Source organism: Lepisosteus platostomus, chromosome 4 (assembly GCF_059453375.1).
Source record: "Lepisosteus platostomus isolate fLepPlt1 chromosome 4, fLepPlt1.hap1, whole genome shotgun sequence".
NCBI classification, from domain to species: Eukaryota; Metazoa; Chordata; class Actinopteri; order Semionotiformes; family Lepisosteidae; genus Lepisosteus; species Lepisosteus platostomus.
In genome coordinates, this window is record NC_142614.1 from 73802521 (window position 1) to 74332256 (window position 529736).

At 41.0% G+C, this 529736-nt stretch overlaps 7 protein-coding genes, 3 long non-coding RNA genes, 1 other non-coding gene and 1 pseudogene across 17 annotated transcripts in view; 4 read left to right on the forward strand and 8 right to left on the reverse strand.

Moving 5' to 3' along the window:
* Nucleotides 1–169413: 169413 nt before the first annotated feature.
* On the reverse strand, nucleotides 169414–178803 carry LOC148673807 (uncharacterized). 2 transcript variants are annotated; one of them, XR_015936124.1, is made up of 5 exons: nucleotides 178517–178803; nucleotides 177068–177178; nucleotides 172949–175096; nucleotides 171223–171414; nucleotides 169414–170587 (listed from the first exon to the last, which is right to left on the reverse strand). It is a non-coding gene; the product is annotated as an uncharacterized LOC148673807 (long non-coding RNA). The 2 variants fall into 2 exon arrangements; XR_015936123.1 differs by having other exon boundaries at nucleotides 171223–175096.
* A 49708-nt stretch (nucleotides 178804–228511) lies between these two features.
* cetn3 (centrin 3) lies at nucleotides 228512–235461 on the reverse strand. The gene is made up of 5 exons (XM_088630669.1): nucleotides 235317–235461; nucleotides 234251–234386; nucleotides 233579–233693; nucleotides 232997–233188; nucleotides 228512–229497 (listed from the first exon to the last, which is right to left on the reverse strand). Exons 1-5 carry the CDS (start codon nucleotides 235331–235333, stop codon nucleotides 229454–229456), a joined length of 504 nt encoding a protein of 167 aa, XP_088486795.1. The 5' UTR covers nucleotides 235334–235461; the 3' UTR covers nucleotides 228512–229453.
* Nucleotides 235462–237073: 1612 nt separating this feature from the next.
* On the reverse strand, nucleotides 237074–237146 carry trnav-aac (transfer RNA valine (anticodon AAC)). Its single transcript has one exon. It is a non-coding gene; the product is annotated as a tRNA-Val (tRNA).
* Nucleotides 237147–238359: 1213 nt separating this feature from the next.
* Nucleotides 238360–247685, reverse strand: mblac2 (metallo-beta-lactamase domain containing 2). Its single transcript, XM_088630673.1, has 2 exons — nucleotides 247069–247685; nucleotides 238360–243807 (listed from the first exon to the last, which is right to left on the reverse strand). Exons 1-2 carry the CDS (start codon nucleotides 247508–247510, stop codon nucleotides 243422–243424), a joined length of 828 nt encoding a protein of 275 aa, XP_088486799.1. The 5' UTR covers nucleotides 247511–247685; the 3' UTR covers nucleotides 238360–243421.
* polr3g (polymerase (RNA) III (DNA directed) polypeptide G) lies at nucleotides 246226–257816 on the forward strand. 2 transcript variants are annotated; one of them, XM_088630675.1, is made up of 8 exons: nucleotides 246226–246952; nucleotides 252096–252222; nucleotides 253562–253691; nucleotides 254194–254250; nucleotides 254979–255035; nucleotides 256096–256160; nucleotides 256254–256376; nucleotides 257057–257816. In XM_088630675.1, exons 2-8 carry the CDS (start codon nucleotides 252103–252105, stop codon nucleotides 257141–257143), a joined length of 639 nt encoding a protein of 212 aa, XP_088486801.1. In that variant the 5' UTR covers nucleotides 246226–246952; nucleotides 252096–252102; the 3' UTR covers nucleotides 257144–257816. The 2 variants fall into 2 exon arrangements, with proteins under 2 accessions (XP_088486801.1, XP_088486800.1); XM_088630674.1 differs by lacking the exon at nucleotides 246226–246952 and adding an exon at nucleotides 247893–250142.
* Nucleotides 257817–259298: 1482 nt separating this feature from the next.
* Nucleotides 259299–264095, reverse strand: lysmd3 (LysM, putative peptidoglycan-binding, domain containing 3). Of its 2 annotated transcripts, none has more exons than XM_088630672.1 (3): nucleotides 263973–264095; nucleotides 262002–262261; nucleotides 259299–260589 (listed from the first exon to the last, which is right to left on the reverse strand). In XM_088630672.1, the coding sequence occupies exons 2-3, from the start codon at nucleotides 262251–262253 to the stop codon at nucleotides 259933–259935; spliced, it is 909 nt and encodes a 302-aa protein (XP_088486798.1). In that variant the 5' UTR covers nucleotides 262254–262261; nucleotides 263973–264095; the 3' UTR covers nucleotides 259299–259932. The 2 variants fall into 2 exon arrangements, with proteins under 2 accessions (XP_088486798.1, XP_088486796.1); XM_088630670.1 differs by lacking the exon at nucleotides 263973–264095 and adding an exon at nucleotides 263681–263966.
* A 5862-nt stretch (nucleotides 264096–269957) lies between these two features.
* Nucleotides 269958–473631, forward strand: adgrv1 (adhesion G protein-coupled receptor V1). 3 transcript variants are annotated; one of them, XM_088630676.1, is made up of 91 exons: nucleotides 269958–270559; nucleotides 292492–292676; nucleotides 297085–297234; nucleotides 301383–301478; nucleotides 303184–303288; nucleotides 304200–304313; nucleotides 305108–305673; nucleotides 305857–306127; nucleotides 308091–308420; nucleotides 311192–311368; nucleotides 312099–312322; nucleotides 314656–314782; nucleotides 314989–315174; nucleotides 315835–316015; nucleotides 316593–316756; nucleotides 317403–317526; nucleotides 318256–318519; nucleotides 319294–319420; nucleotides 320479–320696; nucleotides 322355–323098; nucleotides 323971–324344; nucleotides 325591–325767; nucleotides 327791–327971; nucleotides 328411–328613; nucleotides 328810–328939; nucleotides 329520–329600; nucleotides 331268–331407; nucleotides 332016–332625; nucleotides 332943–333158; nucleotides 333470–333685; nucleotides 335067–335311; nucleotides 335398–335579; nucleotides 336279–337090; nucleotides 338006–338215; nucleotides 341797–341927; nucleotides 342200–342299; nucleotides 343040–343219; nucleotides 343813–343976; nucleotides 344794–344881; nucleotides 346509–346532; nucleotides 347112–347190; nucleotides 347499–347637; nucleotides 348582–348723; nucleotides 348963–349228; nucleotides 349728–349903; nucleotides 350505–350629; nucleotides 351326–351507; nucleotides 352227–352373; nucleotides 352783–352863; nucleotides 353948–354206; nucleotides 354320–354442; nucleotides 354900–355122; nucleotides 356168–356372; nucleotides 356456–356602; nucleotides 357088–357343; nucleotides 357687–357889; nucleotides 358559–358735; nucleotides 359735–359917; nucleotides 360333–360512; nucleotides 361198–361362; nucleotides 361935–362055; nucleotides 362146–362269; nucleotides 362357–362495; nucleotides 362849–363034; nucleotides 363748–363983; nucleotides 364589–364737; nucleotides 365020–365221; nucleotides 366709–366928; nucleotides 367311–367550; nucleotides 368015–368164; nucleotides 369148–369621; nucleotides 370153–370296; nucleotides 371744–371915; nucleotides 373748–373883; nucleotides 374601–375448; nucleotides 376319–376436; nucleotides 376729–376900; nucleotides 378933–379175; nucleotides 384007–384414; nucleotides 387902–388086; nucleotides 390232–390484; nucleotides 391305–391444; nucleotides 391725–391885; nucleotides 392350–392450; nucleotides 429970–430086; nucleotides 433878–434056; nucleotides 440947–441104; nucleotides 457969–458090; nucleotides 466305–466490; nucleotides 470828–471005; nucleotides 473209–473631. In XM_088630676.1, exons 2-91 carry the CDS (start codon nucleotides 292494–292496, stop codon nucleotides 473325–473327), a joined length of 18654 nt encoding a protein of 6217 aa, XP_088486802.1. In that variant the 5' UTR covers nucleotides 269958–270559; nucleotides 292492–292493; the 3' UTR covers nucleotides 473328–473631. The 3 variants fall into 3 exon arrangements, with proteins under 3 accessions (XP_088486802.1, XP_088486803.1, XP_088486804.1); XM_088630677.1 differs by lacking the exon at nucleotides 346509–346532; XM_088630678.1 differs by lacking the exon at nucleotides 329520–329600.
* LOC148673814 (U6 spliceosomal RNA) lies at nucleotides 414113–414213 on the forward strand (annotated as a pseudogene).
* A 19421-nt stretch (nucleotides 473632–493052) lies between the features above and the next one.
* On the forward strand, nucleotides 493053–496496 carry LOC148673815 (uncharacterized). 2 transcript variants are annotated; one of them, XR_015936128.1, is made up of 3 exons: nucleotides 493053–493414; nucleotides 494236–494316; nucleotides 494973–496496. It is a non-coding gene; the product is annotated as an uncharacterized LOC148673815 (long non-coding RNA). The 2 variants fall into 2 exon arrangements; XR_015936127.1 differs by having other exon boundaries at nucleotides 493055–493414; nucleotides 496020–496496.
* A 2306-nt stretch (nucleotides 496497–498802) lies between these two features.
* On the reverse strand, nucleotides 498803–505441 carry LOC148673816 (uncharacterized). The gene is made up of 4 exons (XR_015936126.1): nucleotides 505231–505441; nucleotides 503315–503412; nucleotides 500223–500347; nucleotides 498803–499961 (listed from the first exon to the last, which is right to left on the reverse strand). It is a non-coding gene; the product is annotated as an uncharacterized LOC148673816 (long non-coding RNA).
* Nucleotides 505442–505690: 249 nt separating this feature from the next.
* LOC148673817 (arrestin domain-containing protein 3) lies at nucleotides 505691–517484 on the reverse strand. The gene is made up of 8 exons (XM_088630679.1): nucleotides 517139–517484; nucleotides 513800–513881; nucleotides 512532–512679; nucleotides 511573–511675; nucleotides 509915–510171; nucleotides 509176–509338; nucleotides 508521–508675; nucleotides 505691–508183 (listed from the first exon to the last, which is right to left on the reverse strand). Exons 1-8 carry the CDS (start codon nucleotides 517416–517418, stop codon nucleotides 508115–508117), a joined length of 1257 nt encoding a protein of 418 aa, XP_088486805.1. The 5' UTR covers nucleotides 517419–517484; the 3' UTR covers nucleotides 505691–508114.
* A 6427-nt stretch (nucleotides 517485–523911) lies between these two features.
* The window catches only part of LOC148673818 (arrestin domain-containing protein 3-like), a 9088-nt gene continuing 3263 nt past the window's right edge, over nucleotides 523912–529736 (reverse strand). Inside the window, exons 2-6 of the mRNA XM_088630681.1 lie at nucleotides 529382–529442; nucleotides 528418–528565; nucleotides 527160–527262; nucleotides 525493–525752; nucleotides 523912–525007 (exon numbers count right to left, since the gene is read on the reverse strand). Coding sequence (XP_088486807.1) covers nucleotides 524918–525007; nucleotides 525493–525752; nucleotides 527160–527262; nucleotides 528418–528565; nucleotides 529382–529442 — 662 coding nt within the window. The 3' untranslated portion in view covers nucleotides 523912–524917. The remainder of the gene's footprint in view (nucleotides 525008–525492; nucleotides 525753–527159; nucleotides 527263–528417; nucleotides 528566–529381; nucleotides 529443–529736) is intronic.

Sequence of the window (529736 nt, forward strand, 5' to 3'; positions counted from 1 at the left end):
AAACGTGCCAGGTGATTACAGACCAATAATCACAGCTGAAGAACAAGAGACATTTTTTGCACAAATGTTTGTGGGAGTCTAGAAAAATATACCCAACTGTGCTGTTGAAGCTTTTTTTCAAGAAATGGCTAGATGAGATCCTCAAACCAATTAAATTGGAGATGTGGCTTATTAACCGTCTTGCATAATGACAATTTTGTAAGATACCTGGCTAATGATATTGAGCACAGGAGTGGAAAGTGAGACACACAAAAAGCAGAGGTGTGAAGTTCAGGTGTTGAGAATGCTGACAGTCACTAACCAGGTTATCTCAGGGGACTCATTCACCATCAGCAATGACACAACATGATGGAGACAAGAGGGGAAATTACAGGTCGTAACATTCAAGTCAGAAAACAGGAGATAGCCTCATAGAGGGGATAAAGTCATGTGGCTGCAGATGACTACATTGGATCCTCTAAAAAAGGAGTTAATCATAAATCTACCAGCAGCAAAACAAGCAAGCTCTAGCAGCTTCGTTGTGTCTTATCCTTTCTTAAAAGATACGTCTCTTCCACCCATCAATCATTTTGACATTTAAATAAATAAAACCTTACACTAACTGTACTGTATATAGCTGTTTTCTGGACACTCCTTTCAAAGCACTTTACAGATAATGGGGACTCCCCTCCAGCACCACCAATATGTAGGACCCACCTGGATGATGTGATAGCAGCCAAAGTGCACCAGTACACTTCCCACGGATCAGCTCTTAGTGGGGAGGAGAGCAGAGCAATGAAACCAATTCATAGATGGGGATTATTAGGGATTATGATTGGTAAAATCCAGGAAATATGGCCAGGACACACATACTCTTTTCAAGAAAACGTCCTGGGATTTTTAATGACCATGGAGAGTTAGGACCTTGGTTTCACGTCTTATCTGAGGAACAGCTCCTTTTTTACTGTATAGTGTCTTTATCACTATACTGGGTCATTGGGACTAACACAGACCGCAGGGAGAGTACCTATTACTAGTCCCACTAACACCACTTCCAGCAGCAAACGTCTTGCTTCTGGCTACCTTATTGACCACCATTGATAGTTTAAGCAGACAAGCCAAAAGTTGACAAGTGTGCAAACTGATACTCATACAGTATGCAATATGCAATGCAAAGAAAAAAATATAGTTATTAGAGTAACAAATACATATGGTATATATAGTATGTATACACATTTTCTCACAACTATGAAGTAAATAAATTTAGAAAGAACAAAATAAATGTAAGATGCTTTGTGATGCATGAATTTCTTTGTGATTAAGACACAAAGGTGATTTTAGATACACAGGTGATGTGGATGTGTAGTGGGACTGTGGGGTCATGTAGACAGGTACACCCCTGTCTGGAGCAGTCCACTGAATGGAGGAAATTTGAACAAACTACTGGTTAATACAACTATGTCATTGTCAGTTTAAATGAAGGAGTAACTTATTCCTTATCTATGCCTGGTTATGCCGTTGTACCAGGATGCTGTGTGCATTATACAGAATAATGCAAAAAAGTACAGTTACTCCTAGCTGTTTAAATTCAAGGATCAGATGACTGATAAAAGTAAATTGCCTGGAGACTTGCAGTTCAGAGTGGCTGTTATCAAACCCTTTAATTACAGCAATATATGGCTGATAAGCAGCTCTAATGGCCCCTTCATATCAGCATAGTAACTTAGCCATGTCCCATGTATGGCTGCAAGATTGATAGCTCTAATGCCTCAATCTGATAGTTGGGTTCCTGTTAAATGATACATTGCAGAACTCATTCTCAATACCTTATCATTTTTTCACAAAGAACTCATGATGATAAATGGAACCTCTAACCTTTCGCATTCAGCTATAAGTGATTTCCACCGTCAATTAAACATCTAACTTGTTTCATATGTGTAGGAATGCTCGATGCCCCAATACAAGAAATGCAGTCAAGTTCTTCCATTTGTGTTAATTTATCCTTTTGGGATATATTTTCTCTGCCCTAGCTGCTCAGAGTTAAAGTATTTAATAAGCAGACTGTTACTGGAGGTAGTAAGTTGATGAGGTAGGTGCACCCTGCCTTCTACCCTTTGTCTAAAACGTAAACTACAATATAAGATGGGAAACATTGAATTTGGGAACAAATATACTACTTATATAAATAAGTATATATTATTAAATGTATTGGAACCAGAGAACCACAGAAGATCAACCTGACACTTTCCCAGATTCAAAGTCCAACACTCACAGACAAACAGAATCCATGGGCTTGGCACAGTCAACCCTATCGTTCTTCAGAATTAAGAGTGAAACACAGACCAAAGCACACAAATAGATCCTAAGAGGAAGTGCTGGAGACACAGTTTAAAAGACGCCCTTACACAAAAGCTTTGGGGACAAGCTTTCCACCCTTGCTCCTGAAGCAGGATGAGATCTTCAGATCAATTAGTTACTAGCAGTCCAAGATGTTGAATAGTCTTCTTTCTTTCGCATATGTTCTTGTTCTTATACAACAAGATCTTATACAAAATGTAGCTCTTATTGTTTGTTCAAAAGTAGAATATTGTAGACATTTATGAAATAGGCAGTCCATGGTATATGGAACTAAAAGTGACCTAATTCCTGGGAAATCCAGTCTTCCCCCACTGAAGCTATGGAAAGATCCTCCACAAAGGTGATTCATTTAAAGAATTTAATTCAAATTAAATTCCAAGTTCGTTTTTAGAATTACTGTTACAGATTTAGGCAGCACAAATTAACTGAACTTAAAGCAACGCATCATCTATTATTATTACTATTTGTACTGTTTTCACAATATTCCAAACCATGTCAGTATGAAACATGATGCCAGCAAAAATCCTACACATATAATTATTGTTATCATTATCAAAAACAGCAACAACAATAATGATGATGATGATGATGATGATGATGATGAAAAGCTGTAAATACTTCTTAGGCTCTAAGGATATTTTCTTTTTCAACATTGATTCTCCAGTCCCACAGAGTCTGATATTTAGCTCAATAAACACCTTCCACCCACTCAAAGAATACATCTTATTTTTCACTTGCAGCAATTATCAGCAGCTAATAGATTTGCAATGTGGCCAACACAACATGCTGATCCAGTTACAGGATCAGAATTAGTAATTAACTTCTTGCTAAAAATAACAACAATAATGCTTATTACACATATTAATTCACAGATAATCAGTACATTCTTTCAGGCAGCACATAATTATGACAGTACTTATTAAGTATGTGTTTAGAAAGAGGAATAATATATTGGATTGGTTTATACAAGGAAGTAAAAACATATTATTTCATGGACAGATATACTTGTATTAATGTTATTTAGAGTTTTGCATAAATTAGTAAATTTTAAAGAAAACTTTAAAGAAAATGAAACAGAGGTAGTGCACTTCTGTCACATTACCCAATACCCATCTCATGATTCTCTCCACTTTTTTTTAACAATCACGGATGCCCACACACGAGATATTCAGCTCCACATGTTCAGCGCTGTCACCTCCGCTGATGTCCGTTCAACTCGGTCACCTCCCAGATCTAACTAGTGCTGGCTACGTGCATATCCTTCACCCTCGTGTCATGCTACAGCATTGAAGTAAGATTAAGGTCAGGGGACTTTCTCCATTCCATTTTCTGCCCAGGCTTCTTTTACTATAAAGTATCTGCACCACAATCATTTGTTCTGTATCTATTGACTATGATCTGCATTCCGTGGTGCAAATAATTAATATTGTCGAAGCCACAGAGATCCAAGGAACTCATCCAGCCATTTCTTGAAAGAATTCCTTGACTCAAACGGATACTAACTACCAAATGGGCTAGATAGGCTGAATGATTTACTCTTATTTGCAGTATTCCTCTTATTCTGAACATTTCTTGTAATTCCTCTCATGGAATAACTTTCCTTTTGAAAGGTACTTATGGATACTTCCTTATCATTCTTAACTCCATAGTGAGTACAAAGCAAGTGCCTCTTCTTCTTAGCGAGACTACAGTACTTCAGTCATCTTACACTGTGCAAAGTGTAACATATATTTGTTACGACACTTTACGACATTTGTTAATGCTCTAAGGACACAATCAAATAAAATTAAATTAGAAAACAGCAGGTCATTTTATTGCCTTTTAAATGTTAATGGATGTACCTGACAGACTACCACAGACTCTACCATGAATATTCCCCAATAAAACATATGGACAAAATGAATAGCAATATACTGTAACATGTGTGTGCTATTCCTGTTGATAACACATGAAAGGTTTATAAAGATGTGAAATGTTTGTAGCAAAATCCATGCATACTGTATATTAATGTAAAATACAAGCTGTTAAGTTTTCTGTTATTGGTAAACTAGTCAATTTTATAATTGTGAAGGCTGGTTGATAAGTAAAATGGTGGAAGCAAGGTTATTAGAGGGATTCAGCACAGTTGCGGACCTCTTTATTTATTTTAGGTCTGCCTTAGAGCTGGTCAGGAGCAGGCAGTAAATGTTGACTGTCCAGGAAAGGCCTTGAGGGTGTGGTTGTAAAAAGAAACCGCTGGCCTCACACCTTGCTATCAGCAGAGAGCAGTCATTCAGATGTCAAAGTGCAAATGCAATTGCATGTCAAACAGCATTTCAGTAATGGGCAACAGGTGCTGGGAGTGACAGCGCTGACCTTGCTTCCTCAGGAAACTGATGGGTATCTTGTTGTAAACAGAGTGATGAGCTCCACATACTGGGAAGATCTGGAGCTGCTGCATTTCCCCTTTCACAGATACCAGGAGCACTTGTGTGAGACTTGGAGTCCCCCAGTGCCCCCCCCTCCAAAAAAGCTTTCAGAAAACTGCCTTTTTTCATCTAGAAATCTGGAGGGCTGTTTTGCTTTGGGGGGAATTAGAGGTACTGCATCAGTTTGGCTGTGATTGTTAACTCATGGTGATGGTTAAGGAAATAGGGTTAGGTTTTGTCACTTAATTAGATATTACATCAACTTTGTAAGTGCCTCAGATACTTTATGGGCATGTTTCTCAACCTTAAATCATCTGTTAACTGGAGAACAAGAGACTCTTGACCTGTTCTCCTTCTCCTGTGTTCCAAGGAGCTTTATAACATCAGCACTGCTTCAAAACACTCTATTAAGTCATCTGCCTACATGAAAAACACATTACAGCTTGGTATCATTTTCAAAATCTCTCGGTGCCAATCTCAGCTTGATAGAAATAGTTTGCAATAATAAGCATATTTAAAAAGTGTTTTTGTTAAATGAATCTGTACAAAACTGGCTTATATCTGTCACATAGGCTTTTCAACTGAATTGAAGACTAAAAATAACAGTCTGAGCAGATGAGTATGTTCTGCCAGTTGCAATCAAGGCCACAACTCATTTGACAATTTAGCTTTTTTGGCCATATATGAACAACCAATCATCACTGACAGGTAGCCAACATCTACAGAAGTGACAGGGTCTTCTCTTTTTTTCATGTATAGCCATGTGAGACCCATTTATAGCCATGTTTCTGTCTTCAGAAAACAAAAATCCCCCAATTACACCTAAGAGCAAAAAGAAAGTTTTACTGTGACACAACATTTCGACATTTGTAGTCTTTAAACCCTGACACTATACTGTCAATAAAGTACATATTTTACTCCTTTGGTTAATGTAAATTACTTCATTGTGAACAGCAGTTACATTCTCTAATTCAGTAATGAAAAAAACTCAAATTCCATGAGATGATATAAAATAATGAGTTTATATAAAATACTATCGATCACGACCTTTGCTTTCTTAATACCAGTAATTTTTTTATTATAAGGCTTTGATTTTTAATGAAGAATAATTCTAAAAATGGTTACTCTATAATGTCTTCTGATTACATACATGTATGCCTAAAGTGTGCTAGAATCCTCCATATGGCCAATATATCTCACTTTGGCGGAAGTACAATTGGCATTTAGAGGGCTCCTACAACTCCTTTCGTACTTCCTGGAAATATACTGTGTGCCTGCTCTGGATTTTCTTCTCAATACAATTACACTTAATGCACAGTTACATCTAAAGCATGAGGAACATTAGGTTTTTAACTTGATGTTTTTGTATTCTTTAATTCCCATCACAGCCTAACAAGCTTTTAATGCTAGTGGTGGTGAGGGTGCTCGATTGGGTTTTATTACAAGTCTGATTGAAGCAGATGACATTATTGACAAACTCGCTCAAATTGATGACTCTTAGCAGTTATGTGGCGACCATGAGGAATAACATATGACACACAAGAGAATTTCTCTAATGCTTTCCAGTAACTTCAATTACTTTTGCTGGTTGTTTTAATTGATTTTACTACTAGATTTGATAGAAAAAAGAAAGGAGCTACCATATGTATAGCTGCAAAACATCTACACTTTGGCAGTATTAACATTTTACTAAAAAGGAGAAAGTCATAATTTAATCATTGTTCCATGTTTTAAGTCCCTGCTTTTTTCTCTTACTGTTCTTGATTTAAAATCAGTCTGGCTTAAGACCTTTGCACTTCTACAGATCTGTGCTGGTTTGAAAATAAGATCTTTGAGGTGAGACAGCTCACAATACTGTACATATCTCTCCCATAAATGGCTGCTTAGATATAATACAGAGATAGATTTCCTTTCCTGTCTGAGTAGTTGCTGCTAGTTGTGTCTCTTCACTGTACCCATCACCACCTTTGCAACTTTTCTTACTCCTGGCCAGAAGACTACCTTCAAATCATTTGTTTTGTGTTGGAGAAAGTTATTAAATGAAGATATTCCAAAACCTGTTTACAATGATGACATTTTTGAAGGTGGCTGTCATGAACTGTAGTACAGCAGCTTTCTCTGAAACAAAGTTACGAAAAATCAAATGAAGAATTTTTAAGATGAGCACTTGTGGTAAACAGTAAAAGCATAATCACAAACCTAAGAGATGTTAAGTTCCTCTGAGGTTAATGATAACATATTAAGTGAATATCCCAAGTGTTCCAAATATTTGCAATAATGCATTTTAAAAACATACAGGCCCCTGTATTCAAAACACTTAAGCACTTAGAATCCAATAGGAAGCAAAGGGGTTTAAGTGCTTAAGTGTTTTGAACATCAAGCCCACTGTATTTAACAAATAGGTTTTAACAGAATGGGTACTTGACTAAGATAAATGTGAGTAGCAGAACAGGCTATTGCTCTAGTAATGTTACATTAAATTCTACTTTAAGTAGCATAATGCAGAATGCAATCCAAGCTTTAAGATAAATTTCTGCTAACATGCCAATAGTTATTTATTTACACTTATATGTTTCTAATTTTTATACTTAATTTGATGCATAGAAAATAATTGAGGGGTTTCTTGATACTGGTATCATTTGGCATGCTTAATTGGCTTACATTAATCATTGAGTATGAGAAAACTCTGGATTTGGTTGTTAAAAACAATTGAAGCATTTTTAAAAAAAACTTGAGTTCAATTGTTTGGAAAACTAAAAAATGTTTACAAAAAAAAATGTTGTTATTAAAGCTCATGTTTTCTTTGTTCATTTCTATAATATACAGCCTTTTAGGAAAATCTTAATGAAATTTAGCAGTTGTCATGTAGTGACATGTAGCTCCTATTTGTCCCAACTACTTATGCTCCACATCTTTGACTTTGTTGTTGTTGTTCTGTTTTGTGTCCCTCAGAAAACTAGAACGCCTTTTCATGCTTTTCTTTCTCAAATTAAATTCAGATAAGTTTTGAATTTACAGGAATGTATCAATTCAGAATGCATTCGTTGTTATTTGTCCACCCTTTATAGAATATGTTTGTCCCATCTTGTGTCACTAAATTTTCCTTTCTTTATTGCTCACACTACTTTCAGCTGTGTTTTGTGATAATTGAATAATAATCTGCTGTGGCAACTGATGTTGTACCCTTGGGCAAGAAAGAACATAAACAATCAAGACAACATTAGGTTATTCAGACCAACTTGGCCATTTAGAAGCTACATGGATTAATCGACAACTAAATTGAGATTCTTGACTGAAGTTTCAGAGGGATAAAGACAAAACAAGCTAATTTCATGTGAGATTTGAAATCTCCATTACTGGCCAGACTGTCATTAACTGTACATACTTAATATAAACATTTAATAAACATTTCCAAAGTGATTCATTGATGCCTCTATTCCCCATTAACAACCAAGCAAGCTAGATGAGCCACCTTTCTCATGTTCTTAATATATTCATTTTATTTATCTGACAATTCCATCTATGTTGTCCTATTAATACAGCTGGGTATTAATACTGAAAATTAGAAAAGAAATACAAATATCCTGTAATCTTAGAGTAAGGGGTAAGAGATTTAATTTTCCAGAAATGTAGATGCATCAAATGATACACTAAATGGGTGTGATTGGGGTTTTTTTCAGTTGGTTCTGTGACTCCCTGTGGTTCTGACAGCAGGCAACAAAGTAAACGTATTTTATCATTTTTTTAAATTATGTTGGAATGTTTGTTGTGGCAATTAGATTGCAGTACTGTATTCACTTTGTATACAGCCAATTACAACTCAGCATATGTGTTAAACCACAACAGTTTATTTTTATAAAGAACAACCATCAAAGTTACCACAAAAATTAAAGGAATTTACCAGTCTTGGGTTTACTGCAATTCATATAATTTTGGTTTTGGCTTGCAAACAATTTGCAGCGTTTATTTCAAATGAAAATACTACATGCAAATACTGTACGTTTTGTGTTCTGGGCAGCTCTTTTAAATAATATAGGAAACTTGATATAAATGTGCCATAATCATATATTTCTATACTGTAATTGCAAAAGTGACTTACATAGTCCCTAGTCTGGTCCCTAGACTGGTCTCTAGTCTGAAAATAACAAGCATGTTTCCTTATCTGGAACTTCGGTTTACTAAATACCTTTACAGTACATAATGGAACTGCCATTATTTACTACTACACTACAGAAATTGAAGTAGCCATCTGAAAGCTTACTTTGCCCTTGTTTTTCTAAAGATATTGTAGCTCTATGGGTGTATGTACTTGACTTTTTAAATCAGTTTGATGCTAGGAAGGTGTGTCTCTCTTGATGTGTGAGTTTCGAGCTGTGTGTGTGTGTGTCTCTCTGGATAAGTGAGTTTAGAGCTGGGGGAGTGTGTGTGTCTGGATAAGTGAGGTGAAAGATGGGGGTGTGTGTGTCTCTCTGGATAAGTGAGTTTAGAGCTGTGTGTGTGTGTCTCTCTGGATAAGTGAGTTTAGAGCTGGGGAAGTGTGTGTCTCTCTGGATAAGTGAGGTGAGAGCTGGGGGAGTGTGTGTCTCTCTTGATAAGTGAGGTGAGAGCTGTGTGTGTGTCTCTCTGGTTAAGTGAAGTGAGAGCTGTGTGTGTGTCTCTCTGGATAAGTGAGTTTAGAGCTGTGTGTGTGTGTGTCTCTCTGGTTAAGTGAGGTGAGAGCTGGGGGAGTGTGTGTCTCTCTTGATAAGTGATGTTAGAGCTGGGAAAGGTGTGTTTCACTGCATTGTCATTATTCTAGACGTGCTGAAGCAATCGTTCCGACTTGCTGTACATCCTATGTTAATGATTTCCCAAAAAAATGTTGACCAAGGACATTGACCATCATTGAGCACAACTGGACTTTTAATAATGCCGATATTCAAATCCTATGTTTTGGAACAGTTGAGAAGCTCCTGGTTTTAAAGCTTATGTCATTAAACGATGGGTTTCATGCATTGGCCAATAACACAGTACATGCATTCCACATACAGTACATTCCAGTAAGTGGTTTGTCACTTGACTGTCAGACTGCAACATTGTCATTGATTGTGCATATTCTGCCCCCAGTGTGACTCACCAAGGTAGTATTACCTGTTTGTGAAACATCCCATATACACTGTACTGCAAACCTGCCTCAGATGAAGAAATGAAGAAGAGCAGTGAAGACAGAGGGCAGAGACATTCTGATGGTTTATCAGCGTGTATCAGACTGCACCAGTGTACCAGAATTATATTGAAATCTTCCTTTCTCAACAGATGAATCCCTCCTTTATCTTGGCTTTGCAGATCCTGAATGTAGGTTAGAGAGAAAAAGAAAATGTCTTGCCAAAGCCAGTCTGGGGTGGGGTTATTGGAGCCGGTATGCGGCCATCAGTGAAACAACATGAGACAATCACATTCCAGCATGGCAAGGTTAGGCCACACACTGAGCACATAACTCGGCAGCTGTTGCCCAGAGAGAACATCAATGGCCTGCCTTATCCACTTACTGTAGGTCCCCTGATCTCTCACCAGCTGAAGAGCAATAACAAACCCATGCACTACATCAGTCACTTGAGGCTGCAAAACAAGGGAGAAGAAGTTCCTCCGGGAAGTATTTACTGATCAGAAGCATGTCTGCCTGCTTCAGTGGAAAGGATCAGCCACCATATTGCTGGTTTTAGTTTTCAGGTCCCATCTCAAAATATATTTATTGGAACCGGCCTTTTCACTTTTCTTAAGTGCTTTAGACATGGTTTCTTCCTAAAGGCACAAATCAATTCTGTATTGCACTGCCCGAACATACACACTTTCATTTTGATGACCGTGTCCCTTAAGCTCATCAAGAAGCCTGCTGTGGAACACTACAGCCACAAAGCTTGTATTTCTGTAACGTATTTAGATGAGAATATACACTGTATCATTTTGTTAGTATCTTAATTTTAACAAAAATAATATCTTCTCATAACCAGTGGTGCTGATGTTTTTAAAGACATTTTTACTTTAGCAATTTATTGAATAGTACGTAGAATACTTAGCCTTCTATATTCCTAAAATGTTTGGTTTCTACTGTTTCACATTTCTTCATTGGCTCTTTACTCTTAAGGTAAATGTACTGTATGTTACAATTGTGAAATGTAACACAAAATATTTATGTTTTTAATATATTTTTAATAAATCAAAATAAAAGTGTCAGAATGTATTAGCAGAGTTTAAGAGGCAAATTCCCTCATGTTTTAAACATCGTTGGTAACACTCAGATCACATATTGTATGTAGTAGTGAATTTATTTCCACTCGATCATAATTAAGGTGCAATACTCTCCTTCATTAAGCTCAACCCACAGGATTGAGGCAGGCAGCATGGAGAGAATCTACGAGGAAAGTGTTTTAGAAAACTGTCTGCAAGTTAAAATATCACACACTTCCTGTATAGCTCAAATGCAGAAACATTCTGACTGAAGCACCCCATGTTATTTATCATTTAATCCTTCGGGCGAAATAACAGTCAAAACTTGAGTATATGATTTTTAAATTTAGAATCGCTAATGATCTTTGTTATACCCACCCGGTTTGGAATAGCGAGCTGTGGGTTTTTCGCATCTCAGCTCATGGCTACCAGCCCTGTTCCCGCACACAGGGGAGAAAGAGGAAGTGTAGACAAGACTCCTGTGGCACGCCCACCTTCCACCAGCTTTTACTCAACTGGTTCCATTCTTTACTCCTCTGTTCCTACTTTACTTAGTACCACCATCCACGGTCACCTCTGTGTATTGTAACTGTGTTTTATCTTGTGTATACTTTCTATTTATTGTTGTTGTCATTCTGTAAAGTGCTTTGAAAAGCTGCCTTAAAAGGCGCTATACTGTATAAATAAAGTTTTTTTTATTATTATTATTTGAACACCTCACAGGCAGCACAGCTCTGTACTGGAGATGGGCCACCGGTCGGGGGGGAACGGTGAGAATGTGTCCTTTATTGACAGCATCATCTTTGAGCTCAATCTTTGCTTAATTAAATGCCTTTACTCTTTGAGCGACTTGGGAGGCCCTATTTGTTTTTAAGTGCAAGAAGCTTCATTTTATGAAAATATACCAGCACTTGATTTTCTGTCGGCTAAACCTATCTTCCACTCCGGTCTTCCTGAATGGCATTAAAGAATAGTTTATGATCACATTTACTGTACAGTAAGTTGTAATTGAAATCTGTGTGAAAGCTTCGTAACTACTGTACAGTATACGAAGAGTTAATGTTCTGTGAGTTTAATATCACCAGTAGATCTAGCAAATGTCATGAAAAAAGGGCTGCACCATCCTTGTCTGACCACATGAATTTCGGCTCCCAAGTCTTGTTTCTCATGTGGTTACCAGCAAACTGTCTGCATTCCAAAGCTCGCAAACATGTTGACCAAGCAGGACTCATCAATCCCAAATATTCCCTTTCCCTGCTGTTTCAATCCTAATGTTTTCACCTGCTGCCTCTATCCACCTGCCTGCTGGATTAACAGACAAACTCTTGGTCATTTAGAAAAGTTTTCCAGCTAGGGAGCAGACAGTACCAGTTAGGATCCACAGTAAATCCATTGAAGAACACAGTTTCCACCACAAAATAACTTTGTACACAGTTAATTCAGTGGGAATGCTTGACAGTCCCATATTATATTAAAGTCCCTCATTTTATTGTTAAACAAAATGCTCTCAAGGTTTTGCGTTTTCAGTCATGTTTCTGAATTGTTACCCTTTCTTGATATTTTGATATCCTGATACTTGCTATTGGACTTGATATTTTGGATATTTAATAGTACAGTACCCATTATTGGGGAAAAAAGGGGCAATTCTAATCTCTGAGGGCTGCTTGTTTCATACTGTAAGTGTTTTTCAATTAGCAACTCATTAAGACCTAAGGAAAAACAGATAGTTTGACATTTTTAACAAACAGTTGAATTAAGTTATTAAGATGAGAGGTGGAAATAAAAACAGAGATCTGTAACTCTGACTTTGCCTGTCCTACATATAAAGTTGGCATGCATTTAATGTCAGAATTGACTTTGTGTCAGGGTACAGATAGGGTTACGGATCAGGACAGAACACGTAAGTATTCTCCAGTATCTGGGTACAGTTAATATGTCACAATATAAGACTTCATCAAAGGAAATAAAATTGAAATGCTGCAGCTACACTGAAAAAACATTGCGATAAGTAAAACTGTATAATATTGTATTTAATATTTACCGTATATGCATTGTAATAACATATATTTGTAAGAACCTAAATTAACTATAAGTCAAAGCAAATCAAAGAATTACTTATTATAATGTATTACTTTAACCACATTATAAAAAAAATAATAAAAGGTTACAGACACGACAGTCTCATATTGTTTTGGTCCTGTTATAGAAACCTTGACTATTGGTAGGTCATGTTCTGAGCTGAGATATAATAACGTGAAACCATTAATCAAATTGTTGATCCTGCTTGCAGCAAAACAGATATATAAAACATTTTAGGTTTAATAAAAAAATAATGCTTCTTATCATGAGATTTTTTTAGGTTGAGATGACATGGTGTGTTCTGTAATACCTGATCAAATATGATCAAAATTATAATAATAATTAAAATACATACTGTACATTGATGTGGATAATAATATATTTATGAAATAATTATTTGCAGGCCATTTAATTTTGACATCTGATGTGTAAGGTGTATGCCTTCATCGTCACTCCTAAAGTTCCATAAAACAACTAATTTAATCTGACAATAATTTTCACATGTTTCTCATTCTGTGTCTGCAAAGCCATAAGCAATATCAGTGTGATAATGGTTGCCATGACAGCACGAACATTGCTAATGATCCTGATGGCAGTTGGTAGATGGCAATGCTTTGAGACTGTGTTCTCTTTCCTCTTTTTCTGACCAAAGCTTTAAATTAGAAAATTGGTCACTTCCTCTGTAAATATATTTCCATAGTGTATAAGGTATGGTATCTCTTCTGGTGAAAAAGAGTGAGTTTAAGTTGCCCTGAAAATCAAGTCAAAGGTTAAAAGCCAAAGGTTTTCAGATATTACAGTGTTTTATTATTAAAATTTCTATTTTAAATTTAATTTACCATCTTTGGCAACAAAAAAGGAGAAGTAAGCTTTGGAAATCACACATCTGCATGATTTGAAGCTTAAGAGCATTTAACAGATTTGTTGTAATTTTCCAGCAAGTCAAAAACTAAACAAGAGCAGGCTCTCCAACTTTACCATTGCAGCTAGTATCTGATTTCTGAATTTAGCACCCAAGTCCCATAAATCTATCGTGCATAAGGAATATTTAACTCCATCTGTCACCTATTTTTTCAACAAAGGCACTCCAGGACATGCAGTATCCCCATGAGAATACCCTGTACACGGTAGACAGGAAACACACAGAGAAAGTTCAGGACAAGACATTGTTCATTGTAGAGATCGTCTATCTCATTTTCAAGCACGAGCAATAGCGTTCTGAACTAGGAATGATATGGAACAGTTCCTCATAATTTTACACACAAAGCTGCTGTCGAAAATACGGAGGAATATTTAGAAGCATTCGTTTAATTCAGCATATGAAATTCATGCTAACGTCAGACATTGAAACACTTAGGTTTTTAACACTTCTCTTTCACCCCTTATCCTTAATGGAATATTTAATACCATGAGCACAAAGAAAATAATTCTGTGAAATTACAAAATAAATCACAATATTTAAATTCATGTTGGATTTAAGGTGGCGATAATTTTACTGTTAAGAGCAGTTTAGGACAATTTCATGTTAAAAGAGGGTTAAAAAGGGTTTCATACAACACATTTTTAAAAACTGGTTTTCCCATATTACAACTATAAATTATTTTGAGAGGTTTGAGTGAGGAGATGTGTCAGCGTGCAGACTGCAAAGGAACAAGCAGAGGCTATTTCCACAATCATGCCTCTAGCTCAGCTCAACACCTGAGACGTTATGGTTCGTCTTTCTACTTTCCAGTGTGAGATTAACCTCCACTTGTTCCTTCAAAATGATTGCACTCTATCTGTTGCTATCATTACTAGTATTATTGGACACCTATACATTTAACTGCCTCTGTGTCGGGTGCTGAGGTAGTTAAAAACACCCCAGCTGTTGTGTAGAAATTCCTTGTTTGGTCAAGCCTGTGTGGTAAAGCACTATTTAACAGATTCCTCAATCTTTTCCATATGGCCCTTTAGCCCAGGAGGTCGAGCAATGCTAGAGGCAGTTTTCTCTCTGCCCTCAGTAAACAAGGGAGATGTTGAGCCCAATGTCACGTCTGAGTGACTAAGACTTTCATCACCATTTGCCAACCACATTTTCAAGGGCCAGTCTGCTGAGGGCGCGCATCTGGTGTGTCTGTGCACTTGTGCATTGATGCCCTGACTCAAACCGAGTCATTTCCCAGTCGAAGTTCAAAACGCTTTAATGAAGAATTCCACCCCATAAATCAATTCAGAGATTACAGCCTTTCATAGAGAGAGCTCACCACTACTTTCAGTTAGCAGAAAATACATATTACAATAAAACAGCTGTGACCTATTTCTTTGATTACTAAAACATTGGTGAAAGTTACATGGTCATTGATGATTTGCATTGTACTTCACCTATAGCGGAAAGTAGGGCATCTTTTCAACAAATAGACATATTCAAGTAGATAGAGATCATGCCTTCCAACAGGTTATGCGTTTCAAAGTTTCATTCAACATTCATTGCAGTATAATGAGGATTTATGGACATACAGTATTTAAGCTTTTATCGTCTTGTCTTGAATATGGCCATGTGGAGGTGTTCATACTGCAGGAACTCCCTCTCCCCAGAGAGGTGGCAATGCATTATGTGAAAGGATACTAAAAAAAGTAAATCTAGTAAATCTAAACTCCCATATTTATACATTGTGAGAGCAGGTCGCTGGCATGATTTGGGTTATTTTCCACCAAAACCTTTTTTACAGTATGAGGTCAAAACATCAGCAGGCCTGAATTCAAAATGTTTCAGTAAGGAATCAGTGTTTGTCTCATGTTTAAATATGTTTCAGTTAAACACATATTTAACTTGGGTAATAAGAGGCCCAACTCACAGAAACAGTTTTTAAAATAGCAGTTTTATTCAAAAAAAGTGGCGTAAGAAACTAAAACCCTCCAGAAATTCTGATAAAGACTTAAACAAAGATTGGCTTGGTACAGTTTTCTGTATAACCCTTTCTAAAGTCAAGATGTTTAATTTTTTTGAAAGAGAAGGGTATTCCTGGTAGACGTGACCAGGCTGTTTGATTAGAAAAACACACAATACCAGCCTGAAGGGGGTGAGAACAGCTGCCGTTCAATGGGGAATAAGCCATTTCTAATCAAGCTGTGTTTGGTGTAATGCTGTATGTACGCTTAAGTCATCCTGGTTTGTGATATTGAATCAGATACATGAATATATGCATGCATATAAAAAATAAACTTTTATACTTTTTGTCCACAATGTAAAGGACATTCTGATGTGATCCCTTTGAAGGGGAAAGCAAAACTACTGTATACTTATTTCAGAATTCCCCCCAAAAAATTTGTACATTTCTCCTGCACTAATTGTGTGTGTAATTGAATGCAGGCAGTTTTGTTTTTAGAAATTACTTTTCTGGTTTCTAACAAAAAAGGAAATAAATGACAAGAGGCAGCTGTCATGTCTTCTGCATAGTTCAAGACGCCTGTCCTATAGAGGCTTACCAGTTTATGCTTCTAGGTAAGACCCTACAGCATGCTTTGACTTGATAAGTCACTGGTGCCGGCAGTTATACTTGCAAGATATGGGAACTGAAAGTTAGCCTCTTAACCATCACGGAGCTGCTGAAGTGCCCAAACCAGACTCCCTCTTCTTCTGAAACATTAACCACAAAGCAGATATGTGGGTTTGTCTGTTCTGCATTGATCTGCACTGGGGGTGGGGGGGTAATGCTTACACCATGTGCCTGTACACACTCTCCAAGGTCATGAAACATGAGGTTACATTCAGCATTCAAGGTTTTTCATGAGCATTATTTGATTTTAATTTTACACCTTTTAGCAATATCTAAATTGATCACTATAGAGCTCTTCCAGCATGCTGGCAGAAGCATCACTTTTGAACATGAACAGAGATATACAGTACAGTATTGACAGATGCCAGTTTTATACAATGAAAATAAATTGGATACCTACACCACACATTTTATTTTCTAGTGCAGCAGCACCTTCAAGAACACTGGGAATTATTAAATCTGTTTTAATATAAAAACATGAATGAATGTTTTTGTTAAAGTGGCATTTTAACTCACAAGGTCATTTTTGTTACATGTTTTATCTGAACTTCTTTTTTGTCTTTAAATTCTATCAAGAATGCAGGGAATCAATACGGGGAACCAAAAGACAAATAACATGTACTGATGGACGATGAAATACTTGAAAAAATACTTCGTTAGAGACATCCATTTTAAATATTGAGCGTTGATTCTTGGTATAAGAAATTACTTAGCTTAAGTTTTTGATTTTCAAAATGCTCAGTGTTTTGTACTTGAGTTGAGTTAAGTAAAACAGTTGAAAGTACTTGATTTTGAATCTACAACCACGTATACAAAAATATGAGCAACCCATGAGAGCAATTAGGACAGCCTGGTTGTTATCGGCATGATTTAATATACTCTGTCTGTGAGAGTAAAAGGGACAGGTCATGTCCTGTAAGGCAGAGGCCTAGGAGATAGACTTTCATCTGTGATTTCAAGCTGCAGCAGCTACAGTTACACAAACCTCACGAAAAAAAAACAAATGTCCTCGTGAAAAACATTGTGCGTGCTCATAGGCAGCTCAAGGATAACATATTGACAGCTGAGGCATGCAAATGCCTTCTTTTGCGGCCTTTGTCATGATACAGTAGAAGGCTTCATTCACCTATGAAGACCATTTTGGCTTTCAAAGACAAAAAATGTGGAGATGTCAAAATGAGCATGTGTGATAACATGGACAGTAAACCTTTGACAAAAGGGAATCCTTTGGTGTACATGGAGAGCACACCTGGGGACTTCCTCCTTTCTTGAAAACACATCCAGAAATATACATTTTCTGTCAGGATAACGCAAGACCACACAGTACTAGGATTAACAGAGCTCGATTTTAAGAAAGCTGTATTAGAGACCTACTATGCCCAGGTCTCTTGCCTGACCTAAATCCCCCAAAATATCTATAGGATCTGATGGCCAATGCCATCAACAGAAGAAAACCAAGACCATACCACTGGGTACATCTTTACAGGAAGAGTGGTGGAACATCCCACAGCAGTCTGTCCAGAGGTAGATCAGGTCTGTGCATCACCATCGCCAGAATACAGTCAGTGCTAAGGGAAGCCACTCAAGACAGTTGAGCTTTCTTTCTGACAGTGTTTCATATTTCACCCTGAAAATGTAAATTACCTTGCAAGTGTATTCACTCCTTTTCAATGATCTCCTTTTATTTTTAATCAAAACATGAATGCACACATGTGCTACTTTTATGGGTGCAAGATGTAAAAAAAGTAAATAATTCAAAACTAAAATCTGTTTTACCAAATCCATTGAACTATAGCTGTATTTGTGCCCATTATCATCTGTCACATTGCCCTTTTCTTACTTGTATTAAAAAAAATAATTTTTTCAACTGGTTTCATTTGTAATGACTCTTTGGCCATTAGGGCTCTTATAATCTGCTCTGCACAATGATAGGTTAGACAGGATTTGTTTAACAGGGGGATTATTTTGGTATGGGCCTGGTGTTAATATAAATTCAGACATTTTAGTGCGCACTGCAGTTTTTGCTGGAAAGGAGTTCTAAACCTGCAGTTTTGCACAGTGTTCCATATAAAAAAATAATCACAAACCTCCACTTCTGCATAATAAATGAACCATCTAAAGTTATTAATACTGATAACTGCCTTCAATAGGAGATCAATAAAGAGACTGTAAATGGTGAAAATGAGTGGAATATACAATATGAAGGACAATAAACATATACATCTGTAATGATGCAATACATATACTGTAAAAGACATATTGGAGTGGAGCGCTGCATCAGTGTGTGTTTTGGCTGCAAAGGAATGAATAAAGGTTAGTTCCACACTGAGAAATGGGAAGGATAAACATAGATTTCAGCTGCTGAGCTGTCTTCGGGCTGTATAAAATGTATGTATTGTAAGTTATAGACTCATGGTGCTGTTAGGGAGGGGTTCCCCTTACCCACTTCACAGTGTTTCTCTGCCTGTAACTAGTTAACAGAAGGTGGGCCGATCGTAGGGGTCTGCCTGCATTTCCTCTCGGAGTTTGTTTTAAACATGCAGTTGGATATTCTACATCAAGGGGGTTAACAGAAAATAATCAGCGGTTCTAAATGATAAGAACATAATGTTTTATGCATCTGCTTGGGATGCACTACATTTCCTTGATTCTTTCATGTTAAAAATGAGCCTCCCAACATTCGAAAATTATTGTGTTGCCATCTTGACAGGCAATTATCTGGTTATGGAATGCTGACCTGCATCCAGATCCGTCACGTGGAGAAACGCAAACTTGAAATTTCATGTAATAACATGTTAAAGGCAGCATATATAATTATAAACCCTCTTGGCCAACTTTTGAAAAAAATGCTGTGGCCGACCATTTTTATGTCAAAGAATATCATTAGATGCACAGCAACGTTGTAGCAGCACCTTCCAGATTGGGGAGTATTATTTGATGTCCTGCAGAAATATATTCTTCTTTTGCAAAACCCAGTTAATTACCTCTTATTAAGAGCCTCATGGAATCTTTAATGGTTAAGATAAGTATTGGCACCTCCTACAGCACAGTGTCGGTCAATAAAATGAGGCGGTGGTTTGGAAGCTCAGGTTTAGAGGAAAGAGCACCACCTACCAGCCCACCAGCACCACTTACAGCAGAAGAATTGTCTTCCTTAGAAGTCTCTCATCCTAGTACTGATAAGGCCCAATCTGACACTATTGTTATTCCTCCAGTCGCTGTAGTGCATCTAGAGCTATTCTACTCAGTACTGTTTCATTACAACAGACTTAATTGAGCTTATCTTCACTTGAAAAATAATTGTGAAAAAATATAAAACTAAATAAACCTGAATCGGTGAGAAAGGACACAAGGACACACACTGCAAAGTAGACATGTACTGTACAGCACATGGACTGTTCATTTTGTTTTTCATGTTAAAATTGTGAAGATTGTTTTCATAAACACATATGTGCAGAGTGTGTAGGATAAGACAAATTAGACAAAAACAAGCAAATAGCCAAACACATCACTCACTGTTAAATAAGAACATTATAAAGGTTACAAAAAAGAGGAGACCATTTGGCCATTGTAGTGTGTTTGGTCATTAGCAGCTAATTTATCTAATCCAATCTGGCCATTTCTGGAAGAAACGAGGGTATTGAATAACAAGATGAACAAGTATTGAACAAGATGGCTGGACTGCTTGTCCCATACTCCCACATTCCTTTGGGTTAACAAGTGTCCGCTGTTCCTTGTTTTCAAAATCACTTCCATGTCGTTTCCACACTTGTGCCCTCTGGTTCCACATTTCACAGTTAAGTCTGAAGAATTCTGGGGGGCTGACTCCGAGGATTCTGGATATCTGTATCAGGTCCCTTCATAATCTTCTCTGTTCAAGACAAAAAAGGTTAAGTTTCTTCAGCCTCCCGGGGTAGAACATTCCCTTAAGCTTCGGCATGTATCTGTTGCTCAACTCTGGACTGATTCCAGAGCAGCAGTATCGTTTCAATAATGTGGTAACAAATATTTGACACAGTGTTCTAAATGAATCCTTACTAGAGCTTTATAGAATTTTATCATCTCTTGATTTAAGTTCTGCTATTTTACTATACTGTTATTTTTTTTTAAACTGCTTCCCTACATTGTCTAGAAGATAAGATAAAAAAGTGTCAATTTAAACACCTTTTTAATAAGTAGCATCTTCTAATTTTCCCAGTTTTCCCAGTCCTCTTTTTATTTAGATTCTTGTTTTAGTACCTGTATACAAAACCTTTCACTTGTCTAAATTAAATGGCATCTGCCAGGTTTTTGACCAGTCATGAATTAAATTAAATTTGTGTTTAATAAATGTATTTAATAAAAAATATTAAATTAAAATATTTAATAAAAAACTGTACATTTTATTATCTAAATTTACTAATTTGGTATCATCTGTAAACTTGACTGGTTTACAAGTTACACCAGAATCTAAATTTTTTCTGGTTAATTTGTTAATGAACAGCTGTATAATACAAAGTGCTTCAAATGATTAAAACACAAATACCCATTCTAGGCTCTATACAACATGTGAATCAAGGATAAAATTACACAAGAAACACCATACTGTATGTCCATTACCTTTTAAAAAGACAATATTACAGGACTCTGTGTTTAAGAATGACAAAATGCTTAATGCTGGGGGTTGGAATTCTAGTCAAATACTTCACTTTATCTGAAATTAGCTGGGAAAAACCACCGACCAGATGCCCATTTACAACTGTAGAATGTACAATATTGCATTATACTCAAAGACACTGGAAGAAAGCAAGGACAATACATTAAGGCGGCCTAAAAAATATCTAAAATTGGCATTTATTTTATATTATTTGAGGAGAAAATGAAAAAAAGATGCTGATCACATGTACTTGAAATGTACAAAGCTGTTAGCTTAGTAATAACCCCCAAATCTCCAGGAGTCGGTTGACAGATTTCATCAGTACTAAAGCTCTTTGATATACTGAATCCCGACACATTAAGGTTAACGGAAGGTACAGTAAATCAACCTAGCCTGTCTTCTTCTTCTCTAATGGAACTTTAAGCTTGGGGGCATTCCAGTCTACGGATCTGATTTGTAATTATAGAAAAAATTAATGAGCAAAGTCAAATAGATCATATGTTTTCATCTATCATAAATACGTTTTTTTTTTACAAAAAAAGCGCCACATACTGTAGACATGGGTCTTGAGCCAAAATATTATTTTCCCAGACAATACAAGAGAAATAAATCAGATGCATTTTCTTTTCACTAAATTAACCACTATATATACCCATACTTCCTGTTGAATATGAAAAAGTCTAGGACTGATTCAAAAAGGAGGAATTGGCAATTTCATTACTATACAGGAGTAACTGAAAATTAATATTTTTATCATGGTCAGGTGCACTTTTTATGATACACACTTGACTATTGGCATCAATGATACAAATTAAACATTTCTGAATTATATATCACAGATGTAGCCTGTTATGAACTGAGCCTGTAACACAGTTTCACTTAACTACAGTGTTCATTGCATTTGATCAGACCATGCACAATGCAAGCCTTGTATGAGTGAAGATGAACACTCAGGAGCCCCAGAGACCAGACCAAAACTTTTCTGACCTCTCCGAAAGACCAACTGAGACTACCTGACTCGTGTTTTTTTTAAAAATAGAAACAACTGTTCTAAAGATAAAGCAAGAGATGGGAAATTTAATGTTCGCTTAGTGTCAGGGTATTTTTGTCTCAGTCTCTGTATGACAACACAGGCACATTTTTTGCTGATATTCTCAATGAAGAGGAAATGTGTTGACAGTGTTGAAAACAAGTTTAGTCTACTATGCTAATCTGCATTTTAGGGGCCATTGTTAAGCAAGCAGAACAGAGCTGGCAATACAGATACATGCAAAAAACTGCCTTAACTTTCTCCAAGGCACAATCAAAATATTTTTAAGGAAGTCGAGCAGGAAACAGCAGTTCGCAGTGCAGGGGTGGTGCTACTCAGTGAGTGGGCAGTGAGCTCTTCCTGCTCTCTCCAGTTTCACAATCTGCTTTTGGAAAAGTCCCATGCATCATCTCTGAGTCCCCGTCCCCTCCTCCCTGGTACATTTTTACCGTTTGCACATTTTGCTCGTTCTTTCAAAATCTCGGACAATGGAGGAAATGCAACATTTCAAAATACAGTCTTAAATGCAGCTGGGGTGTCAGTTTAACTATTACTACCACAACTGGGGGTTTCCACTCTTAACCCTGTGACTGTGTGCACTGGATCAATACAGTGCATTGTGAAGCACTTCAAGATATTTGTTATGGAAACGATGATTGAGGGATGATTGAGAAATAAAGGCTTGAATTGCAATTAAACTGCTCTTGAACGTTTTTTTTTTGACTGCTCTCAAAAGATTTATCCTGAGCTTGTGCCCAAGAATAAAGAATACATTTTGATTTTAACTTTGTCTTTACCTTCTCTTTAGAAATTTCTGCTGGACGTGAAAATGTAACAAGCGCTTGCTTTCAGCTACAGCAGTAGTATCAGATTTGCTATATTAAACAGGTAATGGCAAGAAGCAGCAGAACTTTCGTGGCAACATTAGTTAGTCTCCTTATTAATGTTTATTTGCTCTTTTCCTATGCAGAGTAACAGAGTTATTATTTAATGGCAAATGCACAATTAATATGTTCACCTCCACATATTTCAGCTTCTAAATATGTTGTCCTGGACCATGGGCTACAGGATCTTGTCTCTAACATGCTAAAATGGATAAGTACACATGTCAATAAAGTGAAAGTGCACATTATTAAATATGTGAGCTTAATAAAAATTATGGGGTTAAGAACTAAATTAATTTTATACACTGTTCAACAGCTTGTCCACATAGACCTTCTGGACAAGGACAATAAAAGAACATGAGGAGGAATGAACACAAACAGAAAAATACTGTAAGGTTTAAATGAAAGCCCTGTAAAGCAAAGCTGAGCATTTGAGACATCAACTTGTTCAAATAAATAAGCAAAGGACTCATCTCACAAGCAGCTTGTTAGTAAAAACTTACAAGTATTTTTACTTGTAAGTAAAAATACCATTTCCGATATATTTCAGCCTGATCAGGGGAATATCTTGTTCAGGGTCAGCAGTGACAGTTAGGAGACACATAAATACAGACGATAAAACTGTTTACATTTACAACAGTGTGTAATAAACAGACTTCTTTAGGTCTTTCAAATAATATAGTATCATCAAATAATCGGGAGAAAACCATAGGTTTCTTATTAATTGCAGCCTTGCACAGAGATGTTTTAGAATAGGGACACAAGTATAATATATATACTATATAAGGAGGGAAATGGAAAGGAAAGGGCAAGAATTTGTTTAAATTCTAAAGCAGAGTTTTGGAAAACTTTACTGGTTATTGGAAGATAAGAGAATCAAACTGCAAAAGAGAGATACGGTATACTTATTAAGCTGTATTTAGATTTGGACGTTAGAGAAATAGCTTTATTTTAACGCGGTTTATGTCTGATTTTCATTGAGGGAACGTATTATTGAAGCCACTGGGGAATCAGAATTACAGGAAAGATTGCTGTTTCCAGGAAGGTGAGAAGAACTAATGATTTTTCTAGGCTTTACGTTCACTGCCGCACCTAATGCAATGAGTGGTGATCACTTTCTCTCCTTCATTACCGCTATAAAAGGATGAGAGAACAAAGGATGTAAAACTCTGAACAAGTCAGAACGGCAAACACAGACATCTGCAGCAAGTCAATCTTCATCTTTCTTAGGCTGCTACTTGAAATAAAAAAGGCTCAATGGCCAAGCAAAATTCCAAGTTCAGAAACAGCTTACATTTAGACATGTGGTGTTGAGAGCAGCTTAAGACACCTGAAAGAATTCCAGCCATAATCATTTAAACAAGATTATTTTTCACCTAGGAGCCTTCAAAGATTGTCCTGCTTCAAATGGGACTGATCCTTCTTTCAAAATTTTCACATTCAATATTTATCTATTAAATAACACACTCTTTGCAATTTCATGCTGATCAGTCAGTCAAGTAGGATTCTTCCAGCGGCAGGAAATACATTAATAACATCACAAGTAAAAACCGTTAGAAACTTAATACGGTTAAATGATGCTTCTGCTGGAACAGGAATCATGTTTTCTTTATTACATTAGCGTCGGACACTTTTGCTTTTACGTAGATCTGCAAATAACATTGATGGTTACTTCTTCATGTTTTTTGAAGAAGCAAATAAATTAAAGTATGATTGATTGATTGATTGATTGAATGAATGAAAAGCCTGTCTCATTTTAACTGCCACCTGTCGGACTTTAAAGTTGTTAACGGGAAAAATCTCAGTGATATGAAAACCAGAAAAAGTAGCACTCATATAAATCCCAGAGAGGAAACCCTCCAATGTGATACTTTAGTATTATTTTCCTATTTAATTTTTACTACCTGAATTTTTCGCACTGCTTGAAGAACTAAATCTACTCACCTCCACCCTGTTCCACTTACTGTAAATGTTCCTACTGGAGCCAGTGAATGTCATCCAGACTGCACAAACCTCGATGGAATAGGACCGTTTAAGAAGACTCATGGGGGAAAATCATTAACTATATACAGTATGCAACAGAGTAAAATCATTAAATGGAAGATTACATTGAAGATAGGGTTGTAATTTTTAACAATGACTTTGAGCAATTTTAAAGGCTCTGGACTCTAACTGGAAGGCCGGGGGTATAAATCTCATGAGAGATACTGTTGTTGTATGCGTAAGCAAAGTACAGTACTTCACTCAAATTACTCCAGTAAAATATCTAGCTCAATAGATGGGTGCAAATGTAAATTACATAGGACAGACAATGTCAGTCGAATTGATTAGTCGTAATAGTTTATTTCTAAAAAAGATAAGTAATTGTCATAAAATTACCTCTAAGTCACAAATGATTGTGCAGAAAATCATTCTTGGGTGTTTAAGCCGAACGCCTAGACATCAGGTCTCAGTTTCTCCTTGGTTATGTAATAATATATGTGAAAGGTCATCTACAGTAGCTCTTATGATTGTGTGTTCTATGACAGCAGTGTGAGATTTAATTTATTCCCAACATAAAGACAGTCATTTCCATTCTTTGCGGGCTCAATCAGTTAGCTATTAAAAACTTTACAGATGATACTCCTCAGCCTCTCTTATATCTAAAGAAAGAAAATTCAAACATGCACCTACACTTTTCCGCATGCATTTTGAAAATGAGCTGTACAGTTTAGACAACTCATACAGTATGGCAATAACTTTTGAGTGTAAAATTACTAAAATGGGGATATTTAACAGTATTGCAAGTATACGTGTGGCACCCAAAAGGTGGTATAGTTTTCCATTTAAAAAGAAATCTACTGATCACAGAGAGAGTGGACAGCTCTTTCTGGATACTTAATACTGTTACTGTATATAAAAATGACAGAAAATAGTAAAGGGAACAATTCCTCTTTATCATCTTTTTATTATATTTGTACTACATAAGAAAAATATATGGGTTTCCATTTCTGAGAGTGGTGGACTGGGGTTGGTGGACATTACTGCTGGAAAATGTAATAGCTGGCTATTTATGGATGAAACTGTATTAAATAGTTTTGACAATTGTTTTACACGCGATTCGTAGGAATTTGCGTCACATGCCATGCAGGTGCTTTCATATGGCTGAAGCAGTCGTGGGCTAAATGAAAACCCCACATTTTGTGTGTGATGTATTGATCTTTTGGTGGTGAGGTCTCATGTTATGCAAATGCTGGAATGTGGTGGGGTGGTCATTTTGCGGAATGAAACAAGGCTGTTTGTTAATCAAAGAGTAGCTGCTGTAATACCTGCTGCAAAAGAAGGAGGGGGTAAAGATAAAAATGAATGTAAGCAGTGGGTAAGAAATAGAGAAGCTAGAGGTGTAGTTCAGACATTTTAGTACTGGAAGGAGACCTACTGTACTTTAAAGAGGAGACATTGCTATTTCAAATGACCTCCTTTCTTGCCAAAGACTGTTCACTGTTCTCAGATCTGAAAAGAGTGCATCTTTTTTCTAGAGCTCTTTCTCTAATTCGCCATTTATTCAAGAAATTGTAATAGGGTTAATAAAGTGATGTTATTATTATTATTATTATTATTATTATTATTATTATTATTATTATATAGAAACACAGGCACATTTAAGAAAGATCTTGCAAAATCTGTAAGAACAAAAGCAAAATAAATTTTGGTACTCTACAAGCAAAGGTAAGGCCTAGGAATTGTGTTAAATTAAAATGCAAACATACTGTCAAATAAACTGTCAAATATATGTCTCCTGTAGCTTCTGTATTCTGACAGTACACCAACCATGTGACCATGTGGTCATGCTGCTTTCAGTACAAAGACACTGAAGTACCATTACAACAAGTGCTTGCAAGACACACTTTTTCCATTTCTTATATGAACTGTTCAGAACTCATACAAGCTCACTCTAAAAAAATATAGTGTTGTACAATACCCTGGCATGAAAATCTCTGAAACCCATGGAACTAAACAATGTTCACCTAAAAACATTTACATCTTTCAAGTCGGCAAATTAAAGCCCTTGCCTAAATGAATACTACAAGCTGAGCTGCATATTCATTTAATTATGTCTAATAAACCTTCAGTGAAGTTGCCCTCTGGGAGAAAAGCTTTCTGTGCTGCGTTTCAAGGCCTTGAATGGTACTTCATTGTTTTACCTTGATATATAAATGAGCATATTACTTTATTTTTCACTAAAGTGGACATTTCAAAGCAAAATGTCTTTGTATCTTGTTTTGTTTACTTGCACATAGCTCAAGGCATTACAGTTTTAAGCCAGGGCTTATAAATACAAATTAATTTGTTGTTTATATGCTCTTCAAATATAATTACATCATTTTCTGTCTCTCAAGCAAAAGTATTTTTAAGTACATGCTTATTTTCACGTTGTTTTGTTGTCATAGTGTTATCTTTGTTTTGAGTCTGCCATGCTTTAACCATTTAATGCTCTACAGTACCATCACTATGGAAAAAATGTACTCTTGTAAACTGCAAAAGCCCAGACTTTGTAAAATACTAATAAAGTCATAAAATAAAACTAGAACATACTTTTTATACTTGTCAGCTTCTGTATTGAGTACTATACTACACATTATTTTACTTATCATGTACTGTTTCTTAGGACAAAATGGTAGATCAAAATACTGAGCCTAAGGCAAACTTGTTTTTTCCTTCATAGTTTATTAATTTCCCTTGTATTAAATTTGGAAATATCTTCGTTGACATGATTAATCTTATCTACAATTCATGGTGTTTGTTTAAACAAAAGTGTGTGTGTGTGTGTGTGGGGGGGTGTCAAATTCTAATTTTGCACTTCTGTGTCCTTACACATAAAAGCCCCATAAATGCAAACAGCTCTGCACACATCTTTTCTAGAACTTGGTATTTCTCCTCATCATCTCATACTTGGCATTGCTGGAATCTTAGCTCAATCATGTTCATCTCCTACAAGCCAGGGCTGAAATCACTTTCTCCCTCCCTCACCCTCAACTCCACACTGAAAACGGGTGTCTCTGCTGCTGCCATGCTGTCAGTGCCTTTTCTTTCAGTTCTCCTGATGTCGTCAAGCCTTTCGGACACTCCAAGCAACTGCAGCAGTTTTGTCCCCCACTTCCCTTCTCTGTCTTCCTCACTCTGCTCATTCTTCTCTCCCTGTTTTCCCCTTTTTTCTCTTAATTTTTGGTCGAATCTCCAACCCACTGCACATATTGCCCCAGTCTATACAGTATATTGCAGCGCCCTCATCAGGCAGTGGCAAGGGTCGAAAGAGTTTTTAAATTATTTTGTAACAAGCTTAGAGAACTAGTTTTAACAAACCTGTTGTGTGAACAATAAATCCAAATGAGATATTAAATAGCAAAATCTATTACTGTACATTAGAATGGGGAGCTGGATCAAAGTATGAGCAATGAACAAAGAAGAAGAGATTAATTCCACACTGAAAAGAAAAACACATTTTTTAGTCGTGGAGCGATCTTTAAATGTGTATGGGAGATAGCAGGAGAGCTGGCGAGCAGAAGACCAAAATGACAATATTGTGAAACAAAGGTAAGAGTTTGAAGATAATGGGTTGTAATCCCAGTTAAAACACAAACCATAGCTCTTGAGCGAGATACATCACCTGAATTGTTTGAGTAAAATATCCAGCTGTATAAATGAGTACAAATGAACAGTAAGTTGCCTTGGATAATGCATCAGCCATATAATTTATTAAGTGAGTAAGCAATGAGTATGCTAACTTACTCACTAAGTAAATCTGTACGGGACCAAGAAAAGAGATCATAGGCTGCTGATACAATCCAAGGCTGTGTCATTAACTGGTGGTCAACATTGTTCTGTTTTCTAATATAATTCCAGAGCCCACATTGCTGTGCTCACACAAGCAGTAAATGTGCCAGCGGTTCCAGCTGAAAGTCACCCTGCTATACATTGTTTGTAGTCGCTGAACTGAGGAAATTGACGTGAAAATTCCCCCATACAGTACTTACACCATTTGTTCTTTGTCCTCTTGTAGACAAAGCTGTTGCACTTGACTTAGATTATGAAACATTACGTCCCAACATTAAAACTAAGTTCTGTTTGAGAAAGGGGTTCCGAAAAGAGGCTGGTGACACCATTTATCTGTTTCTATGTATTATTTATGTGTTATAGGACATTCGTTTTACATTATGTAACAGTGTCTGAATTGTACTGTATTTTGGGTATGTATCTCAAGCTACTTACTGTACCTTACTCCTTATAGATATTAATCTTTCTAAGCTATTTTGATAAAAGGTTTTATTTATAACATAACTTGGACTTACAACAGGAGCCTCTCTATGGTTTTTGGTTAGCTAGAAGTGAAAAACACACTGCACTGTAGCTTACAGTCTCTAACCTGACCTTTTCATTAATTTTTATGGGAAAAGAGTTGAATTTGAAGTTGCATGGACAAATCTTATGCTCTTACAGCCACAAACCCTCCCTTTATACTGTACATTGATCATGTGGGGAAAAATTCCCCTATAAATGTCATGTTCCTTAATGCTGTGACTTTGTGGTCCCTAACCTCAATATCAACCTGTATATCAGGGACCGCCTGTATGTTAGACTAGAAAGGATGCATTAGTAATATAATAGCTAAATGATTTTTTTTACATAGAGAGATTACAGATAAGGTAGATTGATTATGCAAAAATTGATTCAAGACTACGTTTTCAATAGTCAGGTAGTTAGAGCAATCATAATATTTACGATGATATCTATTCAGTGTGACTACCTTTGATTATAATCCCAAGAATTTTCAGATTGTAAGTGGCTACAGATTCTGTATGTAAAATGTAACATAAACAAGCTAATTGACTAATGTACTGTATTAGGCTGATGCTTTTAGCCAAATCATCTTAAACTGGTGTTTCTATTTATACAGCTGAGCATTTACTGATACAAGCCACATGACATAGTTTCCTAGAGGACATGACAGCAGTACCCCACCTGGGATCTGCACCCACAGCGTTCCAGTTGTGAGTCCAGAGCCCCTGACCACTTGTCCACACCTATGATTAGAAATAAGCACAGACTAGTAGAAAAAAAAACAAGTGAAATATAGCTGCATAAATTCAAACTGTTTATGAGCTGGATGTATTTTTAAGCCTCTGACCACTAAATGGTACTGTACATGGTTATTTTAATTATCAACACTAAGAAATTATTAATAAAACTAATGGAAACCACTGAGATGATATCTAAAATGCAAGAGCTGCAGATATATATGTATATGCAGGTATGCAGATTGTGTGGGTTTTGAGGTGAGTTACTCATGCTATTTTCTTTTTTATTTTGCGCAGGCTACAAAGAAGAAATATATATTTTGGAGCATCTAGCGGAGCTCCTTAACTAGTTGACTTTCTGTAGTATAAAAACTGAATTTGTTACCTTTACATTATCTTATGTTTGCATCATCATTCTTTGTTAATACATTCTTAGTCTTGTTCAGATGTTGTTCAGTTTCTTTCAATTCAGTTGCTAATACTGTATTACCTTTACTTCTTTGAAAATGTGGCGAACACAAGCTAGAATGTTTCTACATTGTAATGCTATTTAAGGATGAGTGATAAAAGGGTGAATTGCTCAGAAATTAGTCATTTATCATTTGTTTCACAGAATTTTGAAAATGAAGTCAAATTTTCACACAGAGTGTGCACAAAATGCATGCTCCAGTCATTAGATCGTGTAAACTACACCTGTTTTTTTCAGCTGTAGAGTCAAATAGCTCAGTGCACCTTATCGCATCTGGACAGTCATAAGCTCTGACTGTGCAGTGTTCATAATGATGACGTTTGTCCAAATAGTTTACTTTCAGCACTGAGGAATCAACACTCCCATTTCCAAACGTCATTGTTTGCCGAAGTGAACATGGATCAAATTCGCTTGTCACCATTACATCCCTGAAGTAACTACAGTAGTGCACATCATTATCAGATTATATCAGATTGTGTTTTATTGCATGTGCTATAGTTCCCTCTTAAAATGTAAAAGCTTTGCTAGATATGAGAGGAATCCTATACACTATCATTAACTTGGCGTAATTTGATTTTATTAAAGGTTTAATGTCAGAATAGGTTAAGGGGTAGCCTTTCCGCTTAATTTAAGAAGTTCAATAGTGCATTTTAATATGGTTGGCATCTAGGGGGCAGCAGTCATCACCTGGTCTTCATTGCAAGTGCGAGCATCATTAAAAGTTACCTGGAGGCTGCTGAGTTTGTGAGACAGCAACAAACCCCTGTGCTACTGTAGCCCTATTCTTATTCACACTAAGCACAGGCTAATGTACAGATGCTGATGCCCTTAAAGTATTTTGTAATGAACCTGCAGTATTTATTAGTGACTTATTATGTTAGCATTAAGATTATTTGTGGAGTAATTTCAATAGAATATCATCCCATGCATTTTAGATAAAATGATCTCTGTACATCTGGCATTTCCTGTGTCGCATATACAGTATACTGTATATTTTTATATTTAATGTGGAAGCTTGAACTCAGTCAAAAGAAATTCAGGTCATTCTTTTTTTCTTTGTTTTATATACTGTATGATGGATTCCAGAGGATTATTCTATTTAAAAAAAACAAACTGAAATGACTTTATAGTGATTGTGTTATAGCACAATGTATATGTACAGTATGTTTGGACATGACCCCTTTCCTCACAGAGTACAAACAAGCACAATGACACATCTCTGGTAACAAATTTGAACGTGCAATTGACTTCACAAGCAGTAGTATACACAACTAGGTTTCAAGTGTTCGTGAAATCACTTTTTGAGCCACGTTAAAAAATTTATTTGGTTATTTTATTATTATTTGTTTAAGCTGTTTTTGTATATGTGTATGATTTAAGATGACTTTATTAAAATATTCATTGTACCATTAAATAATGAACTTTAATTTCACGAAAACAGTGCCGCAGTTAAAGAAAGCTTCGTGTTAAATAAGAAATCTATGATTGAATCTATGAACAAAACATAGTGTTAAAACAATGTCATTCTAAATCAGGGGGGGTTCCCACACAATGTCATTCACTTTAAACTTAATTCATGTTATGTTTGTCCTCTTCAGAATGTCTTGGCAGACAAAAAGCATTGCCTTACAATACTATGGCTCATCAAACCACACAGTGATACAAATTGAGTCATCCGCCATGTTTCATTGTGCTGTCTCAGTGCTGATACCCGGTGTGGGGACACTGACTGGGGGGGGAAGGAGAAGGGAGCCTCTGTGATTCAGTTTCCTTCGGTTAGGCGGCAGAAAACCATTGAGAAACCTGCACGCCGGGGGCGCTGTGCTCAGCCCACTGTTTTTCTGGCTTGTGTGTTTTGTGACTTGCAGGCCAACGTGGATTCCGAGCACCGACACCTCCATGATTTGAACTGAGGGGCGTTCCTGGACCATTAGACCAAGAGGGCAAGATTTGAACAAGAATGGGCTGGATTAGCAATAATTCTGTAAAAGGGGCTTGATCTGCACATGGCTTTAGTCTCTGGTTATCATTGTACTGTACTGTACCTCTCTTTTCTGTACTAAATAAAAGCGAAGTCCTGTCATTATATTGCAAAATAACCATGTCCCTTGCCTCACTTTTCATGCTCTGTGTGTCCACTGCCTCTGCCAGAGTTCAAGCAAGTCTAATGCACAGCAAGCAGTTACACTTCACCGCCCAACCAAGAATGCAACCATACTTGAATAATGTAACTTATGGACTGAGATACAATTCCCTGTGGTCTCTGGCTAATAAAATATTCACCAAGTGTCCTTTTTTTTATTTTTATCATGTAATTTCACCAGATTTTCCACTCTGAGCACTCTGTCATTTATGTTTTGTGCTTATATGAAGCAGGATCAAATGGATTCAGTATATTTCTGAGAGTGTAAGGGATAAACAACAACAGGCAGAACTATAGAAATGGTTCACTGTTTTCAAGTGGCATTGTACACGAGAAATTGGATTTCTTCTCACAGTTAAGCCTTTATGTTGTTTATGCCTCACATTTCTTGTGAACGGCTTTACAGTGCGTTTCATCAAAAAAGATTTCCCCATTTAAATAGTGCTCTGCTTCTAATAAGGAGTCTGATTGACTCTGATCCACTGCCAGAGGAAGAATAGGATGTAATCTTTTTGCATTTACTTTCTTTTTCTATGGAATGGAATAGAGAATTAAAAGACAAGTCAGTCACAGTTACCTATCTATCAAACATCTAGCCTTCTTCAGAATACAGCAAATAATGAATACATGTAAATTCCATTAAAAATCAGTCACCTCAGAATGAACAGATCATGCATACTGTGAGTGGAATATTGTCTAGTCATATTATTCCTCAGTACATGTTTTAATACATAATGAAGGTTGTGTAGATATGACTCAGATTTTACATTGCAAAAGTCTGATTTCCAAAGATGCACACTTAAAATATTTCTACATCGTATATGCTTCATCACTGTTTTTCATTAAAAAAAATGAATTTGAACAATCTATCTAGTAATGAGGTCCAGTCCTTCAAATAAATCTGGACTAACAAACAGTTAGTGGACTAACACATGCGGTACATTATAACATGGCTTTCAATGTTCCAGTAGGCGGCATTTACACAAAGAGCAGTTGTGTGGAGCAAGCTGCCCAACCATGTTTTGAAGCCAGTTCTTTGAGGAAACATTTTGAAGAGTTCCCTGGATCAATTATCTACTATAATAATACAAACAAGTTAGCTGGGCCAAGTGTCCTCCTCTTGCTTGGAACTTCTTGCTTATGTTTTCCAAATACTCAAGGAGTATTTATAGAATAAAGTATACAGTATATTGAGACACGGCTCCAAAGACTAGAATTGTATTTCAGATCCCTTGAGAGAGTTTGTTTTCTGAAGTTCTGTTTCTACCCTCAACAGCAACATGTATTTGGTAGCTCTTTGGTTGTTAATGGAATTACATAAAATTGCCATGAAAAATCAGTCATGGTGAACATAGAGTGGCATGTTTACTAATGTTATCATTGGATAGACAGCCATTTCAGAAGGATAGTTGGCAATAGGTATTCCAAAGTTATTTTTGTATTGCAGGGCTATAGAATTCGCTTGTCAACAGACTGTCAAACATACTGTAGACCTGTTTAACCTTAAACAGGAGATAGAGCAAACTAACAAAATGTTAAGCATGTTTTCTATTATTAAATATGTCTTGATAAACAGAGCAGTTTAAACAGTTTATTCTTGAATCTATCAGATACACTGCTAATACTTTAAGGCATGCCAAAAAAGGATACGATTATTTCATTTGTTCACGTGGTGGTAATATGCTGTCAGCTCAAATGGTATAAGTATCATTTAATATCACACATTTAAGGAGAAAATAATTTGTTTTGCTTTTAGTACTCATCTGTAAAGTAGGTTTTCCAAAAACATAAATTAATATTAATGTAGGTGTCAAATTAATTTCTTCAAAATAAATTAATTTATAAACACTGTAAACATATGGATTATTGCAGCTTACATTGAAGTGCAAAAAGCATTTGATTAATTCATCAAAAGTACTCATCCGTGTTGTTATTATTTGCAGTGCTGTTGCCTAACAGAAGAGTTCCCACTATAGTCTGATCTCATTAGATCATTAGATGGGCCTGACCAGAACTAGGACAGCAGACCTTTGTGGTGGGACCAGTAGGAGGCTCTCCTCCCTCTATACAAGAATTTTCAACGCCCCAGTATGGTAAGACAGGACGTGGTCCTGTAGGAGGAGCAATCCTTTGGGTGGAATATTACACTAAGGTCTAAAGCACTTGGTCTTCAAAGATCCCAGGCCTCTATCCATACGGTTAGAAGCTTTAACGCTGGTGTTTTGACCAAGTTCCATATTGGGTTCTTCAGAATATGTCCTCCTTAAAGCTCCCTTGTAATTCAGTTCATGAAGCAATTTCTCTCCTCTCTGCTGTACCTCCACTGCTGTATAGTGGGGTTACCAATACATAATAGCACTTACTGTATGATGCTACTGATGGTGGGTGCCAAGTTTCAGTGGTGGAACACTATGTGAAGCAGTTTGAGATCTTTAATCATTATTATCATTATATACAGTAATTACAAAAAATATAAAGGCTCCTATTTCCCATCTTTAGAGGCAGATTGTCACGCCCTCTGCAGCCAGGGGGCACTCCTTCTCTGTCCTGTCCCTAGTTTCCGGTCTGCTGTCCTTCCTGTCCCTCTCTTTCCCTTGGGCTATATATTTCCGGGTCTTGCACTCTGTCCTCGCTCAGCATTGATGTTCGGATGTCCTGAGACCCGCCTAGCACCAGGGTGCCCCACGTCCGCTCCCTGAGGGCATAGGTTTCTATACGGCATTCCTGAACTCTTTGCACTATGAGCCCGGGCCTTTTTCCCGTCTCGCCGCTACGCATATGGGTCTTTTTCCACTCTCCTGCTCCCCATGGTTAGTCCCTTTGGACGTCTGTGACACAGATAGCACTCATATGCAGCATTTAATTCTCATAGAGCCCATTGTAACAGTAATTCATATGAACAGATCTGAACAGCCTTTTGCCTTCTTTTATAGTACACACAGACAGCACACCACTTCTACTGTGTGACTGCCTTTAGAGATGTGCAGTAGGAGTGTGGCTGCATCAATAAATACTTTTCTGCAATTCAACATAATTAAACATTTTACAGAGTGGATGGGAGCACTATCTTAAAACAAAAACGTCTGCATTTCATCCCAAATGGTTATACAAACAAAAACAACTGGATTTACAACATGGGGATTCGGCAGGTCCACCCACGTCCTTCACTACAAACTGTGGTAATTACTCTGTTGTCTTGAATTTCACAAAGACCACCATCCAAGGTGTCTTTTTCGATTACTGTAACACATAGTAGTTACATCTGTAGTTCAGTGCAAATTCTGATGCACCACAGGCGCAAAATGAAATAATAAGCTCTCTGTTGGGCTGCAATCAAAAACAGAATGATAGGAAAAGAACGGAGCACAAGTTGCCAGTCAATTTAGACTTTCCAGGTCATGTTTAATTCCCATTCCATTGCATCATTTAACTCCATGGATAACTATTGTGTTTCATTACTAATAGGAGGCCTATAAATACTCACATGCAGTATAGGTGAACTCAGTAGCTGTTTTTAGTCAAGGTTACTCCATGCTGGGTATTTGTGCAGTGACAGTCACTATGTCTAGACAGGGACTGTATTTATACAAAGAATCATTTAGCATATATACCCTTAGGAGTTCTGTAACCTAATGCTTGTGTGTGTTTCATTGTTTCAGCCAAGTCTAGCACATGCAGTTGTGTGACAGGTCCAGCTCTTACATAATAGAGTAGGAGTCACATGTTCACCACTGCCTACACAATAAGAAAACACCAGTTTTGAGGAAATGAATGGAGACTATAGTCTCTACTCAGTGTTTCATTGTGCCAACTTATGTTAGCAGCCTCCAATTATATAAACAACCCCCAGATCCTCAGGGCTTGTTCAAAGTTGTTTTCTATAGTTTGTTAACTTTCTTTTCTCTGTGAAGAAAATAAGTTACTTTGGAATGAATATGTACTGCATTCAGGACATGAAATATGCTTTTATCACTTTTCTGATACAATGCAATACATCAATACTCCTTCTTTAATCCTTTTAGAATAGTATTTTTATTATTATGTTTACCTATTGTAATTCAGTGGATAAAGTACCTCCGGAGATATCGTTGTAGATACCATTGATAGTCCCTTGAAAACAATTCAGCTAAATCCACCTAGAATCCTTACTCTGCTACTCTAGGATGATGGATTATTTAGTAAATTTTGGAAATATACTATTAATGAAAATATTATGAGGGTTTTAATACCTGCAAATGGAGATAACTGACTATGTCATGGTGTAATAATTAAGCAAAGAGGAAATGATAGTTTAAACAAAATTATATCCCTTTGATACTCCCAGTCCACTCCACTCGCACATTAGTTTTATTTTGAGGATATTTTATTGCACCTTTTATTGCTACAGTTTCTCTGCTCCTAGAGGCACTGGTCTCCAAACCTCAGAGAGTAATAATATACCAGATTTTGCTGCGTCAATTCCTCTAACTAAAACGTTGCTCCACCCCAAATTTAAGATGAATACCAAGAATACATTGTAATGTACTGTAATTCTCACACAATACTCTGAAATGGCTTCCTCCTTTCTTATGGGCCAAGAATATAATCATCTTGGTACTTCTGAACTAGTCGCCCATCTATGAGAGAAAATCAAAAGCACAACAACAAGTACTTTGTAGCAATTAATAATGCCACTTCCTACTCACTTTGAGCCAAAATGCATATTTAAATGTTACCTCACTTGCCATTGGAACACAATGGTACATTTTGCTCTTGTTAGGCCACACTCAATCACCCTGTTCCTGATTTAAAAGACAGAGTGTAAAAATTATCATTTGAATTAAAAATGGTGCTTTGAGTATGTCTTTCTTTCAGCAGCTGTTTAGATCACATTGTGGTCACATAGCATTTCAGATTGTATGGTATGCGACTCAGCACCAAGCACAGACCAGAGAGGCACAAACACAGCATAATCCCAAAGCATGCCCTTGTGCCTCACGCCAGACACGGGTCACGCACTTATGGAGATCCTGCAGGTGCACAGTTGTTGCAGAAAGTCTTCACAACCCCTCAGTGTTTCTGGGAGAGACAATTAAAACTCCTAGGCCCATGATATTGATGCATTGATTGATTGAATGATTCTAAATTTCCAATTACTGTACAGTATATCTTCTTTTTACACCTTACCAGCTGAGAAACCCCAATTTGGGATTAGCTCAATCACCGTGACTCCTGCTGAAGCACAATGGGAGATAGGAGATCTGGATATTCTCCAACATGTCCACTGTCGATCTGCTCACCATTAACTTCAAATTTCTCACTGACGCTGGCACTGCAAGCTCACAGGACACTCTGGCCTGCCCAAGCCCACCTTTTCCCTAGCGTACTCGGCCATTTCTTCGCTTGGAGGACTGTTCATAGATGGCTGATGGTATAGTCCAGGCTCAAACCTGTGCTGTCTAGACTGGAGGCAAACAACTCCAGTCCTGAAGGGCCAAAAGAATACTGATTTTCTTATCACTCAAGCTCTTAATTTTCTAATTGAACTCGTTATTTACTTTATTGCACAAATGGAAATCCTTCCATATTATTAAGAATCTGGAGGTTTACAAAAGACCTACTGTATGACGTCTGCTGAACAGGAGTTGGACACCTCTGATCTAGAATATAGGGATCCAATCAGCAATTTTTACAATTTTCTTCTCTCCAGTGAGATCAATAAAATTCTCCTCAAAGGGAGACCTGAGTTTGATTTCAAGACAAATCTGGCTAAGACAAGTTTAACACTATCTACCAATTTTCACAAACCAGGAAATTGAAATAAAAAAACAGGAACACACAAAAACAACAGCCAACACACCAAACAGTGCTATTTATCGCTAGCTATTAGGGGCCATAGAGTCTTTTGGTTTAAATCTCACTTAGGCACTTAATTGCCCAATTGCATTTATCAATTGGGTAACAGAACTAATTTATTGGTTCTCCAAGTATCCTACTCAATGACTATTCAAATCTGAGGTAAACACGAGTATTCATTGTATAAATGGCTAAAATAAACATTTTAGAGTGTTTCTTTTTACTAATTGATTCTCCATAGAATTGTCCACCTCGTCAGAAACTGCAAGGAATTTTATTTTTAGCACAATTTACATTCAAAACTGTATATTGCATAGGCTTCTTTCTGTAGGTCTCCAGGAATCATGTGTCAGGCGATCAACTCTTGTTCTTGTCAAAACTTTAATTGAGTTTTAGGTGCTAATTCTACCCTAAGTACTCTTTACCCATTTTAAAAAATATTATGGTTGGGACATTTAGAAAATCGTTAACAATGAATTCACACATACAGCATTTCAAGTAATTTCAAAAGCACTGCAATGCCCTCTTATCCCAGAATGAATGTCTTTGTAAGTGAAGGCACAGCTGATTGTGACTGTAAATTTCACACTGTAAAATGTAAAGTGAAATAAACATAAAAAACATTTCAATTAGAAAGAAAAGAATTCAGAACTTTGGTGGTGGCCTCCATTTCCCATACAAACCCACGGTCTGCTGTGCCTTGTTCTGTATCTAGTACTTCAGAGTCAAGGGTATGGGGAACATTCACTCATACTGCTGTGTGCTTCTTGGACAATACTGAATTCCAATGCCTTCTATTGCCTGAGGAGCTGACCTCCAATGCTGAAGGGACCAAAGCAAATTGTAAAAATGGATTGCCATGCATCTGGGAGCCTTCAAACACAAATATTGTCCTGTAAATAACATATTATCTCCTTTATACAGTAAGTGTGCCTTCTCAAGTTTCCAAAGCCCTGATCAGTTTTCATCCAAAAGTCCATAAATGTTTAACAAAATTTACAAAACTTTTCTTAAGAGCTTCAGTACTACAGTTACAGTACAAAGGATTTTTTGCTCTGTAACATCCGGATTGACCACAGCATTGTGTGGATAACAAAACATACAGTATGTAAGAAGCTCTGCTTTAAGCTATCATACCCCTCATAACAACGCCAATGATAAACACAGATCTTCCAAAATGCCCTCAGACCTCACTTCCACAGAATGCACTTACTTGAAAAAGTCTGCTTATGCAGACTGTACAAGCTTAAAAAGCTGAGGTCCACAATTCTGCTATTTTAGTGGTTTGCCTTTACAGTTATACCATTTTAAAACACACTGCATGCATATTATATTGTACTACTGAACTCTTATTATTAATGTACTCTGTTCATTACAGGAGACTTTTCTCATATCTAGCAGTGGGCATACTACTGTATGTTTTGTGATGTACTTTTTATGGTGTGGTATGGTGGAGCCACAGTACAGGACAGAAAAGCCATACAGAGGGTTGTGAGGTCCGCGCAGAAAATCACTGGGACTGAGCTACCCGCTGCCATGACCAGGCTCGAGCTATACTTCGGGACCCGATCTGCTTTCACCCCTGGGTTCTGGTAGGAAGTATCGCAGTACCAGAACACTGACCAATAGATTCAAAAACAGTTTCTTCCCCCAAGCACTCCATATCATAAACAGCTCAAATTAGCACCTGGACAAATTAGCGCCTGCACTTAAAGGTACTCCACTGTTTAGGCTGTATTACTATATAATGTCGATGGTCTAAATTTATTGTCCATGTCTGTTTGTCATTTGTTTCTACTTTCTCCACTGTTACTGGGTACAGCTGAACTGGTAAGCATTCCAATACACTTGTTGTATATGGAAAATAAAAACAATCTTAAATCTTGAATCTTTATAACAATACCTCCTATTGCACTACTTGTACCATATCATAATTTTAATTTTTTTTACATTTTAGTGCCTGTAAGGCTTGTAAATCCTCTAGACGAAAAGTTAGACAAGCGTTTAAATAAAAGACCAATACTTTTAACACATTTTTGCCATTTGCATGTAGAACATTAGGACCAAATAATACAATGTACTATTGTTCTTGAAATGTAGTGTAGTGGATTAAATTGTGAAGGTTAAGTTAACTAATATTACTTTAATAGAGGTTACTGGGAATGGCCATTTTAATATGCAACTTTTCCTGTCTTAACTGGGATTACTAAATTCACACCCACAGTGGCTAGCATCTAAATTTTTAGTTTACAGACATCAAAGTCACACCAGCTTTTGAAGGGTCAATTGTTCTTGAATGTAATTATTTTATTGGGCATTATTAAAAAAGACACAGTGATGGGCATGATTGGTATATAGCTTAACTACTACTCATTCCTTATTCTAATAGGTCACCTGGGATTCCTATTTTGTGATGAAGCATTCAAAATATCACATACCACCAAAATACACTTCAGGCCCAAACAGAAAATAATACAAGTCAGTGCTTTGTTAACCAAGTCGTTAATACAGGCACAAATTAAAGAGAACTAAGGACGGTATGTGAATAAAAGTCTGTTTATTGTATTTCCCTGTAATTGCATGCCTGGGGTTCTCTTAAAGATAGAGTTTTGAACAGCATTATAAGTTACTAGCATGTTTCAAGTGTATAAATAAATTATCTGAAAAATGTAGTTTTGAATAATTTAAATAGAAATTTGTACTCAAACGTTTTTGACTGAAATGTAACACAGTTATACAGGGAAGCGATAGTTTTAAGAAATGGTTATTAAAAAGAAAACAGAGGATGCAGATTAGGGTGAACACTCATATCGTGGTAATTACTGGAGTACCACAGGGATCAGTACTATGACCAATACTCTTCCTAATTTATACTTATGTCCATGGTGTAGATTCTGGAATTAGTGTCAGTGAACTAGTCAAGTTTGCAGGTGATACGAAACTAGGAGAATCAGCATACACTGTAAAAAATACACTGCAAATGAAATTAAAATTTAGATAAAATTCATAACTTTGGAAACACATGGCAGATGATGTTTAATGTAGAGATGTGATGGGTATTGCATACAGATAGTTAAATCATAAATTCAAAATACAAATAACTGATCTAGGAGAGTCTATTTATGAAAATAAATTAGGTGTTTTTTCCATTATTTACTGTTCATTCTGTGGTATATAAAGTTAAAAGTATAGAATTAAAATTCAGGAATGTTATGATAAAACTGTATACTGTACAAGTAAGCCCTCATTTAAAAATTCAGAAAAATTAATTCTAGATTAGTTAGTTCTGGAATACTCAATTCTTCAGAAAAAACAGTGAAACTCAAACCAGAGGACAGAAACCGGAAACTGTGAAGAGGTGCATTTAAAACTAAGAACGTCTTAACCCAAGAGTGAATAATGAGTGACACTGGCATCTTTGGTACAAATTAATACTGGTAAAAAAAAATACCATGTAATTGCAGGTAAAAAAATGCTTGAGTCTGATCTCTTCTGGTTGCCAAATATTGAATAATGGCTGTTATGAATCACTCACTTGAATGAAGACATTGTCATACAGTAATAATGAATTGACTAAATTTCTGCATCCCAAAATACTTTTCTGTGGTACTCAACACTATGATCTTATCTATGTCAGATACCCATGCCAGTTTCTACAGATTTGTACAAGATTTGTTCCAGATGCAGTTTTAAATTAAATTGAACAGAATTAACTGTGTATTAGGTCCACTCGATGGGACACAGTCAATAGATTCATACATATAATTCTACTGTATTAACCTGGCAACTGTATAAATCTGGTTGGTTTGTTTTTTCTAGAGCATGCCCAGCTGCCCATGGTTACTTTATTAGACATTAAACTTGTCAGAAAAGTTTTAATTATACTGAACAGTCATTGTATTGAGGTTCTTATCAGTACGTACAGCTAGGCAGAATGCTATTAATGGCAGCCACCAAGGTTGCTGGTTCAAATCCTGCAGCTGGCAGAGGACTACTCTGTTGGGCCCCTAAACAAGGCCCTTAACCCCAACTGCTCTAGGGGTGCTGTATAAAAAGCTGACCCTGTGCTCTGACCCCAAGTTTCTCTCCCTGTCTTTGTCTCATGGAGAGCAAGCTAGGATATGTGGAAAGACAAATTCCTAATGCAAGCAACTGTATATACAGTAGCTAATAAAGTGATCTTATCTACTCATTATATTGTATTATTTTTACTTATATACCAATACTACCCCCCCCCCCCCCCACTGTGTTCTTTAGTGTTGTACTATGACACTATGCTGACTGTTCTAGTGTGCGGTGCACCTCGGCCCAGGTTCTCTCTTGAATATTTGTATCAGTGCAGAATGACAATAAAGTGAAAGAACTCACTTACAGTAATTGCAACCTTTGCCGGCAGCCATATCACCCTGCAACTCACAACTGGCAACCCACTGAAGCTAAGCAGGTGTGAGCCTGGTCAGTACCTGGATGGGAGACCTCCTGGGAAAAACTAAGGTTGCTGCTGGAAGAGGTGTTAGTAGGGCCAGCAGGGGGCGCTCACCCTGCAGACCGTGTGGGTCCTAATGCCCCAGTATAGTGACGGGGACACTATACTGTAAATAAGTGCCGACGTAAAACCAAGGTCCTGACTCTCTGTGGTCATTAAACATCCCAGGGTGTTTCTCGAAAAGAGTAGGGGTGTAACCCCGGCGTCCTGGCCAAATTTCCCATGCCTCCTAATAATCCCCCTTATTAGATACATTACTTTGTTCTCCTCCCCCCCCCCCACCCCCACTCCGATGGCAGGCTTGGAGTATTTCTCGGTCGCAGTTAATGGCAATGTCAGCTCAAAAATTTGTTTCAAGCCACCAAATGGATTCTGGTGTGCCAACAAGCGGACCCTGTTGATGCGGGATTAACGCTAGGAAAGAGAGACAGTAATTGCAACCTTTGATACTGGCAGTCATGGCTGTCTACTAAGACACTGATACTTCCTGATATGGCTCCTATGTCCCTACCGGGGACCAATTTGTACGTTTTAGATCTGTTTCAATATATTTTATATTACATCTTTTACCCAGGGTGTACCACAAGGGTCTGTTCTGGGACCTTTATTTTTAGGAATGACAGGCTTTCTCTTGGTCAGATTATTCTTCATCATGGACCTGGATTGGTTGCAACCCAAATTACAACCAATTTGGATTTATTTGTAGACCACATCAGACACCTCTGGTGCAGTTAATGCATTTAACAGGACAGCCTGCTATAAATATGCTCTCTCTTAAACTAAACTGTGATAAGGCAGTTTATTCTCATAGGCCCCAGTATCAATGTGGCTTTGCAATGTTGACCATGACAGTGTTGCTGTTGACAGTATTGAAATTAATCCCTGGATGGAAACTAAAACACTGGTGTTATTTTTGACCCTGTGTTGTCATTTGAAGTGCATGTTACAGTAGGAACACATAACTGATATCTAAGCTACTGCAGCCCATGTGCTTACTGCATAGGAACTATTCACCATAAGCACATCATTTCTGTCTTCTGTAAATTGCACTGGTGAGCTAAAAAAATTGGAGTATATTTTATAGTGCTACTGGTCATGTATAAAACATAACAGTACATGTTCTAGCTCCAGGTTATCTTGAGGACATATTGAATGAATGTTATCTAGATCTGAGATTAGCTGATTCAGGCTTTCTTACTCTGGTGAAGATCAGGCATATCGCAGAGGGGTTATTGAGTTTTCTTTCATGTGCTGCACTGATTGTTGAGCTCAATGCCCAATCCCTTTAGAAACTCTTAGACTGTCAACATTTTCAAAACTTACAATACCATATTTTTCACATTTTCATTCCATCTTTTATATATACATTTTCCATCCTTTCCACCTTCTTGGTTTTGTGTGGTACTGTACATCAATTTGAGTTTCTTGAAAAATGGTAACAAATATGAATGTGTTGTTCGTATTTTTACATTCCCTTTTTTACATTGCTTTAATTTGTTAGACTCACAGACCACACTCAATTTTAATTAATTATAATTCTTTTGAATGCAGAACAGAAAAGGATTCTGAAAGGAGGGATGCTTCACATGAATGACAAATTACAACCCAAGGCTGTAGGCTAGAGTTTCTGTTTCAGAATCATTAGTTCTTTCAGACTGTAAATTAATAGAAAGTATTTAAACGAGAAGGTATGAGAGTGCACACACTGAACAGGTCTCATATTATGCAGAACGCAAGTACTGTATAAAACAAAGAAGGAAAACTGTAGTCTACAGAACGCAAATAACAATATTTAAGACAAATGTAGTCGGTGAGATATCACTATTATTGAGTGACTTAAATGTTAAGCATTAAGCCTTTGAACTACTGGCCAGAGGCTGTCAAATGGATACATGAAGCGAGCAACTGTCAGTCAAGGCAATGACTAAGTCTCCGATCAAATGGCCTTGAAACTGTTCCATTCACTTTTCTACAATGAATCAACATAAGAACCTTCATAAGAGCATCTTCATCCCACTGAAGGCTTTTTAACAAGCTCTTCCTGCCTTACATCAACACAGAAAAAGTGTTTGGAGGCCACTGGAGAGTGTGGAAGACTGGAATTCCCAATTACAGCTGCAGAACACTTGGAAGTAGACTCCTAAAAGGGTTCTTATGGGATCGATTGCAATGCATCTCAACCCATGACATTGACTTTTCACACTGTTGTTCAGGTAAAGTGATCCCTGTGGATATGCATGGTCAAATGCTAAATTTATATTATTTATTCTAATTAAAAAATAATGCATTTTTTAATGCCTTGATCCCCGTTGAGACATGATCACATTTTCACAAAATCAGCATGATTAAAATACAAATGAAGTTCACCTCAGATGTAAACAAGGTAATATATGTTATATCTTTAAGACTAGTTTCTTTTATATACAAGACATAGTCATAAACTGTAAAACATGGAAAAACAATTATAGATTGGGAACAGGAACTAGTCTTTCTTTGAGTGATTTATTTTTACTGCAGTAATAAAAAAGAAACAAAAATTAACCTAGAAGTCCAACAATTGCAAATTTGAATTCACTTGCTGTGTCAGATATTTAGAAAAGGATAATATTGAGTTTCGGGTACTGCAAATGCCAAATAAAATTAAACAAGGCACACCTTTTCAATTTGGTTTGTGATGACAAAAAATCTCACAGTCTCACAAAAAATCTCACGGGAACAAGCACAACAATAACACAACAACAATAACCCTAATACTACTACTACAAAAACTAATATTAAGAAAACTTTGTGTTCTTCAACCATCCATTTTCAGAAAGTTTTTTTACTCATTCCTGGTAAGGGTTACAGTAATCCATAGGCTCTCCCACGAGGATGAGGGACCTACACACATGTACATGAAAACATGCAAGAACACAGAGACAATTTAGAGATCCCAATCAAAGCACACAGTATGTCTGTGAAGGATGAGGGGTAATTGGGGCTCCAAGTGCAATTCCCACTGGAATGTGCACTGGTGAATCACGACCCAAGAGCAGTGTGGCTGCAGTGCTCTCTGCACACATGTGCCATCCTCTTTTACGCTTTTTACAAAAGTCAGTTCCGAAGAAAAGCGCTCCTTTATAAAATAAATAATTTTTATTAATATCATTTTGGTGGAATATGGCACAGCACACTAATATCGAAAAAAGCATGTACTGTGTATGGTACTGTATGTTTCTCCAACTTTCTCATGAGACTGTGACGTTACCAGTAGCTAAAAATTATTTTTTAATTTCATTATGTAACAGGAAAGGTGGAATGTGCTTTCATTAAAACTTAGAACATTTCCTATAAAACAGTTTCCAGTGTCAAAGTTAAAATTGTACTGATACCACCCCAACTTCTATTAATAAGAGTTCACACAGTGGTGCAACTTTCTTTGTGGTTTAACAGTTGGTTAATTAAGCACCTGGGAAAACTTTTTTGTGCTGACAGTAAAAGCTCAACAAAAAGTTCTCAATAAAATTGCGCTTTACACTCACTCATGAAATAAGAGGAAATAAGGAGAGTAGGTGTGTCGTTCAGTTGGAATTGTTGCCAAAATAGTTCCCCTTCCTTTGCTCAAAATAGAAAAATGTGATGAACTTGCACTGAGAAATAAAAGCTGAGTTGTACGTGTGTCAACAACTGAAACGTGGTTAAATAAAAAAATAATGTCTTGCTTCAAGAACTTGTTACCTCTCATAATCTATTGAGTATTGACTGAAAGGTGATCTTTATTTCTCATTTTTGTTTAATCTCATATTAATCATGGTGTTTTATTTCAGACAATCAAGATCAAGAAATGAAGATATCTCATTTTAAAAAGGAGACATATTATTACTGTATTTGTCATTCAGCAGTTTAACACAAATCAATTCCTAACATTTGTAAAAAAAAGTTATTTAATATTGTTACAAAATCATATTTTTCACTCTTCTTAATATGTTCAGTTATGTTATCTTTCCTTATCAGTTGCACTGTTTATGACCTACGGTACAATTGCTTGTAAAATAAATTCAGGCCATTCTTATGGTTACACATTTGTGAATGTATTAAATACTGCATACACATTTGTTTTAATTATTACTTAATTCAAAACAGCTGAATGCGAAAACTAAAGACTTCTAAGGGGAAGATGAATTACAGTAAATGTCAGAAAAAATAGAATGTGTTGCATACAGTAAGTATTCAGACCAAACTCAGTATTTGGTAAAAGTACCTTTGGCAGCAATTGTAATCGCACATACTGTAAGTCTCCACCAATTTTGCGCACCAGCTTGGTGCAATATTTAATAATAATAATAATAATAATTGCTTACACTTATATAGCGCTTTTCTGGACACTCCACTCAAAGCGCTTTACAGGTAATGGGGACTCCCCTCCACCACCACCAATGTGCAGCATCCACCTGGATGATGCGACGGCAGCCATAGTGCGCCAGAACGCTCACCACACATCAGCTATCAGTGGGGAGGAGAGCAGAGTAATGTAGCCAATTCATAGAGGGGGATTATTAGAAGGCCATGATCAGTAAGGGCCAATTGGAAATTTGGCCAGGACACCGGGGTTACACCCCTACTCTTTTCGAGAAGCGCCCTGGGGTTTTTAATGACCACAGAGAGTCAGGACCTCGGTTTTACGTCTCATCCGAAGGACGGCGCCTGTTTTTTACAGTATAGTGTCCCCGTCACTATACTGGGGCATTAGGACCCACATGGACCGCAGGGTGAGCGCCCCCCGCTGGCCCCACAACACCTCTTCCAGCAGCAACCTTAGTTTTTCCCAGGAGGTCTCCCATCCAGGTACTGACCAGGCTCACACCTGCTTAGCTTCAGTGGGTTGCCAGTTGTGAGTTGCAGGGTGATATGACTATTTGTCCATTTTTCTTGGCAGATTTCCCCAAACTCTCACACGTATAGTAGCTTGGACAACTGTTTTCACAGATTCAAATCAGGGTTTGAATAATGATTTAACCTTTTCTTGAAATTCACTACCTGAGTGAGAGTTTTGAATGTGTAGAGTAGGTTGTATTATGCCATTATGAATGAACGTACAGCATGTATGAATAATAATTGTGGCTTTAAAGTGTATGACAAGTGACTCCTATTGCAAAGCACTACATGCACATGTTGAGAAAGAAATGGAAAGGTATTATAAGTTTGCCTAATTCTGAGGAATAAATCAAACTTATCTCTGTAATTACTCTCAATATGTAATTTAATCTCCAGTCTCTAATTCTTATAAACTCTCCACACGCCTTCTGAGGAGCAGGGGTAAGACCTGCATAGAGAACTAACCTATACAGTAATCCAGCAAAAGACAATCAAAGCAAATAACCTAGTAGATATACAGTATAATTGGGATACATGTAATCATTAACCTTGGCACCAACTGGGAAAAAGTTAATGAATCAAATCAATACCTCTCTCCTCTGATCCATAATTATTTGAAAGAAATGAAAAATTAAACAGCCACAGCCTATGAGGTTATCATACGATGCAATTAGCCAGCCTCAGGGAGATTATGTTACCTAGATACCAATGGAGAAGTGTAATTTCTCTTTCCGTGAGTTATAATGAAGAATGCAAATTATTTAAATGGCTCAGCTGAAGACACATACTGTGGCTCTTAGGCTATCTGTTTATAAGCTCTTCAAAAAGCTGTTTCTTAAAGGAATTTAACCCCCTCCCCTCATATTTCTTCTGCAATTACCTGTTGACTGAAATAACTACAGTAATTAGATTTTCAAACCATCTAATTCCAGTCCAGTTTAAGTGTAACCATGAACACATTATATATCACCATCAATTCCTCTAAAGACAAAAATTTAAAGCAACACATGAGCTATATAACAACTTTCACTATATTGCAATGGTTAGACTAAATATGTAGACTTTAATGAGAAAATACTTTGTATCTATTATATAATGTATAAACCTTTTATCATGTTTAAAAAAGACGTTTTCTAATTTTCAAATGTGTCACTATTGCTATTTCAGGACTTCAAAAACAGTAACAAGAATAAAATGTGACGCAATTAATTTTTGTTGTGAAGAAAAATTCTCTGTTGTAAAAATTTGTTTACATCAATGTGAATTTTCACCACCGGTGAACACAGTGTTCAGTATTTGAAGCAATTTAAAATGACTATAGATGTCTCCAAAGTGAGCCCAAATAATGTACTATAAATGGCGTGCAGGCCATAGTAAATCATGAATTTACAAACTTCTTTTTTATGACTTAAGACTTTCATTGACAACTGGGGTAGGAAAGAATGAAGTGACTTAACACTGATAGTGATGTCCAACAGTAATTTCACAGATTTCATATTATTGCTTTAAGTGTTAAAATTGCTAGTTGATTGATTGGGAGCCAACCAGTGCGGTACAGAAGTGCTTAAGACATGTCATCCAGGTGTTTAAAGAAGCCATGGTATTGGTTTCAACAAATCAACACATCGGGTTAACTTCCTTCAGAGTCCAATATCCCTTTGGTTTCTCAATTAAAATCCACTTCCACATAATATCCACTTACTGTATGTTCTCTGGTACTGTACATGTTTAACAGTTGATTCAGGAATCAGATCCCCTTGTAGACTTTTCTGATCAAGGCTAAAAAATATCCTTTCAGTATACAACATTTCTCTGCCGGTCGGGAATTTATCAGGTCACTCTTCTATGGACTGATTCTTGAGCATGACGTTATCCATGAGAACTATGTATATGGAAGAAAACAGCAATATCACTGTTAATGGCTCATGGGGTGGAAAGCAATCGACAAGCACTTGACAAGACAAAGCCAAATGCTCTTGATGGGCTGAAAGGCCTCCACTGTCCCCGTTGTCTTGACATTCCTGAGATGTGTGTTCTGACCTCTTCCAGACTAACAAGGGGATCGTTTCAGTGAGTTGGGTCAAAAAACAATAAAGTGCTCCAATCTGTTGGTAATTAGAGGGCAACATGAATTAATATCCTGTTGTCAAGAAATACAACAGGTCTTCTTTTTAATTGCATCACCTTGTTAATGCCTTTGGCTGAGTAAATTATCATTTGCAAAGTGATGCTTTATTTTCGTTGTTGCTGGTATGAGATAAGAGAAAATCTGTACATTCTTTTTCTGATATAAAAAACAAAGTGCGTTGCACCCTCTCTTTTTCTGTTTTAAATTTAATTGTATCAACTTTAAATCAGACATGATGTTTTAAAAAGAAATGAAATAAAGTACTGCTATTCCTTGAGAAGAAATGTATTTATTAATACACTCAACTTCATAAGATAGTAAAGCCTATCCCTAAAATTAGCCATTCCATTTTATTTTGGAGAAAAAAAAAACATTGTATAAGAAATGCAGGATTGTTGTGTTTCAAACTTAATAAAAATGTCAACGTATTATCAGTCATCTAATAATCAGAGAGGCTTTAAAGGCAAGTCTCGTGTCCTGTTTAAATGGGACATTGATCAGCATATGTAACTCACTGTAATTGTATAGATTCAAATGTATCCCTTTGGTCAGAAGCCTAAAAATTAGTGTATGTGATGGTTTTAAAATCCCATCAGTCCTGTTTCCTGCATCTTTCCCTCCAATGGAAAAAGAGATTGTATTTAAATCCATGTAAAACATTTGCACACCAAAAGAAACACATTAGAGGAAGTAATAAGTGACAGAAACAAAGCAGAAAATATTATACAGTACATACAAATCTACAAATATTTCACATTTTCATACAGTAATTAAAATCTCTCATCAATCAATGTCAAAACAGTTTCAATGATGTTTTGATAAATAGAATTGCCATTTTATAGATTTTGTTCAATGCCTTTCACCCTACAAATATTAGACAGTAATTAAGAAAAACAAATTGAGCTGTTGCTCAACAGGATTTGAATCAGAGTTAAGTCCCATAACAGTCAAGAAGACTTTTACAAATTAGTTAATTGACTAAGATGACAGCATTATTCAGGGACTGTGATTTGTAGTATTATTTGGAGATGCTTACATTAGACTTGTAGCAGACTTACAGTAGTGTGCATTATTGCTTCCTTCTGTGATCTGCTTAGTGATTTTCAAAATAAGATAAATGTCAGTGAAACCTCTGGGGAATCAAGGATATGTTGAAAACCATCTTTGGAAGTAGTTATAGAAAAGAATGATTATACAGAGGGCCTCATGTTTTTCTTAACAATGAACAGGTTGAGGAGGGAAATTAGATCATCTTGTGCCCACATTAAATTTTCAGAGTGGGATTTTCTTAGTACTGGAAAAATGTTTCTTAAATAGTTTAGTATAATAATAGTTTGTTAATGAATGCTTTCCAAGACACTCAAAGCTCTGTGCAACCCATTAAACATGAGGCAGATAAGTCATAAAAGAAAACGAAAAAAAGCTCAGCAAATTGGCACAGTAAAGCCAAGAGAAAAACTGAATTGTACACTAAAAGGCTTAATGAAATAGTAAGTCTGAAAGCAAATTTTAAAATATTCTAACAGATTTGGACACTTTTGTAAAAAAACAAATCTGAACACATCATATTTCAATGTTATAAAATAACAAATGCATTCTTTTAGAAGTCATCTGTTTTATTTTACGCATAAAATTGAAAAGAGAGAAAAATAAAATAGGAGATGGGTGGAAATTTGTTGAGAAACTTCCATTCTCAGACTGAATCTCACTAGAGAAGAATAAAAATGATCTGCTGCCGTTATAATGCTCTGCAATTGGATTTCCTACCATGAAATCATACAGTTGTTTATATTTTAGTATTAAATAATGTTTAGCATCACACACTATTAGAATTATGTTATACGGTCTTGTTATGTCAGATCCCATACCAACTAAAGCACAAGACATTTTACCTGACTGTATCTTTGGGATATAGCCTTGCTTACAACACTGCAATATTTCATGGAGTGTCTACAGTATTTTGAGAGATTCTTGGTGCAAACACCAGCCTTGTTTTTTTTTCAGCCAGGACAGATTAAAAGAATAACATGCAAACCGGATCATTACTCATCTCAGGCTGAATAAGGTTGAGTTGACACAAAACAAACACACCAGAAACAAGAGATTTTCTTTGCTCATAAAGCTTAGAAATGCAGATAATGAAAGACTGATACTGAGTGAGCAGAGAGTTGAGGGCTACATCGGTATACCATTTCTCATTTTACTTGTCTTTATCTCTTTGTGTCTTTTCACAGGGATTCAAAGACTCAGAAACCAACACGATACCAAAGAATCAAAGTAATTAAAATTACTCATTAAGAACTCATTTCTCCCTTCATTTACATACTACTGCTCCTGCACTTTCCCTGGAGTTTGCTGTCCACATCCCTGTCTGACTACCTTTTCAAATTTACTCTCTACTCATTCTCACTTACTCTTTCTTTTGTTCTCCTCAACCATCCTGAAGTCAAAACGTTGTGTTTTTCCTTCTTTACTTTTACTTTGTAGTGCAAAATAAACCTCTACTTACTCCCAGAGAGACAGACATACTGTGGGTACAGTTTCCACTTACTATTATCAATTTTGGGACCAATGGCAAAAACGTACTGTAGTTACACGAGTTTGAGGAGAACTGAAGATTAACCCCATGAGGATTTTTAATGCCGTCCATCCATTCATCCGTTTTCTACCTGCTGTATCCAACACAGGATCGTGGGGGAGCTGGAACCTAACCCAGCAGTGGGCAGATACAGCAGGATATGCCTGGACGAGGCTTCAGTCCATCACAGTTCAGACACTCCAGGGCCATTTTCCCCAAAAGCCAATTAAGCTGCCAGTATAGTTCTGGACTGTGGGAGGAAACTGGAACACCAGTCAAAAAAATACGCAGACATTTGAATATACAAATTTAATGCAGGCAGCGCCCCAGGAATTGAACCCTGGGCTTTGCACCGTGTGGCAGCAATGATAACTACTGTGCCCCCGTGACACCATGCCTCCCTTTCAGTACTATACTCGTTATATCTATAATGTGTGCTCTCTCTCCTCTTCTCTGCCATTGTGCCCTCCCACCAACAATGTAACCAGAGAAAGGCACAAGAGTGAAGGATTTTCTCCGTGAGTGGTGAGTCTGAAGGCCACTCTGAGTTGTGCAGATAAGGTATCTAGTGATCTGCAGATCCAGCCACAGCCTGCAGCTGGCCAGTGAACAGACAAAGATGTCGTAACCCAAAGCAGGTCAGCAGCGCTTGTACTGTACGCACCATAGGGTGACAGCCTTGCTACCGTGCCCTCACACCACTCAAAAGCTACTGTAAGGCCTTCATCGTAATACAGCTCACAATAAACAGTTATTTAAAGATAATTGGAGGAGGTGAACTCCTCAGTAATATTTTATTAAAAGGTTAGAATAAGAATTCCTAATTAAACATCAAATGCATATGCTCGTGTTATTTCTTAGCTTAGTGTTAAACGTGTCTGTGTATATCTGTTGGAGTATTGGAGGCACTCACGGCGAATTGTGGACAACTGCTCAGCCGAAATTTTCATTTGAGCTATTTCTGCAGATTCCACTCCACATGATTCAATTGGATTCAGGCAAGCAAACCAGGCGTGCCTAGTGCCAAAAAGTGTCAGATAGGCCCCGTTAAATGTACGAATTGCTTAATTGAACATGTTTTATTATTTCTTATAGTCTTCTTATAATCAAACTTGACTTGATTTTCCATGTCAATAGAACCGAACTGTAATGTAATGTACACATGCAGACCTTCTGTACATATTGTGTTGACCTAAACCAAATGTTTACTTGTTATTGCTGCTACTGGATGGAACTACTGTACAGTACATAGAACCACAAACAAATCTATTGGCTTTATTTGCTCACTTTGGGCTACTACTAAGCAATGTGTTTTTAGGTAGCATCTGTGCAACCAGTGATTGAATTTATTGACAAGCAGTTCAGGTGGGCAGCTGCGTCAGCAGGCATAGGCTGCAAAGGAACAAGTAATAGGTTTATTCCATGCTGAAAAGAGAAGAAAGAAAACATAACATTTTGGCCGTGGAGCCTTTACATGTTCCTTTATTGACAAGTAATGACTGAACTACAATGAATACTATGATAAAATAGAATAAAGAAGAATTGTGTGCCCAATTTCATTCTTTGAATATTCACGTTTAAGCACATTTATAGTGAAAAATCTAAATATGTTCACGTCATTAGTGATTGATAACAGTTTTACAATGTCCAAGGATTGTCACAAAGTCATTGAAGAGCTGTCTATGAGTAAATCAGGGAAGAAAAGATGCTTTAAAAGTGGGTTATTTTGCAGTAAATGTGTGATTTAATTCAGTATGTGTATTAAGATTTATTTCCTCATTAATACTACTGCAAATTCAGTTTCGGTAACCTCTATACCATTGCTTGAGTACTGCTCTGACTATTATTCTCAAGTTGGAGTGCAAAAGGTGTTAAAAGGCACATGTGTTGCATTACTATTTCATTAACAGTGTGTGATAACTTAGTAAAACTGGGAATTTGAAAATGTTTTTAGCTTGCAGAGTGTTCACATGGGTGTTTTAACATATAGATTTCTATGAAAGTATGGTAGAGGGTTTGCCCAGGGCCTACAAATGGATTAATCCATCTTAAACAACATCAGCAATTAGGCAAACTAGATCCTTCCTCTGTTACGTCATCTATTTTTCTATTCCTGGTTAATTGATCCAGGAATCTCATCCACCTGTGTCTCAGAAAACATCAGGTTATCGACTTCAAGAAGTTGGCTGGTTAGTCTGTTCCATACATCCACAACCCTTTAGGTAAAGAAATCCTTCCTATAATATTCCTGTATACAGTATAAGGAAGCACTGTTCACAGATTTACAGTAAATGCACTTCCAGGTTACACTTCTGGGTTGACGTTTTCATTGCTTTTGAGGATTGCGAGTACTTAAATCAGGTCCCCTTGTATTGTTCTCGGTTCAAGACTAAAGACATTCATTTATTTTTTAGCCTGTCAGTGTAGGACATTCCTTTGATCCAGGAATGTACAGTATTCCTAGTCTGGGATAGATGTCATTGCCACAGTAGCTTTGTTTTGTAACGTGGTGACCACAATTGTACACAGCATTCTAAATGAGGCCTGACTAGTACATTGTGCATTTTGCTTCAATCAAGCCAGAGTCCTCCTACTGTAGGGTTTGGCACAAGAACCCTCTGACCTCTTGGCCATCCGCAAACTGCACTACAATGGTAGTGCAGTACCATTAGTGAGAGCTGTGCCACTCCTCCAGCTAGAGCCAGCTTGAGTGTGAGGAAGCTCGCAGGGTGTCCAAAAGATGAATGACTTTGACAGGCGGGCACTTCAGAGGGGAGCGTGGCCACAGATTCTCATTGTCTCTGCTTGGTATAGCTGACAATCCCAAAGTAGGCGATTGCAAAATAAAGTTAAAAAACGGACTGTTGCAGTTTACAAAGTCATTTCTGCTTACCAGTAATGTTGCTTCTGTAAAGATTTCTTCCTTTCCCATATCGGAGATTAGTTTTAAATCCTGAAGATGGGTAAAGTTCTTGTTCTTGCTGTTGTTATTGGTTTGCTGTATTTTGTTCTGTGGCGCTCATGTGTTAGATCACAGGAAGAGTTTTAAAACCAGAGGAAGCCATTTGCCCCATTTCGCCTTTGAGTAAGTTATTGCTCTGAGGATCTGTTACAGCCATGTCTTGAAACAAAGCAGAGTATTTGCTTTAACAACATGGCTGGGAAGGTTGTCTCATTCTCCCACATGTCCTTGCCTATTGAAGTGCCTCCTGGTTTGGGTTTTCAGTCTCCATTCCCATGGTTTCAACTGGCGTCCTCTGGTTCATATTCCACAGCTGAATCCACTGCGTGGACTTTGTCAGCACCTTTGAAGTTTTCAAATATTTGGATTAGCCTCAGATATTTTTTCAAATACTTGGATTGGCCACTTGAGGGTGGAGTGGTGGCACTGTGGCTGGAAGGTTGCTGGTTCCAATCCAGCAGCCAGCAGATGAATCCTACTCTGTTGGGCTCCTGAGCAAGGCCCTTAACCCCAGCTGCTCCAGGGGCGCCGTATAAATGGCTGACCCTGCGCTCTGACCCCAGGCTTCTCTCTCCCTGCCTGTGTGTCTCATGTAGAGCAAGCTGGGGTATGCGAGAAGACAAATTCCTAATACAAGTAATTGCATGTGGCCAATTAAGTGATCTCTTATCTTGGATCACTTTTTGTTGCAGGTTTATCTCTGAGAAAAGAATGGGAAATGTGGAAAGCAAAGAAAAAGGACAAAGCCGTCTTGAGGCTGGAGAGTTAAAGTTGTGTGCTCCAGTTTGCTTTATCAGAAGGAGTGCGCTAATGAGCTGTCAGGGTGAACAAGGAGCAGAATACAGAGGCAGTACACCTGCTTCCTGAGGCATCCGCGGTCACACAGGTGGACGGAGAGGACACTCACTGCCCAAGCCAATTGCAGAAAATACCATCAAAACTCACTGACTGCATTCTCATCTCTGCTTTTCAAAACCAATGTACCGCATACCGCTACATTATTAGCTTATTAGGTTTCTGTTACCATTGGTGTTTAATTTTACGGCAGTTTGATTTAATTTAGAACAGTTTGTCTGAATAAAATTAATTGTAGTAGTTTCCATTTGTTCTCATTGCTTGCAAGCTTTTCATCACACAAATCTGTCTTCAGAATAAAAAAAAGTCTTAAATTTTACTTTAATATAAGACTTTCAAACAAGACTTTGTGCATCACTTACAATACTACAGTAGGTTTAAAAAATTCAGCTTATTTGTGAAATATGTTTTTTTTTTTAATTTGGGCTGCAAAATCATTATTGTAACGCATACGGCCACCATTGCAGGTTGTTCGAGCCGGCTTACCGGCGCGGTGACGTCACGGCCCTCCGCTGTGAACAGCAGGGGCCACAGCCGCTGGGCTGACGGGAGATCTCTTAGCTCAAGTGGCTGGGTCCCTGTTGAGTGATGCCGGAGGCCCGGGTTCGAGTCCCCAACGGTGGAGGGCTGACCTGAAGTGGCAGAGGTGAGGGTGCGTACCCATGTGAACCTGAGTGATGCTACATAATTTTTAGATATGCACATGTACATCCTGTATAAACAACTTCTGCTTAAATCTGCAGAATAAATACCCTATAATATTTTTAATGGTTGGATACATTTCAAAGAACTTCAAGTGGCATAATTTGTAGAGCAGTTGGAATCATCTTTATGAACAGGACTCGGTGCTTTGTTTAATGAAAGGTAATTGATGCACTAAGAGGAGCAATGTTAATTGGGTTATATTAAAAAATTATGAAGCATTCATATAATAAACTTGTGTATACAACTTAATTTAATAATTAGGTCTAGCGACAGTACATGCTGTGTAAATCAATGTCACTTACGTCCATTTCTACTGTACTTAAATACAGTGCAGGAAAGGTAATACACCTAACATCAATATCTGCAAAACAGTGAATACTTTCTTTTCTTTTTCCTCCATGAGGTTCATTCCTCAGTGTGAGAATATCTGGTTTATCTGATATCTGATTAACAGCAAACAGGTTTGACAAAATCTGTAGTGACTTTACTGTCCCTAAGTGCAGCTGTCTCTCTGTTATAAAACAGCGCTGTGCTCATCAGTTCTTTCTGAATTTCTGAATAAGAGATTAAACAGATGATTTTGTTAAACTTGCAAAAGTGTGAACATTTCATTTTTTTCACAAGAGGAATGGTGAAGAGGATTAAGAATGCACAAAAAGCCATGGGTATTCGATTTAATACTCCTCTTATTTCGTCTGCATTTAAATTATTCATCAGAATCATCCTAATTTTCAAGATCAGTGCTCCATTTGCATGTTACCTCTTTTTACTCCTTGCAACCACCGTCCGCAGGTTATAAAGCATGTACATTTTAGCACTGTGTTAACCGGAATGCAAAGATGATGGATTTGCCTGTGTGAACACTTTCTAGTCACTCTCAATTCTCCAAATGAAAAAGCAAAAAAGGAGTTTGGAAATTTAAATTAATGAAAATTCCATTTATTGCTTATTGTTAATTGATGAAATGGAGTCTTTCATAAAAGCAGGACCAGGAGAAACCCTTTGCTTTCAACAACTGAATGTAAGATAATCTAGTGCTGCGCAGTATAAATTTGGAAGTGCTGTGCTTTGGCTAGGATTGTAGCTAAATTAGGCATCACAAGTTAGATGTGTGTAACAAATACTGCAAACTATGGTGTTCAAGCTGACAAACATTTGGCTTTCACTTAAGCAGGGTGTCACCTTGTACTATGTCAGCCACTACCCCATAGACAAACTGTTGTGGCTCATGATAGCTGAGACACTTTTTCTAGCTTCACTGAGCTGGCCAGCTGGCATATGCTTTTTCACTCAGATCGACTTCCTGTTCCTGGACATGCGGGTAAAATCTTCAGTCACTCTACTGAACATTTTACAGCCCCCTTCAGTTGTATCTGCTTTCTCTCATTCCCTTATCTTTGGAAAACTGAGCATTTGTGATGTGCAGAAATTGATCACCAACATCGCCCTAAGTTGGTTGCTTTTTTTATTTTTCACTGGGACGAGTTAAGATTAACTCACTGAAAAGAAGCAGGAACATCAGATTTGATGCTGAGCCCTCTTCAGGTGTGAATGAACCTTTACTTGTTCCTTGCAGACAGTGCACGCTTACGCAGCTCCCAGATCACACTGTTTTATTATTCCTACAAGCTGAAATCGACTTGCATGTCTTGGCAGAAACTGGTTCTAGCCCATGCTTTCTTCAAGATGACCTCAATTCAAGTTTATCCCTTTTAGCTGGTGTGTACTGTACTGTGTATAGGGTGGTTGTAAACTAAACATACACTACTGAAAAAATTGATTGTCTTCAAACGAAAGCCAGAGCAGATCGGGACAAATTCAGGACAAGACAAATCCAATATGTCAAAGCATTCAGGGGAGTGACAGTTCCTTAACTGTGTGTGATGCGTATCAGTTGGTTTTATGCTTTATTACACCAAAGGTTTATATGATTTAGATTACTATTCTAAGAATTCTAGAATATCAATGCAACAAATTGACTACAATTGCCATTTACTTGAGAATCGATGTTGTAGGTTGGTAGTAGATCACGATTATGTCAAGTAGACAGGCACCACTTACTAGTGCCTACTGTATGTTAAAGTAACAGGGCTCAAAGGCACAGAGACAGTTACAGAAGGTGATGCCAGCTCCTTGAAACTAGACAGTGACATAGTTCCCAATCAGCCCCCAATCAACTGTGATTGAGTCCTGTCAGGGGCAGAGCATAGCTACACACATCATACTAACTAGAACTTAATGTGACCTGCAAAGGGGCACAGGTGAACAGAATGGATACTGAGATGGACGGGGACAACATGATGACATGCCAGCGGCACTGTTGCCTCGCTGTTCTTGAATCTTGGGAGATTCAAGAACTGAGACTGGAATACCTTCTCTATGAAGTTTGTGTGTTCTCCCTGTGTTTCTCCCCTCCTTCCAATGACACACTGGCTAGGATAACTGGAGTCTCTAAACTGTGCTTGTGTATAAGTGTGTGATCTCTGCAATTGACTGGTTTTCATTTGCAGTCCAGTACCTCCTGCTATCTAAGTGTCCCCACCTTTCCGGAAATAGTTGACCTTCCAATGAGGGATGGCTGGATATGTGCAACAGCTTTCCAGCTGTAGCAGTTTATCCGTGGAAAGACTATTCGTGACTGTGATCCTGCCGAGAGTAGCCACCAAAGACAGAATATGGCCTCAAAGTGATTTGAATAATAGTTGTTGACAGTGACACACTCACTTATTTCACTAATTGGTTTGTTGGCTGCTGGTTTAGGAAACACATTCTCACATGGCTGTAATTAGGGTGTCTACCTGAGTATAAAAGGGTGTCTCACGGATTGTTCCTGGGAGCAGTGCTGTAGAAGTTTAGTTTTTAATTAAAGTTTCAGTTGTTGAGGAGGAACTATTATTAAGAGCTGTAGATTCTTTTAGAGTCTGTTCTAAACCCTTTAACAAAAATCTCCTGGATCTCGAAACAGTGGTCTTGGGTTTTGTGTGCACAATACCCTGGGCCACGCCACCTAAAGTTAGACTGGTGTCACAAAGTTCACCACCTCTATCAATTCTCTAACTGCTCTATCCAGTAGAGGGTCGCGGGGGAACTGGAGCCTGTCCCGGCAAGCAATGGACATAAGGCAGGATACACTCTGGATGGGAAGCCAGTTCATCATAAGGCACACAAAGACACAAACTCAAACACACACACTCAAACTCACACCAGGACCAGTTTTTCCCGAAACCAGTTAAGCTACCAGTATGTATTGAGCACCAGAGCACCAGGAGGAAACCCAGTGAAACACTCAGAGCTGAATCCAGGTCTCTAGCGCTGCAGGGCAGCAATGCCAACATGTTTGATACTTTTCTTTTTCCTTTCCGGCCGATAAAGGAAACATGCCTTATGTCATAAACTGCAACGGAAAACAGAGCTGAGGTATTTCCCTCAGGCATTATCTTGCTCATATCATTATTGTTAAGAAATGAACAAAGAATACATGACCTTCAGACCAAAGTTTAAATGGGGATGCTGAAATAATTATCATTGCTGCTAATACGTGATAATCGACATTCTAAACACTTGCTAAAACTTGGAAGGGGCTTTTTAGGTCTGATTAGTCCCATGTAATCAAGTTAGAGTATACAGTCAAATAATCCATAACTGTTTAGTTGCTTAACTTCTTTTCACTGCAGAACAGCACATACAGTAATAAGACATTTTTTTTTCTTTTAACATGAAAGGAAAAGTAAACCGTCTCTTTTTTTTCTTCGTAGTGTCAAATGTACAGTGTACATGTCAACAGGAAAAGACATTATTGTTGGGAGCTTGTCTGCTAGTGTATTTCAGAAGGTATAAAAGACAATTAAATTGAAGCCAGAGAAAATGGATCAACAGAATTTAGACATACAACGATGTGTTATTGGATTCTAATCCCTTCTCACATTTCTGTGAATTGTGTTTAATAATTTGTCTGAGGTTCTACACGTTAAAGTGAAAAAGACAACGTTTGGAACTAAGGAGTAAACAAATTAAGAGATGTGTCGGTCCTGGCAGTAGTAGATTCCACTGTCTTCAAAATTAAATCATTCAGACTCACATAAGACAAGTGAACTGGTAGAATAATGGAAAGGTATTTATATCGAGTTAACCGCCAGCAGGTAGTTGAGAGTATTTTGTGTATGAAGCCGCGCCACTGAAATCCTCCTGTAACACACAATATTTCAGTTTCACTTTCTCTCTTTGTGATTCTGTTCTGGGGAGTGTGCCTTCTGTCTCATGGGCTGCAATCAAACCCACGGTTGGAGGCAATCAGTGGTCAAATGTGCCAAAGACCTCTCACCATAATGAGGAAAGTCCTAAGAGCACAGGAGAACACAGTCTCTTTCAGGAGAAGCAGTGCACAAAGCTGGTACAGTTCAGCCTCATTTATGAAACACATTTTAATTTAACTACTAGTTCAGCAGTAACTAAGAATTACCGCTTGATCTTTTTCATTTTACAACAGAGCTCATCATTTTTCTTTTTTTTGTTGTTGTTGTTGTTGTTGTTGTTTTTAATATACTTTGACCAGTGTAACAAGACAGATGTTTTCATCCATTTATTCTTGTCTATTTTCTTTTCAATTTATTCTCCAGGATTAAGGGCCATGTGTTTATTTTGTCTTTCTTTAAAAATCACCGATCTGTGTACACTCATAGAAAGATTTCATTTTATTAACCTGCAACAGTCCAGCCCCTTATTCTGAGTCCCAAAAAGTGTACTGTATATGTTATTTGATGTACAGTATATGTAAAGTGTACTGTATATGTTATTTGATATACAGTATATATATATAACTTGTACTGTATGTGCCCAAATTAGAACATTTGGATTTACACTACTGTCAAATTTGTAGTTTTCAAATGTTCATGTAGAACAAATTATGTAGCTTGATTTCTCTTTAAACTAATCTTATGTCTGCGATATGTCTGTCTTTGCAGCTAAGCAGACAGCGCAGCAGCTTTCGAACCAGGACTCCAAAACTGCCTTCTTCAATAACTGAAGGACATTAATGAACCCTTACAGCTGTTCCTCCCAGCCCCCTGGACTGCTTCTGCCACGCTGGGGCTGGGTGACCTCTGGATTAAAGGGAAGAGTGCCCCCTGCTGAGAAACAGCATTACTGCCCACAGCATTTTGTTTTCCTCTGTGGTCCTGTTTTCCACAGAATTGACCCAGCCCAGCGCTGGCTAGATTTCGAGATGTGACTAGGTCGGTCTCCAAGGTAGAATAGCTACAGGCAGTTTCTGAAAAGAGCTTATTATTGTAGATCAAAAGCACCATTCAAGGAACAGGATGGCCTTGAAAAGACAACACATTAAAGCATTACAGAACACACAGTGACTTTTATAACATTTTTGCTTGCATGGGTGTGAAGCTTCATGTTGACTACTGTATTATATTAGATTCTTTTCAAACTTATCTACAGTACATCACATATCACTCTGGGATTTTTAACATTACTTGGACCTAAGAAATGTTTACAACATATTGATTTTTCTGAAATCTATGCAGCAGCGTAGAGAAGCTCCAGATTCTGTTTTCCTTCCACTGCTTTTAGTAATTTCATAATGTTAGCAGGTATTTTAAATGAAACAACTGTTGTATTGCTGCCTTTACAGATGTACAAGAGCTTAATAATAACTGCAGAACAGTAATAATAATGTCATATGCATCCAGGTTGATTTTAACATTTTAGTATGGTCATATCTTTAAGAATTCAATATTTACAGGCAGCATTTGGACTTGAATTTTCATTTTCTTCTTCCTTTTTTTTTCTTTTCTGTGTAGGAGGTTTGTTATGCAGATCGCAAGGTGGCTTTCTTTTTTGAAGTTGACAGTTTGCAAAATGCAGCCTACTTCTTTGGCATCCAGAGACAGGCTCTCAGCTCCACAAACATTTCCAGTAGGTGGTGGTTGGAGATGATATATCATTATAAGGTGTGTTAGTGTGGTGGCGAATGTAAACTTGGCTTGTTGTCTATTGAGCCGACTCCTGTCCCTGTTAGCTCAGCGATTTCAAAGTGGTCAGCCTGTCTTGCCACAATCACACACTGGCGCCACAATCGTGTAGCCTAACTGTACTCTTTGCTTCATAATGAATACATACCAAAATACACTTAAAACCACTCAAGCCCCACGGCAGTCGGGTCCTGAGACTGAGCCATTTTGTGAACTGGACCGCAGGATTCTTACCTGCTGCCTGGCAGACTTTGTAGTGGTGCAAAGTAGCCCCTGCAAAAAACTGTTGCCATACCTGTGAGTCAGATGTCCAAAACGCCCATAAGGTGCTCAGTATCCGATGAATACCCTTCTGTGGAGGGCGTTAAAAAAGACACAATCTCATAACACATGTGGCCAATATTAGTAAATGTGGATTGCTTAAAAGACAGAGTTATAGGATGAACGGGCTGTATTTGTTCACTTTTTTTAAAAGATTTGTTATCTCATGTAACTCACAGTGCTTGTCAATAATTTGCTGTGTGTTGGAATTTTCAGCATCTCTAAATGCACAATGACAAAATCAGAATAACGACCCCACACAACTCCCCGCAATTACAAATAATTCCGAAGCAAAAAAAATCATGAGTCCGTTTAACTCTTTACAGTCATCTTGGAGTTTAAAATGTTACTTTATGTATAGTGAAATGTATTATTAAATGCATTGTGTTCTGGACAAAGGCATCAGCCGTACATATTGCTATTATTCTGCTAGACTTGCCAAAAACGGGAAAACGGGAGGTTATTCTAACCATTTCATGATAGAATGAAATAGTCCCATAGCCTACAGTTGTCTGTACATCGTTAAGGGGTTCCTTGGTGCTTTGTCTTTAAGTGAATAATATATTCAGAAATATAGTGTTTCTTTTTCATTTCTTATTATATTCAAATCACGTTAAGACTTTTGTTATAGGATATTATGTGCTGTACTGTAACTTTTTCAAAAATGTACATTTCTAAACAAAATATATAAGCTTGTATATATATAAATTCATTAAAGAAGCATTCAACATTACAGTATGTTGCTTTCTGTGATTCACACATTGCATGTACGAAAACACATTTTCGAAACACAGTTTTCAAATAAATCTTTTTCAAACAAAACCTAGAGGAAAGCTTTCAGGAATGGCATGTTACAAATTCTTAGAATGGTATGTGAAAAGTGATTCAAATTATTTACTGTAACATGCACAGCCACTATGCAGCATTTAAGAAAGAACATCAAGCACAAATAAATTCAGACAAAGACAGTCCCCCCCTCCATGCATAGCAGTAACATGGTCACTCAATGATAAGCACAATCATTGGCTTGATTGGCTTTCTTCAAACTGACACTTCCCCCAAGAACATGTTTTGAAAACTACTTCACTTAAACATCATGAGAGAAGCCACAACATCAATCGTAGTATCAAGGGTTGGGCATGCACAGATCATTCACGTGCTCTGACAGGACAGAAGGAATGTGATACACCAATGTAACTTTTGTCTTTGTGAGGTTCCAAAGTCCTGCTTCCATCAATATACAAGGTGGTCATACAAGGTACTGTCTCTGTGACCTGCAAATACTCCCTGTGTCTGATGTTCTGGAAAGCCAAGACATAGAATATAAAGACTGGGATGACTGAGGTTTGTGCAGTGTTTTGGAAATGCTTTGTTCATTGTTGATTTAATCATTGAGCTGCATATGTTATATCTCAGCCACTCTTTCTTGGGTCAGTATGTACTGTTTGTTTGAAATACTGTATAATGTGATTTTGGCATACCTAATTTGTGGACACCCTTCAGAAGACTTTAATTATTAAAGATAAATATAGAAAACAGCATGGAATCTAGTTCTACAAGTGAAACATTTCCAGTGCAAATGAGCTTTGTTCCAAAGCAAATGAGTTCTGTTTCTATGGCATTCATCTGGATCTTATCTGAACCGAATCACAAAACAGTGAAATTCAGGGTGGCAAATTTATACTGTATAACTTGGATCTGAACCTTATTAGAAAAGGATGACAGATTTTGAGTTAACGCTGATCTGGATTGATCAATTAATATAATCTGTTGACTACAAACTGAACAAATACTTTACATCTTATGGAGTGAAAGACGTTTTTATATATTTTTTCCTTTATATAAAAGTTATAGAACCCAGATGTAAATTCAGATTTTTCTTATGTGGGTGTGTCAGATTTGGAAGTTCTGAATGTGCCTTAATTTCCTTTGACACTGTGTAGTCAGGGTCAAGGGTCAAGGATCAAGGGTCAACTCCAGAGTTTTGAGTGGTAGACTACTGGTCACTCTAATTGTAGCACATAGCTTATTCAGAAAAGAAAGGTGAATACAACTGCAAGCTGCAGAAGAATGCACAAAGATTAAGAAGTAATGTCTGACTTCTGTTTGAAATGCCCTTATACTCCCAAAGTCTTAGAGAGACAAGATCAACTTAGAGAGGCCTGAGTTGAACACTGTATGTTTCTGGACATACAATCAATGTTAATGTCACTTCTGTCCTGTAAGATACTATAAAGTACTGATTTTGAGTGAGAGAAAAGAAAAATAATCATGAAAAGCAAGTTACAGGTACAGCTGTAGAATCACAATTTGGTTTTAAACAAGACACAAAATTATCAAAATATCTTCTCTTCAGTTTAATTTGCAACATCTTGTCGTCTTTTTACTCCCCTTCACAAAACACGTCCAGATATTTTTTTTGGTCCTAATACAATTGTTGGACTGAGTCTTCTTCACAGGAGATGCCAGCTGGAACTCCGACGATGGGTTGGCAAGGGCCAGTACAGCATTACTTACACACTTCCCGATTCACTCCTTCTACAAGGAGTCAGCATGAGATTCAAGCGGACCAGGTGTCTTCAAGTCAAACAAAAACAGGTTGTGGATCAGGGGAAACTGGGAACGCATCTGAAGGAAGAATCTCTGTATTTGAAACCAAAGCAGACTAATGTCTCTGTGACAGCTGAGACTTTGCACAAGCAGTACAAAATTCCAGCAGAGTGGAAACGTTGACGAGAGGAGAAACAACCAAATAAACAGAGAGACAACCAGATCTACTCGTTTTGGGGTATTTATAGATGGAACTGGCAACACTTGAAGGACATTCTAAGATTTTAATTGAATGTTGCTATTGTAGGATCAGCAGCCTTCCCCACTAGATACACAATTCCATCTTTTTTTCCCTCAGTTTTTAGATTTAAAATTCCCTAAAATATATATTTTTTTATTTTAAAATATACTTGAACTAGAATAAAACACAAAGTCTGTTGTTGTGGTACAATTTGGAACGTTTGCCTAGCATGTCCAACACCTAATTCCGTGCCTAGAAAAGTTTTTTTTTTTAAAACAAGCTAAGATACCATAGAATTAAATTAATAATAGAAAAAAAAGAAAATACCATTGAAGCCAATATTTTCTTTTAAAATGAGCATATTTAAATATTTCACTAATATGAAAAGCGAAATATGCATGGTTTTGATTTGGGTAGTCCTGGAAGGCTTGGAAGTTGGAAGATATTTTCCTAAAAATTAAAAAGAACTGCCTTTTATTCCTGATCCCACTAGGCAATTTGTTTACTGTTTTGCATCATTCCAGTAGTGTTTAAACTGGTTTGGACCATCTTTCGTTCAGATTAAATCCAAACCAAAATCAAGCAGCTAAATGTTTGAATGTCTCTCAATGTCACAATTGAGGGCTGACAGCAGACAGTCTGGTTTCGGCCTTCAGGTTGTTTTATTTCGATTAATGAAAAGGCGCATTGAATAACGATAAAAACATAACAAAATGAGAGAGAGAAAGAAAAAAAAACTGAGATGTAGTTCATGCAGAAATCTTCATACAGAAATCTTGACAAAATACAAATGTTGGAAAATACTTTAGAGTTCATTTGTATTCTGTGAATAGGACGTGAATGTATAAAGTCTAGATAAAGGTATTTAGTTTTTCGGTTGGGGTGGTTATAAAATAAAGATTGTTGTATATCAATTAGCTACCAATTATCCCTGCAAGATATGTTTTTCCATGTGAAGCTATATTAATAATAATAATAATAATAATAATAATAATAAACTTTATTTTATATAGTGCCTTTAAAGGTGGCTTCTCGAGGGGTTTACAGAATGACAACAACAATAAATAAGAAGAATACACAAGATAAAACACAATTACAATATACAGAGGAGACCGTGGATGGTGATACTAAGAAAAGCAGAGGGGTGAAGAATGGAACCAGTTAAGTAAAGGCTTTTCTAAAGAAGAAGGTTTTGAGTCTGGATTTGAAGGAGTTTAGAGAAGGTGACTCTCTGATATCCTTGAGCAGAGAGTTCCAGAGCTTGGGGGCATAACAGGAGAAGGCCCTGTCACCCATACAATATAGACAGGCTTGGGGGACAGTTAGGAGAGCAGAATTAGAAGAGCGAAGGTTGCGAGGTGGGGAGTAGGGCGATAATAGTTCAGACAGGTACTGAGGTGCCAAGCCAAGCAGATCCTTGTAGGTGAGCATGAGTCCACACGGAATTTGACAGGAAACCAGTGCAAGGACTCCAGGATAGGAGTAATGTGATCATTTGCACTAGACCTGGTCAGGATTCTGGCTGCTGAATTTTGGACATTATTAAAGGGTTGAGAGTTACAGTATGTAGCCTATGGTATACAGAATAAAAACCTAAAAAAGTAATGTGCTAGAACAGTCTGAAGTCTTCACATGGGCTTTAGTCAGCCTCGAGGTACCACACATCAGGCAGCAGCAATACCTGAATGAATCCACAGCTACTGCCACCTGTGCTGCAGCGCTCTGCAGCACTTGCATTGTGCGGTAGAACTGACACAACGTCGAGCTCCCATGCTGGTATAGGGACTGTAACTGTGTGACCAGGTGATGTTCAATATGCAATTCCTGTAGGAGAGGATATAAAAAATGGCAATTTGCATTCTTTACTAAAGAAGGGTTTTTCTGCTTTACATGGGCTTTTTTGAAGATTAAGAAATGCAATAATAGTGCCTGGTCTTTTCAATGATATTCTTTGGGGGTTGACGGCTTTTCCTGATAATAAGGGCCTAATTTGTGCACACCACTGACATAATTAAAAGGTGATAACATTGAATGACTGTTTGTGTTCAAAGGTGTAGCTTTAATTATACTCTTTATCATGAAAGTTTGAAACAGTGAAAATATCACAGTTTTATCTAATTCAATTATATCATCATTTAACCTGAATAATAAGCAGCACTGGGACTCATATTGTGTTACCTTCTTGCTTTCTGTGTTTTTGGTTTCTTTATTTGGGATCTTTTACCTCTAAAATACAGATTAAAAGTAAGTTATTTAAAAACTAAGCATGAATTAATAACTAAATGGCCTTCTTCAGTAATAAATAAACAAATGGAAGAAGATGATCAGTCTGGAAAGAATACCTAGAATCTTCTATAACTGAGAAATAAAAAGTCAATGGTACAGTACATATGCAAAGTAGGACATACTTTTGGCATCAAATAATGTACATGTGAGACAGACGGCTTCAAACATGTTTTTCATGGTTCACCCCTTATTAGTGAGGCACGACAAGGACACACAAGCAATTCTTCCTTGGGCCTTGTAGAAATACATTTCACTATAGACAATGCAGAATAATCAGCACTTTGATAACATTTGCCAGTGAAACATCACAGTAGCTGCTCCTGCGATACGCTATGGGATTTGTCAATTATTTCCCCTGATGCACAGAGTCCTTCGGGCCTTTCTAGTTTGTGGAAACACCTAAGATTTTGAGTACTCATTCGAGTCAGAGGCACTGTGCACATTCGCATTCACGCTTCAGTTCAGATCTAGTAGACATGACAAGATCTTTTGTGGGATTTTGCAAAAACGACACTTCTCAAAGGGGTATCGTCTGGAAACAGCGGCCTTACAATGCTTTGAATTAAACAATTTATCATTTCTGCTCTGTTTCTTTTTTTTAACCATGAGTGTTCCCAAATGGGTGCTTAAAATTGCAAACAACAAAAGCCAAACATTATATCTTCAAAAGGTGTAGAATCTACTAGAAATGAATGTTAAGAAATGCTTGCATGCTTTTTTTGTGTCAAAATGCAATTTAAGGTAATTTTGCAGATATTAATTTTGCTTTCCCTGTATTTACACCATGACCCTGACTGCATCCATAAGCAGTTTTTAATTATATGCATCAACATGCCCAAAAACGAAAAGGAGGAGAAACTCTTTTACAGGCAGAGTAATGCACAGTCACACTGAGACTGAAGAGAGCTGTGAATGCACAGGTATCCGAAGTGCATAGCAGATAGCATGAGGTTGCCCAGTCGGTCAGTATATTACAGTAGCTTGGGAAAAGGGTGCAATCTTTCTGTGCCCTCCCAAAGTATTTTGACAGCAAAATCTAAACTGCTATTTTTGTTGTACATTTAAACGGTTCATATTTATAATCATGATATTAATATGAATCCTGATTGATCATACTGAAACAAAACTTTCTTTGTGTTCAAGCCAGTGATTTCAAGAGACCGTAAGTGTTGAGGCATGGTATCCTGTTGTGGCAATAATTGTATGAAGTCTGCACTAAACTATTAAATCATTTGAGATGCTTTGTCAAGCCTTCATTGCAACTTCTCTGTGTTCTCGCATAGTCGCGGTGTTTTCTGATGTCTGATTTTTCTTCAGCATGTAATATGCATGCTCAGGTGGATCCGAATGTCCTGACGAGAGCCCTGGTTGCATTGGCCTTATGTTTTGGGTCATGGTCACGCTGCACGGTGAAGCTCCTCCTTGTAAGTATGGGGGCACATTCTTCTTCACGAGCAGACAAATTGTTGCTGTAAACTTCAGAGTTAACTCTGCTGCTGCCATCATTAGTCACATCAGTAAAGATGAATGATCCAGCTGCAGAGGTGTTTATGCATGCCCAGGTCATGACATCACCCCCACCTGGCTTCAGAAATGAGGTTGTGTTCTGTGGAGCACCTGCAGTTCCATTCTTTCTGTACACTATAACCCTTATGTAGACATTTGTAACAATTTCAGAAGCACGGGGATAAGTCATGCCATTGTCTGGAAATGGACGAGAGACTCGGAAACTAACATTTTTTATTTTGTTTTCTCTGAATTGATTTGTATATTACCCAGCATTTTTTTTCCTTTTTAGATTTCTTGAATAATTGCCATGAACCCACAATAATAAATAGTAATTACCGAGCAGTGTTATTGTCTTGTAGCCAGCTCTTGACCAAATAAGAAGCTTTTATCATTAATTATTCTTATTCTTATTCTTATTCTTATTCTTATTCTTATTCTTATTCTTATTCTTATTCTTATTCTTATTCTTATTCTTATTCTTATTCTTATTCTTATTAAGTGCATAGTACAGAATGCTAGAAGTTTTAGTTGACTCTAAATTTAACCTGGCCTTTGCATCTAATTCGATTCTTGTATTGTCAGATCCCACTCATGTCTACTTAAATTAAAAAAAAATATATATATATAATAAATTCTCTGAACAAATGGCACCTTTTTAGCCTGGGGTGATAAAGGACTGCGCTCCAGATCTCTCTTTGCTGCAATGCCTCATTGAGCTAACTAATAAAGATGACACTTGACAGCTAACAAGGCTTATAGAAAGACTCTTGATTTGCTTAAGTGACGGCCCAGTGCACATTTTCATCAAAACCGTCTGCCTGCTGAATGAAATCATCCTTGCTGACTTCGCCTGGGCCTTGGAAGTTGCAAAGGGCTTGTTTTCTGGATTACTGCCCCCTTGACCATATAACCACTCGGTCCGCTCTCAAAGGGGAGAAGTCTGACGGAATTGACAGCTGTCACACAGCGCTTGTTTACAGGCCAGGGCTGCCAGGCGGTGTCAGATTTTCCATTGGCAATGAGAGGGGAGGCCTCTGGGGCTCAGCCAGACAGAAACCAGCCAGAGCCTCCGGAAGGGTGTACGATTGTTTACAATCAGCACTGTGGGCAAACAGTAAATACACAAAAGCAGAGGGGTGCCAGCAGCTCCCCTCCAACTTACCATTTTTAAACCCCCTTTCCCCCTCTCCCCCCCCCACCAACCCCAGCAGGCAGCCACATCATGTACCCACAGTGCCCCTCCAAGAAACCACATAAGGGTGTGGTTCCGGCTGTAACTGTGCAAGAACAGGGAAGCTATTTATTTCTGGTGCATCTCTACTGAGTGAGTCATATGTTGACTGGAAAATTGGCCCAGGCTTGAACAGCTGAGCGTGAGCCAGTTTGATGGCATATCACTCTGCAAACCCCCACCCCATCCCCCCCCCCACACACACACCTCCCTTTTCTCTCTATTCTCTCCTTAATTCTCAGACATATGTTTTAATAATCGCCATTGTTAGATGTTAACCTTGAGCGCATGTGAGAGAGGACAGCTAAGGTCGTTGAGCGTCTCTGTGTGTGTGTGTCTAGGAGCCAGAGCATGTGCTATAATGAGGGGCTGGTGTTGCAGCAGGTGGAGAAAGCTTTTGGGAACTGTGCGGATTGAGAAATCAGAGGCTCCAGCAGATGTTAAGAACTGAATGATGTATTACAGCTCCTTAGTGGGATTCACAGCACAGACGAGTGGAAAAAAGAAAGTGGAGCAGAGAGACGACTTTACATTGTGCATTAAACAAAGCCTAAAAAGTGATTTGTTGTTTTGTGCTTTTCTTTGTGATCAGGTTTTGGGTGTGTGTGCGTGTGCCCTTTGAGGTGCTAGTGTCCTGTCCAGGGTTCTGGGATGGACTTTGGTTTGCTGCATCGTGCACCAGAAATAATGGATGGGTGGAATAATTATTTGGAACCACAGTGGTGAATACAGTTTGTATCTTTATAAGTTCATAAGCTTTCAGGTATATTAGAATACCAGAATAATTTAAAAATGTAATAAAGGGCAGTGTCTCTTCAGCATTCAGTCCTCAGTGATAACATTCATTCTGTTAATTAAACCCGCTTCTGTTCAGTCCTTACCCATACCAGTGTGTTATTAATGAATAGCAAGAGCAGTCGTGGAGCTTTTTGGAGTTCACAGAGCAGACTGATTCGTAATTAAACATTAGGTAGCCCTCAAAACAATTAAATTATTAAAATTAATTTATGCATAAATTAAGCACAGTTGGGAAATGTTATTACTTATTCAGAAAACAAAAATAAATGGTTAATAAGCTCTGAATTACACTGCTTTCCATACAGTATACCAGATCAAACCTGCATGTGCGATATGCTTTGACAAGTTTAAAACTTCAGAAATGTTATCTTCTATTGAGGTTGATGAAAGTAATAATCCTTAATAATACAGTAGGTCTACAATATGAGCATTTGATTGCTGAGACAGTAAGAGGCACCTTTTTATTCCTTTGTGTTCTTTGACAGATAAAATCAACTTGTTTCTTGTTGTGGATGCATGGTACAACATATACAGTTTGCTTGTGGACTCTATTTGTCAGTCCTGCTCACTGTGACCTACTCACCAACCACAAATGAGTGAGTACAGAAGGTACATGAAGTCTTTGGCAAATTAAAAGTCACCATCAAGTTCTGGGTTTGTAATTTGCAATTGGAAAGCAGGCTGAAGTTTTGATTTGATCCAGACCTAGGAAAAGTTAAAGGCCTCAGTAGAATCATGCTGGGTTTTAAACATGAAGGGACCTATTTTGTTGTTTAGATGGTGTTTGTCCATTATAAACTAATTAGCTATTTCCCACTGCCATTATGCTAAATAGACATTATACTTCAAATACTTTTGAATACCTCAAAATGTATTGATGCAAACTGAGGCTAAAGCCCAGTCAGGTGTCAAACATATGCACGCCATAAAAAATTCTGCCACGACTGGTTTCATTTCTGAAAATGAATTCACTTCAAACATTTTGAAAAAAATCACCTTTAAGCATCAAACGCATTAAACAATGTCGTCAATATGCAATAATCATTTTGAACATAAAAACTGTCATGACTGTTATGCGTGTATATTATAAATGCAGTATATTCAGCAAACATACACTTACATTTGTTCATTCTACATAAAGAGCATGAAACCAGGGATTTCACAAAAAGGAGTTTGCTGTATGAAAAACCCTAGTTTTGCATTTATATCGTAACACACAAACATTGAGAATGTATTGGTGATGGAAGGATTCAAGTATTAAATAAATATTGTCTTCCGACCTAAAATGGGATTCATCCCCATTGTCCAGCTACAGCTGTCTGTGTGTTCTGCTAAGAAGAGAATTAGAAAAGGAACATGACAGCTGTTAGCCTTCAGTATTTCTGCTGCACACATTTTGATACAGAATTCTGTATTGAAATTTGTTTAGTTTATTCCTTTACCTAACAAGTATCATAGCTCATGCAACAGCAAGCTCTCATAATATAAAACAATTAGTACATGATAGTACATTGGACATTAAATACTCTGTGTCACATATTTAAATAATATTATTTTTTTTAATTGAAGTGCTTAGTTTGCATAACTAGCAGTTTCTGTTATTTCGCAGTTCGTGTTTCTTATGACTGGGGAATATTGCAGCACTCAGTCCCCATGTGCCAAGTCCTCAGTCCCCATGTCCTACTATGGTCCGTTATTGCTGTTACACAGATACTCGTGTCACACCTCCATACACACTGTAAGCAGAACTTACAGAATTTTTACTCTGATAGCAGCAGCAACTGACCTGCACAGAATATTGATGGACATATATTAATTATGAGATGAACTTTAACCATACCTTAACCATACAAAAAATACCAGTCAAACTTACATTTGCACAACTAGAAATATAATTGTTTTCATGTCAGGGAAGCTAGAGAATTTCACCTTAAGTACATATTTGGACATCGATGTCTGGACTAAATTTTTTTTTTAAAGCAAGAAAAACACAGTCATGATTTTGAATACATAAAAATGTCCAATAAATAATCCGAACACATTCCTAGATTGAAGTGCATGTTACATTCGCATGTTCGATTTTCAGTATATCACTGACTGTTCGTGAGACAAATGAGTAAAAAACTGTAATACATGAAGTTTTATTAAAGCTTTTTTAAATTGTTTACATTACTGTTATAATTATCACTACATACACGGACAAAGGCTAGTATCAGACATTAAAGTTCCCAGCAAGACTTTTCCATAAAGTAAAATATGATGACCTATAAGAATTCTTCAGGTATAAAATTCGCCAGCACAAAATAAGAAAACGTGTAACAAGGCTATCTTTTACTGCATAGAGGCTGTTTTAACTATATCAGCTTTAAGTTTGCGCTTCCCGAATATAAATCTAATGGAAGATGCAGAGAAAGACCCATTTCATGGGTCACGGCCAGTTGTTTACTTTATAACTGTAGCAACCTGTTGCATAGGGTAATATAGCAGTTGAAGGATTTATTGTGATTGAATAGCTGTATTAATTTCTTATTAATACTCTTAATTCTGCTTTGCATTTGTTAATGGTATTTAACACAGCAATTTAGTGCTGGTCATACTGCATCCTACAGTACCTACATAACCAGTCCAGATAATGAATATCTAATAAATCTGAAGTTCCTTTTTATTTTTTAAAATGCTACTACTTTTGTTCTGTAACACCTTATTTTCCTTAACTTGTTATTCTCTGATTAGAGTAATGTTTTCAGATATTTATAGTTCCATTTATGCATTACTGCTGCTATTTTCATGTTAATGTATTTTATTGTTACTGCAATAGACATTTTGTGTTAGTCGATCTGCGAAACACATTCACATTGTATTGCAAAGTCTAATTTTTTCTACTGTTGACTGGGTTTAATTGATCTGTTTCCTACCCTGCTAATACTGTACATTTGTCACTCCTGAAAAAAAAACACAAAAGAAGTATATACATCTTAAAAATTAAATATGTTTACCAAAGTAAAGATTACACTGTTCTTAGGGGGTGTTTATAATGTGTATTAGTATTTTCAAAATACTAAAATATCCTGAAAGTGTAAATTGAAAAGATAATATGAGAGCAATAATAATTTCTGCAAAAAGGGTCTTTATCAATTTATTAATCATAAAATAAAATACAATTTATTTTCCAAATTGATTTTAACAGGATGGGTAAAATAAATATGTTTATATTTTATAAATAGTATGAATATGTTCTTTATTTGTCAAATATTTAGACGTGATATAAACCTTTACCAATAAATCACAGACCTTCCTTATCATTGCTCAACCAAGGGGCTCATCCTCACTTCAGGAAAAAATGGCTTCTCCTTTGCTTCGTCACACTCACATTCCTAAAACCCAGACTGGTGGAGAATGTGCCAATTAGTGGTGATTGGAGCAAGAGGGGATTGTGGATCTGGGCTGGGACCTCAGAACCCATAAGGCAATTAAAGGGAAAAGTTTCTCAGTCTCCTCAACGGAAGCTGGAATTGAGCGACTCTGTAATGCGAAATGGGAAGTTCTCTTATCAGGCAGCCACCTCACAGCACCACCCAGCCTCCAGGGGAAAGACAAATGAACTCCACAAGTAGAGAACAATGATTCTATATTGGTATGCTCAGGATTTCTAGTGCCACCCACTCCGGGTGGAAACCAAAAGCACGAATGTAAATGAGAGGCTTGCGGGACAGTGTCTCGCTGGCACCCTGATTATATTTCAACCTCTTGACATTCATCACACAAATCAGCGTTCTTGACAGCGTTCAGGACACTGTGACTCGGCCATATCTGTTTGGCGTCCTGGCCTGGCAGAGGAATAAAAACAATTTTGTGGCTGTTGCTTGTGCTCTATGCAATTTTCTTGGGTTCGGCCTCAGCGTTTACAGACAGTTTTTCCAGTCAGCCCTTTTGTTAACACAGCCTCCAACACCCATTCTGAGGTGATCTGACATCAGTCTAACACGGTTCATCTCAGTCCTCATCATGTCAAATGCCCAGTTTGAGTTGGTGTCAAGAAAACAAACTTCACATGAGATCTGTAGAGCTTCACTAAGTTGGTGACTTCAGGGTTGTTGTTAAAAAACAGAAATACAACCTTTGATGGAAATGTGAAAACTTGGTTTTACTTTTGACTCTTTGTATTTACTTTTTTGTAAAGCACAATAGGTCATCTTTCTTCCATTTACATACTCTGCTCAGTTAAGACCCTTGCTCTACATCTTTGATATACAAGACACTGTATTTGGCTTTATTTAATCAATATTAGACTACTGTAATGATCAGTGCAATGCTTTACTTACTTACAAAGGTATCTATTAAAGGTACAAAATGTTTTGATGCATATCCAAAATTCTGTTGCCTGTACGGTAATTTAAACTGTCCAATATTAGCACCTAACTGTCCTCTGTAAATTGACCTTAAGGTTTTCCTGCTTACACATGTATGGTGCTGAAGGACCAAGATCCATATTATTGAGTAGAGTACAGCTCTAAATCCAGGCTCTGCTGACTCGGGCCTTCTTACTCTGATGAAGAGCAGTTACAGTACCACACGAGGTGCTGAAGGGTCGTCTTGTGTGTGCTGCACCACAAAGGTGGAGCTCAGTGCACAAATCTATTAGAGGTTTTGAGAATGTTATCATTTTCAAACTTGCTCAAAAGAGGGATCGTCTTTACACTAAAGATTTTAATGTATAGTTTAATTTTACTCTTGTTTTCAAGATTCACTAGACTTTCTCTTTCACTTGATTTTGCTTCCATTATGTGTTATGTGCTTTGTGGTATTTTTCTAAAGTTTGTATTGTAATACAATTGTAGAGTGTGCTGGGCACCAGGAATCACGTAGTCACTTCAGTAAGAGCCACATCACTTTCCTGTAAATGATCAGGGTTGTTGAGGATATTGTGCCTTGGTCTTCTTACTGTACCTTATCTCAACTAGTGGCATCAGATTGTGACGTTTTCACTGGTGGGAACTTTCTTAAGCTGTCACCATTTTCCTCAGTAGTTTCCTCAATTCCAAAACAGTCCTTACATTTTCAGGGATAGAGAATATACTGAAATGGATTCAACACTTCGAGGGGTTAAATAAAATCTGTAATGTGATCATAACTTCAAATCAATACGCCAATGATTCCAAATGGCAGCTGACAAAAGCTTTCTTCAAGCAGAAATAAATAGACGCGATCATAATTGTCCCTTAAATTTTCCTTATGATCTGTTTTGAAAAGAAAAAGAAAAATAATCCCAATAAACCCACCTTCTGCAATCAATATGTCCTTTCTTAGAGATTATTTTGAGGAATGTAAATTAATCAGATCTCTGAGCCTACAGTATATGTGTCAGATAAAGAAGGTGTTGATAATAAAATACACACGCAAGAGATTTGCCCAAAAATTGTTTTGAACTCTCCCAAAGAATTGAGTGATTTGAAAATGGTAAGGTATTATAAAATATCTTATTATAAAAACAAAATTATAAAAGATATTATAAAACCAATTACTGCATATGCAAGTCCTGTGCAAGATTTTGAGGTAAGGAACATTTTATTATTCTTTAATTCCACTTAGCCGTCCTGCAATTTTCTTTCATTTACAAACCCGTAATTCATGGCACACTCTGTGAATTTAATGGAAGAGCTATAATGCCTGAGGTGCCTACCAGTTTAACACCCAGTTTAAGATTTGTCTTAAGCAATGTAACAAGATGTATTGGTCTCTGAGCCCAAACAAGAAGCCAAGATTGTTTAACCTAAAAAAATAATAAAAAGAAACATCCATAAGGACAAGTAGTCCCCTACTAGTTTATCAGATTTACATAACCTTTATTAAACCACAGATGTGATGAGCTTTTTTCTTAACAGGCTGACAGTATCGTCCTCTTAAGTGTCTTTTAAAGCCAATCTGACACTGCATCCTCAGGCTGCATTTTGAGGCTATGAGGTCATTTTAATGATGGCACTGCAATCACCTCAAGCCAGAATGACTCCCAGCAACAATGTGACTCAAAAGCATTTGGAGCTGAGACATTCATTAACAGAGCTGAGACGACACCGCCAGCATCAGGGGTTTCAGGGTGCCCAGAGAGGACGTGGCGCTGTCTGAAACCAGCAACTCTCATCACCAGCAGTTAGCGCTTATTTGTGAAAATTGCACAGAGAGGAGGCAGGAGGGCTCTACACATTTACACACCCTGACACATCTGGACTAAAGGCTGGTACGCCGTGTTGCTAGGGACAACACATCTCAACCAGGCTAGCATTCAGCTTGAGTTTAAAACCACTCTGACAGACTTGACAAGCCATTTCACTGGGCTTCATGTAGGTATTCGCCATCATATGCCCACAATACCAGGTATCTTTCAAGACAGTAATAGAAAAAGTGGCAGTAAGAGGAGACAATTCACTCCCTCAAGCTCATGCTGGGATGTTATTGATCTAAGAACCTTCTCAAGGAACGTCAAGGAAGATCACAGTGAATCTAACACTTGTTCCAAACTTGTTCCTTGCACTGGGTTGCTTTATATTTATATTTTGAGTTGAATAGAAGCAGTGAGCTTCAAAAAGTAATAATCAGGTTCTTTACATCACTCTGTCATGACGTAGTGTAATCTTTCACGCAGCATTCACATGTATTTCAAACACCTGGATTATAATTTGGACACATGCACAATCCAAATGTTGAAAACAGAAGCAGCGTCACAAATGAGAAGAATCCATTTGGCATATCTGGCTCATTTTCAGGAGATAATTGATCCAAGGCTGTCATCCAGCCATTCCTTAAAAGAAACCAGGGTATCAGCTCCAACAACAAGGCTGAATAGCTTGTTATATACTCCCATAACCTTTCTGGTTAAGAAGTGCCTCCTGTTCTCAGTTTTAACAGCACTTCAGCATAGTTTCCACTTGTGCCATCTGGTTTGTGTTTCACTGTTCATCCTGAAGAATTCCAAGGGGCTGATTTTGTCAGTGCCTTCAAGGATTTTAAATACTCGAATCTGGTCCCCTCACAGCCTTCTCTGATCAGTATTAAAAAGGTTTAGTTCCCAAAGCCTTTCAGTGTAAGAACCCAATAGTGTACTGTTGCTCTGTTCTGAGCTGATGGCAGAGAATCAACATCTTTTTTTACAAAACCAAATGTATCACCTTTTTAGTTTAAAAGCTAGTGGAATGTAAGTACTGTATGTATATTTTCTTAAAAATTGCACAAATAGGTTTTTACTCCTTAATTTGAGAATGATATCACCATCTAAGTAGGCAGAAAGGTAAGGGCCATTTTAAAAACTCTGGGGAAACTGTAACGTGGGTGTGCTTGTGCACAGGGCTGCCTGGATATATTCACTGGATGTAAAAGTTGTGTAACAGTTGTAGCTGGTGTTGCACACAAATTTGGATTAAGTATTACATTGAAAATAGCACAGAAGCTGGAAAAACATGGAGTTCTAGACCAATCACTTTGTATCCCACTCATACTGAAATTGTGCAATTCACATTGCCTAAACATCACTGTTGTCATTATTGTAGTCCCTCCCCCTTAAGGGCGCTCCAGTTCTTTCACTTCGGACTTGAGTTTGTGCACCTGCCCCCTATTTCAGCCTGTTCCCAGCCCACCTTAAAAGCCAGACGCTCACTCAGTTCGGGGCTCTGCACTGATTCCCGTATCGTTCGAGCCCGGGACCTGGAATCGCCTGGCTCCATTATGGTTTTAAGTTCCTGTTCCTGTTCCTGTTCCCGTTCCCCCTGCCGGTTCCCGTTTTTAACCGCCGGTCTCGGATGGACCGCCCGGCTTTCTACCTTTTGCTTTCGTCCTGGATCTCGTATCGGACTCTGTTCTGGATCGTTTGCCTCGGCCACACCTCCCCCGACCACCAGTACTTCATGGACACGCCCCCCTGTTTCCATCCCCGCTTCCCGCATGCCTCTTTTCCCTCGTGTATTCTCACTCGACCCCGGATTGTGTCGTCCGCTCAGGGTCCGGAAAGAACACTTTCGTTACAACTGTTTAGATGTCAGGTTATGTGTTTTGAGTAAAGTTCTCCTGCAAACATGTTTTAAATGTATATTAAACTTAATATAAAAAATCTAAAGTCAGAATGTTTAAAGGTAAAAATGCATTGATCAAGCAAGAAATGTTTTCTTTTCACATGCATTTCGCAGGTATTATTTATTTGTGCAGTCATTTAACATCTACATATGGTGCAACATTTTGTTGGGACACTCAAGTACACATAGTACTTTAGTACTCAATTGTAATGTTTGATTATACAGTATGTAGTAGAGTATGTGACTTAGTTTGTGTCGAGTAATGGCATTTAAAATATATTTTCTAAGTCATGCAAATGCTATATACAAAGTAAAATGCTCCACCTGCAGCACAGATAGTTTTTAATGTGCTGTGACATTAATAAAATGGATATTTCCATGTATGCAAAGTATTCCCTAATGTTCAGTTTGTGCAGTTCTTTTGTTTGTGCAATTGTCCCTCTGTTGCTTTACAGCTGACCCATTAAGTCTGTATTAAAGCAAATCCAAAGTAAAATGGAAAAATAATCTATTAAGCCTTACATTTTTGAATAATAACAATGGTAATGTTTTAGGAGTAGCACATTTTGTAAGGTTACAGAACATTAAAAAAAAGCTAATGGGCTTCTGAGTTGACATACTGTAATAGCTTAATTGTATCCCAAAGCAGATATTGAACACCTTGTGAAAGGTCAATTTATAAGTCATATGGTTTAGTATTCATTAATAAAATAATTTACAACTGTTTCAGCTTCCACACAAGGAAATGTGTAGAGTGTAACGTTTCAGTTGCATCTTATGCAGAATTCACTTTCATTTTTAAATTTACTGTAAATGATGATAGAATAGTGTCCTGTATTCTGCTATATTATTTCACTGAAAATGAGGTGAGAAAGGTGGGAGAGATAAGATATATTATAACGTATAAACCCGGAAGGCAATTATACTCATTAATAACTATGCCACATGGTACAGATCTGCATGAAATCTATCCTCTATTATCAGAGACATCAGTCACCTTCTGGAGCAATTTCAAATACTATGTTACTATAGATTTATATATAGTAATAGATACTGCAGAAGTATGTTACTTTTAATTATTTGTGAGATATTAAAGCATGGTTAAACACACTTAAAACAAAATATTACCCTAACTCATGGCTGTGCCAGTACTGTAAAGACATGATTTTCCACTGGTATGAGCTACATGCAGAGTTTTATTCTAAGAAAATCTAAAACAGATGGTGTTGATGAGGCAGCAACTAAATTGCATATAAGATAAAACAATCGACAGAATGTGATTTGTTTTACATATGGCCTTTGACTGTATGGGAGGTTACTTCTTATGATCAAATGCATAAGGACTAAGAAAAATGAAGAATGTGCTAATTCATAGAGCTGTAGCATGATTTGGTCAAATTGGCCATCCATTCGTTTTCTAACCACTTCCTCCCGTTTAGGGGTACATCCTGGACAGGACACCGGTCCATCACAAGGCAGACAGATACACAAACACAGACACACTCGTACCAGGGCCAGTTTTCTTAGAACTCACTCAACCTACCATTATGCTTTCGAGTAAACCAAAGTGTCTGAAGGAAACCCACAAACTACATGCAGGTAGCACCCCGGATCAAGAATTGAACCCAGGGCCCCAGTGCTGGAGCAATGCCAAGTAACAATGGTAACAACTCAGGCCACCCTGCCACTCATTCTGGTAATATTATACCTTACCTATTTCTAAATGCCTTCAATGACTTACATTATGTCACACACACCAATAAGAGATAGAATTTTACAAGTTCACAAAGTGCCTGCTATCAACAGGGAAACAGCACATTCAATGGTACTCAGAAAATGTGTTCTTTTATGATAGTGTTCAAAGTCTGGCAGCTGAAGATTATTCACTTCTGTCACTGATTGCAAAGAACAAGAGTCGGACCTGACAAACCATCGCTTTGTCACAAATTTTTCTTCATCAAGATCAATTGCGTCATGATCTTAACTCCATTCCCTCATCCTGAAGTGTGGATCAATGCCAAACTTTGGGCTGTTCTTCAGGTACCACAAAAGCTCAGGAATAGGAGCCCGTCTTATGTCATATGACAAAATACCTGTCGTGTTCCATTACCTATCCTTTCACAAACACTCCAACAAGACAAAAATAAATCAGAACTAATATATCAATATTAGTGATATTATTACCTGTGACAAAATATAACAAGCTTTTCTTTGACAAAGGTACAGTATACAGTATAGTGTAAAGGGAAATAACTTCTTAGAATCTACGGATCCAGTACTAATCAACCACAGCAATTTGGGTGGAAATAAGGTAAAAGAAAAATAACAGGCCGCAATCTGGAAGAAAGTCCATTTTACATGATGATCCAGCCCTGATGATGCCTCATATGAGAATGTGAAAGCAGAGCTTAGGTAAAAGAAAGATATAATCGGAAAAAAACTGATCAATTTTACTAGACTGGTTGCAATTACCTACCCATCTGTCACCAGACAGTAACAAAATTTTATCTGAGCTTTGAAGTCATATTCCTTTCACACTCGTGAAGCAGAACACTGTTTTAAATGCGGACATGAACACATGGAGGACTTTTTGTAAGAGCGTGTGCGTACCAACTAGGTGTAATCTTAATGAAAGTGTTTTTGCTTGATGAGGATAAACAGACTTTCTTGGAAACGTGGTCTTTTATTACATACCTGATTCTTCCACTTCAGTGATCTTGCAGTTTACAAAAGTACGTCAGAAAAAAAAAAGATAAAAAATGTGTGTTTGTGCATGCTGTCATTACACAGAGAATAGAGGGTGTTCGAGAGGGGAACTATGAAAACTGGGTCTGGAATTGTAGAAAGCTTCGTTCGTAATCCTGGGCGTCAGTGGCTCATCAGTATCAGTATTGTTGTAACAGAAGAAACAAGGTTCTTGATCCCGAGATGAAGTGAAACAGATGAGTTTATTGCATGCAAGGAACAATAAAGCCGAAGTCTTGTTTCTCGCAAGAAACAACAAAACCGAAGTATTGTTCGCCGTATTGTTACAAACTTTTGGGTTATATACAGTTTTCTTCTCCGTTTCTGACGTCACTCGGTCTGATGGTAAAGAGGGGGGTTCATGGTATTTGGCCAGTTTATGATGTTCTGGGCAAATGGTCAGTTTAACATTACACCCAGGGGGGTTCCTAGCTGGCATCTGCACTCCTTATCAGTTAACCCCCTTTCCTGCCATAAACCCCTGCTTGTGACTTGGAAGTCTAAACCCCCTACAGAAAAGATTAAATACAAACCCCCGTCTTCACATCTTTCTTCATTCCCCCCTTATAAAATATGGCATACGTCAGTGTAGCCTATTTTTATACATACAATGTCAGGGCAGATCTTTCCTTTCTTGGCGAACAGGTATGTATTGCCATGACATTGTTCGTTCCACGGTTATGGCAAGATGTGATACATGTTTTTGTGCACGTGATGATTACAATTACACATATAAACAATACTATTCCTACAAATAAACACTGTAAAAAAGTTCCGCCCCAGGCCCCAAACACAGACTTTACCCAAGATCCAATTCCCCAATTTTCAGTATAATAGTCCTGATATTTCTGTCCCTCATTGTAAATGTGTTGGGCCAGATCTGAGATGTGCTCAGAATTATCAGGGATATATGTGCAGCATTCAGTGCCAATTACTGCACAAGTTCCTCCTTGGGCCGCCAGTACATAATCTAAAGCTAGTCGGTTCTGCATGGCCACTGTTCTGAGGGCTACCATCTCATCATTAACAGCCTTCAGACTAGATGAGGTAGAATTTGCTAATTCTTCTAAAGTCGAAGCCATTTGAATTAACTCTCGACTCAGAAAGTTCATGCCGGCTTGTGGAAATATTATACCTAAATAATATTCCCAATCAGCCAATTTTCTTTGTGGTCTGTGGTTAGGTCCGAAGGGGGTGTGGGTTTGAACACGGATATGAGGAACCACATATCCTAAATAACATGAGCCAGACCACTGGGCTGGCAACCATGGGTAGGCTCGTTTTCCACAAATGAAATATGTTCCGTTTGGCGCTCCCCATGCCTCTGAAAATAAGAAACTTATACCGAATTGTGGGGTGTGCCGATCCCATCCTGGAATTTGGAAGGTAGAGGTGGATATATTTGCAGCGATGGTAAGGTTGCAACGACTCCATCCAACCAAGTGCAGACCATTAGTGTGCTGAAAGCATATGTTTCCCTCACGTTCCTTATTTAGAGTCAGGTATGGTGGTGTATGGCTTCTGTTATATTTAGGAGCGTAAGAGCCTGTGAAACTCGTGGGCTCTAAGCCTCGCTCCTGTAGATACTGTAATGTTGTGCAGGTTAAAGTCGTGTTATGGCAACCCCCATAGTTTGTCATATTAAAATCTCCTAAATTATCCCTCCAAATGATCATGCCTATGACTTCCTCGAGACGCCAAGGAATGGCCCCCATAGGAAGTCCTCCCTGTACATATTTGGGTAATGCGGCACACACCCAGCAGGCACTTTGGTTGGTTTTCTTAGCTGTCAGATAGGAGAGGCCTAAAAAGGAATTAATTCCATGTTCTCCTTTGTGGGAGAGATGATCATTAATCCCTGCGGAACATAGTTCTACAGCAACAATTATCATTATTGACAGAAATGATTTCATTCTGGGTCCGGGGATGAGGCTCGTCGGCAGTGTGACGCGTGGATCCAGCGATCTTTTCCTTCCACTCGAACCGCAGACTCGGTTGTCAACAGGATCTGGTAGGGTCCGTCCCACCTGGGCTGGAGAACCTGTGAAGGAAATTTCCTGATCCACACCCACTCTCCTGGGATGAGGTCGTGCCCTCCTTCAGGTGGTGGTCCCCACGCCTCCAGGACCTGCTCACGGGCTCCTTGGGTGGCCTCTGTCAGCAACTTGCAATACTGTAACAGAGAATCAGTTAGTATACTCAAGCCTACTCTGTCATGTCCTGGAGAGTCACTCAGTCTCATGGGACGCCCCGTGATCACCTCAAACGGGCTCAGCCCCACTATTCGATTTGTCCCAGCCCGGATGCTGCACAGTACGGCGGGCAATGCATCCACCCAGGGGATCCCTCCCAAGTGGTACTTTGTCAATTTAGCTTTCAAAGTCCGGTTCACCCGTTCCACCATGCCGGAGGACTGCGGGTGATGAGGGCAATGCAAGTCCCATTTGATCCCTAGTAGGTCTGCCACCACCTGACACACTTTTCCAGTAAAATGTGTGCCCTGGTCTGAGTCTATGCGACACGGGAGTCCCCATCGGGGAATTACTTCTGTCACGAGATATTTGGCAGTTGTCTGCGCAGTCTCTCGTTTGACAGGGACAGCCTCCACCCATCTAGAAAACTGGTCCACCATCACTAGGAGGCCTGTTTTCCCTTTACAGGGTGGCAGTGAACAATAGTCTATTTGCCAGTGTCTAAAGGGCCCCTCGGGTGCAGGACGTCGAAGATTAGGAGCCCGAACCGGCGGTGCTCCAGAGGCTTTTTGGCATTCTCCACAGCGTTGTACCACATCAGCTGCGAAGGGTGTGAAGCCTGTGCCCACCCAGCTCTGAGCAAAGCGTCGAGTCATTTGGCTAACGCCTGGGTGCCCTGTGGAGTGTATTTGTTGTGCCAGGTAGGGCATTAGTTGCTTGGGACAGGCGGGTCTGCCCGTACGCTGGCACCTCCAGGTCCCATCCTTCTGCAGCCCCACATTGCGTTCCATCCAGGTCCATTTCTCAATCCTTGGAGCCTGGGCCTGGAGCTCGCTGAGCTGTTCCGTCCGGAGTGCCTGTATGTTCACTGTGCAAACTGAAATAATCTGAAGAGGTTTTTCTATAGCCCACTCCTCCCATTGCCCCAGGGCAGCTTGACGTGCTGTCCAGTCTGCTAGCTTATTGCCCCTGGCCTCGGGAGTGTCCTCTCTGCTGTGGCCCTTACATTTGACTACAGCTACCTGCTTTGGGAGTTGGAGAGCCGCAAGCAGCTCAGACACCAGATCTGCATTCTTTACCGGAGTGCCAGCAGAGGTTAAAAAATCCCTATTACTCCATAACCTTCCAAAATCATGGCATACTCCAAATGCGTATCGTGAGTCTGTGTATATTGTGGTGGTCTTGCCTTTTGCTAATTTACAGGCTTCCACCAAAGCTTTCAGTTCAGCTCGCTGTGCTGACGTGGGTACCTCAAATCTTCCCCCACATTGGATATCATGTTCTGTAGTCACAGCCCAACCCGCTTTCCTCTCCCCACTAGAATTTATGAATGAAGTTCCATCAGTGAAAAGGATGAGGTCTTCATTCCTTAGTGGTTGCTCGGCTATTTTGATGCCCTCATCTTCTCCCATTGCCCAAACATCACAGCTGTGTTCTAACATGTAGGCTTCTGATGGGTCAGGTAACAATGTGGCTGGATTTAGAGCTCCTTCACGTTCAATGGTAATATTTGGAGCCTCTAACAAGACCTGCCACTTGCTCCATCGTATCGCATTAACCTGACTGACCCGATTCAGGGACATGAGGGTGTGTACCGCATGTGGGCATCGAACAATCAGTTGTTGATCTAGCACTATGTTATTGACTGCCTGTACTGCTAGACAGACGGCCTGAACGGCTCGTAGACATGGTCCCCAGCCCCTGGCTACCTCGTCCAAGGATCCAGAGTAATACCCTACCGGGCGGTACCTACCCCCATGTTCCTGTGTTAGTACAGCTGTCCAAAATCCATTCTTTTCACTTACGTAGAGGTAGAATGGTTGGTCTGTCTGAGGAAACCCCAATGCAGGAGCCTGTAACAGAGCTTGTTTTAAATCATTAAAAGCATGTTCAGCTTCAGGACTCCAAGCAATAGGATCAAGGGACCTCCCTCCCCCCTTTAATAGGTCTGTAAGTGGTTTGGCCCTTTCAGAAAAAGCATCAACCCAATTTCTATTGAAATTGCACAGACCCAGAAATGATCGGAGCTCTCTCACCGTATTGGGACTAGGGTGTGTTCGGATTGCCTGGGCCCGATCTTCTGTCAATTCCCTTTTTCCCTGACTAATCTTTTGTCCCAAGTAAATTACGGTGTCTAGGCATAACTGTGCTTTGCTATAACTAGCCTTGTGTCCTTTTTTAACCAAATGGTCGAGAATAATTTGGAGGTCCTTCTTGTGGGTTTCCTCGTCAGGAGACGCGATTAAAATATCATCCACATATTGGATAACGACGGAGGACACTTGAGGCAGCTCCCGGAGATGCCTCCGAAGTGCCATGTGATACACGGTGGGGCTGTTATGAAACCCCTGTGGTAACCTGGTCCAAGTATATTGTTCTCCATCTACAACAAAGGCGAACCAATCTTGTACCTCTGGGTGTAGAGGAACAGACCAGAACCCATTAGCCATGTCAATTACTGAAAACACCTGGTGCTCAGGGGTCAGTAGTTGAAAAATAGCAGAGGGGTCTGCTACTAAGGGGGTGAGACGGTTGATGTGTTGATTAGCTTTTGAGTAATCAACTGTGAATCGCCATGCTCCGCTGGCTTTCTTTACGGGCCATATTGGACTGTTGCTTGTACTATGTGTTTTTCGTACAATGCCTTGAGTCAATAGTTTTTGTATTACTGGTCGAACCCCTTCCTCCGCCTCTTTGTTGATTTTATATGGCTTTGTGTATGGCGGGGATTTCCCAGTAAATGTGGCGGGTTCCATATCCAGAAGCCCGCATTCGTCCTTATCCATAGTCCAAATTGGATGCCCTTTTAGTTCGTCTTTTTGGAGGGACCAGATGTTTACCTCCACCCTCTCTTCATGTACGGTTAATGTAACCCCTTGTAGGTATTTCAGAGCATCCCATCCCAACAGATCTGGGGTAGATCCTACCCACATGACAGCATTAAATGTTACCTCCCCATCTCCTAGTCTAATCTTGAGTTCTTGAGTTTCTCTGAGTGTTATTCTATTACCCCCTACACCAGTGGCCTCCAGCTCCTTCCCTGTGAACATGACACCACACCGTTTGGCTGACTGTTCAGATAAACACGATAATTGAGCCCCAGTGTCCCATAAAAGTGACATTTGAATCCCATTAATCGTGCATTGTAATTTGAGCTCTTTTTCACTCAGTTCCTGAGATAGGCGTAGGGAGGCCACTAGGGGGAGTCCTAGTTTAAAAGCTCCCTGATAGCGCGTTTGTCTGCTTCGCTCAGATCCTGTAATTGTGACAACAGGTTTGTTTGCCCCTCTCGATTCGAGGGATTGAAAGGGGGATCTCGGTATCTTCCAAACCTGCCCTCACTGGCTAATCGCTTTTTGCAATTCTTTTGCCAATGTCCGAAATTTTTACAATAATGGCACCGAGTTGTAATTTCGCTTTTTGGATTTAGTCGGGTGTCAGGGCCAGCTCCACCCTTCAGTATGGGGGGTGTCCACCCTGTTTGTATTGCCCGCACCTTAGCATACATATTTCTCTCGATTTGCCGTGCCATTTTAACTATTTCCTCAAATTGTTTAGTCGTATCCTGCCCTATTTCGGGCTCTTTTAACTGAAGGGCTTTGGCTATATCAGGCTTAAGACCGCCCAAATAAATTTGTTTAATTACAGCAGAGGCGTCGCTATTCACATCCTCTTCGTCACTCAGTCCTGAGCATTCCAGCCAGAGTGTGACGAAGCGGTCAGTGAAGTCAGCCACATCCTCGCTTTCTTTTTGCTGACACGCAGATATCTTTTTCCAATCTGTCTTTGGTGGATAATTTTGTTTAAGCCATCGCCAAACCCATTCCCATCGCCCTCCCCTGCCGTTATCCTCACACAATTGTTTAAGTTCTCCGACACGCTTTTCCCCTGTCCTTCTGAGGATCATAGCGGCAGTCAGGGGGGAGATACCATAAGTATCTTTTAATTCCTGAAGCGCACTCCAGGTTCGCTGCATCCCTAATTTTGGGTGCGGTACTTCTCTAGCCCACCGGTCAATATCCTCCGGTTTTGGATTTGATCGTATTGGGGGTTCAGGGAAGGTAGGTGCGAGAACTGACCCCCTCGGAGGGGTGCGAGACGGAGTTAGAGTGGCGCTGTCATCAACGGCACCAGCCCCTGCTACATCAAGTCCTTTCCCACTTCGAGTGAGAGTACAGACCTGCGGGCGCCCTCCCTCTAACAGGGGAGACCCTGATCCGTCTTTATCACACTCATACCAAGTGTTATCCCAATCAGACCCCCCTTCTCCATATGGCCACTGAGGGAATTGATCCCAATTATTTTCGTTTCCTGCCTGTTTGTTCCCCTGTGGGAGAGCAGGATATAACTTAGTCGCCGGCTGTAGCACATTAACCAGTGCAGCGTGACCAGGAGTTAATTCCTTTTTTAATTTCTCATTCTCCTGTACTGCCCCTTTTAGTTTTTTTTCTAGTACCTCTTTTGCCGCGAATAAATTATCTTTCCTCTCATTTAACGCTTTTATTTTTTCTGTGAACTCCTTCTCTTTTCTATCCCATTCTGATTTCTCCTTCATGCTAATCTGCCACCTCAGGTGTCGGCCGATCACCAGGGCTGCAGCTAAATCTTTGTTTTTGTTCCAATGTTCGTACGCTTTTTTACAGGCATCTTCGCCCCAAACTCCCTCTGACAAACTCAGCTTTTTCCATATTTTTCTCCTTCTTTTCCGTCAACTTACACTTTTCCGATATTTAAACGGACCCTTCCACCACTTTCTCAAACCATCAGTTAGCGCACATGTTCGGTCTCTTTAAGATTTACTTTTGTCGTGTGTGAGGTAACAGCTCATTCAGTAGGGGGATGCTTTCACTTGAAAAACCTGTGCATTCCTGCACTCATTCAGCCAAGGGCGTCTGTTACCTCAGGATCTAAATGCCTCTCCGAGACTTTAGAGAGGACTTACACCGCACTGTTCACAGGTAAGAAACGAGACCTCGAAAACCCCCTTTCTTGATCAGTAATTCACCATCCCCAGAACGCCAGCATCGCTGCTTTTGCCCCGGGGTGGATTTACGCACTGAGCTCAATCAGGGCGATTCTCGGGTCCCCCAAATCCTGCCACTTAATGCCCCGCTCCCCACTATGAGGTGCGCCCATGCCAGTGTCGCGCGTGTGTATATGTATTTCACAAACAAGGAAAACACCAAAAACATACATACATATATCTCCTCCACTCCTGCTTCCTTTAAAACAAAAAAAAACCACGCCACGCCAATCTGTGCACGATCAAGGCGTAGCTAATCTCAGGACCCCGGGCGTAATTAAAGCCCACACCAATCCTGGATTATACGTGCATTTAATGCACCACTCAGCTCCAGAACCCCGGGCGCAATTAAGGCCCACACCGATCCCGAGCCACAGAACTCCGGGTGCAATTAAGACCCACACCAGTTCTGACCTTCAGAACTCCGGGTGCAACTAAGACCCACACCAGTCCTGAACTACGTGCATTTAATGCACCACTTGCTCTAGAACCCCGGGCGCAATTAAGGCCCACACCGATTCAGAGCCTCAGAACTCCGGGTGCAATTAAGACCCAAACCAGTTCTGAGCTTCAGAACTCCGGGTGCAATTAAGACCCACACCAGTCCTGACTTCACGGTAAGGGTCCAAAACCCGTTCAAAACTCCACGCGCAATTAAGGCATACACCAGCTTCGAACGCCTGTACACAATACCGCGGAACCCCTGCCAGACCAAATTCTGGGCTTACAGCAAACAACCCATTACATACACCGGTGCCTTCCCCGGGCCAGAGGAATTCAGAAACTCACGTTTACTCCGTCATCTCGGGCGATTCTCGCAGGGAGCAGAGATTTCCCAATCGGTCAGAGAGAGTCGGGACTTTTAAATAAAAGAGGAGTCCTTACCTCTTAGTTATGTGCGCGCTGACCGTCTCTCCTGCCGATGGGAAGTTCTGCGCCTTCTGGAGCATCCTGCCGACTACGCCAAATTTGTTGTAACAGAAGAAACAAGGTTCTTGATCCCGAGATGAAGTGAAACAGATGAGTTTATTGCATGCAAGGAACAATAAAGCCGAAGTCTTGTTTCTCGCAAGAAACAACAAAACCGAAGTATTGTTCGCCGTATTGTTACAAACTTTTGGGTTATATACAGTTTTCTTCTCCGTTTCTGACGTCACTCGGTCTGATGGTAAAGAGGGGGGTTCATGGTATTTGGCCAGTTTATGATGTTCTGGGCAAATGGTCAGTTTAACATTACACCCAGGGGGGTTCCTAGCTGGCATCTGCACTCCTTATCAGTTAACCCCCTTTCCTGCCATAAACCCCTGCTTGTGACTTGGAAGTCTAAACCCCCTACAGAAAAGATTAAATACAAACCCCCGTCTTCACATCTTTCTTCAGTATCTACTGTATAGGCACAATGTATTTATGAAACATAAAAACATAGAATATTGATTTGTGCTGCGTTTGGTTTTCTGAGATGATTCAGTTTTGTTAATGTCTACATCTATCAGCCTCACCATGGAATGATGGTAACAGCAGATCAGAATTGGATACAGTGGTGCTTTAGCTCAGGAGTTCAAGATCTGAAACACAGAAAAGCTGTATATTTGTTTTCTGTGCTTAAATAAGGAGTAAAAATAGAAGGTAAATTTAAGAAGTGCTGCACTCCTGTTTCAAATTACTACGCTAAAAATATTTAGATGTCTCAAACCACACATTTAATTCTCAATCATCTTTGAAAATGTTCTGTTTTTCGTTACTATTGTGATTCTAATTTTTATGTAATGGTGCTCAAGCACAGCATACAACATTTCTGAACTCAACCACATTGAGTGAAGATATAGCTGATTTTTTTCAGTAATATTATTATTTGCACCAGTTTTCTTGTGTTTGTTTTGCTTCTGTTATTTTAAAATCAGCTTCTATGTGCAACTAAAATTAAATACTAAATACAAAGCAAATGAATTTATAAATTAATCATCTTTTTTTCAGATTACAAATATTGTTCATCCTGGCTACCTGGTATTTAAGCAACATATCTTTTATTAGATTAGATGTCATTTCAAATTCATCATTCTTAATCAGCTCACCCTGGTGATTTTTAATTAGTGCTGAAATAAAGAGAAGAACATATTTTACTTGTTTATTTGAAATTTAAGTGTTGACTAATCTGTCGTGAGTGAATCAGATCCCACATGCTGTACGGTATACTGTATCTCTCCTCAGGGCTTGAGAACAGATCCTTATACTACTCCTGAGACACAGGTCCCTGTACCCATTTCAACATTGAGTATTAGAATTTAAGAACAAAAGCAAGATAAACAGCTTTTTACATTGAGGTATCGAGTTTTGTCATTACTACCTAAGATTTTCACAAGACTCAGCTCTTTTTTTTTCCTTCGGAGTTATCATATACGGCATTTAAGGCCGTATTAAGGCAACTTTGGTGGTTGCTAAAACAAGCCATGGAGTGTAACAGCATATAAACTATAGTCCAGAACAACATGAGCGAACATTGCAGTAGTACAGTGCAGTATGGCACAGTCAGGGGGAAGCCTGCAACAAGACAAAGGGCAGATTCCCTGATCCTGAATTCCTCTGGCGGAACTTCACAGGGGTCTGACATGTCCAGCAAGACGTCCACGGCCCACCAGCCCTGTCCTGCGCCCCCGCAACTTCCTCTTCCGATTCCCTCTCGCGTTCCTGCAGGTGGCGCGGGACGTCCTTCAGGCTGGGGCCCAGGTCCTCTTTTAATTATCGCTGTCTGCCAGCGTGCCCGAGGGCAGGAGGAGACGAGGCGAGAGCCATGCCGAAATGTAGGCCACGCCATGTTTTTTTGAATGCCTTTACCTTGAATTCTTATCTGGCGTATGTTCCCTAGGACCATGGGGAAGGACAAGTCCTGGCTGTCCTGCCTCTTGACAGAGGAAATAAATCACACTGCACACCGGAGGATACCCTTCCAGGCTGCACGCTGGGAACTTCATTATACCAGGCCTGCCACATATTACTATGCATATTGCCACTGATTGGGCAGAGTTCCACTTCCACAGCCTATTTCTGTCAACGTCTGAGGCGGGAGAAATCAGTCTTAGGCTCCAGACAGATAGAGGCTGGGAAAAGTATGACTTTGAACAGCTAGGATACACTTACGGTGCTGGAAAAATATTCCCCAGTGACAGAGCTAAAAAGCAAAAATACTCAAACCACCTTTCCAGCAAACTCTACCTAATAGGTTTCCTCGGTTTTGTCTTTCAAAAATAACAGCAAGCTTGTTCATTTCACAACATCCAGTGCTGTGATTTTTGGGAGAGGACCAGGATGATCAAAAATGTTTCTGTTTTTCTGTGTTCTAATCAAAGCTAAGGATCCTAAGGACCTACAGTATGAATAAAATATATTCAAGCACAAGAAAGGGACTGTTTTTACACATAAAGCTTTGTGTAAAAATGTCTGTGCTCTTAAAATATGGCATTCCTTTACCAAGAGCTGTGCTGCCTGTGACTGAAGATGCCTCTCTTGCTCTCTCCTGTAGTGAAACTTATCTCAGCCCCAACATGGCTCTCTGAAAACCCCAATTCAGCTCCTTTCCCCCGGCTTGCCCTGTACAGGAGACTCCTGTCTACTGTGCTGAGTTTGTAAGAATGTGTAAAAATCGCAGAATCACAACTACTCACACAGAAACAAAATCTCTAGCTGCTAAAAATACTTTTTCATCCTTGTGACCTAAACCAATCGATGCTGAATAGCATAGCTATCTATTTTTAAGATTCATATTTTTCTAGAATTCATTAATATACATTACTCTGTGCTGTAGGTGTAATTAAAATGTGAAAGAATGCTATTCAGATTGCCCACTAAACATGTCAGCTCTTAAAAAGTAAAACAGGTTTGTGATGTCATTCTTCTGAAATTGATGCAATGCTCTGCATATGCCAAGTGCCAGTCTTCCGTCATCATGCAGAGTGATTAATCACACTGAAGGCTTTAGCTGATATCTACACATGCAAATTACTTAAGTAGAAAAATGTTGAAACTTTATCCAGTTACTAACTTGGAAACTGAGCAATTCAGTTTGCACATTTCAGACTGTCTCCCCTGCTCTTTGGTAATCTTTTTCCGTTATGTTTGTGTTGATGATGTCAGGAGAGTAAAATGCAAACACACACAATCTTGGTTAAATTATTGACAAACATACTGTAAGGACATAAATCTACCAAAAAGCATTCTGCATATCTGGCTCACATGATTATTAAATGATTCAAGAATACCGTCCAGCTTTAGTATGTCTTCAATATTTCAATATTTTTGACAAATATGGCTGGGTAGATTGTTCCAGATTCCCACATGCCTTTGAGCCTCATGTTCTCAGTGTTAAACACAGTACATTTTCCTGTAGTTTTTATTTGTATCCTCTGGTTCATGATGTATTGTTGATTCAAGATTCTGAATAACTCCTGTGGAAGTCTTCACTGTTTAGCATTCATTTGAGCCCTGAAATGTGCTGTATCTGAATGCTGTTCCCTGGACTGATTCCACAACATATCTTGTTGTATCAGATTGATGAAAATACTCAATTTTGATCCTTTGATTTAAATTCCCCAGCTTGTAATAAATACATGTATTCTAATATTCTGTTTGACTTTTTATTTCTTCTGCACATTGTATGGAAGATGAAAACAATGAGTTAAAATAAACAGCTCCAGTAGGTTTTCTTTATGTAGCTCCTTCAAGCTTTGTTTCTCATTTTGTACAGTTTAAGTTTTTCCTGCTTGCATTTAACACTCATTGGTCTACATTTAACATAATCTACTAGGTGTTTGCCCGGTCATGAATTTTATCTTTAATCTAAATTTACAGTTCTTGTAGATGTTTGGTAATGGTTTAGGAGGATTCTTTCCTGGCAAAACCTCTGATTAGATCAACGTGACATTTGATGTCAATCGATTCTCAGGTATAAATGCTGCAATTTGAGACTGGAAGTATAATGTCAACTTAGCCCATACTCCAGCATTAGTACCATTATGTAGCTTTTAAACAAAGGCATCCTTCCAAACAGTGTAACATAATTTATTTGTGCCTGCTTTCCTACAGTCAATATTGACTGGAACCTGTTTTTATACAGTATTCTGTTCGCTTTAGAGAATTATCATTTTTGTTTGTATCTGTAAGATATTTTTACTAGCTGCATACTAAGCATTTAAAGGAAAAGGAAACAGCATTTTGGACAGTATAAAACTGTCACTTGAGAATGTCTGTTAAAGTCTCAACCATCTTTCAACTTTCAACTGATGTCTACCATCTAATCTAATTAATCTTTGATGCAAGCATGCGTAAAATAAATATTATTTTAGGTGTACAGTATATGCAGCAAAATTACACTTTGCTCTTTATAGAGTAGGTAGTCACATTGAACATGAACATTAGATTTCTTGCTCAGGGGTTGTGAAGTGCTTTATAGCTTCTTATAGAATTTCCTTCTATTTTTTCAGATGGACCTTTAAATGTAATATTCTCTCAGAAAATTTAAATTGCGAACAAATGGTTAAATTAATTCAATAAGAGTCCAAAGATACTCTTAAACGCAACATGAAATTGTTTGGTATGGATGTGATTGGTGAACATCTCATAATCAGAAATAAACTGACAGCATGTCACCCTGTAAACTCAATTAATCAATCAATCAGTTTTTCAATCAATCACTGCACCAGTGCAGAAGAGTTTTATTTAACACACATGTTCTCCTTCAAATATTTTCATTATAAATTTCCAAATCTAGCCAGCTCTGACACTGTGATGTAATGTTGACTGAACACTTTCCAACTGGGTCCTTCCACAATGTCAAAAACATTTATAATCTCTGACAGGGGTACAGGAGAGCACCTGTACAGACACGATTATCAGCATCAAACTGGAAGAAAGACATGAGGTGCACAGACACCTCCATCTTAATTCTTGACACACTCGCTTTTTTTGATTTTTGAACTCTTTGGTATGAAAAATTAAAATAAAAAATGTCCAGCCCAGTGTGAGAAAGGGAGGGGAGAGGTGAATTTAAGAAAAAAAATTCAAGGACAGTCACCTGTTTGTCTTTCTCTTTTAAAGTTTTGAAGTGGCTACATCAGTGCACTGTGACAATATGTGAAGTCAGCGTCACTTTTACAATAACAAGTCAAAATGTGGATCTTTTACATGTTTTGGATCTTGAGCTCATGTTTGGCTTCCACATACAGTAGGAACCAAGAGGATATCAATAGGGAAATTTACTCCAACATGGCTTGCTCAGGCCAGGGTCTTACACATTGTTAATGTTACTATGTAAAACAGCAAAAAATGCTCACTACTCTTAAAACCAAATTTTAATTGAGTTATTTGAAATTTCAGTTAGGATATCTTGATTACACGTGCCTCTCTGTGTCACAAAATCCCATAATGATAATATTATAACATGCTTTGGTATTTAATTTTCATTGCGGTGACACAGTGAATTATTTTTCAATCTTATTTTATTTCTTTTTACAGCACTTACTGTAAATATTTGGATTTTGTGTTATGTACAAAAATGAAAAGGAATGATCTCCTGAAAGGAACAGCAATAATATATACAGTAACTTTTCTTTGAAAGTGACAAAACTCATAGTAAATTGCAGGGACAGTACAGCCCAGTCATGTATACTCCCAGACATTACTAAGACTTCAGAATAATTAATCAGCAGTTGAATCTGAACACAAAATATGCTACAGCTTTATTTCTAAATAGGAGGTACATAAACTTGTGTCATATAAGAAATAAATACATTTACAGTATGAATCAGATTTACAACAGGAGCATTCTTTTAAGGTGAAATAAGCGTATTTTCTACTGGATTTCAATATTTTCTGCTGTTTTATGTATTATATATTGGTTCCAACATCATTCATTCATACCTTATTAATAACTTCTCTTTATTGCTTGTTCTACAACTTATTTTCAGTGTATTTCCATAAGGACTGTGTAACTAAAAAAATATATATATTGTTTCCTTCCCAAAATTAAATCATGCTGCTGCCAGTTGAAGATGCATGTATATTGTTTAATATTAACATTTTTGGTCTGCACAGACTTCAGTACTCCAAAGATTATAAACACAATTAAAATGGGCAGATTTGCAAGAAGGGATTGGAGCTGTAGAGCACAGCAGTGCCTATATGTGCGCTGGACAATAGAGAGATCTGAGTGAAAAACAAATTTGTTTTGCCCTTTTGAGCCAAAGACAATAATAATACGGCAAGACAAAATTGCTTTTTGGCTTAAATATTGATTCTGATATGAAGAAATTCCCTGTTGCAAAATGAGCACAATATATCTACTGTATCTTCCTAGTGGTTTTCCTTGGCAGACACATTTTTAAATGAAAACTGAAGAAACTGGAAAAATTGATGTCTCCGAAGCAAACTTCATTTTTTACAAGACAATGAAACTGGAATGGGTAAAAAGGTGTCCAAGTACTTAATGTAATTTTTATGCATGAAAATGTTGATGTGGAGAGCGTGTTTTGTGTTAAATGGCCAAAGAAAACTTTGAACGCAGGACCCTGTCATAATGTACTGATATTTATATTGACAACAATAAATATTGAGAACAGTGGTTCTGATGCATCTGTATTTACAGTCATTTTTTCTGAAGTGTTCTTTACAGACATCAGAAGGTACAGTATATGCTGTTATATTAATCTGTCACAGTTGTTGGGTAGGGTTTTAGTGCTGTGCATTAGCAAAAACACATGTCTCTATGTTAGACTTTTAATATGTGAGGTGTAACAGATTTTGTTTTTGGAAATGACAGTCTTCTTTCATTTAGCCCATTTAAAGACCTGACAAGTGATTGATAAATGATAGGGTATGAGATTTCCCTGAAAGGTAACCTTATCTTTAGCATCAATTAAAATGAACTGTTGTGCTGGTGCACCTGGTGATGGTGTTACATAAAGGCTTATGAATAACCAAGAAGGAAAAACATTTATTTCAATATACTCTGGCATTTAATGAGCTAGCTAGAGTATTATGCTTAGATTTATTTTAAATCTACATCGTTGCAAACATTTATCCAAACATTAAAATTGCCACTCCTCTAGAACTGCACATTGTTTTAATCTGTTCATTCATGTGCATTAAAGACCGTTTCATTCAGCACTTCCAAAATGGAATTTGGGAGGTACGATGGTGTGGCACTTAGCATTGGGTCCTGAGTGTGATTTCGGCTTGGGGGTCTAGACTGTGTGGCGCTTGCATGGTCTTCTCATGACTAAACAGATTTTTCTGTGGTTGTCCCTGATTTCCACAGTTCCAAGTTTCCCAACATTCCCAAGTTGTCTAATTGGTGTATCTAAATTGTCCCCTTTGTGTGTTTGTGCCCTGTGATGGAGTAGTGTCCAGCACAAGAAGAGACAATCCTGACTTGCTCCCATTGTGTGCCAGGGGCTCCAGCTCACTGTGACCCTGCACTGGACTGAGAGGACACTGATTATGAATGGCTGGAAGAAGGGAACTGATATATTTTGAACTGAACCTATTTTGGTAGGTTTTACTTAATTGATCCAAGGAACTCATCCAGCTGGGTTTTGAAAGAAACCAGGGTATGTGCTTCCAAAACATGGCTGGGTAGCTGATATCATTCTCCCATAACCCTGTGTGTGAAGAAGTGCCTCCCGTTCTTGGTGGTTAAATGTATTCCATGCAGGTTCCACTTGTGTCTCTTGGTTGAAAGGTTTTTACGTGATATGATTTCTGAACCAAGTGTATCAAATATCATTCCTCAAAACACAACAAGTGATTTCGGACAGAGAAAACCCTGGCAATCTACAGGGGAAACGTATTTTTAAGGTTCTGCTCTGCACAGAAAAAGTGCATAGTCCGATTATTCAGTAAGATAATTCTAGGAAGCCATTCTTAACTGGAATACAAAACAGTGAAGCCCTTCCATTAGCTGTCTGTCTGAATTAATATCTCTGAGGCTTTGGTACAATCTCGCAACTTACCTACTGTAAGTATTCACTTGGTCAAGTTATCAGCCTGCTAAAATCTGTGTAAGGTTAAAGCAGATAAGAGTGATCAGTGACCTTGCTGATCTCAAAGGGACATCCTTCGGATTATTGCTGTTCCTAAATGGTGATGAAACCAGGTCAAAATGTAAAGTGAGAATACTAATACCTCTAATGGTCTACGTTTTGAGCTACTGTACTTTTTGAAGTGTGCAATGCATGCATTAGAAGCTGTCAGAGATAGCTCTTGTTGTTCTATTAAATTCGCACACTCCAGTAACATTTCGTGAGTTTTACCTTCTGATCAGTGCAACGAAAGACAAGGAGAACTTCATTTGTTTTCTCACCAAGAGCCAAAGACATTCATATTTCAATAGTTCCCCCTGCTACATCTTTCAAAACAAAGCATACATATTAAATATAATCTAATTACCAATAATGCATTTCAGCACCTTATTCCTAGTAGCATTATTCCTAAATTATGTTCAGAAATGTATTTGTTTAAACAGGGATTAATAATGTGCTTTAATCTCTTGTTTACCTTGTAATATGTAATGTTCATCATAACTGATTTACTAATCAAATCAGTGAAAAGATTCAGTATGTCTGAGAAAACTTGTGTGATCAGAGTAAAGTCCATTGATACAACAATGACTAGCTGCATATAATGTCCTACAAAAACAGATATCGCTATATTGCAAAAACTGTGTTGCTGAACACAAAGAATGCGCCCAGCCATGATTACAAACATAGGAAGACATTTTAAGAAATGTATAAGAATTTTATTTCGATGCATTTACCCTAGAGACAGTGTGTACAGTTTCATATGAATCAATGACATTATCTTCAGTATTTTTTTTTAGTTTTAAGGTATGTCAGTAAACCTGCCCAGTTATCCCCTGTAACTCTGACCTTCAGAGTGTGTGCCTGTGCTGTTTGTTCAAATTTCCATGTGAATTTCTCCAGTTAAGTTGTAAAACTTTTTAATAGAAACTTTGACTTTTGAAAGCAGATACTTTTGAAAAAAATATATGGAAGTTGGATTGTCAAAAACCTGAAGCGATGTTTGATGTGGCTCATGAAAGTAGACTGTACTCCTATAAGAGGCAAGTTCCCACTGTCAGGTATTACACAGGCAGTCCCCAAGGTATGTCTGGGGCTAATTAGGGCGAGCTGTGCGGTAAGGAACACAGGTGTTAGCTAGACTTGAGCACAACGCAGAGCAACGACTGTTCTTCACAACCACAGTGATTTGTTGCTACAATTTGCAAACATACATCTCTGTGCTCCAGTTCTATTTTGTTTATTTATTACCTCCATAAATATTAATGTTATTAGTGAAAAGAAAATGACTTTGCCACCCTTATTAAAGCTGCATGCAGTCCAGACGTTGTCTCATGGAATGTTTGGTTAAGAACCCAAATAGTTGTTGAGTTGTTTGTTTTGTTTTGCTGTATTTTGTGTACAGTATGTGTAAATGCTGAGCTTGTTCGGATCATATGGGGAGTAAAACTGGACGTACTGTACCACTCAGCTTTACATTACTTTAACTAAAGAATCCTGAACCCTGTTTACTAAAGGAGCAAAAGGATTCCCCCCCCCCCCCCCCCCCCCGAGATGGTCAAACCTGAGACTTCAGCTTCTACATTTGTATAAATTATCCATCCATCCATTTTCCAACTGCTTCTTCCAATTCAGGACTGCAGGGGCCAGAGACTTTCCCTGGAAAAAATATGTATTTCCAAGGATTAAAAGATACAGAAAAATGTCTTTATCATTAAGTGAACATTAGATGTTTTGCTGAATGTACACAATAATGCAGCACAGATTTAAGCAGAGTATGTATAATGGAACTCATTTTTCAGTTATAAATATAAAGCACCGTCAACAGCATTCCATAATTTAAGAGCACAGGTGTTGCTAATGTAGGTTACTTTGACAAAATGGTTCCTGTTTTGCGCAAATAGTTTAATCAATGAATCATTTGCGGTTTCACCTCACACAAAGCTCCAGGACTTTCAAGTTAGGCACCAACTATTCCAATACCCACACAGATCAGTGTTGCACACTCAGGAGGTGAAAAGGATTTCCTTATGAAAATGTGGGGAAAGAGCAAGCCTTCAGTTCCCACCAATCACTGGCTACAGGGATGTCAAACGTGGTCCATTGGCTGGGTTTGGCCCACCGAGCCTGTGTCAACAGCAGTTAAAACCTGCAGACAGGATTGAATTCATGCCCTGCCTGGGGTCCAGACAGGAAGCTGGTGCACTTGGTGATCATACTGTATCAGTCTCACAAGCATAGAATGTGGTTCTCTTCCTCCAACCAATCACAGTGCTCCCCTTAGATTATGTCACTTTGGGGACGTCACCTGTCTGTTCCGACAGGGGTGTGTCTTCCCAACAATAAGTGTGTTCACACTTCCTCTAAACTCCTCCTCCAAATACTGGCGCATGTTCAATAACTGTAATACTATTGGTTTTACTGAAACTGTACATTGTACATTGTTTATGATCTGAAAAATATATTTTAAAACATAGTGTAGAAAGGCGTAATTATGTTAGCAAAGAAAAAAAAGGTGAGCTTAAAGACAAGCAGAAATTTGTCGGAGGCATTGATGGGGGTAAATTGTGAAGTGTTAGTGTTGGTCTATACAAGAATAAACAATGAGCTAGAAAACTAGAAGTTAGCATCTACAGTATATGCAGTAAACTACATGATATAGACCACCTATTACAGACATGGGCACAAGCGCTTTAATGTATGATGAGATCAGGAAGGTACTGTAGGTGAATAAGGTGATAGTAATGGGAGAACTCAATTTTCCACACATACAATGGTATAATATGAAGAGGAATACAGCAGCTGAAATTAACATAGTTGGAGTCTATGGTTTTTATAGTCTTTAAAACTCTATGATTTGTGTCTAAATAAGGTGAATATTTAATTTAGTAAATTAACACTATGTGGGAATAAGGCAGAATTTAAAACTGTTCTACAGGGTGGTAAGTGGCTCAAATTTAATCACTCACTGAGATCTGATCGTAATTTTTTGGTTGTACTCAAACAAGAGATACTCTTTGTAGACCTTAACTAGGATATGGAAACTCACACTTAGAATAAGAGTAGTACCCAAAGAGTGGACAACTGAAAATGAAAAAGCAATCCATTAAAGAGAGAGGAAACTGAACTATAGACATTTTAGACCAGGTAGAGAAGTGACCGGTTGGAGCTTGCGTGAACTTACACAGAACTTAACCACCCTGCTAGAATCTTCTGGGGCCCTTATGAAAAGTTGATTCTCAAAATAAAGATATAGGAGTCCAAGATAATGTCTGTACTTGGATCAAGAAATAGCTAAGGAACAGGAAACTGCATTCTATGTACTGTAGCACAGCATCTAACTGGATAGATGGAAGCAGTGGTGTATCGCAAGGATCCATTTTAGGCTATTACTTTTCCAGATTTATATAACTGATTTTGATCATGTTGTAGCAGAATAAGAAACAATCTTGTATTTATACAATGCTTTTTATCCCAGAAGTTCTTCAGAGTTAACATGCCTGTTCTTACTACAAGAGCAATGAAATCCAAGCAAACCTTGTCTTAATTTCTCACCTGAAGAACATTACCTTACAGTCTTTAGTCACCATACTGGGATACTGGTTTGGAAACTCTGGTCCAGAGAAATAAGTGTCACCTGCCAGTCACACTACTTACAACACCAGCATGATTTTCTTTAGAGGTCTCTCATTCCAATACTGACCAGAACCAGCCTTGCTAAGCTTTTGATCTGATGGTGGTAATACCGCTGTACATCTATAACTTCTGCATGATGTGCTCCACAATATTCTCCCATTAATGTCTGTCTTCAGCTATCCTCATCCAACTGGCTCCTGCAAGCTTAGAGATTTCATCACATATTTCATACATAGCCATTAGGCACTATTTAAAAATTCCAGCGTGGACATTCATTTTCACCACAATTGGACTCCTCCACTATTCCAAATTCAAAAAATGCAAGTGGAAGTTTCTCCTCCAAAAGGAGATCTGTCTTTTCACCCTCTCACTCTGTGAACGTCACAGTCCTTCTCCTCACCTACTGTACTAGCCAGTCAACCTAAAGATCCAGACTAGTTTGTTTCCCCCAATGCTCACTTTTCTCTAGAGACTCAGGGCTACCCAAGGACTTGTAGGTCTTCCACCTTCAGGCTGGTTCTCTGTACATCCATTAAGTTTAATGTTAGTAATATAACATGTTACAGTATGTTATTCTGCACTTACCATTTATACAGTATACTGTATACTGTATATGGTAATACAGTATATGGACACATGGATTGTTAGTTAATTTGGCTTGCAGCTGCAACCCAGGGTAGATTTGGACTATGGCCATGCATCTCCTGACATATGCAGTATCTTTATTTGCCTGAGTCTCACATCTTGAACTCCCAGTGCAAACAGTAGGTTTAGTGTGTGGTAGCAGGCTGAGACCCCACTATGCTATAAGGCAAGGAGACTGTGATTGACTTTGGAACTACAGAAATCCTGCTGTGCCTGGCCAGTTGTGCGTTACCACTTATGGGAATCGAAGTCACAGTCTGCTTAATAAATATCATGTGGACTAAAGAGCTCATGCTGTGCCCCAGGAGGAGGTCTTTTCCTGGGGAGGCATATAGGAGAATTTCCAATTAGCAGGGTTATTTTTTTGTAAGTGCTTGAAAGGGCAAAATCATTGACAGTTCACATGTCTGGAAGTATTTATATTTTCATCAGTACAAGAACAGTGTTGTGTACAGAAATACCACACCTGCCTCTGACTACCCAATCAGCTCGCTGAAAGATTTCAGCTATGTGTCCTCTTACTGATCATTAGAAGAATGGCATAAACATACCACATCCATGCTGTAGTACGGATTGATCACAAGTTTACCAATTAATTCAGGTGACTTACACTGACATTGTTTTTTTCTCTTATTGCTTCCCAGGTACTTTTAACCAGTTTTTAAGTGTAGAATGACAATGTATGGTAACAGAACAGAAGAATTTGTTTAGCGTCCAGCATAGAGATAGAAAAGTAGTTTTCATGAAAGAGGCCAACATCCATAATATTTTTATATAGGTCTTACAATTAAAAATGAAAGGGGGTTCATAAATTAAGAACTGTTTTAGTTCAACAATGTTTTCTAACATTGGCAGAAAATAAACTGGTTTTCTTGGGGAGCAATGTAATTATATTTAGCATCCAAGACCTTCTACATAAATTAATCATATAGAGGACTGATGACCACTAAGGAATATATAGAGATATTTTACTATTTTCTTTTTTTGCATTTGGAAACAACACACCCCATTTTGCCTTGTGATATACCCTTGTTAGATGTCTGTTCCCCGTGATGTACTATAACTCAACTACAGGAACACCAGTCAGGAGTTATAAAGAATGGGTGAATGACTCCGAATCCCAAATGATGTTATCTGTAGAGACTGCAGCAGAATCCAAGAAAACACCAAACCAATTAATTTCATTGCTGTGTCCCAAAAAAGGAAATGGTATAAAAGCAGAAACACTGGAGATAGATGTTCGCTATTTACTCCTGAAGGTTTAATAATGAATGGTAATCCCCATTAAATATTGATGCTGGCAAATAGACAGAGTGGGCATGGAGTTCTACCACAAAGTGCATAAGTGGCATTATGCCACTGAGGTAGAATAAGAAGTCATCAAAGTGCACTTTCCGAATCATGTCTCTGACTAACCATCGGTAGACTTGTTGATAAGGAAACCTCTTGGAGTTCACCGGTGAGTCTGTGGGATAAAAACAAAAGTTTTGTTTTTACTCTAAAAAAATAAGAACATTTTTTGTCTTAGCATGTTTACTATATGATCAGAAATACAGTAGATGTGACTAAAACATAAGAAAACAACAAAAAGCAGACACAATGTCTTCAAATTTACAAACATAATAAGGGACCATTACTAGGTTAACTGCATGACCCACGTTTATCAAAAATCAAAAACTCAGTAAAACAATATGGATTTATATACTGTAGGAGCTATAGGCCGGAACAGTCCTCAAAACTATAGAAAATCAAATGACAGAAATAATGAGCTGGAAACTAGAAATAGACAGATCCAGACTATCTGGTATAACTGGGAAGAGAACTCTTAAAGCAAGGAACCCCCCCCCCCCCCCCCCCCAAATAAAAATGACTTGATATGTTATTGTCTCCAAATCTGGTTAGTGTGAGTTAGGAGTAATAGTGGAGTATGTAGTATTAGCCACTCATTGACACAGAATGGGACTATACCATGCTTTATATGTTAAAAAAAACATAAAATCAATAAAAAAGGAAGATGGGATGAGAAACTCATTTAAGGATTAGAGTAATATCATCCAAATCCTTGTTAATATACCTGCTGCTGAGATCTGAGACTAGTAATCTAACAGGACAACAGGCAAAGAATTGCAGCTGTAAATGCACAAGAGACCAAGAAGCAAAACCGATGCTGACTTATGAGCTATCATTTATCAGTTTAGCAGTATTCCTAAGAAAAGAAACATGCCTTACAAATAGCACTCATATTTGGTCAAATTCTAGTTCTCAGTCCAAACAAAATCTCAGAATTCTAACAGCCACTTTAAATCAGAGACAAAGATATTAACTTCCCAGACAATCAGAACAGTTCCAAATGAGAGAAGGTAATCTGATGCATCTGGCCCATTTGGTGTTTCAGTAGCTAATTGATCCATGATCTCATCCAAGTCTTTCTTTAAAGATGCAGGTGTGCCAGCTTCAGCAGCATGGCTGGGTAGCTTGGCCCATAGTCCTACCACCCTGTTATTAAGAAAGGATCCTTGGTTTCAATTTTGAATACACTCCACATGGCTTCCATTTGTGTCTCTAGTTTGTGTTCCAGTGCTGATTCTGAAAAAGGGTTGACTTTGTCAAGGTCCTTGAGGATTTTCAGTGCCTGATTCAGGACCCCTTTAATCTATTTAGCAATTATTTTAGATTACAGACATTCATGTAGAGATGCATTAACGTACATTAGGGAGTACTGTGATATTGATTCAGATCTATGTGTTACTAATTAAGATATAATAAAACACATGTTTTAAACATCAGATGTAACCTTGGATGAAGGCTGGTGCTAAACGTAAAATGATACTAATCAATAGCAAAAATAATGTCTAATTTATTAAACTAACAAAAAAATAATTTACAGGCCACGGGTTGCTATCACATTAGAACTTAAGTAAGAAAATCTGAAATGGCTGTTCAGCTGATCTATCTCATTTGTTTTTTTCAGTAGTTCATTGATCCCAGGATCTCATCAAGCTGTTTCCTGACAGAAGCCAGGGCAACAGCTGGTTGGTCAGCTTATTCTAGACACGTGGAACTTTCTTAATACACTGTATAAACTCGAAATAGGTTTAAGAAAGAATATGCCATTTTCCAGATAATATTATATCTGCCTTATTAAAAAAAATCTACGTACATGCCCTAATTACAGCTAGTGTATAATATAGAAAGCCTTTTGTTTGGCTAGCAAACAGAGGACACTGGCTACCCTGAGCAACACTTATTAAAATAGTCTGATACCTATATTTTTGGACACTACAATATACAAATCCAAGAAACATTCGGAACCCCACTGATTTTAGAATAGCCTCCTAGCATAGCACACCTTGACGAACTGCAACTCAAAATTGTTTTAGCCTGAAAATGCCAGTGTAAACATTTCAACATTTACAGTATGAACTGAAAATGAAACTCCCTGTGAACATTCAACCCATTGAAGTAACTTAGTGCTAAATCATTCACTAAATGCCTAATCCTTCTTGAGGATGTCATACTGAAGAAAAGACACTGTAAATATGTCGGGGAAAAAAACTGGAAACGTAGTCTCCTACTTAATCATCCGGTAGTTTTACAAAGTCTCCTGACATTTTCAGAAGCTTCTGGAACACACCTTGAGCGTCATTGGGAGTTAAAGAAGGACGAACTCTGACACAGAAACAAAACACTTAGTACTGTAGCACCTTCATCAGGCAGTAATAAGGCTCCAAGCAGAGAAGCAGTGGGGCTGGTGATGTCAGCCCCAGGAGACGATGCTGGGATAGGTGGGAACTATCAGGGACATTGCTAACTCCTGGAACCTGGGGGGAAGGACAGGGGTTTGTTATGTGGCATGCGATTGTACACATGTGGCTGTCTCATGTTTCCCTGTCTGGGTCTGTGACCTCAGGCTCTCACCCTGAGCTGCCTGCCTTCTTCGCTCCTTCGCTGGGTGTTGCGATGGCTATCTTGCTGGTTGGTGAGCACAGTTTTTTAAAGGATAAAGAAGAGAGGTCGTTACCACTCTGTTGTTCATTGCCCCTATTCCGCACTGTGAGCACCTTTGGGAGTTACAGGAGGACGAACCCAGATACAGAAACAAAACACTTCGTACTACTGTACCTCATTGGGAAGCTGGAGAAGTGTCTGAAGATAAAAGACAACCTGAGTAACAGTTGTAAAAAGACCCATAAGACAGCCCAGATTTGACTGTGATTGGCTTCCAGATCAAATGGAATCACATGATGTGTTTGGATGAAACATAAATTGAGATTTTCAAGAGGCTCACCAGGAGAGCCTGAAAGTTAAAGCCTGTGTAAAAAAATAGTCACTCATTGTGATATATACTGCAATGTGCACAACTGACAGTTTTTGAGCCTAATTCACCTTTTCCACTCTTTCGTGTTAAAACTCTTCCACTATATTTTATGTAATTGTCTTATCTCTTTTCTCTAGGCAAAAAGGTTTTGTCCACATGTATATGTTCCTTCACCTAACAATTGTTCAAACCAGGACCAACTCATACACAACTAAAGAGGTATGAAAGAGAACACGAAAATATTATTCACGAATGCACTTTCAGGAAGTTAAATCCATAGCCAAAGCACTGTACAACTGTGTATTATATTTTGCCAGTGGGAACCACATTCAGGTTTTATCGAAATTTGGGAGTTCAGAAAGTTAACTTTCTTCGCTTATTTTTTTGTTAAAAATAAGAATTTTAGGGAACTTACTCCAGAGTCAAAAGACAAACGGAGATGTGCTCATATCCTAATCTGGGAAAACTATTTTCACACTTCTGTGGATGGGGGTACATCAGGGAATTTATGTACAAAGATCTTTGCTGGTGTTTTAGGTAATCTGAAGAAAAAAAAACTGTTGTGTCGTTTTTAGGGACAGCTCTAGGTGCCGAAAATTGTTATCTCTTCCTTGGATCAAAATTAACACATCATAATAAGACACACCTATTCCCTCTCCTAACATAACACATTTAATTAATATGTACCAGTAGTGTCAGAGGCAACAGCAGGCAATTCAAGTGGCACCTCTCACAGAGGGTGAACGAGAGGATAAATTCTATTTGCAGTCAACTGGATTAAAACTCTAGTGCTAACACCTCGACATTACTCTCTGTTGAATACAGGTACTTTTGTAGGAACATACAGAGTGTAAGATATGGCACGGTATAATTACATTTTCAGAAGGCTTGTGATGAAATTTGACATAAAAGTTCAGCTCTTAACTCTTAAGTTCTGATGCAGTTAGTATCTGTTTATATTACAGGATTGCAAGGAGTCACAGCGCAGTCCAGTGAAAGTTTGAGATGGGTTTAATTGTAATGAAAATGGCCACTTCCAGAGAATGCTGAAGGAGACACACATGAGGTGTTTTTCCCACAGAGCCCTGAATTACAACATGTGTTACAGACGGTTTTATAGTCCGAGTCCAGCCTTGTTATTGCTATGAATGAGGGTTTAAGAGTGACCATTCCCCTTATGGTCCAGTGACTATTCCTGATTATGTTATCCCACCATCGTGAGATGTCACGTACTGTACAACAGCAGTTGTCTGCTTAAGATTCTCTCAAGCCAGGTTAGGAGTAATGACCCCAGGCCAGTGTCAGATTTTTAAACATACACTGTTTTTGGAATGATAATTGGTTAATGGATAGAAAACAGGGAATAAATTAGGGATAAATTCTCATGCGATGTTATAAGTGAAGCACAACAGGGATCTCTATGAGGACCAATGATTAATTCATAACTATGATATAGATTCTGGTGTGCTGGTGTTGTTTGATGATGCCAAAACAGAGGATTAGCAAATACTGCAGATGTAATCCTCAAGGGCGTTACTGAAGTAATGATATTGGACTTCTTCAGTCTACAGAGTCAACATAGACAGCTTTTTACATGAATGGCTAAATCAGGAACAAACACCTCAGCCATGTAGTTGAAGATGAAGCCCTGGATTCTTTCAAGATGACAATATGAAAGAATGGTCTGAGTTCTGGACTCTAGACTCATTGTTGGAAAATAGTGATAGAACAGAAATAAGGTTACAAATGAGATGAAGCCATCCAGTCCATTTAGCCTTTTTGGTAGTTCGGATTCAAGGAAATCTTGAAACAGTGTATCTGCTTCAGCAATATAGCCAAGTTGCTTGTTCCACCATACTGAATACTGTTCCAGACTACCACAGACCTTTGGATAAAGAAGCACTGTACCTCCTGATCTGAGTTTTAAATGTACATCTAAGAAGGTCCCCCTCGTGTTCTCTGGTTTGTTTTTCACTGTTCATTCTAAAGACATCTACTGCGTTGACTTTCTCAATGCCTTTGAGGTTTTTGAATTTTAATCAGGTCCCCTCATAGTCTTTTCTGTTCAAGATTAACGTTTCCTATATTGTTAGTATCGGCACCGAACTTATTTTTAATTCCAGAAAACTAACATATGCTGTAAAGTATGTTCCTATAAATACCAAATTCTAAAGTCAAAATCGGAATATAGAATGTTAAGAAATAACATTTGAAATCTGCATTGTAATTCCTTTAACGGAAGCAAGGAACTACAAGCTCAAGAAACATAACAACGTGTGAAAAATCATAGATTCTCAACACTTTAGACATTGTTTTAGTGACTTTCCTTAACTTGGGAGCTATTAGAAATAAATTATTATAAACAATATCTAACTTCCCCTCCATTATTTTCTTTGTCAATCAGGCTTTATTTTCAGTCTCAAGACTCATTAATTGAAGCTGTGTGTGTTAATTAGCCAAGATTTATAATAATGCATTAGTAATAACAGATATTCTCATTTCAATAGCTAATTGAGGCTTGGAATTAAACAAGGAAAATGTTTTACTTGATTAAACTTAGGGCTTAGTTAAGACACATAAATGAAGTAAAGCTGTATTCTGGGAGACTGGATTACTTAAAATTGGTAGTCTCAGCTCCTGGTCCTCATGACACCAGTTTCTGACTGGACTTGGAACATCAGTTAAATCATTTTCTGCTCCTAAAGAGCTGAAGCGTTCAAGTGTCTTATGAATGTATGTTGTCAAATTAAAATTTGCAAACAAGTCTGCATAGTTTTCCACCAAATACAAATATAGGCCTGCAACTTTATTCCACACAACTGTGAAGCTCCTAAAACCCAGTTCAATTATTTTTCACTGCCATAAAAAATCAAACTTGTGCAAGTCATGCAGATGTTTTTAGCTGCTGTTTCATCTTCTTCTGGACTTACCATTGTCAGAGAAGTTAGACTTTATGATACTGAGAAAGCACCTTCTAAACTTCTCCCTACTCCCTACTACTTACCCCTGATGTCTTAAAAATATATTGCAATATACAGTATGGTGTTAATCCCGATGTCCTGGCTAAAATTTCCCCCTGGCCTTTAGCAGTTAAGGCCTCCTTATAAACCTCTTCTTTGAATTTGGTTCATCAATCTGCTCTACTCCCCACTGATAGCTGATTTGTTGTGAGCCTACTATCACACTTTCACTGCTGTCGCGTCATCCAAGGATACGTTATAAAACGGTATGGAATTAATTTATTTGTATAATGTATTATGGTAAATGCCACTGGGTCCTTTAAATTTGAAGGGGACTGGAGTAAAACCATATTATTAAAACAAAATCAAATCATTTTCACTTCCTTCTTAATATTGTTCTCGTTATAGCACTGACGCTGCTTTGGTTTGAATTTGTCATGATAATTTCTTAGCAACAGACACGATAACAATCTTAGGTCTCATTAAAATGTCTCGTGAACCTGTATGGGAAGGTTTCAGGAGGTTTCTTATCTAGAGTATGTCTTGATTTCAGTATGTCTCATTAGACAGAGATTATTCAGCACTGAGAACTGTTAAGTTTTCTGTTTCCTTGGGTTCTGTTTTAAGACCCTTGCTGCATAGTAAGTACATCAGGAAGAACCTACTAATTATCATCAGGAAGAATAAACTAGGCTTTTGTTTCAATGCTAATAATACACAAATCTGTGAGTCATTTCCTGACAGATTTACTATGGCAGTGTATTCCAGTTGGTTGAAACTGACCCAATATAAAACTGAGACGCATTCGATTGGTTCTAAATCGAAATTCAACCTATCTAGATAAGTTTGGACTCTGGAATTTTGATTGGCCTATATATGGAATTTGTGGTCAGAGCTGCTTTCCAATAATTCGGACATCAGTGCTGAAGTCAAAACCTGGCTGAATAAAAAGGATTGCTCAGTTGCTGAGATGCCTCAAGATGTTTTCATCTTGATAATCGTAAGGCCTTATGTGCTGCTATGACACAGAGGAAACAGATTGCTGAACTGCAGATTGCTGACCTGTGGCTGTCTCCCTGATCACATCTCTCCAGAGATCTCCTTGGTGGGCTGAGAAGGTATAGAAATTACTTAATGGGTCAGGACCACCTACTTCCGTACCTCGTTTGTTACTGCACATTGGCTGTCAAGATAGGAGAATACAGACTGGTTGTACCCAGGTGCTATTTAAAAATCATTGGGGCACAGCACCCTCCCAACTCAAATGAAAAAGAAAAATGCAATTCCTGTTGGACTTATTTTATTTCTGTAAAGGTGCTCTTGGATGCATGAAGGTTCATACCACTGCTCATACCTGTGTGAGATTGGTGATGAGAACTTTGGAAGCAAGGGAGACAATACACAGTCCAAAAGAAAATTCCAGGAACATAGTCCAAGCACCAGCCATGTTCACAGCCAGGAAAACACATGAACAAAGAACAGGGGGAATCCATGAGGTGAACACGACACATGGTCAGAGTACAGGAGCAGAAATGGAAGTTAGGAATGCCAAAATCAAACTTCAAACTTGATCACACAACTCCAGGACTGAGCTCCAGAGTGACATAAAGGGTGACCTTAAATAGCTAGCTCCCAATGAGCAGCTGTGATAATTAACTTCACACAGGGTTATCGCATCTTCGAGTAGTTACAGACACTGGCTGACTGGAAGCTTTAGTTGAGACTCTACTGATTGCTGTGGAGATTCTAATGCAATCTTTATCGTTCGGACAGGAGCAAGTAGGACATGTTCCATACAAAAATGCATCTAACAGAGAAACTGCACAGATTCACACCTGGTCTTGTGCTTCATCCATCCATTTTCTAACTGTTTTATCCAGTACAGGTTGCAGTGGATTCAGTGCAGTGGAAGGCAGGATACATCCTGAATAGGATGCCAGCCCATCACAGAGGTCTGTAAAAATATAAATGCACTGTAACTACATTGATCCTTTGAATTATGTACAGCTTTGGTTTAACATACTGTATAACATCTTCTACTGTTTTCAAACTTTTCAAACCTCCTCAATGCTGTTGGCTGGCATAAAACAATCTAACTTATTTTTAGCTGCTTTTCTATAGTGTTAAAACAGTTTGGATTCTACATTTATGCGGTGCATTTACATCACTGTCCACCAAATCTCAATTTTGTTACGTCAGCTAGTGAGAGAACAGCCCATTTAATGGCTTTCCTCCTGCAATTCTTATAATATTGAAAAAGACGATTGATTGAACCTTAAATTAGAGCTTCTAAATTCACTTATTGAATACGATATTAGCAAAAATGTTTTAATTTACTCTCTTCATGTACAAAACCAAGCAACATATAATTCTGCTGCCCTCTTTTGCATTTTAAATCAGACCTTGCATCTTCTACTTGAACTTCGGTGGGCTATAGTGATTTAAAAAAAAATCTTAATAAAGGCACGGTAGCTCCTAGTAACATATCACCAGAGGCAAAGCTTCTTGGAGAAGTGAGAATTGATATTGTGATATATGAAAGGAAGTCTGTGAACCTGTCTAGAGGAATCTGTCATCAGTCATCTTAGTTTTTGCATGCTTTTAAATAAATAACAAGATATGTCTTCTTATGACATTCTTAAACCTGAAGTAGGAGAAAACCTGAAAATGGTTCAGATAAATCATCAGCAGATGTTTAGCTATGGTGGCATTATTTATTAGGCAACTCATATTGTAGTACAATCAATAGGAAGAGACAGATTTACAGTATGTGGAATTAGTTCAAGGGAAATAATGACTCATTCATTCTTAATAGACCATGCATACTGAAGTCTCCAATAACCTGATTTAAAAATGAGCAAGCTGCTTATGCAGCAGCAAGCGAACTGAAACAAAAACAAGTAATTCAAAACAGGATTCATGTTTTGAAAAGTATACAGGCTCTGGGCTATACTGACCCCTCAAGTTAGTGTCTGGCTTATGTTTCTCAGACACCAGATTCTGTCTGAGGAATACATTTTATCTTGTGATTTTCCTCTCATTCCAGGGGAAACTAACATTATAAACAAAATAGTTGTTACTAATCTTTATTAAAGTACTTACAATGAACCAATACTAAAATTTAAGTGACTGCTTTACTATAGTCAAGTCTTGAAAACGAATAAAAGTGTGCATTTGATTACCAAATACAAAATGTTTGACATAAATCTACTTTAACATATAACTACCACCACCATATCATTATATAGTTCAGAATAATCAAAAAAGCTTGGAATTTGAAAGGTTGTTTAAAATTAACATATACACTTTACAATATAAAATGCACGTGTGACTTGCGACATTCTGTCTGAATGAAAGCCCATAAGAAGGAATAATAATAGATCTGGAGAGCTCACACATGTTCAAAAGCCTTCTAAAAATTCCATACTTGTTACAGCTGTTGTTACACCTTATAGCTGGCCCAGCTTCATGCTGATACTGGGATTGCTATGTGAAACAAAACAGCCACTAAGCACTTTATATCCCCTCGTCCACACCATACAGTATGTGCAAGCTGTAGATCATACCTCTTCAAGCACTACTGTACACACACCTTACCACGCCCAGAAATGGCTTTAAATTATCATTATGATTGTTGCAGTTGTAGCACTGCATCACTGCTTTAAGGGTTCAGCCGTATTCTGGAGATAGATCACTACATAAGTAGTGATTCCTTACCACCCTAACACCCTTTTATTCCCAGGACCATCAACAACGTTACCATCTTACAGGATGACCTTTCCATCTGTACCCTCTTTCCTGACTGTCCCATCACCTCATATCGCCAACCACCTAAGATGCACAACCTTCTTGCTCACAGCTCACTTAACTGCCAACAGCAACCATCCACACCAGGCACTCTCCCCTGCAACAGAACTCACTCCATCACCTGTAAATACAGTACATATCCAATACCACAGACATTCAAGACCCCTATGGACAATTCGTGTCACCCTGATGACATCATGTATGTCCATCAACCCCATTTACTGTATGTCACGCAGAAAATGCCCAGCCACTTACATTGGTTAGACAGGAAGATGACTAGCAGATAAAATCAAGGAATGTGTCAGAGCTGTAAGGATCAAAGATATCTCCAAACCTTTAGTTCCTCTCCAACTGCTTCCTCACATTTTGGATAATGGATAATTATATTATGGATAATTATCTAGACGATGTTAATGCATTTCTTCAAACCTGCATGTCTGATGCACAGCTTTTTCATGTTTACCTATGTCATCACTTGTTCATTTTCTGTATTCTTTTAATTGTAAATAATTGCAGATATCTTTCCATAAAGGATGCTATAAAATTATTAGTGTTGTTGTTGTTGTTGATGATGATGTTGAAATTACAGTACTTACAATACTACTGGAAGATTTGTTTCAAATTGTCTTTTATTGTGTGTGTCATGACATTTTCTACCAACTATACCATCTTCCAGCTCTATAAAATAAATTGCCTACTTAAGGCATTGTAACATCTTTGTTGAATATTCTTCTTTCATTATTGTAAGAGGAGGTATGCAAATTAAAAGTAATATACCTTATGTGATGCAGCAGGACAAATTTCATTATCATGCAATACATTTATTTTAAATTAAATGTATCTCAGGATTCATGTTGTATATGGTATATAAATTAATTCATCTCTCACTCCATATTAATGTTGGTCTTTTCATTATCTCAATATAATACTTTAGTGCTCTTGATCAAATTTTAATATAAAAAGTTCTAAAGTGAAGTAGCTGGTAAAGAAACTTAATAAGAAAAAGATGTCAAATGAAATGAATTGTTTGCAGAAAAGTTGAAAAGTAAAACATAAAATAGTATATTTATGTGTCTCAAAATAATCTGATATACCAAACACACCAAATCAGTTAATACGGGCGGAGCAGTGGCTCTGTGGCTAAGGATCTGTGCCTATGGCTAGAAGGTTGCCAGTTAAAATCCCGTGGCTGCCAAAGGAATCCTACTCCATTGGGCTCCTGAGCAAGGCCCTTAACCCCCTCAGGGGTCATGTTTGAAGTCGGAACACAGGAACCCCGAGCCCTTTGCATGTGGGACCCCAGGCAGTGTCTCAGCACCTCTTGCAGGCTAAACTAGTCGTTGCTTGTATCCCTAGCCCCTCACTCACAGACTCATGCATCAGCGTGCAAATAGCTGTCTCACCCCTGGGTCATTGGACCTAATACAGATACCTGCAGTACTCCACTAATTCCCTCACACCAGTGTGAGCCTATTAAGTTGTTCTCAATCCAAAGAGATGCAAACCCATTATAATAAGTATAATAAGCGTGCTGCATCGAGTGATGTTTTATTTTAATATCTAATAACAAATAATGTCTAATAATGGGATTTAAAAATACAGTTTATAATATGATATAATAATTTTGTAGTAAGAGTGGTTTTCTATAAAATAGACATGCCATGGATTATCCATTATAGGTCAAAGACAGCAGAAGCACATTATAAAATGTAGATTGTTTTACACTGATAACCTTATTAGATATTTATTATTGTTGTTAGCAAATTATTATATTTTTTAGTCATGACAAACAGTTGATCTTGTTGATCCCTAACTATAACATATTTCTGTGTCTGTAGAGTACTGTATATTTCAGTGTCCATATTACATTTTAATCTGGAACATTTTTACTACTGTGTCTAACAAAATTTTCAGTAAAATGGACACCAGGTTTCTATTGTATTTGTTCAGTGAGTTTCAGTGTGCCCGTTGCTGAGAAGGCACAGAGTAGGTATCCTCTGGATACAGAGGAGGGGAAAGAGATTTAGAATGGCTCTGTAACGAACAGTTCTTTCCGGACCCTATGCGGACGACACAATCCGACGAAGTGGGGAAACACTGGGGAAACGTCATGCAGGAATATGGGGCAGAAGACAGGGGGGCGTGTCCAAGGTGCGCTGGTGCACGGGGGAGGCGTGGCCGAGGCGAACAATCCCAAAGAGTAATCCTTAGAGTATCCAAAAACACATGAGTAAGTCCAAAACCAGGAGATCCATCAAAACAAGGGAATTAAAACCACGAAGGCCGGGTCGGAACCGGCAGACAAGGAACAGGAACAAGGGTTAAAACCTTAACGGGACCAGGCGCTTCCAGGTCCCGGACTCGCACGATATGGAAATCAGATGCAGAGCCCGGATGAGCGTCAGCGCCTGGCTTTTAAGGTGGGCTGGGAAAAAGGAACAGGTGCAGAGAATAAAGTCTTAAGTGAAAGGGCTGGAGCACCCTTAAGGAGGGGGAACTAATATCGTGACAGGCTCCCCATTTTTTAAGGGGAAAAGGTGGGAAGGGGTGAACTTGGGGTAAAAAGGGAAACAGTCCAACACCAGGTGGGAGCAGATGGCTACAATATGCATTTGTAACAATTGTGGCATTGTTTTAAACGTTATAAAACGTACAGTAAGGTAAATAAAAAGATATAACCTGCTTAGCTTTACCTGAATGAGACTTTATAGACTTTTTCACAACTTCAAATGAGGTAACCAAAGTGAGAAAAAAAAATTAATGGTGACAATCGTGTAAGTAACACATGTCACTATAATCTGTGAGGCATTGCACTCTGTATGTCAGATTCTCAACAAGCTATTTGACCTGCTAATTAAAACATTAGTTCAATGCAACCTGTGGTGTGCCAAAGGAAAAGAAAATGATGCACATATTCTGTTTCCATAGGGATGGCAATGAAATTCTTTTTTGCTTTGCACTGTTTTACAGTTGAACATAGTCAGAAAAAGAAAGAAAAGGAAAAGACTGTTCTGAAACATCTGTTCTGAAAACCACTCAAAACCAACCCACAAGAACATTAGAAGGGTTACAAATGAGGATCATAAATCCCAAATTCATCCCACCTATAGCATTTAGTAGTTAGAAGATAATTGACACAAGAATCTCATCCAGATGTTTTTTGATAAAAGCTGGGATTAAAGCATCGTTACATACTCTCTCAACTCTTTGCATTGCTCAACGTGCTTCTTGTTCTTGATTGTAAATGCACTTCCACTTAGTCTCAACTAGTTTGGCTGTAGAAGTTAAAGGCAAAGTCTTTGCTACCTACATGCAATCTATGCTATTGTGTTCTGTCCCAAGCCCTCCAAGAGAGGGCCTGGGTCTCATCGTCATTGGTGAGCATTGACATTCTGTTACTTGATTCGTTTCAGAAATAAAATAAATCTGCATATTCTGGAAGACTATTAAGACTAACTAAACAACATAAATTACAGCAGACTGATAACTGTGTGTACCATTAATACCTACAATGTGTGCACCCGTAGTTGATAAAGGAGAAGAGGGGTATTTACATTTGTAATAGAAAGAGAACATAAGACATCAACCACTCCATCGCCCCTTCACTCCTCGTTCTGCATCCAAGGTTTATGCTAAAGATTTTGCTAAAGTCTTTTATCCTTACTGTTATTGTTTTTTTTTTTCAAATGTTGGGGAACAGATTTTGTTTGCAAAAGGTATCTCAGTTCCTGCAGGTAGCACATTTGCAGCGCATAAGTGATGAAGGCAGCTCGGCTCCCTGCTGGGATTCAATTATGAGCAGCTGAATGAGACAGCGGTGTATTCCAAAACACACTGACAAGGATGGATCGCCCGCAGGGGGACAACTCTGTGCTGCCTAGGTTACAAGAGGGTAGCATCACCTTCTGTGACAGGCTTAGTGTCACTGTTATGTTCTCACCATCTATATCTCCTCTATATCTCTCTTCTTCTGTACAGGAACCTCAGAGCCTGAAAGACATCGGGTTCTGTATCTCAAGCCCCAGCACCATGTTTCCAGTTCAGCTGTTGCCCCCGCAGGGATTCGATCGCAACCACGCTAGGGCACCTGAGGCTTCAGAGACACCTGTGTCCGTGCAGTCCTACTCATTAGAGAATTCAGGCACCCCAGGTAAGTTCTCTTTTGGGAGAGGTGAGAGGACTCTGCTCTATGCAGATTCCAAGTGATTAGTGTCACCCAAAGCCCTGTCACACATGAAAATCATCTTATGTTCCTAAATCATCAAAGCACAGAAACAGTCCGAATGTAGTCAAAAAGGAAATACAGTGAGAATTGTTGTGTCAGCTCAGAGGTCAAGATCAATACGTCGGCAATAGCATGCTTCACTTTTCTCTCCGGAAGAAATGATGACATCACACACACATTTTGCCTGAATTCACGCCATCAAGCCACTTTTCCTTCTCACAACCCGTAATTTAAAATAATAGCAGGGCTTTTATGTCAGGCAGGGAACAGACACATCTTACACTAATGACTCCCAAGACCCACACCATCTTGGCCACAGCTCTTACTGTTGGGACAGTCTACACCTGAAACACTTGCTCTCCAAGTTACGTGAGTCACCTGGAGAAAATATACCAGGTAAAGATCGCGAAAAAACATGATGCTCATATCAAGCTGTTTTTATAGCATCAAATGCGCCATATTCCTAAAACAACAATTGAAGCACCAAGCAAATTTGATGTTCTAGTATTTTCAGAAATGCATTTCATAATAGCCTTTAATAACATCCCCCACATTGCTCCATTACCAGAATTAGGCAAAGTAAAGGCCCTGAATGATTAAGGCCCTGAACCTTTCATTCAGAATAATATGCAACAGCACCTCTTCAAAGCCACTTTCTATTATCAGCTCAGTAGTGCCTGCCATAAAGTAAGAAAATCACCATGTTAAGAGCTATATAAGAACAAGTGTGGTAGTTAACATGTGTCAGCACTCAAGTGGAGATGTTTTAACTCTTTACAACCTAGCAATGAAAAACAGCACTAGAGAGACAAACCAAGCTTTGTAATATAGGATGCAATGTAAGGACTCAAAATAGTTCCGCTTGCTGTGGAAACAATGTTCTACTTCTTTGTTTGCAGTGCAGTTTGTGATGGAGGGAAGCTGTGAGTCTCTCAGAGGGTGATCCCAGTTGGTTTGATAATTTGTTTCTGTACGTTCTGTATGGATAAGCAGCTGGAATTTAATGGATTTTAAATGAGAGCTAAACATAAAGCAGAGGCTGCTCATATGATTCATAAATACATCAGCAATCCTAGACCACTTACTCTTATCATATATCAGTTTCTATAAATGGTCATCTATACACAGATGGTTCTGACCATAAAATTATTAATACATCAGGCAAAACAAAACTTTTGTTACTCAGCCCCCTCCCAGAATGTTACATGTACGTTCTGCTAGTTTAGGATATAGTCCCAGAATCAGTTGTGTAAACAAATACATTCATGCACAATTACTGATCTCCAAATGCCTTAGTTTTAAAAACAGAAAAGGAAAAATTTTCAGTAACAGATCTGGAACTTCAATAGCAAAGTTGCATGATTCATTGCATTGTGTGACCTCAGATTGTGCAAAAGAACTGTAGACATCTGTCTTTCCCAATTCAGAACCTTGAAATAATGTCACTTTTTGTAGTCTGCAGCATTGCCAAAGCAGAAACCTAGGGAGATACGATTTCTGTTCCTTTCAGAAGAGGGCTCTCCACTGATACTGTCAGAAATGAACTTGTAAGGAAAAGGATCAGAAGAACACTTAACATTAAATTAAGTGGGAGAGAGACGTTTGATTCCTAGCATTTTGTGTAACACAGCGATTGAGGTGGCAATCTTGATGCTTCACCAGTTGAATTAAGGAGGAACAGGGATATTTTACTCTATTCCATCTTCAAAGAATTTAAAAGTTGATCGGCTCTAGGAAATATTCACACTGATCCAAAAGGGGGAATATTGAGTTATTTATCCACATATTCCAGATGTAGTGTTTGGATAGCCTTATGTATTTTGGGGGTCAAATAGAATTAATTGTGTTTTTATTTGTTTTGAAGACAAGCTCTCCTGTATGTTTTCTGATAGTAATCCAGATTCAGGAAATATGTTATGCGTGGTTCTTTGATATATAGGTTTCTGTTTAAGATCTGTAACAATGATTTTATCTGCCGCTGCTCAACTTGAAACTCAACAAAATATGGAGTCAAAACGTTTTCCCCAAAGTGCCTGCAATGTTTATCACACCCCTGTGCTGAAATTACTTTGACCTTTTTGTTTTATATTCAGTGCTCCTCAGTTTCCACATGATTTTTTACAGACGACATAGTTTCAGCAATGATATCATGTGGAAGAGAATATGTACCACTCTTTCCTGACTTCACATGTGCTTCTTTTTCATCCATGCTTCAATATACCTCTATTGGTGTAACTCAATTATTTTTTTAGATCCATTTAATGTAGCTTTTCTAGAAATATTTAACTGTAAAGTGAAACACCATGAAAATACTGACCTGTTATATTCTGAAATAGTGTCTGCTTAACAATCCCCATCTATGAATTGGCTTTAATTCACTAATAGCTGGAGTGGTTACTGATTCACTGATAGTGATGAGTGAACTGGTGCACTCTGGCTGCTGTCACACTGTCAAGTTTGGGCTACACACTGCTGGTGGTGGAGGGGAGTCCCCATTACCTGTAAAGCGTTTTCTGTGGTATGATATATAAGCATAAGATTATTTATTATTTACTTAGCATAATCAGTAAATCATTACTATTCCCAAAATATTTTTACAATGATCTGCAGCTTGATCTCTTTCAATAAAAGCTGCAGACTGCTTCTCCATTTCCACTAGAGGATTTCCTGGTTCTAGATAGACCATGTCTTTTCATTAAATTGGGTAGATTGACTGGAAACAAAGTACTTCTTGTATGGATAATTCCATACCAAAAATAAGAAAATGGTTTGATGAAAAAATAAATACACACCAATAAACACAAATGGGATAAAGATACTGTATAATTTGCCTCTTAACCACTAATTATTCACACTGACCAAATCCGCTTTGTAATGATCTTCCAACAATGAATGAAAGTCATGCACCACACAAGTGGCTCCTGCTCTTTAGTGAGGAATGGAGTGACTCCGGTCCAATTAGTAAAGTTCTTCAGGACCAAAAAAAAGAACTTCACAAAGAAACAAAAAATTTAAAAAAACATCTGAGACTGAGCTAGCTAAGAAAGAATTTTTATCAATTTTGCGTGGAAAGGAAAATTTATTTAAATTCATTGCACCCCTGGAGAAACAAAACAAAACATGGAAATCTGATACCTGCAGATCTGTTCGCCACATGAATCAGCTCCTTAAAATCTCTTCAGGAATATCGGTCTTTCCTCCTCCTTGTTTTTATTGATAAATTAATCCCTTTGGATCTTTGGTTTTGCCAAACAAAATCCTGTTTGAATTCCCAGAATATGAATGCCCAATAAGTGAAACCCCCCAGAGTTTTCCTCTCACTGTGGGATTGTTCTTTAGCAGCTGAGGGTTTTATTATCGTTCTTGTGGCAAGGAACTGTGCCCACAGAGGTCCATGTTTGGAAACAAGAGATGACCTTTTCCATCTCACTACCCATCAACAACTTCACTGAAAAAAAACACTTTTAAAGAAAATGTCCTTTTACAATTATTTGTTAAATTCATAACACATTATGTGAGCTTTCTGCTCTCTTAAGATGACAATTCTGTCAACACTACAATAATTATTGTAAGAAATCAAGCTTTCAAAGCTTTTATTTTTACCACAAAGTGTGGTTTACAACCCTTTACATACACAAAAAACCTAAATAAATGGGGATTTAAATTAATTTTAAAAAATCCTATTCAAATGTTTTTTAAAGCCCAAAATGGTTGTTAGTTATTTTGCAGTATTAATCCATTTTGTTTTCTCTAATGGAGCCTTGATTTCACTGTAATATCAGAGGCCAGATTCTGCTGTTAGTTTTTGTTATAGTTTAGTTTTAAAAATCAAAATCATACGTTATTATCAGCTTGGGTGATACTTGTGTAAGGAATGAAACTTCAGACTGAGAATTAGTGTATTAAATATTTAGAAGAGAGAAAATCAAGATTTATCACTGTGGTATTGTGTATTGACTGTGGTAGTTTATTCTCTCTATAAGCCTCCTCAGTTTCATGCTGCACTGGTTTCACTGATATCCTTTAGATCATAGACGTACAGTATTTAAAATGTTTTGGTTGCTTTGAGAGTACAGCCTTGTGAGTGCTTCATTGCTGTAGTGAATTAACAAGGTCCAGTATTTTGTGGGATATTTACAAAACCTAGACCTTCCTCCTAAAACAGAAGCATATGGTTCTAAATGAGTTAGATCTGTAAGTGAGCTGCAGTTCCTGCACAGTGTGTGTAAATACTTTGTAATCCCCTCTTCTCTGCAGAACTGCCCAGGATTGTCAAATACAATGGGAAAAGAAAAGCAGCTAGAGACTTATTGAATCTTTCATGTTAAAAATTGAATCAGCACTGATTCAATGAACTATGAACAGCAATGAATGTGATGTGGTGCTGCCTTAGAAAGAGTGCAAAGAAGAGCATCCAGCAGTAATATTGGGAACAAAAGGAGAATCACACAGACAGTAACTGAATATATTCAGTCCTCAGCCAAGGAAATTATCAGCCAAGGGAACAAGGGCACTAAACACTGAAATGTCTTGATAAAGTCAACACAACAGCAATAGTGCAGAGCTCATTGTTCATGATACTTCCTCCACTTAACTGGGCCATACAGATTCAATTTCAGCACTATGGATTGGCCCGTAGGATGGCTTTTCAGTTTGCTCTGTCGGTAACAGTTCAGCTGTTTAGCTGATTTTGTGACATACTTGGACAGCTGGATATTAGAGTATGCATTCTTTTGGTACTTACTCCATTTATGCTCTCTTCTCTTACATGCTGAGGCTAAATATATGTCTGTCTTTGTCTTAGTCTTTACTTTTATAGCAACACAAGAGATTGCCCAGGTCTTACCTAGACTGAAAAAAGTCCTTGAAAATGATTATATTTAGAGAGTTTTGTATTGCAGTGCTCTCTGGAAGGGCCTTCCCATAAATAAACTCCTTTTAAACCCTAACTGAAGTGTGCTGTGACTTCTTGCATCCCTACTGTGCATCCCACAAACTGAAAATGTTCTTAAATACTGGAAAGAATGAAGCACAAAATCGGGTGGACGTAGTTAGGGCAGCCACTTGGTGTGCTAACAGTGACCTACAACTTAATACATCCAAAACCTTTGAGGTCATTGTGGACTTCAGGTACTCAGAAGATCTCAAATCCCCCATCTGTCACGTTCGTCATCCCTAGAGGGCGCTACGACCCTTTTGTATTTGTTTCATTATTACGTTCACCTGTCCCTTCTTCCCCTTTATTATTTCAACCCCGTGCCCCCGAAGCTCAGGGCCCTACGTCGGCGGCTTGAGGGCACAGGCTTCTGAACGGCATCCTGACCAGCTGAGTCCGGGGCTCAGAGTGCCTGACCTCGTCACTCTGTTTTTAACTTCCTTGTTTCTGTTCCTGTCCCTGATCCTGTTTGTCTTGGATGGATCTCCTGGCACCTGGACCCTGGACTGAGCCCTAGTTTCCCATTTGGACTTCCCTCAATTGGACGTGTTCGCCTGCGTTCCCCCCATGTACCTGGATCACCGTCAGCACTAACCCCTGTTTTTCATCCCGTCGATTCCTCATCGAGTTTTCCCTGTAGCGCTACTCCAGTCACTTCCAGATTGTACCGTCTTCATAGGGTCCTAAACTACGCACTTCACAGGAGTCAGGACCGGCTCCCATTACACCATCTCTATCAATGGTCAACAAAAAGCCATAAACGACTCATTTAAATTCCTGGGCACCTACTGTATATCTGTAGCTCTTTAAAATGGCACATCAACACAGACCATCTCATCATGAAGGCACATCCGAGATTGTACTTCCTCAGACAATTAAGGAAGTTTGGAGTCAGTCAACACCTCCTTTTCCGATTCTACACAGCCATTATAGAGAGCATTCTGACGTCTTCTTGTGTGGTACGGAAGCACAGACATCCTAACAAGGAATAGACTTCAACGTATTGTTATGAAGGCCTCAAAGATTACTGGCACTGCTGTCCCTTCAGTTGAATCTTTGTACACTCAATGTACCACTGTACACGCTAACAAGATTATTGCGGATCCACCTCACCCCGCGTGCGACTTATTTCAGCTGCTCCCCTCTGTTAGACGTTTCAGGTCACGGACATCCAAAACTTCTTGTTTCAAAAACAGCTTCGTCCCGACTGCTGTTAGGCTGCTTAACAAATAATGTGCCCCAATCATCAAAAATTTAGTACTGTGCTTTATGACCTGTATCACATTTAAATTGCACTGATTTATCTTTGTTTGTATTGCAGAGCATCCGTTCAGCATGTATTTTGTTTTGTTTTTTGTATATGGTGTATTCAGATCCTGTATTTATATTCTGTACAGTATGTTATTGTCACAGTCATATGTCTGTAGCAAAGCTGTACCAACAACAATTTCCACCAGCCACGGCCATGTGGCAATAAAGATTCTATTCTATTCTAAGTACTGCACATGTGAATTCAGCTCCATACACGTAATTGATAGCAGACATAAATTGGGTTTTGGTGAATTTGGTTTTGCCCTGTAGAATTTAACCCAATAAGCCTCATTTACTTCAATGCCCATAACTACTCAGCATTCAACGCTTTGTACAGTAGCTTAAAATTTGTGTTAAATATTTGTTTCAGGGCAGCACAGTGGCACAGGGGTTAGAATGCTGCCCTGCAGTGCTGTGGCCCTGGGCCCAGTTCCTGGGTTGCTACTGCGTCTCCGTACACTGGGTTATGTTTTCCCCATGTCCCTCCAGGCACTCCAGTTTCCTCCTCCAAATACATACTGATAGGAAAACTAGCTTCTGGGAAAATTTCATTTCACGGGCTGCCGAGAGGCAGAGCGTGGCTTGAATGCCCAAGCCCAGACACCGATAGCTAGAACTGGGGTACTAGGAGACAAATACAGGAGCTCTGCAGAGGTGCACAGCTGTAGGTTTCACTCTCTCCCTAGCACATAATGTATGAGTCTCTGACAGGGAGCTGAATCTTCAGAAAACCAAACAAAATAATTAACTATACAGTTTTAATATATATATATATTAATTCACAAAAAATGGTGATTTTACTCACTAAGCAACAGCTAAAAAAACATTTTTGGAATGCTGTTACTGTGCTTGTGATACTCTGAGCAGACTTCTTTCCTACAGCTTGAGCCTGACTGGACTCTAGTCAGTATCACACAGAACACAGAACAAGGACCTGACCCTTGGAGAGACTACAAATGCTGATATTTCTCTGCTTCTCTGCAAGCATACATGCTTTCAGGCACTGACATGCCCAGCTGCATTTCCCTTGTCAAAGTCTTGCCAAATATCATCCTTCAATCAGGTTTGATTTTAGAACACATTTTCATATTGAATTCTGACACTTAGCACTTTACAATCATGTTACAACAGTGAAAAGAAAAAGGAAAAAGAAAGGGTTACATGTACAGTTATCCTAAAAGTACTGTTACATTGACGTTTTAGGGTCTAAAGGACTGGAGGTAATTTCCACTAAACAGACATGAGATTTTGATGTAAATTAAAACACTTCACAAAAAAAATGTGAAATGAAAAAGAAAAAAAAGTCTTCTGTGCTTTACAGTCTGAGATTCTGACACATTGGTTTTTCAAAAACTGAGACACAGAGCTTGATCAAAAGAGCCTTGGAGAAAACAGGCAAAATTTACTTTTGAAACATTGTTTGAATAGTTCTGTTCTAACAATAAACAGTACAGAGAAGAAAGAGAGATCAGATATTTTGCCTTCAATGCCAAGTCGGCAGTAGCTTTGTCAGACTTCTCTGATCTCAGAATCTCTGCAAGGCTGGGCCTGGTCAGTACTGGGATGGACGACCTCCAGGGAAAACCAGGTCGCTGTTGTAGGTGGTAACGGGTGATTTTCCCAGTTAAATTCGCAGTATGGTCACAGAGGACACTGTAGGAGGGGTCATCCTTTGGATGAGATGTTAAACTGAGGTCCTGAATAGTGTGTCATGTCATTTAAGGTTATAAGCCACTGTTTTCTCTGTTTCACGAAGAGAAAGGGTATCAACCTTGTTGTTTTGGTTAAATACCACCATGGGCTAGCACATTCTGGCTTCCCTGAATTGCCTCTTGATTCAAACGGCAAAGCATTTTCTCACTCTTCAATCTGTGTAGTGGGGGAGCTGTTGGCACACAATGGCTGTTGTGTCACTCAGGTGGGTGTTTCATTTCAGTACTGCAATTGGTCCCTCTCCTATATGTAAACTGTCTTTTTGAAATGAGTCTACTGTAAATGAGAGGGACTATGTCTTGTTTGGCTTTTGTGCTGCCGCTATGCTTCTGGCACACTGTCATATGCATACAATGCATACACTAGAGCTACATACAGTACAATACAGTGCACAGCAGAGTGGACAAGCGATTGAAGTTCTGGACTCTCTCATAGAGGACTGTGGGCTGGGATCCTGGGTGGGACACCGCAGTTGCCCCATCGAGCAAGGTACTGCGCCTCATTCACATCTCTCTAGTGAATCTCTCGCTTAAAAGTCACTGTGTGAGATGGCAAGTGAGAACACGTGCTTTGTAACATTCATCACACATACTGGATAGGGATCGAGCCACAACAGGGAAAGTTCAAGTTCCTCCTTGAGCAGGAAACAATAACTTAGCAGAGGGAAGGAGGGAGGTTCCTGTCCAGTGTCAGTGAGTCCAATGAGCACTGAAAGCAATGCATTGTAAAACTGCCTGTACTGTATATGACTCTAAGTTTTATTTTTAATTGTTATCGTTAGTTTACAGTGGCATATTCTTCATATGTTATATTTGTATAGGATATTTTCTTTACCATTAGAGGGTGAATTTTCAAAGGCAGCAACAATCATGAGCCTCCTAAACCTGTTACTTTTTTCTTATTTCTTCTGCTGTAACCCACTGTATAACCATATTTTTTAAAATATTCTGCATATTGCAACTTTTATTTTTCTCTTATGGGCTACATATATAAATCGTCTCTATAATAAGATTTTGTGAAAAATCAGTGCACTAAAAATGTGTGCTCCTGAGCTCAGCTGGTTGAAAAAGATTTACTTAGGTTGCCATCAGCAGTGGTTGTCTAGACATCCATGGGGAATTTTATGTGAGATGTTGGAGTCCTATGAAGCTGATTTCTCAACCTAAGAATCTACCTCAAACTCTACTATTTTTTATTTTCTGCATTCTTTGAAAGTATATCCTTTTTTGGAGTTTTCTAGATGGTTGTTGCTTATCTAATCTGTGGGAACATCTTCTCTGATAAGCAGACAAATACAGATTAAATGGCAACATTCCAACTGAAGGGGAACTTGCATTTTCCTCTTAACCTCTGAAAAGCTACAGTAGACCTCTGGCTGTCAGCACTTTAAGTACAGTTATACTCATTATATAAATTGAATACAACATGCATCACGACAAAGAAAATCATGTTTGTATGCATAACACTCATCCACTCATACAGTATATAACAAGCCTAAAGCACAAACAAGCAATTCAGATTTATTTTGGGAATATTAGCTTGTTTAAGGACTTTAGCATAAAGCCTAGCGAGTCAATGCAGGAGATGATTCAGTTCCAATCTCAGAGCTAAGAGAACGAAGGAGGAATTTGGAAACTGGAGGTGAATATGATACAGTATTAAGCAGACTCAGTAAAAACTTACACTGGCCCTTGTATTAGTGGGGTGTGTGAAGATTTCATTTTGCTATTTATTTCTGCTAGCTGTATTGATTCAACTTTAAAACAATTCTCAGTTTTTTCATCAAATTATAATGATGAAGCACTGGATATGCCTGTTATAAGAGGAATGTATAATTTTGTCTGTTTTAAAGATTCAATAAAGCATCCATCATTATGTCTTCAGCTGTGAATGAAAATATTCCCATATAGTGTGATGCTACAGTATGTGGCAATTTTTTATTTCATTCCACTCTTAAAGATTTACCCGCCACCCTTGCTTAGATGTGCTCAGAAATAAGAATTTAAAAATGTGCATATTACTTTTATTTTTTTATTAATTTGTAATTTATTTTGTCTTAACATTTGTTTATGAATAAAAGAAATAAAAAAATATTTCCATGTACTTCGGCAATATTTTTACTTATCATTTAAGGTTCGCTGTATAAACAATTTTGAGTGCATTAACAGACTAAATTTTAGACAAGTTTTATGCGGTCTAAATCTGCAATAGAGGAATTCTAAAAATATAGAGCAATATTTTGTTTTTCAAACCCGATACAAGATTAATGTAGGGTCCAAGCAAACATTACTGTGTAAATTTAATTTAAATAAGGTGTTCCTAGCAACAATATGTGATGCAGAAGAATATGTATTGATGTACCATTGCAGATTAAATAAAAGTAGATTACAAGTGAATCAGACTTTCCCGTAATATTTTTTAATACTGGTTTTAGAAAGGCTAAGATTTGTAAGTATCAACAGAAACTGAAAGGGTTTGCCAAAGAAGAGTTTATTTTAGATCTGAGAATGATGCAACACATATGTGGATGGTGAGCATCCTTTTCGCCGATATCAGCAGGATCCGATCTCTCAGGCATGTCTGAGTACCTGAAACGGAAGAGTAGAAAGGTGAGCATACTGAGCCAAAGACCTGTCTTGTGACTCAGCAGGTGTGCAAAGCCTTTCAAGTTCCACAGTGTTATGCACCCACAGCAGATCCATGCCACATGTGCCTTGTTAGACAAGCCTGCTGGAAAAGGGAACACTATTTTACAATTTAATTACCGATTAACACATGGCTGTTTGTTTTTTTTGTTAATAAAACAGCTATTTTATGGTCCATTATTTGAATACATTATTTAGCAACTATCACACTTTCTCACAAATATTTATTTTCTTAATCATTTTACCACTTTGGTAAAACATACAGTCTTTATCACCAAATAATGCACAATACAGAGAGCCTTATAAATTAGTCTGGTTACATCTGTCTGGTAAAGCCCTCTGGATATTGCCTTGCACTGTCTTTACATTTTAATTGTCCACAAATAGATTAAGCACAAACGCTAATCTCCATATGAATTATAGGCTCAGCAAAGACACGACTGTTATGTTCTAGGACATAATCAAGGAAACTGCAAAAATAACTTGTAAATTGCTGACGCCTTAATAGCTGAAATTTTCCTTTTTTACTGCCGTTGTTTATGTGCATTTCTCTTTAGTTCCTTGTCTTTCCAACAAAAGGCTGTCATGATCAATTTAGAGTTCTGAGGTCCTCACCATTCAGGGAAATTAGGAAGAAATTTCAAAAACTGGTTAGCATTTAACAGGAAACAAAAAGTGAGTGCCGTGTACAGTAGTTTGTTTTTCATTTACAAGAAGCTTCTTTCCTGAATTTGTTGTTCGAAATAAAATGATTTTAAGAAACGTAACTTTTTACAAACAGCCACGTGTCTAAGAAAACTGAAAACAGGCATTGTTCCTGTTAAGACGTTAAGCGAAATTCAAGTGATTTTCTGTACTCTGGTTTGTTGAAAATTCCAAAGTAATGTTCCAAAACGAAAAAAAAAACATTTAATTTTCCATCCATCCACCCATCCATTTTCTGACCAATGTATCCAATGCAGGATCACAGAGGAGCCAAAGTCTGTCCCAGCAAGCAGCAGGTTCAAGACACGCTACAGCCTGGATGGGATACACGTCCATCGCATGGGAACACTTTGACAAAAACACGCACACTTTCACACCAGGGCCTGTCTTCCCAGAAGCCAGTTAGCCTTTGAACCCTGGACAGTGCAAGACTCTCCTACACAGCAGCAGGAGATGCAGTCTTTTCGTGCTGCTAAGTAGCAGAATGGCCCAGAGTGCAAGAGAGGCCACGATCCAATTCCGGCAGGGCAGAACTGCATGAACCTCAAGCATAAAAACTAAAAGTCAAGCAATCACATGTCACATATATAAATACAGCTATCACATATAATAAGCCTACCCCATTCACAATACATTTCACAATACAGAGGAAAGTTCTGAACAGAGCGAAGCCTTTTCCTTTCAGAACGATTGCGATGCAAAAAACACAAATGCAGATTACCGGCTGAAACGAGCAGTGGTCCAAAAGACAGCTATTTGAGGGAGACTATTAAGGTGGCCGGCTAACATAAAAGCCAGGCAGAACAGGAAAGTTTTCACATGAATATTGAACACAGCTGTTCTGCTGCGGTTGTTCCAGACCCGCAGTGTAATAAAATCTAAATGAAACAGGGTGATCAGGAGATGTTACAGTCCATTTCCAATGGCTTAGAAAGTCAGCCTTTCCCGTCAGGCTCATCAGGCTCATTACATTATATTGCCGACTGGAGGACAGCCGCTAAGAATCACGGCCTCCCTGCAAGAAAGAGTTTTGGGAACTCAACATCCGCACGCGGTAACACCAGAAACTGTCAGCGGTTTGTCTTTATTGTTATTACAGAAACTCGCTGCCCTTGCTGTGGGAGTGCTGTGGCTCCTGCGCACATCACCACCTCAGGTCCAGAGGAGTCCCCAGGAGCCTGAAATCCTCCCTCGTTCTGTGGTCATGATTAAAACAAGGCCAATCCAGCTTTTCCACTGGATTCATCTGAGACAAGTTAATCTGCTAACAATCGGACACAGCTGTCATTGCAACCTCAAGGGCACTCGTGTAGAAATTCATAACTCATCAGCGATAATATGTTGCTTTGATACGAACAGGAAAACCATGTATGTTTGGGCCTTTTTAAACAATTCATGAAACTGAATTTCATGGACACATGAAGCTGGACCCATGCTATAATAGTTAACCTACTTGTCTCCTTCACACTACACACCCACCAAACAGTTTACGCAAACACATCCTAATCTGCATAGCTCCTTTTCCCATCTCTTTTTAAAGTGATGGAGACAGAAAAGAAAAGAAAAAGTCTCGAAGGCACTGTCTTTGAACGGCCGGGGCTCGTATCTTCTTTCCCATTCCTTGCAGACATCTTAATTTCTCAGAGCTCCAGTACAGGTTCCCTGTGTCTAGCTGTCTCTTCCACATGCAAAGCTTGCCATTTTTTCGGATCTAACGGAACCTGTTGATAAGTGGGTGGCGGTTTGTCATTACGTACCATTCCACTGATATGCAGACCCACTAGTGTCACCTCCCCAAGTGCCCCAAAGCAAGCCTGAAGTTCATGGGAATGGCCAGTGCTAACAATCCCTGAACCACTTCCCACAGCCAAGTGACAGCTGTACTCCTTTAACCCCCCCAGCTCCTTCTCACAGAGCAGATACAGCACAGAATTTATGGCACTTCCTCTGCAGTGTCCTACATTGGCTCAGCACATTCATCACTAAAGCCCTCAATGGAAAGAAGCAGCCCCGCTCGTCATCTAGCCTGGGTCCCACCGCGCCAGGGTGGCACAGGGAAAATAAAATAAAAAAAAAACAACAACACTTGGGCCGACATATTGATCCGATCCTGGGGGCAAGGCCTTCATTTTCTTCATTTTTATAAATGTAATCTTTTTAGGAGTGTTTTAATTGTACTCTTCTCTCAGCTCCACCATCCACAAATTCATGAACATATCGTAAAATTCACGATATGTGAACTGTCAGACTGGGGTTCACATTTCATCACATTTATTTAAGGACTCAAACTTTATTCCTTTCTTTTCTCTCCCATTCCTTGGTCTCTAATGTTGGAGAGAAATACAATACTGTATATGACCTTTAAACTACAGAGAGTTTAACCTTTGAAAGCAGGTTGCAGTATTTTAGGGGAATCACAGATCAGAAGAACCCCTCAGGGTGAGCTGTGCATAGTGGGCAAAGGACTTGAGTCCCCAGTTTCATGTACATTTTTTTATGAGAGCTGATACATCATCATCATCAATAATATCTTTATTTTACACACTCATTTTGTGGCATGCTCTTAAGAAATTTCACAAATGAAACAAAGCAAAAGCATTAGAAACATGCTAATACAATAAAGAGAGAATGTATTTTTTAAAGCTGTGCGAGAATTTTTTAAACTATGATTAAAAGCTTGCTGAGCCATAAGTCTAACCTGCTGTTATTGCAATATGCTGCAAGTTTCCAAGTCAGTCACTGAAAAGTGCTCTGATTATTCTAGGACACCGAGTTCCTTAATGGTAATGAAACAAGGGGCCCACATTCAAGAGCTTAAGAACTTTTAAATTTTCTGGCAATATAAACATTCGCATCAGCAGAACAAAGATCCCTGATGGGATTTACACTGAGCTTGATAAATATGTTTGTGCTTCAACTTTAAAAGCTTTAAAAAGTAGTTTGCATGTAAATAAATCTGACTGGCTTGAAATCTAATTTTCAGCAGAGTGAGAGGTAATAGGATTAGTCTTTTCACCTCCCAGACACAAGACGTGCTGAAACAGTGAGGAGTAATTGTAAAGGTGGGAGAGAGGAGTACTGAACACCAACGAGCCTGACATTACCGTAATGTGTTCTTGTTAACGTGAGGCATGCACAATCCCAGAAGCTCTGCTTTCAGTTGCAAAGGAGCAAATCCGTGCAGCGCTGCTCAGGTGGTAATAAGGCTCCTCGCATGAATCTTTTAAGCGAAGTGAGCTTTGTAAAACGGGAACAAGCTCCCCTGCGGAGGCCCCCGGCCGCAGTGAGATGATTAAAGGAAATCGTTTTTGAACACTGTGGGTGCTGCTGTCTGCTACCCGCATAAAGGAAGCCATTTATACTCAAACATCGGCAATGTCCTGCGTAATAAAACATTGCGTTGCCCTATTTGTACATTTGAAAGATTGATTTTTGGAATACCAAGTGTAATGGTGTTAGATAGATAGATACTTTATTGATCCTGTGAGGGAAATTGCAGTGCAACAGCAGCTTAACACAGTCAACCCAGAACAGTGTGACGAAATGATACAATAATACAACAATACAGTACATGTACAATACAATCAGTACATACAAGTTAGTTATCTATATTAAAGATATAAGTAGGGAGGAGCTTGAAGGGCTCTTTTTAAATAATGCCAATCAGATTGTGAAGGTTTGGCCCATGTCAGGGTTGTCACATCATAGCAATATTCTATCCTGGGAAGATGCCACTAATAGACTTAATTCAAAAAGCTCAATTTCTTATACCAATACCTTGTTTCCCTGATAGGATTCCTGTCAGGAATGGCAAGCCTGTTTTTCAATTGCTTTACCTTCTCCGCACTTTCAGAAACTTGAATCTTTCTTTTACATCATTACTGAATGAAAGAGCCGTCAAGATGCTGTCCCACCTACATACTCACCTACCTTACATCTCACATTCTATGCCCTGCACAGTACCATCTGAATCATGGCTGAGCAGTACTGGCACGTAGCCTCATGACTCAGGCTGAGGTAGGTGGTGTGAGCCTTAGTGGGTGGATGAATATGGTAGCAATTTCTAATAGCATTCGTGTCCAAGTCAGGAATGATCTCAGTATCTAGCTAGAGCAGATACTTGAAGTTCTGGCCATACAGACTGCATTGAAAGTTTCAGTTTTCAAATGTATTTTCGGTTATTGGTACTGTTCCTGTTACTGTTGTCTGCTTTCAGTGATTTATTTATCAGATTAGGTTAATTCACTTCAACCTGTGTCTGTAAGCATGTCTCTGTGCATTAGACAGTCACAGTTAATGATCTGCTTCCAATTCATTTATTTTACTTGTCGATTCCTTTTCAAATTTCAATCTCACAACCCAGCAACCACCCGAGGTTAATAGCTGAGGATTTCCACAGCTCTAAAATAAAAATTAATTGATTCAGAGTTTAATTGCTTCAGCCAGTTGTAATCAGCCATACTACATTCTAAATCTATGTATTGTGTGGTTCTGTCTCATAAGAGAAAATAGCATGTTTCATCAGAAAATACCTCCATCAGCTGCTATCAGCTGTGATTATTTGTCTTTGTGGGTTTAAACAGTTTAATCACCACTTGTGCTCACAATGTACCTCATTCTAAAATAGAGATGGGTATTTTAATATGCATGAGCTCAGTATGCAAGGTTTCCAAATACAATGGAGTTGCTTAAGAAGTTCTTTCAATGAACAATTCCTTCCATTTCCAACAGGATTGATTGCCAATCTCTAAGGCCAACAGCCTCTTAGCCACTCTGAACAGACCAGAACAAATAGTTTAGGTGAAAAATAGATTTAATGATCTAACACTTTCTCGGTATTATCTACATAACTTTACTTATTCTTACTTACAATGTACTTAAAGGCTTTTTAGGTACTGTACATTTAGCAGCCAAATAATTAGGCTGATTAATAATTCTGTATTCTGGATCCTGTAAAGTAATTTTCTGCAATAAATTCTTTTCAAACTAAACATCACCTGATAATTTGGAGAATACTAAATCTGCATAAAAGACATTTGTAGTTCGGCTACGATACAGAGTACCTAGTACAGAGCTTAACAGTACTGTACATTCTTGAAAGTCTCTGCTTTGTTGAGAAATTCAGGTGACATTTTATGACTGCAGTACTGCACCTTAATCAATGTAACAGCAGATTTGCTGACCTTCCATTACATTACACGCTAGTGAAAAAACTAAGGTTAGGCGCGATGTTCCCCTAAGTGGTAAATCTGAATTCTTACAGAAAAGAAACATAATTACGCCTCATGGCCTGAAGTGAATAAATAACATTATGTGCCATAAGAATTTCTCACTAATCTTTGGGCAGGATTTTTATTGTATAATTTGGTTGTCCATAGAAAGGAATGATTCACCATCTTTAGTCAGGATAACCGTAGGCTGTTTTTTGTCTATTTAAAACATAAGAGAAAAAAGTACTGTGCATGTTAAGGTTGTTTGTTTGTTTGTTTGTTTGTTTGTTTGTTTGTTTTTGTTTTTGGCTTTGCGCAGCTCTATGATAAGAGCTAAGAATTTATTTTTTGCAGGATAACCTTTCAGACATGAGAAAGTAAAATCCCCATAATATAATACAGCATACTCCATCTCTCCATTTTCAGTCCCAGCTTGTCCTGGTGTGCCTCCCAGCTAATACCTTTTGAGTCCTGTCAGAATTAAACATCAGATACTATGGAAACTTAACAGAATAGCACACATCAACACTGATAACATAAAACATTGACATTTTTTAATTTTCCTGCGTACAGCGTCTAGCTCTTTCATTAAACAGTTGCAGATCAGTGCAGTTCAGGAGGAGGTCAAAACCAAATTCCGCCCACCTTCTCCTACCTACGTATAAATATCACGCATCTTGCTTACTCATTTGTGAGTTTTGTTTTTTGCGCTCCTCCCCCTACCCTATCTTCACACTTGCAACAGATTCCTGGCTTATCATTCATTTGGCCAGTCGACTAAATGATAGTATAGCGCTCTCAGGTTCACGTGGGTATGCGCCCTCGCCACTACCAACTCAGGTCAGCCCCCCACCACTGGGGACTCAAACCCGGGCCTCCGCCATTGCTCAACTGGGACCCAGCCAGCTGAGCTAAAGGGAGAACTCCCGTCAGCCCGGCGGCTGAGGTCCCTGCTATTCACAGGGAAGGACACTGACGTCACCGCACTGGTAAGCCGGCTCTCACAACCTCTATTGTCGGCCGTATGCGTTACAATAGTTCGAGGCAGAAGTTTCGTCAGTACTCCATCAGGCCGGCCACTTAAAGTGAAGTCACTGAACATCACACATGAGGCAGTTGAAGGTTTGCATCCCCTAGGCACAATCAGCATATTTGTATGTTTGTTTATATTTGTATGTGAACAAGTAATAGGTTTATTCCATGCTGAAAAAAAGAAGAAAGAAAACGCAACGTTCCGGCCGTGGAACCTTCTTCAGGTGTGAGGCTTAGGTGTGAGGCTCACACCTCACACCTGAAGAAGGCTCCACGGCCGAAACGTTGTGTTTTCTTTCTTCTCTTTTCAGCACGATATAAACCTATTACTTGTTCCTTTGCAGCCTACACATGCTGACGCAATTATCCACCTGAGCTATATTTGTTTGTTATAAGCAGCCAAGCCCAGCGTTTCAGCTATTGGTGAAAAGTTTGTTCTCAATACAGGGAAGAATGTGTGAGGAGAAACCTCGGTTTTCATTAAGTATACAGGTTTTTAATTCATACTGCTCAGGATCTTAAAAAATCTGAGTAGCTATCACAAAGCCCTGGAGTAGCTCATCCATCACATTTGTTCGTTCTCAGGTGTTCTTCTCCACATGCACAAAAATTTGAAAGGTGATGAAAAAATGTGAAAAAGGTCAACCGTGCAAAATATCTAAAACTTTTGCACACTGATGTACAGTATTTCAGGTGACACCATCTTCTTGCACTAACAGTTTAATACAGAACAATAGATAAATTAAACAATGAAGTTTCTTTGAAGGACCAGAATGTATAAACTTGAATTAAAGCTTCCCTACATACAGTACTGTTCGGTATACAGTATGCTGTATATGAGTTATGTTAGTTCTTTCTTTGTCAGTGTGCTCAAATTAGATGTTTTCCTTGGGTATCTCAGAACCTGAATGTGAAAGGCGTAGGACTGATCCATTCCAGGGTTCTGACCCACCCAATGAAATTAAAATTGATTGATTGATTGGTTGGTTAGTTGGTTGGTTGGTAGATTGATTAATAAACAGTTGTTGGTGCAACTAAAGAGCTTGTCAAAACAAATACCTGCCATAGAGTGGATTACTGTATATGGTCTGGATGGTCTGTATTTGACTAATACTTTAATAGAACACATACACATGGATTTGAAGGAGGTTAGAAAGGTGACTCTCTGACACCCTTGGGGAGAGAGTTACAGAGCTGTGGGGTGCAGCAGGAGAAGGCCCTGTCACCCATAGTGTAGACGGGCTTGGGGGACAGACAAGAGACCAGAGTTAGAAGAGCGAAGGTTGCTCTTTAAGGTGAGCATGAGGAATTTGAAGGTGACACGAAACTTGATAGGAAGACAGTGCAAGGACACAAAAATGTATACTGTATGTACCTCCTGCTACATCGTTCATCCCCTACTATAAGACTAAAACAGCCATACGTGAACAGTGTGAGGCCTACTATTTCTCATGTTATCCCCTGTTTGACCTTTCTTTTGCTGTTCATTAATCTTTATTCCTATTGTTTAATGTGGGTGTGTGAATTTTCTTCTGGAATGACGTTCGGGTACTTCCAATTTAAATGTTATTAAAGTTCCATTTGTATCGACTATTGTGCTCCACTCTGTGTGATTGTTGATAGTAAATTGTCTTTTTAAAATGTTATACATTTTTTAAAATATATTAACCCTCTATTTTTTTTCCATATTCTGTTTATTAGAATGCTAATGTTTTTCCATATATAGAAATATATTATACGTATAGAATGATCAAGGAACCCTGGGCTCTGTGACAGGCAAAAGTTTGAAAGTGAAACACGAACTGCATTTTCTTAGTTAGCCACCTCTTTCTCTATGGCTGGGCAGCTTCTGAACTTTTGACTCTTGAACTTTTACGTGGGAAAATGCCATTCTTATGAGCACACGACGAGAGTGCTACCTCTGAGAACGACCCTGTACCCTCTGGAAAAAAAAATAAAAAGAAAACATCTGAGTCTGTAGGAGAAATGCTGCAGTACTGTGAGAATGTGTATAAAAACAAACAGTGGAATATTTCAAGGCGGTTCCCTTGAGAATTGGATGCTGACTTGTTCAGAGCTGCAAGGCCTAATCTCTGAGACAAGTGAAATTAACAACTGGTGCCAGCTTCTGTCCAATTACAAGGCATGAGATCCGTAGAAAGCATGAGTAAAAGCCATCCTATCAGGGTTACACAAATAGCTAGCTCCCAGTTAAATGGATAAGACCGCAGGAGCTGTACTGCAAACGTGTTTGGCGCAAGGGACAAATTCAAATCTTTGAAATCAACAAAGGAACCATCATTATACGTGGGTGCTAATTTTTATTACATCAGCAATCACCCTGAGGCATCACTGAAAAAGTATTGAATCCAGAAACGCTGAAGTCATTCTCTTTTTTCAGAGTTATTTGAAAAACTCAAGTCATCAAAACTAATATAATTCAGATTTAGCTTGATGATGATGCTGCTGATGATTATTGCATATTATTATTGTATTTTGGTGAACAGACACTGAAATGCGAAGTGACTTATGTGATACAGTGTCTGTTTTTCTGAAGTACGGATTCTCTTTATTAAGGTAGGAAGCACCTGGCTGACATCCCAGTATCCAAGCAGGATGGCACTTGTGAAAATAAAACAGAACAGATGTCACTTCCAAGGAGCTTTAAAACTTTAATTTTATTTTTTTTACAGACATTCGGTCTTGTATTATTGTGTCACCTTACATACTAAAACATACTGCATGCTGGCAACAGAAATGAAAATTAAAATGGGGGTACTGGAGAAGTAATGTACTGAGATGAGAGGCCTCCAAAAACAAGACTGCTGCTTTAAGGATTGTTGGTGGACCAGGAGGTGGTGATTTTTTCCCTGGTCCAGAATTTCCCATTCATTGCCCTAGTCTGGTGACCAGGGGCACTGTGCTGTCGAAGGTACTGTCCTTCAGAGGATAAGGAGTCCTGAATATTTAATATTTGAAAGACCCTCGACACCATAACAACAATTTAACAATTCAACTCCATAAATTCTGTAAAACATTTTGCTTTTTTGTTTCCTGCAGTTAACATTTCAGCTTCATGCTAATGACCATTTAACCCTAAAAATGTTAATTACAGTACCTGAAACAAAAAGACTGTGTGAAGCTTTATAAAAGACATTTCTAAATCAATATTCACAACTGAAAAGCATTTTGGACAGGAATGACAATGCTACTGTTCCCTAACTGTGAATGGTGTAGCAATACAAAATATATGGAACAAATAAGATGTCAGCATTACTGACATCAGGCAGCTTGAGTGAGGCTGTTACTGTATTGGCGTATTGTCAGAAATAGTTACTACATTGTTGGCGATCACTGACTGTGACGAATTCTGCTGCCTAGGATAAAACCAGTAGGTTTGAAAACTGCAGCTGCAGCTGCGGCCCTCTCCAGTACAGAACTCACTTGAAAGTAACCTGGGACAGCGCACGGACGGGCCAGTGTGCAGTTAAGTGAGAGGCAGGAAATAGTATGGAACTCGGTGGGGGTTGTGTGGAAAATGACAGAACACAACAGGTCGACACAGCTGCGGGTCCTAGGTTCGAATCTGGCCTCAGGTGTCTGTTTGGAGTTTGAACATCCCCCTGAACTCACAGATGCTCTTGTGTCTTCCCACCTGCTACAGACACTCTCCTGGGCGTGATTAGACATGCGTCCCTCGTTCTGTGATCCTGCCCATGTGTGGCCTCAGCCCCACCTCGAGTCTCACCTCTCCTGGACAGACTCTAGCTTCACACCAGCGTCTTCAGGAGATAAGAACATCAGAAAGGCTACAAATGACTGGAGCTCTTTTGGTCCATCTCGCCTGTACAGCACTCAATCCAATAATAAACGTAAGAGAGGATAATGATGGGCTTGGTGACAGGGCAGGGACTGCTCTTCTTTTAGGTTTGGAGTGGAAACACCCATTTATGCTTTTATATAACTGGTTTGTAACTGGAGCATATCACACTCATAGATGTTGTTTGCTTATTGCCTTATGGGTCTGTTAATAAGAAAAATAAATTTGTTTTCCCTTGTCTTGTATCAAGGGACACTTAAAACCCACGGGAAACTGTAATGAGTTTTTCACACCATTCATTTTGCTGGAGATGAGCCTGTTCAGCAGGACGCATAAAGAGCACCAAACACAAATGAGGTAGGCTGCTGCTCACACTACATCATAATTAATGTAACTACAGCACATAAACAGGGATCTGTACTCCATCCAAAATAATCAAGGGCTGACTATCATAAGAGCTTTGCCTGTGTCGTCTAATAATTTACAGTACTCACCTACCTTCATCTTGTACGTCCCTCAAGTACCTCAGTTTGATACACCCCGATGTGAGTGCACAGATTAATCCTTGGCCTTTTTGATTCCATCTCAGAAAAATGTTTATTAGGGGAAATCCAACAACGGCAACATCGTCTATGAAACCACTTTGGGGTCATAGTAATGTAGATAACTGTCTTTTATTTTGAGCTTATTGTAACTGGAGTGATGAACACCTCAGTGAAAGACAGCCTTTACTATACACTCAGCAACCTGAAAGATAGCTCATCAGTTATTACAAAACGTATGCGGGTTAATTATTCATAATCAATCAATAAATTAAATTTATACGAACATAAATAGATAACCAGTGCAAGAATCAACAGCACTTGCAGGCTCCTAAAGCCATCTGCTTTAGCTATGAAGGCGCGGTGATGAGTATACACACAGTGGTAATTGGGCATAAAATTCACTTAATAATGATTGTTATGCCTAATATACCACGTCAAGTAAGCAGAATAGCATAACGTCCTTAAGCAGTGGAAAGGGATTTCAAAAACAATAAGCGTTTGTTCATTATACAAACTTTCATGGTTCAGCTTGAATGGATCATTCGCAGTCTTTTGATACAGCAGGTCCTCCAGACAAAATGAAAAGCAGTGAGGAGAAAAAGGCAAATTACTGTTACTATTTCCAATAACGCATGATTTGTGCATCAGAAAGCATGGAGTCTTTTGCCATACGCAGGAAAGAAAGAAAATAATAATCCTACTGGAGCCATCATACTGTGGATGTGTTCATTCCAGGGCTGGATCTGAAGAAACACATTTATAAAAGCCAGCCAGGCAAAGCAATTGTTTCTCATTTGTCCTTGTCCTCATGCATCTGCTATGACGAAAATCTGTGTTGATCATTTGAAATTTGTATTGTACAAGCTTCAGTGAGTGAAAACAAAGAGATAGACAATGTAGTGGACTTTGCAATGTTAAGGCCAGTCAGCAGTGTTACTTTAGCTCAGGTACGGTTCTGTAGTTTATGTAACCTAAAAGACTTGTGTAGAAAGATTGTGTGAGTTTGTGTTTAAATGATTTTGTATCCCATCCCCAGGTACGAGCATCAGTTTATGTCCCGACTCTATAATTCACCTCACTATTGCTTTGCTCAGTCATTGAACATACTGTACATTGAAATACTAACTAAAAATTCATTACAGGTTAAGAGCTTAAGCACTCATTTCACATTTTACCTCGGCAAAATTAGTTAGAAACAGTACAATAGATCATGCATTCATTTTTAAACTTTGGGGAAGTGACTTGTTTTAATTAACATTTTCAAGCAGTTTCCACCTAATTATTTTTCTTTTGAGGCTTCAAAATGAAACCGGGAGAGAAATTGCTTTAAAATGTCATCCAGAACCAGCAGATTCATAAGTTTGTTAGCTCAAGAAAATCAAGCTTTTTTTTTAACTTTGATCCATAATTGTGACTTTTTAAAAAACAAAGAAAAGTATATAAATGAGGAATGAAAAACTGATTGGATTTTCATATAGATTTAGCATGCATGTCAATTTTATAAGTTCAAGTATTTTAATTAAGAAATAAGCCCACAATGAAAAACAATATTATACTATTACAGTACAACTGGGGCAGCAACCCTGCCAGCATTACACTACGCATTACAGAAACTGAAGCTTGTCACTGTGAACTCCATTTCTACAACAAAGACACAGAGAAGTCCAGTCCAGGGATTTTATCTGATATGTTTTTGGTCTGGGGGAGGAATCCAATGCAAACCAGGAGAGAAGACTCAAACTTGACAGAGACAGCACTCCAGGGCCCCAGCACTCAGAGACAGTAATGCTGACCACTGCACCACTGTGCCACCCTCAGTCCAGTCTAAATATTTAAAATTATTGTGTGCATTGTGTCAATAGCTGTTTAGAATTAGCTCTTTTGCATTATTATTATTTACTCCTCAGGATGTTTAATGTCAATGCTTATTAGAAAACCATCTTGAATGTCAAACATTTGTTTCAGGAAAAGAAGAAACATTTACAAATCCAAACAGTAAGATGGCTCAATTGCACTCATCTTGGTGTTTGCCCCTACAGTATGAGGAACCTGCAGCTACTACACATGCCAAAAGAGACAGATAATTTCAATGAGCACAATTGTTTTGAATTTCTGTAATGTTCAGTTATAACAAGAAGATGTTCCAAGTTGAAATTGATTCTAAAAAAATGTAATGAAACATATTAATTCCCCATTCTGTAATGATCCTAGAATTTTCACTGAAAACAAAAAAAAAACGAGTCTGATGGATTTCACACCAGAGACATCAACAGGGTGTAATGAGCATGTTTTAAACACTTCACAGCATTCCACAGCACTCTTCAGAAGGGGGGGGGGGACAATTACATGTCACAGCTTGGCAGAAGACAAAGAGAGAGATTATGAGGTTAGCAGGGGGCACTGTGGAGAACTGGCTCAATACCATCTCGTAACTTTCCCCGCTGTGTGAGTTTGCGAGTCAGCGAACAAACCGTCACCCACAGCTGTCGAGACCCGCAGGGTGACAGAATGGCGTGCTGGATTATATGCTTTTGCACAACCAGGTTGTCACATGCCAAGTCTTTCCCTGTTAAAGACTATGTTTAATCGGCTTCTCCTGGGCTTGTATTAATTGAAAATTGTTCTGATTTTTGTGCTCTTTCTGGAAGTCTCTTGTAGGACAAGGAAAGTCGGGGATCTGCTAGGCTGAAATTTCCTGTGTTTAACATGAAATCTGCAAAATTTCTACATACAGTTTATTTACAATACCTACATTGTCACGCCCTCTGCAGCCAGAGGGTGCTCCTACTCTGTCCTGTCCCTAGTTTCCTGTGCTTTGCTGTCCTTCCGGTGTCTCTCAGTCTGGGGCTATATATTTCCGGGTCTCTGATTCACCTTCGCTCAGCATTGGCGTCCGGATGTCCTGAGACCCGCCGAGCACCAGGCCGCCGCTCCGCCCGTGGCCTGAAGGCATTGGTTTCTTTATGGCATTCCTGAACAACTGACCCCATCCCGCCGCTACGCACAGGGTCTTTTTCCGCTCTCCTGCCATTCCACGGTTCGTCCCTTCTGACATCTGTGGCACATACATACCATACAGTAAGTCCCTCCAAAAGTATTGGTACAGCTAAGTCAAAACTGTTTTTTGCTTTACACCCCATTAAAAAAGCAGGAGGAAAATAAAGTGGAAAATATTAGACTGGCCAAGTCAGTCTCCAGATTAAATTCCAGCTGAGCATGCATTTTATTGAATTCAGAAGACGAATTCTACCAAGAATAGGCAAGAGCTCAAAGTGGCTGCAGCAAAGACTTGGCAAAGCATCTCAGATGATTAGACAAAGAGTTTGTGAGCTCAGTGGGTCACAGACTTCATGAAGTTATTGGTTCGAAGGTATATGCAACCAAATACTGACTTTTACACTCTGCAATGTACACAAATTATTTACAGTGAACATGTCTCAAGACTTATGGTCACTTGAAATCAGCAGATCTAACAGAAAGTATGTTTTGCTCAGTTCTGTCCATCTATTTTGTAACCACTTCATCCAATTCAGGGTCATGGGGGAACAGGAGCCTGTCCTGGCAAGCAGCAGGCCAAGACACACCCTGGACAGGACGCCATTTCATCGCATGGCAAATTGTGATCACATGTACTGTGTGCATGAAACAACCCAAAAATATGTGTGTATTGTAATCATCATTCATTTTAATCTCACGATCACAAAACTTGATGATAAAAATAGTAAAAAATAGCAGTTTTGGGACTTTGCTGTCCTAATATTTTGGAAGGTTTAATGTGTAACTACTGTAAATATTTGTAAATGTGTGCACCTTTACTTAGAATAACGGAAATGTGGGGCATTAAGAGTTTCCACTGGTAAAGGCATCTGTTCAGAGTGCAGGCCGGAATTTAATACAGTCTTGAAACTCAAGGTTCAGATATGTGCCATGTTATTAACAGGGTCTGCTCACAACTGTGCAGAATTAGCTGAGTGCTGCTGGAGCTGGATGTTTTTTTAAGATGATGTAATAATAATCTTTATATAGTCCTTTCCTGGACACTCCACTCAAAGCGCTTTACAGGTAATGTGGATCCCCTCCACCACCACCAGTGTGCAGCCCCACCTGGATGATGCAATGGCAGCCACAGTGCACCAGTACGCTCACCGCAAACCAGCTCTCAATGGGGAGGAGAACAGAGTGATGAAGCCAGTTCAGAGATAGGGACTATTAGAAGGCTATGATTAGTTAAGGTCAGAGGGAAATTTGGACAGGACACCAGGGTAACGCCCATACTCTTTATGAGAAACTAGCTGATCCCACTAACATCTCTCCAGGCAGCAACCCAGAAGGTCTCCCATCCAGGTACTGGCCAAGCTCACACCTTCTGAGCTTCATTGGGTTTTCAGTTGTGAGTTTCTGGACAACGTACTGTAGCTAAAATGTTGTTCCACTTTATTGAACAATCATTAAAAGTGCAACTGACATTGGTGTGAGGTAGAACCATACATCTTTCGACTTCAACATGAATGGCCTACCAGTAACTATTTAAGAAGGTGGGACAAGACGTTAAACAGTAGCTTCGATGCTCCTGGGTGCTACAAGCCCCTCCTGAAAAAAGTGGAGATGTCACTGTTTATGAGAAAAAACATAACCAAGTAAATCAATGAATACATAAGTGGAAAGCATATGGCTGAATGCTGTCATAAAAACAGGTTTTTAACTTGTATAAACATATTAGACTGCAATCCAACATCTTTGGAGAAGCAAACTTCACAACTACTAGTTGTGTACCAAACTGTTTCCTGAGTAAACTTGGTTTCCATTTGTCTTCTTTTAGTGTCACCATGAATACAGATTTAGAAACACCTATTTTTTGCCAACGGTACACAGATATGTGTTATTCACAGGAAGCCAGGAACAACAATGTTGTGATTGTCACACCCACTGTAGCCAGAGGGCGCTCCTTCTCTGTCCTGTCCCTAGTTTCCGGTCTGCTGTCCTTCCGGTCCCTCTCTTTCCCTTGGGCTATATATTTCGGGGTCTTGCACTCTGTCATGGCTCAGCATTGACGTTCGGATGTCCTGAGACCTGCCTAGCACCACCTAGGACGTGGTCGCCCCACGTCCGCTACCTGAGGGCATAGGTTTATATACGGCATTCCTGAACTCTTTGCACTACGAGCCCGGGCCTTTTTCCCGTCTCGCCACTACGCATATGGGTCTTTTTCCGCTCTCCTGCCTCTCCATGGTAAGTCCCTTTGGACGTCCGTGACAGTGATGACTGGCAGAGAATCTTTCATGAGCAAATAACAAGATATGGGGAGATGGGTGTGTTTTAATTTCAATATACACTATGGTCCTTTAAATTTGCTGGTAATGCTGTGGGCGTGCAGTGTGCCAATGAAGCAGAATAATGAACATTTCTAAGGCCGCACATGGCTTATCACCCCTTTATGAGCACTAATCATTTAACACAGGGCAATTCTATAAATAAAAAAGAAAAATAAAACGAAGTTGGTGATTGCAGTTATTTAAAACATAAGTGGTTCTCCTTTTTCGCATATTAGAGTTTATTACTGTCTCACTTACTGAATTGGTATCACAAGAAAATCCTTTCCTGTTTATTGCACTTCCATTCCTGTTGTGATTTACAGTATGTCACTGCTTTTTCTTTGCCCCTTAGTGCTTACCATAATCAACGATTCACTGAGCTTGGGTTTGGAGCTGGCAGCTTCTTAAACTGCTGCACTGATTACGAAAGGATCAGAGCACCCTAATGAGGAGGGATGACGATCGTGACAGACTGGCTTTCCATCTAAGTGGTATTGCCAGGCTGTGTCCTGCGCTGCCTGTATCGGTAGGGGAGACACTAGTTCATTAGTTATATAACATGTCCTGGTGTGTTCAGAACCTGGTGGCTAGATTTCTGATTAGGCCACATGGAAGTGCATACGTCACTTCTGTCTTGGAGTCCATGTACTGGCATCCCGGCAGGAGGTGAGCTGGTTTTAAAATCTCTCTGCTTACGTCCAAGCTCAGTACAGTGTGGATCCTCTGTATCTAGCTAATAGGCTATGTGTTTATGTTAGACCTATGCAGGTTCCAAGGTCACAAAGAGCCAAAACAGTGAATCAGGGTAATCCAAGGCCGGGGGTCGAAAGGCGAATGAGGAGTCCAGGGCCAGAAGGAGAAATCAAGAATCAAGGTGCAGGAACAAGTCCAACAAGTCAGAGTCGAGGGACAGGCCAAAATCCAAACACCAGATCAGCAGTCCAGGAGGAAACAAAAGATCAAGATCGTGACTGAAAACACCAAATTGAAGAAAACCAAACCAGAAAGCTACAAACAGACAAAACTCGGGAACACAGGAAAGGTGAACAAAGAGCAGAGGGGTAGAAAGGAGTAGGAGACAAAAACAGGAACCAGGGAAAAATAAAGCAAAGTCTCTTACTAGCACTCAGAGTAGTGGCAACAATACTGAGCACTGTTTGAACCATGAGCAGGGTTTAAGTCGGCTGGAGGAGGTAAGGCATGGTGAGCTACTGTAAGGACACTATGCGAGTAATGACTGGCTACAGACGTCTGCACCTCGGCTGCGCAGTCGGAGCAGGCGATAGAGGTTAGGGTGCCCTACGGTGGCCGGATGGCTGAACCGTAACAGTTTACTGCTGACCTTCACTCTGCTGATGCTGGTTGGTTATGTGTCCCCAGTTTTCATCTACACCAGGACTGTACTAGACTGGTTCTGGAGAGCCGGTGTGTCTGGAGGTTTTCATTCCAGCTGATCTTGAAGTAACCTCCACCAGCCCATCAGTGGCATGACTGGACCACGCTAACAATCTCAAGTGCTGGGAATGGAGAGCTAGTGTGATGAACACAGGTCTCCCCACCCCAGCCAGGACTCATGGGCTCAGAGCACATTCTGTGTGGCTCCCTGGGCTGCAGATAATTCCCCCATGTCAAGACCAGGCCCACCACCACAGGAGAATTCTACACAACACCAGTGATGAGTGCGCCCCCCACTCTGCCCCTGCTAGGATCCAGTCATGGTCACTAGTGGAACCAGAGCCACACAGAGCCACTCTCCAGCCTGCAGAGAATACCTCAGCACCACAAAGCCAGGTCCTCTCACACTATCTTGATTTTCTAGGGGGGGGGATTTTATCAGTACCTGGCTGGTTGCATGAGTCCTGTTACAATAGCAATCCTGCTGACACACCAGGCCTGCAGAACCAGGCTTGGCCTGTCTTATGTTGTTATGCCTAACCATGGTCTTGGCGTTCCAGGTTCTTGCAGTTGTTAGAGGTCCCGGAAGTCATGAAGGTCTGAATTGACATGAAAACCAGAAACAAAGTGGGCACTTAAGCTAAGTATAAGCTACTGTATACTGCAGGCACCAGAGCCCTGGAGCACTATCCCAACAAAAATCAGGGATTCAGCCACATTGTGTGCCTTAAAATCTAGCCTGAAAAATGGCTTGGAAGCACTTTTTGTAATTGATTCATCCTCTGTATCTCCTTTGTTTTCTTGGTGTTGTAATTTTATCATGACAGTAGTGCCTCACAGTAACCACGACTACACACTAACACTACTCCATTACTCCACACTAACCACTACTCTACACTAACCACTAATCCACACTAACACTACTCCACAGTAACCACTAATCCACACTAACACTATTCCACTACTCCACACTAACACTACTCCACATTAACCACTAATCCAGACTAACACTACTCCATTACTCCACACTTACCACTACTCTACACTAACCACTACCCCACACTAACCACTAATCCACACTAACACTACTCCACATTAACCACTAATCCACACTAACACTACTCCATTACTCCACACTAACCACTACTCTACACTAACCACTACCCCACACTAACCTCTACTCCCCAATAATGACTAATCCACATTACCACTAATCCAGATTAACACTACTCCATTACTCCACACTAACCACTACTTTACACTATTGACTAATCCACACAAACACTACTCCACATTAACCACTACTCCACACTAACACTACTCCACACTAACACTTCTCCGCACTAACACGGCTCCACACTAAAGACGAATCCATACTAACACTACTCCACATTAACCACTACTCCGCACTAACACTACTCCACATTAACATTACTGCACACTAACCACTAATACAGTAAGCACTACTCCAGACTAACCACTGCTCCACACCTACAGCTACTCCCCACTAACACTACTCCAGACTAACCATTAATGCACACTAGCCACTGCTTCACACAGGCTACATGTTTAAACCTGTACTAGATCATTTGATGCTTACATTCTGAAACAAACATTCTGTAGGTCTTTCAAAACTGGAAGCCCTAATAAATTGTGCCTTGTAGCTCTAAATGGTACTCTTGGGACAAACCCTGTGTAGAGCAAGGTAATGTATCATATAAACGTTTAAAGATGAGGAATTTTCCATCCATTTTGCATCAGCGATAGAAAGAAATTAAAGTTGTGTTTAGCAGATGCCGATGGGATTTGAGTTTCTAAGCAGATGGTCCTCGTAAACAGGTATTTACTAGTGGGAAATTAGATCCCTCAAGACGTTTTTCTCATTTTTTCACCTTTCGATGCTCATTGCCTTCATTGTCTTGTTATAAGCCATAACCTCTCCAGAACCTTTAGTACAGTCAGTTCTAGAACCAGGGGTGTATGCTGCAATATGTGTTACTTTAAATACATGTATGTAGACTTCATTTAATCAGCATAATTTTTACATAAGCATGCATGCTATATACAAAAGCAATTGGGATTTTAGCCAGAAATGTGTTTGTTATAGTTGTCTTTCTAGTTTCAAAACAAACTCTGCTGCAAATAGGGTTAAAGACAAGCCATTGCTGTGGTTAAAAGTTTAGCACTCACCTCTTTTTTAAAGCAATCAACAGAGAGCAAACATTTTTTTTGATAAAATAAGATTTCCCAGATCATAAGCCTGAAGAACATTCAGATTCCTTGGATACTCTGGCCATTCTATATAAATTATGAAAGCAAGTACTCCAATACAGTCATTGAGGACTTACAATTTATTCAACTCAATTTGTCATTTAACAGAAACCATTAAAAACATCAACAGAGCCTTAACAGTATTGGTTTGGGCAGAAACTGAAAAATTAAGGGTTGTTAGGCACAGTACAAGACATGAGTCTAGTTGTAAGGATGACAGAAGATCTCTGCAGAAGCTGCTGAATAGATAATTGTATCATATCCATGTCTAAAAAAGATGTTTAAAAATGAATTTTATTCTACATCAGCAAGTATGACAGAACAGGGGTTATCAAATCTTCTTTCTCCAGATTCCAGCAGGGTATTTCTCAAGTATGAAAAAATGGAAAGGACATTGACTCAATTTTCATAATTCTTTATCACCCGGACACGACATGACAAATTAATAATGAGCATTTGGAGACCGATAAACCATGACAAATTCTTTGCCTTCTGAAGAAATGGTTTCTTTTCCTTGCTTGTAAATTGGAGAAATTTGCATGCTTGTTACAAGACGATAAATTTAATTTTTAAGGCATTTAATTTTAAAGGGCAGTAGCAAGGGAAATCCATTATTAATACATATTACTGACTTTGAATCAAATATCGCAATTTAGATCTTTACAGGATCAAACGAGTCATTAAAATATAAGCCACAGCAATTCTAATAGAATTTGACAATATTTTGCACAAATGTTGGCCATGTGAATTCGGCGTGTGACTAAGAATTGAGAAATCTTAAAACAGATGTTTCTGCCTCTTCTGAAAACTTGTGTTTAGAACAGTTGCACAGCTCAGTTGGATTTTTCCAAAGACTCCAGCAAAGAGAACCTGCATTGTGTGTGATTTATGTTTTCCAAAGAAGTCTCTTCTAAAGAAGAGCTTGCTCAGAGACAAATAAAACAGAAAAATGTATGAAAGATTGCATTGGGAGGAACCTGTTTGGACCATCGAACTCTCTTGGCTGTTAGTCAGTAATTAGGTGAGAATTCTTCACCAGCCATTTCTTGAAAGAAGCCAGGATAGCAGAATCAACGAGACGGCTTGCTTATTCTAGACTCCCACAGCCTTTTGTGTACAAAACTGCCTGAAGTACCCGGTTTTAAAGGCATATCCCATCTTGCATTACACAGGTCCTTGGGGTTTTCTTTGTTGGTTCCTTCGAGAATTGTGAACACTTAATACTTTAATAAATAAAAATATTTAGTTCTTTTGCTTGTTAGTGTAGGACATTTCTTTAATCTGGGAATGTATCTGGTCTCTCCTGTCTGGGTAGACTCCTAAACAGCAATATAATGTAACGTGGTGACCAAAATACTGTAGACAGTATTCTAAAAGAGTGCTTACTATTGCATTGTAAAAGATGTATTGTTTGTCAGGGCGCAGTACTAAGAAACAGCTTTTTTCCGTCAAATGTTTATTGTCTTCCAATGACAGTAAGTCATTAATTATGTCATTCTCCATCAGAATTCAATTAAGGCCCCTACTTAAAACATTGATATATATTTAATCATTTATGCTTGCGTTGGCCACTCATCCCCATACTGATTTTAATTCTTAACAGAAAAGCCTGTTTATCTGCAAACATGTATTTATTCATCTCTTAAATTATTTCAAGCCAAAACAGTCTGTTGGGATATAAAAGTAATTTGAACAGGGCAGTTTCAGGAACTGAACCAGTAGTATAATTAGTCTGCTTGCTGCATCTTCAAAAAGCACCTGCATTTATCATGTTGATACATGTGTTCCCTAGAACTGCTTTTACAAGAGTGAAAAGAGGAAGCCTTACAGAGCAACTGCAGATGGGGCACATACCTTACTATGTAAGTACAGTACATGAAAGTTTTATTCTGTTATTATTTTGGATTAAACAGCCATATGTTGGACATGATGACTGTCTGGTCAGATTATTCAGTTCATTCCATCTGCAATTTTGCATGATTTGGCAATACATTTAATATGTATTTACTGTATAGTGTATATAGATTTTCAGAAGTCTTTTGCTGAAGGTCCTCGTACAAGATTAATTCTCAAATTGCAGGATATAGGCATTAAAGGTTGTGCATTGCTTACATTAAGAATTATTTTCTGACAATAAACAGAGGATATAGTTGAGGAGTCTAAATTGGGGTGATGTGGTTAGTGGAGTACAGCAGGGATCTGAATTAGAGCCACTGGTCTTCCAATTTTATATCAAAGATCTACTGTAGATTCTAGTATAGTTAGTAAATTAGTCTGGTTTGCAGATGATTCTAAACTTTGATTATTAGTCATCACTGTAGAGGCTACAACAGAAATGTAAGAGGATATAGACTGATTTCGTGACTGGACAAGCAGCCTGAAGATGATAAGTAATGTTAGAAAGTGCTGTGGGTTGCATACTACCCATTACTGTTGTTGTTTGTTCAAAGACCAAGTTGTAAGCTGTGTAGCCAAGACCTGCTGTTTCTAAATCAATGCTGACTATTGTCTAGGATTTAATTGCCATACAGATGATCTTCTAGTTTGGTTTTAATTATCATTTCCACGTGAACATTTAGGTTTCTACTGCTCCCAGAAGCGCGCATAAAGCACACCTCCTCTCCGGCACTCTTCTGCGTCTAATCACTAGTTCCATCAATCAAACAATCACCTTAACCTACTTACTGAATTAGCTGTTGTTCAAGTTTCAGTCATTTCTTCTGTACATCGAGTACTCTGTATGGTATCATAAATGGATTTTCAGAAGAAAATGTAAGAGTGGAAAAGCCATTTAAAGGGGTTATTTTTAGATTTAGAAATAGAAAACACACTGCAAGGCACCAATGTTTAACACTAACAATTCCCCCAAAAGTTACAGAAAGAATCACTTGCATAACATAAGTGATGAACATGGTAGAAATACAATCTTAACAGTCTAACAGTGACTCCTGGATGACAATGGTAAGAAAGAAGTAAATAGATAATTAATAAAGAAGAAAAATGGAAAAATCATGATTGTTTAAGTATTCAAACACCCTGTTGTGACACACCTAAATAGATTTAGGTGCACAAAATTCCCTTAACAAGCCACACAATTAGTTGAGTGGCCTTTATGTGTAATAACCGTGGTTCAAACGATTTCAGATAAACACATCTGTCTCTGTAATGTCCCTCACTCAGGAAGTGAACGTCAAGCAAAGATTCAACCATGAAGACTAAGAAGCTTCCAGAACAACTCAGGTATAAAGATATCGAAGAACGCAGACAAAAAGATAGGTATAAAAAAACTTTCAAAGATGCTGAATATCACTTTGAATACAGTGAAGCCAATCATTAAATTAGGAATTAGAATTCATACTACATTGCCAAACCTAGTTAGGTAATTAGGTTTCAAAACAGTGATTTTGAAACAGCTACAGAAGTCAATGCCCGAGTCTGGAAAAAATGTCCACAAGTCAAAGCTGGACTGTATCGTAGAGTTCTTAGACATCACTAAGAAAAAATAAAATATTTCAATTTGCAACAAAGCATTTAAGTGATGCTGCAAATTTGTGGTCAAATTTGTTTTGTTGTCAGAAAAGACAAATGGGGTCTATCCATTGTCCAACCACTTCATCCAAATCAGGGAGTAGGGCCCTGTTGAGAATCTTTGGAAAGACTTAAAAACTTCTATCTCTTAGTGATACCCAACCAGGTTCAGAGAGCTTGACCACAAAGGTTGGGCAAAATTTGCACCAAGCTTGTGAGCAAAGTTTGAAGAGACTCTATTTGCTGTCAAAAGCCCATCCACTGATATGGAGTTCAGGCTGCCTCATGGAATCGCCACAGTTTCATTTTCCTCTTTACTGTTTGCTGACATTGAGTGTAACTTAATGTTCTTATCTTTAGAAGTCTTCAATTTGAGCGTTAAGGCTTGAATTACATGGTACGTTTGTATATAAATACCATTTTATAGTTTCACAAAATGTGATACCATAGAAAGATTCTGAATACGTAAGCAGTGCACTGTAAATGGAGGTTAAACAACCCTTCCATTTCCTGTGTGAAAAAGTCTGAGAGGACATGACAGAAGCGGTGTTGTGCTGTACCATTGCCTTTCTTAACACTCTTAATTAAGACTGAACACGAAAGTTTTTTTTTTAAATCACATTAAATTTTTTACAAGCTATGATATTGTCACGATCGCTACTCCCCCTCTTAAGGGCGCTCCAGCCCTTCCTCGTTTTCCCCCATTCTTTACACCTGTTCCTTTGCCCAGCCCCTCTTTAGTTCCACCTTTAAAGCCAGACGCAGGCGTTTGCCCGACGCTTCTCATTGAATCCCGTTTCTTGAGAGCCCGGGGTCCTGCCGCGTCTGGCTCCATCATGGTTTTAGTTTCCTGTTCCTGATTCCCTGCCCCGCCGGTCCCGACCCGGTTCTTGTTTTTAATTACTTTGGATGGATTCCCTGGTCTTGGACTCTGCCTCCCGTATTGGATCCCCCCTTTGGATATACCCTTGGATTGTTCGCCTTGGATTCACTCCCCCTGGACACCTGCACTCCTCGGACACGCCCCCCGTCTCCAGACCCTTCTCCTGCTTGACTATTTTCCCTATTGTATCCTCACAATTCCGGATCGTGTCGTCCGCATAGGGCCCGGAAAGGACTGATCGTGACAGATATCTCTGATCATCTTAGGTGCCCGATTCACATGCTGTCTTCAAGCCAATACAAGCATGAAATAGATAATCTAGCTTTGTTTGTTTTTTTTTACTGTAATTCAGGCGTGACAAAAACAACTTTAAATTTGCATTGGGGTGAGCACATAACAAGGGTAAAATTAATATTTCATGCATTTTATTATTCTATTTGTTTTTAGGGGTTGTAATAACAACAGTGGAAATGTTGCTTCTAAAGTACAGCTCTCCAATGGTGGCCACCTGTGAATGCACATACTGAAAGTTATTTGCATTTTTCGAGAGGTGCATTAAACTAACAAGTAATAAGAAAGGCTTACCCTAAAAGTAGAACGAGTTTCAGAATTTTTAACAGAACATTATTGCTCTCAACAGCTCTAGGTAATGCATTGTAAAGCACTTTTATATGATTGCTTTAAAGGCACTTTGTGCAAATAAAGTTTATTATTATTTTTTAGTGCTCACTCCTCAAAGAAGGTAGAGAAAAATAAAAAGGAGAAAAATATCTCACCCCTGCTTTATGAAAGTATTGAAATGTCTCTGTGTTTGAGCAATACCAGAATGTCATTTTCTGTGAGGTTTCCTTGGTAACTCTGTGTACTGTTAAGCCCAGTTTCTAATCTTTAATCACTCTAATCACCTTAAATTGGCAAGACAATTAAATCAACATTATAAACATTTATGTAAGCAATTTAGAATTTCGCTGTTGCATGTGAGTTTGCGTGACTAAGCTGTCTTTAAGTGCCATGTTCCTGAAATGGAAAACGTGAATGACCATCAGCACAGGGCTACAATATTAAGTAACTACTTATGCATTTAGTTTCATTAATAAGTCTTTTCACTGGAGATGTGCCTTAATGGAAACCAGTGTTCTTTAAAGTATCACACTTGTTACTAACTTGGTAGCCAAACAAGTATATACAGTACATGCAACCACAAAAGTTTCTCTTTGGAATTACTCTAGGTGTTTATACAGTACCTTCTTATCATGCCTGGCTTTACTGAATCTCTCCTGATTTTACATTCAAAAACATTCACATTTTTAAGAAAATATTACAGGGTTTTACTAGATCATAATTCAGTCATTTTTTGCATAGTGATTACAGTTTTAAGGTGAAAACAATTAGATGACACCTTACGGTTATGTATATTGTATTCATGTGAAGACATTATTGACCATTCAGGGAATTTAATATAAAGCAATTCTGCATGGCAAATGTGTTATTTCTTAATATTCCCTTATGGTAAAAATGATTAAGGAGCATAATTAAGCATGTCTTTGAGTATTATTTGATCTGGTATGTTGAAGATCCTGCAAGATAAGATTACAAAGAAACATTTTTTAATAAAACACTCATGATTTTAATTCCAATTTGAATCAAAGGGTTAAAAAATGACTGTGGTAGACCGCAAATACAGTTCTCTATATTAATTACTGTGTTTGGTTAAAATCTACTGTGGAGCCTTAGAGGTTTGTGCAAAGCAAAGATGTCATTTTGTCATATTACCAACATGATAAACAGATACTTCACAGATAAAAAGCTTGGGAAATAAGCTTTACATCTGAAGCCACTGCAGCGCAAACAGTATTTTCCACAAACACTGGTGAAATAATTCTTTGCCATCTGTCAAAAAATCTCCAAACTTTATTTCCCAACTGAATAATCATAGATATAATAACTAAATAGCCTCACTCTGCAGTCTAAGGGAGGTAGTGTTCATAAATAACTGACCAATCATCTGATACATAGAGGTGAGAAAATAGCCAGTAGAGACCTCTGTGCAATTAGACCTAATGCTGTTTTTTATCTAACAAATGATGGTCTGTGGGCAGATCAAGTACATTACCTACTTAATCTCTACCCCAGTCTCTCGTTACATGTTTTTAAAACAATTATATCCTACAGAAGTAGAGATTCAAGCCTGAGAAAAGATATATTATACAGTAAAGAACAAAGAGATATAGGTCTTGACACCCATGAACAGTGCACTTATCACGATGAGCAGACAGACAATATAACAGAGACTACTGTACATAGGATTGGTCATTTTTAACTAAGGCTGTGAGACAGTGTTTGACAAATCTATTTTTATTTCTTCAAGACTAACTCCGCATGGTAGGTGCACCTTCCTTCAGAAAAATAAAAGTTTTTTTTATGTGCGTTTACACTACTGTGATAATTGCAGTTCTTGGGCCCACGCACTAGGTGTTATTTTGTCGGAAAAGTATTTTCAGCTATTTCAGACATTTAAGGTAATGTCCATACCAGCACTCAGCCTGGTTTCTGTACCGTTAAGCAGACCTGAAAGCATATGATTCCCCTCCTGGACATGACACTGGTCTACCACAAAGATTCCCAGCTGCAACAATGCTGGTCCCTGTTAAGACAGCTGGGAGAACTGGAGAAGCTGGTGTAAAGTACCTCCCTCAATGGCACGACAGCAGTGTCTGCAACAGAAACCTGACCCCACAACCTCTCAATCATGTGCTCCAAGGCTTACTAACAATGCTATGCCACCATTTTACAAGTATAAATCTGCCGAAATTAAAGTCATAGAAGAACACAAAGCCCTCACAGCCTGCATAAAAAATGAGCTAAAATATGGTAGCAGTTGTTTTCAGTCAGTATTTCTTCTGATCAAGTATGTTGAGTCTTGTTGTTAAACTTTTGTATTTATCCTTCAGCTCAGACATAATGCTTGGGTAGAGCATATTTTGTTTTCAGTCTAAACCATTTCTGTTGACTGGATATCTGCTGACATCAAAAACAGTTCCAAGCACTTATTGTTTATTTCTTCTAGAATTCAGGAGTTGCTCTCTCTTTACATGCGGCTAGATAGAAGATAAGATCACTTTATTGGCCATATACAGTTTCTTGCATTAGGAATTTGTCTTTTCGAATACCCCAGCTTGCTGTCCATGAGACACACAGACAGGGAGAGTAGCTTGGGGTCATAGCGCAGGGTCAACCATTTATATAGCGCCTCTGGAGCACCTGGGGTTAAGGGCCTTGCTCAGGGGCCCAACAGAGTAGGATTCCTCTGCCGGCGGCGAGCAACCTTCCAGCCACAGGCACAGATCCTTAGCCACAGAGCCACCGCACCGCACTGAAGTTAGATCTCTGGTCAAGTAGCTTTTGAGCCAATTACACTGCCTATTTGTACAGTAAAATGTTTGACATATGACGGTATCTGTCCGCTTTTTAATCACATGGATCATGACATCCCTTGTCTTGATCAAACGCCTTCCAGTATTTACTGCTTGATCCAAGGTGTTCTTTACTGAAAGTTTTCTCTAACTTGTTGTCCTTTCATTTGAAACAAATACATGATGGGCAGAATCATTTGAAATAAAGTTGTAGGCTTATGGTTCTAACTTGCATTCAGCATGGAAAAGTCTGCAGCCTCGTACGCACATTTTATTTTGACTATTGTATATAATTTCATGAGAGGTCAGCACAATGGCACAGTACTGAGTGCCATGTTGTGACAGCGGTTAAGATTGCTGCCTTATAGAACTGGGGCTCTGGGTTCAGTTCCTAGGGTGCTCTTTGTGTGGAAATTGTTTACCCCATTTTCTGCAAGCGGCTTTGCTCAAGGTGCTCTGGTTTCCTCCTACGGTACAAAGACGTACTGATAGGTTAGCTGGCTTCTGTAAAAACTCACCCTGGTGTGAGTGCGTGTCTTTCCGTCTGTATGCTCTGCGATGGACCATCCAGGGTGTATCCCACCCTGTGTCTGTTGCTTACCAGGTAAGGATCTGGAATACCCCACGACGCCGTACTGGATAAGCAGGTTTAGAAAATGGGTGGATGAACACATTGAACTTGTCTGATCAGAGTTTGTGAAAAGAGTTCATGGAAGTATTTATTTAAAAACTCTATTCAAAATTGAAGGTAGAAGAACACCTTAGTGAATCCGTTTGTCAACTGTCCCTCACTCCACCATCTGTTAATGCTCACCATTGCATATTGTTCTGTGCTGATGACATACTGTTTCTCAATACCTTCCTCATCTGTTAATTATTTGTGATGATTTCAATGCATTGTCTGGGTGTGGAAACAATGGGTACAAAACTATTGTGAACATATCCAAAAGAAAAAAAGATGTATTGATCATGGTGCTGGTGAACCACTTCAAAAACCTCATATTTCATATATTCTCTGTTCTCTTCAGGCTTAGCTTCCCATAATAAAAATAAAAATAAAAGTGAATGTGCCTGCTAGCTTGGAATACGTTCTATAATCTCTTTCACTGCCTTTCCCGCCATGGTACAGATTGTGTAACAGAACTGCTAAATTTCTATGGAAAAGAAAGCGACTGAGGAATTCTGGAGTATGAAACATCTGCTGGTGGCCTAGCCCTGTCCAATTTTAAATTTCATTTCTGCTCCTTTGATTTGCAATTACTGGGTGTTTGGTTTAATGCTGACAGCCAGTTTGGTTTTAATTTTGAAAAGATCCTGTGTTTTGGCACCTACTTGAGGAAAATCGGTTCTCTCTGTATAGACATCAAGAATTATTTTATACTGATGTTCTGCTTAGGCAATTGCATTTTGGTCCTATAATCACAACATGGCATTTCTTAGAAAGAATCATGAAATTGCAGGAGACATCTCATTTCCATTCTTTTTTTTACCAGAACTATAAACTTTTTAGATGTAATATTCCACTCTTTTTTAATGTTAATAATAATTGCTTCCACTTATATAGTGTTTTTCTGGACACTCCACTCAAAGCGCTTTACAGGTAATGGGGACTCCCCTCCACCACCACCAATGTGCAGCATCCACCTGGATGATGCGACGGCAGCTATAGTGCGTCAGAATGCTCCCCACACATCAGCTATTAATGGGGAGGAGAACAGAGTAATGAAGCCAATTCATAGACATGGGGATTATTAGAAGGCCATGATTGGTAAGGGCCAATGGGAAGTTTGGCCAGGACACCAAGGTTACACCCCTACTCTTTTCAAGAAACGCCCACAGATTTTTAATGTCCACAGAGAGTCAGGACCTCAGTTTTACGACAGCACCTTTTTACAGTCTAGAGTCCCCATCACTATTCTGGGGCATTAGGACCCACACAGAGCGCAGGGTGAACACCCCACTGCTGGCCCCACTAACACCTCTTCCAGCAGCAACCTTAGTTTTTCCCAGGAAGTCTCCCATCCAGGTACTGACCAGGCTCACACCTGCTGAGCTTCAGTGGGCTGCCAGCTGTGAGTTGCAGGGTGATATGACTGCTGGGGTGGGTTGGGTGTACCAAATGGAACACATTCTAGCAGACGTTTAATGAGGATAACACTTGTTCATATCAGGACATCACAATGTCAATACAAATGACCAATTTTACAGGCTCTACTTTCTTTTTTGTTTACCTCTCTGTTCCACAATGCATGTTCCTGGACAACTGAGCAGTGACTGAGGAGGGAAGCTGGCTTAAATAGCCACCTTAACCAGCAGGGTGTTGGTGCCAGAAAATCCATGACCAGGGTTCAAAATCCAACCCCTGTTGTCTGACCTACATCATGCAATTGAAGACCCATGATCTTTGGCAGTGTCAAATTTGAAAAGGCAGAGTTATCTCCTACCGTAAATGGTCACACGTGTAGCTACATAATTTGTGAATCTGAATGAAAACATTACCTAAAGGAATGTTTAAGGACACATTAAAGTGAAAGTTCCCATGATTGATAAAGGTGATAGGTGATAATGCCTTTGCAATGTACTACTGACCCGACTCACCTGAGACGAATCCTCCTCCTTGAAAATTTGTCGTTCATGCCAGCTCATTCTTAAAGTTGCAATCACAGGCGTTACATGCTCTGTCAAAGAAGCATCAGTAGATAAATAAACTTTCACCTCCATAACACGGGAATTTCATGTGCGACGCTAACACTTGTTTTGCACAACTTGCTTTTTGAACATTTGTTGTTTTTTTTCCCCCAAAGTTGCTCATCCATTGATGTGCTGAAGTGTTGAAATCAGGGTGTACATCCAGGCTGCAGTGAGAACACCTGGGCATGAGAAATACTTCACATCATGGCTCCAGGGTGCTATGCTTGTGTAAAATATGGCAGACTGTTGTTCAGAAGTTGTTCAGATGCCTGGAGAGCCCCAAGATTCGAACTGTAATTATGATATCCCTAGGAAACCTTGACAAGCCAAATAAGGAATAAGCAATATTTTCAGAAGGGAAATTACTTTAAGTTCTAAAAGCATTCGTGTTGTTGTAAACATGGAAAAAACATTTTCCTGCCTGGCACATAATTTGTTCTGACATTAACCAAATGCCAGATGCAATTATACAATAATGCAGATTACACAAGAGTTTATCGCACAAGATTTAAACTAATTATTCCAACTCCACAGTATATTAAGCACAAATCATTGGATTCGTATGCCCCTAAAGCACTTAATGGCATGATAATTATAACTGTAGAATAAAGCTATAGGTAAGGATTTATAATGTATAATATACTGCACTTTACAATTTACTGTATACAGTAAAAAGATTTTGCAAAATTCACTCAGGGAATGACATGACATGATTGATCTGCAACTCTCCTCAGGATGTCAATGTGTTGATCAAGTTTATCTAAGTTATTGTTCATAAAGAATAATCTATAAATTAACTATGATGACCATTCAACAGAGGATCCAAAGAAAGACATAACCTGACAAGAAGTTAATGACAACATCTGTCATTAAAAGCAACTCTTGTAATGAATAGGTGACAGAGCAAATCTCATGTGCTGTATAATATGTTTGAAAACATTTTTATTGCAAAGCATTAAATATATTAACCCTTAATTTTAATGAAACATAATATTCTGGCTACATTTTATTTATGGTTGGATATTTTAATTTTTTAGGAAGATGCTGAAGCTTTGAGTTGAAACTGATCAGTTGTTAGAAGGGATTTATTCCCCTTGATAATTAAAGGGATATTTTGAAGTTACCCAGTAGATGATGTTTTGATTACCTAATGATCCAAAAGATCCAATTTCATTGGAGTTGTTTAATCAGCCTCTTGAGGCGTGGGATTTTAATGAAACGCAGGTTTGTTGGGTCATTCTAATTCTCCTGTCAACTATGTAGGTCATTGTTTTCATGTCCTGGTAAGGACTTAGTGAAATAAATGTGAAACACTGTATATACTGTACAACATGAAATAAAAATATTTATTAACTTGATTGTATCTCAGGTAAGTTATATGTAAAATCTTAAGTTTTATCCCTCACTTATGAGACTGCCTTCGAACCTGTACAAAACAGGATGCAATAAACTATTGATTTTCATGGCATACCAGTTAATGGGATTGTTTGTAGCCCAGGCTGTTCCTGTAGCCCTGTTCAGGTGCATCATAAAGTGTGAAGAGCTCAATACGATATTCCCTGAAGCCAGATTTTGAAAGATTGGGACACAGAAATTTCCTTTTTACAAGCTTGCACAGCACAGCTTATGGATTAATTGGAATTACAGCCTGATAAAAGTTAAACTTTAAAGAAAATCCAAGGCTTTGTTCTCACAAGGTTATTTATGTCTTGATGTTTAACCCTGTTTAACAGTCATGATTTATTCATATACACAGAGACGGAAAAGCCCAGTTCAATGATACTTAACTGAAGAGCAGCTGAGATTCACCTACACATATTTTATTGAAACAGATAAGACCTTTACAGTTTTGAACCATAGTGTTTGGTGCTCCCAATCAAACTGTCACAGCTGGGTTCACAGAAAATGTATTGCAAGGCATCGTCAAACAAAGATAACAATAGATCCATCATGTTAACCTTAGCCACCCAAGCATCTTATTCACTATGGGGAAGAAGGTAAGCATTCCAGCTATTGTTTCAAACACAGACATTCTATGAGTGTCAGTGGAATGTAGGGCACTCCCAGGCAACTAATGCCAAGGCCAGGGTAATTTAAAAGAGAAGAGGAAAGAGATCCCCCATCTTATCAGAGTCAGCACTCAGGAAAAGTGAAGTATTTGTTTTAGAAGTAGCTTCCCATCATATATTAATGCAAAAGAGTAATTTTTCATTATCAAACAGGAACCACATTTATATCTTTATTCACATTTTTAAGAGCATAAAAACAGTTACGAACAAGAGGTGGACCTTCAGCCCGTCTAGGCCATGGGGTAGTCAGTAGCTAATTGGGCATCTTATCCAGCTGTTTCTTGGGGGAAGCCTGGCTATTGGGTTCAACTGCAGTACATGGCTGTGTAGCCTTTGTTAAAAGTGCCTCCAGTTTTCCATTTTAAATGCATGTATCCTCTGGTTCATGTTTCACTCTTGGTTATGTGGAAAAGTGAAAGACTTCTTTGCGAAAACACTTTTATTGAACCTTTCAGGGGAAGAAGTGTTTCACTTTCCTACTGTCCCCAGTGCATTCCCATGCTTCAAACCCTATTCCCAACCTACTGGATGCCCTAGTAATACAATAATGTTGGCTGATCCCCTTGGACATTTCTGCACTGACAGCTGGACCATGTTGTCAACCCTGAAGTACTGACCTTCACCACATGGTCTGTACCCTGAGCAATAAGGCAAAGGGCAACATGTCAACAAGTACACGCTGCCGACTTCAATGCTCTACATGCAGGCACAAGGTCTTGAGCTGCTAGCCCACCCACTCTAATGGGTGTCCCGCAGGGAGGTTTTTACCTGTCTGGCTGGGGAAAGGTAGCTGTCTGAAGTTGGAGCTCACGGAGGTCTTACACAAACACTGCAGCTGATCACATGGATTAATGTTCATATGGATGTGAAAGTGGAAGAGATACCACTGACAAATTGATATTTGGAACACAAAATCTCATCTTCCATAGTCATATTGGTACAAACTTTATTGGATTATTCTTGGCAACATTTTCCAGACCTACCAAGACAAACTGTAACTTATGGTTCAGCCTATTAGGGCAAATGGATCTGGTTACTTGAAAAAAAGTCACTTTGTGTTGTGGATGATGACTGAGATGTGCTGTAGTCAAGACAAACTGTAAGAACGGTTATCCCCACAGTGAGGGATATCAAGCACTACTAAACTAGCTTAATAAAATGTATTTCAGGTAATGAGGTAATGATAATGATGCTTGAGTGATAAATGTGCTGGAAGGTGACTTTAAAAGTGAACAGGGTGGTCCTCCAGAGCCTTGCAAGCAAAATCAGAAGATAAAGGATTTTGGTCTCGCAAGTTGTAGGTTTTTTAGCAGCTGATTGCAACTGCTGGCAAAGTACCATCCACAGGGACTGTGGTGGCTGCCAAGGCAGGAGCAACGCTCCAGCAGCTGTCCAGTACAAGCTAATCATCCATGGAGGCATGATTCACTGGAAAAGGGTGATGGCTGGCTGGGCCGACTTTCAGGCATCTTCTGCTTCTTATTGCAGCCCCAGCTGGCCACCCAATGCTCACCCTTTTATGTGGTTGAATTCGGTGATCGAAGGCAGAAAAGTTTCCTGCCATCTCACTGCCCAGAATAATCGTCTTCGCACTTCCCATAGGAGAGTTACTAATTATCAAGCTCGGGAGGGTGGGGCTCAGAATCACAGGACTCTCCCTGGTCTGGTTTCTCTCAGACTCTGCAGGTTCTGCAGCAGGATGAGCCAAATCAGGCTCAAATGATGTTTCTTCCCTTGTGCCTACAGGTGGCAAGGAAACCAGTTTTGCTTTACAGATCCTCAGCCAAGACTGGTAAATCTGCAATTTCCTGAGCTGTGACTTGTCTTTCGAATCTTGCAATGCACTGCTACATTTCTCCTGTTCAAACAGATTGAGATCTGAGGACTGTGTTTGCCAAGGAAGACACCTTACTGCTCCTACGTGTTTCCTAAATCAGTTGTGCACAACTTTGGCACACTGGGCAGATGTGTTCATAGATATGACAGTCATGTGAAGCTTCACCTCGCTGGATTACTGTTGGCAGGTCTGTCAGGCTGTCAAAAATATGGCAGCAGCTCAGGGGACAAAAAGGGTTTTACATTACAGGTATTACCAATAAAATATCTCTTACATTTACCTGACAATGTGTCACAAAAACAAAGACAAAGGGTATGATTTTTTATATAGGTAATGATATATCCCTGACATACAAGTGCAATAAGCTCACAATGGTGTGAACATGACTGCCACGTGTTTGCAACCTATGCAAGCATTTTGGCAACAAACCAATTATTTAATATGACAATTATGACCAGGAGAACACTTCCAACTCATGCGTGGGAAGGGAGCCAGAGCTACTTCTTTAATGATTTGTAACTGATTACAATAAATTCTAACAATATACCAAGATTCAAAAGAATCATCACCTTGTGTTTATCTTTGTGTACAATATATAGATTTTGAATATTGATTCAATGTTTTTGTCATTGTTTTGATTAACAGATCACTCAACTGACCGTGATACACTTGAGTGACTGTTACATAAACCTTACATTACCTCATTAGTGACAGAGGAATGATTTAACCTGTTGACTGACTTACCTGGTGTAAATCAAGGGATTAACTATTGATTGTCATCCTAGCACCTGGATAAAAACTTTACACATTTTTACACATATTCTTAAAAAGACAGAATGACTGTTAGAGAATTGCATTTCTAGAGTATATTGTTGAGATTTCAGGTAGTTCAGCAGTGTGACAATATTGTACTTGGCTCTTACTTCAGCTTTATTTGTCTACTCTTGTTTATCAAACAACAAGCAGAAAAACATTACACACTGTGTCTCCATTTCCATGCACAAAATGCTCATTTGTTTGGCTGAGGACAATCACTAATGTTGGACCAGTGACATTTTAGTGGTCAACATATGTATGCAGCAATACAAATAGATCCATTAAATTACATAGAAAAACAAGAGTTATTTTTTGTGATATTCAGTTACACTTCATAAGTAAAATTGATTTGTGGTCATAATATAAAAGGGCTACCTTTAGACCGGTTTATTATAACATTATTTTGTTCATTTATGAGATAAAATAGCATCCTCCGCCATTATGACATCACACACACAGTTTGGCAGCAGTTCCTCACTCATATCTTCTGCATGGTTCATTATCTTGAAATCCAGACAAGAGGATTGATTGAGGAAATCATACACCCAAACTATATCCATGTCAACCACTCAGGATTACATTAGAAACCAATAAGTGGAGACACTACTGAATTCTGGCGTTGTTAATGTCATGGAGTGCATCACTTTTTTTCTTTTAACCAGTTTCATAAAGATTTAAACCCATCAAAAAGTATTTAAAAAAACAAAACAATGAACAGGCTCACAGAGTGACATTGACTTGTAACACTGTTTCCAAAAACAGGGATTTTCCACAAACTCCATCAGGGAATTGGAAGTCAGTGGGTAGAGGGATGGGAAATTAAGAACAAAAGCTTTGATATAGGATACTGTGGTTGTCATTGGGGTTTTTTTAACAATTTTGGAGGAAGTGAAAGGAAAACTGGCAAAATTCAGATCCAGTTAAACCCACCTCTAATTTTGGAAATAATTCAAGGGGGCCTCTCAGTGCCTTTTATAAGCCAACTGAGGAAAACTCAAAAAAGTAGAGAGTGAGGGATGATTTAGTCAACTCTATGTGGATTTTCAGAGCAGTATCTGGCAGTGCTGCATTGGGCAATAAAGATGTCATTCACCAATGTAATGAGACAGTCCTGCTACAGCTTAAGAATGCCAGGCACATTAAAGTTTTGTAGGGGCTTCTGCAAAACTTTAACCAGGCTACAGTAATGATGGTTTTTCATTCAGCAAGGGACAGAGAAAGCACTAAAGGAAATGCATCATTGATGATATGTAATTCTTAAATGATATATTTTCAAAGGCACCTTCTGAATTACAAGAGGAGACCACAGGCCTGTAGTGCATCCTATTATTTTTTGAAAAGGCAACGTACATGTAAGCAATAAAGGGCAAAATGTGTAAAGGAAATCAAAGGCATTAAGAAGCCAAAACCACCAGCTAGAGCTTCAGCCTCTTAAATAATGAATTAGCTGCTGATATCCTGTGACGGGACTTGGAGAAAGCACTTCCTTTTGGGGAGAAGTAGAGCTTGAATGCCCATGAATTATTCATGGAGGAGTGTGCCTGTTAAAATGACTCGATACTGGAAGTCAAGTGCAAGATTATCTTTCCACTGTCAGAAAATATTGCCGCCTTTGTAACAGTATATTGAAGAAATCGAAATACAAAGGCAATATGAAGAATACGGGATTACAATTTTTTTTATTTTGCTAGGGTTAACTTCTTTATTATTCTAGATCATAGGCCATATTTTTTTTCAGTTTTCGTTCTATTTTTTGGGATGAAACACTCCCAGATTGTACATTTGGAGAATGTAAAAAATTCCACCTCTCTGCTGGTATTAATGGCAAATTTCAAAACTTGTCAGACATCTGAAAGCATTCATATACTGTAGATACGCATGTGTCTCAGTGAATACATACAGAGAGAGAAGGAGACAGGGAAAGACATTCCAGAAGTTGATGATGGCTTTGTAGTCTGGTAACTTATCTCAGCTACACAGTCACTCATCCGAAGAAGTCATGATATGAAGCATCCTGAAAGAAAATTTACTCCCAACAAACCCTGGAGGAAAGATTAAATGAAAAAAAAACTAAGGAACTCCCTTGCAACATGTACAGTATATACAAATACAGTATATTTGATTTATTTTAATTTTCAGGAATCTGTTTTGTTTGCTCTGTTCTTTTTCAAAAATCCAATAAAAATGTCACAAAAATCAGCCAACATTCATGGAAATAATTCTGGTCCACAAAACTATAACTACTGGCAAAAGAACTTTCCTTTGTTAATGTAAATCCTTCTGACTCCAGATATTCTGGACTGAGAAGATTTTAAGGGATGTTGCAGTGGGAGGTGGGCAGTGTGCAGCTTTATTTATATGTGTTTATTTGGATGGCAACTTAATGTGGGGTCTGGGAAAACATTGTATTGTGTTAACAAAATAAATCGCATTGTAGAAATACTGTTTGTGCTATGTTTACCCAAGTGTGAAGGGCAAAACTTTAAATCTATGTCCAATCTTAAATGGAAATTCAAATTCCATATGAAGATGCCCATGAACTCATATGCATATGACTTTCTTAACAAAACTTTTAAGAGTCATAAGGGGGTAGGCGAATTACTATTCAAATTGTCTTTTGACTCTACTTTTGATACATAGGCCCAAGGATTTGTTGAATGTGAAATCCTGAAGGGTAGAACTATAACTAGAAAATAACTAGAATTTCACAGATTTCAAATGTTCCTAGCAGTACTAGTACAACGTATCCACCACTATACTTGAACTTTGTGCACAAAGTGAAAAAACACAAAAATTATATTACTCAACCAGCCAAATCACCAAACAAATCAAAACTTTATCATAACTGCTAAACATCTTCTTAATATTTGTGGGATTCATATTGATAGCTGGCTTCCACATAAGGATGTCTAAATATTTTCTATACAAGGCAATTTCTGAATGTAGGGATGTGTAACTTCTGGGTTGATTTGTAAAAAGGATCGAAACTGCTAATTGTATTTATGACCAGATGGATCTATTTATTTATTACCCTTCCAAAAAAGGGTTTTGGCTTACTTTCCTGTGGAACTCCTAGAGATATCTTGTTTATAAAATTGTTCTGTCTAGCCAAAGATCTTTGCCCTGACAGGCAGAGCAGAAAAGGCGGTAGTGTAGGGACATATATCAAAAATAATCTGTAAGGTTAACAACTGAAGCAAGATGGTACAGTATGAGCACATTAGAATATGGTTGTTCTAAACTGGAAAAGAGAAATTCAAAGGGTTTATCATTAGGTATATGTCGAAGACTGTCTAACACAGATTTGGGTGCAACAATTTACTGTATAATGAAAATAGGAAGGTATTTAGCAAGACAATCTTCTACTGCTAGGAGATCTTAACTTGCCATACTTAAATTAGGATATCGTGATGGGAAATACAGAAGCTGAATTGGCTGAACTGGTTAATGATCGCTTCTTTAAACATTTCATAAAAACGCCAACTTGGCTATATGTTCTTATTGACTCTTCTTAAACAACCAGGATATAATTAAGGGAACAGACGTGACAGAGCCACTGGGAAACTGTGACCATAATATGGCATCATTTGATGTACTGTATACATTAAAACTCAAAAATGTGATTCTAAAATTAGGGTTTATAATTATAGAAAAACAGACGATGAAGGAATGAGGCAGAGCCTACAAGCAGTGAGCTGGGATTGGATAGACAGAGTCAGAGGAGAAGGATGGTTATACTTCAAAAACATAATGTTAATGGCTCATAGGGATTCACTCTTAAAACACTGAAGTCTAAGACCAGAAAAATATGGTCTAAATGGTGTAATGGCAATATTAATTAATAAAATAAGATGGAAAAGAGCACTTGACACACTGGGTAAAATGGTCCATGGCTCAGAAACGGAGAAAGAGCATGTACTGTATAGCTATAGGTGTAGCTGAAAAAAGATATTACAATTGCCAAGAGGGGGATAGAAAATAATATTGCAATAAAGGCAAATAAATCATGCAAACACCTTTGCTGGTACTGAAAGAGTAAAAAAAAACAGTAAAAGTGGGACGTAATAGGGGAACTAATAGAGGATGCAATAATAGGGAATAATAGTGGATTAATAATTGAGGACACAGTTAACATAAATCAGTCTATAATCTAGATTCTGGTTTACATACAGTACTAGCCACATTTGCTGCTGACACTAAAATAAGGGGATTGACAGAGCTCAGAAACAGCAGAAAGGGAGTTACAAAGAATTTAGATAAAATAATGGATTGGGATGACACTTGGCAAAGGAAATTCAACAAAATAATTTGTGGACTCCAGGGACTGACTTATACAGACAGGTCAAGGGAGCTAAATCTTTTCAGTCTTGGACAGAACAGATTTAGAGGAGATTTTAGGGAAACACATTCCTACGAGGTACAGATAGGTTCAACTCGGGGGTCTGCTTCACATTCAGTAGTATAACAAGGACACAGAGCCACAGATGAAAACCTTGTTTATTTAGGACAGAGAGAAGGAAACGCTTTCTCAAAGAGTGGTGGGTGTCTGGAACAGGCTTTCCAGCAGGGTGGCTGAATCATCACAAACTTTGGGCACCTTCAAGAAACAGCTGGAAGAAATTTTAGATTCACTCAGCGACAGTACTAAACTACCAAACGAACAAGGCAAGCCGAATGGCCCCCCTCTCTTGTGCACGCTGTTCTAAAAAACGCTATTCCATTGCAAGTATGGATTTGACATCTAATCCAAAGAAAAAACACTTGAATAACAGTCACCCTGCTCCACAATTAAGGATTCTGTTTCCATATTTTGGGGGTTTTCCTTCACTCCCCTTCTTCGCCCTCAATCAAACGCTATTCTCCGGACATCTTGTCGTCACGAATGATCAGCACACCAATCGGGAGAATGGACCCAGCGCAATACCTCAGGTGGTCAGGAGATAAAGGGGAATGACACAGTAGCTTCCAATGCAAGAGAGGGCACAGAGAAGGCTTCCGATCCAGGAGAGGCCTAGGCGAGAAACGAGATCAAGGGCGATTTCCGTAGTTCGTATCTGAAAAGCGCAGAGAAGGCTTCCGATCCAGGAGAGGCCTAGGCGAGAGACGAGATCAAGGGCGATTTCAGTAGTTTGTATCCAAAAGGGCTCAGAAGACTAAAAATAGAAAGCGAGGTAGGAGCTCCGAAGGGGCAACCAAAACCAGGCAAAGAATCAAGGGTATCAGAGGGTTTAAATATTGTGAGATGTCGTGGTGTCATTTGGAAAAAGTGTTCGGGGGTAGAGTGTAATTAGAGCAATGCGCTTCCGTGTGGGAATCTGGTTGGATGAGGGCGTGACACATGTCCCAAGCCTCTTCTCTGCTTGGGCTGATTTGGACAAGCCATGAAGCTTCCTCCTAATCTCTCTAAATGAAGAATTCTGCATCAGTTTTACTGGGTTCCTTCCATCTCTTTTGAGGGTCCAGTCAGCCCCCACCTCACAGACAAGCTGCTTTCCCTCAGCTAGGTGAGTTTTTACATTTCTTCTCTGAGAAGAAAACAATGAGGAGGATTTGACCAAACTCCTGAAATGTGCCTTCTGAATTGTAATGATATTTGCCTTGTGCACAAACTGAAATTCAGCTTGTATTTTCTGTAGGAAATCGGCTTTTCCCTTCGGATCAAACTGTGCCATCCCCTAGGCAAGAAAAAAAAAACACTTGTTAAAAGGGAAAAAAAAACAGAATTAATGTAATAAGATAAAAGTAAAGACAGGAAAATTGCATCCAATTTCAGGAGAGAGTGGTCAGAAAGATTTTGACAGCAAAGATAGAGGTTAGAGAGAGAGCGTTTTCATGGCCGTGTGATTGAAGGGTGCTTTCACCTCTCATTTAAACAAAATCATTTTCTGGAGCTTACCAGCTGTTCCTGTAGTAACTCCAGAACAATAGACGTACACATTTTATTTGAATCCAGGTACTGCACTGATTTTATTTCTATGTCTAAAATTCCATCAGAGCTGTGGATCTGCATGAAATGACAGATCACCTTCATTTACATCAATGCCACCCTCTAGAGAACTTAGAACTCTTCTTTTTCTTATTAAGTGACAGGCACATTAGTTTGTTTTTGTTTTAAACAGCATTAAAAGGAACACGCCCTGCTTTGTCCATTTGAAAGCCTCCCTTCAGAAAGGCACGTTCCTCATGAAAACGTCTAATAAATGCTGAGGCATGTGTCCAGCAAATGAGAAATATGTCATATACAGTACTACTACCCATATATTTACAAGCAAAACAAATTATAGATGTTTTTTTTTTCACATTTACCTACCATCAAACAGTTGAGCAGCCAGTCCTGCATTAGTCACTCAAGTCTTTCTTTTAGGCAAAGTCAGCCCATACAGTTCAAACCCACATCTTCGCTTTGCCATGGCTCCAGTGCTGACCACAAATCCATGTGTTTGATACATTAGCAGCCAGACTGGGTGTAGTGCCGACATGCTGCACACACTGTGTAATAGTTCTGTAATCCAGAAGATTATATTGGAGTCCCAAGGATTTATTTAATTTTGTTTAATTAAGCCTGTGTCAGGGCAAACTATGAAACTTTAAGTCTGATCAAACAAAACGGATTATCTGACGGTAGAATACAGTACGTTCACTTTTAGCTTCGCTGGAAAGGAGAGACCTTATGTTTGAGGCATAAGCGCTATAAAACACATAAAGCACTGATATTCTTGTGGCTGTCCACCCAAAATGCATTGATTATGAGCATTCAAATACATTACATCTGCTCCAATAACTGTATTAAATACGAAGTTGATAAAAAAAAGGTTAGCAGTGCCCTTGATGGTTTTCCTGCTAATGAAAAGCCTTTTTTCATAAATATTACTTCCAAATTGTTAAATAATAGACATAAAAATGCCTCTCCTTCCATCGAACACCCTGGACCCTCTGAGCATCACATATACCAAAATTACCAATAAAAGTCAATCTTTGTGTCACAGAAATAAAAAGATGTGTAGTTTAAAGCCTACTTCTAAGTAGCAGAAATATAGAGTTTAGAGCCCTTTTGATATAGATAAAAAAAGAAATAATTTATAATCGTCAAGTTACAATTGTCAGGAATTTAAAGGAGTTCTTTCCGGACCCTATGCAGACGGCATGATCCAGGGAAAAGTGAAGAAAACACGGGGAAAAGTCGTGCAGGATACGGGAATGAAAACAGGGGGGCGTGTCCATGGGGTGCTGGTGGTCGGGGGAGGTGAGGCCGAGGCAAACAATCCGGGGATGAGTCAAGAGGGAAATCCAAAGACAGGGCAAAAGTTCAAAGCCAGGCGATCCATCCGGGACTGACGATTAAAAACCAGAGCCGGGTCGGGACCGGCAGGGGAAACAGGAACGGGAACAGAAACAGAAACTTAAAACCATAACGGAGACAGGCGCACCCAGGTCCCGGGCTTGCATGATGCAGGAATCAATGCAGAGCCGGGATTAGCGTCACCGTCTGGGTTTTAAGGGGGAACTGAAAAGGGGCTGGAACAGGGAACAAGTGCGGGGAGATGAAGCAAACAAGGAAGGGCTGGAGCGCCCTTAAGAGGAGGGGTTTGTGATCGTGACAACTATGAATTGCTCATTTATTTACAATGAATATTTGCATATATGGCTGGGTATCTCACTGGAACCATTTGGGTGAAGTACTTTGCTCAAGGGTACAACAACAGTATCTCACCTGGGAGTTGAACCCACAGCCTTCCAGTTACAAGCCCAGAACCCCAACCACTGCTACCCCATACTGAATGGCTGTAATGAACACGTGCACCAGTAGGACTAGCAGGATGTGAAGCTCAAGGTCAGTGGCTGTGAACAGGCAGATAGGTGCTCAGTGAGGGGACAGCAATGAAACAGCAGCCATGTGTGTACAAGGAAGAGCTCATGTGAGAGAAAGAGGAAAAACTGATTTAAAAAAAGGTCAGGTTCGTCAAAAGAATAAGAATCAGAGGTGGAGAACTGCTACAGTATGTGAGCAAACGATCTGAAATGTAGAGAAGACATACCTGTAGGGCTTCAAACAGTAAACAGTCACTTGGCAACCACTGGCACAACGCCATGCAGTCGACTCTCTGGATAGGAAAGAAAAGGGAAAACAAGGCAGAGCGGAAGGACTAGATGGAAATAGATCTCTAACAAATTACAGATCCTTTATTCTCCCATGATGTCTGCATACCTGTCATAAGAACATAAGAAAGGTGACAAACGAAAGGAGGCCGTTTGTTCCATCTGGCCAGTTTGGTAATTAGTAGCTAATTGGTACAAGGATCTCATCCAACCTTTCCATGAAAGAAACCAGGGTACTGGCTTCAACAACATGAGTGAGCAGCTTGTTCCAGACTCATGTAGCCCTTTACACAAAGTTTTACTCCTGTTATATATGTGATAATGTATATTCCAGCTCTTACTAATATATTGAGATAGAATGGTTTGTTCATTTCTTACAACAGGTTAACAGACTGGTTATCAGAAATCTGCTAGAAAATTGATTCATAAATACCCATAAACAGCTAACAAATGTTTAATCAACATCTATAAAGTTGATTAAAGACTCATAATTTAAGAACCACCAGTCCTATTTATTGTTAATTTCTCAATGACAAATTGACTTACCATAGTGGCTTTTGATATACTGTACGTACATACTGTAAATACCTAAAGTTTGAGTTTGAGAGCTTACACTTTTAGAAAAGCAGACTGGGATGGAATGAGGTAGAGCTTGAAAGCAGCGAAGTGGGAACAGATGGATTCAGAGGCAATCCGTGAGCCAGTCAGACAAGGATGATTCTTCAAATACATAATGTTAAAGAATCAAAACAAATTCATCCCTAAAATAAATACGTCCAAGTGTATGAACCTAAATGTTTTAATGAGGAAGAATAAAAAGAGACTCTACACAGTCAGTGTTCAATGGCCCAAGATCCAGAGACCATAACAGAGTATACTGCACCAAGCTACAGACACAGCTGGAAAAAGATATTAGAATTGCCAAGAGAGACTGGGAAAAGAACATTGCAGCAGAGGCAAAAAGAATGCATAGCTTTTTTTAGTACCGCGACATTAAAAGAACTGTAACAGCTGATGTAAATAGTTTACAGGATAATAGGGGATTAATAATAGAAGATGAAGAAGAAACATGTGCTAAATGAATATTTCACACAGGGCTTTACAATGGAAGCCATCAATAACTTGACCCCTGTTATAGGAGGAGATTCATCAATATTGGGTAATTTTAGCATAACTGACACTGAGGTTCTCCTGCTTAATACTAATAAATCATCAGGGTCTGATAGCATTTTCCCAGTAGTACGTAACGAAATGAGAGATATTATTTGTGGACCCTAGCTAAAATATTTTAACTCTCATTTAGGATGGGAGCTGTTCCCACAGATTATGAGAGCAGAACATTGCAGATGTAACATCTATTCATACAAAAATGGGTACAACTGCACAAAGCAAAACATCTCTTATAGTGGTTTGTTCTTTTGCTATTGGTAAGGTTTTGGAAATGAGTGATCTACAAGACAGCTGAAAGACAATGGCTGCTTGCCTGTTAGACAACAAGGCTTTAGAAAAGGAAGATTTTATGTTGCTTACTGGGAATTCATTGAACAAGCACAGTTGATAACATCAAAGCCTAAAACAATTTACGATACAGTATCTGGATTTCCAGAGAGGGTTTGGTTAGGTCCCTTATGACAGGTTAATGCTCAAATCAAAAATAATTTGAGAATGAACAGGAAACCGAGGGGCACATCTTTAGGGGCACAACCACAAATTTGTGATACATCTTGGGCCTGACACCCTTCTCAATGTATACTATGATTTAGATAGTTAGCAAACTCATGGATTGGGCAGATACATAGAAAATTAAGTTTAACAATTGTAAGTTCAGGGCGGTACAGTGGCACAGTGGTTAGCTGGGGCCCTGGGTTTGATTCCTTGGGCACCTATCTGCTTGTACAGTATATTCTCGCATGGGTTTCTTCAGGGTGCTGGAGTTTCCTCACTCAGTCAAAAAACATACTGGCGGGTTAACTTGTGTGTGTTTCTGTGTGTATGCATCTGTCCTGTGATGGACTGGCGTCCCATCCTGGGTGTATCCTGCCTTGCACCCATTGCTTGCCGGGATAGGTTCCAGCTCTCCAGCAACCCTGAATTGGAAGAACGAGTTAGAAAATAAGTTCATACCGATCTACTCAAGAAACAGGCAAACAATGTCCTCCCCAAGACAATGTACAGAAACAATAAAAAAGCAAACAGATTGCTTCGGTACAATTTAAATCAAGGGAAGTTAAGTTTTACAATGCATTAAAAAGGCCTCGTGCTGATTTCTGTCACAACTGGAATTTAAAAGAGAATTAATTAGTTGAAAGAAACTGAAGAATTCCTTTTCACAGAGAGTTGTGGGTAACTGCAGCAGCTACCTTCTGTACCTAGGTGCTTCAAACTCTGTTTTCCTAAAAGAAAGATTTATGTATATGGAAAATAATTTATTGTATATCACATTTTTATTCCTAGTAGCTTTAACTGCTCACACATGCACAATAATGTATGCTTTTCTTCTTCTATATATATATAAATTCGCCAGCTGAGATTATTCAAACTCCAAGAGTCATGTGGCAGAAAATGATATTACATGCCCTAAGACAAATATTTATCTTCCCAATGAAAAAGTCATTTTTAAAGCTTCAGACCTACTGTAGCTGTGTCTTACTGGTGACAATGAATTTGGTTTTCATTATAAGTTTATTGAGGAGGAAATAAGACAGTGATCTCAAGTTGCTGAACATAATGCTAAGGTAAAGCAAATTTCAAAGTAGTTTTAATTACAAATTTATTTTAAAAAATCTAGGATTCCTCAAGAAAATCTAAAGTTTGGGGTGCATTGTTTTAAAATAAGGAAAGGAAACACAAATGTTTCAGGTCTGCTTTTCTTCCATGTTATTTTGTTATCGACTGTACAAATAAGTGTAGCAAACCTGTTTTCAGGCACTCCTATTGGGTTTTTAATGTACAGTATAAATATGTTCTAGGAGCATAATACAGAAAATTAAGGCTGTGCAGCAACTGCTATTAATACAATCAGGAGGAAACTAATTCAAAGGCTCATTACTGAAATGTACAAAAATAATTTAATAAAATGAGGAAGGTAAAGAGAACTGTTAACAACATCTTTATGTTTATTATTATCCAATCTTTGTGAAAAAGTGTTGCATTCAGTAATGCCCATTCAGAAAACTAAACGGATGATTTGTGAATATAAAGAGTTTATGACTGAGATTTAAGCCAAAGATGATCTAGCAACCATTGCTTCTACTTACAGTGGTATGACAGCTGCCAAAGTTCAAATTAAATTGACCACTAAGAATGATTTTTATTAACTGAATTGGCAACATAATTAAAAAAGCAAATACGGAAATCCTGCTCGTAAATACAGTATATCAATTTCGAGAACATCAACTCAGCAGAACTCTATATTTAGATAAACCCTGCTTATAATGAAAAAGAAGACTTATAAACAAAAAATAAAAGTTGTTCTTGGTTGATACACTGGCACTTGAACCATTCGCTCTTCTCAGGCAGTTGTCACACAGTGATCTGACGCTGATGTTTACCTTACTTAAGCAACAGGAACCCATTCAGCTCAACTAGCCTGTTTGGTAGTTAGTTGTTAATTGAGCTAAGGATCTCTTTGGCTTCAACAGCATGGTTGGGGAGCTTGTTCCAGTCTCTCACAACCCTTTGGTTGTTACATATACTGTAGTTAAAAACTACATTTCGGTTTCACTTATGTCCTTTGTTAACTATAAAATAATGAACATAGGTTACAAATAAGAATAGGCCATTCAGCCTGCCTAGCCCTTTTTAGTTAGTAGCTAACTGATCTGAGGATCGCATACAGACATTTCTTGAAAGAAACCAGGTCTTATTGTTATTATGTTAGCATAGATAAGAAGTGAGAACAGCAACGACACAAAAATCTAACTTTAACTCTGCTTAAAACTGTGAGTTTTGCTGGATATATAAGATCAGGGCATATACTGGCATTCAATTCATTACCAATACAGCAACTTATACACACTAAATAAATACATAATAATGTTACATTAAATTCAACTCACTTCTCATCTTTGATGGCATTGTTCTACCTGTCCATGAATACAGGGATCCTTTAACCAAATAAAACAGCAAGGAATAGTTCTTCACAAAGACTACCTGGCCAACAGGCTCCACTGTTACAAAGAAGACAGATCAGTCAAGGAATCATTTTTATTTTTCTGAATAAGAACATGAGGGACACAAAGATTCAAATGTAATGAGAAACACAAAAATACTCTCATGGTCCTCTTTTAACAACTGGAAAGGAGTGATACAATCACACTGTCATTTAGAAAGTCAACACTGACATTACAGAATTTCCTAGCACCAATAATTATTTCATTTATAGGTTACTTGGTCGAAGAAAAAAATGTGCAGAATTCGAAACATACTGTGCTGTAGAACCTTAGGGTGGACTTTGATCTACAATACAGAGCCACCACAGAATAAAGACTGTTTAATGGAAGTGACTATATACAGTAGCTCAGATCAAGGGTCAGGTGTATTTGGGATCTGAACTAACCACTTGACTGTCTAGGATAGTTATGTCCTGTGCTGTAAGAGTGAAAGAAATTGCATTGCAACTGATCTTGCAGATTCCTAGATTAAGATAACTTGTATTCTGTATGAACTTGTTGAGGTGTAATATTCGGCCCTGTGGAGTGAATAAAGACCAGTTACTTGTATGCCATATGTTTCTGTTGAGTTTTGTTTAGATTGTCATTGTCATTGCTCATAAATATTTGTTTAACCCAGTGTGCCTGTTTTTTTACTCTTTTCACCAAAGCCATGCCAGAGAACAAAGAACTCAAGTGCCTCTAATTATACCAACCCCTATCAATATAATAATGGCATCATTATTACAATTTGGGGGTTTGGATGATTTAATTTACATATTAATTAGTCCTCTTGGTCTACTTCTGTATCCCTCTATAATTTTAGTAACCCCTATTTGTATCAATTTCATTCTAACCATGGCCGATTATTGTTGACGGTGTAATGCTGAAGAGGTGGTTTAAAGTAAGACAGTATACTCATGAAATTTTCAACAGCAGCAGCTTTCTCTGGAGGACTTAGAAAAGGGGGCATGTGGCACAGAGTAGATGTATGCATGGGGTTACGTTACAGCACGTGTGCCCTTCTAAAAGTGAGCCAGAGATGGAAATTTCCAAACTTCAACCTGTATTTTAGGACCCTAGGAGGAGGGGGGGGGGGGGCGTTTTTTTCCAGTGAGAGCCGCAGTTCTCGCTGTGCTGTCTGCTGCTGGGAACAATAGCTGCCTGTCTGTCGTGGGGATTGGTGGGACACTTGTGGGCTGACATAGCCACAGGCTAGCAGGAGCATGGAGAGGGACGGGAAGGGGAAGGAGAGGGTGCCAGGACTCGGTCGCCCAGCAGGTTAACAGCAGCGCCATTGTGACAATGTCCCAGCTCATGAGCAGAGAATGGAGTAATCTTATTAAAAGGACTGACCTTTCTGATTTTCTCCCAGCTCCAGACATTTGGCTTCGTTGACAGCTGGGGAACAAAAAGGCCATTCTGTCTGACGTGAGGCGCAATGCATAAATCAAGCAAACTTCAGCCTGGCCTTGAAGTTCTTGTCTTCTCCCATGTCCTTCTTTATTTCAATCCCAATCATATTCTAAATGAATTGTACATATTGTATGTTTTTACCTTTTACAGTAAGTACCTAACTTTTATTTGTTTTCTCTGCATGTTCTAGCAAGCACATCATGATATATGAATCCTGTGAAAATAGGGACCTGCAGTGAAAGAGGGAAGAAAAGCTGTGCTGTCTAAGCATTTATTAAATCAACAAGACATTTCATCTGAATAGATATTTATTTCATTCTTTTGAAGAGCCGTGCATCACTAATAACAGTGCTGCAGATGACTTTGGCTGCTGGCTGCTTTGATGAGTCATCAAATGTTTAAACCTTCAATAAAATGTTTGAATAGTTGGCTGTAGCAGGGCTCAGTATTTTAAACACTGTATCTTGCTACTGTATGCTCGTTTTCATAATCACTTCTCTAGAAATTGTGGAAAAGTAAAATCATTTGCACAAAGTCTAAACAAAAAATGTTGTCAGGGAAGTAGAACTTTTACACATTCTGAGAACAGCACAGAGCAGGAGTGGTTTTTGCTCAGTAATATAAAAATAATATTAATTCAAAATGTATTAAATATTTGATGTGATGATTAAGTTAGTGAAAATCACATTTGACAGAATCCAAAAATATGTTTAAAGTCAACAGATAGAGAATGCTATCTGTGTGTACTTGAATTAAACGTTTTTTTTTATTTTAAAAAAGATGGAAAGCCAGCAAGAGATCAACTGCTTAATCTAAATCTGTTAAACACCACTTTTAAAGACACCATAGAAAGGGAAAAAAGAAAAACTTTCAAGACAGTGGAACAATGATGAAGAGTTCTGATAGACGGAAAAGGCTGATGACAGCGCTTGTCATATGATTGGCACTGAAGGTGAAGGACAAATATGGTCCCATTACAAAGATTAAAACCTCTGAAGAACAAAAGCATGTGATTCCTGTGAGTGGCAGAAAGAGACTCCAACAGGTAGGTAATCATGGTGCTGGGAGAAGGAGTCTATTTAGCAATAATCCCTATGGGTGAGGTGTTCTGTCCTCATAGACTGAGGTTTGATTTTTCTGTTTTAGAGTAAAACGGTTCAATCTTCTCCAAAAGAGGAGAATCAGAGGATTTGAAGAGCCATCCCCTTCAAATGTCCTTTGTGTGTCATGTTGACTGGACTGAACACTGAACTTTTAGATAATGTCTTACTGGAGCATTGTAAGCCCTGAGTATCAGTCCCCTTGGTTTAAATTCCACACTCTGTAATCTAATCTACGCCAGCAGTCTGTCTGTGTTTTTATTGCTTTTGCACATTGTTGAAATCAGTGATGTGGACAAAGACAAATCTATATGCAGTAAATACCCAGATTTCTTTCTGTGGAGCTTCCTTTTGCTCAGAATCACCCATATGATGAATACTGTGCATGTTTCTACAGCCTGTCAAAACATTTTATTGCACTAATAATTATATCCAATAAATGCGTAAAAATGCTGAAAAACAGTATTTCAACTTGGTACCAGACCACAGCATCTCTGCTCCCCTGGCCAGATTTTTGTGTTTAAAAGAGAAATGTTTTCTTTACCCATTGTTTTGTTAATTTAATTTTCTCACAACAGCTCACAAAGTGATACATGTTTTCAATTTTATTTTGTGGCACTATTATTTAAAGAGCTGTTATGCGTATGTGTGATAAAATGAACTCCTGTTGTTTTGTTAGGCAAGTCAAATTGCAAAAGCAATTATTAATGTGTTTTATTTTCTTCTCCAGAATCATTAAAAGCTATCACATTTGAGAGAAACTGTAACAGCATGGCCAAAGGCTACCACCCTGCATTGTGAAGACAACACTTTAATGATAAAATTGTCTTGGTTTCAAACATGACTTTTTTTCAAAACATTGCAAGACTAAAACATATAAAACAACTTCACAGATTCCACACAAGTGAATGATTCATGACAATGGCATCATTGAGAAGCAGAGAAAAAGGAATGGAACAAACATCACATCACATACTGTATGTACAGTATGCATGCCTTGCCTAGCAAACTTTCCACATTTAGTTGCTAGCTGAGCTTGCGATCATGATACTTTCAGTTAGGATCTACACAATTCACTCCAAGCTACACAATGTTAAAAATACTGATATTACTTTATGTACTGCAAATAAATAAAATGTTTCACCGACTGTACATGATTTTCAATTGTTTTGCGAGTATTCAAATCTAAATCGGTTGAGGTGCACAATAACAGTCTGAAAGGTCACAAAATTAGTGAAAGTGGTTCAACTTGACAGGGTAAATGCATCTATTTCTGTGTCTTCAGTACAGACAGTCATTCAATAGATATTGAATTTTAGGACACAACTTTCATTTTTATCTGATAACTTGATTATGAAGATTAAGTAGCTTTTTAAAACAAATTACAGATAGAGTGACAGAGAAGAGCAGATCAGGAGAACTTTACAAATCCATTTAAGTACAATAAAGTCCACATTAGAAACAGGAAAGTGCATTGTATTACCCAAATACCACCTAGATCAAGCCACATTTCTGAACAGAGCAGATGAGGAAGCAGTTAAACTGTTATGTATTACACAATTTTTAAGTCTAACTGCAAAAGTGTTTTTGTCTGGTTCAAGCCCAACACAGTCAGGACCGTACATGCTGTTAAGTATCATGTTTTGCGGATGCTTTTCATCGACATGGGCCGGGAAGCTAGTCAGAACTGAGGAGAAATTGAACGGAGCAAAGTACATATGGATCCTACAGGAAAAACTGATTGAGTCGCCCAAGAACCTAAAACTGGGTCGAAAATTCACATTTTAGCAGGACAATGACCTGAAGCACAAGGCAGATTCTACTCTGAAATGGCCTGTCAAGAAAAAAAAATGTCCTTAAGCAGCCCTGTCAAAGTAGTGACATGAATCCAATGAAAAGTTGTGACAGGGCTTGATAACTGCAGTCCATCACCTCCGCCCAACAAACTTGTCAGAAGTGGAGTAATTTTGCCAGGAAGAATGGACCAAATTACACCACTCCAATGTCCAACATCAGGAGAGACATATCCAGAAATACTGAAAGATGTCATTTCTGCCAAAACTGCTTCTACCAAGTAATGACTTAGAGCCCTGAATGATTCTTCAATCAGTAAATTTCACTTTTTGTGTCATCTTTTCAGGTTGTTCTGACATTCAGCCAGAATACATTTTTCACATATATCAGTCTCCAGCTTGCTCATTACAAAGTTTTACCTGTTTAATCTAAATGTAATATTATTCGTAGGGGAGAACACTTTCTCAAGGCACTGCGTACAAAAAAGGTTCGGGCCTCCATGGCAGTTTGGTTTTCATTTTGTCATCACTTTTTTTTGGTCATGTTATGTAAACGTGATGTCATAAAAGCATCTTTGTGCAGGTAAAAAATATGACAGCCCATCTTCGTATTTACCCTGAACAGATTATAAATAACTAATGGCTCTGGACACACAGTGGTTAGCAGTAGTTGAAGCACGTCTGTGCATCGGCCCCACCTCTGTTTGCTTTGTGCATATTTTATAAGGAGAGGAATAAAAAGAGTTCATAGAGGGGCTCAGGCAGTTCACTATCTTGTTTATGCTGCTATTAGCAATATGAAGTGCACTGCTGATGTCTCTGCGAAATGTATAGAAGAACTCTTTTCAAATGTGCTTTTTTTATCAGAATGATTCTAATCTTTGTTGAAAGTTTTTCACTTCATTCTCAACTATGGGAGCTTTTAACACAAATTGTTAAATGTATGGCATTATTTCCTACTTTCAACATTTCGTACCTGTCAAAAAGTGAAATATTTCCTTTTTTTAGCTCTTTATCAGGTTTATAAAGTGCAGTAACTGTAAAAAAAAGCAACCCCAAAAAAGTGTTTGCATAGGTTTTCTGTCTTTGAGGCTATCAAATAATTAATTAACTCATGAAAGTCTTATTGGCAGTGTTATTGGAAATAGTGTACTTGTTGTTTGTAACATAACACGTCTAATTTTTACTTAATCTCATTACTTTCTCACTTCAGTGAACAACCCAATTTTTTACGAGTCAAAACCAGCACATACATAAAGGGCTCAGTGAAGAGTTTACAAACCATGCAGGAGTGCCACAATACAGTGGACTGAGAGCCCAGCCCTGATCTCAGGCATTAAAAAGCACACAGAGAAAACCAGGATACATCTAATTAATTGTGAAATTAATTCTATTCATCAGAATATTTCATTGTTGCTAACACAATATGATCTAGGTTGCATATACGCTAAGTTCTTTCTTCACAGGATGCTTGGCCAAATACTGCCATTGTCATAAAATCAAATTATTTTTCCTAATTAAACTGAGTATTTATTATTACTCCTGCTTCCTCCACTACTGTATATTCCAGCTGTGTGCAAATACTAATAGATTGATCCCTGGTATCACAAGTCACGGAGAACATACAAAATAACCTCTTACCTTGCAGGACTCAAGAGAATCAGCCAGTCTTATGTTTTCCAAAGAAAAACGTAAGCATGGAAAGACATCACGATGGCAACAACAAAACAATAATGCGTTTGTGTTAGTTGCCGCCTCTATAAATAGGCTCAGAACCCAATTCTATTTGTGCTGTTAACCACCAAAGTGCATCAACAGGCAACAGCCACATGTAAGCGGTCAACAACCGCATGCAAAACAGTCGATGGTCGTAAACATCTGACAGTCTCCCACATGTCTGGGAAGGATGTGTGGGACGACGAAAGCCCCGAGAACAAGTGCTGCATTATGCTGTAAATACCACCTTTGCGACGGGTACAATTTGCTCAAGTGAAAACCAAATAAAACTCTCCTGTCCTTAAATGCCCATGAGATTAGCTGCATGAGGAACTCTTAACTGAACAAAACCGTGGGATGGGTTCATGTGAGCTCCAGCCCCAGGCAGGCTTGTTTCTGATCCGGGCGGTGAGGAAGACGGAGAGCAGAACAGGCCGGGGGAGTGTGCCAGCTGACCACAGTGGCCTGAGCCCGAAGCCAGGCTCCTTCAGTGCGGAGACACAGGACTGGCTCAGGCATGCCTGGTCCCACCACAGCCATCCATCTCACCAAACAGAGGTATTGATGAAATCATAAGACGCAGAAAATCTGTCAGGAGCCCTGGCCTTGTGGATTTAGCTTGCGAGGAATTTGCAGACACGCAATGCTTCTCACAAGTGGCTCTGGGGGGAGAAGGTTTGGAGGCCTGTTAAAATATTTTGAGTTTCGCAACAGATCAAGTAGCATCAGATGTGGAGCTTGTTGGCTCAACACTTCATAAAAAAATGATAAACAATTTAATGCAAAGAGAACTATACACCAGCTTTGATGAATGTTGGTTTGGTGAAAAACACACACCAGAGTCTGTCAGAATTCAGTCACTGTATTTTTTCACAGTTAAAGCAGATATTCTGTTATGTGTGTACTATTAACCTGTGTTTTTTTCTGATGCCTGTGCCCTAATCCCCCATTTCAAGTAAAGAAACATTTTTCTGCATTTAGACCAGGTGAAGCTCGTGACGACTGTGGTCAAAACTGAGGAAACAAACACACGTCTCCAATTGTAGCAAGCAGAGAAGGTGAAATACATACTGTTGATTTATCCCTCCAAATGTTAATCCCTCCTTTTCCAAAGAACATACAATGGCCGTTATGTTCTAATTGCATCTCCTTACCCAAACCCACTGAAAAAAGTCTTCCAGGTGCTAATTGCACCAGACAAGTTACCATAATTAACAATGAAAAACAGCCCAAAAATAGAAAACAGATCATTGCGCTGAAAACATAATATGACCCACAATATGAATCAGATTAAGGAAAACTCAGGTGATATAGGAAACTCTTCTGGCTCGATTTTAGTGCCACAGAGGCTTATATTCATAAGGCATTTTCTACTTAAGTCACCACATTTTAATTACTTAGAACAGTTTTTGAGAGGAAACAGCTTGTAATGTTAAAGCATGGTGGGATTAAAAAAGTATAATTAAAAGGATTATTAACAAGGTTGTGGGTTGTAGGAATAGGGAAAAAGCTATCCTGTCATGTTATGCTGTGGAAATCAATACCTTGGTTCTTTCAAGGAGTGGCAAGATGAGATTCTCTGATTAATTAGCTGCTAGCAACCAGAGCAAAGAGACTGAATACAAGCAAAATATTAAAAGTTCATTTGTAGCCTCATCTCAACAAACGTGTCTGTAGAACTCTGTTATATATAAAGCATACCAGACAAACCAACCATTTCTACACTTCACTCAGTTAGGTCACAACAACCTGCTTTCTGAGGGCTTTAATGACTGCATACAACTATAGGATTAGAATGGTTTGCCCAATCTCTTCTAATGCCATTCATCCCACAGTTTCATCCACTATTTTCTGTTATCAGAATTATTGCAACATGCTTGTCAAGTTGTACAACACTCCTATGCTGTATAGGTCAGAGCCTATTACATAAAATAGCCATTTAAGTGACCCACAGAGACAGCAGTGTCCTGAGCAAAGAGCAGTGAAGCCTGTGAATTACTATCAACCAGGAAAATGATGTGTACATTTAGTCAGTTGTCACTGCAGTGCAGCTAGGGGTTTGTGAGTTAAAAAATGAGCTCAGAAGGCCTGGAAACTATAATCCCATTCAAAGCTTCATCAGATTAAGTAAAACAATGCCTCAGATTATGTGTTAGGTCTTCTGTTAAACAACACGGATTAATGATTGATGCCATTGCAGTTGCAATACAGGTATGGTGGAATTAATTCAAATGCCAGCAGCCATATCACTGTGCAACTCACAACTGGCAGCTCAGCAGGTGTGAGCCTGGCCAGTACCTGGATGGAAGATTCCTGGGAAAAACTGAGGTTGCTTCTGGAAGTGGTGTTAGTGGGGTCAATAGGGGGCGCTCACACTGCGGTTTACCCCAATATAGTGATGGGGACTCTATACTAAAAAAGGCGCAAAACCGAGTTCCTAACTCTCTGCAGTCATTCAAAATCCCAGGGTGCTTCTAGAAAAGATTAGGAGAGTTAAACTGGTTGTCCTGGCCAAATTTCCCCCTGGCCTTTACCAGTCATGGCCTCCTAATAATCCCCATCTGTGATCTGGCTACATCGCTCTGCTCTCCTCCCCACTGAGAGCTGATGTGTGGTGAGAGTACTGGTGCACTATGGCTGCCGTCGCATCATCCAGGTGGGGCTGCACATTGGTGGTGGTGGAGGGGAGTCCCCATTACCTGTAAAGCGCTTTGAGTGGAGTGTCCAGAAAAGTGCTATATAATTGTAAAGATTATTATAATTATTGTTGTTGTTGTTGTTGTTGTTCTTGTTGTTTTTGTGTGGACTGAAGCACAATAAGACATTTTAGCTGGTCCTTCAAAACCTGCTTAAGCAAAAATATATCTTCCTGTGAGTTTTTTTTTTAGTTTGGAGGTAGAATGTCGACTTCCAAAATGTAATGCTGGGATTTTCTTCAGCTAACCAGCAGAGTGTTCAAAAACGGTGTTTCAGCACAGGGAGATAACTGCAGCAGTTGGACTGATTATTCAGATGGAACATGTTTAATGCTGTTTATTACATACTGTGTATGTGAATTTCCATTCACCTGGTACCTCTTCCACATCTCACTTGTACACTTTCCTGCTAATCAGATGATGATAGGATGATATTGCCAACGTTATATTTTTCCTATATTACTTTCTCGAGAAACTATATTTCAATATATTAAACATCTTTCAATGAACTGAAGACATCTTTTTTATATTTTCAAGGTATATTGGTTTAAAAGGTGAGCTTGATATCAGGAAATTATTAATAATTCACAGTTATATCCAGATGTGTTTTCAGATGCGTTTCCCTAATTATTTAAATACTGTATATACTTGAGCTCTTCAAAATATCTTTGAATTGAGGGTATAATTAAATATTTTTGGATATCTCCAATTTAAAATGATCTCTAAATGTCACATTTGTTTCTCAGTCAATTCTGATAAATACATACAATAACATACAGTGCTTTTCACATTGACTTTCACTAATGTAAAATGAAACTATTTCCGTGTAATTACTTCAGAAATATTGATAATTATACCATACAAGCTAAATTATATTAGGAAAACCAACTTAGTGATTTAATGCATCAGGTAAGGCAGAGAGCATTAAATGGTAAATAGATGGGAAACTAAAACAAGAGCAATAAATTAATAATGCCAGTTAATATTGCAATAGATGGCATGGGGATGAAGAAAATATGAAACAGTAAATTAACTGAATAATATGAAATAAACTAGAGCGATAGCAAAGTAAAAATCTATTAAGATTTAATCACTTAAGTACAGTTTTCTCTTCCTGTTGCTCCTCTTGATTGCATTTTTCAAAATAGAATTTTAGGAACAATAAAACCATTTATTTCCTTTCTTTTTAAAATTAGCTTCTAACTGGCACTGTGTTCTGATTCCTTGAAACAATGGAGTGTCTTTCTGAAGGACAAGACTCTGTGCCGTGCATTGTCAAAATACATCCACACAATACCTGCCTGAGGCCAGTCTCCTATATGCTAAATCAAGTAACAGAGGGCTTACACTACATATTCATATAATGAGCACAATGAGAGCTCAGCCATTGCTGGTCAAAGCACAGAACTAGATTTAGGAATTCCAGCAGAGGTCTTACACTGTTCCTTCATCACTTGTCATTAACTCTTTTCCTTCCAGTCATTACAGAGAATTTCAGGAAACACAGCTTCTTGGATGGCAAAAGTAGTTCAAGTAGGGAGCTGCGTCAGCATGCGTAGGCTGCAAAGGAGCAAGTAAACGTTTATTCCATGCTTGAAAAGAGAAGAAAGGAAACACAACGTTTCAGCTGTAGAGCCTTCTTCGGGTGATGCACAGAAGAAGGCTCCACAGCCGAAATGTTGTGTTTGCTTTCTTTTCTTTTCTTCTTGGCTGGCAGTCCTGTTGTCATGAGGACTGACTTCTCCAAACCTGTTTATACGGATAGAAATGTTGCATTTTTCTAAAGTTGCTTTTTTGAGAAAAGGACAAAGGATCTTTCATCTCCCTCGCGCTGTTGTCTTAGGAGATATAACTAATACTGGCATATAATGACTAATCACTTCCCTGGAAAGACAAGCCAGTCTTCAATTCAATTTTCGTATCGCACTCGCTTAGATTTCTGTTGTTTAGGTGTTTCTTTAAAGGAAAGGACAATCCTTCAGTTGAATTCGAAACCAATGACTAAGTGGACTCTAAAATTCCTGTGCGTTGTCTTGGGGGTGGCATGGTGACACAATGGTTAGCACTGTTGCCTTGCAATGCTGAGGCCTTTGGTTCGATTCTGCTCCTGGTCTGTGTGGACTTTGTGTGTTCACATAGGTTTCTCCTGAGTGTTCCGGTTTCCATCCACAGATAGATATTTTATTATTAACAAATCAAACTTTATCTTACAATATACATCTCACAATGAGTACACACTGTAACAGACTATACAATCTCTACTACACCATCAAAACGTTCTTAACAGGGTGATTGTTCTTTCTCAATCCATGCAAGTGGATGCTGGGGTCGCATTCGCTCAATAAAGAATCCCTCCACCTCCTACCACTTGCTGTCCAGTCCTAGATCTGGAGGACCACTGTGTTGGTTTTTAATCCAGCTCAGAGTTTGATGACCTAAATCATCTTGTAATTGACTTCATTGTACTGGTTTTAAGATGCTGTAATGAAACTAACAAAACATACAGACAACATTCCACTTTCAGGCATTTTATCATAATATGTGATAACATCAGATTTAACATCAGTGGAAACATCAGATTTTAAGAAATAATATTAATAGTTTCTTAGACTACTTTGGCAAATACGTCCACATTATTAACACCACTCCAGTCATAATACATAATACAGTCATAATTATATTCTTCAAATCAAATTCATGCCATACAAGATTTTGAAAGCAAACAATTTGCAAACTCTGTATTGTTCAATGATTACTCTCTTATGTAGAACATTAGCATTACTTTATGCTTTTTTCTTTTTTACACCTATTCAAAAAGCTCAAGTTCAAAGTGTCACATTTGGTAGTAAATCCTTTCACCTTCTTAATGTGTTTGGCACCTTCTCTTTAACGCAATGACAAAACCACTTGCGAAAAATCACAGAAAGCACTGGCTCGGCTTGATTTAGGTGTTATGTCCTGATATTCAAAGCTTGCATCTTGTATTTAAAAGAAAAAGTGCAATATGAAAAATACAAGTATTCAAAATCAACTGGAGGAGCATTTTATTTAAAGAATTGCAATTCGTACCTCTGCAGCTTCAAATTGCCCTAGGAATATTATCATATAATATAATTAGTTTTTACTTATCATATTTTTTTTATGCAGAGGGTGCTGCCACACCAGATAGATAAATACAAGACTACTTCAGATAGATCCATTCCCTTTTGTACTGTAACTGTGTATTTAATAGACCTTTGCTGTGATTTCATTGACAAATTGTGATTGAAATCGTGAGCATTAAAAAAAAGCCACAACTACATCCCTGCATAAATGAATTTAAAAATTACATTTGACATTGTAGTGGTATTTTTCTGCGTCTTGATCTCCGAACACTTAGCAACCAATTAATTCACTTGATTTAATTTGCTATAATATATTCAATGTTAAAAGCACATCAGTGACATTAAATTTTCTGAAGTATTCAGATAAGTTTGCTGAAAAATTTATATTTAAGTTTTATTTAACGAGTCACGGTTACTAGTTACAACACTGTGGAATTCCACGTTTCCTGAGTTCCGATTACTCGGCCTTCTTTCGCTTGTAAAAGTGTGGGAATGGGAATAACAATACTTTTTTTTTAATGAGGAAATACACCATCACATTCAGCGCTACTCATCCGTGAAGAGCAGAAGGTGAGGAGGGGTTTTCTCAGGCCATAGATCGCTGACGGGAGCGTGCGCTGCGGAAGACAGTAGTACGAGTATCTTGTGTGAACTGTAAATTGGCGAGGCAAAAAAAAAAAATCGTAAAACCATTAGCGGAAAACGAAGTGTAGAATATTTCTGTGCGTCTGAGGTCCTGGAGGAATATGAAGCTAAGAGGGGCGTGGAGAACAGAAGAAATGATAAGAAAGGGTAGGGGCGGTTTGAAAGGGAGGTTAAAGAGATGACAATGTGAGAAATCTCATATGCCTGCTCTCTCCTTCTCTCACGGTAGCAATGTTAGCTTTTTCCTTCACCTTTTTGTTGTTCATTCTGCTTGTTCCTTTGTAGCTACAGTAGCACACTGACACACATCCCCGGCTCTGACCTCTTCGGACTGCATTAGAAAGTAACTTATTTCACTCAAACTTTTCCAGCATTCACGGTCTTTCTTTGAACTATCTCCTCACACAGCTGGTCAAAACTTTTTGCCAGCTGTGGTCTAAATATTTAATCAAGTCCTCCCTAATGAATGATAGCTCACGGCACAAAAGCAATATAAGTATGTTGTATTGTTTTACAAATCCCTGACAATTGATGAAAACACTTTCTCTTCCCTTACCAAAATATATGCTACTTTGTATTTTAGTATCCATTCTAAACATATTGTTTTAAGAAAACAAGACATATTTCCTAAGATTTGCCCAATAAATATACTTTATATATCACAGCATACGATTAGTCCAGAATTTCTCAATTCTGTTTTCTGCCGGGATCTTGATCTGTTGTGCGGTTGTTAATGGGCTCTATTGCTTCACCTTGTGCTGATTATGTGATTCATTTGCTGGGTGGGTGTGAATAATTTAGTAGTGAATAATTTAATAGTTCTAATTTGTTCTAATTTGTTAAGCAGTCATTGTGGTTTCTCTCAAAGTTCCTGTGTGTGCACACAACTTCTAAACATCACGAATTTGAAATCCATTCTGCCTTAAGAATGTGATGTCATGTATTCATTAGCCAGTGTTTTGAATTTGCATCATTTCCAAGAGTTTGCCCTTTCCATGACATTGAATTTGATTTTTTTTATTTTTCTTTCCACTTATTGTTTTAGATAGTTACATAAAACCATAGTCCCTTATTTTAACATAGTATGTGTTAATATAAAAACAACAGAAGCAGGTTTTGCAGGAATTGCCTCAAAGGCAAAGGTGCTTGCCCAAGCACAGTCTGAACCTTTTGATTACATCAAATCTTTCATCACAGGACATCACTTGGTGTGTACAACTAACAGAGGGTAGGGTGGGAGCAGTACTCTTTGTGACATGTTCGAAGATAAGTGTCACAGGATTGGTACAGTAGGTGTGAGTTGAGATGTCAAAATCAAACAACTAGCTGTATACATATGTTGTGGCATGATTAATGATAATTGGCAATTCTTCAGTTTGTAAATGATAGTTTTTGAAAGGAGAGTTGGCCAATGGGCCTATAATGTGTTTTTTTAGTAGTGAATTGAACTGCGTATCTCAGTCAGGGCTTAGGCTTCGATATCAATCAAAGATTATTTATCAAATGCACAAAAATTACAGCGTGCAGCAGTAATTGCTGGCAATGACCTGTCTTTTCTGCGAGCTCACCAGGGGGAGATAAAAATAAAAATCACAAAATTAAAAGTTACAGAATAAAGTTACATAATAACAGTGCAATAAAAAATGAATTAAAAAACTCAATCTAAATAGAACTCCTACGTATCCTGGGTGTATGCAATACATTATGTCCAAACAGTGCAGTACGCAGTGTGCCAAATACAGTGGAAAACTGTGTGTCCATGTAACCTGTATGTTTAATAAAGACCATTAGGGTGGTTGATGAAGGTGACTGCAGCATGGTTGTTTAGCAGTCTTATTGCCTGGAGGTAGAAACTGTTCTGTAATCTGTTGGATTTTGACTGAATGCTTCGATACCATTTATCGGATGGTAGGAGAGTTTATGACTTGAGTGACTGGGGTCCTTGAGAATGGACCTGACCTTCCTAAGAGATCTAGCTGAGTAGATATCCTGGATATTTGGTAGCTCACAGCCGGTAACGAGCTACGCTGACTTCACCACCCTCTGCAGTACTTTGCGATTCCGGGCGGAGCAACTCCTATTCCAGGCACTGATGCAGCCAGTCAGGATGCTCTCAATAGCGCACCTGTAGATGCTGGTTGGGATATGTGACGGCATGCCAAATGTCTTTAGCCTGCAGAGAAAGAATAGGCGCTGCTGTGCTTTTTTGACCACGATGTTGGTGTGGTGGGCCCAGGTTAAGTCCTCTGTGATGTTAACTCCCAGGAATTTAAAACTGCTGACCCTCTCCACTGCAGTCCCGTTGATGTAGATAGGTGTGTGACCTCCTGATGTTTGCTATAATCCACAATCATCTCCTTAGTCTTACTGATGTTCAAAGAGAGGTTTTCTCCTGGCAACATGCTGCCAGGGTTTCAACCTCCTCCCTGTGCGCAGATACCATGTCTGGGCAACTTGTTCCAGACTCCCATAACCTGCTCTACACAATTTCAAATGCATTGAACCTTAATTTCCATTTGTGTCTTCTGACTAGTATTTTAGTATTGTGTTGAAACTCTTGAAATTCAACGGGCTGGCTTTATCAATACCTTTCTATGTTCAGAATGAAAAAGATTCATTTCTAGCCTGTCCACAGGTCCTTTTAAACATCTGTAAGTACAGTATTTACAAGGAGACATGTAAAGGTTTATTCCATGCTGAAAGGAAAAGAAAAGAGACACAACATTTCGGCTGTGGAGCCTTCTTCTGGTGTGACCTGAATTTCAGAGTGTTGTTCTCTTCGCAGGAAAAAGGTGTGTACTGTCTGTGGTGATAAATATTTCATTAATATTGCCCAAGGAAGAGAAAACTTTAGTAAAACCACACAAACCCGACAGAGACACAACCACGTTGACTTGTTTAAACCGGTGTGAATTATTTCAAGAACGCGATTTTCTGTTTCATTTTTGAAGTGTTAGGTTGTGACCAGCTGTTCAATTAAAACAGCCTTATGTAGAGCCAAGTAAACATGTTTGTTAGAAAAATAAAGGTTAAATTTTTTTGTTGCTGTTGTTTTTGCTGTGATTGGCCTAGCACGCCATTTAAATCTGCCTTTGTAATTTTGTGTTTGATAATATAGACAAAAGAAAATATTGTCTACTGCTGATATTTGGAAGGGTTATTGATCTCTTTTAACCATTAACCGCAGAAAACAAGTGCAGTTTTACCTTGTTGGTGTATTCTCTCACAAACAGCTTCAGGAATGGAGCAGGAGTTTGAACAGAAATGACCTAAATTCTACAGCGGGAAGAAAAAAACAATCATCATCATCATAACTGAACATAATTAGTGCGTTTTTCGCACGCAAGCTCTGTTCGACACAACCGGTGTCAGAATTTTCAACAGCTCCGGAGAACAGGAATGTAGGTCACCATCCTTGTTCGGCTGGCCTGCCTTTTCTACTACATCAGGCTTAGAAGCATATCAAACGCCACAGTGCCACGCTCTCCTGCCAGAGACGCAGCCCTGGAGATGGAGGCTGTCCAGGTCAGCGCCAGGCAGGGCCAGTGCTTGTCCCCTGAATCCTGGCACCAGCTCAGACATAAAAAGCCATTCACACTGGCCAGCCCTCTAGACCCGCTGGCCCCCAGACCCTTCCCTGGCCCGTGTGTGGATATTAGCTAAAATGGTTGCCTGGCTTGGCCATCTGTTTCCCTGCCCCTCTGAATGAATGGCTCATATCTGCGGAGAGGACGAGGGCATCCGATTCCAAGAGCCATAATGTGTGCATTACATCATTGTCATAGCCTCCTCCCGGTGATTGATCTGGTTCATTTAGCTGTTGCTGGCAGCTCAGAGGGTGGCCTCGGCCCTGCTGAACCTGCGCGAGCCGTTCTTACTTAACAAAGACTGCCCTGAGTGGAAGAGGCTTTATTGGCAGTTTCTGATGGGGCTGCAATTTGTTACTTCAAATCTTCTCACCCACTTACCCCCCAAAACAGGCATAAGCTGCGATGCACTGGGAGGCTTTGTGTTCCCGACACGCTGAAAATCCTCATGCTGACACATACTGTACATGATGGCTGAAGCTGTTCGGACCTTTTAGGGTGGCACTGACAGAAGTAAAGCACTTCGAGGAAACTTTTCCTACAAGCTCTGTGACTGGCAGCTCTTAGGCGTCCTCGGTAAAAATGAGATCATTACAAAATGAACACAAAAAGAGCAAACAAGAGCAGCACCGAAGTAGAAATACTCCTGTAGGTTTAATTTAATTTAATTATCCTTGTTATCTGGCTTTAATTGTACAATATTTTTCTTGGACATTTTTCTTTTGATTAGTCATAAGATTAATGAAACAGTGAATTTATTGCTTTGATTTTACATTTGTTTTACAAAATTCTTTGTTTTGCACTGCCTGGCTTCTAAATGTTTGCATGCTGTTTGCGGACCGTTACGGACAGGCCACAGTCCTTCATCATTTTGTTGCTGTTTGGGTTTTGGGCGCATTACATCACAGTGAGACCTGGGGCAGACAGAAAAGTTACGCTTCTCTTTAACAGCATTACCAGTATGTTAGCACTTTGGGATCTATCCCATGAATAGAGTTGACTTTTTAGCAACAGAGAAATAAAGAATTCATCAAAATCTTTTAAATGAAAAAAGGACATTTTTGTCTTAGCTATCCTTCCAGCTTTTTAATTAATAATCAGTCCTTTCTGGCATCCTTTTACTTCAAAATCTCCAAATCATTTGAGAGAATATTTCATCATTTTGTAATGGATTTAGGATTAAATAATCTGAAATAAGTTACTAATTAGTGTTTTATTTTCAAAATTTATTTTCAGTTTGTTAATTGTGTGAATTTAGCATCATTACAAAGCAGCAACACACAGTGGAAGTTGCACATACTGTACCAGAGGATGCACATGAAAATTAGATACAAGTTCATTTAAAACTGAGAACAGGACTTTTCACAATGAATTGTGAGAGTATGCTACCCAGATGTGTTGTTAACGCTAATACCCAGACCTCTTCTCAAGATTTAACTGGATGAGATTTGGATCAATTATCTACTACCTATCTAGTTTACCCCAATGGCCTGGGGAAATTAATTAATCAATTGCACATTTGTTCTTAGGTTTGAAAGGATGATGAGTAAATTCCTCCTTCTGCCATGATAACATAACTGCACAGCAGTGTAGACTTCTCTTCATGAAAAGAACTGCGGAAATCTCATCCATCGGTCACTGTTGACTTTCTCATTAGTATGATTTTGGCTGAAACACAGATAACCAAGCCTTATTCAATAATAAGACTTACACCTGAAGAAGGCTGCACAGCCCAAATGCTGTGTTTTCTTTCTTCTCTTTTCAGCATGCAATAAACCTATTACTTGTTCATTCTTATTCAATAATGTTTACCTGAAACAACATTTTGGTTATTTACTAATGATCAAAAAGGTTTATACTGTATTTAGCAATTCAATGTTTTTAAGATGCAGTGGTGCATTAAGTACACCAAAATGAATAATTAAGAATTAGTGTATGTAAAATATTAACTGAACCCCTTGTTTGCACAGGTCAATGATGGAGATAATTAGAATCCAGTGGTTTAATAATTGGGTAGCAATTAAACTAGGGTTGAGTTTGTGCACCTCTGCTGCCCTACTGAAGCTAATGTCAGTGTTTATGCCTTGACCATCAGGAAAAACTTAACAGGATTGGTTATCATGGAATGAAAGGAAGAAATTATTGTTTCCTAAAAAGAGCATTGCTGCCTTTTTTTAGTGGTAAGTTCACCATAAAGCACCTGGAGGATCTAGAAAAATTACCGGAAGAATATTCTCTGTACAGATAAGTCAAAAACTGAGCACTGTGGCCTCATAAAAATTTTGTCTGTCAAAATCAAACAGAGTCAATCAAACACTGCCTTCCAGCAGAAGATTCACATTGCAATCGCTAAGTATGGCAGAGGGAGTGTCATAGTTTGGGGACTAGTTCTCTGCCTCTATTCTCAGCAACAAGATGCCTCTGTTTTGGAATCATGCATATCAGCATATCAGCCAATTCTGGAGGAGAATGTCAGGCCACACAAGATGGGAGGAATGCAAGGAAACCCTGAGACGTCAGCAACATGAAGCAGTTCTGTAAGGGAGAACTGGCCAAAAGTCTTAAAACCCAAAGCAAGAGATGGTAAAACAGATCCAGAAAACGTCTAGTTGAGGCAATTACTGGTCAAGGACAGCCCCCCAGTTTCTGAATCTAAGGGTTCACAGACTTCTTCATATTGTGTTTAGTTTTGGTCACCACATGGTAGAAAATAAACTGCTGCTTTGGAGTTTTTTCAGAGAAGAGCAACTAATTACAGCACATTTTGGGGATTAAGGGAAATCTCCTACATTGACAGCCTGAAGAAACTGGTCCTTTTTAGTACAAAAGACTACAAGGGCACTCGATACAAGTATTCAGAACCTAGATATTAAGAAGTCACCCCAGGGTACTTCCTCAGAACCAGAGGACACAAGTGGAAACTACAGGTAACTGTATTTAAAACAGCTAGAGAAGACTCTCAGATTAATCACCTACTAGTTTATTAGTTACTAGTCATTCCCTGTATTTCTGCGGCAAGTGAGGACTTGAAGACAAGCTCCAAGACACCCTCCCGTCAAGCTAATCATCTATTTGATGTTTCAAAGAGGCCCTGTCTTTGTATGAAGGCTTGTGTTTAGAGTTAGCCATGTTCTCGTTAGCTTGCTTCTTTCCCAAAATAGGAACAAATGGATTTTGCATTACCTTTCTTGAGTTCTTGTGTCGCTCTGTATTTCTGACAGAAAATTACAATTTGAAACAAATCAGACTAAGAGTCCAGCAGCACTAGTTCAGCAGACCCTGGTTAACTAGTTAGTGCACACTCCTATGGACACATGTGATCCAAATAAAGGTATATTCTAGCTAATTAAATAAGACTTATGGTGTGTGAACAAACCTAATGACATTTTTGTAGTGTTATAACTCTATATCATAACCAAAGCCTATCCACATCCCAGAGGTGCTTTATTGCAACACCCCATACTAAAGATTAATGACATCTTCTTCACAGAGATTAATATCTACAGCTCACAGCTGCAATAAAATAGTGGAGAGCTCAACGCGCACAGTGGTGCGAACTGTGGGAAGCCCAAGGAGGTTTTTGGAAGATTACAGAAGACAGAGCAATAACACTTATATTTTCTATGTGTTAAATATTAAAGAAGAACTTTGTATTGGCTCCACAGTCTTCTCCACTGAGTGAAATATCAAGACTGAAAAAACGTAAGACCGGATCATAGTTAGAGCTATGCAACAGCCATTAAAAATAATAATAATTAATAATTCCTTACACTTATATAGTGCTTTTCTGGACACTCCACTCAAAGCACTTCACAGGTAATAAGGACTCCCGTCCACCACCGCCCCAGCTGAACCACAGAGAGTCAAGACCTTGTTTTAGGTCTCATCCAAAGGATGGTGCCTCTTTTGACAGTATAGTGTGCTTGTCACTATACTAGGACATTAGGACCCACACAGACCACAGGGTGAGTGCCCCCTGCTGGCCCCACTAACACCTCTTCCAGCAGCAACCTTAACTTTCCCAGCAGGTTTCCCATCCAGGTACTGGCCAGGCTCACACCTGCTGAGCTCCAGTGGGCTGCCAGCTGGGAGTTGCAGGGTGATACGGCTGCTGGCCCTAAAGCGCAGACACCATGGCAGGCTGAATGATGATGTGGTTTCCTTGTTCCATGGTTCTGGGTTCGACTCCTGCCTCAAGGGTCTGTCTCTGGAGAGAAGTACTCTGGTTTCCTCCCACCTTGCAAAACATGCTGGCTAGGTTTACTTTTTTACTCAAAATGGTGTCTTTCTCCCCTGGCATCCTGACCAGGGGGTCGGTCATGTGCAGTCCCATCTTGTTTCCAGTGCTGGAAAATAATGTGTGGTAACAATGGGACAGTTATCCACAATTTCACGTGGTCCTTTAAGAATACAAGAATGGTTACCAATGAGACCCATCCAGCCATTGATCATTAGTAATAAACTGACCTGAGCCTCTCATCCAGCAGTTTCTTGAAAGAAGTCAGAACTTCAACAACATAATGTGTATTTTAGTATTGGGGTACTGGTTTCAACTACTCTGCATGGCTGGGTTCATTGTGTCCTCTGGTGTAGATAACCTTCTTAATTTCGAGTCTGGGATAATTTTTTTTACTAACATGATTGGAGGCCATCAACTAGAACATACAAATTCAGCATCCTTTTTTACCAGCAGTCACCAGGCTATGGAAGGATACAAGCACACATAATTATGCCTATTAAATCTTTTTTCAAGTTAAATTATCTTCAATGCTGGGAAAAAAAAAGTGTGCTTTACTTCATCACAATTTAGTTTTCCCCACATACTGTAGAACATTTAGCTTTCTTGCAGTTTTTGCAATTTACCAAACTCAGCATTGTAGTCTGTCAGCTGCTGGGAAATTAAAAGTAGATGCCATTGCAAGAAGCACAGTTACAGTAAGCATGAAAGCCAAGAAGTGAATCTTCCTGTACACAGTAGATCTTACCTGAAATGGCAATTGAGATCCTTAAATGTGGAGCCCAGGTCCCCTTGTTTGCACACTCCCAGTCATCGACATTGCCCTGGGATTAGCATGGGAAGAACGGGGAAGACAGCCCACCTGGAAAACAGCCCACCTGTCTCTGGACAAAAAGTTTCTGACGTGAAATGTGCTCGTGACTGTCTTACAGCATTGCACCAGCAGAAACACACTCACAGACCTGAAATGCAAGCATCTGGGATTCCCTGCCCAAACACTGTCAGTGTGTTGATATAAAAGGTACACTGTTCCTCTCTGACCAGTGGACAGCATTGCCAGTGAGCTCCAAGGTCAGCTGAGAGCTACTTTAATACAGTATATCAAGAGGCCCTGAGAGCCCCACTTAGAAGATAGGAATTAAAAATATATATATAGTAGCAGCAAAAAGTATAGGACATTTAAAGAACACATTTCTTTGTTTTCTTTTTTTCCATTATCTATTTGAGCCTGTGATAAACCCACCTGCTTGTTGATTCAGTGGTGATCACCTGAGTCATAAAAACATAGGGCCAACAAAGAGATGGAGCAAAAAAGCGTCTGTTAACCGAAATGCTTTGTGCAGAAAAATATTTTTTGCATCCGTACTAGCCCTTTGTCACAGACCCATTTGAATTAATATAAGTACTAGTGAAAGAAGCATGAAAAGTGGAAAACGTGGGAAGCATCTTCTATGAAACAGATCATTTAAGTAGGCATCATTATCTTCTGTATAGATATCAGATTTTTAAATTAAATGCATTGTCACTGATTGTCACAGCAATACCAGAATTTTCCGATTTAGAAAGTGGAGCCATTGCTGACGACTTCTTCTACCATTTCATTTCAGCTCGCCGCGATCACTTGAGTACGGCCGTGGGAAAGGGGGGTCTCTGAAGATCGTGTGACACACTGTGAGCCCCACTGTGCCATGCAGGAGATGTGTGATTAAATGATTGGAGGACCACTGTTTTTCTCACTGCAATTGAGCACAGAAATGTGACTTTGGGGGCACATTTATATGGGATCCTAAAAGAGCATCGTGCGGCGCCAACACCAGCAGCCAAACCAATCAAGACACAGCATGGTCAGGGCTTATAACAGCTAGGGGCAGGCAGTGGCGTTTCCCTTTAAGAGTGTCTCTGCCACAGTGCTGGTGATAAAAGAGCTTTGCATCTGCACTGGGCATTGTGCCCACTGCTAAATTGTCACTTTGTGTTTTCTGGTAGAAGAGGTTAGTTGGACCTCTGCAGCTAGTTATATTTTCAGATGTCACAACACCTGACTGATTGCCGCTTCATTATTCTTAGTAGAACTTCATAGCCAGGAAACAGACATCATGTTAAGTCTATTAACCTCAGTCCGCTGCAAAATAAGTGTCTTGTGATGATTGTGAATAATGCAGTCTAGAAAAAGGTAACATACTGCATTTCTCAAACACTTGCTCAGTGCAATTAACTTCCCTTTCACACAGAAAAAAAATCTGTGCATTTCCTCTGACTTACATCTTTATCAAAATCACTAGGAGACTGAATACTATCAGCAAAAGTTTAAAAAGCCTGCACAGTGCTACTGTAAGTATCTAATTTCCGTTCCAATTGAATCAAAGTATAATCATTTTCATTATTAGTGTTGCAGCTTCCTAATGAGGGTAATTATAAAATAATCTGACTTTTGTTATCAGTGATTCAAAGATCTAGAGGTGCAATTTGGCTTCCAACTTCAAATGCAGTGTAGGTCTCTGTTATCTTCCGCCTTTCAAACACCACCCTTGCTTTAGAAACACACCGTTCTGAAAGCATAATAATCCTTCCAAAATTACATTAGCAACAGATTTTTTATCTCTCATTGAGTAGGTGGAATCTATTTCCACTAAATCAGAAGTCTCGGTAGGGTGCTAAGAACATTGTGGGAAATATGTGTGACAGTAATACTGTATGTAATTTGATTAAAGGAAGTTTAAATATGTGCTTCTTACGGATGTACCACAAAGGCAGTTAAAAACTGTAAGTGCTATTGTGCATGTGGTATACTGTCTGTGAGCTCCAGAACATCCAAAAGGTAATAAAGCATTTTCATTTCACAGCCACATTATTATTCCGTTTTCAGACTGTACATTTCAGTGCATCACACTAAAAATCCTGCTTATGTCAATAGAGATCATGACAAGAACTCTTGCCAATCGCAGATCTCAATGTGGTGCTTGATGACAGCTTCACACTTGACACAGGCTTGTTGCTTGTACTTCACTGAAGGTTGCTGTCAAGTCTTGGGTTCAGGATAGGCAACTGGTAGTAAAACTCCAGGCATGAAGAGAGTCTCTCCCTTTCAACGGGGTGGCATGATTGCACAGAACTCCTAGGTGTCTGCGACTGGATTATTTCTATCTCCACGTGTGATGAGAGAGCCTGCCCCGACTGTCGCTTCGTTCTTTCACTGCTGGTACCCGCAGGACTAAGAGAGAAGGACAAGTGCAACCAGACAGTGGGAGAGAACAGAAGAGCAGGTGTCTTAGTTGTCTGCAAATTTCGGGATTTGCTTGGTGATTGCAATGTGCTTTACGGGAGCTGAACTGCAGAGAACAGAGAACGCAGAAGCAAAATATTCCAGCCTCCAGTGCTTTCCCTCTCCTCCAATTGTCTATCCAGTTTTCTGCTTGTTTGACTTCATAACTGGGACATCTTTCAGTGTTTTCCTTTTCTGTACTTTTCAATGTAGTCTATCGCATCTTTTTGATGAAGTGGCCAACTTTCTGAATACTGGAAGACTTATTATATTGTACTGCTTATATTCTATATTCTATATTCTATATTCTATATTCTATATTCTATATTCTATATTCTATATTCTATATTAAAATCTGCCTTGTAGAAGTTTATAAAGCACAGTGTATCTCCTTTCTTTTGTTTATTGGGTGTGCTGTATGAATTATTCTTATTTCTGCTGGAGTTGATGAAAATATAACCTCAGAAGTGTTGCTGATTTAGCCTAGGGTTTGCATAACAGCCTGCATCAAATCTTGAGCGTTTGAATATAAGAACTTATAGTATTTTTTCTTGTGTGTATTGATTACAGGTCCCGCTACAGCAACGTTATTTAGAATATGGGGCATTATGATGACAACTTCTCCAGAAGTTGAAGTGCATTTAAAAAGTGTTTACAGCTGAAAGCAGCGGCTCTATATCTCATTTTTTATCTCTGGCAACAACATCAATCTTCTGTAAGAAAAGAAACCTTTGGCCTGTGATTTACACATTTTTTCTGCATGGAATTTCTAATATTTCACATGAGGGAAACTAAGACTTATGGTTTTGAGTAAAGCATCTTAATAATGCCGCATTTAAACTGTGCTTGGCCAAGATGAAAAATGTAAAACTAATGAGAAACCTCACAAATTATAAGAGAAACATAAAAAAATCCTTCATTAACCCTTAATAGATAATGAATACTTGGTATATTAACTATCAATAAACTAGTTATTAACACAGTTCTAAACATCTAATCATGTAACCTCCATATTGTGTGTCACTTATCATCAGGATTTATACAATTTTAACATAGCATCTCTCATTTAATGTCTCAATCATTGTCTTTTTATTGCTTCCTTATCTTGTACAGAAACTTTAAGTGCTGTTATTATAGAAGATGGAAATGTTGTGTCATCATAAACACCCTAGTCTTCCTCATTAATAGCCTCTTCCCACTGAGTGTTTCCCATTTTGTATTTAGAATTTGCATTTTGCTACCTGCGTACGATGCTTTTCACTTGTCTACTTTAAATGACATCTGCCAGGTGTTTGCCCAGTCTTGAATTGCCGATAAATCACTTAAATGATTTTAGTTTATGCTTTTATTTGCTCAGCCTTCAAATTAGGTATCATCTGCAAACCTCACTAGTTTCTAGATAGAAACTAATTGTTCCAGTCTCCAAATTAAGAATAGCAGTGGTCCCTGATCCCTGCAGAACTCCACTAATTACGACACCAATTTGGGTATTTATCCCTTATCTGTACCTTCTGTTTTCTGAATTCTCAGTCCAAACACTCATTTTTCCATACTTACCACTTATCATAAGACAGTTTTTGATATACAGTACAGCATAAACCAACAAGCAGTTATTCTTTCTTTTTTAGTTTAAAATATACTGTACAGTTTTGTTTCTTTTCCTTTTCATCACTCTGCCTTTTCAGCAAAAACATCTGAAATGATTTCATTTGTACACACAACCCATAGCTGTTACCAACAATCAATGATTTTTTTAGCAGCATCTTGCAATTTGTCTTCCGTGTTGCTGGAGGGTTCAACCCACCATTTTTCACAGGAGAAAATACTCAAAAGCCTCACCATTTACAGAACCACTGCCGCTAAGGTAGATTAAACAAAAGAAGAAAATCAAATCAAGTTTGAGTAAATGCTCTTTGGAAGCAGACATGACATTTATGATATGCATCTCTGTCTGGAGCAGAAGAGATTGCGAGGGGACAGTAACACAGCCAGCCTAGTGCACTTGTTCAGAGTGTGCACCGAAACACAAGCCAGAAGACACAGGCGGAGGTGAATTTAAAACAGAGCACAGGAGGGACTTCTTTTCACAGTACAGAACAAGTTACCCTGCCACTTTGTTGAACCCAGTAACTTGGCTTCTTTCATCCAACGGCTGGATGAGATCTCCAGATTTCATGAGCAGCTTATTATCAAATGAGTGGGAAAGCTAAACGGCCTCTGATTTGTCACTGTCCTGATGTTCTTCTTTATGTTCACGTTTCGTTTGATTTATCCATTATATCTGTGATGAGGGTCACAGCAGCCCTGCAACACAGGGTTCATGGCAGGACCAGGGAAAAAGGGCCAATTTAGAGCAGCAATCACATACTTGACCAGCAAGTGGTGGAAAAGGCTCTACTGAAAGTCCACATGCAGGCACTGCAAGAACTGTCCCCTGGTTCAGAAGAAATGGTAGGAACAGGAATGCTTGGTGCTCTGTTTGCTGCACTCGGCATATCAGACGTCCCTCCACATGCTGATGTGGGGTTAGCACCTTCATGCTGCAAATTTATTTTTTGTCTCTTTAGACGTGGAAGGATACAAATGAACACTAATGCACCTAAAGCCATTTTCTGTAAAGAAGCTCGCAGAAGCCTTTCTTTCGCCAGAGCCTTGTGAAAAAAAAAAACCTTAAGTCTCATTCTGTAGCTTTGATTCTTCCTTTTCCAGCTTCACATTGAATGTGACAGTACGCAATGAAAAGGAGCCACTTGTATTTTCCTCTTGTAAGAACAGCGTTATTCACTGTGCTAAAACATCAAAAGCACTCAAGTCTTGAAACTTTTTTCCCCCCCTGCGGCTTTAATGAAAGGGTATGCAGTCAATTCTGTGAAACTGGTACACAAAATTTAAGAAATGTATTTTCTTGTTACTTTGCCAGCCATTAAAATAACACCGAAAGAGAAAGGCTCCTATTGCGACTTCCTACTTGCTCAGCGGGGTATCCCCGCCGGATTGTCAGATTGGAGAACGTCTGGTGAAAGGAGGCCTGTTTCTCAGCTGCAGAGAGTTTGTGTTAACAAGATGTAATGCCTCTATAGGCTCGCCCGTTATTAATATATATTAACAGATAATTCATCTAGGCTTTTAACTTTATGAACTGCACCCATAAGAGAGGTTACCAACCAGAGCATTCAAACCATCTGGCTCATTTGGTGGTTAGTAGTTACTTGATCCCAGGATCGTCTTCAGGTGTCTCTTGAAAAGGGTCTTGGTGTCTGTTTCAACATGGCTGGGCAGTTTGTCCCACACTCCCACAACTCTCTGTGTGGAGAAGTGCCTCCCATTCTCAACTTTACATCCACTTCTATTCACTTTTCATCTGCGTTGTCTAGTTCGTGTCTCACAGTTCATTCAGAAGAGATCCACTGGGTTTTCCTTTGTCAGCGCCTTTAAGGATTTGAATGCTTGAAGCAGGCCCCCTCTATCCTTCTCTGTTCAAGACCAAAATGGTTGAGTTTCTTCATCTTGTCAGTGGCCATCTTGCTCAAACAATGCACCTTTTTTCAGCATATTCTCCCTTTGCTACTTTCCCCATTCCTGCCAGGGGTCTGGTCTTGTGTCTGGTTGGGGGCAGCCAATGGAAGATTGGGCTTTAAGAATAACATCTGCCCATGACAGCATGGAATCAATGCTAGGCTGATGCCATTCCGTTACAGTAATCTTGTAAAAACAATAGATCCTTTAAGGGGCAGCACAGTGGACCAGTGGGTAGCATTGTTGCCTCACAGGGGCCCTGGATTCATCCCAGTTCATCCCAGGTAGCTTTTTGCATGGTGTCAGCATGTTCTCCCCTTGCTCAAGGGGTGTCCTCTCACACATCAAAGACATACTGGTAGGTTGATTGGCGTCTGTAAAATTGGCCCTGGTATAAGTGTGTGTGCGTTTTTGTCCTTGTGTGTGTCCTGCAATGAACTGGCATCTCATCCCACCTTATCACAGGCTCTGGCCCCCCTGCAGCCCTGTACTGGGTGAAGCAGCTAGAAGATGGGTGGAGATTCTTCAAGGATCGTTCACTCAGACATCTGCTACAAATTTGAAATCCACTCTTCTTCCTCTGAGATTTCCGTCCTAGATGCACATGCCAGTGGGATACCTTGCATACCTTTGAAACGTTACAAAAAAAATTACTGACTGGCATTTGTGTTTCTGTTTTTGTATTCCTATTTTAGGACAGACTCCAAAAATCTATTAAGATTTTGTACATGTTTACAAACAGTTCTGCGTGTCAAGGCTATTGCTCTGGAGAAATATAGAAGTTTGTCATTGCACTGTGCTGCAATATTTACATTTTTGAGCTGTGTGTTTTTGCTCCAGTTCTACAAGCTATTGACACAAGCATAATCAATATAAAATCACAAATCTGTGTATATTTTTTAGTACAGAAGATGTTTCCCTTTGGCCACATTCGGCAAGGATCAGTTAGCTGAGAGGCTCCAATGGAAGATGTCTGCTTTGCAATGATACTTTAATTAACCCTTTATGTACCTATTCACCAACCACTGTCTCTCTCAATGCATGACAACACAGATACACATTGGCACGTTTTGGGAAAAAGTGAGATCAGATTATAAGGAGGACAATTAAGGTATGAACATGAACAAATAGTTCTTGAAACTATAATTTTCTGACAGAAATACAGGATTCTGTATTGCTAACTGTAACCACATCTTTCTGATGTTCCTCGTTTTTGTACTAAAATAGCTGTTCCCTTCCTTGGCTAATTATACAAATAATTATTTAAATAAGTACTTTAAGATTATTTGATTTTGTTTTTTGTTCATTCCCACCAGCTTTCTTTTTGATAATATTTAAATATATTTCAGACTCACACATCCACACTTTAGAATTAAACAGACTTTTGACACAGACAGCTTTAAGCCCAAGGCCTTGTTCTGTTATTAAGAATCTGAGTCTTTGCAGCACTGTATCAGACTTCAAATTCAAAATCATTTAAATACTTAACTTTATTACTGAGGCAGCAAAACTAAGACGATCTTTCGCTTTTACAGTATGTCTGCCTTTATAACATGAGTTTTCAAATGCTACATCATTTTACCTTTTTAATCAGTTCTACATTATATTTCCTGTATTGCAGTCTATATAGTCTCAGTTTTGTAGAGCACAGTGCCTGTGTGATTTGAAATGAATGATTATTTCATATATATACACATAAATTAATTGAATCTTCCTTTTTTGACTTGGATCATTAAACCATTTTTTTTAAGCAAAACATATCACAAATTGAAAATACTTAACCAGATCACTTGTTAAAATACACTGCCTTAGCAAAATATGTAACTTTACTAGTTCACTTAAGCAGTTGCTTTAGCAACTCCCAAATAGGAGAGAGTTTGTTCATGAGTAAAAGAAAATAATAAAAGAGAGCTGCCATGCATCTGCTGTTTAGCGTGCAGCGCTTAAGGAAGGAAACTGAATGTGCGCTGTTGCCAACTGGCTTGTCTAATAATACACAGACTAAGCTATTTAACTCCCACTTGAAGCCAAGTTCAGGCTGGAATAGGCAACACAAAGCATTACGTGGGAGAGTTTCTCCCAGCTATGTGTTTGAAAATTACAGACAGAGCAGCAAAGTGCTTATGTCTGGTCCACTAAATAGAGAGGCTGGAGGGCCTGATTTGAGTGCGATGTTTAGCCTCTCCAAACTCTGACAAGTTATTTCTCTGGCTTATACTGAAGCTTTCAGTTTCAGGAGAGCTCCATGGCTGTGACACTGCCTAAGGTTGAGAGAGTAAAACCCAGTGCTGATCACTTACCTAAGTGATTCTGGTATTCAAGGAAATGCTTGTCTTCTGTTTTCTCTGCTTTTCGTTAATTCCTTCATGAGCCATTTCTTTTTTTTTAAAAGCACCAGGAGCAGTCTTTCCAATAACATATGCTAGTCCTAAATTAAATACACGAATGGATCAGTTATCATCATGTATCATTGCATAAAGAAAGAAAGAACTCATTCGGATGGTTTTAATTGTGTATTCTGCAAAAAACAAACCGGGGCCAGCATGGAGTCAGTGCTCCCAATATGGTTTGGAAGTTTGCTGCACGTACCCAGATTTCTTCCTGTAGAGACAAGAGTTTGCCTCTCGTTTTAAGTCCTTTGGCAATTTGTCCAGTTGGTTATTTGTAAACAAAAGTTTGAATTTCCGAAAAGTGGCCTTTGCTCCAGATCTGACTGATTTTAGTGGAAGGACTGCAGGTGTGGCCAACAGGAAGCAAAGATGGAGGAAACCGTGCCTCAGTGCCCCTGATACAGGGCAGGGACACTGCAAATGACTGAGACAGATCAACACCTTGGTGTTATGAAGATAAAATGACAAACGTTTCTCTCTGAACAGCTGCAAAATGTTCAGTATAAGGAATCCTTTTCGTTGAGAATGATCTAGATTTCACCCTAGGACTGGAGGAACATTTGAAGGTGAAGTAGTCCCAGAGTTCCAACGGGCCACCAATGTGACAACAGAAGGGGCAGCCTGGCAACAGTGACCCCTACAGGCCAATAGTGTACCTTCTCCAAGCGTGGTGTGATAATTTAAAGAACATGTGACCCTCTGCCAAAGTGGCTGCTGTCTTCCTGGTGAGAGAGCCCAGTTTCAAATCAATGCTGTGTGGTCAGTCCATCCTCTGCCTGCATAGGAACTCACTTCAAAACAGCCTCAAGACATTGCCTTTCACCTCTCGAACAGGAACATGACGAAAAGCCACGTCTCTTGTACATACAAGTGCATACCTTTTACATTTAAAAAAAAAAATCACCTAGGTCACTGTACTAATCCTCATTTCTACGGATTTCTGTGTTGATTCTTGTAAGGAGACGGAGGAGAAATGGATTCACGGCATGGCAGAGACAGGGAACCGAGTCTCTTTAATCAGCCCGTTTCTCCACAAGACCGAAGCTGCTGCCTGGCCGGGGCCAGGAAAGCACAGGGGAGGTTAAACAGTCCCAGACAGCTATTCTTTCCAGTCTCTGGTGGGACCACAAAGAAAACCCAGCGTTCGTCTCGATGTGTTAAAAAGCATTTCAGCCAGATTTTAATTTCGTTTCATTCTTGCATTTCACTTTGTACCATACCCATCAGCAAGCTAAACATCAGCACAAACTTTTCTCATTAAAGCTGAATGGGACTGCGTCATTATCAGCCTCTGGCGCGTTTGCCTTTTCAGGACTTTGAGGAAACCTGTAGAGTCCAGCTGCCGAAGAGCCCGGTTCAGGGGGAGCCGTCAAACTGGGCCACCAGAAAGGCTGGCGAGGGACTAAGTCCGTTGGAAAGCACGAACCCTTGAGCTGTGCAAGTGTCACTCAGGAGCAAATGAACTCCCACTGACCTCCTGCGACGGGGGGCTCGTGGGTTTCTCGGAATGAAGGCCTGGCAGCTCCCTAACAGCTCGCGCTCCAGAATCCGGTCTGCTCCGAGAGCGGCGCAGATAATCCGCGGCCTTATCAGCGCAGGGGCAGCACCAGCACTGCTCTCGAGTGACAGGTCAGAAAGTCCAGGAGGAGACACCGCGGTGATAAACGGCTGGAGCAGAGGAAGGGGCCTGAGGAAGGAGGGGTGGTGGGGGGGGGGGGGGAGGACAAGTGGAGAAGCCTGATCACTGTGTGGTGGAAGCAACTGCTCCGGCCTATCAGCACCGCCAGGAGCCCCCCAATGAGCAACAGCATAAATTCACATGACAAACGCGGCTCGCAAGGCAGGGACCCCCCTTCCATTTGCAAAGGCTCGAGTGCTGTAGTTAGACTAAAAACCGGAAGTGTCACAGTGCAGGGTGTTAGTCTGAACAAGTGATGGGGCGGGGGGGGGCGAAAATAAAAAAAAAGATTGCAGCCATCTTTTGCACGTGTTTATTTTGTTTCATGGCTGTTGTTTTCATCTGCTCCTCGCAGCGCGCTGGGGTGTCTGCGCACTCCTATTATACTGTATGATCCAATGGAACAATAGCGTGAGTCAGCCAGCCTATAGACGAGGCTTGGCATGTGTTCCCCTGTTTTACACCGTAGTGTCAGGCCAGCAGAGCCCTCTGTCATGTGCTCCTCCACACAAAAAGCTCATATGTCAGCAAGTCTGTGAAAGGCTAAGGGTGCCTCCTAGTGGCATAAAGTAGAAATGCACCTCAACAGTAACGCACCTTTTATTTCGAGGCTGAAACAGCAGTAAGTACTGTATCAGGGTTGTGTTCTTGAGCTTAAAAGGAGACAAAGAGGAGAATGGCACTTTGGTAATAAAAGTATTATGAAAATGGTGAATGCTAGACATTCTCCATATTCCTATGCAGATGTTTATAAATGTGTCTTTGCCTTAGATTGAGTTAGCCACTAGTTTTGGAAAGTTTGGTGAAAATATTTATCCTGTGAGAACTTTTCTTCACAAAAGTATTTTTTATTCATGTTTTTCATTACACAAAAACTTTCTATCCATGTCTTTGATGAGTTTATTTACAACTTTGTAGAGCAAAAGCCAGGATATCAGTGCATTGAAGACTTCTGATACACCACACCCCATTATTTGTTTTATAATGGTGCTAAAATCGGACTTTAACAGAGAGTATTGTGGATATAATGACAGTGCGCGTGAAGCTGCATAAAATAAAGAATTTTAATCCCAGGGCGCATCTAGAAAAGTTAAGAGAGTTATTTTGGAAAAAGGCTAAATAAAGCTCAGAATATATGTGTGTGCGTGATGGAAGAAAGAGGCTGGAAATGGAAGCTAAAGGAAATAAGAGGGAATCCTTAAGATCCCGACTTTTCTTCCTACTCAGACTGGGTGGAACAGCCCAGCCCATCTAAAATCCTGCAGCACCTGGAATAGAACTTACTTATTTTGGTCACAGTGTGCAGATCTTTTCTGGGGACTTTTTCTCCAGGCTCTGGAGTCTGTAGGGTAAAATGTTCCACTGTGAGGTTTTCTTCATTCCGCAGGAAAGCACAGAAAGCTGTACCTGTGCAGACTAACCTCTCACAGAGTTATTGCTCGATTACAAAATATATATGTATTTTTCTACTGTATCTCTATCAGAAAGCCATCTTACTATATCTTTGTTTTACTGTCGGTATGATTCAAAATTCTGACAGTCTCCGGCATTTTCTTCCTAGTTGTTCATGGAGCTGGGACGTTTGGGGTACTCTCCTCATCTGAAGAAACCTCTCTGGCAGTAGGTGCTACTCAGGTTCACTGCTTCCCTGTTTCAGTTGATGTTATGGTAGGGAAGATGTAGCAAGATGTGCCGAATGGCCTCCTGTTGTCTGTAACCATCTTTGTGTTCTTATGTTCTAACCTTGCACATTCAAAAAATCATTCTTTGTTCTCTTTTAGTCTTATACCAATATTATGTTTGTCTTGACCACTTTTGTTTGCCTGGCTACCAGTCTTTTTCTTTCTCATGTTTTCAGCACACAAACAGGATCCTGTCCACCTTTCCTTGGAGTCCTGGAGCTCGCTGACTGTGCAGCCAGCGTTCTGCTCTCTCTCAGGCTCCTTTAAAAAGACTCACCAGTGCTCTGTCCCCTCTGACCCAGACTGCTGGCTTCTCCCAGGTCGTCACGTGGCTGTGTTGTTTTCAATAGTTTAAGTTCTGAAAGTTGCCTGAAGTTCCATTTATACACTCTATTGCATATGAACAAATTTCGATAACAAACCAGAGAACCTCATTCATCCCCTTCATGCTCAGTTTGGTTGCCAGTAATTTATACATCTAAAGATCTCATCCTGCTGTTTCTTGACATTTCCTAGAAAATCGTCTTCAATGACATGACTTGCCCTGTTTGTTCCAGACACCCACCACCCTCTGTGTAAAGAAGTGTCTCCTGTTCTCAAGCCTAATTTGTTGCTGAAATTAAAAGTAATCTATTGAGTTGACTTTCCTGATACCTTTCGGGATTTTTAATGCTTCTTTCAAGTGCTCTCAAAGTCACTCTGCTCAAGACTAAAGTTCTTTTACCCTTTGTTTATATTTGGAATATTCTTTTTGATTTGTTTAGCTCATTTTAGGGCTGCCATGTTCTTTTTATAGTGGTAACCAGAACTGTGCATGTATACTCTACGTTGCATGCTAGATAAGGGTTAATTGTTTCAGGAGAACAGGAGCATGTAAACACAACAGTCATTACATTTTCTTTTGAAAGGGATTTTAGATCGAATCATCAGCATGTGCACCAGATTGATAACTTACTATGATCATAGAACAATTCACATTTTCCACAAAGCTTTGACCAAAAGGGTTACTGTACATATAGAAGGGGGGGCTATTTGAAGGCATATTGTTTTAAATTAAAATTTTTCCAAAATTTCATAAAGTAAATGAAACTTTCCTGTAAGGAACTGCAAGAATATTGTGTAACAGGGTGGAATTCTGGAAAGTGGTGACTATGAATTGAACTGGGACATCTGTCTGTTCTAAAGCAGGCAGGCTGTCACTTCAGTCAAAAGCATTTGGCTGACAGACCTACATGTTGTCATCTAGCTGACTTCTGAAGTATTCTGCTGTATTATAATGTAACAAACAACACGTAGGAGGGGAAGATTAGATTAGTAGTTTATGTACTGAACTGCTGATGAAGTTTTAACCAGAAAAGCCAGTCTTTCTTGCTAATGAAGAAAAATTATTTGAATTTGTTTGCAGCTTTGTCATCCTATTTCACTTATTACATGTTCTTTTTTTTTAACAAATGTGTGGTCAAGTAAATTAGCTTATTTGAAGTGTCAGATACTTCAAATACTTCATTTTAGTCTGATTTAAAACTGATTAAATATTTCTAACTATAATTTTTTTTAATCAGACCCCTGGCCATAGATTGCTTTGATAGCCTTCATGACCAATGTGAATGAAACTGTGGATAAACCTGCTGTTTCATGTTCTTGCTTTCATTTCTTGTTTTCAACATCTGTGCGTTTTTCTGTCATCCATGGGTTTCACTACCCTAAACATCTGGTCTCAGTCACTCCCAGGTGTTCTGCTACAAGACGTCATAAAAATATTAGCCTATTTGCTGAATGTCTTCAAGGGTTTAATCGTTTTAAGCAGGTGGCTTCCTAATTGACAAGGCTTTCAAGACAGATTTAATAAAATATCAAACTAAAAACCCCTTCGTTGTGCGTTTCAGCTAAATTAGTGATTTGCAAGGAAGTAAATGGATTATCCTCTACAAAATTCCATGTTTTGAAAAGATTTTACTATTCTTCTAATACAATCTGGGCAGGGATTATTAATCCCCGTTTCTATCCCTTCATAGTCCACTACCTTCAGACACGAAGTAGCTACACATAATTACCCTGCTGAGAGACCAGGAATGGAATTGAAACAGGATTTTCCATTAAGAAATCCCTTCCTACAGATGCAAAATGCTTCCCATACTGCACATTCCTTCATCTTTCGATCCAGGTAGTAAAATGATACCGTCTCTACATTTCGTTATCGTGATCCAGAAGTTGCAGCTTTGAGTCTATGTCCCCGACCCGTCGTCAGTTCCTGGGCGCTCCAAGCAGTGCCAAAGGCAGGACTGGCGCAGAGAAGACTGCGGTCTGTGCTCTCAGTGAAACAGCGCCCCCCTGTGGCTTTCCGGGGCCCCTGCAGGCTCTTGGAGACCTCGGAGAGGAATTATGCCTCTCCTCCAACGGGCGTTGAACCTCCTGAGCATCAGAGGGACTGCTGCGTGTCCGAATGAGAGCGGCTCAATGCGTGGGCGGGTCTCGGAAGCATGTCCGCCTCTCCGCGATGTCTTACCGAGGTCGTCGCCGGGAGATGACGTAAGCAAGTGCGGCGACGCAAGAAGTGATTGAAACGGACGCGAGGTGTGTGAGATTTAAAAAAAAGGCCACCGGCTATTTGCAAAGGAACAGAAAGTTAGGATCTTCATAGGTGGAGTCGCACTACTTTCTACTTTCATTCTGGAAAACGGTTCACATGGATTTGAGTCATTTCGCTCCTTCTGTCAGTCTCGGACAAGAAGGAACCCGCCTCCACAATCAAAAAATACTTCCATATAACGATCCATGAAGCGCTTGAGAATGACAATATCAGTACTTCTGCAAGTCGTTTACCAATGAAATCGTTAGGGAACATACGGCTGGGACACGCCATTGGAATAAAAGGCGCGAGAATCTAAATCACAGCATCTCTCCTCCAACCTACTACATTAGGTCATTTCGTTTTTCATTGCATGTTCAAAGCTTGTAGACTCAATCTGGAGGCCGTTCTTCAATTCTTCCCTTAGAGGACTATTTCCCGATGCCTAAAACTTAGTGTTACACAGGTGACCTAACTGGGGCTTCAGAGGAAAATCATGTTGCTGCCTGTGTTGTTCTGGTGTACCTGTAGGTGGCGCTTGACCTCCTGCACCATAGTTTCCAAACAGATGCTTCTGTTTGGTGACCCACAACGTTGTGCCGTCCTTTAGCAAGAGCACACAGAGGCCCCGACTAATTGACCATTATTGATTCCCATGAGCACTGTTCATAAGAGCAGGAGTCTGAGCCCTGATACCATCACAGCCTGGACTCCCTGAAGGTCCACTTTAATTCAACTGGTGAATCAGCTTCTCACTTCACTGCCTGATACTGTAGGCTCTGTACTGAGACTGCTGGGTTATAATAGCTGCCACCTGTCACATAGATGCAAACTGCCCCTCAGGTGGAGGATGGGGTTGGCCCACTCCTTTATGCAAAGCACTCTGGGAATCTAGAGACAGAAATGTTTTATCAATACAGTTGATTAGTACTCTAAACCTTTACCAAAATAGCACTCTCCTCTGCGAGATACACAGTACAGTATACCTAAGAATCATGTTTTAAAAGGGATGAAACCTTACACCAGGAGGTTTCTTTTAATACAACAATCATTGCTACCTGATCGATTTTCTCTTATGAGTTCTGATGGTTTATGATTGAGCACTCACGATGAAACCATTATTGCTTAATCACAAGGTTTATTACACTGAAGACTTAACTGTAATATCACTTCTCAAATGCATCAGTATTTTAAAGGGAGATGTGTTTAAAAACTGAGAACAGGAGGAAGTAGTTTACACAAAGGGTGGTGGGAGTATGGAACACAGTACTCAGCTAAGCTGTCAGAGCTTGTTTCGGAAAACGGTTTCATGGGATCCTCAGATAAACGTTTTTGTGTATCAATTCCTTACATAAAGCTTTACAATTATTCTTTATCTTAATGCATTAAAACCCAAACTATATGCTCAAAAACTTGTATTAAAGACAGAAGTGAATTCAAACTGCGTCACAAAGTGCCAAAGAGAGAGGCCTGTAACATTGCTACATTATAAAAAGCCATAAAATTCTTTGCCCACTTCTTTAATGTATTTTGAAGATATTTACTTGAGATCCAGGGGGAACCTGCATGCAGAGGGATGTGCACACAATCATTTCATTCAAATCAAGGGAGATCAGTAGCAAATAAAATCAATTTGACTTATGTTGACATTAAAGGTGGGAGAGTGTTCTTAAGAAATGATGAAGCAATGCTGTGATCACCAATTTGAAAGAATTTGATGCCCGTTGTGGGCTTGTTATTCAACCATTTTATATTTGCCTTTAAACACATCAAGATTTCCATCTGTATATTATTTTACCCAGATCTGGAGTGGCAGGCATTTAATAAGTACATTTCTTCTTCTCACAATGTTCCAAATTCTAATGGGCAATTATAGTCTGGTCAGTGTTTCGTGTTTTTGTTATTATTGCCTTGTGAAGGGTTCATTTGAGCAGACAAATAAATTGGCTTTTAGCAACAGCTCTCTTCTCTACCTGCAGCTCATTAAGGCAAAATAAAAGCTACTCAACGCCTGCTGATGACATTCAAAAATATACAGTGCACATTTTGTGTATTTCCTCCAAAACAGTTGTGCCACATCTTGTGAAAAAGACATTTTTTTAAATTTCCTTGTGACTTACAGAATGCAGCAGCCTCCTGAATAGCGGATACCATGCCAATTTAAACACATTTCCATATTTAAATACCAGTAAGAGCTGGCGCCATTGAGGGAGAAGTCCTGCAGACAAATAGAAGAGTCAGCAGTTTTGTTACAAGGGACTGCCATTGTCTCCCATAAAAAGACTCAGACAAATACAAACAAACAAAAGAAATTCAGATGATAGAACTGAAGAGGTACATGTATGTCCTTCGGCTCTCTTAATTGCTTTTGAAAATAATTTATTGTCAGGGCAGTGAACCACTTTAAAACCAAATTAAAAAGCCCTGGCTGTAGATCTTTCCAGTAGTTCTTCCAAAAACAAAAAGAAGCACAAGAGTGGCAAAAATGCTCAGATAATATTAATTTCCTGTTAAGGCACTGTAAGTGGACAGCCTCTGCATTTCAGCTATAATTTCAAACTTTGTCACATGCTTTAGTCGACTTGCTGAATTTGTAGTTGTAAAAATATAACTAGATTTTCAGATAAATACACAGGTCCTAAAATACTGTTAGAATTAGATTACATTTATGAAATGATTGTTTTGTTTTCTTTCTTCAAGGTATCTATGCAATCAATCTTAGCAATGTTCAGTACTGTTCCACACAACCCACTCACTGCTGGAGTGTCTTGCTATTCTCAGGTCCTAACAGAGCTGTATTTCGTATCCTCTCATGCTGTGCTTGAAGGAATAAAGTTGACTTTGTTCAGATCTATCAAGCTTTTTTTCTACCACAGTCAAATCTCCCTGAAACCCTCTGTGAATAAAAAGACTGTTAGACTGTTGAAACAATTTTCTCATTATCAGATGATCAGATTAACATTTGCTGTTTGCAAAGGTGGATTCAAGATACCCAGCTCTTTAGTAGCAAAAAATAATTTAAGCTTTCTCTATTTTAAACATTTATCAATTTTGTATTTTGTTTCATTGATATTTGCATCCTTTTTATGTAAGGTATTTAGTTGTATAGTTTAAAAGTGTATGTACATGTTATTCTATAATTGAAGACTTATTAAATACTGTATGTTTATCATATTTAAATTAGTGCACCCACATATTCATATGAAGTTGTACTTTCATGGTATGTCACTTACATTTTGCTGTTTGGATTAATATGACAGGTAATAAAATGTTGTGGATCAGGAACTTTGGCTATATAATACCTGCACTGGCATAATGTGCCTCTTTATTTCCCAGGTATTGAGATAAAAATGCCCTTTTCATACAAGACAATACATGAATTATCAGTTTGCATATGTCCTTTTTGGTGAATTTAGTGTAATATTCCCATATACTGTACATCTGGCATTTAACTGCTAGAGCTTTCATAAATTGCTCAATGTTATGTTGACTCTTTTTTTAGGTATTCGTACAGTTTACCAAACTAGACATAGCTGTTACATTCTGACCTCCCTACATATGTAGTTGTATATTAGCTAAGGCATACTGTATATTAAAAAAACAACCTGTTAGGTAAACCCAATAAAAAGTTCCTATTTTGAAAAAAACTCCTGTTTATCAGCTCTCGGAAAATATTGTGGCAGCCATGTAAAGTTTACTAAGGTGCTTTGGTTTTCATTGTGAAGTTTCAGGATTTGGGCTTATTTAAAAGGCTTTCTCTAGGCTTTGGGACTTGAGCGATGCGTAGCTGTACTGTAATTTAAATTTAAAGGCTGAAGCGGAGAAGTTAAATTTAAGGGATTAGATTAAGCCAATTCTGACCGCACTGCTTCTTGTATACATCATGCACTAGTACGGTATATAATTTCAACTTTTTAAGTTCTAATATAGCTGAGCTCTTATATTAATTCCTCCATTTTGTCAGAAAGGGAATGGCATGTTTTTGAAATAATGCCTTTAGATGGCAAATTGGTGTCAAAACGAGAGAAAATCATATACTGTAGTATCTTTAAACATCATTTCACACTTATAAACCAAGAGTAGTGGAAAAGTACAGAGCGTCATCTACATGAGATGAAAATTGTATATTTTATGAGTATTTTTTATATTTATCTTTCCAGGGCATTAATAGATATGCGCCATCTGGACTTTACATTTCGGAACTTAAAATCACCAATTATTCCTTCACTTGTCATCCTGTCTTACTGCTTACCTGGATAGTTTAACCATTCTCCACGGGCCTTGAGCTGCTGTTGACTTTAAAACGCCCTAGAAAAACGAATTCATCAATGCTTCCGAATATAATAGTAGAAGAGTTCAGGGATGAATCCCATGTTGCCTGAGTCACTCTTGTCAAGCTGCCATCTTTTGGGTTAGAGGCCTGGCACACCAGTGTGCCAACAGACCACACAACAGCTTCTGCTGTCCGTTCCAAACAGTAATGGAAACTGTGGGATTGTGGAGGAAGTGGAATTTAACTGAGGCACTGCAGCTGGCATCCCTCTCTTTGAGAGCTGCCTGAAATTGAACAGGGGACTCTATAAAACAACCTTCAAGATAAACCTTTAAGTCTTCAAATGTTAGGACATCGTGTTTATGCGGAATGTCTAGGACACATCTATGCGGCATATTGAAGTTTTCAGTTCACCAATGAGTAAAGTAATGCGACCACATGGAAATCTAAAATAAAGATTCCTGCACAAATCATGCCAGCTAAGGGATATGTAGTGTAACGCAGATCCGAATCATTCTCATATTAAGTTTAAATCTCGCAAGTGTGCGCTGCAGGCGTCTTAACAAAACCGTATACAACAAGCTGATACGTGCAGACAAAACTTCCACATTCAAACACCCTGAGTTTTGTTACAGATACATTCTTTTTTAGTCTCCACGAAATTTCCTTGCCATGAAGTGCATCCGCATTTCGAGAGCAATTAGATGTCTGAGGCTTATTATGAAGGAAAGACATGGGTTTATTCAGAAGTTGCAAAAGCTGTTTTGGGTTTACAGTATGCTCATATGCTTCTACACAGCACACAGCACGAGTCATTGTTATTCCTACTTCATCCCCCGGGGTGTCAGTACAAAGTACATTTGTGTCTTTTTACATCCCTAGAGACCAATGCAGTGCCGGGTTTGCGGTGTTTTCTAGCAGCCTTGATGTAGTTATGCTTAGACCTGCGCACAAAAGTGAAAAAGTACAGAACAGGCTAGAACTAATCAAGGATCGGTGGTATGTGATGGATTTATCTTCCTGTTTTTTGCTCTTAGACCTGTCCTTGGGTTCACTTAGCTTCTTCTCAAATGCTGTGGTAGTTCGCATGCTCTGAGCTTATCCCACAGAGACTGGTGCTTCTTCGGAACACTAAACTGTACTGTCTGATGTACCTAATTGTTCGTGCCAATTTTATACTACTTTTCCCACAGGACTATAAAGCATTTCACAAACAAACCAAAACCTTTGTATCACTTCTGTTGTAGGAGATATCCCCCAACGATAAGCCATGTAGACAGGGTTATGCATTGCCAGGCTATAAATTATTCTTATTTATTAGCCTAGTCCACTGCTGTGACTTGCAACTTTCTCAAAATGAATTTGGAAGTGGGTTGTTGTATGTTATCTGTCTTTACAACAGCATTATCAGTCTCTGTCAGACACAGGCTTCTCCACAAGGTCATCCCTTTTGTTTTCCTGCCATGTAATCACAGGATTAATTATCTGTTGTTTGCTCTTTATTATCTCTCCTACTACTGTGTGCAGAGCCAAATGTTGTCATAGTTACACCATGCTGTCTAAAATACCATAAATCTGAAGAGTAAACATCACGAGCAGGCAGCACAGGTGACCAGGCCTGGGAACAGCAGCGTTTAGGAAATGCAACGGAGAGCTTCAGTTTGATTTTTGTTTCTCTTTGCTATCTCATAAATGTGGAAAAACGTACATTTGGAGACTATAAAAGTGTGGGAACAAGGCGACGCCCTTCTCTAAAGTGGAGCTCTGCCTTGCGAGTGACAGGCGTTGGTGGTGTCGCTCATTTAGGTGGGCGGGCTGAGTCACCCTGCCGAGGGGCCACACAGAAGAGAACATGCCCACTCACACAGGCCAGGAAGGAAAAAAACATCCAGCTGATTCTCTCTATCGGAATGATGACATCCCTGTTGAAGATACACCTTGTCAGTCTCATTGCAAACTCGGAGTGTGTAGCCGGGTTCTCTGCTGTGCGATAGCTTGTAAACATATCCTGGAAGAGCAGCCAGCAACACTTTTAGTGTTTTTAACAATTTCTGAGGCCTTTAAGTTGCTGTGGTTTGATTTCCTTTGTACAGACCTTCAAGACAGCTAAAGAAACATAGTATGAGCCTTGCACCATTTAATATACGTTTCTGTAAGAAAATCGGCATAAATATTCTAATAAAAAAAGGAGAATCTGTCAAACTAGAGAGAGATCCTGGGAATTCTCTCTATTTGTTTACTTGAGACTGCAGAGAGAAGATTTTAACTGGACTGGATACTATAAACTAGAAAGAACTGGATACGGTGGTGAGAGAATGAAAGCAAAACAGTAACTATGCAGAATAGTACACCACATGCAGGAACCATTCTTTTTTAAATTACTATTTTTACTCCCTTTTGTAAAAGCCAGCATTTATTGAAACATTTATTGAGCTGGAACTTACAAGAGATGGTACGTGCAAACAATCAATTACATTCACATACAGTAAAGTCCTAGATTTATTAAGTGGGCCAGCGCTGCTTCATTCTTCATGCCCACCCCAGTCTCTGCCAGCATGTAGGCTGACACCAAAGGGCTTAATTAGTTCCAGTCGTGAAATTTGTCTTTTCATGGGGAGCCTAAGCATATGGTGGTAAAACTGATGCCAAAGGCCACATTAGTGTATCATGGGTAAACTGCCCCTATGGGTCAGCTTTTCTGTTTGCCCCTGAATTTCAATGGTTGTGGAAACTTTTTTCTGACCTTAACTTGTATGAAACAGCTCGAATTCTCTCCTTCACCAGTGGCACTAAACTGACGTTCATGGCCTTTCATCTAGTTTAATCAAGAATCTAACTCAATAGCTTTTTACGATAACACGCATGTTTAATGTTATTATTGCGACTACTTGCAAAATGACTTCTGTACAGTGCTTTGAGATGGTGCACACCATGAGAGTGTGCATCACAAAGTAAAATGTGATCCACTGATAAAGAAGGTAGCAGAGCATCCTGATATCGCAAACAGCTGCCTTTAAACTGCACAAGAAGAAAAAATGTTGAAATGGCAAAGATGGTCTCCTCTCATTCGTAAGCATTCTTAAAAATTAGGGATTAAATCCCTAATAATAAATTGGGGTATTTCAATCCCCAAGTCTAAAAAGTAATATTTCAAATTATCATTGAATTATTAAACAACAGATCCTAAAATATTCTTAAATGTCTTTCTTTCAAACCCTAATTCACTTTGTCCCTGAAGACTTAACCCCAGTCTATTAACTCGACCATCGGTTATTGCTTTTACTTTAGCCTTTCAGATTTTGTAGTCTTCAGAAACATCTCCCGTGCCTCTCCTGCTCTGTACTGAACTGCAGCAGCTGGAGACTTGTAATGAAGGAAGCACCTTCACAGCTGCATTAGCAAAATTAAATGCCTTTTCTATTCAGAGCATCAATGGCCCTGGGCTCTGCCTCTCGAGATTAATGACAGAGAACATTATCTGCTGCCGGATTCTTGTTTTGTTGGTGATTTAGAGTTTTGTACGGGAAAGGAGGGGTCAGTGAGTCTGACCCCCGCACGCTGCACTCAGCCCTCAGGATGTCAGTGTTTTGTGAATCCAAGGACTGAAGCTTAAACATAAGAACAGGACACTCAAACCTCAAAAAAGTAGTGAAGGCACAAAGCAAGGAGTTACGATTCAGCTGTGCTCACTGAGTTGCTCTGAGGATCTCTAGGGATATTAAAATGGTATGGAAATATACTATGTATCAGATTTACAAATAGTTCAGGTGGGGAGCTGTGTCAGCACGCATAGACTGCAAAGGAACAAGTAATAGGTTTATTCCATGCTGAAAGGCACCTGAAGAAGGCTTCACGGTCGAAACGTTGCGTTTTCTCTCTTCTCTTTTCATCAGATATACAAATATATGTTTTTAAATAGAACGATGCCTATGTGCAGTTCTGCATTCTAGTTCATCTCTTCGTGTACACTTCTGTATGCAGCTCTGAGCATCAGGGAAAGGACAGGACAAACTTTGTCAGTCCTGTGTAGGAAGTGTGAAACACAATCAAACTCCCCTTCAAGATTCGTTAAATTTAATAAATTCGTTAAATTACAGTCATTTTTATTTTTGCCTCCTGGTAGGAGGAAGTGACACAGTAAACAAAATTGAAGTTGTTTTTTTTTATCCACCAAGCGAAGCAATCCAACCTTTTTCTAATCTCGTTTTCTTTACAGAGTCAAGGGGGAGATGGAGCCTTACCCAGCGAGCAGGTGCCAGGCAGGATACACCCTGGCCAGGACGCCAGTCCATCGCAGGGCACAAACACGCACACACACTCACACCAGCGCCAGTTTTCCCAGAGGATAATTAACCTGCCAGTATGAAACCCAAGCGAACGTGGAGGAAAACATACAAACTCCATGCAGAGAGCAGCCCTGGACTGATCCCAGAGCCCCAGCAGTGTGAGGTACAGTAGGAATGATAACCACCAGCAGGGATGGACCATCTTCTCTTTAAAATATTAGCAAAGTCTGTCTAATATCCAAACGAGCTGTGGCATACATATGCAGTAGTCACAGCAGAGCGCATGTGAACATACTGTATGTCACTACAAGGCATACTTAAAGCATAAGTAATTCTTAAATAGGTCCTGTTTTTTTTAAAAGATACAGATTACTTCAGCATATCTCATCCCATTGTCCCCAATATTATTAAATTCAATAATCTGGAACCTTATCAGTCATGTAAATATACACAGATAATAGTATCTTCATGAACAGAAACATTCTATTCTGTTACAGGTCGTAAAAACATAAATGATAAGTTATAAACACAATATGGGAAACACTGAGCTAGGAGAGACTATGTCTGAAAAACACTTTGGTGTTTATGTTCATACAGCATTTACATTTTCTATACAATTTGAGGAAGCAAATACAAAGGCAAAACAAAATGGTTCGATTTAAAAATTAAAAGTGTGGAAAATGAAGGAATGCATCAAGGAATGTTGTGTTAAAGTTTCTCACACACTAGTAAGGCCTCATTTAGAGTATGGTGCTACATTATGATCACTCTAGAAGGGATCCTGATGCTCAAGTAGCCAGAGCCCCCAGATGCATTCTGGGGCTCAAGGAGTTGTCCAACACCTTTCTGGTTTTCAACAGAGAACAGCATTCAAAGCTCTCAAAGCTACTGGGAAAGGCAAACCAGTGGAATCCTTCAGAATTAAAAGTGAAACACGAATCAGATGGCACAAGTGGAAATCATGTTGAAGTGCATTTAAACCCAAAACTGTAGGCATCTCTTTACCCAAAGGGTTGTGGAAGTAGGGAACTGGCTGTCCAGCCAGATTGCTGAAGCAGAAACACTGGCTTACAGGAAACAACTAGATCCTTGGATCACTGAGCTGCTAACTACCAAACAGACTGGATGGGCTGAATGTTTATAACCTTGTTTGTAACCTTTTCTATGTCCTCATGTGCTTGTGTTCTTAAAGATAAATGGAACAGAGCTGTTCCACTCTTCTTGTTCTGTGACTTAATACATAGTATTGTCTCTAACATGCTACCATGTATACCAAGGGCTCACAGTGGACAGCCTAGGGTAAATACCATTTGTGCACTGTTACACACAGGTCCCTGGGAGGTGCTTGATGATATCATTTGCAGTCATGAACAGACATAAGCATTGTGCTTTTCATGGGCAGCAGTGTAAATTGCATGTTGCTATGTTGTAACTGTGTTCATTAACTACTTGGATGCTACACATGTAAATGATTCAGACATGCCACAGCTTGGTTATTGCTCAGAATGTCATTCAAAAGTGTTAATCAAGAAGTTGATTAAGTTGAGAAAGCCAGGCACATGCAAAACACTATTTGTTGTGCAAGACACTAAATCATCTTTAATTTGGATGAAAGGATGAGCTTGCTTGAATGAACTCTTAGATCATGTACCATTAAATGCTGAGATAATTCTTCTCTATACTCTCTATTTGTAGCCTGCTTCTCTACACTAATTTAAAGAAAATCATACCCTTTAAAAGGCCAGGAGAGCCACTCTGTTCCATTTATCTTTTAGCCACACAAAAAAATGATGCTCGCTTTATTTTGTAGTATTAGTCAGCAAATCAAGAAATCTTAAATCTTTAACTTAATTGCTAAAAATCACCCTCATTTGGGATTATCTATTGGTACAAAGAGTATGACTAATTCTAATGTCTGTCACCAAATTTGTAAGTTTTGTATCAGATATACAGGCCGTGATGCAGAGTATTGCATCCATGGCAACTAGTAAAATTCATTTCAGCAAACTAAATTAAACACATAAATTGACATGAGTGCAACCGCGAACCAGCAGAAACGCGAAGAGACAGGGAAAAAAATCAGATCAAGAATCACTCTGCAGTTAAATCAATAATTCAGAACGGCTGACTTGTTCCAGTTCCAGAAAGTTTGGAATGACCGTTAAATAATAAATTAATAATATATTAACAAAAATCCACAAATCCACAGTATATTTCTGGAGGTTTCTTCCCAGCCTTATTATTCAGGAGAGGGACTCATTAGGCAATGCCCATAATCTTTGCCTCATGAGATTTTGCTCACGTTGGACATTTTCCCAAGTTTGTCTTGTCTGCTACTATGTATTTACACCTCCTTAACTCATTTGCAAAGATTTTAGTTGTTCTATTTTTTAATATTCACTAATTTGTATACTGTAACTGCCCTCAGTGAAATGCTACCGATACTCATAAAAGCAAATGTAAGTCTGTGTGGAGCTCATAGCATAAAACTCATATTCATTACAATAAAATAAAATGTATTGTATGTGAGTAGTCTTTTTTTCTTGTTTGTCTCTTTCTCTAACACAGATTATAATTCGTCCTTTTTTATTGTCATTGTCAGGATTCATACAAAAAATGAATTTTTGATGGTAACAGCTGTGCAAAAACTGTGATTTTCTGGAAAAAGTTTCAGCAGATATTGTCCTGATTGGTCACTAGTCTGAGCAGGGGACATTTTCTGATGTCTGGTTTCACACTGTGTTTAAGATTAACTAATGTCTTTAGAAAAAAAAAACACGATTTGATGAGAATGTTAAGTTCATGTGAATAGTCTGAAAAGGCTTAATCACGACGTCTGCAAGTTGTAATTTCCATTTATTTAAAGCTGGCATGAATGCTCAGTGTTGAACTTGTAATTCTGACTTCAGGAAACCCCATTCAATCAGAATCTGACATACACTTCTAATGCTTTCATGTGTTTCTACTGTATACTCCTTTGTAGCAAGATCTTTGAATTCTTTTGGAGGAAATTTACATCAAGCAAACCACATACCAGTTTGTGCAACATACAGAAACTGATCATTTCCTTATTTGTAACAACTACTTGTTCCTTGTAATACCAGAAGCAAAATAACTACATATGTATGTCAAACCTATTGAGTGACATTTCTATGTTTTAATTAATACTGAACTGGTGACAAAATTAACACATACACTATAATTAATTACCAGTACTTCATGTAAAAACTTTATTCTGGAGCTGTGGCAAGAGTCATATTGGCAATTGTCATTTCTCTGTATATGACACATTACAGAACAAGTAGTAGGTTTATTCCATGCTGAAAAGAGAAGAACAAAAACACATTTCGGCCCTGGAGCCTCCTTTGGGTGTCATGATACATTACTGTATATTTTGACGTAAATACAAAAGAATGAGAAAAGAGAAGGAACAGTCAGACTGCTCAATATATGTGATCATGTTTAAATAGTATTTGAATGTACCAGTATAAGGCATCACGGTAGAGTACTGGGTACCACTGACCCTGGGATCGATTCCTGGGGTGCTGTCTGTGTGGAGTTTGCATGTTCTCCCCATGTTCCTGTGGGTTTCCTCCAAGTGCACTGATTTCCTCCCACAGTCCAAAAACATACCGGCAGGTTAATTGTCTTCTTGGAAAAATTGGCCCTGGTGTGAGTGCATGTGACTGTGTGTGATGGACTGGCATACTGTCCAGGGTGTACCCTGCCTTGCACCTGTTGCTTGCTGGGATAGACTGCAGCTCCCTTTTGACCCTGAGTAGGAAGACGTGGTTAGAAAATTAATAGATGTGCTGACAAAAATAATTAAATAGCACTCTGTTGTAACATAAGGTGTTAAAACTAATGGTTTTTAAACGTGCAGTTTCTATATCAATATATGTTTCAAAACAGCATCTTAGACTCCAGTGGCTTCTGAAACGTACAGTACATATTGATATGATGAGCAGAGCTAGGGCAGGCCAAAAGCACTGACTGGAGAGTTTCTATCAGTGGCTGTAAGATGTAACTTGAGCTGCCTGTGTCTTTCTCAGGCTGCCGATGAAGGCAAGATTTCAGTTTCCAGCGAGTCTGACACCTCTCGCAAGTACTTAATCAATCACTAAAAGTTGTCACCCGGCATTAGGATGAAACAAAGGAACTAATGTGGAAGAGGCTGTTGAAACAGAAACAAAGTGAACCACAAGCAAGCTGAACCCAGGTCAGATTACTGGTGTGTCGTTGGCCTTAGAGCAGATAGTCCAGCCATGATTGGCATTTTCCCCCTTAACTTCGCCCCAAACTCCTCACACTTGTCAGCTTTTCCATCCACAAGGCAGATACAGGCTGTCAATTAGCACATAATGTGAAGTATGCTTGGACGTCAAATAATGCTGTTATCCAAGAAGAAAAACATCCAGTCTCCTCCCCCCCTCCCCCTCCCAAGGCTACAATGTCATGTTATTATAAAAAAAAAAACACCCACTGGAAACAGAACCTGACAATTGCTGGAGCATTACTCAGAGCCACTGCTTACTTCTTAATGCAAAGCGACACAACGCTTAAATTGTTTCAGAGGGCTCTGGACCGCTCCGTGCAAGTGGTTCGCTTGTGCATTGCAGGGCAGACGAACTTCCATCTTTGTTTGGAGCTTTGCCTTTCCGAATTGTGCTAAATGGAGATATACACTAAAGGATTTTGAGGTTATATGTGAAAGAAATAAGGGATGCAAAATGCCTTAAACAACTGACTGCAAGTAACTTCAATAAAAGCTTAAGAGAACAATGATCTCAAAACAAAACGCATGTTTTACTATGGAAGAATGTCTTTAAAGCAGGTTTTCCAAATGGGAAAAACGATGATAGTTTTATTGTGGATTATTGTCCACTTAAATAAACTGTACACACACAGCCTCCCCAGGGGAAAATACACCATGTTTTGTTTGGTGTTTTGTAGAAACATGTCAGAACTGACATTCCAAATATCTTGGATAAAAACAACGGGTAATGCTTTAGATTACGTTGAAAAGGTTTAATATTTTATTAGTGATCACTTTACCATAAAACGAGTTTCTTTGCAATCTTAATTATCTATTTGAACATAGTCCTACTAACCTAAAACCTTACCCTAACATTATCAGCACTGAATATCTGTCCATGCTTTGCTAATATTTTACAGAATCTCAACTGATGATAAATTATCAGTAGCATACCAATTAAATCTTCATTCATGCAAGGTAATCTAAAGCAGGAACAAACTTTGGTATTCAGTGTTAGTAAAATGATCACTCATTTGACTGGCTATCCCTCACGGTCTACAGAGGTCTTGCTTCATGAAGGTGACTAACACACTGCCTGGCAGGTGAAGCAGGGCTGTCCGAGGTGTCTCAGGTATAGCTGTGGAAACGTTCCACCACTGCCGAAGTGACTGAAACCACTCTGAAAACAGCCCCCAGCCCCACCACTGATATCTTGCAGACATTATCCTGCACTTATCACCATTAGCCGGTCACCAAAATCTTACTCGGACATGCTGGAGACATCCAGCCCAGGATATTTTTTCATTGAACATGAGCTTCCAGACGCATTTTGACAGCACGACACCCTGATCTGATGACACACAGACCCATCTGCTGCAGCCTTCGGCCACCAGGACAGCCGTCAACATATCCCAGGTGGTATATACAGTATGAATGCCACCAGCTCCATCACCCTGCAACTCACAGCTGGCAGCCCACTGAAGCCCAGCAGGTGTGAGCCTGGCCCGTACCTGGATGGGAGACCTGCTGGGAAAACTAAGGTTGCTGCTGGAAGAGATGTTAGTGGAGCCAGCAGGGGGCGCTCACCCTGTGGTCTGCGTGGGTCCTAATGCCCCCGTATAGTGGCTGGGACACTATACTGTAAAAAGACACCGTCCTTTGGATGAAATGTAAAACTGAGGTCCTGACTCTCTGTGGTCATTAAAAATCCCTGGGTGTTTCTGGAAAAGAGTAGGGGTGTTAACCTGGTTGTCCTGGCCAAATTTCCCCCTTGCCTTTACGTCATGGCCTCCTAATAGTCCCCATCTCTGAACTGGCTTCATCACTCTGCTCTCCTCCCCACTGAGAGCTGATGTGTGGTGAGAGTACTGGTGCACTCTGGCTGCAGTCGCATCATCCAAGTGGGGCTGCACACCGATGGTGGTGGAGGGGATCCCCGTTACCTGTAAAGCGCTTTGAGAGGAGTGTCCAGAGAAAGCGCTCTATAAGTGTAAAGCCTCCCACCTGCTCTGCCACATTCAGCCAGGACGTGACTGCCAGAGCCCCAGTCTGCAGGGGAAAGGGCACCTGAAGCAGCTCCGAGATGGAAAGAGCCCATCCTCGCTTCCATCAAAAACGACACAGAACTCCTCATGGCCCAGGTTTGACCGAGGCCAAGAGTGTGAACCTGGGAACCCACTAAAGCAATTTTGTGTAGTATAATATATAACAAATATGCGCTCAACAATGTACCACTTATGTCAGTTTAATGTCTTAATTCCTTCAAGCGGGGACTGTGGTTTTACATGACTTTAAGAATTTGTCCTAAAAAGTAACAGATTCCTTCAACATGACCCATCTACTACCAATCCAGACAAATCTGGTAAAACATGCCTTGTATATTTAAGATAGAAATGTGACTGCCAAAACAGGTCAGTTTCAATTTACTGTCGAGTCACTCCTTAGCCAAAATATTATTTTAAAAGATTATATAAAGAAATAAATGTCAAAATCAATCACTCATTATTAATATCAAGGCAATCATACATGAGATTATTACTACACTTATTTTAGCAATGAAAATGTAGAAAATTACTTTTAAAATGTCTGTAACAGTAAGTTTGTTCTTTGACTGCCAAAACAATTTTGTGTCTTATGGTCACTTCTCATGCACATTCCCTACAAAACCTTAATGTACTTTTTCCACCAATAAAATAATGTTTTTTGCCTGCACCAAACCTCAAAGAGCAATAGCTCCCTCTAGTGGTTATTATTGGAAATGACCTGGAGTTTTATTCAGCTTTAAAAATACTTACAAATACAGTACTATACACTGCAAAGATTATTTCAAATCTTCTATTTGATGATTCAATGAAAACACTTCTCAGATAAGATTCCTACTGCTAGATTCTGAATACCACACTGCCTATGGTGCTATAATCCTCTCAAGCTTTCCTTTTTGTATTATAAAGCTTTTATGACATCAAGTCTTCAAAACATTGCCTATTTCATACTGATTTGATGTGAATTTTTCATTAGAAATCTAAGAATAAAGAAAAAGCACCATAATGTGTTAAATGTACACCTTTAAAAGGTGGTGTTTTAAATTGGGCTTATTGTACACTCATATGACCACTAATTGTTATTCAACTCAGGAAACAAAGACATTAATATAAAGATTCAGTTTTATTGCATTCTCCTTTTGATCTATTCATAAATATTTCATTCAAACATCTAGCAAAAATACAAAATATTATAATGAATACAAAAAATAATTCACATTTCAAAGCGCTTACTTTGAATTCCAAACAGTAAAGTAAAAATACACAATCTACCAGTCTCCATGTCAAATGGTTACTATTAGGTTTGTGACCTATGTTTTTAATGTCCACAGACAATGGGTAAGGTGATCTACTGGAGAATTGAATAATAACTAATTTAAGTAAAATTAAATACAATGACAGTTTTGGAATTAAAGAGATATAAACAATGTAAAGCCTTTTAAAGGTAAGAAATGTAACCTTGTCAGCCGTTCCCAATAGCACATAACAGTGTATCTGCCCGTCTTAAAAATCATGGACCGCATCCCAGTTGTGCATGCTAAGAAACCGAACATTTTCAATGCACTGAGGCTTGGAAGCACTTGGTGAACTTATACCATGCCAAGGAGCAATCTACACAGTGAATCTATTTAAATACTCTCTCATTACATTAGCTGACCAGGGCCAAGATGAGATTTGAAATCCGACTGATCTTCTAATCGCAAATTACAAACCCAATGTAAATGACGGGTTTTCATCTTGGCGGGCAAAAACTAGTTTGGTTCTTAATTAGTGGGGGGTTGAAAAGCTGATTAAATACAAGCCTGTGTTTTTAAATGGCATATTTACTTGTAACACTGTACATGTATATTTCCTTCACTTATGGTTTAGTGCTGATGAACAGCTGTCAGACTGTTTAAAAGCAACATGATCATGGTGTATTATCCACTTTTAAACTTATTTTAAAATGCCGAAAGAGTTAATTTGTTACACACAACAATAACCTTAAGAAGGGGGCATGAACAGCAACTCAGGATAAACCTCTTGTCCTGCGAGGTCTGGGTTCTTCTATGTGTCTCCCGTCATGATGGAAATAAATTCTTCTTGATTTACTGTAAAAATAAGAAACATTTCCACACACATTTAAAATACCAGTTATAACACACTGGGTTTGCATGACATTTCTCTTAACACTCAAATAGGAACAAAATAAGAGAATAAAATGTATAAGAGAATGAAATGCAGAATATACTGTAGCTTAGGAACATTCAACAAATGTGCTGGTCAAACTGCTGAAAACAAAGAATTAAAAGAACTTCTTTAACCATTTTGTTTGTTCTTTCAAAAAATGGGTAAATTAACAACATCATGGTATAAGTCAACCTGCTCATTCCAGATATTTCAAAATCAAAATTTAAAAATCTTAACTTAAGCAGATGTACACATTAAAATATGTAGTTCCAATTACCCTGGACAAATAGGCAAAATGCATTTCTACTGACATTTTCATTGGAACCTAAAATCATCCGGAAAACTAAGCAACATTAGGACTGATGCGGCTTTATGTTTTTGACCTTTGCCCTATGTTGAAAAGGGAGCAGAAAAGCTGCTGGTGATTCATAAATCACCTAAAACCATTGCCTTTTATTGCTGTTCAGTGTCACATCTCATAATTCTTTAAGGACTTACAATTTATAACAAAAAACTCCTTTGTTTTATTAAGGAAGTGTTAATTTGTAAACTATCACACAGACAACATGCCTTAAAGCCCTGCAGTTTGTTTCCACACTTGCTGGAGGAAGTAACTGTGCAGTAGTCCATCATCATAACTGGTGAGGATCCACATAAACAGTGGTTAATAATAAGATTACATATAAGGCCATAAAGAGTGATAGAGTTTCAGGCAGTGGGATTTAGGGATATTTATGCATTCCTTAACCCAGTTACTTCTGCCAAGAAACATCTCTGTCTGTTTCATTGACAAATTTTCAAAACACAAGGAAATTGCTAAATCTTATGTGGTTTTTCTGTGTGAAGACTACCAAAATCCAGGATAATCACCACCTCAAACACTTTTATTCTGCACAGTGAAACACAGATCAGAAATAAAACACAGCAAAATATTTAAGCTCAATGATGATTTGATAAGATGCATACCGTTTTGTATAAGTGGTGTGGTGTGTTGTAGTCATACTTACAACTCTCCCTCATTTTTGAAGTGATATTGAGGATCAAAAATATCAGTATCCTAAGGATTCTTTCTTAGAAACATAAGGTTTTTTATAGAATTCATTCAAAATGAGTTAGTATTTATATTGTTTGCAAGCTTAAAAACGAAAAGTGCCCACTTGTCAATTCCTGAGTAATTTCCACTTCCGTAGATTTTTCAATCGCAACAGTAAAGATAGAAGATATCAACAATATTACTGTAGCTCTATGGGAACCTACCTAAAGGATTGCAAACATGTATGTTTTACAGATTCATACAAGTCTTTAGATTGCCTCCCAATTTAAACATTTGCTAATATAGTACATTAAAACCCCCCACAAAAGTGTTTTGCATGTTTATACGAGCAATAACGTATAATAATGCAATTACACAGACACCTCCAAAATTACTGGCACACTCGACAGAGATGAGCAAAAAAGGCTGTATAAAATGAACACGGGTAATGTAGCTGTATTATAATTTTCCAACATTGAATAGATTTTACATAATGATTCAATGGAATCAACCAAAACGATAAATTTCCCAAAATATAAGTGCACAATTATTGGCATCCCTGTTCAGTACGTTGTCCGACCGCTGTCTCACGGCGAGTACCTGCAGCACCGGAGGGATGGCTGAAATCCAGAAGCGGGGCTTTGGGATTCTCCGAGGAGAGCCAAGGAAAACGAGTGCACGAATCAAGCAGGGCTGTCTGGGGTGTGCAGGCAGACCGGCTGCCAGGAGCAGGGCTGCTCTGGTATTCACATGGGCAGACTGCCGGCTTTATCTGCACATAGGCGGAGGTCTGCACTGATGAGGTCGGGCATGGAGCACCGGTGAAGCCATGATGCCGGCAGAGGAATCCTACTCCGTTGGGCCCCTGAGCAAGGCCCTTAACCCTAATTGCTCCAGGGGCGCTGTACAATAGCTGACCCTGCGCTCTGACCCCAGGCTTCTCTCCCTGTCTGTGTGTCTCATGGAGAGCAAGCTGGGGTATGCGAAAAGAATTCCTAATGCAAGAAATTGTATATGGCCAATAAAGTGATGTTATGTTATACCGTGGTTAATGATTAAATAATTATTAACCGGACAGACAAGCAGCACGATCTTGTCACAGACTCAGCTGGAGGGAAGGCACTTATGAGAATCGTGACAGTGATCTGCTTACAGCCTGGGTATAACACCCTCCCCCTCCCAAAAAGAACAGCACTGAGCCTTTTTGATAATGGTTTATGAGACATAAGAACATATTTGGAGGGATCGTACTTCATTCCTCCATACAGGATCGTTCCAGATTCTTGATATCCTTCAGAGTATGCTGACGGACTACCCTCTTCAATTCAAACCACGGGTTTTCCCAATGGGTATCAAGTCTAGAGACTGAGATGGCTGCTACAAAATGTTGATTTTGAAGTATCCTTGGAGCTGATATCTAGCTAGAAGATCCGCTCCAGGAAGACACTGGTTTTTGAGCAAAATGTCCTTGTACCTGGTCGAATTTGTGACCCCAATGACCTTAACACGGCCACAAGGCCAGCAAAAGCAAAACAGGCCCATAACATCACAGATCCATCATCATATTTTACAGTGGGTACAGGTGGCAATTATTATTATTGGGACCACAGCCACAGGACAGAGACACTGTTCTGAAGAACCTTCCTTCGAAGAACACAACCCCCCCCATGCTGGTGTGTGGCCAAACAACTCGATTTTCATCTCATAAGACCACAGCACTCCATCGGACTGGCATGGAGGTGGCGTCCAGTTGTAGATTTGAACACTTGTAACCCCAAGTTCTTCAAATATGTGGAGGATCTTGAATTTTTCTTTGCCTCTCAAACCATCCTCCTCACTCTCTTTTAAGTTCTAACGCAGTTCTACTTATTGTGAATTAATCCTACAGAACACCTACCTGGATATAGAGAAACACTCATAGGGCTACTGACATTGTAAATATGTTCACATTTTCAAAAACAGATCTATTTCAAGCATGACTGCTCCCTCCCACCACTTCAAAAGAAAGTACACCTCAAGTCATCACTGAGCTTAAATATCTGGCCTCTACATAAAACAAACAAAATCAGTCTCCTGCTGTGGGAAGCTCTGGTCAAGTTGATACAAAAAGATCCTATGTTCTTACAATGATGAGCAAGTAAACCGATCCCGTTTCTAAGAAAAAATATCAAGGTTCAGTGTAAGTCAAAGCTAAAATTATTTAAGTTTAGAAGAGCTCAAAGCATTTCATTATAAATCTTCAATTGTTTTCAAAATGTTCTTTTTTAAAAAACAAATCTATCCTTCTTACTAGCATTAGTGTTAATATTTACAAAATACAGCCTATTACTACACTGCTTGGAAACAGGCGTGATAATTTAAAATCTTCTACCAAAGATCTGACTTACTTTCCCCATCCCCGTCTTTGTCGAATTCATCAATCATGGCCCGCAACTCCTCATCGGTCATATTCTCCCCAAGTTCTCTGGCCACACGGCGCAGGTTTCTGAGACTGATCTTCCCAGAATCGTCATCGTCAAAAAGCTTGAAGGCCTTCAGAATCTCTTCCTGGGGATCTCGATCCAGCATCCAGTCTGTTACTGAAAATTGTACAAATCTCCACATGTAATAACAAAACAGGTCCAGTATAGGTGTGGACATGTAATACTGGAAACCTACCCAGCCGTTCTCACTTATACATTTACATTTTAACCCAGAACATGACAGCATTTTTTTGTCTAAAGCCTTATTCTCTGACTCGCCCAAAACAACTCCCTGGCTTCAAATTTGCATCAGCCAGAAAGGTCTAAGTTGTGGTTCAATCTGAAACTTTGTTCATTTCACAACAGCTCTGTGTTCAACATTCACTTTTATTATGTAAAAGAAAATTAAAGGATGTATTTAGTGTGTTTAAAGAATTAGAACTTTGTTTTTACAGCCACAATATTAAAGCAAAAAAACATATGGTATTTTAGAGACAGGTTTCTTACCCACTTCATTAAAATCTTCAAATGAAATCTTCCCAGTTCCTTCGCGGTCATAATCTTTGAGTATTTTTAAAACATCTGCTTTCTTCACATCAAAGCCTAAAGCTCTCATTGCAACCTTTTAAAAACAATGGGTGCTGCATTAGTGAGATTACCCTATAGTTGAGGATATCTTAATGATCTAGGGATTAATGCCAGAGGTGCACACCCTTTGCCTGTGTACCATAGATCCATTTAAGCATCACTCAATTAAAAACAAAGGGGCGTCTAACTAGATATTCCCTTCTTTTATCCAAAAGCTTTGTTTTTCTGAATGAGGATTAAAACCTATAGGAGCCCTTCAGTCCAATTCACTTTTCAATTCAAGTTCTACCTCCATCCAAACATCTAGAAAGAAAAACATTTTCATACTTGCTACCCATGCACAACTGAACTCTGGGGCCTTAAAAAAAACTGCATTAGGACAACTCCAAATATATTTCTAGTTTCTCTAGGATGATCATAATGCAAATTCCAGTCTACATCAGAATTTCATTCCAAAGTTGAAGAAACCCCACAACAATTTACAGTTATCATTTCCCTTTAACCAAAGCGAAGCCCCCAACAGTGCAGAAGACCGTTTCCATAAAGCCATGCCCATTTCCCTGTGAACATCTCTCATGGCTCCATACATACCTTCAATTCATGATAATCGATTTCTTTGTCTTTGTCAGTATCAAAGAGATCAAACGCCTCTTTTATTTCTTGTTTCTGCTCCTCTGTCAGCTCTCTCCTCTTCTTTTTTCTGTTTTTGTCGGCTGCAATCTCTGTCCTGAAAGGTGGAATTTGCAAAAAATCGCAGACATCTGGTGAGCCATGTGTTGGAGCTGCAGGAATCTTTAAATCCTGATTGAATTCACCCCATAATTGGGCTCAGAATTCCTTTGCCTGGAAAATCTTATCCATTTTAACGCATCATCGTGGTTAGGGATAACAGATAGAAATTTCTCCTTTTCACATGCAGATGGTTGTATGTGTAATGGCTTTTGTGTTGTTGTGTATAGACTGAAAAACGTTCAGAGTGTTCTATAAAATTAGCCCAGAGGCATAATTCTTATATTACATGTTGTTATACTACGAAACGAGATTCAATCCACCTAAAGACTTGACACCTATTTAAAAATGACAGATGGATGATAGATGATGGCTGTTATCTATGTGGTTTTCTGTTAAAATGACAGTATACAACTAGGTAAACATATCTTTTGTCAAGTGAAATATAAAAGTAACTGATCGTCAATGTTAATATAGTTTTGTTTATAGTCTTTCAATGCCGAGCCATTCTCATATTTATACAAAAATAAAAAATAATCCATTTGTCGAACAGATTTGCCTGCTTGGGTAACATTAAATATTATACCAAAGTCATCTTTTTTTCCGCCTCATTACATATGGGTGGGTGAGATAATGGATAAATGATCATTTTTTCTCTGTCTTTGTTGACAACATAAAGGCGACCACAAAGTTTTATAAACACTACCGTAACTCCCTGGCAAGAGCCGTGAAAATCAGTTTTGCTTTATCTCTACAATCCCTCACCCAAAACGTTTTAAATAACCGGAGACTGCAAAAACTATTCTGTTAATTAAAAACACATCTGACATTTATCTCCTCGAAGCCTTTAGACATTTCCACTACCCACCTAAATAAAGGAAGACACACACTCAAACACTGAAAAGCTGAAAGGTTAACGTTTACATACCTCAACGACAAACTCATTGTTTATTTTTAAATGTCTCTAAAAGCCGAAATACACTTAAAAAAAACAGATAACTCTCAACCAACTGTAATCTCTACCGCCAGATGTCGATTTCAATACAATACAAAGACCCAAACAAATCCTTCAACGGCCGCCCACAAACTGATTTGTTATTGGACGGAACTGTTGTGGGGGCGTGTCAAGGAAGACAACTAATATCATGATTGGTCCTTTACTTGTCAATCAAGACGCTTTGCTTGTCGTTTGGTTGTAAAGCAACGGTTTTACCCAGGAGCCTTTGGGAGGGACTGAAGTTTGAGTGACTGGAGTAGATGTTTGCTGGCAGTATTTTCTTAAACGTGCTGATTGATTAGTCGAGATTAGCGTCTCAACACGGTGTTTTTATATAAGAAATCTAGCAAGATACTCATAAAATGACACTTGAACTAAATTATGGAAATTAACGTTGTCATTTTTTTTTGCAATACGTTAGACTACTGAGTAAAACTGCTACAACATTATCACAAGATAATTAAGGTTAATCATGATCTTAATCATGAATTCAAGTTAAAATTTGTTTCTTTATCGTTGCTTTGCAACTTTTGCAAATACATCCACGCACTGCACAAGCAACACACTGCACTGATCATCCTGTATTGCAGTTTTCCCAGGCAGAAATCACCTGATATCTTCTCTGGCAATCATTTGATTTGCTGAAGCTCTCTCAGTTCACTTGTGGCTCTTGAGGTGACTGCAGCCCCCCATACAGAAGCTCAAAATGTTTCCCAGCCAGAGAGAAGCACTCCCTTTAGTAGTTCAAGTAGGGAGCTGCGTCAGCAGGCGCAGGCTGCAAAGGAACAGGTAAAGGTTTATTCCCTGCTGAAAAGAAACGCAACGTCTCGGCTTTCTTCAGGCATGTCTTCTTCCTATCCCCACAAAGCAAAGCTACCAGCCAGCAGCCATATCACCCTGCAACTCACAACTGGCAACCCACTGAAGCTAAGCAGGTGTGAGTTGCAGGGTGATATGGCTGATGGCTTTGCTTTGTGGTGACTCGTTCAATGACAAAGTTAAGTATGGCCAACATCGAAGCCAACCTGGATGGGAGACCTCCTGGGAAAAACTAAGGTTGCTGCTGGAAGAGGTGTTAGTGGGGCCAGCAGGGGGCGCTCACCCTGCGGTCCATGTGGGTCCTAATGCCCCAGTATAGTGATGGGGACACTATACTGTAAACAGGTGCCGTCCTTCGGATGAGACGTAAAACCGAGGTCCTGACATTAAAAATCCCAGGGCATTTCTCGAAAAGAGTAGGGGTGTTACCCCGGTGTCCTGGCCAAATTTCCCATTGGCCCTTACCAATCATGGCCTCCTAATAATCCCCATCTCTGAACTGGCTACATTACTCTGCTCTCCTCCTCACTGATAGCCGGTGTGTGGGGAGCATTCTGGCGCACTATGGCTGCCGTAATGTAATGTTTCTTTATTAGCCCTATACAATTTCTTGCATTAGGAATGTGTCTTTTCGCATACCCCAGCTTTTCTCCAGGGAGACACAGACACAGAGACAGGGAGAGAAGCTGGGGGTCAGAGCGCAGGGTCTGCCATTGTACGGCGCCCCTGGAGCAGTTGGGGTTAAGGGCCTTGCTCAGGGGCCCAACGGAGTAGGATTCCTCTGCCGGCCACGGGATTTGAACCGGCAACCTTCCGGTCACAGGCGCAGAGATCCTTAGCCACAGAGCCACCGCTCCGCCCTAAGAGGCTGTTTCCGCCCGGTCTCGAACCGGGGACCTTTCGCGTGTTAGGCGAACGTGATAACCACTACACTACGGAAACCTAGGTGGATGCTGCACATTGGTGGTGGTGGAGGGGAGTCCAGTGGTGGTGGAGTGTCCAGAAAAGCGCTATATAAGTTTAAACAATTACTATTATTTCTTAAATTTACATTTCTGATGCACTATAGTTTGTGTAGTGACTTCATGAAGAAGGCAGTTTCTTGCTTCATTCGTTTTAATGTCCCTGTTCTGTGCTTTGGCAATTTCTCCCAAAGCCCTGGCACTACTGACGGAGGAATCTGCAGAGACACTTCCCAGTCGCTGTAATTGACACGAAGTGATATCCGTTAAATATAACATCAGCGGCTCTCCTGCTGCGGCTTGAAGGCTGGCCTTGACAGACACTACCCTGGCCGCTAAGTGCTTCGCCGGGACAGTGCTTAACTGGGTGGGACAGATCGGAGGAAAATCGGGTTGCTCCTGGAAGTGGTGGTGGTTTGCCAGTAAGGAGCCACTCCTCCCTGAACCAAACAAGAAATTACTGCTCAAGAAGGTTGCACTGTGTTATGCTCCTAGTATGCTACTGTTATTTCATACCCCGTTGCCATACTGACAAAAGAGGGTTTGACGTGCCTGGTGTCCTGGCTATATTTCACATCATTTTTTGTTTCTAGATTTCTCCTGTGTAGCTAAACTGGATCGGTCAGCAGACTGTCGCTTCTTCAGCTCGTCTGCCTTGCAACAGGTGCAAAACGAGCTGCCACCCATCAACACCAGGGGGCGCTACACTTCCATGTTTGCCCTCGGCTGCTCGCACGGCTCTCTGGGACTCCTCAACATTACAAGCGCTGTGCAAATCCAAGGTACTTCAACTAGGTACGTACAGTAGGCTCCAAAGGAACAAGTTAAGGTTTATTCCAATGCTGAAAAGAGAAGAAATGAAACACCACGTTTGGGCTCCGGAGCCTTCTTTGGGCATGGAAGACTCGAAGAAGCTGAAGAAGGCTCCACAGCCGAAAACGTGTTTCTTTCCTTCTCTTTTCTGCATGGAATAAACCTTTACTTGTTCCTTCAAACCCAAGGTGCTGTAGTTAATAGCAGCTGTATCAGAAAGAATGAAAGCATACCATTCCTGTTGCTTCTGGTAATTCCTGCTTCTCTGTCACTCTGAATATGAATGAATGCAGTTAACCTTGGTCCCTTTTCTACCCAATGCCCACAATATAATGGGATTATACTTTGGTAGCCACATAAAAAATAACACTGGAGGAACATTTTTCTTATCCTCTTTTATTACAGTGGAATAAAAAGCAGTTCATTTCACAAGTTCAAAATTTCACTCATATCATATGGTATAACCAAGAATCTCCCTATTCCAGAACACGTTTTAGGTTACTGGCTTTCTTTTAATTCACATTTCCCCAAACACATCACACAATTTACAATTCAAGGCCTAATATAATTAACATATTCATATTGTCTCTTCTTGCAATTGAAATGGAAGCACAATGCTTGTTCAGCAGATTATTTTCTCAATCAATATTTCATTTAATGTGCAATTTCTATTGGACATAAAACACAATTCTTGTAAAGTTCACATTATCAGATTTCGGAGCATGTTCCATTGCAACATAGTGTTTAAAATACTCTGTCAACATTCAACTCTCTACCACACATTAGCTTCACTGAACTTTCTGCCATGGAAGAGTATGTGTTTTTTTGTATTGAGATTAATAAATTATTACCTGAATTGAATGTTGGGGAGGTGACAAAGTGTGAACAAAACAAACCTTTATAGACTGCCAATCCTACGATTCAATTGGTTTTATTTTACTTGAATTGGAAATGATGGTCAGTAGTTAGGTAGTGTAGTTGGTAGGTTTTTGCTTTACATGTAGTGTAGGTAACACTTATACGTAAAGCAAAAAAAGAGATATTTCCAGAAGCTATGGCACATGATGATGTAATGCCAGCATTATTGTGGTACAAAGAACACAGCCCTGAAATATGTCTACCATTTCCTGATGCCATTTCCTTAAACAATGATCCTCTAACCAGACATTATAGTTGAGAACAGATTCTCATCTACGGGGATGACCTGGCCAAGAGTTTATTCCAACCAGCAAGGACAATCAATCGATAGAAAAATTACAAAAAGGAAAGAAGAGATGAGAACTGGCTAACAAGAGCAAGTGTGAAGACTGAGCAGCCAGTCGCATAGTCCAGGTCTGGAGTACGTGTCTGCATTTTCAGAACTGCCATATTTAGTGGACCAGACCAAGTGTCTACTTGTTAAAGCTGGACTGCGAGTGAAGGAAAGGCTGAAACAAAGCCCAACCCAACCCAGTGGCAGAAAATGTCTTGGGTGTTGGGTTTCCTCGTCTCTCTGATGTCTGATAGGTTGTGGCAACACCTGACCACAGGAACCCATCAACGCTTGTACAAATTCCAAGCTTTCTGTGTTTTGTAAGGTTAAGTAATGGAAAATGTTAAATGCAGAGAGAAGGGAACTTGGCCAAATGCCACTGAAGCTCAAGTGTGGTAGGAAAACCTCCGATTAAAGATGTAGGAGAAAGCAAAGCCGCTACTTGTCTTTGCAACTATTTGAGTTGCATTGAACTTTCGACCAGTAAAATGCCAATTCAGTATCAAGCCACAGTCATGTTAAAATGTTAACATATCCTCAATACAATAACCTAAATAATACAATTTCATTCATTCAATGCCCACTTGCTATACGTCTACCTTAACCAACCAGTTTTCAAATTTAAGAGCTTAATTTAAATAAGCATGGTTCTACTTACAACACCTGCTTGGTATCGGGCAATGACAATTAACAAATTACAATTTAAATAGCCGTTTCACATTACACAGAATGTTAAATGTTTGGTTTTAAGACAGGCTTTATAGCTCATAACCTCAGAAATTTTAGAGCACAAAACTAAGCCTGCGACATAAAAATATTTTAAAATACTATATATATTCATAAAACCATACAGGAGGCAGCTGTCTTTCAGACAGAGAAAGCATTGGTTTCTTTTAAGCAAGCTACAGTACATCACATTTGAAAGGATACTGTGCAAATTGATTTCTTCAATAAGAGAAACTTTCATTAGCAGACTCAGGCAAAAGTACAACAAAAGAATAGCTGGGATAAAACCTCCCATTTCTTTCAAAAAGATACTGTAGAACTGGCTTCTGGCACCAGATTCCTCCCCCTCCCCAATTTTCCTGTTTTTTTCCAACATCTGTCACCTTGTCCTATTTTTGTTCTATTCTCCAATAATTTTCTCTGACCCATGTGTGGGAGAATAGCCCACACAATGAGAAGTTAGCTGTAAAATAGCCATAGTTGAAGGGGAAAATACTTTCCCGTCTTGTTTTTTTTTTTAAATGTATATACTGATATTAGTTATGATCATGACATATAGTTTCACACAACACAGACATTGTTTTGTTCATACTGCATGTTTCCTGTACCTGTGCTGGCTGCTCAGAAAGTGGCAGGTGATCATACAGTATGTGCAGAGCTGTGTTAACCGAGTCGTGTAATGAAGATTACGCTGTTACTCTGCAGAATTCCTTTGTGCTGGGTTTATTCCAGGACTTTGCTGCTCAGAGCATAGCATGGTTGAGCACTAAGGGCAAAACTGGGCTTATACCCGGCCTTTGCTTCTTGTCTAAGCCATGAAAGTGTCACCAATTTACTGCTGCTCGTTCATAGCCCTCAAACTACAAAAAACGTCATCCCCGCTACAGCATGTACATCTGTGTTCCTGGAGACTGGTCAGGTGTGTGAACCAGTGTCCTGATACAAGAGAATGGGCAGGTTGCATGGTTTGAGAATCTGTTCCTCAACCTTGCTCAAGACAAGGTAAGAAGTTGTTAGCCCTTAATCCTCAATCATGTTCTATGAAACAAATACACTGAGATAAAACCACTAGTGTTGTCGTTTCCTGTTAATTATATTACACTGTGAATTGATGAATACTAAAGTCATTTTTTTAAAGTGATATGATGATGTTACTAGGACTTGTAATGGTCCTCTTTTGAAAATAATACCCCAAAATAGACTGGACAAAACAATAGATTTGCACACTTTCTAATTTAAAATCTCTTTTTTTTTTCCATTTAGAATCTCAGATTATTTTTGTGATGCATTTGGAAAAGCCCACTGTGGGTTTATGGTGCGTCTGTCCACAATAACAAACCCCACCACCGCACACGGGGGAGAGTGAGGAAAATTAGGCGGACTCCCCCACCCCGCCCTCCATCCAGCTTTATATGATGTCACATACGACACTACTGCCTACTGGAGAATCAGTGTTGATTGGAGGTCGCCTACAGGACTGCATGTCTGTACGAACCCAGAAGGCCACATAAGTCGCCAAGAGCCAAAAGTGCCCTGGCCAAGTAACCCCACCTTCCCCTTGGTGGTGCTCAGCAGAGCCAGTAGTGTGCTGAAACTCTGTCGGGCTTGAACCCGTGTTCAAAGAGCAGCACCTGCCCTAGGGCAAGAGCCTTTACCAGCTGAGCCTCTCAACTGGCCACAATGCATGTAAGTATATTTAGAAGTCCGCATAAAAACTGGCTTTGGTCAAAGCTCAAGAAAGGTATTTTCGTAACACCAAGATGGTGACTCAGAAAGTTAAATTCAGACGATTGTTGAGAGAAGTGTCAGCACAAAAACAAGGTGGCCGGTAAGAATAAATGTGATTTTGCAACTAATGCTCACAAACATGCATGATCTTTGCATGTTACTGAATTCCAGATCTGAAAAAACAAATATTGCAATGCTCAAACTGTCCTCTGCTGTATAATTAAGTGTGTGACAGTCTTCTTGACACATCTCAGAAGCTAAGTGAGCCTGGGCCAGGTCAGTATGGGCATGCCCTCTAAAAGAAAAACAGCTGCTCTAAGAGATGTTAGAAGACCAGTAGGTGGTGCCGATTCCTCTGGACCTGAATTCTCAAACCGGTTCCTCAGTTTGGGGGGACACCGTGCTATAGGAGATGGTGTTGTTTGAATTAAACAATTAAACTGACGTTCAGACTACACAGTCACTACAGATCCCATAGCACTGCTTGAGAGAAGGAGTCCTTCCTAAACTCCACGCTGAGTTTACACAACATGTCCTCCTTAAGTCAATTCTCTCATTAGTAAAGTACTGTGGGATTCTTTGGAATGGTTAGAAATACTGTTTTAATGTTTTAAAGTAATCTACTAAAAATCAGTGCCTTCTTATGAGAAGAACTAAAAATTCCCTTTAACTAACCTACATTCAAAAACAAGAAGGGTGAAGCTCTACTTTAAGTGGAAAAAAGGCAAAAGTAAGCTCAGGGGTCAGGTGTCCAAGTGTCCAAGTTTACCCCCATCACAGCACAGGACAGGTTTTCTAGCAACTATGACCACCTGCCTTCTCACGTCATCCAGGGAAACACAAGTTAAGTTGAAGTTAAACACTCAAAATTTGAAACTCAGCATCAAGATTGCACAGAGATACAAAACAGAAAGAATCTGAAAGAATCATTCTTAACTGAATAAAATTGGGTTGGTAAACCACCCTGAATTGCCACTAAGCCAGTCAAAAGCCTACAAGTGCTTTAAAAAAGTCCTTGTCTTTGCTTATGATACTGTGATACGAGTGGCAGCATGCTGGAGCAGTGGACTGTGCCCTCACTTCACAGCTCCAAGGCCCTGGGTTCAAATCTGGCTTTGCATGAGTGAACAGTCCACCTGTGGGGCCAGTTGTCATGTTCTCTGAACACTTTCCTCTCCACCCCCTAGTAAACATCCTGCCCAGGTAAATTATCATCTCTAAACTGCCCCATGTGTATGAACGTGAGCCCAGAGGCACACCAGGGTCCTGTCCAGCGTCACGGAGCTCTGGACACACAGCGGCCACGGAGACCAGATGATGGACACATCAGTGGGATCATTCCATCTTCCACAACAGCAAACCAGCATCCGCCAAAATAAAAACCTTCTTCTCCATGTCTCACGTCAAGACAAAATTCCCAGCAAATGATATGTGCTCCGCCACTCCTCGTTTCATGCTTTGGAAAGCTACAGAAAAAAATGCAAACGTGCTTCAAGTATGTTTCTTTGTACCTCGAGGCTTAAAGCTATACACTCATCCATGTGCAAACCCAAATCATTGCATTTGCAACACGCACACATTCAAGAATCAAAACTAGTGCAATAATTACCATTTCAAAGTCAAAATCAGTGCAATTGCAGTACTGGGCTAAATTTTACTAACACATTTCATCAATTGAGACAGTTAGCATAAACAAAATACTGTAAACGTATAAAGCAGCCGTTTGCCTTTCCCAGTCAACACCCGTGTCTAGAATTGCAGGCACGGAGAACGAGGCTTGCGACGGACTTCAGGGCACACATGGAAAACCGGTGGCACCCTCCCGCGCTGGCGATGTAGCTGGAGGCGATGCGGTACAGCCGCTCGGCCCCAAAGGTGTTGAAGTGGCCAGGCAGCACCTGCTCCACGTGGCCCCCGTCCACCAGCTCGACCAGCCGCTCGCAGCTGGAGACGTAGTCGCCGACCCTGCTGTACGGCAGCCAGTCGATCATGGAGCCGTCGTACACCACGTCCCCGCTGAAGAGCATCTTGCGGTCCCTGTCGTGCAGGCAGATGCTGCCTCTGGAGTGGCCGGGCATGTGCAGCACCGACAGCTGCCTGTCGCCCAGGTTAATGACGTCTCCTGAGGAAACAGCAAGAGCACCTTCTTCAAGGAGAACTGCAGTCCCACTTTCTCAGACCTCTAGAACAACACGGAGCCGTGGTAGCGCAGACGGCAAGGGTGTCTAGCTCCTGACCGGAAGGTCCCGGGTTCAATCCCAGGTAGGGTTAAGTGATGTAGCTTGCCCTAATTCCTTCCAGACGGCTCCCAGGTCCACTCAGCCTGCTTTCCAAGTGAGTACCGGGGTTAATCCTTCCTGGGGAAATCGGTCAGCTGGAGCGTGATGCTGACCACATCACCTCCAGTGTCGGATGGTCAAGAAAAATGGTGGCCCTTGCCTCCCCTTCCCCAATGGGCCTTTATGGCCTGTAAAAGGACCTACCTACCTGTAACAAAATAAATCAATCGACAGTACAGAAGAAAACTCACAAATTTCAAATTAAGCACAAAATCGTGCATTCGGAGTCGCTGTGTTATGGCAGACCCCTGGGAACTTATTCGAGTTCCCAAGAATTGCAACGTGAAGCGGCCCTTCCTGCTCACTAGTCCCTGCCCTGACCAATGCGATGCGATGTACGAGCGAATAAGTACAGGTAGCGCAGCCGACATTTCACCGCAGAATTATTCCAGCGTGATCTGCATGCGGAGCTAACAAGCAGTATTTGTCTGCAAAACTGTCTCGAAGTTGAGAACAATATTTCTATCGGATTAAAAGAGCTGTATGCACAAGCCGGCTTATTTACAACGTAATAGGGCCACATCATCTCACCACAAGTTTTGTTGCCTCGTTGTGAATGGCAGGTCAGGGCACTGCACATACCTGGAAATTTCATGTATTTTGTGATGTCAATTGGAGGTTTTACCAGTTACTGTGTACATCAATGCTGACCCCGAAATATGAAAATAATGTTACAGTGCCCCTTTAATATTACTGGTGGGCTGTGAAACTTCTCACGGACACGCTGGAAGAAAATCCCTGGGAAAGTTTGAGTCATCTCAGAGAAAATGGAGGCTGCTTAAGGCTAGGAACTACGGATGGTTATTCTATGGATAATCAATATCCCTCAGTTTTCCCTATTAGTGTCAATAAAACATGATGTCACTTTTCCTTTCCATCTAAAGCAGGGATATTTTTTCCACATCTCAGGTTCCACAATCTAGTAGAGCAGCCGTAGGCTCTGTCTGTCTTTCTACAGGAGAAGCTATTCCGAGTGGGTCCCAGCCAAGTCACGTATTTCAGATGTGTTAGTTCATTAAGAGAAAAGACTTTTACAGCAACTGCTGCTTTGAAGATGTGCAATACTGATGTCACGGTATCACAGCTGGGCACTTTCCTCATTCACACTCTCTCATGTTGTGAATATAAGGTACAGGAAGAACAGCTTACTATCCACAGTAAAGGATTTCCATTTTCTAGTTGTTATTTTACCAGCTACTTGCATGCAAACTTAATTTTCACTTCCAGTTCATTTTCTTAAAATCCTAATTACTGCCTTCTTGTCCACTTTAATTTCATTTTTGAGGATTTTTAAACACTGCATGTGAAATTAATGAATTAATGTATTTCTGAAGACAGTATGTGGGTTGCAAGGTAGTAGACATCTCAGATTGAACCCTGCTTAGAGTATTTTCAAAATGTCCAAGTCTTTCACTAGTTTTCTGCTTATAATAGATGGGCAGAATGGTCAAGGCATGAGAGACTGACCTCAAGTCTAACGTCTGAATATGTGTAAAGGTTAGCGCATTCTTTCGTGTATCTCCCAAAAGCTTTATAAAAATGTCACTTGTATACAAACCCATGGTCACATTGCAAACTGTACTGGTTTTGACAATGACTCTCGTCATTTTGTACCTTTCCCGTTGTAAGTGAAATAAACTCATGTAGGCTCCCCATATACCAGAAATAATTTCTGATATATATCAGAAATATCAGCGCTTGCAGATTTGTCTCTTTCAGCAGGAACGTCGGTGTCCTGCAGCTGGGTGTGAGAAGAGCTGTGCTGAATCGTGCTGTGCCAACAGTGGGATCACTGAAGTATCAGTGAGAGGACAGAACAAAAGCGCTGCTGTGAAGGTCATGTGCGCAAATATCAGGCCAGAGTCTCCCAGGTCCAGTTACTCTGTTACCGGAACTGGCTGAAATCGATCCACAGCGGCCCGACATCGCCTGTCCCGGTCTGCCCGGACGAGGGACGCCACAGAACTTGCCGGGACACCCCCCAAAACACCCCACTGCCACGGCGCGATCACCTGTTCACTGCGCAATAACCAGCTCCTGGTTAGGAATAATAAAGGCAGACGTGCAGTTATTCCAGTAGTATCTCCCCGTAACCCCAGAGATATAGTTCTCTCAGAGAGTCAAGGATATTTAATTGGGAACGTGTTTTTTTCTGCACCGCCGTGCTTTGACAAACTTTTGGGCTACAGTGTTGCGCGGAACCAGCAGCAGAGCGAAGCGGCCGTTTCAACCCCCCGAGCGCTGCTAGTTGGAGATACAGTATTATTCCCTCTCTGGTGTCTTCAGGGGGGTGGAAGATTGTGACTATAGTGCAGGCAGTCTGTCATCCTTCTTGTAACGAATCAAGGAGGCGGATGAATCTGTAGAGATGCAGTTCATCGGATTTGGGACCGATTACGCTCCTTAACGCAATTTTCTCATTGCTCGTCTAGAATAGCAGTGTGTGGTACAGGAGTACTTCGGACCCGGTACCAATGCTTTTATTTGCTTCATTGGCTATGAGCCCTAAACGTCCAAATCAATCGGAAAGGCACAGATCGCATAAATACACCGAGCGCAAGATTGTGTTCTGGATATCTTTTCCGTTTACAAAAAATACCCCCAAGCAACAACGTTAATGAAATAGTTTATTAGAGATATAACGCCGCACGTCTGTGGAAACCTATGTTTAGTTTTTGATAATACTCAAGCTCGTCTTCTCGATGCGACACCGGAAAAACGAGAGCGCAGCCTGCGCCCTCCCCCACCTTCCTCGCCGTATGGCGTCTTTAAAGCTCACTCCGTCGGGCCGAGAGACGCTGAACGTACCTCCAGCAGGGCGACAGATTAGCCCTGCTAATGCGAGACGGCCTCTGTGTAACTCTGCTGTTAATTAAGCAGATGCCACGGGTATTTTTCGCCACTTGTTGAAAACCGGTGTCCGGAACGGTAAGGCATTAGTTTACCTTATCATAACGCGCAATATGACCACGCACCGCACCGTCGCCGTCCCTTTCACGCACAAGCGGCTCTGGTGCATGCCTATATGTGCTAGAGATATTCACCTTCTTGCAGTACGCGAGTGGGTCGCACAGCCTGCACTCTGAACTCGCTGGCCCGCCAGCCGGGTGTCGGAGCCCGGACGATCTCGCCGTCCGACAGCCAGGTCACCATCTCAAAGTTATCCCCCGTGGCGAGCGCGTCGGCCTCGGCTCTGTGAACCCCCACCTGGCGAAACTGGTGCAGCCCGCCCGAGTGGTCAAAGTGGACGTGGGTCCCGATCGCCAGCGGGGGGTTCTTCCGGCCGGACTCCTCGCCCAGCAGCCCCTTGGCGCGCAGGTAGTCCGGCAGGCTCCTGAGGCCCAGGCCGGCGTCGATCACCACGTCCTGGTGCGACCCGCGGACCAGCCAGATGTTCGCTCTGTTGCCCGACTCGTAGAACCTCTCCTGGATCCAAAACACGCCGTCGCCCAGGCACTTGTGAGCGTACCACTCCGTCGCAGACATCCCGACACCCGCCTCCCACCCACGCGTAATAAAATAAAGACACCGAGCTGTCAGGGACGTGGAGCCCCGAATCCAGACTCGGTCCGGTCCGGTCCGGTCCGGTGAGGAGGCGCAATGCAAACCAGAGTTGGTTTGTGCAGAACAGGAGGAGACCGCGACAGGCGCTCGCCCTGCAGGGAGAAAAAGCAGCTGAGTGGATAAACAAGGTCCGAGGGGCTCGTGATTGGCTCGGACCTGCGACTGCGCCCCTCCGACACGCTCCGGCCACACCCGGCGGCTTAAAGGCGCAGCCCTCTCCTGCTCGGTGCGGACTGCTGTCCCTGAACCAAAACCAGCCGGGCTCCCGCCTCCTCGGTGTTGGCTTTGCGGAGGTTTCCTACTTTCAGGACCTCTGAAACGCCTGTAGCAGGGGAATCGGGGCAACCTCATTTTCACGGCCCATCCCGGCCGCTGAGAATTTTTTTTTCTTTCACCGCATCAGTCTCCTGTTTGGCGCTGAGCTCGTACGCTGAGACCGGGGTGACATCGGCTCCCGTCCAGCCCTGAACGGCACTGACAGACGGGAATATAGTTGCGCTTTTGTTTCTAGTTGGTGTGAACGAGAAGCCCGATAATATCATTCTTTCCAGAAGACATGTAGTAGTAATACACAGCATATAATGGCATATGACCGATAAGGAGAATATATGTCCTGTAGTCAGAGGGCAATGAAAATGAAATGTTAATAAATTGAGTTATAGTGAAGACCCGCTCATTTCCTATCAAAGACCTTGTAAAAGTTGCTGATTGTATTTGAAAGGGAGGTGGGTCGCTCGAGAATAAATACCGAATGTAACGTAGAAAAAACAGGCTCGCACTCGGCTTCTGAGCTCCACGACACATTGCGAACCTGCTAAAAATATTATTATTATTATTATTATTATTATTATTATTATTATTATTATTATGGGGCCATGCTTAAAAACAATATTAAATTATGTTGCACATGCATTGTATTGTTTCGCAATGTTTTAGGGCTATTTTCTTCAAGTTCTTTAAACGCGTGGTTTATTATCTGAAGTGTTTATGTCACGCCGGTGTTTTTTCCCCTTAGTTTCAAGTAGATTTCTAGGTGAAAAATGTTTTACCGTATTAATGATGACTATTTCGTTAGTTTTAGTTCACTAATCTGGGTAGGTTTTCATACAGAGAAGTGTTTATCACCCGTCTCCGAATTAACAAAAGTTAATCTCTTTAAATTCTGCCGAGCAAGGGAAACGCAGTACTAAGGAATCTCTTCACAAGGCACCTGTGGCCTCTCAGCTATGTGTTTCAATACACTGGCAAAATCTGACTTTTTTCATCCTCAGACTGGTAAAGTAACGTGCTAATTGCCCTTACTATGAATACAACTTACCTATGGGGCGTTTACGTGACACCCCGGTATTCACACTCTGTGTACTGATTTAGGTCTACCGTTTTATTTCTTTGCTTGACTCCAGCATTGCTTGTCCAGCTTCTGCTACTGTAGCTGCACTGCCATGGTATTACATTTATTTACCTGCCCCGAGAGGCTATACGAAAGGATCCGTTTTAATCTTGAACAGAGAAACGTTCAAAGCAGGAGGCTATTCGACCCACCTAGTATTGAGAACTTGATTCCAGTATTCACAATTCCCCGATGCACTGACAAAGACGGGAACCATTGATCAAAATCAACAGCAAAACACCAGTGCAAATTAAGTGCGTCTATGGGAGGGGATTTAAATCTAATTACAGGGGGGAATATTTACAGAAAGGGCTGTGGGGTCTGGAATAAGCCGCCCAGTCATGTTGCCAGAGCCGACAACCTGACTTCCTTAGCGAAAAGGGTGGACCTTTGTATCAATTACTTACGAGCAACCGAGCTTGTCATCAGAAAGGCCGAGTCGCCTCCTCCAGGCTGTAACCCGTCTTATTTTCTTACCTGCATGCTCCAGCACGAGTGCTCTCTGCACGTACACTTAAAAAATAAATAAATTAAATGTATAGATAAGGGCGTCGGGTAAATTATGCATTTGTTCATGATGACGAACGGCTTACTCCCGGGAAAGTCGCGGCAGACCGGAGCCATCCCGGCAGTAAAAGGACTCCGAGTGGCCATACAGTATATCCATCGTGCACCGGCGCACACAGACACTCGAGGACAACTGGGAGACGCAAATTAACCCTATCAGCATGCCCACGGAAGGTGAGAGGAGGTCAGGTCCCCGGTGCAAACTCCACGCCAGACCAACAGCTGTCAGACAGCAGCGCCAGCTGCGAGAGCACTACCCTACCCTAATCCCTCGCACCAGGTTTTTGTGATCACAAGTAAAGAAAAAAAAGTCCGACTTTGATTTTAAATTTAAAAAATCATTAATAATCTTTGTGTGGTGCCGGGTCGGGTTCTCCACTGTAGCGCTTTCATGCCTCGTGTTCGGTGAGCTACCACGCTACACTTCGCTGACAGGGCTGGAAATGTCCCAGGATTGTAGGAGCAGGTATCGATCGCTGTTTCAGAAGGCGTGCTGAGCCTGACTGGCAACTGGCTTCTCAGACCTCCTTTGAAAATGCCTGAAGAATATCCGCTGCTGGCGAGGGGAAAAGACTAAATATCCCAATTATTACTTTGGTAGGTAGCGCCGCAGATCAGTGTTTTTACTCATTACGGTTAATGTCAGCTTTAATAGTATTTTGAATTCAATGCTTTTAATTTAACTGAACAGTTACAGACACGTTTGGCTATTCGTATACGCCCATATCACAAAAAAATCATTGTTCATTAGATGAGAAGATTTCTAAGTCAGCCTCCACTCCACTTTGTCGATTTTCTGGAATTTTCACGAAATGCTTTTGCTGTATAATATTATGAAAGGCTGTTTTTTTAAGCGTAAATTTGGTTAAATTAACGAGCGCAGTCTGTCACTGCTGATAAACAGTTTAAGGATCTTAGAACACCTTCTAACTGGAGTCTAGGCACACCACACCTCTTGTAGCCGCTGTACAATCTGAGTTTGCGGCATATCAGTGATCTGAGCAATATTTCTCTCCTATTAGTTGTAAACATGTACCGTAGCCTGGACAGTGAAACAAACATTGATCTAATCTTAGAGGACAGATTTTCAGCAGAAACAGCTTTCGCAGGTACTGGTTTTCCTTAAGTGCTCATATTAATTGGTTATTCCTAAAATGTGTCTATATTAAAGATCATGGTGGTCTCTATAATATGCTGAATCATGGTGTTATGTGAATTTGTGAGCTTTATGATCAGAGAAGGACCACTTTAAAATGTTACTTTGCATTTAGTTTAGTCAAATTAAAAGTGCTAGTAACGTTTTTTTATAGACATAACTGTGAAACATAACTGTATGAAATGTAGTAGGAATTAAAGGGTATACAGGTTGTGGTTTATTTGGGTCATATTTTAGGCTTGCTCTGCAATATGAAATGAAAACTTAGATGTTAGCCTGTTGGCCATGGCCTGTTACAATTTCATGATCGGGTTGGTCAGGACTTGTGGTGAAGTTTCTGGTCCAGGATCACCATGGGCTTCAGCATTCACCTTTAGAGACTTTTTGCAGTGAAACATTAAAGTATAACAAATAATATTGTAGTAAAGGTTTAGACATACAGTATAACTTTAAGCATATCACCGTTTTTTTTTACATTTATCAGAAAAGCAGTGGGTCAAATGGAAAATCAAAATGACAGCTGAATTTGACTTGTTCTACAAGTTTCTGATTGGCTGCTGCATTTTTCTTACTTCCCTGTTACTGAGAAAGGGATCCTACATATCTTTCACATTTCAACCGTCTTTTTACAAATGGATATCGTTGAGGACTAATTCTATAGCTGTGTATCTCCATCGTACACATTTCACTGATTGAAACACTTGGTCTGTCTGGATTCAGGCATGTTGTAGCGATTTGCTTCGTGGCTGCAGCTTCAAGGGTTATTCTTGGTTGGACTGCACAGCCTTCCTTCTAACACAGAATCGCTGGGGTACAAGCCAAGACCACACTGGGACACCAATAGCCGTCAGGAGTGACGGGTTTACCTTGGTCTTCCAAGGGGCTCAGCTGGTTGAGATGCTTGCCCATGCGCAGGCTGGGTTCTGTGATCACGGGTTCAAGCCTGGGTCGTGCAATAAGCTGCCTGTAACTTGAATTTCCTAAGCAGCAGCGTGGTGTTGGCCGTGATCAGTGTGGGCTTGTCTCTCAGGGCCCTCTGGTTTGCTGATAGAACTGCATGCAGAGACGCACCTTTTCTCCGTCCAGCACTGACCCCCCCTGCAGGGGGTAGCTTTGTCTTTCAGAAACCCTGCCGTAACCACAGGCCTGCAGAACGCCTGCAGTGGGAGGCTGTGTCAGTGTGGTGTTATCTGCCAGGGAGGCAGGAGAGCTTACGTCCACGCCGAAAAGCAGAACGAAGCGGCCAAGCCACCCTCAGTGCTCAGTACTCCTCATCCAGTACGAGGACAGAGTTCGACACTCCGTGGGGGGAGAGGAAAATTGGGCAACTGGGGATAACGCCGGTATGTTCACGGGCGGAGACTCGTCCCAGCTAAGCGGCGCCTCTGTTGCAGGGTGAAGATGGCGGGAAGAGGCCGTGGACGGGGTCTGGCCGCCTTAACTTTCAATATCGAAGCCCTCGGCCTCACCCGAGGGGAAGCGCTACCAGAGACCTCGTTCAGGCCGAAGCCCCTGTTCCCGGTGAGTAGCACGTCCTGGAACCCGGGGCTGCGCTTCTCTCGAAAAACCTCGAACGGCGAGCAGCATGTGCTCTTAGAGGAGCAGCTTATCATGGCCATGAACTGTGCTAACACATGCAAAAACCACCAGGCAAGACTGTATCTGCTCTCCGTCAACACCTAACATGTGCAGTACTGAACACAGGGGGAATTACAAACGAGAGGTCATTTAGGCCATCTAACCTCTGTGGGTGCTAGGAGTGAATTGTTTTGAGGATCTCATTCAGCAGTTTCTTGATAGAAGCCAGGATATCAATTTCAACAACATGGCTGGGTAGCGTGTTCCATACTCCTACAACCCTTTGGGTAAAGAGGTGTGCTCTTTTCTCAGATCTAATATCACTTCCCACTTGTGTCCTTAGATTAGTGTTTCACTGTTAATTCAGAGGAAGCACATTAAGTTGACTCTGTCAGTGCCCTAGGGGATTTTGAATACTTGATTCAGGTCCCTTCTCATCTAATTAGTAATAATTAGTAATTATTATTGACATAAATGAGGAAGTGCAGTGGTCTTAATTCAGATCCATGTGGTACTAATATTGCTAATGAAATCAAATTAGAATTGACCTCTTATCTGTATCTTGTGGGTCATCGTCATATTGCGTGGTGAAGCGCTGTCCAATCAGTATGGAAACATTTTCTTCTACGCAATGTTTATGAAAACTCCAGATTTCATTCTAATGCTGCTGTGTTTAGTTACAGAGAAACTAAAGAAGAGTGAGCCAGTGGCATGCATGCCCAGGCCACGCTAACAGCCATCAAACCTGTCTTGTCACAGTCTCAAATGTAAATGACTTTATGTTCCCCATGGGATACTGGATGCATGTAGAACAGACTGCTGCAGCTCCAGCTTCAAGCCGAAGGGCTGATGATTGCACAGTTTCAACAGAAGCCATCAAGCTCTGTTTTACTTAAGTTCATTTGAGAATATACTCTTCTTCCCTCCGGACTCATGTTTGGAAGATGTCAAGGCTAATTTGGGGCATCCTTCTGTTTCCCCCGGCTTTGCTCCTGAATAATGCTGGGAGGTCATCAAAGCTGTAGGCATACTGTACACGTCTAGCTTACTGTGCAGTTTAGAGTGGTGCACCACCTCAGGCATGTGAAGTGTCTGATTACCATCTTGCGCAACAGAAACATCAGTCAGATAAAAGTACGTCAGTGAACATTGGTGTCTCCTTGCACACTTCTTGGCACATGTGGTTTTGTGGAAGGGGGATGCCGGTGACAAGGTCCAGATTTATTTTTTTTGCCCGTTGTGACCTTGACGGAAAATCCATTGAAATCGTTGCTGGCGACAGGATGTGGACTTCAAGCCAGTGCCCTTGAAAATGGGAGAAGACCAAGATTATATGCTGGCCCTGAAGCAGGAGATGAGGGCTGCAGTGAAACTCCTGCCTTACAACATACCTTTGCCAGCTGAAAAGAAAGGTGAGAGAGAGGAGCTTCACTGAACAGAATGCACTTTTCACATCCTTCAGGTTTCTAATGCTTGTGATTGAAGATTTTACAATTGGAATAAAAAAAATATGGTATATAAGAATCTGGTGCAAAACTTGAGACCTTTATAATAACTGTACTATAGGCAAAGAATGGAATGTACTATTACATTTGCCTTTAGAACAGATGTTCAGTTACTTTTATAGCCTCAAATTACTATACCCCTCCCCATTCACAAAACAAAAATCACATTAAATTGGACGCTAACATGCTTTCTGCACTTACTTAATGAGGTTAATCCATCCTCTTTTGTGGAAATGGGCCAGAGTATAATGAAATAAGGGAAAAGACATACAATGTACAGCGAGGAAGACCATCACAATGGCCCCTCTCTAATGTGTTTTGAAAAGTATTACACTTAACCTGAAGCACTTCCTGCAGTGCATGAAAAGGAGATCGACAAGAAATGCATCACTGTTTTTTTTTGGTTTAGATGTGGAAAAATACACAAAGGAAAGAAACAGAGAAGGGGACAACACCTGGAAACCAGGTATGTGTGTGGACAAGTGGACTGCTGTGTGGAGCTCTGTCATTTGATTAAGTCTATCAGTCTCTCTGAATCTCAAAGCCTATTTAGCAACAGAGTTGTTGTTATTACAGAAAATGCACATTTTACTTGAATGAATATTTTTGATGAGCTTTTAAATCTCTTAAACTTTCAAGTTGGTGCAGTTTAGGTGATGCTCAGCTCTTGGGTCAGAGTTTTACATTTCTGTAATCTCCTAAAGCCTACTCTGATCCTGTCATGGTGTTCTGCACTGAGCTGGATTATCTTTCTGGGCAATTTAAAGAGATTTAAAGAGGGAGTGTTTCATAGTTTTTGTTCAGCTGTGACAGGAGGCTGATTCCCATGTGGGTGACATAAGGGGGTTTTTAGAGGTTGATTCTGGGGAATTACCTGGGACGAATCTAATTCCTCTTGAGCGGCATTTGAGACTGTTACTATGATGGTATTTTTAGTTCCAAAAAAGGGAAGATTATGTCTGCTCTGACTTTTAAATTGACCTCTTCCATTAGCTGTTATTTACAGCCCTTTACTGCAACACCTTCCACCTTTTCTGCATTCTTTTATTTATTTTTTTGCTATTTTACAAGCCAGAACAAATCCTGAAGGAGAAAAGGCACTGGAGTGGTCCATTAGGAGGACTAGCAGAAAAACATGAACCTCCTGCATGCGGTTTTAGGTTACTGAAGAGTCTTGCTGGTTTGAATTTGCAGACTGGCGACGCCTTCCGAAAGAACTAATGCCACAGAGGAAGAAGCAAACAAAACCCAGTAAGTAAAGAGGGAGCTGGGAACGACTATTATTTTTTGAAAAGCTAAATTTAGGACAGGAAGTTAGTTTTGCTTTTTTTCCTCACCCCACACGTGAAACCATCAGCTGCTTTTCAACCATCCAGCTCAAGTTTCTGAAAAGGCAGTGCAGTCAGTGTCATGTCGGCACACAGTGTTAGTTCAAGGTTACGACACTGTTTGGTATACCTCGTTACGGCACAAAGGAGTCTTGACAGCTCACAGGCTCTCTGTTACAGTTCTGTGAAATGCATAACAAATGGCAGATGTGTCCGTACAGTCTTCGCCTATTTTGTGATATAAGACACAGAGCCCTGTCTTGTTTGGTCCACGCCTTGGTTTCACTCTTATACTTGTGCTAAACTGGCAACAGAAGGCATAAAACACACCCTGTTAAAATTGCAGTCCTAGCTCGGGGTCAATGGGATCCATCAGTTTAGAGCTCTGCATCCCTGGACCTGCAAATCTTATAGGAACATCAAGTAGTCAGTGAGGAGAGACCTGGAAAAGATGTTGTAATTTCTACTAATTGAAGGGAATAATTGGGTCCAATTAAGTTGGTTCTAGCTCATCTGGAATATAAACCAGAAGTCCAGGATCAGAGCTTCAGTCCTCTAACTGAATGTACTGTATAGTGCCTCGATGTCCTCCTTCCCCACCACAAACTCTCTGGCTCCCTGGTCCAGAGCCAGGCGAGTCGCCAGGAGAGTTCGGCCAGTCTAGCCTGTTCACTGTGGACGTCTGATAATAATGGCAATGGGATCCCAGTGAGGTGAACCACACAGAACACACCCTTTCACGGCATTCGTTAAGAAACAATCACAATAAAACACCACATGGGCCAGGATCATAGCAGTGTAGTATTAACATTGCTTGGAGGGAACAAAAATGAAAAACATAATCATCTGTATGAGTTCACCCTCTTGGTATCATGGTGGTGCCTTTTCAATTCCTCAAGTATATAAAGGGATTTTATTGGGATGTCCAGCGCTTAAATTTTAAGTATCTTATGCAGAAACTAATATTTATTTGGTATTCCCAGAGGCTAACAAGAAATCTAAGCCAAAAACAAGTGCAGGAAAAGAAGAAATTTTGAGTAAGTTAGAGGTAAGTGTATCTATCGCACACCACCCCAGAGAGATTTACTTCTTGATCGCAGCTCTGTAGGGTGATTACTCATGAGAACTATCATTGGTGCAGGACCTGGAGAAGAAAGATGAAGAAAGGAAATCTGACGAAGAAGAGGCAGAGAAGAAGAAAGAAGAGGAAGAAGAAGAGGAAGGTGTACAGGGAGAGGAGTACGATGAGGAAGAGTTGGAGGAGGTAATGAATATGAAGTGAAAGTCATTTTAAATACTTAGAAATTGTGGTGTCGTGCAAAAAACGTGTTTCTGTTTTCTGGGTAAAAGCTTATTCTCTGGAATGTCTCTCTAGATCCCTGGTTTCATTATCAAAATTTAGTGAGAGTGTATGTACTGCTCAATGAATGAATTGGTTATTTCCACTAAAGTCATATCAAGGGAAGACACAAGATGGTGCTAGTTCCCAAGAATTGTAGTTGCTGCCAAGCTTCAGAAACAAAAAATTCATTACATGAAATTTAATGCTAAATTGGCAGAATTTCTGTGTTCTCTTGCACTTTGTGAATGAGCAGCTTACAAACCAAAAACCAGATCTTAAAAATGGCATTTTTTTTTCTGACAGCACTGTATTTTGTGCTCGTTAGAAGTTGTAAACCATTTTTATCTTAGTGAAATAATAGTAAAACTAAATGACTAAATGACTGTATTAATCTCGCATTTGAGAAACGTTTTAAAATCTCACAGATTTCTTTTTACCCTGTTTAAAGGCAGAGTGAGCAAAAACAAACTCCGAAAATAGCCATGGTGAATGAGCAGGCTCACACACCTGCACTGAAATCAGTGCAAAATCTAAAAAAAAACATTTTGTGTGGGCTCAATAATAGTGCCATTGTTCGATGTCTGATTGTGATCTGTGCACAGGAGAATGACTACATCGCCTCCTACTTCGAAGATGGGGATGATTATGGTGCTGGCAGTGATGACAACATGGATGAAGCCACTTACTAACCTGCTCTGCTCTTAAATTATGTGCCTGTGAAGCATCACACCTGTGTCATGTAAAGGACAGTGTCCTTAAAACTTCATGGGGCAAAGGTTTACAGACAATCCTGTCAGATGCACTTTAAATTATAGTTTTGACTATCTACTTTTAGTTACATACAGTATTTATTATTATGGTGCAATAGGGTCCTGCTGTTATAGCTCAGTATTTATATCCAGATTAGTTTGTTTCAATTTTAGACAGGAAATGTGCCTTTAAAATAGAATTTTATAGAACTTAAATCTATTGCATTTAATGGCAATATAAAAACAGCTGACTGTACAATTGCAAGGTACAGTAGGTCACAGGAGTGTCTAAAAATAGGTGTTTTTAGGGAGAGTTGGACGAGTCTTCATCTTTATGGCATCTAAAGATGTTCATTCATTACCAATTCAGATGATGTAAATTGTTTGAGGGGAGTAAGCTACATCCAACAAAATCTTACGTTGCCTAAAATACATTTGCTCCTCCTGAAAGAACCAGGTCAGAAATGAGAATTCAAAAAAAAAAATGAATTTGTGGTTAAGCTTCATTTATACTTTTGCTTTTCACAAACTTTATGTTGCCTTCAATACTGAAGAGAAAACAATATTTTGCACTGTTCAAGGATATAAGCTTTACTTTGAGAAATAAAGGTCTGTGCGCATCTCAGTCTAGTGTTTTATTGCAGCCACAGCTTATTTCATTGAACCAAGTAGCCATTGTTCATATATATATATAGTGTATCCAGACACCCTTAACAAACACAATCAAAACAATGAAACGACAGAGATTTCAGAATTTATTCTGCTGCTGCCATTCTTGTTCCTTCATCAGAGAAGACGGGTGAGCCAGTTCCAGAGGCGGTCAGGCACGGCCAGGCTGTGACACAGCCGCCACCATGATTCACAGACGAGGTGATGTTCTTTTGAGCACCTGCAGTTCCTGTCCCCAAAAAAAAAATTCTGCACATTTCAGAATTCAGTCTCCTTACAGTATGTAGAAGAAAATGCTTCCACATTGTATGCGTTGTGTGGCGTTTTGCCAGTGACCCAAACCGCACAGCCACTGCAATCATCGTGGTGTTCATCAGGAGAAAAGATGTGTAAAGTTTTAGATTGGCATAGTGGATATCTAGATTTGAATAGTTTCTCTAGCAAGCCTTAACTAACTATACCAGAATTCCCTTTCCCACCAAATGTGACTCTCCCTTCCTTAAGATTTAAGATTCAAGATTTCTTTATTTGCCAAATATAACAAGTGTATTGGAATGCTTTTCCCCGGGCAGCTGTACCCACTAACATTAGAGAGAGAAAAATAGGCACAAATGGCAAACGGACATGGACAAAAAATTTGCTCTGTCGTATCGTAAAACGGCTGATCCAAGTCCAAAAAAGATGAAAAACATAAACACGGAAAGGTAAAAGGGAGTAGGTACATAAGTACGAGTTGACCACGAATCGTCGCCATCTCTGCCGGCGCCGATGTTCGCTTTTATGAGGAGAAGAATGTATTGGCGCTTCTGCCATGTCTTATTGAAGCAAGAAATAGTATACAAGTGGTGCACAGTGACAAGTGCAGGGTTGTTTCTGGGGAGAGTCCAAATGTAACATCTTTCAAAAATGTGATCACAACATTTTCATAATTAAACATTGCAAATCGGTCCACACCATGAGACAAAGCAAACACGGGATATTACGATTAAAGAAATACATTTTAGTCATGAGAAGCTTAAGAATGATTTGCTTAAATGTTTCACACAATCCTGTAAACCTGTAACACAAACCATAGTGCCTACAGAAATGCAAAGAAGTGTTCAAACTCATTTCTTTCCCAATCCATTTTCTGTGTTTTTAAAACATTACTGTATGTAGTGAAGGATTCAGAAGTGGAACAGTCATCATGGAAAAGGGGGATACTCATTTTTTCTTCCAATTGATATCTAAATTACTTAACTTAACGTGCTGTTTCATAAATCATAAACTATACAACCACTTGGACTTTAGAAAAAAACAGATTAACTGTGGGAGTTGTTCGATACAGGGTAAGAACAAGAAATGTGTTCTAAATAAAGAATCATGAGGTTATTATTAATTTCGTGCTATACAGTGGCATCACTAAGAAACAACACTAAAGCACTGCTGCGTATCCAAAATATATTTATTATTTCTTTCAAATATTAACTTGAAATTTTTCCAAAAAGAGAAGGCACACAAGTATACTGTAGGTGACCTTGTTTTTATCCAATGGACAAGTTTACAGATAACAGGAAAAAAAAACTTAATGTAGGTTTAAAGTAACAATTCTGCATTATAAAAATGCATTATTATGCACTTATTGGACTAAAACCACTCTTAACAGAGAGAAGCCTAATAATGCTTCCATTTCCTGGAAAAACTCACAAACCCATGTGTTACGGACCTGAAGAAAAAGTTCAGTTATAATGCATTCTCCTCATTAAAACATGAAAAAAATACTGGTTTACACTTATAAATTACGAGGCATTCAACCAAAACGACTTACAGTACCAAAAATATTCCTTATCATATAATATAGTGGCAGTTTTGCAAAACACTTTAAAGAAAACAAGAAATCTGTAACACAAGGGGAATTTTCTCTCTCATAAAATAGCAGTATCTCTGACCATCGCGCGCTCTTCTTCGCTCTCCATGGTCTTTCCTCGCGGTCCGAAAAACCGCGATGCGCGGTCCTGTCGAGTACTCGAAAGATTGCACAGAATCTCGTGAGCGCGTTCCCCGCTCCAGGCGAGCCGGTCTCACCCGCGGGGGGAAAGGGCCGCGGCCCCCTTCTGCCCCGGTGCCTCTGGCTGGCCCCCTTGCTTCGCTGTCGGGGGCCCGTGCGGCGGGCTCTGAGCCGGCGTGGGGGCCGGGCCGGTGGCGCGCAGGGACTCCGTGGTGGAATGATGGCCGACGCCGGCCTTCGCCAGCACCTCGTAGTACAGGAGGTAGAAGACGGGCGTCACGATGCCCACGACCAGCATGATCGCCACCGCCGTCCACCACCTCATGCCCCAGTCGGCCCCGTAGTAGGGGTCCTTCCGGCCGGCCGGCTTGCGCCCGGCCTCGCCCGACCGCCGCGGGGACGCGCTCAGCGAGGACACCACCTCGCTCAGGCCGCCCCGCGAGCTGTCCGCCGACTTCACCAGCTGCTCGATGTCCTTGTCCACACCCTGAAGGAAGCTGCCGGCGCTCTCTGCCGCCGCCGATGAGGAGGAGGAGGAGGAGGAGTCGGGGGCAGTCTCACTGCTGGGGGCCTCCGAGCAGTGCCGTGGTCCAGGGGAGGCCAGCGGGGGCGCCGCCGAGCCGTGGGTCTCAGTCAGGACGCTGAACCGCTTCACGGGGATCCTGACAGACCTCAGGGCGAAAAAGTCCTGCTCGTTCAGGAGATTGTTGGCTCTCTTGAGGTCTGCGACCTGAAACACAGCAGGAATTGCGATCTTGCCATTTCAATTCAGAATTTAAATATTCAGAATATTGAGGAACGAATTAGCTGAATTACGTCTGAAATCATGACATGCTCAGATCCTGTTCACAGGAACTGAAATCGGCAATAGAACTGCTCATGTTTAAACACGCTGGGCTTCAGTTTGCAACCGAACACAGGTGGGGACTGGTTGCGTGCTTCGGCAATTTGGTAAAGGCAAGAGCTAATTAAGTTATGCAAATACACTTATCCAACCCACTTTTCAGGGTTTTCATTTCTAATTACTTGAGAGTACTTGAGATTTTTTTTTTCATTTGGAGGTTGTGTGTTACAATGTGTAAATAAAAGTAAAATAAATTCTGATTTAATGCATCTTGATTTCAGGTTGTTAGGCCATAAAATGTGTTACTTTGGAAAGGGTGTGTAGACTTTCTAAAGGCACTGTATATGCAAACGAATCCATCTAAAGACGTACGGTTCAGGTATCACCTCTGTTCTGGGGAGGCAGCATAGAATTCAGGTAACAGCAGAGGTGTTTTACTGCTTTGTATTATGGAACACATCAGGAAGATACATCTGAAAGTGTATATCTTCTCAAGTATTCCAAAGTACATAACCAACACAGGACACAAACAACTCAGGCAAAAAATTCCTCAGCGGGAGTGTTTTTTGCTGCCATTTATTCACTTATTTTTACTTTTCCCTCAAAGAGACACAGCTTCCCTGCTGAGTGTCTACAGCAAGCGCTGACATTAAACACCAATGCACTCAGGAACTGATACATTCTAGATACTGGTAACTGTTTCCTTTTTTAACAAGACCTGAGGTATGACTGCTGCAAAATTGAGATGCAATCAAGCAAAACTGGACTCTAATATAGGTGCCTATTAATGGCTACACCAGAGGTGGCCTAGTGTCTGCTGGATTCCAAGCAACAGTACAGATGCAGAAAAGAGTAGGACCCAGGATGGAACACTGTGTGACTTTCTTAGTACTGGAAGGCATGAAACATATCAATCAGATTTTAGACGCTGTAAGCGGTTTTGTAAATAATTATGAAAGCACACAAGTGGTTTATATCAACACCAATACTGCAGCTTTTCTCAGAAGGATTGAGTAACCCATTTATAATAATCATAAATTTATAGACAAACACCCATGTGAGATGGTCAAGAGCCATTATTATGTTGGGAACTTCCAAGGCTGCTGAAAACTCATCCATGTCCAGCATGAAAACCTGTTGCAGAAGACGGGTGCTGTCTAAAGAAACAAAAGAGCCTGTTATTGCTTGCTCGTTATGGTTTGTAACGAGCTTAGAAACACAAGGCACAAAACGGATGTTGGTCCAGTAAATACACATGAACACACAACCCCCGAAAAGGGAAAACTGAGAAGACTCACCGAGCAGAAATACTGCAGAGCGATGGCGTTCAACGTGTCCCCCTCCTGGACGTCCCGGACCAGGTACACGATGTCGTCCATCCTGTCCCGGGACGTGCTCCTCCGCGTCCGCTCCCGGCCTCGGGCCCGCAGCTCGTAACACTCGCCGTCTTCTTCAGAGACCTCGCTCTCGCCAGCCAGGTTGTTTCCCAACACGTACGCATGTCCACCATTCACCGGCTGGAAACCACACGGCTGGCTCCTTCCCGTCATGCTTCTTGCTGAGATTCAGGGCAGAGGGAAAGAGAACGGCTGGTCAAGGACAAAGGCTGGGGACAGCAAGCTGAAGCGCTCCCATGCTTGATTACTGTACAGGTTAATATATTACCACAGTCAAAAATCTAATTCAGTGTCTTAGAAATTAACTACAGCCTCATATTAAATGGTCAGTATCTCTTGCTTTCTAAGGAGCTGGCAAAACTCAATCCCTGCTCAGAAGAAAGCAGGACATTAACATTAACATCACTTTATTAGCCCTATACAATTTCTTGCATTAGGAATTCATCTTTTCCCATACCCCAGCTTGCGCTTTCCATAAGACACACCGACAGGGAGAGAAGCTGGGGGTCAGAGTGCAGGGTCAGCCATTTATACGGCGCCCCTGGAGCAGTTGGGGTTAAGGGCCTTGCTCAGGGGCCCAACGGAGTAGGATTCCTCTGCCGGCCACGGGATACGAACCGGCAACCTTCCAGCCACAGGCACAGATCCTTAGCCACAGAGCCACCACATCGTCCTTGCGGACGTCATATTGCGGACAAACACATTAGTGTTCTTATGATCCTCCTGTCAGCCAACAGTAATGCTAAGACAGTATGACACTAAAAGGGTGCTCACCCTGGTAGTACAGACAATAAATTCTCCCTTTCATAGATAAGCCAGTGCTCCACTGATTCAGCAGGACTCCCACAGGACCAATCTGAGTGGAGAACCTTGCTCAAGAGCACAACACCAACTCAGCCTAACCACAACTCCGCACTCCCCGGGTATTTTAAGGCCAAGCTCCAATTTTCATCTATTGCTAAAGACCTGAAACCATTCATTACCTAAGCCCGTCTTCTGGCCATCGACACTTGTGCAGACTTGCCTCGCTGATTTCCAGAAGCAAAAACAATTTTCCCATCGTTCAACCAGAAGACGAATGCCCGTCCAAGACCTCAGCCAGCACCAGCCCTAAAGACTGGACTGTATTCCCCCCGTGGACTCAGATCGGAACCGGGGTTAAAGCAGGGACACATCTGTGACCGTACAGTGCTCTGAGGCTTAAATGCAGACTCTCACTGTAGTCGAGAAAAATGATAATTGCATCAATGTCGCGGATTACTGTGCTTGTGTACCCCCAGCCTCAACCACCTGCATAATCCTCAGTTAAATAAAGCACATTTGCCTAACCCGCCGAGCCGCGGTTTTGCATATTTTCAGGACTTGAACCTTGGACTTGATCTAATCCAGCTCTCCGTGTCTTCTTACTCAACAATGTAGACCGGTTATACCGTTTCTCTAAGTATTTGGCGAACCTACGGTAAAGCACATACTTTTTCGGATGTGGCGTTCAATAACGTTTTGAACCCAGAAGTGATGCTCGGTTGAACTTTAGCGAGAAAAAAAACTATCCTACAGAAGTGCAAGCAAGAAAAACAAACCTCTGGTCGTCTTCTGTACGACACCGGTGCTCCAAACGCTATATAACGCTTGTAAAGCCATTATGGACTAGCAAAGCCCAGAAAGGACAGCGCTCCCCATCTTTAAAGGGGTCAGAAAACGTTAAACCTCAGAGCAGGCTGGAATTGACACGCCAGCAAGATCTCCATTCGCTTCCTCACTTCAGCCTTGCTGAGCCTCACAGTAAAGCGCCAAACCACACTTAACAGCCTCCGCTGAAGCACCCTCGCCTCCTGGAAGCACTCAATAAAAGCCGCGTTGTCAAATATTTACCTTATATTCAGAGGCACAGACTTAATTTCACTCCGCCATCCCCCTGCAGTCCTTGAACTAGGCGATTGTTTAGCCACGTCACCGGCGCACACGACGCAATGACGCACGTTGGCGTCTGGCGGGCGTGGCTGAGTGGGGAAAGACCATCGATATTCTATCACTAGTGCATAGATCTCCCCACCTGTGTGAAAGCTGCCATTTTGATACGGTCAGCTAATCAGCGTCAGGACGGGAGCTGCCTCAGCATCCGTAGGCTGCGAAGGAACAGGTCAAGGGCCTTTCCATGTTGAAAGGTAAAGAAAAGAAACAACTTTTTGGCTGTGGAGCCTTCTTCAGATGCGAGGGAGAGATAAACAATGCAAAGGAGAATAAGAGATGGAGTTGGTAAGAATGGTTGGGGAGTGGGAAAGAAAGGGCATGAAGCGGGTGAGAATGAGTGTCCAAACTCAGGGGGGAGGAGAGGTGATGAGAGGTGAGGTGAGGACAGACGAGATCTGCAAATGAATAAAGAGGATTTAGGTGGAGATGACCCTGTCAGCAAGAGAAGGGGGGAGGTGCGATTCAAGTTTCAGGATAACTTTGTTAAAACGTATGCTTTTCTTATGCAATCTATCATCATCTTTAGCATGGCATTTATACAGTCCAGAAATTGTTTTGAAAATAAGTCTGCCTGGGGAACCCATCTGCTTATTGCACTAGTAGTAGTGATAATGGTCCCACAAAGCTTTCTGTTTAAAGGTCAAAAGTGTTCCTTAGCTTCCCCTTTAATAGGCCACACTGGAACCTACTTAGTCCTCTTAGTCCTGCATTTATATTCCTTTAAAATCGCACTTCAGAAAGGTCGGGAGAGGGGGAGTAATTTCACGGAACAAGGGTTAGACTAATGAAATCAAATGAATAATAAGAGCTGCAAAAACAATTGAAAACAATAGTAATAATTTGTACATTGAAAATGTGTGGTTAACATCTTGTGGGAATTCTGTATGAAATTATGTATGAAGCATCATGCATAAGGAAGAGTTTCTAATGCAACTTTAGTTATACAAAAGTTGCAGTGTTCACTTAGGCATGTGTTATCGTGTATTTTTTAAAGTCCAGATATTACACTTTGTTTAAATGAATAGAAAATAATTGTTTGCCTCAAAAACAAGGGTTCACGATTAAAAATCCTAGTAAAATTTTCTTTTTCAGCACATACTGCATCTTCATTTCTATGAATCCTACCAAAAGAAAACATACTAGAGAAAAATCTTTCTCACTATTAGATCATATTACAAAATATCCCACAAAATTCAGTTAATATTTTCACTTCTCAAGGGCAGAACAACTCCTTCTGTCTTTTGTCTGCAGATACAAAGAGGTGCTTTTGCCTTTGACATTAAATGTTTTCTAGTTCCCTACTGCCTCAATTGTGGGTTTCCTAGGCTACTGTGTGTAAGTAATTCACACATGGCATTCTCCATTGGTTACACTAAAAATGTCTCTTCCAGTGTATGTGAAAGCAAACACCTTTTATCCCAGAGACATCCCCTTGGTAGTGCAGGCTGGAGAGACGAAAAGTGCACAGAAATGTGTCCAGCTTTCACAAATCTCAAACCAACAGAAGGCTGCCTTGGAACTACCAATGTAGTAAAACCCAAACTGTGCGCTGAAAGGAAGCAATCACTTCAACTAATGAAGCAAAACAAAGAAGTTGAATTCATTCATTCTAAAACACATGTAACTAAAACAATGCTTTATTAAGAGTCTGCTGCCATTTAATTAAATAGCTGCAACAAGGGAAGGAAGCTATTTCCATTTTTAGCCTCTAGAGGGGGTGTGAAACACTGGAGTGGATAGGAATTATAGCCTTCCAATCTGCATTCTATGCCACTACAGTTCTCCTCACCTTCTAACAAGTACTTTAATTGATCCCTAATTGCTTAATCGGGCCTGGTGCTGTAGTTAAGAATTTCCTGGGGCAAACATATGCCATTGAATAAAATGCATGTGCCTAGACTGAGTGACATTGGCCTGTAGTGTACTACAGCATTTCAGAAACACAACATACACAACATAGCCTTAATTGTTAATCTTGCAAGAATAACTGATTAACCTGTTGGAGTCAGATGTTTTGACAGGCTAGGATACATGCGTGAAGATGTTAGAGCTCGTCTCTTTTTCCTGCTCCGTCTTCAGTACCTCCTGATAAAAGTCACGGAGTGATGTGTGTGACAGGGGTGTCAGTCTTGAATACATCATATGACTCAAATGGTCAAAAGTCACTGGGAGATTTCACAGCCAGCAGGTACAGAATTCTCCCCTCTTTTTCCCACCTTATCTTACTTTGATTGAGTCGCTGAAGAATGAGCCTTCAGGGCTCAGTGGTCTTCAGAATTTGGTCTCAAACAACCTCTTAGTTACTCAATTAAAACAGAAATCAAATCTCCTGTTTAACTGATCACAGTTGAATTGTATCAGCTCTTTAGAAATCAGTGGTTTAATGACTACAGGTCTGGCACCACACTCTGATTGCTAGTCTAGAAATGCTACTCTAGAGTATTCAGATTAACTAAAGAAATGTTCAAACACAATATAAGCTTAAAAAATTAAAAAGAGTTTTAGGCCAATCACACATTTCCTCCCCTATCTCTGCCTCCTGGATGTACTTCCTTGATCAAAGTCAGGCCTCCTTTTCTCTTCCCGTTCTCCAGCCCTCTGCTCATGTGTCTCTCCATTCTGTTACAGTACCTCTCCCTATACCTGCGCCCTTCCTCTCCTCCTCTTCCTCCAGACCTTCAATTCCTTTAGCCTATGAGCCTACTTCAAGCCTGGGGATGCTACTCTTTTTTGGACCAGTTCTAGGCCAGAATTGGACACAATATTCCAAGTGTGGCCTTAATGATGCATTGTTACAATTTTAACACAATCTCCACTTGAATTAGTTTTATATATATATATTCTAACATGTTCTCTGCCTTTATTTTTGTGTGTTTGCCATGCATTGTCTATAGACGTTAAAAAATAGACAGTTTCTTTGTCTTTCTATCTCAAAGCAATTGTTTGGCATTTTGTAATCTACAGTACATTATATTACATATTCTGCTCTTGTCAACATTAAATGCCATCTCCCTTGTTGTGGCAGATCGAAGTCATTTTATTCTGGGACAGAGAAATGAGTTCTTTAAGAAACATAATTCTTGGATCATTACGTTAGTAAAACAAGATAACCTGGACAGCTTGCTCTGATTTGTAACCTTATTGTACATACATTCTCTCTGTAAAACATAAGTTTAAAACTACTCACATTTAATTCTTAAAAGACAGTGGAGTTAGAACCTAGACATGTTGCACAAATCTAGATTAAAATGTATTTTCCTATGAAATTCAGTTTCTCTAATAACTGATGCTTTTATTAAATCTTGCATAAAGATCTTACATTTTGAAAGTTTACTGGAATTAGTTGAGGGTCAAAGTGTTCTGCTCCAATAACACCTCCCCAAATCCCCTCTTAATTAACTGTTAAGAGCATAAGATCAGGTTTAAGGATTCAATTCAGCCTGTGTTGATTGTGCCTTTTGCCTGTATCTTATGAAAACAAAAGTCTCCACATATCATGTTCTTAAGCATTGGTTAAAAATGTTGTTCTTTACTGCTGTGTCTTTTTATTTTCTTTCCAGATGAGCTCTTAATCATTTTGGTTAATTAATCTCTGTAATTCAACTGCTTGCATTAAAGGCACTTTTTTTAACCTATATCTGAACCCAGTCTTGAATTTCAGAAATACTCATTTGTAAGTGCATTGTGGCAAAGACATTTTGCAAACTCGACTTCATTCTTAATCTCCTCAACTTGCCTGTTAGATGTTTGTTGCCTAATTTCTGTCGAAGCATCTCTGAATAGGTGTCTGATTAATGATGTTTAGACACAGGTGGAAATGACACTTATGTTTGCATCTCCTAATTACTAGTCCCATTCACTTTCTTAAAAACTCACAAAATATACTTAATCAGCTAGTGATCAGTTAGCTTCAGTGATTAAGAGCTCAGTCAAAGCAAAGCCCAGAAGACACAGGAATCTCCCAGGAGCAGGACAGAGGACCACTATTCTAAATGTTCTCACAGTATTTGAATCCACAAACTGTCTTGGCTCTTTGCCAGACATACCCTAACCCTTAGCTCAGATAAAAGCTTTTTTGCTTTTCTTTTTCCTGAATCTACTTACACTTATCTGTCTGTGTCTTGACATCTGCAATGAATGTAATTGAAGACAATGGGCTTACAGTAGATGATAGTCTTTTCCTTTCACGACTTTTCACCACCTTGCTTAAAGTGTCACAATATACTGTACAGGCTTTCCCTGTCTAAGGGTTTCAATATTTCATTGTTTGTTTAGTTCTCATTAAAGCGCTCTTCTGTTGTTGTAGCATTCGGGAATACTGGTATTTGGTACTTACTCAGTAATAACTGAATTGATAAGAACCAAGAATTTTCTTCTTCCAAAGTTGTCTTAATGTGTAAGATGTGTCTGGCAGTGATTCATTGCTCTGTCCCAACAATACACTGAAACGGACATGTAACGTAGATGTGCTGCTATTTTATCGTGCACAACACTATACTTAAAATATAGATAATTGGTGCTCAGTACAGTACCACAAAGTTACTTCTAGCTCCCTAAAGAATCCTGTCTAGCCTGAGTTCTATATAAATCTCCACTCGTTTCAGTTTCATGCACTCCATACTGGTACTAATGGTTTCTGTGCAGTTGTTTCATAAGAAACCACTGGATTCAAAACAGAAACACTAGTGGTTCCAACTTACTGAGCATTAGAAATTTAAAGTTGCAAATTCGCTTGTCCTGCATCGAATCCCTTGTTTTTAGGCTCCTTTGGAGGACATTGTGAAGAGCCACAGTCAGTACAATCCTCAGTCGCTCCATCCAGAGCCTGATAATTAAAAAAGCTGGAAGTTCTGCATAAACCAATAAGGCCCCATTTTTTAAGATGTACTCTTCGGAGCTGGGATATCCAACTCTGGTCCTGCAGTTCTACAGGTCAGCTGCTTCTAAAGACTGGGAACACCTGTAAATTACTGTATGAATGATGAATTAAGCAAGTAACGCATTTAATAAGGAGAACTCTGATCCTAAAAGGCAAAAGGTCACCAAGACTGGAGTATTTAATAACCTCTGAGTTTAATTTAGCAAATCACCTGCTTACCGGATCACCACTGAATTGCCCCACGCCTTTTCGAAATTCATGGTTTAGTGGAGATTTACAAAGCCGGCTGGATTGAGGCTCCACTGCTTGAGAGAAGTCCTGATCCGGGGGGCCCAACTCCTGCCGGGGTTTTGGTCCAGCTTCCGGCGGCGCAATCAACCCCTTAATAGACTGTCGGACTATTTTCAGCGCTCGAACATGTCTTAGTGTGCTTTCGTAATGTAATGTCTTTCCCATAAGATAAACACAATTTCAAAGTTCTGAGCCGAAAAAAAAACATATATTCCAGTCAAGCAACTTGTTAGTTCAATTTAGTCTTCAATTAATTAATTAATGTCGGCTAGAATGAAAACCAGTAAATGTTGGGATCTCCAGGAACAGACCTGGGAACCTCCTTTAGGGGGGGGGTACTCTGCTTTAGAGTATAATTTTCTGTGTACTGCATATTTAATGTGGATCAAAAGTAGGGTAACTTTGAAATACGATGTTGTCGCGCGAAAAAACAAACTGAAAGCTACCGGGCAAACAAATTCATAAAAAAAAAATCATTACACAATGTGAGAGTTGGAGTTGTCGAAAATTGCAGTAGTTGAAGGGAGTCAGACTTTCAAAAGTTGGAAAACAGTTCTCGGATCACTGCTGCTCACGAAAAGCAATGCCTGCTTTACATTAAACACGGACATTAATTAATACGAGCTTTCGAATGCTGCAGGGGCCGTCGTTTGTGCGGTCAGACCATGACGAATACGGGTGGCGCTATTTGCTTTGAACCAACACGTTATGGAAATGAATATATATATATATTTTTATTGTGGTCTACCACAGGTCATTTTTAGAACGCTAATTTTGATCTGCTTTTCCCAAATAAACGGGTAAAGAAAACAGCTCGCTGGGTGGAGCTGTTCGCTCGGCACTGGGCGAATGAGCGGAGCACATCCCGTCTGTGTGCGGCGGAGAGCGCCGGGGGCTAGCGCATACAGTAGTTTTGTTTGGAGAGCATCAGGGCTGTGCAGGAGAACTCCCTCTCTCCGAAGGCATTTTATCATTCACTTGAACTGAACAAAAAGCCTAGGGTCACCGAGGCCAGACCTCGTTCATCCAGACAGAAGAAATACAGTTGCCAGTTATTTTATCCCGGCGTGTCCTGGGTGATGGGGTTTTTTTTCCCTCCGTGCGTACAGGGAGATAAGCCGCAGTAGCACATAAGGCACCGGGTCCCGGGAATGCGAGAATTAAGACTGCGCTTCACAAGAGTGTGTTTGTCAACCGGCACAATGTTCTGACAGGAGGCTGCTGCAGTTAACTAATATTTCTGGAAACTGATCCTAGATGGTATCTTCGCGGAGCTCTCTGAATTTGTCGTGGGTTGGTAATCAGAGTTAGGCGTCAGGTAAGTAATTCTTTATAAAACATTATAAGCAGGTGCCCTAAGTGTTGTATTAATACAGAGTCATTATATTCATGTCTTTGCTTTAAAATGTTTTTCTTCTAAAATTTGAAGCTACTTTTTTCCCCCTGCGGATTGCGTTTGTTTAACTCGGGGTACATGACGCAGATTTCAACGCGTTTTGTCTTCGTGGTTTTTGTTTTCATCAGTCAGTTTGTTTGTTTATGCTATTAAGCTGCCTCTGTTAGAAACTTCTTAAACTTTATCGCGAGTAATTTGGTCTGGACAGAATGGCAACGTTTGTCAACAGTCCTGAAATTCTAATTACGTTTCCAAAGCCGTGTGCCAAGATGCGCCCCCAAAGCGTTTTCAACCGGCGGGATAAGAGCGCCTTTTATTGTGCTGTTTAACAGATGCTCGACAGCTCGCACCGAGGACAGTATTTTCATGGTAAAAAAAAAAGATTAAAAGCTTTGAGCGAGGGAAATAAAGCCCCTTTCGCAATATGCCAAATTTACCCCAGGAATAATAAATTTGAAAAGCTCAAATATTGATTCAGTGATGTGATTAAATGAATGGCTGAGGTACCCATTGACAAGTGGACAAATGCTTCCATGGTTACTTTTTCGATATTCACTGTGGACACTGCGCTTTGTGCTTCTCCTTTCTCCCATTGAAGCAGCATAACAATCCGTGGGGCATCGCCACACATGGTGCGCGTGAACTGGGACCAGCTTGAAAAGGGCATGCTGACGAGCTGTGCACTGGCTTGTTACCCTTTTAAATCCCACCGATTCACGCACCGGCTAGTTTAAGCTTCGGAAGAGCGGAAAAAATGGATAAAATGCCGTCCAGATACTGATGGAAGGAACTTTATGTTCAGGAAAAAAAAAACAACAACAACCCCAACATAGTTTGCTGGTTTTTTTCCCCCGTCCACTTTTAAAGGGTTTAAACCGGCGAGTTTTGTAGTGGTTGTTTCTTATTCTTTACTGCCAGGCCATCGTGACTACCAATGAAACAGACACTGCAGTTATTATTAATGTTTGCAAATCTCTCAGAGTAAAAATCTACATCTAATTTGAGGGAAAAAAAACCCTACAGGTTAACAATCATACCCGCTGACGGCAGCAGTCTTTCTGCTCAGTTGTGAAGATTGTGTTATACCGTCTAACGTCTGTAGGAACTACTTTGAGTATTATCAGCAACAGAATAATGGTTTAAAGCTTTTGTCAATAATAAAGGACCGTGGAATCAGTCTTGTTAGTTATTCGTTGAAAACACATTTTGGAATTACTTTGTGATTTGTCTACTAAAAATGTCTAATAGAATAAGGCCTCGACATTTTTGGCTAAATAAAAAATATATTAGAAGACATTAACATACAGCATGTAGTTTTAAACAAGTATTTATCTATTTTATTGTGGAAAAATTGGGATTTATTGACGGTCTTGATTTAAATACATTTTACAACCTGTTGATCAGGAAAGATTTTTCAGAAGACATTAAGGGATTTTTGAGTATTACAATTTATTTAAAATAATTTAAAAAACGCAGCTCTTACGAAACACCATTTGCTGTTTTAATACTGACAAATTCATATTTTAAATATTGCTTAAGGACATGAGAATGTTCAATATTAAATCTCCGTTTAGCAAATTTATACATTGTGTGCTTTACATATTTAAATTTTGTCTGAAGTTAAATAAATGCAACATTAGTGTTGATTTAAAATATGACTTATTTAATGTTTAATAAAATGCAGCCTTAAATCCATGATAAAGAGTTTTCCTTTGTGGCACAACCAATCTTCATCCTGCTTCATTAAAGACAAAGAAGAAAAAGTGCACCAGACGATCGCATGGTTTGGGTCTTAAGGACACAGACCTATTCTGTGTTCCTGAAGGGTGATTTTCTGATTGATTACAGCTTGATAGAGCAGCAGCAGACTGGGGAAAGCACAACAGAAGAACTTGGAGACGTGTGAGAATAGACAAAGAGAGGGAGCTGAAACATGTTAACATCTGTGGTCCACGAGCTGAGATTCAGCACAAGGAACTGGTAACATTTCAGAGGAAAGAGAAAAGCTCTAAAATTACTGAAGTGCTTTACAAATTTCAGCTTCGAGGAAGAAAAGGATAAACATCTCGTAAATTATCTGATGTCTGTTGCAGTAGAAATTATTCCCCTCTAATTTGATGTGCCAGCTTCAATGAATGTTTCCTTTTGTGCCTTGTTAAGTAGTGTCTGCAAAGTGTGTATACAACAAAATCATGCAGCTGCTGTTTTCACTGATACGTGAAAGACATTGATTTAATTATGTTTAAAGCAGATCGTTAAAATGATGGCTTTTTTTAATTCCCAGCTCTTTTACATGGATTTTAATGTATCACATACAGTAGGCTGCCTGCACACTGTTTATTTTTTGCACAGTGTAGCATTTAAAAACTCACAAAATTAAAGTCAGATTTTTGCATTTAATTAGAAACCACCTGGGGGAACCCTTTGGAATTTAGAGAGATATTCCCAGTTTGAGTATTGCCCAGATGAACAGATGATTAGGAACTATTTTTTAAATCCAGACATGTTGTGGTTAGATACTGAAACAAGATGCTTATGGTGTTGCGAGCTGTAGAAGATAGCTGCTGAGATTACTGAAGTACGGTAAATCATAGTTATTTATGTTCCTTGAGGACTGAGCTGATCTGCTGTTGGGTCACAGCTACAAGTATGAAATAATAAAGAAAGTCTTCTCGCTGTTTAGGGTCCGCGTCATGCCTCAGGCCTGCTGAACATGTTGAACGCAGCATGACAGTCCTGTGATTTTATTGCAAACAGGACATTTCTGTGGCTCTGACTTGACATAGTGCTTAACGTTGCTCTGTTCATTATTTTATTCTGGTCCTGAATTACATGAGCCTGTGCCTATTTGATATAAGGTCCAGTGGCTTCCCGAGTTGAAAAAGAAAGGCTGTGCACCCAGAGCATAAAAGTAAATCATTTAAAATCTCCATGTTGTGTCTTGACATGGCAGTGCATGTAAGTTACTGTGCACATTAGTTTTAGTTTTTTTGTGAATTTGGTGTGGAAGTGTGGGAAAAGAGCCATCAATGAAGATCCCCTATTTAGATTAGTTTCGGTGAGAGTTATGTTTCAGTACCTTTGAAAGAATAAATGGACAGGTTCTTCTCACTAGTAGCTCTGCTTGCTCCCCACATCGTGGAAGCTTCTAAGCAACAGTTAATAATAAGGGTAATAATTCAGCACATACCAGTGTATGGGCTCAGGGAGGGTGATCATGACACAGGGGGGCAGGTTTTAAAGGTTTTAAAGGTTACTGCTGAGGCCCTTTCGCAGCTCAGGGGAGACTCTTTCCCCTCTCCTTTCTGTCGCTGGGTGTGATCTGTGTGGGCTACGCAATTAACTCAACGTTTAATGCAGTAGAGCTGCAGCTGATGACAAAGATCTAGGGTTTCTTTTTGGCAGCATGAGTTGATGATTTTTTTTTTCTTTGAACATGTTGGAAATGATTATTTTAGGCTTTTTTCAAACAGATGAATTGAGTGGCTGATCTGACTAACTGGGACAAAGCAGGCTGAAAAGTACATGGAAAAACGGGTCTCAGTTGTGAAGCCTTCTTTGTCACTCTGTGACTGTAACTCTGTGTGTTTTACTCTTTATTTTTACTTTTCAGTGTTAATTAAATAATCAGCCAATAAACTATTAACTTGGGGTAAAGTGAGCTAAAGAGTCTTTATAATATATATTTCATAGCTCACAGTTGCATACTTACATAAAAGATACCTGGAAGAACTTAAGAAAATTGATTTAACTGTCAAGGCTGTTGGGAACACATTGTAGTTGGGATTGTGTGTCTTTTCTATACTCATTTGTTGACCCATGAATATTTAACTGAGTGGTGGAACCATGTAAAATTATGGAATAGTCAAGGACTTTACCTTCATTAATATAACAACATGACAAAATAGAACTGGAATAGAGTAGATGGATTACTTCTAATATTTCTAAAAACCAAAATAAATGTCCTGCATATCTCCTGGGGAAGCACAACCATCTTTGGAAGGAAGATGCCTCTTAAACCGCTTGGACTTGTGCTGTTATCCTCACTTCTTAGCAAGTTTTGGGCCATGCCTGTGTTTAAAAGCATTTAATGCTGTGCTATACTGTACATTTAACAAAACAAAGAACTAAATAAAACAGCAACAAGAAAAGCAGTATTTTATAGCACTATTTTTCTCACCACTTCTTGCAGTGCACTAAAAACATCTCTTTAAACAATTGTTGAAGTATATCTGAATTTCTTGTTCTGGCCAAAGAACGCCATTTTTATAAACAAGTTAGAATGTATATTGACCGTGCCTCATGCCTGATAACGCACCAAGCAGTGATAATATCCCTGATAACCCATGCCCTCTTTGCTCATTGCTCTTACCTCATTGCTTTAATAAAATATTAGAGGCAGTCCTGGAGGCCATGAATTAGTCAAGGCATTCCCATTGAAGTCACGAATTCTGACTCAGAGTGAGAGAAACGCTTCTTTACACTGGGCAAAATGATAAAATAATCCCTTCGGAATACAGATCCCCGCCTTTTTCAAACCTGCTGCCACAGAAGTGTGGTAAACATTTTGTTCTGTGTGGGTCAGCCAAAAAAAACCCTGGGTTTCCTAATGATCCAGAACTCTTCTGTATTTTCACGCACATATGTAGAGGTAGGTGGTAGCATCTCCATGCCTTGCAGCACATGCACAGTACCAAATGTGCCTTCTAGAACACTATAAGGAAAAGTCTTCTATAATCTAAACTCTTAATTACATGTGTGTGACCTAAATGGCAGACAGTTTTTTGTCATGCACTGTCAGGTCCTCACTAGACTAGCAATACAGTGATATTTGAAAAACAGTTGCATCAGTGCGTGAGCCACAGAGCAAGAAGCAGAGGTTCATTCCAGGAGAAAGAAAGCATTAGACAACTGTGAAGCCCTTTCATGCATAAGATAGTCATGTTATTTTACTTTCTCAATCCTTTATCATTGTTAATTATATATTTATTTGCAAACTGCAGTTCCGAACTGACATTCTGGAAGAAGAGAAGGCCTCTTTGTTTTACCCACCCTGTTGTCACACGAGTATAAATATGAGAGACTTTCATGTCCTGTGATCACTGCTCAGCAGCTCCACATCATCCCCGTTTCTTCAGAGAGGAGGATGATATATATATATAGTCAGGTGTTGTCTCTTTAATAAAGGTAGGTCAAGCCAAAGACATTTCAGATGCATTTACTTGAAATTAGGAAAGTCTGTAACTACTGAAGTGAGCATTTTATATCTGTAGTTGATATAAAGTGCTGCTAACTTGCCAAGCGGTATGCAGTTTTCACAGTTCTGTTTATTCTAATAAATTAGACAATATCCCATTAACAATATTCTAATATTAAACTCTCATTTGCACTATTCTTTATGTTTGTTAATTATCCTTTAGTGGATTATTATGTCATCCACAAAACCTAGATCTGCCAAAATGTTCTCACTTTATTTTTCAAGTTTTATTTGAGAAGATGTGTGCATATGATTTATTCAGCTTAAAAATAGTATTCTGGCACCATGCCTATTAAAACAATTGCAGGTTGATTTTTTTTTAAGTAAGAAAGGAAAAAAGGACAGGTTGAGGTGTTTAAAAACCCAAGAAAAGATATTAGTTTTGGCAAACAAAAATGTAACATTTGGAGAATGCTGCAGTAATTTCAAGATGTCCAGGAAACTCAGGTAATTACTGTTATGGGACTAGTACTGAAGTAATTTTGCAATTGACCTTCAGCCAGCCCACACCGCCACAGTCCTGATACTTTCTCATGCATTCAGGTGTTAATTAAATATGAAATGAATTCAAAGACAAAATCTTAAAACATGAAAACCCAGCATAACATGCTCTAGTGAGTAGTACATTTTGGGAATTCATCCATTCAATCCTCAGTTCTGTTATTTTGATCAACCAAAGTGATATACGAGCAGCTAATTACTATTTGATCTGGTTTCGCAATGAAGAAAAAGTAGAGTCGGGGACTGCACGTGTTGAGAAAATTGATCCTATTACATAAGGCTTGAGGCAAAGCGATGAGACAAATGAAGTCACCCATTCCTGGCTTGCCTTTAATGTAATGACTGAGCGAAAAAGAGAGGGGTGTGGGGCCAGTTCAGACAAATTGGTACACCAAGGTGAGGGTCATCAAAGTAACGTCAGCAGGACTGTGAACTGAGAGCTCCGAGCTTCTCCAGTGCTGATTAAAGCCAGAGATTCATTTCTGTTTTTTGAAGCAGTTTCCCTTGAAATGCCAGACCGATTCCCAGGATTAGTCGTGCGGCACTAACCAGCAACATGAGCCGATAAAAACAATCCTGTTTGGAATCTGGAACTCTTAGCACAGAACTTTCTTCTGTTTCAGCTTCTAGTTTTGTACAGTCTTTCCACGAGCTTGTCTTTAAGGTCACTGGCTTTATAAGGGGAATGTATGGTGTAATAGCTCATGAGGATTCTGCCATTGATCGTTTTTTAAAAGACAGAATATGTTTTTGGGGAGTTGGATATTCATGTTTTCATTTTCTAATCTGCTTTTCCAGTACGGGGTCACAGGGGAGCTGGAGTCTATCCCAGGAAGCACAAGGCAAGGCAAGGCAGAATACTCCCTGAATGAAATGACAGTCCATCACAGGGCAGACACACAGACACGCACACTCACGCCAGGGCCAGTTTTACAGAAGCCAGTTAATCTACCAGTATGCCTTTGGACTGTGGGAGGAAACTGGTGTACCCAGAGAAATCCCTTGTGAACACAGGGAGAACATGCAGACTCCACACAGACAGCACCCCTGGAACTGAACCCAGGGTCCCAGCGCTGTGAGGCAGCAACGCTGACCACTGCGCCACTGTGGAGTTAGATATTTTCAACTTAAAACCAGCTATCAAAGCAAATTAATTTCAAAGAAATAACGCTTACGTTTTTGGGAAATTCCTGTCAATCTAAATAACAAACTAAAAGGCTGCTACCAAGTACTCCTAACCCAGTTTATGCAACAGTCTGGTTTCTGATTTTCTAAACTGACAGCTTCCCTAAATGATGTTGATTACTTAAGGAGCCACTGAATCAGCCACGATCACATGCTCTCCTGTGTACCTAAGTCAGATTTAGAGGTGATAACACTTTAAACATGAATATCGCCATTCATTAACACCTCTTAACCCCTTAACACACCCAAAGCCACAGCCAAAACGTTGTGTTTCTTTTTCTTCTTTTGCAGCCTAGGCATGCTGGCACAGCTACCTACTTGAACTACATACTTTAACATGCCCACCTCTAATTTTAGTGTTGCTCAAAATGATATTTTACTCAATATTCTCAATATTGATATACATATATTCAGAAATAAAATGGAGGGTGTTTTGACCTTTTTTAAAGAGCCCCACAGCTCTGAATTTTGAGCAGCTCATTCCTGTCTTTCTTCTCTCCTAATCTCCAGAACAATGAACTTGACCTTTGACCCATGAGCCCTAATAGCTTCAGTTCACTGCTGGGTGAGACCCTGTTGTGGCACCACTAGTAGGAGGGCTGTTTTCTTGTACAGCTATATTGCAATCATTTTAACATTAAATATATATATGTATAGTTAGGTACAAAGTATTATTTGGTCCATTTAAAGTTAATTAATTTGTAAGGAAAATCTGTTTTGATTCTATAAAAACTCATTTCATTCTCCCTTGGCAAATGAATAGGCACATTTCAGTTCTGCCTATGAATTTTAATACAATGTCTTTAGTCCAAATGTCATTTATTTTATTAGTGTAAGACCAGCATAAATCTAACAAATTCCATAAAACGGACGTATGACTTTTTATTTCGATTCTTCTCTTCTAAAGTATTGAAAGCACACATGTGATAATGGGAGCTCCAGTATGCGACAGCTGTTCGCATTTGATTTCCAGACCTGTGGTTTCCCTGTTGGACCTGCACAGAGACAGCCTCGTTCTGGCCGGGCAGGGTGAATGTTCTGCTCCTGTCTGGTTGTAAATCTTGGATTCTTCTTTTGAAGTGGGTTGGAAATGTCCGCCCGTGCAACCTGTTGTGCCCCCCGCGCTTCTCTGTTGTGTGCCGATAGTCTGCGGAGGGAGGAGCGCTGCACAGCTACATGCTAGGGGTCACGGGGGGTGAAAGCCTGCTCACCACGTCTCTGCCTCCCCTCCCCCTGTTGGTCACCCCCGATCGGGGCCCTGGTCAGCGCTGGTGGCGGGCGGGATCTGTGAAAAGTGTTTTTCTTTTTACACTCAGATCGCTCATATCACTACTATTAATATGGGTAGTAGTGTTATTAATATTATTATTTTTTTCTGAAAAAGATTTTGGATTTTACAAAGTCAAATAGTCCTCGTTGTTACTTTCTAGTTCTATAGATTGATTACAGTAATAGGACTTATTGGGCTTAGAATTATCCTTGCTCCCCTAGTAAATTAGAAATGAATGAATTAATTAACACATGTGTATGTGATCACGAGTTTTTCCATAATGTGTTTCAGATTATTTCTACAAGAAATTAATGTTTATCTAACATAGCTTTCCACTGGAATGAAGTCCAGATTTAGAGCCCTCTGTGTAATGCTTTAGCCTAGTTAATTTAAAAGAGTCATTCATTCTACCTTTTCCTTTGACTGGGTACATTAAACCATGCCATAAGTAATGTTTTAAAAGAGGAAAGGGAAAAAAACCCATAAGTACATACATTAAAATCTCATTAAAATAAACATGTCAAAATGTTCTATTTCAACAATGAAGGTTGTAGGTGACATTTTAAACCATTAAAATAAGTAAAGGTTTATTCTATGCTGAAAAGAAAAGAGAAGAAACACAGCTTTTCAGCTGTGGAACTTTCTTGGTAAGGCTCCACAGCTGAAACATTGTGTTTCTTTTCTTCTCTTTTCAGCAGGAATAAACCTTTACTTGTTCCTTTGCAGCCTACGCCTGCTGACCCAGCTCCCTACTTGAACTATTAAAATAAGTATTTCACTAAGTGTGTCCACCCGAATCAATGCTGTAGTGCCCGTTTCCTCTAAATCCGCCTCAACATCATCAATCTGTGAGTAAGCTATAAACGTGCTCTTATAAGTGAACTTCATGCACTATTAAATGAGGTACCACTCAGGCATAATAGTAACCAACGCGTTGTTTTGTATTCCAGTTAAACCTGGAAAGAAGTGTTTCAGGCTTTACTAGTTCAGGTAGCTGTGTCGGCATGCGTAGGCTGCAGAAGGAACAAGTAATAGGTTTATCCCATGCTGAAAAGAGAAGAAAAGAGACACAATGTTTCAGCTGTGGAGCCTTCTTCAGGCTTTACTATCTGCGATGGGGGGCTGAGGGAAGGACTGCAGTGTCTACTGGCTGAGCACATGTGCAGTGGTTGATGCTACAACGGAGAGCAGTAGTGATGACTGAGGACCAGAACTCGGGAGGCTGCGTGGCTGTTCAGTGTAAACTTGTAAACAAAGCACAATCATCCACAACACTGGAACACAAGACAGGTTGCAAACGAAAGGGGGTTATTCAGACCATCTCGCCCATATGGTATTTAATAGGTTAAAAGGTTGTTCCATTACCCCACCACTCTTTGATTAAAGATTAGATTTAAAAACCGTGCCTTGTAGTTCCAGTTTGCATCCTCTGGTCCCAGTTTAACTGTTGATCCTGACAAAGTCCACTGGGTTCAATGGTTCATTGACTTTGACAATGCCTTTGAGGACAGAATCCTTGACTGAGATACCCTCCTAGCCTTCTCTATTCAAGACTGAAACGGTCAGTGTAGGACAGTGCCTTGAGTCCCAGAATGTTTCTGTTTGCTCTACTCTGGACTGATTCCAGAGCAGCAGTGTCTTTTGTGTGACCAAAATCGTACACAGCATTTTACCTCATAAAATGAACAGTATTTGTTCATGTTTTAAGTACTTAATTAAGCAGGGCGTAATGGTTCACACATGAACTCCTTCACACATAAGCTCTGCCTCAGCTCATCACTGGGTGGTATTTCATTCACTTCAAAGCCCCTGATATGCAGTGTATCTCCCAAGCATCTGCCAAATAAATTCAATTTATACGTGATGGGATGTTGAAGACTTCAAATCTTTCTGGAGTAGATTGCCTGAAACCATTATCTTTGCAGCCCTCGGGATATAGCCAATCAGTTCTTCTTGGTTTAATTTGTTTATGAAGTGAAAAGAGTAATGCACAGTGACTGCTGGAAAATAAACCTGTATCTCCTTCCTGTATAACCTGCTGTTGGTTATACTTCACTTTCTCCCTGGGGTTAAGAAGAAAAAAGCTACCAAAGTATTTGCCCATTCTGCTATTTATTTAAAAAAGCTTGATACAGTTAGTTGCCTTCTAATCACCTGAAATACACCACTGCACATGACTGTGCTCAGTGCTGTGAGACTTTTGAGTCAGTACTGTACTTTATGAGGGATTTTCTCTGTCCTCAATCCAGCCATCTGTTGTCAGTCTGTCAAGGGCAGCAGATTGGAGAGGCTCAGGCAGAGCGCAACGAATTTCGCACGTCTTTCTTAAAGGCTGTGGGAAAAGACAATGTGTTTGATTTGGGTGAGGGACTGGTGTGTGTGTGTTTGAGTGTATGTGTGTGTCGGGGTGTTCTGTATAAAAAAAACAACAATGTCAAAACCAAAAAGAATAGAACAAAAAGTGCATTTTAGTCTGTGAATCACAAGATCCTCTTCTCTCCATCAGTTCTTTTGAAAGGCAATTAGCATTTCAGCTAGGCCCAATTGGTTACATGCAATGAAGTAATAAGGTTTATAATTTGCTTCTCTCGGCTTCGTGCTGTTGAAAAACAGCTCTTATATAATCCCTTGAAAGTACCTTTCTTTCCAGTGCAGCCATTGTCGCAACACTTGCTAATCAGCAAGGAAAACGGTCTGCACTTGAGTACTTGGAGCATCTGAAATTCAATGGGCCTTTCTTCCTTTTTTGAAAAACAAAATCGTTGTAGTTTTTTTTCTTATAAGGATGCGTTTGGCACAAGTTGAAAGCTGTGGAGAAGGGCATGGGAACAATGTCTTTGCAAGGTCTGGTTTTAGTTCCAGAATGAATTCTGCGGCAGAAGCAGACTTGATTGACGTTCAGTTGTTGGGGAGGTTAACCAGTTAGTTGAAATCAACATCTCAGATGGAGTGTGTGTGTGTATGCATACTTTCCAACAAAGTATGCATACATCTGGACTTACAGGCCATGTGCTTTCAGAACAACACTGTTGGGAAAAAAAAAGATGTAAATAAAATGGCGAGAAAGCTTGTGAATAACTTGGAGAGAGTGCTTTTTTAAGCTCAGTGTCCAGCACTTTCAGTTATACAGCATTGAGATTGCTGAGGTTGCTCACAGTTCTTGACTGAAGTGTCATCACCTTGTACCTTAATCTTGTCGTCTCTGTGCCGGCAAGCAAAGGTAGGCCTGGTCAGTACTGGGATTGGCCGTCCCCTGGGTTGGAGTTAGCTTAACATTTTCTAAATAAAACTTATTTTTTACACTGTCTTTTTCATTTGCTTACACAAAACATTCACATCATGAAAGGTATCCTATAAATCACCTTGGAGACAGGTTTACATATTAGAGTTATGCAGCTAATGAAATAATTAGACCAACTATGTTACCGAGAATGTAGGTAAATTAACACCCAGAAGAAACCTATAAAGCTTTGGAAACATAATTTAAAGAATATTTAGAGAAATTATTGATGTTTTTTTCTCTTCTTAGTGTACTAGTATCTAGCATATTTTCACCCCTAGACAGTGAACTATCTCTGCTTTATCTAGGTCATAGGTATTGATAGGGAAATTGTCTTGTAAGTGTGGATACAGCCACATTTTTGCTGTTTACAACAGGGAATAATACATTTGAGAAGGACGTTTGTATTTTGTGATAAAATGTTTTTCTTTTTTAGGCAGAAGTATAAGATATCTTACATTTTTACAGCATTTTAAAACCCTTTCTAAAATGTGACGTTCTGTCCAATACACGTTCTTAGTTGCTGAATTGCTGCACTTTTCCTCTGGTCTGTAAGAGCATAAGCATACTATATCTGGAACAAATTGCATGTTTTAAGGCATCCAAAGTGATCTTGCTGCAGAAAATCCCAATTATATTTATGTGATGTGCATATGTTTATATTTGTCCAAGATAAGCAGATGAAGGTAATTGAGAACAGAAGTCAGAACAAAAGCACTGTTAAACCCCTGAGTTTGAAGTACTTGTTTTAATTAGAAGAAAGTAGCTGTGAGTTCTAAGAAACCAGCATATTTAATGTGTGAAGAAGAAACGCTGCAGACACCTTAACCAGACGTGTCAGGGATTATGTACACTCTCTCGAGTTGTACAGCTTTCATAGTAAAAGAAGAGCACGTTGGACTGCCATCACATTCAGGCGTCAATGTTGTATAGAATGATGGAGGAAACAGGTATCTGTCAGTTATCAGTTTGGGGAGGAAAAAAAACAGTGATTGGAAGAATTCTGGTTTCTCCAACTTCAGTGGTTGCTACAGTCGTACCACATGGATGCATTATTTCCACTCCATGTCTGTGACAGTATGCGACAATGTGCCCAACAACTCTCCCTGTAAGTCTGTTGAGCTGTCTGAATTGACACATCAGCCAGGTCCCCTGTTGCTTTCAGTGCACCGGACGCACAGGGCTCTTGTGAGGTCACTTCTATCACCCTTTATAGCCTTTTTCTCATTGCACAGCACACCGGGAGAAAGGTTTGCTGCTTCGTTTCTCAGGAATCGGGGGCTATACCACATGCTTTGTACCCTATTTTGAGCCGTTTGCTCTAATGCGAAACACCATTATCTGATATTTTGTTAGGGCAGTGCTGTATGCATACACAGCTGCTTTTTTTCTCTGTTATTGCGGACAAGAGTCCTGGCTCCCGTAGTGCTTATTTGTCAATGTTTGCTATCTTTGTGTGGGGAAGAAGGACCACAAAGGCCTGGATAATGATGTACTGTGCATGAACAAACACATCCTCGAATGGTTCTTTTTCTAGTATACTGTATATCCTATCCAGTTTCTAAACCTGTCATTACTACAAACCTCTGACCTAACAATCTCTTGCCAAGACATTTAAGAGAAATTAATCTCTGCAGCCTTTGTGTAAAGTTTGGAAATCTGCGTGGATATGTCAAAACACTGACTACATTCGACACAAGTTCTCTGAAGTTCGCGGACAGACCAGAACCAGATTATACACGATTTCCTAAATTATAAATGTGGGCTCAGCCTTTTTTAAAACCAGAAAATGATAGCTGTTTGTAAGAAGATACTAAGCTTCTTTGCATTTACCATTTTATATGATATAATTTTCATTTTAGCCCTTCAAATTTGGCGTAACTAAATTACCGAGTGTATATGGATTCAGTGACCTTCAGTAGCATTGCAGTCTGGTCTTTCTTCTTTATTCAAGGAATTAGTCAGAATCTTACTGTATTATTAGTATTGAATGACTCCTTAGGCAATGGAAAAGAGTTACCAGACCAGTCGATTAATGACATCTTACAGACAAAATCACCAAAAACCCTGGATAGTGTTTTCCTGATAGATATATAAATGAAGCAGATGAAAGCTGATAATATCAGTGTGCACCTCTGTGTGGGATTGTAGCTTTTTCTTTCCACATTGTATGCATGAGGTGCCCTTTCCTTGTGATCTATCAAGTATAAGTCTCACACTACTGCTTTCACCTTCGTTGCGTCTTCTTTGACTGAGGTCCACTGCCAGCAGTGTAGATTTCTGCTCTTATGCTTGGACACGTGATCTGCAGATGTTGGTGCACTTGAACTGCTCACCTTAACTCACCTCCAGACACCACCTTAATACAACCTAAAAAAACAACAGCAACAGCAACAGCAACAGCAACAGCAACAGCAACAGCAACAGCAACAGCAACAGCAACAGCAGCAACAGCAACATAGTTTTTCACAACAGGCAAAGTCTTGTAATTTGTTTACTTAGCCCTTAATACCACCGTAACCGATCTTGCTGGTCTGGGCTTTTTTTCTACATTGACTCCTTGATTTAAAGAGATAAAGTGTATTATTTCCAACAACTTCAGCCACAGAACTTCGAGGCTCTCATCAAATTACTAATTTGATGTATTTATAGTGAAATATTTTCTCAAATCCTTGTCAAGGCTGAGTCTAGGTGGAAAATGTGATATTTATGAAGCAGGGTCTATATTTTCGTTCATTCTAATAGTATTCTTCATTACAACAGGGATGGTTATCAAGCTGTCACAATGTAAATTTAAATTGAATTTGTAAGAAAGAGGACATGCTATATGACATAGCACTGTCTCTCACAAAAATGTGATAATGTGTTAGGTGAAGAGAGTTCATTGAAAGCAACATCATTGTCACTTTCTTAATACTACACTTCTCAGTAATTCATTTTTTCTAAATGAAGATAAGGTTTAGATTTCAGTGCTTTCCCCACTTTACCACTGAAAATGATTTTGATGGTAGTTTGAAAGTTTTTTTCTCAGTTACAGCTGAGAACAGTGTAAACAGGGCTGCTGTGTCTCTCTGCAGTATGTCTGTGCAGTAAAGTCAATTGGCATGAGTGTAGCCAACAGTGAAGGCATCTCTATGCGGCAATGATGTATCCCAATTAGAGGAAAGCTGGTCCGCAAAGTGTTAACAGATGATAGCGTGCAAAAATCTCCCTTGAGATGTCGTCTTTAATTATGTATGAGACATTTTATGGTTAGAAGCCCTATCGGCAGAGGACTCTTATTTTTTCTGTTTTATAATCCCCTACTCTACAGTTCTGTTACTACTGAAAAGCTGTCTTCAGACTCACAAAAAAAGTTCAACTCTAATACATTCCAAGTGCTTCAGAGACATTTTTATTTTTGTGTAGACATTGATCTTTTGATTGGAAGGTTTCGGTTCCATTAAAAGATCGATAAAGCACCATGACATCGGTTGTTTGTTTCCCTTTGATTCACAATGGGTGACAAAGCTAGCTTAAGGGCATACTATTCTTGAGAATGGTCTTCTATAAACTGAGGCGTTACTCATTTTATTTACTCCCTATTGGAAGTCCAATGAATCATACCTGCTATGCAGGCACAAACAGCTTCATTAGACTGACTTTGAATTCCTACATTCTGAATAATTGATGCCAAGATTATGAAACTGCCTCATTCCCAGCATAAGTAACTCTAGATCCTCAGAATGACCCACAGTTCATCCAGGTAACACTATACATGCTGTCACATTGGCAGGCGAGGATCAGATACAGCTTGGCAAGTCTCAGTTACTTGGCATTGCACTGCTGTGCAGAAGTCTTGCAGAGTCACGGCTGAGGTGAGAGGGTCAAGGAAGTGGGGAAGTTCGCTTTCGTGACGCCTTCTGTGCGAGAAAATAATATTAAAACGGAAACACTTTCAGTCACACTCGCCTCACTGACTCTCTCATTTAAGCTTCTGTAACCCGGTGCTTGAATGCCATTCTCAATACAGTACAATACCCAACTCAGAGGTCTAAGGAACTTTCTTGGTGGGAAGTTGAAGTGGTTTTGCATGGGACAATAATTCCCAGCTGGTGAAAAGAGAAGCCTGAAGTGGGATTTGAAATGACAGCCAAGGGGTATTGTGACTGGAGACCTTGGATTTATCTGGTTGAAGTGTCAGAAGTGCCAGGTGCAGAACTGGCCACTGAATCGCCACAGTGTGGGGCTAAACCCCGTGGGGCTGTACAGATTTAGTAAAGAGGAGAAATCATTGTGACTTCCTAGGAAATATGTGGAAATCATCTGATACCAAAGGATTGCCTCTGTTGCCAGCTATCAGTAGTGTATTGAAACGCGACTATTTGTGTTTCAACTATTCAATTCAATTTATTTTTATATAGCGCCTTTCACAACAAGGTTGCCCCGAGGCACAGGAGAGGAACCAAAAAACCTCCAGGGGTCCAAGGTCAACTGGCTGCCCAACCCCTTTGGGCATGCTAACATTATACAATTAAAAAAAGGAATACATGGATGAGGGTATTAATCAATCCAACTATGGAAACCATGTAGATGTGGGTGTTGTGATCAATCCCAAACATTGTGACATGATGTCCCTCTTTGGGTTTTCACAAGACCATCCCCAGTTACATTGGATAGAATTAAAGTTCCACAAATACATGAATTATTATTCATTTGCATTTTCATTTATTTTGGAATATAATGTATTTTATTATACTGTACATCACAATATATTTCTGTAATGTCTTTATTATGTATTTGTAACAAAATTGTATCATTGCTCATGATCGTCTAACAACTCATAATTATTTTAACCGTGTGACTGGTGCATAAATATCATGCATTGAAAAATCTGCATAAAGGTTTTAAAAAATATATTGTTATTTCTGAAAAGTTCCAATGAACAACAATAATGTCAGTATACATTTTAATTTACACCTAGCTGTATTATGCATGTAGTGTCTTAAGAATACTTCTATTTCAAACTTTTTCAAACTAAAACTTGACTAAACTGCAGAACACAGAATTATTTTTTGTGTGGAAAAAAATGAAATTTAAGCAAGTAAAAGCAACTTGAATAAATCACTTGAATGAGATAGATGAAACATTTTGGTGCTTGCTGTACTGGACATTCTGCAAAAGCGTTTTAGTTCCTTAAGAAATGAACTTTCACTTTTGATCATGTTTATATAATCAACCCTTTTAAAAATGGTTTCATTATCTCAAGTTATTTTAAAGTTTATGAGACAAGTTTTTTTTTCCACTAGAACTGTTGTGACAGTTGAATGTTTTGGATCCACTATAGCTTCAGTCACCCACATTAATCCAGTTTGGTGAACACACAGCTTTCTTTAATCCTTTCACAGGCATCTGCTCTAGAATTGCCACTGACAGTAATTTTGAGCAGAAGCTTTTTTAACCCCCCTTGGAGAACACCCCCATTTCTAAACAGACAACTGTACGATGTCCATGAGCGTATTAATGACAAAGATACACAGCCGCTTCTGAGGAGCAATTGATTGATTAATCATTTAGCTGTTGAATTTGCATTTGGAAAGCAAGAGATAAATGTGTTCCTTCAGCTACCTAATTAATACAACATGTGAAATATGCTATTGTGAACCGAGGTCTGGGTAATGGGTATTGTCCAATGTAGACTGTGATTTTCTTTATTGCTTACATAAATTGGGAAGATAGTGTGGGAGCCATGATAGTCTAAAGAAAGCAATACCTTCTTCGTAAAAGAGAAGAAATTAATACTGCTTTCAATCACGTGGATTAGTAGTAGTCTAGGATTGCCTTACCCGCATTATGTTAATATAAATTTTAACAGCTCGATGTGTTGGGATCTTTCCAGTCCAGGTTACTGATCAGGATTTTCACTGAGACTTGTTTCTTTGCTGTGTGTTTTAGCTGAAGGACCTGGCTGGAGAAAGCAAAGACCTTTTCAGAAAGGGGCTAAGGTGGCTCTGTAATCTTCTCAACATTAGGCTTTTTGAGTGAAACAGAAGAGATTGTTGTTTGTTAACAGTATTGTTTCCTTCATGCTTGTAATCCTCAGCTTTCCCTCTCTGCGTGAGCCCTTTGGGTCAGTCCAAATCGAAGACGTAGTTTTTAACTATAAAAATGTTCAGAGTTCTAAAGCAATGCAGTTTCTAATTTGAAAGGCAGCTACAGTTTATCTGTGCCACAAAGGTGCTAAGTGAATAAAGGAATTCATAGGGAAAATGCATTATCTACAGAAAGGATCAGGAGTGTGGTATTGCTTTAAAGTTCAAACTTAGCAGGTGTGTCCCTTCAGCAGATGTCTGGAAGAATGTGTCCTTTCCTGCCTGGCTGTGGTGTGCACTCTGTTTTAAATGCAGTTGCCCTGCAGAGCGGAGGCGAACATTATATAATATTGATTAGATATAAGGGAGATGTGCGGTGGAACAGCACTGTCAGTTTGCCTTTATTCACTTTCTGCATTTAAAAACTCCTTGCAGGACGCTGTGCTCCTTCTTGAAGACAGCAGCTGGTTCCATCTGTGTGCCAGGCCCTGGCCATGTATAGTGGGAAAAGCTGTACTTTTCATGTGCTGCTGATTAGAAGAAAGAATTCAGTTCAAGCATTGCTTTTTAAAACACTTAGTGTTACATACTTTTTTTAGGTTAAATGTCTTCTCAGTTTAGAAGATAAAAAATCCCAGGGTATATACTGCCTTGAGCTTATTTGCTTGCTGGGATTCTCTTCACTAGCTCCCCCATGATGCTCAATTGCATGAAGTGGTTAAGAAATGGATGGATGGAAGTTAAAAACAGAAAACTTGTGGCTACGCTTAAGGTCTTGTAACTGCTTTACAAGTATTGCGGACATAGAGCCAGGTATCGAGCATCTAACAACACCTCCGTCAGAACTGTGTTTGATCAACAAATCAGTGCAGATATGAACTATCTAGGCAAAAGTGTGATTTTTGTGTGGTTTTGGAAAGAATGTTCACACTGTAAAGTAAGAGACATACAATTCATTTCAAATGCTGTAATTGTGCTTATCCTTTGCTTATCCTTTGCGGCCTTCGCATGCTGATGTAGCTCCCCACCTGAATTAATTCAATGAATGTGTTTGTTCAACAAATTGGTTCCGAATTGAACTGTCTAGGCAAGAGTGTGATTTTTTTTTGTAGTTTTGGAAAGAATGAATTCTGGTCAATAGAGTGATGGCACAAGATCCAAGATTCTTCTTCTTCTTCTTCTTTTTCACAGCCTCAGTCCCAGACTGTCCTGGGGTCAGCTGCTTTGGTTGCTCTTCTCCACTTGTCTCTGTCGAGCACATCTTCCTCACTCACTTCACATACCTCCATATCTTTTCTCACACAATCTATCCACCTCTTTCTAGGCCTGCCTCTTCCTCTGTTACCTTCCACCTCAAATTCCATTACCCTCTTTGTTACTTCCTCAACATCCCTCCTCATGATATGTCCATACCACCGTAACCTCGCCTCTCGCATCTTCTCAACCACATCCACCACCCTACATCGTCTACGGATTTCTTCATTTCTGATCTTATCCTTCATTGAAATCTGTAGAATCCATCTCAACATCCTCATTTCAGTTCTTCTCATCAAGTTCTTTTCCCTCTTTCCAACTGCCAAGCATTCAGCTCCATATAGTAGTACAGGTCTAATCACAGTCTTGAACATTTTGCACTTTAACTTTCTAGGAATTTTCCTAGATCCAAGATTGATTGAACAAATCAAGATGGAACAGTTTTTTTGCATGTATCACTCTCTCAGCATCTGAAATTTAAAGATGTGATCAAATTTAAAATAATGTTGCAGGTGGTAGAAGGAGAGCTTGGTATTGTGTATAATGTGATTGAAAACATTGGAGAAAATGATTTCTCTTAAATTAATCTCCTCTGAGTTATACATGAGAACCTGTAAACATAAGCTGTTAGCAACTGCAAACATCATCCAGACACAATTTTGAAAGCATCAGCATTAGTTTTACCTGGGCTAAAAAGACTGTATGTAAAGTAGTGTAAGTCAGCTACATATGCTCAATAAATGAATAACCCTTGATTAACCAGATATTAATATCTGATTGAAGTCAAACAGAAATAGTACAGTGTGTCTCATGATAGGCTTGACTGACAGGCAGCCTTATGCTGCTTGCTTTCTAGTAGAAGAGTCATAGGACAGGATTATGTTTCTTACGTTTTTCACTGCAGGTTTGTTAAAACAAAGTAAGTGCCATACTATTTTTATATTACTGTATTTTTATTTTAATTAACATAACTGTGAGTTTTATTATCATGCACACAACTTATTGTTAATCAATTTTATTAAGTTCTCCTTGATAACATTATCAATAGGATATTCATTCTGCACACAAATGCTTTGAGAATCTAAATATTGGACAAAAGCTGTTTTGTGCCTACACCAAAACTATTTTTTAGGTCTCTGATCTATTTAATGAAATCAGGAAGTTCCCATCGACTCTGCTTGAAAAGCAACCCAAGAGTGTACAGCAGAAATAACAGGCTTTATTTTTCCATTGTGTCTCTCTTTCCTCACACAGTCAGCATCTCTTAATCCAGTTTTGATGATTTTCACAAGCTCTCCTCTGGATGCTGGTCAGATTCCTGGTTCCAGGGCAGGTCTCCAATCACTGTGATTTCAGCAGAGATAGGAGCTTTCTGTTTCTTATTTTCTAGTTTTAACTTTTATTGTTGTCTCTTAATTCTAGGAATAATGGTGCCCAAGCATTCAATGCATTCATTGAATATTTAGGTAGGGTGAGATTTGGCTTCTTCTGCTTGGCTTGACCTCCTGGGCAGAGGTCAAGGAGACTGGAACCAGAGAGAGGAGTGAACTAGGGGCAGCTGCACAGGTGGGGATGGGTTGGAGGGATGCATGAGGCAGGAAGCGAAAAGAAGAGGAAGCAGAAGATAAGATCACTTTATTGGCCGTATACAATTTCTTGTATTAGGAATTTGTCTTCTCACATACCCCAGCTTGCTCTCCATGAGACACACAGACAGGGAGAGAAGCTGGGGGTCAGAGCGCAGGGTCAGCTATTGTACAGCGCCCCTGGAGCAGTTGGGGTTAAGGGCCTTGCTCAGGGGCCCAACGGAGTAGGATTCCTCTGCCGGCCACAGGATTTGAACTGGCAACCTTCCAGCCACAGGCACAGATCCTTAGTCACAGAGCCACTGCACTGTCCTGTGGAATTCACATATGATTTAATCTGTACATAGCGAGAAGAAATGACACCAGGAAAGATTATGATTTACAGCAGCCAAGGCATACTGGCAGCGTTTGTTGAGATGAAGACATGCTGATCACGTTGGTTGTAGAGTTGCACCCACATTAATTTGAGCTTGCAAAACATGCTATTAGTATTCAGACAGCCTATTCCCGAAATGATTGGAAAACAGCATACCTAACTCAAGTGCCGCGAAAGAGATTTCAGTTAGTGTCTGTCAGCTTCTGTTTGCCCGCACAGCTAAACCCATTGTTTGAAAGTTCAGATTTCTAAATGTTCGGTTGATTGTCAGTTTCCTAACCATGGCAGTTGTCAAAACACAAATGAGTGTTACAGAGATTTCGGTCGAAGTGTCATTATTGTTGTTTTTGAAGGTATGCAAGTCTACGCTGCCCCTTTGGAATCATAGTTCAGACATAAATCACAGGGGATGTGGCTACAGCCAGAGTCTCTACAATACAATCTAACAGGAAACACTTGCTGTCGCATGAGGTTGAACGTGGCGCACGTCCTGAGGACTATGTGTCTTATTGTTCTTCCGACCTGAATTCACAGAGCTAATTGTGTATTTAATTAAAGAATTTAAACCTTTTCCCAGTGTAAAGCTTTTGGTAGTTTGAAGAATGGCATGAGATCCTCTCATTAGCAGCAGATTACGATGTGGCAACTCTGTGTTGAAAGCACAAAACACTCCTCTTCCACATATAAAAATTAATCATATTAAAGTTTTAATATGACTGATAAATAGTACGAAGGCAATGAGAGGCTTTCTTAAATTGTCTATTTGTTTACTGTACGTGTCTAGGAAGCAAATGAACTAATATGATGGGTTGTAAAAAGATGTTTAAATAGATGCATTGATCATGAAATTAAACTAATGTTTTTTTTCATTCATATAGTATAATAATGTTATGTTACACGGATCCCAGGGCACTGTTCTGAATAGCAGAGGTGACCACGCAGTGTCCTGCATAAATTCCTCTTTGGGCAGGATCGGGTCCCTTCCAATATGCATAGTACTTTAGAATCCATCAGGAAAAAAAATTGGCCTATAAATGAAAAGAATGACTGAATCTCCTCTTTTGGTTGTTTCAGGAATGCCCACTGTCTTGACCCTAGCAGGGCTCCTCATAGCACTTTCCATCCCGTATGCGAGTGGACAGACAGAGCTGAGGTTTCTGGGACAGACGGATTTTGTGGTGAACGAAAGCAGCACAACCGTGGTCCGGCTCATCATCGAGAAGACTGGAGATCCCGTCAACATCACGGCGTTAATCCTGGTAGGACTCAGAGGGGGACTACACACTGGACCCTGAGATTGTGTCTGAACAGGGGAGAACAGGAACAACAGGCTCTGAAAGTGTGTTAAATCATAAACATAAATAAAATTACTGTGGTCTGTAGCTGTGGTCACTATGCTAGGAAGTACTCTCAATGAACTTTATACAGAAACATCTCTCAGCAGCACTACAGACACTTGAAAAATCATACAAATGCTACAATTAAATGCATTCAAAGTAGACTAGCAGTAGAATGATGTCACTATTCATATTACTGCAAATGACTGATTTTTCTTGCCTTTGATGTGGTGCCAACTACGAATTTTAATTCAATTTTAGACTAATGTTGTAGTGGCAGTCCAGTGTAATGTTCTTATTAATATAATCTTGTCCTATTATTTTGACTTTTCTGTCTTCCTGCTGTTTTCTACTTAAACAGATTTACTGTAAATTGTTAGAGAGCATTATTTCCTTACGTACTTACAGTATTTCCTTGCCATACTTATTACCTTCAATAATAATAATAATAATAATAATAATAATAATTGCTTACACTTATATAGCGCTTTTCTGGACACTCCACTCAAAGCGCTTTACAGGTAATGGGAACTCCCCTCCACCACCACCAATGTGCAGCATCCACCTGGATGATGCGACGGCAGCCATAGTGCGCCAGAACGCTCTCCACTCATCAGATATCGGTGGGGAGGAGAGCAGAGTAATGAAGCCAATTCATAGATGGGGATTATTAGGAGGCCATGATTGGTAAGGGCCAATGGGAAATTTGGCCAGGACACCGGGGTTACACCCCTACTCTTTTCGAGAAACGCCCTGGGATTTTTAATGACCACAGAGAGTCAGGACCTCGGTTTTACGTCTCATCCGAAGGACGGCGCCTGTTTACAGTATAGTGTCCCCATCACTACAGTGGGGCATTAGGACCCACATGGACCGCAGGGTGAGCGCCCCCTGCTGACCCCACTAACACCTCTTCCAGCAGCAACCTTAGTTTTTCCCAGGAGGTCTCCCATCCAGGTACTGACCAGGCTCACACCTGCTTAGCTTCAGTGGGTTGCCAGTTGTGAGTTGCAGGGTGATATGGCTGCTGGCAATAGTCTCTGGAGAGTGACTGTTTTATGGGGTCCTGCAGCAAAAGAAACTGGTAGAACTGACTGAGTGTTGAAGATAGTTCTGTGTTGCTTATGGGCCCACCTGGGGTGCCTCATGTCCTTCTTCCCTCTCACCAGTTATAGTTTCCCGCCCCACCTTAGATAACACGCTTGGATTTCCTTGCCAGGGCAGAAGCTCAGTCCTTCATAGGATTCTTGTTTTGGTTTCCAGCTCCTTTGTTCGCTGTAAAAGTGCCTGAAGAGAGTTGTTGTTCTCTTGAATCCTGTGCTGATACTGAGCACGCAGGGTGTTTCTAAACATCTGGCCTTTGAAGATTTCAAAAATGTGGACCTGAATCTGTGAATCTGTCAGCAAGAACAGAATTCCTCTGCCTTGGCTCCTTCCTTCCTTATTTTTGTCAGTGCTTCCCCAGGGCCAGAATCATTCTTCCTTCTCCCCAAATAATGTGAAGCATCGCCCATGTTCTCCCAGATGTTTCTTGACCCGAGAAGCTCGGGTCCAACTCACAGTAGCAGCAGTGGGACGTATAGTATCTGTGGGGGGAAAAAAAAAAAACCCGGACATCTGCTCATCTGCTGCTGTTGGCGCTGGAACCCACATCTGCTCGCAGTTTGGTTTTCTGGAGGGCTCCCAGCGCCCTAGCTGAGCGCTTGATCCTGACGTGCTCCTGCTCCCTCCTCTGAAGTCACGGCAGCGTCTTGTGCGCGGGCTGGATGGGAGCGATAATGGACCTTTTTGCTGTGGGCAGCTGTGGGTGGTAGGAAAGCCGAGAGTCTAATTGTCACCCACATGACTTCATTCCATGTGGCACATGTGACAAACAGCTCCACTGAGCCCTGGGTAAGATAGTAGTTCAGTGAGGGCTTCCAGTGGTTTCTGAGGGTTTGGCTCTGTGAGCCTCTTTACTTATGGGATGAATTATCAAAGCGCCTGTGAAGATTCATATTGCTAATGCTTCTTATTCAGCTGGTGTGCTGTGAGTATTGATGTGTATTCTATGTAAAGTAAAACGATGTATTTTTTTTAACATAATATTGAGTTTAACATAATATTGTTCTTGTTCGTTAATAAACACTATACTGCCCTCCGTTTTTATAGTATAGACTGTTTTTATCAGATTCAGATCTCCTCTGGAACTGGAGCCTGTCCCAGCAAGCAGTGGGCACAGGGTGGGGTACACCCTGGAAGGGGTGCCTGTCCATCGCAGGGCACACACAGACACAAACAAATACCGGGGGAAGTTTTCCCAGAAGCCAATTAACCTGCCAGTTTGTTATTGGACTGTAATAAGATCAGAGATAAGAACACTTTATTGGCTGTAAACAATTTCTTGCATTAGGAATTTGTCTTTTCGCATACCCCAGCTTGCTCTCCATGAGACACACAGACAGGGAGAGAAGCTGGGGGTCAGAGCGCAGGGTCAGCCATTTATTCGTTGGGCCTTGCTCTGGGGCCCAACGAAGTAGGATTCCTTTGCCGGCCACAGGATACGAATCGGCAACCTTCCAGCCACAGGCGCTGATCCTTAGCTACCGTGCCACTGCCCCACCCTGAAAGACTCTCAGCATCCCTGGGTGGGTTCGAACCACAAACCTTTCAGTTAACAGCCAAACACACTAACCGATTGCACCGCAGAGACTCAGAGACTGTGGGAGAAAACTGTGCTGTGCTGTGCTGTGCTGGGAGGAATCCCACATGAACACAGGGAGAACATACAAACTCCAGGAATATATGCACGTCCACAATGGAACCCAGGGTTCCCGTGCTGGAAGGCAGCAATTATACTGTACTGAATTATACTATAATATCACAAAAAAGGACAATCCCTCTTGAGGGCTCTCACTACAAACAAGCCATGGGCGAATTAGGTGACTTCTTTTCTCAAGATTTCATTTTATGGATTTTTTACCTTAGCAATATTCAATTTCCTACAGTTCTGAAATTAACAGACAGAAAAGCAGAAGGTTAAAGCAGAAATGTACCAAAATTTCTGGTATCTTACATCCCTGGACATAAAGATTACAAATGAGGTCATTCAGCCTCTCTTGCCCACTTGGTACTTAATAACAAATTGATCCCAGGATCTCATCCAGTTATTTCTTGATAGAAACCAGTGTATAAGCTTTAGCGACTTAGCTAGGCAGCTTGTTCCACACTCCCACAGCCATTTGTGTACACAAGTAAATAAATAATCCTTACACTTACTGTATGTACTGTAGAGCTTTTCTTCACACTCCACTCTAAGCACTTTACAGGTGATGGGGACTAGACCTCCACCAGCACCATTGTGTAGCCCCACCTGGATATTTCATTGAAATTCTATTCAATTCTATTCCATCTTTAAATTGGCTTCATGACTCTGCTCTCCTCCCTACTGATAGCTGGTGTGTGGGGAGCGTTCTGGTGCACTATGGCTGCCGTTGCTTCATCCAGGTGGGGCTGCACACTGGTGGTGGTGGAGGGGGGTCTCCATTACCTGTAAAACACTTTGAGTGGAGTGTCCAGAAAAGCGCTATATAAGTTTAAGCAATTATTATTATTATTATTTCAGAAAGCTTTATTCATCCCTGGAGGGCAATTTGAGACTAATTACGATTAAAATAAATACATTTTAGATAAATTAGGAGGGCAATTAATGATGTGATGGCAGCCAAAATGCACTAGTATGTTCACCTTTGTCAGTTATCAGTGGGGAAGAGAGCAGAGTGATGAAGCCAATTCAGAGATGGGGATTATTAGGAGGCCATGGCTGGTAAAGGCCAGGGAGAAATGTGGCCAGGACTGGGGTAATACCCGTTCTCTATTCGGATTTTTAATGAGCACAGAGAATGAGGACCTCAATTTTACATCTCAACTGAAGGACCGTGCTTTTTATACAGTGCAGTGTCCCCGTCACTATACTGGGGCATTAGGACCGACACAGACCACAGGGTGAGCGCCCCCTGCTGGCCCCACTAACACCTCTTCCAGCAGCAACATTGGCTTTCCCATGAGTCTCCCATCCAGGTACTGACCAGGCTCATCCTGCTGAGCTTCAGTGGGCTGCCAGCTGTGAGCTGTGAGCTGCAGGGTGATATGGGTGATATGGTTAATGGCCTCCTGAAAGCAGTTCCTCCTTGTCTCAGTTTTAAATGCACCGCTGGTGCCACCTGGTTCATGTTTCACTGTTCATTCTGAACAAAGCGAGCAGTGAAATGTCAAAACATTAAACTCTGCATCTTTATAGAAAGTGTCACAGTCCTAAGCCAGTCTGGTGAAAATGGCATTTCTTCTTCAGCTTGAAGGAGATGATACAGGAGACTTCGAGGCAACCTCAGCTGCAGCTTTCCTGCTGTCCTCGGAAACTAACAGGACCGTATACATCGCAGTGAAGGACGATGAGCTGCCAGAAGCTGATGAGACTTTCGTCTTCTCCCTTAGGCTGCAGGTAAACCCCTGTCTCTAATACCTCCATGTGCTTGTTTATGACAGGATATGGGTAGACCGTATACTAATTCTGAATTTGTTTTCATTCTTGTCTTTTTAGGTGTCATAATTGCACTTTTAGTCCACATTAAATATTATTCCAAAAATTATTTGTTTTAGAATGTGTGAATGATTTCATGGGTTAATGTGTTTTATGAATAGATTAACAGATTGGTGCATTAGTCACACCTATTACCTGTTGCAAATGCTTAAATCAAAATGTTTTAAATTTGTTGTACTGTAAATGTTTCACTTGTTCTAAAGGAGACAGAAGTTTACTTCACACAGTTGTAATAAACTGGTTTACAATTTAAAAAAGTAGCCAGGAGAGCACAGATCATTGCTGTGTGATGGTTCTATTCAGTTCTATTTTAAATTTTTTGGGGGATGTTTTAGTTTAGATTTTATATTGGTTTCATTGCATACAGATTTGTCTTAAGTGCACATAAAGGGTCTTTAGCACAGAGATCTTTGTTTCTTTGTGACGTCGTTTCCAGATTTTGTTTCTCAGCTCTGTCTCTGTTTTACAGACACCATGTCTCACAAAGTTCACTGTTGGCACAATGTTTAAACATGCGCCTAAAAGAGAAGTATAGTCCACACATTTCTAGTTGCTTTTATAACTTTCCATTCATAAAGGTCTTTCAGATCTAGACGCATGGCTCTTTGATGTTCCCTGAAACTTTTCCCTCTGAAGCCTTACTGTTTCTGGAACAGCCAATGCTAAAAGACACCTTTGTAGGCAAGATCATGTAACACCAGCATCAGAAAAGGCTGACAGAACATTAAATTAAACTAAAATAATAAACAGAGACTTATGGAGGTCAAAGCTGTTTCTCAAAAAATGTTTTTCAGAAAGTCCACCACACACTTCTACAGAGAAGGAATAATCAATCATTTCATAATTAAAAATTCCCACCCTTGAAAACATCACATGGTGACAATCTTTTGATCGTCGCAGACATGAAACTGTATTCAGATTTTCAAAATTAAATTCCTGACACAACGAACGAATTCAAACCATGACTGGCACTCTGCACATTCCTTCAGTCTGCTTGTACAATGTTTCTCAAAGGTTTTGAGCAATTGTGTGCGATTACTTGTTGAAAGGCATCAAGACGTAAAATCGCTAATGATACAAATGATTTACGTTAAATATGATTAAAATGATTTTAAAAATGGAAAAATGCAAATACAAAAATTGAATTTTTTATATCGTATATTGTATTGGGCCTGTTACTTATGTTAGTTTATATAACAAATCTTTAAGCATACAAATATTTAAATCCTAGAAGCAGGGTATACTTCAACAATGAATGGTCAACATTTTAAGAACATAAAGACCATTGCAAACAGAAAAGGGCCAGGTCTGACTCAGTTACAGGAAGCCGTGTATCCTTCTGTTTTTTCCACTTGGGCTCTCAATTGCATTGTGGCTCTAATTAAGTGCATAATTGTACTATTTCTATTCTGGCTCCAAAATGCTTAAGATGTAACTGCATGATTAATGAAAGAGTTTAATTGATCAACTTTAAAATACTTTAAAAGAAACATTGTGCTGTATATGTATGCTGTATGTGTATAAGAAAACAATGACGTTAACTGTTTAATTGATAAGTTGGGTCAGGACTAAAACCAGAAGACACTCCAGAAAAGGAATTTGCCCCCGTTAGATTAAATAGACAGGAGCTGCCTCATCTCTGAAGCATGGCCTGGGCTTGTCCATTCTTGGGTGTTTCTAGCTGTGTTTTCTTATCCTCCTGTTTTTGTAACACCTTCAGGCTTGACGAGCATACTGACTGCACCAGAATCTACAAGAATAATAGTTGTGCAATGAAATAAGCTGTTTCCTTTCCTTATTTTTTCACGTGTGTTCTTTGGTGTTCAGGTAGGAAAGTTTCCAGTATATTCCTCATCGGCATTTTACAGGTTGCAGGCTATAGGCTTTTAACTACGTGCACCAACGAAACCCAAAACTCATGTTTATCCCACTTCCCGAAAAGAGCAGCAACGTTTGGTTGTTGCCTCAGAGCTCGGAGACCTCAGCCTCACAGTCAAAGCAAGCTTTAGAAAACAGGTCTTAGTGGACTGACAGTGAAAGCCCTGTGATGAGCCGTGTGCTGGGGAGCAGCGGAGTCTCTCAGTGGGATGGGATGGGATGCTAGACTCTGTTCCAGAACACAGAGCCACCTCACAGCCTGGTGCAGTGTTGGCCGATTGGCAGGCGGACCCAGGAGAGGCCAAGCTGTGAATAGCTGGGGATGTTTACATCCGGATTGAGAATGCTCGCCGAGTCGCAAGGGGATTGTGAGAGCGTGTGTGTTTTGTGTCTGTGTGCCTGCAAGTACAAGGACCACCGATTGAAAGCAAGCTCTGTTAAAGCTGGGAAAAGCTGTCCCTGAATAGAGGTTGAATGAAGGGGTTTTAAGAAGAAGAATGCTCTCGGATGGACTGCTCCGTGATTGAAATTGTCGGAACATGTTTGACTTATTTCTGACTCTTTGCCGACAGCAGCCAAACATTTAAACAGATGTTGAAAACAAAAATTGATTAAGATAAAAAAAAACCTTTGACTCTTGAGCAATAAATACCATACTAAACTGTACTGCGATGTGATCTGCTATTATTTTGCTCATGTGGCAATATCTATATTTGCAGTAGCCTGTTACATTTACACTGAACATTCAAAAAGGACGGGGGAATGATTGGATTGCAAATTTGGATTTTTACTGAATTGAATATTCAGAATGTAAATGTCAATTGGTGTTAAATCATCACAGCAGCACAAAATGGTTTAATCCCGTTTTAAAAAACAAAACAAATAAAAGGACTGAAAATGTATAATTTATTTAACACAATTTATAATTTATTGTTAAATGGGAAGAAATACATTGTCTGCTCTCAGGATTAAGATCACTTTATTGGCCGTACACAATTTGTTGTACTAGGAATTTTTCTTTTCGCATACCCCAACTTCTCTCCATGAGCCACACAGACAGGGAGAGAAGCTTGGGGTCAGAGCGCAGGGTCAGTCATTTATACAGGACCCTAGGAGCAGTTGGGGTTAAGGGCCTTGCTCAAGGGCCCACCAGGGTAGGATTCCTCTTACCAACCAGCAGCCTTCCAGCCATAGGCGCAGATCCTTAGCCACAGAGCCACCACATCGCCCATTTATGTTTTGCGATTCACACCTGAAATATTTGTTGCAACCATCTATCCATTTTCAGTAACTTCCTCGTAGAGCACAGGGCTCTCCTTTCTTTGCATTTTCTTCATAAAGGTCATTTGCCTTTTTAAGAACCAGTCTAATTCCCATTCCAGGAATGTGTCGTGTTTTAACATATCAGTATAAAAGACAAACTGGTCGTCCTAACAGCGCTGTGAGTGTTTGTGGGAAATCCTCATCGGACTCTTACTCAAGAGCATAACAAAGGCTACAGAAGAGAGGAGGACATTCGACCTGTGGAGCCCGTTTGGTAGTTAGAAGCTAATTGATTCAGGAATCTAATGAAGACTTTTCTTGGGCACATGCCGCTTTGAGTGCAGAGGTACTGTCTGTTCTGTCCCCTCTGGCTCATGTTTCACTGTTGGTTCTAAAGGAGGTCTGCTGGTTTGGCTTTGACCTCAGTGCCTTTGAGGGTTCATATTATTGTGTCCCTCTCAGTCTTCTTTATTCACTTGCTCATGATGCTCTCCAGTGTTTCGACACAAAACCGCCATTTTAATTGCGGTGTCTGGCTGTAAGGGGGCAGTAAAAAGGGACCAGAGTGGAGCTGGCCAGCGTGTCGGGTGTCTCTGCAAACTTTTTGTCGTTTCCCCGTCTCTTGTCGTTGGTGGCTGTAAAAGCTGGACAAGAGGTACTTCGTTTCCAGCCCTAACGGGAGGCGTCTGCTGAGGTGCCTGCAGAGTGTGGAGCTGTGGGCGCTGAGCTTTACTGGCTGCTGGAAATCCCAATGGTGGGCTGATTTGTAGGTCATTAGGTGCTCTCAGGGTGGGTTACAGCCTGGTGGTTGCAGAGGAAACAGAAGTGATGAACGGGTAGTAGGAGGCAGCAGAGGTTCAGGTTTAATTCAGCTGCACAAAGCTCCTTTATCGACTGTGTGCTTCCAGAGCGCTGCCCCCGGTGTGAGACTTGGACTCCCCAACACTGCCTCTGTGACCATCCTGTCCAACGACAATGCCTTTGGAATCATTTCCTTCAACACAGTAAGCCATCTCAGCGTGGGTTTTTATCTCCTCTCTTGTTCATCTTTACTGTGAGGTTGATTTAAAAAAAAATAGTTCTCTCTATTTTATTAAGTGCATTGACTGTGTACAATGACTTGATTGAGAATAGAAATGAGTGGAAACTTCAAAATACGTTACAAACTAGCTACTGATGTAATAATATCCATCAAACCTTGTATTGGGGGTCACCATCACTTTTTTGTGAAGGCAGGACTGATTTCTTCCTACAAAGATATTTTATAGATGATGTGTGATTTTTTAGACCATTTTTTTTTTGTGAAAGCTGCCGCCATTTAAATGCCGTAAGGTTTAATCTATTTATAAACAAAGAATTTAAAAAGAGTTATGACAGGCTGTGCATGAAAGAATGGTTACATCAACGTGCAACGGTCTAAATGAAAAATGCCCCAGTACAATTAAAAAGATGTTTATAAATATGTTTGGAATCCTGTACAGAAGTTCTGCAGACACTGCAGCTGAGCACATTGTTATATTTGATAAAGTTTGTGCCAGGAGCATTATGTTGAGTTTTTTTTAATTTACTCCTGTTCTACTCCTAAAGGGTTTCTGTACTGTTCCTATACTGCTGTAATTTGCTTCTTGAATCAGTCTGAATTATATTACTCATTGTGACTCAAGGCTATCACCCTCCAAGGATGAATGCCTGTTGGGATATTATTCTTTCACCAATGTCAATGTCATTTACTTCCTTGTGTTTCAGTCAGGCACTGTTTGTAACCTCTTGTAAGTGTCTTTCACACACAAGTAAAATGGGACTAAACCCAGAGCAAATTTGGCATGGTAGCTCTTACATTTATCAGATCCACTGCAGGGAAGTTAGTTGTTAAAAGATGAAGCATGGAGTAATTTAGGTTGATTGAAGTCTCAGTGTAAGTGTATTATATTTGCCACGAAATCTAGTTTTATTATTCTCATATATTATTTCCCCATATAGTTTAATCAAATGTGTGCTGTTTTTTTTCCTGTGTGCACAAAATTATTTCAATTTCATTTTTCAAGGGTTGCTTGTTTCTTTGTTATTCTAAGCATCCCAACATTTAAAAAAAAGAACAGCTTAAAAAAAAAAACAGTCTCCTGTTTGAAATATATTATATATAGTCCCACACATATGTACTGTACCGCTGTGCCACTAGTTCCTTTCTATGAAATGCAACTTGTGTTTTTCTTCTTTATTTTATTCTTGTAACACTAGTGCTACTCTATAGGGTTATTTTAATATTTCCACTGCTGTCGTACTCCACATGTAATTAAACCGCTCACATCGAATTACTGGAAAAGCCTTCCCTGTCGACAATAGCTTTCCTTGTTGTTTAGGGTGACTTTTAGAGTACTTGATTACCTTTCTGTTTCAACAGTGGGGAAAAAAAGGGGGCTTTGATTAAACTACTTTTCCTGAATTCATGGGCCAAATACCTTTGTGTGGCGCAGCTGAAGGTTTAAAAACAAAAGAAGTACATGGTTGCTATAGGGACCGTAATACCTTCTCAGGACCAGTTTACAGAATGGATTAACTTGTTGGTGGGAGGTGGATGTTTCCATGGAAACAGCTTCTGTCATCTCAGCCCCTGCCCCTGCTCAGGCACGCCACACCCCCCCACAGCCCACGCCAGAGCTCAGATATGTGGAGATTAACCGCGAACCCCCCCTCCCCTCTCTCTTACAGTCTTCTCTAATCCCCGTGAATGAACCCAGAGGTGGGAGGCAGTATGTGCCTCTCAGCCTCATCAGGGAGATGGGGACTTACGGCACAGTGGGTGTGAACTTTGAGGTAAGTAGCGGTGCTTCAGCGGACTCTGCCTGGAGTGAGTGCAGACCGCTTTCTACCAGAGAGGGGAACAGGGGCCGAGGCTGAAAGAGCACGTGCTGATTCTCTGGCGTGGAGGACTTAACCTTCTAAGGCATCAACCAGAAGATGTTTTTATCTTTTTTTTTTCCAAAGAGCTCATGCCATCTATTTTAATACTCATGTTTTTTACAAAAATTCTGATAATAACAGCATGCATTTATATAGGGCTTTTAAATCCCCTAGGTTCCCAAGAGAGCTTGACATACAGGGGGGCCCGTGTGTTCGTTCATTTAGTTGTGGCACCTGCTGGGTGATGCACAGCAGCTGCACGACACACCTGACACGCCTGGAGAAGGCTCCCCAGCCGAAACGTGGTGTGCCTTTCCTTTTTCCTTCCAGCAAGGAATACACCTTTACCTGTTCCTTTGCAGCCTACGCACACAGGATGCAGCCATCTACCTGAAAAAAAATCTTAAAGGACATGCTAATACAGATTTGTGCGTTTGAAGGTTTTAATTAATTTATTAGGCAACAACAGCACATACTGTACGAAAAAGGAATATTGTCCTGTACTGGCTAGTCATTATGAATTTTCTATAAATGTACTACTGTGGAGGTGTCCTTCATTCATAAACAGTTCCAAAGCAGCTCGGAGTGATCATTTCCTAATAATTTTGTACTATCTCCCCCCCAAAAAATTAAAATGTTTTAATGTTTAAGTGGAGATTTTCAGATTTTTCTCTCTTGCTCAGTTTCTTTAGATCCTTGCCAAAGCACAGTGTATAGCTTTAAGATTATTTTAGCACTTAATGGAGAGGGATTTATGATCAAGGATCGAGGGATCCAGGTCATTCCCAAATGTTCCCCTACATCCACTGTGTTTCTCTTGACAGATAAGCGATGGACCAAATGCAGCCAATGAGGATATCAGCCCCGAAAAGGGCAATATCACCTTTCCTCCTGGCACAGCTGTGATGGTATACAGCCTCTTGATACGTGATGACCAGGTACATCTTTTTGAGTTGAGAGCCGAAGTTCAGGGAGAAGGATAGTTTCTAATTTCACACACTTTTGCTCACCTACGTAAATGCACCCATGACTTCCCTTCGCGTGTCTCTCTGGCATCCCTCCTGCTACCCCATCTACACTCCCACAGCAGCTCCCTGTTTACTCCTTGTAAAAGTGTAATATGGAGGCGGTTTGAGCAGCCTTATCCTTATGGCTAGTGTGCCATTCTCTCAGCTAGACAAGTCACACCAAGCACTCTGTAGATACTGGAATTCATCAGTCTGTCGCATTTGTTAGATTCTAACCAAACTCCTCAAGTGATTTAGGCATTTTGGGACACATTTGCTGCAATCTTAATAGACACTGGATATTGTCTGTGAAAAACAAAGATGGTTTTTAAAGTCTTTTCCACCTAGCTCTGAAGAATAAGCACATTTGCGCTGATAAAGGGAGATTATTTTTTATTTGTTCCACACTCTACCCAGGTGTAAACAATTTACAGCTTCTTCTATGCAGACATTTTATTTAAATGTTTTTTGAATGTATCACGGGAAAAAATCAGGTTTCTTTTTTCATATATAGTCATTATCAAGGCCCTGCATATGCAAACATTACCCTAATGGGTAATAATTATTTAACCCAACCCATTTACTTATATCCTGTCATGACTGAATTTTGTCTAAGAAACATTTTTAGGCAGAATGTTTATATTTCATGGGTCTACTTTTCTACTTACTACCAGAATGTGATTGTTTTGGCCTGTATTGCTGAGAAAAGCACCGATGTTTTTCAGATACCGGAAGACGATGAGCTGTTCACTGTAAAACTGACCAGTGTTGAAGGAGGGGCTTTTATTAACCCAAACCGCAGCAGCGTTCAAATCAGAATCAACAGGAATGACAGCCCCATAAAGTTTGCCCAGGCTCTACTGCTGGTGCCTGAGACTGCGGGCGTGGTCACGGTTGTAGTGACCCGAGGAAGGGACGAGGAGGACAAACTCATTGGCTCAGACGCTGCAGAGATCTCCATCGATTATACCATCGTCAGCGGCAACAGTACAGCCAGCGCCACGCTGAGATCCGACTTTGTCGACCTGCAGACCAACAGGACGATCGTGTTCCCCCCTCGGGTGTACGAAGTCCGACTGAGGTTCATGATCATAGACGACGCCGTCCCAGAAATAGCAGAGTCCTTCCAGGTGCTGTTAGTGGAGGACACGCTCAGGGGAGATGGGGTCCTGCTGAACCCCAGCGTTGTTCAGGTCACCATTGAGCCCAACGATAAACCCTATGGAGTGCTTTCAATCAGCAGTGGGCTTGTTGCTCAAACAGTGGTTATTAATGAAGATCTGACTCCCAGGTAGGCGGCTCCTCTGAGCTCTTTTACAGTCGTATGACATTCTGTTTACATGTGAAGCTGTGCTGAAACTAACAATCCAAGACGTTTGCCGTTTCCTTTTTTTTATTTAAAGAGGACTCGCGGCGTCACATCACTCCTTCTCCTCTTTCACCTGTGGTGTCCGTGTGTTTTGCGCGCCGCCAGGTTCGACGGCATTTCCGTCGTGAGGATCGGTGGGACCCACGGCAATGTGTCGGTGGGGTGGGCCATCACGCGGAACAGCACCGACCCGTCCGCCGTGACCGCCGACTTGGCTCCGGCCGCGGGAACCCTGCGCTTCGCTGAGGGCCAGATGGCCGCGGCCCTGCAGGTCAGCATCACGCCCGATGACCTCCCCGAGGAAGCTGAGGCCTACCTCTTCAGACTCCTGCCCGGCACCGTTCAGGGGGGGGCAGAGGTGGATGAGCCAATGGAGGTCAGTAAACCAATACGGTGACGTGAGCAAACTCCTGTGTGCACCACAGCTGAACTAACCACTGTATTATAACAGCATTAACATGCCACTACTGATTATTCCTGTTCCTATTCCTATTCCTAATCCTATTCCTCCATGCATTTCTGTCTAACATTTTATAATCACAAACAATCCTAAAGCAAGATTTAGAGGGAGACCCACCTCATCTGCCATTGACCTTCCTCCAGGGTAATATGAATCTGCCTGTAAAGCGAAGCACCGCTCATCTTTTCGAAAGACGCCAAGGGATCTTTAATGAACCAGGTTTCAGGGTCTTGGAGAACTGACGGAGAAAGTGTTATTGCCGCTAGTGAGTTACTGGAGCTACGGGCTCCAAGGAGGATGAAGGGCATCTCAGCAGGTTGTTATTCCTCGGTTAAGACCACAGGTTCTGTGCAGTGGGCACAGGGAGAACGAGAATCAGGAGTGAGCGTAGGGCTAGTTGGGAAGTGAACTGTTTTAGGTAACATGACTGAATTTAGTGCATATATTAGTGATTTCATTAGTATTTATTTTCTTTAAATCGGTCATTTTTTTCTATCTTGAAACCAGTGTTTCAGTGATGTCTTTGCCTTTACCTGTATTATGACTTTAAGTGCAACAAAGCAGAGGATTTCATAACATTACATTAATATTACGTCTTATTTCAACATGGGCCTTGCAGTATTGCACTGCCTGTATCACCAAGATGAGCTTCTAGCAATTCTGCAAGTCTCTGAACTCCTAAAGTAGTTTCCTTATTTATAAATCCCATTTGTTGTTTTGTTTCATAGTCTATCCTATGTTTTCCTACAAACCCTGAATTTTCTCCTTATGTCCCTGTTTAATCAAGTATACTAGAAACAATGTTGAGAAATATGCGTAAAACGTAATCAGGGTTCTTTGTTAACACAGTATACTGTATATGAATAGTGCCAGTTTTAACACTAATTGAGTGAAGAGTTGGGTCCAACACCGAACAGCATCCTTCTAAATGAAAACAGATCCTCCCTCACAGGGTGGAAGATATTTGTAAAATCAACACTTGCAAGAAGAGCATCTGGGGTGCAGGAGCTGCAGAGGATGTGGACAGGAAGGATACAGATGTGTAGCACTGGCCACAGGATGATAGTACTCGCTATATGCTTTGCTGTTGCCTGGATCGCATTTTGTGTGGTTGTATTAAAAATAATTACATGAAAAGTTTAGTGGTTTACCGGGCAGGCAGTGCTTTTCCACCCCCTCACCGTCTAATTATTCAGTGATGCAACACAGAGCAAAAATGATTTAAGCTCGATGGGAAATGATTATCATCATGGGCCTGGATGTGTGAAACCTGATGGGCTACAGGCATCAGTAGCACTTTTATTGAAACAACACTGTCTTCCCAACGGGAGGTAATGTTGGCAGGATGGGCTGTGCGTCACCACCCATTTTATGCCTTTCATATGTTCTTGTGCTCCGCACATTTCTCCCACTTCTGCAAGTCCCAGAAAACAGTATCTGTCGCATGGTAAATACATTACTATACAGTACAGTATATTGTCAACAATTTTCGTTTTGCAGTATGTGGTGCCCTACATGGTATAGCAGTCAAAGGCACTGTACCTTTCAGATTGTAATCCTTTCAGATTGCTGCTGAAGATGTGAAATTCGTTCATTAACATGCAGGGGTCTGAGGAATAAACTACTGATGATAAGCAAGGGGATTTGCTTTTATTTCCCACAGGAAAAAAACAAACAATTTCCTAAAACATAGCGTTTATTACATTAAGGTTAGTTCATACTAAACAATGAGAAATGCCTGGAAAGTTGTCTTTTTATATGTACTGGAGGACTTCTAAGGGAATAGCCTTTAGCAGTAGCAGTGCTTGTGGGCATTGTCCGATGTTGCCTTGTCGCTTGCCTGAGGCGGACCGGCTCAGCTGTGCTTCCTGTTGCTCAGGTGGTGTTCTACATTCAAGACAGCGATGATGTCTACGGGCTGGTCACGTTCCACCCCTCCGAGCAGCAGAAGATCCAAAGCCACCCTTCCGGCCGCTTCCTCTCGCTCAGTTTCCTGCGACAGAAGGGCACGCTGGGAGACATTCAGCTGGACTACACCACCCTGTACATCCCTGCTGGGCCGGTTGACCCAGCCCGGGCCAGAGACGGGGTTCTGAACACAACTAGGAGAAACAGCCTGACTTTCTCCGCAGGCCAGTCCCGGGCCCAGGTCACTCTGCCCATACGGAACGATGCCTTTCTCCAGAACGAAGCCCATTTCATTGTCCAAGTGAGTTGTTTTTTTTCTTTGCTCTGTGCTGTCATTAGCAGGCACAAGATCCAAACCTTTCTTGTTAATAACGGTTCGCAGAAATGCAATGTGCTCTGTGTGACACGGTAAACAGGCAGGTTAGCACTATGGCCTCACAGGCCCCTGAGTTCAATTCCAACCTAAGGTACCTGGCTGTGTTAAGGTTCCAGGTTCTCCCCATTTGTATGGGTTTCCTCCTGTTGTTCAGGTTTCTTCCCACCTCACAGAAATATATAAGTTAGATTTGATTGAATACTATGAAGTTTCCAATTTGGAAGGAGGGTATGGGGGAGGGCAAGGGGAATTAGTCATTTGGAGGGTTTGCTCCCAGTACAGTCAGTTCTGACTATAGAGAGACAGGGTTCAGATGGCCTATCCCGTCTGATGTCCTTCTGCGCCTGACAGGTTCTGCTGCTTGCTGGCCTTGTTTGTTGATTGTGCTGAGCAGAGTCCCCAGAGTTGCTTTTGGATGCACACACCCACCCAGCACAGAAACACTGACGTTTTGGTTCAATATTCTTGGTTTATCAAGAGGTTGTGACAAACCTGTCGGTTACAAAAATAATCAGGCGAGTTGGATTTTATGTACTTTGCTGCATACGTACTTTACATCTCTCAGCATGAATTGCTTGGCCTTTGAGAGTATCGGGAAAGTCAGGATTTTTTAAAGATGCAGCCCGAAATCAGAGCCTCCATGCGCCCTGCTGGCGAGCTGCCCCTGCTTTTGTTGAGGTATATAAACAAACAGCCTCTATCAGGCGACACTAACAAAGTAACAGAATATAAAAGCCCTCGTTAAGAACTAATTGGTCCTGCACTGATGTTAGCGGCCTAGAGAGGAATGTTTAAAAGGAGAGGGCTTTAAGAAAGGGAGATCTTTGAAGCGGAGTCATTTTTATGGAGGCCACTTTGTATGATATAAAATGCAAATAAAATGGAGTTAGGGAAAATGTTTTGGAAACAAGCACTAGTGGAGATTACGAAATTAATGTTGTGCTTGTCTAAGCTCATTAAATTGATTTTAAGCATGTTTCCCTAGCTCGTTCCCCAAGCTCGATGTATTTTTCTTTGGTCAGCTCGCTAGTACTGTATGTGTTCATTAAGACGTTTAATAGGGAATTCGTTTTTGAACTTTATATACTCACTAAAGTTAATCCACTAGCCTTTGTAAGATTTTAAACATATGTCTGCAAAGAGAGGAGCTGGCTGTCAGATTTCGCAACAATTACATTCCTGTCAAAAGGAACATAAAGTACTCTTCCCTTGGTCTTACCTTTCTTTAAAGGACAAATCAATCATGTCACCCAGACATTGGAAAGGAATAAAAGCGGAACTTATAACGCTTCCATTCATGCATTTTCCACCCACTTCATCGAGTACAGCGTGGCGGGTTAGCCAGAGCCTATCCCAGCAAGCACTGGGCGCAAAGCAGGATACACCCCGGACAGGACGTCAGTCCACCACAGACAGGGCACTAACGTGCTCACGCTCACACCAGGGCCAATTGTACAGAAGCCAGTTAACCTACCAGTACGTCTTTGGACTGTGGGAAGAAACTAGAGCACCCAGAGGAAACCCACACAGACACAGGGAGAACGTACAAACTCCACACAGATAGTGCCCCAGGACTTGAACCCAGGGTCCTGGTGCTGCAAGATAGCACTACTGCGCCAATGTGATATGATGGATGATTAAAGTTAAACTTTTTTTAATGATAATAGCTATAGGTGTGAAAATACCATCTCTGGATTTTTCACATTTGTTCTTTTCCCCAGTTCTCTCCTTTCTTTTTTTATGAAATATTTTTCCCTGTAAGTCTGGACCTCCAGAGGGAAAGTGGGCGTCTCTTCCATTTTCTCTCAGCCTGTGTCAGTAGCATTGAAAAGACAGCCCAGCAAATTTGCCTTTTGTACATTTGAATAAGTAACTTCTAAACCCACCTTCAAATAGCTGACTTATATAGAACATTGTCTCAAAATTGAGCCATCTCACTGATGGATTTCTTTAAAAGAAATTAATTAAAGCTTTTAAGTAGTTAATAGGCCACAAATTATTAGACTCCATTCATACCCTGGTTCAGGATACAAATGTTACCGTTTAACCTTTCACTACTCTTTTACACTGATGTTTTGCACCGACCCTTGCTGATGCCAACTGTTAGACAGTTTAATACATTTCTGTGAAGTCTGATCAATAAAACATTTCTACAATTTTGGCAGAATCTGCCAAAAATCATTTTGGCAGAATTTAACTTTTTCTTTGAGTTTGTTGCAGTAATAAGTGGGTTTCTTTTCATGCTCAGTGTTTGTAGAAGCAAACCAATTGCAGACTGAAATTTACCCTGAGGTTTGATTTGAAATACTCCATCTGGACTCTTAGCTGTCCATTGGCATCAGAGAGCAGAGTCAGACCTGGGAGTGATTCTGGATATAATGGCTGCTTTTCTAAAAGAACCAAAGCTTTCTTTTAGACATGTCATCGATGCTTTGTTGTATTTGTCATCCTGACACTTTTTTAATTTAAAAAAATAGTCTTATTTTAACTTTAAACAATGAAACTGCAAATCAAAGTCCGTCCTGAATGTTGGGAATCTCACTTTTTAGCAGAAAGTGAGCAATTTTTGGTCTGTAATATATCACTCTTTTTTTCTTGCAATGAGCACAATATTCTCATCTCCATGGAAACGCTTGGTATTGCTGCAGTCCTAGATGTGTTTGGGCTTTAGCCACTGTCAAACATTGCTGTTTCAGCTGGACAGTGTGGAGCTGGTCAGTATCGTCCCTCCCATCCCCTCAGTGAGTCCCAGGCTGGGGGGGGACCTCAATATTTCTCTGCTAGTCAGCCCGGACATCGCCAATGGAGAGATTGGTTTCACCAGCAACCAAACCCTGGCTGTGTACGAGCCGGAGAACGTCAACAGCAGTCTGGTAAGGCTTTTCCCCAGGCTCTGACACTTCAGTTTACAGTACGTAAGCTCACCAACCAATTCTTTGTTTGTTAAACTGTATATGTGCAATTTAACTTTTTCCCTTACAATTAAAATATCAAGAGTATCAAAACATAAAAAATATCAAAAAAATATCAAAAACCGTGTATCAGTTGTGAAAAATCACAGTTACTCTGTCCATTTTCTAAGAAGGCCAGATATTTCTCTAGATTTCTGCTCAAGATGAGCTTTGGATGAAGATTTAATGTAGAAGCTGTTTTCCGGATGTGCTGGTTAATACAGAGTAAAGCAGTGTCAACCAGAATCAACCAGACATGAGACGGTAGGTTCATCTGTAACTGCTCGCAGGCTCAGAGCGGGCTCCCTAGACAGAGGTGATCTCCTCTGAGCATGGTCACCAGTGGGCCAAGGACCACACAGTGCCACTCAGCTGCAGATTCCACAGTGACCCATTATTGTTCCTCTGCCACGGGAGAATTCTGCACTGAGTTTATATCAGTAATGTTACGTCTGTAACATGCTCAGTGCCGCCGCGCCCTCTTACACATTACTGGACACTGAAATCCTGCCTTCTAATGAGGATGTAGCTTCCAAATCACACGCTCCAGTGAGGATTTGCATTAGAGCAGCGGGTGTCCACCTGTGGCCCTGAATGGCCCTTTTCCGCCACACAGAGCAATGAGTCTTCTTGTCCTGATGTGCTACTGTAGATATCTCTTGCCCTGCGCCGTGATGGGACCGATGGCCAGGCGGTTGTGTTTTGGAGCCTCAAACCCACTGGTCTCAATCAGAGGGACGTGACCCCTGATGACCTGGGACCTTTCAGTGGCTCTGTGACATTCCTGTCGGGACAGAGCGATTCCTCCATCAACATCACCATCAAAGCAGACAGCATTCCTGAACTTAACGAGACGGTCATCATTTCGTTAGACAGGTACAAACTGTGCTGTTTCTTAGAAAAAAGAAATGCTCATCTCATCTCACCTCTGTATGTCCGTTCACTGTTGTGCATACCCTTCATATTATTTGCATTTTTACACTACTTAATATTGATAAAGACTTGTTATGGTTCATAATTTTACTAGTGTGAGCCCGTGGTACAGTACATCCTAGTGTGTTACAGGGGCACAACATGGAGACTTTTAACTGTTGTCAGCCTGTGGGTTTTCAATAGACTACGACTCTGTACTGACTCAGTTGGCTATTAGCCAATATTAGAGGACCGTGCAGCCTTGTAGACTTTCCATCTGTGCTCGCTATGTTCTGAGTGAATGGGGCTCCACTAGGGAGCAGGTTTCTGGATATGGGACAGAATCACCAGCAACCGAAAGCAGTCTGGGGGGAAAACCACAGTTAGGCTAAGCCTCATCCCCTGTACGAATCAAAGTCAGAGGACAGAGATCTGTTTTGTTGTTTAAGTCTCGAACAGTCACAGAGACTTAGTCTCTTTCACTTCTTGTGAAATTTGTACCTTTCACGGGCCGTTAAAACACAGACTTTTTTACCCATTTACACCGGCAGTTATTAAGGCCTACATTGTAGGTTCCCCTGCTCTTGGTCCTGCTTATACAATGCTAATAGATTACTATGATGGAAAAAGACATCAAATCTGAACCAACAAGTAACTGTGTTTAAATATGCACTGCCTAAAATAGGATACTTCTTTTTTGTTTCTGAAATTTTTGCTGCCACACCGCTAATTAAGCAAGTTAAGCAATCCAGTTTGGCTTATTCCACATACTGTACTCCTGAACTGCGTCTGCTCAGCTGCTCCCTGAGAGTCCGGGGTGTGTGTGAGTGCGGCCCTTGACAGTCATCTCCATCACAGCCCAGGGCTGTGAATAGGCCTTGACAGACTGATTGGTCATGGGGTCACCTCTCACAAGTGGGAACGGGCGAACCTCCTGCTCGCGTTTGTCAACAGGACAGAACTCAGCCCCTGGGACCCCCATGAAGTGAGTGCCAGTAACGGTGGGGAGAGGAGGAGGGGAAAAAGAAGGGGGTCTGCCTTTCTTAGTCCTTCCTTTCTTCAAAGCTATTTTGTTATTCATGAACACTGAAGGGAATGGCGGTCTCATACCCTCCCACTCTGTGCCTGCAGGGTGGAAACGGCGAGGTTTGTAGTGTACTTTGGGTAAGTGGAGGAAGGCTGGCCTTTGTGTGCCGTGAATCAGTACTTTGTCTGAGAAGGGTCTGCTTTGAGGATGGTGGATTGGGGGTGGCGGTGGTGATGGGGGGCAGGGGTGTGTGTGTGGGGGGGGTTATTTGTGTGTGTGAGTGTGCATGTAAAGATGGTGGGGGGGGGGGATGCTCTTTATGTCTTGCACCTAATTTAGTACCAGGCTTTATGCTTTTCTCTATAGGCGCTGCTGTTTGTATGCATGCAGCGAGTGTACTGAAAGCATGTTGTTTGCAATGATTTTCTCCATCTCGCGCTTTGTTTTTTCATTTACCAATTACGTGGAACTTTTTCCCTGTGTCCCAACCCCCCCTCCCGCTCACCCCTGGGCAGCTCCAGTCTCTACTGACTCCCTCTTTCCCCTGCCGTGAGCGCAGCCCACAGAGGCTGAAAAACTCAGCACAGCTGCCAGCCACCCAGGCTCTCCTGCTGCCTGGGCACTCTCCCTCACTGCCCGTCGCTCACGAGTCTTTGAAGATCACAGGGAACCTTTATAGTTTTTGTGTCTTTCATTTTTTTTTTTTACTTCAGGCCTACGTGCTTTGCAGTTTGCAGATGTAGATATTTACACAGCGATTTGCACTATCAGTAACCCACATATGTAGATTTATTGGACATGTTATAAGACGCGGTAGGAAGTGTTTTCCTTCTGGAACGCCGATTAAAGTCCCCGTTTAGATTTTTCTTTAATTAAAAAGTCTGCCATGGGACAAACTGAAACAGGGTCTCCAGGACTAGAGCAGAAACCAAGAGGGAGAGCATGTTTAGGACAGAAAGTGGGAAGTACATACAAAGTATTCTATTGGTCTGGGCCAAACTGATCAGTGATGCTGGTGAAACATACAGTATCTACAATATCTTCAATAACTAGCTGCGCGAGATCCTTGATTCAGTAAACTGCTGGAAACCAAATGAGCAAGGCAGGCCAGATGAAATGGCTAATGTCGCTGTAGTAAAGTCAAGGTCGTGAAAACCTGAGTCTTTACAACAGGTAGACTACAGCCTCTTAAAGTGGAAAACCAGGACACAAAAGGGGAAGTTGTACATTTTTAATATTTGCTTTTATCTTCCTTTGAATTTTTTCATAGGACTAATGTGGAGAACCAGATTCTTAAACCAGGATTCACCAGCAGGGAGATTGTCATCATTGAAAATGACAGTCCGGGTGGAGTGTTCGAATTTTCCCCTCGTTCAAGAGGACCATGGTTTATTAGTGTAAGCCTATGCTTTTTTCAGTAAGAGCTTTTAATTCATAAATGTATGACGTGGATTTCTTTATCATTTGATATGCCTTTCCAGCTGTTTTCATTAACTGAAGAGTTAAGAGAATCTCAGATAGACTCAGACAGGAATCCTTCTCAGGCTGCCTGAACTCCAGCCAATAAGCAGAGTGGTTGATTAATTATGGATGTTTTTATTAGGAAGGAGAAGCAGTGGAGCTGAGAGTGATTCGAACCCAAGGCTTGCTGCTGAAACAGCTGATCCGTTATGAAGTGATGCCCAGCAACACCTATGAGTTCTATGGCGCCACAGGCATCTTAGAGTTCAATCCAGGAGAGAGAGAGGTCGTAGTGGCACTCCTGGCTAGACCAGACGGGATCCCAGAGGTACATCATTGACCACCTTCAGTTCCTACCGGTTCAGCTCAGTATAATAGCCTGCGCAAACCTATAAAGCCATGAAATTCTGATTTATTTGTATGCTTTGCAATGTATGTCTACAGTGTCGAATGGTGCTTTGCTACAATCTGAAAAACATCAATAATTTGTTGTTGTTTTTTATATTGATCCCTTCTTCCCTTCCAGCAGACATGCAGGTTTAACTGCAATGTATTGCCTTGACCAATACACAGCAGAATTTGACAGTGCTCTGCCAACACTTAGAAACGGTAGACAGCGTGATGCACATGACATGACCCATAAATGTTACTCAGACCGAGTGGCTTACAAACTCTCTGCTACAGGCTATTGTACTCAGTATGCAGAAGGACTAGATTTCATTGTACAAACAAGCATTTATTAAGCATCATCTCGACAGACATCTTGAGATGCAGGACAGTGGATTCGTTTTCTGCTCTGCAGTCTAGCCAGGGCAGCGTAACTGAGTGCCTGGTCAGCTGTTCAGGATCTGAATTCCTCGGCCCTCCAGGCCCAGCGGTCACACCGGCACAGCGGAGATGCTCACGAGTCCCGCGGGGCTCCCTCTTGCCGCCCAGGTGGGGCTCCTCTCCCCGCGCTCTCTCACACGTCCCATGAACTGGTTTTCAGCTGGACGAGACGTTTTCCGTGGTGCTCAGCAGCCACAGCACGCCCCTCATCCAGCTGGGTGCCGCCAGGGAGGTGAACGTCACCATCCGGAAAAACGACGATCCCTACGGGGTGATAGAGTTCCACCCGCCCGGGGCGCTGGGCGTCCTCAATGAAAGCAAGGGCTCCGAGATGTACTCTGGTGAGTGGGCAAAACTCGCCAGGGCCACCGCAGGGCACACCCAGTCCTTAACCTCAGTCTTGTTTTTATCCAGTTACTCTACTGGTTGCATGAAGCTGTACGAGGCCCTGGATATGGACAGGATCAGCTGGCGAACACATTAATAAGAGATTCTAAACGGATATAAAAAGAGATGTTCCTTCTCTCAGTTTTTTTTTTCCCCCACCCTTGACAGGTACACGCTGACTTGATCTAAAGTTCTCCTCAGTTTGATTGGAGACACGGTTTCTTCTCACTTCTCTATCGGAGCGGCTGTGCAGTGGGGCTGCTGGTACACAATATCTTCCGTGCGTCACTAGTGTCTCCTACAGTATATTCAAAGCACTTGGAGGTCCTTTGGGGTGAAATGTGCTATATAATTAAGAAATCAAGAACTGAATTGATTGACTGATTTATTGAGTGCAATGCTGGACAAAGCTTAATATTTTAAATGTTTCCAATTCTACCTTTTTTTTTTGCTTGTTCATTGATTGTCTTATTACAGAGTGCTTTTGGATGTGTTTGTTTCTGTGTGATTAAGTTATCTCCGCTTTTACAGCGACTTACGCGATCATGAGGAACAGGGGGACCTTTGGAGAGGTGTCTGTTTCTTGGACCTTAAACCCAGCCTTTACTGGAGATGTCTTTCCAGTGCAAGGCACTGTCGTCTTCGCAGAGACTGAATTTTCCAAAAACCTCACGCTCACCTCCCTCCCAGATGAGGTAACATTATCACTGTCTATCACACTGCCTTAGTAAAGCGCATCTCAAGTTGAATGTGCTGTTGAGTGAACACAGCTCTTCATCTCATGCAACAGTTTCATATGGGTTTTAGTGAGCTTGGTATCACAGTGCTTATTGGAGGTTCATTGAAATGAAATGGATCAAGCTCCACTACCCATCTGGGTTTTCTAGTTAACTAGGTAGCTGTTGGTAGTTTGAGACAGGGTGTGATTTTCATGTTTTCATGTCATATTCTTGGAAGTGTCAGAAAACTGGAGTCTGTAAATGTTTTGTTGTCCATAAAGTATGTGTGCCTGAAAGATGGTTAAAGGGCTCATACTGACACAGAATCAATGTAACTGAACCAGGTTACCATAATATATATGAAGGTTATAAGGTAGTACTATAATATATAAGGTAATAGTATCTTATATACAAGGAAAATAGTATCTTGATATACTGTACTGCAAGAAAATATAAATCTTACAATAATGTCTAAGAAACTTTGAACTTTCTAGTTTTAAACCGTTTTAAGCAAATGAAATTTTTTTGTGTGAAAAAATTTGTGTGACTGGCTAAACTTACCAATGAGCCTGAAGAGGTCACATCTTTTTGTGATTTTAAAAGTCTCTTATCTCCACAAAAGGTTCCGGAAGAGCTAGAAGATTTCACTGTCATGCTATTAAATGTCACAGGAGGTGCAAGATTAGGGAATGTACTGAATGTAACCCTGAAGATTAGAAAAAATGATGATCCTATTTACTTTGCAGGTAAGTTGTCTCAAGACTTTATCTCCACGTAAGGCTGCTCAGAGTATTGATTTTTATAATTCACCCTCCTCAAAAAGCCTTGGTCTTTCAAGAAATGCCTGTTAACCAGATTCTCTTGTCCTTAACTAACCTGTAAAGTGAGGCTAGATGGCTTTTGAATTGTTTAATGAAGAAGACCAGCTTTATTTCTGCCTTCAAGAGCAATGGACTTCAACAATAAAGTTGTCCTTGACGTGGTTTTGAAGTGGTTTTGCCAGTGCAAAATGAAGCTCAGTGAAAATACTTTAGCAGAAGAGCTTGAGCCCTGCATCACATAGCCTCAAATACTGAAAGGTTACAAAACTAATACTGTCAAAGCACCATCAATACATTTTTGCTTACTAAAGCCATACTAAATAGGACTTTTATTAAAATTTGATGGAATTCAAAGCTGCTTTTGAAATCATGTATAATCTGGCAGAACTATGTGTTCCAGTAAGGTAAATCCTAAATGTTATTCTTACATTTCTCTTTCCAAAAGACGGAGCAGCAGCACAACGTTCAGCTATGAGCTTTAGACAATGCACGTAAAGGGTTTAGAGTGACAAGACTGCTTGTGCTGACAGGCCATGCAAAATTAAAGAGTTTCCTGAGATTGTCATACCGTAGGTTCCCCCCCGAATTAAGACATCGAGCTCTGCAGGATGATGCTCATGCTGGAAATGGATGCATGATCCTATTTTCCCCCAGACCCTGTGGTTGTCAGGGTGCAGGAGGGACAGGCGGTCACCTTAACGGTTCTGAGGAACGGCTCAGCGGACTTCGTTGCCACGGTGATGTACCGGGAGGCTGGCGGCAACGCCTCTCCTGCCGACTTCTTGCTCGATGGCAGCAACGGCGGCGTCCTGGTCTTTGGATTGGGGGAGTGGGCAAAGAACATCTCTGTGGTCATCCCTGATGATGACGAACCCGAAGCCGATGAACCTTTTCACATCGTTCTCTACAACGCCACAGGTGCGACTCAGTAGCTTTACAAAACCCTTTGTTTACAAATCATTCATCAGCTGTTGTACGACTTCAGACCAAATAGAAATAAGGATGACGGAGGCTTGGATCTCTTTCACTCATTATGCTGATATTCCTCAGCCACATGTGAATTTGTCAAGATTTTTTTACTTTAAGTTTGAGTTACATCTGGATCTTATGATGAAATGTTTTCAATTTTTAAGAATTCTGTCATTGCTAAATCTTATAACCTTTATTTTACTACCATTTCTTTTTTAGAGAGTATCAGAATGGAACTTAGGTTTCGTTCTGTTTCCATTATTAGGTTTTTAACTAATGCAACTTTAGCTGCTAACATATTTTTCCCTGTTTTTGTGAAAACAAGACGTGAGTCAACATTAAAAGTAGAATTTTGGACTCATTGGATCTCATGACTATGAAAAGCGGTTTCATAAAGCCTGGCATTGTATAATAGGAATGCAGATGAAAGCAGGCAGTTCTTAACTACATTTTAAGACCGGATTCCTCAGAGTATTTCCTAACACAAGAAACAAAACCTTTGAAACTGAAAACAATAAAAAACAAACCCATTCAAGGTTTAATTAAGCGTGCATGGCCAGGATATTTGAAATAACAAAAGTGGCTCACAAAAGGGGTTGCTAATTTCTGTAAAAAACATTCTGTAGATCAGTGCTTTATGGGTGTAGGCAGAATCATGCAGATATCAGCAGTCGAATGGAATAATGGAGTTTTCCTTGACGCTACACTGATTTTCTGTTGCAGGTGATACTGTGGTCTATGGTACTGACACGGCCACAGTGGTGATTGAGGCCAGTGACGACGCCAATGGTATCTTCTCCTTGGAGCCTGTTGGGAAGATTGTGCAGGAGGGCCAATCAAATAACTTTTAGTAAGCGTTTTATGATCCTGTTAAATCTCATAATCGGATGCAGCTCTCTAGAGGGCAATGTGCTAAACTTTTTCTGAGAGCACAATTTGATTTAACTGTGAAAGTACATGCAAGAGATAACAAAGGAGGGCCAGATAACTTCATATATTTTTTTCCATTTCACATAGTTTTGGAATTTTTGATCCACTAGGAGAGACAAATGTACCCCGAAGTTTGCTCTTAATTGCAACTCCTTTAATAACATAACAGATTTTGTTCCAGATTTGTTTTTCTATGAAATTGATTCCTGGTGGGGCATAAACAAAGCCCATTGTGTACTTACTACATAGACAAGTTGTGCAGCATCTGTCATAGATGTCTCAGGAGCTGTGAAATGTCTTCTCATTGGTTACATTACTGGTACTGTACATTTTGATGTTTAAACAAATACTGTGTATTTGTAATAGCCATTGCCCCTATAGTATGTTTAATTGCAAGACATAACACAATACAAAATATATTTAACCTAACATGAGTCCATTAACAAATGAGAGACATACAGTATGTGTATGATGAGAATGAAAAAATATATAAATAAAATAAAACATACATCTAGTTCTTCAAATTAAGCAAGTTGATAGCTGTAGGGATAAAAGACAACATAATTCTATTGCACTTGAATCTGGGTAGTCTAAATCACAGCCCAGATGGAAGGAGTTTAAATTCACTGTGCATGGGTTGGTCATGACAGCCATTGATTATATTGGCCTTCTGCGTTATTTGCTTGACATGGATATTGTGCACCAATAATTTTGCTGGCTGTCTTCACAATGCTGCTCAGTCTGTTTTTATTAGTGACCTGTATTAAGGTCACCAAACCAGGCTACTGCAGTTAATGTTGTGACAGATTCAATGAAAATTCTAGATCCAAGAACAAAGTCAGTGTTGTAAGAGACACATTAAAAGCACAGAGTTTAGAAATGAACAATCGCTGGTGGCTCTTGTTTGTTTAATGGCATTTGTGTTTTCCTCAAAGGTTCGTTTGTAATTAACAATATGTCGGCAATTTCTTTCTTCAGTGTTTTGAGAGACAGGGGTCCATTTGGAACAGTCACTGTCTTCTGGCAGCTGTTTGTAAATGACACAGCCTTGGAGGCAGGGCAAGAGTTTTCCAACACCTCAGGGACTATTGTTTTCTCAACTGGAGACCGGACCAAGCCTATCACTCTGCAAGCTATTCCTGACCAAATCCCAGAGTTCAACGAGGTCTATAATCTGAGACTCATCAATGTTTCAGGTAACATTTTCATAAGACCAGCAGTGGTTTCTGGCATTGCTTTGTCAGGCATATTGTATGTGATAATGCAGGGTTATCTACTGTGTCACCCATGGTTTCATATTAACATTAAGGGTCATTGTGGGACGCCATCCGATAGTGTTGTGGAGAAGTACATATTTGGATCCTTGCACTGTAAAAGGGGGCCCTAGAAAACCATTGAGTTGTATTTTTAAATGGTTAGAAAAAACATGTTTAGTAAATATAAGGCCTTATGGAAAATAGGTGGTTTAAAGGGAACTTCACTGCTGTAATTAAATCGATGTATATGTACAGTAATTCATCCATCCATCCATCTTCTAGCTGCTTTATCTAGTACAGGGTCACAAGGCAGGGTACACCCTGGACGGGATGTCAATCCATCGCAGGACACTCACAGAGACACAGAGACACAGAGACACAGAGACACAGAGACACAGAGACACAGAGACACACAGACACACAGACACACAGACACACAGACACACAGACACACAGACACACAGACACACAGACACAGATCAGTTTTTGTCTTTGGACTGTGGGAGAAAACATGAACACCTTGAAGCAGCCCATAGGGAGAAAGTATAACTCCACAGAGTTCCTGGCACCCTAGGAACTGAGTTCAGGGCCCCAGCGCTGTGTGGGCATGTCATCACATCGGTTTCTGGTTCTTTAACCAAACAGAGTTGCTCAATTACAGATATATTGCATAAAATTCTTAACATTCAGGCTTTATTTACTTTATCTTGCTGTTAGAACTTTTTTTTTAATTCTTTGAACTTTTTTATATTTATAGTTGGATTCATGATTTCTTTATGCATTAAGTTATCTGCATTGAATAAATTACACAGATTCTATTTCTAGGGGAAATTCTGTACTGTAACGTAGACTCCAGGGACTAAATACAGCTCGTTCCATTAGAACGTAGGTTAGACCCTATCAATTACATTGCAATACCATTAATTACTCTAGAGTAGTCACCTGCTGTTTATTGGCGCTGGCTTTGTATTCCGAAGAGACATTGTGAGTTTGTTTGCACTTTTAAAGATACATAAGAATTGAGAAACAAAGTAAAAGAATAAATATAATGGAAAGAGAAATTGTGCAGTAAATATCCATTCCACAGAACCTTTGCTTGAATTGAAGCTGATGAAGTTTCAGTTCCACATCTGCAGGAGAGATTACAGTATGTGTGTTAGCTTGTGTGGCACTTGCAGTTAGGCAGTGAGTTCTGTCTTGAAACCTTATTTCATTTTGGACATGAGCATGAATTCTTTCCTTCACAGCCATTGTATTTCAAATTGCCCAGCACTATCCCTGACTGTAGCATTAGCATTATAACCAGACAGCAGTTACAGTCATCTCAGGTAAACCTCTGGGTTTCATGTGCAATATTTCACTGAAATTATTTGCATTGAAAACATGAGGTATGTGATATTCCACTGCAGAGATTTAAATATGTTCCTTATTGCATTTGTGGTCCCCCCAGATGGCACGTTATAACAAAACCCCATCTGTGGCCCATCTTTCTGTCGTGAAGTGTTTGATTTTCTAAAGTTGTCGCGATGCTGTTGGACATGTCTTCGGAATGAAGAACACTCCTTTTAATCTCGTTGTCTTATCCCCCCCCCCTGTAGGTGGCGATCCCGGACAGGGCGGCAGGCTGGCCGACGTCAACCTGAGCGCGTCCGTTCTCATTCCGTTCAACGATGACCCATTCGGGGTGTTTGTGATCGACCCCCTCACCGCGGACCGGGAGGTGGCGGAAGACGTCCTCTCGGAGGATGACCTGTCCGATGTGACCAGCTTCACGGTCCTGCGGCAGCAGGGCACCTTCGGGGACGTCCGCGTGGGCTGGGAAATACTGTCGGACGCCTTCCGAGCCGGTCTGCCGCCAATGAGAGATTTGATTTTGACGGGGTCCTTCCCCAGTTCAGTGGAGCTCAGGCCGCACATGAGGCGGCACCACTCCGGAACCGACGCTCTGTATTTTTCGGGGTCCCCAGGTGCCTTTGGGAGTATCAACCCCAGTGAGCTGCTGAGCGTGAATGGAAGCCTGGCCAATTTCACCTTTTCGGCCTGGCTGATGCCCACCCGCAACACCGATGGCTTCGTCATTGCAAAGGAAAGTGGGAATGGCAGTGTGTACTACGGGGTGAAGACACAGACAAATGAGTCTCACATTACCTTGTCGCTTCACTACACACCCCTGGGATCAAGTGTGGCGCAAGTGGCCAGAGCAACAGCAGCCAGGTTTCTGGAGGAGAACACCTGGCTGCACGTCCTCGTCACCCTTGACGATGGTATAATTGAGTTCTACCTGGATGGAAGCCCAGTAGCCGGGGGACTGCGAAGTCTGAAGGGGGAAGCCATCGCTGATGGTGGGTCTGTCGCAGAATTTGCTTTGTCACGGCTTTTTTGTCTCCATTTCAGGTTGCAAATCTCCATTGACCGTCTCGCGCTGTTAGGATCACACCAGAAGAAAGGGCATTTCAAACTGAATTCTGAGAAACTGGTCCATGTAGATCCCTGACCTTCCTGTCTTGTGTGCCATAAAGAATGTGTGTCACTGGGCCTAACAATAAGCATGTCTTGCAAACATCCATTTCAATTGAGTCACTGGAAGCACAGTGTTCCTTGTGGTCTGTAAAGCAGCAGGGGGAATTGTGCTTGGAACTCTTTCTCCTTTCAGCACGGTATGTCGATCGTAAACCTTTACTGGGCGTTCATTGTTATTAAAACCAAGGCAAAGCCCTTCCCATTGTTTAGCAATTCCCACAGAGGAAATGAGGGAGTAGGTGTTTGTGGTCTCTTTCTAGTGACCATCATTAATCATGTGTCAAAGTAAGCAGTTACGGGAATGTATTACAAAGCTTAATGTTTCCACTTTGGAATCTTCTTGAACTCACTTTACAATGAAATCATTTGTAATTGTTTATATGCTGCTGAACATGAGTTTTTTTTTTAAAGATACCAGTCAACAGTATGATCATTTGTAGGGTTAGGCAGCTACAATGGTCAACAGGCAAAGCAAAAGAATCGATGTCGCTGAAAATAATGTAGTGTCAGAAAAATGCAGGTGATGGAAATGACTTCTTTCACTCATTGCTAATGGCTGATCTCGATTTTCTGCTTTGCCATTTGTAAAGATGAGCCTGGTCCTGAGCTATAGAAGAAAGTGAGTAATGTGATGCCGGGTAGGGGTGTCTGCAGGGTGTTCCTGTCCCGCGCTGACGTGCTTGTTGTGCTGCAGGGGCGGTGCCGCTGTGGATCGGGGCGGGGGCAGGTGGTGAGGATCGGTACACGGGAGCCATGCAGGACGTGAGGCTGTACTCCAGCAGGCTGAGCCGCGCGGAGATCCACGAGCTGCACAGCCAGCCCGCCAAGGCCGATCTGCGCAACGTCTCGGGGTACCTGCAGTACCGCCAGGGAGAGAGCCGCAAGTCCTTCATTGTGGAGGTGCGGGATGACAAGGAGGAGGAGGGGGAGGAGCTCTTCGCCCTGAGGCTGGTCTCTGTGCACGGAGGAGCGAGGCTGCCTGAGCAGAGCACCGCCGCCCAGCTGAGGATACAGAAGAGCGACAACGCCAATGGCCTGTTTGGCTTCACAGGAACATGCATCCCTGATGTAAGGCATACTTACTGTACACCATTAAAGAGTTGCACGCTTTGCCCAATAATTACAGACCCCAGCCATTGACGACTAAATGGTCCTCTGAGTTTTTCTCCAACCTGAGTTCATTGTTTGTTGAACAGGACAAACTGTACTACAATAAAGACTTTTCTTTTAAAGATCCTTTCCATTTAAAGGTGCACTTGATTCAGTCCTGAATCAGGCACAGCGCCTGCACTATATAGATGATGTCTTAGTTATGGTAGATAATTCCTGAATGTATCTAATAATCGGACAAATTAAATCCAATTAAAGTAACTGAGACCCTCAGTGAAACAAAAGCCTGCGGACATTGCAGCCTTTCAGGCCTTCAGTTTTGAGACATAGCAAATAATTCAAAAGTCATTTACAGTTTTCCATGTTGTTACTGTTCTTTAATAGATTTGCATAGATGTAATCTAACCTCCAAATTATAGTATCTGAGTCTCCATATATATTTAATTGGGTTTCATGCCTGGGTGCAGCAGGGGTGCTTTGTTCCGTGGGATGAGATTGCATTCGTGGCATCTTTGCTGGCTTGAGTCTATTAGCACAACAGATGGCAGCCGGGCGCAGGACATTCCTCCAGAAAGTCGATGTTTAAATGTTAACGAAGGGGTGCTGTGGGGTGTGACCTGTATATTTTCTTCAAATCACTTCTTAATATGTACTAAATAATTCAGTATGCGGCTTAAAAATCAACTCAAGGGAAAATGAAAAGTTTTTAAAAAATGTGAATGCAATGATCATTTATCAAAAGAATATAAGTAGAGTGCTGCTAACACAAGATACTTAACATGTAAAAGTAGAGCATATCTGAGTAGTGCATATCTGCATTTTGGTGTACTGTGTTTTTTTATCTCCTGTTGGTTAGAATGAAATTTTCCCTCATGGCAATTCATTTCATTTTCATAAACAAAAAGAAAACTTAAACCACTCCCTAATGCATAAGATATTTAAACTTAACACCTATTAAGTTACCCTTTAAGTTAAGTTTACTTAGTGCCCTTTTACATAGCCAGGTCTCCAAACTAATTACAATTATTTCTTGGTTTCATCTTAGTGTTGCTGTTATTTCACATACAGTACTGTATATGTGTGGAGCCGAAGCAGGCTCCACAATGAGCAGGAGGGGTTTGTCTCTGCTTGCTGTGGCCTGCTGAGACCTCAGGGCTGTGAATGCCTAGTGACTCCCCGGCCTTTCTCTTCCTCTTATCACCAGTCATCAGAGGAAGGATCGACCATCTCCTGTGTAGTGGAGCGTACCAGAGGAGCCCTGGACTACGTGTTTGTAAACTACACCGTCACACAGGTCGATGCCGGCGGCGCTTCTTTCAGCACCGTGGACTTTGCCAACTCCAGCGGCTCGATCACGTTCCTGCCTGGGCAGCGGTCGGAGGTACGCAGGAAAGACCTGCCTCTCATCAATCATGGATGAGCCTTTCGCAGCAGCTGTGTGGGATTCCTTCTCTTGCTGAGGCACTACAATGCTCTGCAATTAGCCATTTTAGAAGGAAGCATGGGGGCAGCTTATACTGCCACGGGTCTAAGCTCTGAAAGGTGTACAGGGGAAGTACTGTGTGCAATCAGTAGGTTCCCTCCTCCATGCATTTGCAAGCACCTGTATATGCTGATTGGCGAGCAGGTACCAGCCCTTGAACTTGCACAGGTGTAGGATTTCTTTCTGAAGTGAGTGTTGTGCTGCTTTCATCCAGTCATGAAAAATTCTGAAACAGTCCCACCAAAAAAATTTTTTACAAGACTTTTCTTACTTTTGCACTCATTTAGGCAGCAGAATAGTTTTCTTGGGAAATCTGAGTGAAAAACTTCTTCTCAAGAGTGCAATAGAGGCCCACCCAGTATTTGAAGGGTCTAAGCAGTACATGCTGGGTAGCAACTACAATAAATGATAGTACTATTGTTGTTAGAAGAACAAAGTATCCATGTCTTGTCTTGACACACCTGAGGAGGGCTCCACATTGCTGCTTAATTAGTATTTTGACTAAATTCGAAAATCTAGACCCCAGGGTCTTGGCTAAATGCCACTCCAAATTTTATACAAGCTGTCCTTCCTAAATGTCCCCCTTCATTCAAATAGTAAAGCAATTTCCTACTTCCCCTGATCTGCTGGGCAGTCACCCAGGTGGGGGTGTGTCACCCAGGTGGGGGCTGCACTCTAGTACTGTAAAGTTATCTGACTGGGGAGCTGAGTCAGAGTGCAAAGGAACAAATTAAGGCTAATTCCACGCTGAAAAATGGGAAGGAAAAAGGCAAATATTTGGCTGTTGAGCCTTCTTTAGGTGTATTAACCTTTCCCTTTTCCTGTAATGTTATATCCTATATCTGAAGCAATTAGACTTCCTTGGGGATTAAAAAGTGCTGTATAAATGTATGGACATTTTATTATTGTTAGACTAATAAAATATCCACGTCCTGCTTGTGTAATATAGGCTTAGCCTCCACTTGTTGTACACTGATGCAGCTCCCCACACAAACTTCTTAAGACAGCGCATGCTGAGAAATGTGATCATTAGGTCTGCCTTTTACATGAGAGAAAGCCTGAAGTGCTGTTACGGTAAAAAACAACCTCTGAAGATATATTGAATCTTACAATAGTCACACAGGCCTGTATGAATATTAATGGTCTGTGCAAATAAAAAAAGAGTTGAGCTTGTAAAGTCTGCCCACGTGAGTTACAGTAATACAGAAATGAACTGACACTAGTGAAAACAAAATACTCAGGTTTGAAACCTTCTTTTTATGGCCAGTACTTCATCATGCAGGTGTTATAACCCACCGTCTGCACCGGTGAACCGACTGTCCCAGTACTTGTGCCTTTCTGTTTCAACGATAAATCTGTAGCCCTTGACTGATGGGATGAACAGATGACCCCCATCCAGCGACGAGTCTGAGAGCTGTGCTCCTGATCTACAGGGTCTATTCGTTTAGCTACAAGGTCAATTCGTTTAGCAGGTTTCAATAATGTGGCATCATGGTAGCCTTCATAATGGCGGACCTGACTTGAAGTTACTGTTTGCCTCAAGGACTTATTTTACTTTTTTTTTTACTTTACGAGTAATAAAGCACCAACATCTTTTTCTATTACGTGCACATTGCATGTTTTTTATACAAAGTGCTTACTCTCTCAGAATTCCTGTAAGAGTGAATTATTGATCTTTCATCTGTACTAGCTTCTGGCACCATCTGGTGGGTAAGACACACCCACCGTTCTGCCCAGTTAACTCCCTTAAAGCGCTCCGTCCTTCCTCAAAGCACTTTATCTGCAAATCGCGCAAATGCAAAGGGCCAGGGACCACATCGGCGTCATCATGGCTCATGGAAATGATGAAAGACTTTCATCGTGATTAGTTATTGCCTGACGGACATTACAAAAACAGCCACTGCTGTCCTTCTCTCTCCAGGTCCTCAACCTGCTTGCTCTGGACGATGACATTCCCGAGTTGGAGGAGCACTTCCGGGTCACTCTGGTGTCGGCGGAGTCTGGGGATGGAAAGAGAGGCTCTACCCCGACCAGCGGAGCCAGCATTGACCCCAGCAACGCTGCTACCAGGGTCGCCATCAAAGCCAGCGACCACCCCTACGGTAAGCAGCGCCAGCAGCTGGCGGCAGTTCATGATGACAATGGCAGACAGGAGCTCCGTGTTGGAGGGCGGAGGCTGGGCAGGTGTCTATGTAGAATGTATATATAAGAAGGGAAAGGAACTTGCCAGGCATGTCACTGTGGCCAGCAGGCCTGTGCCATGCACTTTCGAGGTCACCAAAGTACCAAGAGTATGCCGACACCCGTCTATGAAAGTGAAATGAAGACAAGTCATGAAGGAAGATCATGAAAGGAGTTATCGTTGCATTCTCCTGTTACATATTCAAGTGAAACATGTTTCCACTCTCCTTACCCAGAGATGTTGACCGCCGTGTGTGGTCTCAGGGCACTGGTCCTCTAGAGTGATTTCGGCCCGGCGTGACGTTGTGCCGTTGCAGTGTCGGGGGAACGCGCACGTCATCGGTTTGTGCTCCTGCGCAGGTGTGCTGCAGTTCTCGCTCGGGCCCCCGCCCGGCCCCGCCGACGGAGCGATCAGACCCGCGCTCGTGGGGCCGCGGCTCGCGGTGCGAGAGGAGGACGGGAAGGTCAGCTTGCTGGTGGTGCGGGCGCAGGGCCTGCTGGGAAGGGTCATGGCGGGCTACCGGACCGTCCCATTGACCGCTGTCAGTCCCGACGACTTTGAGGTAACCTCTCAGGCAATGCTTCTGTCTCCGAAGTTAAAAGCCTGCATACGGTAGCAATCAGTCATAATCATTTAATTAAGCAAAGCAGAAGAATAATATGTAATATTATTATATGTAATATCCAGTTTTTTTAACTGGAGACAATTGCAGCAATATAAATTAGATGAAAGTGTAAATTGTGTCATTTCATGTGCAGGAGACAGAAGGCGTGTTGGACTTCTTACCTGGAGAGAAGTTTAAATACATCCATGTGAACATCACAGATAACTCAGTGCCTGAACTGGAAAAGACTTTCAGAGTGGAGCTCTACAACCCTGATGGAGGAGGTAACACACAAAAGAGCGCTCTTTTAATCAACTTTTTGATCTCTTAGAACTGAAAGCACACAGAGTTGTAGAAAAGTGATGTGTAATTATCAGGCATTACAAAACAATACATACAGCCATTTTTAGCAACTGCATCGACCAGCTTTTTCCAAAAATGTTTTCATTGAACTACACAAATACACATTTTGAAGGTGACCAGTTCCAAGAAAGATGGGCAGGCACATTTACATTTACATAACATTTACCGCTCAGTCTTTCATATTAAATCTTATTTTGACGGCATCTCCGGCAAGTTTAAGGATCTTCAGCTTCAAACAACATGTACTGTTGCTCCCTAAATAATAATGTGCAAATCAACTTGAAAAACACCAACATTTTAAACTTCAGGGATTTTTCTCTTTTTTTTTTGTATGTGAACATTGAAACGTTTGTGCTCTATCTGTGTTGTGGGACCAGTGACTTCCTCTGGGCACTGAGCTCTGTTCTGAACAGCTGGGCTCCACAGCCGCCTCTTCTCTCCTGTTAACTGTGTCCGCTGTCTGTGTTTTATCAATGTGTGTGTCCCTGTGTGCTCCTGAAGTTGATGAACTCTTTAGGAGTGAGGGCAGTGGCAGTGGAGAAAGTGACGCTGACTTCTTCCTCCCAACTCGACACCATCGTGGTAAGAACCCCTGAGCAACACCACACACCCTCCCTGTCAAGAGCCACCCAGAGCCGCGGTTTCAAATAGGGAAGCCGAGCCGCCCTCTGCCTTGTACGGGATAGACAGGGATGAGCATCAGCCATCAGAATCCAGGGAAGCCTGTTATTTGTGGGAGAAATGATTGCCCATTCAGTGTAAATTGAAGGTGCAAATTCTTTGCCATAGTAAGTCCATGTTGTGGTTATACTCTCCTTGTGTATAGTATAAGAAGTTAGGCATATAAATCTAAAAACATCAAATGTTTACAAATGAGAGGAGGCCATTCAGTCCATCTGTCAATTTGGTAGTAAGTAACCAAGTGACCTGAGGATCTCAGCCAGGATACACCCTTTCACACCCTTGAAAGAAGTGGGTGTATTGCCTTCAGCAGCATGGCTGGGCAGTTTGTTCCACACTCCCACAACTCTGTTGGTAAAGAGCACCTCCTGTTTTCCATTTTAAATGTTCTTTCACATGGTTTCCACTTGTGTCCTCTGGTTCATGTTTCACTACCTAAACGCAATACTGTCTAACTGCTGTAGCACCTGGTCTGGGCAGACAATGTGGACAAATGACGTTTTACGTTAGATCAATCAAAAAAAATTCAAAAAGTTAATTGTCAATAGACAGTTATGTATCATGAAAGATCTACCATTCACAAAGCAGTCCTTGCTGTTATCTGAAGCAGTGCATTTTCCTAAAGTGCTAAACAAGAAAGAAAAAATAAACATTTTTCTTGAATGAGGCTTAATTGTGTAAAACACATTCATAACTCCTTCACAAACTGCACAACATTGTAATACAGCATACACAATCTTTTACAACCATGTGCCCAAATGACATCTCAGCCACGTTGTTATTTGGAATGGCTCATCACAAGGCATACATTTCAGCAAATAAACAATGAAACGATCAAACAACTGACATAAAAGCCCTGCAGGACATTAAAGTTAATGTATAGTACAAAAGTATCTATTGTGACTCCAAGGAAAGCAATTACATACAGTAACAAATTTAAACATTTACCTGAAGGCTCTCTGTGTTCAGTGCAAAGAGCAGGCCTACAGTACCTTAGTTTTCTAGTTTTCTCCAGATGTACAGTATGCAGGAGAGCTGTTCATACAAACCAGCCCTCTACAGCAGGAAGACTGTTGTGGTGAGTCCAGTGAATAAGTGCCCAAAGACACAATTGTGTGTGTCCAAAGACACAAAAGTAAAAAACAAAATGTCTGGTGTAAGTAAATGGTTAAAAAATGCTACAGAATACACTGTTTCTTGTTGCCTGTTGAACTTGGCATTTTTTTACTCCCATTGCTGAGCAAGCTTACTGTTCTGAGGGGATGGTTTACATTGATGTGGTTTAAATGACCTTTTTGGCTTACATATTGGGGAACAGACATACCACATAGTTTTTCCACATTCAGTTGTATTTGTTTAAACTACTCTTTGACAAGGATCTTTGTGGCATAAATTAGATATACAGTATCGTATAATTAGCATTTTATCCTACACATGATAAGCAGGGCAGACAAGTGACTTCCTGAGCTGCTTTTTGCTTTTGGCTCTGTCCTCCTCCTACTGCTCCCTGCAGTATCGTAATGGCATTGTTCCGGAAGAAGAAACTGAACCCAGGTCTTTGTCCACAGCCAGCCTGGGGATAGCGTCTCACATCAACGTGACCATAGCTGCCTCCGACGATGCCCATGGTGTCTTCCAGTTCAGCACCAGCTCACTGAGAGTGAGTGGGACAGAGCCAGAGGGAGACCACAGCACCGTCATACTGCAGGTCTGATATTCATTGAGGCCCATTTGTAAATTTATCAATCTTAAAAGCTCTGTTTTTGTCAAGTGGAGCTATTACGTTCAGGTCATTCAGATGGCATTATTTGCTTTTAGTTTATGGTCGGAAATTCCCAATAATCATGGAAAGTAAGCAATGATTAAAAAAACAGAATATTCCAAGTTATTCCTTTGACATCGGGGGATATAGGAACAGCACGTTTGTTAATAATTTGTCATTTGCCACGGTGATTTTTTCAAATGTTATGGAAATATATCTTATCAGGGAATCATAACCTTGTTCTTAACCATTTGCTATGCAGACCTCACAGTGAGATGCATGCCTGCTCCATGCATCATCCCCATACTGAAACAAGCAGCAAGTTCAAGCTCCAAACTAAAATGGAGATACGTTTTAGCTGTAAAGGCTGAGTCGGCTTGGCTGTAGAGCTGTACCCCAAGAGTGAAAGACTGAGTATTTCACTCTTTTCCGTGTCCTCTTTTTATCCTCTTTTTTAGATTAATCTCCTTTTGTCCCTTTTGTAGCCAGCGCGCGGAAGCGTCTCCTCACTCTAATCGCTGCCTCGTTGTCTGTCTTGCGATCTGTTGCGTCAGGTGGTTCGCACTGGTGGGGCCCTGTCCAGGGTGACTCTGTTTTGGGAGGCGGACCTGAGTGCAGAGGCAGACCTCGTTCACAGAGCTGGCAATGTCACCTTTGAGGTTGGGCAGACGAAAGGGGATGTCGTGGTCCAGGTGGCCTCAGATGACATCCCTGAGCTGGACAAGAGCTTCGCCCTACTCCTTTCCAATGTGTCGCATGGACGCCTGGGAAACCTGACCAATGCCACGTTCACTATACTGGCAAGCGACAATCCCTACGGGTTGTTTGTGTTTTCGGAGGAAAGTCGGCCCATTCGTGTCCCAGAAGGGAACAGAGATGTGACACTTGTGATCGAGAGACAGAAGGGGCTGATGGGATCCGTGCAGGTCCAATACAGAAGCCTGAGAGACAGTGAAACGTCACCGGACATCCCACCTGGTGTTGCCAGGGCGAAGGAGGGGAGCGACTACATTGCCCTGCTGGACTCTGTGATCTTTTCAGCCAATCAGAGAGAAGCCCACATCAGCCTTCGTGTGCTGGATGACGAGGAACCCGAACAAGCAGAATCTGTCTTCATACAGCTGATCAGCGCTATTCTTATTAAAGGAGTTCAAGATAGACCTAGTAAGGGATTTACTCTCGGTCTTTCAGAGCACTGTCTATCAATGTCTAAGGTGTGCTTTTGCTGTCACCCTACCAGTTCTATATAGAATATAAATACTTATGTTCTAGATGATCTTTTAATGTTTGTTTTTCAAACTATTAAACTAAATAAAGGATTTGTTCCTAAAAAAGAATAAGCAAAAGTAAACACTAGCGTTTAAGTGCAAATACTGTATCTTACGGTACTGTAAAAATTATTGGACCGGTGATGCACCTGGTTATTAATATTTTCTAGCTTTATTAAAATGATTGAATTTGTTTCTTTTTCTGCCTTGAAGTTCCTCTCTCCCCTCGTCTCGGCCTGAAGAACAGCACGGTGGCCCAGGTTGTAATTGAAGCCAGTGATGATGCCTTTGGGGTCTTGCAGTTGTCCTCTTCGGCGGTGAGTGTGGCAGAGTTCTATGTGGGGCCCATTGTCAACGTCACCCGGACTGGAGGAATCTTCGCTGACGTCTCGGTGAAATTCCGGGCAGTGCCGATGACTGCAAGAGTTGGTAAGCCAAGCTTGTAGTTTTCTGCCATCCAAGAGTGCCCCTTTTCAAAACTATGTCTGATGATGGTTTCTTACTGGGAGTTCCAGTTGTTTTGAGTTGGCGGGCATAACGGTAGTTGTTTTGATATTATATAGCAAGTTACAAAATAACATGATATCCAAATTGGCAGTATAAACCTGCAAAAAAATAATGCCTGGAATAAACACTCTTCACAGATGCATGCAGTTCATTCAGTAAACCAATGAGGAAGTGCCGTAGTTTATTTCTGGCACTGTGCTGACTGAGTTAGTGTCATTTTTTCCATATGCCAGGGGAAGACTACAGTGTGGCCTCATCTGATGTCGTCCTGCTGGAGGGAGAGACTAGCAAGCCTGTGCCAATCTACGTCATCAATGACATCATCCCAGAACTGGAGGAGAAATTTCGCATTGAGCTCCTCAACCAGACCACAGGGGGCGCTCTGCTTGGAGAACTCACCCAGAGTGTCATCACCATCGAACCCTCCGATGATCCCTTTGGGTCTTTTGGTTAGCTTTCATGTTTGCCTTTACTATGTCATGTTGCCTTAAAAATAAGAAAATCAGACTCATATTCTCCTTTATTTGTCAAGTACATTTCATACACGAGGAATTTACTCTTGCATACCTGGTGCTGCAAAAGACATTCTGCATATACCATACACAAGCCCGAATAATAGACAGCATTAAACAGTGCAGATCAGTGATGGTTCTATTTTAACAGATGAGTAGAGTCTTCCAGTCAGTTGTAGCCGCGGACTTTAATCTTGTCACCTGAATAATTAATCTGCATGTTTAAAGTGTGAATGCAGAACAAAATAACAATAAAGAGAAATTCTTCAGCCCTCCAGCAGCTTCCACAACTGTCTCTTAGCATCCCCTTTGCCTCATTCTCTAGTAGTTGTAAAGTCAGTCTTCCGGTGTCTGCCCCTCGGCTCTGAGCTTCAGCGGCTCAGACATTTGGCTCAGATGTTTTCTCCAGAGTTCCTGGTGCACAGTAATCTTCCTGTCCTTGGCTATATCGCCCTACTTTGTATGAAATCTGCAAACTGGGGCTCCTGCATAGCTCAACTGGTAAAGTCACTTGCCTGCTCTGAGGTTGGACTCCAGGAATCAGACATCGCAGGCTCGAGACTGGGCCATGTCAGTGGTCCACTGTGATCGGAATCCCCCTACCAGGGGAATGGTGGGTTTAGTCAACAGCAACCCCTGTGGCTTCCCAGGGTCCCGCAAGTGAAAGACACTAACTTCTCAGTCATCTCTGAACCTCCCCTGTGGGATGTCTCCACTGTTGCCAGTGGCACGTTGAAATCCGAGTTAGTGAAACAGTTTAAAGGCTCAGCTCTCTCCAGGTTAGGACTGCTCAAGGTGGAACCTTTTGTATTTATTTTTATCCCTAAGCACAGTAGGATCTATTTTGTTTTTATCCCTCAGCAATGCAGAATGTAATGCCTGAACTAATCAGTTTTCCACATTTTCTGTGGTTCCTGTGGTTTGTTTCTGCTGATTTTGTAAGTGCTCTAGAGTATTGTGAATACTTGATTCAGGTCCCCTTTAATCTGATTAGTGACAATACAAGATTGAAGATCATTGACATAAATTAGGAAGAGCAGTGGCCCTAATTCAGATTCTTGTGGTACTAATTATATCAAATCTGTTGGAGCATTGTTTCAGGTCATTGTCTGCATTGTACTGCATGGTGAAGCATATCCAATATCCTCTATTTGGTGCTATTGGAGGAGTCTGTCTACACTTCCATTCTCCCCCAGTGTGCGACTATGGGGTTTATCAAAGCAGTCATCTTAATTGGAAGTAATTCATTACATACGTTGCAATGTGGATCAATATACAATGATCATACGTAAAATGTTTACATGATTCTGTTTGGTAGTTTTTCAGGCTGCTTCCATCACAGTAGAGGAGCCCGATGTCAACTCCACCAAGATAAACTTTCCCATCGTAAGGAATGCTGGAACGCTGGGTAATGTGACCGTTCGATGGGCAGCCACTGTTAGCGGGCAGCCTGCTATTGGGGACCTTCAGCCTGTCTCAGGCCAGATCATCTTTGCTCCTGGAGAAACCATGAAGACTCTGGCTGTCGAGGTGTTGGCAGATGATGTTCCAGAGACCGAAGAGGTAGGAAGGCATATATGCAGAGAACAACATGTTAGCTTGCTGTGTGTGCAGCAGAGAAAGAAAGTGACATCACGTGTCTTTCCCAGATAATCCGCCTGGAGCTGATAGGAGCCTCAAATGGAGGCAGCATTGGGGCTGAGAGAATGGTGAACATCCTGGTTCCTCCCAATGATAATCCTTATGGGACAGTGTCCTTCAGGCAGTCGGTGTACCGCTTCCAAGAGCCTCTGGAGGGAGCCGTGACAGTTAATATCACTGTCAGGAGAAGGTTTGTTGCTGGGCTGTTAAATTCACTACTGTTGCCAAGCATTTTAAACATTTCTGCATTTACCCTTATTACAGCAAGGCAACATGGGACTGCAGGCAACGACTTTCGGGCATAAGGATAACAGACAACCAAAACATCAGCTTCCGGTTATTTTATTCCTATCTTTTGATTGTTATTTACTATCTACTGGCTATCTGATACTTAAAAACAATGGAAGATCGAAGACTATCCGATAATCAGTAGATAGTAAATAATAATCAAAAGATAGGAATTGTTTGAAACAAGAGGAAAGCTAATTTCAACCGGTCTTGAATTTAAGAACAATTAAACTGGAGGTTAAAAATCCCAGGGCGTTTTCTCGAAAAGAGTAGGGGTACAACCCTGGCTTCCTGACCAAATTTCACATTGGCCCTTACCAATCATGGCCTCCTTATAATCCCCATGTATGAATTGGCTTCATTACTCTGCTCTCCTCCCCACTGATAGCTGATGTGTGGTGAGTGTTCTGGCGCACTATGGCTGCCTTCGCATCATCCAGGTGGGGCTGCACACTGGTGGTGGTGGAGGGGATCCCCATTACCTGTAAAGCACTTTGAGTGGAGTGTCCAGAAGAGCGCTATATAAGTGTAGGCTATTATTATTGTTATTAATCATCCTGTTGCACCTCCGTCTCTGTTTCTTCTTTTCATCTCCTTCCAGCGGGGGACTGTTTGGACGCCTGCAGATCTTGTACAGCACCGCGGAGACGGATGTCGTGGGCCGGGCTTTGAGAGAGGGGCAGGACGTTCTGGTTTACTATGACCCTCCGGTGCGGGCCGTGCCGAACAGCCCCCTCCGACAGCCGATCAACGTCTCTTCCCAAAGCGAGCCGCTGCCCGCCTGTGCCGCCGCCTGCCTGCGGGATCGCGCCTGCCTGGCCTTTTCCTTCTCTAACGTCTCCGGGGTCCCCAGGTGTGACTGGGTGGCGTCTGTTGGCATCGCGCTGGCCAACAGCTCGGCGGTTCTCACCTTCGTCAAAAACACCACTGCGGCCTCCTCCTTGTTCAGCTCGCAAGCCGTCGCGGGAAGCGACTACGAGCCTGTGACCGCCAAGGCAGCCACCGTGTTGGAAGGAGAGGGCACGGCCAACCTCACCGTGACCCTCCTGACGGACGCCTTCCCGGAAGTGGACGAGACGTTCTCCGTCCGCCTCCTGAAAGTCGATCTGGTGAACCTGACCGCCGCCCCCCGGAACAACCCCACCATAGGCCAGCCCGACACAGCCACCGTCACGATCGCCATGAACGGGGATGCCTTTGGGGTCTTCCTGATCTACAGCGCGAGCCGCAACGCCACGGACAGCGGGCGGTACCTGGAGGTGAAGGAGGAGCCCAGGGCCTCCGTGCTGCTGGTGATCGAGAGAAGAGGAGGCAGCCTGGGGCAGGTGACTGTGGAGTGGAGCGTGGTGGGGGGCACTGCCGCACCTGGTGTCGATTTCAACGGGACTGGGGAGATCCTCACTTTTGCAGAAGGTGAGTCTGTAGTAATTCAACATTAGTTCAGTTCAGTTTATTTGCCATGTGCACAAGTGCAATGAAATGCTAAAATGCACGTGTGCTCCCATACAAAGACTAAGGAATCCACAAAAACACATAAACACAGAACAGCGGCAGCAACATCAAGACAAGTTAAATAAGCTTTGAAAAAGCAAGTCAGACAAGCAGTGTGAGACGAGCAGTGCTTGTCTGACTTTGTTTTTAAGTTGCGTGTTATTTAGCTTGTTGTTGCTGCTGCTGTTTTGTTGATCTTTTTTAGTGGATTCCTTAATGTCTTTGTTTGGGAGAATACATGCAAATCTAATTTCAAATCTAAAATCTGCTCTACACCTACTATGTACAAATATGCAGTTGATTTGAGTTTCTGCTAATATTTAATTCGTGATATTCTCAAAACAGATTTTTCTGCTGTTTTAGCTTGTTATATTAGTCTATAACTTCCAAAAGAATTATATTTCTTTAATACAAAAATGACTGATATATGATAAGATCACTTTATTGGCCATATACCATTTTTTTGTATTAGGAATTTGTCTTTTCACATACCCCAGCTTGCTCTCCATGAGACACACAGACAGGGAGAGAAGCTGGGGGTCAGAGCGCAGGGTCAGTCATTTATACAGCATCCCTAGAGCACTTGGGGTTAAGGGCCTTGCTGAGGGGACAACGGAGTAGGATTCCACTGCCAATCGCGGGATTTGAACCGGCAACTTCCTAGCCACAGGCACAGATCCTAAGCCCCAGAACCCCTGCTCTGACTGATATGTGTTGCAATTACACAGCAATGGCAGGGCAAAACAAGTAAAATATTAATCCTAAAAAAACAACCGATTCTGCTTAGCGGTCACCCGTCCTGCTCCTGCAACGGTCATTTGTCTGTGTTGTCCGAAGGCGATGTGATGAAGACCGTCGAGCTGTCCATTGTGGACGACGCCGAGCCAGAGGACAACGAAACGATCGTGATCGGTCTGACGAACACGGAAGGAGGGAGCCGCATTCTCCCGAGCTCGGACACCGTCACCATTGTCATTCTGGCCAATGACTATGCGGCTGGGGTGGTGGGGTTCCACACCGCCTCCAGATCGGTCGTCGCTCAAGAAGGTGGGTCGCTGTGCCTGCTGACCGCGCTCCTGGTGTTCCTCATGAGCCCCCACACTAACGCTCTCTCTTTAGTCCCGACCCCACCACACTGACAGCTTCCTGCTGCTCCAAGAACGTAACTGCAGCACTGCAAGTTTCTTTTTTAAACACATGTTAAAGAAGACACGTTCTGAATTTCTCATCCAGATGTTTGGCTTTATACGATAGTTGTGACTTACCTTTGCGGTTATGTCTTTTCTTGCCAAGCAGTAATGAGGACTATGGAAAGAACAGACCTTTTGGGGTTTTTTTTACTCTTTTTTTTTTACTTAATGAAACTACCTTCTTCCTGTCGGTCTTTTGAAAAGCATGTTTTTTTTTTTGTTCACAGCACGCGATACAGTACAGATTTGAGTAAATAAGATACCCAAGGTGAAGACCTGTTTATTCTGATACTGAATGTACCAGTAGCACTGGAAGAATATGTTTGAGATTCATATTAATAATATTGATCTGCGATTCTGGTATTTGGGACTGATGGTCATTTCTGGTGTGGGAATATAACTCATAGCAAAGAATCAGCTTACTGCAACAGGTGTCTAGAGATTTTTTGAGAATAGCCTTTACTTGCTCAGTACACAAACAACCTGCAAGAGGGTCTTCTGCCTGATTCCATCAGTAGAGATCTTACTAAATAGGGTCTTTTTTTCTTTTTTTTGAAGCGGGTTCCCCCAGGTTACAGTCCTCTTGCAGGACAAAGATGTAATGAGGTAAAGAGAGTCACAGCTGCCTAATCATGAGACATAAACCCCACTAAACCTTTGCAGCCTGTACTCTGGCTATTCCTCCTAAAACATCCCAGTAAACCCTAAGGGACACCCCAAAAAAGACTGGCTTGTACTGTTCGTGAATTGCTGTCTGTCAAAACGTCTATCAGGAGTCCTTGAGAGACGAAGTGTGAACCTTATTCTTGTTTTACTGCCTGTGCGAGGAGAGTAAAGAGGTTTTCATTTCAAGTGCGGGTATCTCTGTTTACTTCTTTCTGCTCCCTGTATTACCACATTCCTGCTTGGCGCCACGTTTAAAAGCTCTGTCTTTTACACGTGCAGTACAGAAACAACTGTTTTTAGGTACCATTTCCAAGTATGCAGTGTACAAATACTAATAAAATACATATGTATACTGTAATTTAATACAGTGCAGTACAAAGTCCAATACTGTTGTTCAGTCCTGCGGGTGGGGTTGTGGTTTATGTGGATTTAGTGCCCGTGTGTGCTGCTTTCCTTCCATTCATGGCTCTCCTGGAGAAACATCAATCCGCCATCGTCAGTAACGCGCGAGAGCCATTAATGAGGCTGTAAATTCACATGAACCACGATCGACAGACCTGAGCGGCTGTCTTCATTGAGAATGTTAAATGAGTGCCTACCAGGCATTGGCTTAAAAATAAAAAATCATGAAATGCAAGTGAATCCTACATCTAATGACTCTAAATGGTGTCGGGTCCAAGTATAACGATTTAAAGCTCAGAATTGACAGGAGCGATTTATATAATTTAACAAGTTGTTGTTTTTTTCTTCGTTTATATAACAGAGCCATTCCTTTATTTCAGAAGGAGTTTCCACAATGTGACAGGAGATCTGTGAGGAATTGGCTCCCAGGGTGTAATTCATGATTTTTTAAAGCCATGTGGGAACGTCCTTTTTAAAGCCAATGTCATTATGCATGTACTGACCAGATGAAAAGTGCAGAAACCGGAAGATATAATTAATACTGTAACTGTTAAACAAAACACAAAGGATAAGAAATTAAAAATCTCCTACTCTTGAATGTGTTTTCAATATTTCATACCAGCAGTGATGACAAAAAACACACTCCTTAGCACTGCGATCCAGTGTGCTTTATGTACTGCATACCATGGTCCCGTGTTAGTAATGAACCGCCACAGTAATACAGCAGTGGTAACTAATGTGCTTTCTTTATTTCATCTCCTGATGGCTGAACAGTAACCCTTTATTCATTTCTAGGTGCCTCCTCAGGCACATGTACATGAAAAATAAACAAAAACTTATTGTGTGGATTGCTAGAACACACTTACCACACATTTAAAATATTCTGAGGTTCAGGTAAAATGAGAGAAGAATAAATATATTTTTGAAGGTAATTGTGTTTTTCTCAGCATCTTTGATGTTCAGAAATAGAGCTCATATATACTGTAATTAATACTCCTGCTCGTAATTGAGTCTCATAGTTTCTTCAGTGTTCGAATAAAGGTTGGCCTGTGAAATGAACAGTAGTGTTCTGTGCACGTGTCTAAAAAATGTAAGTCTAATCGTGCACTAAGAGCTTGGTTTCCACTTCCTGTACTTCCAGAACCTCAGCATGTGGGATTTGTCTGTGCATGACGGCCACTCCTGTCAGTGTCTTGATGATTTCTTGATGAAGCCGTGCATGAAATGTTGGCACATACTGACTTCTTTCATTAGTCTCTGTTTCTGTCATATGATTTATGTAAATATTTAATATTATTATTATTATTATATATTATTATTTGGTATATTATTTAATATTTACATAACAAATTACAAGGACTAAAGGTAATTATTTGTATGCGGTGTTTATATTGTGCACATTCCTAGCTAATGTGGAAAAAAAAAGATATTTCTGCTTGCCTTGTATTTACATTAAAAGTCACATCCACTGCACAAGCTTTGCATTCTTATATTTTTGGTCCAGAACAGGTTTGAAAACAGCCAAACCCTTTTGTTCCTCAGATGAGGTTAAAGCTCTCAATCTTCCTTTGAATTAGGTACTAGGTAGCATGCATAATACCTTCATATAATTCATATAATGTCATAACATGCATAATCCTTTGTTCCTAAAGACATACAATATACATGTTTTAGGTTTACATTTGTTGGGGTTAGCATTAAGTGTTAGTGTTGGCATTATTATGAAAATCAACAATAAATGATAACCGGTCATGTCTTTTGGAAGAATTGTCATTCCGGCTTATAGATGTTGTTTCAACATGCTATGTAGCGGCTAAGAAGGTTTCATAACAGTATTTTGCAGGCTGCATAAAGTCTAATTCAAAGAAAGAATGACCAAAATCTACTTCTCTCTCACCCCGCCTGTCTTTCAAATCATCTAGATTTTAGTTACACATTATTTTACCTGATTGAATAAAGACAAAAATAATACATTCCTAAATAATATACAGTGCATTGCCTGTTGAGATTCAGAAATATATTTCATATACCAGGGAAAAAGATGAAAGTCTTGTGATTGCAGAACAACTTTTTGGGGTCTTACGTTTCAAGCTGCAGGATCTTAAACTCTCCAAAATGTTTATTTTCCATTTCCATTTGAAAACGTGACCTTTTTTTTTTGCCCAATCAATCAAATAAAACACATATAAGAAACTGAAGCTTTTAAAAGCTTCAGATGGAGCTGGTGTGCAATGGGACTTTCTCTTAACCTCCCTCTGTTCAGTATAGCGGTGGGGTGTGTTTGCATGGATTGTCCTCTGTGTGGTTTGTTTTCTGGCGGCTGTTCCCGCGGCCGTCTCGCTGTAAGCGCTCTCGCTCTGTCTCTTGAAGGGGAGACGCTGCGACTGCTGGTGACGAGGACCCCTCCTGGTCTGGGCAACGTCACTGCGGCCTGGCGAGTCGAGGGGCCCCGCGTGGCGCAGAACTTCGCCAACGTCTCCGGAGTGCTCGTCTTCCCCGAGGTGAAACAGACTAAAGATGGAAAATGTTCGCTGGAGAAGGATAGCAAAACCTTCTTCTTAGCTTCAGATGTGCTGTGCTTGTTGTGCCATATCAGTGTAGGGGAAAATGCGTAGGAAGTTTGCTCTCCACAGAATTTAAAACATTCATTCCTTATGCAAAGCAGCCATAGTACTCTTCTAGTACTCTTTCAATCAAGGCACAGCAATGCAAGGGCCAGTTTGACAAAGAAGAGCTCAGAACGCTTTGGTTTCTCTTGAACATCACCTTGCAGGGCTCCTTGAATGCGACTATAGTCCTGCGGCTGCTGGATGATGGGGTTCCCGAGGAGAAGGAAGAATACAGCGTTGTCCTGTCTAACATTCGTACTGAAGGTAACCTCGCTCTTGTCAGCTATGGATTTTGTTTCGCATAATAACAGCTATTATCCATCCAGCAATGACTGGAACACAATCTGTCCAAAGAAAAAAGGAACCCACAAGTGACACCCTCATAAATGAACTCCAAAATCCCCAGTAAATGAACAAAAAGGAGCTTCCTGTTTCGTGTCACATTCTCAGCTAAGTCCGATCATCCAGGCAGGTTTCCTTCTGCCATGCTGAAGGAAGGACTCAGTGCCACCCTTAAGTTGTCTAGTGCATCCTCTTCAGGCTTGATGGCCCCAAACAATTTGTTCTATTACATTTACCCTATCTTGCTTTCTGCAACAAATACAGGGTAGGAGAAGGAAAAGGCCACTAAGTTATTCAGACTTACCATAAGGATCACAACTCCCTTCCCCAACCTCACTCCATCTATGAATCCATCGATCGGAAGGTAATTTGGTCTCAATGAATTATGGATATGAATATTAATAAGATCTCATCCAGTCAGAATGCCACAGGAGGAATAATTGTCATAAAAGTGTCTTTTGTTCTGCCTGTTTCCTCTTAGAAAGTCAAAGTTAGCAAAGTTAGTCCAGCTGACTCTCTACTTTTCTCTAGCAACAGAAGAGTCTCTCAGTCCAGGAGTCCAGGATAGGCTTTTCAGCTTTCAGTGATCTGTATCTCCATGTGGGAATTTTATAAAAGCAGTCAGCGAGTGAAGGGGTGATGTTGTGTGTATTCCTGTCCAGGGGTCCCTCCCACAGGACTAGCTGTGCTGGACAGACAGGGCTCTCAGGCTGTGGTGACGGTGGAGGCCAGCGACGAGCCGTACGGTGTGCTGAACTTCGCCCCCTCCTCACGCGTGGTCTCCACACAGGAGAAGAACACCACCATCCAGCTCTTCATCAACAGGGAGTTTGGATCCTTGGGTTAGTCTCAGTATCACCACTGTGATGATCATTCACATCTGATGACTGTCTACGCAGAAGGGAGGTTCATTTCAACCTGATGTCAGATGTCCTTTTGATTGTCTTCAAATCAAAAAGCAATGCTATGCAAATTATGATTAAGCACTCAGTCTGTGGAGCCCTTGCCTTTTAGATCAATAAAGTTTTAAGGTACAATATTGTACCTCATTGGGAATGTCCTTATGGACTCCTTATGGTACTCCATTAGAATTAACAATATGTACCTGTAATGAGATTTCTCTGGTAGAATGAAGTATAATCCATTGAGATCTTAATCACAGCTGCAGATCTGTGTGCTACTAACGTATTTTGAAGTTAAAGTTTCAGGGCTGTATGTCACAGATGCAGCTGGAACTCATCTTCCTTACTTATAAAAAAATGTTGATTTTCAGTCCACAGACAGTATCCATCGAGGCCTCATTTATTCCCACTTCCGTTCGTCTGAGCATTGTTACAGCTCGTTAACAAAAATCCTCTGCTTGTAAGCGCAGCGTGACGTAGCCGTGAAATCAGCCGCCATGATGCAGAGCGCTTCTCTTCGACTTTGTTGCCAGGAGCCATCAACATCAGCTATGCAACAGCGCGGGGGTCGCTGCGAGACCCGAACGTGACAGAGGGCTCGCTGGCCGAGCCGGGCCTGGACTTCCTCCCCGCGGACGGGTCTGTGCTGCTGAGAGAGGGGCAAACCTCGGCCTCCATCAGCATCACCATCCTGGATGTAAGAGAGCAACCCTCCCGCTTGTGTTACGATGCGTAGTTTAGGACCCTGTGCAGACGGTAGAATCCGGAAGTGACTGGAAAAGGGGCTACGGGGAAAACACGGTTAGGAGGGAATGGAAGGGATGGCGAACAGGGGGCGTTGCCGACAGGGAATCCAGGTGCAGGGGGGGAGCCGCTGGCAAACAAGTCCAAGGAAGTCCGAAAGGGAAACCGGGGCGCAGTCCAAAATCCAAAACCGGGAGGTCCATCCAAGACAAGGACGATTAATATCCCAGGGATGGGGGAACTCGAACAGGAACGCGGAGGTTAGAAATGGAGTGACGAGGCCAGGCCTCCGGGTGTCCGTCTTCCAATGCAGAGCCCCGAGCTTCCGGAGCACCGGGTATAAATAAAGGACGGAACAGGGGGGCAGGCGAACATGATAATAAAAAACACAAAAGGGTGGGAGCGCCCTCTAGAGGAGGGATGGCGATCGTGACAGATTGACCGTTGGCAGTGCCGCCGGCCTGTGGTTGAGCTGCAGGTGGTCAGGGCTGGGTGAAGGGCACCCACAGAAAACCTGAAGTGCTGAGTTAGGATGCTCATCAAATAATAACTGGTAAAAAATGGAGCTGACATCCATTGAAGGTGACAAAAAAAGTCTGCAATGCGCTAAAACATCGTGATGCAAGAACAGAGGAAAAGGAAGCGGTGTCGCTGTGGGTGCAGCAGGGACATATAGCGCTGTACCGGAAGGCCCAAAAGTCATAAGCAGCTCATGCATCTCTGTCATCCCGATGGTGATGTTTCTGTGATTTTCAAATACTGTGTTTCAGGACGACATCCCTGAATTGCAGGAGTTTTTTCTCGTGAACATAACGTCTGCAGTTCTCATCACAACCTCTCTCACGGCTTCCAAGTTTGGTAAGGGGCATTTTACCGACTGTGCAGTTTGAAGTGTGAATGTTGATCCTCTCTTTCAGACTTGTGTTACTTTGCTGTAGTTTAAAGGACATATTGGAAGAGTAATATCTCAGGCACCATTAACTTTTGTGGGCCTGACACCAAAATAATTAGTGGGCCTTTTTATTGTGGCACAATGGAAATCTGGAAAAGCTTACTAATAAAAAAAACATTCTGTAAATATCTGGAAAAGCTTACTAAGAAAAAAAAACATTGTGTAAATAATACATAAAACATTTTAACAGCAGACGGTTTCCAAAACATCCCCGACGTCTTCTGAAAACGCAGCAGTATAAAAACACACACTTTGCTCCACAAGAAACTTTGTCTTTTTTGTCTTTCTGCTCTTCAGCATGTAATTGACTTCTGTCATTCTTTGTGGCTCCTTTTCTCTAGCTGTTTAAAGTTGTTTAAATACAAACATATATTTAGAAAAGCCCATCTTCCTCCGCTGATAGTTTAGAAGCTAAGGGAAGTTAAAACTTTACCCAGGCATTTCAGAGCCCAGAATTTGTTCTACACTAGTCTGGCTGGGAAGTCTGAGTTCCCCATATCTCTTTGTGTAAATCAGCATTTCTTTTTCTCTGTGGTGAATTAATTCCATGTTAGTTTCCTGTTTGGACCTGTATCCTTGTCTTAGGTTGACACCATTTATATTTCCTAGGATTTTATATGTTCCTTTCAGTCTTTTTTGTGCTAGACAGAAGAGACGCATCTCCTTTATCCTGTCTGTCCATGGCAAATCCCTGAGACCAGCATCAAAAGCATCAATCTTGTTGCTTTTCTTCGATCATGGATTGTTTTACACTTTTGACAAAGTCCAGGCCAGTCCTTATTTTCAAACTTATTTTGTAACGAACTGTTGATATACTGTATGTCAAATAGAGCAACGAGTCTAAAATTAATCCCTGTAGCACGCCACTGTGTTAATTTAAAAAAATTAGGAATGTGTATAAACAAGCATTGAAAAAAACAATATTTTAAGTACTGCAAGGAAAGCAGAAGATGGGATGAAGCCATTGGAGGAGCCTGGAAAATGAGATGTTCTGCTTCAACAACCAGCAGGCCAGTCCATATAAACCAGCTCTGTGAGGGAGGTCCACATCCTGGAATGCAGAGGGTAACCACACTGCCCTGTGACAGGAAAGTCAGCCACACTTGATCCATTTGTATAATCGCTTTCCAACTGCGGTGGCTACTGCAGAAGACATTGAAGGACAAAAATGAGCTGCAGGACGGTAGCTCATTGTCTGCATGACATTCTAGATACAAGTGAGCTGATGCAAGTATTCACAATCCTCAAAGGCAGTGACAAAATCAACTCAGTGGATTTCTTCAGAACGAGCAGCAAAATAGTGCCTCCATCATGGACCACTGGAGATTTACATAATTTCAGGGCTTTCCATGATAGTCTTAGTGTGAACACAGGTGTTCAGAAAGTGAGTGCAATTTTCTTTAGAAGGTATTGTTCAGCAACATTAGATGAAAGACAAGTACTGTATGTGTCATTCTGTATCATTTTCTTTCCTGCGCTTTGTAAACGTTTCTTCTTTCTCTTCATCTGTGCTCCTGCCTCTGTCGCCTCAAGATGTGGTTCATTATACTCTTAAAGGTAACACTGAAACAGTCATGTTCTATAATATATCAGACACTAAATTGGACTTCAACCCAGTCGCAATACATGGGACCCAATAGCTAATAGCAGAGATTCCCAAAAAATCTTTTCAGGATTTCACACCTACCAATATATACAAAATACAGATATGAAATTAGATTTTCTAAGAATGTCATGGCTTTTACTAATAATGATGACACATCACAATATTTCCTTTAACTATTGTTAAAGGAAAATATTACACCACTTGTGCTGGCAGAGACATCATAGAATATACAATAAGTATGAGGATATTTTCCAACTTTTACAAGGATATTTTACCCCTTGATTAGCTTGTACAGTAGTTGTGAAAACAATGGCAAAAAACCTCTATGAACAGCTTTGTAGAGGAACAAAGTCAAATCACAGTCAGTTCTCAATGCACTAGAAGACAGTTCTGGGTCTCAGATGATACCTTAAAAGAATCTTAACCCATGCATAGCAGCATAAGGCTGTTGTAGCTGTGTGTTATAAAAGTTATTTTGGGAAAGTTAAATTGGGAAAAGTCCAAACTGAATACCAATTGCGTGTTTCTAGATGTCGGGGGTCTTGTGGCACAGGTCACAATCGAAGCCAATGATGGGATCAGAGGAATCATCGAATGGCAAAGTGTGAAGTAAGTGCCACCTTGATGTAATACTGTAACTGAACAACAGCTGTATACGCTAAAAATCCATTTTACCTGTTTTTATTTTTTATTGTGTTCAAATGATGTTTATTGGGTTTTATTTTTAAAAGTGGACAACGTTTGTCATGAGAGAGTCTGTTAGTCAAGTTCCTCTGGGACTTCAGGTGGGTCCTGCTTCACTTGACTAATTGACAAACGTTGCCCACTGCTGTAGAGAAGGTACAGAAGCCGGTGTACATTAAGGATGCTCCTGCTGCATGTCACTCTTGTACACTGCCTTTTTATTGTTCTTTCAGCTTTGAAATCAATGAAACAATAGGCAGCTTGACCCTAGTGGCCTACAGGAACAGAGGGACCTATGGGAATGTGTCTCTCTTCTTTTATGCTCAAAATCTCGAGGCGCAGCTGGGCCTTGATTACAACGCAACATCTTCGGTAAAGGCATCCGAACACAAGAGCACCTTTGTTTCTTCACCAATTGATATATAATAAGGGGGAAATAAGCATTCTTTCTGAAGGCTCAATTAAGAGATCTGATGATCCCACTTCAACAGTATTTCAAAACCTTGTAGGTCAGGGCTCTCCAGTCCAAGTCCTGAAGTTTTGTGGATCATGGTTAAACCAATTTCTAAGGAGATGGAACAAACCCACTGCGATCAATGAAGCTTTAACTAATATAATATAATTAGAAATCATTTAGGACAAAAACTAAAGCACTCTGTAGGCCTCAAGGACCAGAGATCTCTTTATTCAAGCGATTACTTGTTTGGTTCGTCGGGAGCTCACAGATGTTGCTAAACTTTAAAAACAGGTGACCTATGAGTAACTGAATTGGGGCTCTCCAGGGCCAGGGCTGGAGACCCTGGTTATAGAACAAATACATATTGACAAGGAAGGCAATAATATTCCCCTTGCTATGGGCTCCTTCAGAGCAGATTGACACATACTGTAGCTGTTTATAACATCCAGATGTTTTAGTGATAGTTTTAGTTAGTGTAGTACTGCCTACAATAAACCAGTGAGACTTCTTCCACCTACTTAAAGTTTCACATAATTGAAAGTAGCCTTCTAGCATTGTTGATCAGACTATAATGACAAATGTAGATTTGACATGACTATGAGCCAAATCTCTGTACAGTTATTCCCATCTTTTTTTACCATTGTATTAATTTATTTTAAATGATTTTTTATTTATTCCTAATAAATAATAAATAAATTAGATAATTCTATATTATATAATTTTATATAATATGTACTAATTTATTTATGGCTTATTTCTTTTTATTTTAATTGTAGTAATTCATTATGCATTTATTTTCCAATATCATAAGTCTTTATGATTTAGAAGTGATTTATTGTGAACATCCCATAAACTGCAGATCGTCCACTTCGCTAATGGTGAGAGATACAAATTCATCGACATCCAGATCTTTGATGATGACATACCTGAGGGTGATGAGAGGTTCCAGCTGGTTTTGGCCAATCCCTCTTTCGGGCTTGAGCTGGGAGACAGAACAACAGGTACAGAATTCCCTGTGTACGGCACCTAACAGGAGAACTGGGCATTTGATTGTTTCCGATTTATGCCACTGGACAAATTAAACATTGAGGCAGAGAGACCGAGTGTTATATCAATCAACTATAATCTCAGTGATTATTTGTATGTCTCATATCTATCATTTGTAAACCTATTTAAATAAGCAGTGTGGAAACACAAAAAACAGGTGGAAAAACCTCTTTCATCCCTCTGTTTTGCGTAGCTACCATGACTGTCCTTGCCAACGATGATGGTCATGGGGTCATCTCCTTCAACAACAGCCAGCACTTCTTCCTAAGAGAGCCCACTTCCCTGTCTGGCCTGTCGGAGAGCGTGGCCACTCTGTACATCATCCGCGACCCCCCCCAGGGGACTTTTGGTACAGTCACTGTCCACTACCTCATCACCGACATCAACGGGACAGAAGCAATGGGGGACCTGGTTCCTTCACAGGGCTTCGTCATCCTAGAAGATGGAGTAAGATTCAAGGTAGAGAGAACTGTGGGTAGATTTGTAACTTTAAGGGTAAGGGCTCCTGTACCAGAAGGGACAATGTTAAGCATTTTCTGATTGCGGTCTTCTCTTAGGTTTTAAGACAGATGTGTGTTAGGACCCTGGGAAGAGGGGAAAATGCTGCAGAAGATGTGAAGGCTGAGGAAACTCCTTTGCTTTCAAGCGCACAATTGTGCAAGAATCTGTAACATCGCTGACCTTGTATTGTAGAAACCACTGAAAAGCATTTCAGGTTATGAAGTTCAAAGAAAAGTTTTTTTTTCTCTAAAATGACACAAACAATTAATGACACAAAATTAATTGACAAGGATTCAATTTTCAGTTTATGTATAACTACAAAAATAAATTAACATTTTGCCATGACAACTTGTTCTTTGCCCTCCTGTGAGTTGTGACATTTTAACTTTGGAAAAGAAAAGGCAAAGCTATGAGTTTTGCAGTGTGAGCGACGTGTCTGGTCCCCCTGTCTCCTCAGACCCTGCAGATCTGGGCTGTGCTGGATGAGGAGCCAGAGGTGAACGAGACCTTCGCCATCACTCTGTCCAGCCCCACCGGAGGAGCCCGGCTGGGACAGAGCCTGCAGACCCTCATCACTGTGCTGCAGAACCAGGCTCCACTCGGGCTCTTCAGGCTGTTCCCCCTCAATAACAGGTCTGGAAAATGACCGCGAAGTGCTGCTATTCTGTACTTTAAAAGATGTAGAATAAACCAATAGCCAATTGCATCACACGGGGGACAAGAAGACTCCTCTACCCTGCCCACCATATGAATCATTAATTTAATATGTCCCAGGCTACACTGCCCATAATATAAATATGCTGTATTCTGTACTACACGCATGCTACCACTCCACTCTTGCAACAAAAATGAATTTTCCACGGTTATCAAAATCTTATCCACTGACTGAAGGTGATCAGTCAGTAAACCCAGCACAATTTTTGTAAGTCCCCAAATCATTGTAAATGAATTAATGATTCGTACAATCATTTTTATGTGCCTGAAGCACATGAACCTACGTTTGGAAGTGCGTCTTCATGCCGTTGAGCAGTAATTAATGTGGAAGATGTAAAAGCTGCAATATGAAGATTGTGAAAATCCTTGGCATCTTGTGATTGACGGCCCTTGCAGTGTTTCAGCCATGTCGGCCCATAACCAGTTATGTAGACCATTTTGTTTGGGATCTGACAGGCTGAGGTTGGCCGTTTTTAGAGTGCGCGACATTGGCGGCAGTAAGGTTCTCTCCGCCCTGCAGGACAAGCTCGGTGACCGTTCAGGAAGGCAACACGCCCGTGTACCTGACAGTGTCCCGCAGCAACGGCTTGGACACCGCCGTCAGCGTGGAGTGGGAATCGCAGTCGGACACCGCCCATGGCATGAGTAAGAGCACTGAGCACTGTAGTCCTGAGTGGCTAGGCCACTTCCCAGTCTGTACATTCTCCCCTGCTGTAGACCCACTCTGTACTCTACCGAGGAATCGGATATTTCATGGCAAACACAGCCATGATCTAAAGATCTGAAATGTGTCTCTCGGCTAATATCCGGAAATGCTTTGCCGTACCCTTTGGTATCCTGAGACAGACTTAATTGAAAACAGCTGTGTTTAAGCAGCTCCTTAATACTCTTAATATTCAATTATATTAATCCTCTACTAATATTCATACTTAATGGATGGTGAAGTACTCTTATAACAGTGTCCCATCTTCATTCAGTACTGTACATGTAAAATAGGACAACTATCAAGAATAGTTGCCTGTATTTTTAATTGCATGATGTTCACATCCATTTATACCCCAGCAAGCTGTCTTTTATGAACCCTGTTATGGCTTTCATAACTTCACAGAGGTGCTTTATGGTGCCTTTTAATAAATAAGAGTGATTACAAATGACAGGAAGCCATTATGCAGCAACAACATGGCTGGGTAGCTTAGTCTGTACTCCAACAAAGATTTGGGTAGTGACATTGTTAGGACATTGTTAACAGGGCTCTGTATCTGATTCTTGACTATATCATTGGCCTGTAAGCATTGTCTGGGAAGTGAAAGAGATGTGACAGTGTGGGTCCTGTGTTTTCAGGAGGGGACTTCCCGGTGATGTCCGTGGTCCAGAGCTTTGCTGGACAGCCGTCCTCCGGCTGGTGTGCCCTGAGTCACGCGGACAACCTGCTGGCCCTGCAGCTTGGCAAGGATCGTCCTGGTGGTGCCGGGGAGGCCCTGTCCACACTCTACAAGTGGCAGGGTGTATTTGCACCTCTCCAGGTAACCCCCCCTCGTGCTCACAGCCTTCCAGGTCCGCCTGCATGTCCTTCTAACACAGCCTTGGTTGTTCTCTCTGACTTTTCAATCCACCGGGTTACGCGGGGACTTTTGACCTCAAGGGTCCAGGTTTTCAGATGCGAAAGCCCAATGAATACCAGAACAGATACCAAAGAATCAGCACAGAGTGGAATTTCAGGTTCAAAATGGATTCCCAACCTGACATTGGGGCAAGTGGGAAGGCTTTCCTGCTAGGACAGGTTGAGCTCTGTACGGTCAGGGTTTCGAGCCCGGATCATGTCACTAGCCAACTGTGATGTGACCGGGATTATCCGAGCGGTGGCTCACAGTCGGCCGAGCACCGGGACTCTCTCGGCTCTCGGTGGCACAGTGAATCCTGTGGCCTCCTGGTCACCCGCAAGCACGTGGGGCTCTTGGTGAGGGACACAGCTCTGCTCCAGCAGGGGCAGCGCTGCTTGTCAAGCGTCTCAAAGATGGGTGTGGTGGAGGCGTCTGACTACAGCTCCTCATTCTGTACCTGCGGGCCAAGACATGAATAACAGGCTGTTCTAAATCAAAGGAGTATAACAAAATAGTCGGTGATTTTAATTTTCTAAGGAAAATAAGCCATCATAGAAATCTAAATAATTAACCTTCATGCTGTCATATTAGTATGATTCTGATGCATTTCATGACTTCATTGTGTCATTTTATTTTTTTAGTTCTTGAAAATCCAAGATCCAAGACGGTGCATTGCTTTTGTCATCAATGGTTCCTCCTACGTTGCAGTCACTCATGGGGGACAGGAGGTGTCCAGAGCAGCAAATATTAGCCTCTTCAGACTGGGCCCTCATCTGAACTTGACCTTGGTGATTAACATAACTTTGCTAACACATCTCTCCATAGTTTTTGAAATCTTTGACTTCCGTCTAGTTGTAAGAACTGCTTTTTGTATGTTTGTTTATTTTTTTTTTCTATGGCTATGAAAAAATACTTCAATCTGGAACACACAAAACCATTTTTTACAAATTTGTAAACTGTGCATTCGTTGATAATAATGAAGTGTGATTTAACATCATGAGGAAATTCATTCGTATACAGTATGTTTACCACAGAAATGTTAAACAGCTATTTTCACACTATAGCCACAAAAGATAAAAAAAACCCAATGATTTAATTAAAATATTGTTTCAATAAATCGGTGCTAATGTAATTCAAGTTTTCATGTCATCATTCTACTCTCTTTAACCACTTTTTATTTCTATTTTTTGTAAACAGGAACAATCCTTCAGTGTTGAAGCCTTTGATGTAAAACACTTTTCGGTGGAAAATAACAATTATTTAATAATATCCACCCAGGTAAGTGTTTCTATAAGGAGAAGTGTACAATGGGGAAACTGACTTTCATTGGGTTCAAAGATGTTCAAGCAGTGTTGACAACTCAGGGTTTCTTAGAAGAGACGTTTCGCTGCACTCTCCTGACCAGGGTGAAATGAGTTTATTCTGATGATGACTTCTTCAGAAGAAGCAGTGAAACACAAACCAGATGACATAAGTGGAAAGTCTGTGTGTGTACATTTAAAACCCAGAACAGGATGCGCTTCTGTACGTTATTAAGGCTGGCATCTTTCAAGAAACAGCTGGTTGGGATCCTTGGATCAGTTAGTGACTAACTACCCAATTGACTAGTTGAGCCAAAGGCTGGGTAGTTTGTTCCATACTCCCACAACCCTTTCTGTAAAGAAATACCTCCTGTTCCTGGTCTGCAATACTCTTCTACATTCCCACTTCTGTCCTTTGGTTCAACATTCAGCTAGTTACATTCATTTTAGAAGTATAATAGCATCTCTGCCCTTAAACATATAAAAGTTGTGTACGTAGGTATGTTTTTAAATTTTCAAAAAGAGGCTTTTACTAACAAGAATTTGTTAAAAAAACATAGAGTATGATTCAACTTAAGAAAATTACATTTTTTGAAATACTCTTGTTGCTGGGTGACATGTGAAACTTTTTTTTAATTTAAAACCACAACATCCTTAATTTATACCACAACATCCTTAAAAGCTAACTGTGCAAGTACTCAGGATTCAGCGTACCTCTGCATCTATACTTCTGACACGCTACCACATATTCATTGTTCTGTTTGTTAATTATCTCTACATATGGGCAGTGTTTCTAATTTACTGTTTTGCGGTGTGCTGTCCACGTTGTGTGGTGTTACCTGCTATACTGCGTTGTCTGTTGCACTGAGAGAATGGCGTGACTAGGAATCCCAGTGTCCATGTACTGTACATATGACAAATAAACTCCTCTATCAGTCGACACCGACGTGATTTTTTTAACGGGCAGAATCTGATGAGAGCTTCAGAACTCAATACATTTTGTTGTTGTTGTTGTTGTTGTTGTTGGCCACAAGTTCACACGTTAAAACCCGTCTCCACAGGTCTTCCGGCAGATGGGGGGCGCGTTTGTCTTCCATCAGAGACTGGACCTCCAGGAAGCCACCGGCGTGTCTCTGTTCCTCAGGGGAAGCTCCCTGTACCTGGCCGTCTCCCTCCGCAGCCCTGGGAACGGCTGCGTGCTCTACCGCTGGGCCGCCGGCCAGTTCCGGGACCCCCAGCCCCTCCCCACGGCCGCTCCGGCAAGGCAGGTGGACACATTCCACCTGGGGGCCGACACCTACCTGCTCCTCGTCACTCCAGGTAGCGGAGGCTCTCGGAGACGGAGCCGGCCGTGCGAGCCGGGGAGCGCCACGCTTCCGGGGCCCGCGCGCGGCCGGCCTCCCCTGACGCGGCCGCCTGTGTCTGTCCCGCAGGGCCCGCCTCGGCGTGCGAGGTGTTCGTGTGGAGGCCGCGGCAGCCCTCCTTCCGGCCCTCGCAGTCCCTTCCCCTGGGGGAGCTGGCCTCCGCCCACAGCTTCACAGCCTCCTCGGGCATCCGTAAGCACCGGACAGCAGGCTCCCGGGACACCGGGCCCGGATTGCAGAACACCCCTCTGACATATTGCTTTGCAGTAATAAACTACAGTAATAGTTTAACATAGTCATTTTAAATAGTAATTAACAGTAATAAAAACAGTAATAAACTTTTTAATACAGAAGGTCATTTCACCTTTGAAATGCACCCTCAGAACATACTGTTGCTTTAAAAGTGGAAGACAAAATAGTTTCATCCGAGGAAATATTTACTGGAATAACTACTTTATTAGATATTCTGCGTTCGGTTTTTGTGGAATTTGCCAGACCCAAAATGCATTTTTACATTCCAAAGAAATCTCCCATAACCATTACTTTTAACGGTGCTTTATCGTTTCAAGGCTTCTCCCATTGTTGTCTTAATGTAATGTTTTTCCCTCCCACTCTCCTGTTAAAACCTCTTGGCTTGTGTGTCTTTCAGAGCACATCATGCTGGCTGGCAGAAATAAGTCTTCTCTTTATTCCTGGAGTTTGGAACTGAACCTGTTTTCCCTGGTGCTGGAGTCTGCGCCAGCCCAACAGCTGCTCTCTGTCCAGCCCCTGGACCTCAACTCCACGAAGACATTCCTCATTGCTTCTGGAGACTCTGACTCCACAGTATATGAGCTGACATCCGTCTCAAACCAGTCTGATTTCATACCGAGGTGCGTTCCGATCCACACTGCCGTGCAAAAGTCTGATTCATGTCAGACACAATCAATACATACAGTACAATACTTGTGTGTTATGGTAATTAATTACTTATTCAAAGCATTCACGGTTGCATTCTGCACTTGTTACAGCTTTGACTGTTAGCAATTCTGTACTGTTTGGGTAGGAACAGGAATGTAGTAGCTAATCCATACTCACCAATCAGATGTAAGGACATCTTAAGTAAAAAGTAAATTATTCCATGATTGCATGTTTCCTGTCAAATAAGTAAGGGAACCACTGAGTGGAAAGAGTAAATTGATGCAAAACATCTCAGACTTTCGCACAGCTGTGTATGTAATGTTTTGTTTAATTATCCAAATCCAAACTATAGTTATGATTAGAGTATTTAGAATATGCCTTCCTTTAAGAGTACTTACTCTGTATTAGTTAGTGTTTGTCTTAGAGAGGGAAACTTGATAATTCTCAGTTACTTTGTTAATGGTAATGTAAGCGGAGCATTACAATGATATTATGAACTGATTGAGTAGCATTTTCGCAATATATAAACAGCACATAATATAAACAGCAGCATGATCAATTACTGTAAGGTAATTTGTATTAATGATTAGCGTTATTAAAAAAAAAACACACGATGTATGTTTACCTCGACAGGAAGTACGTACCATTTTTTATTGCCACTGAATTAATATTACTTTCTGAGATCTCTTCCACTTCTGAAATGAAAATAAACCTTTATTCTTCACGAGGTGTGTGGCTGGACGAAATCCTTGGTTCAGTTAACTGAGCAATCAGGCCCGAGAGGCCAAATGGCCCGTTCTCATTTGTAGCCATTCCTATGTTCTTCCGAACTGATGTATCATAAAAAACAGACGGTCATTAAAATTTCTTGATTATTCCCTTCTGGCTTTGAGAAAACCAATTGGTCGACATTGATTTTATTTACATTTTTAGTTCATGTCTAGCGTTTGAAACCGTTCTTGGCAGAGCCAGGACTCCACAGGAGGCTTCCACCGGCCTGTGTTGTTTTGCTATCAGTTCAGGCGAGCTGCGGTTCGACCCTGGAGACAGGGAGCTGGTGATTGCGGTGAACGTCATTGACGACAACATCCCAGAGGAGGAGGAGACTTTCAGCGTCCGTCTCAAGAACCCCAGAGGAGGAGCCGAGATCGGACCCAATGGTCAGGTGACCATAGTGATCCCGTCCAATGATGAAGCCCACGGCATTGTGGGATTTGCACAGGTACAGCCATCTTCAGCGGGGACTGTGGTTAGGAAAAAAACGGAGAGATGCTTTTTTTTTAACAACATGCCTCTTTCTTCAAGAATTCACTGCGCAGGGACGTTGACGAGCTGGAAGAAGATAATCTTTTCACGCTGAATATGGAGCGATTGAGAGGGACCTTCGGGAAGATCACGGTACACTGGGTAGCCAACGGGAGTCTGAATGACATCTTCCCCAGCTCTGGAGTGGTGAGGATTTCCAATGCCATTGTGAAGCCGATACCTTTAACACAATGGTTAAGAAGCTTTTCGAGAAAGCACTTCTACATTTTAAGAACGGTTGTCCTACTTGTTCGTTTACTGAGATATTCAGAGAAATGGTAGAATGTTAGACTTTTATTATTGCTATGCTATTAGTAATATATTCATGCCTTCATGAAAAGCAGTCAATAATAAAACATCTTAACCTTGTAGTAATCTTGCCAATTAAGCCTCACATCACCCATGCTTTCATTCTCAGCTTAATTAATGTTCTCATTTGTTTTGGGGTTGTCATTTTTGTGTGGTCGATGGGACATTTGTTTTTAGTTTATTTCTGAGCTGGTGATGACTAAATCAGGGAGAAATCAAAAAAGCTTAACTTCGTAATGGTGATATCAAGAGGCGCTGAGAAAACTTAGGTGAGCTGAAAGGGTAGTGCAAGGAGACCTGATGTGTGTTGTTCCTTTTCCCAGGTGTCTTTTTCAGACAGTCAGGCGCTTGCTGCAATCTCACTGACAGTTCTGGCAGACCAGGTGCCTGAGCTTGCCGAGACGGTCACCATCACCCTCACTGGGGTCACCACTGTGGGGATTAAAGACCCCACACAGGGCGCAGTGATTGACCCACGCAGGAACAAGGCTCAGATCACCATCCTCCCCAACGACTCTCCCTATGGGGTGATCAGCTGGCGTTCGGACTCCCTCTTTTCCACCGCACAGGAGCCACAGTGTAAGTTTTCTGCTTTGTTAAACTTGATCTTAAGACCAGACAGGACAGCTTACCCTTTAAGCACCTTTTAAAGATCAATCCAACAGGGCTAGTTTGCGTGAAGAGCCTGGCTTAATTTTGAATTCCAATCACTAAAATTACGTGACTTGAGTTTTGTATCAATCTTAATTGTACCACATTTATAAGTGGAAAAAATAAAACATTGGAGCTACACGTACATATCTGCAAGTGCAGCGCATTAAATGGCTTTAGTATAAAACTCTACCTATATTCTTTGTGACAAGAGTGATTGCATAAACACAGTCAGTCACAGATTTATTTAGGATATATGTTATTATTACAGATGGCCCGAGCAACATCACTTTAACCATTGTAAGAAAGCAGGGCTTTGTTGGGGATGTCGCAGTACATTTCAGAACAAAGCCTGCTTTGGCACAACTGCCGGTGAATCAGGCCACAGAAAACGAAGACTATGTTGCTAAAGAAGAGACCGTGATAATGAAGGAAAATGTGACTGCTGTCCATGTCTACATCACTATACTGCCTGTAAGTTGAGTCTCATTTCTTTTCTGACCGAAGTTGGTTGAGATATGTTTGATGGCTTTTCCTAGTAATGGGCCATTCTTTTCCCTGTGTGGTCAAACAGCCTGCCATTGACTGGGGAGAAGGATGTTAGAAACTATTAAATTAACATCACTGGGTGAACTAGTATGAAAGGAATACAGCTGTTTTTATATTTTTTACATGCTGAATACTGGCCTGTTATTGTGTATAGTTTTTTTTAATGTATTGTAGGTATTTTAGGATGTTTCGGTATTATTTCTGTGATTTCTGTGCACGTTAGTACCAGTCCAATCAAGTATTTTTTTCCATGTGTTTAACACAAACATAATCTTACAACTTTGTCAGCTCTTGCACGTGCGCACAAAGGTGAGATTACCACAGTATGTGTTTTTGGAAATAGAGGAGACTGTCCTCTTCTGCTTGGTCTCCCTTGCTTGAAAGAAATATTCCCTGCCGAATGGCAGGTGAGCAATTCAGTTTTAAGAACGAAAAAATGTAAAAGGGAGACAAGGCAGTTGATTCAGAGGAGGCCGAAACCATCACAATGACGGGGATGACAACGACAACGACGGGAAAGGTTAGCCTCCCTGTCGTTCTCACAGCTGTCCAAGTATGAACAGACGTCTGGTCTCGTGTGTCCCTCTCCTCCAGGACGATGCTCCTGAACTAGCGGAAACCTTCTGGGTCAACATCACCGGAGTGGAGCTGCTGAGGGCAGTGGAAGGTGGAGGACAGCCCAGTGTCAGGAGGCCGGGAATGGAGACAGTGGAAGTCACCATTCTGGAGAATGACGATCCCCGGGGAGTTGTACAGTTCAACGTTTCTAAGGTACAGAACGTGCTGATCGGATGAAGAACGTGCTGGTGTGATAATATCTGCACATTTCGGCTGCTGCACTCAAGGCTTATTTGATATCCCTAGCAGGTATACTTGTACCTCTCTGGCATGACAGGCGAAGGCTGAGTCTGTTTAATTTATTGTGGCTAGCTACACTGTAGAGGAAATCTTATCGCCCCTGAAGGTTCAACAAAGCAGCAGTACTTAGGTTGTTCTGTAGGATAGTAGTCTTTCTTTTTTCAGTAAGAGGTGCAAACGGCTGTGGTCTCACCAAAAAAGGATTTCTGTTTTTTTCTCTACTGTGGTAATGCTTACATGGTCATATATAAGAACACCTTGTCTCCTTTTTGATGATTGTTTCTGGATGTATATAGAGAGAGAAGCCAGCAAGTCCTGTACTTTAGCTGTCTCATCTGATCTAGCCAGCGATCTGGTCTTGTGACTGAACGGTGCCGTTCCCCAGTCCCGAGGGGGTCACTGTTGTACCTTTCCGCAAGGTCCTTCACTCAGATTTGCGATACTCAGCTGCCTCCACAAGCTTAAGTTGCTTTGACTTGAAGAGCCAGTCTAATTAAATAAAAAATATTTTTCTCCAAAGATATTCAACTTTATAGTTCCTCTGTATGTGGGCACCATGATTCAGCAGACAAGCTTTTCTAGGTAACAGCTAGAGGTTTCCTCATAGTTGGGTGTTTTACACATGGCCTCATGCCACTATGGTTTTGTGTAGTAAAAGTGGTTCTTGTTTAATCACCTTATTTGAATTCCTTTATATCTTTGTATTTCCAATACTTCCCACCAATGGTAAGTCGGGACTAGTTTACACATACTCTTAGTCATGTTGGAGGTTATTACCTGTTTGAAAAATGTACTTTCAGCTTCTTACATGCTCATACAATTTTTTTGTGGATTCTTCATAATGAAATTGTAAAAAGTGACTTTTTTTCTGGGTAGTCAATTGAAAGGGAGAATCATCACTTCTGATTTCAGGATATGATTGGCAGAGTTGTGGCCTATGAAGTTGTTCCTCCAGGCAATCTCCTGCAGTTATCCGTCGTCCGATTGGCTGGCCAGAATGGCAGAGTGGTGGTGTACTGGGAAGCTCAGCCCATCTCTGCCAGCCTCGAAGACTTTAGTCCAGCTTCTGGAAATATCACACTTAATGATAGACAGGTATTTACAGTTCTGTCCTGTTTTTCAATACAGACTCCATGTTAAAAACAAACCAACATTCAAACACAAAAAATCATCATTTACACAGAAATAAAAATGTAATAATGTAAGTTTTGTCTGTTTGGTCTTTGATGTAATAGGCATTCTGTCATGCAATATATTACTTACCCTTTCCATTTTAGCTACATTTGCTAAATACATTTAACAATAGTGTAATCAAAGTTACAAAACCATACAATCATATAGGCTAAATTATTACAAAAAGAAAAAGCCATACGTACATAATTAATTTTACTTGTGTTCAACATTGCCTTCCGCTATTGCATGTAGTTTTTGCAGAAAGCCTCAGAAGTCATTGGAAATCACCAAACATTTCTTTTTTACATATATGCTTGGCCGTGAAATGTCTCAACAGGACAAGAGCTTTATTGAAATCGCCATATTGGATGACAACATTGTTGAATTCGCGGAGACTTTCAGTGTTGCTTTAACTGCTGTGTCTGGGGGGGCCAGACTGGGGAATGAATCCTCTCTGATTGTGACCATCCCTCCCAATGACTCGCCTGTGGGCATGTTTGGATTTGACCTGCGAGAGGTGAGAATCAGCTTTTTACTTTCATCAGGGATCCCTCACTCTTGACTCCCGGGCAGATTTGGAACTGTGATATTCTGGCTTCAGTAACTAACAACTTGTCACGTTTATCAGCTCACAGAGTTAAAGCGCTCACCGAACCACAGGTGCTCTGTGTCACGTTTGAATTAGGAAAATGACTGTATAGGTTCCTCTCGATCAAGAGACTTCCTCAGCTGATAAATTGAAACGGTTATTTAAAACAAATTACGATCCTGCTAAAGCACAGCCGAAACAAATCCAGGGTGGATAAAAATCCTTTGTTATTATTAATACTTGGGCAAAGTTAGAAATCAGATATACCACCCAGTCTGTAATTTTTTCAAGCATTTCATAGGAGATTTACCATCACCACCACCACCACCATCATCGTTGTTGTTGAATTCTTTATTGGTGTGTTACCAGCGGGTGCAGTGATATCCCTATGAGCCGCAGCAGTTGTGCTAAAAGTCAGCGGCTAAATTCGTCTGCTCCTGGCAGATAAAGATGTTTCTTTTATAAAGCGTGGGCAGCACAACGAATTACTTGATGGCAGCAAAGAATGGCTTGATCCTACTAGATTTAGATAGATGGGCCCTCGTGTGCAGTGTAGGTGTAACGGGGCTGCCAGATGTGGACAGCTGCAGTGACGCAGCTTGCTGTGATGCAGGTGACGGTGCGGGAGCCTCAGTTTCCCGGTGACCCTGCTGCCATGGCAACACTGACAGTGGCGCGCAGCCCCGGTGGCTCAGGGTCGGTTCACCTTGTGTGGCTCGTGGAGGAAGCAGCCAGAGAGGACCTGACACCCCTCAACGGGACTCTGTTCTTCAATGAGGTACAGCTCACAGGCGGGCTCGCAGGACTCCGTGGGGTCTGCAGTAATGCAGCCGTGACAGGGAAGTGTGATCATGGTACTCCGGCTTGCTAAAGGGGCTCAAGCAGGGAGCTGCATCAGCATGCGTAGGCTGCAAAGGAACAAGTGAAGGTTTATTACAAGCTGAGTAGAGAAGAAAAGAAACACAACAATTAGGCTGTGGAGCCTTTTTCAAGTGTGAACCTGAAACCTGAAACCTGAAGAACGCTCCACAGCCGAAACATTCTGTCTCTGATCTCCACTTTTTCGAGAAAACAAGTCTACAGGAGCAAATTGCGTTGTTGGCTTTCTCCTGAAGTAAACGCAGGTTTGTTTATGTATGATACATGATAGCTACTTTAAACATGTACTTAACCTCCTTAACAAAGTCCCCATTTGATTTAGTTTTCAACCATGTAAGGGCAGAAATGGCTGAAATATGCACTGTCAAGTATTGTGAAGCTGTTGATTAAGCTTCTGTAAATAAATAATGAGGTTAGATTATTAGTGGGTGAACATGCAGAAGCGACATGTAATTGGTCGTTTCTCTCTAGACCGAATCCAGGAAGACTCTGTTTGTGCGTGCTCTGCCAGATGCTGTGCTAGAGGGAGATGAGAGATTCACCATTCAGCTCCTGTCGGCCACAAACGACGCCCTCATCAGCCCCATTGACGGTCAGTGTAACAGCAGGGCACTCAGTATGGAAGGGCATATGATGTTTGTTGAACATTTCTCAGCCTTGACAAGAACAACTTTTCTTCTAGGTTTTGCCTCTGTTGTTATTCTGGGAGACCAGGGAGCTCTTGGGACGGTGGAGATCGCCAAGTCCTCCCAAAACATTCTGATTGGAGAACCAGTGGGGACTTACAATGGGTCAGCCCTTGTCAGGTATCGTGTAGTCTTGTTATATCTTTCCTCCGAGTTTGACTAGGTGTATTTTAATGTGGGCTTAATTGAGTTCTTCTTTTCTCCCAGCATTGTGCGTGGTCCTGGGATTTTTGGTGAGATCACCGTTTACTGGAACATAACTCCCCCCATTGCGAGCGAATTTGAGGAGACATCTGGGAAGGTGGTCATGAGGGACAGGCAGTCTGCTGCCACCATCAGAATACAGGCAAGGAGCTAACGAGGGCGCAGGTGGTTTTTTCTTTGGGAGTTTAGGCAAATCCCATCAAAGCACCTTTTAGCAAAGATGACATCACTAATGCACGCATATCACGCACGTGTATCACTGCAGCCTGGCCTTAAACAGACACTTATTTTGTGACAGTAACAGATACTTCATTTATGAGGTTGCATGCCTTGTTCCATTAAACCTTCTCGCTGATCAGTTCCACTGCAGTGCACCTCAACACCCCATTACTGGAAATGTGAACAAGGGAGGTGCCCGGAAATGAGGTAAAAGTAATAATTTTGTGTTGTGTCCTATCTCCTTCGTTGGCCCGTTTGACCCCTGCTGCGCTGCAGGCCCTGGACGATGACATTCCCGAGGAGAGGCGCTCGTACCAGCTGGTCCTGAGCTCGGTGAGCCAGGGCGCCGAGATCAACCAGTCCAGCAGGAGCGCCAACATCACCCTGGCCGCCAGTGACTTCCCTCACGGCTGCTTCTCCCTGGCGCGGGAGCTCCTGCAGACCTCGGAGGAGGAGAGAAGGGTGAGCTGTAGGCCGTGAGTGTGGCTTTCCACGGTGTGGCACACGAGATGCAGTGCATCCAAAAAATACTGCATGCTTTTGCTTTACTCCACACCACAGTTTGGAAGTACTGTATTGTGATCTGTGTCTTTTTCTTACATATTTGAATTGTACAAGATTACCAAATTCATTTTTAATTCATTTTCAACAGTATGGCATCCAGATCGGCACTTTTTTATGCATCTTCTCCTTCTGTTTCTTCTCCTGGAAAACGTTGCTCGTTTCCTGCAAGGGCGGTCATTTACAGTAGTGCTGTGTTCAGGGGCGGAGCGGTGGCTCTGTGGCTAAGGATCTGCGCCTGTGGCTGGAAGGTTGCCAGTTCAAATCCTGTGGCCGGCAGAAGAATCCTACTCCGTTGGCCCCCTCAGTAGGGCCCTTAACCCCAACTGCTCCAGGGGCGCTGTACAATGGCTGACCCTGCGCTCTGACCACAAACTTCTCTCCCTATCTGTGTGTCTCATAAAGAGAGCTAGCTGGGGTATGTGAAAAGACAAATTCCTAATGCAAGAAATTGTATAGGGCTAATAAAGTGATCTTATCTTCATAGTGCTGTTGCTGGGAAGAGGAAATCTTATATAAACAGGACAGGGGCAGATGGCACTGGGTGTCCTGTACTTTGTTTTAAAACCTTTAGCATTTCCGATTCCGTGCTCCTTCCCTGTTTGCCTGTGTAGGTGAACATCACAGTGCTGCGGTCTCAGGGCCATATTGGGAGTGTGCTGGTTTGGTACCAGACCACCAGTGGCAGTGCGGAGAGCGACTCGGACTTCACCGCTGTGTCCGGGCAGCTGCTATTCCTCCCGTCAGTCTCTGTCCACACCGTCCCCGTGGAAATCCTCAACGATGACCTGCCCGAGGGCCCGGAGCAGTTCTACCTCAATATCACCAGAGCGGAGCTTGTCAATGCCAGGTTGGTAGTGCCTTCCAGCAAGCCGATGATTTCACATTGAGCAAAAAATAAAACAAAAAACTTGCTATAATTTTTCTGGTTTATGATAGCACTTCTCTCATTTTCCTGTTGTGGTACTTCTTACTTTTATTTCCCTTTGAGAATTGAGTGTAGGGTCCTCTCCCCTGTACAATTAAGATGCTTGAACCTTGTACCGGCCTCATGTTACTGTATAGTTTGAGTTCTCATGAGATCATTAATTTTGTTCTGGCCCAGTGGTACCAGCCACCATACTGTTGATCTACAGAATTTGACCCCTTTCCAATGCTGGAATTACAGACTTGTTTGAACAGTAATCAGTTTTCAGAACAATTCACACTCAGCAAGGCTGCAGCTGACTGAAGAAGCGCTCACACTCTCATGCTTGACCATGATAGTGCTCAGTAAACTGTTTGGAAAAAGGTACAGTTAAAAAGCATGAAATGAAACAATGGTTATTGAGTGGGAAGCATCCAAGCAAAAATGAAAGGAAAGAATGGGAAAACCTATTGCCAGTGCACTTCTTTTTTCCTGTTTCACAATGAATTAAAACAGATACATTTCTCTGTGTGCTGTCTCAATTGAAGTGATTCTGACTTCACAATAAGAGAGCAAGGGCTTCAGCGAGACCAGCCTCCCGCAATAGGGAACATCTCGTCCACAAGGATCGTCATACAGAAGAACGACAATGCCGAGGGCATCATTGAGTTTGACCCCCAGTACAGAAGGATCACTGGTGAGCTTCAGACGTGCTCCATTCACAGAGCAATGTTCATTTTCTAATCGGCATAAGATAAAAACATCAGTGGATACAAAATAAATATGAAATTCGTGCAGTAAATCTACAGTACATCTCTTTGCACCAGAGGGACTTGTAACAGATTGTTGAAGTACAGTATGTGGTGGAAATAAATTAATGGTTTTTAATTGTGTGACTGCATGTCCATATTCAGGATATTATGTGATACATTAAAAAGTTTTGATTTGCTTCTGACGTGGCTCTTGGTTGGCCTCCCAGTGGAAGAGGATGCCGGTACAGTTCTGATCCCGGTGCTAAGGAGACAAGGCTCGTTGGGAGTGGTGATGGCAGATTTCATCTCCCGCAGTGTGACGGCTCTTCCCAATGGGATAGACTTCAGCCTCCCCAACAGCTCTGTCACTTTCTACCACGGGCAGAACCTCACCCACATCAATGTGTCCATTGTTGACGATGCAGACAGGTGATGACTTTATTTCAGCCTTGATGAGTGAAACATTGTTGAAACCATGTTGCACAGATGTCAAAAAGCCTCTAATAAGGCAAAAGAAATGAGTTGAGCTAGTACTAAGAGGGAGGAGGACAGGGGAGAAGACATTGCTGTGGTAAGAAGTTGATATAAGAAAGCCTTCAATCAAGAGGATGACATTGAGCTCATATAGCCTGTTTAATAAATAGCAGGTGGCCGATCCCAGGATCTCGTCCTTGAAGAAGCCAGGCTGCTGTCTGCCACAACATGGCTGAGTAGCTTGTCCCAGACACCTGCCACTCTTTCTGTAAACACCGGCTGCCTGTTCTCAGTTTTGCACCTCCATATAGTTTCCGCTGTGGGTCCTGTGGTTCATCTTTCACTGTTGATTCAAGTCCAGTTAGCTGCTGGTGTTAGTGCCTCCGAGGTGCCCTTGTTGTCATTCTCTGTTCAGGTCTCAAAGGGGTCTCTTCCTTTACCCTGTCAGTACAGGACATTTTAATTCTGTATTCTAAGAAGAATATAATATGATTCCTTTTCTCTGAATTGATTTGACAAAACATCCTTTGATTTAAAGTCTACACTTTTAACTGTAAATGCTAACATTTTCCATGCCCTTTTTTAATTGCTTCTCCACGTTGTCTAGAATGCACCAAAGCAGATGCCGTAGTCATTCATTTACCAGATGGAAACTGCAGGAAGGCAGATAGAAAACAAGAGGCACTCTTTTACACAGAACTGCAGGAGTGTGGGACAAGCAACCCAGCCATGGTGTTGAATCCAGTACCCTGGCTTCTTTCAAGAAAAGTCTGGAGGAATCAGTTTGTTTCCATCCACCAGAAGGGCCAAGAGGCTGGCTGTCATTGGGAACCTTACTTTCTTTTTTAGCTAAAACAAGATACTAAATAAAAATATGAAAATGAAACCTCCCCTTCGTCTTTGAGAATTAAAATCAGAATAGAGAAAACACATTAAAAATGGTTATTGTTGTATTACGTGGTGTATTTCAGTATCATTGATACACTGTATAAGCTAGTTTTTGGGGAAAGCTGTTTTAATTTAGTAAAGGATGCCACTGTGCATATCATTGTAAGCACTCAAATTGCAGACAGTATTGGTGCGACAATTAGGCCTGCTTCTTCTTAGCCGTTGGGTCCTGGGTTCAGTTCTGCACTGGGATAGCTGTCTGCGTCGCGTTTTCGCTTCTCCCCATAGTTACACGCGGTTTCTCTGGGCGCTCCGCTTTGGTGATGTCCCATCCCATATGCGGTCTTGCCTGCACTCTGAGCTCCTGCGTTAGACTCCGGATTTCTGTCACCGTTGTCATGGGTTGACCGTCGGCCCTGATGAATAATTCAATGAAAGCACAGCAATTTCTAACCAGCAGCTCCTACAATCAGCGCACGTAGGCATCAGATATATTTGCATGGCTGTGTGGTTTGTGGCAGTGAATGGAAGACTGGAATATTTGGATTTTGCAGGGAATACGAAGAGCTGTTTGAGATCCAGCTAACAGGAGCCAGTGGGGGAGCCGTGCTGGGAACCCATTTGGTTTCTCAAATAGCCATCGCCAAAAGCGACTCTCCCAACGGGCTCATCCGGTTCCTTAACAAGAGCGACCTCGTAATCCCCAACCCCAACAGCACCCAAGTGCTGACGCTGGTCCTGGAGAGGACAGGGGGGCTGACTGGAACAGCCACGGTGAGTTCCTGACAGCGGTGTGTTCACTCTGATTATCGGCTAGCTTGCACAGTGTGTAATTCTATGGGACGCACATGTACAGTTTCATTATACTGATTGGATTCTGCATTCTATTAAAAGTATCTATGATATAAATTTATTTTATTTAAGTTTATTAGATATATCATCAAAGTATTAGGAGAAATCAATTTGGAGCAATGCCTATTATATTTTCAAAAGATTGATTTTAGATGTACTAATTTATTTTTTCTTAATTTGGAAGCAAGCTTTTATTATTATTTTTATTAATATTGATTGTTACCGTTTGTTTGCTGGTGTTGTTAAATTATACCTGGAAGTTAACCATCACAATTAACTCTGAAATCTGATTACCTTCCCTCAGATAAAATGGAACATTCTAGGTCCCAATTCAAAAGAGGTTTTGCCTGCAATAAACACAGACATTGGTGAACCTGTGAATGGATCCTTCCATTTCAGAGATGGGGAGGGAGGAACCCGTGCCATTGACCTGATGGTCTTCCCCCACGGGGAGGTGGAAGTGCGGGAGACTTTCACTGTGTCGCTGAGCCTCCTGTCGGGGGAAGCCGACATTGACTCTAAGGCACACAGTGTGGCCCTCACGGTGAGTCACGGCACGCAGACGAGCTCCCGGCTGTCTTTTCATGCTGGCAGGGATGTTACCCTGTGTGAACAGGAGGTTCTGGCCGAAAGCCTGGAGTTCTGGACAGAGAAGCAGCCAAGTCCACCCAAGACCAGGGCCGTCCCACAGACACTGTCACAATTCATGTACGCACTTTGGCACCGCTCGGCACAAAAGGGGTCCAGCTTAATCAGGTGCTACTATGAAGATGTCGGTGGAAGTTGTAGATGAGATCCTCTGGACCGAAATATGCAGGCATAGTGGCCAAAGGAGGTTGCAGGGCAGTAGATTTGAGCTGTAGGCAGCATCCAATTCAAAGCCTTTGAGTCCAGCCGCCTTGTCCAGCTGTAAGTAGGACAGTGGGCCGGTTTGGAAATGACAGCATTGAAGCTGACTTTGGGTCTCATTCACACTGTTGTTGTTTTTTTTTTTCTCTCCCGCTACAGATCGAGAAGTTTGGGGATCCCAATGGTATCGTGCAGTTCAGCCCGCAGGCCCTCGTAGAGAGGAGCTACGTGGAGCCCAGCGAAATGGAGGGCCCTCTGAACATCTCCTTCCTCATCACTCGGAGGGAAGGGCTCATGGGGAATGTCACGGTCAGTGCCTTTCGCTGCAGAGACCGTGAAGAGAAGGAGCTGGTCTTCCTAGTGAACGACCCAAATAAATGTAGACAAAGCTGTCTTCAATAAAAGGCAGCTGCTGAAGTGGACTTAGACTGTTCCATGATTTATTCACGGAAACAATTTATTTTTTTTAATCCATCCATTTTAGCATCGGGATATCCTAAAAACAGATGGGTTTACAGAGTGTTTCTGTCTCTGTTAATCTTCTCTAAAAATGAGAGGAGAGCATCAGTCTGCCCATTTTTCTCTCATTTGGTAGAAAATCGGTTTCAGCAGCTGCTGGGTAACTTGTTCCAGACATTCACAGCCCTTTGCATATAACATTAATGGCAGATTAAAAATATTTTCAAAGTGTCCTTCTGAAAAAATACTAATAATTTAGTTATTTTCTGTATTTTCTTAGAAGCCCTTTAAAAGTACACCATACAATACACATTGCCGTTAGTGATGTAGTGAGAGGTGGCTTTAAGGTAACCACCATCTTGGCTCAAATTTTTGTTGCATTGAGCAGAGACGGACACGTTCTAAGTGAGAGGCAGAATTAGACAAAGCTGGTTTGAGTGAGTCTCTGGTGCTGGGAGGGAGTTTCCTCCAAATGGAGGAAAGGAGCTATCAGGATATTCTACATGGAATTAGCCACTCCTCTGGTCCAATAAAACATTCTGAGGATGTTAAGTCAAGATGGTGGCTTCTCTTGCAGACTGTAATCATTACACCATTACATGACACTCTTGCAATACAAGAATGAAATTGAAATTCCCAGGAGTGATCATGCGCGTACAACAAGACCAGTACAAGCTGAGAGAGCAAAATAATAAAACCGTGATAACAGAATAATGGAAGGATAGAAATACAGTAAATTACAGAATGATTAAGAAAAAAAATTGTTAACCTGACAAAAGAATAACTTGTCAAACGGGGAAATGTGTCTCACCTGTAATCTCCTTCTCATGCAGGTGTCTTGGGAGCTGTCCAGTGGCTCTGACATTGCAGGTGACTTTGTCGCCCGTCGAGGGCAGGCTGTGATTCTAAATGGGCAGAGATCAGCCGAAATACTGGTCCACCTCTTGCCAGACAACGTACCCGAGCTGGACGAGCTGTACACCATTAGACTGACCTCTGTGGATGGAGGTGCGGACCTGGATGCCGATAAAAGCACCTCCAGGTTCTCAGTGAAAGCCAACGATGAGCCCCATGGCGTCTTCGCCATCTATCCCGGCCTGCAGTTTGTAACAGTGGGCAGGGACCTCGGCCGGGAAATTTCCCTCAATGTCTCCCGACACGCAGGAACATTCGGGAACGCCACGGTGGAGTACAAGATCACTGCCAACGGCCAAGGACAGAACTTCTTCATGGACACTGTTCTGGGAAACCTCTTGGTTAAAGATGGTGCCAGTTTCGGAAGCAGTGCAGTGCCAATCAGTAATCAGGTAGGTTTTCATTGGTGACATCGCGACCATGACGTCATTATCATCAGTGCCAGAGCAGAGGCCTCTCCAAACGTCCACCTCCTTCCCTTGTGAAGTTCTACATTGGCTATTTTTGGTCCCCCCAACATGCCATTGTTGGTTCTGAGCTACTGCACATTTAACCTGCTGCAGTTCACACTCTGGAGCAGGAGAGATGAAGGCAGCAGTATGTGCATTCATTGCAATGGGGCATTGGTTTCTCCTGGCAAATTGCAATGGTGATGTCACATTTGGTCAATGAAGTAGTCTAGTTGTGTTCTAGCAGTGCCGGGGCTACAGGACCCACTCTGAACACACAGGCTTTTTGCTTCCTTTTGGAAGCATCCCTGTTACCTAACCTGCCAGGGCCGAGTCAGAGTTCCAGGTCGACCTGAGGTTGTAACCTTGTCAGTACCATAACACCAGCACATACAGGCACTGTGATTTGTTGCGTCCTGACTTCTTGAGTGGTTTTGCCCCCTGCCGTGTACTCCACTGTATCTTTCGTTGTAGGCTTTCTTTCCTACGGGTTTCAACTTCACCGTCGAGCTTTCCAACGTGACCCTGATAGGTGAGGTTTCTGGGAGCCCTCCTCGGGTCCTGCAGGAGGCGAAGATGGCTCTGGTGTCTGTCCCCGAAGCGGCTGCAAATTCAGAGGTGAGTCACAGAGTCCCTCCATCTTGCTTTCTTCTGCTCCCAAATGCTTATTGACTTGACTGGTTCTCCAGATGTAACATGTTTAATTATTATTGCTTGGTCCGATGTTTTGTAGCAGGAAAGGAAAATGCTAATTAGAAAATGAATCTGTGTTAAGCTGACTTGTAATTGATTCCTGTACTCCAGGAGACTCTGAGATGTTTCTTGTCTGAAACCCGTAATCAATACTGAAAGCAATATGGTGATGTGCTGTTTCTTTTTCCAGAGTTCATTCCTCATATATTTCATATATTCGTATATTTCTGGATGAAAATCAACAGCTGTGGGGTTATGTGTGGTTTTAAGCATTTATGCCATTTTCCATTGAGTTATCTTTTCAAAATATTCTTTCTAATCTGCCTAAAGGAACTTAACCAAATGACAGAGAAACCCTGGCGCCATGTCAGTGGCAGCAAAAATTATATTTTATTTACTTGTTATAAAATAATTAATGGGGACATAATAACTACACGTCAGGTGCAGTGGTGTGCTTTGCTGCCTTGCAGCACTGGGGCCCTGGGTTCGATTTCAGACCTGGGGTGCTACAGTATGTGTGTGGAGTATGTACGTTCTCCCCATGTTCATGTGGGTTTCCTGCAGGTGCTCTGGTTTCCACCCAAAGACATAGCAGTTGGTTAATTGGCTTCTGTGAAATCTGAAGTACAATAGTTCAAGAAGGGAGCTGTGTCAGCAGGCGGAGGCTGCAAAGGAGCAAGTAAAGGTTTATTCCATGCTTGAAAAGAGAAGAAAAGAAACACAAGGTTTCAGCTGTGCAGCCCTTCTTCGTATGTTTTCTGTGAATACTGGCCCTGGTGTGAGTGTGTCTATCTTTGTGTTTGTCTGCCCCGTGACAGGCTGGCCCATCCAGGTTGTATCTCTGTTTTGCACCTGTTGCTTACCGGGATAAGCTCTGGAACCCTTTTAACCTTGTATTTGGATAAAGTGGTTAGAAATTACCAATAAACCTGCCTTCCCTCCCCTTCCTCTCTGTCTTTCTCCAGCACAACCTCACACCCCGACTCAATATGAGAGCGTTATATTGTTTACAAAGGAGACAAGGTGCTTTGACCCACCTAGCTCATTTCTTTAATTAGTCGTCTAGGATTTTGTTGATCCGAATATCCCATACGGCTGTTTCCTGAAAGAAGCCAGTATCAGCTTCAGCACTATGGCTGGGTAGCTTGTTCCACCCTCCCACTATGCTTTGTGTGACAGTTTTAAATGCCCTTCTTTGCAGTTTCCACTTGTGCCCTCCGATTCGTGTTTCACTCTACGGTCGTGTGTCCACAATCGAATGTCCACAAGACGGAACTGAGTTATAATAAGCTTCCCCTAGAGATCATCCAGACTTGAGTATACATCACAGCCACAGACTGTGTCTTCTTTCTCCCTGCTGTGTGTGCTGCAGGTGGGGTTTGAATCAGTCGCTCTCCAGGTCTCGAGCCTTGTGACTGGCAGCACTGAAGCGGTGATATCCAGGAGAGGGCTGTATGGACACCTGAGTGTAGACTGGAGTACCGGCTACCCCCCTGGTCAGGCACCTTCTGGCTACCAGCTTGGCCAAATCAGCCCCTCTTCAGGTGAGGCTCTGCATCCTGCCCAGCTTGTTTGGCTGTTCTGTGGGTGTCTAGAGCCGCTGACTTTAAATCTGATACAGTGCAGAGAACAGCTGTCCTCTTTGGATAAAGCAGAAAGCAAATCACCAGTTTATTTGGTGACGCTTTTAATCCAAAGTGATTTACATTCACACCCATTAATACAGCTGGGAACTTTACTGGAGCAATTTGGCTGGGAACTTTACTGGAGCAATTCAGGTGAGAACTTTACTGGAGCAATTCAGGTGAAGTACAGTACCTGGATCATGGGTACAACACTCACTGGGATTGTTCCCAGTTCCTCACTGGGATTTGAACCCACAACCTTCTGGTTACAAGGCCACAAACCACTACTTCACTTTCCAATCCTCTCCATGCTTACACTTTATTACACTTTGCTGTGCTTTACCATGGCATTGCACATGCCTCAGATCTGATCTCTTTTAAAGACAGGAGTCTTGTGCTCTAAGCTAGTCTTCATAGAATAATGATTCGTATGTAAGAATGTTCTAGTTCTAGTGAAGTGGACTCACCTATGAAAGTTGCTCTGAGGACAAAAAGCACAGTGCATACTGGGATATTGCATATGTAATGGTTATAGTCTTGCTTTTTCAGAATGTTTTATTCTGATCTCATGAGTCCGTCATCTGTTTTATTTCACCTCATTTTGATAAAACAATGCAATTCCATCTTATTTATATGGCACCTTGTAATGCCAAAGCATCTGAATGCACTCAGCTAAAAAAACAGTTTCTTAGCCCACAGGAAGCCCCAGGAATTCAGCGTCAATGGAAGTTCTTAATTTAATTTATTTATTGAAGAAAGGCAAGGTCTGCACAAACACATTCCATTGCCCGGGGCTGATTCAGAGAAGGTCCCTGTCCTGCAGAAAATAACAAATAAAGAGACCAAGACAATTAGCACAACAGATACAGGAGAAAGGAAGAAAGAAAGTGTTTCCAATTAAAACAAATTAAAAGACTGGGCACAGAACGCAGGAAAGAGGGACGGAGGGGGATTTTCTGCTGAACCTGTTCGCTTTTACTCTGTTTCGGAGTGAGCGAGTGAGCCTGCCAGAATCACAACAGGTCCCAATCCTTCTGGGAGAGGGAGGAGGGAACTCAGTTGAACTGGCAGCCCAGTATGTGATCTCCTGTTACAGTCTGGGAAACAGTGAGTCTGTCTCCCAGTAATGCTCCATATGTCTTTATGTAAATATTTAATGAGGTGTAAATATCTGTAGATTTTTTTTTGGGGGGGGTTGTTTTAAGTTAACTGTATTTGTTTTGCTTTGGCAACACTGATTGTACTCATCGGTCAAGTCAATAAAGCACCCTGAATTGAATAGATAGATACTTTATTGATCCCGTGAGGGAAATTGCAGTGCAACAGCAGCTTAACACACACAACACAGCCACAGTGTAACGAATTATATAATAATAGTAGTACAATACATACAATACAATACAAGAGTTACTTACAGTCCGGACACACAAAGAACAAACTAGAACAGAACAGTACACAGAAAAATCGTATCACACATATGAATATAAATATTGATGTATTGCACAGGTCCCTGTCATATATTGCACAAAAAATGGTTGTAAACGAGAAAAAGAAAAAGAAAAAGAAAGAGAACAGATGTAGCAGTAGATGTATAGATGTGTTTAGTCCAGAAACAGGTCACTGTCGATGTTGCCTCTGCCAAGACGCAAGATGGATGCGTTGTACAGTCTTATGGCAGAAGGCATGAATGACCTCCTGTAGCGCTGAATTGAGTTGAACTGAGTGAGCTGCCATGTGTGCTATTTTTCCAGGGACAGTACAGCTGGCTCATGGTGAGAAGAGCAGGGCGATAGCTCTCGCTGCCGTCTCGAACATCTCCAGCCCCGAGGCCTTCGCTGTGCATCTGACCGCAGTGCAGTCCGGCGTGCCCGGTGGGGCTCGGTTCAGGTACAGTCCCCGAGCCCGCAGACATGGACACATCAACGTGCTCTTTGTCGGCGTCTCTTTGGCCTCTCTTTCTGTAACGTCGTGGAATCGTTGTAGTTTGCAGACGTATGAATCCTGACGATGGATGTGTACCATCAGTGGAATGAACGTGCAGCTCTGCCTATTCTAGATTGTTAAAGAAGCCAGCTCATTTTTAACGATGTGGGCATGCGCTTACAGCATTGGCAGTAGGTCTCCCTGTAGCTTTTAGTTTTAGTCCATATTGGCTTTTACTCGTATTCCTAGTGCCTTGTATTTCAAATGAAGAGAATGTTTAATTTCAGGAGTTTTCCGAACTCTGCTTTAGGCATGCCATTTTTTTCTTTTTGTATATTGTCATGCTTTATTTTCTATAACATTGTGCACAATCACTCAGAAATTGTATATGGCCAATAAAGTGATCTTATAGATTCCCCACCAGTGTGACAGCATTCACACAGGAACTGAATCCTTTCAAGTCTGAATCAATTTTTTTTTTCCTCTGCTACCATTTTAAAAAATATGCAGGATTAAGTGTGCACACTTAACACATCCAGGTTAAAATCTAAAATTAAAATGTAATTACTCACTTTCAGCATGACATTTATATATATATAATGAAGGATGCAGTTCTCATTCTGTTTGTGCTGAAGAGCAGTAACTAAAAGCAAACGCTCAAGGCTGTTTATTTTCCACTAGGCCGGGATTCACTGTAGCTGAAATCGAGCCACTGGGAGTCTTTCAGTTTGCGCCAAACTCAAGACAGCTTGTGGTCGAAGAAGACGTGCAGACAATCACTTTATACGTTCAGAGGTGGTTCGGTTTCCGGAGCAACCAGACCAGGCTGACGTACCTGACGTCAGCAGGCAGTGCCAAACCCAACGAAGACTTTGCTGCTGTCCCGAACGGAGAGCTCGTTTTCGGGTCCCGCCAGACCACCGCCGCGATCGGGCTCTCCGTGTGGAACGACAACGTCGCCGAAGAGGACGAGTCCTTCTTCGTCAACCTGACGAGCGCCGACGTTTTGCACGGCGGCCCCCCTGCCCCCGACGCAAGGCCGCGGCTCGTCCCGGAGCACAGCGTCGCCGCGGTGACGATTTTGTCCAACGACGCTGTCAGAGGCTTGCTGAGCATCGGGCCGACCTTGGCGCAGACCCTGGAGGACATGGACAACGCCACTCCGCGGAGCGTGGTGCTGCGCGTGCGCCGGTCCGCGGGGTTCGCTGGGGCTGTGAGGGTGAGGGCACAGACTTTCGGGGGCAGGCGTGTGGCGGCGGGCCTGCAGGGCACTCCTTTCGAGAACGCCCTGGCCAACGGGAGCTTCACCTGGGCCACCGAGGGAGAGGACTTCCAGCCACAGGCTGTGGTCCTCACGCTGCTGGAGGGACAGAGGGAGGTGGAGGTGGCACTCCGCATCCTGGACGACGACGTTCCAGAGGGCCAGGAGGTGTTCTTCGTCTACCTCACTGACCCCGAGGGAGGGGCGCAGGTTGTGGAAGGGCTGGACGAGCACGGATTCGCTGCTTTTGCAAAAATCATCATCTTGGGTAAACTTTCGTTTTCCTGGTGAAGATCCATGCTTTCTTTACTGAACAGGATACCGTATATAAGAAACTTATTTCTCTCATTATTTACCAGTTGGGCATACTGGTTTTCGATGCTTTTTCCCCTTTTTTCTTCTAACTAGCAGTAAGTGACAAAATGTTATGTTCTGAACACACTAATTTCCAAAACGACCAATATTTTAGAACTACTTAAACAGAATCCTCTCTCAGGGGCACCTGTGTAAAAAACACAATCTCATAACTTTTCTAGAAGTGCAAAATAGCCATCAATAAAACTTTTATTTGCTATCTCACCCTTTAGAACAGATTTTTTGGCTTTACAGAGTGGTGTAATAGTTAACAATGTAGTATAATAACAGCAGACCGTGTGGGCAAGTTATGTCAAAGACAACAATGACACAGGCTTATTTATCAGCAAGCATTGTTTCCTATAAATATATTATTCTCACCACTGCACTGCCAGTGGACCAGTGGACACTGTGATTAATCTGTCAGGGAAGCAGAGACCCCTGCTGGACTCCAGTTGAAATACAACTATATCGAAAGGAGCCAATTCTGGATCCTTTTGATCCACTTGTCATTGCTAGTCTTTCTTCCAGTTATTCCTTAATTATTCAATGTGATCTAAAGCACTTGGGTTAATTCAGCTGCTGCTTCCTGAACAAAGATGCAAGTTAATGATAAATGCAGTGAAAATGTGTGAAATGAAACCTAGAAGACCTTCTCACCCACAAGGCCCAGATGTCAAGAGCATGGATCTGCGTTCACAGCTTTCTCATCTGCACAGACACTCTCTCTCTCCATGTAACAACGTCCCCTGAAAACAACCCTCCTGGCGTCTCTCTGTTGCAGGGAGCGATCTGCAGAACGGCATTGTGGGCTTCACTTGGGCCTCTCAGGCCGGGGCAGTGCTAGACGAGGACTCTGGGAACAGAACAGCTCTGCTGACTGTGCAGAGGCAGGAGAACAGGTAGGAAATGAGAATTTCAGAGGAAGATGTCATTGTGCCCAACATAACCTGACTGCAGGACAGTCCACTTCTCTCCTCTAGTCTTCACAGATGATCTGCAATTTTTTTATTCTTTATGTGCTTTGACTCTACAGTTCATTGGGAGGGCTGGTGCTAACCGCTTTTTATAATTAAAGTTAAGAGTGATTGAATTCAAACTCAGTTGTCGGGGGCAGTTTTCTCAAATACAGTACAAATTGTTCTATCCAATTATATATAAATATTCCCTGACATTTCCTCTTCTGGATTTCAGAGCGTTTGAAGATGTTGCAGTGTTCTGGCGTGTAACGCTGAACCAGACCAGCCCCTCACTAGTGAGCCGTGATGTGAATCTCACTAAGGAGTTGCTGTATACCTCAGGAACAGCCCTGTGCAGGAAAGGAGAAGTATTATGTTTCTTTAGTCTGGAAATCAGACCTGACAAGGTGAGTTTCTTAAATGGTTGATCTGTTATCTCCATCGGTAGAAAGGCTTCAGTGTTGGAAAAACAATATTTATATATGTTAAATACATTCACCTTCGGTATATGATCATTTTTTAAAATAATTTTATTTAGTTACCTAGACGCTCAGTTTCAACAACAATAAAACTCTTAGTAAGCCTTTCATGGAGATATAATGACTTCTCTTGTTGTTAATCTTTTGTTATTATGGGCTTAGAGAAAACTGATTTTTTTTCCGGAAAGTTTTTAGAAATCCACTATTTCTGTATTTGTTACAGACAAATGAGGAGTCATATACAGTACATGCCAGATTTTATTTCATGTGTGGTTTTGTAACACGAGTAGCTTCTCTTTTGCTTTTATGCTAGGAAAATGTACAAATTTCTCCCTGGCACTACATAAAACATTTATGCTTTATATTACTTCTGCTGACCCCAAATTATTTAAAAAAACGGAAACATTTCATGTTATATTTCCTTTCATGGTTTGGACTGTGATTTCCCCTAAGCATTTTCAGGCTGCCTTGTACAAATGCCCAAGACTACAGTGACAACTCTCACATTAAACGTTTCATTTTGCTGAAGCTCAATATATAGGCTAACAGTACATAAAAATACACCATGAAAACATATTTTAGTCACATACTGACTGTCCTCAGAGCTTTCAAGTTAAAAAAAAAAACATGTCAAAAGCAAACAAAAATCAGAAGATCTTAGCACCGTGGCTAAGAATCTGTGCCTGTGGCTGGAAGGTTGCCGTTTCAAATCCCTCATGTTCATGTTAAACCACAACGTGTGACCAGAGTGGGCTCGGTTAGGTTTCTATACCTTAAGCAGGTGTTTTATAGATAACTTGATCACCAGTTATCTTACTTCAGATTTTATTTCTGAAGGTTGTGAGAATTTGTTTGAAAGCTCAAAACTGTGTACGTACTGTACCACATGGCTCCGAGACATGCACATATACAATTCTGACCATGAGCCACCAGGGGGCTCTCTTGTAAAACAGCTGAAAAGAGGTCGCCATCCTGTCTGAGGCAAGCAGGTCTGAGGAGCCCCTCAAATTACAGATTACTTTCTAAAATATTCCTGCTAAACTAGACTTGAATGCCTTTGGAAAGCAAGCAATTTGAATGCCAAATCACAAATAAAACTATCTGTTCTCCGTGAGTTAAATAGTTTTCCCCTTTTCATTTCTTGTGTTTGGTTCCCCAAAAATGCTTCACATATAGAAGGGAACCCACTTCATTGCTGAAGTGTCACCCCCACCTGGGAGACACATACAAGCCACTCTGCCGAATTGAAAGGGAACTGTGGGTACAGTAGTCCAGTCTGTACAAATCCGGTGAACCCAGAGGGGATATTAGCCAGGACGTCAGGATTAACACCTCTGCTCTTACGATCAGTGCCATGGGATGGGATGTGTAATGTTTTAAGATCTTACAGATGAAAGCCTTGTTTTAAATTGCACTGATGGTGTGGGGTGTTGTTTGTTATCGTCCTTCATGTCTTCTCATTTGCGGTGAAGGTTTTCTGCTGCACCTGCTTTTACAAGTGGTTCTTGTTCCGTAAAGGACGGGACTCCTGTGGCTGCCCTGACATCTGACTTCACTCATGCCGCTCAAAAGTGGAAAGTTCCCCGGCTGCATGCCTGCATTGGCATTAGAAAATGTGCTTGGCGTATCAGTGCGTGTCAGGCCTTTCTTTTCAACCCCAAGTGCAAGATTTCAGCTATTTCTCCTGTTTACCACCTCGCTGATGAGAAGGGTTACAAATGTGAGGAGGGTTGTTTTGATAGTCAGCTGCTAAATCAATCCCAAAGTGTCATGCAGGTGTTTCTTGCAGAGAGTCCACCTCAACAGCCGTTGATACCCCTAATTGCGTTCTTTGAAATCAACTTTTCCTCCTTTAACTTTACTGCAAGACAAATAAAATGTATAGGCCGTGGGAGTGAAGAGCGAAGAGCAGAGGAGGGTCTGTTTGAAAAGCTCTGCTCTCTTGTGCTCTGCTCGCCAGGTGCCAGAGTTTGAGTCGTGGTTTTGGGTGGAGATCTACCAGGTCGGCGCCGGGGCCGAGATCAACGACAGCGCCCGCTTTGCCAACATCACCGTGCCGGAGAGCGACAGCCCTCGAGGGCTCATCTACTTTGCGGTGGGCTCCCGCGTGCCCGCAGCCCACCAGAAGACCACCTTCCTCAGCCTGCAGGTGGCCAGAGAGGCCAGCAGCAGCTCCATCGTCTCTGTGCGCTACAGCATGCAGGTGAGGGCCTGGTCTCAGGTGTGTTTATTGCCGCACAAAATATTTCCCACTGTGTGCAAAAATGTCATTTTTGACTTGTCTGTTCAGAAAACATTCTTTCAGTAGCCTTGTGCATCATCCTGCTGCTCTTTGGCAAACATGAGACAGGCGATGATATTCTTTTCAGAGAGTAATAGTTTCTTCCTGGCTATCCTCCCATTAAAACCAGTCCTTTTTCAGATGGCTGAGGCATGAACACTGACATTAGCCAATGTGAGAGAGGCCTGCTGAATTGTTATTTTGTGGCTCTCCATGACTTTCTGGATGGTTTTCTGGTTTGGTTTTGGGTAAATCTTGACAGGACGACCAGTGCTGGGGAAAATACTTTCCATGTATTGATCATTTGTCTGTCAGCAAATGAATGGAGCCCAAATACTGTATTTCTGTCAGAAGAATGAGAATAGACCAAGTCAAAGTCTGGACCCAAACCTTAATGAAATGTTATGGCAGGAGCTGAATTGAGGAAACTGTCAAATGTCTCTGACTGTAAGCAATCCTGTAAGGAAGAATGAGCCACTGCAGGAGATGTATTGACAGTTCCAGGAAATGTCTAGTTGGACCCATTGCTGCTCAAGGAGGTGCCACCACTAACTGAACTAATACGTACATGTATTTGTGTAATACAGGATGTTTAATCAGGCTATTTTAACCTTTTATTGAGAATTTCACAAAGATCTAATTACGTTTTAAGTCTAAAATATATGAGAATGCCAACCAACCTAGGGTGTTCACAAAACAATTCTGAGAACTGTATACTATACTACTCAAATACACATATGGATGTGCTTATACAAAATATATTCAGTATTGACTTGAAACTAACTGCAGCGCACCACATTAAAATGTTTTAACTGGCAACTAAGAAAAAAACAGTTGCGATAAACACTTCTGAGTTCACAAAAGTTTAAATAAGTGATTTCTTTAACCAGCTCTTTACATGGCTGAATGAACGTTTTTCAGACTGATGATGATTAAAGACCTCTAATTAAGAATGAAACCACCCCTGTGCTGAATGACCTCCTAGACCCGTTTCTCTCCCAATTCAATTCCTTCGCTCTGTAACTTGTTACAGTTCTCCAGCTCCCACTGCTCCACTCCACAATTTGTGTGGAATTGAATTCTTGGAAAATCCCAAGTGCAATTGGGTTTTTACTACAAGTTTATTTATACACCCATAGATATACAGGGATTTGCAGAGCAGGTGCACGGGTTCGAGCTGAGAAACTTTTTTGTGATCTTAATAAATCAAACCTATTACCTGGGGAGGGATACTTGTCTCTTGTGAGATGGAGGCCCTGTTGACATAAAGGGTAGTGCATTGTTGAAATACAGAAACACGATTGATATTTGTAACATTCCTGTGTATTATAATATATTTAAATATAAGGAACAAGGCAATGTTTATTCCATGCTGAAAAGAGAACACAAGGAACACAACATTTTAGCTGTGGAGCCTTCTTCGGGTGTGATTCTTCGGGTGTTCACAGGCTCCACAGCTAAAATGTTGTGTTTCCTTTTCTTCCCTTTTCCTCCTTTGCAGCAGGGAATAAACCTTTACCTGTTCCTTTGCAGCCTACGCATGTTGACACAGCTCCCTACTTGAACTATTCAAGTATTACTTTCCAATAACATAGGAGTATCATAATTCAACAGATTCCTTTAAGATTTAACATTAGCTCATTCATTTTAGTAACAGTAATAGATGCTTAAATTGTCTCAGAATGCTGTGGGTTATGTTGGCAGCAGACATTGAGCTGAGGAAGACTCTTCTTGACACCAAGTTACAAAATGCCTCTGAATTCCACGTTCAAGGGCACCCTTGGCCTTGTTAGCAAGGGCCAATGGGAATAGCAAGAACTGTTTTCAAAGAGGAACAAACCACCAGTTTAATGAACTTGTTATCAGCCGTTACAGCTCGTTGGCTGCCTTGCTCTGACCGCTAGAAGCACTTCTGTGCTCGCGGTCTGTGTGGTCCGTCACTCAGGAGGGCTTTATCAGGAGGAGGGAATGCGATTAGCTGTGTTAGACAGGTCAAAGACAGCCGGGCTTTTTCATTTCTTCTTCAACCCCAGTTTCCTCCACTGAGAGGCAACGTTTTGGTTGAAATAAGCAGGGTAGCGTGCTTGGATCTCAGGATAAACAAATGTGCAGAGGATGCGACACTTCAAATGCAGTATCACGCTGTTCTGCAGAACTGGGCCTACAGCGCCAGGCACGCAATGCGTTGAAGCATGTTGTAACGCAGCTTCTGGGAAAGGAACTGTTACATTAGGGTTTAGTGTGACAGAACCTGTGTAGAAACTCCTAGGACACCGGGAGTTCAACATTTCACAAATTTACTGATTATGAGGGAACCGGATTGGTTTAAGCAGGAGCTCCATTACACCAGGTGCTACTTTGAACCCAGCAGCTGATGATCTACATTGGCCAGGAAAACGTATCTTACCAACTTGTGAGGTGTGGATCACAAGCAGCCTTGGTTCCTCATGAAATCCACAAGATTCTGTTGTGGTCGTAGCTGTGATCACCGAGACATGGGCAGTTGGAGTAGTGAGGATAGAGTGTCTGTTGTAGGGGGAGGTGGGGACATGCATTGCTGGGAGGTGATACCTGTGCTGGACTGAATACCCCATGTATGTGCACCTCTAAATATCCCTCTAACTATGAACCAACAAAAAACCATTGAAAGTGCAACAGAAGCACTCCAGACCTGTGAAGAGATGTCCAGGGGTCTTCCCATCTCCCTGTGAAAGGAGACACTCAGTATCCGCGTGCAACACTGCGGTTAAGATGAGTGAAATGTGAAGACTACAGACCAGCGATCACTGACCGTGGGCTTTAGAGGCAGTTAGTCTGAACAGTGTTTTTTCACTATGGGAGAAAATGGAACAGCAGCAGAAGAATCACATAAACATGAGGGAACATACAAACGCACCCCAGGACAGAATCAAACACAGGACCCAGTAATGTGATACAACAGCTTTATCAACCTAATCACCATGCCTCTCCACTGCATTAACATCAACTCTTTGCCGCTATGTTTTATGAGTGTTTGTAAAATTATTTTGTACCCGCGTTGAGCCTCCAGGGATTTTAACTTGTGAAATCTGTTTTAATAACAATAAACCCCGAACCCATGATGTTTCATTTAATACCATATTGCAATAATCTTTTCAGTACCAAGAAATACATCTGCAGTTGACATGTCCTGTCAAAGCCTGGCATTAGACAAGGGAAATATTTACTTTATGCAACACTGAGCTTTAAATTTCCTTTGCCCTTTTCCCAGATATGATCAGTCTAGAATGTTTTGTTTCACAAAGCCCCACTGGCTGCAGCTTTTGCATCATGAAGTGCTTCGAGAGGCTGGTCATTCCAAACACACTTGACCCGTACCAATTTGCCTGCTTGCCCAACAGATCCACAGATGACGCAATCTCCATTGCTATACACACTGCCCTAACCCATCTGGATAAAAAGAACACATACGCAACACTACTATTCATCGACTTCAGCTCAGCTTTTAACACTATCATTCCAGAGAAACTAGTCAAGAAACTCAGTGCACTTGGTCTCAACACCACCCTCTGCAACTGGATTCGGGACTTTCTGACAGGCAGACCTCAGGCTGTCAGGCTTGGAAACCACACCTCTGGCACACTAACTCTGAACACTGGGGTCCCCCAGGGGTGTGTGCTTAGTCCAATGCTCTACTCCCTCTACACCCACGACTGTAAGGCCAAACACAACACCAACTCCATCATCAAGTTTGCCGATGACACCACAGTTGTAGGTCTGATCACAGACAATGATGAGAGGGCCTACAGGGAGGAGGTCGATCTCCTCACAATGTGGTGTGAAGACAACAACCTCACCCTCAATGTCAGCAACACCAAGGAGCTGATCGTTGATTTCAGAAAACTACAAAACGGTCATGCCCCTATCCACATCAACGGGACTGAAGTGGAAAGGGTCAGTAACTTCAAATTCCTTGGCGTCCATATCACCGAGGACCTCACATGGTCTCTCAACGCCACCTGTGTGATCAAGAAAGCGCAACAGCGCCTGTACTTCCTAAGACGGTTGAAGAAGGCTAAGATATGTCCCCAGGTCCTCACTAACTTTTACAGATGCACTACAGAAAGCACACTGACAGGTTGCATCACTGTGGTATGGCAACTGCAGTATTGCTGACCGCAAAGCCCTACAGCGGGTGGTGAAAACTGCCCAGTCCATCACTGGGGTTGCCCTCCCATCCATACAGGACATTTATGACAGACGGTGCTAAGCATCATCAAAGACCCCACACACACCAGCTACAGACTGTATGACCCTCTACCATCTGGAAAACGGTACTGGAGCATTCGGGCCCGGACTACCAGACTCTGAGACAGTTTTTAGCCCCGTACTATCAAACTATTAAACTCCCAGCCTGTCTCGCCTACGATCTGAACCTCACGGTGCCTTCTTTCTTACCAAAAACTCAAACACACATTGAAATCTACCTCTACCACACATGTCAAGAAGCTCACTCCCCAGAATTTTCTATCCTTTATTTCATTCTGTTGATGCATGTTTTTGCACATCTCTTGTTGTTTTGCACATTACCTGTTGTCTCTGTCTTTCTTTTATTATACAGTCGTATTGTTGTTGTTGTTTTTTGTACTACTTATCGTCCGAGAGCTAGCTAAATAGCATTTCGTTATACCATATAACTGTATATGAGTACAATGACAATAAACTTGAACTTAATATATACAGTAATATATATATTGCTTTTATTGTGCTTCAGGAACTGAAGAAAGCTGAGCCAGCGGTACCCACATCAATCTGGCCGGCAGTAGCTGGGATGGATTTTGTGAAATCGGAGGGGCTGTTGACTTTTGAAGCTGGGCAAAGAAGCACAGTACTGGACATCTCCCTCACCCCTGACCGGGCCTCTTCCAACCCCCTGCCCAAAAGGTTCCAGGTGGTGCTCTCTGAGCCCACAGGGGGCGCCAAAGTGCACCCAGAGTTTAGTGTTGCCAATGTGACCATTGTGTCCGACCCAGAGACACAGGCTGTGTGGGCTCTGGTGGAGCAGCTGCAGCAGCCTCTGGAAGAGAGCATCATCAACCGCGTCCTGCAGAACCTGGCCAGCAAGGTCGTGGCAGAGGTCACCAAGGAGCAGCTGACAGCTGTCACCACTGCTCTAGCGAAGGTGAGAAGCAGCATCATTGCTCTTTTTTTTCTTTAGATCACTTTATTGGACATACAATTTCTTGTATTGGGAATTTGTCTTTTCGCATACCCCAGCTTGCTCTCCATGAGACACACAGACAGGGAGAGAAGCTGGGAGTCAGAGCGCAGGGTCAGCCATTTATACGGCACCCCTAGAGCAGTTGGGGTTAAGGGCCTTGCTCAGGGGTCCAACAGAGTAGGATTCCTCTGCCAGGGGCCACGGGATATGAACCGGCAACCTTCCAGCCACAGGCGCAGATCCTTAGCCACAGAGACACTGCACCGATTCTTCCTAGCAAAGCCATGTTCAATTCCACTGTCTGTATCGCCAAGGACTCTTAGCCTCAGACTCTGCAGAAAATGTCCAGTTTGGAGTTCACATCATTCAGAATGTATTTCCCATGTTCTGTGCAGATCAGTGCAAATTCAACATTTAAAACTTCAGTCTCACCTTAGGGCTTCCTTCCATCCATATAAAGGCATTTTTATTGGAAGTTCAAGGAAAACTCCTAGAACTTAAAAGTTGGGTTCTATGAATTATGTTAATTAGACCATTTATCATTAATATGGTGTAACTAGAAAAGGCCTTTTTGAAGTTGACGTTTTGAAGTATCATTTATAATATTATACATTATGTTCTGCTTCATCTGTTATTATGCTAAGCTGTAAGAAAAACCTGTTTGCAGCTTTCCAGTCTCCAGGTTTAAACTATGCAGCTTGCTAGCTCTCTAGCCTGGTAGCCCTTGATAAATGAAGGATAAATGATTTGGTAATTCGATGCACCACACTTGAGGACAGGAGCTCCCGATCCTGGTTCTGGGCACTCACACACCTGCTGCTTTTCATTCCAGCTGAGCTCTTTACTTAACTGGGTCCTTAACTGAACTAACAAGCGGCTGGATCGGAACTTTTGCAAGCGTTCTTTTTTTTCTGCTCAACATGTTTTATTACGTTCCTGATTAAAAGACCGACTCTTAGCATGATCAGGAACTGAAAACAATCGCCGTGTTCAGATCGATCAAAGTATTAGATTAATTAAGGATTCGATTATGTAACTGACAGCTCAACTGGATTCAAAACATGTTTTGTAATAATACCATCTGTGAAGTAGTATGTTACTGAAACATTATTGACCTCTGGTAATCGCTCAAAGCTGTCAGCAGAAGTATCAGTATCAGTTTCTCTTCTCAGACTTTTCTCTTTCAAGTCTTATGACGTGCAGAAATGTAAAAAATCTTAATGTATTTATCTCTGCCGTACTGCTGCCTGAGAGACCTCCAGATAAGCGCAGCATGTTCTCCTGCTGATCTTATAAATGGGATTAGTAAACCAGTACTAAACCAGTAGGTGGCGATCTTCCATCCAGATCAGAACCTCCAATGCAATGTCCCATAAAGGCACCAACCTTTTGTTCTGACAGCTCTCAGATGGAAGTGCCAGCTCTCAGATGGAGCTTTAAACTGAGGTCATTAAAGATCCCTTATCACTGTTCGTCAGCTCATAACACCGAGCTCAACACTTCAGTGTCCCTCGGTGTCCTAGCTAAATTCCCCCCCTGGCTTGTACAATCTGGCCTCCCCGAAGTTCCTCCTTAATAGATCCGCTGTGCAGTCCGACTGCTGGTGCAGAATAGCTGCCGTGTGGCACTTGGGTGTGTGCTGCTGTTCAGTAGCCAATGAAATGCTGAAGGCAGGATAGGGACAGTAGACTTAACCTTAAGAGTTTTTTTGAAACTCAAAAGTTAGCGATTCCTAAAGTGCTGAAACACACTTTATCTGGCGACTAAAAGTGCCTGTACAACTGCAGAGGGGCAACAGACACTGTGTACCTGTGTGCTGGGGCACTCGGGGAACCCTAGCAACCATGAGTGGGAACCGGCAATGAAGGAAACACATCTGGTCCTACAGTAGCTCACTCCAAAACAAAGTTTGCTCTTTGTTGCCAAGTTTCAGTTTTTTGTTTTATTCTTCATTTATTCATCTGTTAGTTCAAGTGCAGGGGAAGATTAATATGGCAGAGGAAACAGCTGTCCCTGAGGGCTTGGTAAAAATAAATTAAAGATATATATGTTAGCTCCAGTCTTCTTCCAGGTTGTCAACAATAGGCAATGTAGGCCTGGTGTTATAGTGTGTCTGCATTCCTATTGCTTTCAAGGCAGTATAATTTAATCTCTCCTTTTTTTGTACAAAACAATTTCATTCTGCCACATTTCAGTCGGCAAGCATAAGCATTAATATAACTGACCTTCACTGTGGTTACGAAAGATTGAACAATAACGGCACATACAGTAGAATCCATTCACCTGTTCAGGTGTAAATACCCAAACAGAGAAAATGTCAACAACGACCAAAGGAAACCTGTTTCCCTTCTAAATGCAAAGTATGTGTGAAGTGGCTCTAATCATACTGTGATAACTGTATAACAACTAGTTGTTGTTGATTATTAGCTCTTACATTATTCATCTCTTACTGAAAAAACCTTTTCAGCCCATTTTGTGTAATATTTCATGCAATCAGCATGAGGAAGAGTACCATTATAACTTTGTACATCTTAAAGCAGAAGTATCCTGTTGAGAATTGATTGTTAAACTCATTTTAAGAGCTCTGGGCCGGGGTCTGGTACAATAAGTATGGGATCATAATAAAATATATCATTCTGAATTCTCTGACATTCACAGTGTGCCAGAACTCCATTTGTAGATGGTACACAAGGTGGAGATTTGCCAGAAATAAGACTGATGGAACTTTGGCTTGTCATGTCCCCATAAGAAAATTATAGAAACTATTGAAAACCTACTCAAAAAAGGTTTCAAAACCTCGCTTTTCCTCAGGCACTTATCATTTCTCACATAGACAAGTAGCATTTGAAAGGTAAAGAAGAAAGTTAAATCTCATTGATGGTGCCTACCCAGCACCAATGAGGTTATTAGTACTGAAATTTCTCCTGGAATTTCAACATCTGTGACATTAATCTGAATCCATTAAGGATATTTTTTCTAACACTTGACTGAGAAATATCAGAATTGTCAATTTCGGTGCTTCTGCTAATCCCAGCCTTAAAAAAGGGCTCTTTGGTTGGCACTTACAGTAAATAAATTAAGTTAACACCACAGATCTGCATGTGTAATTTCTGGACTTGTGCAGAATATTAAACGCCGAAGGATCTTAGTATGGTATCGCCTGACATGCACATATTTTCAGAAGCCCTGGCAAAACAAGATAAACTGTGCTAAGGTACATCTGAGACTGCAGGAGATTAAAGATAACGAAGCTGTTCAGCTCTTTAACTAAAGCATCTTAAAATTATCATTCTTTTTCATTCTGCATTCTTTATACGATTTCATTCTGTTCACGATGAGACATTGGGCAGTGAACCGCTCTTTTGCAGCTGGCCTGTATTTTTTTCACACAGGAGTCCTCTGATTTCGTTTCATCCTGACTAACCTCATGTGCTTGGGTGTGTCCTAGGTGCTGATGGAGGGCGAGCAGAGCTCTCTGGCGGACAGCAGTAGGAGCTTGACCTATGACCTCCTGTGTGCTATGGCCAACCCCACCCGCAAAGACACACGAGGCCTCAGCCAGCTGTCTGAGGTCACAGAGCGGTTCGCTCTCTCCCTCCTCACTGACACAGCCTGTGGCTCCCAGGGAATCAGGTAACGCCATTGCATGATGGCCTGTCCGACACTTGCTTTGCTTATTCTGAGTAGAGTCCACGGCTGCCTGAGAGTTTAGATGGACTGTTGACAATGTTAATGTAAGAAGACCTGTAGTTTTCACTCATCCAAATACAGCTTCTGTTCATACAATCCACATTTGTCATGCTGCAGGAGTATTTTTAGAAACAGCGATTACCTGGTGGGCTTAATCATCTGTATTACGCAAACGATTTCCTCGGGCTTCCTCAGGAAATGGCAGTATGAGGTTCTCAGATCAATACGCTGCTAACAACCAAACAAACAAGACGGGCAAAACGACCTTTCCCCCTTGTAATTTTTCATCTAGTGATCTGTTATTGTTATAAAAGGCTGAGAAAGGACCGATACTAAGCAAAAGAACACAAAAGCTTAACCAGCATTTTTTTTTATTATGGTTTCTATTGCAATCGGGGCTCATAAACAGCCAATTATCAACTTTCCCTCACTTCCCTGAGAAAAACAACAACAATCCATCCCCTGCAGATATTCTTAGTTAAACCGTATTAGTCTTTCCATGCACTGAACCAAAGTAAACAGTAAGACTGAACAAAGAAGGAGCCAGGGCACTTTCACTGTAAAACCCTGCCAGTCCCCCCAGTGAGTAAACCCATTTGGTGGCTCAGACTCCACTGAGGTTGGCTGGCAGTATCTTTCCGTGGAAGCTTTGCTGAACAAGCTACTGTGGAGCTCCTCATATCAATACGTTTTTGAAACAAGACAAGCAGATAAAAAGCGACAACACAGACTGGACGGCAATCCATTTCATTCGTCCGCAGTCGGCCACGCGGCACATTTTCAGAGTACAGGATGCTTCAGTGCTCTTATCTTCTCTTTTCTGTCTGAGCTACACTGAACACTTGTAGATTCAGAATAATGCACCGCTGTGACCCGTGGCGTTTTTATAGACGTGAACTTTTAGATCACAGAATAGCCCCTGCTGTTTTGCTGACATCTGTAAAACACAATACTTTACGGTCCTTTTGTGCAGCAGTTGAGTAACAGGGCCATTTGGCCTCCCAGCAGCCTGCCAACAGCTAGCCTAGCCCATTCCAGGACGGGGGCTGACTTCCTTTATCTCGCCTGGAAGAAGCAGCCCCTCGGTGCGGTCCTGCGTCAGTCCCAGCGCAGCGGGCGGCGCAGACAGAGCGGGGGAGCGCGGCGTGACGCGAGCCGCGGGCCGGCCTGCGTCACGGAGGAGAGGGGCAGGAGGAGTGTTTACAGAGCAGGGCGCTGCAGGGCAGCACCCAGGAGAGCCAGCACAGGCTTGCTTAGAGCACTCATCATAGACAAAGGGGCTTTTTTTTTTTTTTTTTTTATTCGTGCCATTAAGTAAGAACATTGGAGATAAAAAAAAGTGAAACAAGATAAGGGTGATTGATTTCAGTGTCTGTTAATGGGCTGTTTATGTAAGACGCTTGGAACCGGGCTCATGAGACTTCACTGAGGGCCCCCTGCCAATCTCTGCGCTTACGCTTGGACAGGGCTCACTGTGGGAGCCTGGAAGGACACGGAGTGCCTACAGCGAAGTATGCCTCCCATCGGCCAGAGATTTTTATTTTTGGATCCAAATTAAAGTCCAGCGTTTCATTCCGCGAAACAGCAAACACCCTACTGCCAAGTTTCCTTTCGGTATTTTATCTCTGGCTGACGTGAGCCTCTTGCGGATTGCCCGTATCGCTCTCAGAGCTCCTTAATCTTCGGCGGTTACGGTACAATCAGCATTCTGGGATAAAATGCTGAGCCCTGCGTTAGAACGGGTTCATTCTACCCTTTGTAAGTAACACCGATTCACACTCTGATCCGTTTACAGTGTTGCTTCAGTGCCCTGCTCTTGCAGAAGTGCTCCCAGACTGAAAGGCAAAGAAAAAGCCTTTTAACCAATACAGGTGTAATGAGTGTCATTTTGAGACATATATGAGAGAGACCCCTTTCAGCATTGTTTATGGCATTAAAAAGCATCCCAGTCAATTAAGGACTTGCCCAATAATTGAATTACTCTGATATTTCAATTAATTTACCAAAAAAGAGAGAGTTTTGCTTGATCCCTTCTCGTCTTTTCCTGATGCAGTCTGACTGTCCTCATTGTCTTGCCTTGCCTTCCAGGGGTAAGACCATACTAGACACCTGCCCATACATTTCTATTGGGGCCTTCCACTGGTACCCTCAGCAGATCAATGGGCACGCCTTTGAAGGGAAGGACGGGGACTCAATCCAGGTCCCAGAAGCCCTGCTGGAGGTACCAGCTCTGCCTCCTGACCGCGTCCCCACGGCCGCCTGCGAGAAAGTGCAATTCACAGAGTACAGCAGCCAGCAGTGGTTTCTCACTGACAGCAAGCCCACGGCGCTCAACAACAAGGCAAGCTCATTACACAGGGGGAACCAATACAGAGGCAGACTTTTTTTCTGTGCTCCTGCGTGTTTTTCACAGCATGGCTTCTTTTCAGTGTGCAATCTGTTGATCTTTTCAACAGCAGATATCAGGAAGATGCTGAAGGTTTCTTAAATGTGTGCAAGTGCACCGTGCTTTTCATTCCATAGTCTGGATTATAGCTGTTGTGTTAATCAACCGAAGTGTATTTATCTGAAAAATGCTCAGCTTTATGTTTATTGCCCTCTTTTTAGTGTGCTTTAAATCTCAGTCTATCAAAAAAGGAAGTTTTTTATCTTGACATTTTACTTAGACTGCTGTACACCTACAGTAAGCATCATGTTGCCAATAGCCAAGGGCACAGATTTTTTTTAAATAATGTAAACCAGGAAGTGTAATGTTAGACAGACAAGAGTGAGCCTCATTTCCAGTGCAAATACAAAATATACAGTGATAACCAACATAATGCAATAGAGTTGTATTTTTTAAAGTATTTACTTAAAATTACATTATAAAATAATCCACTATACCAGTATTTCTCATTTACTCAACATTTGCCACCATAATTCTCTCCCAGTCCAATCCCTTTCCTTGGGCTAAATGCCTGTACAGGATGAGAAAATACTAACTTTACTACCTTACTTTGATGATGTTGAGGATTTTAAAATACCTAAACCGAGTCTGCACTGGAAGTTGCTGCAGTGGGGAAGATGTTCTGTTGGGTTAAAATTTTAAGGAGTTTACGTTTTAAGAAGCTGATGCCAATTGTACCAGTCCTGCGTTTTTAAGTGCTCTTGTTGTCTCCTAGATCTTTTCTCTGAGTCTCAAAGGCCGTGGATCCCAGCCCCTGTCAAGTAATAATGAGGTCAAGTATCGCATTCACACTCCTGCTGGGCGCCTCAAGCCAGGCCAGTCCCTGTGCCTCCTGTGGAACCAGGCTTCTGAAAGGTACTGTCCAACTCAGAGTGCGACGCCCCAGAGCACAGACACTAGATGGGCCGGGTGGCTGGTTCCAGATCCCACTCATTCCGGGGAAAGATCCGTTACATTGGTTGTGTTGATGTTGATACGACAGATCTTTTCTAAATCTTGAGATCTAATAGCATACAGTACTCACCCCCCATCATTACACACACAAAGCGTACAGGAGACTGCATCCCAAAGGGAATATTTTCCTGGATCTCCAGGGCTGTTTTTCCATTTCTGCTGTTGCTTCTTTCCTCCACAGCTGGCTGTCAGAAAGTCAGTATTGCCGGGTGGTGGACGACACAGCGAACTTCGTGGAGTGTGCCTGCTCCCACTTCTCCATCTACACAGCGTATGCACAGACCGATAGCCTGCCTTCCTACAATGAGGCCTTCTACACTGCGGGCTTCATCTGTATCTCAGGTAGGGCTTAGAGGTGCTCTTCGCTTCACAGAAACGTCTCCTTACAATCTTTCATACAAATTGGTTCTGGGTTTCCTTTGGTCATGAGGTCATGGGTTTCTAAAACTTGTACCCAAACAGCACAGACTGATCTAGGCCACTTGTACCTTTTGAAAATGGTGTGGCACCATTATTTTCATAAATAAGAAAAAAATGTGCTTATGTGTTTATCGAGTTATGATCAAAACATTTCAGGAAATGATCAACTGTAAGGTTTAATCAAGTGACAGCTCTGTAATCTAGTCTTACTGAGGTAAAATGTTACTTTTCAGCGATATAAGTAAGTATATATTCAATATACTTTTTTCATGACAAGGTGAGTTGGCCAAGTACAGTATGTCATCAGGAATCATTTACCAATCAACATAGACTAAAATCAGGAAAGATTTAGAATGTTTTAAATAATACTTTCTTCTTCTCCATAGGATTCTGCTTGGCCATCCTGTCCCATGTGTTCTGCTCCAGATTCTCAATGTTTGCTGCCAAACTGCTCACACACATGATGATGGCGTGTTTGGGAACTCAGGTGGGCCTCTCAGCTTCTGTAAATTTTTACAGCTTTGCTTACTGTTTATTAGAACAAGCATGCAGTTAGCTCTGATATGGCAGCTATCCTGTTTTTCTGAGTGCTTGGTTTCTGAGATATTCTCTGTATTTGCTGGGAGGAATACTACAGTGTCATGACTGTTGGTTTTGGTGTGGAAATTTCATATAAATTCAGTGATGCATTAAAGCAAAACATTTCTGTTTTAGTTAACATGGATGCAAATAATAGTGGTTTACTTCACTTGGTATGATAGTTCTGTAGCAGAAAACATCAAAACTTGAAAAAATATGTTTTTTACACATCTGCATTTTTACACAAATATGTCTTAATTATTACTTTAATACTACCATATATATTTTATAAGGAAACTAAGATTCTTTATGGCAGACTGAACTAATGATTATTTTAACACTTTTTTTATAAATCTCATTTTAAAAGTGTCTTAACATACTGTCTTATCTGTTGGTTTGGTAGTATCAGTACTTCAAGCTACATTGTGGAGCATGTGACTTTTCCTCTTCAGGGTCAGTTTACACTCCTCCAATTTGGGGGACACCTCTGTGTTCCAAGGTGTTAGAATAGGATCATCTCTATCATTTTTCCTTAAATGAGTGCATTTTCACTTAAATAATTGTCCATAAAATAGTTAGTTTTTTTCCCTGACATTTTAATCCCTGACCTCTTTGTGGGTGATAGTTATTTTTCGTTGTATTATGTTAGACTGGCAGCAGGGATGGTCAAGCACACGAGAACTAAGCACAGAGCACGTGATTTTCCAGATGAAGGAGAACTGGGGGAAAGTTGTGAAAAGACAAAATCTGTTAAACCTGGCGAGGTGCTAAATCTTCACAGTTCACTTAATTTGCATGACATGTGACAGGTTTGCACTCTGTAAATGACTATAAAAGTGTGGTGCGAGTTACAGTACCACAAGAAATATCCCATTTGTTAACGTGTCCGTGCTCAGTGGTGCAAAGAGATGTGTTGTTCAGTGCTGTACCATGGTTGTTGTGTTTCTTTGTGTATGAGAGGAGACTGTGCTCTTGGCCAGGCTGGGAGAACCTTCTCCTGGGTTTCTATAGACGCCACACCCAAGACACACTAACTGTTGTGGCTCCGATGGTATAAAACAACACTGCATCCCTAGAATTCAGCAGCTACACAATCTGTAACAGCTGGAATCACTGTAAGGAACGCTGATTGGTAGTTACAGGTATTTGTTTTGTTCATTGTATTGTTTCATGCTATGAAGTCCCAATGAAACACAAGTATGGAACAGAGAATGTGGAAAGATGAAATAATTGCTGTGCTTTAGTTTCTCACATCAGTAGAAAAATTCAATGCAAGAACATGTAAGCAAGAAAATACATTGTTGCATATTTTCATCTCCTTGTCCTGATAAATCAGTCTTTTTTATTTTTCTTCTTACTGTGCTCTCTCTTCTTTTTCTCATGGTTAATGCACCAGATGGAATCTTCTCCTAATACTGATACACCTGAGTCCCAGTAGATGGGAATAAAGTGTTGTTTTCAGTGTTTGTTCTAATTGTGAGCAAGAAAAAAGCAAAATGAACAACATGTTTTGGGTAATGCAACCTAGGGAGACCGGAGACCTCCCTGACAACAGAATCATTTTTAGCCTCCCCTTTTCCTATAAAACACAGGGAGGGATGTGAGTGTTAAACTGGTGAAAGAAAAATGTGACTAGTTAGATGATGTGACTGAAAGCTCATCTGGTGTGGCCCTATGAATTTTAATGGGGTCGATTCTCGTACCTGGAAATTTCCACTGACATTACTCATCGTGAGCAGACAGGGCAAGCAAGCTTCACTCTTCTCCTGATGGCAACTCAGTAGTTCCGTTCTTTTTATTGCAGAATTTAACCATTGCTGGAAAAAGAGGCATTAGGTTGTGAGTGGAAAATTCCCATCTTTTTAATACACCTGCAGGACAGAAGACACTGACTGATGCAGTGGTCATTTTTCTCCTTAGAATATGGCCTTACTGGGGTCACAGTTTGTCTACTGCAATTTTGGTTACACTGCTGTTTTTCAGGGCTAATTCAAACAAGACTAGTTTTAAACCAATGCATAATTGTGAATAAAAACTAATAATTTTGAATAAAATTCTGCTTAAGTTGACATGCAGAGACAGATATCTAATGCATAAAACCTTGACTTCTATTGTTTTTAATTTATATTTTTTAATTTAAGCAACTCTTCAGATTCATTTATGGTGTTCCTTTCACATCTTCTAGATATCCGACAGTTTTGTCTGAAAGGAGTTTTCATGTTACTGACTAGAAACTCAGTGTAAGCTACAGTATGAGAATAATAAACATCCACCCATAGCACTCCAGATATTGAACCCAGGGTCCCAGCCCTGCAAGGGGCAAATATTAACCACTGCACTACTGTGCTGCTTAGTGATGAACAGTTTAATGTAAATATATTTTGTACTATGAATATGTTGGTAATGCATATCTGTGTTTGTCTGGAAACAGATCAATACAAGCATTACAAGTTGAGATTACAAATTGCAATTTTTGGAAAGTTTAAAATATCCTTGTCCCTAATGCAAGCTTGTGATTACATGAACATCTTTGAATGCTGAATTGCATCAGGTTTTCTCATTTCTTTATTATTATGATCTTCTGAAAAATCATCAATAATATTCAAAAAAACATGAAGAATATAATTGCAGGATATATTATTTGCTTTTTTCCTAAATGGAAAACCAAGTTGTTCAGTTTAATTAAATTAACTCTTGAATTTAACATAAAATGAAAAGTGATGTTGTGTATTAAGAAACCCTAACTATCTCGTTCTGTCCAGCAATTCAGATTACTCCAGTCCCAGACTGGCAGAGAGGCAATAAAAATAAAAATAATCAGCTACCAAATATAGTCTTATGCATAACAGTATAATGAGAATAAGACTCTTGACTGTTCTTGAAAGTTGCCACTTGACCTGTCATTGTGGGTCCTATTGTTCCAGCCCTATTCAAGCATTCTGGGCTGTTTCCACAAGGTGAATGAAAGGCATTTCTTTATAGGTGAAGCCTGCCAACACAAGCCTCCTTGAAGTTTTTTTTTTATGTTGTGCCCCTTTTAGTCGTTCCCTAGGGAAAAACAAAAAGTTAAAACCAAGGAATTTATTTGGGAATCACCATAAAGAAAACAGTCGAACGAAACCCAAATCTTAAGAATGGAGCAAAACGATTCTATATAGATTCTTTGTTTAAAATACTGAAAGGTATCCTCAATCATGCAAACACTGGAGGGCACAAATGAAAAGTAAGCACAGGCACACTCAGGACTGAAAACAGGAAGCACTTTTTTACACAGAGACTGGAATCTGTTAGTGTTCTTAAGGCTGTTTTTTCAAGGAAAAGTGTGATTGGTTTCTCATGAGTTTCTGATGGGGTGCTGCGGTGGCTCTGTGGCTCAGGATCTGCGCCTGTGGCTGGAAGGTTGCCGGTTCAAATCCTGCAGCCGGCAGAGGAATCCTACTCCGGAGGGCCCCTGAGCAAGGCCCTTAGCCCCAACTGCTTGTAAATGGCTGAGCCTGCGCTCTGACCCCCACCTTCTCTCCCTGTCTGCGTGTCTCATGGAGAGCAAGCTGGGGTATGTGAGAAGACAAATTCCTCATACAAGAAATTGTATATGGCCAATAAAGTGATTTTATCTTATTAAAAGTATCCAAAATGTAAAAAGTCAGACAAGCACTATATAATTCATTAGGCTACTTTATCAGCTTTATGGTTAGAATGACAGTTCGCCTCCAAAGAAATAGAAAATCACCTATAAACCCATTTGACACTAGAAAAAGACAAGATAAAATAGGGCTACAGAATGGCCTAAATGACCTCCTATCATTTTTAAAGAGATATAAGTATCATTATATATAAGACTTATAAGTATCATTATTGTTGAGATTTGTACGAATTATTACAAATAGGACATAAGCTTCAGTTCAGTCCTACAATGACATGTGAATATGTAGACATAATAATGACATAATTATACCAGCTGCAAGAATGACTTCCAAACTAGTTCAATTGAAATGTTAGCTCTGCAAATACCTACTTTTACAAATTCCCAATATTACAGGATTATGGCCTGTAATGATTTAAAAATGAAACCTTAGTATTTACTTTTAGTTACATTACCATATATTACTGAATAATAGGAATGCAGTGAACTCTTTGTGAATGAATGGATTCATTTTGTTAGGAGAGGATATACAGTATTATGCAAGTGAATGCGTTGGAAAAGAATATGTGATTATACTTTCAAATCATTAGGAGCTCAATATAGATTTTAAATGTACATTTTAAAATTGTGGATGTTCTTTCATCTCTCCTTACCTTTAGCATTTTGATGTTAATTCCTCTTCAGGTGGACTGCTGTCTTTATTTTTCAACCTTCTAAGAATGAACAAAAGGAACAGGACTACTAGTTTCCTGGCAACCTCACACTCAGACTACTCTTCTCCCCTAGCTGGTCACAGAACTTGAGTGAAGAAACAGCAATGATATACAAATAAATGAATAATACTGAATAACAAAAATAAATAAAAATTAGTAATTACAAGTGAAAATGATGCTCCCTTATATTTGTCTAGACGCTACAGGTAACTATTCCATGCTTTGTCCTGAGAATGATATTACAGGCAAATGAGAATTATATTATATTACACAGTAACATACAGTATACAGATGATAATGAATTAGACTGAATCAGAAGGATTGTTTACTGCCTTCAGCTTCCCCCTGTCTGACATTGTACTCCTTTTGGGCTGTTGACATTTTTGCTTGAGAAAAATAAGGGCCTCTCTTTGTTTAGCCATCTCTGGAAACTTGTCTTAAAACTGTTTCAAACGCTGGTCTTGCACTGTTCTAAAAAAATACAAAAAAAACGAACGAGCTTGACAGCCCAGGTATTGTGGATCCTTCATGATTTATTTCTGTTGTTGGTAACTGGAATGATTTGCTGAGTCAGTGCACAAAGTAAACCGCAGAAATTTGTTTCCTACATATTGGCAGGAGTCTCTGTGTGGAACCACACTCTCTATCAATTTATTACCTGGGCTTGCTTCGTCATAGCTGTCTTGCCATAGCAACGTCATCTGTGCATATATTGCCTTGCATGGTAAAGATTAAAAAGTCATCATTTCTAGGAAATTGAATGACTTGGAAGCTGGTATTCATTGCATCTAATTTCCTTCTGCTTTTCTGCAAAATTACGGAATTTCTTCAGCCTGCAATATGTAGTATCGCCAACAGGCGGTGCTGTAAGATGTATCTGGAGGTTTTCTTTATTGCTGGTTTGATCTGATAAGATTTTCTACTCGGATGTAAACGCAGTAAATTGTTGTTGTGGAACAGCATCTTCTTTCATCTTCCACCCCAAGAAATAAATGATTAAACATTACAAGCAGGCAGCTAAAGTACTATAAGGGTTGCAAATATAATTTGATGTTTTTAATGAATGTTTTCATGTTTTTTGGCGTGCTCTTTAGCATTTTATTTCGCAAAGAGAAAGCAGTCGCAGGGTTTGTCAAATAAGGCAACTAAAACTCCTTACAGTGGAAATTTCCCATGACAGAACCCCTGCCTCCATTGTGTGTATGTATCACATTAGTGTTCGTCATACAGGCAGCAATAAAGCACATTACTAGGTGCAATCACCAAGTGGCAGCAATAAAAGGTGAACTGAGAAGTCCACAGTTTAGCCATGTTACAGAATGTAGCATTAAGGTAACTTAAAGCCAAAGCAAGAACGGTTTCCACAGCAAAAACGTTTCCACGTCTGTCATCTTAAATACAGAAAGATGTCTGATAACAGGCACAAAACTGGCGAGCAAAACATGATGTAAATGGACATATAGTATGATTTATTAGGGGTGTAACCCCGGTGTCCTGGCCAAATTTCCCATTGGCCCTTACCAATCATGGCCTCCTAATAATCCCAATCTGTGAATTGGCTACATTACTCGGCTCTCCTCCCCACTGATAGCTGATGTGTGGTGAGCGTTCTGGCGCACTATGGCTGCCGTCACATCATCCAGGTGGATGCTGCACATTGGTGGTGGTGGAGGGGAGTCCCCATTACCTGTAAAGCGCTTTGAGTGGAGTGTCCAGAAAAGCGCTATATAAGTGTAAGCAATTAATATAATTATTAATTATTATCCTTATTGTTCTTCACTCTGACAAAGGGCTCATAAGTATGATGGCTTCCAAGACAGGCACCAGATCTCTGAGCAGACAGCTGCCTGTTTATAGAACAGTAAGACTTAAGCCGACTATAGTTCTTGTGAAGCCAGTGGTTTTAGTGAAATTAAAGCAGAAGTATTAGATGCCTTTTCCTGTGCAACACACCCTTATCTTTCTAGCTGATTACCAGATAGGTCTTGTTGTGTCTTGACTGGGAATTACTTCAGATCCGAGTCTCCTCAGTGAAGTCGTGAGGTCTTCAGAACTGTGTTCTTCTTCTACGGTCCAGATCCGTATAAGACAATAAGCCCCTACAGGTAGAACAGAACGTGCTCCTGTTCTTTCTGAACTTCACCCAGGGCACTAGACTCTCTTTCTAGAGAAAATCAAATGGTTTTCAAACCAGTGTGATACGCTAGTGCATAGGACTAAACCATGTGGGTCTCTGCCTGGATCCGTTTCAGTATATTTTCCTGGAAAGTGTTTTTCCTCTATGTGTATAAGTATGATCAGGCTGCTCTCTTGGAAGTGTTAACATAATGCCTTTTATAAAGATCTAGCCTTTGGCCTCCATGTGTCCAGTACTAAAGGGACACACTGTATGAATTTGCAGTGAGCAAACCTGCCAAACGTTCCCGAGATTAAAAATAGGACTGTTTGTTCTAACAGTTTGCATTGTTAGAGGTCTGAATTTTTTGTTTAAATGATTGAATTAAGTTTAGGTATGTTCTTTGTTAAGAAAATTAGTATTTACAAGGGTAAGTGTCTTGCCTTAGAATATGTGTTTGTTGAGTTAAACAAAATAATAATATTAATGATTGAATTATGATTAATGATTAAATACAGCTTGTGTTTAGAGGTTTATTAAAGTTTTTTTTTTCTCTTAATCACAAGTGAACCCCACCCCTTTATATTCTAAAAAGAGTTATGGTGGGAGAAGAAGAACATAAAATAACAATATATACAGTACAGACGTGATGTGATTTTGTATCTGACAGATATAAATCAGTCAGTTCCAGGAGTTCCAACAGTATCCTGATCCCAAGATATTAAACAGTATGTTTGACAGTGGGTCAGACAGCACTACAAGATATTATACCGTATCTAAGTTTAAGTTTAGATGGGATCAAAATAGACATTAAATATCTTGGTGTTACAATTCCACAAAATTTATCAGACTTCTATATATATAATTAAGATTAAGGTACTGGTAAATAAACTTAAAGAGGATTTAAATAGGTGGAATTTGTTAACAATCACAGGAAGAGCTGAAACCACAAAAATGAATGTTCTTCCAAGATTTGTGTCCTCTTTTCAGACTTTACCAGGTAAATATACCTCCAGACGTTTTTAAACAGTTAGATTTATATGAAGGGGGAGGAAACCATGGGCTCAGGCTTGCCTGCTGCTTTCTGGGGCTCCGCTAGCAGCCAGATCCCGGAGGATTCCAGATCCTGCTGCAGGATTCCAGGGCCTCTCGGTTAGTGCCCAGGACACTGCTCTCCCTGTGGACGACCTTCATTCAGACACTCGCCTTAGAACACCTGGGGCACGTTTGTCTCCAACTGAAGAAAGGCCTTTGCGTCAAGTGGCAGCAGATAGGCTTTTATAACAGAAAATACAGTAGCTCCATCACCATACTATGGAGTTAACAAATTGAATGAGCCTTAACAAATTGAATGAGCCATAGCCCCTCTATGCAGGACTATTGAAAACTGGGTCCTGTCGGATTTTCATTCCTCACTCTTCGTCGGAAGAGCGGAGCAGAGCTTTCCTTGACCCGTCTTGAGAACGGGCTCGGGCTGCAGGAGGGCTTGTGCAGGGGCTGTGTGAGAAAGTGGCGAGAGGAAGACATCCTGGTACACGAGAGGTTGATTCACTTCCCCTCCCAACGTCTGCACAGCCGCCAAGAGACTCCCCCGACGGCGGTCACACCCTCTGGGGGCAGGCGGCGAAGGAAGAGGCATTAACCCTTAAAACCACAACTGCTGTTAATAGCCCCATACTCTTCATACTACTAATAATGAATTTTATCTTATATAGTGCCTTTAAAACTGGCTTCTCAAAGCACTTCACAGGTCAAAGAACAAATGTGTTCAGGCGAGCGTCGACTCTAAACCGAATAGGAAGCCAGTGCCAGGACTCCAGGACAGGAGTGATGTGATCACTTGCACAAGACCTGGCCAGGAATCTGCATACTGAAAACATACTGATGTATGTAAACATATAATCGCTGTGGATTATAGATCCTCTAATTCAGAACCTAGACTGAACATTTAATCTGAATGGCAGCACAGCACATGTCAATTACAAGTGTGCCCCAACGCAATACAGGAATGCACAAGCACATCATTGAAAAAGAATACAATGTAATCCAATGCATTCTACCTAATTACATAGAGTAACTTAAAATCGGGCCATGAGTTGCAATACAGTTCTGAACTCCTAGAGGTCCATGTAGACATTCATCCATTCATCAGTCCATTTTCTAACTGCTTTATCCAATACAGGGTTGCAGGGGAGCTGGAGGCTATCCCAGCATGCAGTGGGGTGCAAGGCAGGGTACAGCCTGTGTATTCCAGCGAGTTGTACTTTGTTTGTACTGATCCTATTGTCTGCCTCTACAGAACAGTGTGTTCTTGGTGGCTTTTTATCGGAAGGAAAACTAACTCAGGCACTCAGCCGATTTGTTTCTGTCTCTGTGCGTCAGATTCTGCACTGGGATTGGGGGTTTGTGGTCAATTATAAAGGGGAGAATGGACTTTGGAATTTGATTTTTGAAAGAATTTGACAGAAATGCAAGAAAAGCTGTTTCCAATTTATCATAGACAGCTGATAGATATTTGTCTAGTGATACCAGTTCTGTGGATGCAGAAATAAGTGTTTCTAAACATCAACAGAATTTTAAATATTTGTAACACAAAGTTAATTTGTGGGGGAAAAAAAGCCTTATCAGCTGTCAATGCATGAATTCAGGAAGTCATTTTCTTAAATTATATTAATAATTCCATTATTGTCATAAAAATGCAGCTCATAGTAAGAGTCTGTCAGATTCCCTGATTGATTTTTTAAATCTTTTCTGTTTGGAGCTCAGTTCCAAAAATAGGGCATATGCTAAAAATGTTTCCCATAATGAAAGATTAATAATGATACATATCTATGCCTAAATTCAGTTATAAAAGAATCATAAGATTTTACTGAGTGACAGCAGATTAATAAACGAATAATATATAAATTATCAATAACTAATCAGACAAACTGAAATAAATACAAATACACACAAATTTCTGCTTACCACCATGTTATTCACAAGGGTGCAAAGGTTAAGTAATAGTGTACAGACCTCTACAGCTCAGTTTGCTAATTACATACTTTATACTGTAGAAGCGGGGGGAGAAATTGAAATAATTAAAGTAACACAATGTAATGTTGTTTAGTAATGATGATGATGCTAGGCCGTAATTGTTTGGTTGCAATGTAGCTCTTTAATTTGTTACTGACCTTTTAGCATATCGGTCATCACAGTTGGTGTTGAAGCAAGAACATTGGAGTGTGGCGCATGTGGTGTTAAATATGTTGTCATAAAGCATGAAAGAAATCAAAACAAATCTTTGCATTCACAAATAAAACATTACCCCTATAGGAAGGTTAAAGTTATTATATTTTGTTAACATCCAATTTTTTTTTTTTTACAATTTGATGTCAGTATGATGTCATAAAAACTTTCAAGATGAAAGCTTGCCTTCTTCCAGAAAGTAAATGAATTGTACAATCCCTGTACAGTACCTGTCTTTGTTACAGTTTGCCTTAACGTAACACAGTGGTGCTCATCCCCAGTCGTGGTACCTGCAGGTTTTTGTACCTCTTTGGCTTTAAATAACCTAAATCAGCTAATAGTTACTTACACTAAATTAACCAGTTTAAACGCTTCTCAAAGGTTTTTTATTTTGCTGTTTTTGGATTAAAGAGACCTAGAAAACTTGCTGGATCCTGGCTTTGGAGAACTACAGCTAGAACTAGCAAGTATGAACTGCAGCAGCCAGACTTCAGTCCTTTCTGTCAGAGCTCCTGACCCCGCCAGCAGAATCATTCTGTCTGTCTCTCTGGCACTGAAACATTTTATTCCTTTCTTTACTGTTGGACTGTGTGCTGAAGAGCACTGCATTTCCATTCTTCACAAGCAGGATATGACAGTCTTTCTAAGTAAGTCAAGAATGATGTGGAAATGTTGGGGCAGGCCATTTAAAAATTGTGACATAATGTAGAGCTCATGTACTGTAGATGAGCTCTATTTTTACTTTTATGGCTGTTTAAGGTTGCAACCACAAGGGTGTTGAGCACTAATGTAAGATAAGTGGTTCATATCCAGGCCCAGGACTGTTTGGTGTTGATTCCCTTGGCGACCAAACACTCAGGGACACCCGTACTTAAAAAGAATCCCTTTGCATTTGTACAGCACTTTTCACCCCTGCTTCCACCCCACTACGCAGCATCTTCTCACCAGCCGAATCAAGAGGGGGCATTTAGGGAGGCCAGGGCACAATGTGGCCGGGACATGGCGGTTAACAGGTTGCACAAACGGGAATTTTGAAGACCGGGCTGGGAGCAGCTCGTGTCCAACCGTAGCCGGGGGCGACCCGCGCGCCAGCGAATTGAGAGGTGGCCCGATCTCGTCCACACGGGGCTGGTGGATCTAACAATCTGACCAACCTCCTGTCTCATCGGGCCATCAGTCCACTGGTCAGCCATCTAAGTGAGCAGGCTGTTTAGGGCTGGGCTCTCCGCTAGATCAGCGCTGCGACATTGAGTTTTTATAGATGTAAGGCCACTTCTCTACTCGCTTCTGAACGATGGCCTTTTCCCCGTCGCATTTCGCTAGCACCGATCCAGCGGAGACTCGCCTCTCCACTGGAGATCTCTCACCAGCACTTCTGGGAACCCCACCTCTCTGACCCAGCTGCCGCAGACAGCTGGCCCCGCTGTCTGTGTCTCCCGAGAGGACTTTCTCCAGCCACCCTGCTGCCTGCTATTCCAGGCAGCTCCTCTCCTGCTGGTCTCTTCAGACAGTCATCAATCAGCGACAGCGTGGTTATCTCTCACTCCCTTCCTTCCTGCCTGCCTGCACATTTCTCTCTCTGCTCCCTGTCCCAGCTCTCCAGGATCTCCCAAAGATCCCCGAAGTCTTGCTCTTGATTCTCAACCTGTTGTCTCACTGCAGCACTGCTCAGCAGCGGCTGCAGCACAACACCGAATAGTCAGGCCCTCATAGTCAGGTCGAATATCCCACCAAGCGGACAGCACCTCATGCAGTGCACTGCCCCTGGCCACCATCCTGCTGTATAGAAGTTTGGATATTCTAGTCCCAGTGGATGAGGACCAGCTGCTGGTCCACCATCTTACAGCGCAGTATTGGATCTAACTGGAGATCAAACACATCACAGTGCACACTGCGCCTCATTGTTACGCATTTCCAAGCCATCATTGTCTTCTGTTTCGGCTGATTTACACTTAGGAATTTATTTTACACCAGATCTTTAGCCCGCTATCCTAGATTAGACGTTGCAGTGTAAATACTGCATATATACAGTAAAAAACCTTTATTATAACCAGAAAAAAAAATTGCTTCACCAGGAATTCTTACGTACAAGGAAGAGCTAGAGATCTTTTAATACAGCTGGGCCTTTACTGCAGCTCTGTGGGAGAGCTGCCTCGCTCTCGGGAGCAACAGCAATGGGAGGAAGAGGTCTCCTGCGTGAGAAACGATAGCACTGCACTGATATTCCTGCAGTGCACTGTGGGTAGGGGCGTCTCTGACCTTGACCGCTCTGTCAAGGCAAAACTAGATGGGGGAGCTTCAGGGAACTGGAGTCAGCTGGTGCGGGGCTCCTGTGAAACACTGGACGACAGCGGTGTCCTCTTACTCCTGCTCTTTCTTGTGTCGGAGCTCTGACACAGGGAGGAGTGTGAGAAAGGAAGGAAGCATTGAGAATGAAGTACATCCTACACGGGTTCCCAGGGGGCAGGTGGAAGTACGATTCATCTTGCAGAAAAGCGAACGTACAATTCTCTTTCGGAAGGCTGCCCTTGTTTTGTTTATCCATAGAGAACACGTATAAGAATACATACAGTATATTATCTTCTTTTCTCCTACAAAAAACATATCCTCATTGCTTCACCTTGGCGCTGCTCAGAATAGTGAAAATCCAGCAACAGTGCATCAATTAATTTAATTTATTCATTCATTCAAGTGAAGCAAATATGTCTGGTAATGCAGTTCATGGGTTCTGTACCTTTTTACTCTACAGGCAAGAGAAAAGGTTATGCTGGTTCAACACCAGTTCAGTTTCTCTGCATTTCTGCTCCACAGCTGGGGAATAACTCCAGGGATTAAAAGCCATTGTTTGGGAGCTCATTTTAATAGACTTGTCCACAGCTACAGTATGTGTATTCGTAGCCTTAGTTATAGTCCAGAATGTGAAAACGTCAGTTTTTTTTTCTAAAGTGAAAAAGTGGTTATGATTATTAGATTATGGGCTCTTTACAAGGATACTGTATTTTATTAAAAATACACAGATTAGTAACCTTTACATCCTACTGACTATTCTTATAGTGTTCATTTGCTGTATTAGATATACTGCAGGTTTCCTTGAGGATCTGGAATGTTGTTGGTTTTTTTTTCTGCACAGCCTCCGTAGTCAATGGTAAATATGACTAAATATTTCTGTTAAAACGTATTAAACCTCACACGCCTTTTAAAATTACATCAAATTTGGTGGGAAGCATTTCAGGATGTTGAATCTGAATGCACAAGAACATTGTCATAATATTCTTTTTTTTTCTTAATGGACCCTTATCTCTGGTTTGAAAGTCTTTATGAACGATAACAACTTCTTTACCCAAAGGGTTGTGGGAGTGTGGAACGAGCTACCCAGTCATGTTGATGACTCCTTTCTAGAAACAGTTGGATGAGATCTTCTGATCTATTATCTACTAACTACCAAAGTGGTTAAGCTAGGTGTACTGGATGCCTTTCTCTCGATTCTGTTTTTATGCTCTTCCCTTTCTGACATTCTTCCTTCATCCAATGCAGGAAAGATATTCCATGTTACTAAAGTGCAGTCAAATTAGTTAAACTCCCCTGTGGCATTTAGCCGTCTGTGCAATACTTCATCATGCTGAATTTTTTATGTGAACAGACAGAAAAGAGATTAAAAAGGCTGGCTTGCACTGGCTCCTCTGTATAATGAGTTCAGCCGAACTGCAGATAAGCACTGCAGCGACCAGTGCTGTATCCACTGAGGTACCATATTCATGTTCCATGTTTCTGTCAGTGTAATTTGAACAAGCGTCTGTTTAATGTCGGACACCTTTCTGACCCCAGGTACTCCTTCACCTGCTGTGTAGAACTGAGTGCAAAGCATGCAGTGGGATCTTGCATTAACGGTACTGTATCTTTGTCATCACGCTGAGGGAGGGGCTGTGGCGGCATGCAGGTGGTAAAGGGCCAAACAGAGGTCAATTCCACTGTGAAAGCTAAAAATGTAAGGAGCAAAAAACACAAAAGACGCTGTGGCCAAGGTGTGTGTAAAAGAGTGGGGGAAACGAGGGAAACAAAAAGTGAGTATCAGTGTTCTGGCATTGTGTCTCCCATCTCTAATTCCAATAGAACATAGAACTTGCATTGGGCAGCAGATCTTGCATCTGCACAGCACCCTTACTGCACAACCAGTAACCTCTAAATTAATTGTATTTTCTTTCCAATTACCCATACAGTTCTCTATGGCATGACATGGTAGTATCTTGTAAGCAATTTTACTCATGAAAGTCTCCCTGTGATTTCAGGCAGGAGCATGATTTCGAGGGGAACGTCTGTTGGGACCCCCATCAGTGAACTTGTAAAAAAATCCATTTTAAAAAAAGACATCTCTCTGAACATCTACTGGCTCTGAAAACCCCAGAGTTCGGGGCCTGAGGGAAATAGCGGTGAAAGGCAAACATTCTCCTTTTGTAGCTGTCAGGGGTTTTGAGTTCATGACTGAGGCCAGACTAATGGGCCCTCACACACAGAACACGCTGGAAGAAAACCTGGAGCTCTTCCAGTGCAAACACTACACCAAACTCGAAGTTAAACTGCTCCACAGTTCAAAAAACTCATGTCCTTCAGCGTGTGGGTTCAGCATGCCACATTTGTTTAATGACACTGGCATAGTTACCGTGTTTTCTTTTCAGACCAAGGCCATGTGGATCAAATGCCTTGTCAAGTGTTCTCCCTCTAAAACCAATAGAGCAACAAAGTGAGCCAAACAATCCCAGAATACATTATTGTCAGACTCCTTTCTCTTCCCTTGAAGACGACTTTTGGTTTGTGGAGGTCTGGAACAACTGCTGTAAGTCACTGAAGCCATCTTGGCTTCGTTCAAGAAAAGGCTGAGATTCTTGAAGCAGTAACCTACTAACTACCCAATGGGTTAGAGGGGCCGAATGACCTCCTCTCATTTATGACCTTTCGTTTCTTCTGAGGTTAGAAGATAGGCATCTTTTGTGAAATTTGATTAGCTGCACAAACAGTAGCCCCGCAGGTTGCCTGAGGCTCTCAGGCTGAGCAGTGTTAGAGATGCTTAACAGACAATCACAAACTCTACATGAACGCTGAAGAATTAAGGACAGCTTTTGATCCTGCCTGACTTTTCTGTCTGTTCACTCCATGCAAGTCTGCCTGCCAGTCAGAGCTCCCCTGAAGCACAGATGCTCACTGTGCGAGCGGTATAAACAGTTTTAAGATGCACTTCCTCTGTATTTAATAGTGATTCCTGCTTCTATTCAGTTAAAATGAAAGGCAATGTGACTTTATAGGTTAAAAGAGAGCAGAAGACATATTTTAATGGGTTCTTTGCAAGTTGGGCTGTTTTTCTTCTTTTCAGTTTTGCCCATTTGTCTGCAGCTCAGCTGGAGTGTTGTTAATGGAGCTTTTTCCTCTGGATTCATGTCTGTTCTTTGGCTTCCAGAATAACCCTAAAGGCCCCTTTTAAGAAATGTATATCATCTCATTTTGGTATTGGTATCAGTTTGTTCTTGTTTTTTTGTAAACATATATAAATATACTGTGCATAAACATTCCTGTAATAAATATTTCCTTGGCTTACGATTCTACATTTCTTAAGGGAGGTTTCAGTGTGCGCTGTACAGGAACAGTGACAAGGTATTGCAGTCATGGGCAGGAAATCATCTGAGGTTTTTAGTTTTTACTCTTTTCTGTGAGCAAGAAATGTCTATGGCAAAATGAATCCAGCACAGCTGGATTTCCTTTAGGATCAGTGCAAAAGCGTGTTTAAAAAGGAAAGATGTGTGACCACAAGCATGTGTTTGTTTACAAACATTGGATTGAACTTTGATTTCCTGGCCCGCAAGTAGAGCTGTGTCAACATTTGTTCATTTCGAGACCCAAAAATGGAAGCCAGCTGACTGAAACCTGAACACTCATTAACTTCCCAGCAGTCAGTAGCTGGAGGTCTCTTAAAAGAACTGACTAAGTCAGATAAACATCCCTACACGTGTAGCAGGGCATCCTTTGACCTTAATCGCACTGTTACATCATTATTTACTTTCCTTGACTTTGCCTTTTTTTAATTAATAGTTTCAGTTCTTCAAAAAATGTCCCTACTACAATTAGATTTTGAGGAGGGTGGCCTGTGACCTAGAGTACCTGTCTGTGCTTTGGGGGTGTTGTGTGCTCCTGTGGAAGATTTTGATGAACTAATAATTCACATTCATCTACAGCACCTGTCCTTACAGAAGGAAACACAGCCAAGCTACACTGTGCTAGTGCACCTTTTCTTCTCAATTGTTTTTTTGCTGTAGATAGATAGATACTTTATTGATCCCGTGAGGGAAATTGCAGAATTTGTATTTGTGTCATTTAATGTTTGCTGCCTTCGAAATGAGTAAAAAATGTTCTGAATGTTGTATTTTGTAATACAATAGGTTCTGAAAACCCGGCAGTTAGCAAAAGGAACCTTGATTCAGAACCACTGCACGGGTCCTATCTGGTTAACATTAAACTGCAGCCTGTTACTGTATCTTCTGTGTACCCTTGCCATTATGAGTGAAAACTTTAACAGACTTATGGACTCTCTAAAAAAAAATCCTCACACGTGGTTGACACTCAGAATGAGCTTTCTGGTGTAGATTTCTCTAATCCTAGATAAACGATTGACTTGAGTTTGGAGGAAAAAGTACTGTACCGAAACATTTATTTCATATGGCGCTTTTAAAGTGTTTTGCATTATGAAAGAATGACACAATGAGAGAAGACAGCAGAACTACACAGGTACATTAAGGGTTTGGAATAAAGAACTGTAGGAAAGGGGCACAGACCCTGATCCAGTCTGCCCCAGTTAAATACAGGACAAAGACACATATCCGGACACAGTTAAATAAAAGCCCTTCAAACGAAGAAGGTTTTGAGTCTGGATTTGAAAGTGCTCATGGAAGGTGACTCTCTGTTATCCTTAGGGATAGAATTCCAGAGAATTCCAGGAGAAGGTTCTGTCAGTATGCAGAAGGGCTTGGGGGACAGACAGGAGTCCAGTCAGACTAACAAAGGTTGAGTTGGGGAATAGCACGATAGTAAGTCAGAAGGTACTGAGGTGCCAAGCCATCTAGAGTCTCATAGGTGAGCATGAGGAAGTCACTTTTGCAATTGCAATAGCAAAGACTCCAGGACAGGATTCGGGCTGCTGAATTCTGGATATACTGATGTTTGTCCGGTGTGGATTTACAGTTGATACCCCAGAGAGTAGGGTGTTGCATTTATCAATTCTAGAGAAGAAAGTATTGACCAGCTTTCAGCTACAGTTGTCAAAAACATAGGACATAGTCTGGCAATATTTCTGAGGTGGTAGAATGATGTTTTCACAATATATTGCACATGTGTGTCAAACATGAAGCCTGGATGAAATATCACCCCCAAGTTCTTCAATTTGAAGACCTGATTTATTTGTAATTATATACATTGGAATCATGAGCCTTGTGCATACCACCTTAATTTTATTAAATCATTTTCTCATGTTGCAGAAATGGACAGATGAATGCCTTCTCACATCTGGTCCATTTTAATTAATTTTGTAGCTATACAGTAATTGTGGAGCTCGAGTATGCTAAATCCAAAAAGTATTGAATAAGTTTGACTTGGAAACTAGTTTTCTGCATAAGGACATTCCCTCTGTAACCATGAAATGAATAAATATATTTAATCACGATAAAATTAGAATGACAGTACTTTCCGAAACTAAAGGAATGATGGGCCTAGTTAAAATATATCGACCGTGTTTACACCGCACTGCTTCTGATCACACAAAGCGTCAAATGTCACGCGTATATACTGCATGGAATTGCATAACAGTGAAAATAAATTGTTAGTTTCGAAATAAGGAAAGAGGCAGGAACGTCAACACTTCCCGCAAACTACTGTACCACGCTTCCCGGATTCCCCCCCGAAAAAGAGAAAGGAAATGGGCAGACTATAATTACTGCCCGTGTTTATTTTCAGGCTCTTTGTCCATGTCATCCTGTTGTGTGAGGTTTTTTTTACATCCAGCTTTTGTCTGGGCGTGCCGGCCAGACTGGTAGGGCACTGGGGAGAGAATACTGATGATCTCAATTGGAGCAGTAGCACCTACAGAAATGTATATGTAGCAGAAAAATAGGATCAGTCGTTTTTTTTTATGTGTACTGCAAAAAAGGGTCAAAACAGTTTTCGTTTTGTGTGATTTCGGGCGTTGCCATAGAAAACGAGCTGTAAAACCTAACGACGTTCAACCTTAATTTACTTTCCAGGTACATAATGTACGGTACACCTGACTGGGTTAACTGCTCTTCCATCCCGCTAATTATTTTAGATCTTATCTTCCTCGTCCCGACATCTTAAAACCTGTAAACGCGTGGAAACGTATAAAAAAGAACAAAAGGGTAAATATACCTTTCAGTTTCTTCTTTCCTATTAGTTACTTTTATATATTACACTACAGGGTTTACAGAAACGAAATGAGCGCCATTAAGCTAGAAGTTCGTCCTAGATATGCACAGTTAAAGTGAATGTGTTCATTTTCATTTTGATCTGACTGTGCTGCTTATGGTGTCTGGGTTATCCGGGATTTTTAAGCCTTAATTAAGCGTAAAATCAAGTCTTAAGTGAAACATGCGCTCAGGGTACCCTCAATAGTCCAGGCAGTCCTGCTCAGCTCTTGGGGTGTCCTGGACTAACTTTTTAAAAAGTAATACTCGATTTGTCCAGCTGGTGTCGCCCTCCTCTCACACACACACACACACCGCGCTGGGTCGCCGAGCCTCTCCAGGGCCCTAAGGCAAGCGAACAGTAACGCCACACCGATCGATATTTACCCAAAACACCCAGCATCCACATGTGTTACTTAATATGGATTCACATTATTCAGCACTTTCAGAGCCATTCATAAATTACGCAGGCATAGTAACACGCGGTGAGAAATGAGTTCACATTTGCTGTGCCGGATGATGAATGAAACATAACGTTGCACCTTTTAAATATACTGTTCCCCCGAAAAGGTCTTTAATCCTGGACTCACTTTTATGAGGCCATGGCTCACCTATTTCTAAATTCATAGTAACACCAATCTTCTAGTTTTGTGTTTTTATTTATTTTATTTTTTAGGATTCAATATGAAGTGATAGCGATTTAAAAAATTCAACTGTGTGTTTTAGTGGATCTTACAACTCACGGTTATACAGTAGCAAGAATGCTGCTGTTCAATTACTGTCAGTTAATCTGTGATGATACTCTTTCCTGCTCCTGGGACTCTGGAGTCATGTGAAAACCATCATACAGACTGTGAAATGCTACTGTGGGTTTGGATAGTAATGTTTTAGAATTCAGTCAGTTCTTTTTTTTAAATAAATCAATCTGATTTTCACAATTATATGAGCACATACTACAGTAATAGAAACAGGTTCAGCTTCATGCTAGACCAATATCGGCATAGGGCCAATGCCTCAATAGTTGTGACCAGTCCTGCTTTGCAAGGCAAAATAATAAACAAGACCAAAAGCTGAAGACCTTAATCACTGATGCATGCTGCAGTGTGTACATCAGAGCTGTAGGGTGCAGTAGTGCTTAAGGCTCAGGATCTGTCCCAGATCTGTTTCAGAGGGGGAACTCCAATTGCATCCTTAAGGAACATCCTTCACTTAAATGGTACAAGTGAAACAATCAGCTGTATAAATACATACAAATATAAGTTGCTTTGGGAAAAATATCAGTTGAATACATTAAGCAACGTAGAAATTGACATAATGAAGTTTGTTTTCTTTGCATTGACTTAAAATGGGCATACAGTGTCTGCAGCCCCAGGGAAACAAGTGTTTGACTCCTGCTCAGTCTCAGGAAGTGCTAGTCCTACAGCAGCTGGTCTTTGCTCAGACCGATTTATACTGGCCTGTGTTTCCCTCCTGCAGAAACACAAACAGGGTAGAGCACACCAGTGGTGCCAGTCTCTAGTTATTATCTAAACACGAATTAGTAGCACATTCCTTTAATGCTGAGTCAGCTCGTTAACATACTATAGAAGTGTGCGACCGTGTCTGATGGTACCAAAAGCATGTATTGTAAAACAGGTGGCCATCAGGAGAAACAACATTTTATTGCCTTGTGTCAGTAGGCACTGACTCGACAAGCAGTCCTCAGTAATCTATAAATTACCAGCTGGACATCATAAAGGAGCTAACTGCTGAGAAGCAGAATATTGCTTTTGTAATATAATATTATACGGGATTGACTGATGTCTACAATTAATCAGGACTAAAGTGACGGCTATTAAATTTGATTGATAAATGTATTATTTCCTGACGCATTGTTTCCCAACAGAACTAATTGCATAACTTGCAAAGGAACAAGTAAAGGTTTATCCCATGCTGAAAAGAGAAGAAGGGAAACACAACGTTTCAGCTGTGGAGCCTTTTTCGGGTGTGTCTTTTCAGCGTGGAATAAACCTTTACCTGTTCCTTTGCAGTCTACACATGCTGACACAGCTCCCTACTTGAACTAATTGCCGAACTTTATTAGTGAGCAGTTTTGCTCGGCTGTTGGAAGGTTTGTACTTCAGATTAGTACAATTAGTCTTGAAACAGACGTAGATTCCTCTACCTGCTGAGCAGGGAAGGGTATTTTGTGACATTTATGACAGCATGAAAGAGGTATGATGGTGCTGGTGCTTGAAGTGTATGGGTGGTAAGGCTGTAGCCATCGGGAGGGGCCGCAGCAGATGAACTGTAGAGTCTGTCCGGAATGACTCCGTTTATTCACATGGGTCCAACAGTCCTTTACATAGCAGGCAGGACCTACAGTTTTATCCCATGTACCTGTGAAAGGGAGTAGAGCCTGCTCTACATTTTACTTACTTTTATCATCCTAGATGGGGAATTTGCTCTGCGGGCAGTTAAAAGACAAACCACTATACACAGGACACTTAACACACCATGAACCCATTAATAAATAAGAGACACATATGTGGGATGAGAAAGAAAAAGAAATAAAGCAACGTGCCATAGATGTCCCACATGGAGTCACCAGCTCCACAAACGACCACCACTCCCGTTGAATCAATCTGCCAAGACCTGCAGCACAGCCTGGCATTGTGGAGGTACAGTATGAAGCTTAATCGATGCACAGTACTTGACACTTCAGGTGACACTTCAACTAAAAGTGGATTAAATCAAATAGGATTAGAAATATAATTCTTATAAAAATACGCGTTAATTAAACATCACTTTTCTGTGCGTTAGAAATAGGCCTTATGAATTTGACCTTTTAAAACCAGTAGGGTTATTGTGCAAATAGCCAGGTTCTGTTGCATAGTGTGTAAGTCATCTGGGCCCAGAGCTTTTACTCTCCATTTAAGAAAGGCTTTGAAATCAGGTTACACAGGGGCTTACTGTGTGACCATTAGGACACTTGTGCTGTTATTCTCTGAAAAGGCGCTCAAAGACTAAAGTAAATTAAATCTAATTTGATTGGTGATAATAATCATTTCACTTAAGTGCACCAAAAGAAAGTCAAATATAAGAATAGACATGTTGCACATATTTAAGAATAGCATGTACTGATTTTTTTTGTGTGTGAAGACCTCATACGTTGCATTGTTGCAGGATTCCCAGAATGTCATGATACTGTAGGTGTGTTTCTTAAAATGTGGACTGTGTTCGGATTCTTGCTACTGTGCGATTCATGGTTATGTAAATTAAATCAGAGAAGTTTTTTTTAACGAGCCTGTGTTGGTGACAACAGCGTCCAGTTCAAAATGTGCTGGAATTTATAGTGCTTTGCAGATTTGCAGATGCACATTTGACACTTTGATGTATATGCATAACCTACTATTCTGGGAATCCTGCAATAATGTGCTTGCTTCGGCAGCACATATACTAAAATTGGAACGTTACAGAGAACATTAGCATGGCCCCTGCGCAAGGATGACACGCAAATTCATGAAGCATTTTTTGGGGGGGCGGAACAGTGGCTCTGTGACTTAGGATCTGCACCTGTGGCTGGAAGGTTGTCAGTTCAAATCCCACGGCTGGCAGAGGAATCCTACTCCATTGGGCCCCAGAGCAAGGCCCTTCACCCCAACTGCTCCAGGGGGGCTGTACAATGGCAGACCCTGCGCTCTGACCCCAAGCTTCTCTCCCTGTCTGTGTGTCTCATGGAGAGCAAGCTGGGGTATGCGAAAAGATGAATTCCTAATGCAAGAAATTGTATAGGGCTAATAAAGTGATCTTATCTTACTCCACACATTCTAAGCAAAAATCAAAAATAGGAAAAAATAGGTAATATGAAAGAATAATGGAAAAATTTATGATTGCATAGGTATTCAAACCTTTTTTTTTTATAAACCTACAGTAGGTTCACCTTAACTAGTCAAACAATTAGGTGAGTAGCCTCTGTATGTGTACAGTAATGGTGGTTCATATGATTTCAGATGAACAACTCCTACCTCTGTGAGGTGCTCAAGTCAGGCAGTGAATTCAAAGCGAAGAATCAACTACGAAGACTTTCAAATACAAATATAAAGTTGAGATAAATGGCACAAATCATTGTTTAAAAACATTTCTAAGACCTTTAATATCTCTGTGAACATGGTGAAATCAATCGTTGAGAAGTGGAAGCCAACCAGACACTGAATAGATCGGGTTGTCCCTCCAAGCTGAGCAGCTGGGCAAGGAGAGAAACTGGCTACGAAGGCAGCTGTTAGGCCAATGAATACTTTGAGAAAGTTCAATGACTGAGGTGGGCCAAAATGTCCAGGAGCCAAACATATCCCAGTTATTCCTCATGGCCTGTGTGGCAGAGGGGCAAACCCATCTCAGTTTCTGTGTGGAGCAATTAAGCATTTAGGTGAAACTGCAAACATGGCAAAAGGTTTTGTAGTCAGTTTTCTTCTGTGGGTCTGGGTACTGTACTTTTGCAGGACCCTGTAGTGTAAATCCCCATAAAAAGCTGTGGATTTAAGAATGGGAGTATTTTGAATCCAGAGCCTGATGCTATTTGAACCTCATGGATGGAGGAAGGAGGTAAAACGCCCATCCCTTAACACTTCTCTCACCATTGCGTACTGAATTTAAGAATTGAAATTGTGCAGGCTGTGTTTCATACAGCTCAAAACCATCTGCCTCCTACAAGCTGACCTTTGTAATTCAGTCTACAGTACCTGTAATCGTCCTCCCCCATAGCAACCCACACAGCAGCGTTTCACTGTGGTGTACAGTAAGACTTCTATCAAGCACAACTGAAGAAATATGCTCAAGAGACAAGCAGCTGAGCTTGTACGCTTGTCTTTTATTGAAACGTCAGGACAGAAGTTAATGGTGCCTCAGCTATCACCAGTGTTCTGTTCTTTGTCATGACATACTAACAGTACAAACTCCAGAATGTACTGTAGGTACTGTTTGTGAAGGAACTGTAGAGGCTGCGGTGTTTATATGATAACAATATGAGATGAGAGAGCACAAAGAGGATTGTTGCCGGAAACAAAACTGAAATTTACTGACGTGCTGCGGCCTTTTTACCAAAACATCGTACTATTTATGATACAACACTTTAAAATACAAATATGTGTTGTTAAGCAATGTGCCCGTGTTATGTAACATAGTATAAATCTGACCAGTACTTGTGAGGGATATTTACCCCATTGCACATCTTGATTGCAAACGTGTTTTCATTTTTGCATCTCACTATTAAGCCGGTGTCCTGGCTAAATTCCACTCTGGGCTTGCAGAATCTGGCTTTCCTAAACTTACCCCTTAATTCAGCATGTGCAGCAGATTCTCTGAGACCATCCAGTGTGTTATAATAATAAAAAAATATTGCTTACACTTATGTAGCACTTTTCTAGACACTTCACTCAAAGCGCTTTACAGGTAATGGGGACTCCCCTCCACCACCACCACCAGTGTGCAGCCCCACCTGGATGATGCGACAGCAGCCATAGAGCACCAGAACGCTCACCACACACCAGCTCTCACTGGGGAGGAGATTAGAGTAATGAAGCCAATTCATTGATGGGGATTATATTAGGAGGCCATGACTGGTAAGGGCCAATGGGAAATTTGGCCAGGACGCCGGGGTTACACCCCTACTCTTTTCGAGAAACGCCCTGGGATTTTTAATGACCACAGAGAGTCAGGATCTCGGTGGCTGGTATAGAAAGACCTCTGCATGATACTCATGTACTGTAGGGGTGAGTAGAGGGACATCTGCGTCCTATTCTCTAGTGAAGGGCTTCGGGATCCTACCGAGTAAAAAGTGTGCTACAGTATAAATGCAAAGAATTGTTCTTATTATCTCACCCTCTTCAGCTGTTCAAGGATTAATATGGTTACATCAAAGTATGAGGCGATAATTTCTTCTAGGTCAAGAGGCTTTGTAGTTATTAATAGTTGCTCTAACCTTGTCAAGACGGCTTGAAAAAGCACCAATCTCAGGTATTAGGCAGAGTTAGTGTAGTTAGTAGCCATACAGGACAGGCATGTTCCACGGTAAATTGGAACAAATTTGACATTTAGTCGGCTTTCCATACTTGCTTTCGTGTGAGCAGTGTTGGCCTTCGGGAAACCTCAAGGAAAACTGGCACCATGACAAATCAGTTCCTCTGGGCTTATACCCGGAATGTGATTTGAAAGATTTAATTTGTCTTAAATCAACAGATATTTGCAAATCTAATTGCAAATCAGAGCTGTGTACTTTTTGTTATAGCCATTATTCTACATCTCAGACTGCCTCTATATTCAGAAATATTTTATGTGAAGAAAGTAGGACAATTAAACATTTGAACAAACTTGAAGCAGTTACATGTAAAATACAATAATAAAAGCATGTTAATATTAAGGAACAATTAGGAAACTACATATTTTCTGCTTCTCCTTTTGAGGAACTTTATAATATAGTAACAGGCCATGACAATATTATCTACTGCATTATCTTCATCATGGCATGAAGACAGTGGGTATTAATTAAAGAAACGTTAATCAAACTATTAAATAATGTCCTACAGACAGGCTGTCATTCAAACAAAAGCTTTTCTCATTACAAAATCATATACAGTTTGTATGTGGAAATAATAGCCTTTTCACAAGAAAAATGAAATCCTGATATCTTACAATTTATGTAATTGCAAATAAATTTAATATTGTTTTCAGGTTTTCAATAGATGAAGTTTAATTATAGGGTATGATTTGTGAAAGATGAAAGTCGGTAATAGGTAGCTAGTGCTGAGATACCTCTGGCCTAATCTTTTCTGGATTTCTGTATTTTCTTGTGGGTTTAGAGACAAGAAAATCAAATAACTTAAAAATGGATGATATACAGTACCTTGTAAAAGTATTAACACCCTTAAATGTTGCTGGATTACAAATGATACACATCTTTTTCCAATCAGTATTTTTATTGCAAACTCACTAGCGTATACAGAAACCTATTAAAGACAAAATGAGTTATTTGTCAGAAGATATCTTAAAGAACTTAAAAAACTGAAATATGCTGTTATCGCTACTATTCAACACACATTCCAGCTGTGTTGTAAAGGAAGCTCATAAATTTGTGTTTGTGAAACCGCTTGAAGTAAATCATCATACTTCATAGTTTAATTTTCTTATATTTTCTTTATTTCTTTTTTACATTCAAAATATTTTAGCAGTGGGGGGTGTCTATTCAATTACTTATTCAAATTAATAGTGATTTATTTTTTTAAGAGCAATAAACCTGTTATTGTTGTCAAGCCCTGCTTGGGTACAGCAGGGGTGGCCTTCCTGTGACCTCTTCCACTGTGCACAACAGAGCCTGAGTCAGACTCCCTTCTCATTTTCTGTGAGCTCGATGTGTAATTAAGGAGATTTCATTAGGTAGCTCGCAGAGGATGGAGTGATTTAAATTTTTTCAACAGTGAGGTATTCTGAAGTTAAATAAAACAAAAAAAAAAAAACAGAATCTAGTGGAAAAGATGTCCAGGATCTGCTTGGAATTATGAACACGATCCAGACACCCTTGGAAAAGCATCTCCCCCATTTGTGTAAGTTGTTAAATTGTGGAGTTCTACAGTATGCCATAGGCTTGCTTTTGCCTGTATATGGTGAATTAACTGCACCTGTGAGTATGTACATTAAAGGAGCTTTATCTGCCTCTGCACCAGGTTACTGACCACATCCTGGGTGTGAGGACATTAGCAGACTCTGTGCTGCCAGAATCTGTAGGGAGATGCAGCTCTTGCTCTTTCTGAACAAAAGCAGCTGAAACGATCTCAGTGCTGCTGAGGCTGGAACTATCTAGTTCAGACCGGTAGCTGTTAGCAGAGGAAGAAAGGGGGAGGGTGGAGAGGGGGGGTAGATAAGCATTTCTGATCGTGATCCGGCTCATTTAAAATAACACAACAGTGAAATGCCAGGCGAAAGCTTAGAACCATGATGCTGTTTTTGCTGTTTGCTGCTATTGTTATTATTTAGATATTTGATTGTAACTCAAGGCAATGAAGTAAGTCACAGCTAAAAAGGGTTCTCAGTTTGCACAAACTCAAAACCATACTCAAAACATACATACTGTATAAACATTTGCATACTCAAAACCTACATTTTTGTTGTATTTTCTTTTAAGGAGTTTGTTAATGTAACAGATAAAATGAGAAACATGTTTTTGCCTTCTTCAGCTTTTTATGCTACCTGTCTATCTGTAATCTCTAATTTGCCAACACTGCGCTCTAGAGCAGCAGCTTTAATCCATACAAATACAGAACAAAACATGAAACCATGCATCCTCCTGTATAAATGTGTTGCCATATATTGGCCATAGATTTCAAGCACATTATATAGAAATAAACAAAAGCAAATGAGAATACAGACAAGCAGTCAGGATGCTGCAGTTCTGTTGACTGAAAAAGCAGCATCAGATTGTCCAGTCCTCAGATGTGAGAGTAAAAGAAGAGCTGTGATTGGGTGACTTATTAATTATCAGTCCAATGGGAAGAAAGTAACCTCTAACTCGGCTGTATGACATCACATTGTACAAGGGACCCTAGGACTCAGACCAAGCAAGGTCCTGGCACTTAATCTAAAATCTCCAAAAACCAAAAGGCTCAAAGGCATAGCAGCCTTGAAATGGCTTTCTTGCAGAACTGTGTATACTGCATCTGCATAGATGTGTTATGTCAAATTGTAGCCTGGATTAGGGATTTTTTAAACATAAAATGACAATACTAAATGACAAAAATGTGCTTAATTATTTAAATATCAACAATAACAAGTACTTGTAACACGAGACACATATTATTTACTAAATCTACTGTTCACAGGTTTCTATTATATTTAATAAAAACGTGATTAAGCAAACAAAAGGAGGCCATTCAGCCCAACTGCTTGCTTATAGCTAATATGTCCAAACATCTAATCCAGAAATGTCTTGAAAGAAGCCAGGGTAACACAATTAGATTGTTCTAGATTCCCACTACTTCTTGTATAGAGTGCCTTCCATTGGGCTCAGGTGTAAATGCACTTTAATGTGGTTCCACTTGTATCCTTGGGTTCGTATTTCAGCTATTGATTCCAAAGAAGTCCAAAGAGTGATCTTCATGTCTTTGACAATTGTCCCTCAACAGTATGATAAAAGTTTAGCCCATTGAGCCTGTCAGTGTGAGATGTTCGTTGGAGCACAGGAATGTCTCCAGTCTCTCTAGTCTGGAGTGATTCCATAACAGAAATATCTTTTCTTACAATGTGATAGCCAAGATGGCATTGTACAATTTTTAATGCTATACTTTAACCTATATCTTAACATTCTGTTTCTTTTTTATTGCTTCCCTGTATTGTCTTAAAGATGAAAATTATATTTCAACATGAACACCTAGGTCTTTTCTTATAGGTGGCTTCTTCAAGCTCGGCATTTCCCATCTCATATATAAAGTTTATGTTTTAGCCACCTGCTTGCAGCAGAGTGCAGATCAAAATGTCATCTGCCAGGTGTTTTGCTAGCCTTGACTTCATGCTTAATGTCTTTGAGGTTTCTTTGCAAGCTCCTCCTGTTTTGGTGTCATCTGCAATCTTACTAACTATACCAAAATCTAGATAAAATAGACATAAATTAGTAAAAGCAGTGGACCCAGTACAGATCCCTGTGGTACTCCACTAATTACATCGTTGATATAAATCAATACGAGTAGTGGTCCTAGTACAGACTCTCCACTAATTACATTTTAGCTTTCGCCGGTAATATTGTTTTCTCTCACTTGGTGTTTCTAATGTCCCTTTGCCTCTGCCTGTACCTTTAATTTAATTTTACACCATTTCTGTAAAAAAAAAACCAATATTATTCTTAGAATTATAAAAGAGTGCAGTATTATAAAACACCAATGCCAAACAGGGACCATGAAAGATTTCTGCCCTGATAAAGCAACATCAGCCCCTGATTGAAGGAAGTAGCACAAGCAGATTGTGAGCTTCACAATACTGTTAACACTGTGCTTTACATATTAAAATGTCTGTGCCTTCAGTGTGCCTGCTATCTTTGTTCGGACTTTAGCATTAACAATTTAATCCAAACTGGTTCCTGAAGCCTCCTAATGAAAATCAATCTCCATTGCAGATATAAAATTACCAGTAACGAAATGGTGTAGTTTGTGTTTTCTCTAAGTTGTGACACACTGGTAAAACACTTTTATGATTTTTAGATGTGATTGTACTGTATGTTACACTTTGTTTAAAATTATACAGTATGTTATCACAAGCAATATCCTGCATAGCAGGGACTTTCCCTCCCGTTAGAACGTCTTTTATCTGATTGTACATCTCTTGAGGAACAGAAACCTTGACTCCTACTCAGAAGGGCTTTAGAAAAAAAGGGAAGTTTGTTTGCACAGAAGGCAGCCTCTGCACCTGCCCCTGCCAAGCACAGTATAGATTCTAGCAGGGCAATAGCTGTAATCATGTTTACTGTGTGACATGTCTGTGCTTTCAGAAGGTATGCCCTTGCCTTTCCTGCTCCATAATCCATTATGTGACAGTAAGTAAACCAGTGTCTGTGTTGAAGAAAAGCTCAAAGACTCTCAGAATATTCCTGTTGTAATGTGGAATCAAGCTTGCCACACAGCGTGAACAGTTCTCCTTGTTTGTTGTCTTACGTGAGGCTTGCAAGTGTCATAAAAACAAATACGTTTACATTTCGTTAACTGCTTTAAACACACCAGACTAAAATAAATGGTATTGAAACCTTTTCTTATTATAAGGTTACCATTATATTATGGTGTATTTATGGGGCCAGACATCCACATTTGTGGCTTTCAGTAGCTGAAGTGAAAGACAGTGTCTTTTAAAATTACATGGGGATATGTTTTATGTACTATAAGTGTGTAGGATATACAATTACACCATTGTGTGCTATTTTAAGAAAGCTTTGCTTTGTGAGGATCATGGGCTGAGCTATAGCCCCACTTGAATTAGGTGGTGGATTAATTGAATTTATGTTTTACATTTAAAAATGTTACATTTTTCAGTTTGTTCTAGGGGAAGGGCCTATAGACACTATCATAAGTCTAGATAGGCTCAGAATATTTGGTTCCAGAAATATGCACAAAAAACATGGTGAATCTGTGGGTCTGCTGCTTTTCTGGATTGTACAGTATTTGTATAAGTATGTCCGTTATGGATATTTTTTTGACAATTGCTTTGTTGTTTTGCAAAAAAGGCAGAAACACTAGAAAATCTGCAAAAGAGAGCAGGACATTCAGCCTTCTTGGTAGTTAATAATTGATCTGAGGATCTCATCCAGCCATTCCTTGAGAGAAGGGGGGTCTGCTTGAAGGGCATACCTGGGTCGCTTGTTCCACACTCCCACAACCCTTTGGGTAAAGAAGTGCCTCCAGTTCTCACTTCCAAATGCACTTCCACATAGTAACTGTCTTAGTAGTTAGCCATCATCACTGCCTTGTTTCCTATAACTCTGCAGATTGCGTTCTGATCAGTTAGATATAATAAGTGAGCAGCTCAGTTAAAATGAAAGGCCTTGTACTGGGGACTGTCTTAGTCCTGTTGTCCTTCACAGGACTTTGTCATTTTCAGTGCTCTGAGTTCAATAGCTTAGAACATATAGAGTATGACTAACCTCTGGCCAGATTCACTGCCATGTGCTTCCAGTTTTTTTCCTGCTCCATTTTGTTTTCCGTTTCTTTCAGACCTTTAACCTTTTGCATGGATCACATCTTTTTTTTCCATTTCTCAAAAGGTTCCCAGTGGCTGGGATCCTGACTTCATCTTTCCTTTTTGTCTTCTCAAAGGCTGCTGCCCCTTCCCCCAATTTTAACTTTTGCTTTCGTATTGAATCAGATTATTTAATTTTCTGTGCTGTGAGGTGGTTTGTCATGAAAGGAGCAAATCAAAATAAAAATGATGATGATGACGGTGACGATGATTGATAAATTTATATTTCAAGGGACGAGTAGGGCATGAAATGTTTGAATCATGCAACTATTTAACGAGCTGGAAAAGCAACACATATGGAAGTTATGTGTCCTGTGTTTTAATTATCATGATATTCGACATTAAATTAAATTCTCTCTATTCATTGCAGGTTTCATTTCACACCTCTCTTCACCTGTCCTGACTTCACACCACCTCATTGGCCTCTCTGTCTGTCCCCTGCTCCCACCTCCAGCTCCTCCTCTCTCCCAGCTCTTGTTCTCCTGCTACATTACCTTTGCTTACTGCCTTGTCTTTCTCACACCTGAAGAAGGCTCCACGGCCGAAACGTTGTGTTTTTTCTTCTCTTTTCAGTATGGAATAAACCTATTACTTTTTCCTGTGCAACATTAAATGTAGATGAGTATGTCTTGTAATACCTTGTAAAAGATGTCAAGGCAGTATGAATTAATAAATGAGATTAAGACACTTAGTTCTCAGTCACTCTCACAGTTGCGTTATCTTCAATAACGCTACCAGGTAGCTTATTGCTTTTACATCCAATGTATGAAAAATTCATTTCAACGGGTTCTTTTACCTCTCGCCTTAAGAATAGTCAACTTTGTGGATGGAAGCACCCGGACATTTTATGACACTCCAGTAACCTTTTTTTCTTTTTCTGGACAAAATAGCATTATGAGCATTATTACTGTACGTCACGCAGCCAGCAGGTGAAAATAAAATAGATACTCGTGTCAGCTCCCATTGTGTCAGAGGGTAACTGGGGAAGCTAAAGTCCTGATTCGTCATACATGTCCCTCTATCCACATCACATGTATCACATGTCCTGATGGACTCATTAACTGGCACAAATGCTGTCAATAATATTGACAAATGTTTATATTTGTTTAACAGTTAATGATCAGTGTCAATAATCCTTGGCCTTGTTACAGGCTATTAATTATTGAGCTCATTTTTATACCAGCCTGGGGAAAAAGAATCTAGGATTTTCTCCTTTTAACACCAGGACTGGTCAATTTTCATAAGCTCTCTTTATCAGTCACGTCAATCATGGTTAAAGATTATGCACTTTAAACACGTGATAATTGTTAAATAAAGAGGTTGCTCAACCCCAACTCCTATAAAATAAAATAGGCTGAACCCTGCAGGTTCATGAACTTTCACGAACAAAGCACCATTTTTCTTTTTTTTATAAATAGCAATAACTATTAACTGTAAGTTCACACAATACACTAAATGAGGGATGTTACACTTTGTGATTCAATGTTTTGAAACATTTAGACGATGAATATTGGTGGATATTCCAAAAAACTATAAATAAAAAAGATGAAGAGCTGTTTCTGATGCAAGGTGATGTTATTAATATGTTATGGTGGTGGATGTGTTTAGACAAAGTCTTGTGAGAAACCCAACAGAAAAACAGCAGGGCTGTTTTTCTTCCAGCAGTAACCTTAGCTTTCCCAGGAGTCTCCCATCCAGGTACTGACCAGGCTCACAGCTGCTGAGCTTCAGTGGGCTGCCAGCTGGGAGCTGCAGGGTGATCTGGCTGCTGGCTGCCGGCTAATGCTGTGCATTATTGAGACAGTCTATCAGCAGTAGTAAAAAGTTACCAGTTCATTAATCCAGAGCCTGCCTCTTTTTAATTAGGGAAATTTCATCAGACAAGCATGCTTCACTTTCCAGGTTCTGAAGAGTATTTGTCAGTCCAGTATTCTGAAGATTATGACATCAAAGTTATGACTTTGAATCCAAACATAGCCAAAATCGAACAGATTCTCCAGCAACACGTGATTTAGATTTCATTTAGTTTTTTTTAAGTGGCTCTTCATCTCTGGGTCATTTAACAATGATGGATTCAATGTCACGTGATCTTGGACTGGAAATTCCTTTTGCCGTTGCTGGTGTGGAAGATTTCTAATCTGTGGCTGATCTTCCTGATTATCCCATATATTATCCAAAGCAAATTACAGTTGCACCAATTTATACAGCTGGGTAATTTACTGGAGCTATCTGTGTGAAGTACTTTGCTCAAGGGCACCACAGCATTGTCTCACCTCGGATTTGAACCTGAAAACCTTCCAGTTACAAGCCCAGAACCCCAACCACTGCTCTTCCTATATTAAGTTCAGGGACTGCCGATTTTTCCCTCACATCCTTTGATAAGCAATGATAAGTTGCAGTCACATGATGAGTGTAGTGCAGGAACTATTTTTATCTTAAGATGTTTAAGTATCTTTTGTAGACCACTATTTGTATGGTATGAGAGGGAGGTGTACTACACTTTGCTAACCACAGACCTTATGCTGTATTTCCTATTTGTGGGCTGATTTAAAGATCTCTAAGGAGGAAGCTGAGCTGATATTTAAACTGACCTTGGACTTTCAATTGCCAAGCTCCTCCTTGCAATTAGTTTGATGGAAAGAAGAAAAGAAGCTTTTGTAGAAGAAGTTACAGAATTCCTCCCAAAGCTTTTCAATCAATCAACTGACTGATCATTTAATCAATGAACCAACTATTCAGTGGCCCAGTGAATCAGTTCCCTACAGTTAAGGGAAAAAAATAACTCCCCAGATCACAAAACTGCAACAGCACAAACTCAGCCTTCCAGGCATGCCACCAACATGATAAAATAATCTCCCACAGAAAATGATTGTATCCCAGTGTTTAATCACTTGTTGATAGAAAGGCTTTCCAAGTTAAATCTGAAGCTCATTCAGGTGGATTACTGAAGCTAAAGGAGACCGGAAGGAGCTTCTGTATTGCATCTTAAAAGGCTCAGCATCAGAACTAAAAATACATGCAATAGAAACAAGCAACAGATTGAATTAAAACCTGCTGTAGTAGGTAGAGAGCCAAACTAATTAGAAGAGAGGGATAAATAAGAGTAATGCTTTTTTTCCCAAAATGAGATTTGAAAGAGTCCAAGTGTCTCAAGAACATGAGCTTTGAAATCCAGGTGTGGTAGGCCAGCGTTTTAGAATGACTTGATCATAAAATTACACAGAACATTGAGTCTTTTCATTTACCCTTTTTGAAACTACCCTGTGAGAATGACATCGGAGCGTAAAATAAGCAGAAATGTCATTGGGAGTGTTAAAACTACTGTAAATCTTAAGCAGGACTTATTTGGATATATCCGTCAGTTTTTATACTCGGTTCCTTGCTGCAAAAACTGCAGGGCAGTTTCGCTCTGATGGTGACCTCTTATGAGCTTGTTCCACAATATTTCTTTAAAGATAATGAAATTGTAAATAGTTTCACTGGTCATAATCAGAATCATCCTGGTGCTTTTTCAGCAGGGAACTGAAAATACAGTATGGTACCTTACCAAATGAAACATGGGTATTCTCTCCATTTTTGTAATTTTCTGTCAGGTCAGTGTCTGAGCTGACATTTACCTCAGGCCTCTCTTTTGCAAAACAGATCAATAGTTCTGCTGGCACTGATTCAAGGTGACATTGTTACTAAAATGGACTGGGAAGCCGTTAAATTTAGGTCAGGACTTCGATATTCCAGGGCTTGTGTTTGTATAGCTCAGTAGGATAGCCTGTCACCCAAGAGCTGTGCAGTTCACCAGGTGATAGTAAAAGTCACTGCAGGCAGCATGCACAAGGTTCAGAGCGCCTTTGATATTAATTTTTGATTCACGCTTTGCTTAAGCCGTATCAGCACCTTTTAATCATTTTTCAAGTGTTTACTTTGTTGTTTTTGTTCCCTTATTGCACGCATATGTGTTATCATTGCAAAAAATAAACAAAGTCGCCATCTACAGACAGGAAGCTTTTATTATGAGGCTTGCAATTATATTTCGGAGTTAACATGTGCCATTTCTTCCCTCTATAAGCTGTAAAAAGAAAGTGGGAACAAACAAATGAAACACTTCTTCCCCCAAAGGGTTGTAAGAGCATGGAATACACTACAGAGCTGTGCTGCTGAAGCCGATGCTTCAGTTTCTGTCAGGAAAAGACCTGACAAGATCCTCGGATTAATTCACTACTAACTACCAAACTGGCTAGATGGTGCAAATGGATTCCTTTCATTTGTAACCTTTCTTATGTTCTTATCCCTTTTCTAACCACTTTATCCCATTCTGGCTCACGGTGGTCTTGAGCCTGTCCCAGCAAGCAATGGACATTAACCAGGCTACACCCTGAGTGGGACTCTAGTCCTCTGCCTAGCAGACACACAGACACACACTCACACAACGCCAGTTTTCCCAGAAGCCAGTGAACATACCAGCCTGCCTGTGCACTGTGGGAGGAAACCAGAGAACCCCACGTGAAGCAGAGAAACTCGTGTGAACACGTGGAGAACATGCAATCTCCACGCAGACAGGATTAGGAACAAGTAATAGGTTTATTCCATGCTGAAAAGAGAAGAAAGAAAACGGCCAAAAAGTTGTGTTTTCTTTCTTCTTTTCCAGCATGGAATAAACCTGTTACTTGTTCCTTTGCAACTACCCACCTGAACTATAGAAAGGAACAGTTACTAATACTAATAATACCCTAACCACTGCTCCACATTTTTGCCTACTGCAAACGGACAAATTTATCTGTGTCTTTATAGTGCAATTTAAAATGAGTATTGTCTGAGAGATTCGTTTTCTCTGTATATTTCATCTACCACAGTCTTTAATAAAATGAAAAATCCTGGTTTAACACCAGTCTCAACAATCATGTCTGTTATGTTATTACACTGTTCCTGTATCTAGAAAACAAACTATTAAAGTAAGCGCCTTGAATTTTAACTTAGAAATGTAGAGGAAGTTAACAGACTATTTTGATTTTTACAGAAATACCCATTCCATGGTTTCTTGAAATCAGAGTGTAAAAGGATACAGATCCTGATTGTGTACTTAGCTTCTTCTTTTCACTTTAAAATGAAGGTTTGACACTATTCAGCTGTGGTTTGAAGTGGGTAGACATGGTGCAGTGCATTGAAGCCATTGTTAGTTTTAGCTGTTTCTAATGCTCCTTACCTTGCACAGGGCTCCAAGTCAGCAGTGCAAGAAATGACTGGGGCACACATTGGATTCATAGGCCAAAATGGAAAACTCCCATGCAGTCACCTTACCATCACTGCAACATGACTAGACATTCTGGAACAAAAGCAGCTGTATATTGTTGTGTGTAAACGGTAACCAAAAAGAATATATGAAGCAGATAGATTTTAGAAAAACAGCAGAGCTCTGCTGTAGAATGCAATGCGAAAAGGTGTATTTTTCTTGGTAAGGAGTGCTTGTGTATCATGGCCTTCAGTCATCTGTTAAGAGGAGTCTTTTTGTTATCCTCCCTGTGACTGTAAACAAGTCTGTTTTGGAGACGGTATCGTTAATATCTGTCACTGCAGCCCTGCATGTCTCTCAGCATCAGACTGTGTCCTTCATGCCCTAAATGATAAGAACTACGTGGACCAGAAAAGACGTCTTCAGCCTAAATGTAGTACAGACCTTAGGTTGGAACTACTCAATAGTAGTTTACCCATTTGTTGCTCTGAGTTGTCTTTTTTACAATGCTGTGCTCTTATAATGTTTATCAAAATGTTTATAAAACCTCCTTCTGTGCTAAAATTTGAGTATCCTTGATGCAGCACCCTGTCTTCACTAGCTACACAGTCAGTTACATTTTTAACTAACTCTATGGTTTAACCTTTAAACTTACTGGGCCCAGTGGTGCCAGTTTTGAATGTGTTAAATATATATAACATGCTAAACGTAAACAGTACTGTATAATACAACATGCTATATAAAACAGCAGGACATGCCAGGGTGAATGGTAAAGATGATTTTAAAATATCATTTGCTCATTTCTAACATCCATTAATTATTATTCAGCCACCACTGCCAGTGATTCTGTTGCACAGTGCGAGTTCAGTGTCGTGATGGCTTGATCTTCGGATGTCATGCTGAAATAGGGTGGTGTTCTAGGTTTCGCCTCCAGTCCTGGGGTATAGATAGTTTCACAGGGAACAAAAAGGTGGACACTCTATCTTTACCCATTCCCCACATTGCACCCTATAGCTATTTGTGTCTTTATTTAAGAAAGAAATGAAATTGTGCGCTAGCATTCGATTTTCCTAAATGAATTCAAATGGAAAGAAATTTTGGCAAACTGAAACTGCTTTTACTGAAAGACATCGAAAGCTAAACACGAAATGCTGGCTGCATGGCTGCACCAGAGTTTGTTTGTAAAGGTCACCTTATTTTTTGGCTCCTTTTTTAAAAGACATGGCCAAATAACGACCTGCTGATTTTCAAAATAGTCTGATCTGAAACCGAAAGCCGGTTATACCCAGATGGGTTGAGGCAGCAACAAGTAAATGCTAGCCCTGTGGCGACATCACTCGCTCTTCATATAATGCGCTTGATGTCTAGGAGGCAGTGCAGTCTTTGGGCTCTGACCTGAGGCTCACTGAGAGACGCCCACTGCTCATTTGAAAGGCAAAACAGTTGCTCTCAAGAGACACTGCTTTCTCTCTCAATCAGGCTGCTCTGGATAGCCGCACTCCCATTTCTTTTGTTGTTCAAAAGAACTCGTGTCTGTCTGGCCCAATGCAGTCGTGCAATTAAAAAGACCTCTGTTCCCACTTGTTTCGCATTTGCATGTATCTGATGCATGTTCTGTATCTGTACCTTTTTCCCAGGGGCTGGTTAATTTGTTGGTTCTAAGAGCTCCGATCCAGGCAGTACTTACCTGTCCTGTGTTTTCAGGAATATGCTGCGTCCCTTTTCATCTTCTGTTGTGTCCTCGTTTGTCCAGCACAGAGTTGGACAGAATTTTACACTTTGTGACAGTTTAAAGTAGTGTAGTTTCATTCAACCGACATGGGGTCAAATAGATATAGTCTTAATTTTGTTTTGTCTTTGTTTTTCCTTGTACATCTCTGGCATATCCTGAAAAGCAATATTTAACAAACAGTTTACATACATCCAATTAGGTCAGTCTTCAGACATGACAGTGAATGTAGCTTTTAAAACAGCAACTGGCTGAAGGGCTTCCATCAGATATATATGCTTTTTATTGGTGTGATTGGTTGGTTCATTGATTAACTGATTGATTGGTTTATCGATTGCTCATTTGGTTGGTTGGAACATTTCAGGTGACAATTCAACCTCTTTCAGCTAGTTTAACATCAAGATTATTATGTTCCACATTCTGAATTTGGGATTTAAGTAGAATTTATCTTCCAATGCCTTCCCTCAAAGCTATAACATATATTTCTTTAAGTCTTTCCTGAGGTGAATAAACAGCCACCTCACCAGTGTCTAGTTCTTTCTTGATTGACATCTCTATCTCTGTGTTTTTCAGATCGCTTTCCTGGTCTCAGCTTACAGAGGACGCCAGCTGTCAGAAGAAAGCTGTTCTGCTCTTGGCTTGTTCACCCACTATTTCCACCTCAGCCAGTTCAGCTGGATGCTCATTCAAGTAAGTGTCTATGATCCCCTGAAACAATGTCGTTTACACCAATTACCTAATTGATTAATTTTAACTGCGTTCATAAATCTTAGCGATGCAATCACTACAAGGTACGGTTTCAAGCAGTCGGTCAATCACATTTTGATTCATAATTCACTCTACCATGGGTACCACCACTTGTAAGGGCTTTAAAAGGAATTAGAGATGCACTAGATAAGAAATCAAATCTGAGGAGTACAGAAAGCGCGGCTTGCTTGTCGCGTTTCAGAACTAAAACCTCTTAAAGAACAGATTATAGACTCATTCAGAAGGAGGAGCTTACTGTTTAACAAGAAGGGAAATAACATAGGCGAGGTATAAAAAAACAGAAACACTAAACACTGGAACAATTAACTTATTTAAATCAAATAACATCATAGATGTAAGAATGATATCTGGGAACACATTTATCTTCAGGTAGAGGGATTTATCCACGGTATGTGTAGCTTTTCAAGTGGCTTAGAGTAAAGTAACCAGACACTAGATGAAGGAAGGTCCACTGTGTGTAACTGCCTTTCCTTGCCTACCTTCTAGTTTCAAACAGTCACGTCCAGAAGCAGCAGGGCCACACAAGTCGCTGAGGGCCGAATTATCATTATACTGCAAGCTCCTACCTCCTACGTGTGCTTCAGCCTCGCACTGTGTGGAGCAGAAACAAAAGCAGTCTGGTTAAAATGGGAAGCTTGGTAGTGTGCATTACAGGATAAAGATAAACTGTATTGCTCCCTAGGGGAACATTTTTATGGACACGTGTCTCTTCTGCACTTTTGAGTGAATCGCAAAACATTATATATCACATCTGTTGCACATGCATAACTCATTACAAAAAAAGTCACGACATATTGCCCATGCACTGTTACGGCATAAACAGTTTATATTGACCCAATTTCATTTACCCTGGCCATTACAAATTAACAAGAAATTAATATTTGTGTCTATTTGATTTCTTTTTGGGGACCTTAAAACATTTTTGCAGAGGGAGAAAGCTGATATTCAAGAATTAATAATAAGAAAAGGATAAGATATAATTGTTTCCACCTGTCTAATCATGGATTGTTGAAAGATTGTCTGCAAGGAGGAGTGCTGCTTCGCTCCCATACAGTACATCAAGTGTTTTTTACCTTTTCATAACAATGTTGATATTAATTTCTAGTTTAAAACTTTAACAATTAATTGGTTCGTTGACCCCTTTACTCAAAGTGACTACAGAAACAACATAATGCATTGTGCACAGAAGGACAAGAGTATAAATCACAGAAAGCAGGCTACATTGTGTAACTGCACTGTAACCCTTTATTCAATGCAAGAAGCAATGAAGAAACACAAACACAAAGTGCCTCAGAAATCTACAGTGCAATGTGTGTGTGTAGTGTGCAATGGGATGGTTCAAAGTCAGGTCAAGACTTTGTGAGATCTAGGGGGATTGAACAAGGTGATGGCAGCAATGTGAGAATCGTCGCAGTCCTGTTGTTTTGAGTTTAGTTAGGTTTCTTTATAGCCAAGACAAATTACATAACTGAAAAAATGAGAGAGAGATATACTGTATACTGTATATCAGTTCCTTCTTGTTTTTGTAATATCAATTGATCATTATCTTTTCCTTTTTATAAAAGGAAGTGTTTGAAAGGTATTGTTGTTGATCTTTAATTCCCAGGCAGTAGGATTATTTTAAAAAATAAGCGTTGTCATGTCGTAAAGATTGCTATCGCCCCATAATATTATATCCAAAAGGATTACAAGTGTACGGTAAATTTGTAACACTTTCTTGAGACTTTGGTATTGTAATTATATACAGTACGTCTCACAGGGAGGGATCAGAAATGAATGTTTTGTGGTTTTTTCCTACAAGTGTAGTGACTTTTGGAACACAAGACAGCTTTAACAATGGGGTGACATTTGGCCTATGTAGCCCTCTGTGGCTAGAGGGGTGCTGAATTTTCTTCCTAAAAATATTTAGTCCTTAATACAAATGCAACAGAGCAGAGAGTGGAGCAGGCTGTTTTTGGTGTTGAAAGATCAGGGTCCCCAGGTCCCTGTATTTTTTCATCTTTTTGGGGGGCCTTTTGAAGGCTTTACATTTGCCATTACATCAGACCTGTGTGCGACCTGAGGGCAGTGACAAAGCTGTGTGCTACTCCTATTCCTCAACACGATGGGGATGGGGGACCGCGCAGCTCAAGTTGGACCCCCGTTCCTCAACACGATGGGGATGGATGGGGTAGCGTGCAGCTTGGGTCGGACCCCTGTTCCTCAACACGATGGGGGTGGGGGAACGTGCAGCTCGGGTCGGACCCCTGCTGCCTTACAGATCCAGAGACCCTGTCTCTGCTTCTGCTCAAGAAACGCGCTGCCGAGCAGAGGGCAATGAACGACCTCTTTCTGATGTGACCCCAGAGCAACAGCCAGCGGTCCGCGTCGGAAGCACAGGAAGGTTATGACTGACGGTGGTGTGATAAAAGAGGCCATACGTTTTTTCACATATGTCTTCTGGTATGCCAACAAAATTTCCAATAGATGTTGAAGTTTCAGTTTAAATGTTTGTATTACTTTCTGTTTTTTGTTTAGCTCTTTAGGAAAAGATGCAGACAGTAAAAAGTGATTGTATATAGTGAGCAAATGTGTGAGCGGTTAGCTTTTCACGTAGTTCGTAGTAGCACAAAGGTGCACTTGGAGTCAAAGAGCTCCAAAAATCCATGTTTCATGCCTTAATGGTAGGATTGATCAAGAAAGCCATGTGTAAGTAGAACTGAGCTTCAGTAAAAGGTGTCATAAATTTATAACACATTTATTCAAACTAAATGCTCTGCGTTCGCTTTGGGGCCACGGAGCCAATAACCAGTTGGGGCCAGTTTGGCCGATTGTGTCTCTGTGTAAACAGAGTTATTCTTTGTTAATAAACCATAACCCTGGAAACACACATGGTAGCAATTGAGTAATGTTTCCATTCAGACAGGTAGAAAGACACTGTGATTCACTTTGGAAAGTATTTATCCAGAAAAAACGTGCACCAGATGTGTGATAGTAGTCTTTGGGAGACAAACCAGGTTTTTATTCACTTTTGGGCTCAATGGGCTTTTGCAGCAATACCACAGATTAGGTTTAAAAACTAATCAGCCTGCTTATTAGCAAGTTTCATCACTGGTTTGACTGACGAAGCCATTAAAACTCCCATTAAAAGTGTGATATTTGGATTGTGTGAGCTTAAAGTTTCCTGGACTTAATTCCTTAAACCATATTTGACCTGCCCAAGCTGTGATTTATAAAGAAGCCAAATAGGGCATATAACAGCTTTAGTTTCCATTACGTAGGATGTGTACAAGATGTATTTTTCCCTGGACTGACCCTTAAAATTAAATGCTTAATAATTTTACTTATGGACAACAACAATAATGTGTCTGTCAGTTACCAGTTGATTTTTTTTCATTAGATTACCTAAGGAATACCTAAGGAAAACATTAAAGAAGAGCACAGAAGTGGAATGCATGAAACACAGCCTTCTTCATTTAGAGGAAGTGTCAAATACAGATGTTTTTTTCCATGATAAAGGGAGATAACATCTGTGATCAACCACAAACGTAAACACCTGATTTAATTTTGTGTTTCAAGGCACTTTGAAATAAATACACAGCATATGTCACATCTGCACTGCTCCAATACTGTAATTATCACAGTTGTACCAATAAAGAGCAAAACAAAACCCTTCTTGAAGCATTTGGGGATTTCTGCTAGTTACCCACTGCATTTTTTTTGTGTTTGCCAAGGCAGTGAATTTCTGGCAGGTGTTGGTGATGAACGACGAGCACACGGAGCGCCGCTACCTGCTGTACTTCCTGCTGAGCTGGGGGCTCCCCGCCCTCGTCATCGCCCTGCTGGTCATCATCCTCCTGGGGGCCTACAACTGGAACATCCACAGCGTCTATGGCCTTGTGCACGGGGACGTGTGAGTACACCGAGCAGGGCTGACTGGCACGGGGAGGGCCTTCAGCCCTTCCCGCCCTCGTGCCAGACGCAAGGCAGGATCCCTGCCAGCCACTGTCTTGAAAGAAGCCAGGATAGCTGCTGGGTGGCTCGTTCAGGCTCCCATAACCCTTTGCACAGCAGAAGCGCCTCCTGTTCCCAGTTTCAACTGCAGTTCCGTGTAGTTCCCCCTTGTGTCCACTTGTGTCCCCTTGTGTCCACTTGTGTCTTCTTGTTCGTGTTTCTCTGCTCTGCCTACAGGCGGTCACTGCTTTCCCTCATTGGACATCAGGGCGCTTGCACTTCTCTCCTGTTACGGCGGGTCATGCCACTCAAGAGTGCATGGCCATTAGGGCCAATAACACAAGCACAAAACACGTGCAGTGGAAAAACTCCAACTGCCTCAAGATGGACCTAATATTCTGACCGCACCCCATCTGGTTTTGACGAGGGTTTACGTATACGTCTCTATGTCATATTCTGTAAATGGCTCTACAGAAGATGATCACTGACCACTGACCAGCCTTCAGTCACACTTATTGGAAAAATCCCAGTTTAAGAGACGCCATGGCTAATTATTTCACACTGGTTCATATGTCAGTGCGCAGGAGCAAACATGACAAGCAGCTATGAGACAAGGAGCAAGTTTCATAGAAGGAAAAGATGGAAGGGAGTAAAAAAAGGCATCTGACGTCAGACTTAAATATAGTCGATTGTCTGTGTTCCTACTGGAGGGCAGCAACTTGCTTTTCCGTTGCCTACTAAAACTTGGCAGTGTAGGACGGGGAGCACGTCAGTCTCCCTGGATATCTTGGAGCCACTGACAGTACGGAATTAATGATATCAGCCATTATGGTTTTGACTCATCCTTTCAGGTCTGTTTTTTTGTAATGCCGTTGTTGACATCAACAAATGCTTCCGTCCATTTTCTAACTGCGTCCCGCCGGCAAGCAACGGGCACAAGGCGGGATACGCCCTGGGTGGGACGCCAGTGCATTGCAGGGCAGACACACAATGACACAGAGACACACTCACACCAGGGCCAGGTTTCCCAGAAGCCAGTTAACCTAGCAGCTTGTCTCTAGAGTGCGGGAGAAAACTGAAGCACCTGGAGGAAACCCACGTGAACAGGGGGCGAACATACATACTTCCACACTGCACCCCAATAACTGAACTTAAGGCTCCACTACTGTGAGGCAGCCGTGCTAACCACTGCGCCGACGTGCCATCCTGGCATTAACCCAGCGTACCACAGTGAAGCTTATCGAGATGCAGATGACAGCAGCAGTGCTACCATGTCTTGTCCAAAGCTCAGAAGCTCACCAGGGCTGGGCCTGGTCAGTTATGGAATAGGAGACCTCTAAAGAAGTAGGCAGGTAAATGGCACTCCTCCCTCTGGGCCAGACTTTCCAATCCAACGTCCCAGTTTGGTAACCAGGGACCCTGCCCTGCAGGGGTAACTGGCTTCTCGGTAAGGCATTCATAATCAAGGTCCTAAGCAGCTGGTCATCACAATCCTCCCAGCATTATATTTAAGACACTGGACTGGAATAGACACTGGAAACCCCAGTGTCCTGGCTAAATCCTCCGGGATTGTACAGTACTGTACAGTCTGGCCTCCCCAGAGCTCCACCTTAACCCGACCGATGAAGCAGTTGCTCTCAAAATATTTAGAAAAATGGAACACCGCAACATTCTGTCTGTCAATCTAGTGGAAAAGGTTTTTGAGTAAAGATGAAATGTTTAGCTAAAGAAAAAAAAATAGATTCAATTAAAGTGAAAGAAAAACTTTAAAATTGTCAGTTTGAAATAGTGCTTATGTGCAAAATTTCATTTACAGCCATTAAAGTGTAAATGTAAGAGGAGCCATTACTTTTTCCACTCACAATAAACGCCTGGAGCAAGTTATTTTTATCTTCCAGTTTTAAAGCAGCTCAGTGGTTATGAGGTAATATGTTCTTTCCAAGTACACAGTACATGCTGTTTATGCTGGAAGTCTTGTAGCGTACAGTTGAAAAAAAAAGACTTCCTAAAGGTCCTGACGTAATTAAAAAGTCCTAAATTAGTCTTAATTTCTGTAGTTTATTTCATATACTGTACGATAGTAGTTTGGCAGTTGTGTGGTTTCATGTTAAGTGGGCCTCATGTTCTAATTTTTTTTAATCTATCCAGTATCCATTAATACCATCATAAGAATATTGAAACATTATTAAATTATTAATTACTAAAAAGATGATCAAGATCAATAAAATAATAAATATAAAAGTAATAGGTATGTTACCAAATACTCAATTTTCATGTCTTCATCACACTTTGTAAAGACCCATGAGTACTAGACATTTCACACTGATTATGTTCTTGCCTAGACTTGGGACTACAGTTTTTTTTAAATTGAAATGCTCAGAAAACTCATGTTATGGTATATGGTATAGGTATTCAAGAATTAAAAACACCAAATTCCAAACATTCCTAAAGTACACACGCAGCTGCGTATTAACATTGCAGTTATTCAGAAGTGCGTGATTTTGCTCGTTTTGTCTACTTGGAAAAGACAAAAAAGAAATGGTTTAAGGGCACATACAGTAGTATTACAACAGACAACACTACACTGGAATAGAGGGTGATTTATTTGCTAATAGTGGTTGTATAGAGTGTAAACACTGAGGATGTCTTTTCACTTGTTGAAGACACTAATGACCTGACGGACCTCTTTATTGACTCTGGCATTTGTTAGCGTTTTGAACTCGGCAGTGATTCCGCCTGTGAAGAAGCTGGGTTTGACTGAGCCCTGTGGCTCTGCTGTGTTTTTTATTACACATCGGCCAAGCTAAATTGTATGTCAGCAACCACTGATTATTATTTTTGTCCCGACAGCTCACATACATTCTGTAAGATTACCGATTACAAGAACTCTGGCCTTTTAGTCTCTTTTGGCTTACAACGTGCACAATGCACCAAGAGGGAGGTGAAAATACAACATAAACCATATGTTCAGAGCAAAGGATTTTTTTATTTATCTAATCAATCAACCTCAGAAACAATTATACTTATATAATAATAAGAGGACGTTTTCCTGAACAAATAGATAATACTTTATTAATCCCATAGGGAAACTGATGAAATGTGAGATTCTGCAGCTTTCTTTAAAAAAAAAATCAAAGAGAACAGAGAGAATAAGAAAAAAAGGGATTCAAAACAAAGTAGAAATAATTTAAGATCTTCAGAAAAAGACACAGGAAATGTGTATACAGTATGTTCCAAATATGCAAACATGAAATCCTTTCACTTGAAAACTGCAGGTTACACTAAAGGTTTTTTAAAGACCTGGAGATGTTGATGATCCAAAAGGACCTCAAAAACATGCAGGATTCTGGCTTTCCAGGACTATAAACAGACCAGATATATTGTAAACGTCTCATTAGTAAATGGCATGTGTTATACGTTATTCAGCTGCTCTCTGAAAACTTATGAAAAGGCACCTGGCAGAAGGGCACAGTAAAAGCCGTGGAACTTGAGTTAGCAGGGAGCTGCGGGGTGTGAGACCTGTGGTTTGAGCGTAGAGCCTGTAACAGGTGCTGAGCTCACTGGTCAAGCCCATCCGGAGAGCTGTCTGCAAACGAGGCCTCCCCCTCCCTCCCCGTGAGCTCACACTTCTGGGCCCGCAGTGCCGGCCCCTCCCTTCTACACTTGGACGGCTCTATTTCTGCCTCCTTACATCACAGGACTGGTCTGCCTGCACAGCCAGGTGCTCTTCATTTCCCCCTGCTCTGCTTATTTTTGCCTACGTTCAGTTGCTGAAGTTGGCGAGCTTTCTCTCAGAGCTGCTGTTCAAAGCTAAATTCAAACATTTCCTTGGTTGCAGTGGATAGCCATAACGCCTTTCTGTGCCTTGTTATGCACTTCACTTTCCACAGAGTATTGCAACAGTATAGTGTCCCATGACACTATACTGGGGCATTAGAACCCACACAGACCATAGGGTGAGCACCCCCTACTGGCCCCACTAACACCTCTACTAGCAACAACCTTAGTTTTTCCCAGGAGGTCTCCCATCCAGGTACTGATCAGGCTCACACCTGCTGAGCTTCAGTGGCCTGCCAGCTGTGAGCTGCAGGGAGATATGCCTGCTGGCTGAATGAGGAGTACAGTATGGTGGTAAGGCAGCAATGCCAGCGCTGGGGCCCAGGCCTCAGGTTCTGGACCTGGGGAGCAAACTGTGTGGAGTTTGCTAGTTCTCCCTGTGTTCAAATGCGTTTCCTCCCACAGTACAAAGCCATACTGGTATGTGAATTGGCTTCTAGGAAACTGGCCCTGTTGTGAGTGTGTGTGCGGGTCTGTGTCTGTGTCTGTGTGTGCCCTGCAGGGACAGGCGTCCCGTCCAGGGTGTACCCTGCCTGGCACCTGTTGCTTGCTGGGACAGACTCCAGTTCCCCCACGACCCTAACTTGGATCGGTTACGAAATGGATGAATGGATATACGAAGCTAATACTGTATATGAGAATAAGGAAATACAGAAATGCAATAGAAATGTAAGATCATCAGAGATAGTACAGTATCTTTATATTGGGACATAAATAGTATGTTGCATAGACATAATTATCATTAGAGCCTCATACAACATGCAGAGCATTTACATGCTTATGTCCCCATTTTTACTTACAGTTTAAAAAAGAAAACTTCATTATTTCTATAAATAATCTGCACTCTTTGGTACTCAATTCACAACAAGACAACTAGATTGGGCATGTTGAACATTTTCTGTCGTTCTAATTTGGAAGGATCCTTTATGTTGTGCTGTTTGGACAAGTGCTTGGGGTGGATAAGATTTTTTTTATTTGGCTGTAAGTCCTTGCTCAATCAAGTGCTCGCAAAACCTGTGTCAAACTTGTGCCATGGTACATTAAATCAAATTAGATCTGCAAGACAGACATGCTGTGTAAAATTACCGTATGTGAGGGATTATGGGAGTCCTGGACAAGCTGCCCAGTCTGTTTGCTGAAGCTGATCCCTGGCTTCCTTCAGTAAATTCCTGGATGAAATCCTTCGATCAGTATCACCTGAAAAAAACAAGCAAACAAACTAAGTGTTCCGAACAACCTCTTCTCATTTATTACCATTCTTATATTCTTATATAGGTGGGTTTTATGCCATTTGCAGTAGGAAACTGTTCTGGTTATTTTTCTTTTTTTCTAGACTGATGTGGAGGGAGTTACCCTGTGAATCACGATTTGTCTTGATTATTTAGATATCCTATCACGCAGCACCAGAATATCCGAACGGGTTTTAATGAAGTTCCCATAGCCAAATATGAGAATTTACTGTCCTTAGCCACAGAGCCAGAGAATAACAGGAACATCCTGTTGACGAAAATGAATTCCTTAGATAAAGCCCAGCCATTTACCGTGAGTTTCAGTGCCTCAGAAGCAAAGGCAGTGCCTGAGAATTCTTGTCTTACAAAAAAAAAAAGATTTTGTCACTATTGCACACAATACTACAGGCATCCCTTGCATTGCTTCCAGTTCTATTCCATTTTTTTCCTTTCCAAGCTGACTGCATGAGATTCTTAAATAATGAAACTGACGTTCTCAGATCGATAAGTTACCTGCGCTCCTCCCAGTGCTCACCACCTGCACTGACACTCACGCTGGGCTCATTAATTCTGAAACGAGCCAACGCACAAAGGTTTCGCACTGGTTTCCCCCAAAACGTTTGGAGACCGGGTGCAAAATAATGGACATCACAGTCTTGAACAGGCAAGATGGGCCACCTGACTTTCTCACTTTTTGTGAGACTTTTCCAACATTTTTGTGTTGGTATTCTAAAAGGGGTGTGTGTTCCTCTGCAAGGACACATCATTTCTCCAGGGATGTATCCCATTCAGGGCTGCTTCATGTAGACCAATCTCGAATACTAAACTGGTTTAAGCAGCAATTACCACTGCCCATATATAAAAAAAAAACAACAACTGAGGTTTGTACTAGATGATTAATTTAAATTACTATAGTGCAGCAAATGCCCATACATGAACAAACAGGAAAGAAATGGAGCAAACAGGAAAAGGTAAATACACAGTAAGGATAGATTGTTTATTTGTCCATGTTGACATTGATACTATTTCACTAGTATCAACATTATTTCTTCCTTCTAAAAAAAAACTGTAATGAGCTCATGGAAACTTGTGAACTGTTACCCTTAACATGTGTCAGTGCCAATGTGGTCGGCATTGTTACCCTGTGTAAACAGAATAACCGTATGTAGACTGCAGAGGTTTTCGCTCTACATAAGAGTGTTAGAAAGATTACAAATCACCCACCCAGCTCCTTTGGAAGTATTCTTTGTCAACTACTGTCCACACATGGATGCACTTAATCGGATTGTTTTCATGACAACACATACAGTAGTAAACTGTGTCTAAATAACCGCCATTCTGTCCAGAGTTGTAGTCAGATGTATACTAGATGTAAATGCATGTGCTGGTTAAATACTGCATATGCTGCTCAACGAATTAGACATTTTAATGTCGTAACATACAGTAACTGGGGTTAGTATTCTAGCTGAAATCAAAATAGTATCCCCCAGCTAAATACATCTCACATCGAGTGCCAAATGATTGGAATTTCAGATGAACAGACAAATTCTAAGGGACAGCTCACAGTGACAGATTAGGCTTGTGTGACTCTGACAACGAGAGTGCTTTGGATTATTTGAAGTCAGTTCAGGTGGGGAGCTGCGTCAGCACGCGGAGGCCGGCAAGGAACCAGTAAAGGTTTGTCCCCTGCTGAAAGGAGAAGAAGGGAAACGCAGCGTCTCGGTGATGGGGATCGTGCCGGTGAGGCCCTCTCATTCCCCGCTCTGTGCCGTTGCTCTCGCAGGTGTTTCATACCCAACGTGTACGCTGCCCTGTGCACTGCGGCCCTGGTGCCCTTGGCCTGCCTCGTGGGAGTCTTCGTGGTGGTCGTCCACGCCTACCAGGTCACCCAGCAGTGGAAGGCCTACGACGACGTCTTCAGAGGGAGAGCGAACAGCACAGGTATCTTTCCACCTTAAGGGCCAAGCCCAGAACCTCCTTCATTGAGGACTACTGTCTTTTTTTATACCGACATCCTCCTTTATTTGACACATCAGCTTCAGCACATGCTACAGTAAGCACAGCCTAGTTTAACACAGACAAGTACGCCGTACTCCATCAGTTTTATTAAAGGAGAAGCTGATTCATGCTGTTCCAACTCAAGACTTGCATTTCTTGAATACGGCTGCTTCTTCTTTAGATTTTTCGAAAGGAAACTATTTTTGAGCTACTTCAATTTAAACAGCTGAAGTCTGAAGTGAGTTCAAGTCTGAAGTGAGTTCACGGCACGACTGACAAGCTTTCACACAATGGTAGACAGGGCTGTGGTACAGCAGAAACCTAATGACTCTCGCCTCTCTGAGAGCTGATCGTGTGTGTTGTACCCATGTAATTCCTCAGAATGGGCTGATCTGAGTGATATATAATTACTGAAACACGTTTATGTTCGAAATGAGCAGTAGACACCCTTGCGTGTGAGAGCATGTGGGGGCACAACAAGTGGCAGTCAGAATTGAGTGTCAGGTGCCAAATTCAGGATTTTAATTGTTGCTCAAGTGAACCGAAACATTTTTGACGTAATATTTTCCTTGTCCGTGCCTTTTGGTAGATGTGCTGTTAACATATTTTTCTGCAGTTACAATGTTTGAAGCTCTGTGATAAGGCACTTTCTGATCATATTTCAGTACAGCCTGTCCTCGTCTTTTTTAAACCAGACATTGGTCCATTTCCATCTGTATTTATAGTAACAGAGGTCAGCGTTACCGTGGTTTTGTACTGCATCAGGAAAACACTTCTATAACTCAGACCACAGTTAAATACCACGCTGATGGCCGTGGGTTTGTTTAATAACAGGGCTAAAAGTGCAAGAGTTAGAATGGCAAAACGTTCTGTTTTCCTGTTCGATTCCGTCACTTGGCATTTTGCATTGGACATGCCGGATGCCCCTGCTGCGATGGTGCAGGCGGCTAGTGTGTCTCCGCAAGGTGAGACAGCAGAGGGAACCAGGGAAACAGCGCACACTCGGGGAGGCCGAGCAGGCAGTGGCGTGGGGCTGTAGCAGGCTGGGGGAAACAGGCAGGGTGCGGCGCAGGCAAACACAGTCCGGAGTTCGTGGTCAGAAACTAGCTGGGCTCCAAGCCAGGAAAACACTGTGAGGGATGCCCGGGAGACAAGTTCAGGAACATCCGAGGCAGGGAGCTAGAGACCGCAGGAGCATGCAAGGAGACTCCCAGCGGACTCTGTCATTAAATCTCCTGCACCACCTGATACGGGGCAGGCATGGAAATCGCTCCCAGGTCATGAAGATTTCCTGGGAAGAGTGCGTTTCCCTGGTAACTGGCACCGAGTGATGGGTGACTGGCCGGATACCATGGCCAACAGCTTTGCCAGGGGGCCACCCTTGACAGAAGAAGGTTATAAAAGTGAATAGTAAACATATGAATATATCCGAATTCCAGGCCTTGGTAGCTATCTCTTCTTGTCTGTTCACGTTGTTTTGTGCTTTCGAAATCAGTCTCAGTTGTGGTTGACACCATCTCAGAGATTGACAAATCCATAGATATGCTGTTTGCACTCTTAACCTGATCTGTGACACCACTTTTATTTTGAATACTGTAAATTCATAGCATATTCTTCAACAAACTGTTTTCCTTTTTAAATTACATTTCTAACATTTGTGGAGTAAGCGTTTCGTGTTATGAATGGCTAATTGTGTCATTGTGTCATAATATGGAAGAAATGCAACTTCCAATATTTTGTTCTGAGGATTCATTCCTCAACCTTATGGGACAGACTGAGGAAGGCAAAGCTTTCTACAGAACCTATCCATTCAGTATCTAAGGAGTACATGAGTAATATTGGTCATTATGTTGTAATTATAATTATATGCTGGTTATGATGTATAACAAAGGCATTCACAGTCATATCAGAAAGTTTAAAAATGTAAATCTGCATAACCTCTGAAACCATTGGAAAGCTCACCACAAATGTAAATTACATACCAGAAGAGGCAATATGAGGTACTTTGAAAAATGAGAACAGGAAACACTTCTTTACAGTTTACAGTTCTTGAGGGTTCTGGGAGTGTGGAACAAGCAATTGAGCTATATGTTATATGTTATGTTATAAGAATAACCTTTATTTTATATAGCACCTTCCCAAAATGCTTTACAGTACAGGTGTAAGAAAGTAAGAATGTTTTGCAGTGCTGTGCAAAATTCAAGCAGTGGCAGTATTTGAGTTCAGTGTGAAAACAAGGGGGTTTAAGTGGGGTGGGCGGATTTAAGAGGTGGAGTTGAGGAGTTTTATGGCTGTCGGGTAGAAGCCTTCTTTGAACCTAAAGGTCCAGGCTTTTGTATTCCTAAATCCCCCGCCAGAAGGAAGAGAGAGAAAAGTGCAATTTCAGGGTGGTTTTGATCCTTGGTTATAATACTTGCTGTCCTGAGGCAGCACGTGGTAAACATGGTGTTAACGGAAGGGAGTTCTGTACCAGTGATGGCCTCAGTTCTGTCCGCCACCTTCTGTAGTATTTTCAGGCATGAGCTGAGCAATTGCCACACCAGACTGTGCTGTACCCAGTGAGAATACTTTCTGTAGCGCTTTTGTAGAAATTTGAGAGTGTCTGTGAAGACATACCAAATCTCCTGAGGAAGTAGAGGAGCTGGTGTGCTCTCGAGATTACTTCGTCTATGTGATGGGAGCAGGTCAGACTGTTGGTGATGTTTAAAAGAGCCCAGGAACTTCTCCACAGCAGCCCCACTGGTGTAGACAGTGGCATGTGATCCATATGGTATGTGGAAAAAACGTCCGACTGGATGGCAGGATCAGGTGAGTTTGGAGCGAGCCCTGTCTCTCTGAAACAAAGTACTCAGTGGTCCCTCACTTCCAGTTGATCAGTCAGCCTTGCTCTGAGTTTGTTTAGTTAATTTTCCAGAGACCGGACGTTCGCCAGACGAGCGCTGGGAAGTGAAAGTCGAAAGCCTCTGTGTTTGAGTTTTACCTGGAGGCCTCCGTGTCTGCCTTGCTTCCACGTCGTTCGGTTTGTGTTTGGTGCTTTTGCCTTGAAGTGTCAGGAGCATCGGGTGGGCAGGAGACCAAGGAAGGTAGTCCAGATAGATGTTCTAGGGCCAAAATACTCAAACTTGCATCCAAAACTCCTCATCTAATGTTTTAAAGAGCATGTTGGCCATACAAGATTTACAAATAGTTTGTACATATGAAGTTAACAATAATAACACATAACACGACATAGAGCCATGGTATAGAGCCAGATAGAGTACTATCTTTGAGAAGCTGCACGCAAGATTTCACCTCTGTCCATCACCGTTTTGTGGAATGAAAGAAGAAGATGATGAGTCTTGATTTGAAAGTTTTCGGAGATGGTAACTCTGTGAAATCCAGAGGGATAGGATTCCAGAGCTGTGGGGTGCAGCAGGAGAAGGCCCTGTTACCTATAGAGTGTAGACAGGCTTGGGGGACAGACAAGAGACCAGAGTTAGAAGAGAGAGGGATGCAAGGTGGGGAGTAGGACTATAATAAGTCAGACAGGAACCAGGGTGCCTTGTTGTCATGTTGAGCCTTATAGCTGAGTATGAGGATTTTGAAGTTGACATGAAACCTGATAGTGTAAGGACTTCAGGATAATGCCACTCCACTAATCACACCACAGATATCTTGGATTTTTCAAAGAAATGGCTAGATAAGATCTTTGGATCAAGTGACTGCTAACTACAAAACAGGCTAGATGGTCTCCTCTTGTTTGAATCCATTCTTGTGTCCTTAAAGTATTGTTTTCATGACACATACTGCTAAAACTAAAGTGTGGAATTAACATATATAAAACCTCAAACACTCTTCTGATTGGACTAACCTGACAGCTGTCCTGAAAGAGTTAAACAGTAAGCATAATGACATAACTTCTGCACTGAAGTTCCCATATCAGCAGATTTCCCAAAGGGATTATCCCTTAATAAAGATAGCTGACTACAACAGAAAGACAAATGCTCCCTTATTTGATAACCATATTACCAGCAAGTCAATCAAGAAAGCTCTTGCACATAGTTGCTCATTAAGCAAACATTTGGACCTTTTTCTTCATTGAACTTCTGAACTTAAAGACATTAAGAAGGAAATAAAAACAAAGATGAGGCCACTTAGTTCCTTTAGCTGTTGCTACTATCTGATTGATCTGATAATCATATCCAGCTGTTTCTTGAAAGAAGCGGTGATGTCACCTTGAACCATATGGCTGGGAAGATTGTATCGTAATCCAGATGTTTAAAACCCTTCTCTTCTCACTTCTGAAAGCACTTGCCCATTGTTTTCACTTTGTTCTCTGCATCCTGTTTCACTGTTCATTCCGAAAGCACTGGGTTGACTTTGTATCAGCTCCTCTTGAGTCTACTTTGTTCAAGGCAAAAAAGCTTCAGTTCCTTCAGCCTGTCAGAGTGGGACATTCGTTTAAGACTGGAAATGTATCTGGTTATCCTTCTCTGGACTGATTCACCTACTGGATCAAAGGCACGCTGTCACCCACTAAATACTGGTTTTTATATGGATCCGTTTTTTTATCAATCGGTACAACAAAGTGCAATTTACGGGTACCTAAGTATCCTCCTATCCTTATCAATTAGATTTCTGGTTGTAGTTTAACCTAACAGCAAAACATGTTGTGTCTGAAGATTGACCGTGGAACCATCATTGAGTGGGAAAAGTCTAAGGCACAGCACAGCAGCCCAGTTTGGTGTTATGGAAAAAAATGTTTTCCTTTGAAATCTTTGGTTGCGGCTGTTTATCAGGTAGCAAAGGGGACACTCACTGTTCAAACTGGAACAGTTTGTGCTGAGCATAGTAAGCTGTACATTCACGTGAATCAGCTTTGAAGTACAGTTTTAACTGGGTCAAAATGCCTGAGTCATCACTTTAATTAAAAGGTGATATGCAGCCCAGATATTGTTTATTTATATACTTCCTGCAGGCACAAAAACAAAGCAATAGTGAGACTTCTTTGTTCACAGTGGGCTGCCACCTTAATAACACTGGTTTTGTTTTCTGAACATAAAAACTTCTCTCTTTACTTTTGTGTATGTATTTATAGAAAAATTAATTGTGCTGACTATATATATATTGATAAACATTTATGACTGAGCATGATACACCCAAGTGATTTGGGCTGTTGTTTTAGCGTAAACGTGGAGTTGATTGGACACAAGTAATGAGTTGATTTTTTCCTCTTTAATGTGAAACCTTAGGAAAGTCAAGAGAAAAAACCTAGAGAAGAACCCATGATGAATACATTTCTAGTTTGGCAAGACATTACAAACAGATTTTTGACAGCGGAAGGCTACAATCTGGGAGACAATAAGTTCTGATATCACACCCATATTAACACATCGCCGTCCTCCGTTTTCAGGATTGTTTTTTGTAATGCCAGCTCTATTGTACCTGAAACACTGGGTCACAACAACCCACACATCAGCAGGTCAAGTGTGATGAGGCAGCTAAGCAGGCATGTATTGCAGGCCAGATGGCCAAACTGGGCTCTCAAGTATCCCACTCTTCAGTGATGAGTCAGCGTTTTGTGGACACCACCCTGATGGAAGTCGGTGAGTGTGGTGCAGACGTGCATAACGATGCACGAATTGCTGGGTGGAACAGACCCATCAATAGGGAGGCCCAAGTGTGTTGGTCTGGGCGGGAGTGTCTATTCAGTGCTGAGTCTTACTCGTATTATTTGATGACAATGTGATGATGACGTCCAGAGAACTGAATTACTGGCACCCTGAAGTGCCAGTATTCCCGCAGGACAGCACACGTCCTCATGCGGCTCGTATGACAACGACTTCCTTGTGATCAAAGCCCTCCTCACTGACTTCAGCCCCATCTAGGGGAAGCGATGGCTCAGAGACCAGTGAACATGCTTGTCCAGGCTGTATGAGAGGACAGAATGGGACAGAATCCCACAAGATGGGATCTGCCATCTGTGGAAAGCATACAGATATACAGCTTGTCCTGCTCCTAGTAGTGGTCACAGTGGTGATCGCACATTTTACTCACTTGTAACCTTCACAGGTAGCCCCCTTGTTGATAAGTCCTGCTGATGTCAGAAGCTAATCACAGCATGGAGAACTTACCTAGGTTATGCCTGTCAAATAAAATGTTAATGCCTGTTCTGCAAAAGTAACAGATCACAAGTTCGTCATTTTCCTGGAAAAAAACTGGGCGGATGTATTGTATGTACAAGTGCTACGTTTCTTTTCATGCTTAGAATATTCGTTTTTGTAAAGATCATATTTGCTATTTTGTTCTTTTCATTCTTCTTTGGAAAACTTGCCAGGCTCTGATAAGCCTGTTTTGTTTTGTGCAGAACACTGCTGCCTTTCTGTTAACTTAATGTCTGCTGCTAAAAATGGAAAGCTGGTACCTGATAGTGTGGAGGTAAACTGAAGAGTCCTGGCCAATGCACAGCCCATGCAGCTGGCTGTGTAAACATGTTTTCAACAGCCTCTCAAGTCCTTTTATTTATGGGCCAGAGGAGAGAGAGGGAGAATCTATTAAAAGCTGCTTGATGGCTAACAAATGAAGCAATGCGTGCCAGGACAGCGAAGGCACAGTCATATGTTAACGAAACCGACAAGCACAGCCACAATTAAAATGAGGTCTCTTAGTGAACTGAGAAATGGCTGGTAGATATATTGGGCCTCTGAGAACACGGGACAAAAAAAATATCCAGAGTGTGCCTGCGATTTAAAAAAAACAGGAAGGTTTATAGTAAAATATTTTCTTAAAGTGTTAATGGCTGAAGCATAATTTCTAAGAGTGCGTTAGAGATGGTCAGAGGTGTCGTATTAGGAATAAAACACATTTCCTTACGGTAATTCTTTGAATTTACAGTGCTGGTAAGGAAAGAACATATAAACAGTATCTCAGATCTATAAATGAGAAAGACTCGGTCAATAAGGAAATTAAGGCTCCCTTGACCTTAAGCGGTTTCCCATAACTTCTAAAGAATAACAGTCAAGTAATTACATCAAGAACGTTTCCTCCATGCTAGATGTGCTCTTACTTCCTTTTTCCTGAGGTAGTTGTCAGTGTGCAGTACTCTTCTTTCTGTAAGGGAGGCATCATGATTAATGAATCACCGCCTGGTGCTCTGAGGAGGACATAGGAAGCAGGTGAGAGCTAAGTCCTTGGTGAATCCTGTGGCTTCCAGACAATTTGCATCAATCCAAGGAACTGTTTGGCCTCTTTTGTGATAGCTGCTTTTGAAAGGTTATGTATGACAAAGTGTCCTCTTATGACACATTCAGAATAAGGGCGGTTTTTCAAAGCAATACTAATGAACTGGCAATTAAACATCCAGATACCAGGTTAAAACTATAATTTTTTTCTTCTTAATAATAATTTAATAATTGCTTACACTTATATAGCGCTTTTCTGGACACTCCACTCAAAGCGCTTTACAGGTAATGGGGACTCCCCTCCACCACCACCAATGTGCAGCATCCACCTGGATGATGCGACGGCAGCCATAGTGCGCCAGAACGCTCACCACACACCAGCTATCAGTGGGGAGGAGAGCAGAGTAATGTAGCCAATTCATAGAGGGGGATTATTAGGAGGCCATGATTAGTAAGGGCCAATTGGAAATTTGGCCAGGACACCGGGGTTACACCCCTACTCTTTTCGAGAAGCGCCCTGGGATTTTTAATGACCACAGAGAGTCAGGACCTCGGTTTTACGTCTCATCCGAAGGACGGCGCCTGTTTACAGTATAGTGTCCCCGTCACTATACTGGGGCATTAGGACCCACATGGACCGCAGGGTGAGCGCCCCCCGCTGGCCCCACTAACACCTCTTCTTGAACGGAAAAAAAAAAAATATGACAGGGCGAGATCACTTTCATGATCTTTATCACTTTATCTCATTCAAAGATGTCTATTTCACGGAGGAATGACAACATCCAAGGTTCAGATGCTTGGTGAATGTTTATCGAGTATTTAAGTGTAAGTTCTGCCTTAACCCGCTTGGTTAAGAGGTAGCCTCCTGGCCAGAGGATGAGGAGGGTCCTCTCTGGGCGCCGATGAGATGGTATCAGGGGCCAAAAGTTAGGAACCCGGGGCCGAAGGCACCAAAAGTGTTGGGCCTTGTCGGACACCGGGGACAGTGGCAGAACAAAAATGCAGACATTGTTAGAGAAGGAGAGATTAAAAGCTGTGGGACGCCTGCTGACTGAGCCAGAGGTAGGATGCCAGACAGATTAGGTGCCTAAGAGAAGTCACCAGGAGCTGCATGGGCAGAGAGAGAGGAACCCAAGTTGTCTCCGGCCAAGTTGGATGCCGGAGAATGCAGCAGGAGAAAAGGCGGCTTTAAGGCTGTAGGACGCCTGCTGACTGAGCCAGTGGTAGGACGCCAGACAAACCTGTGGCCACAGAGGTGGCATCAGGAGCGGGAGGGGCTCTCATACAGCTGGCCTGAACTGGACACCAGGAATAGCAGCAGAAGGAAAAGCCAGAATTCAGCTGCAGTGTTAAGACAAAGTGTATTTATTTTCAAAAGGCAGGAGTTTCCTCCAGTTAGGAGTAGGTTTGCAGTATTCAGTTTGTGTCAGTGAAATCTTGTCTTTTTGGCAATGAAATTACTACTTAACTCTGTCATATTAGATTATACAGACTTAGTCATCTCATGCATTGAGACATCTTTAAATACCACATAATGCAAATTAAGATTTCTTTGCCAGATTGCAGGACACCAAATGTTTGAAATATCATATTCATGCCCTAACAGTGTAATTTAGGAGCTTTTGTCAGCCCTTTCACTGGCCATTTGTATGGCTATTTAAAATGTCATGATGTCTTCTCTCTTTTCCAATAAGAAAAGTCAGTTCCATGTGGTACAACACCATGTTTAGGAGCACTGTCATGTTAGTAAGAGGAGGTCATGAAAGCTAAACGTTACACGTTTGTTACAAAACTGATCCTACAGGATGGCTGATGAGATGATTCTCTGTAAGAACTAAAGAGCTGGTGTCCATTAAGGCTGTATAAAGCAAAATAAAGGGGCTTTGAGATTAAAAATGAAAAACTTGTCTGAGTCTAGGGAGTGTTGGTTTTGGTGTGTGAAGGGAAATGTCTTTAACTCTTCTAGAGGAGTCAGTGTGACTGGACCTGTGATGTCCTACCAACAGAAACCCTCTCTGGCCTGGAGGCTACCTCTTAACCAAGCAGGTTAAGCCATAACTTATTATACTTAAATACTCAATAGGCATTCACAAAGCATCTGATCCGTGGATGTTGTTATTTCTTTATGAAACAAAATATATTTCATATTACATTATTTCAACAATGTTTCAATATTGGTTTCAAGAACGTGCCTGAGAACTGCAAAATTAAACTACTAAAAAGGAACTTTGTTTTGTTCTTGTGAATACAATCTAATAATTAACATCCTAATATAATCCCCAGATGTCAGCTAAGTGGTACCCATAGCTAAGAGTATTAAAATTAAGAAATAAAAGAAAAGGAGAAATGCCTTTGTAGGATCTGTGATAAAAACAGTACTCTGACACCAGGTGTGCAGTGTGTGTGAAGTCATGTTTTCTTTTCAAGCATTTACTGTCCACTAACAGATTTACAGATGTTAGATGTTACCTTGATTATGAGCACAGAATCAGTAGTGTAGAGTAGTGGTTTGAGCTCTGGACTCAACCAGATGTTTGTGGCTGTTGTATGACACTGTTGTTACTTTACACTGCTTCAGTCTAAATACCCATCTGCATAAATGGGTACACAGATTATGCAGGTTGAATATGTCAACCAATTTATTTCTTAAAAATATATTAAAATGCTGAATTTTATTTTCATGCTTTTAGAAAAGTGTTCAAGTCTTTCACAGTCACCATTTCACTCACCAGACTGCACAGGCAGCACATACTGTACCATGAAACAATTTCTCTGATCGGAGGCGTTAGCCACCAGTCGTGATGCACATGACAGGTGTCTTGGTTAAGGATTGACGTAGAAATCACACTGAGGTTTATATGACAGGAAGTTGACAGGTGTGCAGAGCTGCTTTGTTTTCTTTAACTATGGAACTGAAACTCAGAAAGCTGTTTTGATCGCAAGACAAGATGTTCTTTCGATAAATCATATTTCCTTTGATGCTAAACGCAATAGTAACTTCAACAGGTTTTTTTTCTTATTAATTACTGCTTTGATTCCTGCGCCTCTCATGCCTAAACAGCTGTACTTTTGGAACTGAGGGATAGATGTGTATGCAGCACAGGGTGTAGACGACTGTTTTGAATAAGAAAACAAATGAAAATGTATCAGTGAGCTTAGCCACAGCAGCTAAGAAGCTAACACAGATATGGGATGTAGATAGCATTTGCACTTTGGCTGCTGGGATTTATTACTTTTCTAAATGATTTCTATACCCCAGTTGTCTGTTACTGTACAGAGGTGGTAGGCACCCCTGTGCTCTTCTTCGGGCTTGGGTGATGAAAGAGATTTCTGTAGGAGACCTTGGCAGGGGATCTACCAAGGAGAGATGGCCTGAGAAGGGCTGGGGGGAGTTTGAAATGTGCCTCCAAGCTATGTTGCTGAAGCCGAGACCCTGGCTTCTTTCAAGGAACAAACAAACTACCAAACAGGCCGGAAGGGCAGAATGGCCTCTTCTCCTCTGTCACCTTTCTTATGTTTGGGGCCTCCTCTCATTTTAAGTTTTTCTTATAGTACCTTTGCCTCCCAATGAGAAGCATTAAAATTAAAATCTTAGTTCTGTTATTTTTTAAAATAAATCAATGTGAATGTGAAAGAACACTGGGCTTGTGTGCATTTTCCTTTATCTGCCAAAGCCAGCAATGCCAACAGCTTCATTTTAGCTATATACTGTATCTCCAGGCAGTGAGTATTCAGGGCTGTACAGGCACAGGTGAGACATTTACGTATTTTGCCTTTCAGTCACACATTTCTTACATATGTCTTTCTCTGGAGTTCATAAAGTTATAAAAATGTCAAAAACAGGGTTAAAATGACCAGCTAAAATAACACTGGATGCAGACATATATTAAATGAGAAACTGTGCACAGACATATGCAAACTTCAAATTGATAGTAAAGAATGAAGCTGACTGACCTTCATCAGATTGAAATATCAGCTATTCTTTCTACAGCAGATGTGAATACTGCATGTACAGGTAGCAGTGGGCAGGAGTTTCTCCCTCCTTTATGTATCAACCAGTTTACCTATGTGCCTGTAGGAAAGTCACAGTGTATGGTTTTTTTTTGCTGTACAGACAGATGTTAACCTAAATAGATTACATGGAATACTACAGTATGTAATTTTGTGGTAAAAGATAAAGTATGCATCTTATGGTTTAATGTTAATGTTTGAAGTTATTGTTGATGAAGCTGTTGTAAGTACAACAGCTGTACTAAGCTGTGCTGTGATGTCCTTTGATTTACGAACAGAAGTAGATTTATATCTTCAGTGTTCACAGCCAGGGAAGTGCAGCAGAAACTGCCAGTCCTCGCTTCATCCAGCAAAGAATCTGTCCTCACTAGGCTGTTTGCTGTAATCTGTGGCCTATCTGTAAGATTCTCAGCCTCACCTGGATTTTGGAAGTATCTTATTTAGGCTCTGTGTCCTGTGATCTTTTTCCTGTGTTCTGTGAACTGCGACCGTGTCTGGAGATCAAAGCCTTCACTAGCCTTCTCTCAGGCCAAGTGCAGTGCTGATGGGAGCAGTGCTTTGAAGCAAAAAGGCCAAACTGAAAACTGCACAGAAAAGCATTCATCCATCCAAGTCTAATGGTACACTCTCACGGGTGTTTACTTTGCTTTCCAATTCATGAGGTCCTATTTCAATAATAACATACCCGATTTCTAAGAATTCTATATGTGTTCCATATGCGGGCCTGTGGTTGAGCTATTTGGAATTGAGAGATTCCATGCAAGTGGAAAGTTTGTGCTTTTCATCATAAAATGTTGGGTTCATTGCCCAAGAGTCCTTCTAAAAAGTGAATGTTTTAACTCATTTCCTGAATTTTCATTGTTTCTTCTCCAATAGCACAACTTACATTGCCTTACAAAAGGAAAGATCTTCAGATTCCTGTTATTCAGCATGCTTTCAGATTAGCACAGGGAAAGTGACATAACATTTTCCACTGGATGAATAATCCTAGACTTCTCATCTAAGTACATCTGGTTGTATTCTGTTTCAGCAGCTAAAAGCAGTTATGCTCCAGCCCTGGCTGGCAGCCACAGTTTAACAAGCTACGTGCAACAGTACTTAGCTGGCCAGAGTGACTGCCGTGAGAAACAGATGAAGTCAGGTATTGGAAGTGCCAAAAAAGCAGCTATCTGTAAGAAAAATCTCAGCACGAGGGTCCTGACTGATATTCATTGAGCACGTAATGAAAAAAAAAGACTTCACAAGGAGGAGAGAAGGGCTGCGATAAGATTATTGAGTTAAGACTCGAGATCTGTACCAAATCTCCATTTTTTACAAAACAAAGCATCTCTGTTGTGTTTTGTTACACTGCTGTGATTCGACAAGAGAATAGTCCCACATGTCTGTGTGCTTAGGGTACTTCTTTTACAGATTGCAAGAGGTGAAAGAGTACAGAAGTCCAAGCATTTAGATTCCTTGATTCCTGCACATGCCTTTGGATATTGAATTTTGTGTTTATATATTTTGCAAGTGTATAGCTTATTTGGAAAGGCAGACTTGTTGTACAAGTGTAGTTGCATCTCGGGAGCAGTTTGTTTTTTATCAAATGCTCCTGTCTTGGAAGGAGCTGTGTAGTTAATTATATTCTGCAGCATTCACTAATGCCAAGTTGACTTTACATTGAAGTCACCTGCAGTGTCCTTTTTTTGTATCTGAGTGAATATTTGTTAGTACTGTGAGGGTATCTTTAGAACTTGGTGTCTTTCTCCTGAATGTTTCCTCAAGCAAACTTATTTCATGCAAAAAATGGAATTTGGCCCAACCAGCTGTTTTTCATCTCTTTGAAGGCTCACATTCTACAACAGACTCTATTCTTAAGCTGTGCCCTTTTTTTCACTGACTATATATAACAGGCATAGAGAGGCATGTTTGTGTAACATGCATGTACTGTTTTCTTTCGTTCAAAGCCACATGAAAGTGCTCATTTTCTGTGGATGAATTAGTCTATAGGATGAAGGCTGGCTCTGAGGGGAACCTGCTGCTACTGGATTGCATCCCAAACCACAGATGGAATGCGCTTAGACTCACGGAAAAATAGCCACAGAAAGAGGAAGTGATAACCATGTGCTGAACCTGCCCTAAAATAAACTGGAAGGGCTCAGCACTTCTCTAACATGTGTGATTTTGTCTGCCTCTCTCTCCTGCTCACACCTCAACACATTGCTCTGGAGGCACAGCTCAAAACCCTTTTAAGCTTGATCGTTGCTATTGATCATGGTGGATCCTCTTGCGTTTCTAGATTGAAACCATCAGTCATGAAATGCTTCTGACGTTATAAGAGTGAACCACCCCTACAGCAATCCACGACATGCACCCTGTTTGTGGACTAGTTCCTGGATGAAGAAAGGCCAGAGTGGTCATACCTGGTCTTGGAGAAGCTCCAGGCCTTCAGATTTTCCTTTCAATTGAGGTTGAATATTCCTGTAGTTCAACCATGTGATTTATTTGATTTTGTCACCAGTTGAACCAACTCAGTGTTTGGCTTCAGAAGTACTCTGCTGCAAGCATATACTTTATATGTGAAGTAGCTGCTGACGGCTGAACAGCTCTTAATGAAGAGCTGTGATAATGAAGAGACCTCAGGAAGAAATTCAATTCAGCTCTTCACAATAGGTTGTCATAGTGCATTTTCACAGTTACATAGACTATAAAACTGGATTGTACAATACCCAGAGACGACACTGTTTTTTTAAATGACCAGCATTACCATGCTTGTAGGGTTTCTGTAGTGTGAGGTTGAAGATACTTTTCCAGTCTTATGATTTATCTTAGCCTCTTTCTCATTCCCAGATAAAGTCCCTAGATCTTTCAGGTTATACTGACATGGTCATAATAACAGTATAAAATGATATGCTCCCTGAAATTATAATAACAGGATTTGGAAAGTTTATAACCAAGCCAAATAAAGCTAGTTCCAAAGCATAAATCTGACTGTCTAACATGGGACTTTTGTGAACTTAAAGTGACAAAACAAGGGCAAACAAGTGGTGCAGAATGGAACATGAAAGCCTTTTGAGCCAAGAGATTCAGTTCATACTGTTGGGTGTGTTTATGCATTTTTTAAAAACCCAATCTTAGCTGTGTCCAAATAACCAAATTTAATGCCCTTGATTATCTACATGAGGACTGAGTCCAAACAGACTGGAAACTGAATACTTCATGATGCAAAACATCAATACAACACAACATAGAAAATCATAGAAAATATCATTTTTTCCTCCAAGGTCAAATCAAAATAGTTATCAAATAATCAAAATAATGTTCTATCTCTGGTTGATCCTTTTCTAAAAATCTATTAGGCATGTTAGATTCTAACTGGTTTGTGCCGCTGTGACCCGGTATAAAATTGGAAATCTGTAAACCAAGCAAACTTGCAAGAATTACCTAATTCGAAATGATTTAATTACCTATTAAGTAATTCTGAATAATCATTGTGCTTAATCATGTGTCTCCTATGGAACTCAGATACTGCTGGTATGCTTTGCACCAGCAGCTTATTTCCTCTCTGGAATAAAGTCCACAATTAATCCTTTTTGAATACCTCCTTCTATCTTTAGAGAATGAGACATTGGCCAGAACTTGTCAGTAATCTCAGCAGCAGTGAGAACCTTGGACTTTCGGATGCTACAGCTTGCAGACGTGCAGTCTGTCATGTTTGGTTTTCCTAATTTGTAGTGGGAACACTTCATTTCTTTCTTTGGCTGCTATATCAGATTTATACTTGAACTTGTGCAAATAGCAGCTGCTGTACATTGAAATTAATGCAGGATGAAATGCCTCTTTCCCTCATCAGTATTTTGCTGGATCCAATAAACCTGAAGGTATTTGGACCCTTTGAAAAGCAATATGCAATACTATAAAAATGACCATGTAAACTAATTGTGATTTTTTTTCTTAAAGTCAACTGCACATTTAATTTGTTCTTTAGAGTACTCTCTGCTCAGACTGCCACCACAAAAAACGTATTCCAGACAGTCTATAAAGAGGGAAAAGATAAAGTGTAATCAAGGGTGTTTTTTTCAGTCTGACCCTGTAATGGCATTCCTAATGTACTTGTCTGACATTTTATTCCAAAGCAACTACACTTTTTACTCATTAGTACAACTGGGTATTTTACTGGAATACTTTGGGTGAAGTACGTTGCTCAAATGTGCGACATGAATTTGAACTCCCGGACCTCTAGTTACGAGTTAAACTGGTAGTTACTGCTCCACGCTGCTTTTTTATCAGGCACGTGACTGATGTGTAGCTGCAAACTAAAACTGGTTTGTTCCTTTATTAATCTTAGTTATAGCTGTGAGATAAGGTTCTCAGGGCTAAGGAAACGAGTGTGCCTGAGTGTGCCATAATCTTCTGACTGATAACAGGGAGAACAGACTGCTCCTGTTTATAAACCTTTTCTCTAGAGATAATAGACCTATATGTCATTATATATCTGCTCACATGTGTGTGATGCACTTTAAAATTTACTTAAGTACTTGTAAAGCAGTAAAGGATAGCCAGGTTTCCAAAACTCTGTTCTCTTCGCAATCCACTGACATCTACTGTAGCAGGTGCTAACAATTTGCTCCAGTCCAGACGGTTTGTCAGCCCTATTTCTTCCATTGCTGTATGCCAGGATGCCTCAGTACTTTTTTTCCCAGGAATTGGGATCAGTTCCACTACAAACCTGTGAAGAACCCCTTCCTACAGTTACTGGAAAGTTTGTGATGAATTTGCACTTTGCTTTTTCGAGTTTGCCTGAGCAGGAGCAATAAAACTGTTGGGTTACATAAGTTCCCTCTGGAGCCTGGAAAAAATGAGTCGTTCTGTCTGCTAGAAATGGAAACAGAGCTTTGGAGAAATTAGAGGCCCAGGAGTTCCACATTTCCATGTCTTGTTTGCTTGTTGATCATCTGTTCTGTGGAAAATCATTTTTGTAAACTCTCAAACAATATAAACAAAACAAAAGGCCTCCAGTTTATTTAGAAAGTTCTCTGTGAATTATTTTCATATCTGGACTTCAGTGCTGTATAGATTTGTTTTTGTACAATTCCAGTATTATATTTATTTCCCTAGAATTATTTGGAAATCAACAATTCCAAACCACGATGAATGTTATGTTCTCAATAAAAGTTATTTTATTATTTTAAAAGTTTCTTCCCCAGTGCTGAAGTTTTGAAAAACTCCTAATATGTTTCCATACAACTGTGTGAGCAGACACCCAAATTATCTGCACCCGAAGGTGCTACAGAAACAGCTGCACTAATGTTTCACAGTCTTAGGTTGAGCTGGGTGACCCTTAATGTAAAATACACAGGAATAGATCTTGAGCCACTCACTGAAATGTATATCATGCCTTGCTGATGTAACCAGGTCTTGGCATATTGTCTGGGCCAGCAAGGACAGCAAGGGACACTGTCCTTGCTCTTTCTAAAGCTTGGCTGTGCAGTGCCATTTTGGAAGAGACAATGGAGGTGCTCTTTCCCAGGAGAGCCAGGCTTTGTGGCCTGTGCTCTGTGATGTTAATTTGGGATTCGGGGGCAGGATTACCGTCAGTCAGAATATCCACTGCTGAGCCGTTATTGGCGTAACGAAGATCATTTCTTGTTTCACAGAGGTCCCGCTGGTGCTGTACCTGTTTGCCCTTGTTTCTCTGGTCTGGCTGTGGGGAGGCCTGCACATGGCCTACAGACACCTGTGGATGCTGGTGCTGTTTGTCATCTTCAACAGTTTGCTGGTAAGAAGTCTGATTATTTATGCCTCATATACTGTACATTCTGTGTTAAGGCCTTCTGTTTCCTCTTGATTCATACTGCACCACCAAAAACATAAGTCACTAATGTGTTAGAATTCCCTCATCACTCTTTCTCTCTGCGTATGTCCTTTACGAATGTTTCTGTGAGCCTTGCTGTGATGCTACCTGTGGTAAACAGGCGTTCTGGCTGCAGGAGTGGTTTGGGCTGCACTCGTAACTGGAGGGTGGTAGGTTTCAATCCTGGGTGGTTTCCTGCTGTTGTTGCATCCCTGCTCAAGGAGACTCATCATGACTCCAGTAAAATACCTAGCTCTATAAATGGGTATAAATGGGAATTGCTTTTGATAAAAGAGTCATCTAAACAAATGAATAATAATAACATACAAGGAATGCTTTCAGTTCTGCTAAACACTGTCCATTGCCTAAAACTATGTTCTCTGTCTTAGCCTGCAGGACAGCTCACAAAAACATATTAAACTAAAACTGATTAATACAGAAATCTCAGGAGTTTTCATCGAATGACATATTGTCAATATAGCCTATGCCCCAGAGCCATACCTCAAATATGCAGACAGCTAAAACAATCAAAACTCACGGTGGGCTGGAATGCAGACACAGACTCACTTTTAGGATTTAATTTTCAATGTCAGAAAAATTATAAAATAATCCCGACGCCACCCCCTCCGTCACAGTATAAGATGCTAAGAATAAGGACATTGCCATTGATGATTTTTTGTGAATTTGCTAGATCCTCACATTGCGAAGTAATTAAACTGTAAAGAAGGTGAAAAGACTTCACGGGAATTATTAAACTGCAGTGTTTTGTCCAAAGGGTCACTGATTGAAATTTCCACTATGAATGGTGGTAATTTATCGTTCCATGCTAGAGGATATAATTAAAAGTAGCATTTTTGAGTTCATGTACTTTTTATAGTTTTTCCACTGAGTAGGAATGAGACTTCGGAGGCTCTTCAGTTTCTTTATGTACAGTAGCTTAGGTCTTCTTTGTGGTCTTTAAGTTTCAGAAATGTCTTCAGCAGCTCTTGGAAAGTCGTTGGGTTTTTATTTCATGAGCATGTGAGAGGCGCTGTTGTTCTGAAAACTGCGTCACTCCTGTCAGTAGTGATATGTGACGCCACTGTGTAAAAAGCGTCATATCGGATATTGGATATCCAATGTTAAGACAGATTGTTCATGAGGTAAAATCCATGTCATTCAGTAGGATGCAAGAAAAGGCTAAATTTAGTCATTGGGCTTGCATTTTCTCTACATTGCACCATTTTCTGCAAGGCAATCATGGGGTTGAGGTTTGGCCAATATGGTAAACTGCTCTCCAAGGGATGATGACAGTAATGATTTGTTTGCGTTCGCAAAGTGATTTTCCTCTACCATTGGCCGTTCTGCACCAGCGGTCCACACAGTACAATTCTGCGCAGTAGAGTGGGAAGAGAAATGAGGAATCGCTTCACAAATGGAATTAAGTAGAGGCTGGGTTTTAAGAACTCACAGTGGAATTTAGCCAGTACAGTGCTGTGTGACTTTTAACGCACCAGTAGTCGGGACCTTGGTTAACTGTCTCATCTGAAAGATAGCAACTCCTAAAGCACAGCGTCCCCACTCACCCTTCTGAGGAACTGGTTTGGAATTTCTAGTCCAGGGGGAAGAGCACCACCTACTGATTCCCCAACATTGCTCACAGCAGGAATTTGGATTTCTCTGGAGGGCTCCCACAGCAGTACTGAATGGGCCCAGCCTTGCTCAGCTTCCAACATCTGGCCAAGGGAGACTGTAAGGTGGCAATACCAGTGTTACCCTTTCCCTGAAAGAAGGGCAAACTGTTTTTACAGATCTCACAAGAATGAAGGCTGTGATTTTCAAAACCACAATACAAAGGCAAAAATGTCCTTAAACTGATTTTGCGTGTCCCTTCCAGTAATTAAGCTGAGCCAGATACAGTATGATCTCTACCCCGGGAAAGTAACTTTTTTTCCTTGTTCATCTGCTACAGAAGTGGATCATGTACAATAGAATCTGTTCCTCAGCCTTAGATATCTTGTGCAAATAAGACCAGACCAATTCATTTACAAAAAGAATACCAAGACTGACATAACCCTGATATACTCATTTATATTTCAGGTAATCACATCTTAAAGGATACAGTGTGCAAGACTATTGATTAGGTACAAATAAACATGTTTGACCTAGATTTTAGTCATTTGTCCATGCGACAGAGTTTACCACATCTGTCCATTCAGATCGTATTGGCAAGTAGATGCTGTTCGTATTAGTATAAGCCCATTAGCGAGTCAGCATTTGAAAAGCCTTTGATCTCCTACTGTGCTTTAAATCACTAGAAAGCTACACATATTTAGATGCAAATGCTTTTTGTTTCTTTTTGTTTAAAATATTTTATTTTCCCCTCCACATGGTGACATAAAAACATTTTTGTATGTAAAGATACATTTAAAACCAAAACTGAAAGCCTCTGTACAGTTGGCTAACTTTTATTATTGACCTATCTTTACACTTTTGTACAGGCAGATCATTTCAGTAGTTTGCTGAAATATTTAGTCCCTCAAAAGTTAGCAATTTCAAACAAGCTTTGCATGTTAAAGTCCAGGAGGAAAATAGTACTGTGTCATTTTAAATATAATGTGTCATTCCAAAAGTGAGCAATGACAGTGGTTAAAATAAAATGGCTTGAAAAATTGCTTTTACATAGAGATACATTGTACTGAGTAAACATATTAACATAGAGTACTGAGTAAACAGTGTATACATACTTTAGCTTCAGAACTCCATCTAGATGTACTGGATAATATATAAGATGAGGAGGCTGGTGGAACATGCAGGTCAGCCTTAACCAATCTCGTCGTGATCTTGTCAATGGTTTTGGTAGACCAGTTGTTGGCACTTAACCCTCTGGGCAAGAATGCCCAAAGCAATACCCCAGCTGGGTGACCCAGGACACTGTGCTTTGACCTTCAGGTGAGATGTTAAACCAAGGTTCTGACTGCCTGTGGTCAGTAAAGGTTGTTAATTATGTGGTTCAGATATTAAATTTGATCAGGAAAAGTGCAATACATTTCTCTATCCTCTCATCTGTCTTCCTCCTGATGAGGCAGCTGTAGAGGAGCCTACATCCCATATCTCTATTCTATATGTCCCTATTCTATCTCCCTGTTTGAGTTATCAAAAAAACAAAAGATCCTACACTTAGGGTGAACTCATTCTGTATGCTAAGGTGCTGTTGTTCCAGCCAAAGCCCTCTATGACCAGATGTGTTCATCATGATCAGACAGGTTCACTGTGTAAGTCTCCTCATTATATAACCAGCTTAGCACAGGAGGACAATTCCTCCTGTTTCTTCATTGGACACTCAGAAGGATTAGAATCTCCTTGAGTAGGAAAAGAACATAAGTTACAAATGAGAAAACTGGACAGAGTGGTAGTAAGCAGTTAATTGACCCTGAATCTCATCCAGCCGTTTCTTGCAAGAAGCCAAGATATCAGCTTCAACATGATGGCTGGGTAGGTGATGAATGACTCTTGTCGATAAGAGATCATACGAACTTGTCAACAGGTTTAATCAATCTGTTAAAATTGTATAAACCAGTCTTCCAGAATTGTGTTTAATTATTCCGGTGTTCAATCGGGGTGTCAAATGAATTGCTCCAGGTTTGCATTACTGGCACAGAGTTTTGACAAGGCAAAAACAGGCTATCCTCTAGAAAAGCAATTTAAATAATTTAGTTTTGAGATGTAACCTCCCTTAGATGTGATCACAGTAAACAAATTTAATAACATTTTTTAACTTGGAAAGATGGATACCTTTCCCAATTTCTCTTGAAATGTTTTTTTTTCGATTAAAAAAATTAATGTGCTCCCTCCCTTGTTATGTATTGGAAATACAATATGTAATAGTAGGACTCCTAAATTCATACAGAAAGGCACATGCGTACGTACCGAATTCTCCTAACTGACAGATTTTAATATTCATGTCTTCTTATTTGTTCTGTTATCTGTCTGTTTGCTTTAAACCCCGGCACTCCTGTATCTTGGCATCCCCTTGAAGAAAATTTAACTTCGTCATACTGTATAGTCTTAGAGATTTCGTGTATGCTGGTGATTCCCCTTAGACACTGTAGATTACGTGCTGGTGCTGTAATCGCATAATTACAACATAAACATGGCACTTAGTAAAAGGACTCGTGAAATATCAGAGGATGTAGCATTCCCCCTCTTCTGTTTTCCATAATAATATGTTTACAGATTATTCTCCTTTCTCGTCAAGACATTAGAGAAATGAAGGGATGCATATTTTCGCCGTCACTTTTATGAGAATAGACTACCCGAAGGAGCAAGTGTGAGCCTCTCTCATCTTGAAGACGCCACTGTCTGCTCTGTCGCTCCTAGGCTGTGGGATGATCTCCCAGCTCAGGTCTGATCTTGCCTCTCAGTCGCCACTTTCAAATCCTGAGAACCTCTTCGGGGGGAAGTGGCAAACCCAGACAGTGCAGGAAGTGAACAGCAACGACGTGGACTGCACGAACTTCAAGGGATTTATTTAGGGTGGAGGAAATGAGACTCTCACAGAAACACACAGAAAGTTGTGGGCATCTGGAAGAGCTTTCCCAGCCACACGCTTGAGGCCCAAACTTTGGGCCCTTTAAAGGCACGTCAACGGGGCAAACCTTTAGTTTCAATCAGCTGCTCAGCTATCAAACGAGCTCGTCTGCGTCAGGTCTTACATTGTTCTGTTCCAGAGCACCTTGAGATGCTGTTTCTTAAATGGTGCTATTTAAACTGAACTATTATTAGACTATATAGAAAATATCATCATTGTCATGATAAATAGTAGATAGTAGATATTATTTGGAAAGTCCTTTTGTGGACACAAAATTGAGGAGTGGGGGAAATATTGTATTGTCTTACCAAATGAGTATATCTCCTTTATGTTATTGAAATATAATTCATAAAATGCTTTTAAAACCAACATATATTTTTGCAGTGAAGTACAGAACTTAATTACAGATGAGGTGCTTGACATTTCACATTGTTGTGAAAGTGGAATCCAAACCACATGTAGATATAAGAAACGAGATGTTGAATTTTTTTTGGCAACATAAGAAAGCACTGTGAAATGTACAGTATCTACCATTATCATGATCTGAGCCCTAGTAACTGATATATAACTAGCTAACGTGTTTCACTGGAAATACACAGGCATTTTCAAAGGTTTTTCCAATTTTAAAAAGGAGAGTATTCATTTGTGCAGCAACATCAAAGTCAACAGGTTAACTGTTGTTAACCAGGCTCTTGCTGTTGGGCCACTAGCCCACAGAATCAGGTTATTGCTCACAAAAGGCAGAGTACCACCGTCACCATCATGTACTGTAAAATCCATTCATAACATTGGCCCTGCTCTTCAAGAACTGCCATCTTAGCATTCACTGTACAGCAGTCCCCGTTCTTATAGATCAGCAGGAAGGGCGCTTACGTAACTTGCTGTGTGGCCTACTTCGAAAGGTACAAGTGGTGTGCACATTCCGCATATGGATTAGCCCGGTGTATGAGTCAGGACTGTTCTCTATGGTTACAGAATTCAGCACTTGGCTTTGAAGTGCGTCTCCAAGGGAGCAGAATATAAGCACACTGTCCACTTCCCCTAGGCCTGAGCAACACTGGGCTCGAAAAAAGGCTGCTAGTGAAGACGATTTAGGTGTTTACTGTACATTGACACCTTCAACGTGGGGAAGCAACTAAAAATGCGAACTGAATGTTAGAAGCCTTGATTAAATTTGGAGATAAGTCACTATTTTACTATTACCTGTCACATATTACCTGTTCATTGATTTCTCTGGTATGCTAAAATGTTACAGTGCATCGTAAGACCACATATAGAACATGGATTACGGTGTTAGTCACCAAGTTGCAAGCAAGGTATTAATGCTGTGTAATTAGGGCTTCGGGACAGGAACCAGTACAGAGCAGAACAAAAGAGTGATAAAGAGACACATTCCTGGGATTGAAGGAGACACTGCCAGGCTGAAACAGCTGAGTCACAGATAAATGGGTTGTAAAAGTAGCAAAATGGGCTGCAAAACAGCAGCTACAAAAATTTCAAAAGAAATTCAGCGAAAAAGAAGACATTTGGGTTTCTGTGTCCTCTAACAAATCAGCACCTCGTTAAACCTCCAACTTTAATATTGAAATGAGTGTAAATGAGGACTGAAGGGTGGGATTTGGAAGGATACACTGCAGCACAGACATGAAAATGAGATGTTAGGATTTTGCTTTCTGCTTTGGGAAGGTGCAAAACTTTTGCATTGCAAAACCCAGTGATCAAGAGCTGTAATAAAGCACCCACCTTCCGAGACTGTCATTTGTCTCTACATGCATAGCAGCTATTGTGTATCACACGCTTATCTTTATTATTTTGCTATAACATATGCTGGTTAGATTTGAATTCCATCTTCCACTCTTTCCACAAGACATATGCTACATTGTGTTTGATGCTGTTATCTCTGCCCTTAGGTCTCTCAGCACATCAGTTTTGCATTTCCTTTTCTTGTGTCTTGATAACTTTGCTGCTCTTCCTCTGACTTCTGCAGTCAGTCCATTTTACTCTTCACGCAGTTCCACTTGCATGTCCCCCAGCCTCACCTCACCTCTGGGCCTTGAAAGAGGATCAGATGTCCATTACCAGTCAATCAGTCTTTTATCGCTATAGCACTTTACAGACTTCACAATATTGCACAGCAGCTGCTGACCATGGGGGCACAGAGGAGAGGAAAACACACACTCCCAGTGGGAAGAAAGAAACCTCTGGGGGTCTCAGGCCTGAGGGTCACCCCATCTTTGCAACCATACTAATACTTATGATCACATCCACTGTTCCTAGACTGTGAATGTTACATAATGTGTGTAGCTATTAAGCTGACTTAGGGCTCTGTGCAAAGACATTGCCTCATCACAAGAAAATGTAGATTTCATGTACTGTATTATTTTGACCTGCACCTGTCTTGGCATAATGTTAAATTCCTAGCTGTGGTGTGATATTTCCCATCTGATGTTCAGAAATAAATCTCCCCAAGCCTTTAGCGATGAAGAAACCATGATTAGGACGTTACCACTATACTGACAGTAATCACCACATACACCAGGAATCACTCTCACTTTTCAGCCGCTGTCACTGTGACAGATTGCAGCATCACAGCCTCAGAGAAGCACAGCTCAATGGCCCAATCAGTCTCCTTTCTGCGTCATCTCCTGCATGTCAGGTTTCTGTGACACTTTGAGCACTTCCAACTTGATCTGCCCTCTGCTAGATTGGTGCTCAGAGCTCCCCTCTACTATGACCTTAGCCTTAAAAGAACTACAGGACGCTGCTTGGAAACTAATATTTTGTCATCCTTTTACTTCCTTTGTTCCTTACTTTGCACTTTGTTCCATCACACAACTCCTAACGCTAAGCTTGCACTACTGAACAACAGGAACACAAGAACAGTTACAGACTAAAGGAGGCCATGTGGCCCATCTAGCCTGTTTGGTAGTTAGTAAGTAATTGGTCCAAATTGAGCTAATTAGCAAAAGCTCTCATCCAGCTGTTTCTTGAAAAAAGCCAGGACACTGACTTGTTCTGGCTGCGTAGTTTGCTTCTTAGTTTCTTTTAAATGTACTTCCTCTGGTTCGTGTTTCATGGTTCACTCTGAAGAGGCCCATTGTTTATTTGTGCCATAGTTTTTACATCCTTCCATTGCTTCACTGAGTTTTATCTGATGCTGTGGAAGAATGTGAAATCTGAGATTACGAGTGGTTTAACCTTAATGGTCTTACAGACTGGGTGTGTAATAATCAGTGCGAATAATCAGTAGTTCATTGCACCTGTTGCTGTTTATTTAAATCAACCCTTAATAACATCATACACATTCTGTGCAATATGATACGCTTTGAGAGACCACACTGCGAGGAATAAATACGGAAAAGCTCTTGCTGACATGGTTCTGGTGACTTAATTTCTCAGATAAGCAGCAGATCAGATTTTAAACCCTTGCTTAAGAGCCCAAGTCACCAGCCACAAGAGGAATTTTAAACCAGGAAATGACAGTACAAATTCAGCTGTTTTCTGGACTATTCCCTCCCCGCTTCCCCGTCTCTCCCGTGACTGACTGCCGTGTGCGTTTGGTCTCCCAGGGGTTCTACGTCTTTGCCGTGTATTTCATCATGCACAACCAGCTGTGCTGGCCCGTGAAGGCCAGTTACACCGTGGAGATGAACGGGCACGGCGGCCTCGGCTCCGGGTTCCAGGGCAGCGGCCCTCCAGCCGTGGGCGGGGAGATCAGCAAGTCCACGCAGAACCTCATCAGCGCCATGGAGGAGGTGAGCCCGCCCGCGAGGACTGTCCCGAACGGCACGCGGGGAGCAGCCGTCCGTGGGGCCTTTCCAGGCACCCTGTTGCCAATGAGGCTTGAATTCCGTTGCGTCCCCTCGGTCTCTGTCGGCCGGTCTGCGGAACCTCCCGCGAACGCAAAGGGAAAGGCTGTGTGCAACCCGGTCAATCCTCCTGCTCTCTGTATCTGTGACTCTCTGACTTGTGTTTCGGACCAGGATCAGCTGAGGGCTCCCAAAAGCTTGGCTGTCCCAGATTAGGAACAGGTAAAAGGTTTATCCCCTGCTGGAAGGAGAAGAAAAGAGACACAAAGTTTCAGCTGTGGAGCCTTCTCCAGGTGTGGGAGAGAGAGGGAGAAACCCGCCGTTGGTGAAGCATGGGAGAACAAAAGACAGGGCAGTTGAGGGGAGGCGGGGAGCAGGGGAGAGGGAGAATCAGCACTCAGGGGGAACTGCAAGAGGGGTGCGGAGTCAAAACCTGCAGATGAATAGAGAGGATTAGAAGGAGACGAGTCTGTCATTGAGAAAAGGGGGAAGCTGTGATCCTAGTTCCAGGATAATTTAAGGATTATTTTTTTTAATTGAAGGATTTCAGGATAATTATAATTCAGGATAATGACATGTTTCAGATGTCTTTCTGCAATAGGGGTCTGTGAGGACGCGGACGGAGAGATCAATGTGATCATGGCCGTTAGAGGTCAAATGGGAAACTTTGGGTTTGGAGAGATCCTTGATCCTCACAGCTCTGACATGTTCCCTGAAATGGTCTCCCAGTCTCCTTCCTGTCTCACCGAAGTTCCCGATTAGTTCCAAGATCAGTCCCCAGTGGACAGACATTAGCATCATAAATCCATAAGACCATTTACTCGTATGGAAGTGCATGTAAAACCGAGAACAGGAAGGCACTTTTTTGCCCCAAGGGTTGTGGGAATCCCAAACAAGCTTTCTAGCCACGTTGTTGAAACTGATACAATGGTTTCTTTCAAGAAATGGCAGAATGAGACCCTTTACTGAACATTTTTCAAATATTCTTTTTTGCAAAACTATGGAAAACTCCGCTTTTAGTGGGTTGGTCATTTGCGCCGCTGCCTCACAGCTATGTGATCCTGGGTTTGATTATGAACTGGGACACCTTCTGAGTTTTGCATGTTCCCCCCAAGTCTGTGTGGGCTTTTTCTAGGTGCAATAGTCTTCCATGTCTTTGGTCCAAAGGCATGCTGTCCACGTAGATAGGCGTCTCTAAAATTCACTCGTGTGTGAGGGAATGCATGAGGGTGTGTACAGTGTGAAGTACGGGCATCCGGTCAGAGGTGTGGTCCTGTTTTGCACCCTGTACTTGCTAGGTTGGGTGTGAGTTTACTGCAATCCTCTAATGATAAAGCAGTTACAGAAAAAAATTAAATGGGAGCATTTAGAGTAATAGGTATCCATGCGCAAAATGTTTTAACAGGTAAAAACCTAAACCCCCCACCATCGTTATTTAATATATTTATTTTACTTCACATATCCTGACTGTATAAAACATATTTTTTCACTTGAGCCTTTCAGGCTGTTATCTGTTCAGAGGAGTGGATGTTGTGCACCAGACACAGTGCAAGAGGTCTGATTTTTTGCCTTGGCACAGACCCGGTTCACAGTTAAATCCAGTAATCCTGTTTTATTCATGAGAGCACATCTTAGGATTTTGAACTCAGACCTTTTGATCAGAAGTCTATTAGTGACGAAAAAAACCTTTTCAGCTCCAAACTGAGACGTGACAAATACGCGAGAGCAGCTCTGTGCTTGCTTCACAAATTGAACACTCTGTGCCAGTACCTGCTGAGATATCCAATTAGTTTAAATTTTGACATTGGGCAGCCCAATCACACACCTGCCTTTCTGGAGACTAGGGGATTTGGTCAATTACGAAAAGCTGATATTACACCTTTCAACTTCAGTAGGTGCAATCATGGTGCTTTATAACTGCAAATATAAAATCAGTAACCTATACTCTTCAGTGTTCTTAAACGTACATATTTAGATTTTAAGTGTGCTTTAAAAGTAAAACATTAAAATCCAAAATGACTAAATGTATACATTTAGTAAAACTGAAAAATAAAGTTTCAAGGCAAATTGTATATCTAAATAGCTAATACACCACTTATCATTTGTATGTTCATGTATTTGTGCCAATATATGTACACAAACATATTTATACACCCTCCCCATGTTTTTTACACTTCCTGTCCTTATCACAAACACAAAAATCATAAATTGCGATTTTGTACATTTACAGTACAAAGCCGTTCGATTATGTATATTTTATTATCGTAATTAATAGATATTCAGTGTGAACTATGGCTTTTGACCACAGAGTTTAGTGGTTTAGTATGTTCTGGTCAGCAAGTGCAAACTCAGACAATCATGCAATAAATCAGAACTTAATTTCTTTGTAGCTAAACTGGTTGGAGAGATTTGAAAGAACCCATTAGAATATTTCTGTTGTAATATAACCATAACAGGTTTTTGATATTGAGGTGATACTGTTCCTTGTCTTGTTTTCTCATTAAATGTCTAACGAAGTGTTTATATGCAACATGTAGATCTTCCATGAATTAAATGACGTGTGAAAGAGTGAGTGACAGTGTACTGTGATGAGCATGTGGCTGAGACTATGACATGAGGGACTCTGGCTTTGATTAAGCGGACTCATCCTGCGATGAACGTTTGATCTGGATTACTAGTCTAGCTGTGTGGCATCTGTCTCTCCAGAAGGCCACAACCTCCTTTTAGGAGCGGTTAACGTGAAAAAAATAACTGCAGGTATAATTGTGTTTCGATATAATTGTACATTTACCTGCCCCAGCAGTGCGTCCATTAGCCATGGATTTGTACAATGAAACACCACATGTTTCTCAGTGTGATTCAGAGTTCTTCCTCTTGTGAGGTGACTGGCAACTGTCATAGAAAAAGTGATTTCATTTAGTTGTGTTTCATTCACCTTTAATCATTTGATGCAGATTGAGATTCACAGTTTAGCCATGATCAATTTGTATGTGTCTTTCTCTTTGTGCGTAATGCAGTGATGTCAAATTTATTTTTATTCGAAACCAAAATTCCTAACCAAGAAGACTCAAGATACAAAAACATAAACTGTCCAAAACGCCTATAATCCAGCAACTAGTAGTATGCACTTTGCTCCTTTGAATCTGTCTAAAGAAATGAATTTAATTATAACATTTCAGATGTTCTTTATAATGTAGGCTCTACCCCAAGGACATTCATAGATTAACTGAGGGGCTAATCAGAAAACGGCATTTCTTGAACTTTCATTCTGCTAAATCAGCCACGGGAATCAACTGCAAGAAAATAATTTTAGAGAGAAATTACTTGCCAAGTGTCCAAACTCAAGGAGGAGAAAAAGGCCATCTGTTGGTACCACCCGCATGTGGGTATGAACAATTAGTACAGAGATTTATGACCAAAAGTCTGGCCTGAGTTCTCCACAAAGACTAGGGAAACTACACAAAAGTTCAAGAGTATTCCGACCACAAGGAACCCATCAGCCTCCAGCTGAAAGAGAAGAGCGACAAACAGGAAGGTTCTGGAAGAAAAACTCCGCCAGGCACGTGTTGTATCCCATGTGAATATTGTGCATGTCAGTTTTGAAAGGGAAACTACTTAAGCTCCTTAAAAAAAGGCCTTCAACCCTTGTGTGTTCCCTCTGCTAAACACAACTACTGTAACCCCGGACACTGTCCACAGCAAACGCTACAAAATGTACTGACAACCCACAGAAGCATGAAAAACGTATGCGCAGGCTGACAAGGGGAATCCAGGAAAGAAACGAAAAGCTGCAGTGTCATCAAAAAGCTGAAGAAAACAGAAAAGCAGATGGCCAGACAGGAAGGTGAAGAATGGATAATCATCGGGTTAAGAAAATACTGGACTGCACCCCAAGAACTTTAACTCCTAAGCAAAGAACAATGTTCTCTGAAGCATCCTGGTGTTGCTGTCGCTAAGCATTTAAGGGTTTTTTAAGAAATGTCTGTGTTTTTGTTTTCTTCCTTAAAGTTGAACATTTCAATACAGGGCTGCTCTCTGGCCAGGCTAGTTGATTTATCCCCTTCACTCTTGGTAACTAGTCCATCATCCATTGTCCTGTTTGCCACAGTTCTCCTGGCAAGACAGCTCAGTTTAAGGGTCAGCATGGTCCCTGAGTGCTCCTTCAGTACGGTGCCGACAAGCACAGGGCTGTGAAGTGCTGAATGTACTGTCGTGGTTGGCGGACCCAGTCTTCACGGGCGAGGCGATGGCAGTGCGATAAAGTCCGTCGTTTGTGTGTCCAGGTGCCAGCGGACTGGGAGCGAACCTCACTGAGGCCTAGCAGCCAGGCCAGCAGCGCGTTCAAGCCGGGTCCACAGAACGGGAACGCCTACAGTCCACAGGGGGGCTTCACCAACACCTCGCTGGTGGCCGATGAGGAATCGCAAGAATTCGATGACCTAATATTTGCCTTAAAGACCGGTAAGTGAGGGGCATGTTTCTGATCAATCCCTGTGAAAGTTCTCCAGGAGTATCCATCTACAGCATCCACACATCCCCAGCCTGAGCTCCAATCCTAAGGAGGATTATAACTCTTACCTATTAAAATTGCAAGTCTAAGCATATCCATATCCTTTAAGCTTCATCCAAAACCGTTAAAAAACCTTTATTCCATAGGATCTGTAGAAACCACAGAAAATCATTATTTTCCAGTATTTTCCATTATTCTCTAGTTATTCCTAGAGAATCTAAGGACAAGCGAATCCCTACATTAATAATAATAATTCCTCACACTTCTATAGCGCTTTGTTGGACACTCCACTCAAAGCGCTTTACAGGTAATGGGGACTCCCCTCCACCACCACCAGTGTGCAGTCCCATCTGGATGATGCGACAGCAGCCATAGTGCGCCAGAACGCTCACTACACATCAGCTATTAGTAGGGAGGAGAGCAGAGTGATGAAGCCAGTTCAGAGATGGGGATTTTTAGGAGGCCATGACTGGTAAAGGCCAATGAGCAACACCCCTACTCTTTTTTGGAGATTTTTAATGACCACAGAGAGTCTGGATCTCGTTAGGACATTAGTTATGTGGTGCTGTGGAGCCTTTATTACTCTCATGGTGTGCTGCATGGTGCTGAGAAATGTCTTTGAATAAAGACAAGATATGAAAAAACATAAATACAGACCATGGGATCTCTAGAATTCAGACACAGCTTTAAGAGATTTTAATTAATTTATATACAGAACACCTATATGTTGCCCCTCAAACCAGATTGTTTCTAACAGCATTATCTTCAGTTTACCTTAACCCATTGCTTCCCAAAATTCATATAGCAGGATTAAAAGCTCATGACTTGACGCGCTGTTTCTAAGTGGGCAAAATAAATAAGGAGTCAATTCTTATCTCTATAGCTGTATATAGTTATTGTACACTGGATTTCTGCTGCACTATCAGTATGTGGAGTTTTGATGATAAGTGTGGAAACACCACTGGAAGCATTGAACCAATTGCTTTGACTTCATTGTTGTGCTCTGCAGAAACACTAGCAGTTGATTCACTAACGTACTCAGTGCTGGGGCTGAGGGGTTAAGCGTGGTAGAATCCAATCATCAGTTTTATTCAAGAGCTGCTCATCTGGCAGCTGTAAGCACATTCTGCTGTGTAAGCAGTCTTTCCCCCCAGGTGTTGCAAACACAGTTTCTCTATATGGCTAGTTATTGTTATATCGAACTGCAACCCCAACTTTAACCACAGCCCAACAACAAGTGGCATTCTAAGCACTGACACTGCACTAGTAGTTAACTCAAGGTCTGCTGCCATATATAAATACTACAAAAGACAGCAGACAAAATACTGTTCTGGTTATAGTATCATGAATGATTCTAGAAACATACACTGTAGGCCCTTTGCACCGCTATCTGCATGCTAACCCACACAGTAGCAGACAGGCACAGGTTCAGTCTATAATTATCTATCGGCTTGGCACACTCCCACCAATCTTTGATTTTCACTAATCCAACCCGGGAACTTACATTCATGATTCTAAAGCACAATCCTGTTTATTAATCCAGTGTAATGCATATCCAAAGCCCAAACGTGAGGTTAACCTTCTTCTCAGTACCTTTAATGCTGTCGGAAAGTGAATACTTCACGCTGTCAGATTAGCGGAGGGCAGGAGAGTGTCTTGGAATTGGCTATGCCCACACGTGCGTGCACGCACATCTTTGTCCTGGTCTGGCCCCCCATTAGATTCAGAATTAATGATCACTTGCATAGATCTCCACCGCCAGCTTAAACAGACTGTCAGCCGTGATGCCAGCCCTGGCACGAGAGCAGAGCCGGGTTGTGCCCTTGCAAAAGAGTGGGTTTTGACTACCTTCCAGGTGTGTGTTCATGTATGATGGTATCGGGGGAAATACAGAGAGTCAGACCCTGGTCCTGGGAGAGAGCAAGTCCCTGCAAATGCACAGAAGCAAAGCACCCTATTTTTATAGGAATGAATGCCGAGCTAATACAGTTAAATTAAATATGTAAAAGTCTTGTTCTGCACCGCCATTGAAATCCAGCAGCCTGCAACAAAGGCTGTGGCAGTGTTTTTAATGAGGCTTTAAGTGGTCGAGGAGATGGCACTGACGATTGCAGAGCCGGCGGCTCACAGACGGACTCGGTGTGTTGGTTGCAGGTTCCGGCCTCAACGCCAGTGACAACGAGTCGTGTCACGGGAGTCAGGATGGCGGCAGTGTGGCAAACTCCCAGATCGTAGAGCTGAGAAGGATCCCCATTGCCGACACGCATCTTTAACCCTCTTCTGATGGAAAACACAAATCAGTATTTTTATACTTGTACCGCTTCTGCACTAAACCATTGTTATCAGATAGTTCGCTATTAATTTTGTTTTCATTAGAAGTTTGATACCACATTGGTGACTTTTGTAACTAAATTAAATTGTGACAGTCCTTGAGGAAGACCGTTTTGAAAATGACTTACTTTAACTGGATGTAAATATTGTGTAGTATTTCTAGATCTTAGGCAAGTTTTCTTTAATACCACTGTTAAGTTTGTGTAACATTGTTAATAAATAATACATGAACTGTTTTGCATAGAACGTTTTCATTTGACTTCATTCTGCAGTCAGTACTTTGGAGGATTAAAGCAAAAGTTCAATCCTGCTTAATATGATACTACAGATTTCAGCGATAATCACAGCAGAGTATCATATCAAAATGCAGTGTGGTTTAGAAAAATTCCAATAGGGTTTTAAAGACTTCATTTTAATTTGTAATGATATTTTAGTTCAGTATATTTGTTGGTTGCTATTGTATTTTTAATCAACTTATTGAAATTAATCAGAGTATTCAGGAACAGAAAAGTACTCAACAGTTATCATCTGGGAAAATACTGTATCTTTGTGTAGTAATAATAATAATAATAATAATAATAATAAAAATAATAATAATAATAATAATAGTTATTATTATTATTATTATTATTATTATTATTATTATTATTATTGCTTATATAGCGCTTTTCTGGACACTCCACTCAAAGCGCTTTACAGGTAATGGGGATCCCCTCCACCACCACCAGTAATAATGCTCAAGGTAAGTTTTCTAGGTCTTAACCATTTACTTAAACCATTTGATGTTAATTTAATTCACCTTGTTTTTAATTTTAAACTTGTAGTTTTATTTGCACGTGCACTACTGTGGTTAAATTGATCCTAGCAGTTTGCTTCACAGGCTGTTAAAAGAAATTACAAAATACATAATACAGTTAACACAACATCAACAAATAAAAAATATACATTTACAAACAAGTCAGAAGCTTTAAAGAATCCTCACAGCCACAGGGATGGCTTTAGGCCAGTGAAGGTTAGCAGTACACCTTGACTACTGACACAGTGAATAAAACAGAAAAGGGAAGAAGCCTTCTTCACAACAGGCACTCCAACAGAGGTGAATGGTGACAGTTGGGGTTTTCTTCTGGTAGGAACAGAGAGCTGAAACACATTTCAGACAAAGTTTATTTGTTCTCTTACAGAACAGCCCTCACCTTACTGAGTTGACTATACAGTACAGTATATCAGCACCCAGCCTCAGTATTTCTCAGTCCCCAGTCCCCAGGAATTGAACCACAGTTTTCCCGTTTTAAAAAAAATCCTAGCATCTTTCTGAATCTTTGATGTGCAGTAGTACTCTCCATCTCAACGCAGCTGATGGCGAACTGCGATTTTCTTGTGGTTTGTTTCACAGAACATCGCTCTGTGCTACGAGCAGTTTGGTTCTGAGAGAGAAAACAGCTGTGTGACATTCTCCCACATGAAGTGAAACACTAGGGTCAGTTTATGAGTCAGCACACAGTTTAGCGTGAGGACTCAACCAGGACCAAGGTTAGCGATGGGCTGAATGATATATCTAGAATGGGTAATGTAACTAGGGTTAGCTTTAGAATTAGAAATGGGATGGGGTCTATAAGCAGAGCACAGATTGACGTGACAGTAACAGGTCAGGTTACGGGTTGAATTAAGAATAGATTTTGTTTTGTTTTTTTCAGAACAGGGAAAAAAAAGAGCTTAAGGATCCCATAACAGATTTTCAGAAGGCTGCATTCAGCGCTTGGGATTTTGATTTTTTTAACATTTTAACTGCCCATTGGATCAATAAAAACTAAACTTCTTCTTTTATTTTTCACTCAAGAGTAATGACATCATGACAGGCATTCTTTCAAATGAGTATCACCAAGAAATGACTCGCCCCCTGGTCTGTGGCTCATGGACACTGGGTTTGGAGACCCCAGGATTAAGAGATCAATGGTCAAAGCCTTCTCTCTAACAGGACGGGAACGATCCCAAGGTTTTTCCATGGCGATTCATGAAGAAAACGCTGTTCCCACTGATAAGAGCTCCGCTCTGTTTTTGAAAAGTTTCTAAAAGCAGGCTCATATTTGTATAAACTCTGTTTGGGATATCTGGTTTAACATTGTTTCTACATAAAGAGAAGCAATGGTGACAATCTAAGGGCTGACCCACCAAGGAACATTGACAGCAATAGCTTTCTGCATGAATGGAGGTCTATCGAGACTTTGAGATACAGGTTAAAATAAGTAAAACCTGCTGTAAAAAATGAAGCTTCCCCTTTAAATCTTCTCAGGTCATCTCATCTGAAAAACACTGTTTCAGCATGTGGGAGTTTCACTTTTTAGATGGTATTCTATTGACTTACATGGAGAATAAAATGATTGTGAGGAAGGTGGTGAAATGGTGCTTTGTGGTTTTAAAAACCTATTTCCCTTTAACTCATAAAAGCTGTAAAGAGCAGAGGGATTTGGATATTAAGGGAAAACAGTGGATGTCTGAAATGTGCTCCCAGATATTTATTTGCAACAAGGTGGGTAAACAAGAACTTTATCACCAGTAAGGTGAGACAAAGAATGAGAGACAGACAGGATATTGCTGTTTTTCAGTTACAGCTCAGTCTGTGACCCTTCTTTCTTCAGTTTCCTTTACACCAGTGATAACAGTTGGGCACAAGTGCAGTGTTCATGGAAACAATATTGCTTTTTTTTTTTTTGCAAATCTGCACTGGCTAACTAAAGCAAAAGGTCTTGGAAAAGCGCAGTTTTCAGGAATGTTGGTGTTATAGGTGTCATGTGCTGACCAGATGGTCAGATTGAGCCCTGTTCAGCAAACAGAAACCAATTACCTTAACCAGCAACAGGGTGTACGCCACAGCAGCCCAATCCTGGCCAAAGCCCATGCTGTGTCCATATGTTTGGGCAGTGAATTAGGCTTAATAGGACTCAGTAATTTAAAAGTATTGTCTGCTGCCAGAATGTGATCTCCATGGGGTAAGGTCTCATTATTAACTTCCCTGGAAAACAATCGTGTTGTGAACATCTTCCAAGTGCGCTGCGCAAATTCCCCCAAAAACATCTGATGTCAGACTAGAGTCTCAGCTAAACCAAGTAATTCTCATGACAAGCAGAAAAACTATATTATGTGGAGAGAGCAAATCCTCATAATGATACCTATTGCATTTGCAATGATATATTTGTCATTTTCATTTTCTGGACATTTTGGAGAGTGCAGAACAGGTGCAGAAGAACTTATAAGGAATTAAAAGGCTTGGGCTCAGGCCTCATCGTCCTTCAGCCTATGACTTGCTGTGGTATTGTGTATTAAGGAGCCTTCCCATATTTCACCCTATTACTCCCGTGTAAGAGTGTTTTTTTTTAAAGAGTGCTTCCATTCCTAATTAAACATTTCACATGAGGGCTCACAGTATATAATAAGAATCAGCTGTACTTTGTAATTTTAATTTGACATTAATAGTTTCATAAACTAAAAATTAAGAATGTAATTTGTTGTTGAGTATGTCGCTGGGGCCCTGTCCTTCATCCTTTCGGTATTCATGTGGGGCAATTCTGTTTTTAAAGTTTTTCTTCATTGCTGGCATGTTCTCAGAGAGAGAGAGATTCTGCCACGAATCTGCCGTCTGTAAAGAATGGGACGTGTGAGTAATACCAAGCTGGATGATCACAATTTAAATGACAGGGGAAGGATTTGCGTAAGTGTTAGGAAATGTCAGGCTGCCTGCGTCAGTTGGAGAGTAAGCTGCCACTCTTCTCATTTTGTGGCACCAAAGGTCAGGATTAGTTGCAATTTTTGCTTCTGCTCTGGTATACAAAACAGGCGCAATGTTGCACAAGTTTTTCCCTTATGCTGAGTGACACACTTTATGACAAGGCACAAATACAGGGAAAACAGCTGCATGTCTGTTCGTTTGCAGTGGAATTCATGAGCCGCATTGTTGTTCAACATTTTCAAAATTTGTTGCAAGTACAATATCAGACTGGGAGGAGCTTGTTTCTCAACTCCATAGACAGAGATGCTTCAGTATTTAAGGGATATTTTCCTGTGCAGTTTATGCACTTATAAATTTTTCCTTTGGTCTATAGACCCTTTCTACAAAAGAGATATTAATTTAAGATGTAAAACACTTGAAGGAAGTATAATTGAAAATGTAAATTCTCTTCCACTTAATCTGAGTTGGGTCAGACAACATGGGTTTAACTATGGACTTTAAACAGCCATGATCTATTTTACCAGCCTCTCTGGTTGTCCAGCAGGGAACACAATATAATTAGTGTGCAGCTTCTAAATGCCATGTTTTTGTGAGCAAAAAAACAGAAGAAGAAAGAAGACCCAGAGCAAAACAAGGACCCAGGGACACAAGTGAAAATGAATACATGTGCACTGAGGACTGGCCACAAGATGCACTTTATTATATAAAGGCTTCTGGATGGGAACAAGCTACCCAGCTCTGTTATCGAGGCAGATACCCTTCAAGAGATGCAAGCTGGATTATCAATACGTTACTTCAGCAACTAGACAAGTAAAAGATGGACCTGCTGGAATAGCCACCCCTTGCAGCGATTCCCCTGATCAATTGCTCTTCTTAGTCTGGCCACTATAAACCTCCGTGACACCAGAAGGAGGCTCGACAGCCAAAACGCCGTGTTTTTTTTTCCCTGTCTGCTGTTCAGTGTGGAATTAACCTCTAGGTGTTCGTCTGCATTGGGAATGCTGAAGGCGATCAGTAGCTACTGGCTTCACGTGGGTTCTTGCAGATCACGCAGGCCTGCACTCTGCAGCCTCTGGGTGCCTTCCAGAGAGGAGAAAACCACAGGAGGCCAGCTGTCATCGAGTACTTAGCCGTGAGTTATTATGGCTCTGCAACTTATAAATAGATTGGTGAACTGTTGTATTTTGATAAGCCATATGGAATCCTAGATATGTACCATATTCATTTGGGCAGGAACCAAAACAATATAATTGTTTCTTTTGCCTCCATTGCAGATTGTACTTTATGTTTTCTTGGCCTCTGCCACCCTACCAAACAGCTCCACCTCAACTGAAAGCTTTACATGTGATTCACAAAACCCATACCCCCCTCATGGCTGCTAAGAGAATCTCTAGTCTTAGTGGAGAAGAAACAACATTTTCAAAATGATACCAAAACATTCCTACCTTCCTCTTAAAGCAGGCCTATTCTGATGTATTTCACAGTGCCAAAGTTTCAGTTTTAATACTTTACATCTGAATTTTAAGCATTTCTATAATTCCTGTCCGACTACTATAATCTCTTCTGATCATCACTTCTAAACGCATATGCACAAAGAAGAAAGATGATTATTATTATTATTATTATTATTATTATTATTATTACACCCCACCTGGGTGACACTCAGCAGCAACTGTGCTCTGGGAGCCTGACTAAACAGCAGATCAAGTAGAGAAGTGAGAAAGTTTACACCATTTATATTTCAGAAGGAGCCTTAGATCGGCGTAGAAGCCCTGAGTGGAATTTAGCCAGGACAGCGAGTTAACACCCTTACACCACTCACCAACACTGCTATGGGACCTTTAGTGACCGAGCAGTCGGGACCTTGATCGAATCTTTCATCTGAAGGACAGCACCTCCTACAACACAGTGCCCCCAGTCGTCACACTAGAGCAGTGGGGTGACATGTCAAGCCCACACCAGGGAGAAGCGCCCCCTACTGGAACACCAGCACTACTTACAGCAGCATCTGGGTGTCCCTGGAAGTCTCCCACCCTGCTGCTTGACCAACCCCGCTGAGCTTCTTGAGATCAGCCAGCCTTGGCTACCAGGTGGTAAAGCTACTGTCAACTGGAGGACAAAACTACTTTGAGGTCTTATGAATTTAAGGCTCAGAGCCAAATACTGTAACCCCCCCTTGTTGAACTTAACAATTCAAATTCTACTGCTCTCTCTCACTCAATTTTGTCATTTAACGTAATGTTTGGACGGGTCTGTTTATGCGCAGACATTCTTCTGGAAGGCGGAGAGGCAGGTGCCAGGTGCTGAGGGACCGAGTGACTCTACGTCTGCGAGACAGTGCGGATGTTCACCTGGCAAACCCTGGCTCACTGTACTAACCCCCAGGGCATTACGGAGCAGGAATAAGAACTTCTTCCCCGTTTATGGGCAGCCAGATAAGAAGGCCTGGGAGACTTCTGGCCAGTGCTGTGTATGTACTCTGCAAGTGATCTTCCTGTCAGACGCACTGACTTCCTGTCAGATTTTGTATCGACTTCACCTATAAGGCTCTGCATGGCCTGGCACCTCAGTACCTGTCTGAGCTGCTATCATCCTACTCCCGACCTCGCAACCTTCGCTCTTCTAACTCTGGTCTCCTGTCTGTCCTTCAAGCCCATCTACACTCTAGGGGTGACAGGGCCTTCTCCTGTTCTGCCCCCAAGCTCAGGAACTCTCTCCCCAAGGGTGTCAGAGAGTCACCTTCTCTAACCTCCTTCAAATCTAGACTCAAATTCCTCTTCTTCAGAAGAGCCTTTACTTCACTGGTTCCATTATTTACCCCTCTGCTCCTACTGTATTCAGTACCTCCATCTACTGTCTCCTCTCGTTGTGTGTTTTCTTTGTGTATATCTTGTGAATTGTTTTGGGTTTGTTGTCATTCTGTAAAGTGCTTTGAGAAGCTATTATTATTATCAACATCATCATCATCATTATGAAATTCACCTCACAGGTTTGAAGCTCCGTCCTGCAATTTCTTTGAGTTTTTTTTAAGTCCCAGCCCAACTCTATCCCCGGGACCTTCGCTCTCAAGCAGTCAGATCCACAAAAGTTAAATCCATGAATGATGAATCCTTGCTATAATGAAACCAAGTTGGTCGAATTAAGGAGCCTTAATTCAGAGTTGATACAAATTCGCAAATAGCTTGTTGCAGAACTTGGCTTAAAAATAGCATAAGCAACACCAGTGAACTTTAATGAATGTAAGACAGTTAAACCCACTTAATGCAATGAAACTGTACACATGCACGAGGTAATACAGGCGGAAGCAAGGATGTGACTTTCAAACAGCAGATAGGTGGTACTGAACTAGAAGATGCAATATATAAGAAAGGTCTAGGAGGTCTCATCACTTTCCTTGACTAGACAGTGAGCTGAAGCGAAGAGAGAAGAGGCCAAGGAAGGCTTGAATATATTTCACGGGTGCAGAATTTAAATCCAGGGAGGTCATATTTCAATTATAAAATGTATCGGTTGGACTTCACTGTATTGGTTCAGTTTCGGTCACTGTGCTGCAAGAAATATTTCGCTGCTCTGGAGGCAGTATAAAGGAGAGCAATGTATTCCTGACCGGAGAGGGCTGTAAGACTAACGGGAGAGTCAGGGAACTGAATCTCTTTAGCCTGAAAGAGTGGAGGTTACAGTGCATGGAAATACTAGGTATTGAGAATCTTGACAGCAACAGTAAACCCGTACTGTAAAAGGTTATGGAGCACAGTGAAAAACACCCTTTGGCAATGGAGCAACATCAGGAAGTCTCAAAGCAGAGCAGACAACGCATCATTAAAAAATAAATACAAAGAGTGGTAACTGGGAAGAAAAGATGGAAAACAAAATAAATGGGATACTCGCCATCCTTTTGGACATGCAAAGGCCCAAATCACGCAGTGTCATTAATATAAAACAGCTGACTGACCCAGTTTCATAACCTTTTGGCACTTCTCGCTAGTCGTCAAAGGTTACAGGAATCAAATCCAGATGACTCATAGCTCAGATGGCATGTTTTGGACACACAGTCTGCAGCAGCAGTCTTGGACAGTCATGAAACCCAAGCCAGTCTCGGATGTCTGAATATAGCAAACGTCATTGGGATATATTATGTGCAAACGCCTGTCCAGCTAATTTTGCCCCTCGTTACAGGAATGGTACCAGCTTGTAAGAAAACATTTGTTTCTCCGAATACCGGCAGAAGAAGCAGACAGCCAAAGCCACAGGAGGGAAATTCAAAGAAAGATTCAGATACACATAAGCGGACTCTGTATGTATTTGCAAGCCATGCAAAAACCTTTTGAGAGCTGTGCGATGTTCACCTCCGTTTTTCCCCTGAGCTCAGCCACGGAGAAAATTCTATCAGGGCACAGGGGTAATACTGCAAAGTGCTAATGACAAGTAAGAGTCTGACAAAACATCCCAGCCCTCTCTGCTATCTCTGCTATGGAGTACACAGCTATAGAGCTGTTCCTACTGGGCTGTAGCACCTAATCCAGTCCAAGCCAGTTTTGTTTATCATTTGGTCCATTTAGACTTAACGCAGACAAAATCTGAGATGGGATGACTATAATTAGCCTGAAGGACTCACATCCTCGACACCTGAGGATGCTTCAATGCGACCATTTATTAGAGCACTGGAAATAACAGTTAACGAATGAGGCATTAATGTTCACTTAAAAAAAGTCAGAGGAATGCCTGGCAATTACAATCAAGTCTCACTAGCAACTGTGCGTCATACATTGACATAGCAGGAAAGACATGTACAGAAAAACAGTTGTTCTTATTAGAGATGGTCTAAGTCACAATATGCTGTGTTATTCTCTATATTGGAAGGGACGTTTCAGTTCAACAATCGTTGCAATATAAGCCTTCTTCATTAAAAACAACAGTGCCGGAACGTGTTCTCATACTAATTACAGGAATTACATCATTAAAAAGATATCGATGAGGTGATTTAAAATATAAGATTTTAGTCTGGACATTAGGAATGTTTTTCAAAAGTAAGTTGAAAAATATAAGCATTGGGACTTTGAAGTGAAATTAGTAATTTTTGCCATGCATTAATGAAATTTGTATTTCACATACAAAAATACCCAGATACTATATATATATACAGATATAGAGTACAGACAGGTTAATATAAGGTAAAAGTATAACCTCCAGCTTTTGTTTCTGGATAATGGTTAGCAAAAATGTTTAGCCATGTCAGAACAATGTTATTCACTGTGCTCAATCCCACCAGTTCAGGTGAGCGTAGGTAGTGGGAGAAATAACTGACAGGTGTTTGTTAATGCAACATGGAACACCTTTACAGTAACTGCAACAACACAAAAAGACCTGTGAATGTATATCCCTGCATCCAGCCTTTAGAGTCGACTTTTTGGGTCTGCCTCTTACGTTAGGAGGCATAAACCAAGATCAAGAAGCCTGAAGATGAAGAAGACTCACACCTGAAGAAGGATCCATGGCTGAAACGTTGTGTTTTCTTTCTTTTTTTTTTTCAGCATGGAATAAACCTCTTGTTCCTAAATCAAGATGAAGACTAGAGAGCTGTCTAAGATGGAAAAGCAAGCAATTGTGAAGATGAGATGAAAGAAAATTCCAATCAGAACAAAGGCAGAGAGGCTGAGCACCGCAAAACCAGGTTGTCCAAGGAACGTGACAGCCGTTGATGACAAACAAAATATTAGAGCCACGAAGAAAAACTCAACCTAATTGAAAAAATAACAACCTTATTGATTGCAGACAAATTCCAGAGAGCAGGAGTGAAAGTATCTCAATTGACTGTGTGAATTGGGCTCCACTGCAAGACACAAAGCTTGGGTTAACAACAAGAGCAGAAGGGCCAGAGCAGAATTTGAGGGGAAGTACAAAGATGATCTGGAACAAAGTTCTATGGACACGGTAGATAAAGATAAAACTTTATCAAAATGACAGAAAGGCAAAAGGGTGAAGAAACAGAGGCCCTGCAGATGATCCTAAGCACACCGCCTCATTTGTGAAGCACAGCGGGGGAGGTGTCATACACACATACTCAAACCAAAATGTAGTCGCCTCATGACGTCCACAAGACAAACACAACTGTTGAATCTTCGAGCTGACATTGAGACACCTGACCTTCACAACCTCAAAATTTGTTAAAAAAGGAAAAAAAAGCTGGTGCTTATTCAGACTAAACCATACAGATCTACACCTTTGGTCAGACAAGTCCAACACCTATATGTGTGTGAGCAAGCCAAGTGCACAAAATGCCAAAGTGACATGTTCTATTAGCATATAGACAGTCAATGGCTGTCTCTCACGCAGCAGAGTGAGCTACAGTATGTACACATAGCATTTCAAGACATCTGTGAAAAGCTACTGTTTCTTACAGGGACACATTCTTCTTTTCCTAACACATCTAGGCTCTATGTATCGCAAGAGGACAATCATCAGGTGTAAATTAAACAGTGAGAGACACCACATGACTTTATAGACAACTAAGAATAAACGAAGATTATATATTTGATCTTGCTGCTAAAAACAGGCTTGCATTGGACTTAAAAATACTTGTAAGTACAAAAATGGAAAGTTAAAAACGTAAAAACAATCAGTGGTGGAATTCACAAACCATTTTACTTCCTAAATCTATTGGGGATCATTTTCCTTAAAAGATGAATGTACAGTATTAAGTCAGTTTGAGACTACAAATGCGCTATTTTACTGCAAAACAGGTGAAGCGAACTCAGGACAACTTGGCAGTACCGATCTCTGTTTATTCACAGCTTTGTACCACTACTTTGTAACCGGCAATGTAGGTTGTGAGTTTAATATGTAGTTCAGCAATGACGTCCTGCGCGTCCGTGAGAAAATGTGCAACTTCCTCATTGAAAGCTTCTCTCTATACGTGGAGTGCAGAGATGAATTGCCTGTTATTTACATTAACCTCTGAAGCAAACATTTCCGCATGAACAGATCCCGGACTTTGCAAAACCTTGCGTGTTCTCTCAGTACCATTAGGACCACTTCTTCAAGCGTATTGGCACTCCACTGCTAATAGGCTATTTCTGTTTGTATTTACGATCTGTTAGTCGCAAAGCAAAACGGCTTCTTCCAAGGATCTCATCCAGACGATTCTCGAAAGTAGCAAAAGCACCAGCTCCAGCCACATAGCTGGACAGTGTTGTACACACCCCCAATCCTTTGACCAAAGAATGGCCTCGTGTTCTCTTTGAACGTACTGCCACGTCTGTCTTTTAGTTTGAGGTCCAACCTGCTGTTTTTATGACCCAAGATTTCTGTGCCTTCAATCTCTTGCACCAGGACATTCTTTCAAGCTTTTTCTATGGATCGGTTGGAAAGAAGCAGTGTGTTGTTTTTTTGAGGTGGTTACCAAAACTGATGAGGTCTTGCTATTATAGTGTACAGTGTATTATACAGTTTTAGCACAAAAAGAAAAAGAAACGATAGCTGATAGAAACGTGCGTACTGACACGAGGTCGATGTGGGGGAAATGTGCGTAGTGCCCTCATGAGAGTCATGAGACAGTATGTCAACTTTTACAGTATGTCAAATACATTCTTACAAATACTGCACATGGGGATATTATAATGTGCCAGCTGTTCCACTCCTATCAGACAGCTATGCTCTAATCACATGCTCAAGTCTTTCATTTTACTTGTTGCAGTGAAGAATTGCCATTAATTAATTGCGTGTTCTGCACAGGAATAAATCCCATGTTCTATCTGTGTTAGATGTAATTGTACTGCACCTGGTAGGTGTCCAGAGTAGAATATCAAAAACGTACCAAGTGAAACTAACAAATAACTCTGGATGTTTACACAACCTTATACTTATTATGTTCCTGATGTGCAAAGTTGATTTTTCATGCACGTGAGGCAACAACAATAGTGCCAAGAGTACTTAATTCCTGAAAGTGTTTTATTTAAATTTGCATTGCAAATGAGCACACCGAGACTGAGGTCACTTCACTGACCTGGAGTTCTTACCCAGAAGGATGACTCGTTCGCTCAATGACCTTTCACATGCTAACATGGCTACATAAGCAGCATTATTTGTTTTTAAGTTAAATTGGAGAATACCATTGTTTCCGGCGATTTTTTTATTTTTTTGTGGAATCATTTTAAATAATATACAACACAAATATGTTTTTGACCAATTAAATGTCAAATTTAAACATAAAATAAAGATATGCATTTTAATATATTTATATATTTTATACACAGTATAAATTCAAATGTATTATAATTCCAATAATTAGCAAAAAAATTATGGTTTTATATACAGTATGAATTGATCATTCATACTGTACGTATTGTATGCACTCATTCAAAAAAGTCTTTCCATGGCAGAAAATAATATTTGTCAATCAATGGTTTACAAGGGCTCGATATCTTGAAAATGCTGGTTCTGTTTCGCTGCATAAGGCTGCTGTTGACATATCATGACAAAAATGTATGTACATGAGCTGGATCCAAATTATTTTTACTCATTTAAGCAGGCCACTCATTGAAAAGTTGGGACTGATCAATATCAGACCTCTTCTGTTTGTTAAGACAGCCTGACATGAAGTGCTCTCCTACTGAATACAATATGAATTAAAGTTTCGGATTGTTAGTTTGAGGCCTAAGGAATAGGGCCCACTGTAGCCAGATTTAAATTAAAACCAGAAAAGAGCGATCCCATCACGTTAATTGGATTAGGCCATTCTGAAAGTTCAAATTGGAAAAATGAAGGTGTCCTTATGTGCCTCTCACTATTTATGAGTTCTTCACCTATTATACTCTGTCAGTGCTTCCTCTAGGATTGGACTTTAAAGTAGAATATTAATCAGAAATGTATATTATTTCCAGATTAAGAATGGTGGGAATTCGTTTTTATTTATACATTGTTCCCTTTGAAGCTTGCTTTCAAATAATTAATAGCTAATGTTACAAGCTTAAATCCTGATCCAAGTAAACCATCATTTATTTATGGACTTTCCAGCGGATTTAATTTTGGCATCGCTGTCTCTAAAGGGCATTTTGAAATGTTCTTTGATCATCATAAGCATTAAGCCTAAATCAAAGCCGTTCCAAAAGCATCCACAAATATATACAGTTTATAGACCTGTATGAAAATACATACAGTACCATGCCTAAAGAAAGTTTACACACCCTTTTCAAAGTAACACAGCCTGAAATCGAGACACACTAAATCAGAATATATTTGACCTTTATTAACACATCGTTACACACAACCTCCAAGTGAAAAATAGAATTCAATTCAATTCAGTTTATTTTTATATAGCGCCTTTCACAACAAGGCTGCCCCAAGGCGCTTAATAAAGCAAGTGACCATACATGTTGTGAATACAGAACAGAAAAGACCAGAAGACAACGGAGGAGAGGAATCAACAACTCCTTAGTAAAGAGAACAAAAACCTCTTAGGGTCCAAGGTCAACTGGCTGCCCTACCCCTTTGGGCATGCTAAAATACAATTAAAAATGGAATAAATGAATGAGGGTATTAATCCATCCACCATGTCTTCTGTATGTCAGTACTCCATGCAGATCTCTGTAGACGAGCAAAATCCTCCTAAACGAAAAGCTACAGTATATCCACGATGTCCCTCTTGGATTCATGGCAGTGATGCATCATACAACTCACATCCGGACATGTGGGGAGGAGAATAGGATAGTCTGGTCAGAACAGATGTATCTACCTGGTGGGCCAACACAGAGACACACAGTGGCATGTACAGCAGCACCAGCAGCCATGGTTGCAGCAGGCTCTGATGTAAGGTGTGAGTAGGCTAAGGTGAAGTAATAGGTCTTCAGTCTGGATTTGAATACTGAGATTGACTCGGCATCCCGAACATGGGGTGATAGACTGTTCCATAAGCTAAAAATAACAGCTCAAACATTCTGAAAAGTAATTACAAATGAAAACCGAGGCCACCTGGGCTGTTAGGCCACAAAACGTTTTACCTTGAAAAGGGTGTGTAGACTTTCCATTGGCAAATTGTATTTATTGAGACAGAACAAATGAAGGCTCTTCTTAATGGCTCCCTGTTTTTAAAAAAATCTGTTCAATGGTTTTTTTTAATTGTGAATAATAACTACATATTTTAAATCCACCTCCAATGTTAGCTGCGGAGGTCATAAGCTGAACATTTCACAATTCATTGATTTATCAGGCATCTTGTCCCTCACTTGGTCACCTGATGCTTCGCTGATTTGAACTCGCTTGAGAACACAGTGCTGACTGTATTAACCTAAGCCACTGAAATGACATTTTCAGCAATATAAACGGATGAGTAAGGTCCACGACAATGCTAAACAAACAAGAGCCAGAAAAATCTGAGCCCATCTAAACAAGTCATTATTTATAAAGCTGCCGTCGAAGGATTTACATACTGTTCCAGTAACAAATCGAGGAGTGTTTGTGCCAGTAAGTAGGAGATTTTGGGAAACAAACACACTGCCGTTCCAAGAAATCACAAAAACATTGTCCACTGCATCAAACAACCTACAGTAAGATAACCGAGAGCCCATAGTTTCAGTTCATGGGTTTAATTTTTGGAGCTGGCGTCCAGACACCTGCAAAGGTGTAGAAAAAGGATCCACAGTCGGATCATTGTGTGCTTTGCTCCTTTGTTTCACAAAGTGTTAAAACAGAATTATCCTGTATCCTGTGCAGACACAGATCCGCACGCTTGTCGGTACAGTATGAAGTTACCCGTGCAGTTCTCACTGCGCTCGAGCTGGTGTGTCGGCAGTTTCAGCAAGACACACGCTACAGCTGCCTGGTCACGTACTCTGTGGCAGCCTGATACAACACTCCCGATGGCAGCATTCCAGACAGCCAACGATCCACTGAATCAGTAGTGAGGAACCTCAAGGGAAGTCGTGTATTTTATTCTGCCAGAGGTTTTCCTTGGTAATACTACTTAGAAGTAGAAGTGGAAGTCAATAATGCAGCTTGTGAAATAAGGTGATTGCAATAGTAGTAATAGTAGTCCTAATTAGTGTTCATCTTAGTAGTAGCTCCAGCAGCAGTAGTAGAAATAGCTTAGGAAAATAACATATCATTTCTTTTAGGTTTGCGTGGAAGCGGAGAGCTCAGTCGCCTTTGGAATCGCCCAGGCAGAGATGAAGGGCCCGCTCCCTGAGCCGGCCTCAGTTAGGCTGGGCGACAAGTAGGGCAGCCTTCACACTCGGCCAGCAGCCATGACAAAGGCTTTCAAAACGATCCCCGTCAGGCTCCAGCGGTGCTCGATTACGCGTGACTAACGAGCACTCCCCCTGACCTCCGGAGTGTCGGGAAATCTGGCCGAGGAGCAGCTGGGGAGGAGCGCCGCAGGTGTGGCCAGGGTGCTCCCAGGCCATTGGCTGCTTTGGCTCAGCTGAAGGCCTGGGAATCCCACTACCAGAGACCTCACGAGTCAGTGCTGACTCATCGCTCTGAGCTCCGTGACAGGCTGGAGACGAGTCGCTGTACAGACACTGCCGGGCTAACTCTGACAGCCCAGAACTTTCCAGAGCTAATCCTCCCTCCAGCCTGCCTCACTCCCTCACTTTCCTGCTGAACGGTTTTTACACCCAGGGCTGAGGACAGCTGCCTGTTCCTTCCCTGCAAAGGGGGGAGTTTAGGAGATCAATTAGAGGGATTATTTTAGATTTCCTCCATTCTGTGTTAATATTTCATGTAGCCATTGCCTTTTCTTTGTAGGGGGGGCGTAGACACCATTCATGACAGGACAATGTGGAGGATTCTGGCAGATACGCTGTTGCCGTTGAGCCAAAAGCACATGGAACTTGAAAATGAAAAACAAAAGGCAATAGAGCTAAATGTTTAACTGCTCAAAAGACATTGTTCCCAGTACAGCACCTTCAGGTCTGTGTGGCAAAAAAAAGCTGACGTGCACAATAATCAATTTGTTGAAGCTGCTTACTAAGGGGGTACAAACTGAAGCAGGGAACAAAATGAAAGCTGAGACATGATGGGCATGTTAATCACTTGCAAGACATCAAATTAGAAAGGTCTAATGGGACTACTATATTGAGATTTTTATATATAAAAGTTAGGGACACCGTACTTAATAATAGGTGCCAGATATGATTATAAAAGTAGACAAGTCATTTTGAAAGTATGGAGTCACAAAGACTTTCCCTGACTAAAATTGACTCTGGGGTTCTGTAAAAAGTCAGAGGTAGTCTAAACTCAAGGAAAAAAGATAATTATTTTCAGTGTCATAAAACGTTAGAACCCACAACTTGTCACCTATTAAAGGCCAGAGATTTTCCCACTGTGCTCTGCTGCTCCAAGTAAAATGGTTAATCTAAAATCTATTAGTCATGTAAATACTATCAATAATAAAACCTTAATTGAGCCTGAAGTTTAAAAATGTTTTTTCTAATTTGGGGCTTGTTACCTGGTTACAATGTTTATTGAAGCCTATGGTACAATTGTTCAGTTGTTCTTATTGTGATTACACTTATATCCTTTACTTGTAAACCCTTAAAAAAAGTGCTGACTGGCTCTAATATATCAGGTCATGCCTGGCTGGAAATGGAAGTTCTTATTGTTAATAAAGACTTTTCTTACATAATTAGTATAAGAATCCAAGAAATACTGGATCCAGCCCTTTCTTAACACATATTTCTGTTGTATAAGAAGGTTTTTTTTTCATAGAATTTCACAACGGAACAGAACACCACCACTAAGTATCACAAATGCATAAAAAAATGTGAGCTCAGACATTAATGACTGCAGGGAAAGAGGAAAAAAAGCACAAGCATGCTGCCGTGCTGTCTCTGTCTTTCCACTGGCAAAGTGTATTCTAGCTGTATGTCTTTTCAATCTAACCAAGAGTTTAAAACAAAAGTTTAGGAGAAGGTCAAACCCTAATCTTGCCCACCGCCACCTGCCTTCATATGAATGTGCCTCTTCGTGCACACTATTCGCTTGTGTTTCATTTTCGCATTCCTCCCTCCACCCCCATCTTCTTAGGGTATATTCAAACTACTGAACCCCAAAGTTAGTGGTAAAAACACATCATGGCTTAAGATTGACAGGAGTAACGTAGGAGTAATGAGTCACTGAGAAGGAGTGTTAGAGACGCACACCCAGGTAGTCACCCGACTTTCTGGGTACAGGGCCTCCATCCCTCTGTTCCACGTCAATCCACTTGCGTTTGCGAGTGTTGTAGTGGTCGACAGCGGCTGATGTATTTTGGATGTTGATTATTAGGTTATTTGAAGGGGGTGTGGCAACTGATGATGCGACCTCACAGCTCACGGGTCTTGAGTTTGATTCTGGCCTTTGAATCCTTCAGTGCAGCGTCTGCGTGTTCCCCCATGGGTGTGTGAGGTTTTCTCCAGGCGTTCTCCACTTCGTCTATAGTCCAAAGGATGCTGGGTAGTTCATGTAACATCTAAATTGTCCCCCATTTGTATGTGTATTTGTGTAATCTCGTCCAGTGCATGTCCTGCTTTGTGCCAATCATCTTCAAACTCAGTATTAATAATAATTCCTTATATAGGGCTTTTCTGGACACTACACTCAAAGCGCTTTACAGGTCATGGGGATCCCCTCCACCACCACCAGAGTGCAGCCCCACCTGGATGATGCGCCAGTCCGCTCCCCCACACACCAGGTCTCAGTGGGGAGGACAGCAGAGTGATGAAACCAGTTCAGAGATGGGGATTATTAGGAGGCCATGAATGGTAAAGGCCAGGGGGAAATTTTGGCCAGGAAGCTGAGGTTCTTTTCGAGAAACGCCCTGGGATTTTTAACGACCACAGAGAATCAGGACCTCGGTTTTACATCTCATCCGAAGGACGGCACCTTTTTACAGTATAGTGTCCCCATCGGCCCTATATTGGACCAATTGGCGATAGGAAATGAATAAACATTATTTGAAATTCTGCATTCGGCACAATTTTCCACACTGTGATACAGTATATGGTAATAAAACCACATCGACCCAAACTCAGACAAAATTAATTCTCTTTTCCCCGCACTCAGTGTGGTGTTGTTGCAAACCACAGTATACCTGTGAATACTGTACTTTGTTTCTCCCAGTGGACTGTAAACAATTTCCTCCACTAATTGAACATCTTCAAAACCGGAGTTTTAAAATTCCTCACTTGAAAAGTTACGAAGACCATCACAGGTTAAGAACACATAATTTCATTAGATTGCTTCTTGTCCCCACAGATATTTTCTCCCGTGGCACGCAAAGCCCTGGAAATGACTGTATCAAAACACAGGTCATGGATCATTCGCATGCATGTTTCTCAAGAAGATTAAAATCACAAACATTATAAAAGATGAGTTATGAACTAACCATTGTTACAGAGTAATAAAGCCTCTTTAGTGTGGAAGCACTATTCCACTGACAGCAAAGAATTGTACAAGGTTAATTGGACACAGTCTAATGACTTCTTGCTGTTTTATTCATTAGCTTGCAGATGAAGGTGGGAATAATTCTGTTTTAGAAATACTCAATTCATAACATACAGTTCTTCCTGGGCTTTTCTGGAAGTGATCCAAAGGGTACGTCTCTGTACGCAATTTGTTAGTCATCTAAGAAACTGAATGAGAAAAATGTCAGAAGCTCAGAGTGACTTCTTCATTTTTTTATTTCATGTGCTGCAGCTCTTGAGGAAAACCAGGCTGGTGCGGCAATGGTAACAGTGGACCAGCAGGCGGCGCTCCTCTCCCTGCGCCAGAGGTAGCAAGCAGGGGCTCTGTTGTGTGGAGTGCTGTCCTTCAGGTGAGACATTAAACCAAGTTTCTGACAAAGAACATAAAAACAAAATTACAAATGGGAGGAGACCACCTGACCCATCTATCGTGCTTGGTGGTTAATTAGTAGTTAAGTGTTCCCTGGGATCTCACCCAGACATATTACACCTCTTTTTGAGCTTTTCACCTCGTGTTTTTGAAATATAACCATCCTTCTTGTCTGATTCCAAGTCCTGGAAGCTCAGTGGTATTGTGTGGATGGATTGAAAAAAGTGTAATTAATAACTTACACTTATACAGCACTTATCTGGACACTCCACTCAAACTGCTTCACAGGTAATGGGGATCCCCTCCAGCACCACCAGTGTCAGCCCCACCTTCAGGGGCACTGATACAGTCCACCCAGGAGATTTCTTCAGAATGAACAGTGAAACACAAACCAGAGGGCGAGAGTACGGAGAGTATGTTGAAGAGCCACAAACCAAAAACGAGAGGCACTTTTTTTCACAAAACGCTGTGGGAGTCCTGGAACAAGCTACCCAGCCATGTTGTTGAAGCTAAGACCCTGGCCTCTTTAAAGAAACATCTTGAGATCCATGGATATATTACCAAACTACCAAAGGTGTCCTGTCCCATGTAATCTTCTGTATGATCTCATTCTTGCGCTGGTTTTCAGCATCCTGGCTGGTTGTGTCAGGAGGGAGGCCATACCTTACCTTAACCCAGAGGTTATGAGGGAAAGTATTATGAAGGAGGGGGGAAAAAAATCATTGGAGATGCAAAAATCACTATAGCAGTGGAAAAAGGTCTGTACAGACGTATAAATAGAGTTTTCCGTAAAATCGTGAGAACAATGTTTTAGGCAGAGGAATGAATGCGAACAGGCATTTCTTAATAAATCACACACACCTCAGTGTTTAAATTGGAAACAACTTCAATTGTTATCAGGAAATTTCAAGTATTTTGATTAATCCACATTAATGTTTATTTTAGCAAACATCTATATGCTAATGTGGAGGCTCAAATATACAGCATATTTCCGAGAAAAGGAGAGGACAAAAGGGTTTCGGAAAACCAAGGACAAGCTATCTTTTCCACAGAAAACACACCCACTGAGGAGTTAGCTCTGAGGGAAGCTCTTGGCCAGAATATTTCTCCTTAATGCTGAAATGCACTGCAAGGTGTCTGAGACCGGCTCTGGCTCCAACTGAAAGTGAAACACCTACCTACTCTACTAATCAAACCCACTCTCTGCTGTTCAAGTCACTAGGATCTGAATTTCACAATCCTTCTGGGGGATTCCAGCACTGAATCTGCTTCAGTTCACACCCACAGCTAAGAAATGTCTTTTTTTATTTTCTTTAGCTCCTGCTCCAGAGAATGTACACATTTCTACAGGTGGGTGGACGAGAAAGTGGGAAGGATAGAGCAGACAGGATTTGTGTTGGTCCTCACTGGTGATTCAAATGCTCTACAGTGCTCCTCAGAAAGTTCACAACTCTGCCCTACAGGACTTTTTTAAATCTTCACTTTCACACATACCTGGTAAGTTAATAATGTCCCTTTATAATATTTACACTATTAAGTGTGAAGGCAAGAAATGAGTGATTATCAGCAGATTGAACACTAATAGTGTTTTCCAGAAGTTAACTTGGAGGAACTGAATTTATATAATAATAAAATCCAAATGAAGCAGTGAAACTTCATCTTCAACACGGACAGAATCATATATTTCTTCTGCTGAATTACTTACTGCGGGCCTCAACGCCTCAGGAAAACAACGTCCTTTAGTGGAAATGCCCTCTCTCTTCAACACAACTACAAGGAAATGAAAACTAGATTTTACTAATAATTTTAGATCAAGCTCCTTCTTTTATATGCAGGGATTCATAGAATATGTAGAGATGTAGAAAATCTTGTCTCAAAACTGTGATTAGGAACTATAGCCTGACCAGGAGAACCATCAGAGAGCTTTTAACACTAAGTAACAAAGTGGGATTGTTATAGATGAAGGGATAATTTGTGTTGTTATTTTATCATTGACCATATATCAAATTTCATATCCCTTTTAGTACCTACATGCAATGTTACAACGTGTCAGTCCCAAATCTTGGACAGTTTTCTGTCTGATATCAATCAGTCCAATTTAACTGACCAAATTCATTTACTGGTGTTGCTTGTGATCCCAGTCTCTTTCCCAGAATCCCACATCCTTTCACACCAGTGAATTTATTTTTAACACCTCTCAACAGCCTCCATGTGACAATAGAGCTGTAAATGAAATAAACTATGTCAAGACAGGAAATGAGCTACCACGCCCTTAACAAATACTCTCTGGAACATGAACATTCATCCTTTTCTTTCAGCAAGATCTAAATCAGAATCAGAATTGCCTGTATTTTTGTCCACATTACGCAATGCTGAGATCCTACACCTGTTGCTGGAAGGTAAGTAATTTATGCAGATTTGCACTCATTTGATAATTTAGAATCACATTATTAGAAATGCCAAAAGTTTAACCAAAGTTAAAGGGAACAATTGTATTGATTTTATCTCACTCGGTTTATAACTCCCACATTCTACATGATGTACTCAAAGACTTCATTGCCTTACTGCTACAACAGTCTCTTGTCACTAAAATGACTAAATTAGAAACCGATTTTCCTTTTCCAGAGCATGCTCAACAACTGAACTTTAATGGCAGTAGACCAATCTGTTTATTATTTATTATCATTTATTGATTTTAATCTGTACATCAATGAAAGCTTTGCTACTTTTCCCATAAAAGAGGTATTACTGCTGGCTCCTACATACAAACTCCACATTTTTATTTGCTGATTTTAAATTAAAAGGTTCAGACATTTGATTGCATGATTTGTTTGGGACTATTGTATGAGGTTTCTCCCATCTCTTAATATACCCCGTTTTTCACCAGAGGGGTTAGCTGTACTAGAGTACTAATATTCTTCTTGAATATATATCCTCTTGCTGTCTTGTTGAAAATGACTAAATTATCTTCATACTCATTTATCCATTGTAAGAATGAGTGTGCTTTCTCACTTGATTTTTTTTAATTTATGCAATTTCATATTTCTTCTATTAGGATTGACTGCATCCTAGAACTTCTAGATACAACAAAAAGGAAACAGACAGGGGAATTAAATTCTACATCCTGCACTGTGAAATATTTGCAGGAAGCCTAGCTCTGCTTTTCTTCTCCTTTGTTCTGCAATCAATGGCTGTATCTTGGCTGACAAATTTTTATCTCTGCATAGATTATACTTGTAGTGATTAACATGCTTTGGTCCAGTAATTACATCTTTGATTGCAACTTGGTGTTTCATAGAAAGATTTGTGAAATTTAAGACAACATGACTTAATCATAAGATCCTAGTGTGTAATTCGCATTTCTCTTCAACACTGGAGAAATTAAGATTTCTGTTGTTTTTTTTTCATTTCAGAGAATGTTTGCTTGTAAATAATATAAACATTTGTTGAGCCATATAAATTTAGGATTAATTTTGCTTGGTGTCTTATCTACAGAAATCTGTCTTTTTCCAAACCCCAGCAGAATACTGGAAACGGGTTGTGTTGGCGGTGTAGTATTTTATTATATCATTATATTTCGCTTAACTGCAACTGTAGGTTTCCTCAGTCTACACCATGAAAGAGCATGAAAATATTGCCATATTCTATCACATCAATATCCTGGAAGTGCATATTGAGCTCTGCTATCAAATCAGGGGCACATACACTATTTGTCTATGGATCGAGCAGTACTTTCAGTTAGAAAAATATGGATCGTTTCTTTGAGGCACAGGAAGTGTACAGTATTGAGTTCTCTGATTTCTTCTCTCAGAAAGACAAAGTTTCACAACAAATGCTTTCATCATTGAGTGCAGTTGTGGCACGATCGCATGTTTCCCTTGTAAATGTGTATTGAGAAGATTCTGCTGTGTGATGAAGTCAGCTAGAAAGGCAAGATCAACCAAGCAAACAGGGTCACTGAGCTCATTGAGTGGGTTTTGGTTCTCTCTCAGAAATTAAATAAACTCAGCTGCAAAGTTTCAATACTGAATCGCAGCGCATTTCAGTGGTAAATAATGCCCCCATATTGTGCTTCAGTCTCAAAGAACTGCCTGTGTTTCAGAGCGCAAGACCTAATCATGTGACACGGCTCCTGAGACATCACAGCTTCTCATCGGTCCACAAGTGCTTCCGTCAAAATAAACCCATCAGCAGCAGCACCTGGCGACACAGAAGATAAGCTGTTCGGTATCGTTTGTGTCAGCGATCTCGTCACAAGAAATGGAATAAAAATCAAAAGGCAATATGTTTGGTACGACCTGCCACTTCAAGTTCTTCGGAAATACAGTTCTTCGGAATACTGTATTTTGAATAAGACACACATGCTCCTTAACAACATTAGCCTCCCCAAATGGTTTTCCATAATGTGCTATTGTATAAGCTGACACCCTTCATGACTTGCCCTGGTAGCTCTCTCCCTGTGTTTTGCTTGCCTGAAAAAATAAGCCTTGCAGTAGAGATAAACTTGCCTTGATCTGCTTTGCTTTTTGTGATCTTTCTGTCTCTGGTTACAAATTAAAGGATTCACATTTTCTTTGGGAGCGTCATCTCCAATGGATTGTTTTATTATCATCTCTGTTTCCTGAGAAATCTAATACAATGAGGACGTACGTTTTGCATGCTTTTGTGGAATAGATATTTTTACCAACGTTATCTGTATTTATAGTCTGCCTCTCTGGTAAGCCAAATTACAGCTACTGTGACTATTTGTGACTCTTCAAGTCGACACATAATTAGATAAATCTCAATAAGAATAAAGGACATTGCTGGAATTCGTGGCCATATGCTCTAGACACAGCTTATGTGTGTACAATGTATTGTAAAGGAATTGCTTTTACACCCACGGATTGTATAACTTGAACTGTGAGGTCCATTCTTTGCCGCCCATAATTATATTCTGCAGCTGACTGTACCATACATATGCATGTTACATGATCAAGACAGGGATAAAAAAACGAGGATTAACTGTTCTTTTTTAAAGCGTCTCTTGTTTCATATTCAGGTCATTTTGCGTGAAACAGCTTTCACAGCAGCCAAATAAAACCTCAATTCATACCAAACAGAACAGGAAAATAAGGGCAGTTTTGTTTTTAAGGAGCGAAACATACTGTACAGTTCTAAGAATAATTGTCAGTTGACTCATTTGTTTTCTGCACATTCATTGGATGAATGTGATTGTGCAGCACAAAACAGATGTAATTTAAAAATCAAGAGGGAGCACTAGTGTTGAAACATAACAAATATTGTTTTACTACAAAAAATGAAAAGACCTAAGTAAGTGTCCAAATTTTCCTCGAATCCCATGTTAACAAATCTTCACGTTGATATTAAAAACCAGGTTTCTCAGTTTGTGAAAGAGGGTATATTTCAGCAGACACTCCTCCCTCACCTCCCTTGCCTCTTCCTTCCCCTTCATTTTCTGTTTAAAACAAAGTAATTTGTTTTTAAAATTTACCCTCTATGAATTGGCTGCATTACTCTGCTCTCCTCCCCACTGATAGCTGATGTGTAGTGAGCGTTCTGGCGCACTATGGCTGCCGTCACATCATCCAGGAGGGGCTGCACACTGGTGGTGGTGGAGGGGATCCCCATTACCTGTAAAGCACTTTGAGTGGAGTGTCCAGAAGTGTAAGCAATTATTATTATTATTAATTAATGTAAAATATATATTGTGTTGTACAGAATTTACATTTACTGACCATAACTTTAGCAGTCTGTCTTGGTTTGAGTTAAAGAAAAATAGAATTATACCATACCTTACAAGTAAGAGTTAAATGAAATTAAGGTGTAAAGTGTAAAGTCAACTAGACAATGAGATTTTTTTTAAATAGTCCATATACAGTAAAATACCAGTTTAGCAATTCAATATTTTGTTTTAATAGCAATTAAACATATTTTGAGTTTTAATCTGGAATACATCACTATTTCTGCTACACAGGGTCTTGCAGAATCCTGAGCACTTGAGAGGTGACCATATTATCAACATTGATTCCTTTCAGTCAGGGCCAATATTATACAACTGTCCTGACAAAAGGTAACTGAACTACACAGTGAATTTGATTTCTCTTTATAGCACAATAAAGGTTGTGCTATACACACATGAAACAGTGAAATGCATTTCTTAGTAAAACACTACAAGCATTTGCCAGGATGCTCTGGGCACACACATGCGTGCACGACAGTTTAAAAACTGTCGTCCTTAAAACGACAGTTTTTTTTTTTAATAGATGGTGTGCAAACGTCATAAAACCATAAGAAAAATTACAAATGGGAGGAACCCTTTTTGGTAATTAGTAATTAACTGATCCAGGGCTAGGTAGTTTTTTCCACAATCCCACCACTCATTTTGTAAAGTAATGCTTCTGTTCTTGATTTTAAAAGCACAATAACAATAACAATAATTGCTTACACTTATATAGCGCTTTCTGTGGACACTCCACTCAAAGTGCTTTACAGGTAATGGGGATCCCCTCCACCTCCACCGGTGTGCGCCAGAACGCTCCCCACACACCAGCTGTCGGTGGTATAAAGGTTTGCTCACAGGTTTGCTTGGCAGGCAAAGCAAATTTAAGAGACTAAACAGCCCTTTTTCCTGGAATGTAGTACTTTTTGTATTAAACCACCTATTCATGTTCCTTTGAATCATCCAGGAAAGGGTAAACATGATACAGCTTTTCCTGATCAAAATCCAATTTAACTTTCCCTTTCAGGATCACAGATTTTCTTTCGCCCTGGGAATATCAAACCGCTATTTCATTATTTCCAACATTTTATTCCTTCCTCATACTGTATGTCATTCTGTGTACTGTATGTGTTTAAAAAATGATTCCCCTCCACACACGGATATTTTCTTTCAGTGGTGTTTTTAAGGTTGGTATCAGCGGCATACAGTAACAAGAGCAAAAACCAAACACACAGACGCATGACAGAGGCACGATCACTCTCGTGCTACCAGAAAAGACTCTTCCTTTCTGTTTCACAGCACATGCTTAATGAGAAGGCAAAGGCGTGCAATACCCTGTGAAGGGTTAAACTCTAACCCTCCCTGGAGGGAGCTGACTTGTGCCCCTTCTGCTCAAGTAGGAGACCTTAATCTTGGACGCGGTCCCTGATGGACACTCTGGGCTGGATCTGCCCCCTCCCACCGCCAGACTCCTGGGGGCAGCCCACACCCCTCGGCGCTCTCAGGATCTGGACTGGAGGAAAAGGAAAAATGACTCCGTCTTCTCTCCCAGCGAGGAGGAAGGAGAGCATGGCGGTGGGGACAGCTGGACCCCTCTACCCCTTTCCTTGAAACAGACTCCGTGAAGACTTCTGCTGCCGCCACCCTGATGAAGGCTCATTCAGAGGATGGCTGGCAGGAAATTGGCAAGAAGAAAAATGAAGAAGAAGGTAAGAGATGAGACAGATGAGAAATGTGTTTTGTAAAGACTGGTTTCACTTTCTTACGTATAATGGCTCTGAACATAGTTTCTCTTAACACCAGAGGTATCAACGACAGCTTTAAATGCCAGCCTGTCTTTGATGACCTGCAGCACAGAGAGGGAGATGTGTTGATGTTGCAGGAGTGTGCTTTAGCCTATCTAGAGAGGTACTGTATAAAGGCTTTCTGCACTGCTTCCCAACAGAACCTTTATCTCCCACATCGAGACTGGGCCTGTGCCCAGGCCACGGATCAGGGCAGCTGGCGCCACGTGGACTGGGTTAGTGCCTGCCGGGACGGACATCACCAACGTATTGACACATCTCGAGGAATAATGAGCCCAGATTTCAGCCGATGGTCTGGAGGCGAAGACAGGTTTGCGCACGCTGTAACATGGAACAAGTAAAGGTGTATTCCATGCCGAAAAAAGAAAAGAAGAACAGCACGTTTCGGCTGTGGAGCCCTCTTCGGGTGTGAGAAAGAGAGGAAAAGCGGCAGCTGATACAGCACAGGAGAACAAGAGCCGGGAGTGGAGAGGAGGCGGGAGCAGGAGTGGGCACTCGGGGGGCGTGAAGTCGAAACCTGCAAAAGAATAGAGAGTCTGCTGTTGAGAGAAGGGTGAAGGTGTGATCCTCATAACATACTGGGACGTGGTAGTTATATGCTTAAACTTAACAAAAGTACAACACTGATATTAGATATACCATATTTTAAGGAAAATGACAGAAACATTCAAATAAAAAAGTACAAATGCATGTCCATAATTGCTTCTGATTTTCTTCTCCTTTAGTAATAATGAATTTCCATCAGCAGTTAGAGTAGCAAGGTGTTCTGGTTTCTTACCAAAGCTGTCCAGTTTGGTTCAGGTCAAGTCATTCTGGCAACACCTCCAAACCGTCAGTCTAGTTCTTCTCTAGAGGAGCTGTTTTAGAACAAAAATATCTCCTTTCATCGTCAGAGCTCCTACCCTAGAAGATGAAGATACCGCACATACAGTATATACAGAATAATTCATATCACTCTTTTCATCAATAAAAAAAGGAATCATTTCTAGCTGGTAAAATCATAGTCTACACTACCTAATTTTTTGTTAAAGGAAAAAAAAGTACATTAGATGTGGCAACGTGGTATTATTGTGTTTTATCTGTATTTCCTATAAGCAATTAAATAAAACAAGCAGTTGTGTGCCTGTTAGAAAGGGAGATCTTGCAATAGCCTGTTGAATGTAATTGATTGTGCTGCTGAGCTCTGTTACTCAGTGCGCACAGCCCACAGTTTCCTGTATTGCAGACACTGGAGTGTAGGGTTAGTCAGAGAGGAAGAGAACTGTACATCACCAGCAGGATTTAATCAGCAGAAGTATACTTTCATTACAAAGCCCCCTTGTCTGTACATCCCACCCAAAGCTGCAGTTGCCAAAACCTGTTTATCTTAATGGCAAGGGATGGACAGGCTTGAGAAAGGACACTGAGTCAGCCAGAGTAGCGTGGAATTTGCTGAGTCATCAGAATACTGATACTCCCAGTCTTTGTAACCCTCTTCTGACATGGATGTGGATCTGATTTCAGGACAGCCCAGAGAAACCTGTCTGATCCCCAAGACCTGGAATGAACCTCCATGATTTTATTTTAATTGCTTGGCACTAATTTGAAGAAATAAGAAGGCAAAAAAATATTCTACAACAATATTGCACGTTAGGAGTGCAATGTCTTTGCAGTGTAGAGCAGAGTGGTGCCCAGTGAGGGTTAAACAACATGCAGGTGAGGAAGCAGTGACTACAGCACCAGATTAATCCCAGATTCACTGCACTGTGCGGGGAGAGGAAGATCCATGGAAGTGAGGCACTTCTTTTCCCACAGGGCGGCTGGAGTGTGGAACAAGCATACCCATCCCTGCTGTTGAAGCCGATACCCTGGTGCCCTTCAAGAAACAGCTGGATGGGATCCTGGGATCAAGTAAACACTCCCTTCTGGACAGGCCTGTTGGACGGAATGGCCTCCTTTGCATTTGTAATCTGTGTCTCGTTCTTAGAAATCACTGAAACAGGAACGCAGCTCTGAAACACAATGCAAACTACATAAACGTGTGGTGGAAGACGTTCTCCAATACAAAGGCTCGGTAACCTGCTGGGTTTGAAGGCAGTAGGGGCTGAAGGTAAATATGCAGTTTCACTTGTGCAGCAGAAACCGTAATATGAAACTGTTTGAACTTGATCTTGAACTTGAACTTGAACTTGAACTTTATTGCCATATGTAACCGGTACTGGTACAATGGAATTCTTACTTACAGAAAGTCTCTCGATTATAAAACAAGTGTAAAAAACAAAACAAAGTGCAAACAGTGCATCAAGACAATGTACAAACAAACAATAGACAATGTGCAAGTAAACATGCAGACAGTTTGACTGTAAACAATACAGACGTGTAAACAATGACTGGAGACGTACAATTAATAAATTACAATGAGGTAGATGGTGATGGTGTAGGTGTGGTCCGAGGGGGATGGCTAAATGTGTTCGCCAGTCTCACTGCTTGTGGATAGAAGCTATTGAAGAATCTAGTGGTAAGTGTCCGTATGCTCTTATATCTCTTGCCTGAGGGCAGTGGGGTGAAGAGCTCATGCCCGGGGTGGTGACTGTCCTCTGTGATGGCCAGAATTCTACCACGGCAGCGGTCCTCATAGAGCTGTTTAATCTCGGTGAGACCGCAGCCGATGATCTTCTGGGCCATATTGACCATTCTCTGCAGTGCCTTTCTTTCTCGCGAAGAGGTGTTGCCATACCACACGGTGATCCCGTTGGTGAGGACGCTCTCGATAGTGCAGCGGTAGAAGTTCACCAACACATGTGTTGGCATCCCCCATCGCTTGAGGCACCTCAAGAAATAAAGGCGCTGCTGAGCCTTCTTCATGATAGAGTCAGTGTTCACAGTCCAGGTTAGATCTTTAGAGATGTGAATTCCCAAAAACCTAAAGCTGGTGACTGTTTCCACTTCCGTTCCATCAATACTGAGTGGGCTGTGAGTGTGTGGCCTGTGTCTCCGAAAGTCCACTATTAGCTCTTTCGTTTTCTTTATGTTCAAGTCCAGGTTATTGCTATGACACCACCTAAGCAGCTGTACAACTTCATCCCTGTAAGTGGACTCGTCATCATCACTGATCAGTCCTATTATAGTGGTGTCATCGGCAAACTTAATGATGCGGTTATTGCTGTGTCTTGCTGTGCAGTCGTGAGTAAATAGGGAGTACAACCTTGGACTCAGACAGCAGCCTTGTGGGGTTCCAGTGCTCAGGGTGAGTGGTGTTGATGTTTTATTGCCTATCCGCACCACCTGTGGTCTCTCGATAAGAAAGTCCAGCAGCCAGTTGCAGACAGAGTTGCACAGACCTAATCCCCTGAGCTTTGTCACCAGTTGACAGGGTATGATGGAATTAAATGCTGAACTGTAGTCCACAAACAGCACTCTCACATACGAGTTCTTAGTGTCCAGGTGTTCCAAGGCTGTATGCAGAGCCAGGGAGACAGCATCATCCACTGATCTGTTGTTCTGGTAGGCGAACTGCAGGGGGTCCAGGGACTCTGTGATGGAGGAGTTGATGTGTGACAACACCAGCTTCTCCAGGCATTTCATCACCACAGATGTTAATGCTACTGGGCGGTAATCATTCAGGCATGTCACTTTTGTCTTTTTGGGGGTTGGAACAATAGTGGTTTTTTTAAAGCAGGTGGGGACCATGGACTGTGACAGGGAGGAGTTAAAGATGTCTGTAAACACTGTGGTCAGCTGGGCTGCACATGTCCTCAGGACGCGAGGTGGTATCCCATCAGGCCCTGCAGCCTTACGGATTTTCACCCTGCTCAGAGTCTTCTGCACGTCCTGCTCTGAGAGTTTCAGAACAAACTCGCCCTGCACGCTTGCAGTGTGATAAGCACTTACCGTATTTCTGTAACTCCTGTCACCAGCGTGTGGGAAGACAAACATACTTGCCTACGCGTCACGTATTTCGGGATTACCGAAGGAACGCTGCCATGTGGCTGCCAAAGTCAAAAAACAGGATTTCAGCCTACGTGCAGACTTTTTTTTTTCTTGAATTCAGGAAAAACAGGTCACTGGTTAGAACTACAGTAAATGGAAAAAAAAAAAACTCTACCACACCTGAGGCTTTGGTGTCCTGGGTATTAAAATATCCTGCCGGTTGACTTTTATGTTGATTTCACAAAACGTAACTCAGGTGAAGTTCTTACAACCATTAAAAGGAATCATAAAGGTACTGCTAGAAATGCAGACTAGAACATCTGAAGATGTATACAGCATTGAAATGCGTAATGTACAGGTGCAATGACAGGCTGCTGTGAATTGTACAGGGCAGCAATCCAAGCTACGTCTGCGATGCATGTTTTGCACCAGGTTACAGACATTGGCTATTCTTGCATGCCCTGGTCTTGCCTGTGTCTCTTCACTGGTGTCTGAGACCTGCAGCAGATACTTCACACCGTCCCTGCTCGTCACACACGCATCAAGCAGGAGAGTAAGGGATCCAGGGCCGAGAGCAGTCTCGTCTCGCTAGAAGGCTGTTGTTTTCCGGTCTTGTGTTCTCCACCTGGAATCATGACCCCTCAACTTTACCAGTGACCCAAAGGCCATTGTTCCTTTCTGCCTTCGTTTACTTTCTCCAGGCTTAATATTCAACAGGTTAACGCCTCATCTCCGCTGCACCATCGGCTCGCACACCGATGAAACCCTTTCGCTGTTTATACAGCTAAGTCACTTGAGTGTTCCAGATTGTCACGGATGATCAATTAAAATGATGCCAAAGACATTTACTCAATATCCAAATTCTGCATAGTTTTCTCATAACATCCATGCGTAGGTTCGAGTTTCTTCTGATGCTGAGCCTACTGCCCATGTATGCTTTTTCCAAGACTTACCCATATTCGAATCTTTATCACCATAGCCTGCGTAGAACAATACAGAAAGATATGTTGCAATGCTCCAGGGAAAGTCCAGGGGGCGATCTTGACACACAAGTGCCATTCAGCTAAGTGCAGAAACAGCCCCTTTGCTCATATCTGAATATTTTGAGTCGTTAAACACCTGAATTTCAGATATTTCATACAGCTCATCAGCCCATCTTGCTGTAAATGGATAAACAAGGTGAAATGCACACAAATACCAAGAGGGTGGTACAGGAGAACTTCATTGCTTAGAACCAGGGCATCCTGGCTATATTTCCAGTATGCGTATGTACAGTACGGGTATCGGAATTTAGCTCTGCTAGTGAAAAAATGAATTGTTTAAAAAAAATACATCTCTTTAGGGCTTGAAATATAGGAAGGCACCTACATCAAATACCCAAACTAGTCTCCACAGCCGAATCGTTTTCTTTTAATCTCTTCTCAGCATGGAATAAACCTTTACTTGTTCCATCAAACCTCCTGACTGACACGGGAGCCGTTCTGTGCCAGTAGCCCCACTGCACAGTGCACATCCTGAGAACACACCAGGAGGAAAGCTGCAGGAAACCAGCTCAAATTATTTCACGATGGAGTTTGAACACCATTCAGGCACAGTCAGCATGGAGCATGTGAAATAATACAGATCTGACCCACTGCACTAATCACACATCCACAGTAACAAAGAGAAAAGTCATTTGGATGAGACCTGCTCTGTAAGGGAAAACCCATGTCCCCCGTTTGATGTGTCATTTGGTTCCCTTTGCGAACAGTCTAGGCAAGAACCAGGCAAGGTGACCGACTCCAGTGCCAAGGAACAGGCTGTAGGGCAGCGAACTCGGCTTTGGATAGAACAGAAATGAAAGATTTAGCTACCAGTTGGGAAAGCGGGTTCCTTACCTCCATTACCACCTCACGCTTGCTTTCGTATTAGCGATTAGGACAGTGAATCCTCAGGCATGTCAGTCATGTCAGGCATGTTACGACCAAAGTACAGAACAGTTTACTTAAAGTAACATGGACAACAATCGGGTCAGGGTTCGAAAGTTCGCATGTGGCCACGTTCTTTCCCTCCTGTACGAGCCTGATTTCCACACTACGTCTGGACTTTGTCTGCATACTTTGAACAAGGGAAACACGCTTCAAAGACGTTCGCCCAGATAAAGAGAAATCCTCTTTTGGAAATTTCCTAAAGTACTTATTCTATAGCTGGTGGATGTAACTAATAACGAGTTTAGTTCACCAAAGTTGTAAGAATCTGGACAAACAGCTTTCAAGACTGAATCGTAGAAACCAGACCAGCCAGCCTACCTGCAAGACAGTTCGTGAACAAAGAAAAAAAACCACAACATGGCAACCCTTTAACAAAAAGCCTTGTTTATTTTACACAAGGAAGAACTAGACGAAAAAAAAATCATTCAGAACAAGTATTCATCTCTCATAACAGAATCTACAATTGACAGCACCAAACTAAAAAAAAAATGAAAACAAAATATAAAAAAGTGAGAAACTGTACAAACAGCCACAAAATAAATTCTATCAAACAAAAACATGTAATATTGCACTTTTTTTTTTCTAACATTTTGGATCCTGCACCCCACCGTCTCAGACATTTTAGTTCCCAATATAGACATTGGGAATTAGCTTAACCACTGGAACAGAATGGAAACCCCACCTTAAACATCCTGGGATTGACCAACGAGAAATGGAAAGTAAAAAAAAAGGAACATGATTAAAAGTATTTGTAGGGTTTTTAAAATTTTTAGTTAGCTTTATGTCCACACGTCAAAACTCCCTCGTCAACATAAATGTACAAAAACTGCAAAGAGCCGGCGGCACTCAGCGAGCACCTGAAAGGAACAGTCAGTCTCACTTCGACCGGATCTTTCTACCCTTGAAGATGCTGCACCAACACAGCACTTGTTCCCTAAGTCTTGAAAAACAAAAATGATGGGGTTGTTTCACTGGAATACAAACACCAAATGCCTGAAGTCGCCAACTACCCCAGTTCTTTTTTAAAAAAAGCTTCTTTGGGGACCATCAGACATCTCTTTTCTTCCCGCTTTCAAGGACTCATGTTTTCCCCTTTTTGTCCCAGTTAATGATTAAGGTCTTAAATGAACATTCAGCAACAACATTAATAACAAGCTTGGTTCCAAATGATATTACTTGTTTTCTGACAAGGAATAGTTTTAAGTCAGTTCTTTGTCAAGGCCACGCAAATAAGATCACTTTTTAAAGTCCATTTACAATTCTCTGCCGGTTCTCAGCTAATAAAATTGGTATTAAGGTTTGTAAACTTTTTTTAAAAAAAAAATCACCATTTCCAACACTTGTGCATCACTGAGAACTTCTACAGTTGTTCTTTTCACGAGTAACCAAACTTTGTTTTTGCCGTTGTCCGCCTTTATTATTTTTAAAAAAGCATTCTAAGTTAAGGCTCTACTGAACACGCCAAGACACATTTCCCCTTTCTCCATTTGGATCGTTTTTTAATGTAATTTTAAGTTTCAAAAACGCTTTTATCCGCATCTGTCCAGTTGGCTCTCCTGACTGATGAGCGGTTCAGAAGCATGCGCTCCACATACTGCTAACTAGACCCTTCGAGCGCCCCTGCCAGTGTCCCCGCCTGCCATCTTTCACTTTTTGGCTACACTGGACTAGGACTACACTAAGCCAAGCGAATGCAGCAGGACAAAAAAGGGAATGTGAGAAGTCTTAAAAAGCTGCCCTGCCTCTCTCCACTTTTATTTTTCTCCCCTTTGACACCGAGCGGCTTGAAACAACACACAACCGCACTCCTAACCCGTTTGGCAAGTGAGACGATCACCTGAGATCGAGCGTCTTAGGCAGTATGTAACAACGCCGCTCTGATGATGATAGTAGAAAGGCAACAAAAGTAAAAACGTCCGACCCTTTCGATCGCAGGCGCCCTGCAGTCTCCCGTTTTTATCCTTGATCTGCGGCTGTTCTACTATGGAGGCTACGAAACCAGCACAAATATTGGCTTAAAGGCATTTGATGTTTGAAATGAGAAGAAAAAAAAAAACGACGCCACCACTGGATGCAGGCTGAAGAGGCCAGGCAGAGTCGAGCCTGAGGAACAGGAGTGCCAAGGTACAGCTCAGACTACATCTTTTCAAGGAAACACAAACGAAACAGAACAACTTAACAAGGTCAGTGCATTTTTTTTTCCTCCCTCCCCCGTTCAGTTCGTCTTCAGTTTTTGTACTCTCGGGTTGCGTTGTTCGTAGTTGTGCGGATAAAGGAAATGTCTGGGGGGCAAAGCCTGCAGGGTTTCCCAGTCCAGCACACTTGAGCGTCGGGAGGGAAACAAAAATTAGTGATTTGAAATAGAACCACGCAACACAAAGCAAAGAGCAACATGTGCAAAATTCTGAATGAGGCAAGAGGACATAACTTCTCTCCTCTGAAGCTGAACGCTGCTTAATGCCACAGACAGCGTGTTATGATGGTTTGCTTGTCTACATGGTCTGCTCAACATAGTCACGTTGTGTGCCACCATTACAGAAAGCACAGTTTTCTAGGCAGGCAGACAAGTCTTGCGTCTTTAGGCCGTAGACTTCAATACACGGATGACATGTTGGATAAAATTCGTCCGACACAAGGCAGGAAGGGTCGTCCCGACAGTTTCTTCTGCGCGTCAGCGGAACTCATCTCCTTTTCCTCTGTCCACCACAGAGCTAGGATTTTTTTTTCTTTAAAAAAAAAACAAAACCAAAACTACGACCCAAACGCAGTGGGGCTGGCGGGCCAGTCGCCTTCAGCGAGATGGGCACATGTCTGGCCTCCCCAGTTCATTGCTATCGACTTCATCAGGATTGGGATCGATCTGAGAAAAGCAACACAGGAGGAAAAAAAAAAAAAAAAAAAAGAGTGAAATCACTGGATACCTGAAGAGTTTAAGAGCAACTCAGCTTTATGAAATAATTGTAGAAAAATTAGCAGTCCCTCATCATTTCCTTTAGGAGCTTTACAACTACTTGGTGAGGAGCTACTTGTATTTAAACTGGGAGGATACGCCTGCAGTTAAAAAACCCCACCCATCAGGCTTCAACGTGCCGTGCTGCGTTTCAGTGGCTCTTATCCTTCGTGCTACCACTGACGCAGCGTGCGCAAGGTCGCGGGGCCGAGCCCTGCCTGCGTGAGGCTGCGGGAGCCTGTCTCACCTCACAGTACAGCGGCGGCGGCTGGAACCGGAACTCCTGGATGTACGCCAGCAGCGGCCCTTCAAGGGCTCGTTCGAACTCATCCCGCGGCGCGGCCACCTCCATGCTGCTCTGCCGCTGCTCCTCGGTCACGATTTCTGCATAGCTTGGGGGGGCTTGACAGGGACACAAATAACACTCCTCAGCACCCAGACGTCACCCCTAACAGCGACATGCCAGCCTACTCTTTCCTCGCTGTCCTGCCCAACACTTTTGCGAAACGTTTGATCGCTCCCCAAAACTCCAGGCCATTACAACTTCATTCCTTAAACAAGGGGCTCTGTGTTCCTGAAAGACAGGGACGTCCCCTACGCTCTGTCCTGCTGAGGGATAATGGCACCAGCGAGCACTTCTGAGCGAGAATCCCGCGCTCCCATCAGTGACCTGCTTTTTCTCCCCTTCCTGCGTGCTTATGTGTGGGCGCTGGTTGTAATGAACCCCGGTCACAGAAACGACATGAGCTGGGCTTCACTATTATCCCTGCACTGCTTCACTGCAGCTGTACTGTGCAGCACTGCAGACCCGTGTGGGACTGAGTGTCTCCACGGGCCCAGGCACTGACCCCCATCACCCGTGTCCTGTTTGCTCTGGCGCCCTCCCCCCTCCGCCCCCATACCTTCAGGCCGCTCAGGAAGCGCCATGCCCAGCCAGTTCATGTTCATGCTGCACTGGCTGCTGACGCTGGACGTCCGGCTGCCGAAGGGGTGCAGGGGGATGGTGCCGATGACCAGCGGCAGATTCAGGAACAGGTTCATGGCCCCGGGAATATCCACGTACACCTGCAGGCGAGGCAGAACACAGGTAATGCCCAGAGCGACGCACTGCAAAAAAACCTGCTCGTGTGCCCCTTTTAGAGTAACCGCTCGAATACGCGGCTGTATTCATTCACGCGCCGCTAAACAGCGCCCAGCCGCCTAACATCTGTGCAATGTGCAAACTGGACACCGCAAAGACGGCTCAATAACTCCCCGAGGTCTAACGTCTATCACCGGTTTTATGGCCTGAATTCCTTCGGGTGTGTCTAAGGCTCATCCTCTGAGCCGTCTCGCTGGAGAGCATCTCGGGGGCTGATCGCACCGCTTTCTGCTCCAGTCTCACCCGTTAGGTCTCATGTTGGGGCGGAAAACAAAAATCGGGGGTCTCCCTTGGAAATGAAAGGTCTATTATTTGCACAAGGAGAGAGGGCCGGCTGCGTTGCTTACAGCTAAATGACAGCAACTCGATACGCAAGCTGGTAAGGGCAGGACCACATTCTTCACCCTCCTCGGCGCATCTGATCCTTGCTCGGCTACAACCTCGCGCGGAAAGTGGCGCACTGAATGATCCAGACATGCCGCCCGGGCGGAGAAGCTCACCATCAGCGAGTACTCCACTCGGATGATGCTGCAGTCCAGGATCGAGGGGGAGACGGGCGGAATTTTCAGCATTTTCCCATTCCACGTCTCCGTCTTGCCCGAGGACAGGGACTCCCCTCGGAGGTTGGCGACCAGCTGCTTGACCTCCTTCATCTTCCCTTTGGCATAGAAGGTCTGGGTTTGGTAAACGGCTGCCTTTGGCACCACCATGCGGGAAGAGCAGTTCTCGATCTCGGCGAAGATCTGAATCGATTCTCCTGCAGAGGGAGGGCAAGACATCAGCACTGATTTTTTTTCCTTTCCCTTTTCCCCAATTACACTTCTCGCCTGCTTCAGGCGGCAAACCCCACACTAAAAGGGGAACTGCAGGCCCAATTTCTCAGACCGATTGTCGGACCTTGCTAACAAAATAAATTAACGGACGGTATCGCAAAAGTCTACGAGTTCGTTTAGTGTGAAACCGCGAACTTTGAGAGAGTGCTGTCTGGTCGTCATGTTGTCACAGGCAGACGAGAAACCGCTGGTCTCGCCGCTGCGAGGGTGAGAATTTGAGCTAACTGTGATGTGAAAGTGGGCCCTTGCTGCTCACTAGTCGCTGTAAGCACACAAGATATGCGGTCTCTGAACAGCGTTAATTACCATTTCAGGTGGTTGGTAGGTTGGTTTTTTTGTCAATAATTAAAAAGTATCTGAAAAACATGTTATCTTGTACGTGTCGGTGTCATGAAAATATTTATTATTAATATAGTAGCAAAATACGCTTCATCTAAAGCATGTTGACAATGTAATAAGGCTGCTTTCGCATCACCGCGTGTTTTGTTGCCTGGTTTTGAATCATAACGGTAGCAATATGGCGCTGTGCACACATTGCAACTTCATCTCTTTAGTATTGAGAATTGGAGGTTGTCCACGTTACCACGCAGTTCGTAGTTCCATTGTGGTTTGAAAAGCATTTCTTGTTACCAATTCATTATAACCCCTAAACATAAAAATAGCGCTGCAGTTCCCCCGTAATCAGAGCATACATTTTAAAGTTACGCTAAAACACCACCACCACCCTCTATACAAGAATCCCACATTGATGACCATACTGTATACTGGAATTAAATTTGACGGTCTTGGCAGGTAAGAAAAATGAATCATAAAAGACGGACAGATTTCTAAGGAAATCTCATTTTGGGGTGGAAAAACAAAAATCGGGGGTCTCCCTTGGAGATGAAAGGTCTAGTATTTGCACAAGGAGAGAGGTCCGGCTGTGCTCTTGAAGCCGTGGTTACAACTGAATGACAAGCTCATTTCTGCTTCACGTTAAGACATATATAGTTAAATCAGCAAATACAACTTAAAACTGAAAGTTAAATGAGGGGAGAGCTGGAACCCAGTACTTGGCAGAGGGTTCTGGTCCAGGCCTAAGCTTGTGCTGTTGTTCAAACAGCTGAAACAGTTTTAAAACTGCCAGCAAACGGATCAGCTTAATAACAGCAGCTAGAAGACAAAACCACAACCGCGAAACTCTGAGCCACGGCGTTTAAAATATCACCAGTGCAAAGCCTGGCTTCTCTTATCCGTCACGATCTGGCACAAATAAAGGACACGCAGGGTGATAATGACATTCTTCAGAGTGGGCTTGGTGCTGCGTGCCGAGCTGGAGTCCTCACCTGGGGTGTAGCCCTTCCGTTCAATTTTGGCACTTAAGGAAATGGGGCCTGAGGTACAGAACCAGCAACACAGAGTCTTGTCTTTCGTGCCAGCCTGCGGTGACTGTAGAGAGACCAACAGGACAGAGAAGAGACATGCACGTTAACCCGGGGGAGGGCTGTGTCAGGGGACAACCTACAAAGGCAGGAGCTTGGAAGTATTTTTCCAGCAGGGAAAACTGAAAAGAAAAAAAACACCTTTCAGGCTGCCGAGCTTTCCTCAGGTGGAAGGGAGGGAGTCCTGCCTCCTTCAAATTCTTTCTGCCCCTCCCACTTTAAAAAGGCTCGACCTGTGTAGAAGTAGCCTCTACTTGTTCCGCTACACATTAAGCATGCAAAAGTTAAATTTTACCATCATCCAAAATAAAACCCAAGACACACACATGTTTTGGCCCCATGTCTGCCTTTCTAAGCCCCTCCACGCTGAAAAAAAACAGAAACCCATGAATTGGAAAGCCAATTCGGAAATTAAAAAAAAACACCTTTTTTGAAATACCCCACAACACCCCGTTAATAGGAATTCGAGCACATTCTTAGCCACGTCTCGTCACCTGGAAAGGCAACAATGGCTCGAAAAAGTCAGCACTGAGAGCCTGGGCTCTGTGCTCACAACTCCATACCAGCGAGCGAAACCGAAGCAGAATGGTGCTTCCTCATCAACAGGTTTCCCCCGGAGACCCATGTGGAATATAACATTAAATAGGAACAAGCAGAGGTTTATTGATCCGTTGCGTTTCCTTCTCTTTTCAGCCTGGAATAAACCTTCACCTGTCCCTTTGCAGCTCCCTACGTTAACGACTATAACATGAAATATCCTCATCGCCCCCTTCTGGACGCCCTTGATTGCTGGCGGGCTCGTGCCCCGCTGCGCCCACCCCACCCCCCCTCGAGCACGGGTCCGACGCGCGAGCCGCCCTCACCAGCAGAGAAGGAGTGTTGATGTCGATGTGCTCGAAGACCGTGAACTCCTTCTTCACTTTCATGGGCAGCAGCCACGGCCTGTGCAGCTCGGCTTTCACCCAGTAGCGCACGCTGCCGTGCTTGCCCTCAAAGGAGGTAGCCAGAGGTCTGCGGGGGAAAGGAGGAGGCCGAGATTCAACATTCCTGCACGGGCGAGACCACACCTGGACAGACTAAACACCGCGTGCACAGTTCCTGCCTCCTCTCTACCGCTACTCCGCCATCTGCTCAGAGAAAAGCAACCTGGGACTTCTGGGCCTTAAGGGCCACGTCCCACACTGACAGGCCAGAGGGAACCGAGTCTCTTTAGTCCGAGGGGAGTGTCCCACACTGACAGGCCAGAGGGAACGGAGTCTCTTTAGTCCGAGGGGAGGGTCCCACACTGACAGGCCAGAGGGAACCGAGTCTCTTTAGTCCGAGGGCAGGGTCCCACACTGACAGGCCAGAGGGAACCGAGTCTCTTTAGTCCGAGGGGAGTGTCCCACACTGACAGGCCAGAGGGAACCGAGTCTCTTTAGTCCGAGGGGAGTGTCCCACACTGACAGGCCAGAGGGAACCGAGTCTCTTTAGTCCGAGGGGAGTGTCCCACACTGACAGGCCAGAGGGAACCGAGTCTCTTTAGTCCGAGGGGAGTGTCCCACACTGACAGGCCAGAGGGAACCGAGTCTCTTTAGTCCGAGGGGAGTGTCCCACACTGACAGGCCAGAGGGAACCGAGTCTCTTTAGTCCGAGGGGAGTGTCCCACACTGACAGGCCAGAGGGAACCGAGTCTCTTTAGTCCGAGGGGAGTGTCCCACACTGACAGGCCAGAGGGAACCGAGTCTCTTTAGTCCGAGGAGAGTGTCCCACACTGACAGGCCAGAGGGAACCGAGTCTCTTTAGTCCGAAGGGAGTGTCCAAAACTGACAGGCCGGAGGAACTGAGTCACTTTAGTCTGAAGGGAGTGTCCAAAACTGACAGGCCGGAGGAACAGAGTCTCTTTAGTCTGAAGGATTCTTTCAGGAAACAGATGGATGAGACCCCTGGACTGATTAAACAGTTAACCACATTGCTCTCATAGGCCACATGACCTCCTCTCATCTGAAACGGTTTTATATTCTTACTGGGAAGTTTCAGAGTTGCAGAGGTGGCTAACTTTGTTTTTATTTTATTCCAGAAGACAAAGACTGACAGCTTCAAAATCTATGAAGTCTGGGAGAGCAAATAAACATCTTTCAAGTAGACTCACGTTTGTGGAAGCTCAAGGCTGAATGCATACTCGTGTCTTCCTGAATGGATAGTGGTGAGACTTTCTTCAGAGTTGTCCTCATCTGAAACAAAGGAAAACAAAATTCCAAATACACGTATACCATACCTGTGAAACAGATATGAGGGTCGCTGTATGGAAATAAAAAAAAAACAGTTCAAAACACATTTCTAGGTAAGGAAAAATACCAGAATTGAAACATTTTAAAACATCACTGCAAAAAACAGAAACAAAAGACGGATAAAAATTACACAGGTCACAATTAATTCTGGAAACCGGATATGTTAAACATTTATAAATGTAGATAAAAAAAAACAGGAAGTCAAGTCTCATAAAAAAGGTTCGATGTGTATTTGCATTGAAACCAGTTTCTTAGAACAAAGGTAATGAATCTCTATTAGTCTCCAATAAACACCCTCATAGGCAGAGCAGCTCCACTCCCGCGCCCATGAGCATGAAGAAAAGGCGATAGGGGGCTAGTCATAGCAAACAAATTCCCCCTTATTCTCCCCCTCCCCGTCAGTGCTCACACACCACTTTCAAACGACCCCCCAACACACACTCCTGAGGCTCCTGAGGCGTAGGACCCACCAGAGCGCCCGTTCATTCGGACACGGCTTGGGAAAGAGTTGGGGGGGGTTGTGGCATTTGTAACAAACTCCCTTCTTTGAAGGAGACCCACTGCCCTTCTTCCATTTCAGAGGATTGCGCGAAAACAAGAGACAGACTAGTTTTTGCTTTCGTCTCATTCTTGCGTTTGGCACAGTTTGACAACTCTCAACAATTGCTTTGTCGGGTTTTTTTTTAAATTGCGTTTTAAAACGCACGCATGCACAGCTTGTGAGAGAGACACACACACGCACACACACCGGGCGCCTCTCCCCCAAAGTTACAATTCTGCCAGCTCAGCGCCAGCGCTCTGCCCCTGCCTCAGCAGCAGCAGCAGCTCAGTCCTGGTAAACAAGTGCTGAGCTGTCAATCACAGACAGACTCGAGCAGGAGAGGACCGGCCTAAACCGGCGCGAGCAGCTCCCCCGCACGCACGCGCGCACTGCTGCAACCGAAGCTGCTCGCTCCCTCGCGGCGCCCCCTGCCGAGCCGCCCCGCGCACTGCAGCCCCCCCAGCGCCCGGCCGGCCTGCGTAACAGACCCCTCCAGGTGAGAAAATCAAGAGACCCCCCCCCCCCACACACACACACACCACAGAGAAAATGCACAATAGCAAATAAAGACGCATGAGGCGGAACAAGTTAGAATTCATCTCGCTTTTATTTTGTTAGCGGCGGGTTTGTTTTGTTTTTTTACACAAGGGGGGGGAGACAGCTTTTTTCTTCCCCTAAAGCAGCAGAAAGGTATAAATATACAAAAAAAAAACAACCAACCAAGGTTCACATTGAGATCATACAGATGAGGTACATGCCAGGAAGGGGCACCACTGCGGTGCTGCTCCCACAACATAAGCGTTTCGCGTCTTACATCAGTGTACAAAACACACAATAAGTACAGTCACATCCCAAAAGAAAGAGCTGGAACAGGCTTGTCTGATGCCTGTCCTCCGGGCTGAAGCGCATTACAGTTTAGAAAAGGGTGAGAAAAGCGACCAGACCCGGCTGTAGAACAGTCTGGTCGGAACAAGCATGGAAATCACGTGTCAGTCCGCCGCGCAGCTGATAACTTCTAGTCCAATCAGGCTCCAGCACTGCCTTGGCAACAGGACTAACAAACCCGGCTCGGCCAATGGGCGCCCGGCGGGGGCGGGGCCAGCCCAGCCGGCCCGAGCGCACCAACCCCAAGTGTCCAAACCTGCCGAAAACTTTCTGAGCTTTCTGCGCACCGCGACGGCGGTGTAAACAGCAAAATAAATAAAAAAAAACCCTACAAGAATCAAAGTGTGTACGCGCGGCGGTTCGCCAACCGCTACAGCTGCCCTTCCAGGGGAAATAGCCAAAATGTCGTGTGTTTAATTTGTGTGTTTAGGAATGGAGACGGCGCTTAAGGGAGTTTAGTTTTTGTCGCCCATGCCGCTGCGGATTAAAACGACACAGACCACCGGGCCGCCAGGAGCCTGGCTCCAACTCCGGGGGTCTGCGTGTTCGCAAGTTCCCAGGAACTGCGATTCAACGACTGGCACTGTCTGCGCCCCTTAAACTGCCGATGGGGAAATCTCCGTCCCCCGGCCCCCCTTCCGCCTCCAGCATACAAGAGAGCGCAAACCGGGGGTCGACTCCTGGGGCAGCCGTGGAGGAACCGGGGGCTGGGGAATGGGAGCTGAACCCAGACGTGCGCCAGGAAAAGACAGGTGGGGATGCGCTCGCTCAGCCCTGCAAAGGCATGAGGTCATCGCCGCACACGTGACCGCGCCCAGCCAATCGGGGGCGAGAACGGCAGAGCCCGCTGCCCCTCCTCCCCAGCAACCAGTTTCTGAACAGGATTGAACCGCTTTTAACAAAGGGTGGAAACTTAAGGAAATCATCTTTTTTGGGGGAAAAAAAGCCAAATGTAACAAAGAAATAAAACCCAAAGAGCCCGGGCATAACCCCGGGTTCCCGCATACGTCCAAGGACGCGGCGCCGTGAGCCGTTTCTAATTTCTTTTTACCAAATTTCACGTTTACCGCATTGACTCCTGCTGTCCCGAGAGTCGACACGAGTTCTGGTCTAAAATGAACTACTTCTTTAAAAAAAAAAAATCTATATATACACACACAGTACATTAAAAAAAAAACAACGACAAGTAAGCAGTTAATTGTCTTTCGTGGTGTGTGAAGTACTCGCAACATCTCACTGTCCGAAAGATGAACGGGCATCTTCTTCCAACTACACATCCCAGCCTGAAATTCCTTCAGATATTTCCTGTCAGTATTAACAGCGACTGGATTTTAAAAACCGGACCCCGACTGGCAAAACTACATACTGTATTCAGAGCTCCGTGGAGGCGATTCGGTTTCTCTTTTCACTCACACTGCCTTGCCTGACCTAACCTGCAGCCCACTCGAGAAGTTCGCTAACCCACTCGAGAGGTCCAGGACCTCCAACGCTCACTTGAGGGAGAGGGGAGACGCTCATTTTACACACAATATTCGACGAAGGAGGACGTGCAAATCGATGCTGCACTCCTGGGCCGGAATGAATGAACTACTGGGATATGGGGGGCATTCAGCCGAGCGTCTCTCTCTAGCCAAGGGCAGAATTTCGGTGCAACTACCATGACAGCCCCGGGATCACGGTCTTCAGAGGACAGGGCAGCTCACGGAAACGTGACATTTCCACCCCCCCCAGAGTCCTTAAAAAGAAAAGGCAGAAGCGGCGCTTTCCCCCTTACCTCTCTCGTGTCCGATCAGGATGTCCCTGTGGTTCAAGTACTCCACTTCCTCGGTGTAGTTCTGCGTGTACGCCGTGTTGGACCCGGCGTTCCTCGACTCGGTCCAGCGAACTTTTGCAAATCCTTTCGCGTGGATTTTCAGGGACTTGACCCGGATCTCCCCGGTGACTTCAATGACGACTCTCCCCGAGACCGAGTCCCCGCTGGAGAACACGGCCATGGCGCTGTCATTCAGGCAGTCGTAGCTGACTGTGAAACTCTTCACCTTGCCTAGCACCATGGTTTCGGGTTTTTTTTTTGTTTTGTTTTTTTGTTAAGAACACATATAAAAAAAACAGCCACGACCAAATAATAAAAAAAAAGTGATCGTAGCAAAGCACGCACACACACAAACAAACAAACAAACAAACACACTGATCGACGCCTTTGCCGTGCAAGAGCTGCAGGCAGGATCAGTGCTTCCCTCGCCAGCCGTTCATTGAGATGCTGGTAGGCTAAATAACAGCACTCGATGCTGTTATCGCGCACCTCCTCCTCTCCGTGGTCTCTGTACAAAGACGAGCTGCTGCTCCGGTTCCCCTCACTTAAAAGCGAGGATTTGGTGAAAAACAACCCCACCGCGCATGCGCCGCGCTCCCCCTCCCATCCCTCCTTCCCAGCTCCTTCCGCCTCCCGCGAGCGAGGGGGCGTGGCTCCGCTGACACCTGGCCCCGCGCCAGCTGACTGGAACAGCTGAACGCGAGCCGCCCGGCCAGCCCGCGTGCGCGCCCCGCGCCGGCGGCTCGCGCCTGGCCGAGCCCTGGTTTTTAGACATTGCAACACCCGGTTAAACACACAAACAAACAAACAACAGCAACACCGCGATCAACCCTTTCGCAGAGCTGCCTGTCTGTTTACCTGTGTGGCGTAAACGCTGCGAGTTCGCAGCGGAGCGGCGATGCGTGACCTATTGCAGCATTGTTTGGATGCACAGTTTGGAGCAAACTAATGGAGTTAAAAAAACACATCAGATCGTTTTTTTTCCTTTAAGCGTATTAAATCGTCCGCTCCACACAAATACAACATCTGTGACTTTCATACTTTTTAAATCCACTGCAGCTTTCTCCCGATCAGCAGTTTCTGCCGCCGCACTGTGAGGGAAGACTCTACACGGCGCTGCTCGCCGGTTCGTCAGGAAGCAGCAGCAGGGAAAGCGCTATGCAGCGCCATCTTGTGGCAAATAAAAGTGCGCAAAGCACTTGTGCCTGTTGTGTACCTGTTGCACGCAAAGCTGTGTTATAGAAACGTTCACAGAGCTGCAGTGTTGAGCAGTTGCATCACAGATGACGGTTTTTAGTTACTGTAGTTAGTGTTTGATTGCGAAGCCTAAGTATTGTAATGCCATTTTGTTGTTAAAATCAATTTGGTACATTTCGAAGCAGTGGATACTAGCCTGTCTCAGGTCTAACAATATTTCGGAACAGATACTGGTTCGGTTCTTGCTGAAAGGGAAAGCAAAACGAAGGAACACGGCCAAAACGTTGTGCTTCTTTTCTTTAGCTTTCAGCAGGGAACAGACCTTTACCTGTGTCCCTTTGCAGCCTACGCATGGTGACGCAACCACGTTCTCAAAAGAATAGTTGTTTTTCCCCTTTTATGCTCCACGGACAGGATCCACGTCCCCCAGCAGTGAAGTGCAGCGCCACCTAGTGTTGGATGCAAGCGGAGAAAGGACATCGCCAGGTGAATTAATGAGAATTTCAAGGAGGGCACATAGTACAAACCCGGAGTCGGAATTTAGCTCTGCTCCTACAGACGTACTGTTCACGGACAAGGGGTCTTTAGCGAGCAAATAGGACTAACGCCTCCTGTGAAGGAGAACACCTACACGTGGCACACTGTCCTGGGGATTTTACTCGTTTGCAGAGCTGGATTAAGAAAGAGCCTTGTAGATGCTGGGCACCTCTCTTTCACAGTCCCTGGATTAGGTGGAGGAGTATTTATAGGAGTTCTGATGTCTCAGATTAGATACGTGATCAAAATTATGTTGAATGATTTGTTTCAGATGGCCCATCGTCGCTGTGTATGACATATATTCAAATATATCTATGTTACAGTTTATATTATAGAAATATCTTTAAAAATGGTCATCGATTTTATCCTAGGCTCGTTATCGTTATATTTCATATCGTGATCGTTAAATTATCATAGGCCTTATGCACAGTGCATGCTAGGTAATATGGCCCATTAGCTCTGCGATGCATATCTGAGTCTTGTTATAACAATTTATTTCAAAATGCTTGTACTTGTTCTAGTAGGTCTTCTATGGAATTCTTCGGGATACGGCTTTGTTGAATGGTTTCTGTTAAATCACACCGGTAAACCAGCAGAAGGAAACTCAGTGTGGGTCAGTGAAGTTTGCTACGGTGAGAGTACGACATCTAGTGTTCATCTGGGGTCATAATTCCATTCCGAGTAAATACTTCAAAAGAGTCCTCATTCTTAGCGATAAAGTATCGCGTTGAATACCTTATGTTTCAAACATATAATCTCAAAGTTTGCCTTTATCTTTATTGAATCTCATACATTATGGAGAAAATTAATTTAAACGTGGGATGCGAATTGATCTTTTTCAGGTTTAAAATATGTATCGTTAAACTTTACTGGATCATAAAAGTTAACAGTGGGTTTCATTTGATATATTTGCAGAGCTGTAGATCAGGTTACAGGCAGGAAAAACACAGATGATCAGAGGGGGTTTTCTGGTGAATTACTCAGGTGAATCATAATAAAGGATAACATTGTGCGCACAGAAACACAGAATATCAAAACCAGAGGAAACCAAGGAAGATAGGAAAGAAACAGTGAGAAAAAAACATCTCCCTTCTCTTCCTTGAAGCCTGTCTCATGTGAGAGGACCTTGTCCTGGCCAGCCTTGGAGACCGGGTCCTGTAATGTGAACCTTGTTTTAATGAGACTGCTGTCCCATTTATTTAAAATGATTCTAGCTGTCCTGTAGCCTGTAGCAGGCAGCTATATCACCCTGCTACTCACAACTGGCCGCCCATGTGCGTCAAATTATACCTGCTGCTCGAGTTTATTCATTTTCATCATTTTAATTTCCACTTTGTGAGAAAGTCCAGAAACCCCTGCTATGGAGGTGCAGTCCTTGGTGTGATAAAGTACAGACCTTTATCACACCAAGGATTCTATTGAGGCTTTTATAAGAGTTCCTGCGCGTTTTATATTGAAGCATCATTACTGCTGAGCCATCATTAATTGTTTTAGTGCAGACGAAGGTCCCTCTATGAGATAGGATTGAGTTAGAAATGCATTCGGCTCATTCCAGCTCACCCCAGACAATAATAAAGTATAAACATTCTGCACACAGATACACAGTGTAAGAAAACAGGTGGGAACTGAAGGAAAACAAAATCCCATCTCCTCTTCCTTAACACCTCTAGCTTGCCCTGGTCCTGTAATTGAACGGTTTGTCCATCCCCAGTTGGCCAAGTGTGCAAGACATTGTCCAGGGGCATCTGTGGGTTTGACTTTGTTCGGACTGTCTCTCTCGCTGCAGCCATGTCGTGTCATATTTTTCTTCAATGTTGTACTTCTGGAACAAGTCTGAGAAACTAAGAAAAGTGTAATTTTCCAAAAATGAAAATAAAGATGTCTTGAATGGCAGGGCTGTGTGCTAGTGGGGTTCACCTCGGGATCACTGGGGGTTCCCCCTTTAGCATCTAACTGTGAGGACACCCCAAAGGCTCTGACACGCAGTGTCTTCGTGCCTCTTTTAACAGCAACGTGATTAAAACAACAGCAACTGAAAACCTGTTAGATTACTTATTGAGTAGAAACGCAATTTATATTTGTGGTCCTTTATATACGTTTGCCTTTCACCAGGGTTCAGAATGCAGTGCACGAAGATGAGTCAAAGTGTATGCTTTCATTATTCAAATACAAACTGGGTAAAACAAACTACTACAGTAATAATACTAATTATAATAATTGCTTACACTTATATAGCGCTTTTCTGGACACTCCACTCAAAGTGCTTTACAGGTAATGGGGATCCCCTCCACCACCACCACCAGTGTGCAGCCCCGCCTGGATGATGTGACGGCAGCCATAGTGCGCCAGAACGCTCACCACACATCAGATATCAGTGGGGAGGAGAGCAGAGTAATGTAACCAATTCATAGAGGGGGATTATTAGGAGGCCATGATTGGTAAGGGCCAATGGGAAATTTTGCCAGGACACCGGGGTTACACCCCTACTCTTTTCGAGAAACACCCTGGGATTTTAAAGACCACAGAGAGTCAGGACCTCAGTTTTACATCTCATCCGAAGGACGGCACCTGTTTACAGTATAGTGTCCCCATCACTATACTGGGGCATTAGGACCCACATGGACCACAGGGTGAGCGCCCCCTGCTACCCCCACTAACACCTCTTCCAGGGCAACAGTAATGTGTAAGTAAGAGAATACGGCCTTTCCACTCAGACTGGATGCCACCCTGGTCTCTCTTGTGGAGCAGCAAAGTGTCTGAGGGAGGGCCAGACCTCTCAGCCCTGTGTCCTTTGTGTCTGCTGCCCTCCTGAGTCTTCTGTGTTCTCTGTTCCTTGGCTGATTCTCCTCGAGACGCAGGAGCTCGCTCTCTGTGCTCAATGTGCACACCTATCCCACAAGGCTAAAGCGAGAGAGGGAAGGCTTACTGTGCCCCTGGAATCCTGCCAGCTCAACACAGAGTAGGGAGGAGATCCCAAAGCAGAAATCGAGGCCAGCTAGACGAGTGTTTGGTAGCTGGTATGTTAGGGGCTGTGGGCAGGGCTCTGTGGAAGACAGACATCCTCTGTGTGAATGTAAATCCCTTTGGGGAAAAATACAATGTCAGCTGAACAACAACAATAAGAAGTATGTAAGACAGTGGTAAAGGAACAGGTCTAGAAGGATGCTGAATAATTGCTAAATAGAAGTATAAGAAGATAATGGCTTTATATAAAATTATTTATGAAAATTATTATAGTAACAGATCTCTAATGGCCAGTGATCATTACATAACTGTGAATTGTTTGCTATAAAGAAGACATAATACTTTCTTTTAGTATACTTTTAATGGTTCTGGCATACTTTCTCGAGGTGTACCGCTGGTAAATAATAACTTTAATGTCCCTATCAGTATACTGGGGCATTAAGACCCACACAGACCACAGGGTGAGCACCCCCTGCTGGCCCCACTAACACCTCTTCTAGCAGCAGCCTTAGTTTTTCCCAGGAGTCTCTCATCCAGGTACTGACCAGGCTCACACCTGCTGAGCTCCAGTGGGCTTCCAGCTGGGAGTGACAGGGTGACATAGCTGCTGGCATTTAGGTGCTGATTAAATATTTCACATAAATCATCAAAAGATTGTCAGTGAACGTTTTAATGATAAGCAAGTATCACCTTGAAAAAAAGCACAATTCCTGAACTCTTTGTATTTGATTTTTAAACCCCTAGTAAAGTAAATTACATATTTTACTTTATTTCTGAAGTCTGTATCTTTGATTAAATCCATTAAGCACCAGAATGCTGTATAACTACCCCAAGTTAATTAGATACCTTGGAGTGCATTAGTGTCAAAAAACCTCATTGTTACGAGTGAGTAGGAAGCTGAGAAGAAAAGGGTCAGGTAAATGATGAAGATTTACCAATCTAGTGCTCACAGGATTTCTTGTTTGCACAAAAAAGTGAGTTTGTAATGAGAGGGCATTATGTAAAAACACCTGGAAACAATACCAAATCCATAATCCGGCTACCTGCCTGCGCCATCAACAAGTTGTCTTACCTGCTGATAGACACATTAGCTTTCAAACAGCCGTCAGCGAACACTTTAACTAAGTGTACAATTTTCAAACTGGTCTTCAAAACTTTTAAACTTGTTTTCCAAGTGTCTCTATGTTGAATTCTATGCTCGTCTAAAACGTCCACATAAATCATTTAAATTCCGTTTTCTGTGGTGTAAGAAAGAGGAAATCAGAGCCGGGATTATGAAATTGAAATTTTGGATTATGCAACGTCCTTGGTGGTGAACTTGTTACATTTGTTCATTGAGCCTCATTTTAGATTCATAAAACAACACAGAATCTAAAACAAGCCATTTGTTTATACAATTATTGGAATGCTTATATTTGTTTCTGTGCCTGTTCTTTGATCACTTATACTTGTGTTTCATGAAAACTGTTGCACAGAGAGAAAAATGCTCAGCAAACTACATAATGGGTGTGATGGAGACACCTGGTGGCCACAACAGCCTGTAGCATGTGAGAACACAGGAGTTGTAGTCCGGACTGCGGAGTGTTTTCTCCTCATGCAACACAGACAGGGCAGGCTCCATACTAAACAACCCTCTGGGGGAGCGATGAGCCTCCTCTCCTCTCCTGAATTATACGTATCATTTCCCTCTCGTTTCCAACTCGGTTCCCTGGTTTGTGTCCTTTGTCAAAGAAACACGAATCAGGCAACATTTGTAGTCTTTTCTGATTGAGATGAATGAGATTAACTTATTATTAACTTTATTGTGGGTTTATTGAACCTGTCACGATATCAGACAGGTTGTTATTTCAGTTCTGATTCCAACATATTTTTGGAAAAATGTGGCGACTAAAATTGTTTGCATAATTCTCGCCGAGGCCTTGCTTGAGTACAGTACAACTTTATTAATATTAGGTGGGTAGCTGCGTCAGGTTTATTCCATGCTGAAAAAAAGAAGAAAGAGAACACAACGTTTCGGCTGTGGAGCCTTCTTCAGGTGTGATTCAGGTTAATATTTATTAATATTACAAATATGCAGTTTACCAACTACATATTCACCAAAGCTATATTCCACACAGAATACAATGGAAACATTCATTAGGGACGAATATTGGATTCTTCAATCATTATAATGGTAGTAAATTGATCAGCTAAAGATCTAGCTCAACACCGCTATTTCAGTGACATGAACTCAGACTGGTTGGCTTTCATGAGCTTACCACAAAGAAAGAACTTTGGCTTTTAAGGAAGTCCCTCAAGCACACTTCTCCATTTCTAATATAGGAGAGAACTACTATTTTTTAAGTGACGCAATCAACCACAATGAGCCTTGAGATGAGGCATCGCACAAGGCACTGTGGGGCTAGTAAATGCATTTTCCCGAAATAACCATAAAGCACTTAATGCAGTACAAATAATTGATCATCTCCAGAAATTGTTCAACCTTACAGTCCAATGTAAGAGTAACCCAACAGTATCAATGACCATGGGCAGTATTCGGAGTAGCAATAATATTCATTGCTGAGGATTTCTCAATAGTGTTCGTATAACAGTATACACATAACAGCATCCAAGAATAAAGAGAAGACATACATTATCAAGAGTAAACAGAGGTCTTCAAGTGACCTCAACAGCCTGAGTGTCTCTCATGGACTGGGGAAGCATGGTCTTCAGCACAGTGAAAGTCTTAAATCAGCAGATCGAAGGTCAAGAGTTGGACCACACCCATGTAACATAGTGGCTTAACAGAGGGAGCCAGTCATGGTCGGGGGCTGTCCGCCCCTAACTGGTGGATTCGGGGGTGCAGAACCCTCCGGATCGGCCACAGCCGCTCCCCTACTGCCCCCCCCCAGGCAGGACCCACACCTTCAGCCCCTTCGCCCTGCGAACGTGTGGCTCATCCGCTAGGTAGCTCGGGCGGGACTCCCGCAGATTCCGTCTTTGTTTCGTGGGCCGCCCGCTGGAGAGACGCGGGGGCACGGATCCCGGGATCGAGAGCGGCGACTAGTAGACGGGGTTGTGCAAGGGAATAGTCCCGATGACCACCGGGAAAGTCACTTCGATGTCGAAAGCACGAGGAATATCCACGTAAACCTGGAGAAGAAAAATGCAGTTAGACCCTAACATCCCTGTCAATTACCCTGCCCTCATCTGTCTTCTAAATTTCTACTCTTTAGCGTTGACCAAGCCTCAGGTTAGTCCTTTCCTGACAATTGCGCTGCGTTAAGCAATCAAGGATCACCACAGGTGTTGTTTTGCTTACACTGAAGTTACAGTAAAAACGCGAGAGGTTACAAAGACACAGGGTTTAGCCTGTGTTTTTGCAGCGTTTCCAAAGAAAATCATAGGTTACGCCCATCCTCTGTATCGGCTTTCAACGCCTCAAAAGAACTCCTTCAAAAGAGCTGAAGCTTGCAGAGACAACGGTCAGCTGCTCCGCGGATAAAATGTTAAGTTTTCCATCGAGCGTCTGGCCTGCAGTTCAACAGCGGGTCAGGCGTGCGACTGGGAAGGAGAGGAGAAGGGTTGCTTCCTCGCGGGCGCGGACGAGAGAGAGAGGAGGAGATGGCGATACGCACCACCACGCTGTACTCCACGCTCATCAGGGCGCAGTTCAGGAGCGAGATGGGCGTGTCCGGAGGAATGTGGAGGACTCCTCCGCTCCAGGCGTCTCTCCTCCTGCTGCCCACGGGCGGCCCCTCCAGACTGGCGATGCGCTTGGGGACGCACTTCGTCTTCCCCTGGGCGTGGAAGGTCTGCAGCTGCTGAAGGGCCACCTTCGGCCTGACCTCGCGCGAAGACCCGTTCTCGACCTCTGTGAAGACTCTGATGAAGTCTCCTGGCAGTGGCAGGAACACAGCACAGGGCAACGTTCATACTGCGCAGTCACACCTGGTTTTGTATCACCAAACCAGGATTTTATAGATATTATTCATACCAGAGCTGGTCCTAGTTTTGTGGGGGGCCTGGGCAAGATCTTGCCCACCCCCAACTTATTTTACCAGTTAGAACAGTGGTTCTCAAACTGTGGAGCCTATCCCATGGAGGCTAGAACTTGCAACATCACCATGCCGCGGAGTAATTTGGGGTATCTGGGGGTGATCCCCTTCACCGATGCGGACCTCAGAGGGGGGGGTGCATTAAAGACGCACAGATTTAGAAATGGGGACACCCTGAGCCCTTGCAGACCTGAGCAGAATCGTGCACATGAAGGGCACAAGACCACAAGCGTGTATATAGGGACACAGGCCCTAGTGATACACCTCCCGTAGCCGAATTTGAAAATGTGGCTCGTCTACCCCGTCCGCTAGTGAAGAAAGATATAAGATGTGAAGAAGGGGTTATAACTGATTCCTTTCTGCATGAGGACTGAACATTCCAGGCTTAGGGTTATGGCAGGGAGGGGAGATAACTGATAAGGATTCCAGATGCCCCCCTTCTCAAGGAAGGAAACCTAACACTGACCATTTGGCCAAAGTACCATAGTAATGAGCTACGTCAGAAGTGGCAGAAAAGGGCTATATAAACTGGAAGTTTGGACCAGCACTTTGAACAATACTTCAGCTTTATTATTCCTTGCATGCAATAAAACTCATCTGTTTAACTTCCTTTCGGGATCCCGAACTTATTTGTCTGTTACAACACCAGCTACGTGGATCTGACGGACTCTGAAATCCAAATGACATTATCCTGCATAGGATGCATTATTACTGTGACTTGAGCGCACCTATGTTTTAATATCACTCGTCTCCGCTCAGAGATATATTCAACCATTATGATTGGTCATTTTTCCATTAGGATAATCCACGGCATAAACAGAAAGAGCCACTACAGGGAATTCTCCACTCACAGTTGAACGTGCCGATTAAACATATGCTGTGTCGCACATTGGGGGGCTTATACTAATAATGTATTTATGTTATTAGGTAATAAAACCAGCTTTGTTAAAGAAGTCAATACTCTGGCAGCCCAACCTGATCAAACAATGTGAAAACAAGATCTCAAATTAATTATCTTTGTGATCTCAGGTGCCACATGGATCTGAGGTGCTGGACATCGGCGCAGTCGTGAGCCTAATGGAACCTCCCCTGTCTCCCACCTCCCAACTTCTTTTTCATGACCTGCGTCTAGTTTTGGAAAGTTACCAGGGATAGTGGATGTGGAATTAAGACACAGGGCAGGAGGGTCAGAGTGACACTCCCTCAGAAACACCTGGACAGACGCCGGGCGATCCTTGAGCTCTCACCTGGGGTGTAGCCCTTCCTCTCAATCCTGGCATTCAGGATGATGGGGCCTGAGGTACAGCACAGGCAACCCAGAGTCTTCTCTTTCGATCCCAGCTGCTGCGACTGGACACAACAAGGCAGGAGAGAGGCCTTAGCAACCCTCTGTGTCAGGGCTGGCTGACATCGTAGGCTCAACATGCAAACCATTATAGCAGGGTTTCTCACTGCAGCCAGCGGGACCCCTGCACGTACGCGTCTGCATTTACTGCTGTAATGGAGGGCACATGCTGTTGGACAGGTGTAGAGTAAAATATATGATTATCAATAATAATAACAACAACTTTCACGGCACCCTGCTTATCTAAAAATTAATTATTATTATCATCGTCAATAGTTAAAGGCCAGAGAGACATTTGGCCAGGACGCCGGGGTTAAACATCTACTCTATTCAAGAACCACCCTGGGATTTTTATTGACCACAGAGAGTCAGGACCTCGGTTTTCCGTCTCATCCAAATGACGGCGCCTTTTTACAGCATACTGTCCCCGTCACTATACTGGGGCATTAGGATCCACATGGACCGCAGGGTGAGCGCCCCCTGCTGGCTCCACTAACACCTCTTCCAGCAGCAACCTTAGTTTTCCCATCCAGGTACTGGCCAGGCTCACACCTGCTGGGCTTCAGTGGGCTGCCAGCTGTGAGTTGCAGGGTGATGGAGCTGGTGGCATTCATACTGTATATACCACCTGGGATAAGCAGCCTTAGTTTTTCCCAGGAGTCTCCCATCCAGGTAGCTGGAAGCTGGAAGCTGCAGGGTGCTGGAGCTGCTGGCACATTACCTGACTCTCACACCGGCTACCTGCTGATGGTGGGCGCGCGCACGATTACCGTTCTGTGATGGAGCGAGAGCACCACCACCACCACAACCGTCAAGAGCCACGCTTATTCCCTCCTGCGCTGGAGAGCTCATGGTGAGCGCTATCAAGGAACAATAAAGGGCTTCTCATCAAGAGCAGCTGTGGCGGCACCCTGCTTCATCTAAACCACATCCCCAGAACCAAGAGCCCCACGACACAGCCAAGGGCCACATCTGTGCAGGGCTCAGTCAGTTCTCATAACGGCCTTCGGGGAATCAGTGAAACTCTCCAACACCATCATTTAAGACACTGTGCAAGAAAGGAAGTGCAGGGGGAAATGCCTTCACATTGCACGCTTCCCATTCCTGCTGAGCCTCCACAGCGCAGTCCGAGTAACCCTTGCACGGGACCGATACTTAACCAGGAGGTCAGGCAAGTTGATGTCGATGTGTCTGACCACGGTGAACTCCTCCTCGGCTCGGCTCGCCAGATGCCACGGTCTGTGCAGCTTCGCCTTCAGGAAGTACCTGACCTTCCCATGAGCCCCAGCGAAGGACGACGGCAAATCCCTGTTCAGGGAGACGACGCGTGAAGACACATTAAATAACACGCTCCTCACCCAGCCTCCAGCGCTGTCAGGGGCTCTTAGGGATGTCTTAGGACAAAGCCAGTATTTACTCTCATCTTAAGGTATTACGTTAACATAATTAAAAATGTTACCCTACAGCTGAAAGCCTGAAACACGTGTTTCATTGATATGCCCTGCTAATCAACTTTGCTCTGTATTTATTCTAAAAACTTCAGAATATAACTATTGAGTATTTTAATGCAACGTGCGTAAGAAATACAGTACTTTAGTTATATAATTAATTCCTTGGATTTACAACATAATTAAAAATTGTGGTGGTGAGACCCAAAGGATCCCACTGTGCCTCACACACAGGGGACCCACTTCAATCCAGCGTCCAGTGGTCACAGAGAAATTTCTTCGCTGGCTGATTAATGGATGTCGAACCCGATTCCTGTGGGGGCGGGGGGTGGCAGTGTCTTTTGGCACGCAGGCTCTCAGTTCCGTTGTTGGTCTAATTATTGAATTAACTGCCACCGTACCTCTGGTGCATATTTAAGGATGCACCAGTAAGACAAATCCTGCTTGTCTAAGAAAAGTCATCTTAACTGTATAAGTGCTTGGACTGGAATAAAGAAACACACGTTCTTGACTCTAGGCCCCTTTAACCGAGTTTGGCAGGCCTGTGTTAAGCAATATTTAATTCAAAGTCATCTCAGTGCTAAAGCATGACACTTAAATCAAAGCCGAATTTCCAACCAGTCGAAGGTGTATGTTAAGATGCCGGAGAGAAACCTTTTCATATTTTCTTACTCACATTTGAGGAATCTGAAGAGCAAACTGATACACATGACATCCAGGGGGGATGACAACTCCATCTGGAAAATAAAATAGAGAAATATACAAACATAAAGCTGCTTTTAAATCATACAACCCTGAAGAACCACAAGCAAAAGCTGAAGGGATTGTAAAAGTTAAGGACATTTCCGAGAACAGCAGACACTTCTCTACACAAAGAGATGTGAGAGAGTGGAACAAACCACCCAGCCATGGCTTTGAAGCCAATATCCTAGCTTAGTGCAAAACAAAGCTGGATAGGATCCTCAAATCACAGCAGGTCTCTACACAAAGAGTAGTGGGAGTGTGGGACAAGCTGCCCAGCCACATTGCTG

Excerpts from the sequence above, each read along its gene's own strand:
- adgrv1 (XM_088630676.1), top strand. The coding sequence starts at position 292,494 with ATGCCCACTGTCTTGACCCTAGCAGGGCTCCTCATAGCACTTTCCATC. Across the intron at positions 312,323-314,655 it reads GTCATCATTTCGTTAGACAG|GACTAATGTGGAGAACCAGA; the intron begins GTACAAACTGTG and ends ATTTTTTCATAG. Across the intron at positions 331,408-332,015 it reads ACAGCACCGTCATACTGCAG|GTGGTTCGCACTGGTGGGGC; the intron begins GTCTGATATTCA and ends CTGTTGCGTCAG.
- polr3g (XM_088630675.1), top strand. The coding sequence starts at position 252,103 with ATGGCGGGAAGAGGCCGTGGACGGGGTCTGGCCGCCTTAACTTTCAAT. Across the intron at positions 252,223-253,561 it reads GGCCGAAGCCCCTGTTCCCG|GATGTGGACTTCAAGCCAGT; the intron begins GTGAGTAGCACG and ends TGCTGGCGACAG. Across the intron at positions 253,692-254,193 it reads TTTGCCAGCTGAAAAGAAAG|ATGTGGAAAAATACACAAAG; the intron begins GTGAGAGAGAGG and ends TTTTTGGTTTAG.
- LOC148673817 (XM_088630679.1), bottom strand. The coding sequence starts at position 517,418 with ATGGTGCTAGGCAAGGTGAAGAGTTTCACAGTCAGCTACGACTGCCTG. Across the intron at positions 512,680-513,799 it reads AGCCTTGAGCTTCCACAAAC|ACCTCTGGCTACCTCCTTTG; the intron begins GTGAGTCTACTT and ends TTTCCCCCGCAG. Across the intron at positions 511,676-512,531 it reads TCAACACTCCTTCTCTGCTG|TCACCGCAGGCTGGCACGAA; the intron begins GTGAGGGCGGCT and ends GTCTCTCTACAG.
- cetn3 (XM_088630669.1), bottom strand. Across the intron at positions 233,694-234,250 it reads TCGATTATCATGAATTGAAG|GTTGCAATGAGAGCTTTAGG; the intron begins GTATGTATGGAG and ends TGTTTTTAAAAG. Across the intron at positions 233,189-233,578 it reads TGAAGATTTTAATGAAGTGG|TAACAGACTGGATGCTGGAT; the intron begins GTAAGAAACCTG and ends TACAATTTTCAG.
- lysmd3 (XM_088630670.1), bottom strand. The coding sequence starts at position 263,741 with ATGGCTTTACAAGCGTTATATAGCGTTTGGAGCACCGGTGTCGTACAG. Across the intron at positions 262,262-263,680 it reads CGTACAGAAGACGACCAGAG|CAAGAAGCATGACGGGAAGG; the intron begins GTTTGTTTTTCT and ends CCTGAATCTCAG. Across the intron at positions 260,590-262,001 it reads CTCTGCAGTATTTCTGCTCG|GTCGCAGACCTCAAGAGAGC; the intron begins GTGAGTCTTCTC and ends GCTGTGTTTCAG.
- mblac2 (XM_088630673.1), bottom strand. The coding sequence starts at position 247,510 with ATGTCTGCGACGGAGTGGTACGCTCACAAGTGCCTGGGCGACGGCGTG. Across the intron at positions 243,808-247,068 it reads CACTCGCGTACTGCAAGAAG|GAGACGTCATTAACCTGGGC; the intron begins GTGAATATCTCT and ends CTGTTTCCTCAG.